At 37.0% G+C, this 576,716-nt stretch overlaps 3 protein-coding genes and 2 long non-coding RNA genes across 34 annotated transcripts; 2 read left to right on the top strand and 3 right to left on the bottom strand.

The window, feature by feature from the left end:
- Positions 1 to 169,920: 169,920 nt before the first annotated feature.
- CEP170 (centrosomal protein 170) lies at positions 169,921 to 262,805 on the bottom strand. Of its 8 annotated transcripts, none has more exons than XM_085575525.1 (19): positions 262,392 to 262,805; positions 237,769 to 237,914; positions 232,155 to 232,244; positions 228,456 to 228,534; positions 227,838 to 227,896; positions 227,555 to 227,717; positions 224,775 to 224,909; positions 216,295 to 216,771; positions 213,043 to 213,686; positions 200,465 to 200,614; positions 194,420 to 194,546; positions 189,847 to 191,655; positions 183,937 to 184,171; positions 179,777 to 179,954; positions 178,186 to 178,353; positions 177,814 to 177,902; positions 175,793 to 175,886; positions 172,658 to 172,709; positions 169,921 to 172,285 (listed from the first exon to the last, which is right to left on the bottom strand). In XM_085575525.1, the coding sequence occupies exons 2-19, from the start codon at positions 237,871 to 237,873 to the stop codon at positions 171,999 to 172,001; spliced, it is 4,941 nt and encodes a 1,646-aa protein (XP_085431651.1). In that variant the 5' UTR covers positions 237,874 to 237,914; positions 262,392 to 262,805; the 3' UTR covers positions 169,921 to 171,998. The 8 variants fall into 8 exon arrangements, with proteins under 8 accessions (XP_085431651.1, XP_085431652.1, XP_085431653.1 ...); XM_085575526.1 differs by having other exon boundaries at positions 179,807 to 179,954; XM_085575527.1 differs by having other exon boundaries at positions 179,858 to 179,954.
- On the top strand, positions 262,580 to 366,901 carry SDCCAG8 (SHH signaling and ciliogenesis regulator SDCCAG8). 14 transcript variants are annotated; one of them, XM_085575535.1, is made up of 19 exons: positions 262,580 to 262,681; positions 269,644 to 269,805; positions 269,922 to 270,004; positions 273,420 to 273,533; positions 273,938 to 274,063; positions 274,359 to 274,499; positions 275,859 to 275,923; positions 277,582 to 277,770; positions 279,791 to 279,929; positions 282,522 to 282,674; positions 285,012 to 285,146; positions 288,172 to 288,288; positions 300,191 to 300,333; positions 319,581 to 319,708; positions 321,800 to 321,908; positions 328,405 to 328,536; positions 360,353 to 360,479; positions 362,475 to 362,556; positions 366,560 to 366,901. In XM_085575535.1, the coding sequence occupies exons 1-18, from the start codon at positions 262,672 to 262,674 to the stop codon at positions 362,538 to 362,540; spliced, it is 2,139 nt and encodes a 712-aa protein (XP_085431661.1). In that variant the 5' UTR covers positions 262,580 to 262,671; the 3' UTR covers positions 362,541 to 362,556; positions 366,560 to 366,901. The 14 variants fall into 14 exon arrangements, with proteins under 14 accessions (XP_085431661.1, XP_085431662.1, XP_085431670.1 ...); XM_085575536.1 differs by having other exon boundaries at positions 262,582 to 262,681; positions 321,803 to 321,908; XM_085575533.1 differs by lacking the exon at positions 262,580 to 262,681 and adding an exon at positions 262,912 to 263,224 and having other exon boundaries at positions 321,803 to 321,908.
- Positions 366,902 to 369,634: 2,733 nt separating this feature from the next.
- AKT3 (AKT serine/threonine kinase 3) lies at positions 369,635 to 515,804 on the bottom strand. 10 transcript variants are annotated; one of them, XM_085575547.1, is made up of 15 exons: positions 515,666 to 515,804; positions 503,200 to 503,354; positions 488,194 to 488,268; positions 435,959 to 436,084; positions 424,079 to 424,190; positions 422,516 to 422,660; positions 415,831 to 415,962; positions 411,920 to 411,985; positions 410,312 to 410,380; positions 403,248 to 403,370; positions 401,288 to 401,416; positions 385,938 to 386,152; positions 383,245 to 383,332; positions 375,290 to 375,392; positions 369,635 to 373,288 (listed from the first exon to the last, which is right to left on the bottom strand). In XM_085575547.1, the coding sequence occupies exons 2-15, from the start codon at positions 503,243 to 503,245 to the stop codon at positions 373,203 to 373,205; spliced, it is 1,515 nt and encodes a 504-aa protein (XP_085431673.1). In that variant the 5' UTR covers positions 503,246 to 503,354; positions 515,666 to 515,804; the 3' UTR covers positions 369,635 to 373,202. The 10 variants fall into 10 exon arrangements, 9 of the variants coding, with proteins under 9 accessions (XP_085431673.1, XP_021406098.1, XP_085431674.1 ...); XM_021550423.4 differs by lacking the exon at positions 515,666 to 515,804 and adding an exon at positions 515,352 to 515,647; XM_085575548.1 differs by lacking the exon at positions 515,666 to 515,804 and adding an exon at positions 504,034 to 505,365.
- On the top strand, positions 463,059 to 501,694 carry LOC146767970 (uncharacterized). The gene is made up of 2 exons (XR_014953835.1): positions 463,059 to 466,829; positions 470,486 to 501,694. It is a non-coding gene; the product is annotated as an uncharacterized LOC146767970 (long non-coding RNA).
- A 40,891-nt stretch (positions 515,805 to 556,695) lies between the features above and the next one.
- LOC146767969 (uncharacterized) lies at positions 556,696 to 575,907 on the bottom strand. Its single transcript, XR_014953833.1, has 3 exons — positions 573,748 to 575,907; positions 572,010 to 572,522; positions 556,696 to 567,761 (listed from the first exon to the last, which is right to left on the bottom strand). It is a non-coding gene; the product is annotated as an uncharacterized LOC146767969 (long non-coding RNA).
- Positions 575,908 to 576,716: the final 809 nt, after the last annotated feature.

Raw genomic sequence — 576,716 nt, 5'->3', positions numbered from 1 at the left:
ATCTGGTGGCAGTTGGGGCCAGTCTTCCTCTGCGCCGGGGCCGCCTCCGAGCTCCGCTGCCGCCGCCTCACCGCGCTCCAGCCGCTTCTCTCGGGAGTCCTGCCGAAGGAGCTGCTTCTCTGGGAAAATCTCGCAAAGAGAGCGAGCTGCTCTGTCTCCCAAAAGGTACCCCTTTATACAATAAAAGAGTGCTTGGCTTCCCCCTCTGGGTGGAGCATCTCACAATGGGATGATGTTACGTTTACCAGCCCTGCAGTGAGTCAGTCAATGGCCCATTAACAAACCATTACATCTTCGGAGCAAACCATTGTTCTTGGAAGAGATAACAAACCTGCCCAACCTCCAACAGATGGCAAATAGAATACAAGCTTATCTTACAAACCAAGACAACAGCAAGGCACAAAATACAGAAGAGTCCATAAAAAAGGAAAGGAAGTTTAGAAATAGAATATTATTTCTGATAATGAGAACTGCAAAATGGGAGTTAATTAGGACTGACTTTCTAGGAATGAAGGCAGTCATGGAGCTTTCAGCAGAAGAGACAAGAGTTTGCTTTTAGAGAAGACAGACTTGTCTTTCTGCAATTCAGTACACAGAGGCTATGCCATAAATGCTACATCCATCAAAGTACTGATCAAACAAAAGTTCCTTCTGTTGGTTCCATGGCTACTTCTTCAAGAGCTTTCCCTGTAACTCTAACTTTAGGCAAATGCGGTACTGACTGGCTAGACCGTACCAAAATCAATAAACTAATCTCAGTATTATATAGAATCTTAGAATATCTTGAGTTGGAAGGGATCCATGAGGCTCATCAAGTCCAAATCCCTGCTCCTTGCAGGACTACCTAAAAATAAACAGTATGGCTAAGTGTCATCCAGCTGCACCTTGAACTCCAGCAGGCTTCTTGTTGTCACCACTTCCCTGGAAAGCCTGGTGATTCACCCTCTCCAGTGAGGGTGAGACATTTTCCTAATATCCAGTAAGAATTTGCCCTGATACAGCTTCATTTCAATTCTTTGTGTCCTAATGCTGGTCACCAGAGAGAGGAGATCAGCCTTTCCTCCTTTGCTGCCTGCCTGAGGGTGTGTCTTAACTGAAGTGAGCCTGAAGTAATTATCGAGTCTTTTAATGCCCAGTCTGAGCTTGGCAAACAAAGAGGATGGACTAGCCTGAAGAGAATTGAGCAACATTATCGAACCTGGTCGCTGGATTTCGAGAAGAATGGGATAAGGAGTGAACAGAGAGGCTGGGAAAAACAGTTTACCATTTAGTTGTGTGCCTGCAATGTAATGATCTCCATAAGCAGAGTTTCTTTATTCAAACTGTAATTAAACTTTTTGAGTCCATTATGAGAGATTTGCAATTCAAAATGAGAATGTCACTACTTACACTTGATTTTGAAATATCCTTCAACACTTTTCTAATACACTTTGGCATTATAATCTCAAAAGGAAGAACTAAATTCTGTATTTACTTTTCTCTACTAGTAATGTATGAAAGGAAACTTTAACATTTATGAATATGTTAAGGGAATCCATTTTGAGCAATTCTTTACAGAATATTTTTTCAAAAATTAGATTGTTAATAATAATAAATATGTCTTCCAAATCTAATAAAGCAGTAAACTTATATAATTTCTTCTTGTAATACAAACTGTAAAGCAGTTCAAAATGGAGACAAGGAAAGCATAATAAAAACAGTAAAAATTACTCTTTAAACACTAACCACCTGACATACTGCTTATGAGCAAAGAGCCAGACACTGTGAACTGATATTCCTTCAGTGTTCTTCCCAAACATATCTTTTAAAGAACTTATATAACTGACTGGGAAAGATATCTGATGTAGCTGATCTGAAAGAGAAGTGGAATGTGCCTCCAGATATTTTCACAAACAAAAGAAGAAGCACTAGTGTGGGTAGGGCTTGGCAAAGAAGACACATTCAGGGTAAAATAACCCCGGTACCAGTTAAAAAGTGAGGAAGATCTGGAGCATCCTCCATTACCTTCAAGCTAGATTATGCAGAAATGCCAAGACCTTATGCCAAACTACTCAACCTGAACTGCAGAATGCAGTCTCCTTCCTTTGTGAGAAGCTGTTCTACCCAGCTCTCTTATTTAGAACCATCATTCACTGTGTACTGTAGAAACTTAAGTATAAAAATTTCAAAATTAATTTTTAAAAAAGGGAAGGCTTGTCCTTAATCCCCAGAGCACACTACAGGGGCCACTCTATCTCATAGAAGCATATCATGGCTTTATTTCTCAGCCTAAGGAGGTTATCATCCAATAGCTGGTTAACCCATGGTAATTTGGAAGACCATCTAATGCCATTAAAAATATTCAGTTAAAAAAGAACAACCAAGCAAAGAATCAAATGCAAAATATTTTCTGCAAAGAAGTGAGAATTTTGCATGTTGCATATTTGGGGAAGGGGAGTAACCTAGATTTGTAGAAGAAAATATGACCCAGATGCACCTCATGGAATTAAAGAATCAGAAAGCAAGTACAAATAATCAATATTGCAAGTTATTTTGGCATTTGGGGATATAGCATGTTTCATTCTCTTTAAATTATTGAATTTGTCAATAATGTTATACAAGGGGATTTTTTCCTTTTTACAGACTTCAGTTGCTTGCTTTTGTACTAATTAGGCCATTGACAGCAGTTCCTGAGGTGATTTGTGGTTTCCCAGCCTGTCTGATTTAGGAGTGAGGAACAATGTTGTTACTTCTGTAATTCATGGCTTATCATTAGGGCTTCGCAATCAGCTACAATATTTGTGGCTGCAGTACATAACTATAGATTCTGTAGTTTTTTATCATGGGGTAAGAACAGCTAATAGCTTTTTACAGAGCCTGCCTTAAAAGCTGAAACATTTGCCAGTCTTCTGCTTGGTATTATTGGACATTTGGTATCAGAGAGGAAAAACAACCCACTGAATAACAAACAGAAAGAGCATGAAAATAGAAAAGAAACCAGACAGAAGAGTTTGGAAGTTAGGATATTGATACAAATTGATGTCTGGGACAGCAATAACTTCATTATTTTCCATGTTTCCAGTTCCTTCTGTACAACAGGACAGGGAAGGCAAGGCAAGGGAAAGGAAAGGGAAAGGTGGGAAAGAAGGGAAGGCAAGAAAGCATTGGACTCCTCTGTATTTCTAGACATGTAAAAGAACAGAATGGATTAAGCAATAGCCTAGAGGATAGGAGCAGTCACTGCACTGTATGCGTGTCTCAAAATAGGCCTATATACTGTAGTTCTGTCTACCTTTCTACCTATTCCCAGTGAGAAAGAGTAATGTGGATGGTCTCACAACTACGCACGGACTAAGAATTCTCCTTGAACTCCCAGCATGACTCCTGTACTTTGAAGCAACATTCTACCTTGTGTCTACTTGTCCTCCCACAGAGGAGAAAGACAAAGAAAAAAAAAAACAGGATATAAAGGAAAGCAGCAGCAGCACATTTTTTAGGCTACAGGGCTTCTCTTCCTTCAAAAGGAAAGCAAATGGCCTTTTATTCCCATTGCTGCTTGTGACACTTTTCCTCTCTGTGAAGCCCATTAATTTTAACACACTGGTCTTACTGTATACACCCAGATTCCTGTCTCATTTTTGGTGCCTTTTGGTGGCTGGAAGACTCATAAGAGGAAGTAGGACAAGGCTTCACAGGACAAAAGAAGGCAAAAGCTCAAAGTAAGTGAGAATTTTCTACAGAAACTATAGATTGTTGACAACCTTGCAAAGTAAGGCAACACTTTCCCCTTCCTCTCTTCATTCACTTTCATTCAGTTTAAAATCAGAAAGGGGAAAGGTTTTTCTGCAGAAGTTGAGCTTCTGTCCACTCCTTAAATAGTCAGAGCTCGTAATGCTCTAAGTGATCATTGCTATACTAAAGTAAATGAAATCTCTTTAAACACATTTAAAATGAAATTTGTAAGCAAAATGAAATAAAGATGGTGGAAATGTGTCCTTGCAATTTTCTTCAGTGACTTTGTGTTGGAAATATTATTTTCATGCTTAATAAATTCCACAAAAATTATTTTAAACAGGTGCTTTATAACTAGTATTGATGATCAATGAATAATGAAAACATTACACTATATTTCAAGAAATGCTGAGATGGTTTTAAAATGCAAACAGGCAATTGCATGTTAGTTGGAATTACTAAGTTCTAAGCAATCTATTTTTCTGGGTCTACTCTTGGTTCATGATATAAAAAGTAAAATTACATTTTCCACAACTAGGAGCAGTTGAGATTTCAACTCCAGATTTTCTTAACTTTCTTTTACTGAGATTGCACAGGACTATAAATTATGCTGAGTGGAAAAAAATGGGAGAAAATAATGCAATCGCATTTTGCATCAAACACCAGGCTTTTTTTTTTTTTTCAAATTTGATTAACAGCATTCTCTCCCAGTTCACAAGGGAAAGAATTCCTATAGAGAATGAAGCATGATCCTATTTTTATGGAGATCAGTACAAAAAGGTATTTACTGCCTTTCTGTATTATCTTCAAAGTCTCTGAAGATGTGATTTTTGAATGTCAAATATTTTTTGTATAATCAAAAAGTATCATGTGCAATAAAAATCAAAATAAATATTTGTTGTTTAAACTGAAGGTAGTTGAACATCTTACGAACTATTTTGCATTCTGCTAACTGCAGTTTGTAATTTTCCTGAAAGAATATGCCTATATTTTCTTTGAATCACTGGACATCATCCTGACTTAATCCATAAAGTTCCAAAGACAGATACCAAAAAATTAAAATTAAAAAAAAAACCAAACAAACAAACAACAACAAAAAAAAATTAAAAAAGAAATTAAAAATCTTTATCTCCCTAGATTAATCAACAGGGAATATACAAAGTTAAATCTCCCATTTTTTTGCTTCCTGGTATTTTCCAAAGAATAGTGGTTTTCAGGGAACTATCAAAACTGCAATTGTTCCATCACCTCTTATGATGGGCAAATTATAATTCTAACTCACAATTATATGTTTAAGTCCACAAAAATAAATTAAAATATTTCTCCCACTTAATACAAGTTGTGCTGAAGTGATGGAAGCAGGGATTGTTGACATGTCCACAGCCTCCACATTATCATTGTCCCATGTTTCTGGTCATGTATCACTGAAAAGTTGATGTCCCTTATGTTCCCCCCTCCATCACCATGACAGCATGCATTTGGTAAGGGTAGTTAATATTGCATGGGTAACAGTTTCAGTTCCCCAGTCAAAAAAATCCCAAACAACCCAACCCATAACTGAGATGATTGTCTAAAAGTAAATTGCAAAGGTGGTTCTAGTTTTTCCAGTTCTGTATGGGACTGGATAAAGCTCAATATCCATCTAACTGAAACATTATAATAAGCTACATTCAAGTGCAACATCGAGTAATACTAGCCTCATAAACATAGTTGAATTAAAAGGCCAATGAATGTGTTGTTGATATTTCTTTCCTGCATAGTACACCATATCTCAATAGGGTTTTAAGCATTTTTCCCTGTATGAAAAAAAGGTATCAAAATATTTACTAAATAGGTATATTAGTTAATTTAGGATGCTGACAGCATGGAGGTTCTTTAACACTTTATTTACTAACTTGCACGTTGCCAGCAATTTGTAATAAGCATGATTTCATTGCTGACTTGTGAGACTTATGAGAAATTAACAAAAAAAAAAAAAGAAGAATATAGAATTCTTATGACATAATATAATTACTTGCACATATTATTAATGCTCTACTTCAGTGAAATTTATAAATTTAGTGTTACTTTATAAATTCTTGTATATTAGAAATTATGCACAGAGTATTTTCTATGTACCTCTGGAGCTGGATACTAGATATTTTATCCCTTCTCATGAATGATTATCAAGAAACTTTATAAAAGCCTGCTCAAAGTTGGTTTCTCCAAGTCCAGAGAAGAGATACATTAGAAAGATCATGGATAATTCTATGGTATTTTTGCTAATTTCTCCCTGAATGGCTTTGCATACCTGAGAGAACAGTATCTACATAACAAGCTGAAAAGCAACAATTATGGATGCATCAAAAAACTGATTCTCAGTTTTATTGTCTATAGGTTTGTATGACACTCAGAAACACCACAAATATTGAAGCTCATTCTTAGATTCACAGGGAAAAAAGGAAACTCTAAAGGTATATCACAATTTTACTTGAAGAGATTTAACGTAAAATGCTGAATCAAGCCATTTAACTATGCATTTTGTGATAGCCTGCCTTCTTAAAGTCGTTTGCCTGCTCGACATAATCAACACATAAGTATCTTTCACAGTAAAATTAACCCCTTGTTTCTCTTGACCAAGAGGAAAGAGCATGTTGCAAAACATGCAAAACCAGATTTTCTGAAAAGGAAACCAGTAATGATGAGGTGAAGAGAGTTTTTGTCAGTGAAAAACTTTTTCTCTTCTTATTTGCTGATAGTTATGTATGCAAATGCTTCTGTATTTTTGCTACAGGAGAGTGAATTTCTTTACAACTGAATAAAAATTGCAGGGTATTGATTTTTTCTAACATTGCTGTTCTGATTATTTTGAGCAGCAAAAATGAATGCAAAGCAAACAAAAAAACCATGCTCAGAATATCAAGGCAGCATGCCAATTTCCTCACTACTTCTGTCCTGTACGGTCAATTACAGAAGTGCTCCTCTTTGGAGGCTCATCCTTGTTTATAAAACATCTGAGTACGTATTGTAATGTTACCTTCATTTTTCCAAAGCCTTATGGTATTTTCATCACTAATCAAGCCTTAGGCCATTATCAAAAGCTGGGAATGAGGCTGTAAGGACTGTAGTTGTACAAGACTACAGTTCTAAAGTACTAAATGAATGCCCTAAACTGAACTCTTTACTAAGAGCAGCCCAACTTTTCCAGCTGCTGGCTGCAAAACCAGACAGCACAGTGGAAGACACAGGCCACTACAATAAGAAAAACTGTGCCTTTTGTCAGGAAAAGCAGGCAAGCTGCAGAATACAAAAGCATCAGCAACAGACTGACTGACACCTACATTTTAGCAATAGTGTGAAATGCATTTTCAAAAGCACTTCAATATTTTATCCAGAGAAGGTAGAGTATATAATTGTTATCTGATAGTGCTGGGTTTTCTCCTTGGTGATGAGAGATAGCCACAACATTGGCACTTATTCATCACATCAGTTAGGACAGAAGGCTCTCTTTCAGTACCTGACAATTAAATTTAAACAATAGAAATTAATGAACACCAAGGTTCTGGACCTTCAATTTATCTCCCCTTGCTGCTATTTCATCTCTGTTTAGCAACTTAGTAAGCTTTCCAAAGTCCACAGAGATACAAATTCTTTATCATACTGGAATAAGTCATAATGGAGTAAATTCAGAAAAAAATTACAAGCTTCTGTTTATACTAATGCCAGCAGCCACATCAATCTCATAATGCCATACAGAGCAAAAAGATAGATAATAGAATCTGATTGGGAATTACGTGGGAAGTTTCTTGCTGTTTCTATGGACACTGCTAATTTTTTGAATTCTGTAATGGGCTGGATTTTGCATTCATGCAAGACAATCTCTACATCTTCCTTCTACACAAGGGAAATAAGGAGCTTAGTAATTCTCAAATCTATTAATTGCTTATTCTTGACTGCAGATACCATCAGTGCATAAGTGCAGAAACTATTCAAGATTATTCTCTGCCTTGCTGTAATCTATTTTGTCAAAGAAAGACAGGAAAACCAACAGGCTTCATAGCTGAGAGAGGCATTTGGGCACTGTCAAAAAGCCGTGCAAGCTGCCTGGGTAGCTCTTTGTTCTTGTGTAGCCAAACAATTTTTTACCACATTTGTTATAATACAGTCTTTGAGATTGCCACTATTACCAGTAAAATAAATAAAAACATTAGACTTTAAAAATTCACTCAGGAAACATGTATAACAACACAAATCCATTAAAATATTTTTTATTGCTGCTCTGAACTGCTCTATGATCCTAGGGTCAGGAGAAATAGCTTAAAATAATTTATATTAATCACAACAACCAATATGAGTTTCTACAGATTGATGCTATTTAAAGTTAATACTAAAATTTATCTCAGAAATAAAGGCCAAAACATATTACATCAGTTTTTATCCGTAGTATAATGCCAGTACTTTGACATGAATGCAAAAATATATGCACCATTATTAAAGCTGAAAATACTATGCTGCTATCATAAATAATTCTCTTACAGAGTATTCTTAATATATTTTTACTTGCCTAAAAGTGATTAAATAATCTCTACCATGATTAAAAATGCTCCATAAGTAATTGATTTTGTATCCAGTGTCTTCTAAGCATACATTAGAATAAGTATCTTGACTCAACATAATCTGGTCCACTGTGACTAAAGATAGATTTTCTCAATGTATTTCTCCCTCTTTTCTATGTCTAACAATCTGAATTTGCTTTGTATACCCTTCGGAGATGATCACTAGTGGTACTGTACAGAACTGGACTTAAAAAACCTTTTGCTCCTTAATGTTCTACTGGCATCAATTGCATTTACAATCAGTGTGCTTCATTTCTTATCAGTCGCAACTCCTTTCCTAGCAATAACTTCTGAGTATGTGTTAATCGGGGATGTGATAACACAAATGGAATGTCAACTGGAGCAAACCCAAATATTACAATTTATTTCAAACACCCAAGTTTGTCAGGGAAGGAGGTGGCAGTTTAATCAGAGAAGTCACCTCGGCAGTAGTATCTAATCCTCAAAAGAAATCTATTCAATATTGCTGTGGCAAATTTGAGCACAGCCAGAAGGCTAAAAAGAAGAAAAGAAGTCTATTTCTGCAGCTCTTTCCAAAAAAAGTAATTGAAAGAGCACCTTCTCTTCTTCTCATTGCTCTTAGAAGAGTACAAGGAAAATCAAGTGTCCTGAGACTATATTTGCCTCACCAGGAGCCACTTTTCACTCAAAGGAATGTGGTGTGGCCAAATCTCTTCAAGGAATCATAGAATCTCCATGGTTTATATGAAGTCAAATATTTTCAGGATATCTGCTGTGAAAATCATGCATCCACAAGAACTGAAGCTCTCTGGCAATCTCTGGACCTAAGCAAGTCTGCATTTTGAAGTGTGAGTGAGAACAGCGATGAAAACATGGGCATTTTTGTAACATGTGTATGAGCTCTATTGAAAAATGTATCCAGTCTCTGGGCTGCTTCTAATAGCAATGTAGGATGAAAATGTGATTGGAAACATTCATAAATGAATATTAATAAAGAATTAATAATATCTGGAGTAGTGGCAAAATTTGGAGACACAGAAGAAGAAAAGACCAAGTTTTACCCAGAGTTATAACTCTTGCCATTCAGAAAGAATTTTTTTAATGCTAGCTCAATAATCTTAATTTAGTCTTAGTATATAAACATTTACTTAGAAGTCTGAATTTTCTTCCTTCAGGTATGAAAATCAGAGTAACAGTATTACAATGTTTGAGGCAGAATTTGGTCTTGGTGTCTTTCATTCCTTTCAGAAATTTTATTGACTTATTTCTTGAAACCTAGATAAGGCCGTGATTTTAATCTCTCACTAAGGCCAGCAGTGCCTTCACTGGATTTTTGTTCTACAATAGCACCTTAACAAGTGCTTACATTTCACTGAAGGAAATGCAGCATAAAGATATGTTTACAGTTAAGCACAAAGTCACATATTGGTTTACCATTTTAATTGATAATTGTTTCTTTGAATTTATCTTTTAGTTAAAAAAATAAGAATGTGTGAAATTTGTATGTGTATGCAAATGATACATAAGGTCTTAATGAGAAAGAAGAGAAAAAACACAGACATACAACAATAGTGGAATTTAGGTGAGGTAGTTTCTTTCTATATTCATTAGTTTTTTCCTAAAGAATTTAGGAGTTGGACAAACAGTCATCAGCAAACTATCAGCCTTCTGTGTTATTACAGTAAACAGAAAGTTGCTATCATATGGCATGTAGCAAATGATGAAATGTGCATGTGGTGTAACTGGCACCTTTTTGAATAGTAGAACATAATTGCTATTCTTTTGGGTTTTGATTTTTTATTTATCTTCTGTGGTTGGCATCTTTTTAACAGACTGGCTTAAAATATTTAAAAATACTGAAATAAAATTTCATCTCCCACACACTGAGTACGTAAACATAAATGGAAAATTCTTTGATACTATTTTTGAATGGAGTTTAGATGTAAAAATTTATTAGTCATTTGTAGTGTGTACTTTAGGATCTGATTTTGAACAGTTGTACTCCCACATGAGAATTTGCCACTATTTTTGTTAGTCTTATTCTACTAAATAATATTTTCATGGCAGAGAATGAATTTCAATCTATATTGTGTCTAGTCCTATGAGAAGAACAATTAAATGGCTATGGGATAAATTATTTTCCATGGCATAAAAAAACTGAACAAATAAATACCTGAAGGAAACAGAAAGTTGGATTTGCCAAAACAGTGACTTAAAAACAGCGTTGTTGCTATTTCCAGATGAGGGGAAGGAAGTGGCTTCATTTTAGACTGATACTAGGAGTCAAAAGAGTGATGCTTAGGATCAAATCACCTGTTAGATACAAAAATATTTCAGTAGCCTTTTGCTTCCCCCAACTGTTCTCTCACCTAAAAAATGTCAAGATCATGATGTCAAGATCATGATGTCAAGAAAAGGATTAAGGGATTTTACAAATAATCAGAATTTTAATCCATAACTGAAAGAAGTTAGCACTCTTCAAACTGCAAAAATTATGTCAGATTTAGTAGTGAGACAATGAGGGTGTACATCATGGAATATGATGAATTCTTCATCACCTTCAGTTAGGATTGATGTCCTTCTAAAAGATTCATTCAAATGAGGGTTTTGCAAGTCAGATGTAGCAATGACTCTCAGCAATTCAATATTAATATTATCCAAGGGTTCAAACAGACATTTTAAATATTTCTCTGACTTTGAATTCTATCAATATTATTAATATATATAGCAGAAAATCTAACTCATGTAACAGGACATTTATGGACAAGTAAATGATGAAATCAACTTCTACTCCAAAGATTTTTGTTTTATACTTGCCCCTAAAAAGAAAACAAAATAAAATAGGTAATTATATTGGATAATTGTAATTAATGTTGTAAAATAGGTATATTTAAGCTAAAAATCTTTATACAAATAAAAATTGCAGTAAACATGGTCTAGTAGTTATAAAAAAAAGTGACTGATAAGCTGTTTTAGAATATATGTAGAGAACAGCAGAGGTAACTGGAAATTAATTTATTAAATTACATCAGTTCAAGCTGTCTTCTCACTTGAAAATGCTCAGGGACAGGTGAACTGTTCAGATGATGCAAGTCACAAAAGCCACCTGCTGAGGTGTAAGGATTCTTAAAAACACTTTGGATCAAGCTTGAGGAAAAAGCAGCAAATACATTACATTCTCCATCTGGAGAATGTGATCAAAATGGGTCTATTAAAAAAACCCAAAACTTCAACCTCTAAGTGCTTTTACTGTGGTCACAGCTAGAAGCTGGGCTGTGGTTTTGTAGGCCAAGCTTTTACACTTTTTGCTGATAACTATTAGAAGTATGTGGAGTGCTGACAGATTCTTTTCAGGCACCGACCTAGATTTAGCCTGATTCAGTTCAAAGGTTCAAATAGGGAGAAAACCCTGTCCTTTCCTATATTCTAATTTATGCAACTTGTTTAGTCTAGAAGACTCTACAGCCTGCAGTATACAAAGACAATTTGAAGTATCAAGGGAATACACTAAATATGAGCATAACCCTGTTTTATCATCCCTTTGTCTGACAGCAACAAAGATTATTCTCCAGCATTGTAAAATCACGATTCCTGTGAGCTGTTCCCAGAGGATAAGCATCCATCAAAGTTTCAATCTCATTATGGATTGGAGAGCTTTTATCTCCTTTGACAGGTTCAAGTTCAGGAGGATGACTTTGACCTTCTCAGAGCACCTCTAAATTCAAAGAAATTGGTGTCTTTGCCATGGGCACCTATTCATGTATATAAGCAGAGCAGCTTACAGGAATTTTCTACTGTATTCACTATAGGCTTAGATTTCACTTTTCCACTCCTTATAAAATTCCTTTTCAAATAAAGAGAAGCTGGGCATTTATCACTTCTTTAATCTTAAGAATTTTCTTTTAAAATTCACCTATCCTTAAATATCAAGATTATATTCTAATGAGTACCTTTCCATCCTTACAAAAAAACCCCAAATCTGTGTTTTTCTTACTAAGGCAGCTGTGCTTAACCTCAACTGACCTCATAGACAGGAAGATGGCACCATTTTCTACATTTTGCTCTTTTCAAAGTTATTAATAACTGTAAAAAAAAAAATCTATATTTTATTATGTTAATGTTTAAACTCTATAGAGTTCCTGTTTCTTGTATTCTTCTTGTCACATTACCAGTTCGTATATTTTCTTTAAATCTTCTTGAATCCTGTCCTTTCTAGCTGTAAGTAAGGTAAATAGCATCTACGTCTTCAAACTACTTAATTAATATGCAATACATTCTAACTTCTCAGATTGTCACCAATGGCAAAAATAAACAGTGAAAAATAAGGGCAGAAGAATTATTGATGTGTAATTTGTAAATATGTAACTGCAATGCTAAATCTAGTTGTCCCTGTTGTCCTTTTGTGGTCAGCAGTGAGCAAGAAGACAGTTCAAAATACCTAAAGGTGGCTTCTCCTCCAATTTTTTTTACTGAAAGTTGTCTATGCAGGGAGCATAAAAATGACACTTGTCTGAGAAAATGCAGATATGAAGAACTTTACTGGTCACTTGAGGCTTCTTTTCAAGGTCAGTGGGAAAAATAGGGAAAAATAGCTTCTTTAAATTGCATGCCTGTAATAGGTCTAATGAATCACTTTCTGCTTCTCCTGTTGAAAAGAAAAGACTCAAATTACTTAAATGCATATGCCTCCAGCTTATGTTGTAAATGCCAGAAGTTGGTGAGATGAATTCCACACTAACCTCCTAATTTAGATTATTAAATTTAGGTAGGAACTTCATGCATAGCTCCAGGCTATCCAGTAATTAAACTTTCTTTTCAGGTATTGAAAGGTGCACCATTTTGTTACCTTCCAATTCATGTTCCATTTTCAGGCAGCAAAAAGAGTTTAGAAGGTACATTTGATCCCTAAACTCTTCCCACCTTCCCTTCCCAGGCCTGTAGCTCCCACTCCATATCCACTTCAGACAGACATTCATATTCATGTCTTAACTCTTTAATGTGCAATGTCATGTGGGCAGAGTCACCTCCTCTTGTGGGGTCTCTATGATCCCAGCCTTCAGCAGGATCATTTGTTCTCTATGAACAGTTGGCTCTGGAAAGTGGACAAATTTTTGGATGCAACAGGAAAATTCTAGTTCATAAAAGGAGTGTAACTATTGCAATTAAACATTGCTTTGACTGGAAACAAGGGAGTTCCTTGGAGACATTTGTCTGAGATGGCTGCCAGAGAGTTTTTCACAGTAATTTATGAAATTGGATGATCCCCCAGACACTGGTAGTGTGAACAAAATAGTATCAGAAGCAAAGAGGTGTCTGACCTGGACATTGGGAGACAATGTGTTATCCTTTCCTTGTAGAGTTCTGTCTCAGCTTTGAATCTCCTGCCAGTGCATAACTGGGACATCAACAAACTGAACAAAATGAAATCAAAGTTTGAATAAATGCAAACTATCTATTTTTATTATACATTTTCTAAATGTTTCCTAAATTATAAAGAATTTTTACAAATACAAGGTCACTGTTACCTGTGGGAACTCAAAATGTCTCTCAGACATTTTTAGAGGTTCCAGGCCGTGGTCAGATGCAGTCTGGACCTCGGCAGGCAGCTGGATTTAGCTGTAATTTCGAGTTTAAACCATGGAATGAATTACCAACTTTGAAGGTGGAACAAGCAGTCACAAAATGCTAGATAGTATAGTAAATGCAGTCACAAAGTAGAGGGAAAAATTTTTTGGTAGTGTACAGGGGGGTTTTAGTGCATGTACAGGGGGGTTTTTACTTTGTACAATGGGGTCAGAAGTTCTAAGATGGATGAAAGTGGGCTGAACCCATCCTTCTTCTTTCTTCTTCCTTACCTCCGTGTTCTTGGTGATGTTGGCACTCATAGATTGGTTTAGAATAGAAAAACACTTGGCAACGTAGGTAATAGGTATTGGGGAATAATTGTAAACATGCTATATGTAATATATCTTATAAAAGATAGCAGCAGCCCTGGGCGGGGAGAGAAAAGAAGAAGACACCAGACAGTCAGGGTGTCAGGAGTGTGTGCTTCTCTGCCTGGCCCGTTGACCAAAGGGCCGCAGCCCGAGAACCTAATCTGTTAGATAACTAGCAATAAATCATGAGACAGAACAAGAAGAGGCTGCGAAGTTTTTCTTTGGGAACACGGGTTGGAGGAGAAGCTTTACCACCACATGAGACCCCAAACCAAACCCGGGGTTCTCACAGTTACCAATAAAACTTATGGTGGCTCCTGTTAGGCAATAATTATTATCTAATTCTTCACCATTTTTTTTTTTCTTTTTTCAACTATTTATAATGCTCTACAAATCGTGAGAATATTTTCTTGTTAAGAGAACTGCCTCTTCAAGACCAAGACTGTATATATGTATATATACATGTATATATACATGTATATATACATGTATCAAAAAATATATATATATATCATCAGTTCTTCCAAAATTATGTGATCTTTTCCCAGTTATGATTTTACATAAGCAAATGATACACAATTAAAATAATGGCAGTTACAAACAAACTTTTCATCTGTCTGAAGGAAATGTTTCCTGAAGCAGCTGGGAGCACACTTAGAAGCAAGACATATTCTTGAAAGTGGGAAATGAAAATGTGATTTCTACTACTGCTACTACACTGCCATCACACCAGAGCTCTCCAAGAAGGGGGAGTGCAATCCACGCAGGCATTATGGTACCTTTTGGGGTTGTCTCTTCTAGTGGTACTGGCAATGAAAACCCTATGGAGCAGTGGCAGCAAAGCACTTCTTCCTGAGGAGCAGGAAGGGCTGCAAAACTGAAGCCACTTTTCATACCAAGCTCCCACCCAGTAATAACCCACATCTCCTTGACTGGGTAAGTCAAACTGTTTGCTTCTTTCACTGAATAAGAAATATTCTGCCAGGATGATGTGAGAACTGGAGTAAGGGAGGGAAGTTCTAAAACTGTTTGTGAATGCAGTGATAAATTGTAAGGGAGGGAAATTCTAAAACTGTTTGTGAATGCAGTGATAAATTGCAGCTGTTGCTTTGGGGCACATTTTTAAAGACTAGTACTGTTGCTTCTGCAGGAATATAAGCAGCTCAGAAAATACCTTACTTCAAGACCTTGAAAGAGGGTAATAGGGATGTACATACCACAGGACTGTAGAGATATCATGTGCCTTAAGTAGCTGAAGGACTCGAGGTGTTATTTTGTGGAAGGAAAGCAGAGGTGTACAGTAGTAATGCAGGGAATTACCATTGACTATGGACTACGGAGTGGAAACTTGGAGGAAAATTAAAGAGAGAGAAGATAAAATGCTGGGATGGTGGATTAACAGGTGGAGTCTGCACTGGGGCTAGAGGATATGTGTGTATATTTGTGTACATACATGAATATATTTTTTCTTAAATTTTCTACAGAATATAATTTTCTTTTACTAGGTTTGTCAACAGTTGTTAGAACCACTTAACAACATGAATATACCCTACTGTGTGTGATAGAATGTCATACTTACATTCAGTCTTATTTATCACACAAGTTGAACATCACATCTCCTTTTTAATTACTACCTCTACTGAAAGATGCTGGCCTGATTTACAGAGCAGTACAGCAAATGTAAGATTACACAGACTTGATAATGAGCTGTAAGCACCTATGAAAATGAGACCAACTTTATACTTGGGGATTGCACAACCCAAAGCTAATGAAGCAGCCATGCTGCTGAACATCTTCTGTATAAAACATTCATAATGAAAAATACATACTGCAGTGTGGAGGCTGGTACTTTGAGAGTTTGTTGGTTTTTTTGTCACCTACATTTCCTTGAGCTTTGCAATATCAATGAGCACAGAAAGATGGCAAAAGCAATTACTTTGATTTTTGCTGATTGTAAGCATGGAACTTGTATTTTATGCAGCCTTTAATCTATCAGTGTATTTAATACCAAAATATTGGCACAATTTGCTAAAACAAAAATCTTGACAATAGGTAAAAAACTGTAAATATGGACAAAATAAACCTAAATTTTAAACAAAATATGTGTCACAAGAAAGCTGGCTCCTTCTAGGTTTTAAGGGTTTTATTTTGATTTTGAATGCTGTAAAATCGTTCATGTATATTTTACAAATTTCATAACTTCAGGTGTCATAATGAAGTCTGTTCTGCTTACTTCTGAAGCCAGGATGTGAACCTTGCTAACCTGCCATTTCATCCTGCTTAAATTCTTGTAGGGCATGTTCAACTTCAGCACAATTTTCTCTTTGCATTTTTGAAACTAGTATCTTTGGAAGAGGTACTGAAAATACCACTTTGACCAAGATTCAGGCCTACTGTAAAATGTCTGAATTCTGAAGTTTGTGAAGTTTAGACTATACTCTAAATTTGTCCCATTGTTCTTGTAGAAAAAAGGGGAATTTTGGTAGCAAACCTGTTAGAAGCGATTCAGCACTTACAGTTCTGGTTTAGTGTTTGAAAGTCCTACTCTTCATGAAAGGCTTGTTGATCTATATTGAAGAACTACAATTTTAGAGTAAAAATTCACAAAGATTCTGTAACTATAGTATTTGAGGGACAAGAATATTTTTTGCAAAATCTAATTCAATGCTGCTTCCAAGTTCCTTGAGAAGTATAGCAAGGGATTTAAAAATGTGCTTGCAGTCTATGCATGCCCAGGAGAACTTAGTGCTTAGAAATTATTAGAGGCTATTTTTGTAACGTAATGATCTCCCTGAAACTGGCCATGAATGTATTAACAGTTGTACCTCCTCCTCACTAAATTCAAACCCTTACAAAGCACTGATAGATTAAAGTATTGCAAAGTAATTAAACCATAATTGCACAATAAAAAATAACTGTTAGAATGGTGAAGAAAAGAATAAACATACCAGAATGTTAATGCTTTGTTTTTTGAAATACAACATAGCAATGTAAATCACAGGACTACAGCATCTTTTCTGGCACCATAGGGAATTTACAAATTTCAATTAACAGATTTGTTGTTCAATACTGTCAATTAAAACATGAGCTGTACATTTAAAAATAAGTCTAAAACAACAGAGCCTTGGAGTTTGGATAAAACCAATCTCTATCATTCATATAAACATCTTTACATGTTGCTGTATTTTATATAAATCCTCAAAATAGCAAAAAATTGACAAGACTTTGAGACTAATTAATTGCAGCAAAGGACCTGATAATGTAAAGGGTTAGGCATCTTTCACAGAAGCCTGAGGAGAGGCACTTTATCTGCACCCAGTTTCCAAAATATAGAAACATGGTATAATCTAAACTGTGATTCCTTTGCAACATCTGAGCAGCCTGCACTAGTAGGTGTCCCTGCCCATGGCAGGGGGTTTGGAATTAGACAATCTTTAAGATCCCTTCCAAAACAAGCCATTCTGTGTTTTTATGATTTTATGATCTGTAGAAAAATATGCTTAGAATCTTCCTATTTTAAAAATTATCAAGACTTGGGTTTCTTTTTTGAGGAAAGCTTGGTCATCTGATTAACCTCATACTGCTGGTAGAATCCAACACTTGCCCTTCATCAAAAATGACCCAATTGCATTAGGTATTTTTAAACTGGAGAGAAAAAACCAGAAAAGATCAAACTGAAATGTTTTAATTGCATCAATTACCTTAAATAATTAATTAAAATGTTATAACACTGAGAGTTGATGCTCTCCAGAGTTCATGTATATATTATCTTGGTTGCTTTAATGTTTATTTTTGATCACCCACCATCACTTTACTCAAACAAGATACTTCTCTGTGTATGTAAGGAGAACAATGAAAAATTTCTTGTTTCAGACCATGTAAAATATGAAAATATGAAAAACTTCCACATATATCTGAAATAATATTTTTTATACTTTATTTTCCTTTTTTAAGGAAATAAAAATCTCTTAAATAAATTTCTGTGAAGACATGGACTATGTGATATTATAATCTCTCAATCTCCTTTATATTTACCAGTGTTCATAGAGAATATGTTTTAACTGCTTATTCAGTGCTCCAATATTTATCTCAGACAGAACTAGGGTTTGTTCATCTTGTAGCTTAAGCTTTAGAGGACAAAAGGAAAAAGAAAGGCATCTTGATTTTCTGGTCTCACAAAAAAAGTAAGACATAAAGATATGCTAAATAAATTGCAACCCAGTAGTAGGTTTTGAAGTGCAGTGCAAACTTGGATAGAAAAGTCAGCAGGCACCAGAGACATTGAGGGTTTTTAAGCATTTGACATTTCCAATCAAAATATGACATGATTATACAATGCATAACTATATTTCTGAGAAATACTTTGGAAGACAATATCATTACCCTAGCAGATGGCAGAATAAGCATATTCAAAGACTTGAAGGTAAAGCTGGATAACATTAAACACAAAATTACTTCCTTTCAATAGTCAAAATAAGTAATCATTGGAACTCCTTCAGAATTCATGGTTTAGAGTTCACATTCAATATAGATTATGTAGAAATTAATATGTTGAATGTGAAGCCATTGAAATACAGAAGAGAGAGGACAAATAATTGTGAAAGCATGCAAAGTGATGCTGAAAGAGAAGACTGAGAGTTCAGAATATTTACCCCATGAGTTTTCCACAGAACTTAGAAAATGTAAGAAAAGAGACATTTAAGTAATTTCTTCACTGTCTTCAGAGCAGAATACAATTCTATATATGGGAGATAAATGGAAGGACCAAGAAAAAGCTAAAGAAGAATGTGGAAAAATTCCAAGCTCACATCTGTGGTATTTCATTGCAAATCAATTATTAATTCCTAATAATACAACTTGAAGACACAAAGATGTGATTGAGACTTCTGGTTTCCTAGACTTGCATTCTTTTCACTCAGTAAATGTAAAGGATAATTATTTATTTGGCATATTTTCAGAAAAAACAACATCAATTTTAGATACTCTGCACCAAGGATTTAACTTGTGCTGTCCAGTTTTTAGAGATGCCTGTCAAAGCATAATATCATAATCCAGAAACAAGCCCACAGCTAACCAAAACCTTATCTCCAGGACTCAAACTCTATCAGGTAAAAAAACTTAATCTGAGCAGTCTTTGCTTTTCCCTTGTTCCACAAGCCCTACTACAACAATACTAGCTTTAAGAAATTAAGACTTAATTATATCCTTTCTATAGTTACTAAGCTGTTTTTCCACAGATATGTATATAAACATATAAATACTAATATGTGAGTACATATAAACCAATCCTATTTAATTAATTTTAAGATTGAGTACATTACTTTTGTGCTTCAAGGTTTTTGCTTATAAAAGTAAATCCTAAAATTGTTTTCATTTGAAGATTCCTGACATAACTTGAAGCAGTGATAGTCTTTTTCACATCAGTATTTCTTATTTTTTTAAAAGCAGAAGTCTGCAAATTAAAGTAGGTGAAATTCCAACCTTTTTCACTTTTCTAACTCTCCTCCAAAGTCAGACCAAAGACTGACCCATCTTTATGTGTGAGTCATACTTTAAGCAGTTCTCTGGCTCCCCAGTGGCTCTTTCCATATTTTTAGAGAAGATGGGCAATGCAAGAGAGGGATTTATTTCACCACAGAATGATGAGGAATACAATGTCTGCACAAATTTATGATCTTCTGTGAAGAGCAATAGCACTGTTGGGAACAGTGTCACCAGACATCTGATAAAATGCATAGTCTGGATAGGTTAGGGTTTTTAAAAATTAAATACTGCACAAATATGAACATATATAATATAAATCCCTGTGTTTGTAATGTATGGTTATAAATATTTGTGAAATAAGTAAAAAAAACTCAACATACTTAAACTTGGTTTAACAACTCATCCACATTAATGAAATCCTAGATATTTCACATCATCAGCTAACTACAAAGAGAGCAGAATTTTTATCTTAGATGGTGCAAAAAACCAAACCAATGAAAAAGCTTTGAGCAGAACTAAAGCAAGTGTCAGATAATGGTATGCATGCAGCTTTTGTCTCTAAAAGCAGAAGACTCCTGCTTTGCAATAACAGAAGAATGGAACCAGAAGAAACCAGAGTATCTAGTCAAAAATAGGTGCATTTTTTGCTATATATGATCTTTAATTCATATAGGAAGTACATATTTGATGATAAAAAAACCCAGTCTATAGTGTAAATAATGTTAGAACAGAATTTCATTCCATTTCATAGGTAAATCAATACTCAGTATTACTAGTGTAATTCTAGGCAATTATAAGCAAGTCTAAGCACCTCAGAACGTATGGATCTATGTTATCTGTTGAAAGTGATACTTTCATAATGCAGACAAATATTTGGAAAGTTGTTTTATTTAAGAATAACAGTAGATCCCAAATTTCAGAAAACAGTAAGCATTGGTTTATTTGCTATCTTAAGTCATCCTAACCTGGCAAAATAGTTAACATAAAGAACAAAACACATCACTGAGCATTTGAGGTTTTTATCATTCACATGATCACTTGTTATTGTTGCTGCAAACTATTTTTTTGTTTTATTACATTTCTGCTACTACAGTTAATGAGTTCCATCAGCCTAATCATGCTCCAGTATCATGTTCTCAGTTAGTCACAGAGCACCATGGAGCTCACCTTTTGGACTTAAAGTGCACTCATTATGCTTTGCTCTATAAAACAAAATGCTGCTTTGGTTGGATTCCAAATCGTCTGCTGGAAAACTGGGAAAGCTACTGCCAGGGGATCTGGAATATTTAGTTACATATATAAACAGAAAAGAAAGTAAGAAATTGGACTTAACTAGAAAGAGTTACCACCTATGAATGGGGAACGTCTAATATGAATTTAATTCTCAGAGCTGAGTACTAAGGGAGATAAGGGGAAATAAATTAACTAACAGCTCAGAAGCCAACACCAACAAAATGCAAGTTTTTAACTAGGAGATAATCAGGCTACCTGAAACATGTGGAAGATTCAATGATCTTATCAGTTAATTTTCCTGCTGTTTCTAATATGTGGGGAAAGTACCTTGATTGAGATAATTTTGACCTCTCTGTGAAAATAGTCTTGGGTATTAAACAACTTATCCATTCAGTAGTACTGTTACTAGTACCCTGAATGTACTAATAACCATCAGCAGTTCAGGGCTTAGAAAAGTCAATCTGAGCATTGCAAAGACAGCATTGTAGTTTTGCTTAGAAAAGAAGATTGAGCAAAGCTTGAAAAAGGACTACTTACCTCTAACAAACATTGGATAACTTTTCGTTTCAATCATCTGGAATGGGCCTTTTGATATTAGAAAACTCTTAGAAGATAACGAAGATTAATAAAACTTACAGCACACTGTTACAGTCTCCTGGCAATTCAATACAGTCATGTCAGAATTATTCTGGCATAATACTCATCTCATACAAAGAATTTTTGGCCTGACAAAACAAGCCAGAAAAAAATCTTTTTCAGAATACATCTGAAAATCACCAATACTATTGAAATTACGTGTATTATTAAAAATTGACATCAATGAAATTGAATTAAAATTTATTTTAACATTATTTATACTAGTTAGTGTGGTTTTTTTATTATCACAAAGTAACCAATGTATTTGGTTAAAAACTCTATTGTCAGATTAATGAAGATGAGAATAAGAATGACCAAATAAAATATGTACTTGGATACAACAGTTTTTCCTCTCCTATGTGTTATTTTACACAAAAGCAGGCATTGAAGATTTCAGATGGAGTATAGTCACATGGATACTTACTCTTCAAAGCAAAAATAAATTAAAATTGCAAAATTATATTACAGTTACATAAAAGGGGTTTCACAACAGCTCTGGAAGGTTGTCTGTTAATGTTCCCACTAGGTATTATTCAGCAGCACACAAAATTGTGCCTTGGTATTTAAAAAGGCAATGAGTAAGTAATATCCTTTGTATTAAATAGCTTTAATTAGCTACCTATCATAGGGTAGTGGTGCAATTGTTTCTTCTGGTCATAAATCAGGGTAATTGTTTCTTCTGGCCATAAAATTTGTATAGAAGTCCATATATTTTACAATGATTGATTGGACTGCCCTCTATATGTAATGTAAGTATAGAAGAAAGATTATCATCTCTGAAAGAGAATATACTTTAAAAAACCCATTTTTAATTTAGCTGGTATTGTCATCTATGTGCAGAAGTCTCAGTGTTCAGTATTTTGGCATATGCAAAATTAAATGGTAAAGGGAGTTAAATAAATTCTTAAGTAATAGAAAAGTTAAATGAAACTGTGAATGATCGTGATTTCAGTCATAAATAGTAAATAATATTTTATCTAACTTCCAATAATTACTTCTGGCCTATATGGCACCTACTTCCATGAATTATTCTCAGATTATAAGTAGGTAGAAGAATTTATTTGTGTACAAAATCTGTACATTATTTCATTTGGAAAGTGGATTTTAAAATCCAAACATATTCAAAATATTTTAAAAGTTAAAGTTGACTTCCACGCAGTGTTTGTTTATACTACAAACAGAATAAGATGTTGCTTTAGAATGTCTCATAACTGAAAAAACACAGACAGAAGGTAGGTATTGATTTGGTTGACATTAACATGACACTTTTGGATATTCTGTTTCTTAAAACAATAAAAGCCAGGAGAAACTCCAGCAGAGTTAAGGCATTCAGAGATGTGCAAAAGTTTTTGAAAAGAGAATATGGGCCATTTCCTCTTTGGCATCTTACCAGATGCAATTTTTAACCCAGCACTGCATGTATCCATTTATTCTGGGCAGTGGCTCAAGGTATGTTATAGATTCAGTGATCTTCCTCTCTGTTTACAATATATATTTACAAGATGCAGAAAAAAAAAAAATAACAGCAGTGTAAGAACAGGAATAACTGTTGCAATTGACAAAGTTTTCTATTATGTATCAGACAGTTGCTCTTTAAGAATTTTTGTGCTTCCTTGTCTCAATTACAACTGCTTGCTCTCTTCTTCCGGTCTTCAATTACCTGCAAACCATTTTCATATTTGTTCTTGTGTCCTGTAAATTCATTGGCATTGTGAAATCATTCAGCACACATTGGGCCTGTTTACATTCACATCTCAGTTTGGCTCAAGAGTGTGGTTTGAAATCAATCGCCTCTTCATGCTCTGTGTTCAATGGTTGGTTCACATCACAGAGAAGCTGAATTATGCACGAGACACTTCCTGTTGGAAATTGAACTGAAAGATGTCCTCCAATGCACCCCAGCACTGGCCATTGCATTACCTGCATCAGCTGCTTCTCCCTACACACTAGCTCTTGTTGGATTGCACTTCTTGCTAATACCTGCAGTTGCATGCAACCAGCAACAAGCCAAATGTTATCTCTTGCTTGCCAAAATAATCCATTTCCTTAAATGTTGATGTGTCTTTGTACACATAGCTGAATTCTTTTTGTAATAAAAGGAGTGATGAAGAATGCAGCCTCTTGACACAAGAGTTGGAGACAAGGCTATTTGGAGTATATTGTGAGATAGCAGCAGATCTGTCATCCAATTTAGTGTGACAAATGAGGAGCAAAACAAGCAATATGTGCATTGTATCAGTCGTAGGGTGGGCAGGGTGAATCTTATTATTACCTAGGAATACTTCCATATATCTGTCCTTTCCTTATACGTAGCTTAGTTCACCTTCCTTTCACATTTTAATAATAGTCCTCAAAGTGAACTAGTAGTAATAGAATTGGGGTGGTGATTTCCTATATGACCAAATGCAGCACAGTATGCTTATTCCCGATATTAATTTTGAAGAAGGGTGGAAGATGGGGATCTTTCACGATTGTGATTGACATGTTGAAATAAAGAGAATGAAGAGACCATATGTTTTGTGATTCTGACTGAAGAGATTGTCATCAAGTTATATATCTGTCTAGCCAGTTAATGACTAATCCAAACCTCTTCTGTTGTACTGTTAATTTCCTGAGCTGAACACTTTCTCTAAGATTACAATGAACTTGGGATTTCAGCATTATTTCTGAAGGTGGTGTGTTTACACTGAGTCATCCATCCATCCTGATGTCCTCATCTTTTTGGAAGTTCTTTTTAGTAGAAACTTTGTTTACTTTTCATTTGCTTGAAGAGTCAGATGAGGCTTTGGACTAGTTTCAAGGATGTTAACAAATGCTGCAGGGTCAGCTGGAGTGATTAGAAGCTGGTTCTAGGGAGCAGCAGAGCTATGCAAATGGTGGAGATCTCCAGGTTGAATCAGAGGACTCTGACTTAAGGTAATCTGCAACTTGAAAGTTTGATGCTTAAAATTAAAGACTCATGCTCTTTTAGTGGCCTCAGCTTGGGTTTCAGGCACTCACTGAAGAGAGATCAGGGAGGGCCCCGTGCAGCTGTGCCTGAACTCATACATCACCTATAGCTTGAATTCCACAGACAAAGTAAAACTTGGAAGAGAGGGAGAAAGCCATCAGAGTATATCTCAGGTACATCTGGCTAGTACCAAGACCAAATGAGGCCAATAACTACTTACAACTATTTTCACTTTGCCCACTTCAAACCCAAGATACCTTTATTAATATCCATTTAAAAAATAACACTGGAACTACCTCTACCTTATTGCTCCTAAACTTGCTGCTTTCACTCTATCCCAGTTCTCCTGTGGATTAAATGCTCATCTTCCTGCAGCCATCTGCAACTTTTTTTGCAGATTGACTCACCTGCCTCCTTTAAAAACCTGATTGAATCCCATGAGCACACCTTGCCATGACCTTTTTACAGCTAGCTTCCACTTTGCTCCCAGCTTGATTAATTTTGTCTGTATTTCCTCCTTCTGTGCTCTTATATGCACATCTCTTTTATACAAGCTGTTTGACCTGGTCCTCTCTTTACCTTTGTCTCTCTCTTCAGCTCTCTTCCTCCTGCCTTCTATTTACACTCTTTCAAAAGGAATAGGGCTCTCCTCCCTGTGCTCCAAATTATCTTCTTCTTTCCTTCTAATACATCCCTTTTCCTGTCTTCTTTTACAAAGCCTTACTACAATAGATTTTTCTTACAGTGACCTTTTGTTTTCAAAAGTGTTAGTCTGAAAAATTGCTTAGCAGTGAAACCTCAAGGATGTATGCAATGGTAAAATGAAAAGAATCAAACCTGAGTGCTTGACCCCTGGCTGAGTGCAATGTTCAGTTGTTCTTTCTCCCCCAGGCTTTGCCTGAATGGTTCATACCAGTTTTCTCCAAAGCGCCCTCACTTCATCTGGGGATGATTCACATCAGGGATTACACTGAAAAAGAGTGATCATAAGACTGCAACATTGTCAGCTGTCCCCACCCTGTACAATTTTTCACCACCCCATCATTAACATCCAAAGAACCTTAGGGCCTGTCATAAACAAAGTCAGTGGCAGGTGATAAAAACATTTTGGTGGAATGTAGAACATTCCTCACAATATTTCAAGCACTGTGAACATAAAAGTAATTGTGTTTTAGGGCTACAGGATACCATGTAAGCCATGTGGTAAATAACTGCCCTGCTGTATAAGGAACCAGCCAGAAGCAATGAAGGATAGGCACATGCACACATATTAGCTTTAGGGACAAGGATATTATTCTGAATTTTTTTGATTTCACTGTATAGATATTTTTTTATTATTGTCTTTATTATTTGTTCCCCTGTGGAGTGAGCTCAGCTCATATGACTCACAGTATTTTACAGACATAATTAATCTACCATGATGATACCTTACACTTATGGCTTCTCAAAGCTACAACTGACCTCAAGACACACATTTCATTCTTTCATTCAACACTTCTGACAAATTAACCTATGCTACATTCATGCTTAAACATACATGCATAGCCTATGGGTGAAAAAAGTGCTGAATTTTCCAGGAGCCTAATTTCTACTGAGTCTTTCTTCTGCAACTGAAAGCAGTAATGACTGGATGCTCCTGCTTCATACCTGTGCCCACAATACACCTCCTTCTTTTTTTAGGTCATTGTCTTGCTCTAAGATCCACTGAGGATCTGTCCTGGGCAGGACTGCCCAGTTTATTACAAACTGGATGCCAGGTTATATTCTGATAGCTTACTCATTGGCCAGATGGCAAATAAATCTTTAGAGGTTATGTCAAGTATTAATGGAAAAAGACAGATCAAGTGGAATTATGTTGCTGGCATCCTACTGAACAGTCCTGGTTTATAGGGTCATAACTACATGAAGGCAAAAAATGTCATCTCATTGCTACCAACATCAGTAAAAACCTCTCCATTAGTAGCAAACGTGGTGATCACAGTTTGAAGGGAAAAGTGTATCTTTTTAGAGTAGTTGATACAGATGGGAAAAATAGGCAAGTGTTTTGCACAGACTTTTTCAGGTAAGATTACAGAAACAAAACACTTGAAACAGCTTATGAAAGTTGATCTCAGTTTAATTATCATCAGTCATCAGCCTGAAAAAAAGAAGAGGTAGGAGTTAGTAGCATAAGATAAGGTGATATGTTAGCAAAGGGAGGAGGAGAGAAGTTCAGTAGCTCCTTTGAGAATACAGAAAAAGAAATAATTATCTCCTATGCAACAATGAGGTAGGAGTGATGTTTGTCACAAGGGAAATTTTAAAGTCTTGATCTCATTATATTAATTTTTTGTGGATTAAAGCTATGAGCTTTGATTCTTAGGCATGTCTTTTAATGAAACTTTGAAAGTTTTCCTTGAAGTCCAAGATGTAATCATTGTTTTGTGAATGTTCTGCTAATGGTAACATAGCTCTTCCAGCAGCTATATTTGCACATCTTGCTTGAAGATTCCTGTTATGTGCAAGTTACACATGTAAGATGTATGTATGGTGGATACACACCTGCTGGATAAGTGATAGGTGACATTTATTGCACATTCAAAGTGTGGCAAATAATATTAAAGAAATATGAAGGAAGGTGAAGAAAGAGGGGAGAACAGTAGCAAAGGGAAGGAAATCTTAGCTCCTGGTCTGTGTCTTCACACAAGGGAGAAAATAATAAAAAGGAAGGTAGAAGAAAAAAGATGAGATAGCCAAACTCTACCTCTATAAATGAATCTTGACTAATAACAAAGATACTTCAGTGCTAAGTCTGGGATTTTGAAAGTGAAGAGCTACATTTAAGAAAAGAAATTCTCCCAGGTACTTATTAATTACTATCTTCTAACAAGCAGTAGAGGAATGTGAAGTAGCTTATGACTTAGAAAATGCATCACATTGTTACATCAGGCAATGAAAAATAAGGAGCAAGTACATTAATTTATTGAGACTGGAAGTTTTGTTGAAGTTTACTTAAAAGCTGTCCATTTAAATGTATATGCAGACTAATACAAATATGCTGCAAAAAAAAATCTTTTTCTTCCTTAGTATTCAATAAGACTACATTGAAAAATCTACTTTAGGCACTCTTGCTTTCTGGAGGTCATTACTTGTTTACTTGCTTTTTTAATCCTTTATTCTAAGGCAAGTCAGAGTGAGTGCCTTATCATACCAGTAGTACTGGAATGTAGAAACCTGATGGACAGTGAATTGAAGTGGACCAAAAAAAAAAGGATAGACATTTAGTGGGCTTGGTTTTCAGCATCATGTATGATTTAAGCTTTCTAGGAACGTAGATAAGCAGATCCTTCCTCTCTGCTCTCTCCTCACCAGAACTGAGAACTGATACATTTGTTGTGGGTTTCCCTTCAAGTATTGTTTATGACATAATTCTGTGCTTTTGAGGACAAAAATATAGAGAAACGTTGTCTGCTTAGAGAGAATGTTCCAGAGGGTTTGAAATCCCACTGAACTGGATGCAGTGTTGGATGTAAATAAGAGGACAAGTGGGCCTCTGTAGTTACTTCCAAGCAAAAGCAATCTGGATATCACAGAGTATGGGAAACACAATTGCTTTTATAAATGCAAACTTGTTCCCTGCTGTTCCCTGACTGTAAAATTATCAATAAGCAATTTCTACTCTTTCATCAAGTATATGAATTTAGAAAAAAAAATAAGAGAGTGCAGTGTTAGACTAATCAAAATAACACACTTATTATGATGAGCTTAATAAGCCAAAAACGTATCTTATTAATTAGCTATAAATCAGAGGCTAAAAAAAGTATCTCAATTCTAAGTGGGACCTCAGATTAACTAATTAGTTAATGTTTGCAAAGTGTGGTATGTGGAAAGGGAGGGAACTCTTTCTGTAGTGCAGGATCTGTGGGAGTGTGGTCTCAGCTAAGGCCCTGCCTGGAGTCTAGGTTTGCTTAAAGGAGAGAATATAACTTGGTGGTTGCATCACTGTTCTGAGCTGAGCTCTGCTATTGATGTACTGTGGCTGGCAGCAAGTCTGTTTTGTTCTTCTATTATAGCAGAAGAGTTAAAACAGATTACTTTTGTGGGGCAGTAAGGTTCAGTCAGCTGAAGTGTATGATGCTCTTGAAAGGCCATTTAGTGATATTGAGCATGAATTGAATCTCTTGATATCAACTGTGATCTAATGCACTCCTAAAGAACTGTGCTGGTAGGGCGAGGGAGCCATGAGTTCTCTGTGGCTTTCACAATGCTGTGTGCATGCATAAAAACAGGTCTTTTGTTTTGGCATACTAAATTGCTTTGATTTGCAGATGTATAACTAAAGTGAAATGACCACAGGACACAGGGAAGGATGGAAAAGATTAAGAGCAGAAGATATTGAGGGGCAGCTCTCAGTGACAGGCAAGAAGCACAAATAGACTGAAAAATGAGGAAATGTATAAGGTGGGTTGTGACTCAGTAAAGGGCAAAGTGGGGAACACGCACTTAGTACAAAAAATTAACCTTTGATTCCTTCCTTGGCAAATGACAATACACTACTAGAAATTGTTTTCTCTCTGAGAACCACTCAGAAATATACTGGGAGGAGAAAATTCATGTATATTTTTATACTGTTATGGAGTAATTTGAGCACTTGTGAAGGCCAGCAGAAAGAATTTATCTGCTTGATGATATTTTGTAGATCAAAGGCATCATAACAAAGCAGGTATGTTCATGCACCACTATATTGGCTCTTTCTTACATCCAAAAGTGACACTTGATGCATTTTGTACAAAATTTTGTGGTTGCTTGTTCTAGTGGTTTTCCCCTTTGATGCCTCTCCTTCTACTCTTCTCTCCTCTACAAAGGGCACCCTTGACTCACCATGGACTGATGCAGAACTGATGTGTGTGTGTCAGGATTCTCGGTGACTGCCTCAGTTTGTGTTCCTGCCCAGTTGAGGACATCTCTTCCTCATTAGATTTATCTATTAAGTCAGAAACTAGCTTGGTCTCAGGCTCCTCCAAAATGACCAAGAAAAACATAAAATACAGCACCAGAACAGTGTTCTGTGATGTCCAGCTGACAGCAACTTCAAAAGGGATCCAAGCCACAGCTCATTTCCGTATCCATTTGCTTACTTCTCACTTCTGGATGGTGCATAATATCATATATTTCTCATAATTAATCTCATTTCCTACTGTAAGTTTAATTTCCATTACTGTTCAAGTTCATTAAAATGAAGAAAAATTTCATTTCCCATCTACAAAATACTGTTTTACAATGTTGACTATTTTAAATTCCTAAAATATATTTAATTGGTTAGCAATTTATCGACTCTGAGGAGTTCCTTATATATTCAAGTACAAAAAGGAAACTTCTATTATATTTTGTCTGTTTATGAAAATGTCCAATGAAAGCATATACAATTTATTAAACACAGTTACTGGTTAATTAATTTCAGGATTTTTCCATTTCATTTGTAAGATTTATCTTTGTATCAGTAAGGGCTGGTGCTAGAGGCCTTCTTTGGTTTGGAAACAATCATTCCTACCTCTATACTTCAGTATATCATCATTTAGAATTTAACAGTTCCTACAAATAGCATCTAACATACCTTATTATGGACTTTTCAGCAATTAATTTAATATTATATTAAATTGATAATTTATCTACCTTTTCTTCTCAAATGATCTTTAGACTTGACTAATCTAATAACTCATTATTCAAGGTTGAGAATGACTTGACTCATCTGAGGAAACCAGGACCACTGAAATGGTAATGCACAATGAAGCTGGCTAACAGGGAAAATAAATTCAGGTTACTTCAGTATCCTTTCCTTGAAATTTTACCTTCTTGAATTTTTTTTTGTATTTTAGCTCTATTCTAGCATATATTCAAATGGAAGAATATGCCATACTCACAGAAAGTAATAATTTAGAATTCATAGTCATGCTGATTCACACCAGAAACACCAGCCAGAGTTATGATAAAGTACAGTGGCATCAGGAAACCTTAGTCTTCTATGATGTACAAAAAAAAAAAAAAAAAAAACAAAACCTGAAAACTGTAATGGTTTGACATGAGAGTCATGTTAGAGTTTGAATGTCTTCCTGAGCACACAGAGATGAGGCTAAGTATATCTTTTGCCCACCCATTCTCCTAATTATGGTGAATGTAATTTTAATAGGTACCCTGCAAATGGAAGGGCTCAAATTATCCTAAAGGTCATGCATCCCCAGATCCCAACTTCCATGTGGATCTTTGAGAGGTTCAATCACTCTTATAAGGACAAAACCCATCCCCACAGTTCCTACCACAGATGCAGGACAGGGACCAAAGTTACGCTTTCATCTTTATTGCAATTACTCTTTTTCTCTTCTTCTACTCTTTACCCTTTTCTCTCACAAGAAGTTCCTTGATCCCTACTCATTTACTCTCAGTATCTTAATTTATTTCTCTGCCTCAGCTTTTGTACCCCTGCCTATCTCTTTTTCTCAGTTCACCATGAAAATATTCCTCTACTTGTTTTTCTAAAGAGAGCCTACTTCCCTATCTTCCCTTTAAAGAGTGTTATGTGAGCTCCAATACCATTTGGAAGATGCAAAGAATCTGGAAAACCCAAAATAAAACATACAGCATATGAAACAATAATAGACCCTGTTTGTATTGAAGATAAATTTTACAAATTAATAAAATACATCCATTTTTAAATCAGCAATTTTAAATTTGCCCCTTTAAGTAAATCCAACTTTCCTTTGAATGATATTAAAACATCTGATAAAATGCTGCTAGTGTGATGTGTGCTGTCAGGGGACATGACAGAGATAAGTTTTGAAGAGAAAGTACAGACAAAGAGGTTTGATGAGGTAGAGCACATTTTCTTTGTTTCTTAATTTGATGCAGCAGGGGATACAAACACAACTCATAATACCTTGGTTCAAAGAAAAGGAACATAACAATCTCTCCTCACACAAAGTAAAACCCAGCTGACCCATAACTCCCAAACAGATCTAAAAGTTTTGATAGCTACTTACTTTCTATCTGAGGTGTGCTTGTAACCCCACATTTAGATCAATTTCATTGCATTTTAGCTTAATGTGATAAGGAAGAAATGTTTTTTTAGGAGAACCAGAAGTCACGTTCAAGACAGTTTCTGCTTTTATCAAACCTGGGCAGTTGGTAGCTAATCTCTTGCACATTTGGTCTGCAGTACAACCATGCATAATTTTCAAGTGCCTTGTCAGGACAGACCCAATGTCAGAACACCAGCAATATGTTCTGTGCTGTCAAAGGGAGAGCAAAGAAGACTTGTACAGACTGGAGGTTGAAGAGTGTTTTTTATCCTCTGACACAGAAATGTGATGTTATCTCCCATCTCCCAGGAGATGAATTTGATTTAAGGAGTGAAGAATTCATTCTCAATAGCTATGGTGTTGAAGGACAGATTCTCAAAAACCCTTGAGATGGTGTCTGAGCAACAGATGTTTTTGAAATTATGTAATTTGAAATTGACTATAAGAATCAAAGGAAAGTTTAAAAAAAGCAAAAATCAAAGAAATTTAATAATCTACTGACAATATCCACTACAGCTTGAGGAATTTACCAAATTAACCATCATTTTTAATCAGCATTATTTGACTGATTAATTGATTAAAAGAAATCAATGTAGCTAGTGAAACAATACACTTAACAGACTTTTCAGATGTCACAGACAAGAAAAAAGAAACAGTGGCTATCTAAGCCACATAGATCACATACCATCTTTAATCTGAAATTTTTTCACATATGCTCTTAGTTTGTGGAAATGTGAATTAATAGCAAAATTAAAAATACAAAAAAGGCTAAATTTATCTCTAATTATATGTGATTTGCAGGCTGGGGACTAACTTTATGCTTTTCAGTGTTTGTTTCCTTTTGTTCTTTTTCTTATTGTAAATATTTTAGAAACTTTCTGAGCTAATGGCATGCCTGATTTCTTCCAAAAGGTACTTCTAAGTTCACAGCAGGGAGCTTACAGTTATCAATATCCTCTCCATTGACCACCTATTATCAGGGAAACACTGTGTTCAAATACCACCAGGTTTGATCTGAAGCAGTGTTTATCCATGGGAGAGAGAAAACACACCAGTCACACAAATTTCTCCTGTAAACTTCATCCTCTAAATGTGCAGGAATGAAATGTCATGTTAAGTTCCATACCTAAGAAATACTTCATCTTTTGCTGAGTCTGCCAAAATTAATGCTAGAGGTGAGCATAACCTACCCTCTAGGAACTTGTAACTGGCAGTCAAACAATTCCATACAGTCCAATATTGCTCTAGCAAATAATGCGACCACGCTGATTTAATATTCCCATATAAGCCCCACCTTTGAGGACAATTGTGAGATGTATTTTTGTCAGTGAACTTGATTTGTCCTACCAGAAATTAATGTTGAATCATTTGGTTTGGGAGGAAAACTTGAATGCAAACAGCTGAAAGAATCCAGTGGATTGGTATCATGTTGGCTAAGTGGTTTAAGTACATGACAACATGGCATATGGGAAGAAGTGAAGAGAGTTGCATCCTTCAGTCTGAAGGAGGTTAAAGAATTATAAAATTTTAGTTTTCAATTAACAAATAGATGGCTATGGAGAAAATACATGGGAAAAGGTCAGTGTCTTTTTTAAAGTGCCCAGCAAAAGGAGTAGAAACAGCACTCACAAGCTGCAGAAAGGGAAATTCCAAAGAGAAGAAGTTCCCCTAAAGGAGTGTGCTTAAACACAGAACACATTTGCCCAAATAAGTTGTAGAATCCCTGTCAATGGACTCAGAACTTCTGTGTACAAGTCCCAGAGCTGCTCTGACTGAGCAGGTTTATCATGTCCTCCAAAGTCACTTCCAAGAAAGTCTCTAAATGGTATTTAGAATAACTTCATAGCTGCTGAATGTCAGAGTAAGTATAAGTGAAATAGCTGCATTAATGAAAGGTAAGGTCAAAAGGTACTACAAATGCATAGAGCTATGTAATCAGAAGCTCTCTGTCATTTCAGTATGAAAAATTAATTTAATTTACTATGAAAACTGGGTCAGAGACAAATTTCTTCATGGATAAGGCTCAGTTTATTTTTTGCCACATCAAAATCCAAAGCCCATTTTATATAAAAATAGTTTGGGAAAAAAAATTGTGATTTTGCCCTAACATTCAGTGTTCTAGAAAACAAAACATTCTTTGATATGCACTTATACATAAGAACATTTAGTGAGCTGATAAAATATTGATCCAGCCTATAACTGACAGTGTTCAGCTTCAAATGCTCTGCTTCAAAGATGTGAAGACTGCTGGGCAAGTCTAAACAACCTGAAGGATGAAGAATTGATCAGCCACCAAGAAGAGATAATGAACAGGCAAACAACCTGAAAGTAAAAAATTTTGTATTTTCTGTAGTTCAGTCACTGTTTATTAGAACAATGCCAAACATTTCCAGTAGTGCTGCTCATTTGCATTTATTCACACTTTTATATACTTATATTCACCATAGATTTAAAAAGAAAAAATACTCCATGTAATATTAAATGAATACACTGATGCCACCCTACTATGAAATTAAAAATGTGGTTTTATTCTGAAATTAATCACCACTCAGACCCCTTCTGTTCATAATTTAATATTTTTATTGAAAGGTTATTTAAATTGGGTCATACTAATTGAAATAAAATCACTGTTTACACTGAGGTACTGAAATTAAAATAACAACTTCAATGAAAAATCAAGTATCACTTAATGACCTCATTGTACATCATTTGACCAACCAAGATTTAAATAAAAAATAATATGCATGAGCAATAGCATCAATAGGCACAAAATGTAATTCAGTTTTTGCCTGTTAAATCGTAGCATTTAACCACACATTTTTCTCACTGAAGAAACACTATAGACAATCAAGATATACACTATGGTTAAAACTGGCTTTTGTAGCAGTAAAATCCAGTTCTATCAGTTTCTAAAAGTGAGCTGAGTCATATGGTCTATTTTCTCTGAATTACCTGTGCCCATCTCTCTAGGAACTACAGAAACACAGAATTGTACTGTGCCACTCTGTCACTTTTCCCTGTGTCCTTTTTAAGATCTTTTCACTGAGAACCTTGCATTTTTCTTCAAGCAATATGTATCTACTGTGACACTGCTCTTTTTCCTAACAAATCTTTTCTGCAAAATTCATTAGCATTTCTAATCATCTTTCTACATCTCGGAGCTCCTTTTCCCTTTGTAATCACCCTGCTTCATGCTAAGGAGAAAAACAGATTAATTATTTATTCCTCAATTTAATGCAATGATGAATAAAGAATAGCTAAATGGCTTCCACTTACACTTTGTAGTACAGGAAGCACTGAAAGAAGATTAATTTCAGTCACTGTTATTCTTCAGTGTGAATTCTCTCTATCAGCTGCATTAAACATTTCATGTAGGTATACTGCAGGTATTTTTTCCACAGACTACTTTCTCTGGGATCAAAAAGAAAACAGATGCAGTTTTAGCAGGATGAAAAATGGGTTTCTCTTATGCAAGACTTATCCTTTTTGAGGATTAAGACCCTCTTTTACAAACTTAAAAATATGTAACAGGAAAGTACCCTTCAAAGATAGTCACAGAAATACTCAGAGAAGCTGTCAGTGATTTCTGATGAAATTCCTTTCAAAATCATTCAGCTTTCAGTGATTGTAGATAAAATTATTTTCCATATCACCTGTATTTTAAGAAAAAAGGTTTACTTGAAACATTAACTGCAAGTAGGTGGGAAATCCTGGGTGAATAGTTTTTACTTCATAATACAGGAATTTGTAATGGTAAAGAATTTTTTATGAGAAGTAGATCATAAACCATATTTTAAATGTTTCTTCATCATAAGGTTAGCTTTCACCTTAAAGTATTTCATATTTTTAATATTTATAAGATGGTTTTAACTTGAAAATAATATTTTTTACACAAGGAATAAGAGATTCTTCTCTAACCAACACAAAAGCACTCAAACCCCATAGTCAGCATGAATGGAGAAGTCGGGAAAAGCAGAAAAAAGTGCACCAACCAAAAAGGTAGAACAAAAATTCTGTTTCATGCTATGAGATGAACACACTTTTCATTGTAATGAATTAAGTAATACAAAGGCATTAATTATGTCATATGTTCAAAGAACAGTTTTGGTCTTAAGAGAAAGTTTAAGAGAATTTTGGTTTTAAGAGATTATATTCCTTGACCTTCCTGTTTTCATGAGCAATTAATTTTATACCTTCAAAAGTTGTATTGTGTTATCTAACTTAATCAGCTTTAAAGATAAAACTCCTAGCTTAAACCTATTTAGCCTGGAAATTTTTAGTTCTGCACATTAGAATTTGTAGATTATCCATTTGGTAGGTAAAAGCTGAAACACTTAAATATTAATGAGTTTGTCACCTATCCACATAATTGAACACCTAAACAGCATTTCAATTACTTCTGGCTTTCTGAGGACAAGAAATTGAACCAAGTTCAATATTATGATGTAAACCCTAACACTTGTTTTGAACAGCTCATTTATTATAGTGAGTATATCATCATTGTTATTCACACTCCAGTGTGATCTCCAAATGGCAGGGTATATATCATTCAAGTTGATATTTCCAAAAGAAGCACCACGTACTGTGGAGAACTGAGGAAGAAGCCTTTCTGTGGCTTTTTTCCTGTGAGGAACTTATTATTCTTGTCTCACTGTAAAAAATGGCAAATCTGACAGTGCACTTCAGCCATTGTTTCTTGCAGCCATTTGCCAAACAAAAAAGGTAACATAGCAAATATTTGTAATCATGTTTCTGAAAATATTTAGACAGATGGTACGGTGACAAGATGTTGGTAATTGCAGGTTTGAAAGAAAGCATACTTTCAAAAATCATCTTAGTCCATCCATTTACAACAGCAGCTTAGTGTAAACAATATTGCTCACATATATAAAAATTTCAGGAAATATTTCACTTAAAAAATCTTCAGAAATTTCCCGGGCAGAATTGAAAGCAGACATTGTTTGGCAGTTAAATTTGCTGATACAGGAAATCATGATAGTAAAATAGTCAAACAGTTTATACTGATATTCCTCTAAATTCTAATGCCCATATTCTTCTAAAAATTGATTAATAATACAGCAGTGTATGATCATTTCACTGTAAAATCTAACATTTATGTAGCATTTAGTAATACTGAGTTTGACATCAACATCACTTTTATCCCTTCAATAAATATTAAAGAGATAACAGGCAATCTCTATCAAAATCTATAATAAAATTTCCCAAGTTCTTCAAGGAAGGCAGGACTTCAGTAATGAGTCTCTGGGTAAGGGTCACTGTGGAAAGTTGTTTGCCATAGGGCCAAACCCAGAAAAATATGAGAGATTAAAAAAAGGTAGAGTCTTAGGGAACAGAAAAGATGACCTGGAAAAAGCTAGAAGAGCTGAGGTTAATGCAAATTTCACTTCAGAACATTTGCAATGCCTCTCTGACTGGAAGTAAACATTTTTAACAGAATCCAAAATTTTCACTGATGTACCAACACAATCCTAAACATATTTCTGTTAAAAAGTCTTATCTTTTATATCAGCAATTTCATATTAACAATACTGAAATAATTTGAACTTAGTAATTCAAAAGCAATACATTTGTCATACATCTGAGTTCTACCACAGACACTCACTGAGTTCAAGTTTTTGTGAAATGGAGGCATGTGGATAAAACAATCTATGGTTCAAAAGCTCTCTTCATCCTAGTGAAATGCTTGGACTCATATGAAATGACTCTGCAATTTCCACATCAGTCAGGGTAGCCCTGAGTTCATTACAAAGACTGTAAGGGGAGACCATGATAACTGAAAAAACATGAAACAGATCAGTAAATAGTAGTTAATAACGTGCCCACATAAATATATAGAATTTATATTCAGAATGTCATCTGAAATTTCATAGCTTTATAGGACTTTAAGGTTTATTTTATTCATGGTACTATTCAAATTAGAAAGTGCATTCCTGACACGCTAGTAACAGAGAATAATGCTCCTAGAATGGATACCAACAGAGTGATTTTGCCTGTACATTTTCAAGCAGAAACTCTATCAGACAGATGGAATAATATCAAATAAATCTGCAGATCAATAAGTACAAATGAAATTGATACTCTTGGAGGCACAACAGTTCTGTTCAGAGTGGCATGGCTCCATTTGAAAGTAACAATTTCTTGCTCCATGCTGTGGATATATCTGTACTGTCATCCATCAGTTTAAGAGATAAGAAAATTACATTTCTGTATCTAGTAATTCTTCCACTTGTTTTTGATGCTGGTAGAAAGTGGTTTATACCCGCTCTGCAGGTGACAGTGCTTTGGAGACAGCAGCATTATGGAATGTAACAATAGTACAATAGGAATTTCTAGCTACTTTTCTTTAGACAGTCAAGGAAATCAGAAGGCATCTTTATGATTGCCCATGTATGTTTGCTCAACCACACAATATTATTCATTCACTGTTATGAACAACTGCATGTAGGACTCATGAGCACAAATAAACACATCCTCAAGGAGGAAACAATCTTAATTGACAACTTATTTACAAATATACTTTGAACTTTAGAAGAGCATAAGCTAAAAAAAAAATCATATTCAAAATTTATCTTAAAGATTTACTTTGTTTTTTGAAGATCTGACCATATTTTCCCTTCTGTACTTGTTTATGTATTCCTAGTGAATTTATTCCAGTTCTGAGTTCCCTAAAGTCTTTTCAGCAAGCCTACAACATCTTCTTCAGCTAACACATTTCAATTACATAGAGCTCATAATTTTGCTGGGAATAGATATGCAGCATACTAAATAAGGGAAGATAAAGACTTATCAACTCACTGTCTGCTCAGTTGAAAATCACTGTTTTGGTCTAAACTTTACACCAGGGAAGATCTGCCAGGTATAGCAGAGGAGCCAGTTCAGTCCACAAAATGGTTTGGTACAGAGTGCTGACTTAATAACATCTAAAAGTGGAAAGAACAGTGCCAGCAGGGATGGAAAAGTAAACAGGTGTCGCTGCAGGAGAGAGTGGTATGCAATATTATCAGTATTCTTACTGCCTCCATTTCAGGAGATTATAAGTGGACTTATGAAATTCCATGATAAGGAAGAAAATCAGCAAGTCAGAAAATAGAAAGACCTGCTACTCTGTTACGTCCGAATATTAAGATATAGCCATTGTATCACTATTAGCAAAGTCAGACAAGTGTCAAGGTCAGAGACATGAAAGTGCCATGATATTTGCTGGAATAAAGCTTGGAACTCAAGTTCTCTGTTCACAAGGCCAGACAGTCTGTACTCTAATATTCCTGACTCACAAAATCTTGATTTTGCATCTAGTTTGTGCATATAATATAATTGATATTATTTTCCCCAATAGTACCTGGTTTCTTTTTCTTCTTCAATTCTAAATGAAATGTGTTTTCTTGTTACCAAATTGGGAACCACAGAAATAACTGTCTCAGCTTACTACATTCTAGCATGATATATCTTGATTTAATTCAAAGATGTGCTTTTTTTTTTCATAGTTAATTAAACCAATAGATAGGCTGTAATGTTTTCCAGCTAAATTATTGCTTCCCAACATACATATATACTATATTGTTCCGAAACTTTTGTAGATTAGGAACTACCAGCACTTGCAGTGGTAGTAAATATAGTGCTAATTTAGATATGTATACATGGAATAGTTGATTATTATTTACAGTTTGCATGAGTTTTCCTTGAGTGAATCAGCAACGAATATTCTGATCCAAACACTTTCCTGAGAATGCTCTCCTTTAAGGACACCTCAGTTACCATCAGCCAGTAGTTTAAAAACCTCCCCAGGGAAAACAACTAAAACAAACTAACTTTTCCATTAGTATAAATTCACCCTTTTTTTCTGTCAATTCAAAGTCTTTTTTATTAAAGTTCTGTCTGAGGCCTTAAGGTAAATTTCCAACAATAAAATGATGTATTAAATTTGAAACTACACTGCTAGAAGTTTTTTAAAGTAAAAAAAGAGCATTAAGAAGAGGCACAGGAAGTAAAGGTCAGAAGCCAATAACCAAACAACATCCAAAGACATGGACACCCTAACCTTCAGTAAAGTATGTCTTCAATATGTTATCAATACAGAAATGAAAATCCATTGTGAACTGAGGTAATACAATCCACTAATTTCCTCCTTCACAATTTAGCTGAATGTTATTCCAAAAGTTCTGAAAAAGGAAAACCACATAAACAGCATTTCCTTGAAAAAGGATGTGAAACATAAGGTAGAGCAGAAACTGAACATATGTCAACAGCAATGTAATGCCATGAAAAAGAAATTATTGTATACAATTCTTACCAGGTAACAGTCATAAAAAAACTACTTCATGCTGTTCAATACTTGTAGAGCCTCACCTGGACTATGAGGCTGATTGCTAACCATTGTAATGCATACAAGATGTGGAACAACTGAAAAGACTGTGGGAAAGAAAATATCATCCCCAAATGATCTACAAATGTCATGGTTTGACACTGGCACAATGCCAGCGCCCCCATGAAAATGTAACCTATCAATTGAATGCTTTGAAATGCGATCAAGAACAGAGCAAAGCCTCCCAAACTCAATAACAAGGAGAAAACTTTATTACACTACGACTACTACTACTACTACTACTACTACTACTACTACCATAAAAGAGAAAAAATAAAAAAAACACACAAAATTTGAAACTAAAACCTTTCAAAACATTCCTCCTTCTACCACCCAACTCCAACAAACCACAGCGAGACCCTTAATCCAGTCTTCACCCTTCCACATAATCAATACTGAGTCCATCAGGGGAGAGAGGAGTCTCCCTTGCACCATAGACCCCCAGGAAACACAGCTGCCATGTCTTGTGTTTCCATGTCACACATGGCACTGCCCAAATACTCCGGGCTAGTGTGACACTCTCCTCTCCATGTCACAGTACTCTCACCACCGTGCATGGACAGAGACTGCTTATAGGGCTCCTTTAAGGATGCTTTGCCAAGGACCAACAGGAACAACAGTCCAGTGTCTCATTTTGGGACTACAGTCCCCCCCATTTTCCCCTGGGGCTGAGGGTCCAAGAACAGAGATCGTCTTCTCTTCTTCTCTGAAGACAGAGGGCATCCTCACACCCTCCTCCGCTTTCCTCTGTTCATTCCTGAACTGGTAGTTGCTGGAGGAGTTTCTTGGCTCACCATTGCATCCCCCTAAAATGCAGTCTCTCTTTGAGGAAGTATTGGTTCAGTCTATGGCTGACAAAAAGAGTCCAGCTAAAAGCCACTCCATCATCTCCCCCCAACCTTCTTTCCCAAACAACTGAGGTCCCAGGCTGTCTCTCTTTCCTTCAAATTGAGGAGGAGCAATATTTCACAAAGCCTTCATTTCACAGGAAAGGGTTAAAATTCCCGGACTCCCCGGATGGCTGAAATCTCGGCCCAGGACGCTGTGCTGTCTCCCTCCTCCTTCTCCTCTGCCAGCAAACTTCCAGGTGTCTGCAGGCTCTCTGTCTCTTTCCCTCTAGTTTGGGGGAAGAACAAAGACATCTCAGACGTTCTCCACCCTTCCATCCGCAGGAACTGGCCCAGCTCGGTTCCCGATCCTTCACCCCCTGGCCTACCTCTGCAGGCCACATGGCTTTTCCCCTCCCGCACCCAGCTCATGGCATGGCAGGGGAGGTTTGCACTCTCTGCTGACCAGAACCAAAGAGAGCGAGTTCTCCTGGGAATTCTGCTTTTAACCCCTCTGTGTTCTCAGAGGCGTGTCCACTTTCAATTGGTCACCCCAAGTGTCAGTATCCAAACCTGACCCCTGAATGGACTGACCTCTTCCTTCCAAGAAAATTCTTTTCCTGTGTCAAACCACGACAACAAACTATAGTGGAAAGAAAATGGAATCTGTTTGTTCCATAAGGAGATAAAAGAGCAAATATAAATAAATTTATCAGAGACCTAGTATTTTAGAAAATAAGAGCACAAAAGTTCTGTAAGTGTTCTCTGAATATGATTTACAATAAAGTTTGAATTACAGCAAATATTTATAATAGACATTAGAAGACACCTTGTAATAGGAGAACCAAGGTCTAAAAAATTGCCTGAAGGAAGCACTATCATTTTGGAAATGGTGGTATAGCAATTCAGGAATTATGGCAGGCTGGTGAGGATTGGTGAGATAATATATTGATAGTCTTCCAGTCTTATTTATATTATCCACTGAATAGACATGTGCACATATGTGCAGCTACATATTGCTTATTCACATTTCCAACAAAGACCTTTCTTATTTGAAGAACAAAAGAGCAAAAGCATGAATACAGTGATAAATCTGCAAAACCCCAGACTCAGTTCCTGGCTTTTGTTAGATTAGTGCACTTTGTAAGTTTTAAAATCATGGCATGATTTTACAATTTCACAGTTGTTTTTCAAAATATCCTCATGAAATTCAAATAATCTGTTTTGTTGTTAATATTCATGCCACAGTACATTTGACAACTGCAATACTAACATAACTAATCCTGCTCACATATCATGGGCAGGTCTAACATTTTGCTAGTTTCAGTGACTGATGTTATATCACCAACACTTAAGTACTTTTCCAGATGATTCCAAACAGAATTTCTGCTGAAAGTAAGATGACAAAATATGATCTACTGATACTAAATTGTGTGTGCAAACATTTTAAGAATGAAGATAAGCACATAAAATTATTAAAATAATATTTTTTGTCATGCTGCTTTATTTCAGAGTGGCTAAAACATGAGAATAATAGAAGATATTTTAATTGGTGATAAAATAGATGGTAAAGCTATGTAAAAGGGGTATAGATTATAAGGGGAACACTTCAGTCACATAAATATTACTTTTAAAAGAGACACTTGATCCTATTCACCCTCTAACATCCTTGGAAGACACTAGTTTCATGTTGATATCACAACTTAAACTGGGAAAATTAGGGCCTTCCCTTTTGTGAAGTTCATTGTCCACAATATCTGATCCTCTTAGGTTTCTATGCTAATTTTGTGAACTTTGCAAAACTATTACTTTGATCCTGCAGTCATAAGGAAGCATATGGCTGCTTAGGTTTTGAACTAAGACTGTCCACATTTAGCTTCATTTCTTCACAGTACCTACTACATTTCCCAGGTTTTATTAGGTTCATATTAGTAGTTGGATCCAGCTTAACTGCGAAGTGGAGTAAGGTTGCGTGGCAGAGAAAAAGGCATCTCCAGTTTCAAAATATTACTCTGGCCAGCGGTTGTCAGCTGATAGTTATTTGTATCATCTGTCAAGAAAACAACAGAACAAGCTGGATTTGATGCTTTACCTTGGGAAGCAAACATGGTATGTGGGGTGATGATCCATACCTTTCACCTGCTTGGGGTTTGCTGACACCCCCATAAGTCCTACATACCCAACTTTCCTTCCTCTGGATATCAAGAGCAGAGAAAAAGCTTGTGGGGCCACTTTTATTCAAATGTGGGTGTTCAAAAGCACACCTGGGAACAGTAACATCCAAGATTGTGAAACAGCGGATAGTTTTGTGTTTTTGTACTAGTGAAAAACTGACTGGAAGCCTATTTCAGACTTAACAATTGCCAAGCTGTCCATTCAACGTGTACACAATTTTTAGTAAGAACTGACATAAGTATAGAAAAGAATCTACACAGGGAATAAAACTTCAAAAAACTAGAATATTCAAAAGAGGAAGAAAGGCAGAACAACAGTCACTACTTACAAACAAATTATTGAGAGATTCAAGCTACTGTTAAAATGCAGTTTTTTAACAATAAGGAGCTACTAAGCCATTGTCTCTGAAATCTCAGAAAATCTAAAAGCTTAAGTGAGTGTAAAAATCAACATTTTTTTTTCAACAGTATTCAGCATTCAATTTTTCCTAATGTGGATGATAACTACTCCATGCAGCCACTCTCCTCCTTTATGGAACAGCATCAGAGTTCCCTAAATTTACTTTCTTTAAAAAATGTCCTTTATTTCAGGCAAAAGACACTGAAAAATATACAGAAATTGTATGTACCTTTAGACAGGAGGAGACACAAACTGAAAAATTCATCTTGGAAGCAGATCTAGTCAAAACTCTTCTAAAAACAAATTACCAAGTTTCATGAATTATTATTTTGAAGAACATACAGTAGACATTACTTTAAAGTTGAGTTACACTGCTAATATTTATTGGCAATCACTGCTCTTCTCATAGTCAGTGATTTTTCAGTTCCCTGTCTGCTTTCTCACTATTAACCAAGCATTACTCAGCACAGACAGGTAATGTTTTTAGAAGCTGATTTATCCCGGCAAGTCTAGAGGCTTTGGTATCAGGAACCTTCAAGGACAGTCAAAACTAATTGAGCAGAGGTGAAACTAGAAAATGAGTAACATACCAAAAGGGATGGCAGTCCTGAGAAGTGCAACCTGACTGGTAATTAAGTACAAGTGTGTGTCAGCTTTTTGCTTAGGGTTGAGAAGTAATAGTCACACCTCTTGTTTATCTAATTTATTCCTGATACCACTCTGTGTTGCAGCACTGAAAAAGCAGCCACGTGAGGTCAGCTAACTGAGAAACTAGGTTTCTTACAGTGTTAACATGCGTTTTTTTGAAGCCTGCAAACATTTTGTCTTTTAGAAGAATACATCTGTACAGAATCGTGTCTGTCAAGAATTCATGAGTATATACTAAAAGAAACATATTTTTCCTAATACAATTACATGATCTGATAGAAATTCATCTCAATTCCATAATTTATTATCAATAACTGTTTGCAGACAGCATAAGCAAAATACTGTCCATGTGAGAAAAGACTATTTATTGCTGTGACATTTAAATATCTAGAGGCTTTAAGCACTATAATGAGTGTTAGCAGAGACATATCAAAGATAAAATAGACACCTATTTTTTCAGTTTCTATTACACCAGTCAGTAAAGCTATTAATTTCCCAAAGTGCTTAAATGCATAAGGCAGAACTGAATTAAGTAAATTGCCATGATTAATTATGTAGATACTTCTCAAGCCTGTATTTTGGCTGACCTTCATGATTTAACTGGCAGTGCTCTAAAATATCCAGTGTCACATACAGAGCTGGTTGAATAGTTGACTGCAGGTGTTGGAAGAAATTTTCAAACGTACGACATTATGATAGGAATCAAACACTTGCCTTCATATTTACCTGCATATAAGACCACACCTCTGACATTTGGATCCTGTATTTCAGCTCCCAAACATGGATTTTGGTGCCTTCAGTTAGGCATCAAGATGTAACAAGTTATGCTAACATTTTCTGCCTAAATTTTTTGTATTGTTCTTCTAGAATGTATTTCTCTTTATGTGAGCAGATCTCTAGCTAATAAAGAAGTTGAAACTATTTCACTTACCAAATTGCTATCAAGGATGTGGGTATTCATGTGCTCTATAGCAAATGCTGGTACTTCTCATTATAATGCCACTAACCCTTTAGAAAAGCTTATCTGGCTCTTCAGAGGAAATATGACTTGTTGTAATTGAATTTAATCCAAAGGCGCATATCTGTTTCATGACTTAAGAAGGGAGTGTTAACGTCCCAAACTCCTCCAGATATAAAACAATCTAAATAAACAGATCAGTGGAAACTATGCATATCTCAGATTTTATTTGTCCCTTATGCCTTTCATTTTTAGTAACAGCCATCTCAAAATCCATAGAAAGATGCCAAGTAAGAAGTACTGGATTAAGTATTTGAAACTTCTGCAACAACAAATAGATAACCACTATTTTTGCAACAATAAATAGATAACCACAACCAATTCACTTATGAAGTGAATTGTAAGTATTAGAACACTAACTGATTCTATAACAATCTCTTTGATGCTATTCTCCTCTAAGGCAAAAAATTTAGAAAAGTGCTAAAGTTCCTCAATCACCCTGAGGTTATTGTGAAGCCACAAATCTCTGAAGTGAAAATTTCTTCATCCCTAAAGAACAGCTACTGAACCAAAAGCACTGTTCTTAAAATTACCTTCTGTTAAGGATACATTCAAAAATATTTCTATACTTTCCTAGAAGGTAACAGGCAGGAGGAATTAAAGTCTTTTATTTTTCAAAAGTCATTATTTATGGAGAAAAATCATCATTCAGTAGACCAACAATGGACAGATAGACACTTCATCATGACACACCCAATTGACATGTTGGTGCATCTGTCATTTTTTTACTCCTGAAATCACAGGGTAAGGCATTCTGTCACAAAATAAACCCTGAATAGATGGCAAGAAGGCAATGGCAACACATTGTTATGTCAACAAGATTTCCAAACAACTTCCTACTTACTGAGGTGCAGCAGCTCATACTACTGCATTTCATGGACTCTCAAGGGCTCAGATATGATGTTTGTATTCTTCTTTGTGAAATTGGTGAGGCTAGAGACTAGTAGGTGCCAGTGATCACTGCTTTGTATGCTGATATACATAAATCTTCAGGGAAACCATATTGCAGCCTTTCAATAAATAAGAAGGCTTATAGAAAGATGGGGACAGACTGTAGAGATAGGACCAGGGGAAAAACTAAAACTAAGAGAGGGTCAGTTTAGATAAGATATAAGGAAGAAGTTTTTTACAATGTGGGTACTGAAACACTAACAGATTGCCCAGAGTGGTGGTAGATGCCCCATCCCTGGAAACATCCAAGATCATGTTGTATGGTCAGCCTGTTCCCATTGAAGAAGTTATGCTCGTTGTAGGGGAGTCAGACTACACAACCTTTAAAGGTCCTCCAATCCAAACCATTTCATGATTCCATGATTTATTTTGAATTTCAAAATGAAAATATTTTAGAATACAGAATCATTCTTTCTGTATGCTTCTGAGATGATGAGGCCTACAGATTTTTTATAGTAATGAAACGTCCCTGCCTCATTACCAGTTCTTCTAAGCTGAATTCCACTGGAAATCTACCACTTAAAGAAAAATACAGCTACCATTTCCTTTCTTATTGCCTTAAGTATGGGGAAGAGAGCTCCTGTATCATGACTTACACAGTCTCTTTCTCACAGTTATGTTCACAAAAATAAATCATTGATCAAAGATATATTCTATTAGCTGTCTCAAAGGTGACATGGTTTAGAATGAGGTTCAGTTTGGATGTAGGTGAAATTTGTTTTAATGGACTTTATGAAGATAACTACACAAGGTACCAAGAATTAAATTTCTACAGAAATCACAAGTATGCTTATGCATAAACTAGAAATTAATGAGACTGTGATCATGAAACCTTGCTCTGGTGTTTGATTGGCATTGCACCTGGTTTACCTAAGACCATCTGAAATAGGCAGAAAAGTCTTGCACATGATATCTGGCAAGGTGAAAAAAAACCAAATTTCCCTCGTTCTCTCACAAAAAGTAGCATTCTACAAAATGGTTCTCGTGAAAAGAGGCTGAGAAAACTCTATTTGTTGAGTCAAAAAAGATGTATAGGCTTTAATTCTGCCTTCATCTACTTAAAGTCACACTGCAGAAAAGACAGAGCTAGCCTCTTCTCACTGATACACACTAAAATATGTATCTTCCCCTTTCTGACACTTAAAGAGTAATACAAGAAAAGTATGTGACTTTATCTCTGATGTCTTAGCAGACTGGAGTCAGGCACAAATTGTTTTATAAGGAACATCTTAAGGAAAAAACCAATATATTTGTGATGCCTAATTAATACCTGTTCCTTTTACCAGATTGCTAGAGCATGGGGAGTTACTTCATTACAAGCCATCACACAGAGGAATACACACTCAGTTTTGCCCTTTATATTTTATTTGGCATGCACTGGATACAAAATGTAAACAGTTCTGAACCATATCAACTAATGCATTAAAATGCATTTGTATATCATTGTCAAAAGACTTAAAACAGACCTATTACCATTTTGCTTATTATTACAACCTAACTTCTTAATCAATATTTATAAACCATTGACATCTCACAACCAAAAAACCCTGCTCCAAATTAACAGATTTTTATCTTTAGTAACCAACAAATAAGGTAAATAAAAGCTTTCTGAATAGTAAGAAAAATTATATAAGAGAAAAGAAATGGAAATCAACTTATATCAAAGTTCCAAACTTTAGTATTTAATCCACGAACTTCTGCAAAGCCTTTCAGCACGGTCAATAGTTCATGATTTGAGGGAGCATCTGGTACTATAAACTAGTACTACAAAAACATGAAAATTATACAGAACTCTTAAAGAGTGCATTCAATAATCCTTATCATACTAGGAACTGCATAGCTAGGTATTCCCCTAATATCTCTAATTCCCACCCACAGTTTTTCAGGACTGCATCCTTATGATGAGATTGGACTGTCATACAATTTTTACCTTAGTTTTCTACATCACTGCTTCATGCCTATACTCTGCATCATGAAGATCAGGATGACCTGAGATGGTCTCACATTTTCAATGCAATCTGATTCTGTCTCATAAGTCTGTAACTATATTCCAATGTCCTGTCACTCTAGTCCAAGTTAAGTTTCAATCATGTGTGGCTTTTTTATTCAAGTACTTAAAAATTGCCTTGACTAGACCATTTACTCTCTGCCTGCTTAACTCCACCTCTCAATCATTTCTGTTGCAACAGCCACTCCTCTGCTTTCTTGCAAATATTTAATGGCACTCCAAAATAGCTACTATATTTCCTACAGTAAATATCACCTCAATATAAGCATTTCCAAATCCTTTTACATTAATGTCCTGGGTTGTAAGATAAACTTGTATTCTATTTGCCATCTGTCAAAAGGTTGGGCAGGTTTGTTATCTCTCCCAAAGACAATGGTTTGCCCCATAGAGGCAATGGTTTGTTTATACACTATTTCACTGCCGGGCTGGTAAATGTAACACCATCCCATTGTGAGGGGTCCCACCCAGAGGGGGAAGCCAAGCACTCTATTATTGTTTAAAGGGCTAGCTTTTTGGGGAGACGAAGCAGCTCTTTTTGTGGGACTCCCAGAGAAGCAGCTCGCTCTCTCTCTTTGCGGGATTCCCAGAGAAGCAGCTCTCTCTCTCTCTTTGCGGGATCTCGCAGCGGAGCAGCTGGTGAGGCGGCAGCGGCGGAGCTCGGAGGCAACCCCGGCGCAGAGGAAGACCGGCCCCACTGCCACCAGATCTTCAGAGGAAAACTATACCCTTCTAAAGATCACCACTGCAGCTGCAGTTCATCAATCACTGCAAGGGGAGTAATCGTCCCAGCAGGACTGCTACTGGCACCCCGAATCCCCAGGTTGTGGACTTTTTCACTGGTTTTGTTTGTACCGATTGCATTTGCCTTTTTAAATTGTTGTCTAGTTTTCTCCTAGTAAAGAATTGTTACTCCCATTCCCATATCTTTGCCTGAGAGCCTTTTAATTTAAAACTCCTAGTAATTCAGAGGGAGGGGGTTTACCTTCTCCATTGCACAGGAGGCTTTAGCCCTCCTTCACAGACTCCTGTCTTGTCGAACCAAGACAATTAACTATTAGAAATAAATATAGATTTTAAGCAAGTGAATCAAATGCAAAATACATGCTAATTTGTCCAGTCCACCAGTGCACACTACAAACATTATTTCTTGCACCATATCTCATAACAACCTCATGGCTCAAAGGTTGTGAATTTTTTGTGCATCTCAGCACTTCAGCTGAGTTGATACATATGTAATGTATTTAACCAAGGGGAGAAATACTGCAATGGCTTAGGAATAAAATGGAGGACTTGATCTTCAAAGAAAAATAAAACTATGAAAAAAGGTTGTTATCTGTTTTATTGCATAATGTACCTTTAGTTATGAATATTGGTAAAAATAGACCAGCAATTAGGGAAAAAAAAAAAACCACCAGGAATTATCAACACAGACAGTTATTCTGCACTGAATGTAAACTATTTAGAATATTCAAGGTGCCTGAATGTTTCTAATGAAATCAATAGGAATAATAAAAACCCTGTCAAAATATGTTGTTTCTTAAAGAATCTACTTTAAAAAGAAATGTAAATCTAATGAACAGCCTTCCTTGTAAAATCAATGACGTATTCAAAGTGAAAGTAAAGTTTGCAGCACTTTTATGCAGTAACACATTCTTTTCTTCACATATAACCAAGAGATGGAAACTGGTCTCCAAACAGAGCACAGTTCAAGCTTAGCTACATTAGTAAAACCCTTGCTCCATGGCATACCTACACAAACACACACGTTCATTCAAAGGGATGTTTTTTGTCTCCATGAAAACCTGAACACTGAACATTGGCATGTGTCTAGACATGATTTTTTTTCATTGTTTTTTCTTTTCACATACCCCTTGTTTCTCATTTGCAGAATCCCATGCTCTTTGCCTAAGCAATGATAAGCAGGACAGCTAGTAGCTGCACAATTCATTGCAAATGAAGCAGCACCACAACTAACACCTGGAATTTAAGGCTCACTAAAGCACCTTTAAGTTAGCCCTGAAATGAACAGGTGAACACCACTGGGCAATTCAAAATAAACACTGTTCCCAACATATTATCTGGTTCAGAAATCTTTAAGAGTGTTAAAGCCATACAGATTAACTATTTTGTTGAATAGGATGACACTTTTCATCACTGCATGTTTATATGCTCTGCCTTTATTTTTTAATATTGTATTAGCTTAATATTGTGTTAGTTACCAGGTATGTACAGAGAAAAAAAAAAGATTAATCAAATTCATGCTACCATTTGGATTTTACTTAGAAGAATTCCATATTTATTCTGTGGGTTGATTAGCTTTGTCTTCTTGGTTAAGAGCTTTGCAAAAAATAGGAGGGAGAGGTAGCAAGAAATTATTCAGGAGAAAGAGCAACCAAACCCCCAAAGCATTACAACTATCTGTTTCAGCTCAGATAAACAGCTGAAAAAACCACCAGTGATCCATGATTCAGGAATCCAGGTCTGCCTTGTCCTGGTCCCTTCCTCTGTCATCTACTAATCCTTTCTGAGTTTATCCAAGACAAAGGACTTTCTGTTAAAATTTCCTTGATTGTAATTCTGCCCTCCCTTTGCCACTGCACTGATGCTGCTCCCTCTTTCATACTTCCTCAAGCATTTTAGCATCACTGTGAAATATAGACATTAAAACTAGAATAGAAAAAAACTCTATGGATTATGTTGAACTGCTACAATAATTTACCATGAATATTGTATTAGGTGTATTTTCTGCCACTCTGCTATTAGCTTGCATAAAAATGTGTGTTTGAGCATTAACAATTACCTAAAGAACTTTTAAGTAATGCAGGTCACCCATGCGTTAGACTCAGGAAAGTAACAGCTGGAGGACTGGACTCTGAATGTGACTCCCCACTGGATGCAGGTTTTAGAAGTATCCATTATAGCTCCCATTACACATCCAGGCTTTCTCCTTGTAAGAACCACACAAGAATAGAGGAGGAACTCTTGTAGAGCTTTCTGAATTTGGGTGAGGTGGGTGAATCCTGATAAATCCACTACTTTTGTCTGAAAGCAATTACTTCAGTGCAAATATGGATTAATTTGGTTTTTTCTCAGGTGAGGGTTCTGGCACACACAGATGCACAGAAATATACCCTGCAGTATGCATTTTAGAGCAATACTTTCATAGCTGATTCTTCTCATAATTATCAGTGCTCTACAAGACTCTTCCCACTGCATAATTTAAAGGAAATCTCAATGAATACTTTAAGTCATACAGGAGAGAGAGGCCTTCCAAACACTGAGATATGGCATATATTTTTTTATAGATAAACATCTTTATGAGACAACTGAGATATACAGATTCTAAGCTACCTGCAAATTTTTTTTTAATTAAATTATAATATTCAGTTCTGTTTCCACATCAGTAGAAATAAAAAACAAAATAGGAAAATAAGAACTCTCATTTTAGAAAGCATATTCTAAGGAAAAAGATGATGTACAAACATTTGATGCACACTTTCCAGTGTACCTATAAATTACTTTTCAGTGTGCCCAAAAAATTTCTGTCATCATTTCATATCTGGAGAAATTGACAGGGAAAAGTTAGCCTGTACATGATTTATCTTTCCACACTCCTATATTTCCTCATTCAGGGGTTCTCATCGTTTTGATAGCCAAGCCTCAGCTCAAAATATTGTCAGGTGAATCCAGGTCTGCCTAGTATCTGACCCCTTCCCTGAAATCTACCAATCATTCCTGAGTCTATTTAAGCCTCAGGATTTCTGTCCCAATTTCCTCAATGATGCTTCTGACCTCCTCCTGCCACCTCTTTCTCTATACTCTCAGCTGTAGCCACATTGGCAGTGAAACAAGAATAACAAGCCCATTGAGATGCATCTCAATGCATCCTGGATTGTGCCATGGGTATTTTGGTATCAGGGAGCAGGGGAACAGTGCAGATCTCTGACAACAGTCCTGCACAGATCCATGCAGCTCATTGCTTGGAGTGTCTTAAAGAAGGGGTCTAGTCAACAGAAACCACTTTCCTAAATCACATAATCTTTTGTGGACAGTAAATGTGCAAGATGTTGTGCAAAATAGGAAGTAGGTCTTCCAGTAAAATATCTTCTATATGTTAAAACAATTATTTCTCTCCAGTTGGGTCACTGGGGAAGCAAAACACAATATCACTATCTAAAGTCACTAGAATTTGATTAGTGTATTCCATATCAAAATAGCATTCTGAGAGTGTGAGCATCCAGTGGACTTCTAATAGAGTTCAATTTACAGTATAATAATTTGCCTACAAGAAGGATGTACCTTTACATATCAACACTTTAAGAATCTAACAGTAAAACCCTACAGAGAGAGAGATGCTTTCTTTTGCTGCTTGTATTGTATAAAATGCATTTTACAAAGAAGTACGTGACCTTGTCATGCAAATTGAAAATTTAATCAGTGCAACTGTAGAATCTATGTAAATTTTAAAAAAACTAACTTGTGCAATTCAGACAAAGTCACTAGCTCCCAGATAGATGTTCCCAAGCTATTATGTCATAGCTAATTAAAACTCCAAACTGTTACAACTACTCTCATGAGGTACCATGTCTATGACTGTACACTGATCTTATAAAACAGGCCTTCTGGGTTTTCTACTTGAAAGCATAAAATAGAAAACACCATATATTGTACATAACTCTGGATGATTGATATAATCTAATCCACTATGATAATACTCCAAAAGATGAAAAGGCAGTAGCAACTATGTCAACCTTTCCACCTACCAGCCTGTTTCAGATGAGTGCTATCTATCTTTTCAAGGTATTGGAAAACTAAATGAAAGTGAGCATGGAACAAATGTCTGATGGGTGATTTATCTGACATTAATGCTTTATACTTGCTGAGGAAAAGCAAGCTAGTGTATGCTTAGCTCCAGGCCTCCAGCGAAACATTAAGATGGACTGAATGGGATAATCTCTTCCTCACTGCAGGAGAGGATGGAGCTGCTGGTTAGGGGACTCATCAGAGAAGGGTGCAACAGTAAAAAGGGTGATTTTGTGTCAACAGTGGGAGACCAGACTGCTTTACTCAGAAGGCTCACTGAGTCGTTCACTTTACGAAGGGAGCACAGATGGCTTATTGACACATTTATCAGGCACTCCAGTGACAGGGCTTCATCTTTTATGCAATTTTTATGAGATTAGTGTTTCTAAAAATATTCAGTAATTATCTATTCAGTTTTTACCAAATTCACCCTCAAGTCTGACTCCCTTCAATTAGCATAGCTTGAAGCAGATGAGGACCTCTGAGCCATACTCTGCTAAATACTGAACTATGAATTTAAAAATCTTCTTGCTTCCCACCATCACAAGATAAAAATCTCACTGGCATTACTGGGACTTTTATGAACAGAGAATAGAAGAAGTGCATTTGATAGACAGAAGTTCTTTCATTATTTTATCTCTTTGCAATGCACAAAGAACAGAATGATAAATGTCACTATGTTTTGGATGAACTAGTAAAGAAAAATTATTTTTGTCACAGAGTTGGGTAAGATAGTACTGGATAAATTGACCAAAATCTTGCTAGAGCTTTGCATAATATAACAGAAAGCATATTATTTTTAAAATAGTCATAGTTGTAGTCCATAGTATTTTCTCATTGTCAATGCTGCAGATTCTTTATTTGAAGCTTGAGTATACATTGTGAAAATTAAGGAAAATCAGCTTTCTAGAAAAAAATACCCCAGGGATAAGTTGTACTTTGTAGGAAACTAGTGGTTATGCAATGAAGTTTCTTTCTCATTCTCAGCCAAACTGCTGAATAATTTTGCACTGCAACATTGAAGAGGGTGAGAAAACAGAAGACTGAAACAAGAGGAGAATAGCAAGGAGCTCTGCTATACTGCAGGACCTCACTGGTCACTTCATACTCAGTCTTTGTTCTGACAGAAAATTCCAATCCATCCTTTTGTTAGTCCTGGTAATATATAGAGATTTACCAAATAAACTGGCCCTTGGGGATATCAGCCATTTCTTTTACTTTGAGAGATGAAGGACTAATTTATAAGATACTGTTTTTTTTTTTTTTTATTTCCATATTCTTCAGAATCTATCATTTTTTTCATGTTTACTCTGTATTTGAATACAGTATTGATAACAGATATTTAAAACTTGTAACATATTGGATAAATAATGTCAGTAATTCCTTGTTTCTCAATTGAATGAACATTTCTATAGCTAAAACATCAGCCTTTCTAAATTGGAACAATCTGCAAATATTCCTCTATGTAGCAACAACATTCACAGCTAATAAAATGTATTCTGTTTCCCCAAATGTGGGAGAGGATAATTACCATAACTCAGCATTAAATTAAGTTTAATCATAGCAGACCTTGTTCATCCATTCCTACAGACACCATGACAAAACATGGCTGATTAATAAAATATGGTTAATTTCCACATTTTCTAACACAACTTCAGTAAATATCTAATACTCTATTCACTTTGCCTCTGCTTAGTCCACAATATGATGGAATGATATATGGTACCTTCTCTAAAAATTATGTGCACTTAAAAGAAAGGATCAAATGTTAAAAGAAAATAGAAATAGCCTTGGGGCTTGAGGGAACTGCCAAGTTCATAGGGTCTGCTTTCACAAACAATTACATCATGTAGTGTTTTTCATGAGGTGGTGACACACCACTTAGAAGTACTGAGTGCTTTCCACCACTACACTAATCATTATTGGGAAGCTGTCTCCAACTCTCAGGAATTGCACTCATGACTATTTAATGTTTAGTTTTTCTAATACTAAGAATGTGCTCTAATTTCAACATCTCATTTTCCTCTCTGGAATTACACTTTGAAGAAATCCTCCTATTTCCTCTAACATTACCATAAACATTTTAAAGCAGTCAGTTACATTTTTGCAAGCAAATGTTTAGTGTTATCATGGGAATGAATTTTCTGAGAACTTAAAGCTCTAGATATTAGTCTAACTCCCACATAAATTAGGGTTTTGTCCATTCATGTTAACTACACTACTATTCTCCCCTGCAGAGTACTTCTTTCCCCAGAAAAATTATATGTGCAGAGATGATATTGGTCTATATCTAGAATCACCATTTGTCTGCTCAGTTTTTTTCAGTAAGACACAAAAATTTGCAGGCTTTTAAAGATAAACTTATTACTTTTTTTTTCAAAACCATGTGTTTATACTAGCCTAAAGCCACTCTGATTTACTCTTTGCTGCTGTTCCAGTCCCAGACAGACCTGCTATGATCTAGAGAGCTGTTACAACTGTTCCTGCAACATCACTTTCTATTATGCAGGTTGCATTCGAATAAAGACTAAATAATCCTAAATTAAAATAAGCAAGTCTCAAATAGGCCAAAGGCCTTTACTGAGGTCCTTGATTTCTGACAACATGTAGTTAAACAAAAGCTTTTCTTCCCCCCTACCTTTGATCCAAGCAAAAGTCATACTATAGATTTAGCTTATCAGGTACCTAATTGAACCTTTCTTTTGACTCAAAGCCTACTTACATAAATGTTCTGCCTGAAGATAAAGTCACCCTTTAATTGTGAAAGTATGGCTGGGATATTTACATCACAGATCTGGACCTACATACTTCAGGTAAGATTGTAGAACAATCTAAAACTTGAGTAGTACCTAACTGGCCACAATTTTTCATCCAGAGTGAATTTAATCCTAAGGCAAAAAGTCATCTCGTCTCCAGTGCTTGCAGAGAGAAAGAGAACAATTTTGTGTCAATGTCTAACAGCTACAGAAAATGCTCCAATTTCAGTTTGGAACCTCTTGACAAATAACTTGAGCCTTAATGGTAAATCATGATAGTTAAAATATTATTAGTGACTTGTAAAGGCACTAATTAGTCATTTTACTTTCAAACCTAAAACAATTTTGTTTTCAAGTGGTTTTCAACACAGAATCAAATTGCTGCTCAGACCCAAGGAAGTACTGTGCAAATAGTATTTCTTATGCCAGCATAACATTCAAATACAATACATGCTGTTTGACTGAAGATATAACTTCTGTGAATTGACAAGGCAGTAGCACATTTGCCAGTGATACTGTATACTGTCCAGTTATAAATAGAATTTATAATTCTAGATTAAATAATATCCAAGAAGCAATGAAACATACCTGAAACAATACTTGTTTTAAAGGTACAGAGCTTTTGGTTTTATTGTTTTCATTAATACTTCCCAAGGAGTAGTGTAAGAAGTAGCTACTCTACTTTGTTCCTATGTGAAAAGGTCCCGAAGGCAAAATTCATCATTTTAAGAAGTACATCTGCTTTGGCAATGATTTGCAATACCAGAAAGGCACAGGGAAAGAATCATAGAGTAGAAGATATCCTAAAAGCATTTGTCTATGCTTTTAAATTGAGAGATATTACCTGAGATTTTGCAATGGAAAGATTTTACTAATAAGAGGAACACCAAAGGGTATTTGCCTATCTGGAATACAAGCTTCTTTATATCCGGTACTAAAAGTTGTTACATTTCATATAAATGCCTTCCATTCTAATGTCTTAATTGTGTTTAAACACCGAGAGAATCAAGCAACCAGCAGAAATTTCTGGGCAATTCTTCTGGCCAGGGTAGTGAAAAATAAATACCCTCTCATAATCAAATTGACAAAACCTTTCATGCTAACAGCTACCTATCTATCTAAGGATTTATTAATGCTTTCCTCTTTTAGGGTACTTGTAATGTTGGTCTTTAAAATATTTGTATAAACTTCCAAAGATACCTTGAAAATTTCCTTCTAAATCCATAAGCATCAGAATGTCTGTACAAATCCTTCTCTCTCAGATTGTTTAGGAGATTGGAAACCTGTCAAAACAGTATAGAAAAAACATTCCATGCTCAGATACAGTTCTAAGTGCTGGAATGAGAACAAAATACAGCTAAGATATTTAAATTTCTCCTTCAACAATACCAGAAGGCAGAGGATCTATGGTCACCTAATAATAGCTGTAATTTAATGGATCCTCCACTTGATACTGCAACAAAGGAACCATTGGTTGTTTTTTCCTGCCTTTTCATTCATGTACCATCATCTTCATTGTCTTATTTGTTTTAACTAAAAGGCTAAAACAAAGGCTTTCTTGAGACACCAGACTGCTAAGTAATGGTAAATTATTATCATTAAAATATTTTTTCTGTCTTCAGAACAAATTGCCATAATACACTAACTTTGTAACCTTCAGTTGGAGGTTCCAGAATTCTAATGAAATTACAGCTGTAGGCAAATAAATATCTCCTAAGTGACCTAGATAACTTTTTCCATTATGTTTTCTTTGTCAGTTTAATGTGACACAGAGCAAGGAGCAGAGTTTCTATTATATGAGAGTTTACTTCTTCCAGGTTGACTCCTTATTCCTTACATTGCTTATATTATGAGCTTTTCCCCTTGTATCTAATTTGCAACAAAAGAAAAAACCTGAATTTTAGGATCCAAACTTTAAAAAAAGTTAAAAAAATTTTAAAAAAATTTTAGATGTTTAGCATTGCAGGTGTGGAATATCCAGGTTTAGACACTTATGGACAGAAATCTTTTGGATTTTCACTAGAGTTACATATTTCAATATCTCTGGAGAATGAGGATGAGCATATCTTGAGCCAAATATGCAAAAATGTAGACATCTCATATCTATGACCCAAAAGAAAATTATAAGAGACGTTAATATTTTTAAAGGTTATCTATATTAATATTGAATGATGAAACAAATGATCCATTTTTATACTAGATGTAATTCAGGGACATTGTGTCAGTTCTGAATTTGACAAGTAACTTCACTTAGAAAACCAAAATTTAAGTATTGGAGCTGTTGCAACATATGGTGACTGTGAAGTGATCACTGGTAGTAAGACTTTTCTCTAAAACAAGCAAAAATGTTTAAAACTAAGGCATATCAAAACCAGGGCCTTTATAATGCAAATAGTGAGAAAATACCATAAAATAGAATGAGAACAGGAAAAAATTAAAATGCTAATGAAAAACTTGATAATCTAAAGAATGGATGAATTATTTGCTCAACCTGTATAGCAGAAAAGTGGAAGCTGCAAATAGATATAAAAACTTTGCAGGAAGAACTTCATTTTTGAATGTCACGAAGGAAGCAGTGTGGTCATGAATAAAGAGTTTTCATGTTTTGCCTTTTTTTCTTAGTTTGAAATAAATGTACATTTTCCCTAAAAGCTCCTGAACAATTAGAGGAAGATTAAGTGCGAGGATCACAGATTTTTTTTTATCTTTTCAAAGGTTTTTGCAAGGTTACTTCATTTACCTAATTTTTCCTTACTTAATAAATATGAACAATAAGGTATACTGGGATCCTGAAGCCAAGTATTCTTACTGATATTGATTTTAATGTAGATATTCAGATTAAAAGTGACACAGTGAAACGATCAGCCTTTTTTTGAGTATTTTTCCATCATTTACACTTCAATATAATTATACAAATGCATCAGAAATTTCTTAATTAAAATATTTCTTAAAAGAGAAATACATCATCCTTTTGGTGTGAAAAAAATATTTTATATCTTGCCAATTAACATCACAAGTCTATGAACAAAAATATAATTCCTTGTGGATATTCAAGTAAGCCTGCTACTGTTTCTAAGGAAGTATTATTTTAACAATTAAATTCTTCAGGCATACATCAGCATAAATCTTTAAAGATGTTGGCAATTTTTCTCTCATTATTTTTCATACTGTGATACATTTCTAAATTTATGCTGTTTTTCATTGCATATATTATTGCAACATTGCCCAATGAGACTTCAGTCCTCTGTGAACACAATGGCAAAATATCAGTCTTGAAGATAATGGAATTTTTTCTTAATCAAGGAAAGAAGAGGTTCCCACTTCTAGCAGCAAAGAAGACAGCATACTCTCCTGTCATCAGAAGCTTGTGAATGTTTGAAAAATGTTCTTAGCTGTCATAGCTCTTGGTCTTGGCTAAAATATGAGAGGCACATTCTCTGCTTGGTTCATCATCACAGATTACCCTAATTTCTCCTACATAGAAAGAAAAGTCTTAATGTTATTGTTTTTTCTCTTAAATATTAAAATCATAGAAATCTCCAGAAACTGAAAATAATCCAGGTAAATATGAAGTCCTGTCTAAGTTTAAAATTTCTGTCTGTGCTGCTACAAAAGCATTCTCAGTAAAGAAGCAGCCATGCAAGAGCTACTGTCTTTTACTGACCAACATCTACAGGCACATAAGTGCAGATTTATTTGTGTCTATTCATTCTTATTCAGCTGCAGAATACAGGAAAACAAAACCCCTGATTTCAAATTCCAGTTCCTGAAGCAGTGTTGCATAGGAACTACAGATGTTATAATTAAACACACTGGTTAGGCAGATTTTCCTTCAGAGATAACTTGCATGAGTTAATCATGCAGAATGTACCACCACTGAAGTCTAAAAAAAAAATCAGGTGGAACATCTTTATCCCTGGCTCCTAGTTTGATGCATCTTTCTGTAAGTTAAAGATCACTTTTTTTCCACATAAACCAGCAGCCAATTTTAGGTAAGCATGTTTTTCCTGTGTGGCAATAGAAAGCACTGCCTGTCACAATGCAACAGCTGACATCAGGTAGGAGAGTCCTTCTGCTACTGTTTGTGTGCAGGTTCTGTGGCTGGAGGCTAGGTGATTTCCATATGCAATCTTAATTTTTGGAATTGGGAGTCTGATCTATAAAGCTAACACAAGGTTCATATTTTCATCCAAATCTTTGTTTCTGATGTGCCATGACAACATTCTTCTTACAGATTTATAAAAGTTGTAGCCTTTTTGTTTGTGTAATGGAAGTCATAAATCCCAGAGTCATTATGTCATTATGGTAGTGGCTCTAGACTGTTCTGCCCAAGGAGCTTGGACTTCTAGAATTTGATTTTGCCATTTCCTGTTTAAACTGTCATAATATTGTGCAAGAAAGCACTGATCAGAAAGCCCAACCATTTTCCTCCAAGACTGGAACAATAATAGAGAATTGCTTATAGTCCACTGAAATCTTAGACCTACACACTGGTAGTAAATGTCAGAAAATGGTCACAACATTTTACTACACCTCAAAATATCATTGTACATTAGAAGTCTGCAACTAACAGGCTTCACTGCTGACAGAGCACAGCTGGTGTTTAAAGCTGTGCAGAGATTACAGTATCTGCAGTAATTACACCAAAGGTTTTAAGATACTAATTGGATCCACTGTAATTTGGAAATTCCTATGTGACTGGGAATATGCAATGAATCATGCTCAGCTTTCTCTGCTGTTAGCACCCAGCAGAAATATTTATGACAATAGCTAGAAGTAAAATCATGAAGGGCGTGCCATGGTTCTATCCATGGATGATATATGTGTATACATATTGGGAAATGTAATACAATCATGTATTTATTACTTCCTATGGCTTTGCATAGGCTCTTGTCACTTACAAAGATAATAAAAATTTATGTGTGTACTTAAACAGGGCCTCCCACAAATTTTAAGTCACATAAAAATGGGGCAGTTAAGCAATTAGATTTACATAATGCTCAGAACATGTGCTAAGGTGCTTTCAGCACAGATTTTTAAGAGTTCATCTTCCATTCATTGTTTTAATTATTTGAATATTCAGTATATTTTTGTGTTGTACTGAAAGCCTTACCTACAAATAGGTGCTGTCTTGATCAGAGTTTTTAATCTCAAGCCTGCTGCCAGTAATTCTAGCTTGCATAAATTACGTTTGCTGTCTTGTACTGATCCCAGAGATGTAAAGATCATTATTCAACTTATAGACAAGCCTACTGTTTTCTACAGGCCTATTTTTTTCCCTAAACTAGGAAGCTTTGGTCTTGTAACACAGTTGGGTTTGGAACCAAGCCGATAGAAACACAAGGATTTTTCTTGCCCTTGACAGTTCACTTCAGGCCAGGTTGTTGAACCAGCAGAACAGAAAGGATGCTTATCCCGTAAGGTTTTCTGCAATGAATTCTGTTCAGTCATTCAGATTAAAGAAGCGTGAGGAACAGAACAGTGTACTGAGAAAGCAATAGAGTAAATATGGCCTATAGCCAGAATTTGACCCTCCTAATCACACATATTGATCCATCTAGGAATACAATTGCTGCAGATTCTTTGTACAGTCTGAGATCTACAAGTATTTTTATATTTTCTTAATTATCATCTGAATTTCTCGCTCTTTCCTTAGAGAGGAGAACTCTGTCATCTGCATAACTAGACCTTCTAAAGATGGGTCTGGTTGTATTACATCTAGGAAATATATGCCATGTTGGGAGGATGATTACTAGACAGGAAGATTAGCACCAGCAGTTGCTGAGAAGTGGAAATTGTATTTTCCAAGGAGGTGGAATGGAATATTGGGGTTGGAATTGTAAATTTGGGCTTAAAAACTAGAAAAGAAAGAAGCTAAAACATTTAAAATCTGAACAAATAATGTGAAGTGCAGCCACAGTACATTAAACCAATATTTCCAATTCTGACCTGCAACAATCAGTTAGATACCCTCCTATACCACTTCCCACTCTACTTTGCATGAAAGACAACACCCAACTGCTGCTTTTAATACTTCATTATCTAAAGTAGCAGCTGTCAGCCTGAAAAGGTTTCAGCCCTCCTGATTGTAGTTGTTAACACAATTCTGTTTCAAATGGCTCAGCCCAGTTTTGCATGTTTGTTTGTTTAGACTGGAAATTACACGTCTGAAAGATGGCATTAAAACAAGATTAAGATTGAAAACCACAGCTATCTGGGAGATTAATGCCCGAATTGCACAGAAGTTTCCCAATGAGCAATTCACCAATTCACCAGGATGGCAGTCCAACTGGGCAAATGCAAGAGAAAAACCACAGGTTGCTGGTGCACATTCAGGTGCCCATTACCTAAACATTAGAAGGTTCCCCAACTACTAGACAGGGGTTTTGTCTAGTGTCAGAAGTCTGATTCAGGTGCCTGTGTCCATTCTAGGTGTCTGATTCTTCAAACAGGTGGTTTTAAAGGTGATGAAGGATATGTGCATTTCCCAGTTAGCTACCAAGGGCAGATGTGCTATTAAGCAAACTCATATATGCATACTAGAATTGTTTCTGTGCTTTCCCTCCCTATGGAGCTCACTTGGAAACACAGCTAAAATTAGGAGTTAGAGATTTACCTTCTGATCTGAAACAAGAGATGCATATGTCTGACATACATGACTAAGACAACAAGAAGTACCTTGTGCATATGGAATATTCCCTTTCATCTCTATTTTAAGTGCCGTTGTCTAACAGCTGCATTAATAGGACAAGGTGATATAAGGGTCTATGCCACAAGCTGTACAAGTCACCAATTGTTCCAACAGAATTGTGGAGAAACCTTCTGAGAAAACAGGATCATGACAGTAAATATCAAGTAACATTTTCTTTCTCCTCTACAGTATCTCAAAGCAGGAACTACAATCTCTCCTTAGTACAAATACAGGAATATGTTGGGTACCTTTAAACGTCGTATCTTGCTACTTTTTAGGTTTTGTGCATGATTAACTTATAATCCTCATGGCCTATAGTTCATTTTCTACTGAAGTAAAGTGGAAAATCACACTGATTTTTCATGAGAGATGATTCCTTTAAGTTCTGCTGGAGAACAATTTCATTGAATTAGATTGTTTCTGTAGTTGCTATTTTAAATAAGATCTATACAAGCAGACAACCTCTTTACATTATAAAGAAATGTGTAAGTCCCCTTAGAAATGGTTCAAGTTTTCTAAGAATTCAAAATCCTTTGCATAAATTATTTAAAAATATTTAATACTATCTCTCAAATTTCAACTATAGAAGAAGGCATCATTTATATATTTTTGTATGGAATAGAGAGAGAAAAACAGCTCAATAACTTTTCAGGTAAAATTTGGAGCATTTATTTCATATTATTTATCCAGATTCTTTAGTAAAAGTATGCTACTGTTGAAAAACAATAGCTGGAGAAAGAAGTCTGGCGAGCTCCTGGATGGAGTTGACAAAGGTGTTTTAGGCTGATAGATGAGCAGGGGGAACTCTCAAGACTACTATTCAAATTCAATTCATTAAGCTTAATGGAAGAAACCCCAGCCAAGGTATGAGCTTCCAGTTCATCATGCATAAAAAACCCCAGTTTATCTCCCACTTGCTAGGAGCTTTCTTCAGAAATAAATAAGCAGAAGACATAGCTAAACTCATAGATTTGATTAGATTGTTTTTCACATAGCAGCAAATTTTAATATAGTGCGTATTTAATTTAAATTTAAAAAACAATAAAAGAAAAAAATTGTCTGGTGCAATTTTGTTTTTGCATCAGAGAGAAATATAGAGAAAAAATGCAGATAATTATTTTTTAACAAAAGTATTCTCTGAAATTATTATTTTTGTAGCTACTTACTTGTAGTTAGTATCCAAGAATAAAGTAATAGCACAAAAAGTGCTGCAGTAATTCTGCATTATGCTTAATGAGGTAATGATTCTGTCAAACCCACACATGTTGAGGGATAATTTACTCTCTATACTGTCCTAGTAATAGGAACAAGATCTTTTACAGATAAAGGTGTGACTCAAAGTGAGTGAAATTCTTGAATGATTCCCCAAATAAACAGAAAAAGTCAGTATAAATAATAGAAGCCATGACAGGATTTTCATCTTACAAATAATGACTTTGGCTGTTCAGACACAAAAATCTATTATTCATATCAGAATTAATTTACTGATAGGAACACATATATTCTTGCAAAGTTATAAACAAAGCATTTTTACTTGCATGTATTATCACTACATGATTACTTTGAAACTTCTGCCTTCTAGATTTTGGGGTTTTTTCCTCTGTAGACAATCTCCCTTAAGCACCTTTTAATTAGTAATTTTTGATCTTGACTAGTCCCTGTTGAAATTAGGGCAAATACAGCCTTCTCTGGCTTGCTGTGTCTACAGTTTGGGGCAGGGAAGCAAAGATCTTTCTAAAAGACAGAGGACTACCCATTATCGTATTTGAAAAATGTTTTTTGTTTATCATCACCATTTTCTTAATCACTGTGGAGAGTTTTCAGATATTCTCAAGATTGACATTCATCCTCATGAAAATATTAGTGCAAATCTATCCTCTTCTGTGAGGACTTGCACTAACATTTTAATTTTGCCTATTGCACAGAATCAATTATTTATTTATGGAAAATTTAATAAGCATACAGAATTCCCCTGCACTAAATACTGGTTGCATCTCAAACTAAAAATATAGATTAATACTTTTAGAGTCTTCATTGCTAGAATAAACTTTATTACTAAGGAAAAGAAGATAGATTTTGGTTCAGACTTTACAGAAAAAAATGTTGCTTATCTGCCCAGAGGTTTTCCCAGGAAAGCACGTTCTAGATGAAGGATTTATCCATTTTTCTTCAGTTGGTTATTAGTTAAGTATGAAATTGAATTGTATGCTTTGAGATGATGCCAAAAATAAGGTAAATTTCAACATTTGTAACTTTTGTAATATCTCTTGAAATCATATGTGTATATATATGTGATTGTATTGGTTATATTGGTTGTATCACAACGATTTTTCATGAGGGATGATTCCTTCAAGTTCCATCAACTTTCCATGCTTTAGGAAAATTAATTAAGACTGTGCATTTGCCTTTCTGGAGTCATAGCACTCCTGCCATGATTATATATCTGGCTGTTATCAAGTCACACTTGCAGAAATGTCCTTTGCTGTGTGGAGAGATAAATAGGTCTGCATGATCTAATAGGTCATTTTCTACTCCTGACTTCTGTGGCTCAATGAACAATAAATACTATTACTGTGTTTATGTAATGTCTTCTTCCAGAAATAAAATATTGCCCACAAGACACAAACATCACAGTGATTGTGATATAATCCCTCAAATGACCAGAAATTATCAATATATCAAACACAGTATAATTTTTCTGTACTGTAGGCCATATTTAACATTGCAGCTTCTCAACAAATCTATTTGGTTTACCCTGCAAATTAAAAAAAAAAAAAAGAAACATAAGAGTGATAAATCCTACAGAGAGAATCTTATAAACTCAGAATCTGTTTTCTATTTTTCTTCACAAAACACATTACAGATAAGCATCTCTGTTAGAGAACAAATAAAATAATTTAGTCCTAGCACATTTACAGTGTTAAGGGCAGAATATATATACAGAGCTGCCCAGAAGCACACCTAACATTTTATCTCATGTTCCACAGTTGCAGTCTGAATTTGGATAGGTGCCTAGAGAAACTAAATGTTTTCCCTGGTGATGATAAGCTGAAGCAGAAGATAAAAATTTTGTATTTGAAAACAGCAGAGTACCCAATTAGATGGCTCCATTGGTCAGATATGTGTTTATGAAGATGTTGGGTTTTTGTTTTCACATGCCTTACTTAGATCTCTCCCCTCAGATAAATCAGAAATGTAATACATAGAGTGCTTTTCTATTTAGAGAACAATAAAAAAAGAACGAAAATACTTGCAGTTCATACTGTTTAGCACTTAAATAAAGTATCTGAATTGTGCTGGAAAAATAAATGTATTATCTCAATTTTTAAAGACATTGCAAACATGGTAATATGGTTCTCATTATTATCACAGTCGCCAAAGCCTTTTTAATAATTCCTGGACGAAGTCCAAGGAAAATCTATACTGTATCTTCTACCTCACTGTACTAGAATAAAATGTATGGCCAGTCCTCTTATCAGCCATGTAATCAAAAGAAAGTATTGTACCAGAAGCTTTTTATAGTTTCAGGTGCATTAAAAAAAAAAAAAAAAAGCATTCGTTTCCAGATCTCCAAAAGGTCAAGGTTCCCAGAAAAAGAGCTTCTTCATTATTTGTGAAATATACAATAGCAAAAGCTTAAGCCATAGAAAGCAATGTGCTAATATTGCCAGTAAAAGGTCAAGATTCCTTCACAATAAAGCAATTTAAACCAACAGATTTATTTGTTTTTGCAAATTAATTTCTACCTTGAGTTGCAATACAGGGTGGTCTGCATATTCCCAAAATATGTGATAGTTTAAAACAAAACTATATAATTATCTGTTTGAATTTTAAAGTGTTTTCATATTTTAAATGGAAATTTTCAGCATTGTCCTTCTCCAAGCAAAATTTAAATTAAAGAAACTTCATTTAAAGATTAACCAAATACCAGATAATGAAACAGGAAAACCAAGAAAAACCATTAAATTCCATTATAAGTAATGAAAAAGAGATAAAAATTTAATGCATTTTTAAAAATTTCTCCAATTATTAATTCACCTTGACTAATTTCCCAGCCCCAGAAGAATAAAATACTCTTTCTAATGGCATAACTTCTGATGGACTTTACCTTTATTCCTGGCTAAACACTGTTATTTGTACTGTCCTCAACATTTGTTCATATGAAAGGCTTGTAAGATAACGAGACTGAGGTTTCTCTGCCCCGTATCCTCCCGATAAAGCTGTTCAGAATGCTAGAAGTATTTTCTCCTGTTGAATAATGACATAAAATCATGGCCATATGTAAGTACACCAAACCAGAGCTGGAATGCTCATTCTAAGCTCTGCTATGGACTTTATTTTGAGAGCAGATCAGTTTAGACAAGCACATCTCACTTTTAGAATTGTTTAATAATAACGTGGCCTCACTTTCATTTTCATTTCATTTGCATGGTTCATGTAGACTCTACACTCTTACACATTTACACTCTAACAATATAAAATTAGGGAATTTTTTATACATGTCCCATGTTAGTTTAATGAAGACTCAAATCTCTATGTACATTCCATGTAACAATATAATTTAAAAAAATTTATTGAATTATTGAATTCATCTACCTTAAGACTCACTTAGGCCTGAACTTTGTCAGCTATAAACCATGGAAGTCCAGAACAATCCGGTTTTATGACTTGTGTATCCCACCTATGTCAAATTCAATAGAATCACAGCATGACCTAAAAGTTCCATCAGTGAATTAGTTGATCATAAATACTTTTGTTCCCTGGATACAGTCATTTATCTCCTATTTGAAACACATCAGAATCCTAATATAACTACTAATAAAATGGAAAAGTCTAAGAAGTATTTGAGTAGAAATAGTGAACTATCTTTACATAAGCAGGATAAATTTGTGTGTAAACACAGTTATATCTTCTGTTCATATTTAATATTTATTCCAGTCTTCATAAGCCAAAAACATCAGGCTGAACAAAGTTTGACAAAAAATTCAAGGGACATGCATGGTAATACAGGTATTATAGGAAAATAATTATGGTGAGAAAGTGGACAAAAGGACAAATTTCACAACAAAGAATTTGAGGAACCTTATAAAAATACTTACAACTAAAAGATTGGTCAAATATAAAAAATTGGAAACTAGGCGTATATCTGGAACAGCACTTGAGACCAAAAAAAGGGAAAAACCCAAAATGGACTCTTTTTAGAGGGATTCCGTATCAGAGTTGCTGACTAGAAAATCCTCAGCAGGATTCACACAGTGGTTGCACTGCCTACCACTTCAGCCCAGCAGACTATTCTGACATAGTAACTTTGTAAAAGCAAGCATTTGCTCCTACAGATGTGAAAAGGTTCATATCCAAATTCAAAACATACTATCATGAGGAAAATAGCTTCTATCTGGCTTCCTTTGAAGCCAAGACATTAGCAATTAATTCAGTCTTGCCTTGGCCTACAGTATTGATTTCTTTATTTCCTTTCCAATATTTACACTGAGTCTGTGATAAGAGCGGGGAGGGAAAGAGAGAGTGAATAAATTCTTGGAATCAGTAAGTTCAGAAAAAAAGCCTATCAAGAAATATCACAACTGGTCTGATTTCAATAAAGACTTATCTGCTAACAGAAAGAGAAATTCAGAAGAAAAGAAAACGAAAGAGAGATACTATTTCATACAACATCTATTAATGTACATATTTAGGGTGCATTCCAGTCCCTGGTACCATGCAACAAAGCAAACCTTTTTTAGGGAAAATTTAACACTGTGTAGCACTGTGGTAGCATTTTGTTAGAGAATTCTTTGCAAGAAAATTCTTTGCTGGAAATGTTAGGTTTTATCCCCAGAGGTATGACGGTTTCTTGGCTTTAGAGAAGACAATATCAAAGTAACATCTTTAAAAATGAGGCAGAAGTTAATGAGATGTTTTTTAATCTCATTTCCCAGAAGGGATTTAATTCTAGTCACAGACCAGCTCTTTCTTGAATTTTGTCTTTCAAAGAGGTAGGTTTTTACACCTGCAATTCTATCTTTGCCGCAAAAAGAGACATAGACTCATAGAATCTTAGAATGGTGTGAGTTGTAAGGGACCTTAAAGATCATCTAGTTCCTAATCCCCTGACAGGGCAGGGACACCTTCCACTAGATCAGGTTGCTCAAAGCCCCATCCAACCTGGTCTTGAACACTTTCAGGTGTAGGGTACCCATAACTTCTCTGGGCAGCCTGTTAACAGCGCCTCACTATGCTCACAGTAAAGAATTTCTCTGAGCCCCATATCTACCTAAACCTACCCTCCTTCATCTGAAGACCATTTCCCCTTGTCCTGTCACTGCAACCCCCTGTGAAAAATCTCTCTCCAGCTCTCTTGTGGGCCCTGTTTAGGTACAGGAAGGTGCTATAAGGTCTCCCCGGAGCCTTCTCTTGCCCAGACTGAGCAAGCCCAACTCTCTGAGCCTGTTATCATAGGAGAGGTGCTCCACCCCTGTGGTGATCTTCATGCCTCTCCTCACCACAACAGGTCAATGCCCTTCTTCTGTTGGGAGCTCTAGAAGAGAACACAATACTCCAGGTGGGGTCTCATGAGAGCAGAGTACAGGTGGAGAACCCCATTATGACCAGCTGGCCTGGCTACTTGTGCTGCAGCCCAGGATGCAGTTGGTTTTCTGGGCTGTGAGCATGTGTTTTTGAGATTCTCCTCCACCAACACCCCCAAATCCTTTTCTCCAGGTCTAGTCTCAATCCATTCTCTGGCCAGACTGTATTTGTCCTTGAGATTGCCCTGACTGAGGTGCAGGACCTCGCACTTGGCCTTTTTGAACTTTAGGAGGTTCACATAGATCTGCCTCTTAAGCTGTGACAGTCCCTATATGTGGCATCCCTTCCTTCCTGTATGCTGACTGCTCTACACAGCTGGATGGCACTGGCCATCTTGCTGAGGGGTGCATTTGATTCACTTTCAATTCATTGATGTCACTGACAAAGATGCTAAACAGGGCTGGTCCCAGCACTGGCCCCCAAGGAACACCACCTCTCACTGTTCTTCATTTTGGCATCAAACCGTTGACCACAACTCTGAGTGTGACAATCCAGCCAATTCCTCGTCCACCCAGGGATCCATCTGTCAAATCCATGTCTCTGCAGCTCAGAGGCAAGGATGTTGTTCAGGACACCCATATGCTTTGCACAAGTCCAGACAGCTAACATTAGTCACTCTTCCTTCATATCAATTTGTGGGAATCCAGGGCTTCCCTCTGGCTTCCCTGGAAGGTCTGGGACCCTGGCAGGGGGTCAGGAACCCTCCTGTACAGAGCCCCGAGAGACACTGTCTCTGATCTCTGTCCATGGAAAAGAGTTTTCAATCTTACAGGATGAATTACAAGCTCTGAGTGTTTGATATAAGTAATAATTAAGTGTGGCATGGGTGCAAAAGTAAAATTTTAGGATTCTAGATTAGGGGTCCAAAGGGCACAAGATGGAGGAAATTGGGTGTGTCTTGTCCTTTTTCTCCTTCTTCATGCCCTCCATGTTTCACTGTAGTGTTGGCATTTTTCTATTGGTTTAGGCTGGGGACACACTGTTCAACGTAGGTGACAGATATTGGCACATTATTGTAAATATAGCACAGGTAGTTTCTGGTATTTAATGTTTGCAACATCCCACTGAGGGGCAGAGCCCCACAAGCTGCCCTGCAGGACAGACCTGTGGCAGGGCAGCAGAACATGTTAGAGATAAGCAAGAATAAACAACCTTGAAAACCAGCACAGATGAATTATGACTTCTTCTTTGGCAGCGGGGCAGAAAGACAGAGACTTTCTACAATCTCAGAATCATCAATACCTCAGATTCTGACACTGATGCTGTAACCCCACCACAAAAGCCCACAGAGTTTGTCAGGTACTATTTGCCCACAGCAAAGTCATGTTGACTGTCACCAATCAAATCACTTCCATATTTTCCACATGCATTTGCATATTTTCTAGGATGATCAAGGCAATGATTTTTCAAGGCACTGAGGTGAGACTGATTGGCCAGTAGTTTCTCATGTCTTCCATATTTCCGTTTTTAAAAATGGCAGTTATGTTTCTCCTTTTCCAGTCAGTGGGAACTTCCAGGGTAGTCAAGCATACAAAGGCAGAAATAAATTATCACTGGAAGTTGTCATCACAAAATCAGGTACTAATTTGAAGAAGGATTGACAGAGTTCATTTTGGAAATCCATGGGAAACCAGAGATGACAGAAACAGCTGCTGCTGTAATGTGCCATCAGAAAAAAAAACAGAGTTCACTCACACTTAGGGGCCTCGCTTCAGGACCAGAATACAAGTCAGGAACCCATGAAAAGCAGAGCACAAAGAACCAAAGGCTCACACCACAACTCTTACCTGACAGTTAAGGAAAAAATTTCCAAAGGTAAATGCATCCATTGTTCATCAAAAGAGAGCAAGCTACAAAGAAGCATGGTCACTCCAAAACACCCCACAGACAGTCTCTGTGAGAGTTCATATCAGGAAGACTCTGATAAGCTCTCTTAAAATATGAATCACTCTGTAGATATGTGCCTTCAAACAAAGACTGTGCTGTGCTGTGAATTCAGAATTTCTAGTACTTCACCCTACCATTCTTTACCAAGAAACAATATTTTTAAGTGCATGTCTCAGCCACTGAAGTATTGACAAAGATGGCAGAAATTACTATCATTTGTTCAATTCTGGCACCTGAGCCTTATCATCTGCACTGTTTACCTGAAGAATAAAAGTACTTATTGAAAAGATCAAAGACACCAGGATTCTAATCTAAATTAGAGGTCTGGTTTCCCATTACTTCCTGGCTTTCTGGCTATTCCTCTTTGCAGAATGAGTCACTTTATTCAATCTTACACTCTTTCCATTTCTCTCAAATGTGAGAAAAGTATTTCATGGTCAGGACTGACAGGGTTCTCAGGATTTATGAGTGAGGATATCTGCCCACAGAACATTGAAAGGAAGAAATAATTCATCAATGCCACTAACTTCTGTGTCTTGGTTTGTATCCAAATTTTTTATCTAAGTTTATAGGAGTTCAGCCTAGGATTTAGGCAGAAACACAACTGATATGTTAAAACAGAAAAAGAAATATTGGCTGCTGTAATTGTGTACATAAAAAAATCTATTCTGACTATGGGTAAGTATTTTGCAATATAAAATTCAGAATACATCTCTGATTAAACAAAAACAATAAACAACTTGTATTCAGACTGGAGGAATCCTCATGCTAAACATCTCTAGAGGCTTAAAAGTTTTATTGTTAAAATCCTCTACATCTCATGGAATAAGTGTTTTTCCTAGTGTCCCAGAAATACTAACGTAATGTGCAATCACAAATAACTGATTTTTTCCTGTTTATTGTCAATATTTGCCTCCCATGATGATGTTAAGAGAACTGAAATACTATCCTGTTTGTTATTTCAATTTGTGAATTAGTATAGAAACATGTTACAGCAAAGTCAGAAAGAGTTATTTGTTTTTCTATTTCTTTTTACATAAATCTCTTCTGTCTGCGTTTTAAGTTTACCTCAATTTCTTACATTCTCCTGAAATAAATAAAACATAATTAATGGAATATGAGCACCTGTTATGAAAGAAGTGTAAGGAAGACCATATTTTAGAGGAGTAGAAGATAATAGCTATCATAAATTAAGCTAGGTAAGGAACACTTTGTTTTGTTTGCTTATAATGTACACAAAGATATTCAGGTAGAGATTTGTCATGAAAAATATTTAAAAAACCAAAATAGATTGCCTTTAATTTTTAAAAGGTCAGCTATGGCAAGTATTGTCCACTAGGGAAAAGAACTCAAACAAAGAGACGTTCTGGAGATCTACTTTGCAGATTTTTTTTTTTTTTTTACCTACTGAAATTAGCCTAACACTGTGATAAAAAAGCTGAATCCTGCTGCTGAGATAAAATCAAATTTTCTACCTGCCTCAAGGGAAGAGATCCGTTCTTTGAAATGAACTTAACAAAGGTAATAGCTACCCATTATTCCAAACATAATAAAATTATTATGTAACTACTTCACTGAGGATTTCAGTCACTCACAGTCCTTGAACTTCCCACAAAAATTGTTAGCAGACTTAGGGTAGCTAATTCTGTGGATTTCCACCATATAGACTAGCCCAGATCAAGTTCTGTGGAGAATGAGAATAGATTCTATACATCATAGCTGGTTTAGAAAATCATGAAACACTGGAATTGCAGATAGATTATTTCAGCTGCAAGTGTCCTACTAGATATTAGTTCTGTAAAATGTCTGTTGGTACCTCCAAGACTCATAACCTCTACAAAGCTGGCTCTCAGTCTCATTGAAAACAAGTTGAAATAATGCCAGAAGACAAACTATTAAAATCAAACTTTTCTTTAAAGGGGCCTGGTTTCACAAGATCCAGAAGAAAAGGAAAGCTTCCTAGCAAAAACTAAAAAAATCAAGAAAAAAAAAAGAAAACTGCTTATTACAATTCACCATTCATCTCCATAGCCTGATGTGGACAAAGTTTCTTTTCAGATTCCTCTTTCTCATGCATTGAAGACTCATGAAAATATATGTGTAACTTCAGAATTAAAATAAGGTATTTTCTATGGGAAAGAAGACACCCAGGAGACTATCTCACAAGATGAAAACTGATCACTCTAATCCAGCTATGAAAAAGATGCTCAATGCATATAGTATAGTTAGTTCTAACTCTCCAGTGTTAAATTCATCTAAGAGTAATTTCAAAGGCTAAGGCATTCTTATTTGCCAAGAGCTAGTCAGGTATTCAGTTCTGGAACAGTTATTGGTAAATAAAGAATTAAAGCTGTTGCAAAAATGGTATAGTTATATGAGAAGACTGTTTCATCATCATAATTTTTCAGACTAATTCACTTTGAGAACTGAGTTCTTATACTAAATGCCCATACTAATAAAAGTTTTTAAACCTTTATCATACCCTTACATTTTCTGTATTTAAAACTAACTCTCTGACTTCAGTCACTGCAGTTTTCACAGAATTTTAGATCTAACTGGAAATAGGTTTATTGATTTACCATGACAAGAAACTAAATATTAAAGAAACCTGAACAACCTACATTCCACGTAAAATTCCTTTCTTGATTTATTTAGTCCATATATGTAACCTGCCTTTATCAGTAAAGACAAAGGGGAATTTCACTAACTGCAGTTATCTGCAGAACACTGAATTACTTTTTATTTGCTGCACAAGGAATCATGTGGTTATGAGTGGAGAAGGCAAAAGAGTTCTTTTCACATCAGGGACTTAGGATATTTTTGAGGAGCAGGCCAAGCAGGGGGATGGCACTATGGCTCAAGGATGAAATGTGAAGTGCATAATTGCCTCTTTGAAAATGCAGCCTTCCTAAACATTCCATCTAGCCTGGGCAAGACCTGACTGAATCAATCAGCTGCATCAAGAAGCTGGGTTCCTGGAGAACAAAGGCAGAGGCCTGCCCTGACAAGGAGAGAAGTTGATAACACCACACCAGGGATGCTCAAGAAGCATCTGAAAGTTGAATTTCATGCAAAATGCATAAAATGCAGATGATCTACTCTTTCCTGGACAAATCATAACTTAAGATTAAAGTATAAGCATTTCAAAACCAGGGACTATGGAGAGGATGGAAGAATATTTGCAATTAAATTCTCCATTTGCATATAGGCATTAAAAATCATATTTCCATAGATAAGAGCATTGATCTTGCTTGACAAGTAAAATTCCATTTTATATTCAAGAGATATAATTACACAAAGAACCAAATGAAAGTACAGATATATGTATGGTGTCACTTTTCTGGAGGTGGTGAAATTACTTTCACCCAAAATTCTTAACATGTTAAACATGATCGTTTATCACCAAAACATGTTTACCAACAAAAGAGGCATTTTACATTTATCTCCAAAGTCAGTGGACAACAGCTGTGGAAACTACTGCATAAGTCTTTCAGATTGTAATTGAACTGTCTAGGGTAATGAATGAAGCATAGAATAATAATGTGCATCCAGTTTGCCTTTGTTTATTCACACTGTCAGCCTGACTTTGGTTCACTTTTACAGGCAGTTTTCTCTATTAATGTCTATAAAATTTCTTTCAAGTTTAACTTCCCAATGCCTAGCACTCCTTCAGGCATAAGACTCATTACAGCAATAGACTAATAATTGAAGAGCATTTCTTTCTGTCAGTTTTCTATGTAAATAAATGGAACAATTTTAGAATGCCATGAATTATATTAGTCATAATACGCACAACATTTCTCCTCACTGTAGTTTAATCTCCTCATTAAGTTCAAACATGAAACATCACCCAACAAAAATTTGTTTTGAACAACAATCTTAAAAAGTTCTTAAATATATGAGAAAAAGAGGGAGAACTGACTTTTCCATTCCAAAATATATCAAACAAAATGTTCTTCCATGTAATAATTGTTATTCTACTGTGTGATTTATTCCACATCAGTCCATAGAAAATTCAACCTTAACTAACAATAATTAACAGTATTTTGCAATTAACACAGGCATAGAAATGTATGTTTACCAAGGGTATTTCTGGAGTCCTAATTTGCCCTACATAAACAGCAGTTCCAATAAAAGTGAAATATATGTCCATTTTATCCTTTGAACATGAATCAAATCGCAACAAAGTCATGAAGAAGCATCTATGGGTTTTCAGCAATTTTGCTAAAGTTTAATTGAGCTTGTAGTGTTCCATTTGGGGCTTAGAGGGATAGAAAACTGTCACTCCCACTTTAAAATTCATATGTTCCTAGAGCAGTAAAAATTTTCTGCACATTCATAGTTCTAGTCTTCCAGACAAATATAGTATTGTCTGGCAGTTTTTATGTACAAACATAAAACAGCAGAGACAGTTTTAGTGCATAAACAACCTTACTGAGAAGACTAAGAATGGACCAGGACTGTTCCCCTCTCAGTAAATATCTCCACAGCTGAAAATATAGAAGTTCTATTCTTGAAAGCATTCATTTAAGGATTCTGCTGTGTAACAATTTTAAAAACATATACCTAAAGGGGGAAAAAACCTAACCAACCAAAAAAAAAACTCCAAACCACAAACAACAGCAACAGTAAAACCCTGCAATGTATTCTTTCCTTACAAAGATTAAGTTATTGCATAATTACTGATTTTGACAAACTTGAGTTGATAAAACTGAATGGGAAAATATTTGCATGTATCTATATATTTGTATATCTATATTCATATCTATAAATTGGTTCTAGTTCACATTTGATGAATGGCTGAGATCTAAATTCCCAGCCTCCATTACTTCTTATTAAATATGGCATCTGAATGGTTGGGTCATCTCTTTTCTCTACAGAATCAATCACATACTTCTTCCTAACAGCATGGATTGTAAAGTCAGGGAAGAAAGTGTCTCTTTTGAATTGCTGAAAGAATCTGCCATTTATATAGATGTAGGCAGTCCTGTATCACTCTGCATGTCCTGTATCACCAGCCTCATGGATTAGGACAGGAATGCTTGGTGTTTATCAAATTCCATGTGAAATTCAGATTATTCATATTCTTCTGCAATTATACATTGGAGGGCAATTCTAGCAATGTTCTAACCTCTCACCCTCCCTAAGCACAGCTACAGAATTTCAGACTGTTCTCTCCATTCATGGTGAAGTCCAAAAGAAAGCAGTTCAACCCTAACACAGATGTGTCATTAGATCAAAATTTCACAAGAAAGATCTTCCAGGGTGACCATGTAAATCTATAGTTTGTACTATTGCTACAGGTCAAGAAGTCAGTTTAACAACAAGAAGGTTGGGTGCCAAATTCACAGAAGATTGCCATCTACTTATCTGCCAGAAGAGGTCAGGGTGCATTCTAAAATCATCCAACAAAGCAATGTAAGATAAGCCCCTTTTCTCCTAGAAAAAAAGATATTTTATTTGACAAGTCACTAGGCCGCGTGTTATGTCATCCTCTTGTGACCTATCTTAGACCATGCACTGAGTTCCACAATTTCTAGGAAGAGTGGCTGTGGTTCATGATGATTGAAGGCCACACCTTGGATCTTGCCAACTCCAGGGAAAATACTGAATAAAATAAGAACTTTTTAAAAATAAAAGAAAAAGTAATAAAAATAACTTCCCACCTGAAGTAAACATCAGTAAGTATAAAACTTCCCTAAATAAGAAACAATTGGACAAATCATGTAGAAGAGTACCCATTGCCCACATAAGGCACAGAAGAAATATTTAGATTATCCAGAAGATTGAAAGGAGTTGGAGGATTTAGAGCTGCACCCTGACATTTTATAACATGCATACTTCAAAGGAAAGAAATAAAATATGAACATGTGCCTGTAGGCACTACAAGGGCTAGAAATGGGTATGAATGCATGTATATATATACTACTAATGAGATAAATGCAAACAAGACTTACCATTTTGACAGAGAAATGTCTCACCTGATGAGGATGTTGAAAAAGTAACTGAACTGGAAAATGTTCATCTACTTTTAAGACAACTGTTATTGACAGGTGATGCTGAAATCTGGATGAAAAATTGCACAAATGTTTCATGCTAATGATTTGTTATGTGGCACTATTACCACTGACTACTAAGTCAGCAGGATCAGCAACTCAGCATGGTCCTAACTATATTATGCTGCTAGAAATAACACCTCTGTGTAGTACAGTGACCTGATTCCTGGCTTTGCAGGAACAGAAGTACCACTCAATAAAAACAGCAAAAGAAGGTACAAAATGAAGGAGGGCAATAAGCCCAAAAGGAAATCTGAGTGTGCCAATGGGAATACGCTCAAAACTGTGCAATTGAAGTTGTTAAAAAATTAGCATCCAACAGGTACATAACCTTATTCACAACTGAATACATAGTGTCCTTTGTCCTGCAATTGGGCTCTGACAAAAATATTTGAGCAGCAGGTTCTTCTATAGATGCCAACATATTAGATCCCTACCACACATTCCAAAGCAAGTTGTGGGTGAATCTGTACAGTCCCATCCTAGACTTCTTTAGTAACATGGCCTGGATAACAATGTCTGGCAAGGTAGGAGTGTAAGTGTAAATAGTTACAAAAGCAGCATGAATGTTTGCAACACATAAACAAAGTCAAAACTGGGTTTTGTGTCAGAAAATATCTACATTGGGTTCTCCACAGGGGTGTGCCACTGGGTGCTGTGATCAGCCTGCACTCAGTTAATGGACAGGTAATACAGAATAGAAGTGGCAGAGACACACAGGTCAGGGGTACACAAGTGTATCTGTGCTGTGTTTTCACCAATGTGTGTGCCAAGGGATGGTGGGATGTGGCTACAGTTCACAGGAAGCTGGAATACCATCTCCAACAGGAGTCTTGTGTAAATAGGGGAAGCTGCATGACAGTGGGGTTGACACAGGGCAGGGTTAGAGCTTTCAGGATTCAATATAGAAATGTGTTTTGAAAATTGGACATCTAATATATTAAAATATCTATTACTGTGGTTTAGCTATCACATTACTAATACTTATCCTGAAGATGCAGTTCACTGATTTTTCATTAGCTAGATGTCTAATAAAACAAACTGCCTCAGTCCTTACCCAAAAGATGTGTGTTGAGCAATTTTTCACTGCAACGTGATGTGCTATTGCTATTGTTCTGACTCCATAGCACTTCCAAACAATTCTGAGTTATTGCAGAGACTAAGGCCAAGCTTTTTGGAGCAGCAGCAGAATCTTGTTCCAGACTTGCTGTTATCTTATTATGAGTCCTGAATTGCAAAGAACATAAGAGAGTTTAAATAACTGTTTTCATTTCAGAGAATTGGGGAAAGCAACTAAATCTTTATAAGCTGGCAAATTCAGTAAAAGTAAAAAAGTTGGGAAAAACTGCAGATCTTAACATACCTGAACCTGATATACCATCTTTGGCTATAAATGGCAAAGCACAGTGCTATTAGATTTCATAGCTTTCTTTTAAGCATGGAACACTAAATAAATTTGGGGTTGTTTAGTCTCATATAAAATATCCTAATGCAATATCTAGAGGAAAAATTGTCATTATTTCTTGCTGTTGACTCCAAAATAAAAGACCAGGAGACACAACAAATTCAGAAAATCAAGTGAACTGATTAATCAAGTCAGTCATGCTGCTCATTATTACAGAACTGGAATAAGTAATTTGCACTAGTCCTTCCCTTAATGTTCATATCTGCAACAGCACACAATTGGTATTTTCATAATTAGATAAGTATGTTTTCTAAGGGCTGGTGAAAATGTCAGAATGCAAGATGTATGTTGACTAGCTGCTGTCATCTCCAAGACTCAGCAGAGCTCTAATTACATATTGGAATATTAATAAGTGCACTAAAGACAGGTATGGAACTTCTGGCAAGCTTCTGTAGACACATGAAAATAATTTTAATTGATAGCTTGAACTGTGTTATGAATTGATAATGGAACTTAAAGAAAAGTTTTGTGATTAACTTTATGTGCAACCAAGCTGTTATGAGCTGTTTATTCAGACCAAGATGAATATTTAAAACAAAAGGCATACTGGAGCAAAAACAGAGACAAATAATGCATCATCCAAAAAAAAAAAAATCTTCTGGGAATTTTGCTAGTGACTAAATTAAGAGGTACACAGTATTTTACCTATGGCTAATGCACTTTTTGGTACAACTCTAAGAAATAGTTTAATGTAATAAAAGGATTTCTTGGAACAGCATACATAAATTCCTTACCCTGAAGGACAGTGGATCTAAAAAGAACAATTAGGGATAAAAATATGTTTAATTATGTAAGAGAGGTGAAATGTTTGTAAAACACTTGCATAATGACTAGCTTAAACATAAGGCTTCCTACAAAACTATTGGGAGGACTCGTCTCAACTTCCATGAGCTCTGACTCAAGAGCTTGTACACATTACATAATGTTTTCTACAACCTCGCTACTAAAAAACACACGAGAAGAGGCAACCATAAACCACAAACCTTTTTACTCATTACCATAACATGAAGCAGTGATTTTCTGCTGCACCAACCTTTGGCTTATTCCATCTGTTCCATTATACCTCCAAATCTGGAACCAGCACAGGGAGAAAGGCTTGCTTAGTCACAAAAAACAGCAAGAGAAGAAGAAATATATGACAGAGTTGTGCAAAAATAAAAAAATTAGTACACAGCTGTTGCTTCTCTTTCGACCACCACTTTGCTCTCGGGGGTTCCTTGCCGCTGTCCTCCACCCCTCCCCGGCCCCCCGGGACCCTCTGGCTAGCTGTCCCCTCCGGGGCCGGGGTTTGCCGCGGTCCCGCTGCCCTGGGCTTACCAGGCAGCGTCTGGGTTAGCACGGTCCGAGCTGCGGCGCTGCCTCAGTCACCGCTAGGATTCGAGATAAAGAGACCAAGAGAGACCAATGGTATGCTTGTCCAGAGAGATTGTATTGCCTGAAGCGTTGCAGGGACCAAAGGCCCTGGGCTATTGCCCAGATACAGTTTTATACAGCAAAATTAAGAGATAAGGTCTTAAACAATAGAGACAGTGTTCAGCTAAGGCACATCAGAACCACCCCAGGGGCCAGGTCCAATGGGAACTGCTCAGGGGTGGGGAGAAGGGGGTCTACAGAGGAATGCTGAAGCGGGACTTTCCCGAAACAGTGGAGCATACATAAATGTATCTTTTACCTCAGTTTACCATTCCCAAGGCCTTTCTAATACAATGGGGCATACATGAATGTATCCTTTTCCTCAGTTTACCATTCCCAAGGCCTTTCTAAAACCTTTGTCCACGCTACCATGCCAGCATGACAGCAACAATTCCCCGCTTTTCAATTAATAAGATGAACGGTGCCTTGGGAGAAGGTAAAACTGTGGCTCTTAAACTGCGGTGTCTTTCTGCTTGTCATCTTCCCACCAATCGCTTTCCGTGGCGTCAGCAGCGATGAAAACCGGTGCAGAAGCCTTCGACTTCGAGGTGATGACCTTGGAGATAATTCGCTTAAGAATCCCAAATGCTAACAGAACTAAAAACAATGCAACTAGAAAGTAAAAGATGTCTTTTAAAAGAGACACTGCCCACACAGAAAGGTCCCAGTCTTTGAACAGATTTTTAAACCAATCCTCATTTTCTTGCTTCACACTCCCAATGAGGCTTCTCATTTCCTGAATGGACGAGTGGACACTCTGTCCTTTAGATGACAGATCAAAACAACACAACCCATCAAATTCTTTACATCCATGACCATGTGCCAACAGCAGAAAATCAATAGCTGCCCTATTTTTGAGGGTAGCCCTTCTGGTTATTTCCTCGTCTTCTAGGAGGTCACTCAGGGCTGCTGATGTTAAATTTGCCTGCTTGGTCACCCAGCATTCTAGATTGCCTAATTCACTCAATGCTTTGCCTGCTGCAACCCATGGTAAAAACACAGAGACGGCAACTCTTTTGGATTTTGCCCAATGATAAATTTCTGCATCACAGTGTTCATCAAATTGACTTGCACTCCACTTAGTAATTTTTTTCCCACCTTTTGCTTGCCCAATTGGAATTTGGGTCATGTTGGGGGAAGCAAGGGTCAGATGCCCAAGAGTGCATGGGCCTCCAACAAGACGAGAGGGGATTCCTGGGTATGCTCTGTCCCCACAGATAAGAAACATTCCCTTGTCCAGCTTGCGTGGACGGAAATCAGTGGTGGATGTAAATTTCAGCTTGTAGACAACTGTGCACCATTGACCTGCTCTGAATTCTACCTTGTACTGTTTGACATGCTCATATAATTTTACTTCTTTGGTTGGGGAAAAAAGCAAATTGAATGCAAAATTCAGCTTTTGCAGAGCCTAGGAGTTCTAATTCCTGGGGCTTCCCCTCAGCAGAGGGCAAATGTGAAACCCACCCTTGCCACAAAATGAGGGGGTTTTGCACTTGTGCTTCAACTTGTCCTGCACCTTTAGGTATTTTATTTTCGTTCACCTGCTTTTGCAAACGGACCAGATCAATTGGAAATTCATCCTCCTTACTTGGAACCCCTATTAAACATGTGGACATTGGATTTTCTGCTGAGGCAGTGGACAAACACATATGATCCTGTTGCAAGTCTTGGGCTAGCGTGACCAGCACATTTTTCTTGGGCTGTGGAACAATCCAGGCATCCACCGTGGAAGGGTAGATGGCCATTCCCTGGAACCAAACGATGAGCAGGAATGTGGAAATTGACATTCTGCTAGTCTGAAAGAAAGATAAAATCGTACAACAAAGTGAACTAACTCTGAAAATGATACAATTTGCTCTGCCAGTATAAAGGAAAAAGATTCTCCCCCTCCCACTTTCCCCCCTTGTTGAGGAGGCCCTTCAGACCCAGGAGTCCTCGGGGTTGCTGCTGCTGAAGCAACCACCCTTTCCCGTGGTTTTATCACTGAGTCCTCTGTCATCAGCACAGCTTTCCTGGTGCACTCCTCAATGAGCTGATCGACTGTGGGGGGAGGCAATGATGGAAGAGCTAGGATGATTCGCTGACAGACTTCATTTGCATTTGTGGTGACCAGTTCTAATGTAAGTTGGTCCTGGAGCTCTGGATTTTGCACCCTTTTTTCCACAGAGGCTCGCACTCAATCCACAAAATCCATGAATGGTTCTGAAATAGACTGCTTCAAGGCGATATATGAGACAATAGGGTCTTTAGAAGGCATATTAAAAAATGCACGTTCTGCTGCATCCCTGGACAGGTCTAACACTGCCCTGGGAATGCCTGCTGCTTGCTTTTCAGCTTGGCTCCAATCACCTTCACCCACTAGATGTTGTAAAGTGATTTCCTCATCCTCTATATCTGTGGAATGGCTTGGACTCTGCAGAATCTCTGGGAGGAGATCTGCTGCAAGTCTTTTCCACGTTCTTTCCCACAATCTAAACTCAGACTGAGGGAGCAAGCAACTGAAAAGACGCCTCAAATCAGCGGGGACAAATGTCTTGGAGCATAGAGTAGCTTTTAAAATGCTCTTAAAAAATTCACTTCTTTCCCCAAACTCACGCTTCGTTTTGCAAAGTTCCCTAATACTATCATACGAAAGGGGCTCCCGTTTGGCGTTCTGTCCCCTGGTATTATAAATCACAGGAGCTAATAACGCATGGTCGGTGTCTCTGACTGGTTCCCGGTTCCCCACGCTGACAGTCTCAGTGCTGCCGTTGCCAGGGAGACCGGGAGAGAGGGAGGGAGAAGGGCCGGCTTGTGTGGGAGTGGCCGCAGCCGGCGGGGCCGTGCGGAGCGGGGCTGGGGCAGGGACAGGGAGTGGTGATGGAACTGCGAGAGGAGGAGATGAGGGCTGAACCGGGGGCTGAACCGGGGGCTGGAATGCTGCAAGGAAGGAGGGGTTGGGATCGGGGACGGGCAGAGGGAGGAATGCGAGGGCTGGGGGTGTGTTCTGGGCTGGCACAGGGAGCAGGGAATGCGGGGATGGAGAAGGGAAAACCGCGTGGCTGCCTCCATCTTGTGGGGGCTGCACGAGGGGGGTGGGGAGTGCAAAGCTTGGATTTTCAGCTGCGGGAGCGAAAGCAGGAGATGGAGAAGGGTTAGAAACTAAATCTACATCTGCACAGTTAGTTTTCTCACCGCAGGGGGTGCGGGGGGGCACCGGGGACGCGACAGGGCTCTTTTCTGCTCCCCGGACGCCCTGAGTGTCTGCACTCTCTTTCACAACATCGTAAATGACCAAAAACATTCTCATAAAACCTTCTTTCACTGAGGGATCTCCTGCCTTTGTCCTTTCACTCAGCACTGCACCCACACGCTTCCAAAATCATCTTTCTCTCACTTCTTGCTCTGTTACCTCTGGAAACCTTACTGATAATCATCTGACAAACTGTTTCACAAGGCTCTTAGGAAATTTGACACCTGCACTCTGCAGGGGCTCCTGAACGTGTTTATAAATCTCTTTCTGCTGTTTAGTCAGCCTAACACCCATGGCTGGCTTCACAGCAAAATCTCAACCAGTTACTGCAGAAAACCCCAAAGTTCTAAAGCTACGACGGAGACTCCCATCACGCCTGCGCGCTGGCGTGTCCCCCCACGGGCACACAGGAGCCAATGTCTCCTGGCCGGGCCCCTGCCCCCCAGAAACCGAGACTCACCCACCGCCGTCCTTTAGACACCACTGCAGTAACAGTTCCCGAACCCCGGGCGGTCTCCCGGGTGTGGAGAGGTGCCGTCCGACCCGTGGAGACCTCGCCGGACATAAATCGGCGTCTGTCTCCACAGCAACAGTCCCGCTGGGCTGTGTGGAGAGGCAAATGCCTCACACCACCAGCGTGATCCCAGAGCTTCTCCCCGCACAGCTGACAGCCTGCATGGCGGCTTATTCGCACCACTCTCCGCTCTGTTGCTCGCGGTGACACTGCAAAGTGTCTGGAAAAGCTCCTAGCCAGTGCACTGTCCACAACGGCTGCGGCAGGCTTGCTCAGACCAGTGCAAAGCCCAATGTTGGTGCGCCACTTGTTGCTTCTCTTTCGACCGCCACTTTGCTCTCGGGAGCTACTCGCCGCTGTCCCCCGTCTCTCCCCGGCCCCCCGGGACCCTCCGGCTAGCTGTCCCCTCCGGGGCCGGGGTTTGCCGCGGTCCCGCTGCCCTGGGCTTACCAGGCAGCGTCTGGGTTAGCACGGTTCGAGCTGCGGCGCTGCCTCAGTCACCGCTAGGATTCGAGATAAAGAGACCAAGAGAGACCAATGGTATGCTTGTCCAGAGAGATTGTATTGCCTGAAGCATTGCAGGGACCAAAGGCCCCGGGCTATTGCCCAGATACAGTTTTATATAGCAAAATTAAGAGATAAGGTCTTAAACAATAGAGACAGTGTTCAGCTAAGGCACATCAGAACCACCCCAGGGGCCAGGTCCAATGGGAACTGCTCAGGGGTGGGGAGAAGGGGGTCTACAGAGGAATGCTGAAGCGGGACTTTCCCGAAACAGTGGAGCATACATAAATGTATCTTTTACCTCAGTTTACCATTCCCAAGGCCTTTCTAATACAATGGGGCATACATGAATGTATCCTTTTCCTCAGTTTACCATTCCCAAGGCCTTTCTAAAACCTTCGTCCACGCTACCATGCCAGCATGACAGCAACACACAGCCTTAATTCAAAGTAGACCTGGACAGCAAGTGAATTTCCAGAAGACCTGACTGCACCTAATGACGGTGACAAGTACAGCATGGGGAAAAACTCACAAAACTCAGTTTGCTGATCCTTGTAAGACCTTTGTAATGGCAATCAATAACAATTATGTTCCATTGTGCCCTACTTTTACACAATTACATTAAAAAAATAAGAATAATATGTCATTTAGTTGCTTTGCATTTGTTGCTGTTGTACTTAGAGGTTAAATAAAAAATTATCACTTTAGAGTACTAAGAAACCCCTATTTTCTAACCAAATGATACAAAAAGTAGCCAAATAGAAAAAAGTCCTCTTATTATCACAGTGTTATGCACAAAAACACCCACCAAACATTGTTTTGAACAGGATTTGGAGATAAGCAATTTTAACAGGCAGAATTGGAGCTGAAAGACAGAAACCTTTATAACTCTTATATTGATTTCTAGCAACCTACTGTCTTGTTTCGACAAGACAGGAATCTGCGAAGGAGGGCTAAAGCCTCCTGTGCAATGGAGAAGGTAAAACCCCTCCCTCCGAATTACTAGGAGTTTTAAATCAAAAGGCTCTCAGGCAAAGATATGGGAATGGGAGTAACAATTCTTTACTAGGAGAAAACTAGACAACAATTTAAAAAGGCAAATGCAATCGGTACAAACAAAACCAGTGAAAAAGTCCAGAACCTGAGGATTCGGGGTGCCAGTAGCAGTCCTGCTGGGACGATTGCTCCCCTTGCAGTGGTTGATGAATTGCAGCTGAAGTGGTGATCTTTAGAAGGGTATAGTTTTCCTCTGAAGATCTGGTGGCAGTGGGGCCAGTCTTCCTCTGCGCCAGGGTTGCCTCCGAGCTCCGCCGCCATCGCCTCAGCGCGCTCCGGCTGCTTCGCTGCGAGTGCCGCCGAAGAGAGCTGCTTCTCTGGCAATCCCCCAAAGTAAAGAGCTGCTCTGTCCCCAAAAAAGGTACCCCCTTATATCCAATAAAAGAGTGCTTGGCTTCCCCCTCTGGGTGGAACATCTCACAATAGCATGGTGTTATGTTACCAGCCCTGCATTGAATCAGTCAATGGCCCACTAACAAACCATTACCTCTTAGGAGCAAAACCGGTTCTTGGAAAAGATAACAAAACCTGCCCAACAGGTTTGCCTTCAACAGATGGCAAATAGAATACAAGCTTATCTTACAACCCAGGACACCTACCTAGAACTATTTGCCAAGAGATGGTATCAATAGGACAGAACAACGTGATCAGATAAACGGTACTGACAAATTGTTGGCATTGCTGTCAAAATCATTGCTAAAATTTGTTTCCTCATACTCATCATTACAGGTGCCTGTATGAATCATCAGGAGTATTCTTTTAGTATGGAGTTCCACACAGAAGGATAAAGGCATGTATTCAATATTCTTGCATAACTTAGCTAAGGAGTGTTTGTTGTATGGAGTAAGATGAAAAGAGAATTAGTAGAAAGGATGGTGAATTCCATCTCAAACTTTACTACAGGCATGAACATACTGAGTTTGTATAACAAAACTGAATGCAACAAATGGACTTGTTTTGTACATCACACCATCAACCATTTTCCCCCTGCATGTTAGGAAATCACCACTTGATCTGTCAAAGGTCACAAGGCATTATTTAAAGTTAAAAACAGAAACTGAAACAAAGCACATCCTGGGAGGAGAAACACTATTACACTAACATGGCTGTTCTTACTGTGACATCCCCACAGAAGAAAGGTCAGAGTAGTCTCATAAGATGCTTTCAGAGCAGCATGTAGGTTCTCTTAAATTAATACAGAGGTTGTGTATTTTGGACACATTTCTCCCCATTTTTCTTTCCTTTTGGGAGATTACTGTTCTTTTGAGTCCATTCTTAGAATACTGATATCAGAGGCATTAGTGTTATTCTTAAGGTGAAGCATCCCAGTTCTCTCTCTTGTTCCTATCCTAGGGGATTAAATGAGGTCAGAGTCTCAGTGGAAACTGAGTGGAACTCTGAGTTTGAAGAATATGCCTTCTGTTTAGCAGACATTATAGAAAATTATCCAACTGAGAGGGTAAATGAGATACAAGTCCTTTTGACAATTCCTATTCTTACTCTCTCATGGTAAGCAAGCAATTAGTTTTTACAAATTAATTTATTACTTGCAATTTATTGTCCTACAAACATTTCAAAATTTAATTTTCACCTGATGTAATCGGCACAGTTAGTGAGACTATTCAAAGGGATTCAAAAGCTACCTTTAATACTTCATCTGCAAATCTTGGTTCTATATTTGAAAGCAGAGGAAACTGAAGAAAATGTGGTACTAAAGGTTTGCTGCATTTCCTGCCTATCTCTCAACAACAGCATGGCAAATTATGCTAAACACATTCAAATTCTATTCATAGAGAAGGGAATTCCAAATGAAATCTGTGAATACTTGGTTAAAATTATGGAGGATGTTGGAAGAGGATAACCCATAGGTAAGAATCTACAAAATACAGTTTTCAAAAACACCTTCAAATACTGAAAAACACAAATTGACCATCAGAGGGGTTTATGATTAAATTTGCGTAACAGATATCTGTGAATCCATTCTTTGTCTCATTCACACTGCAGGCTGACTAACTGAACAGCAGAGGTGGATAAATTCTGCTTATACATTTTCCTTACAAATCTTCATTTTCCTCAGTTTCCTAATTAGAAAAAAAAAAACATACTGAAGTATTCAGCATTTTTGCTGATTTTGCTTCTTGATTGCAAGATATGTTGTTGAAAAAACATTTTGATCATCCATGTCAAAGTCAGCCAAATAATCAGGTCAAGAAATGTGTAAGTAGAGCTTGGGTTGCTATAAATTTTCACAAGGAAAATGTATCTGCAACTATGCTTTGTTTAATGTTATGGTACATAACAGAATGTATCATTGAGCATTATTACTTCAAAGCACTGTGCTTCCAATGAACCTTTTTATGATTTTAGAGGAGGAAGCGTTTTTCTCAACAACAAAGGAAATGTTGCTGACAGATGTGTTGCTAATTACAACAGATTCATTTAAACCAGACAACCACCATCAAATGCAGAGACTTCACCTGACTGAGCAAGCAATATGCAAGTGTGCAGAATTAATCACAGCAAGCAGAAGAAGAATAATGGTGGACAGTAGATGCTGCAATATTAGTCCCATCAGCATGGCTCCCTAGGTGACATTAATGCTCTCAGCGAAACAAGAGAAAGTTTATAGGAGGCATCTGTGTATGACATCTGGGACAGATATGTCCTTCATATCTTACAATAAATTCAGGATCTACTCAGATTAAAAAAAAAAAAAAAAAGAAAGTACAGACACATAAAAACCACAGTACAGAAAGAAGTCAGTCCTGGAGAAGGGAGTTTGCTGTTAATTTAGCGATGTTAAAGGGACAGTAATAAAACTTCATAATGTATCACCTGGCAAAAGGAAGTGACAACAACATGCATATTCCAAAGACAGTATGATTAACAGATACAGTCAGCAAAGAAAAATAAAATGAAAGGTCAGAACAAAATAAGTGAGATCTAGCTGAAACTCTCCTTGTAGCAGAAAATTTTAAAAAATCTCTCTCTATGGCTAGAGCCTTTGTTATAAAATCCAGGTTAACAACTCATGCTGTATATTTTTCTATCATGAATATACTTACTGGTTTCCTCTATCCAGCAACGTATCCTAATAAAATTTTAATAAAAATTTAGTCTCTTTTAAAAATACACTATTGTTTTATTTGTGATAAATTTTCCATACATTTCAAAAGATCTAAGATGAAGACTGAGAGTCTGACAAATGGAAAGCATGATATTTATATACTGAGAGACTGACAAATGGAAAATATGATATTTATATCTTGTCACTTTATAAAATAGCTTCCAAAAAAGAAAAAAAAGTTTCAGGTCTTTTTTAACAAAAAGGCAATCCCATAAAAGCATAGCCAAGGAAAAAAGTATATTTAATTATTTGCTCTGTGTTCTGATGTTAGTTAAAGCAGTACAGCTGTTCTTTGTTCCTGCTAATCAGACTGTCTCTAACTGCAATCAGTTGTTCAATCTAATTTTGCTCTTTGTATATCCAGGTCACACAGTTCAGTCTATCAAGACTTACACAGAATCATATCTTCTGTACGGTTTTCATATGAAGCAATACTGGAGGATTAGCTAAATATTTCACCCTTAGAAAGAATGTGAATATCAATAGGTCTGTATTTCCAAATGTGGTTTAGCAGTAACAGAAACTTTCAAGTAAAAGAAATTACTGAGATGGGGTGAAAAATTCTGATTACCACCTACAAAAAGTCCCTCTTCATCTTCTAATGGCATGGCAGTATCACAATGTTGGTTTGGATTTTTCCTGCAATAATGAAACTCAATGAATGTACACTTCAAACATGTCTGTGAAACCCCCACAGGGATAAAGCAGAGCTGTATATTTGAGATTCACTGGGCCACCCCGTGCAGAAGGACATCTCTGTGTATATGCAATTTAGAGACTGTGAATACTACACCACACAGCTGGACCAAACTACTATTGATTGACACCTGGTGGCAGAATAATAATGTGCTCTGGGAACTCTTTGTGCAAGATTTTTGCTAGTGAGGAATACCTTCAAAAAGCAGGTTCACTTCTAGTTAAGTTGTAAAAGTACAATTTATCCACCCACAAAAAGGGAAAAATATTTTTTTAGGAATTTCTCACACATATTGTACACTACAGGATGATATGTACAGACTCATTTTTCTTAAATACTTCCTGTGGCCCTTCTGTAAAATTAGTTTACAAAAACCTACATGCCCATAAATAAACTTACTCATCTGATACACTGGGAAAGTTTCAGATAACGTATGTGACAGAAGAGTTAACTGCTGAGCTTAGGCAGCTGAATAGGTGTCCTGAGAAGTGACATAAGCAGGATACCCTAAGCAGAGAAAGAAAACCCCAATTTCTTATTTTTGGTAAGTGAAGGGAAATATCGGGACCGCAGAAATTCAAGCGTTAGCAACCAGAGTGCACTAGGTTGCCTAAGAATACTTCAAAGAAAGCAAATATGATTGGAGAGGACTAAAGTATGTCTGTATACTATTGGATAATCATGTTTAATAGTTTATTTCATCTGTGCATAAATGCCTCAAAAATTCCTAGAAATACCATCCTTCCCATATGGCGATGGCAGGGGCATCTCATGATCTTGAAATAATTCTGTTGTAATTCTACCCTTGTGTCCTTTAGTCAAAAAACTGTCCCAAATAGTTTTTGCAACACTGTATCAAACTTTTTTTTTTTAAGCCTGTGTTCTGCATCCTGTTCCCTTCAGGTTGCTGTGACTATCATAGCTTAAAATGTAAGCTGTAATCACTATTTGCAAGTAGATGGCACATTATCACAGCATATTTATAAACAAAATGCACTTGAAACATATGTCTCAGTCACACAGTAAGATGTCTGAGATCATTCCCCACTACAAATTAAATATAGCTCAGCTTTATGTAAGTTACAGGGCTAACAGTACTAGTAGAGTAAATGTGCTTAGCACACTTACTACATTAAGTGGTATTGAACATCTTTTACTGAAAAACTTACAAATGACACAGTTCAAGCAATGTGTCCTTTTTACACTTTAAAGTAAAATCAAGATTAAGTTCAGTAAAACAGAACATCCAGGAATGCATAATCAAAGAGCTTACTTCCCACCACATTGCTTATCATCTCATCCAAAAGCTAGAAGATTTTGAAATACTGCTTCTGCATCTCCATAACATGCATTCTGCTTCAGTTTCACTGACCTTTTCCTAACTGGACACCAATGTGTACAAGAGCAACTACAAAGTTGATTTATCAGTTATTTGAAGCAGAGGAAAGAAAAAGAAAGGCAATAATACATTAAAAACAACAAGAATCAATAATATTTATAGAATGGTGATTTATTTTAAAAATATGGATATTGATCTAGTACCGATATCCAACTGTGACAGACAAAAACTCTCTAACAGTTTAAAGTTAGAAAGTGTGTGTTTATTCGACGCCAGGCAGTGTGCGGGATCGCTCCCAAATACACACCACACCTTCCAGGTGATTACAGAGTCTTTTTATCCATACAAGTATTGAATACCCAAAATACAAATACATATTCATAATTTTGGTACATCCCATTCCCTGCTTCGTATGCTAATCACTCCAAAAACTATTAAGCAGGTGTAGTTTGTCCCTTGAAATGGGTCGGTGGTCCCTTTCATGGGGAGGGGTCCCAAAATGAGGAAGTAAATGAAGTCTTCCTCGTTCTGACCTTTCTACATTTTCAATGCAAATATGACAAATGAACTCTTGGTAGAACTCCCATTCCTTGTCTTCAATTGGTTTCAGAACAGAGGAGGCCCACAACTGTCTTATGTTCCTAAAAGCTATTTGTCAGTTTCTATATTCTTCATTATAAACCCAGCTAATTAAACATTGTGCTGACAAGCAATCAATTGTTGGTTAACTACTAACACCTTACTTCATCTAGGCCTACTTATTTATTATTATTATTTTAATTAACTCTAGTAAGGCTTATTTCTAACTAAAATCTTAACTCCTCTAAAATCTCTAAATTCCTTAAAATTTATGTTTCAATAGAATCACAGATTTAAGGCTGGAAAAGGCCTTTAAGATTCTTGAGTCCATCCATTAACCTAACACTGCCTAGTCCACCACACAATATAAAACAAAATCACTATTAATGTAAAAAATGCCTGTACATGTGCTGGAGTCAAGGAATGCTTTGGTACAAGAGTGAATGTTTTCATCTTTACAGCTTTTCTACAGCTTTCCTGAGTATACCCTTCAGTCTGATATATTTTAAACTTTGATTTAAACTGGTTCTTGTAAGTTTAGGTTTATCTGACAGTCCATTAGCTAATCACATAAGGACAAGAATCCCTCCATCATAGCTAAAGATGACAAATATTACACTCTTTTTTTTCCTCTATCCTTCCAAAAGAGGTTTTCATAAACCACCCAGAATAACCACCATTAGTCTGTAATTTGGCAACCATAATTGGTGCCAGCCATAATCAGTGGTCCAGTTTGGACTATTTCCTATTTCAACTTTTTGCTTTAATAAGGCCTTTCAAAGCACTATTAATGAAGGTGTATGGAATAATTTCCTTGTTGGGCACCAATTATGCCACTGAAAGACCTCTACTGTCACCATATTTTTTTATAATTTCAAAATGGTGTGCATTCAAAATTGAAGCATCTGTGCCACAGAATACAGAGAGCATCACTGGATAAGTAACATTTCAGATTTTTATTTAAGTATTCTTCTGGATCTAGGATATGCTATGCTAAAGGCATAAATTCCAGATCTAAAGTTATATAGATGATCCATCATAGAGATGACATCCATGATCCTGTGAAAACACTGTACAATAAATATACCCGAAACATCTAATTAAGATGAAAAGTACTAGGACAATTCTGTAACTTGATGTAGAATACTTCGGTCATTGTATGGCAAGCTTGTTTTTCAGTTTGTGGTTTCCTGCATTCCACATAATTTTTTATGATCTAGAAGTTCAATATTTAATTATATTATTGTTGTGGTTCAGCTCCAGACACCAACCAAACCCCAGTAAACCACTCACTCACATCCCCACTATGGAACTAGGGAGAGAATTGGAAGGGTGAAAGCTGGAGACCTAATGGGTTGAGATAAAGGGATAAAGGCACTTCAGTGGAGACAGCAAAAGCCATACACACAAGCAAAGGAAAACAAGGAATTAATTCACCACTTTCCTTGGGCAGGCAGGTGTTCAGCCACCTCCAGGAGATCAGAGCCCCACCACACATGAAGGTAACTTGGGAAGATAGACACCATTACTGCCAATGCCACCCTCTTCCTCCTTCTTCCCCCAACTTTACATATTGAGCATGATGCCATATGTCATACATAAATATATATAAGTCGCAAAATCTGTACAGATTTGCAGCTGTGCTTTCTCCCTCCTCAGCTTATTAATTTTTTTAGGGTCCTAAGATCAAGAAGGATCAATTATATTCCACCATTAAATCTACCTAGCTGAAATGTACATTTATTTTCTGCTTAATCTAACTCCTAGCTATTTGCTTTGACATGGCTTTGGACCACCTCCTTTGCATCTGCTATTTTATCTCTGCACAAGTTCTTCCCCAGCCTAACTTTAGCAAATTTCTTTCTTTTGATAAACTATGCAAACAAAGCTACAAATTCTCCACTGTCAAACAATTTCCATGATCCTAAGAACATAATATTTATTACTATATTCCATACTATTTGTTAAAAGAATCCATACTCAGATTTGGAAAAGAGAACCAGATGAAGTTTTCTATCACCAAAGCAATGCACAGAGGTAAGATAATTCCCCTCTTATTTTCTCTACTTCTGTGTATTAGGTCTTGACACTAGAACATATTGGGGGGGTCTCAGACTTGTTTGTTCCTTTGGAATGCATAGATCCTTTCAGAATCACAGTTTCACAGTGTTTCATACTTAGACACCAGAGCATTTAATACTGCAAAATTGTCTCTTTGAGGAAGATCTGGTTATAAAGCTTCAGAGTGGTGTTTGCAACAAGAAATGGAGTATAATAGAAGTTGTCACATAGATCATCACCTTGCCTCTCTGCCATAATCAAAGTTTTCTGTGCCTTCCATTATCCTGTCATTACTGGGTTTTGTGCTTTCTTTGCTCTCATTAAAGATAGCTCCAGTGAAAAGCAGTGGATACAGCCAGGATGCTGATAAAGAAGGGATGCTTACCTTTTCTCTTGCACCATGTGGTGAAGAACACATGCAGTTCCAGATGGTGTTAGCAGAAAATATGATTGGGCTACAGCTTTCTAAATCCCTCTGCCCACTCCAATGAACATGTAACTGCTGTAACAGTTGGTACACAATAGTCTCCTTCTTCTGCAAATAAGCAACTGGGGAAACTTGAGTAAGAGATTCAGTGAGTTGTTTTATGATCACACATGCTGCTTGATCAAAGATTGAGCATGACCCTGCTGCAGACCCATGAACAATTAGTTACACACTGTGACCCTAACACTTTCCACCCTAAACATTTCTGTGCTATTGTAAGTCAGAACAAATACCATAGAAACAAGATGTCATGATCCTCATTCAGCCATTTCTACAGAAATATTGGGAAAGTGAAGACCATTTTTCTATTCTGCCAGAACAGCTTTCTTTTAACCTAATCCACTTTTACTAAGTGTGTATGTGTTCTAGAAAGGGGTAGTTTAGCAGTTTCCCTTGGACTCTTGTTTTATTGCCTAATTCTCTTTAAAAGTTAAAGATACAAATGAACATCCTGTAACGAGTTATTTGCAGATGATAGAAGGCAGCATTGAAAGGCAGAAATTTATTATTTTCACTTGTAAATTTAACTCAAATTCTTTCAGTAAATCAGTTTTATTATAAATGAAAATGATACACACTACTGGTATATTGGCTACAGCACTGATTATTAAAGAGATTCTTCTGCCTGCTTCTACTTTATTCTGTAGAACAGAGAAGTGTAATCTCTTCATATATCAGTTTAGTCTGCCTTTAGAAGGTTGACACTGCTGCTTACCACTTTTACTCCTTCAGATCTCTTCAGACATTTGTAAGAACCTGAAGCATTGCTGCATTCTCATGGGATTCTGGTTGCCACGCAATGAAACTCCATTTCTGAAGTCCCCCTGGCTAGGACAAAAACATTCCTGTGTGCCACTAAATGTGGCATGCAAAAGTGGCACTAAAACTCAGCCAAAGGTGAAAACAAAATATACCATGTGTATAGGCAGCATTGGTGAGGTACTTGAGAATGCCTTTAGTTCTAGAGAATGTCTCCATAATGTGCATATGTGCTGAATGAATCAAGACCATTGCTAAAATATATATCCACAAGAATAGAAGGGAAAAGAGACAAGAAAATTTTACATGCATTGTCATTTCTTTTTTTGTACTGACATATGTTAAAGCATACTTAGTACTTGGTTGAAGTATGTGTTTGTTTGACCTCTGTCATCTCTTGCAATATTTAATACGTTCTGTTTCCATCCCTCAACAAAATCTCCTGACTTCATCTGAAATTATAGACAAGCCACAGCCCCTTCATTTATGTGGTAGTGAGTGTTTGGGGCACTGAGGTTGGACAAGGTCTTTTCTAGCACAGGTGGAAATAGAGCCCAGATTTCTGATATGGCAAGTGTTTTATTCTATCAGTTTTCCCACCTGCTCCCAGGATGAACATCTTAGGTGCTGTGTTTGGGAATGAATAAAAGAGAGCTATTACATTGAATTCAAAAAGGCAATAAAATAAGGAACAAATGAATGCACACAGTGGTCTGGATTCCTGATAGACTTCTAAATGTATTGTTTAACAGAGATTTAGACTAAAAGTTTTGACAGTCTGCTTTTTACCTTATATAATTGTCTTTACCAGAAAAAAAAAAAAAAAGAGTAGAATCCAAAAATAGTTATTAAAATTAGAAAGAATATATGTGTTGCAGATGATAGATAAATATGATTGTTCATAAATAATACAGCTAGGATGAGAACAGTTCTCCCAGCTAGCCGGATGACACCCCTGCCTTCGGATGAGTCCTGGAGTGAAATGGACTGTTCCATCCCACCCCCCAAAAGATGTATGGCTCATCCCACACCTCTGTACCTTCCCCTAAAACATTAGTGTCTGTAACCCCATTGGATATGCCTTATCCCAACCCACCTCGAAGCTCGCCTGATAAGGAGGCTTCGAGGGGCCACGCGCCCTCTTGGAACCTCTTTCCCCCTCTTGGAACTTCCTCCCCTCCTGGGGCTTCCCCTCTCCTGGAGCATCCTTTTGTCTCTCCCCTCCCCCACCCTCTCAGGCCCAGCCACGTGCTGTGTCTGGGAGCACGAGGCAGAACCTTCTGCACCCCCAATAAACCTCTTTCCCCAAAAGCAAACTTCAGAGATCTCTGCCTCCATTCATCAACGCCGTGCTGGAGCGTGGTATTTTCCACATATATGCAATCCAGGAGACCCAGTACTGTGCTTATCATTAATAATCTTTAAGCAGGCAGAAATGGAGCATTGTACTTCATGGAAGGACTGTACAAAACATGTTTGAATTCTGAAAATCCCAAATATAGCTTTTATAGTGGAGCTCATACACTTGCAATTTAGGAACCTAAAATCTAAACTCTAGGAAATTAACCAAGTTTAAAAATAATCACAGTTAAGCAATCAAAATATAACAAATCCCAAACTTTCTTAAACAAATCAAAATACTGCACTGGGAGCTGTGAGCACAATTACAGTTGGAAGTACATAATACATCCAGGATCTTATAATTAGGGATTAATAAATACACCTGTCTTGAAGAACTTGTTAGTCAACAATGACAATGAAGAAGAAAAACTTGGCTGTCATAGCCAACCACAGAATGAGCTGAGCCACAAAAATAATGCTTAATGTGAACACAGGCTGTCTCTGGCAAGGTGTTTTCAGTAAAAATCTAAAATATTAATGGTATACAGTGTAAGGTACGGTCTTAAGCATATCTGAGCAAAATTCTGTTCACCCTTATTCAAAGCAAATTAAATCTAAATAAAAGTGGCCCAGAAGAAACTCATTACTTAAAACCAAGCAATTGTAATGCTACACTCTAAGTAAATATGAATATGAATAGCTGTTGTACTATCTGTGTAAACTCACAGAGAACAAACATGAATAAGAAAACTTTTATGATTAAGTATACAAGAAAAAAATTCAGTTGGGTATTAGTGAAGACCTAGACCACAAAGCAGTATGGTTCTAACAATCACAGGAAGGAGAGGTCTAGATCAGAACACATCTGCTACCCAGGGTGTTCTGTGGAAATGAGACAGGAATTTGGAAAGGCAAGACATAAGTCACCAGTTTCAAGATGAAGGAAAATCATTTTATGAAAGAGATTATAAAATTATAGAATCTACTGTGGAAAGTTGGATTGATACCCCAGGATCCTTTGCAGTCTTGCATTTTAAGAAAGGATGGTCTTTTGACTACTGCACTAGCCAGCAAGCTGTTTTATCCCAAATTTTCTGTATAACTTTGCTGAACACAAAGGATCTTATTTTTAAAATATCTGAACTCTTAAAACTGAACACTTTCTTATTGAAAGAGGAGCAGGAGGTGCTCTAAAATTTCTTGGGTTACATAAGTACAGCTGAAAAAGTTAGCAATTTTCTGTCTCTGCTTGAAGCTCTTACCCATACTGCAGAGATAATGCCATTGTTTCAGAGATGTGAAGAATCACCTTGTGTTAGATATCACTGTGACCAGTTCAAATTGATAATGCTGTCCTTTAGCAGTGCTAAATCTTTATGTAACCAAAAAAAAATTTTAATCAATTATTGCTCAGGAGGAAAGACAACCCAAAGCAAAACAGAGCCAAATGAGAGTTTTGGTACCCTGACATAACCTTATAATCAGTGGAATTAAAAGACCTTCCCAGACATCAAAACAAGCCTTGACCTGTGGGAACTAATTTGTATTTTAATCCAAGCAATGTGCCCAAGCACATGCTTATGAAAGCCATTTGCTCTTTTTTCTTTGAGCCTCCGTGCCAAAACAGACAAGAAATTAGAATTGTTGTCTTAATATCTCCATTGAGAGTTAAATCAGCAAATATTTCATAGAGATTAAAAGAAAAATGTACCACAAAGAGAGCGTTTGTTTCCCTGTTTTCCATCTTATTTATGTCAACATGAATAGCAGGCAGTGTGCACTTTATGAGTCTGCGTAGGGTAGCCCTTTATCCAGAGAATGCAAATATGCTCCCAGCTTCCCCAGGCTTAAAGAAATCAAGTTTTATTCTGAGTGGTTATGCCTGCTTCTGGTTCAGGTGATACCAGTAGGCATTTGTTTTCTGATTTCCAAGGGGGTTGGCTAAGGAAGGAAAACAAAATCAATGGCAGCAACAAAAAAAAATCATGCTGGGATTTGTTCAGTCATATGAAGTGGGTGTAACTGATTTCATACTGGACCCTTCCACCTAAGTGAGGAGGTGTTAAAGCAACTTCTAATGGTATAAATTTGTAACACTAAAGTGCTTGTATTGTTAATCAGACTCCAATAGTTAGAGTGGCATTTTGTAGTAGCTCTGGAGGAAGAAAAAATAAGCCACCTATTTTCAGGGTTTGCTACTGCTGTTGTCTATACTTGCTTTAGAATCTTTATCTAGTACAATACTAGCTAATAAATAACATAATGATAATTTAAAAATTAATAATTTTCTGAAGAAAAGGTCTGAATCATAGAGATATAGACCAAGTCAAAGGTATACTCTATTGAGTACTATGCACAGGCTTAATACACACCTGGAGAAAACAGTTAAGAGATATGATTAGCTAAAGGATTATCTTTTTATTTTTTTCCTCACAAAAGCAATTAAATATCTAGAAAAGTGAGAAGAAAATATAGGATTATTAAAAATGTTTCTTACAGTAGTAAGAAACATGAATTTGCAACTTTTGCACTCTTGCTTTTTTAACCTTTTGGGTTTAGTCTGTTGGATTTTCCATAGAACTCTGATTCTGTGGACTCTTTGTTATCATTTTTTTGTCCTATGACTGTGTCCTGGTTCAGGGCAAATTTAGGAAAGACAACTGGGGATAAAGGCATCATACAGTCAGCCTAGGACACACTGTAATGTTGACAGAGATCTACAATTCAAGGAGAAAGGTGGACTATACTCTCATTTTACATAGGAAAATAGGATCACAGGTCTCACATCACACAGCAGGGCAGTGGGAGAGCTAGAAATAGAATCCACATTCTGTAAGGCATAGTTTCCTACTTCACATGCACTCAATACTGTAGGGACCCTGAAACTGAAAGGGGAGGGAAAAAAAACCATGCAGCAAGAATTAAATAGGTAATACAGCAGGAGACTTCAGACAAAGCTGACAGCAAATTAGACACAAGCCAGCAAGAATATATGAGACACTGATCTCATACTGAAACCAGTCTTAATAAGAAGTCCCTTGTTTTTTGTTATTATGGATCTCTTGTAACTGCAGATAGAAAAATGAGAGGAGGTAGGGAATGAAAAGAACATGACACTGTTTAATAGAAGGAATTCTGCAACATGCAGCTGAAATGATTGCTAATTTGAAGCCCAGACATGACAAAATACTAAAAAAATAAGTATGTTTACATTAAATGAATAATTAAAAGCAAGCATAATGACTATTTATAAAAATTATTATAAAGATTATATGGAAAAGGAAAATTATCAGTGTGGCATTAAAAAATGTGTCTAGGAGTAAAAGGATTAAATAAGATAAAGAATATTTAAGCATTCATGTCAGAAACAAATTTCTAATGTTCAGCCCTCTTAGGCAGTATAAGTCTCCCAAAGGAAGGAGTAGAGTTTCACTGTATGAGTCTTTTAGCTAGAATATCAAATTAATTTTTAAATAGTCTTTCAAGATAAACTAGCATATCTACTCTATTTTTGCTACCTCCTTAGGGTAATGACTGCTACAGTGGAATTTATATCGTTTTGCAGAATACATCATGCAGATACAGCAAAATAATTTTTTCTTTTCATTGAGTAAGGGTATTAAATTACTTACAGATCTGAAGTGTAGAATCTCTTACAGTGAAAGACAGCAAAATAATAGTAAATGGGAAGCAGAACAAACCTCTCATACTGGGATATTCTGCCTTAGGCATGGCTCCTTTGTATGGCTGTTCCTAGACACTGAGGTGCCATAGAGATTCAGCAACATTTCTCTCACTAACTTTCAGCAATGGAGAGCTGCAAATGTAACAGATCTTTTTCAGCATTTTCCCTATGGCTTCACTAAAAGCACTCATATTGTTGGGTGGGCTTTTAGCACAAAAGCACCAAGGGCACAGCAGCTAAATGCTCAGCTCCAGGTTTCTGGTTCTGATCTGTGAGTAGAGGGGAGAGTGCCTCAAAAAATAAACAACAAATGCAAGACAGGTGACGCTATCTTTAGTGTGCGTTGCAGGCACTCAGATTTTAAGCATAATTTATGCTCCATTTTCTTTCTAATCATTGAATAAATATGCTCATGTGGCTTTCTAACTCACCAGTCTTTCATTGGACCAGCTAGGTAGCTCACTTGTTATCACTGGTTGTAATAAAATAACTCTGCTTTAAGCATGGCTTATGGTAACTTTAAGCTCTGCAGACACACTTCTGCAGCTAAAACTCAGCTGAGACTTCGTGAAAAAAAAAAATACTCCACAGTTTTAAGAAGCAATGCAGTAGATATAGACATGATACCAAATTTTCCAGTGTGAGTTAATGGGTTAGCCACAAGCTTTGGTTATTTTTCTACTTAGTGACTCTGAAGGTTCAAAAAGCAACTTCACAAAGAAAAACTTTCATCCCCTTACAGCACCAGAAGTTGCTTTTATAGTCTTACCCAAGCTCACTTCAGAGAATAGTACCTCAGTTAAATGGAGTGATTTAAGGTTCTATTTACTTCATTTCTTCAAATCCTAACTAGACTTTCACTGCTATGATAGCTGCATTTTTGTATCCCCTGTGTGGCATGAGCATTCACGCATCATGTCATTTAACTTTGCCTACCTAGGCACAGACAGCCCCACATCAATATAAAACTCCTTTGGAAAACTCCCCAGTGAATTTCATTCTCATCATTAAACTAAAGGAAAAATTTATGCTCTCATACTCCTGTATATGAAAGATTAATAACAACTGCACCCCTGGATTACAGTTAATTTTAATATAATGATCCATTTTTTTTTTCCTGAATTGCCCCATGTTTATATATCTATTGAAAGAAACAATCATCATAATAATTATTTTGTGCATTCCATTACTCATGAATTTTACTATTCAGGAGTCATGAGACAGCAGATTCACTTACAGAAGGTCAATTAACTAAAATGCCTCCTTTTACAAAACTGTTTCTGACTTGTGGGAAGCTACCCAAATAGAAATATTTACTGTAAAATTTCATTTAAGTATTTAATACAGTTAAGGCAGATATGGACAGCAGCTTGCCATGGAACACTGTTATTGCATTATTTGTTTAGCTAACACAAAGAGAATTAGGAGTGTAACTCAAGATACACACATAACTTCCCATTACTAAGGGGTGGTGTTCCAAATCCTAGATTCCTATGTCATCCTAAGCACACTGTATTTCTGTTGCATCTTGCATTAAATCTTAAGCAGGACTAAAGGAGTTTGATTTTAGTTCCAGTTAATCATAGAAATATCTAATGATTAGCCAATCCTTTTTCCATAGTAGCTTTCCTTTCCATGTAGCAAAAACACATATGCTTCTGTTACTATTAATATTGCCTATTCTGACCTCCAGCTGTTTTCTGTTCTGTCTGCTGTCAGGAGATAAACCCCGACAGAATGGCTAAAAGGATTAGTCATGAGATATGGAAGCTTTTAAGAGGAGGCCACTGGGTTCTCCCTGTCCAATGACCTACAGAAAATAATTTTTTCTCAGTTCAGATGCCAGAAGACAAGCATTCCCTCTGAAAAAAAATTAAAAAGTACAATTCTTTTTTATTAGTCTTCTTACTTGTAGGTTTCAGAGAGCATAAGTTTTAGAAGGACAAATGCAATAAGCTAGCTTCCTCAGGTACTAATTTTGTCATTAAATGTTTAAGAATGCAAAATGTTATTTTCAAAAAGATATTGTAAGTATTCGCTTGAACATTGTACAAGAACTGACTATAAACTTGATTGATAATCCATTCAATCAAATGATTAGTCCTTCTACAGATCAAAAGATTGATTTATAGGTATGTAACAGTGACTCTAAATGGTGATGAGCAGGCAGCTTCCTCCCAGATTCTCAGTTAAAACAGATCTAAAAATCTCTCTTGGGTTTGGGGTTTTTTTCTCTTCTCTTTCTTCTTTTTTGCAAGTTAATTATTCAAATCAAAGTAATAATGAGGAATTTGTACAATCTTTTTGGCATATAAGCAATCCTCTGGATCATACACATATTTGAATCTCGAAACAAAGATGCAAATAAGTTATTTGATGGGCTTATGGTTTATACAGAAGCATCTCTTTCACAACTCAGAAAGGGAAAAACAGTTATTAAGGCAATTGTTTATATTCTGCTTTGAAAAAACTCTGAGCTAGTCACTGTTTATTATGCTGCTGAAAATCTGCAATCCATCCCTTCTTATACTAACACTTGTCAAAATTGCTAGGGGTTAATATGTTATTTTTGTAGACGAGATATTTCTCTTCCATTTGATTGAGTTTTTCTAGCAGATATTTAGTAGCAGGAAGACACAAGAAATAACTTTAGAGAACATTACTAAAATATGAGGCAGAGAATTCCTATCTTATTTAAGGTAAGGATTCTTGTACTTCTGAATATCTTTTCTTCCTACAGGCTAACCTCCTACATCCAACAGAATCAAGGAGGTGGGAAATCAGCAAGAATGAGCCACCAAATTACAGGCTCTGGTCCTGTATCACTGCTAAAACTCATGGGATGCTGTTTATTTCCCATTGAAATTTTAAATATTTTCCTTTTATACAAAGAAACAATAGAAAAAATATGTTTTTTTAAATCAAACTGGTGCCTCTTGCTAATTTTTGAATGTCAGCTGAAGCCAAGCATACTCTAACAGCTCTAACACAGAAAAGAGGTCACATTTGTGACCTGCAACCAGATGGATAAAGCAAGTGGTGAAGCAAGGCTACTCCATATGACTCCACAAGATGATAGCTGCAGTATCTCATCTCCCTTCCAAAACAGATTAAACAACGTGCTCTAAATCCTTTAAAATGTGTCTTCAAAGTGATACAATTTTAGGTGAATGCAGTTAAAGAAGCTGGCAGCACCAATTTTACCCTGCAAGTAAATAGAGGAGGAAATGGAACCAGGAAGCCATTGGACCCAAAGAAAATTATACCCTGACATGTTAAAGCTGCTGCTCACTAAGCTGATGGTAACATCATGCTTGCATGATAGTATTCTCATTTTTCTTACTGTTTTTAAATCTACTACTAATGTTTAGGGGTTTGGTTGGTGGTTGATTGGGGGTTTTTTCTTCATATATGATGGATACCAATTTTACAGTGACTGTCTTACTGAGTTCAATGTTCACATAGTAGGAACTTCTCTGCATGTGAAATAACTTGACAGAACAACAGCATTTCTTCCTCCCCCTCCCCTGCTGGTAAGTTCTCTTACTGCTACAATATTCCTTAATAAGTGCATTTGGTATTTCTTAATAAGAGCATTCTTTCTATTCTGGGTGACATATTGATACACAGGAGGTTTCACATTTTCCACTTTTTCTCAGTATGGTAACTTATTTTAATGAATAATTGTTTTTTCAGCTACTTCAAGCGTGTCCAAGACTCTTGAATATGTTTTGTAGAGACCCTCCAAATAAGTTTCCCATGTAGAAGTCTGCTGCTGAATAGGAGACACTTTCCAAGGACTAAGCGCAGGGCAGCACTGAAAGAGTAATTCTCAGAGGGAAAACAATGACGTATATAACTATTTTTCTAAAAAATAGATTAGGGTAGCAAGACGTGCAAAGAATACTCAGTGCAGTAGTCTTGCACTCCTCAACATCTCAGATGACAGCAGACAAATCTGTGCCTTCAGTCCTCATTGAACAAGTACACTGTATCTGTTTTGGATATAAAATCCTCAGAGAAGATTGCTGTTTCTGTTCACTGACTGGAGACATTGTGCTGGAAGCAAGCAAACAGCCTGCAATTCCTAGCCAGCTGCAAAACCAGCTGGTAAAATTCCACATAGTTACATTCTTTTGAAGGTGAAGGCTCTGTTATGTCAGGATTTTGATTTTTTTTTTCTGCTCTGCATTCTGTACCCTCTTGAAGCAAATGAATAGTGCTGATCTCTGATTTAAAAACAAACAAACTAACAAAACCCCCCAAAAAAACCCCACCAAAGTTACCTGAAGTATTTGTAACTATCTATCCAACACTGAAAATTGAAATAGGCAGAGATAGTTTAAATCTTTTCTGCTTTCAAACTATTCTGTATGCCATTCTTTCAGAATTCTCAAATACCAGTATACTTGAAAATTGACTGCCAACATGGTCTGTAAATCTCCTGCAGCAAGCAAGGAATATTTGTGCAATGGCAACTGACAGTAAGAACAAAGGTTTGGTGAGGTCCTGTGCAGAGAACCTCCTGAGAAACAGGACAAAAACAATTGTTCCAAGGTCCTGAAGGGAAACTGAGCTTGTAAGCAATCTACAGGGCTGTTGCATGACAAGGACCAAGACTGACATGTAAACTGCCTGGTTTTAATTTATATTTCTAAATCTGAAATCCCCAGTACTGCTAATCCTTTCTTTGATGCTAGAAGGGTACAAATTTAAACATGTTAACATGTCCAGGCTGCCATGACATAATCTATGGTGTGAAACCATTTTTTGATTAGGTGCATATAAGAAATCTCAGCTAAAGTATATCATTACATCATAACTACTAGGAGGTGTCTGCCACCAGAATCAAAAGCCTTTACAATTACTGAAATTTTAAACACTTAGAAGTTTTCCACAAGGAAATAACTTCCATGTTCATAGAACAAGTTACTTCATTTAAAGAGGATGGCATCCACAGGAACCCTGTGTTTAACCATTAAAAGCAATTTTTAAATCCATCTCCAAAATCTGAACTCCATGTGAGGTAACAGCATCAAAGCATACAGCTGTAGACACAGTGTTCACTGCCTCAGCAGTATGATGAAGCCAATCATTCAACAGCCATGCAAGGGGCAGCTGAGGGCACTTGGCCTGTTCAGCCTAGAGGAGACTGCTGGGAGATTTCATCACCATCTCCAGCTTCCTTGGGAGGGGAAGAAGAGCAGCAGGCACTGAGCTTTTCTCTCTGGTGACCAGTGACAGGACCTGAGGGAATGGCATGGAGCTGAGTCAGGGGAGCTTGGATATCAGGAGAAGATTCTTCACCCATAGGGTGGTTGGGCATTGGAACAGGCTCCCCAGGGAAGTGGTCACAGCACCAAACCCAGTAGACTTCAAGAAGCGTTTTGACAGCACTCTCAGGCACAGGGTATGACTTTTCCTTTATAGGGCCAGAAGCTGGACTTGGATGATCCTTATGGGTCCCTTCCAACTCAGAATATTCTGTGGTTGGTCTCTAATTTTCAGAGAACCCAACACTAACTCTAAAAGCTTTTTTTTTTTGTAATTTCAACTGAAAAGCAGAAATATTTTCATTTCTCAATCTGAAAATGCATGCATACAGCACCTGTAATACCTTGTAAAGATAAAAATTTCTGCAACAGATTTCAGCTGTTCAATTGTATTACCTATTGCAAAGTAATCACTACAAGCAGAATATTTAAAATTAAATAAAGCCGAGGAAAACAACTGTTGATCTAATACTTAGTTAGCTGAACAATTGAAGCTACCATTAAAATAGCACTTTTTGTTTATAGAAGTACAAAAGATCATCTGTCCTTAAAACCGATTACATTTTTATACATGTTGATTGCAAGCTCTGTCAGCTGTGCAGAAACTCTTCTCTACAAACTTAGAAGCATGTGTGGAAATGTGCAATGGCATGAGTAACCCATGTAGTGAAGAATTTATGTGAGAGTATCTTTCCATTTGACAAGTGTAGAAATATCTATAGCTTTGTCTTCAGCTTTAAATAGGTTTAAAATCTGCAGGCTTAAATAAACAAAGACCCCCTTCATGACCTCAATAAGCTGAATCAAACTGGAACATATTTTAGGAAGTAAAAAAACTGTTCAAGTGAAAAACAGGTCAATTAGGGATCCTACAAAAACCAGCCTGAAGCAGGATTCTCAGACTAGGTATGGTTGCCTTTAGGTTTCACTGACCCAGTTCTAGCCTGTACTGCCTTTCTTCACAGTGTATCTATTATATTTGTATCCCAACAATCCTCACTTTTGTTCCACATCCACTTCAGTCTCTCCATCCTCTCATTCAAAAAGCTGTAGTAACAAAAGGCTGCTCATTTTACCCATTCTGTTTATGTCCCCTGTGTCTTTTAGCCTAAGCAGTTGGTAGCTCCTTAAAGACAGGAATCCCCCCCTATTCTATGCTTTGCCAAACACTCAGATACTGGAGGGATTTGAGTCAAGGAGGAAGGAGCCCTGTCACAGCCTTTTTTCCTTAAAAGAAGATATAGTGTGTGTTCCTGTCTCATGTTCTGGCATCACAGCTGCTGCAGTCCCTTTATATTATGACTTTATCACAAATGGATGACTAATACTGGACAGCTACATAACTGATCATCCCTCAATACTATGATAAAAAAAAAGTTATGATTCTACATTAAATGACACTTCAACTCTGTGTTGTCAAATTACAGCACAGGTGAAAGAAAGGAAAATGACTGAGAAAGGAACGAAAGGAAAATTACACGTCTGTTAGTGTTCAGGAACACACATAATCACAGCATATGATGATATGCAGGTGCTTTTATTGAGAGCTCTGGGAATCAGGGGTACAGACCCAAATCTGACTCCAACATGACTTTTGAGCTAAACAAATTTTATATTCTATCATTATATAACTTCCATATTAATTATTAAACTTATATTTTTCTATTCTATACATTGACTTTATTCAAGCATGAGTTTCTCATGATTTTTCTTAGGCCCCTGACCACAGTTTTTCATTATTATTCTTACAATTAAACAGTAATTATATTTAATTACTAAACAATTATCACATCTAACAATTATATCATTTATCATGTACTAGCTACACAGATGCAGTTCTAGCAAGGTACAAGTCCTACACATTCCCAGGGTATTTTCTCAGGGCCTACTAAGCTTAATTTTTTTCTAACCCTAAATCCCCATGATTTTAAAATCCTTTTACTACCACATCTAGAAAATGTTTCCTTCCCTACTGTTGCCTTTCTTCAGGCTACCATAAATACCAGTTTGACCCGAGTTCATGTGAAATATTTACTTTTTAAAATTGAAGTAACATCATCACCCACATCATACAAATACACTGACACTAGCTTTCACTCAGAAATCCCAGAAAGCTCAGCACTTGCACAAGATGGACTGTGATAATAAAATATTTTGCCAAAGGGCCAGAGAGCAAAGCTCAAATGAAAATTTACTGTAACAAAACATGTTCTCTTAAAACTTGTTCTCTTATGGAAGAATACTTCCTCATTGTGTGGTATGCTCCACCTGTTGCCTTCCAGAAAACTGTCATTAAACTTTAGCTGACTAGTCTTCTATAATCTGGGAAAAAAATCCTACCCACAAAAAATTTCATGATTTCTACCTTCTGCCAATGCTCAGCTTTCCTTTCCCTGCCTACCAGAACAGAGGGCAAAGTCTCTCCAAATACATCCAAGCTTTTCTGGGAACAAGTTCCAGTCTGTCCCCTGTGTTTCCTTCATAGGCTTTTTGCATATTATGACTCTGCACACACACAGACACATTCTGTAGTACAGATAAAGTGCACTACTACTCAACAAATCCTCAAGGAGTACTTAGAGAGTAGAAAAATAGTATTACCAGCCTTGTTAATTGCTGGGGAAAAAGGGGACAAAGAGGTTTTGAGTTCACAATAATTCAGAGCCAAAGGCAAAACTACCTCTCTCTCAGTGTCCTCTTTCCCCCACTTTGCAGTAACTACAACTAATAAAGAAGGTTGTAATATTGGAGATTTAAAACCTACCCTACACTTGAGTAACACAAAAAATTCTACCACTTCTCAGATGAATTATGACATTCTGAACTTGGCTGTTTTCTGCACATCTGTTCTTTTCAAATTTTGCTTAAGTGAAAATATCTACTTACAACTATTTTCACGGGCATTTGACACAATTAAAAATCTTTATTCCTAAGGGGTTTTTTTGCAATTTCAGCAGCACTTTTCAGGTAAATATTATAGACTATTTTACCAATGTCTTGAATTACTTTGTCATCCAGAAGACACTGCAACATTGAAAATCCAATACTATTGTATGTAGTACCAGCAGGAAAACTCCAAGACTGGAATGGGGTAGAATGGCAGAATAGGATTCTGGTTCCAAATTGTCATGGTTTGACACTGGCACAATGCCAGTGCCCCCATGAAAATTCAATCTCTCAATTGAATGCTGTGAAATACAATCGAGAACAGAGCAAAGCAGGCCCAAGCTTAATAACAGGGAAAAAACTTTATTAAGCTACTACTATAAAAGGGAAAAAAAACAAACAAAAAAAAAAAACCACACAAAGATCAAAATGAAAACCTTGCGAAGTATTCCTCCTCCCACCACCCAACTCCAACAAACCACAGCGAGACACAATCTGGACCCCAATCAGGTTTCCACCCTCCAGACAATCCATACTCAGTCCATCGAGGGAACAGAGTCTCTCCTGTGCCACAGACCCCCCAAGAAATACAGCTGCCACATCCTGTGCTTCCATGTCACACATGGCACTGCCTGGAGAAAAAGTTTGCCATGGTGACCCTTCTCCTTTCCATGCACAGTGCTATCACCACCAATGCATGGATGGACAGACTGCTTTTAGGATTTTTCCTTTCAAGGATGTCCTGCCAAGAGGGGGAAAAACAGCAGTTCAGTTTTTCATTTTTCATTTTCCTCTGGGGCCGAGAGTCCAAGAACAGAGATCTTCTTCTCCTTCTTTGAGGACAGGGGGCACCACCACAAACCCCCTAACTTTTCTCTGTTCACTCCACTCCTGTCTTTTCCCAGCTGAAGCAGGTCTCTTGGCTTACTGGCATCCTCCTAAAATACAGTCTCTCTTGGAGGAATAAAATCGGTTCAGTTTGTGGCCAACAAGGAAAAGTCCAGCCAAAAAAACACTCCATCATCTCCTCCCACTTAGAATTTCTCCTTCTAACATCCCAGGGTCCAAGATGTCTCTCTTCCTCTCTTTCAAACCGAGGAGGAGTGAAATTTTACAAAGCTTTCATTTCTCAGGAAGAGTTAAAAGTCCTGAATGCCCAGACTCCGGCTCCCACAGGCAGCTGGGCATCTTGCGGCCCCCCTGCTCTTCTCCTTCCCCGTGGTGAACTGCTGCTAAAACTGATGCCACCTCTTGAGAGAGAGAGAGAGACTCTGGGTGGGGGGGGAACGGAGACATCCCAGATTTCTCCACCCTTCCATCTGCAGGGGCCAGCCCAGTTCCAGTCCCCCACCCTTGGCCCTACCTCATTCAGGCCATGGGCCTTCCCCTCCCCACCCAGCCATGGCCAAGCAGAGGAGGTTTGCACTGCGCGCTGACCGGAACAAAAGAGAGCGAGTTCCCCTGGGAATTCTGCTTTTAACCCCTCTGTGTTCACAGAGGCGTGTCCACCTCCAATTGGTCAATATCCAAATTGACCTCTTCCTTCCGAGAAAATTCTTTTTCTGTGTCAAACCACGACACAAATACAAGCTCAATAATACAGTAGCATCTGTTCACTGACTCAAAGCTTGCAGGTGCTTCTGTGCCTGTTTCTAAGCTAAGTTCCTCCAAAGTCCCATTATTTAGATAACACCCATGGCTTTGTAAGAATAAAAATCAGTGTGTGGAAGCTTAGAAGAAGCTGGCTGAGATTTCAGGCTCTCTACAGCACGTGCTGTTTTTATATATTAAATCCAGAATCAGCACCTGATTTCACTTCAACAATCACACCAAAAACTCCACATTTATTGAGGTCTAGCACATTTTATGAGAAATGTAATCAGTTTGTCACTTGGCCAAATCCATTCTTTCCTGAGCTGAAGGACTGCAAGTTTATCCACCACTTCCTAGGACAAATATACTGTAAAATCTAATCCTTCTGCAAAAACCCATAAGGTCTATGACACCCTCAAAAGTTGTACCCCATCACGATTATTTTATCACTTAAGAATAAATTGAGACAATTTTGTATTCAGGAGAGGCTGCCCAGTTAAAAGCAACATCAACAAAGCCTCAAAAACAATGCCAACTATGAAATCAGTTTGAAAGTGTCATCCTTGTACAAAAATCCTTTCAAATTTTAGTTCGTCCACAAATCATGGAAACAACATAGATACATAGATTTCAGAACTGAAAAAAATGCCTTAGATGGTTAAAGCCAGAAAAAAGAGACAGTAATGAAAAATAAGAATACACATTTAAATATGCTTACTTTGTTTTTCACCAGACAATAGAAAAACTGCTAGAACTACCAATAACAGATGGTTTTGGCTAATAAAATATGATTGGCTTGCAGCTGCTTTGGTGATACTGAATTTGTTCACTCAAATTTTATTTGTAGATGTAGTAGAAATTAAATTGTCTGTAGTACTGCCACCCTATTTCCCACATATGAAATTATTACATAAAAATATTTTTAAATTAAAAGCAAATATTTGTAATTGGAGTATTTAACTCATTTCAACCTGGACTGGTGTTAAGTGGCCTCTCTATAGTAAGGGGACACTTGTACAGTATGCTTCTATGCTCCTGTTTCTTCATGATTACTACCACTGTTTTTCCTCAAAACCTAAATTTGACTTCAGTAAATGAAGTCCTATTCCATTGTTAAAGAACTTCCTTATAAATTTGCTTTTTGAATCAATTTGGCTCATGCAGCAAGGAAGACGTGATGTCACCAACAAACTACTTCAGCAAAGCTTTTTTGTTCATTAAATGGTTTTGTCTTTGCCACAAAGATAATTTTGATTTCTGATATTTTTTACTCCAGCATATTCATGTGGTATTCATGGAAATACTAATAAACTGCTTAATAAAGATTGAAGGATTTGATTGAAATAGGTCATAAAATGTGAGTTTAATTTCATAAAAGTATTGAATTTAATAACTTTTTATTATTTATTAGGTCTCCTGTGTTCCAATTCTGTATTATGCCAATTGTCTCTTTTCATTCTCATTGCTTTATTGAGCACTGAGATATATGTATAAGATACTGACAGACATGAGAAAAAAAAAAGCAATATATTAAATAATATATGCCAATATTCTGTGATGTAGGAAACAACAAAATGCAGTTTCAGACTCAAAGCCAGCCTGAGTGGAAGAAGGTATAACATGTTTTAAGAAACACCTGGACTCACTGCAGGAAAAACCTATTTCAAGGACATGTAGAAGCAATACTGAAAAATTAAGGAAACTAATGCACTCAGCATAACAAAGCCCCACAATTAACTAGTATTATGACATAACTCCTCAGACACTTTTAAGAAAGTTCTGATAATAATTCAATCTAGAGGTGTATTCTGAAATACAGAAATATAATTTGACATCTAAAAGTGATAATATACAAACCACATAAAAAACGTTCAATTAACAGAGCAGGCCAGTAGAAGTGGGCAAAAAGACCCACAGGTGCTCATACACATTCTTACCTTTGTCTTCTTGAAATATTTACCTAAGATACATTCAAGACAACTGGTCTGCAGGAGCCTAATTTCTTGATAAAATGCAATGGAAAATGTTAAGTATCTTGAAAGATAGCTTATGTTAGTAATTTGGAATGTGAGAGCTAAACAGTGTAAACTATTTTCCTCTAGAAAATATTTCCCTCTAAGTTTAGTTAGGACACTAAAACTGGCATAAAGAACCTCCTTATATATGGAAGCTGTATGGAGAAAGCAAGTCTATCACTTGATGGAGGTGCTGTTCTATGGTCTCCTTGTGCTTTAACAGAATTCCAATCTGAAGTTGGAATTGTCTGCAGAAATGCCCCAGATAGCACAGCGGAGAGAAAGACAGCAGAGTGAGAAAAAAAAAAAGCAGAGATCCCATCTGGATTATAGCTCAGAATTCAGCTCTATCAATCAGGGCTGCAAGGGATCTGCCAGGCAGAAATGAAGAGTAAATCCACAAGGGAAAACATCAAGAGAAATCTGATTTGGATTAAAATCTCTTCACATAAAGCAATTCCAGAGTTTCAGAGCAGAACTCTGAAACAGCTCTGAATTTCCTAGCTCAAACTATATTGTGTTCTTTTTCCACATTATTTTCTTCTACACTCTATATAAAATGGCTGTATATTGGATTTTAAACAGTTTTAAAAATCAATCCTGTTTTCAGCACAAATCCAAAACATATCCCCATACTAGCCACTGTGAAGAAAATTAAGTCTACCCAGCCAGAACCAGGATAGAGTTTAAAAAATGAAGAAAAGGAAAAGTGAGAATGTTATGACCCAATGTACAAATAATAAACTCTGAAATGTCTAAGGAAGCAAACAGTATTTCATTGTGTTTAAAGTCTACTCATTATACAAAAGCAAATGCTAGAGGACAGCTAAATGGTTGAAGAACTTCAGGTTGTATGCACACAGAAGCAAAATTGGAGACTTAATGTTACAGCTAAATTAACTTATTTTAATGATATAAACAAAACCATAAATTGTTTCATGTTAGCTGCATGAACTAACTCATCAAAAGATCAGTTGTCAGGAGCCATTGTAAGTAACAAAGAAATTGCAAGAGCAGACAGGAGTAACAGAGGAGGTGCAGGACTATCTTAGCAGCAAAGACCAACCTTGTCAAGACATCAAGCAGTGCTCTTGGGGACACTGATACAGATGTGCAATATTCAAAAGAGCAATTTAATCACATTTGCAAGTTGTTTCCCTCACTCTACCACACAAAAAGTACTTGTATGATATTAGCATGAATTTACCGTAATGACAGGAAATTACAAGTCTCTCCTTGTGCTTTTCACCATCCAAGACAAGTAGTTCACTCTCACTACAACCATGGGTTTCTGTAATGGTTGATGAAACATTGGAATGGTCAGAAGTGGCAGTAAATGCATTTACACTGTACTCAGCAGGAAGTCAGACAGTTATTAGAAAAGTCAATGGATTTTGTAACTATTTTGACATATAATCACCAATATAGGCACTACAATACAGCATTTTTCTACTTCTGTTTTTTAGAGGATAAGTAGTCCCAATAATAGGAAACATTTAAGAACAATGATGCAAAACTATTTTTTAAAAATTATTTCATATTTAAAAAACAATTATAATAGGTCTGAATGGAATTTTGTAATAGAAATCATTAAAGGAATGTGTTTTTTCAATTAAATATAGATCCCACTGAAACTAGAACTTCCAAACACAAGTCTGAACTGGAAGATATGTCATTGGCAGCACTAGAGTTAGCCTGAACAAACCCCTGAAAGAGATCCTGAATATGAAGTCCTCAACATCAACTCTTTTAGTCTACAAGTCTACTTCTACTTCACAGCAATACCTGCTTATGAAGCAATTGCTGGAAACTCAACTTATATCTCCTACAAGATAAAGGACAAAATCTTTCCAAGTTTCCCAGTTATCTGACTCGCTCCTGAACATAAACCATGAGTTTTGCAACAGAACAGCATAAAACACCCTAAATTCACTAGAATATGGATGTACTGTCTTTTTCTACTGACAGGAAAAGAATCTTCCAAAGAAACAAGCATCTCTGCATTAAGGCCAGAAGTTTGCAAAGCTACTGAATTGTTTCAGCATACAGGTAATAAGGATTTTTCTCACATTTCTCTGTCAATTTGCTTTGAAAATGCAAGTTACTCACCAGAAATCATATAGCTGCTGTTATACATTCAATATGAAAGCAGTGATGCTTGGTAACACAGCATGGGGATAGGTCCAGCAAAAGCACTTACAAGCCAGATGTGTGGCTGCCTCTCTGTCATGCCTACATGCAACATTCTGGGATGTTAATGAGAGAGGGAATAGCAGATTTCATTACTTCTAATACTCATCTATCCTACTAGAAAATAATCTGCCCCCAAAGGAGATTTCTGCGGATACAAAGTCATGATATCATTTGAGGAAAACATAGATCTCCTGCTTTTGAAACACTCAAGAGTGCTTATATTATTGCAAAACACCTTAAGAGATCATTGACATATTATTTATTATTTTTAAAGTATTATTTCAATTACCTAATGCCATTTAAAAACCTGTTGATTATACCTTCAGCAGCTTCACAACAGCTAAGTGAAAAAGTATATGAGTGGTTTGAACTGAGAAGAGAAAAATCTATATTAGGACATGCATCTTTCTTTGGTGTTTAGAATGGATTTCATTTGTGACTGCAAATTCATTTGGATTCCCAAGCAGCTGGCCTTTCTTTATTTTGCAGTTTCACTAAATTGATTTCACATACACTACCTTTTTAAATGAGTTAGCTGACCATTTTGCTCAAAGTAGTGAAGCTCTAGCTACCACATAATTTCTTCTTTCAAAGTCCTTTCAATAATAAAATAGTATCAAAGAAGACAATATGCTCAATATTGTGTCTTTCCATTTCCAGATAACTCTGGGGCAATGAGAAAACACTTAACAATGCAAGCTCTGCATAATCTGGATAATCACATCACAACTGTGGTGGTGAATAAACACTGCACAATACCTCACTCACAAATTTGGATAAAGCATTGCAGTATATGTTAGAAGGAAATAAAGTCAGTAGAGATAGAGGTTCTCAAGTAATTGTTCTGAGTTTAACTGGCAATCCTGAGTACCATGTTTGTTTGTAGAATAAAGGCTATAGTCAGATATGCCAAGCATGAAAGCTTGAAAAAACCTAGTGGAACAGGATTAAAACCTCACAAAGGAAAACAGTTCCCAAAATTATCTTAGGTAGTCTATAACAAAACCCAAGGAAATTTCTCTCTGCTTCTTCTGCAAAATATAGTGCATTTTTCAGATTGCCACTGTAGAAACTCAGGCTTCCTGTTTAGAGGATGACAGACCTAATCCCACAGCTGATGCCTAACAGTGCACCAATACAGCAACAAGGGAGAGGACTACTGTGTGAAATCTGAATCTCAAAACATCCTGATCAGTTCACTAAGTCTGACTCAGACATGGTCAAAGTAGTCATTTAGGAAAAGTTAATAAGGTTGAATTATTAACGTGTGAGGTAACACACATTTTGCAAGCAAGTCCTATTGTAAGTCTTGCCCAAAATGGAGGGAGGAAATGAAGAAAGAGACAGAAGTAAATGACATCTACACCCCTTTGAATATTTAATGCTAAGAAGTACAATCATATCTGAGTACAAGAAAAATCAAACTAGTTATAAAACCAATTAAATATTCCCTGGCATCTCAAATTTATCTGTGGCATACTGCAGCTTTTTGGGTATTGTTTAGTGTCTGCACCAGCTCAGGCATAAAGAGCTGCAGCTGACAATAGTACAATACCAATCTCTCAGCAGTCATAGAATGAGGAGATAGCTCCTTTCAGTATTATATTTTTACCCTGAGAACATGTCCAAGGACTCCACATTACACACAACCACACTTTCACAGGGTATGCCACTTGTCTATCAGAGTAACCTGCAGCATCATCACTTCCATTTGGTCTCCTAAAATATTCCACCTATTAAGCTGCACTGCTCTTGTACAGCTGTTTGGCTGCTGTCTCATGCTGAGAAATGCTCTCCAAACACACTAATGCTGCACTGGCACATTAAATAAATCAGGTTCCTCCTATCTATAGATACAACAGTGTTGTGTCTAGCTCATTGCATGTAAACTACATCATTTGTCATCTGTAATCTCTCACCTACTTTGCATTAAATGTAGTCTAAGCAGGAAACTACCAGCAGGGACAGGTGCTCTGTTTCAGTCTCATAAGCCCTGCCCAGTACAGCATTTGCTCCTGTATTAAGATACTTGCTTGAAACACTACAGCTCCACTGCACCTCTTTTATGCCACCTCCTCTGACTATGGATGAAACCCCCATTTAGCCATATATTTCATGTTCAGATCAACTGTGGCTCAATTCCTTAAATTTAAAATAACCAGTATTACATTCTTCATATCCAAGGTGGCTGCAATACAGTTCCCAGTCCCTTTAATGTGCCAGGTACTATATGTGCATGCTCTGATGGTAAAGCATCTGAGTGCCACTCCCAAACCTCAGCGATGCGCAAAGCATTCCTGTGAGACAGAACCCTTTGTTTCACATATCCTGCTTTCTCCTGCTGCTTTGATTCAATATGCTACCCTATTTCATATGCAATTTCTTATATATATTTGTGCCTAAAAGCTATTTATATTTTTTCCTCATTTTGGAGGATAAAAATTTGCAGGATGTTTTACAAAAGGAAATAGCCTGAAAGATCATATTTTTTCCAAGTGAAAAATAACCATGCAAAGATTATAACTTTTTTTTCCTAATACCATAAAAAGAAAAAGCAATCCCAGAAACAATACCAAAGCTAAGCAATATGAATGCAAGCAGTCAGTTTGACAACTCTGGTTTTCAAAATATGTTTGCTTTCTTATGGTAATAATTATACTAGTATCTAGCAGTATTTACTATAATTGCAGGTAAATTACAGCTTAATATGAAGGTTTCACAGCTATAAATAGTTTAAATTGTTTAGAATTAGAATGCCAAAGAAATGTTAATACCAGTTTTTAGAACTAAGTTTTACTAATATGGAGAGAGGAGTTAATTTCTTCTTGAAAGAATATATGGATGAACTTCACTGAAGTTCAGCATTCAAGCTTACCTTATAAATATAAAATATTTTATGAAGCAGCCTGTGATGCTTCATAACTTGTCGGGAGTTTTCTATTTCTGTTACAGATAAGAAAACTCAGATTCCATTAGAAGTGGTATACAGCTTTCACTGCCAACAAATAAACAAAACTGCCATAGAATACATGAGCAAAACAAACAATTGCAAATAAAGATTTTGCTGAAGAAATGTTGAGAGTTTGCAGAGATATCCAACCTTAGCACGCCTACTGATGTACCTATCAGAAAGTATAGGGATAGATAGATTTTTTCAGTTATAATCAAAATATATGGTGAAAGAGCTTAATAAGGCAGGGTCTATATGTTTGGGTATTAGAGTATTTCTATAGTTATACTAGTTAATAGAGATACAGAAGCATGGATCTGAGCAAGGATGCAGGTCACCTGTCTAAAGTTGCTTATAAGCAATTTATATTATCCAAAGCAACTTATAAGAGGAACACAAATACATTTTTTGTGAATATAAGATCCATCTTTCCTCTTCTAATTTAGCCATCATGTCTCTCCCTCCTGACTTCTTCATTGCTGAGCTAGGAAAAGGATTCAGAAACTTAAGAAGATGCAGGACATCTGAGACTACATGTCTAACTCTGCCTTCTAGTAAACTAATCCAATATGGCTCATTTTTTCATTTGGTATCTGGTTAATATCCTACTCTTTCATACCAAACAAAACTTTTTGAGGCTTGTGATAGCTAATAGACTACCTTGAATTCAACACTTTTACATGAAGACTCGTCTCAATGAATAACTAAAATTGTCATGAGTGAGAAAGGCAGGGGGGAGAACTGAGACATTACCTCAATTTTCCTGTACCAAATGTTCAGCATCTCTACTTAAAATATGTTCTCAAGACGGGATAAATATTTAGGATAAAAATTAACAAAGTACTGAAAACACATGTTCAGTTTGGGGTGCATCTTAGTATCACAGATTCACATGCTTAAATCCCAACGTAGCACACACTGAAGAGTTTCACCTGTAGAGGTTCTCTACAGAGAAAAGAAAATCTACCACTCAGTGTGCCAGGGAAGGAGGGCCTAAGCTATGCTATAAAACTCTTGAGAAACAAGCAGACTCAAATGATTCTTTAAATGGTGATCTCATTCAATATCCCTACTTTCCAAAATTTTTTTAATGGTGAAAAAATCAATGTCCTAATTGATTTTTTCAACCATTTTTAATTTTCAACTGTAAGAAAATGGCATTAATAATGAACTGCTCTTGAAAAAAGGCTTTGATTTTTTAGTGGACTATATTGTTGTACAATTAGAGGCTTCCCTCTTTCCCATACTTCCTAATTTATTCTATTCTGGACAGTTTAAAATGTCTAATTTTCTAGAGATACTATTAACCCTTTTTTCTCTTTTAATTAGAGGAATACACATTTCATACTTGTATCATGCCAATCATGTAATTTTTATATTGCTATCTAATTGCATTTAAGAAAATGGATCCAGAGCTGAAACTAAAGGAAGTAAGAAAACTATCAATGACCTATTTTTCTGACCTCTCTAATTTTTTCTTCCATGTGTCCCCTGAATTAGATTTACCTTTGCAGTAGAAACATGGAACTAAAACAAGATTGTGGCTCGATGAAGCTGACAGACACAGTGTTTCATTCCTTTACCCCATGAGCAGAAGCAAAGTTATTGCAAAAGGGAAGTATCCATAACTACTGTCTCAAATAGGTTCATGCTGCTTTTGATCCCAGTGGAACTTAAGCAATGTCAAAGCAGCCTAAATTATGCTGCTGGTCCTGAAAGTGATGTCAGCAGCAAGATACCTTTTTTACTGTGCCATAAAAGCAGGGTGGGGAGAAAAATGTTCAAAAGCATGAGACGGCCTGGGGATTCTCTATGCTGAAGAGATGTCTTTCTGAGCTGCTATTTTTAAATATTCTATTAGAAAAATTGGCACAAATTTGGAGGCTTAATGACCCAGTTCAAATTGCTTATTGATAAGCAATGTGCACCTCTTAGCTCTGAGAATTATACTATATTTTCATAGAGGATTCTTTAAACTGCACTTTATTAATACCTAATTAGAATCTTATTAAGCTCTTAAAAAAAAAGGGAAAGAAACCAAAGAGCTCTTTTTTCACTTCATTTGAAACCATAATTGCATGACTATGAGTGTTACAGTGAGCTCATGGGCACTCTATTTCCCCTGTTCCCGGGACCCTGTGACTCTGATCAAGATAACCCTGGACCCCTCCTTCCTGCCCCAGCGGGGTTGGCAGAGAGCCAGGGAAGCCCACCCTGTCCAAAGTCTATATAGACCCCTGACATTTCCTGTTCGTTCTCTTTTGCCCCGCTCTCCACTTGGACACCACAGAATAAAGAGAGCTGCACCAACATATATTGGGGTAAGAGCCTCTTTTGGAAATCTTTGCCATCTCCTGATATTCCTCCCCTCACAGCCTCAGACCTCTGGGTTAGCCTGATATTCAGGGGGCTGTGCGAGGGGGGGAACGTCATATGAGTAAAAGGAGAGAAAAGCAAAACAGGAAAAGCACTAAGCCTTATGCCCAGCATCTCATCTCAGACAGCACAAGTAAGAAAAAGGCTGGTTATGTGATTGATTTCTTCAAAGGATGTTTGGTACCAGACATGTGCAGATACTGCTTATATTGTCACAAATTAATATGATGTGGTGTTATTTTCATGAAACCTGTAATGACAATGTTAACATACACCAATAGGCTATGTCTTCTTCTCAATAAAAGAAGAAATAAAATAAACTTTAAAAGAATGTATGAAAGATCAACATAAAAAAGAGGACAGCCTTACCATATTTTGTGCTGAGGGCATCAATGGATTTTCTCCTTGGATCTGTTTCTATTCTTAGGAAGCAAATAAATCTTTGACAATGCATTTGCATTTTATTTATTTACCGAGTCTTTTCAGCAGCAGAGCATAGTGTCACTTACTCTTTAGAAGCCTTCTTTTTATAAAAATGCAGGTCTCCTGGGAATCAGAGGTGCTTTGAAATTATTTTTGATCGATGTTTGCATACCCATTGCATGCCCAAAATTTTTTGGATTTTATAAGACACTGCTTCAAATAAGGACTAACACTGATGTCAGTATTTAAAAAGAAATCTACATTTTTCCCCCTGAAATATGGTGCTGAATCTAGTTTTAGTATACCCATTACTAAATGGGATTTTTTTGTTCCTTTTTCTTTTGCAGGTAACTTTTTAGTCCACAGGCTAAATTTTCAACAGAAGGACAAAGTTTTCAGAAGGCAGTTCTGAAAAATGAAAACAGCCTTTAATTGAAGAAAAAGTAACTGATTAGAAAGCACCTTTCTGAATTAAAGATATGGATAAATTAGCATTTTTTCCCCCAATTCCTTGGCAGCAGAGAGCTGCTCTTGGTTTCTGTATTATAAGACTTGGCTTTTAGGCACATAATCAAAATTTGACAGAGTCTTTTTTACATGTTCTTTTTTACCTAGTGAACAAATGCACATGCAAAAGTTATAGGGAGCATTGGTACAACCTGGCATTACTATAGGTGCTGGAGGAGAAGATCATAGAAGATATGACAGAGACAGAAATAATAAATACTTATTATAAGCCTAAGGTAGCAAGATTTCTTTACTCTAGCACAAAAAAATCTACTAATGCTCAGCCATTACAATGCCTATCTCTATCTGTATGGTTTGACTGGAAGCAATGGCAATAAACCAAGCCTGGTTTAAACCTGTGAGTCCAGTTTTTAATGGACCTGTTACATCATGGATTAAGTTGGGGAAAAATTACATGCATGGCAGTATTGTTCATTAGCATGGACTATTATTACTGCTTTTCTCAGTTTCAAAATAAAGACTCTAGTGTATTGTAAATGCAGGCAAACCCAATGGGAAGAAATCATGATGTCTGACTCAATTCAGAAGGCTGAATGATTTCTTTATTATAACTATGCTAAAATACATCAATATACTATATAAAAAGGAAGATACTAAAACTACATACTACTTTCTCTAACTCTGACTCTAATACAACTCGTGACCCTCTCCCAAGAGACCAGACAGGTGGGTTGGATTGGCCATCAGGCTCAAACAATCCTCGCCAGAATCCAATCAAGCACTCACTCCAGGTAAACAATTCTCCAAACACATTCCACATAGGAAAAACAAGGAGCAGAAATAGAAATTGTTTTCTCTTTCATTTCCCTCTGTGCACCTCTATGAAAAATCCTGAGAGGGAGAGAAATGTGTTTGCCACACAAGTGTTTTCAAATAATTTATTTTCCTCTGAGTTTCTTTGCCACCCAAATCCAAATACTTTAATAGGATTAAGAGACTGTCTAACTCTGAGCATCAAGCTTATTTACAGAGGATCAAGTTAGACACCTAAATGTTCAACATAAAAGCAAAGGAAATTACTTCTCTCATTTTCTCCTTAGTCAAAAGATCTTATTAATAATTTCCCAGTTATTTTTATTTTCTGTCCTCTCCCCTTTGGTCTGCTGCTTCTGTATTTTTCTCCCATTCTTCCTTCTGTTACTCCTTAGACCACTGATTTATGCTTGGAATAACCACTGTAAAAACATACAATGTCCCACTTATATTCCTCCTACTGTACATCTTATAGCATAAATATTTGAAATTATTTCAGTCCTAAAGTCCACTTACAATAGAGGACTTCTTGGAAGCCAGGAAATGGAATTTAGTTTATAACATTACAGGGAGAACAGTTGCTCCAATAGTTAATAAAACCCCCAGTTAACGTAAGAGAATTTGAGTAAAATGTGATCAATAGCAATGATTATCCAAGCTAAAGTAAGGAAGAGTGTTAATGCTGGACAGAAGTAATACTCATTCCTCACATTCTAAGCACAAGGTGATGTGTAACACCAGGCATATAGAGAAAAAAAAATGTCAGAAAATAGAAGGCAGAAATAGGTGAAATGGCAAAAGAAGAAAAATGAGAGAGGAAGGAGAGTAGAAAAGCAGATAAAGCTGACAGATTACTTTCAGCATCAAAATAATGGACCATGACAGGTAAATTTATTTGCATGTGGTGGAGCATGTGCTCTCCAAGTACCAGACAATTAGATGATATCCTTCCAGTAACCTGGCACTGTGCTCGATGTGCAACAGTAGAACACCTACTGTATCCTTAGAGTGCTGAAAGCCACACCTTCTGTCCATCACAAATACATATTCCTTCTCAGATCAAGTGCAAAGTATGCACTATTCAATTACCTCCTTTTCCTTTCTGTATTTTTATTGCTGCTACAAGTTTAAAAATGTGGAGTCAGGAAATCACCCCCTTTCATCCAGGCCCATGGAGTGTGCCTCTTGTAAATGATAGAGAGCCCCTTGTATATTAACATAGAAGTACAGTATAGATAATGAAGAGAAAAATACCCCTCTGCAGTGCCTTGCACTTAATAAAGTGACAAACCTGAAGGGTCAATAGATGAATAAAAATCTATTCCCATTCTTTTCTTGACTTGAGTGGGAATAGAGATCACTACCAAACACCAACATAGAGTATTTTTTGTCTAAACAACAAGAAAAAAATTCAAGAGAATAATGGCATAAAAACAGTCCCACTTCTGAAATAATAAATCATGAAAATTATTAAAGGAGTTGCTGGCAAAAAGGACTGTAATCATGTTTCTTTAACATTCAGGACCTCTTTCTATAACAAATATGAGCACACACATCAAAAAAAGTCTGACTAGTAAATTCTTGAAGAAAATATTTTCTTCAACTTTTTAGCAAGATGAATTTACCAATATATTTCAATATGTTTTGTTGGACAACAATATTTTTGTTGCCTATCTATTTTCATCTGTCTCCATTCACTTGGTTCTTTCTCTTTCTTTTTTCTTTTTAGGTAAATGAAAAGTGGCCCTTCAATGAATGTTCTGGGAGTTTTTTTACATCAGTCATGATTTTGTGTCAGCAAAAAGAAAAAAAGAAAGGCTTTTGTGCACTCAGTTAACCACAAATCTCTATATGATAATTCATGTTTAGTATAAATATATATTTTTTTCTTTTTTCTACTATGCCAAGAGCAAATGTCTGAAGCAATGACATTAAAGTCCACATTTTCATATCAATCATCTCTAAATTTATGAAACACTGCTTCTAAACTTTTATTTAGTTGTTTGGTTTTGTACTTTGTACAAAAATATACCAAAAGTATTTTAATACTCAGTGGTACTTGACAATGCACAATGGTACCCATTTAACACACAGTGGTACCACACATTTTGCCACTTTCATGTTTTCTTCAGGTCTTTGGGGCACTGTATGTATGAACACTACAGTACAGGAGGTAATAATTTTATTTAAATTAACACTATGTTTGCTTTTGCTTTTAAAGAAACTTGCAAGTCACGAATTTGTTATTGTCAGGCATGTCTTTCTACATTTTAGGATTAAATAACAGGTGAGGTCATAAATCAGAATCTACTTATATATTCCTTGACAGTCTTAAATATTCTTGACAGTCTTTCTATTTATCCAAAGGCTGTCAATTGATTTTGTGGATACAGTTTTTCTTCATATGGTATGGTCATCCTTATGCTATTTTAGACAAAGAAGATTTGGTTAAAATGAAGTTGGTAGCAATTTATTTAAAATATACTGATGTTCAGGTTTCCCAAGGCAATTTATACCAAATGTATTAGTCTTTTATATTTTGAAATCAAGACTTGTCAATGTTTTTAATACGCACTTTCCCTTTCCTACACAGTTCACAGGAAGTCAAAACAATTCTGAACTAAGTTTTTGTCCTGAAGCACAATTTGCATATCCAGTAACAAAACTTCCCATCTGGATGAGGCAGGCATTAATGCACCATCCATGTTATCAGACTTCTACCAATGCCTCTGATGTGTATTAGCAGTGAAAGAAGGCTCAGCCCTCCTCAGGATGCCTATTTACCTCGTGTCCTGTCCCATGGCAGAGGGAGCACTTCTGCAGAGGCATTTGTGGCCCTCGACCTCACTCACTGCTCCTTCCATTCCAAACAATAGGAGTGAGTGGCTGGAAAGCAAAGGTGAAGACCAGAAGAGCAGCTGAAGACCTGCTTCAGTGGCTGCCATTTCCCCACTCAATGGGACATTTAGGGGGTCCTGGGGCTCACAGCTCTGCTGGCACAGGGGGCACCTGTGGTCCTTCCTCCAAGCTGCATCCAGCTTTACATGGAATGTCATGGTTTGATGCCTCAACGCTCTGCCATCACATCTCATATCCACTGTATTACCCACAGACTACAGCTAATTCCAAGTCTGTGTAAGGGGGTTTAAAATTATCAGCTTCCTGTTGGAAAGGACCATAAGAGTAAGACCAAATAAAAGTCAGGAAGGGGATGGTGATTAAAAATATCTGCAATAATAATAAAATTTCTGTGACTGTAGCTCTCTGCCTTGTAACTTCTTGTGCTAGGTCATTAGCCTAAAGGAGAAGTTCAGATCACCTCAAAACTAGATCAATTTTTTGCAGGTATGTGCAGCTGAAGGAACACAACCTGACCTGCAAGGTCTACAAAACCCCCACATTATGACTTATGCCCTTTCTCTCTGGGAACAAGAAAATTAATCAATGATTCTAGTTGTGAATCCATACCTATAGCTCCAGGCAATAGGCAGAGATCTGCAGATTTCAAATGATGGTACTCATTCACCCCAGAAGGTTGTTGACAGCTTATGTTCATTAGTTTTCATATGAGTCACGCTGTTACTAAATTGATAGAACTACAGAAAAGCCTACCAGTGAACAAAAATAAATAAGAACATTTCTTCTCCCTAACGCACCATCTGCCACAGGCTTGTGATACCTTCAAATTACTTCAGGTAGCTAAGGAATGTTTTCTATAGGCTAGACTCACTATTTACTTGGTCTTTTCCTCATAAAGTGCAAGCAATTGAAATTCCATTTATATAGTTCTAAGGAACCATCCTGTATTTGGTCCAGCTCACCACTTCTGTGGTATTTTCTAAATGCACTTAACAAAATCATCATTAATTCTACAGCTCCATGGACTAGCTAAAAAAATATACTTAGATATGGGTAGTATTTTTTGAGTTGGTTCTGAGAATGACTACATACTACACAAAGTCAGACCAAGCCTGTTACAACACACGTCACAGTTGAGATGGCAACAATACACAGAGCATCCTCAGACAATTTCAGAAGGTTTCAACCCATACAGAGTAACAGCACACCACTTCAGAAAGCTGCAAGCATCAGCCCTTCTTAGGCTTCACCCCAGCCATTTATACCCCTGGTGTTGATGCATGGCACCTGTGTGCCCTCTGTTCCCTTTGGTGGCTGGTCAGTGCCCCTGGGCACTCCATGGCTCATTGCTGTCAATGCTGCTCACCTGCTTTTCACAGCTGAGCCCACTGGGGATGAGGCTTGGCCACAGCCCCAATCCCAATGACCACGACAGGTCTACCTCCACAAACCCAGGCCTAGCTCCAGCAGAAACCAGAGAACTCAGGAGCAGCAGAACAAGGTAAACCAGAATGTTACATCTCAACAGCATTCCTACACCCTCCAGACACTTTCAGCGCAGGGATTATATATATTTTTGTAATAACCATTAATAAATGCATTTGGCCAGTCCTCCTATAGAGGACTACTCCACACAGACCTTTAGACCCAAAATAACTTCTAGCTCAACAGCTCAAATACCCACTGCACAAAAGGTCACCTCTCATGCTTGGAAACATGTTTCTTGCCATGTCCTTAGTTTTTGTACACAAGTGATACATAACTATATAGTGTTGACATGCTGGGCATAATTTTACCATTGTTTTATTTAGTAATTTCCAATTTGTAGGTCTTCCATGTGTTTTCCTGATGCCCTTTTTCATATCTTGCTATTGTATTGTTTCTGAAATGGGGGAAAGAGGGAAATGCCTTACAGGATTTGAGATGGAAGGCATACCATGGATGTACACAATGTCAGAGACACATTACTAAAAATTCCTAGTGTTTGATTTCCTCTTTTGGTTGATAAGAGCATTGATCTGACATTGTCTTGGAACCCTCTATCATAATTCCTAGATTTCATTCAGAGCAAAGGCTAACTCAGAGCCCATCACTTTATAGGTGAAATTAGACATTTTTCAATCAATTAGTATTTCCACTGGATTTTATCTGAACTACAGACTAGTTCAAGCATGTGAAAACAAATAAAGGTGACCATGGTTCTGAAACCTAGATACCTAAGATAAAATAAACACAATTTGCAGCAATAGCAATGAAAATGGTGGTACCGTAATTTATTCTGATGTTGCAAATGCAGTTAATAGCCCCCCACCTACGTGCTTTGCACAGGCTGTTGTTCCTGACACAAAGGGATCTACACTGTCCTGACTGATACAGGTTTACCTAAACAAGCTATTTTATTTGCAATTACAGGGAAAAATAATGTGTCTTGTATCTATTTGTTATGCAAAACAAGAGACCATATGCAACAGCAAGTTCTGGACTTGCATTTGGAGTGTGTGATTTTTTTTTTTTATAGCTGCACAAACCCACTATAGGTAAAGCATAGAAATAAAAGCAAAACATTTGTGGATTTTCATTTAATTTAAATGCAAATAAAACGTGTGTCTGACCTAAATTCCCCAAATTTTTCAAGCTGGAGCATGTGTGAAAAACATTACAAGAGATAAGTCTCAGCAACAAGTCTGGTGTTTGGGAAATGAGCTGTTGATGAGTTGAGCAGTGAAAAACTAAATGAAACAAATTGCAAACTGAAAAAGAAATGTGAATTCCCAGCTGCCTATAAGCTGGATTTCATTTATTAGATTTGTCCTGACATAAATAAACAGGGTGAATAATTTTTCTGTAGCATTAATCAATATTTTATATTGGTTTTATTTAAATATTTAATCAGTAAACTGTAAGTAGATTTTCTTATAATTATGTGAGTTACGATGAATCAGGCACTTAGTACTTTCACATTTTAGCTTTTATTCCTTCTTCATTTGCAAGAACTTCATAATATATTTGGCCCATACCTATCTACTTTACTGAAACTTTATTATAGTCTTTTCATCTGTGATGTTCCTCATTCTCTTGAGTTTCGACATGGGCAGTCCATTTTACAGCAGCTTCCCCTTTTTAGAAGTGTCTTTTATACAAAATAAGAAAGATAAACTTCTAGAATTATAGCCATTTTAAGCCATTTTTTTTCTTCCAATTCTATTATATAAGCAGTGAATTTGGGCCCAAAAAGTACCAAGATTGCCACTGCATTATGGCTTCCCATACTAGATAAATGATGAAAGATTACAGTCAGTTTTTTCTGATTCCTCTGTCTGGGTTTTTCTCAGCAGAACCTAACATAGTCTGTCCTACCTTTACAGTAATAGCACCCACACTGGTAAATTGAATTGCTGGTAAATTGAATGTGAGATCCACAGCTTGGTATGCTAGCTGGTAGTAGCTTTGGCATGAACTTTATATGTAATATTGCACTGTTGCCAGTTTCTGAGCTGTATCTGAGGTGGCACAAAGGTTCCAAAGTGAGCAGGACTGGGAGTTTGGCATTTTGTTGGCCTTCAAGAGCAGGAAGAAAAATTGTGTGAACAAATAGCTTCTGATTACCTGCAGGCTGTTACAGTTCACTGCATGTTGGCCAAATCCGGAACTAGGTATAGGACTACAAATAATAAGGTTTACAGGACTCAAAACACAACACATCAATGATCTGGCATTAGTTCTGGCTCCTGAAATGCCTGAAATAGTATGACAGTGTCTGTTATCGAAAGAATTAATGCTAATTCCAAAAAAGCTCTCAGTAGGAAATTTTGGGATTTGGATCCTGCAACAGAAGGCTAACCTATGAAATGGTACTAGCATGGGCATATGCTGGCAGCAATAATACATAACTAGCATTCATTCCATAGGATGCCCTGAAGAAACAAATGGTTTAGCTTTAGGATGCTTCTCATACTAAGAACAGCTCAACTGAACATGACAATCTGGACAGCCACGTAACTTGTTGCTGTTTCTGAGCTGCCATTCAAGTCAAGTTTAGATTGTACTTGGGATTACTAAAAAGATGAAAAATATTCAGTTTATTATTAGGTGAACAAAGACAAAAAAGATGAGGGCTGATACCAGCTGCGCAACTTTTCATGGACATTTCTGGAGAAAATACAGCATACTAGGCTAAAATGGATGATGGGTTAACAGCTAGAATTTAAGTAACCAGCAGTGAAGGGCAAATCTGTTGTTGCATTTTGAAATACTTCTGAAACCAGATGCAGACTGCAGAAGTACAGTGATGTGCATCACATTTTGTTAGGAGTGGGTTCATTTAGGCCACAGTTTTAATAGATGCATATATTCATAGACTCACTGATAGGACCAGTATTTACTTATTCTGTAACCTGCTGCCTCATTGTAGCACATGAGTGTTTTTCAGATTCCACCAGAAGAGCTGGTCCCTACAGTTGTAAATGTCCATCCTACACCACCACAACTAAACCTATATGCGGATCCAGTCTGCAACAAAACAGAAAAACTGTTGGCCAATTGTTTGCCAATCCTTATCTTATTGATGGGGATTTTGCATGACCTGTCAATCAGCTTAAAGCTTCATTACCTCCTACTTCCATCCATAACTGAATTCTATATAAAAGACCCAGCTGTAAACATGGTTTTCGGGTTTGGTTTGTACCTTTGCTCTGGAGGATCTGGTAGTTTCTCCTGTAGTTTCTCCCTTACTCTCCCTTACTCCATTTTGCCCTGTTTTTGACAGTCTTACCTCAGAACAGAAAGTTTTATCCCATGAAATCACAGTACCATTTCTCATTGTTTTCCCATCTGTCCTGCAGGATTTAATGATTATCCTTAACCTCATCCTCAGAATAAATCAGGAAAGAATTGTTCTGCTTGTTTCAGCATCTGTATATCTTACAGTATTGAGCCATAATCATAAATTCTTCAGTGCCCACTGTTCTAACCCCGAAATCTCAGCCTTGGACATAACCTTCTATATTCCTGTACCTGCAGATACAGAATTACCACTGCTGGAGAACCAACATTCTTTCAAAGAACATTTACCCTTCAACTACGTTTTCAGCTCATGCTGTAAGAATCATGTGCTCCCTGGATTGTCTTACGGATGGAACACAAGTTAAAACAAAGTGCTATCATCAGACTGAAATGCTATCATCCTGAATACTACAGCATCTAACTAGGATATATTTATACTCTGCACAGGGGAGTTCAAGGTAGTATCACATAGGAATACTCGATCTGGGTGAATTTAGATTTTCACTCCTAGAGACTGCAAAAGAGTTATTTCTACATTACTGAGGTACCTAAATCTAAGATACATGACAGTGCCTCTGGGCACAAGTGTGAAGCCATTATCTTGCTTCCAGACTTAAGTACTGCCAGATTTTTTTGTGCAGAAATGGATCTCCTGAATACAGCAACAAAACAGGACTGAGATAACACTCAGATTTTATAGTAGCTTAGCAGCAGGAATGAAATTCTTCTCTGGCTTCCTGGCAAATCTTCTCCAAGGCACTTCATCTACCACGGTATATAGATTTCTGCAGGAAGACAATATCCGCTAGTGAAACTGCTCTGATTTTTAAAATTAATTGAAGTACAGCTTGGAAAACACAGTGGATATGGTTTTTCTAGTGAGGTCTTAGAAGAATTGACCAAAGGAGGAAGACCTCAGCTTCTGTCCCTTCTTTAAAGAATATTCGTGCATTTCATCCTGTAGCTTTTTCATATGTAAGCTGTTGGGACAAATGCCAGGACTCATATCTTCATCAAGAAAAGTGTGAAGTTAGAGGACACGCACAAAATACTCCCTCCTACTCTTAAAAGAAGCCAATGCACATCTTTCTTTACTAATAGCAGTGGTCATGCTATTTCTCACAAATGTTAGTAGACTTTCAATAAAATGCACCACAGAACTGACCAAAAAGGGTGATGTTTGTAAGTTATTCTGTAAAATTCTAGCAAGATGAATTGAGGAGGAAGACAGGTATGGTTTGGGATCCAAAGTGAATTACAAGCGTCACTGAGGCTGGTGGCTGCTGTTAGCACTTTCTGTCTCAGCTGGAGCAATCCAGTTCCATTCTCTAGTAAGAATAAAAAATTTTGTTTTGACACCTTCATTATCACTTTGATAGAACATGTTTTGACCAAGCATAATTTTTGAAGACAGTCTTCTAGCTTCATAACCAGAGTGGCTGATATTAACCCTTGGGAACTACAACCCAAGTACAATTGATTACATAACCAGTGCAGGGAAGAACCTCCTATGTCAGACATGGCTGTACTGATTGCCTTTGCAAGGGCTCTGGGCACTGATTGCAAGGGTGACTAATTGAGAGCACATACACAAGTTGTAGAGTGTAGGATGCAAGAGATGTGTCGATTCTAAAACAAAGCAGTTTCACACTGTGAGTAGAGAAACATGACTTTCTGCAAGTGAACAAGATTAGGCCAGAGACTACACCAGACACTGGAGTCTGCTTTTTCATTCTAGCAGAACAAATGAAGTCAATAGGTTTGAACTGTGTGCTAAAATCAGGATTTACGATGTCTCCTTTTTAAGTAAGTCAAATTAATCAAAACACTGGAAAAAACTGAGGGAAAAACAAAACAACAAAAAAAAATAATGACTGCCTGCTTGTCTATTTCTTGTCCATCAACAGGAGCTCTGAAACTTGTGGCCTAGATACTATAAACATTATACTCAGGCTTAGGATTGTGCACATTAGTCATATTGAAGATGATGTTTGAGTAGTTTCTGTACTATTTAAGAGACAAACATAGAAAAATAACTGCAATACCAAAGTCAGGGAAAGCCATTTATTTTCATACTTTTTTTGCTCCTCATGCAAAGAAAATGAAAATACATAAAACAGCTTAGAATTTAACTGAAGTAAACAGGCTTCACAGTTTTAGCAACAAAACATTTGAAATTGTTATGGCAAGTTCCATCTTGCTAATGCATACATTCAAAAGCAAAAGATACTACTGTACTTCTGATGTCAGATTAAAAAAAAATCTGGTATAAACTTTGAGTGAAGACAAATGCATTTTTCTCTATAAGGGTTTTCCAGAAGATTTATATAGAGACTTTGATTCTACAAATATCTGTACTTTTTCCATTTATGAGAATAAGCAGTTGAAGTTAATCTACTGAAATGAGATTAAATGTTTGCTTAGAACTTTGCCTTGTTTGATAGGAGACTTGATATAATAATCTGTCCTAAGGTGATGTTATGGTGTTTATATCTCCAATCGTGTGTTCTGTTTATGTTTAATATTATGTTCTGTGCTTTCAGAACTAACTCTGAAAGTAAAGGTTTTTTTTGCCTTATTATCAGCCAGTTCACCTCCCCCTATAGTCTGCTATCTAAAAAAGGCTATGCTTGCTTGCTTGCTTGCTTGGCTTGCTTATGTACTTGCTTACTTACTTTACTTCTGCTTTTACCTTTGCTTCCTAGTTAGTTTAGCTAAGCAGTCCAATTCTTTCCCTAAACTATTTCCTTTCCTTTCCTTTCCTTTTCCTGAATACCATCCAACCTACTCTGGACTGGGACCTGGAAACACCAAAAAACACCCAGAGTCTGCATTTTATAAACTACAGCAGCCATCCCCAGTAAAAAAAGCAATCCTCAGCATCCACACCCGGGCGACCACCCCCAGAAAAAACTTTCTAAATTTATTCATCTCTTCAAGGTGGTAAAAGAGTTTTGTTGTCATCTAGTATTATTATTTTATTTGGTGCTGGGGAGTACTTTTCCACTTCTCTCAGAAAAATTTGTTTTTCCCCAACCAGGTGAGTGGGGAGGGGCTGTGGGAGTCTGTTTTCTGGGGGCTTTTCCCCAAATTTACCCTAAACTAAGACAAATATTTTGGCGCCCAATGTGGGACTCGAGAGAGTAGAAAAAAACTGTTGTAATCATATTTTTGTTCCAATTATTTTGTGTTGGTATGGAGCAATTACTGGTTATGTTGTTTGAATTCATAGTGTCTCTTGGGGTGAAGGCCTGCATGTGTCTCTGGTCCCTAGGGTTTTTTGAGATCTTAATCCCTCTATAGTCCCTAAGTTTATTTTTTTATCCAGGATTAGCTCTGGTATTGTCCCTAATACGTAGGTTTTGCAGTGGAAGGGCACTGACCAGAATATCCATCGAGCTGGGCTTGGGTGTAATGGCTTCCAGGGGGTCTATAAAGGTGCTGAGGTCTGTTCCTGGAATGTATGGTTCATGGTTATGGTTGTGGAGCCAGTTTGTTAGAGGGAAAGCAGGGGATAAGGCTTTTCAGCCTTTGCTTTCCTTCTTCTCCTCTGAATCTCTTAGCTCCCTATTAGAGAAAGTTCCATTTCCCTTGACTGTTAAAGAGACCATCTTCCTGGTGTTTAATCTGGTAAGCTTTCTCTATACAGTCTGCAGTCTCTCTAGAATGAGGGATGAGATTTCTAGAGGGGCTGATGAGACCCCTGACCCAGGACTAGACCCAGGTGTGAGAAATTCTGAGTGGTGTGGGAAATGGGAGGATACGGGCCAAATCTTAAAGGAATTTTCTGACCCTATAGCCTGGGACTTTCCATGTGAACAAATTCAGAATCCAGCTGAGGTGGCGAAGCACCTGAAAGAGAAGTGCCATGATAACTCTAAGGAGAAAAAGATCATTGCAGTGAGCTGGGCCCTGGCATATGCTTATCGCACCCTGCTAGATACTGTAGGGCAGCAGACAGAGGAAGGGGGGCAGGGAGATAAATCAGAGCTATCCCAGTCACTCAGGCTGCAGCCAACACCCCCGGCTCGAAGCCAGCAGCTAAACCAGACAGTGAGCCTAAGCTACCAGCTAAACCAGACTCAGCAGCCAAGCCTCAACCAATGGCTGTTGCTACTAGCACAAGAAGTGGGAAGCGCACATAAAAGACCAATCAACCAATAAATAATGACAATAATAATAATAATGCAAGAAAAAAACCCTCAATGCCTACTAACATAAAATCAGAAGTCAAAGCAACTAATACAAAATCAAAAGCCAAGTTTTCCCCAAATTTACCCTAAACTAAAACATAATCATTAAGAGTTTTTAATCAAAGGAAAGTGAAGATACACTTCAACTGTAAAGAGATCATATATTTCCTATCAGCAATTGAGGTTATGTGAGTAATGAATATAAAAATGGTTTATCAGCAACAGGTAGTAAGAATTTGATCAATATATCTTAATTTATTGCAAAGGAACAAACAATTTATTAGATCTGCTTATATATAGTATTCTTCCTTTAGCAGAATAAATGACTTAAATTATGTTTCTTTTATTTCAGAATTGAAAGGATGATGAATAAGTCTGTCTAGCTTTTAGAATATTGTATCTGACAAAAAAATTCAGATGTGCATAGCACAAAAGGCTAAGAAAAGCCATACTGTTAATGAATCTAGAAGATTTTCTTCAAAAATTGTGCCTCAGTCAAAACATGTTCCATCTAAGTGATAACAAAGATATCAAAACAGAACACCTAAGGAATAAAACCACTCTACAGAGCAGTGGAAAACAAGAATGATCTTAGCAACAGGATTTTTCTAGTTAATTAAGACATGAGACTAAAAAAGATCCATATCCTACTAGAGATTGCTAGTCCATTTCCACTATTAAATTGAAATAAAAAGAATAATGGATACTCTGCTCAGGCAAATGGAATTTGTGTGTTTGACACAGAGCAACACCCACTGAGATCATGGTGAAAAACCCAAATTTTCTCTTCCCAGTTTTTGGTGAATGTTGAGAGGCATGTGTATCCATAGTATAGAGAACCTCTATCCTTTGGATATTGCAAAACTGAATTCTGTTCGAACCTCTCACACAAATCTCCTGTATGACTTTGGAGAACCCACACTTTGTGCCTTTCGTTCCCTTAAAAACATTGTGCCTGTTGTATGAGGTTAGATATCAGTCCTTGAGAGACAAGGACTTTTACTGTGTGTTTGTTCAGCACAAGCCTGACAATGTCAGGGCTTAAATTAAAGTCTCTAGGTACAGTGAATAAATATAAGCACATTCAGCAAAAATAAGATAAACAACAAAAAAGATTGCATATGACAGTACAATAAAACAAAGAAAATGGACTGCTTGGATTTGACATAATCTCAATGTTAAAAGCAACATTGAGTAAGAAATGTAGTATATTTCTGATTCTTGCTATTGACTCCAAAATCAAGCTAGAGGGCAAGTTTAGGATTTTTGTAAGACAAGTTCTGCCTTGCAAAACATAATTGGATCTGTTGCAGCAATTACTCTTAAGTATAATTAGGTTGCAAGGCTTGAAAGAGATTTGAATATCCATGCACCTAATTGTCCTTTCACACTAGTGAAAGCTCCTGGTAAGGCTGATAGAGGTATGAATGAAAGCTGAAAACTCAGTGCAGGTGAGATATGGCAGCTCCAGCAGTTAGCTATGAGCAGCTCATCTTAGACTTGCATGGTTTATTACAATGTTCTTTCAAAAATTATGAGGAAATCACTCCTCACAGAGCACAAAAAAAATACGTGTTAGCTTTTTGAAGACAGCTGCATTGCATCAGAGGAGTAAACTTAGTCTTGTTTATGTCATTGTTAGTTGATTGTTAGTCCTGTGCTCTAGTTAGCAAATACTTGAAGATAAGAATCTGACCTTGGGTTTTTCACTTGGAGAAAAGTCTGTGAAATGATCAACAGACGTGAAGAATTTGTGGCAAGCTGTATTGCTGAAGATAAATAGTGCATTACACTGCAAAAGAAAAATTGTCCAGAGTACTTAAGGTTTCTTGCTCATTTATAATCTCATTACACTTCAGAAGATGTACCAAAGACACGAATAACTGAAGTCAAGTTATTACTTCAAGCTGAGGTAAGTCTCCTAGCCCACAAGAATTCCCAGGAAGCGTTACTCACCACTGCTCAGAGGTCTAGGCATTTGCTGGCACTCTCATAAGTGAAAAATCTAAATTATAAAAGTGTGGGCGTAGATTTTTAACTACATTGCCTAGATTCCTTCTTCCAAATTGATCCCTAAAAGCTTCATCACCTCTCTTTTGCTCAGATTTGCAAATAGGTGTTTGCAATATTTATACTACAAAGAGACTTTTTCAAACAATGACCCATGGCGATAAGGGCAGTGTGTATATATATGTGCCTTAAAACAGGAAACAGCAATGAAACATTTGCTTACTGATGATGCTGAAGGTCATGTCACCTATTTCCTTTACTGGAAGCATGTAAATGTTGCCTAGGACCAATAGACTTGTGAACCTTGTGAGATTTCACAATGAAAATGTCAGTAAAGAAGCACTTTCTCCTTACTACATTCTTCAGATGTAAATATTGAGGAAAGATTCAAATATTTCATAGGCACCACATATTTTTAGCTATCCCAATTACTAAGTGTATAGAATAACAGAGCTGGTAAATGGTCTAGAGTACAAGTCTTGTGAGGAGTGGCTGAGGGAGCTGGGATTGTTTAAACTAGAGAAAAGAAGAATCAGAGATCTTACTGTTATCTAAAACTACCTGAGTGTCCTAGGGTGATGTTATGATGCTTGTATCTTCAGTTGTCTGTTCTGTTTATGCTGGATATTATGTTCTGTGCCTTCAAGACTGGCTCTGAAAAGTGAAGTTTTGTTTTGTTATCAGCCTGCTCATTCCCCCACGGTCTGCTAGACACAGACAGCAGTACATTGTGCAGCTTTTGCTTTTGCTCTTGCTTTTGCTTTTGCTTTTGCTTTTACTTTTTAGTTAGTTTAGCTAGGCAGTCCAAATTTTCCCTGGTCTGTTTTTCTTTCCATTTTCTTGGAACCATTCGAACCTACTCTGGACTGGGACCTGGGAAACACTGAGAGGTTGCACTTTGTGGCCTGCAGCAGCCATTCCCAGGGCCAGATGGACTGATAACAGAGCAACCACTCCCAGGAGAGACTTTCTGAATTTGTCATCTCTTCAGACCGGTGAAGTCCTGGGGAGTGCTTTGCCTGTTGAATAAACAGATTTTTTTTCCACTTCTCTCTGAGGAAAATCTCCCTAAACCAGGGGGGAGGGAAGGGGGGGTTTGCTTTCTGTGGGGGCAGGTGGGGGTGGGGGGGGTGGGGGAGAGTGGTGGGGGGGGTGCTCCTTATGGAGGTTTTCTCCCAAATTTGCCCTAAACTACAACACTGAGATTATGGCAAGGTGGATGTTGATGTCTTCTCCCAGTTAACAAGTGTCAGGATGAGAGGAAATGGCCTCAAGTTGTGTCAGGGGAGTTTGAGATTGGAAAAATTTTTACATTAGGATAAATTTCTTCATTGAAAGACTTATCAAGCATTGCAACAGACTGCCCAGGAAGTGGTTGAGTCACCATCTCTGAAGGTATTTAAAAGGCATATAGATGTGGAGCTTAAAGATATGCTTTAGTGATATTTAAACTTTAATATAAGAATCTTTTAAATGATAATGAAATTATTTTAATTCCATCAGTAAGTAACCCAGAAAAAAAGTCAACTGTAAGTACTAAAGTTAGGGGGTCATTTTCTCTTATCTGGTTGCCCTGCTAAGAATTCTGTGAGTTCCAGCAGTTAGTAGAGGGAAGATGTTTTACAGAAAAAGACCTGCAGGTGCTGGTGAACACCAAGTAGAACATGAGCCAGCAATATGCCCTTGTGGCAAAAAAGGCTTATCCTAGGATACTTTAGAAGTCAGCAGGTTGATGGAGGTGATCCTTCACTATGCACCAGTGAGGCCACAGCTGCAGCGCCCGGTCCGAGTCGGTGCTTCCCAGTATAACAGAGCAACTGGAAGAAAATCAAGCAGAGGGCAATGAAGATGGTTAAGAGACTGGAGAATCTCTCCTATGAGGAAAGGCTGGGAAGAGAAAGCTCAGGAAGGAACTCATGAGTGTGTACAAATATCTGAAGGGAGAATATAGAGAATATGGTTCCAGGCTTTTAGTAGCATCCAGTGACTAATCAAGAGCCAATGGGAACAAACTGGAGCACAGGAGATTTTGTCCAAACATCACAAAACACTTCTTTACTGTGCAGTTGCCCGCAGAGGTGGTAGAATCTCCATGGAGATTCCTTGGAGATATTCAGAAGCTGTCTGGACACTGTCCTGGACAGACTTCTCTTGGTGTCTTTTCAGGGGGATTGGACAATCCAGAGGTCCCTTCTAACAGCCCTTCTGGGATTTTGTGATCTGATTTTGAGTACTCTGAATCGTTCATGATCATGCTTGGTAATTCTTGGAACACTGGCAAAATTCTAGATAATAGAAGAAAATTTATGCTATGACAATATTAAAAGCACCTATTAGAAAATATCAGTCTTGGCCAAGATACTAGAATAGCTGGAAAAGAGTTGAAAAGTGAGGAATTAAATATGATAGTGAAATAACAGCTAAGCATTACAGGTGCAAGCAATGGATATTTTCATTAATTGTTCAATGGCATTATATTTTGGGATGCAAATACACACACTCCACCCTAAAAAAAATAATGTTATAAATTGCTTTGTGACATTTTAATAATAATTAGAAAACCCAAACTTTGGGTTGACAGAATTTAAATTACAGTTATGGAACCTTTCTGTTTAAGCCAGGATATATCAGTAGCATTTATAATTAATTTATTCCGGTTTTCATCACTCAATCTGAACAAAAGTAATAATATATAAAACAACTAATGACATATACAGAGATATGTGAGATTGGAGAGCTGGACACTAATTAATAGGACAGATTACTGACAAATGTCATACCGGGTTACTGGGTAAACTGTCCATAAGTGAGGAAAAAAAATTAAACAATCAAATCAACAACCCACACTCAGCAAGAAAGTATGGGACATTTTAGTTACAAGACAGGAGACTGTATGTTATCTCTTAAGAAGCCTCTGTCCTGTGCTCTATTGTCACATCAATATAAGCACACTGTGAAACTGTCCCAGACCAATAAGGAAACAATCGCTGTAACAGCCAAAAGGTCCAGGCTGTGTAGGTTAAAACATTACTACTTTTTGTATCAATGTTAATGCCACTGGGATCATGTGTCTAGCTCTAATAGCTAGAAGAGTAGAAGAGAAATTACAGAAGATTTAGAGAAAATAAATCACAAGGATAACTAAGATGTGGAAAATGTTGCTTACAATGTAGAACTTTCAGCTGCTACCAAAAAAGGGGATGAACTCTCTGCTTTATATGGGGTGAAAATGTCATCATGTCTCTGAGATAACTGTGTCTTTCAAACCAGTAAAGTCTAGTTGAATGCTGGAACTTGCTTAAGTATAGCATCAACTACATTTAATTAGGTTTTATGTTTCTCTAATTCTCCAGCCCATTCTCTCAAGGAATAAAACTGCTTCTTAAGACCTCCCAGTGGCTGATGACTCACACAGCAAAAGAACTTTATGCTGCAGAAACATAATATATGCAGATAGCTTTTTCAGTTATCTCAGAGAGCCCCTTTAGCTCATCTTACTAATTCAATGCACATATTCAGACTGTATGCTTTGAATTACAACTTTCTTTTCCCCTTCAGAATGAAAATATTCCTAATTATACAGTGAAAATCCTGACATTTAGTGTCTCTAAAATGTTCATAGCTTTAAACTTCAACAACCTCTCTTGAATTTGTCTCAAACTGCTACTTACCTGTATTTTTCATTTTTGTTTCAATTGTTGTAGCAATGCTCAGGTCATGACTTTGGACAGAAAGTAGGAGGATTTACTGAATGCTAATAAGATGATCCCTCTAGTAAATTTCTTTAGTATAACAAATGTGGAAAAATATGCAGATAATAAAGAATGGTCTTGCAGCAGAACCATGCAAGTTTATGTCTTTTGCAATGTTCTTTTAAGCATCAGGCATTCAAACTGTAGATGACACAAGCACAGTAAGAAGTTCTTTTGAGTAAAAAAGAGTGAACAGCACCATTAACAATGCTACAGCTATCCAGCATTATGCCTTCGAGGTTAACAAAAGAAAGAACCACAGAGATTAAACAATTAGCCAAAATCTATGCAAAATAAAATGAATGAAGCAAATATAACACTGATTTAAAGTCCTTCAGCTAAATCCACCTAATATCAAGGGTCACAGTAAGAATTAGATTCCTGATTTAGCCTTTGGCTATATATCTAGTAAAGCCAGAAAGAAAAGCAAAAGCTCAACAACCTATCTCCAAAACTCAGTGTAAATTTGGTCATCATTTAAGAAAGTCAAGTAAGATCTTTTGAAGCACATTATTTAGCCTAGGAATCCTGCAACTATAACCACACAAAAGGGATAATCCAAACATTTGAATCCATGGTCAGTAAACAAAAAGCTCTAATTCCCAACTTCAGCCTCTCTTGATTAATGTTCTTTAAGAAAACCATACACTGTTGTGACAGTTCCTCCAAATTCTTGCCATTTTGTCATTTCATTTGCTTCCTTGAGCATCCATCATGCATGGCTGGGTCTGACAGACAGGCTGATGATAAATCCACAAATTTAATATGTCATCAGGGAAGTGGTTGAGTCACCGTCTCTGGAGACATTTATATAGAAGTTGAACATAGTGACATGGTCTAGTGGTGGACTTGGCAGTGTTGGGTTTATAGTTCCACTTAATGATCTTAGAGGTTTTTTCCAACATAAATTATTCTATCATCTTTAAAAAGTTGTACTTACCTATCTCAGTGCAAAGTGAAGTAGATGACAATATTCTTATTGAATAGTACTTTTTAAATTTGCCTACCATAGATATGAGAATGTAGGCTTATATAATCAAGTTACTATAGAAAATGCATCAGTATGTATTCTTACTTAAAATATGTCTGTTTGCTATCATCTTGTAAACAGAAATATGTCATTTGCATTTGTCTCGAGCTGTGAATGCATCTAATTTCTTCCTACCACTACTGTTATCACAGACAACTTCTAAGATCAACAAATTAATGTCAGTCCTTCATGTCAATTGTATTTGTAGGTTAACTATGAGTTTAATTATTTTCTATACAGATACTAAAACACTGTTTAGAAACAGTCTCTTGGAAGGGACATGTACTTTCACTTTCCATAGGATTACAGCTATTGGTCTTAGAACATTGGGCTTTTCCTGACCTGGCCTCATCCTGGCACTGTCAACACCCTGAGTCTGTCTCTGACCCTGATTGTCTTCCCCAGACTCAAGCCTTGCCCTCATCCATGAGTTCATGGCCCAGTCACGCTGTATTGCTGCCCCTCAGTCCAGGAAGATCCTGCAGCTCCCAGATCCCTGGGATGCCAGGGAGCAGCCAGCTCCACATGTAGCCTGGAAATAGCAAAACTACCTTCCCTCAAAGCCCTTTCTGTGACTCAGACCTGTGGTGGAAGTAAAAGCTAAAATCAAAGTCTGTTTTTTGTTTTGTTTGGCTTATAGTTTTTTGTATGACATGCAGCTGCCTGTTGTCATCCTCACTTTTTCTTCATGTCCTTAGCTATTTGTATAGAGCCACTTAAAGGAAGATATTAATGGAATTTTCATTCACTTGGAAATCCTATCAGCATTAGAAAAAGTTGGTATCTTAGAAACTTGATATTTATAACTCTTATCTGGAAACCTGGAGGAAAAATGCTGTATCATTTTACTCTAAATTACAATACTGCTCTAGCATGATTTACTTTAACAATTCTATGAGATATACTCCACATTTTTGAAAAACCAAACAAGAAATAGAAGAAAGTTGAATATTTTGCATTTTGAAATATTTTTATGATTTGGTGATATTTAATGCTTCCCATGTGGAGGTAGAAACAGTGTTTTAAATATTGGTTGGCTGTATGGTGAATGCGAGTCACTCAGTCTGGGGAAGATAATTTAACTCTACAATCTGAAATATCTGATATCTCTAAAAATCAAACATAATGTCTTACAGAGTGATGTCAAATTCCAACAACATTTTTGAAGTATTAGTCTGAGTAACTTTGTTTACTTCAGTCTGGAGACCTGGAAAGTTCTAGCACTTACATGTTTTCATGTTTTCTACAGTCATCAATATGGCAGCCTTCCCAACATTTGTATGGATGACAAAATTATATCCTTTGTTACTTCCCCAAAAAATATATTGATCAGCTTAATAGATTTTGGAACTATGCCCAGAATTTTCATTAATAAATAATCTTCCTACTCACTAAAGATTTTTTGTCTTGTATTTACACAGTTCTTATAACAAGCTTCTTTGATTAAGAGCACTATTAAATATGGTTAAGTATGAATGGAACCAAATTTGAGCAATTCATCATTTTCAATTCTACAAGCCAATATTGGTAAGTATAGAATAGCTCTGATTGTCCCTTACTGAGATACGGGAAATTTTTCACAGCATAATACCTGTTCAACACTGAAAACTGCCACAGGATATTTTACAAAATTCCATTCCCTGGCATTTTTGTAGCTATCATGTTTTATGAATCTGCAGAGGTTGTTGACTGTTCTTCATGGAGTTTACTTCTTGCAGACTGTGAATGGTAAATTTACCCTGTCTCTCTCTAAATGACCTTGTTATACTGGCATTCTTTTCACTAATACAGACTGGGTTTTCTTTTTGCAGGTAGTTATTTCTGAACTCAAACACCAAATGGAACCACAATTTTTAGGAACTAGTATTTGCATACTCAGGTGTGTGGTCTGCAAATTCAGAGAGGGCAAATTGCTATTCTTTAATCCTTGCTGTCTTGTGTAGTGTAGCCAAGCCACAAACACCTGTTCTGTTCTGTGCCTGTGGGTGTTCTCTGGTGTCAGGATTCAAACCTGAAGGATTTCTAACAGATGGACAGACTGACAGACAGATAGATAATTATGTCTATGGGGGGTTGATCCCCACTGACCATAAGCTCCCACCCAGCCACTTGCTCACTTTACCCAGAGGACTGGGGGAGAAAATTAAAAAAGACAGAAGTTGAGATTAAAAACCCCAAAGGTCAAGATAAGGACAATGTAATAAGTGAAGGAAATGGGGAAAAAAACCAAGAAAACACAAAAAATACTAAAACAGACAACTACCTAAGTGATATAAAAACAACTACTTGCCACCAGCACACCAATGCCCAGATAGTCACAGAGAAACAGTTGTTTTGGAAAAATAACTCTATTTTGCTCCTTATCACGATACTATATTGTCTAGGTCAGCTGTCCTGGGGCTGTGCCTCTTCCCAACTTCTTGTTCACCTTTAGCCTTCTCCACTGGGATCACAAAGTGAGAAACAGAGAAGACTTTGGCACTGTATAAAAAATGTTCAGCAGCAGCTAAAACACTGTTTAAGTTAACCATTTAAAATACAGTACTAAATAGGCCGCTGTGAAAAAAAATATTATCTCCTTCCCAGAAAAAGCCAAAATAGTGCTTTTCAAGAAATGAGCGTGCACAGTTTTTCTCCTGAACAGCCCCAAGTGCAGAATTTGTTTTAGTCTACCATGTGTAGCTTTTTTGGCTTAATACACTGAGGATATTTCTTTGGCAAAATCAGGTGTGTTTTGGTGATATTCTGCTTAAGCACAGTCTTAATATTTCTGTTTGTGAGAGTAATCAATCAGAAAACTAAAAGCAGAATCTATAATGTTAGAAAATAGAAACAAAATGGACATAGTGGTCATTAAAAGTCTTTGCTGAAAAACATGATGTGCTACTCCCTGTCCTGTCGATCTTTCTTTTCACTGAGGAACTGCAGCATAGGAGAATCACACTCATCTGTAGACAGAACTTGGCTAAGAGCAGCTGCTTCTTCCAAGAAAGTAGATGGGCAGATTATCTTCTGTTCTTGTAAATAAAACAGACAGTGAATGGTTCATTGTCCCAGAATTCTAACAACTTGGGCTACATTCACACTGACTAGCATCTGACCAACACTCACCTCTGGCTTCTACGAGTTCAATTTTCAGTTCTCAGAGGCCATGCTGCCCTACCTCAGAGAGGTGTTTTTGGATGATGAGAAAAAATATGTCTCTTCCTGCCTCTCTGAGGTAGGAGCATTGTCACCCTGATTCTTAAGACTTTCTAAAGCCTTCTGAGCTTACAGTCCTTTGGAGAACTTTCCCACACAATTTCTGTAAACAACATATTGTTTACATTCTTTTATGGGGGTGGAGAACACTTAATGCACTAGTGGTTTGTCCAATGTATTTGGAGAGGTGGCCCATTCACTCTCCAATCCAATGTCACCTTTGGGAAAGTATAAAAGACAGAGTTGGATAATAAACTTTCTTCTTTACCTTGCAAATAGCAAGTAGCTTGCGTCGTGCTTTCACGTGTCCTACAGCGACAGAGCATCAGATAAAGCTTTCTGGGCAGTGCTGAAGGATAGTGAAGGGACAAAGGAAGTAAACCTAAAGCAGCATTGTTCACATAATGTGTTGAAAATTACCTCTGGCACAAGCATTTCCCTGGATTGTTCCTAGGCTTTGTCTCAGAGAGTGCTAGTTGTCACAAATCAAAATTATGTCAGGAGCTAAAAAGTGGAAGGATAAATGATACCTTAGCCAATCTCATGTCTTAACCCAGATTGGTTTTGCACCAGAGGCAAATCCATGCGGTGTGGAAAAGACCTTTTGCATCCCAGCACACAAATGTGCATTTCTCTTGCATCTCAGACACAGTTTTCCCAGACCATTACAGCTGCATGGCTAATGAGCCACTCGTGTCAATTGTTTAATTGCTAGGGATGAAGAGTTACATTGCTATTGTCAATTGGCAACTCTTATTTTAAGAATGTACCTGAAATTAATGATGGTTTTCAGATTAAATAGCTTTCCCACTGTCAAATGCATGTAGTTTGTGTTTAGACAAAAGCCAAGAGGCTTGTTAATCAAGAGGAATACTATATCATGAATTTGGGAAACCACACGAATATCACTGCAGAACACTGCCAAGTTTCAGCATGCATTTATATTCTTTGGTTTTGTCAGTGATGAAGCAATCATGAAGGTGCTTTTGACTACCTTTGTTTTGTGACTTTCTTTTCTTTCCCACCTCCTAGCAAAAGCCCATCTACAAACTATACAACTGCAAAGAAATTCAAATATGCTTTCAGCATTTGGTGTTCTTTGAGAGGCTGAAGGAAAAAATAGCAGTTGATTCAGAAACATAAAATTTAAATACTACAAGCCTTTTTCAGAACTGCAAGTACACACCAAGATACCATGTCTCCAAAACTAAAGAGAAATATTTAGCATGCTAAAGTTCTCTGCTGAAGGAATTTTTCACCAGTTCACATAAGGGGCTTCTCCCAAGCAACATGGAGCTAGGGTCAAGGAAAATGAAGATGCTGTGTAAGATAATATCTAGGCCATGTGGTGGTTATAATGAGCAATTGATTGCTAATGCTTGTACTGTTTATGGGTTGTGAAATGCCTTGGGACATGTTTTAATGATATGTTACAGGGTACTGAAACGCCTATTGTGCTTATTTTAGACTCCTGGTGTGAAAGGACTGCCAATCTGCAAGGGTTACAGTATGCTAAATTGATTTTATAGATTGTGTTGGTAAAGGTCAATTCATTTAGCAAATAAAATATAATTTAATTTTATCTTCAGCCTTGCTTATTAGAGACACAGTGTGCCATTTAATTGGTTCATGTAAACTGTGTGAGCTTTTGTGTGTGTCTGCACATTTTAATAAAAAGTTTTTGCAGATCAGGGGCTTCCTCTTTCCTGCATTTAAAGCACTGAGAATATGTGCCTGAACATGGTAACTTAGGAAAATCTTGATGACAAGTAAATGTACTTCATCCGCTAAACAAGCTTCAACTTATAATTCAAAAATGAATGTTAAGGCAACTTTGGTAGAAAGAGAGAAGGATTTCATGGTAGATCAGTACTGAATTCAGTAGAAGGGGAAATTTTGTATTTTGCACAGTGTGTTTGGCTTAATTATTCTGCATCTCTTTCCCAACACTGTATTTCCAGCATTGCCCACCCCATGAAAAAAGGGCCTTAATGCATGGTAGGCCAGTTGGGAATTGCTGCTGAAGATCAGATGCTGGGAGCACTGTCAATCACATCTTCAAATTGCACAAACAGGAGGCTTTGTTGGACTGTAGGCTAATGTCTCTTGTCTTTCATGATTGTTCATTTGGCACTGTTACCCAAACCTCTGAAAGCCCAGCTTAGTGAAATTGCGTTATGAAGACTGATGGTTTTGTTACTGAAGCCAAAATTATGGTGCTTGGCCTATTCTCTTCATCTGTTCACCAGAGACAAAGTATCCCTTTATGCATAGGAACACATCCTTAACTTTCTATAATGGGTGTTACCTGGACATCAGAAATCAGCAGGTCCTTGCTGGTACTCTGTAGGAAAAAATGGGGCTTTAATTCTGAATAAGGCTTTCTAAAATAGCATCCATCTTCCAGTAAGAAGAGGGACAGAATAGTCAGAAGACACAGAACCAAGAATCTGTAGGGATAATAAGGCCAGGGTTGTCTGTCCTTCAGGCAGTCACTTTCATCTTCTTGACAGTTTTACTGCAAGCTGAATGTGTACAGAAGTAAGAGACCAGCATGTACTTGAGCCTTGAGGAAAAAGCCTCAGTACAGAGACTGAAACATCATTGCTACATTATTGGCATAATTTAAGTGAAAACCAGGCTTCTCCTGTGACAAATGATTTTGAGGAGAAGAATCACCTCATACAATTTTACAGATAAATTCTGTAAAGGGGTAACTATAGCGGCTCCCAGGTCTTTGCCCTCCTTAGCTTGAATGGGTGAAGAGATGCATGCAGTGAAAAATTACTGCTTTTAAAGAGAAGAACACTAATTCTGTTGATATGTAAATATTCATTCCTCTCTTTGTGTTAAAGCATTTGAATTCCCTTCTGATTTGGCAAATGTTATTTTAACCACAGTTCCATGAAATAGAGTTGGAATCAATTCACTTTACTTAAAAGCATGGTATGCCTTCATCCTGCACCACATTCTATTGTCAGGAGCCAGCTGTGTACAGAAAGAGCATCAGACTCCTAATTTACATTTGTGAGATGAACTTGTTGGTTTGGAAACAAGGAAAGGTAAAATTTCAATGGGGTTGCACTACTACAAAGCTACTGTGAGGAAGAGCAGGAGTACAGATACAGCTCTGTGTCTCACACTGGTGAGAGTACCTCAACTTAGAGTTGATCCTCAGCTGCTCTGCCTCCATATTTAGCTTTGCAACTGTTTGATATCCCACACACAGAAAGGGGATGACTAATTCAAGAACCCTCTTTTATTAATGATCTCAGTATTTAATCAGTAGATTAAGTAGTTTACTTCATCTACCTTTCAGCTATTTAAAGATATTCCTCTTTGTTATCTTTGAAGTTCCTTGTTTACTCCTCATTGTATGTGACAAGTTTTGACATACTATGCTTTAGGTTTTTTTTTTTTTCAAATCTATGGCATGAGAACATATCTGAAAGCTACTTTTCATTGGATTTTTATATTCTCATAGCTGAGAGATTCTTCCAGAAGCTCTGGAGCTCATAGTACTGTCAGGAGAAAGATGAGCATGGTTACATCCCAGAGCATTCCAAGTCTGCAAATGGGCTATACCATGAGAGTCTATAAAGAGGTGCCACAGGAGGCAGCCTGACAATCCCTCCACTGTGCTCTCCTGATGTGAATTGCCTTGTTAGAGGTTTGAAACATGGCCCTGATATCACCAAACAGCACTGCATATATACCAAGACATCCTAATAAAGCTTATGTTAAAGTGTCCCTAGGAGCATGAGAGCCTTCAGCTGATGGTTTAACGGCATTTATTTGGTGAGGAGTAGTGAATTATTGCTGCTATGAAGCAATAAGTGTTTGGAAGATTTCAGGTAGCAAGGAGAGAGTTAATGCCAGGCTCTACAGTGTTGAAACACAAATCAGGTATTTCCTGACGTAAATGATAGAACAACACTAACTTTCCCCAGTGGAATGACTCTTACTGATAGTATGACTCTTACAGGGTATTCATTGTGCTCTAGGATGAAAATATATCTGTTTTGTTTTTTAAAATCTGGTTATCTGAAACCCAGGTATTTTGCTTGGTGTAACAAATTATCCATTATGCAAATCACAGACAGATTTTAATAGTGTTGACATCTAGAGTACATTAATTAGACATATATCAACAGTACCCTTATATCAGAATCACAACATTTGTTTAACTCTATCTTGCATGGCATTGTTTTACACTTCAACACAGAAATATTTTTAAATTTTATAAGAATGCATTCAAGCATTAACCTTTAGGGTATCAGTCATTATCTGTGATTAATGACCAACTTATAATAAACAGCTCAAAGAAAAGACAAAATTATTGTTGCAGCCAAACACCAGCAGATAAAATTTGTCTGAGCAGCTGTGTTTCTAAATTAACTGTCACCTAAAATGTCACATAATCTGTGTGATATTATGAAGTAGATGTTTTGCTCAAAAGAGGATCAAGTGAAAAGTATGCTCTGTTGTTAAACTGGAACTGGCCTTCTGAGGATTTCTTTCTTATGTTGACATGTATCTGGTCTGCTGGTGAACCTGTGCTGAACTTGTTTCTCTTTAGATGACGGCTCAGACACTGGGCATTCTTCAAAGAAAAAAAGAAACTCAAGATGCAAAGTCCTCATTGTTTATATGACAGTTTTACATGGATAAACATGTTGATACAGAATATTACCATGAGGCTTTTTCTTAAGCAAATAGGAAGCAGGAAAACAGATTCCACATGATTTCACAGTTATAGTTTCCCTAAGAATTAGACTAGGGAGAAAGTAGTGGATGCAACTGAGGAACATGCATGATTTCTAAAACCCTGCACTGGCCATTATTTCACTTTCCTCCTTCTCTAAACTTCAGCTAACATATTTTAATTCATTCTTGTTGGAAACAAATTTCTTTTTAGCTATAGAAGAAAATACTTTGGGCAACGTGATTGATGCTAACATTTTGGAATACCATCTTCAAAATCTAAGAAATGTAAGTTTCTTCCCAGAGCCCCTAATTTATATGAATCCTATCATAAAAAAACACAATTAAAACAGCAGACTCAGATGATGGGAAACTTACTAAGCTGGGCTACTGCCTAGAAATGAGTTACAGTAGTACCTTGTTACAAGCTACTGCCCAAACCACACAGAGCTTCTGTGGGCTGCTGATAGCAAAGGGAATGAGGATAAGTGTTGCATCAGGCAAGTCTGGCATCAGTATAAGCCATCTTTTTCTCTCCAGTTTGAAACTTCTTGGAGGCATTTAAGTCACAGTTTTGGGACAGAGATAGCAAATGTTTTCATCAAATAAAATAGTCCATACCAGTAACATCATTTCATGGATTGCAAATTAAATAAGGAATGTTGTCAACAAAGCCTACACAGTGTGTGAAAGATATTGCTGTGGCTGTGTTGCCTAAAACAGGAATGTCTGTATCAGTGAAGTGCTTCCTCACAGGTAGTTAAACTCTGCATGCTACTGTTGCACAAAGTTAATTTGTATGGCTTGAACTACCAATCAATAATTTTTCCATTAACTTTGCAGTAATGAAAGGTACTGGAGTGAAACTACTGATGTATGTGATAGCTAATTCCAAAATAATAGTTTTGGAAAGGATTTTGGTTGACATTATTTATCACCTATGAGGAAGGTTTAAGTTGCCTATATTTTAAGTTGCCTACAGAAGCAAAAGAAGCCCCTTAACCTTTAGTGCATAATATCTTTCTTCGTTGTGATTTTCATCTGTCTGGGTCTTCTCTTTATCTTCTATGATTTTTCTTATGGTGAAGGTGTAGAATTTTATTATTTCACCATAGTGAAAATATCTATTATCAACAAGTAATCAGAGCAAAATGGTAAATACGCCATTTCTCAGATTCCTGAAAAGGTATCAGCTGAATGTCTCTTAGAAGAGATCTAAGATCTGATCCTAAATTCCTTGACCAAATCTTCCACTGGCTTCAGAGAAATTTTGAGGAATATAAGAAAAATGGATGAAAAGTCCTAAAAAGACAGATTATTGTCAGGGTTATTATATACAGATGTTGTCAGGGTTCCATGTAGGCTACTCACAAATGACTTTTCTTTCTGGCTAATATTTTCCCACTGAACCGAACAAATAGTCTCATTTTTCTAAGACATACATGTTCTTCAAACCATGCAGAAGCAGCCTGTAAAACATAAACCAACAAACCCTGACTCCTTCCCACGGTCAGATACAATTAAAAGCAAGATTCATCTTTGGTTTCTCTTCCAGAGGACAAAGGATAAACTCCCCACTGATCCAAAAAAGGAATACTGACACATGTCTCTCTTTACCACAACCTGTACCATGTGATCACTTATATCTATTTTCCTTTTCTTATGAGTATATAAAATGAGAGAATCACCCTCATCAAGATTAAGCCCATCTTTAAAAAATCTCTGGTAAATAGACACTGCCAATGGTGGCTGTCCCTACAGCATTTCCCTGCTTCAAGAACTGGGAATGGTCCTTTTAATTCCTACCCAAAGATCACAGCAGAACTGTTAGGTAATTCCTGAAGGTTAAAAATTCAGGACTATCCCAGACTTGGTAAAATCAAGTCATATTTCAGAATTAAGGTAAAGAATTAATTCAACTGCAGAGATGAACCTCTAATATTAAAACTGCACCAGCTGTAAAGGTCTTTTACCAAAATCAATTTCTGTAATGTGAAAGAAAAATAACTGTTGGTGAATTAATAACCTTTTTTCCCTGAATTTTATCTGACTTTGAATTTCCACTTAATATATGCTGTTATAAATGCCCAGTCCCACATCTCAGGACAAAAATACATAATACATAAAGAATAAAAGTAATCGGGGGGGGGAATAGAAAGCCACTTAATTTGTCTGAGATCAAGATCAGTTTTACTGCACAGTAGAATTCAAAATGAACCTGATGTGTTGAGTCTCCCATGAATTTCCTGCTTCAGTACAGAACAGCTTTACCAAAAACAAAAATTATATCTATACTTCAGTAAGCTTCTCAACATGCCTGGCTTTTTCCAGTGAGCTGAGAAGTTAGGGTAAACTGAGTGCTTATGCTATTAAGAAAGGAAATGCAACACCTTCTCCATAGATAGACCTCAATCCTGTGTTTTTAATATGTATTAGCCCTCTGCCTTCAATTCAGGACTTGAAATTACTTCTGATAATCCCAGCAGTAATTATAAGTAGTAATCTGATCATTACTCCTGATAATTCCCAGCAGTTTGAAATCCCCAAACCAACCTCTGTCTCAGTATACAAATACCAGACTCGTGTGGTAAACAGCAAAAAATAGGTAAAGATAGTCATGAGCAGAAGAGAACATGTAAGGTGATCTCTGCATTTGTCTTTCTCAAGAAGGCATAAAAATCTTGGAAAAGAAAGTGAATGCACTGGAAATTGAAAAACAAGGTGCTTCCCAGAAATGAGAAAATAAATCTCTGAAATGTGTTGGTAGTCACAGTACACTTCAGAAATTCATGTACAAGGTACCCATTTCTCTAAACTGCAGTGGGTTTCTCAGCCAGGAAATGGTTTATTCATAAAGAATGGCAGGAGGAGGGACAGGGCAGGGGGAAATGGCAGTAGTTAGGAATATGAAGCACCTATTCATGGCTTAAAATAAAGACAATAGATACACAACACACAAAAGAGTGTTCTGGGCTCTGACTCATTGCCTTTTTGCAAATTTCAGGAAAAGACACCTAAAATAACATCTGAAAGTACCTTATTGAGATACTGGAGAAAGTCTACCCTTCTCTACCTGCAAACGAAAATCCTTATTATCTGTTCTCCACAGGCCTCTTTTTTAGTCATTTAAGAGCAGTGTTCCTAAGGAACATTGCATGTTCTTTATGAGGTCCTAGATAACAAAAACTGCTTCAAAGAGGCACTGAAGTATATAGTCTGGCCTGACCTTCACCTGCTTCAAACACAAACATGCAGATGATAGTCAGACACACATCTTTATGTTTTTCTCTCTCTATCCCTGCCTTGAATGCCAGTACATAAGCATCAAGTATCTGTATCTAATGTAACTATATTATGCGGAAAAAGAATCTAAGAAAAAGCATCCACTCTAATCCTACATGTCATATGTGGGACTTGTGCACACTGGCATGTGTACATACACACATGCACACACAAAGCAATTAACTGTGTAATTACTAGCTGGTTCCCATCTATAACTTGCTGTTTGTCCATGCATTTGCTCTAACTATGAGCTGAAACTTTAGACCAATGTGCCATCTAGTGACAATGCAGATGATCCTGAAAACCAAACTCGGATTCTACCATTTTATCTGAAATAGAAATCATTGCCTTCTGCCACAGGAGCCCAATTCTCCTTGGAAGAGATATGTGTTTTCTGTATTTTACTTGGTGCTGGTAGGAGAAATCAGTGGACTCTGTAGTCATGAATTTCCATATAAACTTTTTAGTTTTGAAACAATGCTTAGCCTGCAACAGAAAACTCTGTAGTTCCTATTTACAGCATTTCAAGTTCTGTTAAATACCCACGTTCTTCAAATATCCTGCTTTATAGTCATACATGAATCTCACAGGTATTCATGGGGGTATGACAGATGTGTTGGATGAACATTTTGTTCTTGCAGCCCAGAAAGACAACCATATCCTGGGCTGCATCCAAAGCAGCGTGGCCAGCAGGTCAAGGAAGAGGATTCTGCCACTCTGCTCTGGTGATACCCCACCTGGAGTGCTACACCTGTCTCTGGGGTTTTTAGTTTTCAGGTAGGACGGGGAACTAATGGAGTAAGTCCAGAGGAGCACCAGCAAAATAATTAGAGAGATGGAACACCTCTTATATGAGGAAAGTCTGAGAGAATTGGTGTTTTCCAGCCTGGAGAAAAGAAGGCTCCATATAGCAGCCTTCCAGTACCCAAAGGGGTCCGAAAAGAGAATAGGAGAGAGACTTTTACATTGGCATGTAGTGAAAGGACAAGGGGAGAATGGTCTTAATATAAAGGATGGTAAATTTAGATTAGGTATTAGGAAGAAATTCTTCACTATGAGAGAGGTGAGGCACTGGAACAGGTTGCCCAAAAAAGCTGTGGGTGTCCCATCCCTGGAAGTGTTCAAGGCCAGGCTGGATGGGGCTTTGAGCAACCAAGTTTAGTGGATGCTGCCCCTGGTGTCCCATGGCAGGAGCATTGGAACGAGATGTTCTTTAAGGTCCCTTTCAGCCTTAGCCGTTCTATGATTCTGTGGTTTTATGATTTTATATTAGAGTCCTTTCCTTTTCTTCTCCTTTTCCTGTCTGCAGTTAGAACAGCTTGATTAGTTTATAATGGTGTGCATTTATATTTGAAAATGTCCAATTGCTAGGAAGTCAGTGCAGGGAAAGCAGATGATGAAAGAGAGATTAACATTTTATTCTGAAAAATGTTCTTAATTTAAATATTAGCAAGAGGTGATCATTCAGCAGAGCAATACCATCATCTGCACTGCAATAGTTTCTAAAGGCCAGTGAAAAGATACCAGGAAGCTGACAGAAGCAACATGAGTTTAATTTAGCTTACTTTTATTTGCATGGGGCCTTATTTTAAATAGTGCTGATCAACATAGCTACACATGGGTTCTGTTTATGTTAAATACATGTCCACATATATATGTATATATATGCATGTAACACGTGTGTGTTTGTTTTTGTGTTTAAAAATAGACATCCGTCAAATTAGCGTCTAAATAAAGATGAATGGCTTGCATGAATTCTTGACTGGAGATTTCTAGTGGTGAATGCAAGAGAGAGAGGCAGAACATAGCAGTAGCAGGTAGGTATCAGTACAAGACAGAACTGTAGATCAGAACTGGGATGATGCCAAACTGAACAGTCTACCAACACAGGAACTGACTAAAAGGCACTTAAGCATGGATAAAGGTCAGGAAAGGAAATCAGCTGTTCTCAATCATAAGAAGATAATCACTATTCAAACTTTTCTTAATTGAAGTTGTTCACCTAACTGCTACTAAAGCAGAACACTACCAGAAGGGCTGGTCCAAGCTGGAAAGTACCTGAGAAGCTCAGAAAAGAAACAACAGCGAAACAATTACCACTCCGCTCTGGCAATAGAAGTGACCACTATCACAGCAGATGTCATTCTAGATGCTGTTTTGCTTAAAGAACAAATTCATTCATCTCAGTTGATGTCAAAATCAGGATGTAGAGCAAAGATGTATAAAGAAGTGAGCATTATAATTGTTTCTACTGACACAAAGGTTTTGAAGTGTCCAGTGACTTTGTTTACCTCTAATTTTGGCATCCAAAGACCTGACTTTCTGACTTTACAGGATGTTCTTAGATTTGTCATTTTTGAAAGTTTGGTTCATGTTGGTTTTGGGTTTGGGGTTTTTTTGGGGTTTTTTGGGTTTTTTTTTTGGGGGGGGGGTTGGGTTGGGTTTTTTTTTGTTTGTTTGTTTTTTTTGTTTGTTGGTTTGGTTTGGTTTTGGTTTCTTTTTTTTTTTTGTTACACAGGGCAATGTACTCATCAGCTCTATTTAATATGCCAGTTTCCACAACAACTCAGACTTTGAATACACTAAAAAAATCATGTCTTTTAAAACACATTTTCCTTTTAGTCATGTGTCCAGTACAACCAGCAAGAGAATTTGCAAATCCACAAGTAATTCTAAAACAAAAATAGCTGTAGCTTTTGAAAATTAACCTGATGAATTGATGCACATCTAAGACAAACATCATGGGCCAGACTAGCTGTGTTTGTGTGCCATCTTTTGCTATCATTTCTCAGTTGATACCATCAAACTTAAAAAAACCAAGGAGCAGAGCACTGTTTGAGGTGACAAGTGATACCAGTTCCAAGCCTTCAGTTAAAAAAGCAGTAGCTCAGAAGCAAAACTGCTCTCTCACAAGCTTTCTCGAGCGTAAAAGAATAATATTGTTTCATCTTCTGAGCTGAAGCTTCTAGATGGAGGATGTTTAGCAGTGAAGACACAGAAAGATATCTATAGTCTCCAGGGGCCCAGTGTTCCCTTCCAAGCAGGACTTGGAGCACTCAGTCTCTAGTCTGAATACTTCAGACTGCATACTTCAGTCAAAGAATGCCGAGCTTTACAGACAAGCCCACAGAAATGCACTTATTCCAGAGCCACAGAAGAAAAATAGGCAGGAAGGGTCATAGTAGCACACTCTTTAACAAATATGTGGCATACTATGATTTCTTATAGGGCTATGAAAGTCCAGGTCAGCATGAAATCCTCTCTCCCTGCTCTGGGACAGTCTAGAACATCCAGCCAGAGCTCATGGTCTCAGCCAGATCTTTTGCTGGGACTCAGACACAATGATGGACCAACCTGCTAGTCTCATATACTTCACCTCCTCTCAAGGTGTAATAGGATGGGACTGAGTGATAAAAGCAAGTTATTAAACCTGACATGACCAGCATGCAGGTGGAAGTACCTCATCATAGTTGGTATCTCTCCTGGAAAGGAATTAAACCTGTGAAAATGGACAGGAGAATTTCAGACATCACTGCAGCAAAGAGCAGATATAACAGTGAAAGAGCTGTACAACCAGCCATATATCTTTACACAGATAGACAATAGAAAAGGTCAGATTTGCATCTATTATTTCTGTTTCCCTTTGGGAAACACCTTTTTCAATAGCATAGGTTCAGGTAGGAACATTATGTTACTATAATTGTAACATCTTAATTCCCAGTAAAGCTGTGATTTGATTTGTAGTCATTAAGTTTACAATGCTCCACAAGCTGAAGTAAGGCACTCCAAGAAGTGCCCCAAGACACCACGGACATGCTGGATCAGACTACAGGAGGTTAGATCCCACTCGGGTTCTCTCCCATGATTTCGCTTACCCAAACTTTTGAAATTACCAGTGCTGTACAGAAGGATGAGCAGACACCCCAGTGAGTTCAGCTGGAGTCCAATGAAAAGATTTGGAGTTATTTGCATGTCTGATGGCCTTGGGTTAGCTCCCTAAGAGCAGTAAAAGATAATAATGGCTTGAGTGAGCCAGGGCAAGTGCATTGGTAACGATGAGGAATCATACATGGAGGATCCTAGATCCACTAAATCACCCAGGATTTGAGAATCCCTAAAGGAGACAACTCTGGAGTTTTATTGCATATTCCTACATGATCAGTAGCTTCAATGGCTTTTAAATCCAAGACCCATTTTTTAAGAATTTTGATGTCTATTTGAGTCAAGCAAGGCAATTTTGCAGTTTTAAAAAGAGCAGAACTATCCAGCTACCAATTACAAAACCAGGCTGAGTCACTTACTGCATCGGGTTTGGTATTTATAAATAATTCTGCATGGATGTATATAGGAAAAAGCACAGTCCAGCCACCTGCTACACAGCTGGATGGCTTGTGTCACATGCTGACTGATTGGAAAGCTGGCAGGTGTAGCTTTCGTGAAAGAAAGAAGGAACAAAAAGGAGAGATGGGGAGAAAAGAAGAAACATTGGTGTGAGGGCATAAAATCTCCACAGTCTTCCCCAGTTCATATTTGCTTTTCTACTTTTATCAACAGTGTGAGATTTCAGCACCTCCCAGGTGCTCACTCAGCAGCAGAGCTAGTGCATCTGATGTAAGACTGGTGTGCTAGCTTTTTTTGAGCACTCGGTGAGAAGCAGGAGCCTGTACTGAAGAGTTGCACGTAGTGGAGGGGACAGAGACCTGACAGCAACCACCACAGTCTGCTGGCTACCTCATTTTAGTTACAATGAGAGTTTAAGTTCTGGACATGTTTGTGTTGCACGGTAAGTGTAGAAAAATCCTTCTGTGAATGTACATGTACAAATGGATCTTCTCTCTCTATGTAGTCTTTCCAAGACAACAGCACCATAGTTTGCCACTTGGTGATGTGTGGAGGGTGAGCAGAAGAGTTACTTGTTTGGAATTGAGATAGAGAGTTTTCTAGAAGAAATAGCTGCTGAAAATTGGTAATAGATAGCATAGGAACAGAAAACCTGAGCGTCTGCACTTCTTTTCTATGGCTTCCCCTCTTGCAGGGCTGGGAATGATGGAGAAGCAAGAGAAGCAAAGTATCTGTGCCAGGAATCCAAACAACCATTGTCAGAGTCCATCTATGGCAAATAGCCAGGATAACCTAACAAATCTTTAGAAAACCTCAGTATGGATGTGGGCTGACACAGGTAACATTTTGACTTGATAGAGCATAGTGCAGGCACTCATTCTAGACTAATTGAGTTGATTTTCATCATTTCTTATTACCTGTATGTCTGGTAATGGAGTGAGTGTCAGTGAAGGATAAATAGCTAAATGCAGCAGTGTAAACCCTTGGTTTAAGTACTGGAAGGTAAATCAATATAATACAAATCTTCCTAATCACTTTGCACTTCAGCTTTGAGCCACAGTATAGTCTCCAGAGATGCACAAGAGTAAAAGGGAAAACAAAAAGATGAAGTAAGGAAATTGCAAAATTCCAAATCCTTTGCATCTGAAACATCTAAAATTATTATTTCATATCTGAAATAATGATTTTAGACATGATTTCACATGTTTCTCTTAACTACATACTCCATATTTCAAATGTCTATGGAATGAAAATCTAAAGCTATAAATCACTCAAGTGTGCTCAGCAGAAATATGATGAATGAATTTATTGTCCAGATGTCAGTCATGTGTGAAATGAGTTTGATATGTTCAATTTCTTTTCACAGCTAGCAGAAGTCTTAGTTTGTTCCTTAATACCAAAAATACATATGTATGTATGATTTGCAATCCTATCTCACATTCCAAATTATCATCAAAGCTCACTGGCAAAGGTGCAGGGAATTGCATACAAGAAGTTTCTTGCAAAATATTACGTAGTTGTTGCAAGAGTTTCACTATGAATTCTTCCTATTACTGAAAAAATTCATAAACAAAAAGAAAATACAGCATAAAAAAGAAACAGGATGAAAGATGAGAGGGGTTTGAGAGAGGTTCCACATTCTTTAAAACATTGATCCTTACTTGCACAAACTGAAGAAACTGGCAGAAATTCAGTGTATATGAGAAGTAGGATTAGATACAAAACAAAGTAATATTTTGCCAATTCACCTTGCATGCACAAAATTTGCAGCCAGACACCAGTTATTTTTTAAGTCAGCCATTTACACAGCTTTCCTTAGCATTAATTGCCTGTGTCTGGACTGCTGTATTTGGTTGTGCAGTTGAGACAGAAGAGCTGAAATTTAGCAGAAACCATTGCATATTGCATTGAAAATCAGGAGGTGGTTTTATGTCATTTGAGAAAAGCCATGCTGTAGTTTGAACTTTAATTTGATATCATTAACTGTACACCATGACTAATGCTGAAATACTAAGGGCTGTTCCTCATGGCCTCAAGCTTTTCTCCCTAATGACCAGCAAGCACTTTAGACTCTGTGCCATTCCTCAGATGTGCATGGGAAATGTAATTGTTACAAAGGCAGATTTAATCCTTCATTTGTGAGATGGAAGATGTCTAAAGAGTTATAAAGAAAAAACCCCACAGCTTTCTTACAAACCACTTTAATCACATTCTTTTCTCCAAGTTCAGGATAATGTTATGAGATAGATGAGACAATGAGAAAGGTACCCTGTAGGGGATGACACCGCAACACTCAAAACCAGATATGGAACTTCCTTGTATCACACTGTTCTGAAGTGTAAATGTGAGTAGCAGAAATCAAAGGCCACTGCTATCAAGATTATAACATTAAGTGTCAAATGGGAGAAAGATGCAACTGTCTTAGTTTCATTTCTCTGAGGGCAAGGGGTTCCCTTCAAGGTGAAGAAAAGCCAGACTAGGAGACTGACCCAGTACTCTTTTCGTCTCATACAAAATGGTATCTCTCAGACCATTAGACCATATAGTGCTGCTGACTAGCCACCACATATCTAGGACCATTCTAGATGAGTTGAAAGGCGAAAGAAAAACCAGGACCACTTCAAAAGAAAATGGTGGAGGCAGAGCCAAAAAACAGCAGTAAATGCTGGTGCTTCTTTCAGTGTTGGTGCTTTCTTTTCAGATGTTGCTACTTTATATGTTTTCCCTTCTCACTTCATGTACAGTAAGTATCCTGCCTGCAGCAGACTTCTGTCAAGACATTCCAGTTCAAGTTCTCCCCTCCTCCACCTCTCCAAAGTGCACAAAAGCACGGCAACCTGCGGCACCAGGAGTTCTGTTATGTGACCTGCCTGGTGCTGACCAGCCTTCCTCCTGCCTATGGCAAAACCTGACCTTTGCTGCAGCTATTCCTCCCTGAGTGAGCCAGACTTGCTTTAGCTCTCACTAGCTGGCTGTTTACAGGATCTGGCTGTCCACAGCTGCGCTGAAACCAAGAAAAGTTTGTTGATCAGCCCTTGTAAGCATCTGGCAGTAACAATAATGTCATTATTTAAGCAGTTGATGCACAATCGCTTCCTGTGTTTCACTCCTGAGATTACACAGCAAAAATAATTTATCTATAGCAGTTTATTAAAGCTATATCAAGCTAATTTAAATTAATTTTGCTTGGTCATTCCTTGTCTAATAGCTATTGTTCATCACTGCTCAGGTAACACAAACTGCTGGAAGCAGTCAAATATGACAACTTATAATTTTTGAAAGCTCAGTTACAGGTCATTGATTTGCCTTTTGATGTAAATAATCACACATGTTACTGAAAGTATGAAAAATCTGGAAACGACGGTAAGTACCAAAAGCCATTTTTCAGCAAAGGTTAACTTCCCAACATGAGCATTTAGCTGCACTGCTCAGCACAACTGATATGACTTATTGATGGTCCCCTGGAAAACACAGAGAATTAGGGAATAAGTACAGGCACAAAAATATCAAGCTGAAATACTGCTTTTGCTCCTTGTGTGTTGTCCGTGGGATGGTGTTTCTCTGACTGTACAAATGTAATGGATGCTGTGAGAGAGGAAATGGTTCAAACAGCAGTACTTATCCTGAGTATTTATTCATTGTGAAATTTCTTAAAAGTGACTGACTGGAGAAGCTTCCAACAACCAGAGACGTGGGAAGAAAAAGGGATATTAAATTGCAAGAAAACACAGAGCCTGAGCTGCTGGCAAATGTATCACATAGAGACAACCAACAAAAAGATGAAATGTGTCAAATAAGTGAGGCTCATGGTGGTCATATCCATAACAAGATTTGCTCACACATAGATGACAAAAGGAAAAACCCCGAATGCTCACAATTGATCTCAGACTCACAACAAAACAGTAAAAAATCAGACTTTTTTTGCCATGTCAAATCACAGAAAATGCAGAAGGAGGTGTCAAATGAACTCATGTTGAACACTCAAATGGCATTTCCTGACCTTTTTCAGGAGAGGGTGGCATGTCTCCCATTTTGTCACTTCTATTCTATTTCTGTGTGAATGGAATCAAGACCAGTTGGTTGTTCAACCTCTGGAGATGTCTCTGTCATTTGTTTATTTAGTGTAGGAGCAAAAAAAAAAAAAAATACTAAGTAAATTCATTCAATTTTCCTTTAAATGTAGAGGCCAGCCTGGCAAGTGCACTCTGTCATCATTAGACTGAAATTTGAGAGGCAGTGAACTTAGAGGATTCATTGTACAGGATACAGGAATTCTTTGCTTGTTAAACAATTCAAAAATGCTTATTCTTGACAAGAGGAGCTACTTTTCTGACTCCCCAGAAAAACTCAGGGTTCACCGTGGGCTGTCAGAAGCACCCAGAATTTGAGGACTGCAGAATTAAGTTAAATCCATCTGTATTCTGTGGATAAGAACTGATTTATCTTGGACTATGCTATTAGAAAGAGCTCTTAAAAAACCCAAATGGAAATGCACGATCCTGCTTTGCTCTTCAGAAAGCTGTTTGATAGTAAAACAAAAATAAATTACTTATCTGTGTTAGTCTAAGATATGCTTTAAAACAACATAAAGAAAAACAGCAATGAAAAGTTCTCATGGACCTTTTAAGACAGATTTTGCTTTTAGTTACAATTTCTTCCCATTACAAAACACAAGAATTACTCATGATGGTAGACCTAGGTAAAAATATAGTAGTCTGAGAAAGATAAAGATTCAGCTATCAGTGAAAATCTAGTTGAACTCTTTTAAGTTCATTGTAATAAAGATAGGAAAACTTGGCGTACTTTGCAATGCAGCACTTCACTGTGCACTCACCCTTCATCAGTTGTGCTTTGGCATAAGAGAGCAGCTGCTTGATATTCCTTCCCATCTGCCTCTTGAAAGTACCTTGTCTACAGAGAAACTGTGTCCACATCTGAACTAGCTCCTGGTGCTGTGCTCTACGCACCCAGCACATTGCTATCCTCCTCTGCTGCCTTTACAGGTAGTGTTGCATACTCGGTGTGCACTCACTTCTTTGCAAAATTATTAGGATAGTTTGGAACTAAAGCAGAAGAGTGCAGAGAGTTGGAAGATGCACCTCTGCCCATGGCAGGGATTTTGGAACTTGGTAATTCTCTGATAAGCACATGGATCTCCCTAGTGGAATGGGTGCTGTGATGAAACTGTGAGAGCACTGGAAGGACCTTAAAGTTATGACCATAAAATCATAAAGAACAGGTCTCAGTATGCTGAAAATCCTTTCAGTACAGTGATATTCAGAGCTGGAATGAGATGGTTAACCAGGCATGACTCACAATTTTTTGAATAATCTTGTGAGGGATAGAGACCAATCAATTAAATCCAGTTTTGTGTAGTCAGTGGAAAACTTTTTCTTTGCTCAGTTGTAATATTAACACTAGGGCTTTGATAGCAAGGTACTCAGCTTTATTTTGACTTGAATTCTCTGCAAAGCACAGGATCTTTTTATAATCCCATTTTCTGGTGGAAATAATAGAAGATTTTCATTATTTCCTCTGTGTTAAATCTTGCTGGCCAGGCCAAAGTCAGCCAAAAACACAAGGAGGTGATGCGAAGCTATCAATCATGCAAGCAATTCCAGAAACATGTCACTGCTGAGGTGGTCCCACTGGCTTTTAGTGTAACACTGCAGAGTGGTGGCTCTTCAAATCTCTTCACATCTGTTGTTATCTTCATGAACTCAGCAGGAGAATGAGGAGGACAGTCCAGAGAGCTACAATAGGAGCTTTAGTCCCCAGAAGTGCTGGGGCATGTTTGTCATGGACTAACTGAGCAGGTAGTTTTCAGTCTGCATTTGTCATAGCTTGTACAGAAGTCTTTCCATGTGATAAAAGTTAGAAACTGTTCATTCATACTTCACACGATTTTCTTCTGCATATCTGTCAGCAGACCAAAAAAGAGGTACTCACAAAAAATAAGCAATGGCCAAAGTTACAATCTTTGTTATACTTGTGTAAGTCACAGGCTGACGTGGAAGGGATAAAAATATTCCATTTATCTAGGTTCTCAGATTCAAATATAGAAATGACAATCTAGTAAATGTTTAAGCTTTGCCAGAATGATTCAAGTTATACTTCTGATACAAAAATGTCACTTAAAAAGTCAAATTCAAAAAAATTTGAGAAATTTGAAATGCAGAAAGATTTTAAACTTGGAGAATAAAGTTATTTTTGCTTGGACTACATATAAAGGGCAATTTTCATGAAAGGAATATTCAAGGTACCTTTCCTTTAATTTTTCTCCAATTACTTTCCATAATTAAATTCTGACTGGTTGTTAGCACACTACAAGCTCAGTTAATAAGCCTTCTTGCCCAAAGTTCAGGGTCTGTCTTTTATTAAATGTGTGTGTGTGAGGAGGGCCGAGGGGATAGGTATTGGGTTAAAAATCAAACCTCAACTTCCCAGTTCTCTTCCCTTTTTGACCCCAAGCAATTGCCAGAACCTGACTGGTTCTGGCATCTCAGCATAGCAATGGCCCTCTCCTCTTTCACATTTTTGAAGCAGTTTGAGGGATTTCATAAAGCTTCTGAGGCATTTTTTTTTGTTGCTTCAAGCAATCCCACTATGTTCCACTTACCCTAAGAGGCAGAGTAAACATCTACTCAAGCATTCAAAGGCGTTTAATATGTAATGAACAAGATCAGCAGACTCTTTACCTATGTATAAGACATAGAGGAAGTCTGGCTTTGCAGAGCCCTCATTGACATTTCCCTCTTCTTCTGTGTCTCCTGGGAGGGCTGGAAGGGCTGTTCCTGTCCCACCAGTGGCACAGCCCCAGCAGCTCTGGCTGCCCTCGCCACCAGGAGCCTGATGAGCTGCGGCGTTGGCTTCTGCTGGCCTCGCTGCTCCTGAGTGAGCAAATTAATGAGTTACCAAAGCCCAACCAAAACCAGGACAGTGCCCCTTGGGAGACTGAAATGTTGTGGTTAATGGCTTAAACATTGCTGGGAAGGACTTTTGGCCCATTATGGCAGAACTGTATAAAGAAACCGTGACCACCTTCCTGAATAGGCTTCCTGAGGGGAAACTCCAGGCTGTGAGTTAAGCCCTCTAAGGGTACTTGAGATCAGGTAAAGGTGACACAACTGTCCAATTATCTCAGGTCTAGGGAGAAGTAAACAAGGCTGAGGGAAAAGAATGTGTCCACAAGAAAGCCAAACTCAGCAGCTGCACTGAAATTGATCCCTGGCTCAGTTTGGGGTGGGGGAGGCCATAGCCCCCAGACCTACCTGCTGAGGTCAGCTCTGCACACACTGCCCCACAGCCATGGGGCAGGAGAACAGTTTTGGTGTGTGGGTAGCCTCTGCTCAGCGGGAGTAACACCCACGCTCTCTCACACAATCTGGCTCAACTGTAAACCCCTCCCTACCCCAGGAAGGCCACACTGACTGTGAGAGGCAGCTGAGAGGTGTCATCATCCATCAGAGACCCCCGAAGTGCTCCCAGACTCATTGCTGAGGCCTTGCTCCAGGGCGCTGAACATGATCCAAGTGATGAAACTGATCCAGAGGCTGTTACAAGAGACTTTCAAACTTGCACTGCATTCTCTCCCCCAGGGAAGGTATCTGGGCATTCATTCCAACCTGGCCTGAATGTAAAGTAACCCACTGAATTCTATATTTTTTGGCACCCTCACTGATAGTAAAAGGGTTTTAAAATCATGGGGATTTAGGATTAAAAGGAAAAATAAGCTTAGTAGGCCCTGGAAAAACAAACACCCTAAGCACATGAAGAACTTGTACTTGCTAGAACTGCACCTGTGTAGTTAGTACATGATAAATGATATAATTTTTAGATGTGATGATTGTTTGGTAATTAAATATTATTACTGTTTAATCATAAGAATGATCATGAGAAACTGTGGTCAGGGACCTAAGAAAGATCACGAGAAACTCATGTCAATGTATACAATAGAACAATATAAATTTAATAATTAATATGTAAGTTACATAATGATAGAATATAAAATATGTTCAGCTTGAAAGCCATGTTGGAGTTAGATTTGGGTCTGGACCCCTGATTCCCAGAGCTCTTAATAAAAGCACCTGCATATAATCATATCCGTGATTATGTGTCTTTCTGAACGTTAACATCACCACCAAGAAGACCAGAAGAAGAGGATCAATCATATCCGTGATTATGTGTGTTTCTGAACATTAACATCACCACCAAGAAGACCAGAAGAAGAGGATCAATGGGACACTACTGGGAGCCATGGAGTGGGGATATTTTCCACAAAATCTGTCTCTTTCATTCTCTTTCTTGCCCTCCTTTTTCTCTCTCTCTCTCTCTCCTCAGCCCTTCAGCCACCACATTTACTGTTAAATAAAATTCACTACTGACTTTGGCACATGGTCTTGTTTGCACCTTTTTTCAGGCAAAGACATCTCTCTAAAATTTTTAATACTCAGATCTTAACATGGCCTCTTACCCAAGTCCTCCTGGGTAAGGAGAGGGTCTCCTCTGGACAGCCTGATTTTCCATACAATCAACTTCTGAGAAATCTCTGACACCTTGAATTTCTTTGCAGCATGACTGATTAGTTCTTGAAACTCAGACTAGGAAAGATGCTGCTGGATGTGCAGGTTTGCATGAGAATTTGATACAGGTTGGTCCAATCAAAGCTTTACTTTCCTCCATTCTTTCTGTGAAACCTAAATTCTTTAAAAAAAAAAGTCTTATGGGACTTTTATTCCCTTTGATTTTATGTATTTGAGGAATTTCTGGTCCTGATGGAAATGCACATTGACAAGCTTTTGAGTCCAGGGCATTATTTGTTGCAGCTTGGTTCAGCAGGAGTATCAGCTTTCCTTAGAAGCTCTGCTGCTACAAGCATCAACACTTCTTTTGTCTTTATTATCCACCTGTCAGGCCAGTGCGCTGGTTTCTATCAGAGAGAAAATCAGTAAGATAAATCTAGTATATCCCACAGTGAAATTATCTCACAGGATGCCAGAGTCAGAATGGGCCGGGGAGAACTTGACTGTCTTGAAATCACCACTCTCTCTCCCACATCTGGTTTCTTCTTTGCTAAAGAACTTGTACAGAATGAAGGATTAGCCACTTAGCTCTGTCCTTCCAGATCCCTGAGAAAATGAAAGCTTGGAATCCTTTAAACACTAACTTTGTATAGTTTAGTGGCAACTGTGACAAAGAAATTAGAAAACTTTTCAAAGAAAGGCAGAATCTAATGGGCCATGTGGCCTTTCTCAAGAAATAACACTTAGTAAAATGGCAGCTTATCTAGAAAACTTTAGAGGCTTTACATTTTTTTTCTTCCAGATGTATCCATGTGCTCAACAAGATGCATCACCGTATTATTCCTTTTTTCTGATATGTAGATAGGCCATTTAACATATATGAAGAAAACATGTACACTCAGTAACTGAGCCTCTAGATCACAGTGTTTCTATAGAAGCTTAAAGAAATACCTGGGATCTGCAGCTGTTTCCTTCAGGGAAACTGTTTTGTGACTATCTCTCAAATGCTGCTGATACTTTTTGGACAATTGAACAAAAACCTCTTGAGTAGATGACTTTCACACTGGGCTTCTGCAAATATATAGAAATGGAATCCATACATTAGAAATCTAAAATAAATGGCTACATCAGTGCTTCTGCAGTGCTGCAAAAGTAACAGCAAATCCAAGACCCCAGGTACCAGTAGCTGAACATGCATATTGATACAATCTCTGTTAGTCCATTAAATCTTGAGAATAAAAAAAAATTGGACATTTTTAAACATATGCACATAAACCAAGATAATTTGCATGGAGAATTAGAACACTTCAAGCACAGGCAGACCATATTAATTCAAATAAAACTGATGCACATAATTGCATTCAGTGTTGTAAAGAAACAGAGATTAACCTGAAAAAAGGAATTTTCAGGAGACATAGAAATTCTGAGATATGCACAGTACTGAGGGTTATGTGTGCAACAGCTCCATAGTTAACAGAAAGAAAATACTATCCCAAAATGCCAAGTTAGCCTCCTGCTGCAACCAGCTACTGGGGAGGCTTCTGAGACCAGCTAATGCAGCTCGCTGGGATAGGTACCCACATCTCAGCAGCTCCAAAGATGCCAGCAAGGTGCACTGGGGAAAGAGAAGAAGTGCGCAAAACTGACCTTGCTGGAAAGGCACAGGTCTCTGGCTGTGTCACAGTGACTCAAAAGTTGGGGATAATTCTAATATTAAATATGAGCACTGTCAGATCAAGTGGCACATTATTAGTACCAGCAGGCTGTGTGTTGCCACTTACTGAGATTTCAGTGATGGTGAAGTCTTGTCTCAGCACTTTGTAGGGAGGAAACAAGATTTTTCTGAGTCCTTTTTCCCATCTGTAAGACCAGGATGAAATATTTCCTCATATAAATTTCATAACAGAATGAATGTTTGTGAAGGGCTTGAAAGATTTCAGAAGAAAAGCACCACTGGAAAGTAAAATCTTTTTGCTGTTTCTTTGGCTTCAATACTGCAGTGAAAGCCTGCAAGCAATATTGATGTTTGCAAAATTATCTGTGCTACTCCTCAGCACTGCTGTCTGGGAGGCTCCAGAAAGTCCTAAGACCAGTTCACAGATCTGCAATGATTCTCCAAAACTCATTTAGTGTCAAGCTTTTCACTGTGTCTCCCTGGAGAAAATCCTTAATTAGAAATTCCATTCAGATATACTTTTTAATCATACCTATTATTCTGTGGATTTTTTTTTTCCTACTATCCTATGCCTGCCATTTTTTTACTTATTGCATTTTAAGCAGTAAGACAAGTTCCAGTGTGTTTCCTTATCTGGAGAAATTTAAATATCAATTAAAAGAAATCATTGATGTCAGTCAGGATTAATTTTTACCTACAAATATTAAAATCATTACTTTTACAATGTCAAGCTAAAGCTTATAACCATCTCATTTAAAAATATTCGTGCTGGGGACAGCTTTTCTGAATTTTACATAACTGTATGCAAGGGAAAACCAAAATGTAGTGATCTGGGTTTGCACTCAAATAAGCAAGTACAAAAGTGTGGCTGCATGAACTTTTCCTTTGGCTTCATAGAGACCAGCCCTGCTTAACTTGTAATTCACTGCTGGAGCATTAAGGGACAAGTGCATAATTTAATTGACAGTTTTCTTCCAGTGACATAAAATGCACATATTTTCCAAAGCAAATCACTTCACTATTAAAAGGGAAATGATGGATGTCTTTATTCATGTCACTTTTAACTTTGAAAAAGCTTTTTACTCTCCTACTAGGAAAGACTAAGAGAACTGGGATTTTTCACCCTGGAGAAGAGTAGGCTTCAGGGTAACCTAAGTGCAGCCTTTCAGTACCTAAAGTGAGTCTGCAAGAAAGATGGAGAGAGACTTTTTACAAGGACATATAGTGATAGGACAAGGGGAAGTGGCTTCAACCTGAAGAAAATATTTTTAGATTAAACAGGAAAAACATCTTTACTGCAGGAATGGTGATGTACTGTAACAAGTTGTACAGAAAAACTGTAAATGCCCCACCCCTGGAAGTGTTCAAGGTCAGGTTGGATGGGGTTTTGTGCAACCCGATCCGGGAGCAGATCCCCTGCCTATTGAAATCAGATCTTTAAGGTCTCTCCCAACCAAGCCATTCTGTTATTCTATAATTCTGTGATAAAATACTTAAATTGGCCAAAGTTAGGAATATAGATACTCAAAGAGCTTGGAAGCCTAAAAACATATTCTCAAAACTACAAACAACAAATGTTGCTTGCACCAAACAGCAAACCTTGCTCGCTCATGCAGCTTGAAACATGGCTCCAAAGATCTGAATGCCTGGGGCTCATGTTAGGGCTGAGATAAGCCACTAAGCTGTGTTTTCAATTTTGTATTTGAACTTCTGCTTCCCCCAGAGTAATAACTCCAGTAAAGCCTCAGATGTGATTCTCAATATAGTCCAGCATTTTAAACCTGCAAGGGTGTTGAAGAGAATCTAAATTTGAGGAGCTTGTACACTTAGGAAATCAACTCAAGAAATTATTAAAGCAACACTTTAACCTCAGATTTGTGATGGGAAGAAAGCAACGTATTAGATGTTCAGAATACTGCATAAGATGTATTTTAGAAAGTGGATTTTTCTAAACAACCATCTGCTCAGCTGCCCATCATACTGACAGCAGCAATCACATGAGTCTGGTTTGTGTATATTCCTTGCATGTATGAAAACAAAAGAAAAAATGAACATGATTGTACAGCAAATTTTTTGTTAGCACTTGAGTTCCTGAGTGTGCATCCTTAGTCAGTTACTGAAATTTTGTCTGTGAAGTCCAAAAATTATTTCAGGAAAACAAACTGCACTGGGGGATATGAATTTGTTTGGAGGGTTTTGTATGGAAAGCGCTGTCTATTGGCTCAATCAGTTTATTTGAGAAACTCCAGCTATTCTTCAGAGTGAAAATCTATGTGATTATTGATGCAATCAGTAACCCCCACGCACTTCCAGCTGCCATCTCCTGCCAAGGAGCAGGGGGGCTGTAGTCTCTCTTGCACCTGAGACATATCTTGGAGCAGGAAAGATATTTTCCTGCACAGGTTCTTACCAGCTCTGGAAGTACCATTCTTGCAGGCAAATGCTTACAAACCTCCTGTATCTTACAGTTCTCCTTTGTGCTAAAGCTGCCTTGAACCAACTGCATGGTTCTGTCACACCTACTGCTATGGCTGGAGACAGTGTGTTCCTGACCCACCCCCCTTCACTTCTGCTCATCTCTGTCATTTGATTTCTTTCAAAAGCTCTTTGTAAAAGTTTGCTTAACTTTCTGCACTTCATTGAGTCTCCTAATCTGGTAACATCTGCTGAGAATATCCCATCCTGCCGTTCACTTATGAATCAGTTGCTATATTGGGAAATCCCATTAATGACATTTTCTTCAAAAACTTTATTAAGGTATTTAATTTCTAAATAGTTTTAAAACCTCCTGAATTATCTGCAGTAATTTCCCTCATCTCTCAACAAAATCAGTCATGGATAACCCAAACTACATCTCACATCCACATTTGGTTTCTTTCTTTGATGAATTTTTCTCAACTTATAAATCACATTACCCCAGAAATGATGCTGAAAATGAAATGTGAAGCCACCTGGTAACTTTTCTAAGTTTGTATATAATCCTTGTTCTTTGTGCTTGGTTTTGTACAGGTCCACGTCTCCATAGAGAACGTAGAAATCTCATGTTGCCCATTTTTGTTTAAAACAATAATTAATTAATTTTAATAATAAAACTTTCTCTTAAGATGACAGTTTGGTTCAAAGATAATTAATTCTGCTTCTAAGCAGTTATTTTTTATTAAAAATATTTATGAGAATATATACAAATATTTAGATACTTTTAGCTATTCCATAGTAGCAGAAAGCCTCATCAACACATCTATTAATCTTTTGAAATAGGTCTAAAAATGCTAGTCCTAAGGAATTGATTGACAAGAGCAGCAACCTTAGCAAGTACATGTTAATTTGTAAGTGGAAATGCAGGGATTACTCTTGAAATGAACAATCTCTATATCCTCTCACTCCACCCCCTAAGGCCTTAGTGTTTGAATGATTTTGGTAAACATTACTTGCAAATGTTGCCCTATATTGCCATAAGGGCATTCAATAACTACAAACACCTGTTTTAATACAGACTTCCATTTTCTAACAACCTCTAATTTTAAGAGCTTTTCCCAGACATGAGGTAAGAACTGTTTCAAAAAATCACTGCTCATGAAGCTGTCAGCAAGACAAGGCGAGCACTGAGTTTAGTTTTCACTGTTAAATGTTGTCTCATTGAAAAAGGTAAACATCTTTGACAGCAGGTTTCCAGTTCTCTTATCCTGCTTGAAGTATTTCTAGGGATGTATTATCCCAATTGTTTCCTAAATGCATTTTTTTCTACCCAAATATGTGACTAGTGAGAAAAGAATCTGAAGAGGAAATGCCTTGCTCCCCAACCAGTGCTTTGTTGGCTGTCACTGGCAGGAACAGCACTGGCTAAGGCTAAGGCTTACCAAGTTGAAAACAAAAAATTGCTTTTACAAGATTACTGAGCAAGTGCAGCTGGAAATGTTCTTCAGCTGTCCTTTGACAATATTGCCAAGACAGACACTGTCGGATATATTTAATATTTGGAAATCATGGCTGAACTACCAGGATTTTAACCGTCAGTATTTACAGATCTAGCTCTATTTGAAGTCAGAGGTGACATTCTTACACTTGAAAAATTCTGATTATTCACTAAGATGAAGCTAAGCAACTTGTATGTGAGTGGCTAAGTTTCTTCCTTGTAATTCTCTTTGGATACAAGACTTGGTGGTATAAAATCACCTTGGCAGGCAGTGAGTAGCCTCCTTTTACCATGTCATCAATGCTTCACACATCCCTGCATGAAGGAACACCCTTGCTTTTCATGGCTGCATGCCACAGCAGTAATTGTAGATCTTTCCTATGCTTAAAATCTTCCCAGTTCAAATTACAAAGACCTTCCAACAGGTATTGACTGGAAGTCACTTTTTGGTAAAGAGGCAGGGTTCTCTTCTGAGACTGCAGCACCAGTTGCTTTGGTATAATGTATATAATGTGGTGAAACACCATGTCACTGTTACCAGTTTAGGCACACAAATTATGCCCTTAGGTTTATTTCTGTATGCTACAGCTAGATGTGAGCATCTAGCTGAAGCTGTTGGGTGTAGAATTTAAGCAGTGCATGTAGCCAAGGGAGGAGCCAACAGTGCTGATCAGAAAAAGCTTGAATTCTGCTTTCCCTGTGTCCTGACACTTGGTGGTGTCTGAAGAGAGCAAATAACTGAGGCCATCTGGCTGGATTTCCTAAATACTACTGAGTAACAGCCCTGCATAACTTTGGCTCCAAGTAGAGTGGTCCTAAAAAAAAAATCTCTATGGGAAGAGCTACTTCTGCTTAAACATCAGGGAGTCTGCACATGAGAATACAGCCCAGAAGTGCATTCCTCTATCCTTTGCAAAGACAGAGGGATGCTGGCAACAAGTGAAGAAGTGATAGCAGATAATGAAGCTAGGGGATATGAAGAAGTCCTGTGCAAGTGGAGAACCTTTGTAACTTTCTCACGATTTTGACTACACCAAACTGGCATCTCTGAAGAGCAGCAGAAATCTCCTGCCCCTGCAGAGCTGAGTGCTAGTGAGTGTTACTCACTAGCAGAAGCAGGATCAGAGCGGGTGATGCTGAATCACAGCAAAGCTCAGCAACACCGCAATGTTTACCCTGAGAAGAAATTAATGGAGCTTTTACTAAATTTAAGGTTTTGTTCCTGCATAAAGCCCGCTAAGAAAAGGCAATTTAGTGTCTTGCAGGAAAAGCAGGCATAGTCAAACCTAGGACAGAAGAAACAAAGGCAGCAGTGTGGAGCCAGATCAGCATATTCAGTAAAGTTTTCCAATATGTGAAGCAGAGGGAAAACAGTCTGATAACCATCTACTGTTGCAGCTGGCAGGTGCATTAAAAGGGAAACAGAGGCACTGGTGGGTGACTGGCATACTGGATTACTTTTGCCTCTAGCTTTGCACACAAAATCAATTCAAGTGTGGAAAAGAACCTGAGTATGGGACAGCAAGTGGTGGCAATAACAGAACTTTTTCTGGAGAGAAGGTATTTATGAAAAAATATAATTTCCTATTTCTGTAAAGGTGAGTTAATCTGCAGAAAGATTGTGTGAACTTCTCAGCTCTCAATTACATATTCACACATTTGTAAAGTTCCAGAAACACTTTATTTAAAAATGGAGTTGTAAATGCATATAACAAAATAACATACATAATAAATGTAACAAAAATAAATAAGGAGAACATGTCCATACAAAATAATAACATAGTAATGCAAAATGCTTATTACACAACATAAAGGTAAAAATGCCTGAAATAACACAAACAGAACCTCGTATGAAAAGCCTGCACCTTTAATCCTTCCTAGCCATTTCCTACTTTCCACTTGAATCTGCAGAAAAATTATGTTCCCAAGCATTAAACAAAAGAAGGAATTATGGTGATGGTTCGGTACAGTCATTTTTCAACACTTAGCTCTAGTTTCCATCTATTTTTGCCCTTCTGCACCTTCAAAAATTTTCCTGTAGCCCCTGTAAACTAGTGTCATTCAGGCTCCCATAGTTAGCTGGAGTAGAGCATATTGAGTCATACATGATGACTGTTTGCTTTTAGTTTTTTTTTAAAGAAAATATGAAATCCATTATACAACAGATTAGTGGTTTTGTTTTTACATCTCTACAAAAAAACTTTTTGCATCTTTATTAACTGGTCCAACTTTTACTGATTTTTGAAAGCCTGTACAATTTAAAAGCGTACAGAAAGTCGGTTTTTTAAAAACAAATCTCATACAGGATTATTGCTGAAATATTAAAGACCATTTCATAAAAGCTGCAAAAGTGTATCTTTAACCTTAATATATAGAGACTGATGCAAACATAAGAAAATTCCAGTCTATTAGTTACATTTAACAGAAAAAACATTCCTCCAAATTACAGTGTTCTGGAAATACAAAGTAATTTACTTTAATTTTTTTCATTATTTCCAAATGTTAAGTTATTGGGATAACTGATAAGGAAAATAGGCTTATATAGGAAACTTTAAATAGACTTGCTTTTCAGTGGTATAAGCAAAATGTTCATGTTAGCAGTCGTCGCCCAGAATCCTTTTAAATATGTAAGACAGGAACAGTTTTACTAGCCAGACTACAGGAAAATATACAGAAGCAAATAAAATAATTTGCTTGGGAGTGCATCTATTGATCAAGGAAATCATGACAACTCGATTTCCAAGTTCCCTAAAGAAAATTTTACACCTCATGACCATTCCAAATAAACAGTAATTTCTTCTGTAAGCTTACATTGCATTTGGATTGGTGAGAGCCCATTTGCCTCAATATGCTTTAATATGTCCTGCATTGCTATACATTCAAATTTATTTCCTAGTCACTTTCAACAAAGATTTGGACAGAAATGAGATATGAAATACTTCTACTTTCATTAACATCAAAAAGACTTTTGAAGAAGATAAAAAAGTGCCAAATAGTCTTTTCAGAAAGTGGGTTAAAACACTGCAACGATAATACAAGGACAGTATTATCAGTTTTCTATGTACACCAAACTACTGATTGCTGTTCAATGATATCGATATGTTCACCTACCACTCCCAGCAAATTTTAGTGCAAACATAATATGTGAACTTATTTGTAAACCCCAAGACAATTTACGCAGCAACAAGGTTACATAAACCACAGAACTGTGTGAGATTTTCCAGTACATGGGAATGAATGCTTTCTGAAATCTGTCTTACTTTTGCAGTAATTGTCATTGTAGTCAAAGATAATGTTTCCTATATAAATCATCTAATTCAAAATCAAAATTCAACAGTTCAACTGTTCTGTACAAGCTTTAGAGGAGGAAGTCTGTTCATCAGAGCAGCTTGGCAAAGAGATTTGGGGTTTTCATTAAATGTTAGACTGCTTGCATGGCTTTTAAAAAGAAATAAATCTATTAAGGGAAAACTGATGATATAATAATTCTTTCGCAAAGCACACAACCACAAAGGGCAAACCTGCCACAATCTGCTTTCCTACACTGGTATCTATGCATATCTTTATGATTTGAAAAGGATTTGTGTGACAATCAAAGCATCACAATTAAAAAAAACTGGTTTAATAAAACAACTGTTTGACCAAGCCTTTTTTTTTTTAATTATAAAAACAAACATTATAAGTTTTCCTTGATTTCTAAACATTCCACATGAAAGGTTTTTGTATCAAACACTGAGATGTCACTCACGCAGGGTGGCATCCTCTTCTTCCCCATCTGGGTTAAACCTATTGAAATGTATGCTGAAATCTGCCTCTGATTCAGCATTTTCCAATTCAGGTGCCACGGGGCCGGCGGTGGGACGGGCAGCCCGGGGCTCAGGCTGGCAGTTTGGCTGCCCTGCCGGGCGGAGGCCTTGGGAAGCAGGGCTGGGCTTCGGCTTCGGCTGGGCTGCTAAGATGGGGCTGGCGAATCCCAAGTTGCTCAGAGCATCCAGGGTACCGTCAGGGTCAATCATGGCATTAATTGCTAAGCAATGAAGAAGAGATGAGAAGGATAGGGAAGAAACCATAAAAAAATACAATTTTCTGTTACTATAAAATATGGAAATCCTTATCTCACACTTCTATTTTTATGATGACAGATGTGAGTTTTTATGTGTGTTGCCCATGACAAAGAAATGGTGTATCCAACATAGATGTAAACTGATATATGTATTCAAAAGCAGTTACATAGAATAAAGCTTTAGATGAAATGAAACTGCACAAACTGAACACAAATTGATGTATGGACAGGAAACAGGGATGATAAACCATCTATGATTAGGTTATAGGGACAGAATGATGGTTTTAACTTAAGTGGCTTCAACCACAGAAGAGAAAAGTGAAAAAAGATTTGTACCTTGCAGCTGCTTCTCAACTCGTTTCAGTTCCTGTAAGATTGATGATATTTCCTAGAAAAGAAACAACCAATTGGAAGAGGTCGGAAGAGACCCTTAAGCTTTTAAGTCTAGCTGTTAATCCAGATATGCCACTGCAGTTCTTATGTCACTAAACCATCACCCAGTGCCAGATCCAGAAACCTCCTAAACACTTCCAGGGATGGTGACTTCACCCTGGGCAATCTGTTCCTGCCCTGACCACTTTAACAGTGAAAAATATTTTTCTAATGTCTAATCTGAATCTTCCCTATCTCAGTTTAAGGCCATGATGGAAAAATAAAGGAAATTTCCAGTATGGAAAAAGAGATTTAAACTTTAAATTAAAAGAGATTAAACTACCTCTCAGGAGTGAACAATACCCCTCCCAAAGCTGCCCAATTGCATTATCCTATTTGGATTGTCCCTCTTGGCATCAAGAACAACCGTGCTGGTGGTGGCCCAGCCATGGGTGGCAGTGCTGGAGGCTGGAGAGCCATGTTCTACTCAGAAACCCAGAGCCCTCTGCACTGACTGCCTGCTACCATCCCCATGGCCTCATTCTGACCCTTGCTCATCTGCCTGTGCCACCTCTGCTCAAGCACAGGCTTTGCTCTACCACAGCTCAGTAGATATCAGGCAAAGTAACAGCAGACCTTGAAAGGGAAGCAACAAGATAAACTCGGTATTAAATGGAACAGAGTAATTTATAAGGTTTTAGAGACATGAGTCAGACAGTGAGATGACTGCATCAAGGTTCTGTCTGCACCCATTTGCCCTTGTGCCCATGAGACCCTGCACAGCACCCCAGTGCTGGGGTCTCAGCACTCTGCCTTTTTCTCCACTGTGCTGCACTGCTTGCTAACATAGACATAGCCACAGCAATGCACTGAGAAACACAGCAATCATTAAATGGACCACATCTTAAGCTGTAGGATCACAGAAAAACCTGAGCTGGAAGGGAACCACAAGGACTATGAGTCCAGCTCCTGGCCCTGCACAGGACACCCCAAGAATCACGCCAAGTGCCTGAGAGCATTTTACAAAGGGTTCTTGAAATCTGGCAGGCTTGATGTTATGACCACTTCCTGTGGGTCTCAGATTCAGTCAAAGAGTGAAACGGAGAGTTTCTAGCCAGGCAGAAGCCTGGGAAAGAGCTGGAGAGGAATGTAAATAATTCTTTATCTCTCTTGTTGTTCACATCGTTTATAGTTAAGTTCTATTACTGTGCATCAAGCACTCTGCACCAATGGTTTGGGTTGTTTTCACTTCAGGGCCAATGAAGTTGGTCCTCACGAAGCTCTGTATAAAGAGCAGGGCATTTTGAATAAACCAGAGTTTTACTCTCAGCAGTCTTCTGAGTCAGTCTTCTCATTCCCATCCTGCGTCGACAGCGACACACTTCCTGAGTAATTTCCCTGGTTATATAATTAGCATATTTATATTAGTATAGATATGTAAATCCTACAATTGAAGGATCCTAAATGGAAGACTAGAGTTAACCGAGTTGCTGAGAAGAGCTGTCAGTGGTATTCTAAAGCTGAGAATTTTCAAAGGCACTGATTTCAGAAAACCATTAATCCATTTCAGAAAGCTGTTCTGTACTAAGTAGCATGATTTTCATGGGTGGCAAAGAGATTGATTATTGTTACGAAGTCATTATCTTTAAGCAGATTTCACATCTGAGCTGGACATAAATGTTTTAAGGACAAAACAAACATCACTTACAACTGTCCTTTCTTAACTTTTAGTGTTCTGTGGTAAAAAAAGACACTGCATTTGAACAACATATTGCTCTGAAAGCTAAGCAGAATCTTGAAAATCAGTTCATATACAAAAAACCCACAAACAACCCATAAACTTTCAAGCAGTGTGAGATGCTTTAATAGACTGAAAATAAATCAGTAAAATGGTGAATTTAGGATAAACATACAATTAATATTTTTATTTTTTAAAGAGTACCTTAACCCCCCATATTTAGGACATGTAGAATATAAAGCACTAAATTTGGATCTTATTCTGGAGAGGGATAAGAAAAACTCCTTATATTATAAGATTTCTAAAATTAGAAACTTCCAATCGGAACTTGCTTAATTAAATTTTTGAAACACCTAACAAAAACTATCAACAAGTCCATTAAATTACAGTACTGAGTTACTAATGATTGTTCTTCATAAATACACCATTCTGCCAAAATTACAGGTCAAGTCTTTTATACTTCCAGAAAAAATTAGGCTGAAGGAGTTTACTAACTGATGATGAGCTAACAGAGAAGTTCTAGCCAGTTCCATGCCAGAGGAGATGTAGTCACATTTGAGCAGTTTTCTCTCCCACAGAAAATCCTGCCTCTGTAAACAGATATTTTTAACAGCAGACTCTGTAGATGGATAATCTAGTAAGCTCTGCCTGCTGTCTCATGCAAGGATGTTTTTCAAACCCTATGCTCTGTGTTTAGAAGCAGAGGAGATGTGTACTGAGACACAACCTGTGGTGTGTCCCCTCACACTGTCACACAGTCTGGTCTTGAAATGGCCTTAAACCAGGCCATAAACCATAGCTGATTTAAGTAATTAGGCTATTAAATAAAACAGCTTATTATGTTTAACTGAAAAGTCCTTTTATTGCAATGTGTATATGGATTATCTTCATCACATGCATTAAAACAAAACAATTCCTCTAAATATTAATAATCAGTATTACTACTGGTAAGTATTATATATTAAGCATTAATGATTAGTAGGTAAAGCAGTTTTTAGACTGTAAACCAAGTTAATTCAAAAGCAATCTAACATTCCAACTAATGGTTACTACCTTTTATTTAACAAACATACTGATGGTCTATGTATAGTTTGCATCCCTTTTACTGCACTCTTTATCTGAAAATTTCCCCTGAACAATTTCTTGCTTCTTAATGAGACAATAAGAAAGTAATTACTTACTAAGACAGTAAGTCTTAGTCATTATTGAAGATTAGGTTTATTCTTGAAAGCTACTTAGTGTCTAAATAAGAGCTTTTAAAAATTTTTGCCCTTGTCATTGAAAATGCCACATTCCTCTACTGATTACTTAGCCATGAGATGAGCAGCACAATCAGACCCAGAAAAAGTAACTATTCATACCATGCTTGATGTTTTCACAATAGGAACTTCACTTTCAGCTCGTAACTTGTTTTCAATTTCTTCCCAATTTCTGTCCTTGTCCTTAAATAATATTCTAGAAGAAAGAAATCCAACAGTATGTTTAAAACAGAAAAAAACCCCTACAAAATAATTTGAAAGATTAAATAACATGATAGGAGAAAACAACATAAGGAGTACTAAATTAAAATAAAATATAAAAAACTGAAACCTGACAGAATCTAACCATACAGTTTAAATTTTCAGGGAAGCATACAGGTTTCATGATTTTCAGTAAAATCATTACTATTGACATTAAAATGGCAGTTCTGTAGCTAAATACTTGCTTATAGTATATATACAGACACGGCTGGTTCTTTCCTCCAGCACTGACACATTTTTTAAAAGCCAGCTATTTTACTGTAGTGAGAAAACTCCCCATTAATACTGCATTTTACAATAACAGCATAATATAAGGTAAAGGAATTCAACTTTTACATTTGTATTTTATATGAATAAAAATAAACACTTTAGGAAGTTTAAAAAATAACATTTTCTAAAAAAATGTAATTGAAAAGTTGCAATATGTACCATATATATATATATATATATATGTTCTAGTAGTATGAGTATCACTAATATTACATGTTTAACGAAGTAACTTCTAATTGTAAAACTCCAAAGCATACTGGGAGATTCCCATTTTTTATGTCTTGTTTCGCCGCTTGATAAAATTTTTGTTTCCATTGTCATATAATATTCAGAATTTAAACTTTCTCCATTGGTGCAATTGGAAAAGAAAAGGAAAAAGAATGACACAGAATCCACTTATTCTGTAATTGATATTTAAAAGTTAAAAGTTCAAAAATAGCTGCAGTAAAACTGCTAAGCAAATAAACCACAGTGTTTCAAATCATGGTCAAAGAGTAGTATATTTAAAAGAAGCTATCACTGTAACTAGGTCTCTGAGGAAATAATGTTTAATTTGTAAGTTCATGATACAGTGAATGTCACAGAGACTAAGAATTTGAAAGAAAGCTGTGAGCCTTAGTGCTGCATTTCTGTTCACCTTTCTTCAGTTCTGGATATCACATGGGGAATTTCATTCTCCATTATTATCCTGTCAGGAATACCTAATTTTTCAATAGGTACCCTGCCTTATTTTATCACACAGATGTCTGTAGACAACTCATGCAGAAGCTGCATTAACTCTTCTGTCTTTGAGGTTTTCACTCACTGCTGCTTTGGAACAGATCCATGTCAGAGGAAGTGCTACTTTGATGACAAAATGTCATGGGACATTTTGGCAAGTGACCAGACTTGGGTGTATTCACAAAGCACACAAGGAGTAAACATTAATACACACTTTTTCTTGGGGAAGGAATTAATAAATAAATTAAAAGTAATCAGAATTGCAGAGAAGAAAGCATAAAACATGTTAAGGCATTAACTAGGTTCATCATCTTTTGAAAAAGTTCATCAATAGAGGTCTGTCAAATTTTTTATATGTTTTGTCAAGGAGTGAAAAAGCTTGCAAAGCCATACAGCTTGGATACCAGAAATTTCAAATACAATGGAAAATTTAGTACTTGCTTGTCATTGAGGAGTTAAAAAATGCAAAATCCTTACTTGGCAAACCTACAGGGATCAATTTTAGAGGTCAGCAACATTTTATCTTATCTTTTAAGGAAGGGAGTTTTACAAGACTTGCACAGAGGTTGTGTAGATTTTGCACAGAATTGTATATGTTGGAAGAGCTGCTCTATTGGATGCTGTTCTGTCCACGTAAACTTTCCCGATATTTCTCTTCATATAAAGTGAAATAAACAGAAGGATTAATGGAAAAGTATTAATTCCAAATACTTATGAATGTTAAAAATGCCATAGGTAAGAGTACTTTTTTAAAAGACAAGTTTCTACTATGTACATTTCCTCTGTGACTACTATATATGTCTTTTTTTACTGCTGGGAATGTTGATGGGAACAGACGTTTTCAGCAATAACAACCATTTTTAACAACCCACCTGATTTTGCCAGCTGTTTTGTCTATGGATTGTCTTATCTTGCGAGAAAACTGGAAGACTGAGGACAGCAGCAAACTGTCCCCCATAACCTGCAGTAAGTTTTTAATAAAAAAGGATATTACTAGTTTAATAGTAACAACTCCACATATTTTGGTATCTTCAACTATAAAAAAAATCTTACTTATGTTTTAGATAGTATCATATACAATAGTTGAACATTTTGCTGATACAATAATACATTATTTTTTCAAATATTAATGCCACCTGCTAGAGGTAGGAGAGACAGGATAATGTCTAGAATTATAAGTGGGGAGATAATTGTAAAAGCTTAAAATTGACACATTCTTAGAGAGAATCCTGTGGAGTGCTCACTTCATCTCTGCTCCAAGTCCTTCTGCGGGTAATTGTTGGGGGATCGAGGGCCTCTGTCAGCTGAGGTCTGGCATCACTAGGCCTACCATTCCCTTCCGGGGGTTTCGCATGCACTATTGGAGGGATTTTTCTAAAATTGAGACTTTCATCAAATACTCGGTCCACCAACTGCAGGATAAAAGAAAAATGAAGTTCATGAAATCTACTGGATACATTCAATAATCAGATTACTGGGTTATTTTTCTCCTGAAACAGTTTCTAAGATGCCTATCAAATATAATAATTCTGTTGTTTTCTATAGTATAAAATGATGCATCTCTTATGTAAAAATATCTTGTACAAATGAAAAAGATTTGTTTTGTTTTTTTTTTTAAATATTAGACATACTTGGCAAATTTAGACTACCCCACTGAAATTTTGCTTATGGGCAGGTAGCATAATAGCTACCTATAAACTGGTACTGAATAATTAATTCCTCTGATTAATGGAACATACCTGTGGAATTTAGAAGAGTACTCCAAGATTTAGTTTTTTTTTCAAATAAGTCAGTGTTACAGAAAGACCTACACTACCCAAAGGAGATACTACCACCTGCAGTATATACACAGTGCATTGTATTTTTTGAAGAAGAAAATAAGTATTTAATGATAAAAAAAAATTGGAGTGATCTAATTGTATCTGAGAAAAAGAGCATTTTACTTTTTAAAGTTTAGCTGCAGTCTATGAGAATTAAACCCAAAATCTATGTGAGTGCATTTATAGTTTTTCTGAGTACCCAGCTCACAGATTTCTTATTTCTGTTTATATCTTTCTTCCACAGAAAAAGACAGTATTAAACTAACCACAGTAAACTAGTGCATTAACCAAAATTTATGCACACAAAAATGAATAAAACATATTTTGAAAGGAATACTATGAAGAAAAAAATGCATTAAACATTTACAACACATTATTATGGTGAATTGTAACATGGTAGGAAGTGATGATTTAAATTCAGATTAACATGTTTACCAGCATTAGACCTGTGATGATTACTAGAACACGTTAGTCAATATATTCATAGAACAGCACACCAGAAGTAGCCAAAGAAAATAAGAATTATTAGAAGAATAAAACAAACTTATTTCAAGGCAGTTTCTGACAATGTTATTAAGAAAAAAAATCTAAAGTTAACTGATGGTACCTAGTATTTCAGTGTTCAGAAGATGAAAGTTTTATGTCACCTGTGAAAAGAGGGACTTTTTTGTTTTTAATAGCTAAGCAAAGAATTAAATATATACATTTATATATAGTTGTGCATACACACTAGTATCTTTATATGCACTTAGATACCATCCAACAGTATCGAAGGCTACAGACAAGCAAAAAACAGCTATCTTATATATGTTTCGTGGGAAAAAAGAGACAGACAGATAGTATGTATACTTTTGACAAGCTGTGTTCAAAAAATAACTTCTGAGTTGTTTGTTGAAATATAAAGGAACTTCAAATAAAAAATACGATGTTAAGATCATGCACATGGGTTGAGTGGAAGTAACTAAAAAGGCTATGCAAAATGCTAAAAGCAAAAGAAATAAAGAAAAGGAAGAACCTTATGCATTTCTCCATGAAGATCTCCTACCTCTTCTCTAGTGTCTATGGCAGAGCCAGGGGTGGTGGCAGCAGTGCTTACTGTGGTACTGGGGGCAGTGCCTGATGAAGTCACTGAATCTATCTCTCCTGCTACATCGTTGATTTCCCGTGCGATGAGAGCCAGATCTTGACTGATCCTAGTAATAAAGAGAGTGTTACATTCTCTCCTACAAATACTTTTGGGTCAGTAGAGCCCAGTCTGCAGCCTTTGAGGTTGTAAATTCTAGTTCCTGATAACCATGCTATGAAAACCTGCATTCCTTTTTAAACAGAAAGATTATTTGTAGAACCATAAAAGCAAATTCTGACTGAAGCTTTTAGTAGCATGCTTTTCTAGAGGAAGAAGATGAAAGATGATCTCAAAAGACAGAGTATCCTTATTTCTTCTTAGGATCCAGACAGATGTGTGCTATGTGCAGTATATCCAACACAGAGGGTGCATAGGAAATATGCTGAAAATACTGCACAGATGAGCTGTGTAACATGGCAGTAAATCTGAAAGGTTCAGAAATCATTTAATTTGTACCTTAGTTTGACTACTTGAAAAAAATGTTTTCAGGATTCTGATTTTCTAGCAGGTGTGCACCTTGCTCAGATCAAGCTGCTCATGGGTCTGAAATTCCAGACCAATACCCCAAATCCCCAAATGTAATCAAGACAAATTTTTCAGTGGCAAAAATACAACATACCTTTAAAAACCTGGATATGATAGCATTACAAAAATACAGCTGAATTCCCAGCCAAAGAGTCCTTTACTTTCCTTCTGATTCAGCGCATCAAAAAAACCAGCTTTGCTCTCGCTTGTTCTGCTTGTGCTACTCCTCCCCAGGACACCCCAAAAGAAGGAGCGAACAAGCCAAAAAATCCCCAAAAAGCAAAAGCCTTACTAACTGTGGCACTCTGAATCGCCAGCTTGGCTCACAGATTTGAGAAAAGCAGACTGTCAAGTGATCCCCCTTTCACACTTCTGCCTGACAGCACTGAAGGCACAGAAGCCGACAGTGCCACTTCTGTGCCACCGAGGACTCAGTGACACCACTCAAATGGAAGGAGGTGCACAGTCACGTTACAGTGACACACCCTGGGCTCCACAGAGATTGATTGTTCAAGGTGAGCTTCCTTTTGCTCTTAATTTTCACTTTGCCTTCAAGTCAAAAACAATGGACACCACTGGCCTAGAGATAGCTTAAGACTAAGTGAATAGAATTTCAACTACAAAGGCAAACATAACTACAGAAATTTCCAGCCAAATTCCAACACTGGATTTTGTGGTGAATCATCAGCAATATGCAATGAAGTGCAACTTTGTGCAGCTTAGATTCATATAATTGGAAGAAGGCTGTAAACAAATATGTGGCAATTTACACATGCCATTAAAAGTCCAATATTCTTCATAGTAGATACACTAAAACAGCTATTTCCTTTGTGTCATACAATCATCTAACTTCTAGAAGTTGCTACTATTCACATTTGATTTTCTGGGACAATTATGGTATTCAATGAGTAGTTGTGAAGAAAATAAAACCAGGAGACTTCAATTATCAGCAAATTTTTCAGAAGAGAAATGTCATTAAAACCATAATCAAAAGTAGCATCAATTAATGAAGACTTAACTCTTCACAGAAATCAGCAATACTTCAACATGAAACAACCACTTCATTTGAGTTCTTAGCAAGAAATCAAAATTGCCTAAAGTGTCAGATCTCTATATAAAGATTAATTCAAATGAATTCCAGAACTATCAGAACAAACAACTCTAACATCGATGGCAAGCAACTTGGTAGGTAATTACCATCGTCAAATATCAGTCATGTAAACAAAATCTGGAATAATGTTCTATGTGACAGTAAGCTATAGTTCAAGCCTCAATTACATTCCTGTATAGAAACAATACAGAGCACTAAATGAGAAGCACTGTGAAAAAGAAGATTAGGAACCTTCTTTTCTTAGTCTATTATGTTACACTTCCTATAGTGACTTAGTGGATTTTGTAAAAATACTTTAACATCCTTAAATAAAATATTCATGAAGCTCCCATTACTCAGAGGATGTAAATTCCCTCCATGTCAAAGTGGCCTTAAATCAAATTTAGTTATTCCAGGAAGTTTCTCTAAACACCTCTTTCAAATTTTCAATTTTATTAACATCTGTAAATCATGAAGTCTGTGAAAAGTGCAATCTGGATAAGTCATGGAATTATGAGGGTAACACAGATGCCCTGAAATGTTTGCTATACAGTTTCTACACTACTTTCTGCTACACATGGATTTTATGAAAGGCTTATCCTTACAATCTAATCAGTTATTCAACAACAATAAAAATAAATAACTAATTTTAATGACAGCATATAACCATCTATTAATTTTTTAAAAAACTCTAAATAGAGTAAACGGAATCCTGAACATAGAGGCTGGACTGATGGCTAGGATGGAAAAAAAAAAAAACCAGGGTAGGCAATAATAGAGCTTGTGGTTAGCAAGGAAATAGGAGCAGAGACAAAAAGTATCTTACAGAAGGACAGAAGTTAAAATTAAAGCCAAGGGAGCAAAAATGCGAATCACAACAAAGATATGGAGAAACAGAAGGTATGAACTACTGACCTACAGCAAGTGTTCTTGGCAGAGACTAAAGAAGATATTGGAAGCAGTGACAACAGATGACAGTAACCTGGAATTTCTCAGATTTAAATGCTACTCTTCTTTACTTTAAATAAGCTCATTTAACACAGGTTGTGTAAAATCTCTACCTAAACCTAAAAATTTGGCAGTACTGATTTGAGTGTCTTAGCACTTCAACTAAAAATAAAGCTGAAGAGGTAGGATAAGTACACAGCCTTTAAAAAAATTTTAAAGCCAATACATCAATGTAGGAAAGGGTAAGAATCCCAAGGGAAGAGAAAAACCTGCAAACCTAACAATCAAATGAGTTTAGACTGAATCCTGAATTACGTCCAGGGTCAATCTCTCTTAGATGGGCAAAACATATAAAAAAGTTTCACTCAAGAAGAGGTTCAGCAGTACTATTTATCAGGAGGAACTGATATGCTAAGGCTATCAATAATTTTTCCCATATACACACAGTCCTTCCTATAACCACCTCTAACTTTAGACTTCTGAAAAGAAAGAGATGTTCTATGAAGATTATTTTGAAAATGTTTATTTCATTATTTGTCCAGATACTGTGAGACTCCCTCAGGTATCTTCTGTGTGCCTCTCAGGCCTCTACATTTTCCCTTTGCACAGATCACAATAGAAAAACAAATGTTGAAAAATATTACTCAAATCAGGAAACAAAAATAATTAATCACTAAGGAAAACACTTCCACAGTATTAAGAAAATACTCCACAGTACTAAAATTAATCTTAAAAGGAAAACATATTTCTTTTTTTAGGCTTCAAAATTAAATTCTGTGAAAATCTTTGCACCTGAACACTGACTTCTAAGAAATAAATAGCATTTACATGCTTGTGCAAGCTCTCTGAAGTTTTCACTGCCTGGGTGTTGCATGATATGGCAATAATTGGCTACCAGAATGTGCAACTAAGTTTTCCTTGGTTCACTTGAAGCAGAGTAGTACCAGCAATAGCAGAGGTATTGATATACTAATCTCATGAACTTGCAACAAAAAAAAAACCCCAACTTTTTGGTGAATATGCATGACTTAAATCAGAAAGTACCTAACATGAAATAGTCTTGATAAATCAAAAATTAAAATGAGAACATGGTCTATCACATTCCAAAGCTTACTTTTTTCTCTCTCACCTGTGATTGATCTGAAATTCTAGCTCTATCTGCAAAGGTACTAAAAAATCACATACACATCAGCCTCAGGAAATACACAAAGTACCTCTGCAAATCCCAATAATGCCACTGAAAGTTCATCTTCTGAGATTTGGTTATCATAAATCAGAAGATACTATCATTTTCCACTAAAAAGAGATGTGCTGGTGATATGAGTGTTGTGTCTGCCAGTCTCTCATAAGAAGAATTTTAAGTAGTGAAGGAAAGCAGTAAGCAGTGATACAGAAAATCCATCAGCTCTCTTTGCCCTCTATGTGCACCTGTACAAGTGTTTGGGTACCAACTCTGTTATTTTAGGAGCACTCCTTTCAAACCCACCTTGCTATCTCTTCCCTGTGGGCAGTCCAGTCACGAATGTAGTCTTCCTGCTCCTTTATCCTGTGCTTGAATGTGTTGCTGCTTTGAGCTGCTGTCCCAGCGCTCTGCAGTCGCGTAGTTTTCAGGGCTGGAGAGGTACGCAGACGGGTATGTTTAGGGGAATTACGGTTTGATCCGAATTCATCTTCTGAGGTGGAAGCATAATCTGTAGGAAAGCGCCTCCATCTTGCACTTACTAAATTAGTTTAATTATTAAAAAATAATTATTATGGCATCTTTCATAAGAAAAAAAAAGCATTACTTCATTAACATCACAAAAACACACAGCTACTTATCATCCATCCCCAGGTACCTCACAAAGGGTTTATCTACTACATCTTTAAAAGAAAGCTACAAAATTTGTGTTAAATAAAAAATATTTATTAAGAAAAACATACAACTAATGCTCTTTGTATAGTGATGGGTACAGTAAGATGTAAAAGCCAGTGATTCTATATGAGCTCAAACAAACTGTATTACAAAACAAGGGCCCAATTCATTAACATTTAAGTATATAGTCAGATTGCACTTTCTCTGCAGATTTTTTTTCCCGAATTTCATTCAAGGTTTATGTGATACACAAAAAAGAAAATGAAGAGATATGAAGGAGGGATGGAGCTGGCACCAAGCCTGGAATGCACGCTTACATAAGGAAAGCACAAAATTCCGAGATGATGTGTAGGTCTTTTCCAACCTTAATGATTCTGTGCTTATGTGTTTCTTTTTCTTATAAAAAAAAGAATATGTAAAATTAAAATTGTGTTATGAAAATCTGAAGAACATCCATAAGAAAAGCAGCCTCAGAGAAAGAAGTATATATTATGATATGCAGCACATAAAGCATTATACAGCCATGTTGCTGAGGACAGCCTGAAGTACAGGAGAACTGGAACTAAGTAGGAGGCTCTTGTCCCCTTATGAATTACTGAAGTCTAGAAAATGGATTGCAGATGTGCTGTTGTCAGACATTTCCACCAGGAAGAGATAACACCAAGTGTAAAGAAATCCCTATCACCACAACGTGCTAAATTGTTGCAGGGGATTTAATACCCCAAATTAATTGACATTCATAACGCTCTGTAAGTACTGCAGAAAACGAAATAACTGTGTGACAACCTATTGGTGATTGAAAAATAATAGAACCAAATTATGTAAATTGTTTTTTAATGTTAAAAAAAGGCAAGAATTAAATAATGATTTGTCCTGATACATTAAAAAATAAACATTACAAATTAAGTATACACCAGTATGAATTTAAGTAACAAATAATGGAAGTAATTTTTGTGTAATGCAAAGATTATGGTATAGAGAATATGACATTGGTGTATAAGCTTACATCCCTTCCCTCATACAACTAATGAAGTTTCAACTCCTGAAAACAAAAATATGCTTGCATATTTTTTTCAGGTTTAAATGTGGGTATCAAATTGTGTCTAGTTCTACTTTTAAAAAAATTTGCTAACTTTATTGTAGAAAGTAACAATGTTTCCCCAATTACTTTCTGATCTCATTCTGGAGGCTTTAAAGTTGTTTCATCTTAGGGAAGTAAAACATGAGCAGAAAAAGTACATTTTCCCACCAACAGCATGCAAGCAATGTGTGACCAAAGTCCAAAGAGATTTATAGTTGGGCCCACATTTTTTCATCCATTTTTGTTTAAATTCTTTGTCCAAGTTCAAGTTATAGTCTTCAAAATAATTATAAAATTTATCTTAAAATTTCTCAAGTGAGATAGTTCAGCAACTCAGCACTGTACAATGAGCATATGTAATAATATATTTAAAAACTAAAAATTGAATGAGAAGTGAAATATCAGAAACAGATTTGATTTCTAGTACTCTACCACTGTAAGTTTCAACATCAGGGTCTGGGTCTGGGTCAAGCTTGGGTTTCTCTGTGTACAAAATAGTGTTTTATCATGTTTAATTCAATCTAAAACATTCAGATTAGAAGCATTTGCTTAAATAAAATATATTTATAAAATTAGACTTAGGTCCTCTTTTCCACCCACACTTGTTTAGGAAAAGATTATACTTTCAATCAAAAATACTGAATTTTGTAAAGGCTTGAGCATTTCAGAGATACTAACTGAAATGAAATGAAATAACAATCATTTGTAGCATTACATAATATCATAAAACTCCTATTTTAAAGACCATTAAATTTTAAGGCCTTGAAATTTTGGGTGTTACATATGATCAGTGTGTTTCTCTTTAATATGAGGACAAAGTTACTGTAGGCCTAGCAGTAAAAATCTCGAAGTGAAGTTCATGACAATCATATCCAAGCATGTTTCCCAGTTAGGTAGCTATATATTTGCATATATATGCTTTTAATGACATCTTTAAATTATGCAGGCCCAAAATGTCCCTGTAGTTTATGTACATTTCTGAAAGCTGTCTTGCATTTGCTTATCTCAGACACCAATGACTGTGAATATCAGTACCACTAACTAGAAAATCCTCCAAAACCCTGGATAAAATAATCAGCACTCAAACATAATTTAGTGACTATTCTGTGAGGAGTATAATGTCCTGACAACCATTAAGCTGGCAAGTTTGGCGATTTGGACAACATACTCTCGCTTCAAAGATCTGAGAATAAATTGTATTGAATACATTCCTTTTACTACTTAGAATATATTCTGCTCTCATTGAGGCATTGACTTCTCAAGGTGCATCCACTTCCAAAACGTACTTAGAAAGGGCTGTTTTTTCTCCATTATCAATTTCCTTTCCCCCACAGTTACCTCAACAGCTTTGATCACCTATCTGCCAGCTATTTGCAATGACAGCTAGGTCAGCAAGCCAGCAGAGCTGCCAAACACGGATGCTCAAAGTTCCTCTGTTCTGACTCAAAGCTTAATGTTACAATCGCAGCTTAGCTGCTCTGCACAAGGTCTGATCCTGCTCTTTGTATTCCTGATACACAACTCCTTCTGTAACATCATCTTCAATTTCTCTCCATTGTTGTGAAAGTAGGTCTTTGGTCTCCTCTGTTTTTATTGATCACACTCTAGTGTTTGATGATGCAGTGCCTTGATCAGACCTTTCACTGCTTGTGCTATAAAGTTACTAATTCTGCTTCGCATGTCTTCACAGTGCTCTCAGTTATCAAGCCTCCTACCACAGAAAAACTCTGGTAATAACTTGAATGCTAACAGTTCTCATCCAAGATGTTCCATTTATCTGCCTGCCCTTTCATATAAAAGTAAGCAATACTTCACTGCATCAAGGATTAGAAATGATTCTTGAAATTGCAGATTTGCTGCTAGCTCTGACAATTTTAACCCTATCATGTTGCTATTCATCCACATGAAATACAAGACAATAAAAAAATCCAGAAATTACATCTTATTCTTACTCAATTTTTACAGGTATATATGTCTGAACATTGATTTGGGAAGTGCAGAAATAACTTTCTCTTTACAGGCTGGATTTAAGAGGCTGCCACTGTTTACTATCTATAATGTGGTAGTATTATATTAACTGACCTCTGATGAGATAACCCATGGAACATATTTAACATTTTGAGAGCAGCTAGTCCTCTGGTAAAGGAAACAAAACTCCAAACCCAACAGTAGTAAAAATCATTCATTTTCCAGTCTTTCTACAGCCATGGAGAGAAGAAAATCCATTCCTGTTATGCCTTGATTAAATGTGCCTGAAGTAAAACATATTCAAATAGCTGACGTGCTTTAGTCAAGCACTTCATTAGTACTTTCCAAAAGCACCAAAATTAATTGTTGACTTTTCTAGAAACAAAATTAAATTGAGGAATTTAAAGTGGCCTATATGTAGTTGGAGATGCATTTATAAATATACTCTTATATACACTAGAAGATTATACCACTTTCAAAACAATTCAGATTTTCCTAAAGTATAATCTAATTAAATCAATAAAAAAATTATACAATAATGTTACTGATACAGACAAAATTCAGAACTCTAAATCCTAAACAGCAGTAATAAGATTTTTTACTTATACAGTAACAAGACCTAATTGGTTAATTTAGCGATGATTTTGTTTTGAAAGTATCTGACTACTTCATTAATTGCTTTCAGATTCTGGCCTTTCCATTGATAGGCTTCTCCATTGATATATATTAACTGATACAGTTTTATAAGACAGAAGCTATTACTACTGTAGATTTTTCAAACAATGGTCTTTTAAAATTACCTAGCTTATTTTGTTGGGGTATCCATGAGAAGATGGTATCTTTTCTCTCTTGAAAACAGTGTTTTATACAAGCTACAGTAAACTTTGACTGTGGGACATGGGGAAAGGAACATTTAGCAAAGACAATGAAGTGACAGACTAATAGAGTGAGAAGAGAGAGATACACTCACTTCCCTTAACAGAAGCAGCAAATCATTCCAATGCAGCAACTTGGGAAAAGTTTAGGAAGCCTGCAATTCTTGACATGGACACAAAACTCAAAAGTTCATAGAGAGTTTTGTGAAAAACAAAAAGCAGTGAAGTGACAAAATGTCTGGGCTTTACCTTTTCAAATATCACCATTATCATAATGTGAACTTGTATTCATGATTAAAATAAACATATAGAAGTCTTAACTGACACTTTCTTATCCTAGCATTGCCATCTTTTAGGCTGCTTCATCAGTTCAAAATTTTGATTAGAATTGAAAACATGCTGCTTTTCCAATTATATCTTACAAAGAAAGATTGAATTTTTATTTGATGTGGCATCTGTTTTGGCTGCCTTTGTAGACACCTGTCATAGAATCAGAGTCAACTCTACAGTTCATCAATGCATCTCAGCAGAAATTTCTATTAAGCCAATAAATGACACAGCAAAACTAACTACCTGGGGAATACACAATGCTAAGAATCCTGACATGGTCCACTTATAATATACAAGCAACAGATGGACAGCAGAAGTGTGGGCAATTAGGTATCATAGTGATTTATATCAAGTCTGAATGGGATGTAGAAAATTTCAGTGCACTACAACACTGGGAGCTACTCTATTAATTTTATTCTGAGACTGTGGATTGGTAGCATGACAATTCTAAAAGCAAGCAGACATTTATTTTAGATACTCATTTCACAAGAAAGTTCACTTTTTTATAATTACATTTTATTTTGATATATTTAATATTGCTGTTGAAAGAAACCTACCAGCTTTCACACTGCTTGCACTAAGAATGCTATGTTAACTTGTAACAGAATAGTAGGCTAAAATTTTATAGATAATAAAGATTTTTCCTTCCAAATGTAAGACAAGGTAGAGTAACCACCATATCAAGGAAGATAAACATGATCTGCAAATCATGATGAAATCATAAATCGCCACGATTTCAAACACAGAATGGGAAATAATCCAAGATAAGGCAAACCCTTTAAAAGAAATTCTTTATGATATTTAGTTGGGTAGTACATATTTTTTCAATTCATTACTTCAACATTATTATTCTTGTCAAAAAAAAATCTGAATGCTTATTTTAAGCCTACCTTTTAAATAAATATTATTTCTTCTATATACTAAATAGTGTTGCTGACCTTCTGAACTTCTACTAGCATGATTTGAGTGAAGAGATCTTGGGTCTGTTTTTGCACTAAAACAAATGGTAGTTGATGTATTTGACTGTCCCAGTTCAGTCCTGTCTTAGTAGCTTCAAGATAAAAACATATCCAAAGAGTTAAAGGATTACTATTTCCTGCATTTATGATTTCAAATGAGAAACCTCCACAAAACCTGCCATGGAAGCCTCCTACTCCAAAGAAAAAGACTGCATCAATTAAAACTCAACAGGTTCATAAGAGCTTTTTCTTAAACAGTTTCTTTAAAAAAAATCCACATTAAAAACATCTAGTATTGTACAAAATCACTTAAAATAATCTCACATACCTGAGGGAGAATTATGAGCCGAAGCCAAGGATTTGGATTTTGAATCCGAAAGTCGAGAAATGCTATTGGCTCGAGTTCTAGCAGAAACCTTAGTGCTATCTCCTCCTGAGAGCAGCCTTGAACCACTTCTGATGATGGCTTCTGGGGTACGCGACGAGGCGGTGCTCCTGGTTATTGTTGCTTCAGAATCGCTACGTGCTGATAAAGAGCCAAGCCGATTTCTGCGAGGTTGAGCGAGTAAGTCTATTCTGGAAATATTTCTCCTCCCCGATGGAGGTTTTGACGTAGAACTTGTAGTGGACACTTCGGAAGCGACTGAAGCCTTATCAGCATCAGCAAGCTCACTATCAGAGACTTCACCAAGGCGTGCTCTGCGCAAGAGAGAAGTCCTTGTGGGACGAGGTCTTGGAAGAGTGGTAGATTTACTAGACTGCCCAAGTCCAACAGGAGAGGTTTTTGATTTAGCTGACTTTCCTTCCATCTTGGAATGTACAAGTTCATCTGCTGAGGCAAAAGGAACTCTCCCATGTGATTTGCCAGAGTAGGTTTCCTGGTCAGATGATAAGACATCAGAAATGGCAGAATGAGGTACACTGGATGTTTGGTCATCATCTGTTAAATCTACTGATGGTTGCCTCATTCTTCCACTGGATTGCAGAGTTTTGCGAGCCTCAGCTCTAGACCCACCATCTGAAGATCGACTCTTAGTTTTCTTTTCAATCTTTTCTCTAGCTCCTGTAGAAGATTTTAAAACATCCTTTGAAGGGGAACCAGTGGAACATCTATCTTTATATAAGTTTGTAAAGCTCTTCCGCTTCTGTGTGGATTTTCTTTCAGTGTCACCAGTAACAAGACTGATTGTGCTGGCTGTATCAACATCTGATTCTGGTGATATGGAATTATCTCTGTTATAACTAGGAGTGTCAGGACCTTCATCAGTTTTATTTTCTTCACGTAATTTAGCTTCAAGAAAAGCCATTACAGCTTCTGTGTCTTTTAAAATGAGTGTTGTATCTATACTGGAATCAGTGTCCATCGAATCACTTCTGTCACGTAACCTGTTTGCAGATACTAAAGGGGCAGCAGAACCACTCTGCCTATTAATGTGAGGAATAAGTTCTATAGGTATATTTGTGCTAGGCTTATCTATAGTAAAGCTACCTTGCCTCACTAAGGGTTTTGAAGATTCCTTTTTGTCTCCTCCAAGCACTTTAGGACTTTGTCCTCTAATGATTTCCTCATTTTTTCTTCTTTTTCCCTCAATCTGTGCCAACTTAATTTCTGCTTTATCTGTAACATGTCCAGGAGCATTTTCTTGATTATCCAAAGTTTTGGGTGACATAACAATCTCCTCCCTACCTTTCTCAATCTGGTTTGCAGCAGATTTTGTAGAGGATAATTTTGAGGGTGTCCAGTGCCCTTGCTCCTTTCTTTCTTGTTGTTGAATTTTTGCTAAAGCTTGTTTCACCACAGAAGTTTCTCTGCCAGTTTCAACTCTCTCTTTACTAGAAGAGCTGGGAAAAGAAAACACTTTGTCTCCAGTAGCTTTGGGTGAAAGATCATTCATTGTTCTGGTTGACTTAGCATCTGCGGCACGAGCTGGAGTTTCTTTCTCCTGAAGTTCAGTGTCTTGCTTTTCACCTATTTCTGACCTCTGATGAGATACAGTTTTTGGTTTTAAATTTTCATTTATTTTCTCCTCTATGGGAAGCTGTGGAAGTGTCCTCCTCTTTCGCTCACCTTGGCTGGTCATGGAAGCAGCTGAACCAGCACTTCTAACAGAAATACCAGACTCACTGATGTCTGTATCTAAAAATGAAAGAGAAAAAATATTTGAGAAGACATTCAACAGCAAGGCAAATAGAAAGATTAAATGTTTAAGACTGCATAAAGCTAATACAACATAAATCAGAACTGAAAAAGTCATCAGTCCATCCTTCTGCTCTATTGCAAGATCAATTAATTTTATTTAGACATGTAGAAAAACATTTGATGAACTCTTGTAGCCAGCTGAATCATACAAAGTTTTTATGATCTCACACTAGGCTAAAATAAGTAAGAAATCGCTGTTATTTCAATCAGTATACCATTACAACAGGAAGTGGAAAGCAAGTCTTACATTCCTAAACATCTCCTGGACTAAAAAAAGATCCTCCTTCTTCCTCCCTACCTGCCTATTCCACAGCTCTCAAGGTCTGTCTCATGGACAGACTACAACCTTCCCCTGCAAGGCCTCGTCTCACTCAGGCAAGAATCTGCAGTGCTGGGACACACTTCTCAGCAATATTGAACATTCCCACTGATTAACAAAAAAAATTACTATGACTGAGAAAGCAAAAATAATGTTTTTATCCCAAACAAGACACTTTAGTATAAAAATGTATGGAAAACATACACAAAGCATCAGAAGAATGCAGTATTACTGCCAAAGTACTTTCACTGAATTCTCAGTGTACAAAGAATGAATGCTCCATTGGCAGAAAAGCATGGGCATCCCCTGGATTGTTGCAAGGAATAACTGTTTTAGGAACCAAAATTTATTTTTCCACTCTATGAATTGCTCTGACTTTGAATATTTGGAGAGAAAAAATTCTTTTTACTGTTCACTTGCCTGCTGTTGCAATGTAATGTGACACATTTAGTAACACACATCTGTCAATTCCCTTTTTTACCAGGAGAGATCCATAAGAAACTGTTCTGTATAGCCTGTTGGGTCTTTCTATCACAGCTTGCCACCAACATTGGTTGCTCCAGGAGTAAGAACTGGAGTACAGGGTTTCTCTCTCTGAAAGAATCCTCTAAGCAATTAATTGAATATCAACAATCATGCTGTATGTATACCTGCTACTTTCTATCCATGCTCTTCAATCTATCTTCTCTCTTTGCAGTGTCAAACCTTTGATGAAGAATGCAAAAGGACTCACAGCTTTTTTTTCCTATAATCTATGTTAAGACACTGATTTGAGAAACAGTAAGTACGTCTGAAATCTAAGCAAGGTTTTCTAATGTGAGGTCTGTTTTTTTCTTGAAAATTATGAAACAAATTGAAGGTTTAATAAAAATCAATATGATTGCTGTCTGTGAAAATTGACCTTTCTCAGACATGCCTACTAGATCAAATATTTTATACATATATAAGCATGTGACTTGCTTCTTGGTGAATTTCAAACAGCCTTTAGTAAAAGAAAAGGCATGGAGTTGTTTAGCATCATATTTGGCTAAATATGTGTTATGTGAAATTTAAATACTAAGATTTCTAAAGAAGATACAGGCATCTAAGTCAACAAGACATGTTTTCTGAATTGGGTTTTAGATGTACGTACTAAATTTTATTTTTATTACACCTTTGTTGCTTTAGTGCTTTGGTGCTTTGAATGCTTTATTTCCCCTTTAGTATTGTAGAATTCTTGCAGTACAGATATGCACTACACAGTAGTTACTTCACTGTATCTCTTATCTTTGTTCTCACAATGGTAAAAAAGACTTTATCTCTCCAGAGAAGATCCTAGGTAGTGCCTCATCTGACAGTGACCATTTAAAACACTGCAGAAAACAAAAGACCACCAAAGCTCTTGCTTAACCATCCAAAGGATCAGTCTCAATAGCAATGATTTTAAGTGTCCTGAATGTACACAATCCTTTCAAATAGTGCAAAATCTGCTCTTGATTTCCATTATTCTGTGCGTACGAGATAATTTAATTTTCCCTCTTTCCATCTCCTTTGACTTTTAGTATTCTAGGCAAAGTTCAATGCTTATGAGGGGAGAAAAAGCTACAAGAGAAGCAGTGGTTACTGATAATAATCTTTTTGTGCATTGGTACAGATATATGCATTATGCAACATCAAAAGCAAAACTTCTTTGTACAACTTCTCCCAAAGATGATTACAACCTCTAATGTGAAATTTGCAAGAAGAAAAAAACAGAAGAGAAGTAAGACAAGTAAATTGTTTATAGTCAAGACTGTAGATATTAAAGAATACACTATTTCAAAATCAGAAATGTGAATAATTAAACCATGGAGAGACATGCCCTGAACATCTGGCACTCACAAGAAAGGGAGATAAGGTTGTTCAGTGCTAAAGAGAAAGTTTCTGGGTTTTTCAAGAAATATCAAAGGTCTTCTGTATTTCCAAGATAAGGAAGGATACTATGCTTCAGGTGAAGTCTCTCAGGTTCGATTGTTTAATAATCATTTGGATTGTTTAATAATCATTTGGATTGTTTAATAATCGCTGAAGTCCAATTTAGACTAAGAAAAATGTAAGGAAAGAAATACACTATGCAGATCAACCCAAACTGTATTTCAGTGAAAGTTTCTCTAATATTAAACAGTTTATAAACTCTCCTGTTTTAGTAACATTCAGTGTAATACTGGCACTCAACTGCCATGTAGATACCATTACTGCTGAGCCTATTTTTATACTGTTTCTGCTCAATGAAACAGAAGAATCTTACATGAAATTGGGGCATTAGGAGTAAAAAAGCAGATTAAATACAGTACATAATCATTCTTTTCTTCCTTTCACAGGTTTTTCAGCATAAATTATGACAATAAGAACAGTTTTTAATACCATTTTCTACTGGAGCAGGCACAGAGGACTCCAATCTCAAGTCATCTTGGTCATGACGTGTGTGATTAGCAGCCAAACTGGCCCACTGTGATACCCAACGTTTACTTCTAGGGTTAGTAGAACCTTCCTAAGAAAGAAAAAAACAGCAGAAAAAAATTGTAACTGTTTGATAAAAAGCATGCCATCTTTCCAGGCTTTTTCTGACTAGATAGGTCAGACACTATTTTCCTGAAGGAAGTTGAAAAAATAGTTTACATAGAGTCCCCAGTTCTAGAATGGCAAACAACAAACAAAATCTATATAGCTGCTGGATCAGCACCAAATAAACAAAAGTTCCTAGTGCAGTGGACTTTTAAACACCAGAACCTATATAAAATGTATCAGAACATGTACTAATTCTAAAATCAGCTTATTTCGGTCCTCAGCTCAGAAGTGCAGGAAAAGTACATGGGGTGTTGGGGTGTGTTAAGAAATTAAAAATGTGTTTCAGGAAGACAAGAAAGTGACATTTTACCGGTTTAGAAGACCCTCTTTTCCAGATGAAATATTGTATTTACTTCATTACAGAAAGATTACCTTAAGGATTGAAAGAGTAATAACTTATGATGGAAATGAAAGGAAGCTCAGATTATTTGTTTGGCCTAAACAAAAAAAGAAGCAAAGATTAGTTTTAAACCATCCTACTGTGTAACAGTGAAGGCAGTGTCATCAATATTTTACAATTTTTTTGCACCTAAACCAGAAAGGAAATGAATTTGATTTCTTGGTGGCATGCCTTTTGAAATCTTGAAAATTTTTTAAATGTAAGAAAAGCATAGAATTTTAAATCATCTTCTTGTGTTACTAAAGCATCCTTTTTGCAAAACCTGATTTCTAATTATAGTGCAATGTTACTGTCTTGTCAAATACCTTACAGTCTCTTTTTGTTTACATCTCCAAAAAAACATCACCAACCCTTCAAATCTTCACACTTCTATTCAAAACACTGATTTCCACCTGATGCCTTGACTACTCTTAGATTCTAGTCTTTGACCAAGAAACAACACTATACATTCTATAAAAATTATTTAGAAGAACTAGAATGATGAACAATGTTACCTATTATATGAAAACTTCTTTCAAATTAAGTTACTCAGATACTTGAAAAGCTTGATTTTATGATCCTGAACTTCTCCTGACTAATGCGAGTGCAACATCATTAATCTCTTCCAGAATATCAAGAATGTAGTAAATCAGAGATGCAGAACATAACTTTTAAACTATTATACAAATTAGCATATTTTTAATTAGTTTTTTAGAATCAAAATGTTATAAAATAGAAGTCTAACAACAGCAAAGGAAGGCAAATCAATGTTTTTGCTATTTATGGGCATTTCTGAAGACAATGCGAAACAATAGCAGTAAAAATATTACAAAAAACACACAGCATTTATGCACTGGCAACTACTGAAACCACATTTTTCTTTCCAATTACTAATCTCTCTTTTCCTGTCTGTACTAGTGAACTTCTATCTAATGAAACAACTAATTATAGCCAAATCCAAACACTATAGATTTACCAATCATCTTTGCAATAGAAAATTTCATCTAGTTCCTTCTGTACCACCCAACCAATTTCAGGATACAGATATGTGTCAGAAATCTGAATTCTACTTCACAATGGAGAAACTTAATAAGATTTTGCAGATCAACTGCAGTAAAACAACGTGCTAAATTATTTTTCTCTTGTAATTAGACTGCCAAAAAATGGTTTCTACATAGCAGTGAATGTAAATATGTGCTTTGCCAATTCTCTGTGTATTCATAGTAGTTTAAGCACATCCAGAAGGTGTAAGGTTTATAAAACTCACACCTAAAAAGTCACGTTCAGATAGCCTAATGTTCTTCCTATATTCCTTATCACTTTGCATCTTACAGGCTTTCAAGTATGCAATCCTCCAAATCTTCTCTTGAATACCAAAAGCAATTTCCTAATATTTCAGAAAAGTTGGCTTTATCTATGAGATACGAGACTTTTACCTTAATTTTAAATCCGCTTTCTTTTATGCTTATTTTACATACAAAGTCAATAGGAGTAAGAAATCATTCGAAAATGTAACAATGGATTTCTGTGGATTACTATTCAGCCTTAAGATTTAGGGCTTCAGCCTCCACATCCGAAAAAGATCCACAGTGCACACACATTACACCTGAAAGCATGTCCAGCTCTTAGCATTTCAGAGCAGCCTAACTTTTTTTTTTAAATAAATTTCAACAAGGTGAATAAAATTAATACAAAAATTAAATGTCTTTTCAGACACATAGCTCTAGACAGTTCAAGTTGTAAGAATCATATTACTTCATATTTTCATAAATGGCTGTCTTGAAAGCAGTTCTTCCCTCCTCAATGTACCTGCTTCAGAACCATATGCCTCTGGGGTGATGATCTCTTTACAGACTTCCATACATTATGTTTTTACAGCCAATGTCTTCAAGTTATTCCTGGAACAACACTGACACCTATCTTTAAAAGCTCTTTCTCTCTTCTATTACAGTTACTCCATTTACACATGAAAACCCACCAATTGCATCCATCTCAGCTGTTACTTTGCCAGACTAATTGAACAACGCTGATTTGTTCTTGTAAGGTAAATCTCCAGTCCTGTAACAATCTGGGTAGACTTTGTACTTTCTCTAGACTGGTATCCACCCTTCTTTAGTGCTATTATTACAGGGGAAGCTTCACCATAGTGATAACACTGCCCTTTTCTGCTGGCAATACACTTCCTGGGTTCTATTCAAGGGCCCTATTTGCCTTTTTACAACCCTGATATTGGTGATACATCAGCCTATGTTTCAGTATACCATCTAAGTTCAAACAAAAGTAACTATCAAACTTCAAATTAAATGGATTGTTCTACAGGACAGAAAATTAGAGTAATTTGAGAGGACAAACAAAAGGAAATATAGCCTCTAAATACTCCACTTTTAAGAAGCAATATAGCAAATATTTACATTAATGGAATTCAGAATGTCAGTAGTATTATTTATCTGATCTTCAGTGGGAAAGACATAAAGTAGGCATTCAAAACAGCAAAAGGAACATTGTAGTCAACGGACTGATGACCCTAGAGATGAAGAACCAGGTTTCTAACTGAACTTTAGTCTTACCAAAAAAAAAAAAAAAAAAAAAAATCCCCAAACCAACCAAAAAACTGAAGCACATCAAACACAACGTTGACAAACCATTATTCAAGAACTGTGTTTAGTACAGACAACTGACCACTGAAAATTAAATGGAAGTTGGATGGATAGATTATAGCCCAAACGACTGCAGTATTTTTATTAACCAAACTCATAGAGTAAGAACAAATATTAACAACAACAATAATATTCTCTTTTTTCTTTATTTACTTAATTTTTGTTATTTAATCACACCTACCTTGGCTGGTAAGTGGCAGCTTTTAATATAGAAAATAAAAACATTTTAATATTTTAAATAGATGGATTTAGTATTTTCATTGCCTATATGTAATCACTAAAAAGGCAAGAACCAGTGTATTCAGGCTCAGTCCAACTGTGCCAAGACACTCACTCTGCATTTTACTTTATTTATGACACATGCTACACAAAAGTATTTAAAGACTGTTGGATCAAAAGAAAAGCTGAGAACTTCTTCAACAGGAAAAGCATTTCCAAGAATTTTATTAATGATACTTCAAAAGCCCTGTAAAGCTAAGATATTTAATTTCACAAGAAGCTTTCAACCCCTGAAGTGACTCTAGATGACCCTGTCCTGCCTTGGCAGTGGGGTTGGACTGCATGGCCTCCAGACATGTCTTCCAACCCTAACTATTCTGTGATTCTCTAAAACTGTTTCTATAAAATCTTTATAATTTCCAAGGCCATCTTTTCCATCCTCTTGAATAGAAATATCTTAGAATTTTATTCTTTGCTTTTTCTATGCCAATCATGTTCAGAATTCACCTCATTCCGCTAATCATGTATAAGAATAACTGTACTGGGACAACTGGAGTAAGCTCCACCCACAATCTGAGTGGATGCAAAACTGGAACACTGAGCTACCCTGACGTTACCTGACTATTTAGCCAAGATCTTCAATGAGGTTTATAAACTTATGATCTGCAGCTCAGTAACACAGTAAGTCTTCAAAAACATACAAGCAGAAAAGTTTGTATATGAGAACATAACCTACATACTTAACAAATCAAACACATTTGCCTCTCCCCTTCCTACTGACTAAACAAGTTTTGCTAATAAGACTTTAAATGTAACAATCTTCTCTCAGTAGTTATCCTCATTATTGCTTTCCCATTATGTCCCTATAAAAGACACTTTTAATCTTCTGAACTAGCTTCTCTTGGACTTCTACATATCTATCAACCAACACCTACTTTTAACTTTCTCTAGTAAGCTTTCTTCCACCTTCATCTGTCAATTCTTCTTATACTAACCCTTCCTTTAACCACATTGTTTATGTCAGTTTTGCTCCTTGACTTAGCAAATAATTTTCATTTTTCCCCTATCATCATGCCTTGTAATATTTTAAATTATGCTAATAACCTATTCTCTCCCACTATATAAAGACCCTTTAATGCAGCAAAGCATAGTAATAAAGCAGCATAATTCTTGTAATTTTCACCTAAATCAAAGTGAGTTTTAGTATATCACTGCCAGAAGGTCTCTTAAATCTGCTGTATGATTGCAGAAGTAGTCTCAGTCTTTTAAAAACAAATTCTTTTATTTGCAAGGTTGACACCTGAAAACAGCAATTATGCTCATAAAACAGATAATATATTCTTCTTCTGTTTATGGAATTTAAAAAGTGAAAAAATATCAATACTCTTGAAAACTGACAAAGCACAAAAGAGCTGAGCGCTGCACAAGGCATTAAAAAAAACAGAGAGGAAGAATATGGTTATAGATTTGTGCAAAGAAGAGAAATGAAAAACCTTCCACAGGATATGCCTGTGCTGCATGGCAATACTGCACTTGAGGCTGTAGTCTTAGAGAAACTAGGCAAAGGTACTAATCTAGACACAGTGACATACGTGTGTCAAGGCTTTGCAGTAGCTAAAATACAACCATCAGAAAAAAACACCTCCAGGAGAAACAGATTTGTAGATACTAAAATCAATGTATTTGCATGGGAGGCACACTAAGTAATACTTTAAGCTCTTGATATCTTCAAAAAAATTTATTTATAAAGTTTGCTAAATTACAGGACCATACTTCAGAAACAGTTTGCCAAGGGAGTTAGACAAAAGTGTTATGTGCTTCATTGTTGTTATCAGTTGATTCTGCTCCATTGTGATCCTGCTCTGTTCCAGACACATTTCAAGCTAGTTTATTCATCACAATGCTATCAGAATGCCTCCCAAGATTTCAATATGAAATATGATGAATATATTGTGCATCTATTCTAAGTCATATATAAAGACAGGCATTTTCCTCTGCTTAATATTTTACCAGCTGATTAAGTTATACAGTGTCTGAATCAACTAATGTAAGTGACTTGTCATGAGTGGCACCTCACTGAAGAACTTAAACCAAGAATGTAAACACCTAAAGCCTGCTGGCTTCAGAGAAAAAATCTGAAAAGTATTATCCACCATTTCTTTCCTAGATACCTTTGTATCATGCATTAAGTGCACACATCTTCTTTCTGAATTTTAATATAATTACTTGCTTTGGGCTATAAAACATAACCAGCTTTTCCTCAGTTCTGCTGAAGAATTTACATGAAGTATATACCGTGCAAAGTTATGTTGTTGCAAGGAAACTTCTACTACATTTCCAATACACTGGTGTCAGTGCACATAGAAAAGTAGCCAAGTTTTAAAATGCCTCTGGCAATGAATTATATCTGCCTCTGACAGAGAAGCTTTGATGATGCAATAAAGGCCTAGAAGAAATAAAATACTTATAGATCTGAGTTAATCTTTTCCAGGCAAGATTTTGTGTCCTGTTTAACACTTACTGGTCAGTTCTTAGTGCTCTTTTTTAGTGGAAGAAAAAAGAAGACCGTCAAAAATTAAATTCTACCTCTGTGTCAAGAAATCCAGTTGTACTCAGTGGTCTTTTTTCTTCCAGCACTACTGTAGCAGAATTTATAGCCCAATCTTTTACTAAATCTTTCTGGGTCTCGTTGATAACAGGCCTATTATAATCCTGGCTGTCATCCACTCCAAATACCTGAAAATGAAACAAACCATTACATTCATTAACCCAATACCATGCTGATACAATGTTCAATGTTAATGGATGGATGTGGCATGCTGGATAGTGAGTATAAATAGGTTTTATTGTATTATGCTTATCTGTCACCTTAGTGCAATCTACAAATTAAACAGAAAAAAATCTACAACAGTAATTTAAAAAAATGTGGAAGTCTATGTCAAGATTGTGAAAATTAAAAGAATTGCTAGTTGGAATGGTCAGATATGAAAAAATGACACTTTGATGAAAGGATCAAAATATAAAAACAAAATAATTGCAGAACCCATTTTACCAATTAAGGAAAAAACCCAGTAACTAAAACCACCAGATTTCCAGATTTTTGCTATTATCTAATGAGAGTAAGACATACAAATTCTTGCATTTGCTATTAATATGCTTATTGAATTATTTCCCTAATACAAACAAAATTTCAGTGTTTAAACTGTTAGAGACTTGGCAGATGTTAAAAGTCCACCAGATATCATGAATCATGTAGACTCATCTTATCCAAGACACGACTTGGTATAGTTCTTTTACTACTCTACCTCCTAAGGGTGCTTGTATTAATTTCTTCTGCTTATGCCAGAATAACTTTCCCATGACATTTTAAAACATTGCTCAGAAAAATATACCAGAAAAACATTATTACTAAGGCAATTTAGCAATTAGAACTTTAGCAGGAAAACCACCATACTATTTGTCAAATTTCTCATGAGTCATAGAAAACTGGGAATTATGAATTGCTTTCAGAATTAAGGTATAATCAAAGACATTTTAGAAAATATCTGTATCTTGGAAACATGTAACTTATAAAATTTGCAAAATCCTGTTTAAGAAATAAATTCACTACTTTACTAGTACGGGCTTAGACATCAAAAAATTACAGAATAAAATGAACTTCCCATACACATTAAAACTGGCTGCCAAAACTTAAGAGTTAACATCAAAAATTATTTTGCCAAGTTCACAGATGTTATCCTCCTGCAACAAGCACTACTAGTGCAAAATAAGAAAAGGTGTACAAAATTCTTTTTTCTCCAAAAGTGTGCTGTAATTCAGTTTTGCACAGCAAAGCTAGAGAACTGGTTTATTACAATTCTGAATAAGGTTAGTGTCTTCAAAATGGATTCACCACTAGATGGCCACAAACCATAATGTTGTCAGCTTCTGAGAAGCAAAGAGAAAAATAATAGTAAAGCACCCTGTCTATCAACTCTTTATGCTAACTGTACAGGAAATCCTTGCTACAGCATTAATACATTTAGACCTGAGGAATTTTTCTCAAATACACTGGATTTGTTTTTTGCTGTCATGAGAAAAGCCTGCTTTCCTGACATCTTAAAATTCAGGCAGTGTTCCCTGAATTTTCAAATTATACATAAATCCTATCTAGAGTCTCTGGATTAGAATTTGTTTAACATATATACAAAACATTTGTTTTCTTTTTATAAAAATAGAGTGTTAAAACTTAAATTTTTGCTTTCATGATATACTTTTGATTTGTACAGTTGTAGCAATTTTTGAAGATAGAAACCAGTTAATGTCCACTGACAACTTTCTTTGAATATATCACTATTCTGCAAGACTTTTTTCTTTGTGTATCATAGTTTCATTGATTACAGAATTTTATATGTTATTTAAAATGAAACTAAATTCTGGTATTATCACGTAAGCACCAGAAGGAAAATATGAATTCCACACTTCCGTATCTAATTGGGACTACAGCAACAAACTGGTGCTTATAAATTGCTTCCTTTTATCTGACAGCACATTCATTTACCATGTCAAATTTCTTTACTTGTATCAGAAATAATGCTTCTTTCAGTCTTACCTTTTCTAGTACTGAACTCAGATTTAAATAAATTTTGTTATTCTTCTATTCTTCTATTACTGAAATTACTGCAAAACCAAATTTGAATATTGCCTATTTTTTTTCTGTGAAAGGTAATACGAATATCATTACGACCCAAGTAATAGCACTCCTAATGTTCCTTCTCTATACACAGTAGGGATATCAGAAGAGATAAGCAAAACATCTGTCAAGTAAAACATCTTCAATAAAAGTATATTTTTGTACTGAGATGTCATTCTACATTTGATGTGTGTATGCACCTGTCCTAAGTTCCACTGCTATACAAGTACAAAGCTCCTCTTCTCACAAGAAAGAAGAGATGCATGTAAGCGTGATGTAGCCTAAAGACTAAATTTCGGACTTGAGATATATAAAAAACACTTTAAAAGATTGTTAATAACACATAATTAATAATTTAAATAATAAAATTATTCACAAGATAAAACAATACAAGTATTTCACAAAATGTAGATCATTACTTATACACCTGTCACACACCAGCAGAAAAGTAATACTATCAGAATTTCATATACTACATTTATCAAATAATGAGAATATACCCTCAACAGAAATAGCCATGGAATAGCTTGAATGTTTCTGCTGGAAATCATCTCTCTACCCTCTAGAAAATGCAATTTGTACTTTCTGGGCTGCTACAATAGTGTATGTGTGCAAAGAGTGGGCTGTTGTGACAGAAGCCTGAATGGATAGCGACTCGTATCTTCCTACAAAGACTACATTACATTTTTCAAGGCTTCCAATTCTTTAGATGTTTCTGCTCTTTAAATATCTTCATGACTGCAAAGTCATTTAAGGAAGGCCAAGGAGGTAACTTAATCAAACCAAGAGAATTCTGAGGAAATGCTAATGACACATATTGATGCATTTCTCATCTATTTAGAAAGACTGAAGTTTTTTTCTGTAAAACTTGTATTTTTCAGAAGCAACTATGAAATATATTTTGATTAACTGTGTCTTGGGGAAGAAAAAGATGAAGCCAGTTCCGTAATCAATATACATACAATACAGATTTGGACACATTGAGCTGTTTGAAAAATGAAGAAGCAAGACTTTATTTTTGATAAAGGAGGTAAAATAATTCTATGTATGAGACTAACCATCACAAATCACACATATCCACCACACGGCTGTCAATGCAAAAAGAGTTTCCTAAAAAATTTACCCTTTTTAAATAGCGCTGTAAGCAACAGGAACTTTCACAGGACTCTGATTTTGCTTTTTTTTTTTTTTTTTTTTTTAATAGAATATGGGGAATGAGGAGTAATGTAAAAAGAAAAAATAAATACAAAGAATAATTCCTAGAAATATTAAAAAAACAACAACACTAATGCATTTTTTTTTAACAGATGTAATTTAAAACTGAAACTACCACAGAAAGGTATGTCTAAGGTATCTGCTTCCTATAAGCAACAATTCTGGAAAGCTAAAAGTTTTTTGCCCTGCTCTGTTCTATTGTTTATTTTTCTGAAATTATATTTTTGCAGGAAGATACATTGTTCCATCCTGGTTGTTTCAAGCTTCATGAAGTTACAGAACAAAAACCAGGATGAAAATTTTCACAGAAACCCTGAAAGTTGACTGACAGAGAAAAATCTAGACGCCCCACCAATCTGCAGGGTTTATACCACATGGCTGTAATGTAGAACAGACACAAACATGGTGTGTAAACTGTGGTGGTGGTGTTTAAAAATAATTACTTTGTTGTTATGAAGCATAAAACAACTTCCATTGCAAATCAGGACATTTTAAGTGGCACGGGAATGATGACATGCTGTACAAAGTTAAGACCTGTCTATGAAATGTTCTTGATGCAATTTTGTTTGACCTGAAATCCAGCTGGCCCCTTAAGCAAATGCATTAACAGATGATACAGGAGAGACATTGTCTAACTAGGTAACTTTTGAAAAGTTTCAGACATGCAAATGAAACCTTAGATAATTCTCAAAAAAGTAAGTGATGAATTTCCTATTAAATTAGCAAAATCCTAGCAGAGGCCACCAAGATGGCAAAGATTAGAGCATTTCACCTATGGGGAGAGACTGGGGAAGCTGCATTTGATCCCTTTGGAGATGGGAAGGCTTTGGGGTTACCTAACAGCAGCCCCCCAAGTACAATGGTGAGTATACCAAGATGACAGCCAGATTCTACACTGCAGGGGGACAAGGAACAACTCATGTCAGATGAGACAGGGTATGAAGAAAAGTTTTCTCACTCTGAGGACAGTCAAGCAAGTTTGCCTAGTCTCTGCCCATGTAGGGCATGAAGACCCAAATGGATAAATCCTGGGCAATCTGGTTGACCTCAAAGCTTCTTTAAGCAGGTGATTGGACTAGACATCTCCTTTTCAGGTCCTTTCCAGCTTATGTGATTTTGTGCTCCATAATAACATAGTGATCTTACGTAATAACTCAGCATCTCAGGTCTCCTAGTGCAAAGTTCTGAGAAAGTCCCAAGTATCTCAAAGCAGCAGAGAAAAGGTGAGCTCCTGACACATGCTTTTCCATTTCAAAGCAGTGAAGTAAGTACTCCAAAGATCCCCTATAATAATCCATTTACATTCTGCAGTCCACCCAATAACAAAGGGCCAAAACAGCAGGCTAAAACTGTAGCAAGTCTCAAAGCACTATCTTGTTTCTTGCTGGAATACAAACTTGCCCTGAAAAAATATAGAAAGAAAATATGCACTAACTAATGGCAAAACAATTGTAACTTAATGAGGATTTTGACAAATGTCATCACTTTATAGCTGCAACAGTTTTTCCAATAGTCTGAGAATATAACCTTATCTGTATTAACCAGTAATTGTCAAAATTATTTATCCAACCATTGTAGAACTTAATCCATTCTTTATTGTAGAACTGCAGTTCTACAATACTATAATTATTCAGTACTTAATGACCACAGAGCTAGTTGCTCATCAAAATCATTACTGAAGTTACTGATATAAATGGAAAAAGTATAATTTGAGACTTCTAATAGTTATGTTCATTCAGTTTTACAGCAAATTATGTATATTAGAATGGAAAAATCTGAAGGATCCTATCTGGTTTTAAAATTTTTAGCTTACAAAGTTTCTCCAGTAATCTTACTGCTGAAATCTTAATGAAAAGGATATATACTAATTACCAATACCATCAATAAAATTAACAGAAAACCAACAAATAACCATTAAGAATTTTAGCTGCAATTCCTATTAAAAAATGATGGCATTTGAAAAGTAATATTATTTCAATAACTCTTTTCCTATTCTTTTAGATCCTAACAACAGTCAGGGATGTAACCTAGAAACATATTTTTAAAAGATCATGATATGAATGCTATTAATTTCAGTGTAGGCAATCTGCTTAAAAGGAACAGAATGAAACTAAATGAGAAGAAAGAGACAAGGGAATTCTAAGATGAGCAGTTAAAAAAATAAAAACAAAGCAAAGCAATGGTAAGGAACAAGGGGCTACACTGCACAGGGCATTAAAGAAGGATCATGGCAAAATTAACAAGGAACAAATGATTTAATTTGAAATAAGGTATTTGTCATTGCAAAGTGATGGGAATGTAAATTGTGATATTAATTGTGTTTCATAACCTTTTAGGGGAAAGGAAGATGATAAGCATATTTGTCACAGAAATCAAAAGTAGGTTTCAGAAACTGAGCTGTAAACTAATAGAGTCAGACTAGCAAAAACCAAATCTATAAAAAAAAGGAAATAAGTATGATTTTGGAAATACAAACAGGATTTCAGGATTTGAGCACAGTTTGGGTGTACTGAGAAAGAAGAAGTTGTAAATAAACCACACTCGGAGTATGAGTGATTGATGAGGATTCCATAGAGCAAGGAAATAGAAGAGGCTTCAGATCGTCTCCGCAGATCATATCAGTAACGCTGCATTTGGTGCTCAGACTGAGCTCCTGACAATTCTTCCACAGAAGGTAGTTCAGGCATTCATAACACAGTAAATTGGTCCTTAAAAGTCAGTTATTGGTCACAGAGAAAAGACAAAAGGCAAACATTTTTTCTCACTTTCACAAAGTAAGATAAGAGTACAATGCCTTAGCTCACTTTGTGTTTAGCTACTACATGAACTGTGTTTAACCAAGCTGCTTCTGAGGAGTTTCATTTCAATAGTTTTTGCTTGTTCTTGGCAGTTATCCTGGCCGTTCCAGGCAAACAGACTGTGTTCTGTGCAGGGCATGTCTCAGAATAGCCATGGATTTTCACAGAAGCCCTTTACGTCATTTTAACTCTATATCAAAGTTATAGAATCAGATGCAAGACACTCTGGTATAAAAAAAGCCACAAAAGCAAATGAAATGGATCAACATGCCAAGTCTAAGAGCTTCCTCTTACCAGACACCAGTTACATATTTATATGCATACATATTTTGTCCCTGTTTGCTACTATGAAGAATTCATTTTCTTTAGGATTCCAAATTAAAAAGGAAACAACAAGTTTAGTGACTGCAAAACCCCTTTCCTTATAAGAAAAAAAGGTTATAAACATCCTCTGAGCTCTTGACAAAATTTATAAACTGGGATGATTGGATAGGATTAAAGTAGTCTACTGCTTTTTCAGCAATGTACTCATAAAATAGTCATTCTGCAAACAAGACACTCTGTAGGGCTCAAGGCATTTCTCTCAAAGAAACTGCTGAAGCAATGGTAAAAGCAACTAAACCCAGAGTGTGAAAAGACAGGAAACCTGAAAGTGATTTTCTGAAAATAGATACATTTACCTTGGTTCCTTAAACAGTCATTGAAACTTACTGAGATTTTTTTTTGTCTTAACTTACTCCCTACCCATTGATTCTTTCCAGGTAGTTTTTCCATTTATAATATTGAAAAAATTGCTGAGAGCAGTTCCATAACTTGTATGTTAACTCCATAATCAGTGGAATTATAACAATAACAATCTGCAAGGTTATTGATAAATTTTTAACATTGGTAACAAAGAAGACAAGATCTGGTATACAAACTCTATGAATACTTAAAACACAACAATAAATCATTCAAAAGTAAACACTCCTTCACACTAAAAACATGTTAGCCATTATTATAATATGTATTAACAGATATACCCTGGGAATAAAAAGAATAAGAAGATTCCATTTTATAACAATCATCTTTCAGAATAGATTCCCATTCATATCCATACTCAAAAAAAAAAAAAAAAAGCTTTAAACCAAACAAATAAGTATCACCATGAGCAGAAAGATCTAGAAAATAAAACTGCTGTCTACAGTGAACACCGGTAAGTTTTCCCTCCATAATTACTATTCCAAAATGTCAAAGAGGAAAGAAGAATCTCTCTCTCATGATTGTGTTAATGGAGTAAGATTTTATGCATACTCATTGCACAGTAGTAATCATATAAAATTTAAGGTGATAGACTGCACATTAAAAATAAGATCATTGCTATTAGGGCCTGTCTATCTACATAAATAAAGACTTTAAAACATCTAGAATATGGAGCTTGCACTGAAAACAAAGTCACGACATGGTCACTGAAGGTGGCAGGATGGATTGAGGTTTGATTGTGATACATGTTTTCAAGACTTCTATTTGGAAATCAGTATGCACCAGTGGAATTTGCAATCTACATTTACTTTGCTGATGAAAAAAACAATTATCTTTTAGGAAATGTAAATGAAAATAATATAAATCAAGTAAAAAGTCTGGGGACCAAAGAAAATTTTTAAGCCAAATGCTTCCATATGCATATGAAGTGCTATAATAATCCAGTTTCCTGGTTCTCACAGGACTTGAAACACTCATATAGCCTCAATTCTATTCCATCCCTTCCCACACATGTATAGAAGAGCTTACATGTGCTATAGTAAGTTCTACAAAATATTTCAATTTTTAAATACCCTAAAATGAAACTGGCTGAAGAAGAAACACAACAAAAAACCCTACACAAAACAAACAGAAAAAGAGCCCTGAAGAAAACCCCCAAAGAACTTGCAAAAAACCCATTGAGTTGCTTTTAATTTACTGCAATAGCCTCAAAGTATTTAATATTCCAAACACATGCAGAATTATTTGCACATTCATTTATTAATATTTATTACTGGCAGTACTTTGCTTTATTGAAAAAGGAAAGGCATTAGCATGATAATTTGGTCTCTTTATATCTACAAAAAAGGAAGATGAACTGCAGAAGCATCATTTTAAATTCTTTCTTTCATCCACTGGTAGACTTACCTTTGCTGTGGCCTATGAAGATTTTTAATGTGACATAACTGCTGACAACAACTTCCTTCTAATAGATAGATTTAGTTAAAAAACATAAAATGGATAGAAAATTTACAACTCAGAGATTAAAAGAAAGCACTTGCTAAGTGTTAACAGAAGAAAGCACTGAAACTATCTAAAGAGCATAAAGGCTGGATGTAAAGGAAAAACAAATCCTACAACTGTGCCCCATTTACTCATGCATTTTATATGGTAAACTTAACACTGAAAACATGTTCTAAATTAAATCAAGATCCTGTATTTCTCTCGTTTTGTACTTAGCTGTTAGCTGCAACAGTAAGACCATTATTCTGCTAGAACAAGTTGTGTCTTTCTGATGCTATTTGAGTAGAGGATATTTTATGACACATATGTTCAAGGTAGGCTTTGTGGTGTACAAGAACAGCTTGCTTTCTTACCACATTAATGAAATTGCTCTCAAGGGCAATTTTAAAAAGAGCTCTACATGTATAAAAAGAGATCACTCATCTATTTTTTTTCTCATGTTATTAATATATTTATTTTCTAAACCATAGACTACTAACTACTAGTAGTTATTAACTAGTTCATACTCCTCTATGAATTTAAGTGACATTTGAACACCTGAGATATCACTGACTAATGAAAGGACTTTTAGGAAGCAAAGTTTAGTGTTATTTTTCAAGTATTCTCTATTCATAAAGAACATTAAGACATAACCATAAATTTCTACTTGCATCTTCTTCTAACATTTACAATTGAAAACTATGTGCATATGTACAGTATTTTAATCTTAAAATAAAATATTTTTTTAAAAGGAATCTTTGAAAGTTGTATAAGACACAAGCGATAATGTATTTGAAAACTTGCATTTTAGGTAAGTAGAAAATGTTCACCCCAAGACAGTCATGACTGCAGATATGTGATTACCCCTCTCTGTTAGAAAAAAGAATAAAAACTAAAAAGCTTTTGTCTGTTACTTATGAAATGTTTTCCTCCTTCTTTCTGATAATGTATTTTTCTCACATTCTCAAAAGTCAGGCTTTACAATGGTTGAGAAATAAAGCCTCTGTCATTTGCTATTCTACTCCTTTTCTGCTATAGTGACAGTACTTTTTTCTTAGAGGCTGAAAGAGCACCAGAGGACCAACTGGATCCTTAGCAATCTACATGAAATAAAGATGCTGAATAAGCAGGACAGCGTAGTTTCTGGCTTTTTAAAATCATTTCACACAAGCATCTATTCATCTTGAGATTATTTCTTTGAATCTTTAACAAAAGGATACACTAAGCAAAAACAGTACTTTTGAAGGAAGTAATATAGCTCAACAAGATTTTTACTCCTCTATTCTTAGAATTACACAGAGGGATAGGTGTTTTCAATTCTTTTTCTGAGAATTTTAACTTTGACTTCCTGCATGCTTCTCTTGGATTCTTAATGTAAAGAAGCATTAATATTCTCACCTTGATTTTTTAGAAGTTAATACTACTCTTGCATTGTGGTTTGCTCTTATGTTCCTTTCCAGAGAAAAGAGAAGTAAGACTAAGGCTAAGAATGAGTCACACTTGGCAGTAATCTTTGGATATTTTGGCCAATATCATCCTTTCCTTCAATAAAAGGGAGAAAATATCCAAACCCAGAAGCACTTAATTGCATTGAAAATTTTTCGGGTAAACCACACACAGATTTTAGCACCATTCTAATATAAATTGCTACTGAGAAGAATGCATTATTTGTGCAAATGTTTTAGAAAATGATCCTTGCATTTGTAGTGCATTTTCATCCCAACCCTAGAAAATTACGCTCTCGAATTTCAATTAATCTTTGGACCCAAGAGACACATTTAAATGACTCAAGTGAGCAGGCATAGTAAGTACTCACAAAAAGGACTGACTTGCCAATAATGAGAGTGGTTATACTGAAATAATTTATAAGATGTATACCAATAACTCTCTTAAATCCTCAATAAAGAAGCACAGGAGTCAACAGACTAACAAAAGTCCTTGTCTTATACATCACGCTTCTTTGGCAAAATAAGATTATCCAGAGCATTAGCAATTTAAAATAGGAGGGAAGCAAAGCTGATCTCAGCTGGAGGACAAAAATTTGGCTTCCATTTGGTTTAGATTTTCTTTGTTGGCTGTTTTTCTGCACTTCATAAAAAGAGTATCATACTACTTCATATTACCAAATCAAATAAGAATTGCATACCAGGGCTCTTTGAATTTGGTGTAAAATACAGTGTTCATAAGATTTCAACACAGATACTAAGTGAAATGATACAGAAGACCTTGAAGAAAAAACATCTCCGCCTTACTAGTGGTGACACATTTAAAGTGAGCAGTAAGGGAAATTTATGATACCCAAAAGCTTTTATATAACACTAAGATTACTAAGCAATACTTCACTATCATTTTTAAGGCTTCCACTCACTTCCTGTTCCTGAATCTCTCCTGTAACAGGAGAGATTTGTTTCAAACGAAGAACTGACTTTAGATAATCTGAACAGGTACTGAAGGCCGCAAAAGTGTTGAAATTTTACTAACACTCTCAGGCACAGCATGTGATTCTTGGAATGTCCTATGCAGGGATGAGAGTTTAACTCAATGATCCTAATGGGCACCTTCCAACTCAGCACATCCTATGATTATAAATATTAGACAGTATTAACATTTTTATCAAGTACATAAACTATTTCCAAATGTTATTACTTTGTGTGGTTTCACAAAATGTCCTGTTGAACTACTATATTTAGCTAAGACTCAACTTACAAATTTTCTGATGTGATTTAGTTGAAGATTTATAATTTGAGAATAAATGGAGAAATTTGTAGTTCTTTAATAATTACTTGCTTCATTTGGAATGCTTTTGGTTCCCAGTTGTTTTTTGAATATTGATTAAAAAAAAATCAAAAGTTTCCTTTTCAGAATCCGTAAGAGGTGAAACTACTATCTTTACTATTTGTTGAAGGTGACATTATTTACTTTATTCCCTGTTTCCAAATGCTCCATAAACACCTTTTTTAAAAGAAAACCATCTAGAATAAAATGTCCCATTTCCCCACTACTTCAGAATTTTTTTACAAAATCAAACCAGCGAAGCTAGCTTGTCTTGAAAAAACAGGTTTCAACACGAGCCAAAATTAATTCTAAATGTATTGATGTGTTTGTTCAGCTTTGAAAAGTTTTAGACATGCAAATGAATCCTTAGATAATTTTCAAAAAAGTAAGTGATGAATTTCCTGTTAAATTAGCAAAATCCTAGGCAGGAATTCTACCGTAATAGATTATCTAGGAAAACACAAGAAAACCAGGAAAAAAATCCAATCAAGTCATGTTAAACAACATGATTAAACATAGCTTCTGCTATCTATATCTTCCTGTTGAATCCAAAGAACAGTTATTCTTTACAGTTTTTAAACTGCAAATACTATTTTTATTGTTATTGATATTTCTATTGTTACCAATAAGTAAACTAAGACATTTACATTGCTATCATATAAAAACCATTCCATACATTTGGAGAATAAAAGCATTTTTATACTTACTCTTTATAGCTGACAATGAAATTTAAATTACTGTTACTGAATATACTTTTAAAATAAGTATAGAAAACATTTGCAATCTATATCTATATGATAATTTGGATGCAACCAATTTATGTAATGAAAACTAGAGGCAAAAGGCCTTCAAGAACAAGTGAATATTTCCACAGGAACATAAACAAGATGTCACTGTGGCACACGTGAAAGCACAACGCGGACCACCTGCTGCTTGCAAGGTAAAAAAAGGAACGTTTATTATCTGACTCTGTCTTTTATACCTTCCCAAGGGTGACATTGGATTGGAGAGTGAATGGGCCACCTCTCCAAAGACATTGGACAAACCACCAGTACATCAAGTGTTCTCCACCCCCATAAAAGAATGTAAACAATATGTTGTTTACAGAAATTGTGTGGGAAAGTTCTCCAAAGGAATGTAAACTCAGAAGGCTTTAGGAAGTCTTAAGAATCAGGGTGACAACAACCCTCATAGAAATACCAGGTAAATGATTTTTGGTGCCTGATATTTTTTCAGTATTGAAATATTTTGGAAACACATTAAAACTACCAAACTTTAAGACAAACAGCAGTATGAAACAAGGAATAATGTTTAACCAAATACTTGCTGTTGCTCTTACAACATTTCGTATTTCAACATTATACACTGGTTTAAAAACTTGTGTTATTGCAGCAGCTTAAATAAGCAGAACTAAAGTGGTAGAGAGCTGCCCACACATCCCATAACACTCGTAACATCAGAATGCATTTCAGGTTTCTCACCTTGTCAATCATTTTGCGGGCTTCCATTTCTTCAGGATTGGGATTTTCCAACTCAATAGTGTAAGTACCTTTGTCACTCTGGTCATCCTCATTGTCCTTTTCAGTTGAAGCAGAAATATGTTGGCTCTTCAACTTTTTGTCCATCTCCTGGTTCTGATTAGGCCTATGGCCAAGGCTTCCTGAACTCCTTAACAATGCAGCTTGTAAGGCAGGTAATGCAGCAGAGGGTTCTTCTGATTTCTGGTTTAGGTGTTTGGCATGAACAGCATGTACTGCTCTGTGATGTGATGAGCTAGCTTGCACAGGTGAAGGGACTTTCTCTCCTGATGCAGGTTTCACTCTTTCAGCTCGTGCGTGAGATGTTGGAGATGGAGATTCTGGGCATAGAGCTCCTACATTCTGAGAAAAAGAGTAAGAACGTCTCTTGCGAGGATGGTCTTCATCAAAAAACTCAATCATAAAGGCAGTCTGACTCAAACCAGCTTGCTCTTGCTGCTTTTCTGTGGAATGGACTTTCTGGTGTGACTTTTTCAGTTCTGTATGATGATGCCTTAAGTGTTCCTCAAGTGCTGCCCGTTTACTGTAATGCCGATGTGCACCAATATTTTCTGAATCGCTTTGTGTGCCATCATCATGCTTATTCCCTACAAGCAAAGCAAAACAATATACAGCACAGTGAAACAAAAGAAAGACCCCAACGTTACACCAACAAAAAAAGCAAAGCAGCAAACTAGGAAGGAAATTATTTCAAAGTGGATTTCTGCTTAAACTCCGACAGTTTACAGTACCTGGCTCTGCAAATTTGGTACAGTTCCTAGAAATGCAATCAACTTGCTACATGTCAAACAATGAAACATTTTAGAAGCTGATCAGTAACAGCACTGCATTTGAAGTATCCTTTCCCCAGTATTCTCATCTTTGAATACTTATCAGTGACATAATAAAGCCAGTATTTTACCAAACATACTATAGTATGTTTTTGAATTATATCAATTTTGTTACAGAGCCAGTTGATTACTAATGACTAGTGACACATTCCAGGCAGGGTTAAGAGGAAAAAGAAAACCTGAATAAAGGCCTTCTGACACTGGAAAATGAGCCACAGTTCATATTGCTGGATTCCTCTCCCATTTACAACAGTTTATCATGAGAAATGTCTACATAAACTTGGATTGAATTCTTTATTACTCTTTCCAAGAAGAGCAATGAGTTTTTCCATAATTCACTCCACTCAGCATCTGATTTGTACATGTAAAATGGTTATTACTTATTCATTCCACGAACTACTCTGAGATGTATGAATAACGATTACATATTTCATAAATCATACATACACCTAAAGATGTACTTTGCAATGATACTTGAAAATGTATGGAAGGATGGATACTTACACATAGTAAGTGTATTTAACAGAGAGCAACCTCATGTACAATGAAAGCATCAATGCTCCTAAGTTTTAGCTCAGTACCTGGGAAGGAACACTTTCATCCTCTGAACTCTTTTAGATCAAATTCTGCTTCTATATACATATATATATATATATATATATATATTATATGTCCAGTTTCTGTATTTTTGATTCTCAAGAAGTTAGCTTTTTTTAAGGTTTTCTCATTTAAATAGTTAGAATATGCAGCTACTATTCAATTAAAAAATAATTACATAGTGGCTAATCTTACTTATCAGATTGACACCACTGAAAACACAGCTGAAATCCCAATTTACATTCCTATTTTCTACTTGTTAGAATAGTGCCTACAAAAATTCTGTGATGATTCATATATTTGCAAATAATAATAAAGCAGTATCAACATCACAGTGAAAGTCATAGGGTCTAATTTTAGCAGTGGGACTTCAGTACAAAATACTATAAGAGAAAGCTGAGGAGAAAAAAAAAGCTTTGTTTTTAAAAAAATCAAACTTTCAAAGCACCTAGGTATATTTACTATCTAAAAATGCAACTAATGAATGACAACACAAACAGACCATAGAAGATTACAAAATCCAGATATTTATTATGGCCATATGCGTCCCATAAATTACACACCTTTCAGATGAAAATTAATCAGACTTTGAGGAGTTTCTGTCAGGAAAAGACTTATAAACAAAGCCCCTTCTATTAATCAAAGTGTCATGGCTAGTATGTTAAAGAATGTTCATGAATATAATACATTGACATGAATGCCAAAGAATGTGATTTATACCGGAAGAAATAATATACTATTATCTTTATGCCAGCACATTAATCTAATTCTGCTTTCAGAATTTTATTTTTAGCTTAGTTTGAAAGGGTCAGCCTGAAAAAGCAGACTTTTGATCAATAAGGCAAAGAATGATGCACCCAGTCCCAGATGGTTTACAAACTAGACGTGATACTGTTGCAGAGCCAAGGAAAATGAGAATTGTAGGGTTAACCAGCTGAAATTAAAAGTGGAAAATAAGAGAGACTTGAAAAAGTTCATCAGAAGTTTTCAATATGAAAGTTTGAATGGTACAGGAATCTTCATCTGAACATCAAGACTATCTGCTTCTCTATCCCATTAAGTGACACTCAAGAGAAAGTACACTTGCCATGTGTAACATTTTATTTAATTTCATTTGAAATATCACTGTCTGCAATAAATGAACATGTATGATCACCTGGAACTCTATTCAACAGCAGCATTCATATGAATACAATAGTCCACAAGGTTGAGTATAAAAATTGAAGCTCTTCCTTTATGTCTAATTCCTGACTCAAACTTGACTCCACAAAACATGATCTATATAAGTAGAATGAGTATATAATGTATTCTTTGCCATAAATTATTTTCTTAGAGCACACAAATAATCACAGAAAATATGCTATTGAAAGTTGCTAAAGGCATAAATTGAACTTCAGAGTTTTGATTCTAAAAAGAAATTCATGTTTTTAAAGTACTTCATGAGAAAAAATGAGATATATAAAGTTTAACTAAATTTTGGGTTTTTTCCTTCTGTTTTTCAAAATCAGTGTTTAAATACTTGATATTTTCAGCCATACTAGAACATCTCCAAGTAACATATTGATTGTAAAATGATTCAGCACTTGCTTTCTTATGTTCTTTGTACGACTAAATTCAGCAATAAAATTTCCCAGCTCAGAACCTTGCACATGTGTGGAGTATCTGTGATTTGATCTGAACTCCACATGGGCTCAGGGATCCTCTGACTGCATGCTGGTGAGGAATTGCTGCTTTCAGAATTAAGCATAGCTGGAATTATTCACTTTACCTTTCAGCCTCTTCAAGTACACTGGAACGTCACTCTTAATACTTTTGGAGTCCTCCTCCGTTGGCTCCCATATCATTCTCGGAGGGTTGTTCTGTGCAAGCCAATCTGCTACTTTGCTTTCAGCAGCCATCATCACCGTCTGAAGCCCTGGCAGGTCCTGACCACTGGAGGAAGAAGGCTTTTTCGACCTGTGACGCTGCTCCGATGTGAATTTTGTCACATGATCTTTGATCTTTACTTTTCCTGGAGTGTTGTCATCAAATTCAATGGTAAAGGAAGCGTGGCCTGAAGCTGCTGCGTGGGAGCCTTGGGTATCTTTTGTGGGAATTTCATGAATAGTGCTCTCTGCTACCTGTGAAGCTTGCTGGCATTCTTTAGTAGGGATTTCAAAATAACTGGGCTCCCTGCAGAAAGGATAAAGTTCTTCACTTGCAGATGCAGATTGCTCCTCAGATTGCTTGACATCTGTGCTGCATCCTATTAGGAAAAACAAAAAAAAAACAGATTTCACAATATTTGGGAACTTCAGGCTTTTCAAGAAGGTTCTCAACTCTTGTAAAGGCCAATTGAGTAACTTCTGTAATAAACAGTAAGATTGTGGAGTAGATTGAGCACTGTAGCTCTGGAAAAAGTTCCAGAATTGCATATAAAATGTATGAATGAAAAGGCAGTTTGTACTTCAGCTGTTGAGAAGTGTAAAGTGGCAAAAAGCTCATTCAGAATTTGTCAAACTGCATGCAAAATATTTTTAGAATATGGAAAACAGGCAAATAAAAATTGCAAAGTTGTTGAGATGATCATTATCACTATTCCAATCTATTGGAAAAAACATCCAATCAGGGTGCTCCCAAAACAAGAGCTAATGATCTTCCATTTCCTGCAGTGGATAGAAGGCATAATTTTGTTTGGCCAAAATCTTCACAAAAGTAATTCACACATTAATGCAAGATAAACATTAATTCTGGCTTGAAAAGTTAAACATTGCTAAGCACTGGAAAGTGTTTTGGAATTCAAAGACTGTGTTTCTACAAAAAATAAAACCAAAGAATCAATCTAAATCCTATTGTCATGTCCTCTTATGTTACTTGTTGCCATAGTATGTAGATGAACAGAAAAAGGAACAATAGCTGGAAGCATGCAGAATGTTAGCAAGCCATGCTCTCACTGGCTAAAAAGAGAAAGTAGAAAAAGCACAGGGTAGTAATTCCAAGTTCCACTGTAGAGCCTAAATGAAGGCTAAACCTTCCTGTGGTTGCAGCAAAGGTACTAATATGCCTATAACAAAACAAACCTTCTGACTGCATTTTATGAGTTACTAAGTCAGCCAAAATACCTGGTGCAGAGATGTGTTAAAAGTAACAGAAACTTGAAACCTTAGCAGCAATGGCAACTTAGATTCCAGCAAAAGAATTCTGAATTAGTTCTGAAGCAATTTCTCATGGACCACATTAAGATGTTTAAGATACCTTTCAGCTGCCAAGTAAAGAATTAAGACTGCAACTATTTGATTTTAGGTACTGAAAAAAAGCAACCCTACATCAGATGAGGAAGTTAGTATTTGTGTATTAAACTATTATGCAATAAGAAAGCAATAGAACCATTTATACTGAAGTCAGGAATTTAAGGAGTAAAGGATGAAGCACGGAATAATGCACCTGTGCTGCTCCTCACAAGCACGTGTCTTGTGAGGATTTATGAACACATTAAAAATATAAAAAAAAAGGTTGTGTGATACAGAGAAATAAACTAAGGGAAAGAATAATACCTGGAAAAGTAAAACAAAAAGGTGTTATTGAATGAAAACAAGAACAGTACACATTCTTTATTATTGCCATGTTTGGGTAGCCATTGGATAAAATTACTCCAATGCAGGTAACAAACAAGTTTTAATTTTTTTTTTCCCACCAGTGGCTGCTAGAAATACAAAACATGGCAAAATTCAGACAGGTTTTTCTATTGTGCTGTTGGATTTCAAGAATCCCCTACCCAATTCTTTTCATTGCACTATCAGCTACCTTATATCTGTGAGGGAGTTATCAGGTACTACAATAGCACCTCACTACTCCTCTTCCTGGGAAAAGAATGCCTTTTTAATACCATTCCTGAAAACACTTATCCCAGCAGACACACAATACAGAATGAATCTATTTTACTGATGTGATGGTTATTAAAAATCTTCTCTGAGAAACAAAAATCACACTTTGCAGGTCTTAGACTTTAGGTAAACACTCCATTTGTTTTGTGTAGCAAACAAGCTGGAATGGATCAAGCTCTGGCAAGATCAAATCCAGAGCTTGGATCCTTAAAATATGAAACACGGTCACCGAAAAGGAGAGTCATTCACCACACAAACAATTCAGACAACTTTTTTTTCCCCCACGTGGTTCTACTCAGAAAGAACTTCATGTTGACAACATCATGCAATTTCTGTAGACAATAATTAAGCCAGATATAGTGTTCAACACTCATTCAAAGAAGATAACTGGCTAATACTTTGTTTTGAGAAATATTTCTAATTTTGGGCAAGGCAGGAGCATTCTGCTGGTCAGACAAGACATGGTATTTTTCAGTAATTATGAAATACCTGGTTTATTACCATCTTTTGAAAATAATAAGACAGTAGGCAAATTGCATCAGATGTATAGCAATGAGAGGATCTCTCACACTAGCTTGCCAGCATTGATGGACTTCATAAAAAAATTTGTGTGAAACTTGTCTAAACCAAATTTAACATTTCAAATTAACTGTTTATAAGATAATAATATGCACAGTATTTGGTTCCAATATTTTTCATTAAACACATGCTAGTGTATAGTTTGAATCTAAATTAAGAGAGAGTTTAATCAAAATAAGCGAGAAACTGAACTACAACTACATAGTAAATTTTAATAAACTAGAAATTTTTTTTAATACTTATATAAATAAAAATATCTGAAATACAAGTTAATTTTAGTTACAGAAAAATCCTATTTTCAGTCAGAAGTATTTTTTAGACCACAGGTGTGTTCCAAAAACAGTTAAAAACTACAGAAGTACTTTTTTAGAACACAGAACTGCATTTTAGGAAAGTTAAATGCATCAGAATTTACGAGAATAATAAATAGAAAATGATGAAGCAAAAAGTTAATATAGATCCTGATCTGAACCACCCTTCAATATTTTTCTCACAGACTCCAAATGCAAGTTGTTACAGCTTTCTAAATATTACAGAAAGATTTATAAAACAGCCTTACCTTTGAAATCCTACTACAAAAAGTCATCTGTCAAGATGAAGGAAATTATATATCAGACTAAATACCGACACCTTTAAGAGATAACCTTCAAGCAAATACTGAAGATAGTGGTTGTCACTGCTATATAATTTTTAAACCAGAGCAAGCATAGTATATGTATATCAAGAAAGGCAATTGCAAGTGAGTTTTGGGTAGGTTGTGAACTGAAGGGATTTCATAACTGACAAGTGTGGGAGGGGACTTGGGAGATAGTCCCCCTGCCATGGAAGGTGACCAACGTGTAATTTCCTGCCTCCCCTGTTGTCAATCTTTCGTTGTACCTTCCCCTCATTCCTGTCCATCATTAAGTAAGCCTTCCCCTAGTTCTGGAAAGTTCTTCGCTCCCTGTACCCCCCCCATTGGTTCCTTCCCTGTAACCACTCCTTCCCCTTGTCCCCATTGGCTGTAACCCCATCATTCCCTCTACTCCACCCCTGAACCGTTCCCTCATTGGGTGTTTCCTACCCTGACCCTCCTTCTCTGCCACAGTTATAATCCTCACCCTGCCCTCAGTTTGGGGCTCTCAGTGCGAGCTCCCTTCCAGAGAGGTTGTCTCCCCTTGCTCCCCGATCTATCTTTCCTACAATAAACCCTCTTGGAAACAACGCCGCCTGAGTGTGATCCCGCCGTCGAGAGGAAGCTTTCTTAGCGCTATCCGGCCCCTGAGGACCTGGCCCTGTGGCATGCCTGGTGGTCACAGGACCCAGGTGCCTCAGGCAAGACTAAAACAAAAGGGGCAGAAAAAGTAGCAGGATTATCTGTAAAAAGGGACTTCTCACTCTTCAAAGATCCTGAGTGGCAAAACACAACAGAGCAACTGTTTTTACAAGGCAAGCAAGGAAGCAATAATTGGTAGGTGCCACCCAGGTGCAGTGATACTATGATTGAAATGAGTCTAGGAGAGGCTAGGAGGGAAACTATGGAATATTTGGCAAACCACAGCCTTAACCAAAGGGAGATTCAGAGACAGATCCTTTACTAGGGTACATGTCTTTTGAGGAATGACTGGGGGAGCTGGGTTTGCTTAGTCTGGAGGAGAGGAAGCTCGGGTGGGATCTCATCACTCTACAACCACCTGGAAGGAGCCTGTAGTGAGGTGGGGCTGGATTGTTCTACAGTGCCTGGAGCAAGAGGACCAGAGGAAATGCCCTTAAACTGAAACAAGGGAGATTCAGATTATACACTAGAAAAAATATTTTCACTGTCATGGTGGTCAAGTATTGGAATAGATTCCCAGGGATATGGTGGAGTCACCATCCACGGAGGTGTGCAAGAGGCATCTGGATGTGGCACTGGGTGATGGTTTAGTGGTTATAGTGCTGGGTGGGTGCTTCAAATGGATGATCTTGAAGGTATCTTCCAACCTCAGTCTATTCTATTCTATTCTATTCTATTCTATTCTATTCTATTCTATTCTATTCTATTCTATTCTATTCTATTCTATCTATTTCTATTTCTAATTCTATTTCTAATTCTAATTCTATTCTATTCAGAGATGACCATTGGAAATGCAACATTCACTTTGTGACATTAGCAGAATCAATTACACTTTCTAGGACTTTCTGGGTTTAAGCCTTATTTCTCAAGTTACACAGACAAGGAGCCAGAATTTGAACATTTTACTTGCTGACCTGGACAAGAAAAATCATAGATGTCAGTGCTATTCAGATATGCAAAAAAACTGCCTCTGTATAGTAATATATCATCATCTACAATGACAGAAAGTCTCAGAAAATATTTTGCACAATCTTCAGATTTTTAGTAATGCTCTTTTCTTTCTGCCTTATAAATACAATTTTAAGAATGAAACTGATAAAAGAAAATTATCTGGAATTTACAAAGCACTTCCTGTAAAACACGTCTGTAAACCTGAAGCAATATATTTATTTGCAGTATGTATAAGAAACAGACAAAATATCATATTTACACAATACCCCAAAATATTGTCAATGTTAGCCTTTTATTTGGCACTGTGCAATGGTATGTGAAATAAAATAAGCTGAATTTAGTGCTTTCAAATAACTAATAGAATTTTTTTTTCCTTTCTCTTCAAATCCCTACTTTTTATTTCCCACTTACATTTTAGTTTTTGGGGTTTTGTACTTTGCAGCTGAAGTAAACTTTTCATTTTTTATTTAAAGACAAGATTTCAATAAATACATATGATTCACCTAGCACTGAATATGAAAATCTTTGTCTTTAAATAAATTTTTTTTTTCTTTTCTTAGATTTCTGGTAAAGGCATAAATGACATAAAATTCTACAACTACAAGTAAGATCAGCAAAGAATGCAGTTTTCATTATCCTAGGAAGTGAGAGTGTAACATATGGCAGTAATAATAATTACACAGCCAATAAACCTGCCAATAACATGGACATTTAACAGCTGCAGCATAAAGCCATGCCAGAGGTGTACACACAACTGTTCATTTTAATACAGACTAGTAGATCTTTGGATCATTGAATTAGAGCATTAGGCATGTCTGAAAAATGTAGAAAGGATTTTTCTTTTCAAAGTTTTCCAGGCTATTCTACTCTGTTTGTAAATAACTTTCATTAGTGAATTTCTGTTGTGGTAGAAATACAGTAACACTGAAATAATCCTATTAACTTGAGACTGTAAAGAGTAATTGTCTACAGTTGGCTTAACAGAAATAAATCTCTCATTTCAATCTCCTCATTAAACCTTACCCCATGTCTTAGAATTCAAGTCTTCTTTTGTATTCAATAAATAATCATGCAATAAATCATTAAAGCATGAAACAAATTTTTAATAGGATTATTTTGTTAAAATGTGATCTGACTTACTGGTTTAAGAATTCACCTGTAATATACTTTTAGGCAGTGTATATTAAAAAGCATGTCCCAGATCAGTGTTTTAAACATTTAATACAATTTACCCACAAAAGAATAATTAGCTGCACCAATCGTGAACATTTTTAATAAAGTTTGGTTATAATTTAAAAATATCCAAGCATGACAGTCTTCGAAGTTTCCAGTTTTCTTTCATACAAGTGTGTCTTTATATTGATTTCCTAAAATTATATTAATCTATATTATAAAACCTAAGTGCTTGAAGAAAATACATAATAACTTGTTGAAAAGAAGTTCATCTTTTCATGGAACATAACTGTAGGCCAAAGCAGCCCAAAAACCTTATGATTTTATAATTGCATGAAAATATTCAGAATGTTTTTTGCACACTTCTACGTGGACACAGTGTTCTGAGACTGAAGTGTCAGCAAATGTAAACTCTTATACAGTTTGTCTTCTCAGACTCTCTGAGAAACCAGACTAGCAGAACATACAATTAATGTCTGCTCAGAGATTGGGAGATCACGATAGACAAATAATTTGTGTATACACAGGATTTTAATTCTACATCCTCACAAATTGAATGGTTTTGCAAAAATGTTGGGTTTGGGATTTTTATCAGCAGTGTCTTCCTTTCACATAAGCTTTTGTTTAGTGTGTGCTTTTTCAAACTGAATTCCATTCCTGCAGATTTATGAGTCTTTCAGTCTGAGGAAATAAAAGCTATTCTTATACTCTTGTTAGATCGATACTATTCATAGGAGATACATTCATGGCTAAACAAAAGCAACAACATAAATAAAAGGAATCTGCAATTTTTTTTTTTTAAAGGACAAAATATTGTATCTGCCAAGAAGGCTTTGGGCCTAAGTTTAGTTTTTGTACAGTATACATATGGAAAACAAACAAACAAATTTAAATAATTTAGAAAATATTAATCTATTTTCTCTATTCATCATTTACCTTATGATGACTTTACTAAGCAAATCATGTCAAAAATATCCCCATTACTGAGTCTAGAACAAACTTATTTTGTCTACTACTGAAACAGATGGCATCTCCACGATTAGTTTGAGTGAAAGTTGGAATCTTATTTTTCTTGGAGCTCAGGAGCTAATATATAAGCACTGATCATCTCCTGAAAAATATCTTGATTAAAAAAATACAAGAACATGTAAACCATTTGATGCAATTTGATTCTTCTGAAAAAGAAATTTAAAATTATAAAAAATAAGAACAATCACACTACTAAATATAAGCTGGCATCTTGTGTCACCTTGTTAATGGCATGGCATTGCATAAAAAACACAGACTTCAGCACATAACTTTTTAATAATCCTATATTTAATGAGGATATTAAATATATGATTAAATATATATATTAAATATAGAAATGTTTTTATCTGTTTCTCTATAATAGTCCAAAGCTTAAAAGACTTACTGTACTGTCTGAATGATAACTTTAGAATAATATGAAAGAGGTCATTAATAAGGCTATGGTAAAAAGTTACTTCCAAAGATCTTGCCTTCACTACCCTGAAGCGTTCGTTTAGTTTGATTTACATGTTTTTAGACTGCACTCCAGGTCCTGCAAAATATGATTCATGTTAACCAAGGCAAGTACCATGACAGGAAAAAAGAAATTCTGACCTCAATTAAAATACTTTGAAAAACTGCAAACTTAAAACTGTTGGACTTTAAATGTGTGTCTGAAGTGCCAAATAAACATGGCTGAACTTTGTCCTAACTTGAATACGTTTTAAGTTACTGTCTTTATTAGAATAGCACTCACTTTATTTATATGCCTGACGATAGATATAAAAGCCTAATTATAGGTACTGAGATTGAAGTTCTGGCAATACATACTGTGTCTAGGCAAGCTAACTGATAAAATGGTCTGTATTACAGGAGAATAAACATTACCAGTTTAATTTTAGACTACACAAATCTTTACTTCAAGAACTATGACATGCAATTCCTACTAATACAGCATTATTGAATTACAGAAGAGAATGTTAGTACAGATAGCCTTATATAGCTAAAAGTCAAATGCAAATATAAAACCCACCATTTATTTTCAGAAATTATTTAAATAAAATATTCCTATGTATATAAAATTACAGATATGGATTAAACTTAAAAAAAAAAAAGACACTGGTTCAGGTAATGTTATTTGTTATATTTATTGATAGAAAACTGACACATTATATGTGCAACTGATCTCTGTAAATGCATAGGTTCTCACAAAAATAAATTCTTCAACTACCTTACCTTTTAATAGGCTTTAATCTATGCAAATTGTGAAATTTACAACATCTGTTTAGTTCCCTATTTCAGAATATATACAGTTCAGTCAAGAGAAAGAAGATCCCAAAAATAAGAAGACACACTTACCTGAAGCCCCTGTCTCAGGCACTTTTTTTTCATGCTTGCTATCTGGCTTACAACCACCTTTTTCATCAGCTTCATCTTCACCCCACCAGGCTGGCTGTCCATACAAAGGTGTCCCACGAGGCATGGCAGAAATATCTATAAAGTCAGCCCAAAGCAGAGGAAATAACTTTTCTATTTAGCTGTGATATTTAGATTAAAATCACATGAAGAGGAAGTAATTTGCTTGGATCATTTCTCTGGGAAGCTGAAGTGAAATGGTTGCATGCATTTGCCTAAATACAAAACAAACTTGGAGGCCAGACAACTGATCTGGGTTCTAAATATAAAAGCTTACTAATGACCTGATCAAAACTTCTGGCACAAATGTTTATGCTAAGGCAGCCACCATCTCTTATTGTTACCCTGATATATCTGTAAATATCATTTCTTCTTCAGTTTGATGTCATCAAGACAGCAGAACATTCCTAGAAGCTGTTTGCTGCTATTTCTGTAAGATTCTCATTCTTATCCACACTGACCTTTCAGTGAAATCTGAACTCACTGCATGAAAAACTGATCAAATTTTGCAATGGTGCCAAGGTTCCAAGTTGCTGACAGCTACTACAGTGTGCTGAAAGTTACCTTATGTGTAAAACATTACTGAGCACAATCAATTTTACAGGTTGGGGTTTTTTTTAAAGGTATCAGTTAAATTATAGTACAAGTAAAAGTGCTATACACATGGTTAAATATGTTTAAATGCAAAAATCAAGTAAGAAAAAACCCGCTGATTTAACTGAGATTTCTAACTGGATGATACATTAGTTTGGTTAGGTTTGGTCTTATCTTTTGGAAGAATACTTCAGAGATATAGCTATTCTAATATAATACGGAGATTTAGCTATTCTAGTGTCATACAGATGTTCTGATTGTATTTTAAAGAGTCTTTATATAATAAAATATCATATGTTAAAATCTATCTTAGGAGCCTGTCTGCTACTTTTCTGATTAGGAATATCAACATTTTTTTCAGGATTTTATACACTTGCATTCCAAAGATGATTTCATAGCCATGACAAAGGTTTCAACATGATTTTAAGACATTAAGTACTTCCTTTTTACACAGCCTTAGGCCTTAGTCCATATTAATTTTTTTAAAAAACTTGATGTTTACACAGAGAATTTGTGGATGCCCCATCCCTGAAGTGTTCCAGGACTCACTGGATGAGGTTTTGAGCAATCTGGTCTGGTGCAAGGTGTCCCTGGCCATGGCAAGGGGGTACAACCTAAGTGATGTTTAAGCTCTGTTCCAACCCAAACCATCCCATAATTCTATTCCTGTGCACTGAATTAGCAATAATGAGCAATGTGCATTTATATAGTAACAGTGACAGAATCAATCCCCAAACAGCTTCTGAGAGTTGCACTCAAATATTAATCCCTATCCTTGACCGTTATTTTTGGAAGAGTGAAAAAAACAGAAGGTGAGGATAAAACCCCCCTTCGTGCTACTTTATATACCTTTAACAAGATGCTGGATTAGACAACAAAACAAACAGGTTAATTAAGTATACCACAAAATCCTGTATGTGGGGAAGAGAATTTTTTGAAGTGAAAAATAGAAAATAGAAGAAACCTAGACAAAACTGCTGAGCACTGATCAGGTTAGAAACCAGACATAGTTGTTTCCATATTAAGGAAACAAAAATACCTGATCCCTTTCTCATTCTTTTGTTTATATCAACTATACTTCAGCAAGCCTCATGCTGAAGCTCATCAGAGAATGGTTTGGGTTGGAAGGGACCTGCCATGGGCAGGAACATCTTTTGCCAGATGTTTGCTCAAAGCCTTGAATCCTCTGGGATGGGACATCCCCAAACTTTCTGGACAACCTGTTCAAGTGGCTCACTACTCTCATAGTAAAAAATGTCTTCCTAACATTTAATCAAAATCTCTCTCAGTTTAAAACTATCAGACCTAGTCTTTTATCACCAGCTGCCTGTGTAAAATATGCTTTCCCTCTTTTTTGACCAGCTCCCTTTAGGTACTGAAAGGCTGCTATGAGGTCTCCCTGGAGCCTTTCCTGCTCTAGACTGAACAACTCCATCTTGCAGCCTGTCTGTTCCAGCCCTCTGCTCATCTTTTGGGCCCTCCTCTGGCCTCACTCCAACAGGTCCAAACCCTTCCCATACTGGGGCCCCAGGGTGCAGCACAACCCACACGAAGTTAAGACAACCACAGCAGAGCCACCATAACACGTTAAATAAATATGAATGATGGTGTAGGAACAAGCCTGAAACTACAGTATCTACAAATGTTTAATCCAGAATAGAACACTAAGGTTATATCCTGACACATCAAAGAATGCTAGGAACTTCAAAACAAACAGAACTCCTGCCCATTTAAAAGGGGAAAAAACCCCAAACCAATCAAACGAAAAATAGTGCACTTGGTAACAGTAAAAAGTACAAACTGTTTTTGAACAAATACTTTCACTTAAACTGCAAAAAAAAAGCAATTTCCTGCCATAAATGCTACAAGTTTATGATTTGGGCAAAGAGACATGCAAAAATCTTACACGTGCCAATCAAATCTCTCTTTAAAAATTTTCTTAACATGGGGCTATTACTGTAAAAAAGGCAGAAATTAACTGCCAAAAATATTATTTACATCTAAACTATGGTTAAATATTCATATATGTGAAATTTTTACTGTCTACAGAATTTCACAATCATCCTACTGAAGTAAATTAGCATCCTTTCCAAGTTTTTGTGCTTCTGTAATGAAAAAATGATCCTTACCCATTGATTTTTCTTCAGATTTCAGTGCTTCTGTAGTTTTGTGGTGCACTTCAGCTGTGGAATCGGTTACCTTGGACTCTGAACTTTTGGAGCCGCTTTGTTTCGATCCTTCTGCCTCTGAAGATTTTTGGGATAACTGGAGTTGGCTTGAGAATTTTTCATGCTACATGACATTAAATAGAGAATAAAACACAAACCCTCAAAGAGTGGGAAAAAAAACCACCTCTATGTTATAATAAGTGTACATGGACAAAAAAAACATCCAGGAACTGCACATTGTTACCTTAAGTGCTTCTTCAGGGACTCTCATCTCTCCCCTGACCACAGTAAAAAGATTAGTATGTAGGAAATGATAAGGAAAGTACTGAAGAACTCTGAATTCACAAGAGGATTTTACAGAAAAGTATTAATTATGCAGCCTATTATGCCACTAGAATGGTGACAGCTTTTAAAATACGTCACTGTTAGGATACTGTAACATTACCATATTCATCAAAGCAAATGAAGTTATTTACTAGATGTAAACAGAACATTGAGTGGATACCTTAGTGTTTTAATAATACAAGTCTTTTTTTTTCATTCAGTGGTTTGCTGAATAATTAATTATAATCTTATCTGCTGGTATACAACTACACATGATACAAATATTTGTGTATTTGCCTCAAAGAAAAGTAGTGCTTTTTAGCAACACAGAAGATACACGTTATGTTCTAAATCATAATTCAAAGTTAAGGTTTCTTGCAGTGAGAGACAACAAAATGTACTTTATTTAGGTAGAATATCCTAAACCCTGAGATTTTCTCTAATAAAGGCATTTTTGTAGCAATGAGAACACTTAACACAACCATACTTCCTAACAAGAAAAGTTCATCCCAACACTGCATTTTTATGGCAAGGATATCATATCCAAATCTCAATTTATCTTCTAACTTCAGAGTGATGTATGTCTGTTCTGGAATCCTCACATCATTCACAAATGTCTGCAGAAACAAATGAGAATAAAAAGAAACACCATTGAATTCCAAAACAACAGAATTAAATAATTTAAATAATTTTATAAGAAATTCTTCTTCACTACAGATTTTCTACTGGTGATTCACAAGGAAACTAAAAGCTCAAATTGCCAGCTGTTTAACAAACTATGTCAAAAGGAAGGTAAAACACCAGTTGACTACCAAGTTGCATACTGGCCTTGAAAAATTCCTTGCACATTTAATCTTGTTAGCAAGATTCATGGAAATGTTGATTATGGTTCCTTTGAATTAGCACCTCCACTTAATATTTTTATTGTAATTTGCTCTTTTCAATCCAAATTAACTCCCAGAATTGACTGTCATTGTATTTGTACAGCATTTAGCATTGGATATGAGAGAACGGAGGCAGCTTATTTCTAATAATTGTCAAAGGACTTAAGAAAACATGAACCAAGTTTGTGCATCTGAGTAACACCAAAAATCAGTGGTAAGAATTCAGTATATTGCAACCCTACAGGATCATCCTACTTCTAACTTGAAAATTCTCCAATATGTACATGTTTCTAAAGAAAGAAATAGTTCAAATATGCCATTTTATAAGCACTCTGAAGTTGGAAAAACTTGAATAATTAAATAAGTCAAAAATCTGAATATTTGAATTGTTGTGTTGCTCATAAGTCTAGTATTAAATGAACTGTGGTTAGAGAGAAACAATCCCCTTCCCCAAAATAGCAAGAGGATCTTCTATTTAATTTTCTTTTCCTAAAGGAAAATAAATGTACTTTTTCCTAAAGGAAAATAATGTTTTTTTTCATTACTTAAAAAACTGTTTACCTACTTTGTAGAAAATATCTTCCATGGGAAATAAGAACAAAAGGTTCTATTTACTGGTTTGTAAGCATGAGACTTTCAGTAATATTTCAGGCATATTTATTGCACTTTAACATTTTGAAAGTCCAGGGCAAAAATCTCTGTGAAGATGTCCCCAAGGCACTTGAATTTCAGTGAACCAACAGAATTTAAGCCAGCCACCTTGCAGACATCTCTATCTATATGTATGTATGCATTTTTCCTCCCAGGTCAGAGTTCTGAAATTCATGTGCATGCACAGCATACCCAAAGCAGAGAACTCCAGTAGACTGTACAGTCTATTGACAGCCTCATGTTTATGACTGAAGTGATGGCATAAAACAACCAAGTCTTAGTTACTCTGCCACTGCAGCTTTAAAATCTCATCACATGCTTTGGGATGCCAGACAAAGCTAACTTGCAAAAGCTAGTTACTCTGTAAATAAAGAATCCTTTGCCCCTTTAAATCATTAAATCATTTGCCCCCTTTAAATCATAAGTTTATTCTTCAAATAGTGAGAGTCTACTCTCTTTAAACCTTCATAAAGTTTGCTAAGCTTTGCAGAATCCAGTCCTGAAACATCAGTGTGAAAGGACTTTGCTATCCTGTAAGTATTCCTGGGAAGAATGTTACTCAAATGGGCCATGGATTGTTAATATTTTTTATGGTATATTTGAGTTAACAAGTCAAAGAGTTCTACTGATACTAGGGATATAATAACTACATACTAGCAACTGCACACATTTGCTTCACAAAAGAGAAATTCCTTCATCTTTTTTTTGTATGGGAAAAAAACTGATTAAAATTTACTTTTTTTTTTTTTTTTTTTTTTTAATCTAGATGTCCAGGATGAAGACTTCTAGACTTAAAAGTCCAGGAAAAAGACTCCTGTAACCTTTTAACTGAATCAACCATACATATAAGAATATTCAGGCATTAGGACATCAGGTGCAGTCACAGTTCAGCTTGTTAAATTATAACACTCAAAACACTTAAAACAAAAATATTGGTATTAGCCACCTCCCCTTAAAATCTGAATTATCTTTAGAAGTTAAAGGTGCATTCTACCAGGAATGGAGCAACCCTGTATATTAAGCAAAGTATGTATCTCTTCTCAAAAGAGATGAGAACTGAAGAGATGCAAAATTCCATGTAGTATGCAAAATAAGACAGGGTAGAAGCTGCAGAAGCTCTAGAAGAGGCACTTGGCTGCTAGGTAGGTGGTGTTCTCAGTGGAAACAGTAACTAGACTAGAAGAATTATTACCTAGTTCACTATATGGTACTGAGCCATTGTTCTGCCACACAATTACGTATGGTGTTACAAAAATAATGTGTTTTATCTGTTAACCAAGTAAGCAGAGGTATGAAAGAAAAGCACAGTGGGAAAGTGATAGTAAGGAAAACACTGTGAAGACAAAGAGAAAGGACTGAACTCCTGAGATGTAATATTCCTTGTCCCAAAACAGTAGGAAGAAGGCGCTCCTTTGATGTCTCTGAGTAATCAGCTCTAAGGCAACTGAAGCTTCACCTCAAACTTGAGAATTAATTAGATCAAGTGAAGCAAATCACTAAAAGCTCTTTATCAGAGGCAAAAAAGGAGTTGAATGATGACCTTTTAACATATATTTCTATTAAATTCCATTTGTGACAAGGCAACAAAAATCTGAAGGTATACCTACTGACTACAGAAGTTGCACAACGAGGGAATACAATCAAATGTCTCAGCAAAAAAATTCTATGTGCTAAACTTATTTTTCATCACTGCCTTGAAACAGCACACTGACTTCAAAAATACATTGGTATATTAAATATTTAAGGACCAAAGTCCTTGTATGTCTACAACTGTTCAAAGGATATAGGCCTTCAATGGTTTCACATGGAGTTGAGTCTCTTTGCAAGGCTGAGTTAGTTACCTTAAAATACAGAAAAGCTAATAGAGACAGTGACAGAGTTTTATTTTGAAATGCACTTCAAGATCAAAAGGCAGTAACTTGAGAGTTCATCTTAATCTTCTATTTATTTAAATACTTCACAAAGCTATTCACTATCAGTAGCTTTCTAAGTATTATTCAAATAGGTAGTCACAGATGAATTCATGATTTTATCTGTAGATATTCATGACAGGGCCAAGCATTTAAAGTTATAAAATAACAACCATAACAACTGCAAACACATAGGTCATAAAGAAGTATCTAAAAGGCTACAAAATTATAACAAAGTTACTATGTTTTTAAGAATTTGCTATAATATCAACAACTTTTATAAAAAGTGATGCTTAGCTAGACTTCTGAATATGCACTTCCTAGAAAAGCCTTAGAACAGAAAATATCATCTGAAACTTTTCCCATAACTGGATTTTTCCTGTATGAGTTTGCAATTACTTGACACAAATTATTCATTGAGATGTTTGATGATTCTGAAAAACTAAATGCAAATACAGTATTTGTTAAATAGATTTTCATACAACATGGTTATTGCATAATTATTTTTTTCCACATACAACCAGTGCAAGTACATAAGTAACACACCTCTTTTTATTGTTCTGAGCTTTTCTTACTGCCGAAGCCCTCTTATTACTGGAATTAACAGCAGCCCTTTGTAAAACGCTCAGTGGAAAACCCCTGCAAAGAATACACTTTTCTTTTGTATGTTCCCCCATTTCCAGACTCGCACTAAAAAGGTTATTAATGTACAATTAATAATGGCTCAAAGAAATTCCCAAAATAAAGATACAGAACACTATGGGAAGCTATCTGTTTCTGATGTTAACTTACCCCATTCAAGCTGCCCAAATCCTTCACCAGGTGTTCATCTGTAGAGGCATCATAGTTGAGTACAGCATGTTGCTTGTCCACACTCCGTGACTAAAATATATTAAAGAAAATAAAATAAGGTATTTGAAAACAACACAAAGTGGTTATGGTTATTTCTTAGAGCAGTGTGATTATTTTCTTTCTACACAACACATTTATTCAAATTACATAAAAAAGATCATCCCACATATGAAAACAACAATCTCTAACCCAACTCCAGGTACCCATAGCAGAATCCTAAAATTAATTTAAAATAATTAGAATCCTAAAATTAATTTAAAATAATTATTTTCTTATTGCTTCCCTAAATATGGTATGTCAGATCCAGATATATCCAAAGGGGTTTTTTTCAGTCCACTCTAGTATCACTGATGTTTAATCTAATATCATCAACTTCACTTTATTTCTTTCTTACTCTCTTTCTCTCCCCCCTTAATTACACACATCATTCAAGACATAACTATGATTCCAGGGGGCTGTTCTCTCTCAAACACACTATTTGCTGTCACACATCTGGGATAATTACCATAGTACACAAGCATTCAGAGTGTTTCTCCTTGATCTCAATTTCCTCAACCGATTAGCTATAGCCTCTTCACTACATGTCTGAGCAATTCCTAAATTACTATTTCCATTAGTTCTGACTTTCTCAGTCCTTCCTTAAGCACATCAGAATCCATTTATTTATTTCATGAATTCTTTTTTTCACATCCAAACATCGCCACAGAGATGAGGAACAATCCTGGCTACTACTTCATCCAAGAACAGCAGCTCCCTAACAGCCAAGTCCCTCTTTCATCACTCACTCCTTGCCAAGTGTTTGCAGCCTGAGGTACTGTATTTGTTCTGGTTTAGGGTAAATTTGGGGAAAGAACCCCAAAAGGGTTCCTTCAGGAAAGCAGATTCAATTGGCCCCTCCCCCCAACCAGTTTGGGAAAGATACCTCTTTGGAGAAAAAGTGGAAAAAACCTGTTTATTAAACAAGCAAACTTAAACAATATTAAACAATAAAATTTCTTGCCACTCCAAGAGAGAGACAAACTCAGAAAAATCCCCTGGGTTGCAGCTGGGCTCACTCAGTCTCTGATCAGTCCCTCCGGCGCTGGAAATGCCACGGCCCAGGCCCGGCACGCTGGGCTACAGGTGTGAGCGGCTGCTGCTCTCCTGGTGTTCAGTCCAGAGCAGGTCCAGAGAAAGGGAAAAAACCACAGTCCAGGGAACTTCTTTGCCTCACCTAGCTAAAACTAACTAGACTAGGGAAAAAAACCAAAGGAGAGTTCTGTCTCGTTGTCCGTCTGTACGCAGACAACTCAGTCCAGGAGCAGGAATGTGAAGGAGGGAGTGCAGTTCTTGAAAACAAACTCTGCACTTCTTCCCCCACCCCCCCTTCACTCCTGGAACAAGTCTTAAAGATGTAGAACTAATTATTCAACATAAACAGGGCAGACGATTGGGGATAAAGGCATCATACAGTCAACCTAGGACAGGTACTGATGGCAAGCAAGGAAGGTGGGGCTGGATGTGTCTCCTCCATGCATGCATATGGTCAGCACCTGGACATCCTCAAGAGCTCCCAAGAGAATGGAGACCATAGCTCATCCTCTCCATCAGCCCACACTTGATCTTATGTTTGCTCTTAATTCTGCTAGTGCACTGTCACAACATGACTGCATAGCAGCAAATTCCTTCCTCCAGCATAGTTCCTAATTTCAGGTTTGCATCTTCTGTCTTTGCTACTCAACTCATTTTTCAGCACTGTATTGCACAGAGAATGGTACATTTCTGTCTGAGACTTCTGTGTACCAGCATTTATGGTCTGTCAGCTCTAGGAGTCCTGCCTTACCAAGTGCACTGGCCAGTGCAAGGCATGAGAACACACAACTAGTATTCCTAAGGAAATGTTTTCTCTTATTGTAATCCCATAGTTATCACCTCACTCCTCTGCCATATCTTGAGACTTGCTAGTATTATTTTCCTTATTTTCAATTTTTATTTTCCTTATTTTTATTTTTTCATTCTTCCTTTCCATTTAATCTTATGACTACTTTGTTTTCTCCCCAAAGAAGTGAGATCACTGTTCTTTTGATTATACTTACTATTTTATTTTTAGAGTTTTTATTTTGTGCTGCATTTTGGAGAGGTATGATGGGAGGGGGCAGGATATCAAAGTGGAGAATAAGGAAGAGACAGACAAATGAACAAGTTCCCTGCCAATATAAGCTGCACTAACATACTACATTAGTTAAGTGCTTTTAATGGCAGATGAAGACACAGCAACATGGTTCATTTTCTACTAGCTTAGTAACCTTGAAAATGAAAACAATCTCAATACAATGAAATTCATTGATGTGCATGAGTTTTGCTGAGCCTACAATATTAAGCACACATTACATTTTTCCACGCTCAAGTAGAACCACTGCACCAATAATTACCCTATTTTACCCAGGCTATTGAAAAAAAAATTTAACTTCTCTCAATATTGTTATTCAAATACACACTGTATTACTAATAATTTATTTATATTTATGTGCTACATCCTACTAAAAATAAGTTAAAACATAAAGGACATGAAAAGATCCTCAAAGCTTCATGATACTATGTCACATCATCTGAAATGCTAAGAATGATTACTCAAGTTTGTGGCTTTTACAGAAACACTTGAAATTCTGCAGAACATCACAGATGTTCAGAACAATTCTCCTCAATTACCTGCATATACTTGGACTTTTTATTAATTTCAGCTGATTTCTACAGGTGCAAAGACTGTGCAAGTCTTTGAATGCCTTTTTTTCCTTTGGCTTTGTTAATGCAGCCTTCCATTCAAATTTAAGGGCTTTTAAAATTCCTTCTTGTAAGACTGTGGTGCCTTGGCTGGCAGCTAAAGGCCACACAGCTGCTCACTCACTCTCTGCTGCCCCAGCAGCATGTGGGATACAACAGGAAGAGCAAAAGGAAAGAACTCATGGGTCACATTTCAGCAACAAAGAGGAAGAAGAAGTAAAACAAATCAAGTGATGAGAAGGCAATCATTTCCCACCTCCCACAAGGATCCCAGTACCCAGACAGTCTTTGAGCAGTGGGTATCTTCCCCAAAGCCCCTCCCTCAGTTTTCAATGCCAAGCACAACACATTATTTGTCACAGAATAAGTATCTCATTGGTCAGTTTGGGTCAGCTGTCCTGCTTTGTGCTCCTTCTCCACATTTTATGCACTCCCCCAGTGTGTGTAGGAGAAGAGTGAGAGAGAATGCCTTGAAACTGCACACACACTGTTCAGCAACAGCCAAAAGAGTGGTGTGTTATCAACAGTGTTTTGGTCACAAATCCAAAACAATACTATAATGGCTTCTTTAAAATAAACCCTACCAGATCCAGTACAAAGATTTATATATGTCTGCAGAAATAAGAATCACAGAATAACTGCAGTAAAAGCCATATGAATATGAAGAGGAAAAATCCATCCTCAGTTAAAATAAATTTGTAACTGGTGTTACTTTAGATAGATACTCTTCAATTCAATCCAGACTACTAAGAAAATATTCAGAATACAGAAAATAAATGTATTCTTATTTGCAAACAATTCTGATATTGTGAATAATATAGATTTTTTTTTTTCTTGGAGATGATTTCTCCATCAACATTCAAAATATTTCTAACCATAAAGGTGAAAGAAGGGGGAAATGTAGTATTCATCCACAAGCAGGATAAATGATGACTATTGGATGCAATGTAGCAGCTAGCTAAACAGGAAGACTTCACATTATGTTTGAACATATTTACAAAAAAAGGCAGATCTGTATCCCCAGAAGTGAACAAAACCTTTTAGAACAACAGTGTTTACAGGTAGAGATCTGAGGTCTATCAAGCATGAAACAGAGTCAAAATTCTTTTCATTAAAGCCTTTATAATATGTTTTCTGTCAACAAATTATGAATAAAAATATTAAATTCCGCTTTCTTTATCATGCATTGTCCACATGCTTTGCAGTAAGAGAACAACCAAGTTGTCAAGAGTTGAAAGGAAGGTCTTGCACAAAGAGCTATACACATAGAACAAGAACACATTATTAGCTTCTCTTTTGGTGGGTTCCTCCCCCTGCAGCACTATGTGATGTTACAGTCATGCTGGCATGTAGACCTAACATAGCAGCAGGCTAAAAAGAATATTCTTGAAATCCCCAGGCCCCTTGGTTTTTTCCACTAACTCTGAAGTAAATACACAACAAATAATGTTTGTAAATAACTCAAATTTATTCACAGTATTAATCAAAAGGGGTAGCTACCTTTGAAGGTGAAGTTCTGTAACAAAAAAGAATAAATGCTTCACTGTAAGGACTGATCTACTATGGATGGCATAGCAGAGAAGAAAGGAGATTCTCCCTTATTTACAGGCAACACTCCTCTAAAACAAGTTACTAGTAAAATAAAAGCATTTTTGGATTATAACCTACTGGGCAGGAACCAGTGGGGTGGGGCTTTTTGGTTGCTTTTCTTTTGTTGTTTTGGATGTTGGTGGATTTTTCTGTTATTTGTTTGTTTGGGTTTTTTTAAATACTGCCCACAAAAATTACCAAGACATTATACTATCTGTTTTTAAAGAGAAATTAAGACTACTTTCAACTGCTTTCTAACATCACCAGTAAAATATCTGAATGCCTTCTGAGGGTGAGAGCCAAATGCAATTTACTAGAGATACTACTTTCTGAGTAATAAATGTAGGATTACATCTCTAAGCACTTCATTTGCAAGTAAGACTCCAATTTGGCCAATAATGGCTGCATACACAACTTTTGTGAACAAAAACTGCAAAACAAAGTATTTTATTGAATGATAGGAAGTGTTGAGAGATTAGTTTTGAAGTTCCAACTTCTTAAGAGCTCTACACTAAATGAGAAAAATTTAAGAAGAAGCTCCCAAAATACTACCATCAGTCATAAAAAAAAAATTAGAAACAGGCAGGTCAGAGGACTATAGCTTTGATAGGGCAAAGTGCAAGCAATATGGCTACATAACAACACAGCTAAACACATCTAAGAGCTCCAGAAAGTGATCCTCAAAGTTGAGGAAGTTACTGAAGGATCAAGCTATTTTGACTTGTGTATTTTCAATTCTATTTAAACTAAGTTATTCAACTTCCTCAGAGACAGACTTCTCTCTACAAATTTCATTTTCCTTTGTACAACCAATCAAGGCATGGGGATAGAGTTACATCAAATCATGTGACTAAATTAGATTACAAGCTGCCAAAAAAAGAAGGCTCCTTTCAAAAGCATCCAGCTTTCTTAACATTATCACATTTTATGAAACACAGTCTACTTACTTTACTGGTCATACTGCAAAATGTATTTTGTCTTCTATCTTTGCATTCTGCTTTTGATTTATATGAAGAAAAGCAGTAACTGCATGATTAATGGCAACACATTTAAACTATTTTTTTTTTTTTCCTAAGGACACAAAAGATTCTTCAAAACAAGCACTCCCAACATCTGGGGAATTTCTTTTTCAAAAGGAATGCATGAAACTGGTGCATTAAGTTCATGATTTGAGCAGCTGCACATGGAAGGCTGAAGCAATTACCTGTAACATCAGCTCACAGTCATCTCTTCCAACAAAAATCATTTCCCGTGGCAGCCTATGTCGGGTGCCTCCACTGCTCACCAAAAACCAGGATGTTAAGCTCATTTTCTGCTTAGCTGATAAATCCTTGGCAAAGCTATGTCATCCTGCAGTGAGAAAGAAAGAGAGACCGAGAAAATAATTTTAGTTATTTTTAGTTACAGTTTCTGCTCAGCAAACACTGTGAGCAGAATACAAAAAGGCTCAGAAAATACAGCATTCTCAATAGCATGTACTGAATCCAGCAATCACAGGAAGCGAGAGGCTTCAGATTTGCATACTCTCAGGCTCTGCTTCATGCAGCTAGGCAGATTTAATTGGTAACCTTCTGCAAAAGGAACAAACAGCTACCTAATGCCAAAGTTGTATGTCAAGTTGTCAGAAAGCTTTTACTATTTGACCACTGATTATCAAGATAATTGCTACAATAACGCTTCACTATCACAACCAACAAACAGTATAGCAAACATTCACAAAATACAGCAAGTAACTTGCATGTGTGTCATTACCATTTCCTGTGAAAAAGAACTACCTCATCTGATTTTAAGCTCAAAACCTCGGTACAGCACCAAATCAAAGGAGCTTTAAATTAATGGAACTTTTGCTTCTTATTTAATCTCAGTTTCTCACAATAAAACATCTATTTTGGAAATTTAACAGTGTGCATTTAGCATTGCAAAAAACCAGAGCAAAATGAACAAATTAGAAGTTTTCTATAAGTATGAAATCCAAAAGAAGCATTCCTACAAAACTTTACCATTAATAATCAATAAAGGATCCAACATATTCCATAAAACAGAAGAGAAAACCCATAGCTATTTAAAATGTCACAAAAATTTATAAAATTTTTTACAGAAAACTTCTTCACACAGTATGATTTACTTGAAACTGGACAAAAATATGATTAAATTTCTCTTCAGAGTAATTCAATTGCTAACAGCTGAAAAAGCTTTAAGAGTATTCCAAATCTCCCTTAAAGAAAATGCAAGCCAAAGCAATTATTTAATTCATTCATAACCACAATGTATTAATTGAAAGAGAAGCTAAAGAAAATCAAAAGCAACCAGCCAGCTTTTCTCTCAGTACCAAATAGCAGGCATTTCTCTTCTATTTATAGGTCAATTAGTGAATTTCTGCAAGGTTAGCAAATGTACTGTAAGTAGACATAAATCTGTAGTGGACTTGAGCATACTCTTGAATAATACTAAGAATTCAGTGAGGTCCTCAAAATGAGGGCTACAATGGAAACAATGAATAAAATGACAATGTAAGCACTATGCCATGAGACAAACTACAATCAAGGAGATACCACAAATTAGTAAAATGTGTAAAGATAACTAAGTTTAAGTCAAAACAGCATGTGACATGACAAAGAAGATTTTTACAAAACAGTTAGTCAAAAGGTGGTAAAATGTACCAGCAGAGCTGCCAATCCAGTTTAAAAAAAAAATGAAATCCACATGGAATAATTTAGAATGACTTAATATGCTAAAGAACTACCGAATATGAAGTAAATATGCATTGCAATAGTATTCTATAGTAATACTTACAATAGAATTATCTTTCCACAGCTGTATCACAACACATTCAAATGCAATGCATGTCCACTTAATGTTATCTGACCCAACAGAAGTAATACAGCATCTCTAACATATTTTATTCCTAGAAACTAAAAAGATTAAAACTAAATCTACAATAAGAACTTGCTGAGATAAAATTCAAAGTATTGTAGTTACTAAATACATGTTTTAACAATTAAACTGTATCATTCAGAACCTTTGAAGAAAATTAGTATTTTTATTTTCAATTTAATCTAATTTAAAATGACAAGATAAACTGGATCGATCAAATTACATTTTTCAGTTCCCCTTAAGAGAGGAAAAGGAAGTATCACGAACAGCCAGACTACATTCCAGCGTATAACAAGTAAATTAACTGGATGTTTGACAGCAAGCATGCTGTTCAATATCAAAGCTCCTCATTATGTCTATATTTTACTACCTTCTAAAATTTCCTATCTGTTTATCCTAATTACATTTGCACCATTTGGTCTTTCTGCTCTAATTGGAAATTCATATGAAAATCTCCAAGATTACATAGAAAAAATTGAAAATTGGAAAAATTTCTTAGTAAAAGCTATGTTGTAGTTTACACAGGTAGACTGACTGTAAAAGAGGAAAACTATTTTTATTTAGAAAACAGAGAAGTAGGTCAGCAAATAGAGCTAGGGAAAAATAAACCAACACTCCAAACTTCCTACAAATGATAAAGCCTGACAACAAACAGATTAAATTAAGCTTTGTGAAATATTTCTAAAAAATGTATTATACAAAGCAATCACTGCCACACAGCTTGGCAGCACATTTGTAGTTAAAAGTCCATCACCATTTCTATCAAACTTTATAATACTGTTCTTTTGAAACAGTTGCTGTCTCAACTGCAAGAAACGATCAACCTAGATACATATTTTATTTTAAAGTATTCTTTAGACTAAACCAATGCCTTTGATCAGAGTTATGCTGCAATCTGCATAGCAAAACTGGCTGAAAAAAGGATCCAGTTGCAACAGTTACTTAATATCAGAACAAAAAAAAAAGCACATTAAAAATTTTATATGGAACTGCACACTTATTAGTCATATAGACAGTATGTGGACAATTTCATTGCATCCCAAAAAGTTAATGGAAGCTTGCAATGTTTCGAACAAACTGCTCTTGCAAGTACTCCGGCTGTAGTGTTCTGAACAATACAAGGATGAAAGATGCTTCACTGCCTAGGAGATACCAAATTAAATTACTATATGACAGATGCAAAATCATCACAAGAAGTGGCTTTTTACAGAGTGTAAATTTAGGTCATGATAATTCTTGCAATGAAATGTTATGGATACCAAAAGGTTACACAGGGTTCAAAAAGCGATTATTTTATTTCATGAATGCTTATTATCAATCCTATTACATGCACTGACACCACTTACAGCTCAGGAAGTGCATGCACTGTGCATTTTGAGGGGCTGGGAGGTTTCACTGTCCTACCCAAAAACCTCTCATCCTTACCTATCCTTTTTTTATGCATGACAGGATATTGTTCCAGATGGACCTGTCCTACTCCACTACAGACTACACTTTTCAGATGCAGTATTTACAAAAAATACTTCTACCCTAGAAAAAAATAATTTAAATGTTTTATTAAAGTATTTGGTTCTATTAGTATTTCCTAAAATGGCAGTATTGTGTTGTAGTCTTCAACCAAACTAGCAAATATTTCATCAATACTTGATCATTCAAAGCTTCATTCCTGATGTCTGCAAGTCCGTGGCTGAGACATCCATGGCAGCTGCAAAATATTTCCTTGTCTGCAGAAGAAACAGCATTTTATGGTGAAGGACTACAATTTTCAAAAGACAGTAACCAGTGTGTTGGAATGAATATGTGGGTAATAAGTCATTTGAAACAGATGCTGCAGTAACAGAGAAATTGGATGCATCATCCCTGTAAATATACTTCACTCCTAAGAACTAAGATCCTGTATTACGCAGCCAAAAGATGGGTGTAACCAATTTCAAATGTCTAAATAGACACTGCCAAGATTATTTTTTACAGTCATGTTATTGCAAATAAAAATCCTTAATAATCTCAAATTTGAGCATTTTATAGTCTATGTTTTTGTACTTGCCTGTAACTGAAAACAGTTCCAACTACAGTTACTGAACATTAAGACAAAAATCCAATAGAGAAAGAAACATGTTTAAAATTTAAATTAAACCTAATTTATGTCTGAAATTCCAACATTTAAGCACTGGAGTCCTACACATTAAGACTGAAAATAGTGTAATTTTAATGGCATACAATTATCCTCTTACTGTACAACAAATTCTACTTATGAATATTTTAAAACAACATTAAAAAAAGGCCTGTACCAAGCTGAGACACAGTATGGACAAAGTCATAAACCCTTTGTTGCCCATTATTTTCCCTTACAAACTCCTGTTTCCAGCTGGTAAAGTATTTGCTAAAATTAAGTTTACCTTCTCATACAACTGCCTAGTAAATTTGGAGAAATTTCTGAAGAAATTACTGAAATATTTCTAAAACAATGTTAGAGCAGAATATTCTGTGTCATTTTTAAGAAAATATTAGCTTTACCTCATATATGCAAATTGGTATTGAAATGTGGCAGAAGGCCTGAGTATCAGTTTGTACCTTGTATTATTGCTCTTGTACAAATTCATTGAAATGGACAAAAACAAGAAAGAGGCTTTTGAAAACTTTCTTCGTGTATATTCATTCAACAAGGACAGAGATAAATTCTTTAAACACATCTGTCTACACAGAGGTAGTTAAATAAATTTGTGGCGCATGCTGTTTTAGTATTATAGCTGCAGTTAGAACAAAAATAAGGCATCTTTTTCCCAGAACTTTCAACTCATCCTGTGTTGAAACAAACTGGAGGGGTAGAAGATAAAGGAGAGAACACCACACAAGGACAGGACACTTGAACCAGACCTAGACAGATTTTGGAATCAGGACTCAAAAAAGGTAAATGTCAGAAGTAAACCATGACAAGGGGTAAATCAGAAATGAGAGCAGTGATAGGGCCTGTAATGACTGCAGAAGAACTGAAGTTGAAGCTGGAAACCAAATAAAAAAAAAAATGCTGTCAGCAAACAACACTCACTGGAAAAGTGCCTCCCATGACCTCTTTATTGACTATTCAATGTAATAAAAAATACCCAGCAGTTCTAATTTTGACTGAAATGGAGAAATCTATGCCAAAGAAAGAAAAGACAAAATTGAAGTTAACTTCAACCCTGAGAACATTATTGTATCCATATAATTTATATTAATCTATAAATATAATTGATTTAAACCTAGGAAGCTATAAGTACTAAACAGCACAGCAATATTGTCTACTCTATCAAACCTTCTGAAGTGGGGTAGTGTAACACACCAAGTGTTCCGTGGGCGATCATAATTAACCTACTTACATATATGCATAAGAAAATAACCTTTAACTACATCATCACATATTTTAATCAGGACTCTACCGTTCTCAGGTTAAAACAAAGATCTTAACAGTCAGTTAATCAGTGTTCTTTTTCCTCTCCTCATCATTTGATTAGCCTGTGCCTTATTTACTGCACATTACTAAAAACCTTTCCTGAATTATTAACTTCCTCCTGACTTCATCTGCCACGCTCAACACCACCACATGAGAAATTCATTAACACTTACAGTAAAACCTCAACAAGTAGTTGTAGGAAGGGTTTCATGTAAATGGAGAACTGTAGAGAGCTTTTTTAAATGCTGAAATATCTTAGTCTTGAATATTTAAGTTCCAAACAATCAATATTTCATTTTAAAGTACCTAATTTCACACCATATATTGGAATTCAAATGGTCTCGCTCATAGAACTATAAAAACAAGAAAATAAGTCATGCTCTCGGATGGCTTCTGAACATTTAGCAATGAAACTCATGAAACTATTCTTGGTGCTTTTCTAATTCTCTGCTGCTTTCACTGCTCACGTTGCTGGCATCCCAGGAAGGGAGACAGAGGGCTGCACAGACAACAGCCTCTTGACTGAAACGATTCTCACCAATTTCCAAGGGGGTCAGTACACCAAGGGGTTTTGTTAACAAAGAGTGTACCTTATGCAGGAAAGAAACTCAACAAAAAGAGCAAACCTTAACAAAAAAAAATTAGGAAAGTTGCAGGACTGAGGAACCTTCCATTGAGAGCTGGAATTCAATCTACAGAAGCCATATGTCATGCCACAGTACTGGGTAATGTTGTTCCTCAAAACCTTTAAATAAATAATACCCATCTAAATTTAAATGGCTTAGGCTAATGATCTATAAAACTATTTTTTCAAGTATTTATGACCTTTTGTGGGCTCAAGTATGCTTCACAAGTGTTGGCCATAAAGGTTAATCTAAATATTCTTTTAAAAGGTTGTTAAAATAAAAGGCAAAGGAAGAATAAATAAGGTAATTTATGTTTAACAGCATTGATATTCTTCATCAGAATGATAAGATGAACTCACATACTTAGGAAAAATGACGAAAAATGCCTAGATTTTCAGCAATTGAACAAATTTGTATTATTGTTTTCAAATATTTCACTGACTGGAAAATTCACCTGAACAGGTTGAATCCCTCTAGAAATATTCAACTGCTACATACAGCTCTGAACATGAAACTGTTGCCCTTCTCACTGATATAAAAAAATATTATTATTAGTTATAAAGTTCATTAAAATTGTATTAAATTACTGGACAAGAGTGAAACTGGATGGAAATCAAACAAATAGGTAAAGTGGAAGAAAACAGGTAAGTCAAGTGAAAGAAAAGGGACTTATCCATTCAATTTAACTTCCCTGCTCAAATGGGGAAGAGGAGTGTGCTTAGGATAACTGCCTTTATCACTAAACTAAAACATCTCACAAAAAGATGTTGTCTTCTCTCCTAAAATTACTAACATGTAACTGACAGGGCTTGGAATGATACCTTAAGTATTCTGCTTCTGGAGTATTTGACCTGCTCCACCTCAGCTCAAATGTCTGAATTTGGCCACAATTTCTTGAAAAATAGATGAAAAAAATCATACTGAAGCCTTACACTATGTCAAAAAGATGTCATTTCCAGTATGGTCTGAAAGATGTAGCCATGACAAAATTTTACAGTACAAAAGAAGTACTGAGAGCAAAGAAACCTTCTTAATCACTAGTCTGCAATACATTCTCCTTTACCTTCTTTACCCTCCATGCTTTCAGTCTTGTGGTTGATGTTCTTCTACACAGAGATGAAGAAAGAAGGCAAAATAAAAATATGTAAATCTCCTTGAATCTTGTGTCTAAAAAATCCACAGATTTATAGACAGAGAACATCTACAACATCCACTATTATAAAAAAAAAGATTTTTCTAAAAGATATATTAAACTTAAGAAGAAAATAAAATAAAAAAAAGCCAGAATCAGGACATCAAGTTCATTCATGCCCCTCACTTCTTTAATTAGTACAATCCTACAGAGCTAGATAAGCACATTACCTATACTGCTACCATAAAAGACTAAAACAAGAGTTACACAGTTGTACCAAATCTATAAAGCAGCAGCAGTGTATTTCTCAGGCAGTTTGTGACTAGGAGAAAGGAAAAGGGGGCAGGGGAGAAGGGCAATATGGGGAGGGAGAGACAGGCAGCCACAGCTTCAGCTTTACAGTGGTGCAAGAGGAGGGGACAGGCTGGACCTAGCACAGATAGGCCGCAGACTCCTCAGCAGCACTTGAGGGAAGAAAGTTCCTCATATTTTAATTAAAAAAAAAAAAAAGGTCTCCCAGCTGTGAATATCACTAAGCATAAAGAAAGATTTTCCTCTGCATTCAAGGAGTTTGAGACCTCTACAGAAGGGACCCAGATACTCTTCTTGCCCTACAGGTCACCCCTGCAAGAAAAAGGACAAGAAAGCAGCTCAGCAACAGATGTTGTTGCCTCTGTCAGGCAGCAAATCTCTGCTGTAACATTGCTGCAGCTCTGGGACTGCACAAATATTCTCTCCTCTGGTGCACGTCAGAATTAGATCTGTGTCTATTTTACTGCTACAGGGATGTCAGAACAGCAATAGAAATAGACTTCTTTTTCTGCCAACAGTGCAGCTGCAGTTGAAGTTGCTTTAGGGTTTTGCTTTTGAGGGACAATGACTTAAAGATCTTATCCTACTCTCTTTTTTATATAATAATGACTAAAAGATAAAGAATCCTGAGATCATGCCTTTTGCTATCGCACCAGTATCAACATACAAATGCTGCAAAGGAATGTATGAAACATAAGGTTTACCTGATGGCTATCAGTCATTTGAGTGTCACAGTATGCTAAAAGATCTGGTCCAGTGACAATTACCTGCTGCTATTATTTCATGTGGGTATCACTGATACAGCCAGGAGCAACCAGAAGAATACCAAGGATTACAGAGCAGTGATAAAGCACTCTGGAACACAGGCAGTTTTCACATCAGTCTTCCCAGTTAAAGGGAAGGGTTGAAAAGGGCCAATTGAATCTGGAGAATCAATATATGGTTACGGGACTGTGCCACACACAGAGGTTTGGCGACTTAGACCATGGGGCTCACTTTGAAAAACCTGGTCTGCTGGGGCACTGCTGGGGTTTATCTGTCAGAGAAGGGGAAGAGTATCTTTGGACACAGGTTTGCCAAGCTGGAGAAGAGGCCTTTGAACTACAATTGCCAGAGAGAAATGGTAGGATGGCTTCTGTGGCTGAAGTGTTAGAATAGAAAGATACATGGTCTTTAGGAATGATAGGCAAGGCAGAAAGAAAGGGGTATCACCCTCTGTATCAGTAACCAGCATGGAGCTCTACCTGGGGATGGATGAGGAGCTTAAGGATCAGGATTAAAAGGAGGGCAGGAACAGGTGTCATTACAGTGGGTTTCTGCTTCACTCAGACTTCTTCACTGTAAGATTGAGCAGATAAGGCACTGTTGATGGACAGACAGGAGTGTCCTCACATTCACAAATCCAGGTCCTCATGGAGGACTTCAATCATCCCAGTACCTGTTGGAGGGAAAACACAGCAGGCTATAAGCAGTACAGGAAGTTCCTGGAATGCACTGATCATAACTTCATTCTGCAAGTGCTAGAGGAGCCAAGAAAGAGGGGCTGGTGGACCTTGTTCTCACCAGCAAGGAGAGGCTGGTGGGGAATATGAAGCTCAAGCCTTGGCTCCATGGAGGAGTTTGAGATTCTTAGGGCAGCAAGGAGGGTGGGACAGAAAGGACAGTCCTCAATACTCTAAGGACTTCAGGAAAGCAGACTTAGGTCTCTTCAGGGATCTTCAGTCTCTTCCTTAGAGTAGGATATAGCCTTGAAGAAAAGAGGGGCTCAAGAAATCTCATCAATATTCAAGGACGACATCTTCCAAGTTCAAAAGAGATGGAGCCCAACAGAGAGGAAGTTGGAGAGATTTGCCAGGAGACTTGCATAGATGAAAAGCAGCTTCTGGACAAACTCAAACTCACTCAAAAAGAAGCCTACAGAGGACAGAAGCAAGGATAAGTAGCTTGGCAGAAATACTGTATGAACAGCCATGGATCAGGCAAGGAAAGCTAGTGCCCTAATAGAATAATCTGTCCAGTGATGCCAAGCACAACAAGAAGAGTTTCTTTGGATATGTCTAGAAAAAAGAAATACTAGAGAAAATGTAGTATTTTCCCTCTTCAGAAGGAGAAGATCAATCTAGCTACCTGGGATATGGAGAAAGCTGAGGCACTCAACCACTTTTTTTTTTTTCTTCACCAGCAAAAGCTCCAGCCACACTACCCAAATCACAGAAGACAAAGGCAGGGACTAGGAGAATGAAAAACCATCTACTGTAAGAAATCAGTGAAGAGAGAGAGATCCTAAAAAACTTGAAGAGACCATCTTTAGGTCCTATCCTGAAGAACCTGAAGGTGCACGAGTCCGTTGAATCTGATGAGAAACATGCAGGTCCAGAGGGAACCAGCAGGTGAAGTGGCTAAGTCACTATCCTCAAAAGAAAAATAAATTGTGAAGCTATTAAGGAGGAAAAGAAACAACATATCAAAATACCTAGTATAAGAGATCAAATGGTATTAAGAACAGCACACTGAAACAAACTTGACACCAACTTGACAAAAAAATAAAATACTGAGTTATTTTTACAGAGAATACTGGCAAACAAGCAAATCCTTAGCCTGATTTGAAAACTTTGCTTAGGACTGGTATTGTACACAAATACAGTCTTACACAACAATCGTAAGCCTTTTTATAAATATATTGTTCTTATAGTAGCGAGAAGTACCTGAAGATTGAATTTTTCCTATAAGTTATCCTATCTAAACGTTAAAACCTTACTCCGTATTGGCCACAAGGATAAAGCTGTTAAGACTTGAAAGAATTATCCTGTTTTATTCCTTGATACCAGACAATAATGACATTTTGCATTTATTAAAGAAATAGCTCATTTTGCATTCCTAATCTTTACAATCATTAACAAGAAATCATTTATTGTGAATTTATTTCTCTGCAGCCTCCCCATACTGAACAGCAATACTTTCCAAAAGCTTCTTTCAATAAACAGTTAAAATGAAGGCTAATAACTGCTTATAAGAGTAGCTTAATTTATGTTCAAATGATTGAAAGTTCACTTTTTGTCCAACACTCTCATTCAGATTAAGGAATTGCATAAAAGAAATTCTAAAAAAATCCCTATTTCTTATGATCAAAAGAGGTCATCTCTGGAGAAATTAGCATGCCAAGTATGCTAATAAAACAGTACATCTGATAAGTAGCCTCTAGAAACTATTGTGGCAAGCCAGCCAAAAAATCGTAACCAAATCATCTTTGAGAAAAAGCTCCCTGTGATGAAAGCTACAGAAATCCTTCCTTTCCCTCTATTCCATACCACACTACACTATTGCTAAGATTACCAAACAGAAAAATAATTAAATAAACAAATACAAATCAGGCATGGCACTCGGGCAGAATGCAATCTTAGAAGAAGCAGTCAAGTCCTCCTCTTCCACTTCCTATTCAGAGTGCCTTCACCATGGCATATTTCAAGTGATTTTGTAGGCTGTGTGTGATGAGGTGGTTTTATTTGTACTGGCTAAGTACTGACCACAGCCCTGAGCACTACTGAAAAATTTTGCAAATAAATATTTTGCAAATAAAACTGGACCTCTCAACCTCCCAAGGGCAGTGATTTCACTTTCCCCAAAATTGTGAAATATATGGAGTTTAGCAAGTGACTCAAGATTCTTAGCAAGATTAAATTACACATACAAGGCAATGCAGATTTTTTTCTTCCTTCATATTAGGAATTATTTATTTTGTGGGTATGAAGATAAGTTTACTTTCCAAAAAAAAGAAAGTATTGAGGTAGTTTTAATATCTACATTTCTCCTTTCAATTTCACTTACTTCTTGACACAATGTGTAAGTACACAGAACATGAAAGTGGAAGTGATGGAGGACAGTTCTTGATATCAAAGTTACCAATCTCCATATCCATTCATAACAACAGAGATACATAATTCAAAAAGGTATTCAATTATTATTCTTCGCTACACCTGCACTGTAACATGAAAAACATTTATTGTGTTCTACACAAAATATTTGAAACATTCTATCCTCTCCCTTATGGAATGCTTTGGAGCTTTTTACAATTACCCTTGACAGCCAAGTCCACAGATGTATTTTTCTTGGAAATACACTGAGTTGTTTGTTCCAAGATCAGTAACACAAGCCCTACATTAAAAAAAAAAAAGAAAAAAAAACAAGAAAAAAAAATAGTTGGATGAACTTATTTTACAAAGCAAGCAAAAGCTCAAACTTTAGCCTTAAAGTTGCAAGATATGTTTGCTGTAGGCAATTTTCACTGTCTGAAGAGAGTCAGTGTGTGCGTGCATGCACAAAGCATAAAAACAATTCTGTGCCATAAACATGTTGAGCTACATGGGTACTCTGTGAAGTAATTAACATCAGGACAAGCTTAAAATCAAAATTATTTAAAACTTAGCATGGTAGCTCTGATGGAAAGAGATCAAGGTTTTTTTTCAGCATTTTTCAACATTAGACTTCATTTTTAGATAATTCCTGATGGGAAGTCCTCTTCCTGGAGATTCATATAAAAACTGAGAAGAACAAGGCTTAAAATTAAAAGTCCTATATTTTAATTATTTTTTTGGTTCTTTAATCAGAAGCCACATAGTCTAAAAGAAATCTAATCTTGCAATTTGGAATATGGCATTTCTTTAATGTTTGTGTCCTCCTATATCTCTCCTTCCTATGAAATGAAACCGAAAGGTACCAAATGTAATAAATGCTTTCGTGATATATGATCATAAAAAAACAGCTGTCAAAAATGACAGTATTAGAAATTCAGCAAGACAGAAAGCAGGGTAAGACACATGCACAAATGCTAAGAATACCTGTGGTTTTAATGATCCATTCTACTTATTGCAAAGATTTTAAAATGTACATGGCTTCCCCAAGAGAAGCTATCCCACATCTGCTTGTGGTGCCTACTCACTCCTTTCCTGTGTGCAGCCAACAGGAATGTAGCTACCAGCATGGTAAGTCTTAATTCTATTTCTTCTACTATCTCTTATTTACTAAATATTATTAAACAGTTAAAAGTGAATTATCACAATAAACTTTCAGAACTAACACACAGAGTGCATACAGAGCTCAGTATTTTTATGCAAGAACTTGTTTGAGCAGGTAGATTACAACCCCTCAACTAAATCACAATCAGATTTCCTCACTGCTGAGTAAGCAGACTATTTTCATGTGGACTTTCAGTTTAACAATGACTGGGGATTCAAACTTGACTCAGTACACCAGTATATTTTTTGCAAAATGCTACAACAAAAATCTGATTAATTTCAGAATACTTGGAGACCACTGGAAAATGCTTTTATTAGTATCATACTAAAAGTATTTTTAAAGGCTATTAAATGAATGCATGTCTTTCAATGGACAGAAATCTGGAGGAATCTATGGGAGGAAATCTATATAGATTTTCCATTTTAAGTTCAATAACTTTCCACCTTAAAAAAAAAAAAAAAAAAAAAAAAAAAGGAATAAATGTGAAAGAGAAGGCTAAATGGGAAGAACTCCAAACGACATATTTCTCCAAGCAACAAACCAAACAAGAGGAAGTGGTTCTGTAACCCCATCCATGAAAAGGGATCAAGTCATGCTTTTTGTTTGCACTGTAGTGAATAAGTTTGAAGGCTTAGACTTTGATTAGTTTAAGAACTACACACACTTGCATGGAAGTTACTCATTTTAAGTCTCCAACAAAAGGATGATACTTCAAATTCTGTTAAGCAACACTGACCATGCTGCTGCAGTAGAGAATTAATCTTCTGATTAACCAAAAATATTTTACAATATTTTAAGATGGAACTAAATATGGCCAAGAGCATAAGAAGTTGATTAAGACAGATCATTATGAGTTCCATTGTTAAAGGCTCTCCAGGCAATCTGTTCCAGTCTGAGGTGCCTACACAGTGAAGAAGTTATTCGTCATAGGTGGAAGTTCCTGTGCATCAGGGGTTTTTAAAAATGTTTTCTCCTTCTATTACACAGTCTGCAATTAAAACTCTTACTGAAACAATGTTTAGTTAACTGAGGAAGTAAGGCTTAAGCAAACAGTTTGTTTCCACCAATCATTCCTCCAAACAGCAAGCTTTAGGGAGCTGGAAATTTCAGAGTTACAAAGTTTCAAGAAATTGGAGAGCCAAGCAGAACAACTTCAAAAGAACAAGTCAGTTTTCCCACTAGAAACACTGTGCTACAAGTTCAACAATTCCCAGCTCCTTACAGCCTGTTGGCTGACCTGTGCTCACGTGGCTTCTTTGTGCTCTCACTGCCTTTGAAGGGCATTTGCCACTCAAGTTACTTTCTCCACAGAACATTGTGGGGAACAGAACAAATTATTTCCCCCACACAACAAGAGTGAGCTCATGTGCATGTTGAGATTCAGTGCAGGTTGGGATACAGGACACATCCCTAAGAAACCAGACATTATTTGTTCTCTTGCATATGTTTTTCTATTTTATCCTAATAGGATTGCTTTACTTCAAATCAAAGGCAAAGCATTTTCCCAATGATGCCAGAATTTCAGAAGTAGGGTTTCTTTTCCCTTTAGCCTCGACTTCACAAGCCATGCAGTATTGCATGCTAGAGGAAGGGAGAGAAAAAACTACAAACATTCCCTGTACTTGTTCCCCAACATGAGCAGGTTAAGGGCCACCCCATCCAGGCCACAAACATTTTTAACAAAATGAGTGCATTATCATGGCATTGCAAGGTAAACACACAAGCATCATAATGGATTAAAGAGATGCTTCATTAATAATGGTCCAACTGTGTCCATCAATACATCCACAGAAGTGGAACTATAAAGTTAGAAAACAGCTGGTATAGAATATATCGGTAACTAACAACTTGCAATCTTTTGCAGACAGAAAGGCAGATGAAAAAATAAAAGAATACTGAATAATCATGACAAAACAGTTAGTCTTTATTATCTGTATTTTCATTCTAAGTAACTAAAAAACCCTCTATGAAAAACAGAGCTCCAAAGACTGATTTTTATTCAAAATTTATCCTCAACTTCAAAGTGCTTTTCAGATATTTTTGCAGATTTGGTTAGAGAGAAAGAAAACACATTTTCAGATTCTGCACAGCTTTTAATATTTGGTAAAATTCCAGTGTATGCAGAATTTATGAGAGGGAAGCAGCCTGTGCCTAAGTTTTACTAGCTGAAATGGGAAAGATAGCGTAATTAAATTCAAAGACACAAATATACAAACAGTATGGGATGTGAAATTTAGAGTGGCACCTCTTCCTTATTAGCAGCTCCTACATACACATTTGTATTGCAGTTAATATCAAGGGGCCTACTTTGTGTGAAGAACTTTGTCTTCCCTGTATCTGCCATGGAATAGGAGTTACTATGCAAAATTCATATATACTATCTAATTAATATATACTGACAACACTAATACACAGATTAAGATATCCGGTCATAAGTTGCTTGCCTGTCCAGAACTTCACAGCATTAACTTCTTTTCAGCCCTAGCTGAAAGAGTCAGTGGACAGGCAAAGGGGCAGTTTTAAGCCTCACCAAATAAATGCTGAAGTGAAGAAGCTGCAGTTCCACATTAGCTGAAGCCATTTCCCTGCTGCCAGGATCCCAACCCTCTCGCCCCGCCCCAACCACAAAGTCAGGACTTCTCCCTTTGCTGCAGCTGCAGGCCACATGTGCCTGTGCAGCTGAGCTGGGCTATTGCAATGTTCAGCTTGCCACAGAATCACTCCTGCGCTCTTCTCCGCTCCCATAAACAAACAAACGGTGCCCAGAAGCTACACACCAGGGTAGGACCAAGCCAAAAGGGGTGAGGCTGTGCAGGTGAGAATGGCAGAAAAGGGGAGAACAGGGCAGGACCAGGACAGCCAGTAGCAAGCTCCGTTTAGGCCACTGGGAGCACACAACGCAATTACATCAAATCCCCCTAAGCCTCACAGGACTTCTTATATTTAAACAGATCTATAGGAACTGTAAGGACTATTAATACAGAATCACAGAATGGCTTGGGTTGCAAGAGACATCAAAGATCATCAAGTTCCAATCTCCCTGCCATGGGCAGGGACACATTCCACTGACCAGGTTGTTCACAGCCCCACATCACCTTGAACACCTGCAAGGATGGGACATCAACCACTTCCCTGGGCAACCTGTTCCAGTGCTTCACCATAATTTCGATTCAAATATAAAGTAGGTTTTCATATTTCTCCATTACAGATTAAAACTATATACTTTGTAAAATGTTTCAGTGTGTAATTTTATTCTTTTTTCACTTGCTCAGCCATGTCTTATAACACACCTAATGATCAAATCTTGTCTCCCATCTCATGATGCACTAATGCAGTTGGTCTTCTAAATCTGTTTTAGATCAGTCACCCCTAATGTGAATAAGTACCATGAACAGAAAGGAAGAATTCCTATGGAAATAACTATATAAAGAAAACAATACATGGACATTATTGAATAAATTTTTTTGAAGATCAATAGCATTGTCCCTCAAAAACCACAATAGATAAAAATAGCAAGGCTTAATGCTTCTCTTGGTTTTGGAATGAAACTGCACAAAGGGAAAGTCTCACAAAATCCAAGAACTCAAGGATCTTGACCTCTTTAAACTAGGGTTGTCCCAATGTGCTGTTTGAATTAATTTCATTACCCATGCAAAAAATAGTAGTATGTTTGATAATATTCATACTTCTTAATGAAATTAAAGGGTTCCATTTGCCTCAACTGGACAACGAATAACTCATGACTTCCTAGTTCATTCTTACATCTTGATGGTTCAGCCTTTATTTTTACTGCCACATTTCAAAAGACTTTACTATAGGCTATAGTCTGTCCAGAAAACATCAAAAGGAATTAATCTTGTTAGACTTTTAAGTAAATACCCAGCCATATTAGCCAAATCAACTGAAAATGGTTATTGTGGGGGATACATGAATGAAGTAAGTAAAATTAAGACCAAAAGCAACATCAGAAACTCTGTCAAAAAATTTCTCACTTCTTAAAAAACTAGAACTCAAGCCCTGATGAATTAAAAAAACCCCAAACCTTTTAAAACACTTCAACTACATGCAGGTATTGAATGGTGATTGAAAGGTTGCCTTAGTTCCTTGTTCTGCTACAAACAGTGACCTCCTCAAAGCGTGTAACCAGGCAGCACTTTGAAACAAGCCCTGTCCAATGACAATCCTCCAAAGTTCAATACAAACCAGACTCTGGAGTGTAAGTCTGCTCTAAGGGGGAAGGTGACTGTTGCTATTTGCAGCTTCAACAAGGCAACACCTAACACATTTAACTTTGACAGCTGAAGTTGCCAATAAAGTGTACTAAAGAAAATGCAATCAGGCCACAAAAATGGAGAAAAGCAAAATGTGTTTGTTTAAGGAATGGCAGAAAAATTACACATCCAGTGTGCAGGACAATTATGTGTTATTTAGAAGCTTCAAATACTAGAGAAAGTAGTATTTATTTCCAGGAAATGGGGAAAAAAAAATTGGTTAAGAAAAGATTGGAAGAAAATATATAAGAAAATATTGGAAACAATAAACTTCCTACAGTAAGCTAAACAATATAATGCAATTGCATATATTATTGCATATTATTATAGATAAGATTTATATTGGGCTTTGTATTGCTGTGTAATAACAGATTCTGCCATACAGAGATGTAATCTGCAGTACCTGAAAATCCATTGACTGCACTAAGACCTGGGGCAAACAGAAACTTACCCGTGCTCAAGGAAGCCAAAAATAAAATTTGGAATAAGAAAAAGAGCCAACAAAACAAACAGGGTATAAAGATTCAGCACAAAGTGGCAAACTATGATTACAGATACAATGATACATTTTCTGCAATGGCTACCTTATTTCAAATATTATTACTATCAAACTTAAAATAGAATTTTAAAAAGTTTGTGACACATCTGGGCCTTCAAGTGATTGACTCAATTTATGTCCAATCTTAAGTTCAACGTGACTTTTTTTGTGTGAATGTATTTTTCCATTGCTTATTCTTGGTGTTCCTTTTTTCTAGTTTTGTTTTGGTTTTGGGTAGTGTTCTTCTTTCAAATACTTATTATTTTTCATAATACTCTTACTGACTATATCCAAGCATTCCTTTTCACTAATTCCAGTTCTGTGCCAGCAACATTTCTTACTGTTCTCCAGCTAGGACAAAAACTGAAGCGAACAAAGCCACACAGTACTATCTACAGAATAATAATAATAAAAAAAAATCAAAAAACCAGTACTATCTACAGAAGAAGAAGAGAAAAAAAGTATGTTTATCAAAAGCCTCATTGCAGCTCCCCATAAAACAACAGGAGACAATTCTCTCTATCAGGAATCTGTTTTAAGATTAAAAACCCTCATATGCTTCCAATCTTCATTTCAGACCTTGACGAGTTTATGCCTCTTTCCGATATGCTACATAATATGTATCTATAGGACTGATAGCAGGCATGCAATTGCACCTCTCAGAAGAGCACTCAGCCACATATAGTTAGGCATGGGATTCCTTGCAATATATTAGGACTGGAGCCTGTCTAAAAGAGATCACAAGGTGAATTTAAAAGCTGATTAAGATTTGATTCATTAAAAATATGCTATGGAATTTGTGATCAAAATGCTAAGAGTTGAAACTAAAAGAGTTGAAACTTATCTAAAGAAACAGGCAGGAATTATGGCATACTTAGAGCTAATTAATTTCACTAAGGCTGTTCAAGATTCAAGTCTACAATGACTTCAAAATAAAGGCTCTACCCAATTATCACCAATCTGGTCCAATAAAATAAACAGCATGATGCTTAAGTGACTATGAGAGCATGATGACTGAGTAACACTTAGAAGAAAAATAGTTTCTGAAAAAGACCTTTTATTATGTTTATCAACAAGAACTGTAAAACAAACACAAAATGATCACCAAGGCCAATATTATCTGTAACACGAATAGAATATATACAGGTTCCATAACTCTTATGTGAACAAGTTGCTATCATTCTTCAAACTCCTTGCTAATGCAAGAGCTAAACAACAAGTTCTGGGTTCTCAGTGGCTCTTCACAGACTTCCTGATTAATTTCACCTTAAAATTAAAAAAAAATATTTGTAACAGCCAGTGTCACAGTCAACTTGAAGATAAAATTCAAGCTTGTGTTTTTGACTAGTGAATCACCTCAAAAAGTCATTCCTACAAGAAGGGTTTCACCCTCATTTTACCTGACTATCCCCTCTGGAAATCAAGTACAATAAAAAGAAAACATGACCACTTAAAGAAAGAGGAGATGAATCACCAGAAGAGTAATCATCATTAATCTCACAAAACTGGGGCAACTTTTTTGCTATAAAAAAAAAAAAAGTAGAAAACCAAGATTTTAGTTATTTAATTAAGCTGATATATTGCTGAACATGAATAAAAAATTACATCATTTTTACTGAATTGCCTTTTCAAGACTCAGTTGAGGAATTGAAGACCAAGTGGAAGGAACAATCCTGAACAGAAACTACACCTGACTCAAAAGTTTGGAGCAGAAAATAGATGGGAGGCTAGCAGTGCCTCAGCCAAAAGCAAGAAATATTGCTTGCAGCCTTTTCAATTCTCCCTTGGCACCAGGTTATACCTATTCTTGGATAAAAGAAAATGGGTATAAGTCAGAACAAAGGCAGTCACTTTTAGCAAGATTCCAAAGGGGAAAAAAAAGAAATAAAACTACAATAAAACTAAAATATTGCCCTTTAAGTGTTTTTGGTTTAGTAAATTAAATTATGAAGTTAAGTAGAATAATTCCTGACATCAAGATTCCTGTGATAATCCAATTCCATAGGACTAAATAATTACCTAGGTCACTGGGTAGAGAGGAGAGAAGGTAGGATTAATGCAAGCCAGAAGTATGTTCATGAGAAAACTGAAAAGGTATCACGATACTCTAGCTTCCTGCATTTTTCTTCCTAATTCTGAAGTGCAATCCACTTAGAGAAGACAAGTAAGACAAAATTGCAAAGGCTTTGGTTTTGAACACAGAATAGAATGCATATTTAGATGGGCAAATATTCGCAAAAGAATAGAAAGATCATCAACAAAATTATTTGGGCTTGTAATTTTGAGGGAAAAGTTGCAAGTACATCTGATTAAATGCACTGAGTGTATTACTACTTTCAGACCATAATGACTTGCTAATGGATTGATTACAAGCTTTTCCTACACCACAGCTGAAGACTAACTAAATACCCCATGCACAAAGAAACATCTTGGAAATGCCAGGGAGTGGCACCACTTCTGTTATTATGTCTCTGAAAAGCTCAATAATTGCAGCTCTTCCTGGAAAGAAACAAAATGAGCAGAACCAGAATTTTATTTGGAATGAAGTACAAAATGAGATCTGGAAAATGCACCACACAGACTTCAGAAGACTCAGCTATTTGTCAAGGACAATACCTTTTCAAGTTTCACTGACTAGATCACAATATAAAACATTTTAGTTCAAAAGAATGTAAACAGAAGACCCTATTACAAGAACACCAAATCTTGCAATAAAAGCAGCAAAACCAACCAAAGGAGCATGACAGTAAGAGGGCTGCAGTTGTTGGATCTGAATCAGCCCAACAGACCCACCAGTGGATGATGCCAAAGCTCTAAAAAGCACCTAGCTGAGGAAAAGCCTATTTTTTCAGTCACAGTTTCTCAGAGGAGAAAAAGAAAAGAAACAAAGCTGGGCTTTGCTGGGCTCACATGTGAAAAATGTATCACATTCTATTCAAGGAATAAAAAGTAAAATAATGTTTTAATCTTTGTTTTGAATTTAAAAACCCACCCTTTCTCTAAAACCCTACATACTGGCACCTTCCTACGATTCACAAAACCCACTTTTGTGAAAAAAGGTGTTTCTTTACTTCAAAACTAGTAGATATGAAAGATAAAACTATGAAAATACTTGAAAATTTATATGCTTAAATCCCATAAAGGAGAAGATACCAACATTAGCCTGGAACAAAAATCCTGTTTATCCTAGCACAAAGGCCACAATGCTTAACATAGTTTCTGAATATTTAGTCTGTGGTTGTGGACATTTTACGTATCAAGGACCTCAAATAAAGACTAACAGAAGAAACCCAGTATCTTAATTTTTTGTTTACTTTAATTAAGACATAACCCGCCTCCTGTCTGACCACAGTAGCCTGCAGTGGGGCAGGAGACAGCCATATAGGACAGTAAAGTAGATAAAAATGTATCTTTGTATCCAGTGCTACTGGAAAAATGACTATTCCCCTCTTCCTGGCTTGACACTGCTGACCCCATTCTGTGTACTTGCTCTGGCACTCATCTGGCCACACAATAAGATAATTCAATTTGCTAATCCAAGGGAGGAAGGGCAAAAAAAAAAAAAAAAAAAAAAAGCGAAACAAAAAAAGAAATAGTGTTCTTCTGGGTTAATGGAATGAATTAACTTCTCACAAACTTTGTAAACTACCAGAATCACTGCAACAAAGCAGTGCAGCCATTCTGTACCAAACCCAAAGAGAAGGGAGTAACTGGGAATCTCCATGCAGAGCCATTAGGATAGAAGAACAACTTAGTCGGCCTCCTCAATATCCACTCCACTCCCTTACTTCTCCTGCACAATCTAAATGCTGGCAGGACTCTTCAATTTCAGTGACGTAGCACCGAGCACATTCCCAAACACAGGTCTCCCCACCTGAAACCTAATTATGTCAGCAACCTACTAAAATATAATTGTGGCTTTTATTTGAAATCTCTAGGAACAGCTGTTTTTGACATATGATAAAAAATTATACATACTAATTTAAGATATAAGGTTTTTTTGAAGGTCAAACACAATTTTAACTAAAAAGATCACTCTACCCACAAATGCATCTGTAGAATAAAAACAACCTCCCAGCTATTTGGTGGTAGAGTCAAAGAAACTAAACTACAAGACAGAAGTAGGCATTTGCAATTTATTTTAGTATTTTTAAATATTTTATGAATGTATAAATGTACAACAGACATGCATGAAGTTGTTTAAACAACTTTCTTCCCACCCTTATTTGCATGCATTCTGTTACAGTTTAAGTCACCTAATCACATTCCACTTTTCTCCACACCTGCCACATTCAATACCTTAGCCAGACTGCGATCCAGAAAAACATTAGCACTGAAGGAAGCTGCTCTCAGTAGACCAGTGCCTCGAAAATGCATAGATGCACGCAAAGATCAATACTAGAACGGAAGGAAAGCATTACAAACCTAACAGACAATGAAAGGCCCCCACAGGCTCAATAAGTCCAGTGACGACATGCACTTTAGAGGACATACACACATCTAACCCCAGCTCCCAGCTAGCAGACTTGAAGCTCCATCCCTCAGTCACAAACAACTTCCTTTTCTCAAATTGCAGTCTCTTGGTCACAACACAATCAATTTTTACTACATTATGCATTTCTTCAAAGAGGGGGAAGTGCCATTGGGTCCTTTTACAATCTCACAAGTGCTAGAAACAGAGAGAATTTATTTGCAGAAAACCTCCTATCTGATGCCTTTAGAATTTTCTAAAGGAAAACCAGAATTTCACAGTTTTTCTTTTCTTTCTAGTTAAAATAAAAACAATTTGTTGTATCTCAGTTCCATTCTTCCTTCAAAGCTAAGAAAAGCAGTGCTAACATGGAAACTGCCCTGTTAAGAGAATCAAGAAGATACTATGGTATACCTTCTCCCTGCAATGCCAAGAACTGGAAATTGTACAGCAAAATCAATTTTTGCAACTACTCATGCCTTGGGTTTCATTCCAGGCATTTGAGGAACAACTACAACCGAACATAGACTTTTCCAGTTCATTTTCATAAGCTGGAGCTTTTCTGGCTTGTATGTTATCAACAGAATTTTTAAGAAATTTTGCTTGTCAAGTCCATTACAGCAGATGAAAGTCAATATAGAAATAACCTTTTTTTTTTTTCAAGAGTTAGACTAGATATGGGAAATAGCCATATGTCAAAACCACTCCCCAAACAATGCACTGTCATGCCAAAGTTTGGTAATGTTATGTGTAGTAAATATAATTCGCACCATTCCTTGTATGAAATATGTAATATTGGATACTTGTTAGATTATGCCTGTTTGTGTTAGTCCCCCGTCCCCCCCTTGCAGGCGAGACTGGGTGTATATTGGAAACTGATTTACAAGTAAAAGGATGTGGCTCGCCAGGAGATGGGCCATGTCTGGACTCCAGGTGCTGACCATCGGGACTCCAGGTGTTGATCATCGGGTACTGATCATCGCATAAACGACCCAAGATGGATATCATGGAAATCCTCAGACAGATACATGTGAATACAGCCTTCCCGTAAATCTTATCAGGGATTCACCTACTCTGGACACTGAATTATTCCTCCTCATCACCAAAAAAGTAAAATCTTATTAACCTATGGACTCTGAATAGAAGAAAAGACTGATTGCTGAAATCTTGGCCTCAGGCAGAATTTTCCCTATAAAAACCGCTTGTGCCAGGATGGAGGTGTGTGGGCATAGGGAAAAACCTCTGCTGAGGCTGACTCCTTGTTGCACACCCAGGGCCAACCCTGGGCTCAGCACTGTCTTTTTCTGTGGCTGGCTAGATAGAATTCGACCACTTATAAAATTATTTTTATTTTTAATCTGGCTGAATAAATTCTCATTTATAACAGTAACAACTTATAAATCAGATGGTTTGTCTTCAAAAGAATTAAAGAAAGCATTTTAATCTGATCCATTTCAAGTAACTTCAAGATTCTTGAGATTTTGACAAATTCTTTGTATCCGAGCTGCACTACTATCTCTATTCAGCCAGCCTTCCTAACCTCCACCAGACAAAGGAAAAAAAAGCCAACAAAAACAGAACACTTACATGAAGGTGAAAAAGTGTTTAAAAAAAATGATAATCTAAGAGTGAAGGGAGATTCTTTGCAGTGTTTCTGTTTAACTTTTTCCCCGTTAAATCAAATTTAAAGTTGAGGAGCTTCCATATCAGTAGAGTTCAGCAAGACAGACTTCTCAGCATCTGGACATAAAGTAATTCCCAGAGGAAATTAATCATAGGAAATCACAGCATATGCAGTCGTCTCCGTTCAGTTTACAAAAACTGTCCCATCCCACATATCATTTTGCAGACACAAGCCCAGGGCCAAGAACGCTGTCACAAAGCCTTGAATGGCATTCCAAAGGAGAAAAGATGATCATTGCAGCGCCAGAACAGGCTTTATTCTTTCAAAGTACTTAAATATTTTATGAGTACCTTTGCTTTCACAGGGAAGAAAATAATTTCCTCCAAGTGCAGATCAGTGGATGCTATCTAATCCCTTGTCACAATAATGCAATCCTTATGTACACACAACTCATCAGCATACCATCTACGTCTCTTTTTTTCCCACCAAGCCGCGAGCATTGGTGGGCTAATTGTCGGCTTATGCTGAAAAAGCGCTCAGAACGCGGCCGCCAGCGCCGGGAGCAGCGCCCGCCGTGCCCGCCCGGCTCCCGGCGCGGACGGCCCCGCTGCCCGCGGAGCGTCCCCGCCCCTCCCGCCCGCTTCCTCCGCTGCGACGCCGCTTTCTGCTCGAAAATCGCCATCGGGTTTTTGTTAGCGCAGTAACCCGTTCGTCTCCACGGCGGGCACACAAAGTGGGCCCGGGCTGCTCCTCGCCACTGGGACAAAAACCTCGATTTCATGTTTTTCCCGGGAAGCGCCTCGAAAAAGGACAAGCTCACGCCTTCGGGAGGATATTTTCGGAAGCAGGGGACCCGACTCATAGGGTGGAAATACGCAATATGAGAAAAGGTGAAACCCACAGTTTTTCTCCATCATCCTTTCACAGAAGACATTATTTTAAGGAGACGAAGGGAAACGCCGCATCCCAGACGAAGGACGTCACTGATTTTTAAATCCGGAGAAACACGCTGCCTCCAGCCCCGGGGCAGGGAGCGAAAGAAGGTCACCCCCCCCAAAAAATTAAACCTCTGGAAACGTCTCCGCTGGAATCGCGGAAATCCACCCGCGGGAGGGGGGGCTGCGCAGCCCCGGGGCTGGGTGGGTGGGTGTGCCGAGGCGCCCCGCGGGCGGAAAGGGGCAGGGAGACGCGGGCAGCGGGATCCAGCAGCACCAAATGCCAGGCGTGGGATGCCGTCCGCGTCCCGCCCGAGGCGATGACCCCCCGCCACCGGCGATCCCCCCGCGCTGACGAGGGGAAAGGGAGGCGGGGGCGCGGAGTAACCTGCGGGCCGGGCGGGGACAGGGGAGGGGGAGCGAGCTGCGCACAGACCGTGTTACCTCCCCCTCCGCCGGCCGCAGCCCGCCCGGGTCCCGGCGGGCGGTACCTCCTGACACAATAGGCACCGGACGGACCGCGGCGCGACCGCAGCCCCTCTCCCCGCCGCGGCTCCCGCCCGACCCGCAGGGCGGCGGCGGCAGCATCATCCTCACTCACCCCTCCGAGGAGGCTCGCGCGCCGGGGAGGGGCCGTCGCTAGCGGGTGCTCAGCGAGCCGGCATCCCGCGGGATGCGAAGCGAGGGCGGAGCGCTCGGTGTCCCTCTGGCAACGGCCCCGGCGTTATTCCCTGCACATAGCGGCGGCTAACGGCACAGCGGCGCGGCACCGCGCCGCACTGCGCACGCGCCGGGGCCGAGCGGCCGGCGGGGCCGCGCTGCGCCTGCGCGGCCCGCAGACAATAGCGTTCCCCGAGCTGCGGGCGCTCCCCGCGCGGGCGATGGCGGGAGGTAAACGGCGCTTCCCGCCCCGATCCGCCCCTGCCGTGCCGGGACCGGTGCTGAGCTCGCTGCAGGCCTGAGGGCGTAGGCGGGCGGGCTGTGCTGTGCGCAGGCGCGACTGCGACCGCGATCCACAACAAAGGGGATACGGCTCGCGGCGACCACCCTTTCCCGGTTGCCGGCGGTGGGCGGTGGGCGGGAACTCTGCCGCCGGCGGCGCGGTGCATGCCGGGACTTGTAGTCCTGGCGGAGGCATTCCCGCCATCGGGAAGCGCGACGGATTCCTGGCGTTGCTAGTTTCAGCTGCGGCGGCCGACGGCAACGGTTGGCCACCAGGAGCCGGAGGGACCCCCGCAGATGTCTCCTCCGAGAGCTCAACGTGGGAAGGTAGAACGGGTGGAACTACTGTCCCGCAGCCTCCCCGCGGGGAGCCCCCGGTGCTGGGAGACGGCGCCGGCTGCTGCCCGGCAGCCAGCGGCGTCCCGATGCGGGCGCCCCGCGGGGAGCGCGCCCTGGAGGAGTCCCTGGAGCGATACCAGAGGCGCCTCCGAGGTGAGCGGCACGGGCGCGGGGCGAGGCCGGGCTGCCCCAGCCGCCGCCCGGGACCGAGGAGCGCCCGGGCCGGGCTGGGACGAGCGCGCAGCGGGGAAGTTGGGCTGGTTGTCCCCACCCCCGATCACAGGCGCTGTGACACGCGCTCGTGTCACCGTAACGCTCCTCGGGCAGGACTGCTGCTGCTTCGGGTGCGGTTTTGGTTCGTGTGAGCGTTTTGGCCATCCTTGAAGCATCGGATTCTAGTCGTGGTAAAGATGAGTGTACAAATGGACTCTAATGAGAGTGGTTGTTTCCCATATCATTGAGTGTTTTCATACCTGACACTTTGTCCAAGAAGCGTGGTGTATAGCCTGACAGAGAGCACCTGAATCTGTCAGCCGTGACACCTGGGCTTACCAGCCTTCACACTGTCACTGACTGGGCAAAGGCAAATATCCACTGGCTTTCTTCAGAATTTGGACAGTTTGTGGGTATGTGAACCTACTGGTGCGAAAAGTTGTGTTCTGAGCACAGTACCCCAATATGGCATGTTGGGATGTTTCCTGTGCCATAAAAAACAACATTGCAAAAAAGAAGAAAGAAACAAGGATAAAACAATGGAAACATTTTCAAATAGCTACTTGATTCTCAGCAAATCTTTTTTTACTTCCATCTCAAAGGAGCATCAGTTCCTTATATTAGCGATAGATCTGTTCTGTTCCACAAGATAGAACTTCAAGGAATAATTTCTATCTACTTCTCCTGTAGATGAAATGGACATGGTAATGCTACTTGACACTTGCAGTTAACAGTTATCGCAGAACCGTTAGAATGACTAATATCAGGGTTGTTTAACTGTGTGTGAGCCTATTAGAGCTGACTGTATCTAATGGATACATTGGATGCATGTATTCTCTTCATACAACTTATTTTCATTTTTTTTTTCTGACTGGATCTCCTTACACTGGATCCATTATATGTGTTAAATAAATTCATAACCTGAATTTCTGGTGAGCCTTTCCCCTTTACATTCTTGGACACAAGAATTTTCTTTCCATACAATGCCAAGGTAGTTTTGATCTCATGCATCTCGGGGTGCCTCTCATGTAGAAATCGATATGGTGATGCACAAACAGCCCCAATACAGGGCGATATAACTCAAGTTCTGTGGTGTTTCTCAAAGAACCTCTTTATTTCTCAGTGATGTGCAATTTTAACTCCTTTAAGCTGTACAGCATTTTCCACATCATTACTAGCAGTGTTAGGAATTCACTGTAGGATAAACATCATCGTTACTCTCAAAGCTGTCAAATCTAATGCTTTACCTATTTCTCTTATATAGTTATACAACTTGAGATTTTTGTCCCCATTGGGATGACCCTGTCATCCAGGTTCTGCAATTTTACGTGGCATGCTTTGGGCATTATTTGATGCTTTTGAAATAATGTAATGCTTGACATTATCTGGATGCAGGCCGAGCTCATGGCAACGGCTTTTCACCACCCATGCAGGATACCAGAAGAATCACTTTACTGCCTTACTCAGTTTGATGGAAGGGTGCTTAAGTTCTCAAAGAGCAGCTGATTATTTCAGGGCAATGTCCTTTGTTGCAAAGGGAAATCCCTCAGAAGATGGGGAGCCTGAGTGTTCAGTAAACTGAGTCTGATTGCCAGAGGGCAGAAAGCTGGACCAAAAAAACCTGATTAAGACCTACCTGGTCTTAGAGCTTAAAAGAGAGGCTTTGATAAATAACAAAGGTTCTATAATGTAGTTTTTCCTGACCTTGTATAATGAAAGTCTTTAATGCTATGTGTAGCTCTAACTTAAGAGGGTGGTATTTGTACAGTTGGGGTTATTAGGTTACTGCATAAACTTTCATATAATTGAGACCATTTCAAATGAACCTTAAAAACTTTAGGAGATTATATTTCTAATAAAAAGTCTTCTCAAGGGAGTAGAAGTATTTTCTAAATGATAATAAGTGGTGTGTTGCTGTATTCGTGTTAATAACTGAAAATTGACAGGTATAGTGTGAATGTCCAATGGCCCTTCTACTATACCACTGCCAAGAAAAGAGCATGATGCCTTCCTGTGACTTTCCCCTTTTCTCCTAACAGCAGTAAATTGTGAAGGCTGTTTAGAGTCCAGTTCTTTCTTGAACAGAGAACTATTAGCTTATACTTTTATGTTGAGAACTATTAGCTTATACTTTTATGTTGAGTTTTCTGCCTCTTGAGTGAAGAACGCTCACTCACTGTTGGACCTGAGCCATTATAAGTGCAGGAACAAAGGTGGGGCAAGCAATCCTTTTTAGGTACTGAGCCTGATACACTTGTCTATCTCAAGTCTGTCTTAGGGTATTGTGAAAATTACATTCTGTATTCCACTGCATTGCTGAGTGCAGTGTCCTACTACATAATTTCAGAGAATGGAGATACCAACCCTAAGAGAAACAGATGACAAGATAAGACTTTTTGGAATAAAGTTTCATTTTGTGGCTGTTCTTTGTTATTCCAAAAATAAAACAGGAGAGATGGGAAGTCAAAGCCATCTTATGTGGCCCAGTTTCTATCACTACAAATTAGCTGTCATACTGAAGCAGCTTAGAAATACATTCTTAATGATTTTTTGCTTAGGCTTTTATTTTTGTTTGGCAGGTGTTTCTAGGTATTCTTCCGAACATAAAATGTTCTTTTAAAGGTGGAGAATCTGCCACAAGGAACTTGGCAATGAGGTTTTCGTATATGAGGGTTTCTAGAACTTAGGCAAATGCTTTATGCTCTGCAGAAAGGGCTGGTGTAGGAACTTGTAACAATGACTGCTGTAACAGTGCTTTTAAATATAATAGCTTGGTAAAAGTTATGCTGAAAACTACCTATTTCTCATATAAAAAGAGACCAAGAATGTCGCTATAGGACACGAGAAAGCACAACACGAGCCACTACGATGACAAGGTAAAAAAGAAGAGGGTTTATTTTTCTGACTCCAACTTTTATACTTTTCCAAAGGTGACAGTGGATTGGAGAGTGAATGGGCCACCTCTCCAAAGACATTGAACAAACCACCAGTACATCAACTTCCTCCACTCCCACGAAGGAATGCAAAACAATATGTTGTTTATAGAAAATGTGTGGGAAAGTTTTCTAACAGAATGTAAACTCAGAAGGCTTTAGAAAATCTTAAGAATCAGGGTGACACAAGAAACCAAATCAGAAGGATTTATTACTTTGGAACAGCTGTGCATTTCACATATCTTGGGATCTTTTGAGGCCTGACTGATGAACAGGCTGGTCTTGCTCATTGCTGCATGTAAAATCCTAGCAGTACAGGTAGTGATAGACAGGATATTTTTAGTCTCAAAACTCCCATATAATGTGCTACTTTCCTGGTAGCATACCTGCGTTTGGCAGCCAATAAAGAATGGAATGAAAAGCTGGATGTCAGAATGGGAAGTAAAGTAAGTTCCAAGATGTTCTAAACACAAAAAACCCTATAACCAAATTCTCAGTTTCAGTATTTTTCAGCAGTTACTTGACTGAAAGATATATGGTATAATATTTTAGATTTTTAGCTGTCAATGGAAGAAAGTTGATCTCATTTTGGACATGAATTTTTTTTTAAATGGCTATGATCTTTCTGCTTTCACTAGTGTGTCTATCTGTTTTGTCAGTTACTGTTTCACAAAAATTTTACAGTGGTTTGCTTTGCGTTTTTTTAAGACATAAAGAATCAGTGTGATTCCTTCTCTAATTTTCTAAGGCTGTTTGCTGATTGGGAACCATGAGATATCAGCAAGTGATGCTGTTTGTTGAATTTATAGCCAGTAATTTCATGTTCTTGTAGACATTATTAGAACTGGACTGTTAGGTTTGGGTGACAGACTTATGATAACTTTTTCATGGAATTGCCATTTGTTTTCTTCAGTGTATGCTGCTTAATGATTCTAGCAGCTGGAGTTATTTTCCATGTCTTTCAGGCAATTCTGTTGTTTTGGATGATTGATTCTTTTGCTCCCAGAGTATTTTCTATGGCATTTCCAAGTCCATGAATGAGGTAGCTTTGGTGCTTTCATTTAAAGGAGTACTCTTTAGAAAGAGTGCTGTGCAGTGCCTGAGAAAACATCTCTTGTTTGGGCAATGCTAAACAAGTTCAGTGCCTTCTGGGTTTTTTTCCTGTTTTGACTTCAATGGCAAATTGTTTTTACACTGATTTTTTTTTTTAATTTATTGAGTTTGATCCATCAAATTTGGGTGCTAGCTTGTCATTTTTTCATAATTATCTCAGATCCTTTAAACACTGAAAACCAAAGGGCTTAATAGTAAAGATTTTTTTTGAAGTTTCAATCCACATCAGTCCAAATTAAATTATATTGTCAGCTGTTCCAGTAGGAAATAGTACTTCAATGATGTTTTAGCGTAGAACAGGAATACGTGTTCGCATTTTATTTTGTAGAGTCTTGTTAAGACATCAAAAAGACAGGTGTTGATTGATTTTGATATGCAAAGCATAGTGCTGCATGTGAGCAGGTTTTGCAGTATGTTTTCACTGAGGCCATATTTCTATAAAATGTACTGTTACAGAAGTAGCTTAACTGAAACAGATTGAATTGGGAAGACTTAAAAATTAATTGCTTCTAAAGTCATTAAAAATTAATCAGGTTGTCTTTAAGCAGATCTTCTTTGTTGTCCTGTAGTTTGTATCCACAATGTTTTTTAAAATTTCTTTCATATTTAAAAAGAAAATTTTTACATTGTAAGAAACAACAAACATAGCCTTTCCGCTCCTTGGTGTATTGTCTTTTATCCTAATGCCCAAAACTGTGTTCCTTACTTTGGAAATACAGAGTACTGTAATGTACTTATTCCCTTTTAGGCATCCAGTTCAACTCTTACTGAAGTGTTGGCTCTCATGTATCTGGTGAATGTAAAGCCACATTATTGGGACCTCCTAATTCTGTTTCCCAGTGGTGTTTTGCCTTGGACAGCAACATTAGTAATTTGGAAATAGGCAAGCTGTTAAGAAATTTAAGCAAATACTTCATGATGCTTTCCAGAATGTGGTGACATATTTCAGAGGCAGGAAAGTGTAGTTAAAAAATAAACCTGTCATCAGTGTGCCATTGATAATGGTTTTAATGTGTTTCACTGCTACTGGCATGTATATTTTTAGAAAAAGAGGACAGAGTGTAAGAAGATCTCGGTTATCTTTGTGGATGAAGTAATAGCTTGGAGTTCAGAAGCTGTAGTACTACAAAGAGAGAGAAGTTCTGGGAAAATCAATATATATGGGCTTGGTTGGTTCTGGTTTGGTTTGTTTTGTTGTTTGTCCCTTGGCTAGGGAGCAAATACTGTTATTCTGGGGTTCTCTGGCAGACATCTATAGGGAGTGAGGAAATGAAGGAACTTTAATGCTCTTAGATGACACACCACAAGACAACTTCAATGACATTGAACATTTCTTGGCAACAAATGGTTGCAACACAGTTTGCTGAATATCTAAGCCATTGCATCACTGAGATACTTCTGCCATTTCTCAATTAGCACTTCTGTCCTCATAGCATCCTGGAATGCTCAAGAAAGGATGAAAAGCCTATGTATGCCAGAAGTGAAATATTTGACCTTAACCCTTTTTTGAGTCATTGCCTTGTAAATGGTATTTGGGGTTGTTTTACTAAATTTTGACTGTTTAAAATATGCTTATGATTTCTGTGAAGTCAGCTGAATCAAGTAAAATAAGAAAGGAATATAAGGAAAAATATACTGAACATTAGATAAGACCTTCCTGTATCATCTGTCAGTAAGTCAGTTCTTGAAAATATTTATATTTATGTGTATAGAGGTTTTCTGTTGGGTTTGTTGGGTGTTTTTTCTAGAATAGTGTGTGTTATGTATTTTTCACACTGTTCAGAAGTCATTGGTCTTTATTAGATAACTGTTTTATGGTGGCTTGGTTTGCTTAGTTATTCCTTTACTCAGGTATTTGTTTCATTTTGTGACATTGCTTTGTAATAAGGTCTGGTGGCATCACTAAAATGCAAAAACATTTTTCTTGGTTTCCATTCCTGCATATTGTAGAAAATGTAGCATGAGTTTTAGGTTTATTGAAAAGTATGGAAGGTGCATATGCTAGGAAATATTTTAGGGTCGAGTATAGTATTACTTGTGCTGCTGCAGAGTCCTAGTGTATTGAGGGGCTAAGATGCTATCTCTAGGTCTTCTCTGAAATATTAGTATTTAGTAAATATTTTGCAAATATGGTAGATTTTTTTTGACTGTTTGCATTAGATAACTGCTTCCAGTGGCTGAATTTAAGTCAAGTAGTCAAGCTAGACACATGCTGAATGCTTGTATTTCTCATTTTTTCCTATGTAAAATATCAGTACATATTTTCTTTTATGTTGTTTATTGTGGCTAATGATGTGGTTGGGTTTTTTTTAGAACGTGCCAGTGAAAGCATCTCTCAACTGAAACATGCCTTGGCAAAAGGTGATGGCACTGGATTTGACCAGTCCTCTGTGGATGAGAGCAGTGACAATGCAGGGAAGGACAATGATGACTGTGGGACTGCAGCCAGTCAGGAACTGCAACACAGTCATGCAGGTAAGGTTACTCTGAAATCAAATGGTTTAAACATTGTTAGGAATTATACTGACTTCAATGAAAAAAGTAATTATTTATTGTATTGTATTGTTGTAATGGTTTTTATCTCTTCCTAGTTAACCAACTTAAAATTTTGTTGCAACACCAAGAAAGAATGGAAAGTGAAGAGTCTTCCTCAAGAAGAAAGAATTCATTCCATGTATGTGTCTTCTGGTTTCATTTGTGTTGTTTGAATAAATAGCATGCATGTTGATTTTTAGTATAAAGAGGAAAAAGGAAACATTGAATCATTTTTACAATCTTAAATTTGAGCACTTCCTGAGGCTATGACCAGAACTTAGTATCCTTATAACCATAATGGAAGGAAAAGGAATCTGTAATTCAGGGTTTATTTTTTTCTCCTCTTTTAGTTGACCATGTAGTGTAGTCATCCATCCTTTTTGTTTTGAAAACACTTGGGATAGACAACAAGGAAAAATTTCTGAAAAAGCAGCCTCTTTTTTCATTTGACTATACCTTAAGGATTCTCAGTGTCCTTCTTATGCTTGAACTATGCTTTTTCTTGAAAGAGTTAGAGGTGTTCATGCAAAAATAGGTTTTGTAGTTCTCTGCCAAAATGCAGTGGTCTGTCCAAGTTTGTTTACTCCCCTACAAGGGCTTCTCAGATGCTGCTTCATTAAAGCAGAAGTGCATCACAGTATGCGTGATGCACCATTCAGTTGCAGAGCAGCTGAGAATTGCTAGAATCTCCACAGAAAAATAATTCAAAGGCACTGTTGCAGTTTTATCTTTTGATGGCCTACACTGAATATTTTTGATTTATACTAAGCAAGACAAGCAGCTCTTTGCTGTCAAAGTTAACAGCAGAATAATCTAAAACCTTTATTCCTGCTGTGTTGCTTTCAGTTTGTGTAATGAGTATAGCTCTGCTATCCTGATGTTAAGAAATTTTATTTCAAGTTAACTTTTTTGAGTGTTCTAAGATCCACAAGTTTAGAACAGTTGTCCTTGCAAGGTATTTTGCCTTATTATGGCATAGAAAAGAGTGTTTTGTAACTCAAGGGATTGATGCATCATTGGTTGACTTTGGCATGACCTGAGTCAGTATCAGTATGTATTTAGCCTTGGAAGGGAGGAAAAGAATCTTTTATTCCATCTTTGATGGAGTTTTCTACTCATAATGGGAAGTTCTACTAGAGTGGAGAATTTAGAAAATGGAATACTTGTATCTAAAAATCTTGGGATAGTGCTTTCAAGGAGTGGATCAAAGGATGGAGGAATAAACAGAGAAAAAACAGGAATGTACTGTATTGGTACAGCATTTTTTCCTCTTGAAGTTTCAGTGAGAGACATTCTGTGAAGTGGTGGCTTTATTCTCCTTTGCAGCTGCCCTCCATCTGCTTGAGGATATGAAAGTGTTCTGAAGGCAGACCACATGTAAAGCTCAAAAGTGGAACTGCAAAAGTGCACACACACCAAAAATAAGCCCAAGCCCTCATAAAATACAAGCTTGTCCAGTGATTTACTGGACACTGTAGAAATGCTTCTTGTATAAGAAGAATCTAATTTCCCAAAGGTCAAGGAAAGCAAACTTAGATTATGAGTAACCTAACGTCTTGCTTTGAGTGATGCTGAAATACCTGATGACTGTTGAATAGTAAATGACTGCAAGATCTACAGCTAAGTATATTTCACAAAAACTATACATTTTAGTAACCCTTACCACACTTCATACATATAAAATTATTGCAACAAGGTTCCCTTTTCTTGCCCATAGATTAAAGTTGCAATAGACATCAAATGACTAAATCCTTTCTTTGATTACACCCAGATGGTTGGGCAGAAATTTTCCTTTTGATCTACGCTTCATCACCTGAGGTCAAGGCCCAGCAAGATTGCTTCATATAACAACTTCAGTTTTGCAAGCTGGGTTTTGGCTAACCTAGGTGCACCCAACTTCTGTTCCTGACACTGTTGTTATAGCTGGAAATGTGATGGATTCCTGTTGTCTCCTGCCAGTTTATAGGGAGGCAGAGTTTCTCTAGTTCTATGGTTTAGATGCTTGAGTTTTGAGACATTTTGGAAAAATACAAGGTGGGCCCAATTATTTGTGATGTTGGCAAAACTGTTTGTCACCATGTTGAATACTGGGTTCTAGAGCTGCTAAGCATTTATAATTTATAAATCCTTTTCAATATTAATTATTTGAATGTGAACAGCATTTCCAGGACTCAGGAATAGGTGTTCGGTAATTCATACTGATCAGATGTATCTTTCAGTTCGGATTTTAATATTTGGCCAGATTTAAACTCATGCATCTCATGGCCTCTGTTCTTTCATCCTGTTACGTTATATTGTGAGAACATTAATTAAAAAATACCAAATCAATTTATAATCAATTTATAGCAATTATGTTATTAAAAAGGTTAAAAAAAGTCACAGAGGTCCTCTGTTCTTTTTGTGTTGAGAAAATATGCTACATGTTATTTTCTTTTTAGTGAAAAATTCCTAAGCACTATTGTTTACATTATAGTGATGTTTCTCAGTTTAAACATTATAACTGTTTTTCAGTGAAAAATAATTTGAATAGAAATTGAGTTTTTCCACATTTTGTAACACAGCTGTGGTGTAATCTTGTCAGAGAGGCAGCTGGAAGTCTCAGCTGCAAGGTGTTCATTACGTTTTCAGAGAAGAGGGATGGATGAAGAGGAGCCAGAGAATCAGATGACTTACAAATATTATCAAGTCTATATTATAGATACTTTAAGAAGTGTGGTTCCTTTTTTGTTTTAATTTTTAAAGTAGTTAAGATTAAGAATTTAAACCAAGATGAATTCTGAGTCAATAGAATATGGGGCTTATGACTACTGAGGTAGTCAGAATATGTGGCAAATTTTGAATTCCTACTCTAAGGGGATGTTTTTTTCAGATGGTTCTGGATATCCTCCATTTGTCTCTGCAATCCTGGTTCCAGATATCTCTTTAATACAGTCAAGATTTATATTTGGTATAATTGGACTGTAAGGTTTTTGTTGCTAGAAACTTTTACCTCATCCTAATTTAGGGATTATACCTTTATAAGGATTGGACAATGAATTTTAATGCATTGTTGGCAGAAACTATAGGTAAGATAACTAGTAGATGTAATAGCCACTAGTAGCTTGGTTTGCCTTTTTTTTATTTTTGTGGGGGTTTTGTTCACTTTTGGTTTGAGTTTTTTTTGTTTTGGTTTGGCTTTTTTGTTTTTTTTTGAATGGTGAATATTTCAAAAGTAATATTTAGAAACAAAGATGTAGGTTTCTGAATCTTTGTTCTCTTTTAGATTTAAATTATATTTAAGAAATATATCATGGAATATTTTTGCACAAAAAGGTATGCTTGTGACCCAAAATCATAGATGTTAGTATTGTGTGAGTTTCAAAAATAGGGATATGCGTAAAGATACTTGTTTTCATTCTGAAGTGTGAACTGGTGTTAATGGAGAAGACTCCAGAAGACTGTGTGCATTTTGAAGCCTTACCAGAAAACTCTAGGTTGTATTCTGTGTACAAGCAAGATCTTACTGCAATAATGGAAAATCAGAAATAACACATGTTGTTCTTTACTTCCTTCAGAAGCCCCCAGAAGCTGTGCCTGCAGACTTACCAGTCCTTTCCAGTCTTGTTCCTATAATCACTGATCAGTCACAGTACATTAAACATTTGGAAGCAGAAGTGAAGTTTTACAAGGTATCAGGTTACTTATTTGACCTAATAAAACTCTGGTCCTTCAAATGTGAAGAACTGCATTAAAAGCAGCTTGCATTTAGACTTGAGATTGATTGCTGTAATGACCAAAACTGAGCCAGATGTAGTTCAGTAGATCCCTTACCCTGTGTCTTGATATCTGGTATTTAAGGGTCTTTAAAGACATTTTTACATCCTATCACAAATGCAAATAAGCATTTTTTTAAAAAGAAGATTTATAGCAATTTAAGCTGTAAAAAATACAAAATTTCTCTTTTGAGTATTTTTAGTCTCTAAGAGGGTTAAAATATTTGAAAATATTAGTCTAGACTCTTGGTCTCAAGATGCATTTCAATATTGATAGCCATCTCAAGGAGCCTTTTAAATGCAATTCTTTCATCCTATAGGAGGAGTTGTGTGGGGTGAAAGATCAAGAACAGGCAGTTTTACTTGAAAATGAGGAACTCCATCAGAAGCTGAAATTCTTAACTGCAGAATACATGCTGAGAGAACAAAATCTTCTTGATGCCTCAGTAAGTTTTTATTTTTTGTTGCTTTAATCAGTGCTCTAGGATCTGGCCAGATTATTTTTATGGGAGGGAATACAAATGGTTGTCTGCAAACTGTATTTTAGTCAAAATTTAATGAGAACTTGTAAACATGGATTTCCTTGGGTAACATCTTTATTGTAGGTTTCTAACCTAATTAACTTGTTTATTTGTTCTTATATTCTACAGAACATTATAAGATTCAATACTTTAGTAAGTACATTTGTTTAAAAAACCACCCTGCATAATCATAACTGAAGCATTAATACTTTTATTTTAGGCAAATACTCAGAAATCCTGCCCTGTAGGTGGTAAAGAATGTAGCACACACCAGCCTGTCACCTCATCACTGGCACATAACAAAGATCAGGCTTTTGTTGCAGCAGCTTCTGGAGACAAAGCCAGATGGCCTGTAGAACTGGTTGGTATTACCTTTCTTCACAGAGTCCTACCTTTGCAAAATTATTCAGTGTTGTTGTTCCAGTTCTGATGATCAGCTTTTAACAGACATAGGAGAAGTTTTAGCTGACTGAACCTTAATCTGAGCTCAAATTTTATTCTTTTAAACCTCATCTTCTCATTATACCCTAATTAATATTATTGTGCAGTTAGACACAGATGGCTGGTTGTATCTGGAGATGATGACTTCCCAGAGATAATTTTGTTTAAAGATGATGGCTTCACTGTACTTTGGAGATTCTTAGGAGTAACACAGCACCCAAGCAGGTGGGAACTAGCTGGTGTAATTTATGTAGCCCTCCACACAAGCTCTTTTCATAATGAGTTGTTCTGCTTCTGGAGCAGTACAGGCTCAGTAAGGTACAAAAGTAGTTTTGTGCAATCTGCTTTCCCTTAGATTAATTGCACACCTTGTACTTTTAAAGATAACAGAAGAGTTCTAGTAATTTAGTGATGATGTTGTCTCCTCCTGTATTTTTAGTTTCAGAGGATATTAATTTTCCTTTTGCTCTGAAGTAGTGGAGTAGTTTTGCTATCTTTTGGGAAAAAAACTTAGGTAATAGAAAAGTTTTTATATATTTTATCCATGTGCATTTGTGTATTGTGGAATTGATATGGTACTTTAATTCTTTAATTATATAGGATTTGAGGGTTTTTTCATGGAAATACATAGTTTTGTTTTTTTTGTGCTAGTATTTTAGAACTGAAGACCTCAGTGATCACTGATCCCTGCAGTTGTTTGGAAGCTATTTTTTACAGTAATTGCTCTTTTCTTCACCTGTCGAATTTAAATCAAAAGAATAATCATGATTGTAACTTTGTTCTAAGTGTCATAGTGAGCAAAATTTATAGTGCTTTATCTGGTTTGTTTTCACCATTGTATTTAACATGGTTGTGGTTGATTCATATACCTAGTTCTTCACCAGGTAGACTGCCTCACTGTATTATAAATAAATAGCCTGTGTACTTGAAGTTTTTATAATATTGTATTAATATGTGCTGACTTGTGAGAGAGCAAGAGCAAACTCAAGGCATGATTATCAGTTTCTGTGAATCATTTTAGAGAACTGAGGAATGCAGTTGGAATTGCAACAATTTACCATATGAGGATCTGGCAAAAAACCTTATTTAGAAACAAAAAATGGGAGGGTATTCACTTTTTAGACTTCCAGAAAAATGAAATATTTAGGTTTCTCTGCCATTAGTATTTCAACAGGTTTATGTCCTAAGGGGAAAAGAATGTGGGTAAAGTCTAGGTTTATTTGTAAAGACTGTTGTGAAGTAAGCAAGACATATCTTCTCCCATATTTTTTTTCTAAAGGAGAATCTAAGACTTCTTTATCAAGAAAAAGTCAATATCCTTGATGATCAAATACAGTCTCTAAGGTAAAGTGAATTTGTTTTTTCTGAAAATAATTCTGAATAAATTGTCACTGCATAACAGCATGAACCACTCTTAATCTGAATTTAACTAAGGTAATGTCTGAATGTCTGAATGTTATGTCTTCTGGTAGTATCCCTGAAAACTGGTTTTCTATTAAGTTCTCTCATATGTAGCAAAACTGAATGTACTGCTACTTTATGGAAACAGTAGCAATATAAAACAGCTTCTCTTTTTTACCCTCTTTCCCCAAAGAAAGGTCATGTAAAGTAGGCCACTCAAAGAAAAAAGAGAAATTAAAATTTTACCTTGTGCGACAACTTCCATAATGAATTACTTTCTACTACTGTTAAATTATGTTTTTCCCTAATAAATTGTGTTTTCATATATTTGAAAATGCTAGACTGTTCTGTTTGTAAAAGAGTTATTGGTAGCGAGAAAAGATAAAAGAATGCTCTCTGCATTGGTGAAACCTGCACCATACAAAGCCAGTTGTTTTAGTGAATGTAAAGGAGGATCTTTAATTTTGACTGTGTAATCCAATTTTTTTCCTTCTCTTTGCCTCAAGTGTTATATTTACTCAAAAATAATTGTTGGGGGCTGTCTCAGAAGTTTGTCAAGTACCTTATTCAGCCTCTGCTTTCTCCTTAGAGGTATGATCTTGCAAACAGGAAGTTCTGCAAAACAAAGTCTTACTGAAGTGAGAAATTATATGGCTTTAAGGGACTATCTTCCCTTTTAACTCCAAGGATGAATGCACACAGGACTTGCTGATTTCTGTCCAAAACTTTCCAACAATTGGTTTGTTGCACTACGATTGTCTAAGAATATATGCAGAGCAAATTGTGCTCAGGTTATAGTGGGTTATATGTAATAGACCAAGTACTAAAATTGGAAAAAGTGCACAGAAGATTTTCCAGATGGAAATAAGAATGCACATAGTGTATATATCATGTGCACAGTAAATCCAGTGCAACCAGAATGTGTCAGACTTCCTGTGTATGTGCTGCCCAGATGGCCTGCATAACAAACCCAAAGCTTTGGATTCATTGCACAATTTGTCAAATTGATCTATATGTGCACAGCGTGCATTTGTCTGGAACTTCCTGATGTTAACATTCCTATTGCTTGCAATCTCCCCAGCCTAACACATGCTTGGAAATTCTGGAGAAAATTCTTCAGAGCACCTGGTAAAAATTTTGGAGACAAGTAAAAAACTTAGCCTGTTTTTCTGCATGTGTTTAACCTCAGGTTGTGTATATTGCTGGATCTGAGTGAATGTGCTGATTCTTGTCTAGGGAGTAGAGAATAAATATTAAGCTATTAATATTATTAATAAAAACAACAGAAAATTGTTAGAGTATTGAAATGCTTATGCAGCTGATTTTTCTTTTTTTTTTTGCTAATAATGAATATTATACTCTGTTCAGACAAAATTTAAGCCTACAGGTTTTTCATCTAATACATTTCTGTTTAACTTCAATATTTTCTGATAATTCAACTGTTATTTCTCTGTTAACATCTTCCTCATCCTATTGAAATGTGTAAAATACTGTTCATTACAGGGATTCTTACAGTTCTCTTTGGGTAATATTTGTAGTTATATATTGTATATGAATATGACTTGTAGAAATACATAATTTCACAAATTTCTTCTTTATAGAAAAGACCTTTCAGAATCTCAGAAGACATGCAAAGATTTGGAAGGAAGGCTGAAACACCAGAAGTCACTGTTTGCGGCTAGAAATTCTAGCCAGGTTGGTGGTCTGTGCCTGAACTGTGCCCAGCACGAGGCCATTCTTGCACAGACCCACTGCAATGTCCACGTGCAGAGCATCGAGAGGCTGACGAGGTAGGTAGTGGGGGGATGTATTTGTGTTGGAAGTATGGCTGCTTGCATTAGACCATTGAAGTCTCAATGTGTTAGGTTACATTCCTTGAGAGATGTGCATTTATGGAACAATACACTCCCAAGCTGGAGTCATAATGCTGAAATCATTGAATGTAGGTCCCAACCACTTCAAAATCCACAATAGCTTTGCTACATTTTTCAAGTGGGAAAGAATTTTAGTTGTTATAATGTAATTATGATACCTTGGGCTGACCAGATAATGACACAATTTACAGTCTGTTTCCTGTACTTTTTGTGCAGACAAGTCCTTCACTCTGTCAGCACAAATATTGTGCAAGTCCATGTATTTTGATTGATTATTTATTGCAAAAGTTCATTATAATTATGTGGTTGGAAGTTTTTTCTTGCTCCACTTTATTCTCTTTACCTATGAGGAACTTTTCAAATACATCAAAAATACATTGTGTGCTTGGGGTAGGATGCATTTCCTACCCCAAACACCTGTAGTAGTTCCTCCCTGATTACAATAAGACAGGGAAAAGAAGTTCCATTGGATAAAAATAAATTAAATTATTTGTTGCAACCTTTTTAAAAAAAATTGTAGATTTTATTTAAAGATTTTTAAAATCACAGCTATATAGGCTGAATATATGTAATTCAGGGAACCCAGCATTATATCATTTTTCTTAAGGAATTCTGCCAGTCAATTAATCTTCAAAAAACCACTCCCTTTCAAATTGCTAGGAATAATGATAGGATACTGCAACTTTCTCAAAGTTTGTTAAACAGCTATCTATTTATTGTCAGATATGTGAAACTTATTAGAATTTCTGAGGTATTAGATTGAGCCTGAGATGGAATAATGGGTCAGTTAGAAGCAAGGAGACTGTAGGGACATAGAACATATAAGTATTTGGTCAAGCAGGCACTATCCCTCTGCACTAGATGATTATTGACAGGATTTTTGTATTTTTTTCTATTAGCATGTCCAAAAAATTTCTGGCGAAGCTCTATTGCTGAGAAGTCATGTTTCAAAATCTGCTTTTGTAGCAAAAGTAATTATTTGTCACAGATGTTGGAAAATGTGAACAAACTGTAAATCAGTACATTCTTGTCCTCTTATATTACAGTGAGCTTGAAATAAAAGATTTGAACTGACCTCTTTATCCGTCTTAAACCATTATTTCATTTGGAGGTTTAAAGAAATCTAAAAGCTACCTGTACTTGTGGTGCAGTTTATTAAAAACAAGGGTATTTCAGTAGGAATTTTCAAAGGAACTTTATCCAATTCAAAAATAAAATGAAATTTCAAAGTATGACTGCTAGGTCTCTGGCAAATACATAAAAAGTATTACCATTTTACACAACATTAAGAACACAGCAAATTTCAGCCAGAATCTTGAGCTGCACCTAAATCACAGACAAAGATAAAACTTAATTTAAAAGCTTTTAACATATCACAATAATGAAAAGGTGAAATTAAGTATTAACGTTTTACCAACTCTGCTTTACCACTTAGTACAGATTTTAGTGTCTTAGTGAAGAGTTGTAGAATCCAGGTGTTCTATTGTTCCAGTTTGCAGCAAATGGATTTATATTGTCATTTGATATACTTAGAGATTACTTGTTGAACCTAACCCTTTTTATTATTTTTCCCTCTTTTACATTTAATCAGAGTGTAATTCCATATTGCCTTTATATTATCATTTGCATGGATCCCCATTTTGTTACGTTAACAGAATGTGCTCGGTTCCCATACATTAATGACTTGAGATCTGCTCTCTTTACTGGCAGTTTCTCTAATGGTCCATCCTTCTAAAATGAGGGACTTGTCAAGAACATGATATTTTCAGTATCTGCCAAGTTGCAGTCTTTCACTCATGAGTTTTAGTCTTGCTTGCTTACCACCCTAAAGTCTTGTCTGTATGTATTTTATATTTGGCATACCTGTTGTTTGGGTTTTTTCCTCTTACAAAAAGAAATAGAAGTAGTACCTGTTTTTTTTTTTTTTAATATGCAGAGAAAGAGATGACTTGATGGATGCACTTGTTTCAGTGAGACAAAATATAAAAGAGATGCAGCAAAGAGAATCTAATGCTTGTAAGCAAGTTGAACATGCTATGCAAATGGCAGAAGAGGCCAATTTTGAAAAAACAAAGGTAAATCCATCACAAAATTAGAGCTTTTTAGTGTTAAGATCTAAGGCAAATGTTAATTAGTTTTCATGCTAATGAGAGAATACATGCATAAGACCTTTGTCATATATTAATATGATGTGGATTTAAAACAACTGCAGCCTGTGATTGTTTCTGAGCAGTAATATAAATTCTGAATTCAAGTTCTTAAATTCTCATCAATACTATGAGAATTAGTGCATTTTTTAATTTATGTACTTTCACAGCTAGATGATATAAATTGTGTTGTAGAATTTTCAGAGATATTCATGATATGTCAGAGGATAATCTTGACATCGCATTTCTGACCTACTCTGGAAAGAATAGTTAAAATGTTTACAAACAGGTTTTTTTTTGCCTCAGATGAGAGCAGTGCAAAAACTGACTGACTATCAGAGCTCTTTGAAGATGAGAAGTCTTGTCTAATGCTAAGCTTGTCTAAGCTTCTGTTGTTATGTAAATACGAATGATAAAACCAGCTTTGATCTAATGATTGTGTTAGCCCTAGTTCTGTACACAATCAACCTATATTCACCTAAATTATTTTCTTGATAGTTAGTGACATCTACTGTACTATTAGTGAATTACTGTGGAATTGAGAGAGGGTTGCTTTGGTTTGTTTTTTGTAATTAAATGCAAACAAGATTGATATAATTGTTCTATTGATAAAATTGGTGTTGTTTATCCAGTGCTGTAAGAGAAAAGTGTGTGCTTGTAGGGTTGTGTGTAGTGTTACCTGTTTGTCTTCAAGGCTGAAGAGCAGTCTGGGTATTTTTCATACTCCAAAACTATTTTAATAGAAGGGAACAGGAAAAAAAAATACTTATATTGCATTAATTTTGCCTGTTTACAAGTGCTGGTATACCTCTTGGTAAGTACAAACCACCCTTTTTTTTCTTCCCCAATCCTATTCTGCTTTTAAGTGCTGTTTTTCTTGATAACTAGCATGGAATCTCATAGAACAGTCCAGGTAACAAAAGTGAGAGTTTAACACATTAAGCTTTCAAATACTGTAATTGGGACAACAGGCTGATGGATTGCAAAGTCTAACCTCAGGTGCTTATCATTTAAAACTATAATTTCTTCTTGTCCTCTTGCTTATTGCATAGAGTAGGAAGGAGATATGTTGTGTTTAAGTTTACATAGTTGAAGCAAAATCAGGAATTTATTTTTGACACAAATTTCATAAAAGAATGATTGTTTGAACTTCTCATTGTGTAATCAGAACAGTGGAGCTAGCAAAACAACCATTTCTTCTTGAAATGTAACTAATGCAACTACTTTCTTCTAGAGTGCATTGGTTTAGATGTCTAGCAGCAGTTTTATGCAGGCAATTGTTTGCTGAAGTTGATGATTCTTTCCTACAGAAAAGGATTCAATGCCGTAACAGAGGGATTCTCTCACCAAAGTAGACTTATGATAGGAAAGGGACCCTGAAGAAGGTCCCACAAAATTGCCATAAAACTAATGGAGACTGATAGAGCATTCTCTAAAAAACATGGCTTAACTTGCTCTCCTCTTGAACAGTCCAAAGCCAAAAAAATTGAACATGGGGGACTACTTTGAGTGAAAGAAAAATAAGCAGTTAAAAAAAATTAATATGAAAATAAAGGGTAATAAGTTAGAATTCCTAAAGGGAGATTACTCTAGCTGCTTTGAAACATAATATCCTGGATATCAGTGGAATGTTGAAATTAATCTAGTTTATTCATAGGCTAGCAAAATTCTCTTCCAGGTGCTTTGAATACTTGGATTTACTTGTAATGGAGTAGAGTATTTCTGATTTAAACTGACATAACACTCAAATTCTACACTTTGGCAGAGATACAGCAGCATAAATAGATAAGTATCTTCTTTTTCCCCAGCATTTTTAGAAGATAGTGAGGACAGTGTTTTGAGAGTCCTTGAACTTATGTTTCTTCTTTTTTTATAGAAAACCCATCTACAACCCTGTTTTTTAGCACCTGAAATTAAGCAGCACTTTATGAAGTATTTAGTAGAATTAATTTTTGGCAAACTTGATGGTTGTCAGACTTTTTCTGTGTATCTTTACTAACTGCTTTCAGGTTTCTTAGCATTCTGCACTCAGTAATTCACTTTAGGAGGAGACTAAGTGGAAGTGCATACATTTTAGTAATTTTTGCTTCAGGTCTTTAGTTAGACAGTAACCACTGTATTGGCAAGGAGTCAAATACTAGAGGCTGATTCTTGTGATTTGTGTTCAGGAATTTAAAATTTTAAACGTAAGGCAAATAATCATAGTTTTCGAAGAACAACTACATATTTGGAAAATACACAGAAAAATGCTTCCATCTCTGCCATGATTCCTAAAAGCAATTAAATTACTAAGTTACAGTAGGGCATGTGTATACCTACAAACATAGACATCTGTTTTCATTTTGTTTGTCCTATTCTAGATGTTAACACTGTAGGATATGTATAAGCATCATAATAGCTGCATTAAAAAAAAAGAAATTTCTAATAGCAAACTGTTTTCTTTGAAGGTAGTAGATAAATACCATGTTTGTTTAAAATTTTTAGGTTTTTTTTTCACTTAAGCAAATTGGGATTTTTTAGGCTCTAGTCCACTGTGAACAACTAAAAAGTGAGATGGAGCGACAGAAGAATTATCTTGAAAAGGAGTTGGCTGCCCAGCTAAGTAAGAGGGCTGATGAAAAAGAAGCACTGCGGCGAGAAATGAAGAAGGAAAGGGAGGACTTGGCAGCAATGGTATGAGCTGGTTCTTTCTCTGGGTATTACAGTGAATGTATCATCCTCTTTAAACTTCGTTTACTTGTCTGTCTTTTATTTTTAGTTTTAGGTGTGAGAGCTCCATCACCTCTACCATTTCTTTAAAGCAGTGGTAAATAAGTGATGCTTTAAGTTTTAATAACTGGATTTTGTGTTATGTCACTAGATGCATAGTAGGTTGTTGATGTTATGCATTTATTTTAGTTTGCATAATATTTTTAATATGTCAGAGTAAGAAAAGGTTAAGTAATATGTGATGCAAGGTTTGTACCTAGCTTTTTTATTTAAAATTATTATTTAGTTTACCAAGGCAAGCATTTAGAAGTTAGCACATGTCAAATTTAGGATTCTTTGCTACTTTGATCTTATATATACACAAATGTTACAATATCATAATTTCAAAGTGATCTTGTCATATGTTTAGTTTTCCCACCTGCAGAAATGTGTTGGAATTTCTTTTCTCACTCTTACTAATGTTTATAAACTCTCTGAGACAGAATCTGTCTCATCATTTATGCCATGACCATCGTGATAGTCTTGATAACCTTGTTTTAGGCTTCTAGGTGCTGCTGTAATTTGAGTATAAAACATGAGGGTTTTCTGCCCAATGGAGTCTACAGAGGAAAGCTCAAGCTAACAGCAGTAAGCCTGGGATAGAGGAGGCATTTCTAAGGTGATTGAAATGGGAAGAAATATAGAGAGACAAATACTTCATGAGTTAGTGCTTTTCACACTTGTTTGGTCTGTGACATCTTCAACGATTTCTGGTGGATGTTTCAAAACAACAAAGTGAATTTCTCTCCTGATTGAAGACTTTTTCTTATGTTTTGGGTCTCTTTTATAAGGTGTGTGGCTTGTGTCTAAAAATCTGGAGAACACAAACTGAGCAAAATAAACCATTTAAGTGTGTATAAAAAAACCTCTTTGACTCCGACTCAAGATACCAAAACAGGTATTAAACACAGTGATGGAGGCTATGTGATATTTAAGTATGTAAACTGATCATCAGAGATCTGTTGCCAGGGAAACTGAAATTTAAAAAATAATCTTCCACTGGTGACATTATTAAGCACTTCCTTTTTTGATTCCTTGCTATCTATTAGAAGCCATCCCTTTTATGAAGTTCATTGTTTTGTTACAGAGTTGATTTAAAGCAGAGTATTCTCTCCAAAATACAGTCTATTAGACAAGCATTTCATACTTTTTTTTTGGCAGAATATTTCACATGTGTGTCATCACATTAGTTTCATCACCCACTAAAATGTGTTTTATTGGAACCAATTCCCACTTTAAGTAGTTGTACTCTTTTTTTTTTTTTTTAATCCTGCATATAGATTAAACAGCCTATAGTGACACTATGATGATGTCATGCCTGGTAATTAAAGAGATGGGATGACTTTGTAGAAAATTATGATCTATGTTAATGATTTATACCTACATATGATTAACTACTTTTATGTTTTAGGATTATGAGATAGTAGAAATGGTATACTATGGACCAAGTCAAGATTCATCTCAATATTTTGTTGCTTTCTTTATGAAATGGTTTGTTTGAAGGGGAGAATTGGCATGATAGATAAATCAGGTGGATGTATAAGGAGTGAAAAATAGTTATGAATATATAATCCACTAGGTTTGGCTTTGAATTTCTGGAAGTTAACCTAGAACTGTCAGACACCATTATTTCCACTTATATTAGTAAGCTTCAGGGCTAAATAGCTGAAGATTCACTGTCTCTGTTTTATTGTTACATTTTTTAATCATCCAGCAAAATTTCATCTGAATTAAATTAGAATTTTTAATATACTAATTCTATATGAGTTTTGCACAACAGTATGCTTTGATCTATAGTGTTGAAATGTTTTCTGAACTTGAAAGTTAATTTAAGATCTGTGGTTGCAGCTATTTTCTTTAGCTGGGGGAACATGATATAGGTTTGAATCAATCTACATAAGGATGGATAAGAAGGTGTTAAATAGTACTTACATTGCAAAACTAATGTAGCCAGCTGCTTCTGACACCTTGTCTATAATAACAAGTCCTGGAGACTGGTGCAGTCAGTGAAAAGTTTCAAATAAACTACTGTATGATAATTAAATTTAAAATAGTGAACCCACTAATAAAATAATGTAGCCATATTATGTTATATTATTAATAATATAGGATATATTTTATTGTACATGCTTGATTTTTTTATTACATTTTTAATGCTATGTATTTTGTCTACATGCAGTTGCTTTTGAAGAGAAAGTTCCACAAGAGTTTGATCTGCGGTTGGTCAAATTGCATCATTACAGTGTTTTTGGACTTTTTCAGGTGGCAGCTTTGTCTAATGATGTGGCTATTTTGGAGGCTCAAATAGAGAGAATTACAAGGGAAAAGAATTCTCTAGTTAACCAGTTAGAAGAATCACAGAGCCAGCTTTCATCTCATGAAATGGAGATGAATAAGGTCAGCACATTTATAAAGGAGCATTGAACTTGTTTTTTCTTATCATTGTGACCTGAAAGAAGAGAATTTTTACCTTGACCCTTTTCCTCTGTTTTGGTAAGGAATGTGTGGTAACTGTACACTTCATCCCAATACCCCAGAGGCACTACAGCTACCCCAATTTCAGGAGTAAAAAAATTACTTTTTCCATTTCCAAGTCACCTTGTAATGCAGAGGCTCACTTTTCTATTTTGCAGTTTATAAGGGTCACTGTTTAAAAAACTATCTCAGTGATTCAGTAAAGAACTGAGTTTCATCTGAGTTGAGACAACATAGAATTCAGTAGTGTCCTTAGTTGCTACCTGTGGGACTTGCAGTGCTGAAATAAAGGGAGCTATTTCAAATCACTGTTTTTCAAGTTCATTCCTTTAGACTTTTTATGTAGTATACTGCTTAATTCACTACTATTGGTAGTACAACTCTTACAAAGACATCTTAAGAATTACAGCTTAACATGCATCTTGTGTAGGTCTATCACTCTTGAGTGCTTTCTTTTGCACATTTCTCAGTTGATTAGAACCTTAATGGGGGTCATAATGTGAGAAAGAAAAAGCTATTTGCTACAGCCTCTTGAAATGTCTATATTCCTTACTAATGATCCCAGGGTCCATCCTACCTCCCCAGTTGTTAACTGCAAGGATTTGAGGAGCAATTTATTCTTTGGGCTTCTAGAGATTTCCGGAGAGGTTTTCAACAGTTCCTATCTTCCCCTGCTGCCCTGGCTGATAGAAAGAGTCAAAAGTATTGCACAAAATTCTCAGCAAAAAGTCATCCCAGCTCACTAGAAGCTTTATTTTATTTTTACTGAAAGACAAGTATTTTAAGAATGTCAGAATGGTTTGATCTACCAATTCTGAAACACACTTTTGGTCTTTCAGGCTGGGTTCACAAATCACTACCACCACTTACAGGGGTGAGGAGGTGGTTGAAAGAGGTAGTAAGTACTAATATTCATTGGTCTGAAAAGAGCAATTTTGTACCCTACCAATCTGAAGTTACCTCTCTTAGGATGATACTGTGGTTCCATTCCCTGCTTCAGTTCATGTTAACACAAAGGTGAATAGGTGGTCACCTTGCAATAGTCCATTAATTGCACTGTCCTGAGAGATCAGAAAACTTCGTTTGTGTCCCTCTACTAAAGGGAAGTCTGGAAAATCCTGGAGGAATTTCCCAACCACTGATCTGACAGGACTCTGTGCATCACCCTGACATTTTCATTGGCTATGTGACATCTTTGCTTGTGAATCTGACTCCTTGTTTCCAGACTCAGTTTGCAATTATTAAAAACAGAAAATAACAACACTTTTGTTTTGAGTTTTATCCAAAATATTGTTTTTCTTCATGCACCTGAAGTCAGGGAAGGAAAACATGGAGTGAGGATTTATTTCCTTAATTCTTGAGGAGACTGAAAAATCCATTATTAGGACAGCACCATCTGCTGATTGTTCTGTGTTATTCCCTTTGTACAGCATGTGGAGGAGCTGAAAGTGAGGATTGCTGTATTTTTAAATTCTACTTTGAGGAAGTGACATATTGCATTTTGTTACATCCTTCAGATAAAGGAAGGAGGAGATAGAAATCCAGGGTTTGCAAGCTATGCAGTTGCATCTCAAGATTTTTTTGTTGCATATAATATTTTAGTGTTTAATAATGCTTTAGAATTTTGCCATTCTTCAGAGCATTTGCTGCTTTGCATTATTTACAATGCCTAAATTCACAAGTTGTCCTTTTAATTTATAAGTAATACTACCTCTTAAAAGTTACGACAGTTGATTTAGTTTTTTCCTAGAGTGATTTCATTGCAGTATGCATATTTACTTTTCCCCTACCTTTTTTAAGGAGAAAAAAATAAACTGAAAATTAGAAGAGGAATAAGACTAAAAAATATAATTTAATTTCGGTTGCGGAATATATGAAAATGTTTTTGAGAAGCACAGAGGATTGTAGCAGCAAATTAAAAGGGTGTACTTTTAAGGAGCAAGTGCTGAAAGTATATAAGCAAAGCAGGAAAGTAGAGTGAATTGGAAAGAAAGTTGACTAAGAGGAGCTATGAGTAAACACATTCGCATTCTCACTAAGGAATGTGCATGTATTTGGTTGGTTGATTGAGGTGAAATGAACAGGCACAAAGTGGAGGTGATGGCACAGGATAAAGACAAGAAGGGGACAGCTTAGATTGAAAACTGGAAGAATAATAACCCTGCACAGCAGTGAAGTTATGTGAAAGGGATTAGTGATCTTCTGGGGTTTTTCTTGGGTTTTTTTCTTTCTTTCACTTTCTCCTACCCCTTCACATTTCCTCTGAAGTTGATGCCAGATGGAAAGGATTGAGGGGGTAATATAACAAACACTCCAACAGCAGAAAATAATTGTCCTGTGTAGAAGTGATTTTCTGAAATGTTCCTTTGATCCATTTCTTCTGGACTATATATCTATTTAAATTAGACTGTTTTTTTTAAAAAAATTGATCTTCAGTTTGCAGTAAGTTTGTAGGGCTCTGATCAAACTTTGAAAATTATTGTGTTAACATTTAAAGAATTTCTTTACTAACAGTGTAAAATTAGCAAGTTAAAACACACCTTTAATTAGGAGTGTGATAGATGCTTTCCTTCTAAGTTTTGAAAGTGTTGACATCCCAAGACTTTCTTGGGATTTTACAGAGAATGAGAGAAGAGTATAAAACCAGCAACTGTCATTTAACTGTAGTGATATATATTTATAACATAAGCATTTATACTTAGCAAAATCTTGATCCAAATATATTTGAATCTAGAAGGTAGTGCATTTGTCAAAGTTAATGACTATATAAAGAATTCAGATCCACCTTTCTATCTAAAAACATTTACCATTTGTAGACCTAAAATATCTGTAAATTAAAAATCTGTTGCATTTCAATGACCTGTAGAGGGCACCAAAAGATCTAATTGCAAACCCTGGTCTATGGCTTCTTCAAGCTAACGGATCATGTTGTCTGTGTATCTAACAGGTGTGTGGAGAAATGCGTTATCAGTTGAATCAAACCAAAATGAAGAAGGATGAGGCAGAAAAGGAGCTCAGAGAGTACAGAACAAAAACTATAAGGGAGCTTGAAATTAAGGACCAGGTAAGAGATAATACTGCTATAACTTTGCAGTTATTAGTTGCCTAAGTAGGGTTTTTTCAGAAGCTGGAATTATTCATTTTTCTGATAGTGGTCATTTATTACTGTTAAATGGTTTAAATTAATGGCAAAAAGCCAGCTTTTACTGCTAAATAAATACCTCTTGGTTATCTTCATTTTGTTTTCAGCCCTAGTATGTTCAGTTTTGTGCATCAGTCATTCCATGATTTCATATAGAATTACTCTATCATATTATTCATACCAGCTACTTAAATTCTGTGTAGTGTATACATGTGTTTATACACTTTTTCTCACAAATAAATCCACACATAATTACCTATACATGCAGCCTAACAGAACATTAAAGGATCTAAGCATAACCTAATGTTACCAAAAATGAAAATCATTTATCTTCCAATTTCTTTAAAGGTTTAATGTTACTGAATTCTGGGATTCATAGAAAAATTTAAAAAAACAAAACCAAAACAAAAGTAGCCTTCTAGGAAAAAAAAACTATAGAAAAAAATCCACTTGGCATTTACTGTTGCTTATCTAAAACTGGGTTTTATATTAATACAAAAAAACAATATATGCCTTACAGGTAGTCTGTGAGAAAACATCCCATGCAGTAAGAAAGATTGTTAGAGTAACCTGCAACATACTTGGCAAACAGATTGAACAGGTGTAATCTGCAGCTTTTTAAGTGCCCTTTTTTTTGAGGTTCTATCCATTTTTCTCTAGGACTTCAGACTTTCAGTATTCCTTCTTAATTTGTGATTTGCACATAAGAGTCTTCTGAATACACATATATGATGCATAAGAGGATGATTTTTTAAATATGCTTTTTGTTATTTGAGCACCCTATTCAACTCATTTTGAAACATTCCTTTTCTTTTAAGTAACTGAACAGATCACTCTCTGTATGACATAAGAATATATGTAGGGTAAAATGAAGTATTTCAAAAATTAAATTTTTAATTATAATTTCCTCAAAATCTGCATGTAGGACAGTAAGTTTATTAACTTAATAGTACAAGTGAAGTCTGGAAGCAATATTAATTCAAGTTGTAATGAAAATATATGTAAAATCCAAAGGAGGAGCTTATTAGGTGAAATAATCCTTCAGCATGTATAGAAAATGAGACAGCGCAGAAGAGAGGTCTTAAAGTGTTCTTTTTTTTCAAGGTTTGCTTTTTTTCACTCCTGCATGCTTTAGGCCTAAGGACACTGAAAAACAAAAAACAGGCTTGTCGTCTGTGTCTTGACAGATATCACAGATAAAAAGAGTTGGCATAATCTTGGCATACGAATAAAACAGGATGTGTTTAATAAGATACTTGAAGAAGTATCTTGGATCTTACATCCCGCTCTCCAACTTGCTTGAGGATTGCCTTTTGAGCAAATTAAAAAATTTAACAAAGTATTTTAACCTCATGTGATGACATACTGGTATTTTAATCAGTGTGGAGCTGAATACACCAAAATGTGATGATTTATAACTTGATATAAAGTGAAATTATGTGAGGGAGGGTGCTCCTATCAGCAAAAATTATTAGATAATTAGATAAATATTAGATATTCAGTAATTATGTTCCTGTATTGCTCAAGTATGATTGTTGATTCCTCAAAAAAAAGGAAGACAAACAGTTTTGAAATTCTCAGACTCAGTAGCTAGCAGCTGTTTTATAGCTGTGGCTCCAGTAACCCAAAAAGTTCTGTATAGGTCCTAGGATTCTTTAACACATTAAAGGCAACCCACGTAGAGTGTTAGAGTGCCTTGTTCTGTTGTTGCCTGTTTGCTGAGGATTTTTTAATCAAATTTTAACAAATGTTAATAAGTTATTGCAAATTTCGTTTAAAATAAATGAAACCAGTTCAATCACATATATCTTTGTATATAAAGAAATCCTGAAATGTTTCATCTTATGTGGCACTGAATAGCAAATAATAATTGTTCTTTGGTCTCTCAGCCATGACCTGACCTTCTGGCTAAGAGACAGAGCTGATACCTTCCTTGGCCACCATCTGTTCATAATAAATACTTTTTTTTTTTTAAGTAGACAGTAATATAGGAATATTTTCATGCGATTCTGTATTATGGGTTTTTTCTCTTTAAAAAAAATTTCATATTTTGGATTTCCTTTTACTATATTCAGAGGGAGTTTACTGTTTCTTGAGGTATAATTGTAATTTTAATTGTGCTGTGAATAAATTTCAGTTTTGAAGATTATTTTTAGTTTACATGGAATTACTTTTAAAAAAGGATTAAAATTATTCAGGTGTACAAGAATAAGCAGAAAACCCCACATGTACAATTTAGGATCACCAGATGCATATATCTGTATGTCAAGTAAATAAAGATTGGTATTTATCATATGTTGGTATTTATAAATCTCATTCAAAATTGAACTTACATAATTTAGAAAGCCTAAAGATAGTATATATCTTTGGTCTTACTCCCTTTCACCCTAATATCTTTTTCCCTGTATTTATTGTTTGGTTTGGACTAATACCCACTTGTCAATATCTGTTATAATTCTCTGTTACTAACATTTTACCTGAATACTTCTTAATAATTAAGAAGCAATGAGCAATGTTACCATTTAAATTGAATAACTGTTTTGTAATATCATCCATCATGATCCTGATTAACATCAGGATTATGGAGGGTGGTGGGGGAAAGACGTGTACCACACAGTTTCTCTACACAGATCCCACATCTGTTCATCTGACCCAATATGTTGTAAAGTACCATAACCTACTGCCCTCTCTTTTTCTCTCTCAGCCAGTCCTCACATTGTGGCTGTAGCTGTGCTGAAATAACAGTGCATCACTTAATACTTTTACTGCTTAGAAACATGCTTCATAGATTATATTAATATAATGCCTTCATGGCAGTAAACTGTGTCCACACTAGGGGTTGTACTAGCACAGCTATATCAGAGAAAAGTCCCACCCTAACCTAAATTGCTGTTATTAGAACAAAAATTGTGTGGCATATTTGACACAGCAGGGCTTCACTTTTATAATACTTTTTTTGTTAATTTGTAAGCCCTGCATGGCATAATTTATTCATTTCTAACAGAAATCATACTTCTGACACACTATGAAATTGTTCCTCAGATTAACATCACTTGCTCTTTTCTGCTCTGCCTTATAAAAATAAAAATGAAGTTCACTTTTAATAATTTGCTTTCTGTTTGCCTGAAATAATTTGTATTTGGCTTAAAATCTTACAAGCCTCAGCATGTAGAAGTGAAAATAATTTTTAATATTGAGTTTTGCAGTCCAAGACAATTTGGACATCCTCCTTATTAGATAGTTCTTACCAGTAGCATGGCTCCGCAGGGAGTGGTGGTGTTGTTGCAAGAAAGTAAGAGGACATGTTAAATTCAACTCCAGAACTAACTGCAGATCTTCAATTTTGTTTTACCATGTTAGTGGAATCAGATAAATACTTTGTGTAGCAATAAATCCAAGCTAGTTATTTTACCTGTAAAAAAGTCTTTAAATTTGGGCAGATACAGTTTGAAGGGGGATTACAGAATTCTGTTGCCTACCTTGTAGGTGACAGAATTAAAAGCTCCAGAAACATTGTACTAAAGCCCACAGATTTTTAAGAGTTGCCTGCATTGCAGTTCATAAGTCCAAATAAAAAGAAGTCAAGACTCACATACATGCATAACCTATACAAATAGGAAGAGCTACACACCAAAGTATTTTTGTGCAATACGACAGAACCTAAATGATGCCTCTGTACATTATAGACTGACAATTTTGCAGACAAATAAAAATCTGGCAAAATTGCAGTCCAAAAGCACTTTGCCAAAGGGTATTTTGGGAATGTTTATCTCATTTGTCATAAATCCGTGACTTATAGTAACCTAATTTAGATGTTATAAGAGGAGAGATTACTGACTCTGTCTTCATCAAAAATAGTTCAGGCCAAGAATTCAGGTACATATCCTGGAAGTGCTTCAGAGTATCCAAAGCAAGACCGTAACACCTTTGAAAGACCCTGGTTCATTGAAATGTCTTTTTATAAATAGATATCAATCTTTCATGAGTCAGGCTTTAAAATACTAGAGTTTTCAACAGCTGTGACATTCAGCATATCACCAGATGTTTGAAACTTGCAAGTTTTAATAACTGGTGAAGATGGGTTTAGGATGATGTCTTATGTCTTTTCTTGTAACAGTCTATATCTATATCTGATATTCTGTTTCCTCATTAGTTATAAAGATGCTCTGGAAATAATGTTTTGGAAAGAAATTCTATTAAATCAGTAAACGTATACTTGAGTAATATTTGGCAGGGAGGGAAAACCCCAAAATTGAGAAGATAGCTTGAAACTCTTAGCATGAAATTTTCTTACCTGATCGACCTTGAGTATAATGGTCTTAAAAGTAGCAAACCCGAACTGCTTTTGGAAAAGCATTAAAGAAATGTGGTAACCTTTACTGTAACTTAACTCTTCCTAATTAATCATTTTGTGTTTTGGGCATTCAATGCATTAATTGGAAAATTAGTAAATAGGGAGTAAAATGGCAGTACTTTAAGCCTTGCTTTGATAGATTTTCTGACCTGCTCAAAAGGAACATAATTATTTTCTTTATAGCTGAACTTACTAGCTCATCCCAATATTTTTGAGAAGACATTGACCTACAACCTTGCAATATATATAAGATTATAATATGGCTGCTGCTGCTCTGCTATGGCGTAACTTTCCTCTGTCAGCCATCCATTCCTTAAGAATCAGTGGTATGAGCAGCCTTCATTAAATCCTATCTACTTCCTTAACAAAAATTGTTGGGACTAGGATTCTCAGTAGTAGACTTTACTTTCTTGTCTTCATTTTCTGTACAGGTCTGCTTCCCCTAAGCATCTAGCCTGCTAAGAGGAATAACATAGGATCAGAATTTTATTGTTCATAGGTGTAGTTTGGCCTGTGTAACCTCAATCCATGGTGATGTCACTCCACAGTACATGGAAAAGAGAAAATTGTTTATGTGCATTAAAAATTATTCAAAGTAGGAAAATAATTGCACATTTCTTGATATAGTGGTTTTACATACTTAAATAAATACTTGGTTTCTGTTGGTTTTTTCTTCTTCTCTGACTAGAAAATACAGTTGTTTTATCAATAGTCATTGTGTCAACAATCAGAAGAAAAAGAGTGTAAAAGTCCCTATCACTTGTCAGTTGTTATTGCATAGGTTTTCTTTTTAGCTATTCGTTTAATGCTGTCCAGGAAGTAAGAACCAATCTCACATCAGTAGTCTTAAATAGTATCTGAAAGGATAAAAGGAACAGATTTTGTTCTCTTCTGTTTTTCAATAATGAAGTAGGTGTAATCTTTCCCTTCCTTCTTTCTACATGCATTCTTCCTTTTCTGAATTTTTTTATCAGCAAGTGAACCATATATTTTGCACTGCCTCATTGTCCTCCATCTCCCACCTGTACAATCCATTAACAAAAAAATCATCTTGTTCCACTGTGAACAAAATCACTTTCTTATCTCTGCTGGTGGCTGCTGAGCTAATCTGTAGGTCAGCAATGTTCTCTGCTAAAATGTGACTGTAGTAATCTCTATGGGATTGGAAGTTTTGTTCCTGAAATAGTATTTCAGGTCAGATATTTTGGCAAATTAAAAGCAAATATTTTCATGGAAATTATGCGGTAAAATCCTTTTGCAATATGTTTCAGCCATTCACTCTTGTAATTTCCCAGGGTATTTATCCACAGGGACCATGTGGATAAATGGTTGCTCTTCAAGAGTTTGCACAAGAACAGACCTTAAAGATTGTCTTAATTTTAAAATTGTGTGTGTGTACTTATAAATCTGTACTTAGCTACGTACATTTTTCTTTCCCCAGCTAACAACCACAAGTTTGCTTCAGTGAGATTTCAAGTGTGTTCCTCTAAATGCATCCACCCTCTATGTTATTTCCATAAAGTTGCCCCCCCCAGCACCCCTGCTCTTCCTAGGAAACTGCAGGGTTCTGTCTCTGTTAATTCTCCATCAATTTGGAAGCAGAGCATTTGTGGCTGATGGCCTTTGCTTAGGTGATGGCTCTTGTCTTGTGGCTCTGCCTTTTAGTGGAGCACACAAGGTGTGTGGTACTGCCAGGTGCCATCACACCTTGCAGTACAAGTGCCAGAGGGGTCACAAATCTACTTATCTTTGAAGAATTCAACAGTCCCACCAGATCAGGTTAGGACAATAGCCATCTAAGAAATCACAGCCTGCTTTGTTTATCTAGGTAGGCTATATCTTTCTTGTCCCTCTGGTCTTTACAGATAAATTGATTTGAGCCAGCCATACAGAAAAAAACTTCCATGTGTGTTTCTTGGGGCTACTTCTCATGTTTCTGCTCCGGTTAAGTGCCCTTCCTGGCAGGAAAAGTTTTCAGATTCCTATTTTAGGCTAAATGATTTGTAGAATTTGCAGTAGTCTTGTGTGGTTTTGTGAATTAGCCTCTTAGAAAGAGGTGTGTCTTTGAACTCCTTTAAACCCTGTGTACATATTTGTATTTTCTCATATTTTATAATAAATCTATTTCCAGAATGGAGATTTCCCCTTTGAAACCACATGTAGCTTCTTGAGTGTTTTGTATTCTCATTCAGATTTGAATGTTAGCAGCAGTAATTCCAATAGAGTGCAAATGGGAGAAAGCCATTGTTGGGATGTGGTGGGGGTTAAGCTTGTGATGGCCCTAACTCTCTTTACAAAGATGGATAGTTCTTCAGGTGCAATATGCTATGTCAGATGGCCATGCCTGGGAGGTCTGAGGTTTAGAGACCACTCTGAACCTAGAGTTGCTTGATTGATATAAGGATTAGGATAGAAATGACTGCAAATGACCCCTGCTGCTTATGGCCTGATAGTAATCCAAGTGAAACATTTGAAGTCTTTCTACAAAACTAGTCTTGTTTTGTTGAGCTTTTTTAAATTAAAAAAAAAAAATCCAGTTACTTTTATCTCTGATTAATTAGTATATTACTAGGTATGGAAGGCAACATGGATGGAGATCAGCATGAAAGAGTGCAAAAATTTCCTGTCAATGGTACACACAGTATTTAAATGTACATGCAAGGCCACACTGGGGGCACTTCTTTGAAAGACTTGGTCCTGAGTATTATAACTGGTCTCTCTGCTTTGAAGGCTACTGTAGTAAATGAGGCTAAGCTTATGCCCATCATGGCCTGTTAAAGTATATTAATTTGAAGTGTGTATATTTTTATAGATTGCCTTTTTATAAAAATCAATATTTTTATTGATATTTTTATTTTAAAAAAATAATTTAAAAAAATCAATATTTTTATTGATTTCCTTTTGGGGATGTACATTCAAATAGCAACCACCACAATGATTATATTTAACTTTTTATAATTCTATATTTTTTCTTCTATTTTTGGTTCTATTTTATGCTCCTTCAATCTTTTAGTAATGGTAGCAAATTAAGTATGAAACAAAAAAAAAAAGTAGTGTAAATTCACATTAATATTTTACAGTCAAGAATTATTTTACTGTAGAATTTGGGCAATGATATAGTCAGTGCAGAATTTCCTTTTCAGGTTATACTATGTATTTTTTCACCTGATGTGTAAACATACTGGGACAACAGTGAATGTCATAAATAACTTAAGAACTAATTTGGTTTTAGTTTATTTTTCATTTTGTTAAAAGTCTTCTAATGTTGTTTTTCACATTTTCTTCAGAGTACGAGTTTTTTTATCACCACTTAATCATTCTCAATTTTTAAAAAACAGTATTTGTCTTTTCTGTCAGTGTGCTCTTATGTAAAATTCTGTGAAAAGCATCTGCTAGTTTGGAATTTAAAGTTGTATTTTTGCATACAATAGAATCAGCATTTGTATGAAAAGAAATAATTATTTTAATTTTTAATTTGACTTGTGTTGAATGAAATTTTTTCATTTAATCAGATTTTACTGAGGTAGAGATGTCTAGTTAATTAAAAAGTGCATTTTTGCAACATGCATAAGAATTGTTATTTGAAGATAATGTCAGATAGATTATGAAAAGGATATTTGAGGATTAATTCAGTGTTTGAGAAATCGTCTTTTATGTTTTCCAGAAAGTTGCACTTGTGTTCACTGAATGAGCATCTCTAGTGTCTCCACTAAAGATGCATTGTAAAAATCTGAAGATAATTCTTAAATGCATCACAAACTAATGGAGGAGAACTGAAACACTTACGTGGTTCAAGAAAAGATACAAAAGTGCCCTATATGCACTGAAGTAGAAAAAATATAAAAGATGGTTGGTGGTAATACTGAAAAAAGAATAATTGTTTTAAAATAAAATTTTACTGCAGTGGTACTTCACTAATGCTTCATTTTTGTTTAAGTAAAACTTCTTTTGTGTAACTGTGCTGAATATGGATACAGGATGGTGTTAGTGTGTTTCAGCTTATGGTGAGTAATGGTGTTTCTCTTACTGAGGTTTAGTCTGCCATCTTTCCATGGCAAAGTGCCTGTTGATATTCCTGGGAGTTTGGGCAACTGCAGAACAAGACATATTAAATAGTACTTTTGAAATTATGTGCAGAAGTAATAAGTACATTAAAGTTGCAGAGTTAAGCAACAGAAGTTGCCTGTTCTAACCTTAATGTAGTCTTGTTGTACGTATACATTATGGTAATTCTGTTCCTTGTTATACTGAAAATCTGTTTCAGATTTTCTTAAATGCAAGATTGTCATCTGTCTTTTTGCAGTTCTGTGCTCCATCTCTTGTCTCTCACATACATTGAAAAGTTAAGTACCTTGAAGAAATAACTTTCTGATCATGTGGTAAAAAGCTGTATCACAGGTGATAGGCACTGAGGGATGAAATTAACACTGCATGAGAAACAGAGCTGTCAGCAAAATGTTTTAGTTGGTGGTTTGTTTCTGTCCCTACAAATACAGTGTGGCCTAGCAGATAGCAGCTACAGAACTATTTACAGCTTCCTGATAGAATAAATGGTAACTGAAGTAATACAAAAATTACTCTGAGTAAAGGTTGGGAAAAAAATGTTGCTCATAAGGATCCCTGCAAACACAGCAAAGATTCATTGATTCTGTAATTTCTCTGTAGATTAAATCCCAATTGTGTTGTGATGGCCTAATGACTAGATTGGCATGTTTCAGAATTCAGGACAGAGTGTATTTTTGAGATTATTATTGTTAAGAGGAGAAAGAAGAGGGTTGTTTTTTATTATATTAACATGTCTCAGATTCTGAGGGTTTATGTTTCAAACAATTACCTGAGTTTTTAAATGGAATTCCTATAGTGTTGTGAGTACGATCTGTTTTCAGCCTGTAAGTGTGGTGTGTGGCTCCTACCAAATGATTTTGAATGAACATTTTTTTGGAGTTTCAAAAAGAATAATTTAGTTGATAAGCCTAAATATACCTGGATTGGCTGTTTCCGAGTTGCTGTAAACATGTTCTATTGGGTAGCATTTTTCTGCCATCCCTTTCTCATGTGATTGTCTGCTGTTTCTGCCATGGCCATTACCAGAATTCCAGAATATAGGTCATGCTGCAAGCACCTCCAAACATTGGTATTTTAAGATGTTTATGTATGTCTGTATATACTTACACACAAGCACAAACACGTGTGCATGAGTGTAAAGGAGCTGGTACTGGATTATGGAATTGCTGATGAAACTAGCACAAGTAAAATTGTTCTTAAAGCCACATTTTCATTTTCTTCATACTTCTAATAGAAATGATAAGACACCTGTGAATGTTTAAAGATCCTGTCATGAAGTGACACTTCCCTATCTGAGAATTTCCCCCTGCATTTTTATGGCAACTAAAACCTATGGATGTGTTCTTGAGTTCAGCCCTGAAGGTTCAACATCTGGCTGATGGAAGCAAAACATTTTCACCAGAGGTTCTTGCACTTGGAATCTGCTTCCTTCTGTGGGTCTGTGTCAAGACCTGACTGAGCCTGTTTAACTTGAGGCAATGGTGTAAAGCCCATCTGTTCCTTGAAACTTTTCCCTGAAGGAGCGATCTAGAGTGTATTTATATTCCCAGCTGAGGTTGTGCTTTTTTAAAGTACTTAGCTGATGCTTTTGGACTAACTTGTGGTTTGGTTTGTTTAAAGGTGTGCTGAATGGATGCACTTTTAAAGCAGATTTAGGAATGTTGCAGAACTTCCCTATCTTTAACTTGTGAAGACAGTGAAGAGTTCATGTCCCTGTTTACTATGAATGGAAAAATAACACTTATGAACTGCTACTGTTAAGAAGAATAGAGAACCCACTGAGACTTCGATTTAAAATACACAAGTCTGAAAAGTGAAAATGCAAAGCATTTGTAACTGAGTATCTTTGAGCACCCGATTTTAAAATATTCTGTCAGTGTAATAGGTTGTTATATTCTTTAGAAGGGAAAAGTATTAACAATTTTGTAAATAGTTTTACTATCTTTGCATCTGAATTTGGAATTCCCAAAATAATTTGGTAGAAAGTACATGTGATAAAGCAAGGTGACATTTAAATTCTTCATGAACATTTGTTGAGTGTTCTTTGGTGGAAAAAAGTGTACAGTTAAGTACATGGCAAAATTTTAAAAACCCCAACACTATTGAAATGGTGTTGTTTTTCTGGATGAAAATAATGTGTTTGTTTGATATAATGACTGTAAGTAGTTTAGATTAACACTTTTATGAGAGGAAAAGTGATAATGTTGTTATGAAAATGCCTCAAATGTTTGTTTTGGGGTGGGGTTATATTCATTTGTTCTTGTAGGATGTTTGAATGAGTAATTTCATTAATTAAAGAAGATATTGCCTCTTTTCTACATGAGGAAACCATCACAAATAAGCTATGGTATGAATTTAAAATATAATCGATATCCAGCACTAACTCCTTATGCAAACAATTTTACTCTGTACTATAAATGACCTTTCACAGTTTAGTTGACTGAGAAACATGCAAGTTCCCTGCAGCCCCAATGACAAATAAATATTTATGTAGGGAGTTAGTGCAGAACAGTTACTACATGATAAAACTACACTGTCAGCTTCTTCTGTGCTCTACTGGCCTTCCTAAAAGCAACCTTAGAACAAAGTGTTGTATTATGTTACAGATATATTCCTACAGGTACTTGTATGTTGTATATAGACTTGAAGAAAAAGACATTGTTTCTCAGAATTTCTATGAAAAATGTTTAAATTGCTGACAATATGACTGGGATAACGTAGATCTAGTACATATCACTGGACTTGAAGATGTTAGTCATGCAAACCTGACCATGGTTATTTGTAAATAAGTTAATAGACTCATCAACTTTAGTTACTTTAATAAAATAATAGGATTAACAGCAGCTGGTATGTTTAGGGTTCAGATAGAAGTCATAAATACTTCTTTTCAATAATGGTAAAATCACAAAATTACCTTTATTCTCTTGTGTAATATTAGCTGACAAAGATAAATGCCCCCTTGTCACTGGTATGTAATAGGTATTAAAAAATAAAAATAAATTAATTCTCATGAGAGCTATCTTATGTCAAGCAGTTTCTGAAGATGGCCACTCTTCCACTGCCTTTCTGGCTCTCTAGCACAGTGAATTCAGGCCACAAATATGGAGCCTTCACATGAGAAAAATGGAAAATACTTGAATGTCTGTAACTCTTAAGCTGCATGAACACAATAACATTGATTGTATATTAGAGTATTTAAATATGAAACACATTTTGGCTTTTCATAAGAATGTAATTTCAAATAATTTAATTTACTTGTTTTGCATTTTTTATTGAGTAACTACTTTTGTTCAAAAACAAAATGTGCATTATTTTCAGGTGCTTTGACACTTTTTTTTTTTTGTCTTAAAATGTATCTCTATGTATTTCTTAAATATACTTTCTTTGGTTCTGTAATTTTCTAAGAAAATAGAAAAACTGGGATTAGAGCTTAATGGGAACAAACAGCGTTTGGAACAAGCCCAGCAGGATGTGACAGAAGCCAGAGAGGAATGCCTAAAACTGACAGAACTGCTGAGTAAATCTGAGCACCAACTGCACCTCACCAGGTACCCCTTATCCTATTACATGCTGTAGTACCAATTTCATTCTGCTAATTTTTTGCCACAGGCTTCCCCACAGTTGTTGTAGATACTTGCAGTCATTGCCTACAGCAGCCCACAGTTGTGTTAGAAGTGGAGATTTGAATAAATGAGTTTTGAACTACAAAAGTGAGTTATGAACCATAATTTATAAAGTGAATTATTAGTGTGTAGAAGAGGCAATGTTCAGCGCTGGTGGTGAGGTGGCATGGGTTTAGGCAGGAAGAGCAAGGGATGCTGCAACTACCCTTTTTTTCTGTTGCTGTGGTTAATAGGACAAATATATTTGAAATGTTGTTTGAGATTGTACTGTAGAGCAGCCCCTTTGAACATAGGAGTTTTCAGATTAATAACCTGAATTTTTTTCAACAGAATGACCAGGAATATGTATATAAATATATAAATGAACATAATTTTTCTGTATGAGGTAAGCTTAAGTATGTGAGGAGGGTGTTTCAGTCTCTTGCTCAGTAAAGATGCAGTACAATGCATTGTGTAATGAAAGACTTCTCCTAAGCATATTCCATCCTTCGGTATAGTTCCCAATGTCTTTTCCTGCACTATTCATTACATGTTTCTAGAAAACTCCAGAAGGCTGACATGCCAATTATTCATTGCAATTTGAGTTTGGGTAACTGCAGAACTTTTTTCCTTTTGTCTTGGAAAATGCTATTGTCCAACTGTTCGCAAGCTTTTGGTTGTGTGTATGGGATTTTTGTTCTATTGCCCTGCTCCCCCCCAAGAATGAACAACCATAAACAAATCTGGCAGCTTTCACTCAGTACTTAAGGGAAAAAGTTAAGTTAAATTTTTCATGGCGGGGGAAAAAAAGCTTAGGTTTTTATCACTTAACAGAAGTCTGTGTGTTTATCCAAGTCTTGTATTTTTTGGGCTTTGTGAGAATTCTGCCATTGAGTAAATGGAAATAAAATAGAGCCTTGTCTAAAATATTACATTCAATGAATCAATTTTTTATTCAGCTAAATTTCTGTGTAATTCAGAGCACGGTTGTTTAACAGATGGAAGAAAGTACCACTCTAACAGCCTGTATTTAGAGAAAAAAATATGCTAGAGGTTAATGAACTTGAAAAAAGTTTTGGGTGAGTTGTTAAGATATCTAAAGTTTGGATTTAGCAGAACTTTATTAATAATGATTTGTTGTGATAGCTAACCAAATGGCTTTACCACGCTCCTTTTAGCAAAGGCTGATTATATGCAATAAAGCTCTGGATATCTTGGAGGAAATCTGACTAGTGAATCTATAATTTCTAAGGTTTTTTTGGTGAAAATACTCCAAATGTAAAAATGAGAAGTATTGCCTACTTTTACATAGCAAAGTAATTAAAGCTGGATACCTAACATATAGAGATGATTCAGGTAGCTTTTTGATGTACAGTCTCTGACTCAGAAAGTTTTTGAGCTGCAAATCATTAGCGACTGAAAACAGTATTTTGGGATGTAGTGCTCTGTGCTGGCCATGTTTTCATACAATTTCACAGATGCCCACTTTTTCAGACAGATGCTGAACTGCCATGCCTCCTTTGACCTAGTGCAGACAGTCTTCTGCAAGGTCCTAATTTCTTCAGGGGTTCTGTGGTTATTTGGGGCTTTTTTTTGTGGGTTTTGGGGGATTTGGTTGGTTGGGTTTTATTTTTTGGGGCGTGGTTTTTTTTTTTTTTTTTTGGTTTTTTTTTTTTTTGTATTACTGTGTGTCCATGTTTGGCATCTCCTTACGAAAACTGAAATGTTTTCTATGCTGATGTGTATTTATTGGAAAAATGTATACGCTGAGACATGGTTCAAATTTTTGTTTTCTTGACATTCCCCAAATTCTATAACACTTTGTAGATTTTTGTGTTTTCTGTACACTTGGAGTGTCTGTCTGCTTTCAAAAAATATGTTAGGTGATGTTGCTTGAAGAAGGGGAAAAAGAGAGGAACAATTCATTGCTCCTGATCTGTTACCTGCTTTCCCCTTGAAATTAAATTCGTAGGGCAGGATTTGAAATGTTCTCATAGTATCGCCTGTTTTCCTTGCCTTGGAGAGGAAAACATCTTCTACTGAAATGACACTTGTCCTTAGCCTGTACTCTTTTGTCCTCTCAGCTCACCTCCTGGCAGAACAGGTTTTCTGTGCTAGTGAAGGTCTGAAAGTTACATGTCTCTAGCGGCATTAGTTTTGCTGTTTGAACTCAGTATGTTTTTCATGGATTGGTACATCCATAGTTGTTGCATGTAAATTATATTCACTTATGGTTTGCCTCTTTTCATTTATTCCCTTCACCTCAAATGGCAACTGTGTCAGTGGAAATACTTGAAGGGTAGGGGTAATAGCAATCCTATGGGGGTTGGAGACTCATTCACTGTGGCGCTTGCCAAGGAAAACAGATTTTAAGCTCTAGAGTCCTGCCTGTGGGAGGTTGCTGCAGAAATTGCACTGATTTAGTGCATCTCTAGGGTATTCTGGCCTTGGCCTTGTCTTGCTGATTCTCTTCTTTTCAGGAGAGGACCAGCTGGTTCACTCCAAGTCTTCTCACAACGCTGGAGTTGAGGGTGGCCTGTACTGCTGTTACACTGTTGTGGATAGTCTTTCTGTTGCCTTGCGTGACCTGTCTGTGCTGTTCTGGCAGAAATTAGAGGTAGCTGAGGAGATACAGAAAGAATTCTTTGTTTAGTATGAATTATTTTACTACTAAGGAGAAAAGCTTCGTTAATCCACTGATTCTAAGTTTTGATATTGTAAATAAATACGATTATAAATGAATACAAGAACTTTGGGTTTTAATGTATAAAAATGAGATAAATGTATATGAAAGGAATAAATGAGAAAAAGCATGCAATCTGTGTCATAATGTACAAAGTAAGTACTCTGCAGAACAGCACTCTTCTCCAGGAGTCCCACTTCTTTGCTGTATCCTAGTTTTCAGACACTGTTGATTGATTACCAACTAAACAGCTTCTAAGTTAACAAAATGTACTTGTTAAAAAGGAAGGAAAAAAAGGTTACAATTAGCTATTCTAAACCATTTCCACAGAGTTTAAAATTGCCTTTTCCTGTCACCTTTCTTCCTGGAGCAATATGTTGCTTAGAAATACTTGCTATTAACATGCACTTTCTGCTATTGAATCTAGTTAGTAATTCTAATGTGTATGTCTTCAAAAGACAGGAGAAACACAGAACTTCTAGTGTGTAGTTTTGCTTGTCAGTCATGTAACTTTGCAGATGTCACCATGCTATGAGACTGACCATGATTGTTTAAAATTTTCTTGGGGGTTTCTTTTGCCCTAGTTTCAGCTTTGAGGGTACTGTACTAGGAGAATCTTATAAAATTAGTCTTAAGTCAAATTGCTCTTACTTTGGCAAGGCTAGGTCTTGCTAATTAAGCTTACCTGAAGCTCTCTTCTTCAGAGGGTAGAAAACATACAGGTCTATTGTTCTTAGTTAATGAAAAAAAGTCATTAAAAATCATGTCAATATGCTCATGGAAAAGATCATATGAAAGATGCAAGCTGTTAACAACTTGTCCAGATCTTAGTGTGCCATCTAATGTAAAAAAAAAAAATTCACTATTCTTGTGTAACAGAATCATCATTAAAAAACATTCCTCTTCTTCTTTCAAACCAGATCTGGAGGTATTTTTTGCTTCAGTTGCAGTCAGGTGTAGTTCCTGTTCACATACACCTAACAAGTTAAAGAAATCCTAAGAAGTGAAGGAGTCATCAAATTTCAAAATGAAAATTTTATTATGCCATCATGCATTTTCTCAGGGATAGATAGATGGATGGCTCAAGATAATTTTGACTGAAATGTCATCTGAAATTTGAGAGGAAATATAATTGACTAGAATAGAAGCATATTTAGTTTAGTCTAAAATTTATTATTCTTGTTTGCTTATATGAAACACTAAGAACTTCTCAAGGTCAGCTTGTGGGTAGGGCAAAATTACTAAATGAACATGTACTTTCACATTCAGGTGAGCCACCAAGCTGCCCTAAATCCCTGTGTCACTCTCTTGAGGGACTAAAGTTTATATTACAGTGAATCAGTGGGTGTTGTTTTTCTTTATCTGAGGACATCCCAATTGGCTTTTAGCAGTGCTGTAGTCATCCTACTGTACATTGGTCCTTCTTGCTAGTTTCAGTGACTCCATTAAGACTAGTTTCTATTACATCTACAATAAATAAAACACATACCCTCCAAGGTTAATGTGGCATAGTTTAATGGCTGAAGCTCTGGTGATGAGCTGTATGTCACCACCAGTGTGCCTTGTTAGAACTTGCAGCCTGCCTCATTCATTCTTCTCCCTGTTTAAGCTATACTATGAAATGATAAAACATAAACTTCCCAGTGGTTATATACAGCTTTATAGGGAGTTGCACAATACTTAGTATTTATTGTGGGTTTTTTTTCTAGTAGTATCTATCAGTTAGCAACATGCTTACTACCATGCCTTTTCCATCAATTTTAGCACCTCAGAGTCCATCATCTATATTAGGAAGTAGTTTTGGAGAAATGTTGTTACTAATATTAAATAACTGAGATACGCTTAATCTACTCAGACTAACTGATGAAAGTACCAATAACACTAGAATTGGAGATGTGGGGGAAGGAAACAGAAATGAGGTGTAACCAGTGATTGATTTCTAATTTTTTTGAAAAAATATCGGTATGCAAAAGCATTATTTTAAAATGCAGGAATGAATGATAACATGAAACAACAATAACTAATAAACTTTTTAGATTATACTTCATATGTTTACTTTTCATTAAATTTAAGGACGGTTGCGACTATGTTGTTGTGATTCAGTCAACATTTATTTCTATCTGGTTTTCATATACAAAGGCATCAGGGTGCCAGAAAATAAACTGTTAACGGAGAATTAACTTCTTTGGCACGCTTTCATACTTATCTTCCAAATTAAAGAAAATGAAATGGGCAGAAGCAGAGTGTAGATTACCTCCTTTTTGTCAAAAATGGTCGGAATTTGAAAATTAATAATAAAAAAGGGAACAGATGCAGTAACATGCCAGAGGGAGATTAATGTGGAGAGTAAAATCTGTGAGCAACAAAACTGAAGCAAACTGAATCAGTGGGAGGTGGTTGTACAATCAAAATCAGGATAAAAGAGAAATTACAAACAACCCTGCACTTGTCAAAGTAGTAGTAATGAAATCCTGACTCTGCCAGCAGCGAGAACCTGTGTTAGCACTTTGGGGTAAGGCCGGGAGCCGGGTGCCAGGTAGGAGGGCAGCGCGAGGCTGCTGGGCGGCAGCCATCGCGTGCGGAACAGATGGCGGGGAAAGCTGGCCGGGGAGGGGCTCCTTCGCAGAGCTAATCAGACAGTAACGGATAGGGCAGCTGGGAGGACTGACCACCGCCAGGCGAGCGGCGGGGTGGCCGCAGCCGTGCGCGATGTGTGCAGTGGTGTGCCCGCCGGCCGCACGCCAGACCTTCCAAGGTCTTTGCGGCGCCGCCGCGGCCGCGCCGAGCCGGGCGGCGGGCGGGGACGGGCCCGGGCCGGCAGCGCGGCCCCCGCGGCGTCGGGCCCCGCCGTCCTTAAAAACGCGGGGCTTTGCTCTCGGCCCTGCCCCGTGCTGGTGTTAACGCGGTTTCGTGTGTCGCCGTAGCGGTATCACGAACTGAACGTGACGAGTGACAGGAATGGGAAAGCACGTGGGTCCGGGGACCGATCTGGGAAAGCGATGAGGAAACTTTGCTCCCCTGGAAAGGCGGGAGAGCCGTAGGTCGGCACCTTCCCACAGGGCTGGGCCCCTCCAGTGAATGGAACCAGTCTCCTGATGTTTTACTTTCGCTCGGAGGAGGCACTTCCCTACTCGTAAATGAGAGCTTGAGAGGGATGAATGGAGGTCCGAGCCTTCTGAACCTGAGTCACATGAATAATTTGACTCACGTAAGAAGTAAAGATCAATAGGTTTTCTTGTGCAAGTAAGAGGTAGTCATGTGTGAGAGGATTACGAGGTCATGCCCCGTGTTGATGACTGTCAGCTTGAAAGAGAAGTGAAAACAAAATTTTATCGAAGAAAGAAGGAAAAAAAATCCTGAAGTGTATTAAGGGAGATCTTACCTATTACTACCTGGGTTTGTTTGATCAGTATATGTGATAGTTTTTTAGATCATTTTAATAATAAAAAAAAAAACAAACTATGTGTCCTGCATCTGCTTTTTGAACTTGTGTGTATCTTGTCAGCAGAAGGTTTATAGCTTGGCTCAATTATCCATTTTGAGCAGCGAGGGGGGGAAACATTGCAGGGATTTGAAATAGGTAGTATAACATAGCCATATGCTATTTGTGCATTAGTTTCTGCAATAAATCTAATTTGGTGCTGTAAAAAAAAATTATACTTATTTGCTATAGCAGCACATTAGTAAATTATTGTGGTAGCTTTGAAAGTTGTCATTCACTCTGCTATACTTGCAACTGAATCTTGCAGAGCTTTTTTTCTGTTCCCCCTTCCTTTTCCCCTGAGCAGCTCTGTGAAAATCTGAGTTCTTTGTCCTGCAGCTGTAGAAACTGCAAATATTTTCATTACTGAAAAGAAGGGCTTGCTTTAAGGGAATTGAAGAAGGAGGTGGGAGAAAGAATAGCCTCTATTGTTAACAATCACATGAATGCCTATGTGGAAAAATCAATAAAGAGGTGGGGGATAAATTTCTCCCTTGCCTACAGGTTTTCATTGTGCAGCTGAAATTGTTTATCTGATTATACAGCATGTAGATAAATTAGCTGTTCTGCATTATTATAGCAGGTAAAATATTTTACCTGCCACAATAAGACCATATGCTGCTTTATGAAGACTGATACTGAGTGATTTGAAATAAATTGGTTCTGTCGTCTTCTGGCAGGGCGTTGTAAAATTTTCTAAGCTGATACACTTTGTGTCAAGATAATTCACAATTATTTAAATATAATTCTATTTAATATTTTAAACATATTTAAGTGATTGTACAAACATATAAAAGCCATTGATAAAGTTTATAAGCGAAGGAAAAAAATGTAAGTGGAGGAGTAAAGAACAAATACAAAATCATATGTTAATTTTGAATATTAAAGTGTTTATAAATTATTATTATCCATTTAAACGAGTTTTAACATGGTTAGTAATTGTATTTATTGTCCTACAATAAATAATTTTTTAAGGAAAAGACAATACATGTTCAGATTTTAGATTTAGATTAGATTAATCTGATTTTTTTTTATGGCATTTAAACTGCAACTGGTCACATCAATGATCACATCAGGCTGTTGAGGCAGCCAAATTGCTACTGCATGTAGAGTGTGGTTCAGGAACAGTGACAATACTTAAAGCGTTTTGAAGCGAGTGGTGAATTCAGATGAAACACTGAAGAGACTAACTGCTGTAGAAAACAAACATCTTTATAAGGTCTTTGTTTTGAACAGTTATTATTCAGCACTAATAGTAATAAGTTTATGCGTGTGTATAAAATATTTACTTTTGTCTCATTCAAATTAGGTTTTTTTAGTTGTGTGACTAATGACAACAGGATAATGATTTATTTTTTTTTGAACCAGAGAAGCCTTTCAGATACATGTATTCAAAGCTGCTGGATTTTTTGCTGAATTTGTTACTGGAAAAAATGGTTCTGATTTTTATCATTATTTCTGACTTGTTCTAAAGCTTTTCTCTCAAGTACATTGAAAGCTTGTTTTTGCAATAAGCTAAAATATACTTTTTATGTCAGCATTTGGTATTTGTGAACTTCAAGAATTTTAAAAGCTCTTGTGCTTTCAGAAGTATATTCAAAAGTATATTCAGTATTGTTTATTTTGTGCAGTCACAGCGGTTGTTGATTTGTGGGTATTTTTCCTTTGCTGTGCAAAATTCTGCTCCTGAAGTTCTTGCCTTAGAAAAAAAACTCAACGGACAACCCAAAAGGTCATCAGCCTCAGACTTCATCCAACTTCACATTGAAGAGCATCAGCTTGTAGGTTGTCATTGCTGGAGAAAGTAGCTGGTGGATGGTGGGAGAAAGGAAAAAAAATCACCTGAGCACGCCAGCCTTGGCCGCCTGGCTGCTCTCCTTGCTCAGCCCTTGTGCCGGTGATGGTCAGGAGAGGCTGAGTTGGGAGGTGCCCATTGTGAGCAAGCAGCTGAGCTGCTGCCGGCTCCTCGACAGGTCTGAGCTCCTCGTCTTGGCCGTGCTGGCAGCACGGCAGGGTTCATAGTGTGCTGCTCTTGGTTGCCCCTGTGCGTTTGGTGGTTTGCATGTCAAACTATAGTTTTGTAGAAATAGGAGCAATTTTTTGCGCTTAGCTTCTCCTTGTTGGTCAGTTGGCTTCTCCATGACTTAAATCACTGGGGAATTAAAGTGTCTGTAGTCAGGTGGGACACTCCTGCATAGTCTTTTTGTATTAGAATTCTCTTCTATTTCCAGCACGTTTATTCACCTGCACCTAGTTTCCTGTGGAAGAAGACCATGGCATGAGAAAATACTTCCTTGCAAGTGCAGGGACTAATCCCCATATAAGTGATAGATCAGTATTAGGGTTTTATTCAGCTAAACTTAGGCAGTATTTGTCAATACAATTTTCATTGAAGTCAAATCCAGACCTAATGTAAGTATAAATGTATTTCTGTTAATGAGATTGGATTACCTCCTGGATTTGACCCAGAAAACTTTACTTTAAATTCATTTTTGGTAAAGAGGTAATAAAATGAATGGCTTATTGTAATTACTTACAAAACTTCAAATATGGGTTTGTTTTGGTTTGTTTGGTTTTTTTTTTTTTTTTATCATATTTATCTTGGTAAAAGGTTATCCTTTTTTTTGAAGGATACCAGGTTGTGCTGTGGAATTGAAGGTATTTCTTGTTTTAGAAGAATGAGACTGTCAAGGAGGTTAGTTAATAATTCAGGAACTTTTGGTTATTAGAGTGTATTCCTGAAAAGAAATGTGGACACAGGAATTGCTAAAAATCATGTATCCTGTTGACGATAAGAGTTTAGTTTCAGCCTGTCTTTACAATTTGCCTCAATGTAGAAGACAGTATTCTAACAAAGAGTTGCATATGTGTGTTTTACAAGGCTTAAAACCAAGAAAATATATTAAGGATTTTTTTTTCTTTAAATAGTGTTGCATTTGAAACATCAATAGGTAAGACAAAAAAAATTGCTGCAGATTAAATAATTTTAAATGACTGCCACTCTTGACCACATTAAGATTTTACTGTAAACTTATTCATTGAACTGTTCCCATTTTCTCTTTGTATTATTAGTCAATAGCTCTGTTACATAGCATTAAAGTCAGAGTCAAAAGTCTTCATTTATTATTTTATTTGTAATACTTTTATCAGCCTTTTTCACTTCTTCACATAGCTCTGCAAAGTCTTTCTCAGATTGTGCTAGCCCTAGCAAGAAGGAACAGATACATGTATTTGAAGAAAAACACGTTAGCTGTTGGAGTTAACAAATGATGATTAAAAGCTATTCTTTTTGCTTATTCCTATTTCTCCTACACCCCAAACTGATCTTCACAAATACAGGACTGTAAAGAACTTCATCTGCTGCTGGTTAGCAGAAGTGGATTTAAATCTACACCGACAGTTCATTTGACAATGACCTTGAGGGGCTTTGCTTCTTGAAGAAGAAAGCAGAAGCTTGCGGTAAACAAAGTTCACTTCTGACAGATGGATTGAATGACAGAAAGGTTGCGAGTGCCAGAATAGCCCTGGCAGAGGAGGAAATGTTCAGTGGAATCCAACAGGAGAGGAGGTGTGAACAGGTGCAGGGTTGCTGACGGAAGGGGAACCAGATGGAAGGAGCCAGAGCCAGTTTATTTAAAGGAAAAGGCAGAAAACACTGAAAGGCTGTGCGATCAGTGGCTAAAAGTGTGCATGGAAGAAGGTAAAAATTCACAAAGCAAAACTGCACAGTGGGATATCTAGCACTTAGCATAATGGTAGTAATTTGTGAGTTTCGTTTTAAAGTTGCTATTGAAATATGTTTCTCCCTTACTTTTGACAGCATAAAGAAGAGATTTATAACCTGTCCAAAAAGGGGGGGGGGAGGAGGGGGGGGAGGGAACCCCTAACAAAACCACCACCAAAAACTTCAACTATTATGCTGCCTGTCCATTATTTTTAATACTGCAGGCAGTTACAAGCAGAATAATATAAAAACTATGGCACAGCTGAACAAATTAGTAAAAGGCATATAAGGCTGGATTTTTTTTTTTTTTAACTCATTTGTTTGTATCTAGCTCTTGTGACATGTGGGCAGATGACCATGGTTTTCATTAGGATGTTTTTGTAAGATCTAGAGCAAATAAACAACAGTCAAGTACAGTGTAATGTTAACACAGTATTTCTCATCTTTTTTGCTTTTGGTCATAGGTCTGTCAGTTTGCTGGAATGTGTGGTAGCTTACTGTAGGATGGAGTAGAAATCTAGCTTACCCTAGATCAAATTCCCTGAAAATCAAATATTGTCTTTCAAATTGTCATCCTGAAGAAGTGCTTTGTTCTGTCATACGATTGTGCTTCTTCCCAAGCTGTTCTTGTGAGGCTTGGTTCTTTGGAGGCAGGAAAAAAAAACATTCCTCAGTTTCTTCTCGATTTCAGCAATAGTTATCAAATTCCACATATTAGGCCTGTGGCACCTTAAGTGCAGTTTGTGTATCTGAATCTAATGTGTGTGAAAAATGCAGGTAAGTGTTGAGCAGTCACTCACAGTGCATCTGTGATCTACTGGATCATTCAGCTGTGCTGAGCTGATCCGGATCAGGTGTGAGCATACAGGCACTTTCCTTTTTAATTAGCTAGAGCATGCAACGCTGTGTTTATGCTGACTTTATGCCAGCTGCAGGAAGGACAGATGATACCTGATTCAGCATAAAGCTTGCTGGTACAAAGTTAACGTACCAAAAACATTGGGTTTTTGAACAAATTTAAATTGGCAGAGTGAGTTCATAGCAGATCAGGTCTCTGCATCATTTAGCTGCATCATTTTTTGATTCAACGGTAGGAGCCTGATGGTTGGATTTACTGTATTAACAAGTTGTGCCTTGGAGTACAGTCACAGTTATTTGAACCTGGTCTGAGCCTGTGCTGTTGCTGAAAAGCAAGTCCCTAGAGTGGCAATATATGGCTATGTCTGGCCACATGTTGCCATGCCCTTCCTTCTGCTGACCCTGGAATACAGGCACCTGCGTGATCAGGTTGTTCAGGGGGTTATTCAGATGGAAAACAAATAATTTCTTGAAGAATAGGTTATGTGAATGCTCATTTTAAGGGGATGAAAAGGAGACCAAACCTCTTAAACTGACATTGTATGCCTTAAATGTGTCCAGAAGCTGCATTGTAAGAGGCTGCCGGTGACAAATTCAAGAATCACAATAAATCAAGAAAATTACTCCTTTATTTTAAATACAGGGAAAAAACTTTTTGTAAATTTGTCTATACAAAACACATACTTGTAAAACTCTTCTGTGTTAAGCAATTATTTCAACACAGAGTAATTTGTAAAAGTGGCTGGGAACAAAGAATACTCTAGAGAAACATGTGCAATACTGAAAGTGCTCAGGCTACGTACTAAGACTTCACAAAGATCACCTCTCCTTGTGCTGTATTTAATTGTGTGTTTCTATAGGTACTAAGGGGCCAAATAGTTCACTATCTAAAGGTAATAGTCATGAGAGAATGGATGTTTGCTTCCAAGCTACATATCTTGGTGGCAAAGCTTATAAATGTGCCAGAAAAATCAGATTTTGATTCCAAGTCAGTATATTTGACGTAAAATGAGATGTTAATTACTGTTAGAGGCACTTTTTTTCTCTGACATCAAAAAATATATATATTATATATGTATATATAATACTATTTACATTATGCTGAATGTAAAGTAAGAAATCCAGTCCTTTAATTTTGTTAACTGACCTTGCAGATAGAAGTAGAGATGTAGAAGTTAACTGTGTTCAAGTCCTTTAATTCATAGAAACTTCCATAGGAGTAGCACTCTGTTACTGTATGTCTGTTCTATGGTCCTACAGATTTTTATCTGTCTCATGCCCACTAATATCTCCAGTTAGTTGAAATAACTTCTAAGTAGATTTCAAGTATGCCAGTCAGGAGTAGGAATATTTTTCACATGCAGCCATTAATGTATAGTTTCTCCTGATACCTCAGTCAGGCTTAAAGGGCAAAGTGGAAGTTTTGGAGTGAAGTGTTTCACTGTTTCTGTAGACTTCTTGTTATTATATACAGTGGAAATACATATAGAGTTACATATAAGCAGTTCCAGTGGTGTGGCTGCTTCCTAAATAGAGAGATATGGAAAAAAAAAATCAGTGGCTACAAGAAAGTTATATGCACTGACTTCTGTTCAGCAAAATTTAAATTCTTAGAGAAAATAATATAAGAAGTTGACAGTACTTGAATTCTGGGAATGGGAATACAGGTGACAAGTTACCTGCATTTTGGGGAAAATTATTTCAAGCCTATTTGTCAACCAATTATAGTTAGTCGGATGAGATTGGAAATCTGTATAGAGCTTAATCTTTTCTTTCCTCCCCCCCCCCCCCAAAGTGTTTCTTATTATTTGAAGGGTTTTTATGAAATAGTAGTAGCAGCCTGGAAGAGTTGTTTTTTTTCCAGCCTTTCATCTCAACTAGGGTAGTGAAATTTCATTTTGTTTTATTAACTTACTTTAAATGTATTTCTACTTTCAAGTTATTTCTGTAGCACCTTCAGACTTCCTAGATCTATGTTTAAAGAGCTGGATCAATTTGAATGCTGAATTTTTCACCCCTTGACCTTTACATAACTTTTCTAATTGCTTTTAATGCTTCTCATGGTTCTCATTGCTTCTCGTAGTTATGAGAAGAAAGCTCTGACATTTCATTATTTTAGGAAACTCTGTATTTCTCAACTAATACAAGAAACAAAATTTAAGGGTTTTTTTGTTTGGTTGGGTTCTTTTGAGCCTCAGTTCTCATGAATAGTCCCACATGTATCCTAAGAAATTATGCAGTCCTTCAAATCCAACAATTAATTTAATAGCTGGGTTTCTTCAAAATTGACCATGCAAATATAGATTTTACTGAAGCTCACCAAACACAGTGTGCTGGCTGGGGCAGTTTCCAGAAACTTGAGCTTTCTGCTGAGAAGACCTGGCAGCCAACTCCACAATCAGCATCCAGTCAGCTCCCAGAAACTGACAAAAAGAGCAACTCAGTGGGTAATTCCCTCAATGGGATACAGGAAAGGGCAATTTTTCAGCTCCTTGGAAAGGTTTGAAGAAATTACCTGATCATGATGCTTTTAAAAGATATTTCTACATAATTCTTGAGGAAGCATGCACTCATATGTCTTTTTTTAAATATTTTGCCATTTAAACATTCATTTCATGTGTTTCTTTTGCCTTTTAAAAGCACCAAGAGCCATAAAATCCAATCCTGTGTGGATTTACACAAGCACTGAAAAAACCAAAACCTTTATTACAGAAATTCATATGGAAAAAAAAAATCTACTGTGTTTATTAAGAGGAAACCACTAAACACTGTCCATCTAAGTCCTCATTCAGAGCAACCATACCTATTAACAAGGTCCTATTAGATGAAAATTCATAGGCCTTACAAAAGAAGATAACCAAAACAGTCACTCCTAAACAAAGATTGCTAGAAGCCCGATTTAAAGGAAAGGGAGAAATCTTGTGACCCTGAGCCTTCTTATTGAGTTGATCCAAACATATGAGCAAGGTACATGGTCTAGAGCTCTGTTACTTTAGAAGTTGTGGAAAGCAATAATTTTGAATCATAGCTACATTTAAAACCAGCATGTACCCATTTACCTGCAGAATTACAGGTCTTACTGTGTTGCATTTTCTTACTTAAATGTTTGAAAATTCTAAGATTGGATAGCATATGATAAAACTCAGTAAACACATTATCTTTTGTTAATAGCTGAATGGGGTACTGCAGTGCTGTTAAATTGAAAGGCTGGTCTGAAAGGAGTTATAGAAGTTTTACATTAATATAATTATTTAATACTATTCCTGGGGAGAATGACTTCTTGGTACACTGGGGGTTTTTATCATGTTTGCAGCCCAACCTTTAGACTTGTCTGATAACCTGAAAAAATTAAAAATGAGCCCTTACTCTTCTATGTATGACATACATACAAAGATACATGAAAAATACAGGAGAAAGAAGTTTGTGAAGTGTGATCTTTTTCTGTATACCTTCTCTTATGACCTTTATCATTGTGAGTTTTGAATAGTGTCTGGTAATAAAGTTAGAGATAGCAAAAAATTTTCTCATGTGTCCCATTAGAGAATAAGTCAGGGAGTGTGACATCTTGTTTCAGCTTTTATACTTTTTTTTTTTCCTTTTTAACATGGATGTGTGTTTTGGTTGGGTTTTTCTCCTTCTATAGCCTGAGAGAAGAGCAAGGATATGCTCTAGTTTTCCATTTTTCCTTTGACATTTGCAGCTGAAATAATAAGGTAAAACAACCTATGAGAAGGTGATTCAGAAAGGTACTCGTATTGGACAGTCCACTAAATCTGTATTGCAGAAAGCTTGCAATGCAGACTGCACAAAACACTGCTGACCCTTTGTACCCAAAGTTATTTGGTCTTTAGGGCTTCTAATACATGTAGTCTTCCAAGTCCTATTTTCAAGAGTTTTAATTTATTTGAGTGACTTCATGCCAGATTTTATTAAAGATACTGGGAATAAAATGCTTGGGTAACTCCTCAAAACTTTTCCAGTTTGGTACAGAATCTTCTGCTTTACATTTATTTTCAAAAATACTGTGAGAGAAAGCTCATTTCCTCTGAAAGAGCTGAGTCCTTTCTCTCTTCTGAGGTAATTTGTTGTGCAGTGTCTCACAGTGCTGGCCCACTTGGCTGGATGTTACCTAGGAAGGGGGTTTGTTCTGGACCACTGAGGCATGTGGTAAAAGCATCAGTGTTAGGCTTGACTGGTCCTTCTGCTGCCCAAGTCTGAGTGTGGGTGCAGACTTCCAGGACTGGTCATCATTTAGACAAGTCTTGTTAGTTTGGCTAGCTCAAGCATTTGGAACACTAAATACTGACTACTACTTAGTGATTTATGAAGTTTGGGTTAAAGCAAGTATATATGAATGCAAAAATGCTTTATATAGTTATATTTTAAACTATAATTGATATTAAATGAAGATGTCAAAAATAATGCTATGATAAAGGTTTGTGTATCACCAAACTAATTGCTAGAGTATTTTATTTTGTCCAGTTAAGTTCATATTCATTACTAATGGATGGCTTTTTTAAAAATGCCATATGTTGATTCTCATGGAAAAATCAAATATCCAATGTAGGAAGCATGGTTGTTGTAGTAACTATATGGAATTGTAGTAACTACATGGTTGTAGTAACTACATGGAATTGTAGTTGCTTTGCCATAAGAAATACTGGCAACCTCCAGTCAGAGGCCTAATTCTATGTTAATAATCATCCTGCTTTTTGTATTTTTGTATTTTTGTATTTTTATATTTTTGTATTTTAAAAAGACTCCTTCAGAAATAGACACTATTGAACTAGTGAAATTCAAACTATTTTACTGTACTGAAACTCAAACTTTTATCAATCTAAGTTCTGTTTTATTCTAGTCAAAAATATATGAGCTTTTAGTTGTGTCAAATATGACTTTAATGTCACTATTCTTTAAATACTGCCTTTTTCTTTACTGCAAAACCCTTTGGCAGAGAGTGGACTTCTCTTGTAAATAGATCTGTGATCCAATTTTTGTTTGTTAGTGTGAGAAAGGTGTTTTGATTTGGGGGGTTATTTTGGTTTGGGGTTTTATTTGGTTTTTTAAAATTAATTTTGATGGCTCAAATTCAGTCAGCATACCTTCATGTTAGCTTTGAGATCAAAGTGAATTTTCACTTTGAATTTTTCACTTTCAGTTACAGCAAAGATTTTTTTAAAGTTTGTCAGAAATGGCAATTATCTTCTTCCTGTGCTAAACTACAGTTCACAGTGCCTTTTGTTTTGTCAAGAACATTTGAAAAGCATAACTTTCATGCACTGCAAACCAGTATCGAGTTCATTGAGACTTGCAAGCCAGTTAATTGAGTTAACTATGACTATTGATAGCCATAATGCAGACTTAAAACAGGTGTTCAGGACTAAAATCGCTGTGGAAAACCTGTGTTTCAGAACAGGGCTCAAGAAGAGCTTGAACTTTCTCCATGATTGAGTCTTTGGTCGTTTCTGACTTTGTTACACAGAAGTGAAAGTTTCCATGAGTTTAATGTGTCTGCTTTGGTAAAACTGATCAGTGTTGTGACCTACCAGATGTTCATTTTACTGTGTTTAGTGTTTTGCACTCAGTAGAACTAGTGCTTGAATTCCAGTAGAGAACAGGCTGGTGCACTTTAACCACTCATCTCCTATATTTGACCTCTACAGATGAAGTTTTTAAAAGTTCTGGAGCAATTAATCTTTAGCTGTCATTTCTGATTCAGATATTACCTGTGTCATCAAAATTAGTCAGTTGTAGCTTTGCTTTTCATTGTCTCTGTGCTCTCCATGAGACATTCTGAAGTTTTTGTAGTAGGAGACCTTTGATGTCTTTGCACTAATGCTGGAGGGACTAAGGTCTGTCTCCTGTATACAGTCCATAGATTTTCTTTTACTCTGAATTGTGAAAGAACTGATTTAAGAAATTGCAATTGGAGAGACAGTGTCAAAGCTTCTAGACTCCTCCAGTATTTGTTGGTTGTAGCAGGAAAGTTACCAGTAGATCCTAAAATTTCTTGGGCTGCTTTCTGCATGTATTATACTTTTTTTTTCTCATAAATATGTGTTGGGGAAATTTTCAGTTGGAGGGCAGAGAGACTGAACTTACAGAGCAGGTTCAACTCAAGGTGTAGATAAATGACATGCCACTCAATTCAGACAGATTTGGCTCCAGGACATATTTTCATTCCTGAGCAGTTCTAAGCACCTCAGATATTTCTCTGTGTGGCACTGGATGTGTTTTAATTCTAAAATCTTTTAAGTCCTAAGAAGCTGCTCTTCTGTGTAAGAATTACCTGTTTTAATAGTTTTACAACTGAGCTTTTGTCTGCTGTATAAATTCATCTTCCACCACCCCATACACACTTCAGACACAGGGCACTCACCACACATGCATGGTTTCTGAGCTCCTGCTAGCTTCTCTATGCAGTGACACAGGTGAGTGGCTCTTTTGGATGGGTCCCCCTACACAGGAGAGTGTTTTGGGGGAGTAGAGTCTCCATTTATTTTGAATTTGCTGGTTAGCATTAGTTCATGGGGAGGGGCCCTAGCAATGAGGAATGGACCTTGACAGGTTTGTCTTGGTAGCTTGAGCTGTACAGCTTGCTGCATGCTGAAGGTTACCCCCAGCAGAAGGTCAGCCAGCCAGCTGTGTGCCAGATGACTGCACAGCACCCAACTGCACACAGCCATCTCACATGAGAGCTATTCAAAACACTGTGCTAGTGACACTTTCTTCAGCTGAAAGCGTCATAGGAATGTGAGAGAGGTGGCTTGTTTTTCCTTTAGTTTTTTGAGCAATCCAGTGTTTATAACAACTTTCTGAAAATAAAAAAATATTTGTAAAATAAAGGGGTTTGCACAGACTGGTTTCCAAAAAATATGGGAAAAATATTCTTAGTAATACTTTCCATATTTGGAGCTTACACTTGAAAAAATGATGGGAGCATCACTCCTTATGATAGCCCCAATATGATTACAAAGCTATTCTGAGAGTGATGTGATAAAGTGCCATTCAGTGTATGAAATTTCCTTTAAAATTGTGCTTTGTTTCCTTAACACTCTAATATTTTTGCTATCTAAACGTATTTGCTGTCTTACTTCAGAAGAAACTGCCTGTGATTTCCAAGGGAGTTTTGCCTAAGGTAGGGCTTGAAACATCAGGACCAGGAATTAGTGTAATGTGACCCACCATTTGTATTGCTTTGGGGTAAATTTGAGAGAGAAGATTTAACATTGTGTGTGTGCCATGCTGAGATATTGCAATATCTCGGATGGGTTATTAGGCACCAATCCAAAGGTTAAGTGCAGCAACCACATGAGATGTGGCTTTATCCTTACATGATCTGTGCCCGTGTTCTGTTTTGTAGCCCTCTGAAATAGGTAATATCCCTAGAATAAAACATGTTTATAAGACTTTTTTGAAGCCTATTCCAAGCTATTAAATGTCATTTCAGTAGAAAGGCATTTTCTCATGTAATTTGAAATCTAGAAATCAATTCTTGTATGTGTGAACTCACTGACGTTTTAAATGTGGATCCCAATGTGCACCAGATAAATATTCACCACCTTTGAGAAAGTTTAGATCTGAATTTGCAGTTCAGGATCTTTTCTAATTTACATGCATATATCTTTTTAGGGTTTTATTTTCCATGCTCTTTTTGCTTGGCTTGCATTAAATAAAATGCTTCAATGGAGTGTGGTAGTCTAGCATTTGTTTTGCCTCAGGAGTGGATTGCCCCATCTTGCATATCTGGTCAAGTAAATTGCTCTCTTGCCTGCATACTTCAATAATAGTACTGGGCTTAAGACCTTCCTGTACAACCCCCCAGTGAGCAGAACCACAAGGGGCTGGGCCTGTGTGGTGCTAGCAGTCTACTCTATTGTCATAGATGCATTCATCTCCTATTTACATAAATTAATAGTTAAAACTTTTTTGGTTGCTCGAGAAATCTCATTAAGCTTTCAGAGTAGCTGTATCATGAGCACTGTGGCAATCACTCCCATTGACTTATCTCCTGCTGATTCACTGGGAAGCAGTCCATCTCAGGGTCAGGTCCCTAAGCTTCCTTGCAGAATTAAACAAATAGCATTTAAAAGAAAACGCAAATAATATGTGCAGTGCAGAGTGAATGTTGGTAAACTTCCTTATAAAAACAAGGTCGTGATTAAAATTTTTAAAAATAAAATCCTATTTTTGTCTGCAGGGCCAATTTTCTCTCAGGAAATAGATCATACTTTTTATCCATTTTCTGCTAGTTGCTGGGGAATGTTTGACGTTGTAAGAGAAAGGTTGGTTTGTATAACCTGAAGTGGGAGGAGAATGTTTAATATGAAAAGCTTGGCCAGATTTTTATTATTATTATTTGAATGTTCTGCTTTACCCTTTTAATTTATCGTCTTCACTGTATGATTTTTATTTTTCTTTATTTCCTATTTGGTTTTTTTTAATAGATTGGAGAAAGAGAACATTCAGCACTGCATTAGCAGTGAAGCGAAGGCCCAAGCCCTTCAGGCCCAGCAAAGAGAGCAGGAGCTGACACAGAAGATGCAGCAAATGGAGGCCCAGCATGAGAAAACTGGTAGGTGGTAGGGAAAGATTAGAGCCTGGGCACTCACTCACAAGCCAGGCCCACGCCTTACTGTGAAATGACATCAGGAACACCTGTAACCTTTGGCTGGCCGAAGGGAGCAGATGCTAACTACACCGGAGATTCCGAATTACATATTAGTTAGCGTTTAAAAGAGAAAATGGGAAGTATTGCCCACTGTCTGTTGATTTCAGAGTGCTGCTCTCACATCTGCTGCACCATCTGGATTATGAGTTTATTTACCTGTGTTCAAGAAACGTAAAGCTGAGAGAGACCACAACAAAGTAGAAAAACAAAGGGCTTGTTTTTGGCTGGATTTTCAGGCACACATGTTATATAAAGAAAATAGCATCAGAAGCTCTGCGGGAAATGCTCTGAGCTTACAGTTAAAGTCTCCTGAATAGCATTGAACAGTTCCCACAGTACACACATTATAGCTACTCTAAAAGCTTAATGAGTTTGCTTCGGCATCCAAACTGGAGAAAAGCTTTAGCCATTAATCGGTTCTTAATTCACTGTCGCAGCTGGATGTAATTCACTGGCTCCAAATTGATATGTTCCTTTATTTAATCTTTGCAGCCTCAAACATTTTTAGCATTACCATGTGCCTCCCCCACATCCTCAGTCTAGAAGAAAGATGTTTAATCCCTTGCATACTTCAGGTTCTCATAATAGGAGACTTCATTGCATTGACTTAGCCCATCAATAACATCTAACTTTAATCTGGAAGTAAAATGGGTTTTCCAAACAAACAAAAAAGAGCTTTTTGTATTATGAAGTACTATGCCAACAACATTAATAGAAGTGCATATTATAAATAAAGAAAAGGGAATTTTTAAGAGATGAAATCTGTAACCTATGAGCATGGAAAGGAGGAGGAGTTTCAGCTGGTATGGAATAGCTGAAAATTATGTATTTATGTGTTTAACAAAATACCATATTTACCCACCAGTCATGCTGTACTTTCAGGAAAACTATACAATGTATATTAATTTTAAGGGATGTTGTATAATACGTAAGGTAGCAGGCATACTATTAAATTTTCTGCCTTTTTTTAGTATTATCACAGTATTAAAGGATATTTCCATGTGTTCAGGGAATGCAAACAGCTACATTATGGCTGCTGCCTACACTGTAGGAGAAGAAAAGAGGCTCTCAGAATAATTTTTTCCTCCTTTAGGCAGCACATCTGCATATGACCATGTGTAATTTTTCACAAGAGAAATGTAATTTACCTTCCTGGTGTATAAATTGTCCCAGTATATAAAAATGAAACAATAGGAGGCCAGATCTGTTTTTATATATCTCTAGTAGAATTAGAGGGAATTTATAGTAATTTATAATGTATATAGAGAAAACCTTGTTTATTATGACCCTACACACATAGAAGGAATTTGGGCAAGAGTGGTTATGCTTTCACTGATTTTAAAAGCAAAAATCAAGAAAGATCATTTTGCAGTATCTTCCTTTTGAAAGAATAAAGATACCTGGATTCTAGGTCATGAGTTTAGGTGCAGTCCAAACTGATAGTATCTGAAAATTACTTTATAAAATGGTTTAATTTCAACTGTCACTGGACAGTATGTCTAAATTGTATAATTTAAGAATAAAAAATTGCATTATTCATGGTAAGCTCAGGACACAGTAAATAAAAAAACTGCTGTTTTAAGGAGATACTGAAATGAGTCTACAGTGTGAGCATTTGGGCTGCTGGTGTACCCTCTGCACCAGTTGAGCAGGCAAAAGTCTGCTAAAGCATGGCTTGCCAATTGTATTCTTCCTAGAAATGTCAGTGAACTTGTAGCTAAAAAGCAAGTCCACCAGATTAGATATCTAGTCTTCTCAGTGATTCTTCTCTTACAAGACCAAATTCGGTAGCAACATTGCTTTAACACTTCAGCTAATTCTGACATAGTGCCTTAATTTGGTAAGTGATGATGTCCAAGTAGCTGAAGTTTAAAAGACATTTCAAAACTAGAATGACCTAGAAGAAAGAAATTAAGAATATATAAAATTGTTTCGATGCTATCTATAAATTTTTATAATTGTAATTTTATAATATCATAATTTTATGGTTTCTAGTAGAAGAACTGGATTCATTGCTGACCTCCCAGAATACATTCATAGCAAAATTAAAGGAAGAATGTTTTGTGTTGGCAAAAAAGTTGGAACAAATGTCAGAAAAATACAGGTTAGTATATTTTTATTAACATGACCCTTTTATTACTAGGATATGCTTATTTATTGTTTTATTTGTATTTTAATATTTATTACTTTTCATCATATCAATGTAATATACACCCCTTAAAAATTCAGTATAGTATGTGCCCCTTAAGATTATGTTTCTGACTAGTAATTCAAATTTCTGTGACAATTCCAAGGTAAAAATTGTGTCATATTTTCTTCCTTGTGTTCATATTCTTAATATGAAGGGTGGAAAATAGTTTAAAAAGGTACAATTCAAGTTTATCTGAAATTATATGAAAAAAATGATGTCAAATCTGTTGTAATTTTATTTATTTACTCTAGTGCTCTTTTCACAGTACTGCACTACACACTGGACATTGTCTATAAAATAATAGTCATCAAAATTGATTGTCATTGATGCTCTGATTATGCTGCCGTTTTTTATCAATCAATAGCAGATCTAAGTTCAAAGCCATTAAAAACTGAGGAAAAAAGCAACACCTGGAATAATTTAAAGAAATACAAAGCTATGGAGTTATCTATTCAAAAGTTCTGTAAGACAGAACTATTTGGGAAAGAAAACATGAATTTTGTAGTTCTTTCGCAGCAAATAAGTTGAAATTTTTTTGGGGGTTCACATTTAGAGTGGTAAACTGGACTTCACTGGAGAGTTGGCATTCTGTAGCTTCTGTAAATTACATGCAAAGTGAATTTGGTAATTAAGGCTAATATTCATCTGATGGCTCATGGGAAACACTCAGCAAAAATAAAACTGGTTTTCAAGACAGGATTCTTTGGCTGGATGGTTTTAATCATCCTCTTAAGGTAATGAAGAAGAGGCAACACTCACTCAGAGAGAGAGCTCATTTATCCCAGTACCCTCTTCCCAGGAATGGTCAAAGGGGAATGATTTAAGTAGATGACAGACACACACACATATATATGTCTGTAATAAATAAAATCTGTGGTGTTTCCCATGGGTAGTGCCTCCACTGCCCATCCTTCTTCCCACTGAATATAGTGTTGACTAGCTGTTAAGTGGCTGAAGGTGGGAGATGAATCCCATTCAGGGTGTTTAGGGAAGAAACCAGAAACTTGAGTGACTGTGAGCAATATTCCCATGCAAGTGTTGTGAGGGGTACTTGAGAGAGAAGCAAAGAGAATTTTTCCTCTGAAAAAGCAGAGCTCTTCTGCTAATGTAATGCAAAATCTAAATGGATTAAAACCATATTATTATTCCAGCAATAAAAAAGCACACAGACTTTGTTGCTAGAGCTCACAGTCACAGACTAGTAACTGTAAAGGATGAAGGAAAGACAGAAAACATACTCTGAAAACACATTATTCTCTGAAAATAAATACTAGATATTGCCAAGTGTTTTTCCCCCTAGCAGCATTAGCTGCCTATGTCAAGGACCTGAAAATGGGAAAAGGAGCCCTCTTGCATCAATCAGTTACAGGGAGAGAAATAGGTAGAGACAAAAGAAAAAAAAAAAAAAAAAAAAAAGGTAAAAATGAGAACAGCAAGGTGGAGCTGGAGGTGGTGGAAAATGACAGACTAATATAGATGGCTTCACAAAGTGATGTGATCAGGAGATCAGATGCAGAAAATTATTTTAGCCAAGTTCTAAATGCATCATCAGCACCGTGTATTCCTCAGTAGCACCTCTCCAAATGGCAATCTTCAGCTCATTGTCACTGAATGTTGTGTAAAAACATATTCTGGGACAGGATATTGTAGTTTTGTCTTCTGGAAAAAAGCAGTAATTTAGGGAAGATTTTATAACTTAGTACTTATGTACATTAATAAAAGCAGATCATAAAGCAGCAGTGTGCCCTATTTTCACAGAAAACATTTTTCTTTTTTTTTTTTTCCATGTTTTTGACTTTACCACAAACTGAATTTTGGACCTGGATATGTATTTTCTTGCTGTACCTCTAGAATCTTTGTTCCTTCATTTCCATGGGTTTAAGAAATAACTGTGTGCTACCAAGACAGTTATTTAATTGGTGGAACAGTCAAGCTCTTTTAATAAGATATGCAATAGTAAGTTCATTTAAATTTTATTTCATTTAATAGGAACTATGCATTTGTAATAAGAGATATTTCAAATTTATCTGTGACAGCTACATATTTATACAGTTTCAGTGGAATGCATCTGAATGGCACATATATTTTTATATTTAATGCAGGTTTTCTGAGAAATCTAAACTGTTTTTTTGTTTATATGTAAGCTGGAACCATTTTTTGAGCTAGTCCCTACACAGAGAGGCATCAGAAAGACAATGTCAGACGAATTATAAACCCCTCAAGCTGTGCAGAAAGAAGATAGTGTCTGTGAAGGTTTTTGTATGCATAGGCATGTTTAAAAATATAGTCGTTTGTTGATTTCTTCTCTGTTTCTCTCTTGTTTTGTTCTTTTTTTTCCTCTGTCACTGTCTGAGTTTCTAGGTTGTAGATTAATGCTTAACACTACCCACTGTGTATTTGTGATTTGCGTTTTGTAATTAAGGGGAACAATGGGAGTCCATTGGGTCTCGTTATATATAATGGTTGGTTTAATTTGTTTCACTTCTATCTTGTTAATTGTAAATTGATCATTAAGATTTGAATTCTAATCTGTCACCAGGGTTGTGAGTATTGAAGCTAGAGCAATGATCCTCGTTTTAATCACTGATGATGAGAAACAAATTTTATCATTTTGGTACATATTGCAGTTCATATATTTTAACACTGTTTTTTATGGTGTTATAAATATTGTTAAATGACTTTTAGTGTAGTTTTACTGTTTGGACTATAATGTATAAATTATATTACTGGTTTGGCAACAGTAGGCATCCAACTGTGTGAGTTTAATTGAAGTAAAGAACACATACCCGGCTGAACTATTTTTCTGCATGTTTGGTTGACTGCAGTCATTGCACTCAATACCAGAAGTGAAATGTATGTTGAAGGTAGCTGTATGAAGATGGGGAACAGTCTGTCTGAAGGTTCAGTCACTAAAATTAGAAGCAACAATACTGCATCAACAGAAAATATTTTAGAGTGTATTTAATTTCTGTGCATGTAAACAATTGATTTTAAGAGCAGGAAAAGGCAGTGTTTAAAAAGCACTAAAATGCAAAAGCAAGTTCAGAGGAGCAAAGGCAGCATTACCACCTTAATGGTCAAAAATCAGCTCATCCTAAAGATATCCTAAGATTGGCTTTGAATTGTGACTATTTAAGATTTCCTCTCTTTTTTTTTTTTTTCCCTTTAGTATTTAAGTGGTTTGGAGGCTAACCTGTTTGGGGTTTTTTCCAGGACTCTTCCAGCAAAGATGGTAGATAAAACCTTAAAGTGGTTTTTAAATAGAAGTTGAGGTAGTTAAATGGATCCAGAAGTATAGAGGGGTTTTTTCTGTTGTTGCTTCTGCCCCCATCAATTATTTTTGATATAGCGACAAGTGAATGAGGTTTGGCAAAATCTATTATGCATCCAATTACAAGCATGCATTTTACATTTTCATGTGATGTTGCTCTGTGTACTTTCAAAATAACAGTGATTTCATACAGGTCATTTGAGTGTATCAGATATCAGAAGCACACACAGATCCATGACTGCCTGACTTGTGGAGCCAGCCTGAGTCTGCAGAAGTGACCCTTCCTGCTGAGTTCAGCTCCAAATGCATGCATGCTTCAGTTTCTACCTCAGCTTATTGCTCAGACTGCTGGACCCAGAGTAGCTCTGGTGGAACAACATCAGCGCATCCATGCTGTGTCCTTTAGTTCTGCAGTGTCCATCAGACAGTGATTCATTTATCTCTGTCCCTGGCATTATGAGTGAACTATCCCCGAAGTTCAGCACTGTGGGCTTTGATGCTTACCCCCGCTCTCTTCATTCTGTGATACCTTGGGAGCAGAGTTGTTCAGAAGCATTTACACAGGACTGGTTGTGCCTCTGGCTGAGTGGAATTCCTACTCCTGTACAAATGTTCTATAGCATTCAGTACAGTTGTTAGGCTTAGTACAATTATGGTGGGTTTGGATTTGTTGGCTTTTTTTTTAACTCAATGTGTGAAGTAACTTAAATATCGCATAGAATTAGCTGCCTCATCTTAATCTTTGGAAACTGAGGTGGATAAAAGGTGTGTTTAAAGATGCAAAGGGAATCAGTCACAAGTGACAATGGAAGACTCTTGGTATGCAATATTGTATTGGACTGGTGTTCTTTCTTTTATGCCAACACTCATGAGCTTTTAACATGGACCTAACCATTCTGTCCTTCATATGTGCTGTCCTTCAAAACTCCAGGGTCATTAAATATTTGAGTCTTGGTGGTCAGACTCTTAGTTACATGGAAAGGATGTTGTATAAATAATGTCATAATTAGAAAATTTTTTCTGCGTTTAACTGTAATTACAAAAGATGTTTTAGGAGAAGACAACACTCGTACGTGCTTCAAAGCATCAGGCATTTAGAGCTCTATTTTAGAGACTGGAGATTATGATACTTGTGGTTTTAATTAACTCATTTCTTACTTTAATTAATTGTGATTTTCAGTAGTGTTTTGATTTTGATTGATTTGAATTACTTGATCTTTCCAGAAAGACTTTGGGCACCTACAAGTGTAATGGAGATTAATAAATCCTTATAAAACGTGGACAATTTTATCACCTTGAAAGTTGCTTTTGCTGTTTCCATGAATGAGACAGTCACATAGAAATAGAGAAAAACAAGCAGGATCCCCCAGTTGGGAAACCCAACAAATGTGATAATTTGCAGTATTCCTACATGGCAAATGCTGTTGTTGAATTTTACTGGAAAGAAAGGAATGCAGAATTTAATTTAGTCCTGTGTCAGGTCTCTTTGAGCTGCTCTGCAGTGCAACTTTGCTTTTATCCACTGGTTGTCTGTCTTACAGTATCAGCATGAAGTACAGACTGCATTCACATTGTGTGATAACAGTTGGTCCAGCTGGCAGTGCTTTGTTAATGCTGACATTTAAGTTACTAGTATTTCTATAAAATGGTCGGTGGAAAAATCCAGTTTCTGGTACCTTCCTATAACATCCTGCCCGCTGTTATGTACCCATCCAGGAAATTCCTGTGCACTGGAATCTAATACACAATTCTGGTGTATTTGTGTGTGATCTTCCTTAATTGAGCTGTAACTCTCAATCTAAATTCAATTACATACAGTCTCAGTCCAAAGTTTCCTTTGCTGAGTTCTTTCAGATTCACAGATGATACCATGCATTGTTCTCTATTTAAGCTTGAAAAGATCATGTTGTCATTTCTAGATTTGACTTGTCAATGTAACAACATGTTTTTGAAGGAGGAGTATTCCTTCCTCCCTGCACTTTGTTGTATTTTTCAGAATGTCAGTTGTTATTGCATTCTGTAACAGCCAGGAAGGTAAAGTATCTTTCTGCTGTAATTGCAGCATATTTAAGTTTATGATTTAAAGATATATCTGAAGCTTTTTAACCTTGAGATATGGAGTGGCAGATGCCATAAATCAAATTTACTTACTTTTGATTTGTACTTTCTGATGGTATAGCAGATTCTGACATGTTCTCATTAACCTTTTCCAAAGAGTTAAAATTGTACAAGTGCATAATGTATATTTTATCACTATTTAATCTGAGGTCTTTTCCTGATATTAAGAAACAGCTCATGCCTGTTTCTCCATTTGCTGATGGTTAGAGATGTAGCAAGTAGCAGTCCCAGGTTATTCATGGATCTGATGTCTCTCCTCACCCGTGAAGAATAAGAATTGCTTAGAAGTGACTAATATTCTTAAAGGCTATGCTGAATTTTATGTAGATTAGTGTGTGCCTGTATGATTTGTCCCTTGTTTCTGAAAGTTTATTTCATTTTCCTCTAAGTGAGGTTTTGGGTTTTTGGTTGGGTGTGAGTATTTTTTTGCGGAGAAGGGTTTATGAAGGTTTTGTTGTTGATGTTTTTTTTTTTTTTTTATCTGTGCAATGTTATTTTAGACATAGGAGGTTGCTAAAGTTTCTAAAACAGTACCACTATTGAAAGTTCAATCTGTGAACTATTGAGAGTTCAACCCATAAAGCGGAGTCAAAGTTGAAAAATGTTTTAGTAGCTGTTTTTTTAAACTAAATGTTAGCTTTTGCTAATAAAGAAGTTGAAATGTGTTCCCAAAATGTTAGCCAAATTCTTGCTTAACAAGTATGAATTTACATGTATTGATCTTATTTAACATTGATGCATAATGCCAAATGGCATGCCTGTTTAAATTAGGCGGAAATTAGCATAGCCAACCTATAATTGAGTGATTGCCAGTGGCATATTTAGAAGATACCCACCAGTATCATCTTTTGTCTTAAAATTATCTGAAACAGCATTTTGTTTCTCTAAGTTCTAGTAATAGCTTGTTTATGCATTACATATAAATGTATGAAATGTTACAAATGCTGGAGCCACATATTGATGGCATACTGCAGGATGAAATCTGACAACATCCATCATCGCTTTGTTTTACTTCTGTAGATCTGAAGTCAACCAGCTTAGTCAGGATAAAGAGTATCTTCATGGCAGATTGGAGAAGATGCAGAAACGGAATGATGAATTGGACCAACAATGTATCCAGCATGGGAGAATACATGAGAGAATGAAGTCAAGGTAGGAGGTCCTGTTAATCTGTCAGTATGTGATATGCTCAACTGTACCAGTCATGTTGTATAAACATAAAAAATGACACGAGGTTGTGTAAAAGTAATATTCTTTCCTTGTGAAATGACCACTCTTTCCCCCTCCTCAACCATTCTGTCAAGTTGTTTTTTTTAACATCTTTTGCTTGTGCCATTTTGGATAAATAAAAGGAAAGCTTGAACAACATAGTCTTCCAAAGAATTTAAACCTAGTACATATGTGTGTGGGCTGCTTTGGCTGTTCTCTGCTGTAACTTGTATGAATAGTCTTACAATTTCAAAAAGAAAAAAAAACAAGGGGAGGGGGAAGCTGGGGAGGAAGGAGGGAGGAGGTTATTCAGTGATGTGAATGTGGTGTACAGATGTGTGTTCTATTATGCCATGTAATAGTTGTATTTTTGGGGTTTACCAAGACAAATCTTACTGAAAATCGTAGTACCAGAGAAATACTGACCATTTCTAGGCCTTGCAGAGAAGCAGTGACTTCCTCAGGATGAGGTGGGAGCAGCTACAGCAAAACTAGTGTGAAATACTTTCACCAATATCAATTGACTGTTCTGGCCAGAGTATCTAGACTGATAATGGCTTGTGCTGTGACATGGATTAGGCTTCCTCAAAGATCACTGTGGAGGCTTTTTCCTTTTGGTTCCAGAAAGTTAATCTATGCTTTCTTCTTCTGTTTTCCACTCCACATTAAGTGTAATGGGCACTGGAGGGAGTTCTGACATACTTGTGGAGGTAGATGATGAAGTATAGAGGAGGCTGAGAGGCAACTCTGCAAATCCAGTCATCAAAGCTACCTCTTGTCAGTAGTCAAAGGCAAAATGCAGTTTAACTTTATTTGGACTAGACAGCCCTTACTGGGAAAAATTCTGTTTGCTTTTTTTCATCATTGACCACCTTAGAGGAGCTGAGCTTGCAAGTATTAAGGCAGCCAGTCCTGTATGCTCCTTTCTTTAAAGTATTGATTTTTAATTTTTTTTTTTTTACTGCCATCTCTTTATTCTCTGTCTATAATCTTCTTTCTCGCAAGTACTTAATGTGTTCATTTCGGTCATCGAGAGCCACTTCTTTCCTCTTCCCTTTGAGATTTCTGTCTGTACCTCATCCTGTTCTTCTGTAACCTTGTATTGTCATCGTCATTTACAGCTCAGAGAACAAAGAAATTCAAAACGCTGCAACTACATCCCTCATCTGTGTAACCACACAATATTTTGATTTATCTCACCTCCCTTTTGATTTCTTTAGTTGTAGTGGATTCGTATCATATGCAGGACTGAGGATTCGAGTTTACTTTCAGGAGAAAAAAAATTTCCCCCTCTTTTTTCTCCTAGCTGTTCTTTTATAGAATTATGAGTATCTAGTAGAATTTAAAAATGCTTTGCAAGTTTTTAGGGTAACCTTTCCTCTATCTATTTTTATAAATAAGATAGATTTACTGGAAAATGTTGCTCATTCTCTGCTGCAGCAGCAATGATTATACACTAGAAAAGACTGAAAGCATTAATCCAGAACAAAAAAGTGGTTTGAAAGCAGAGTGGTCATGCTGCAGGCAATGCCTTACCTTCTGCTGCTGTTTTGCAAACAACAGAGAAAGCAGGGCAGTAATAGCATTTGTCTTATTTAATATTTTAGAATATGTAAATGTAGCAGAGATTATCAGGTGTTCTAAACATGAACAATATACTTTACCAGCATTTTAAGAGATGGCTCTTGTAACATATTTTTAATTGTCATCTTGCACTCTAGTAATTTAAAATCCAACTAATAAGTGACAAGACTGATACTCTAAACTGCTTTAAAATATCAGTGTAATTTTAATTTCCATGTGAAAACTGTAGTAGATTTTCAGGATTAACTCCCAAATGCTGTAATTTGGTCATGAAGTTTACAAATCTAGGTGAATAAAAGCAGAAGGAGTAACTACCCCAACAAATAAATCTTGCAGTTCTGTATATTTATGTTGAAGAATTTCCAATAAATAAAAATAGTAATTTTTCTCTTCTGATTTTGAAAATAGAAATCTGACTATACTATTTAGTAAAAGCAAAACAACAAATAATAATAATGTATTTTGCCTCAGATTTTTATCCATCACTTAGATACTAATAATATCAGCAAATACTGTTGATGGTTGCTTCTTAACACATTTGTTTCTCCTTTGTATGCAGCTACAAATAGCAGTGGTCGTTTTGCAGCACAATCCCACAAAGTGCATTCTGACCTAATTTTCTAGCTGCTGTTATTCTGGATCTTCAGAAAATTTCTTGTATTAAAATGATTTTGGCTAAACTTGGAACATAACATTTGCATTTTAAAAATGAGGTATTTTGATATTTGAGAAGGTATCACTGTCCATACACTATCCAGGGACAGCATGACAGGCCCTGATACAACTGTTTTGTGAAAAAAACAATACTGAAATGACCAATCAGAATTTCTTTTGGAGCAAAAATATTTTGGCAATCATAATAGTTGCTCTCCTGAAAGTGAACAAGAAAAATGTTTTAGTGCCATTCCTACCTCTGTGTGAATTTGTGCTGCAAATGAATATAGTCCAAAATTAAATAAGCAAATTTCTAAGAAAGAGATTACTTTAAGTTCCAGTCATTAAACAGGGTATGGAATCAGTCTTTTTAGTGTAATGGAAGTATCCAGCCCTTCTGGTGTGTTTTTACTCAGTGAAATATGGCATTAAAAGAAGTAGATGTCCATTCTAAATGATACAGTTGTCGCATGCTGCTGAGGCAAACTTGAACTGAAAGATGTACAGTTTGCAGGACTGAGGTGACACATTGAGTCCAGCTGGAGTTGGTCATCATATGTATCTTCATGGATATGAATCTTGCAGAAATTCTTGTCTGTTACGTAGCAGAGTCCATTTTTATAAATTTTCGACCTCAAAGCAAGCTGTCTTATTAAATTCTTCAAATTCCCATTCTGTAGATTTGTGTTGATAGTAGAAATTAGCAGATAGCAGAAAGTACAAAATGTCTTATAAGGCAGCTGTAAAGGTAGAAACTAGCCAAGAATAAAAATAATATGAAGCAAAACTAAAAGGTTTCTATCTTTTGGTTTTGGTTTTGGGTTTTTTTTCAGTGCACCACTCTGTATAATTTGAATATATTCCAGATGAAGGAAAATTCAAAGCCAAATGAATTGGGTAACTGTATGTATAAAGTTGGTTCATTCTTTCCTTAATCTGTTTTCAAACTGAATTTCCAGGTGTGCATTTTCACCTCTATGCTTAGTCCAGTTCTGTAAATGCAGATCCACTTTCTCACAAGCTCTTTTCTATTCCAACTTGAAGAGTAAGAAGAAAAAGAGAAGAACCTTCCTAGATCTATTATTGTTTGAACATATATACGAATAAGTATTATTTTCCCAAGCTGCCATGGGTCAGGATTTCATCAGGCTGTTTAAGCTTTCACTGAACTTAATTGACAACTCTTATAGTTACAAGGTTCAATTATGGCTTTACTTTTCTGCATCTGCTCTTCTCATAAAACAAGCATTTGATTGTAATGCAGCTATTTAGAGGATTGCTTCTGTGGACAGCCAGTGTCTAAAATGGGAGGCATTTAATGAAATATAGTTTAGCTATTTTCCTTGTATGTTTCCTATTGAAGACCTTCAAGCAGGAGAACAAAATCCTAGGCAATTTCTTTCCTTCTTTTCAAGATAAACCAGACATGCCTTTACTTTTTATCAAGTGGTTAAAGAAAAAAAAAAGCATTTGGACTGTAGTTTACAGGAAATATAAGGCTCTTTAAAAATCTATTTAATAAAATGTAAATTTAGAAGCTTCTAATAAGTTTCTTTCCAAACATTTTTCTAAAGTTCAGCAGATAGAATTTGGGGCTATGAATTTTCTCTCAGATCTTGTGGTTACGGTTTATATTATTAATTTTAATTTTTGCTGTAATGTGTGTGATCAATGTCCAATCTGTATAACATTAACAATAATGATACATTTAACGCAAATCTCTCTGAGGCTTTTTGTTTTGGAGGTGACACTGTTAGACATATTTCAACTGTATTTTTGCTAGCTAAAGTTAAAAAGAAGAGCCTACAGGACTGGCAGTTTGGGGCAGATGTGTGTCTATTCCTTAGGCATCAGTGGTTGTAAGTTAACTATAAAAATGTTGCAACCATCTGTGTAACAAGACGGCAGAGATCTGCTCTCGCCTGTTACTATAAATAAGAAGGAGATTTGTTTGACTTCATAGACATTGGATTTATAAAGACTCTATGTGTCAAATTGGAACTACGTGCCATGTTGCTGAGATGTGTCTGCAGCCAACTACCTGGGGTGTCTTCCCCTTCAGACATTCTAGTGCGGTGCAGCAACTGTGCAGAAATGTCTGTATAGCACAACATGTGACAAATTATATTTGTTTTCTACCTATGGCAAATGTATGATTCTTATGGATAAGCTTATCTGGAAGGATAGCTAAAATGGATCTTTAAACAGACCACTCGAGTGAAAATGTGATAACCAGTTTGGCAAGGATTTTAAAGGCTATTTTTTTGTTTTTTGGGTTTTTTTTTCGTTGTTGTTTCTTTGTTTTGTTACTAAGTGGTAGTGTATGCAAGATCATGTATGCTTGAGAGAGCACATACCTGTGGGAATTGAGACATATCTAGAGAGAATACACCAGCATTTTCAAATACCTGCTATGTAAAATCACAATAGCTAGTTTGTCACTATTACACTACTGAATAGAAATCTTGGATTTGGCAAATCTTCAGTAGAACTACTAATTAAAATTTATTCTTGATAACTGGAGCAATCAAGTTACATTTGAAATTTTGCATTTTCTCTTTAAAACTGATTTACTTTTTTGTGTGTATGTGTGTTTACAAGACACAATGACGGATGGACAAATTTAGGTTATATCATTACCTGAAAGCCCTTTATTTTCTTTCAGTTCATTCTCAGTTAAATACATTATCTTTCTTATTCTACCAATAGATTAGTATATTTTTTAAAGTGACAATGAGGTAATTGTTCCTATATTTTATTAGGATCTGTTCAATCATCTGATCAATCATCTGTTTAGCAATGCAATCATAGATTAAAACTGCATTATATTGTGGCTTTTTAGTTTAAAGTGCATTAATTTTTAAATTGAAAATAGAGATTAACATAGGTAGTGTCCGTAGAACCTTTGATATTAAAGATATAGAGATACTCACATTGTCTCAATGTCTAAAGAGCAGTGTGCTGCACTTTTTCCTGAGCATCATGCCCACTTCTCTTTGGCGTGGTTTTGCTGTAACAGGATGGCTGTAGCAATTGGAGATCTATAAATTGTTTGTGCAGCCCTTCACTCAAGGAGTTTGTAAAACGCTCTGTGGTCAGCATGTGTCAGCACTGCAGTGCAGACAGATAAAACTCTCAGCTCTGTCCAGACCTTGGGGTTGTCACTATTGCTCAATTATTTTATTAATATTTAATAGACTCATATTTTAGACTGAGAAATGTATACTCCAGAGACCTGCTATTAGGAAATAATTAATGGCTAGTGTGTAAGCACTTATACACATATGTAAGTTGCAAATCCTACCAGAGTCTGAATGTGTATTTGGCTTCTGCTTAATATTGGGGTGTTTGCTCAGTTCAAATTCTCTGGAATAGAAATTGGATGTTCAGAATCTCTCCCTCTCTATTCCTCTGTTGTTCACCATTTGTCTGTTTACTATATATCTTTTTAATTGTTTTTTCCTTTTCTCAGTTTAAATAGGTGTCCATATATAGTGTGGTATAAATACATCTATTATTTATGCTTTTATATGTATAATATTCCCATTCAAAATAGGTAATAAAATGCTTACATTTATAAGACCCCAAACACTGTTTTTAAAGATTTATTCCCCAACTACCTAAACAGTAGACATACAAAGCAAAAATTTCCTTAGTTGTTAGAAAAATTGAAGAAGTATACAAAGAGTGAAATACAAGACTTTCATAAAATGCTGCAAAATTGTGTGCCAGTAAGTTCTCAGCTTTAAAAAGCAAATAAGAAGCAGAGGGGAATATCCTACCAAATTTCCGGAGAGATATTTAGGGAACTTAAAAATATTCTGTAAGATGTATTCGAGGTCACAGAGTGCTGTGTTAATCTGTTTCCAAATGTGTGTATTTAAAATATATGTACCTATGTATTTAGTTTATGCACACATATATTTCTTTGAGAATTGAGCCCCTCTGAGGGCCTCACCATTCCAATTTGGACAGCTTATTCCTCTGATCTTTTCATTGGGTTCCTTCTTACTTTTGGTCTGAATTAATCTCTGTTTCATTTGTACCTACTTGTCTTTGAGCCTACAAATAATTGTAGACAATGGCTGTGTCTATTCAGTCCTATCTCTGCTTATAAGTAAACCCTTCCTCCTTGTTCTTCTTTTGGCAATGAGCTCTTCATCACCTTAGTGTTCTGATAGTTGATCTTTTTTAAATATGGGCAGTCAGAATTGTCTTGGGTCTTGGATGGGGACATTTAAATATATTTGTATATATAAAATCAATATATTTACTAGAAATTCCTTGACTAATGAGTCCTACAGTCATGTTTGCCTTTTTGACAGCTGCACTAAGAAATGCATCCACAACATCTTTCTCCAAAGTAAATTCAAGTTTTCAGCAGAGACTTTTGCTATGAACTAGGAAAGCATTGAGTATATAGTGTAAGACTTTCATACTGTGTCTGCTGTTTCAATCTTCTGAGTCATCTATTTCTTTCTGTGTAGTATCCCAGACTTTCTCAAACCTGATAACAGCTCTTAAATTTATCAGCCCATTCCTTCTTTGTGCTGAGTCATAATTCAAAATATTCAAAAATCTGTTTAAATGTGAAGAAATTCTCTGAGAATTCTTCTTGCCTTTCAATTGTTCCTGTTGGCTGTGTTCTTTGTTTCAGTCAGTTACTTGTCAACAACTTAAAATTCCTGATGGGTGTGATATTTAATGTTTTGCTAAAGTTAATGTTGATAAGATTTATTGCATTTCCTTTACCAAAAAATGAACTGTCAAGAGTTTAGGGTTCATGTTTTGTTCATGACCAAACCCACTTCATCTAGTTTACATTTCAGTTTCTCATATTCCAATTACCTCTCCATGTCCTTATATATTCCTTTTGTTTCTGAATTTGTGGCAGCCTTTTTTTGCATTTGAGGTCATGTTAATGGCCTAATAATTATCTGAATTACGTTCTTTAAGGATTAGTTAATGCTGCACTTGATTTAATTACATAACAATACAGTCAATATGAGGAAAAAGGTGTTGGGGGGAAGTCCCAGTGTGTCTGTTCAATTTGCACATCAAGACTGCTCGCCACCACAGTTTTAATCTTTGAGGAACTGGAAGATTACATCGAAAGTTGTATTGGTCCATGTCTCAAAGAAAAGCTAGGTGGGAAAATAGCCAGGTTTGCTTGTTCCTGTGCTGAACAGCTACTAGCTCTCTGACTTACACCCCCTCTGCAAGAGTCTGGTAATTGTCCATTTCTGAGGGTATCTTTTACCCTACTACTTTAATGTCTTCTGCCTTCTCCAAAACATAAAGAGGGATAGTTCATATTCATTCCATCATGAACCGAGTCAAAGCCTACGGCTCTCTAATAGTAAGCTTGTGTTCTTGTGTTCTTGTCTACTAGGAATGTAAAATGCCCTGAAATATGTGTGATATAAAACAGCACAACATAAGGTTCCAGGCTGTTCTTGTTACTTTCTGTTGTCAGCACAGTTGTTGGTTTTCAAAATTAAATGTTAATTTAGCATTAACGAAGCATTCTTGATTCCTCTAAAATGGAGGTGGATAAAGGTGATGTCTTTGACAGCTCAGCCCAGACTCTCCTTGATTCGGCAAGATCTAGAAATTATATTACTATGCAGATCATAACTGACATTGAAAAAGATGTGCATAACTGGACAGAAATGCACCCATTGTTTTCCAGGGGAACCCCATTTTATTCTACATTTGCTACATGCCTGCAAGAGTTTTCATTTTGGATAGGGGTTGCTTCTGGTAGTGATACATGATTGTATTATTCCACCAATTTATCCCTTCACCATCAGTATATATCTTCTTTGAAACACTTTGCCTTCAGTGCGTGGTAGTAACAGCTCTGGTCCAAAGTGGTAGTTATGGACCAGTCTTCCTCACCACTGTCCCCAGAGATGTGAAATAAGAAGTGAACAAGCTGGGTCAATGTGTTCCTTTGCTGTCTTGAGCAGAACTGCTATGTTTCTAGAAACATAGCTGTTTAATGGCAAGAGAAAGCACCAATAAACATATGTGTCTTGTTCATTCAAGTTAGCTTGATTTTATTTAAGTTACATGCTCAAATGTACCCAGAATTACAAAATTAATGTTTCTACCTTTCCAAAAAGGTAATAGCCTTTACAATGTAGTATAAACTCTGGACGACAGCCCTAACTATCCATGTTCCTCCTAAAATATTTAACAATCTTTAATAGTTCATTTTTTTTTTACTATCTAAAAAATTAAATTGTTGAAGTCCCTGACTGTTATACTCACCTTTGTTTCTTTCTTCCATATTGTTTTCCACCTACATTTTTAAAGTCCATTTTCTATACTGTATTTTTGTGATATACTTATGGTGTGTCAGAAAAAATCATAAAAAAACAACCAAACAAAACAACCCACCCAAACCCTTTTCAAATAGCCACTGTGAGACTACCACTATACAGTAGTTCAGCAGCAAATACCTAGCTGGGATATTTGACTGTAATTAGTATTTTCCTATTAAGCTTCCAGTGAACTCACAATTACAGTAAAATTTAACTATTAACCCATGTGGCAAATTACTTTAAGTGGTAGCAGATTTCTTTCTAGCTTTGATCGCTCTGTATGATTCTGAGATTTTCATACAAAGGCTATTTAAAACCCTCCATTCCCATATAGTGAAGAACTGAAAATGAAGACAGATGAGTAACATTTAAAGAGCTTTGCAAGTGTGTCATGAAAATTTACCAGCTTTGTAACAAAATCTATTCATCTGCCTCCTTTCAAGGTTATTGTAAGAGAAGGAGACACAAACTAATGATAATTTATGTTTTAATATCATAAGTGATGGAGTTTTGCAAGGTTATTGGAAGACTGCTTTTTCCAATAACTTCAGTGTTTTGATTGCTTCTGCAGGATCCAATACTTTTCCTCTGGAAGTTGATCTAACTGTGGATACTCTCTTTTTCCATATATAAATCTAACATGTTCTTAAATCTCTTTAGCCTTTGTTTCTTAAATCTGTTTAGGCCTTGATGTGTCTTGTGCCACTAGTTCCATGCCAATTTTGCACTTGAAGATGGGATATTTTCTTATGCTGTTTTTTTCCATCTTTCACTAAGTGTTTAGTTTATGCAGTATGACACCAGGGACCAATTTTTTCCAGTGTTTTTGTCAGATGAAATACAGATAGAACTTTATTTTGCCTATTTCTTTTCTGACTTAAACTTCCAGAGCTCCAGTGACATTCATTATTAGTTTCTGAGTGCACTCTGAAAAAAATGCCATCCTAAAATAAATTAAATACTAAAAAATAACTGTGTTTATTAAGCCTTCTGATAATGCTAATTGGTAGTCAGATAGTAACAGGCACTGGGCTAGTTTCAAGAAATGCGATCTCAAATGTGTTATCCATCAATTGCTAATAGAAAAAGTTTTAGTGAAATAGAGATTATGGAAGTGTCTAAAAGGAAGGACAGTATGATATGACCTACTTAGCATCTGTTTTTCTAGGGTACTGCAGACGGCGTTTTGTGTGCTTCTCAGCAGGGCTTCTCAGGTTGGTTCTGGAATTAAGTAGTGATGATGGGAAATATGAAATAAGTGGAAAAGGATAATAAGATTATTCTGTGTTGTTTAACTTATTCTTTGTCAACTCTAAAGTCATGTATGGAGAGGAAGAAAGGAGAAATTACATTTTTAACATTTTCAATGTTCTTTTTAACCTCAGAGACCTGGATTCCGCCTTCAGTTATACAAATGGAAGTGGATCCTTGTCCCAAACATATCTCATTACTTGGGGCCTGATACTGAATGGTCTTTAGAATTCTGATTTGATTTGAGTCAACATTGCTAAATAGTTTCAGGTCTCCAGTTTCAAAATGTTGTCTCAGTGCAATGGCTGAAATGCCAGTTAACTTTCTTGGCTTATGTAAAACGCTGTAATTTTTTTGAGTGCTGCACTAGCTCTTCCCATACTACCAGAGATATAACCTTAGTTTTAGCTATGTGACTTGCATGTAGTCAAGAAAGGGTTTTGGGGGCTTTTGGGTTGTTTTGTTTGGCTTTTTTCCCTAATGTTTTGATCATTTGAGTGGCTGCCCTTTTTTATATATATATATATTTTTTTTAAATACATATGCATATATATAGATACACACAATTTCAGAACAAAAAAAATTGTCTGTAAATTGATACCAAACATAGACAATTGCACAGAATAAATGTTTGGGAACGCATGACTTAAGAACATTTTAACTTTTACTACTGTGAAGGCTGTTATAATCTTTTGTGCCTTGTCATGCATGTGTTAGTTGATGCAAATACTTGTGCTTCTCCAATAAGTTTTATGAATAAAATGCACAAACAAGCTGAGCAGAGACATATGTGTCATTGGGAAAGGACTTTCATAGGCTGGGCAGAAATGGACTTTCTGCATCAGCTTCCTGTAATGTTAACCCATGTCAATAAAATCCACAGGAAATGTGTCTAGCATTTTGTCCTTTTTAAATTTCCATTTTTAATAGCAAGAAGACACTCCAGGCAGTGCATTTCTGAGGGATTATTAAATTTCTGGGGTGGCTGAAGTCACTCACCCTTCAGCCTTGTTCCTTGCAACACACCCGAGGCGAGCAATAATCCCCAGCAAGGCACTGCCTGTCTTATCTTATTGCTTAATTATTATACCTATTTAATGGTGCTTAGAACATTGTCAGCTGTTGAGAAAAGGTAATTATCACTAGTCAAATGAAAAACACTTTTTTGGCTGCCTTACGGATACACATTTTACTGGTACCTTGATACATAATGAAGCCTGATAGCAAAACTTTTGCTTGTCTCTTCTTCAAGCCACAGCTGTTTCCCTGCTAAATTCATCCCATCTGTCTCCCCTTCCGTAAGGCTGTAGGCAGTATAGCATAAGTACAGAAGCAGTTCAGTGCTATTTTGGATAAACATAGCTGAAATTTGAATCTTTGCCATTTGCAATGCACACATTTTGTTTTACTGCTGTAAAGAGAGCTGTCAAAATAAAAACTACATGGATAATTTACTGAAATGCAGTCAAATAAAGGGATGATCAAAGGGAAAAGATGAAGATATAATATAGGGTCACTCTTACATTCATGGTCTATTCTGAATTAATTTAATTGTTGACCTCTTGACATTGCTGGGTGCAGAGGAATTGGTAATGAATAACAAAAGTAGAAGCCACTGAATTAGAATAGGACTTGAAGTCCAAGCTTCATGTCAGAATGGGTAATCGTAGCAGTCAATTATTTGTGATAGCACCTTGTTGAACTCTCTGACCAATGCATAGTTCTTTGCTCATTTTGTTAAGGAGTAGATAATTGTAATATAACTTGGAAATTAAATCCATCATTTCTATATGTGGCACTGTCTCTGAACATAAAAGGACACCACAACAATCACAATGAGGCAACAGTCATTACACCTCTTACTCTTTGCAGTTGTGATTGACATGGAAAAAAATATATTAAATCTGAGTACTTCATTGGGTTTGTTGTTCTAAAATGGATTTATGGTCATTAATCCAACGATTGTGTTTGAAATTCCAGGTTTTCTAGAAGAGAAGATCCAAGTGACAGTAAGGTCTGTTTGACTCAGATAAAATGAGTACAGTGCAACATAAAATATTTGAGATTTTTTTCAGGCAAAACCCTTTTGAAAAAATTCCTGTATTCTACTTCTTGGACATATTTTCCTTTCTCTGTGTTAGTGTGTTCTATGTGGTCAATCCCAGAGAAGGATTATGACTGGTAAATGCTTGTCTGTTGTAGGAGAATCTTGGAAGCAATTTCTAGGTTATCCCCGATGTGTATTTGGGATAGTTACATGTTCTGTGGAAGTTAGTTCTTGAAGGCTTGTGTTTCCAAATCTGTATTGCCTTAGGCAAAGGTGAACAAAGCCATGTTTGTCCTAACCTAGAAGATGCTCTTGTTGACAAAGAAAGAAGCAGATGATGAACTTAATAGTAGTGAAAAATGAAATTATCTAAATATTATCTCAATATTGATCTAAATGTTATGAGCATGAAGTTCCTTTGAGGAAAAGTACTTTTTGGAATTCACTACTTCTGAAATACTGTTCTGTACCGAGGCAGAGAAAGGGGAAAAAAGGATGCTAAGTCACTAGCTGCTTCTGTATTTACAGAACTGTTTTTAAAATGTATCAAAAGAAACAAAGTGGTTTTTATTCTTACTAAGAAAGGTACTGCAACATGTAAAGCTCACACAGTAGTTTTCATGTAAATATGTGTAAAATAAATAGTCTGTGGCAAAGATCAAAACAGCATTAATCCTCCATATTAAAGGAAATGTAGGAATTTCTCTACAGACACTAAATTGAATTATTCAAAGATTTTGAAATACTATTTTTGGTTTTGTTCTGTAATATGAACATAAATAATGCTGTTATAATAAGTGAAACTGAATGTTGATAGTTATTCCTGTAACTGATCCAGGAGCTGATAACACAACTACTGCACCAGAACCGGTACCTTCATGTATAGGTTTAAATGAAGAAGGGCTCCATTATTTTTTAATGGAAGCCCAGTTCTTCAAAGACTCCATCAAATGTAAAGGCTCCTCACCCTCTGATCAAAAATGTGGTTGCATTGACTTCTCTGAGGTCACATAAGTATTGCAGTAAACATATAGCTACTAGGTCTTAGAACAATTGCTTTTATAGTAAATATATTGTGGCAATTCCTTAAAGTTCTATTAATGTCTGATCTGATATTTTAAAAATAGTGTCTTATGGCTTGGTCATCCAATTTTTATAACATACATCTGATGGAACATGTATGTTTACAAAAGTAGTTTTTCAACAAACTTTAGCTATTTTTTCCCCCACTCTTCAAAAGGAGAGATTTACCTGTTACATATTGGAAATGGTCAGTTCCTGTTAAAATCATGTAGGTAGCTGCTGTAAGTTGAAGTGGGAGACCTGTACCCTCATGAATAACAGTTTTGACAGATCCACTGCATTTTTCCCAAACATGATTTTAAAACTGCAAGTAGGCGAAGAAAATCAGGTTATTATGAAGAGTTTTACCCTCTTGTTGCACAGCTGAGATTTCAGGTTGGAGAAGTGTGCAACATGAAGAGCAAAACAAGTTATAGTGACTGTCTTTGCAGTGTGCAAAGTATTAAGAAAGTTGTCAATATTATGCTTTTCTCATATTTGTTAAATTAATTTTTTGCATTCCAGAGTACCTTGCCATAAGTATGTGCATTTGTTAAAGATGTGATCAAAACTCCAAGATTATGTGAATTCCTGTTGATCCTTCATCTGCACTGTTGAGTGTTCCCCCACTGCTGGGACTGTTTATGGTGATCTGGATCTAATAAGGGTTCTTTTTTCAAACTTAGCACTTAAATTCTTATTCGGTTTTTGTCTGCCCATCTTTTTACTTACATTCAAGATTTTTTTCTTCTGTTTGATTTTTTAGATCAGACAGTATGCCTTATATTTCCACTCATTCCTTCTGCAGGTTAGTGTAAGGACAAAAGAAAAAGAAGGAATGGGTTAGAGAGTTCACATACTCTACCAGACAAAAAAACCATCAAGTAACATGGAACAAGATAAAAACTTCAAAGACAAAATATGAAAAATATTCTTAGAGTGCTATTTTGTATTCTTTTCCCTTTACCATTTCATGCTTTTCTTATGTTCAATGTAATTTTAGGTATTCCAACAGTATATGTGGAGGGAATATTTTCTGGAAAAGTCATGAAGATTTCTGGATCTTCTGAAAAAATATATATTGTGGATGTACACAGTGAACAAAAACCTTCACTTGTTCAAAATTTTTCATGCAATTTACTTGTTTGCTCAGTTGTCTTGTGAGTTATATGTTCAGAACTGAAAGCCAGTATTACTTTTTCTCTATCTTACTGTCTGCTCCCACTTCTAACTGCCTCTGTTTTGGCAAATTTTAAACTTAGTTGTTGTTATAATTAATACTAATATTGTGATTAGATATAATCTGCAATTTCGACAATTCATAAGTAATTTTTTTATACCATCATGGCATAAACTGACCAGTACCATCTTTATGGTACGTAAATGTTTTTCATTTTTTAGCCTAGGTTCTCTCAAACAGACAATTGTAACATCTCTTAGAAGTGCTGGCAGGTCGTTTATACAAAACTAAAATCATTTTTATACAGCAATAGTGAGCTCTGTTTTTTTTGGGTCAGGTGCTTTTGTTTGGGGTTTTTTCTATTAATAGTGCAAGGGAAAAGCTTACCCTGTATTACTGTGTTCAAATGCTTCCCTCTGAGCTGTTCTTCACTGAATTGTCTCCAGACCCAGCACATCCTGTTTTGTTTGAGCTCCCCTGATGTACAGAAGCAGCCCCAAAGTTTTAAACAACAGGGACTATTTATACAAAAACAGAGGTTAAATTAATTTTGGTAAAAAACAGAACTGATTAGCATCCTGATAGTTAAATTCATTAGTAGAGTAACCCCAGTTGCACTTTGGTTAAAGCAGTGTAGCAAGATAAATGAGGGATCCTTCCCACGCTACTTGCTTTCCTTTTAATAATCAGTGAAACATTGGTTGCTGGAAACATCTGAATTCCTTTGGTCCCATAAACACAATAGATAACTGTGGGCTAGAATTAAAAATTAGAATTACTTGAGATGTTAGTGCTGTTTGTGTTATCATCCTAAAATTTCTGTTCCACTAAAATTTATTCTGTTCTATTTAGCTAATTTCTATTCATATTTTTAAATAGCACAGTTGGGGATTCTTTCCTTTGTAAATTTTTTGGGAAGAAATTTTTTCTAATACTTCAGTGACTTTCTGCATCAGATTTCAGGGTAATGTTACAGTCAGTAATGTTTACATCAACAAATGTAAATTCAAATTAAATCTATTATTTAAATAGCATAATGGAAACACATGGTGCTTTGTAGTCATGTAATTAAAGAAGATCTGTGCCTCCAGGAGTTTATGATCTGAAGATCAAAACCATTTCCACATGCAACAGACCTCTTCTAAATTATCGGTCTACAATTTGGGGATTTTGTCTTGCATCTATTTCAGCATAAATTTTACTTCTGAGCAGAGATTTCAACCAGACCAGTGAAGAATTGGCTGGGATGAAATTCTGAAGTTTTGTACTTGACACTTTGTGTAGGGGCAGTTTCCTCTCTAGCACAGAAAAGCTTGGTGTTTTGATGTCAATATTTATACCTCCCTGATTTAACAGCAACACTGTGAACTAAACTTTGTGAATTATACCAGTTTAGCTATGGAGGCGGGGGAAGAGGAAACTCAATTTCTTATGGTTAACAAGGAACCTAACTAGCCATACTTCTTTTTTTTTTTTTTTTTGGTTGTTGTTGTTGTTGTTGGGTTTTTTTCCCCGTTGTGAAAGTAATTTTGTGCAAAATTGCATTTGAGTTAAATTATTCACTCATCCTGGGGCAATAGCCTGTATTCACTTTCCAGCTGAGCCAACTAAAAATATGGGAAACAGACTAGCCTAGTATTCCATTGTTAACTTATATAATATGGTGTTTTGGAAATTATGATGAAGGCAACCTGGATATTTCATGGATCAATTAGTAGATTCATAAACCGAAAGCTTTGCTTGCTATTTGTAATGGTGTTTTCTCCCTTCCTTTCAAAACTGCTCACAAATTGGAGCTGTTGCTTTTATTTAAAAAGAAAAGAGGAGGACAAAGAAAAAGGGGGGAAAAAATCAAGCCTCTTTTTTCCTTTGAAGAAATCTTTGCCTGAATTGCTGGCCAAGTTCTCTCAAAAGGCTTGGACTCCTTCAAAACTTGGAATCAAGTTCAGACCCCAGATAGGTGAGGTAGAGTACTTTATTCACTTTATTTAGTTTTCTCCTGACAATATGCTACAAAGGAATCTGGGTGTAAGCACATAGGTTCTTATGGTCAAGTGTGATGGTTTGGGATTTTTTCCAATTATCATCCTAATTAGGACTCTGAATTAAAAAGAATTTTTCATTTCTTTTGGTCATGGGGAACTAAATGAAGAACGGTCTGTGACCCATGTGATTTTCAGGTACATGCAAACCTTCAAGCCCCTTTGTTGCTGTAATGACTTAAATGCAAAATTATTTCACAGCCTTAAGAGGCAACTTCTGCCTTTAACCTCCATGTCTGAGGACTTCCCTTAAATTGAGGTAATCTTAGACAGTACCTCACAGATTCACATGTTCTATTCTGTGTTCCAGCGCTTTTTTTCTCAAAGTTGTTGCTTGGGATTGCACAGCTTGGAGGTGCTGCTGTGTTTGGTTTTACTCAGTTATTTCAATCCATTAAACATGAGCTCTGGTCATCTCCCAAACCAAAGAATGCTTTGAGCTGTGGCAGCTAGCAGAGACTTCTCAGCACTTTGTTGGGAACTATGGCTGTTTTCCTCCAAGCATTGTGTTTCAATTTTACCCATGCTGTGCTACAGATCCTGACAATTCTGGATTCAGGGCATCTGTGTGGATTTAGTACTCTACTAATCTTGTCTAACATGTTCTAAGATAGAGCTGTGAAATGATTGTTTGTTATAGGCATTAATGAATGTTGGCATTTTTCTTCCAAACCTGTTTGAGCAAAGTTTTGTACCTCAGGTACAGCTGTATGTTGATCAAAGTAAAAGATTTCTCCATAATGAGCAATGGTCCATATCCTACTTCTGCATATTTGCAACTGGATTTCCACTGTACCGTTCTCTTTTTTTTTAACCTAGCTGTAACTTACTGAACCTTTGGTGTGTGGCTTCACACAAATGTTTACTACATGACAGGCTAACTTAGCAACCAAGATTTTGTTTTCTTCTTCCTTAGTGCTTTTGTCTTGTGCTGACATACTGGGTAATGTGCTGTACAAAAGGAAGTCCTAGATGACAACTAGTGTAGCACTGTTCTTGGGACCTGTATTTTTGGATCCAGACTCAGATGAAGGACTTGTGCTTAAAAACATCCTCTATATGGCAATACCAAATACCAGGTTTCCTGAATCAGGGATAATCTCATAGTTCTAATATAACACTGAAAAACTCCAAAAAATTAAAAATCCTGTATCAGTAGAGGTACCTGAATTTCAGGGTCCTTTAGGTGGAAAAATAACCAAGAAGAATAAGATACTCTAAGAGGATGTAGCATTGGAAATCCACCCCCAAAATACAGCAAAACAACTACTCCAAACTACAGAGGTTCTGTGAAAACAATAATTCTGACATCAGGCAGTTAGATAACAGACTCTGATGTGGAAAACTGCCCCAGATTCCAACATTCCTTTCAGCTGAGATTAGAAAACAATGTAGACTTAGCATGAGAAATAGTGTCTTTATATGAAGAGATTGCTCTTGTTAGGCCCATATGTGAACCACTTATCCAGATTCTCTCTACATCCGCTCACTTGTCTCCCTGTCAGCATCTGAAGAGAGATTCCCAAATGATCAAATGTACCTCTCAGACCAGAGTTTAATTTTAGAAGATTGTCTTGACCTATTAATTTTGATTATGACAATGCTGTCGTGGCAGGGACATCAGATTGCAAGTAAAATTTCAGAATCAAATGCTACAAAGCTCTAGAAATAAATGCAAGTGCAACTTGCACTAATAGGTCACAATAGTTGTATATGGTAAAATATATGTCATTATTGAATAAGAAATAATTTGTCAGGGCATGTATTGTTCATGTGCACTTGGTGTGCACACTGCAGTGTGGAGGCTGAATACTTCCAGGATCTGTGTGTGTCAGATGAGGAAGGCAAAGTTTAAGAGCCAAAAAATTGGTTCCAGAGCTGGTATTTGTAGAAACTTGGAACTTAGGTACTGCAGAGCATCTTGGACATTTTTGTAATTTATTTGCTTTCTTGTATTCAAAGAGTTAAATTAATAAAAACTGATTACATTAGAGTAGTTTGCATACCATGAAACTTGTCCAAATGTTATTTGAAGTCTTTCAGATTCCTGGTTGATTATTTATTTTTCCTTTAAGGTATATTTTCTTATATTATTCTTAAAATTAAGTGCATTAAGTCACCATCAAGAAGTAGAGATGATGCTAAAACAGGACCCACGAAATTAAAAATGCCAGTATGAGGATATGTAATCAGTGTAGTTATTCTGTGTTTTCTGTTTTAATGCTGGATGTCTAAGGGTGTTCATGTGGTTATTTAATGAAGAAATTAATTCACTTGCTAATATCCTCATTTCCCCATGTAGTCCTTTTTCAAATTGAAGCAGTTTTGCATTCAATTCCCTGTTTCTCTTTGTCTCAAAAGAGGATAAGGGTTCTGTCATTTCTACAGAATTTCTACTGTAGAAATTCTGTTGCTTCTACAGCTTAAAAATCAAGTGCCCAATAAGTGGGTGGATTATTTACAATTATTAATCAAACATTTCAGAACATGAACATGAATACAGGAAGCTTTAAAGCTATTTTTATAATCATTCTATATAATAAGAACTGTCATTTCTTTATCAACTTTAAAAAACCTCACTCTACACCCCACATTCCAAAAAGCCCCTCCCAAACAAACCCAAAAAGATCTGATAAGATATAGTAGAAGAGTCTTCATCAGACCCAGTCTGTCTCTTAAGCATTCGAAACTGCAATCCAGTAAACCTATTGGCATTTTCTACTGGAAGTCACTAATGGTTGCCATGGGTAAGCAACAGTTCAGTTACACTCTGCAGTCAAGGGAGAAGCTTTTGACATACACTGCACATTCATAATTTTCCCTTGCTTGTCAAGAGAATAAACTATATATTTCTTTTTTTTTTCTTAATGTGCAAACAATAAGAATGTGTGCAGCATTTCCATTATTTCTAGAGCAGTCAGTTTGCAGCAGGTCTTGGTGAAGATTTCGTTCATGGTACCTGTTCTTGGACAAGAAGTCATAGCACGTATACAAAGTTAATTCTCTCATATCTAAATCCAAAACCATACTTTTTGCCTAAAAAGTAAACTGCAATTCTGAAGTGTCAAATCAAATACATGTTTCACATGTGCGAAGGACTTCTGCTGGCCATACTTTCTATTTCTGAAATTCTGTTTCTGATGTTTGTACAGACTCTTATTGAAAGGAGGGCAGCACTGGATGTTGCTGGTGAGGGATTGGGATGGGGCAAGGGAGTCTGTGACAACTCTCCAAGCACACCTTCCTCTGGAACTTTGGTCCCAGATGTGCACAGACATACCAGATGTGGTCACAGACAGTTGGTTTTGACCTGACATGTTCAGGAGACACCCTGCTGGGTTGATTATTGCTTTGCTATCCAAAGCAACACAGTGGATAAAATAGGCATTTTTCAACTCTAAGTGATTCTGAGTTATTAAGAATCTTCCAAGAAAATGCAAAGACACATATAGACACTCCTCATCTAGGAAAATAAAGGAAGTAAATATGTGCAATCAGATTATTGAAAATAATTTTCTCTCCCATCTCCCACAGTTCTCTAGGACTGGGGCAAGTGGGCCAAGCCTGGGCATTAATACCTGAATTGAAAATTGGTTAATGGTGAGAAATATGTGTGAAACATAGAAGGTCTGAAGATATTAACTCAAGAGGCTGGGGAGGGGTTTTGTTGATTTTATGATATATATATATATATTTATTATTTTGGTGTCATTTCATAGTATGTAAGTTTTGAGTATTGTGCATAGAACTAACTGAAATCCTAATTTGTAGTTATAAATATTTCTTGTTACTGTAAATACCCTTTATATAGTTCTTTATTATAACTGGAAAATCAAGCCCTATCAAATTTAAATTGAGCTAAATTGCTACATCATTGAATAAATTGCCACATTTTAAATTTTGAAATACAAGTGTGTTTTGAACTTCTTAAGAAAAGAGATAAAAAATGTAATTATTGGAGGAGAGAGTGTCTTTTTGATTTTGGTTTTGTATAAAACTGTTCAAAGCAATGTTGATGAAATTTTAAATAGCCTTGAGAGAGAGAGTACTAGGGGAAAGAAAAGCACTAGCCTTAAACAAACATCTTGGAAACCTAGTATTGTCCTCAAAAATGCTGGTTTCAACCAAATCTTCAACATTGGTTTACTCTCTCTCTGAGGATAGGAGGCCATCATTTGTGTAGGAACTCTAACTCCTAAATAGCTGAGGGGAAAAACTATTTGTTCACTGTGTAGTTGAACACAAGCAATCCCATATTGTAGGGAAAACTTTTTGTGAAGGCAAAGGAACGTTCTGTGCACATTGCAATGGAAACTTGGTGCAGGGAGACTGTTGGGAGCAAATACATGTTTAGTTTCTGCTCTTCTGGAAAAGAAGATGTTCTTGCTAGAACAGATACATGTGCTGCATGTTCCTGTGCTCCACAGTGCTTCACAGATAACTACATGAACAATACATGTGAGCAGCATTTGAGGTAGAAATGTTATCTTTTATCTCTTTGATGTCTTATTTCAGTGGTGCAGAAAGTTCGAGGAAATAGTCTTTCTGAACAAAAGGTGCTGCAAATTGTCAGCAGACAGAACTACAAAATCATGCCGTCTGTCCTTAAATATTTCTATCTCTGCCTGCCCTTTGTTAACTAAGATCACAGAGTGGTCAGTGGGAGTTTTACAGGAACATTTATTTATAATTTCTAGCTTCTATTTTTTTTTTTTAATTCCAGGCTCCAAAGTGTATATTTTCTTTTCTGTTTTAGTCCATTATGTCATAAATGGGCAAATAATAACTCATCACAAACAAAATTATTTTTGCAGCCTGTCTTCCATGGTGTCTGGATTCTAAAGAGATAACCTGGATGCCTGCATGCCAGTGCAACCAGGATTTTTATGGTGTGAATAATCTTTGCTCATCACACCAAAAAAATCAGTGTGTCAGTGTATTCCTGCAGAGTCATTAGCATACAGACTCACTGTGCTTGCTTAACAAAGCATGGTTTGGTGTATTATAGTTTCCTAGTCTGCTTGTCGGATTCACCTCTGACAAAAGCAGAGATCAAATTCAATCCCTTCTTCAGTGGCACACTAATGTGGGGAATAAATCTTCGGGCATAAGGTCTGAATGGCAGTCATTTAAATAATTCAAATGCAGGGATCATTTTGCCCATGTGCCTTTCATTTCTTTGTTTTGTTTCACTGTATTTCTCACATTACTGAGAGACAAATGATCTTCTGTGACAATCTATATTTTTAAAATATCTAGAGCTAAATAATCCCTCTCCTCTTTAAATGCAGTTTAATTGGTTACATGTAAAATAATTATTTGCTCTCGCTTTTGTGGTGTGGAGGGGGGAGTTGGAGGGGAGAAGTAACATACAAGCAGATGTGCTGCTAGATCTACAGGCTTCTGCCAACCATATGGCATCTTAAAGAAAGATGGTTGGAGCGTCTGGATTAGCAGAGTCGGGATGGAAAGCCATGTGTCGTGTTGGTACAGGCAGTTGTTTTAGCTCTCTGTAAAAGGCTTCAGGAGATTGTGTAATGGAACAAATGGTACTGCAAGCCTAGTAACAGCCTTACCACTGCTGGAGAGGCAATTGGCCCCCAGGCGAGTACTGCTTCATCCTTGCTTGTTGGTTTTTTGTGAAGGATTTTTAGATCATTATTATGTGCTCTTCTTTTAGCGTACAGGAAACTTGGGAGATGTAATTCTGAACTTTATACTTGAACAAGAGCTATTGTGTGCTTAGGATTTTTTCACACTCCCATTTTTTATAATGAAAACATATAGTTCCTTTCTCTTTGAAATGAAAAGCTCGTGCCCCTCTGCAAATTTCCCGTGTTCTTCGTGAACACTTTGAGACATCAGTTCGCTGAATTTGTATTTGTTGCCAAGATTTTGGGGGAAAACTGCTCTCTCTAGGATTTGCTTAGTTAGAAAGAGTGGGGCTATTGTGCTTGTGGCTATAATGTACCAGCTTGGCATTTGTATTCTGTTTGACAAGGTTCTCTTTATGCAAACAAGGGGCCTGCTTCTATTAAAGGCAGAACTCCTTTAGTTTTTAGCAACACAGGATTGGACCTTTTCATGGGGTTTTGTGTGCATTACAGGAGTCTGTAGTTCACATTAGAGCTCATAGGAGTTACTCTGGATTAGGATGAAAGCTATTGTATCCAGACCTGTAACAGAAATAAATTTTAGTCATTTCTCTACTTTCACAGAATAGAATTCTAAATTTCTCTGTATGCTTCAATAGACCTGTAGACCTGTAAATGCAGTTTTTTCTCTTAGTAGACCTGTAAATGCAGTTTTTTCTCCTTGATAACATTTGTTTCTAAGGAAATTAAATCCTGATGCTGCAGTACAGAAGTTCAATAATTAGAATTATTTTATTTGAAGAGATTTTAAGTATGTTATGATCCCAATATCATGATTTTATGTAAGGAAATAGCATGAGGGGCAACCAGGCATTCATTTGTTGGTAAATACTTGCTGAGCAGGTAATGTTATGGTTTCAGAGACATTAGAAACAAAACATTAACTTCCCTATGAGAATCTTTGCTGAAAAATACAGTCTTAAACTGGGACAAACTCTGCTCTAGTGCAGCCTAGATTCACAATCATTTAAAAGTAAAATTACAATTACCGTTCTTTTTTCGCTTTAATTTTTTTCATGCTCTCCAGAAGGCTCCTTATCTGGAGCTTAGGAAACAGCAGTACTCAGCTTAATCTGCAGTTTAGTTACAGCAGCACATGCTTTTTCCTGAACTGTCTGTGTGCCCCCCTGCTCAAGCCTGCATATGTTGCTCAACACTGATCAAAAGTAGCCTCCCTCGGGAGGGAGGCTTGGGTTCATTTTGCCGGCCTGTTCATTACCTCGCCTCAGCCAAGGCTGAGCCAGGTGTGAGGTGGACAGTTGTCCACCAGGAGTGGTTCCAAGACCACCATCATCTCCCTGGAAGGCTCTTGCGATGGCTGCTGAGGAGGAGCAGAGTCCACCAGTGGGTCCCAGCAGGGACCTCGGGCTCTCTTGAGGCACCTGCTGAGCTTTCGCTGCCTTTCAGAAGCCCCGACTGCTTTCCACCCCATGTTCATGTGTGAGTTCACCAACAGGGAAATGTGCATTTTCTCCGGGCTTCCCGTATAAGAAATTTTAAGTAATGATGTGTTTGTGCTGCAGGAACAGTATTGTAGGTTGCCGAGTCTACAGAGTCAGTACTTGAGTGGTAGCAGGTGGATCTCTTGTTCTCAAATTGCATGTGTTTGTCTTCTCTATGCCTGCTTAAAAGAACAAACCCCATGGTTTACTTTTGAACAAAGAGCCACAGCTTTGTTTTCTTCATTTACTACTAGTGATTTAAGGCTGTTAATTTTCATTTATGTAAGTGAGAATGTTCCGTTTCGAAAAGCATATCAAGACTTCTAAGCTTGCTTGTTTAAATGCTTGTTTCATAAAAGTTACCACTGTTTACCACTGAAAGATGAGAACATGGGAAAGTAGTATGAGAAAAGCATAATTTACCTAACAAAACTAACAAGACCTTTTGGTATAATCTAAGGGGAAAAGTATTCTTCTTGTATAGTTACATTGAACATGTGTCAAGAAAGCTATTAACATTTATTTCAACTTGTAGCAAAGAAAAAGCTGATAGTTTTGCTAGAATTTTTCACTATAATTAAAATGTGGTGGCATCAGAAGAGTCTGCATGCATGTGCACAGTTGTGGACAGGAGGAATCCTTCTGCTGGAGGGTGCTGGTGGTCTTACCAAGCTGGGATGTCTGTGCAGGGTCCAGTGACCACTGACTGATGTGCTGAACTGTGACATGGGAGAGCCTGGCTGGAGCCACTTTTGTGCTTGTTTGTGTGGTATTGCTGACAGCCCTGTGCTGCTATTGCAGGGACTCTAGAGCTGCTATTCTCATTCACAAGCTAAGTTGCTCTCACCAGAAAGGCATAATTGACCCTTTGCATCAGCTGTGATGTGGGTGTGTTGATCTCCAAATTGCCTGGTTGCAGTCATACTCTTTATTGTGCAGGGGTTAATGGTTGTCCTGAAGATAATTGTACTGATATTTGCCTCTAAAACATCAATAAATTCCCTTCTTTCATAGCAATGAATAAGTTCACCTTGCAGTAAATTAAAGCACAGTTGGACTAATGCACATATAAATTACAAAATAGCCATTCTCTTGTAGAAAGTGTAATACTGTCTATAATGTACTAATGCATTTTTAAGATGTATTTTCTGTGAAATGCTTCCCTTCAGTGTTGCTAAGCAATTGCAGGTTTCACTAACTTCACATGCAGTTTTAAAATATAGTCCAAACGAAAACATCCAGTGGACTCTCTGTTCATAAGAGCTGAGCTTCATGAAGGTGGGCTGACAATACTGCTCAGATTCTCCATCTCTTCTCATTTTTCTAAAAAAACCTTGTGGTTTCTCAGGATGAAACTGCTTTTCTGTCAGCCTTTTCCAATTACCTTACCATTTTCCCTATCTTTAGTCTTCCATGTTACACCCACCATGGTGTTTCTTTGATGCTGTGACTCCCTTCAGTCTGGGCAGAACTGGTTTATGGGTGTACTGGGGAACGTGGGGAGATGGAGTCTGGCCCCTGGTGATACAGCCTTGCTCTGCAGTGCTGTGTTGTGTGCCAGCTGCAGCTCCTTGTGAGGTGGGAGCATGTTTGCTTGGCCAGCCAGTGCAAACAGAGGCTGAACCCCACTCAGGTCCCTTGGCTGTATCCACACATATCTTGAGCACAGATCTTTCTTACCTCTCACGCACATCCTAGGCTCCTCTGCCCACCTTGACCTCCTTCCCAGCCATTCCTTAGATCCCTACTCTGTATGTGCCCCTCTTTTCCCTTTTGTTTCCTAGAGTAAGTTGGGAAATTAGAGCTGCAATAGAAGGGCAGTGGGCTGAGCTTGGGCTAAACTTTCAAATGGAAGCAATCTGCTCAGTGTGGATGGAGAGCAATGAGCCCTTGTATATAAGGACTATCTGAATGTGCTGCATAGACAAAATTGTGTGTCACCAATATAAGTCATATTCCTCCTTTTTTGTGTCACAAGCATAAATTTAAACTTTGTACAAATAAGCAAATATGTGTTGCCTGCCAGAGCTTAAGGCAAAATCATTTGTTTGAAATTAACTGGAAGGAGGGGCACCTCTAGAATGGAAAATAAGGGTAATGGGGATTACCCTTACAAAACTACCAAGTGACACCTCCATAGATATTTAACATTTTGATATTTTTAGAGTTTATTTGCATAGTAGTCACACTATGCACTACTGCAGTATTGGGGTTGTGCTGCAGAACAGTTTTGAAGGACTGTGATATGTAATCCTTAAACTTGGAAAGACTCCCTTGCAGATAACTAAATGAGAAGGACTGTACCCAGCACTATTGGCCTCTCATCTCCAAGGTCACTAGTGAGAAACATTTTACCTTGCAAACACAGGTGCTGATAGCTAGAGAGATAAGCTTTCTGCTCTGTACTTCAGTGCCTGCAGCCCTTGCTGGCTGCAGCCAGGATCTGGGCTCAGAGAGGACAGCAGGGTGAAACCCAAAGCTGTTCTGTTTGCCTGCAATTGCAACTGTCAGAACAACTGAAGCAGTTGTAGCTCAGCTGCACTGCCCTTTCTAGCGGTAGGGTTGGTTGGTTTGTTTTGGTTGTTTTTTTTTTTTTAATTAAGACAATATCTGACAAAGTGAATTAACAGAAGCTGATGCTTTTAGCAGGTTTTTTGCTTCAAATGCCTGATGTCAGCTTGGGCCACATGTACATTCTGCACATGCCATGGGATAGAAAAAGCGAAGACTTGTTTTTCAATTCTCTGCTGCCTGCCCAGACACCACATGTACTGTCTGTTACATGTCGCTTCTGATGAGGTTCATGCTGGGAATTTCTTTTTAAAGGCAAAGTATTTGTGAAGGAAAGAGTTCAGACTAGGCATTAAAAATTCTCTGTGTCTCCAGCTTGAATACAGTGATTGCTTTATGTGGACACCAGCTAGCAGTTTGTACAGGTTCAGGTTTGTCTGGTAATAAACAAAACAAGAGGAACTGGAGTAAGCAGTAGGGGAAATTGAGCACATGTTTATAAAAAAAAGTAAACTAGCCACAGTTTGTAACTAGTGACACAAGTACAGGAAAATTATTTCAGTAATACAAATACGTATCTTATTAATATGAGGAGACCACTTTTGAAACCTTAGTGGGATATGTGTCTCCTACCATTATGACTGAGAAATTGTGCAAAATCTGTAAATCTGTTCTGTCTGGCACGTAACAAAATCAGAGAGGTGAACATCTTTAAAAAAAAGAAAAAAATGTAGGGTCTGACTATACAATTCAGTATATTTCTGTAATATTGTCTGCTTTGAGCCCTGCCTTTTTTTTTTTCCCTATGGTATTTTACAGCATTCTAAATTACTAGCCTGGATGATCTAGAGAATTGTTTTACTCCATACTTGTCAACTAAAAGCATAAAATAGTAACCTGAACTATTTCTTCTCTAGAGCAAACCTGATCCAGAGTTCATATTCCTATCAATGGGTTTACTATTTTGTATTCCTTTAAAGGAGGAAAAGCCTCATCTTCAGCCAGGGGATTTGGACACAAATAGACATTAGTGAAGCTTTCACCCATACCTTTTCCACCCTGCTGTACACTCTCTTTCATTGCTTCTTTCCTGTCAAAACCCAGTAGGGCCAAAAGTGGTCATTACAGCAGTGAAGCCCAGCTGCTACACCCCCTACTGAAGAACAGACTGATAATGTTCTCTTCAGCATGTTAGACATGAGCTATTAGAAGCCCAGGAATAGATCCAGGCTCAGGTTTCCTACATGATCTATTTGTTTAACCTGGTGAGCCAGCTGTAGAAGTGAGGACATACTCTAATAGATAGTGGTGACATCTGAAACAAAGGGGAAGCTCCTATGTAAACTTTTAATTAAACCCTATTTGCAAGTGGCATGTTGTGGCATGAAAACATTGTTATCTTATTAGAAATTATATACTATAGATACTTTAAAACTATGTGGAAAAATTAAGTGTCTTTAGTAAAAGGGAATTTAAATGTTACCCAATAGATATAAAAATTTTAAAAAAAAAGAAGACTGAGTGATATAAAGCAACCTGGGTCAAGGGGTTCATGGTGAAATGTAGGCATTTGCTTCTTAGGTGTCCAATTCCAAACTGTGCAAGGGATATTAACTTCTAGTTACCATCTGTTAACATCAGTTGGATGAGTTTGTTCTGCCTGTAGCATGGGCAAGTGCTTATCTTACTAAGCTAGAAGTGGTGTAGATCTGCTCTGCCTGAGCAAAGGAGTCTTGTCCTTTTTATGGCAACAGAAGTCTAATAAGGGTTCCAGAAGGTGAGAAATTCCATGGAAACTTTTTTAATATGCCCTGAACTGTCTCCCTGTGTCCTGTTAGAAGTCAGGTCTTCCAGTGTGACAGAAAGGAGGAGACTTATTCACTACCTTTAGTTCCTACTCACTGTTACAGGGTGATTTTTTAATCTGTGTGTTTTTCCTCTTATGCTTTTTAAAATTTTTTATTAGCATTAAAAAGGTGCATCATAGTCTTTTGATTTCGAAGCCAGGTGGGAGAATACAGTTCAGTTAAAGGACAGGTTGTGTGTATAGATATTGCTGTTTAAATTTTGGGAGCATGTGAAGGCTTCTCTGAGATGCTTATCACTTAAGGTTGTTTCAAGGCACTGATCTATGGGTCAAGATCTTAAATAAACAATAATTTAGGACACTAGTGAAACATCAGGGTGTAATTTACTATTTATCTGCCTTTCTAAATTCATAGACTAATTTTTTTTACCTTAAAATTTACTGTGTGAATTTATTAGTGAAGATGCAAGTTTCTCACATGAGTAATAATTTTATTTTTGGTCTCAACATCCTAGTTGTTCACAGAGTTGATTAAAGATACAATGAGGTAGTGAACATAAATTTTTCTACCTTAATGAAAACATCACTTCTGCGATGAAAAGGGAAGACAGAAATGTAGCAGAGTTGAGGTGGAAAGAAAGCAGAGGAGACCTGTCCTACCATGCCTATGAGAGGGGTGGGAAGTGACAGCAGCTGGGCCAGTTGTGGCTGCAGAAACAAGCTCACTGTGAGCACCAGCCTTAAGTCTTTGATGGCAGCAAGTCTGGCACCAAGATCATCATAGAGGCAAAGCAAGCCTGATCACTGACTTGCATTCAGCAGGAGATGACCTCAGGTAGTGCCTGATCTATCTGTGACAGGGACTAAGTGTGATCACCATAGTGGTTGCCCTTCAGCTGTATCTCTGCAACATAGCAGAGGTCTCTAGCATGGCCTTTGGTTTTCCCACTCAGAACCAGGAACCACCCCTGATCATCAGGCAAATGAGCAATGCAGGAGCAACCTTAGAAATACGTAGCTTGACCCTCTTGCCCTGACAGGACAAATGCATTTTAAAGGCAGTTTGCTGCACAGTGGCATATGCTGGTTGTGCTGGGTTTTAGTCACTTTGAGGGGCAGCAGGAGGCAGGCCCAGCACCCCCTGATGCACAGAGACATTGCCCTGGTGCTGATGGGCCCCTGGGTGGCTGATGTCCCAGCCCTTGCCATGGGATGCCACTGCTGGTGATGGGCTGGCCTGTGTTACCATGGCAACTGGCAGATGGGGGCTTCAGCAGGGGCAGTGGAAAGGCAGCCCTTTCAGCACTGACAGCTCCACTCTGGCTGGCCTGAAGTAGTTATCAGATTACTTGTATTAAAACCTAATTAAGATGTGTGCCAGTAAATGCAGTATGATTATTGGATTTGGTGATTTAGCTGCTGCAGGTTGCTGCAATCCAGTCACGCCATTTCAGCAAATCCAGCTCCGTGGAGTAAAGTGAAAATGTTTTACATCAGTAACTGGACTATGCTGAAAGAGTATATAACCTTTTAAAGCCTCTACTCGGTCAAGGACTGACTGATACCCACTGTAGGGTACTGCCCACAGATCCTTGCATATTAATTTCCTTCAAATCAACATTAAAACCCAGAGGAGGGCTGACAGGTTATGTCAGCTTTTACCTTCATTGTGGATTGCCTGTGGATTAATGGGTCTGAGCCTCCCAGGGTAGGGAGCTTGCAGCCTGAGTCCCGTGAGTGCCCTCACTTTAGCTATGTGCTGTTATAGAAAAGAAAGCAGTTTTTGTTTTTATCTGTAGGCCACACATAAGGGGAATTGTTAAATAGTGGGTACTAGTATAGCCTTGTGGTGTTGGATACAATGTAAGTTTATTCTGCAGGTGAAATTAACCTTGGTGCCAAAGCTGTGCTTTGTGCTTGATGTTTCACCTAATTTCTGCAGGGTATTGCAGTGATTGTCTAGCCATAGCTGTCAAAAGGTAACAAAAACCTTATCTATCACTTTTCACTTAATTTCTGGACAGCCTGAGGTATAGCCTAGTCTCAGATCCAAATTTCACTGCCATGTGAGGTCTTCTGCATGTTGTAATTGCACAAAAAAGCATGGTAGGTTAGAGCCATTCTAACATGAAGCTGAGTATGAGTTCCAAGTACAGAGGATCAGAGCAAAACGTTTACCTTTAAGCTTTCACTGCATCTTGTGATGCCTCAGTTGTGTTCTCTTTCTGTGGAGCCACTCATCTTATGGAACTGTCTCTTTCTTACCTTCATATAGAAATAGGGATTTTGGTTTGAAGTGGTTAATGGGAAATTATTTGAAGGATATTGTTATCACTACTGACTGGGAGCTTTCTCCTTAGTGCCAGGTTGTCCTGTGGGTAGTCCAAACATGGTAATATGGTTCAAGAGTTGTGTTTTCACCTCGTGCCTTGAAGTAACGTGACAGAGCATGGAGTCAGTCCCTGTACTCCAACATGGCCAGGCCAAGGGGGAGCAGCTGTATGCCATCCCAGCTAGATGAATCTTGCCACTTTGGTGGAAAAATTATCTCATTTAGATAGGAGAGACACAGTGGTCACTCAGATACACAGGACACAGTATATTTGTCTGGTAGGTGGTGTTGCCAAAGTGAACGTGGCGACCGTGCAACCTCCCTCACTCATATTAGCAAAGTGTGCAGAAGGTTCTGTCACCCAGTTGTAAAAATGATGGCAGGCATCGATGTGCAGTTGTAACATATGGGAAGTACAGTGAATGTGGGTGGAGCTGTTCATTTCTCATCTTGAATCATTTACAAGATCAGCAGGCAGGCCAGATACAATGCATATGGGAATGTGTGGCTGTGCTGCACATGTCACACGTAATAGCAGATACTGTGAGAGGGCCCGGAGCCTGTCCTCAGGAGCTAAAGGCAGCAGAGCCGGCTGGGAGTCCCAGTGTGTCAACCAAGGGCCAGCTTGGCAGCAGTTTTGGGAGAGCAGACTGGCAGACAGAATTTGGAAATTCACAGATCCAGATCTGCACTGACTAGTACTGCACCCTTTTCATCCATTGTAGCCCAGAGTTGTAGATCAGTATGTCATTAAACCTGTAATCAAGCACTGGCGATACAGATGATAAAGTTGTGGCCTGCCAGTCAAACCCAGCTCAGTGCCTGTGTCATCTTTCTCCCTCTGCTCAAGGAGACAGTCTAAATGTAACATTGGGTGGAGAAGTTACAAGCAGAAAAGTGTAATTGATTATTTCCATAATTGAAGACTTTTCCTTCTACAACAATTTATTTGAAAGGACATGGAGCTTCACAATAGAGCACATTAGGGTTTGTGTCCAGCAATATTTTTGAAATTTGCATGGGCTACCTGTGATTATCTACTAAAAAATATTATTCTGATGTAAAATTCACATTAGTTGGAAATTACTTCTACCTGGATATCAGAAGTAACAAATGGTCACTGGAGAAATAACAAGTGATACCTGCTTTTGTGATTAAAGAAATAAGTATGCAGTTGACCTGTCTTACAGCACTGTTGTCCCAGTTCAGGCACTTGCTCTTCCAGTGTAAGCTGAAGGCCTCTGCATGTTTCTTCTGAGATCTGCCAGCTTTTTCCCTCTGTTTTGCAGCCCCTGATGAGGAGGGCCTTGGAATGATGGTCTCTTTACATCTTTCCCTAGGAATCCCTGTTAGACTGTTAAAGGATCTATGCTTAATTAACACTAAGCTTTACTTGAAATAAATGCCATGTTCTGTAATGAGTTTTGGACATTGACCAGCTTGCAAAGAGCAGTGGACATAAAACAGAAGTTTTTGTCACTTCAGGTCCAGTTTGTCAGGGAGTTGGGTATTTGGTTTTATAATCTGGGCTACTGTGTGTGTTTCAAGAAGAGAGTTACTGAAGCAGCTACAGAGTGTGCCACTTGCTTAGCTACAGGTGTTGGGATGCACTCCTGCAGTATTTACTGATGTCACAGCAAAGCAGATTTGTTGTCATGTCCTCGTAAAGTTTCTAAATTAAAAGTGCAAACCTTTAAAAGTGTTAATTTAAAGTGTGAAAATACATTTAATGCCCATCCTAGGAGTAATACTTTAGTCTCAGCCTGAACTCTGGGCACTGTCACCACCACTGCAAACACCAAAGCCTCTTCCATGAACTCCAATTTCAGATGCTCTGCAACCCTTTTATCTATTTCTTTTCCAGGTTACAGCAGCTTGACAAGCACTGCCAGGCCACTGCTCAGCAGTTAGTGGAGTTGCTCAACAAACAGAATCAGCTCTTCAAAGAGAAGCACCTGCTTACAGAAGAGGTGCAGTTTCTGCGAACACAGGTACTGTGCCAAAAGAAAAGAAAGTCTGAGGGGAATATTCTGCTGCTTTAGCAGAGAAATCTGCCAGCAGTCTGATTTCAGCTGCTGGATTTTGTTGCTGTTGTTCTTTTAAATACAGCATTACCTTATAAAAATTAAAATAAAAATTCACGCAGTTGGAAAGGTAGCTGAACTTGACTCTAACTTAAATATAAACTAAATGAAAAAAGTGTTTTAAAGTGACAATAAAACACAGAAGTTATTTTAAGGTACAGTTTTTAGCTTTCTTATCTGAATATTTTTTTCAGCGAAAAGGGAAATCTGTTCTTTAACATCATTTATGTTTAAATGGTAACTTGATATTGATAACTGCTTAGAGGTTTTGCTGCCATTTGTCAGACTGAAGTCCTTCTATCACTTCATTATGTTTTTCTCTTTATTTTTAAAAGTTACTTATTTTTTTTTGTTGTTCAATGACAACTCATGGTGAGACTCTTGGGATTGTCCTATGCAGAGACACTAGTTGAGCTTTGATGGTCCCAGTGGGTCTCTTTCAATTCAAGATATTCTGTGATTCATGCACCCAATGTGAGATGGTGAATGTACAATCAATCTTGCCTGGGCACTAATCACAGCACTGATTCTCCAGCAGTTCTGATTGTTGCTTCCAGTGGTCCCTAGGAAACTGTAGCTTCCTATAGGCTGTTCTGGCTTTTTTTGTCTTGGCCACTGTTCTTTGGCCAGTATGTGCTTTGGAAATAAGGGAGAAGACTGCGGGGCTGGGTTTTTTCTTTTTCCTTCTTTCAGAAAAAGGAAGAGAACTAACAAGCACAGAATGAGGTTTAAAGTAAAACTATCAGATAATCAAACTCAGTGTTGAATTAGTGTATTTACTCAGTCACAAATCAAATTACAATGGTTTCTAACTTTCAAACTCATTAGTTTGCCCAGGATAGCTGGAGTTTGCTTAACATGGTAACAAAGGACACTCAGTATAGGAAATCTGGTCTAGTAGCACACCTAGCAGTAAACAGAACATGAATTGGCTTAGAACTTTAAAGTACTTAAATCATACTATTTTTGTAGGCTTTTTATCTGTAGAAGTCAGTAAATGTTTAACTTAGGAGAATAAAATCCATACTTTATTGACACCCTAATCATGTCCATGTGTTTGGTTTTACAGGACTTCCTGTTCTAGTAGACAAACTTGGTGTGTAAGGTTATCAGCATTGTAGTAACTACTGGCAAATTTTAGGGCAACATGAGTGTTCTCTCTATAAGAGAGGTTAAGGAGGTAGTTTAAATAAATTAAAATTTCTGCTTTAAGAAAAGCACTCTTGGTAATGTGAACAGCCTTTACATGGCCCACAGGGATTTTGTTACTGATAATCTGTTTTATCTGGAAGTGATTGTGTTTTCATGGAGTTGGGCAGAAGTACAAAAATCATACAAAAGAGGAAAAACATCATTCAAATATTACATTTCTATCAAGACTTGACTGGCAGAAGCTCAATGTGCTCCATAGGATACTTTTTAAGTTGAGAACACTCAGAAAAGAGGAATGATAGAAAAACTTATTACAGAATGAGCCCTAAAAATCTATGTGCAGATATTTAAAGCAATGGTGGTTCTCTGGGAACTGGAATTCAGCCCAAAAGAGCTGCTTGGAATATCAGACAATTGTTTTAAGGAAACTGAAGAACAGTTCACCATAAATTGAAGCTCTTTGCAGAAGGATACCTGTAGTTAGTATGGAAATACTGAAACCAAACAACTGCATAGTTAATGTTCATCAAAGGTTAAAGTGACCTCATATTCCACATTTTACTATATTGTCCAGTAGTTGTCCTTTTATAATTAACCAAGTTTATTAAGGTTCTTTTGGGAGGGAGGGCAAGGAGGTGGAAGCAATCAACCATTACCTAATCTTTTAAAGATTATGTAAAATACGCTAACTTAAATGTGCTATTGTATCTTGGAACATAAGCCTCTAGTAACTGCAGTTGCATATTTCAGGGAAAAAATGGGATGCAGATCTCAAACAGGACACAGATGGAATCAAGTAAAAACCTGGATGGATAAAGAGAAATGAGCATAAGTAGGTATTTTTTTTCTATATCCTATATATAGAATGGGGAGGAGAGGAAAGGAGAGCACAACTAAAACTATTTGCAGATGTGAGTTGAATCTGGCAAACACTTAAAAGACAAAAGGAAGAAGGAAGTGTTTGAAACATTTTTGGGTTTGAAACTGTTGAAGCTTTTTGTGCTTTGATTTTTTCTCTTTAAGCACTCTAAAAATTTAAGGACAAGCCCTCAATAGTAAAGGCAAGTTTACCTAATAGAATAATAAAAAAAAAAATCTTAAATATCTAAGTTGAAGGGAAAGGTGGATATACACCTCTTAGCTAGGTAGAAACTTCTGGAAGATCTCAGATTTAACCCAGGTACTTTCTGTCTGGATAGTCCCTAGATGTTTGCCTTTTGATTTAAAATGCTTCATTTTGTTGCTTCCGGTATTTTCTATCTGGGGAAGCTTGAATCATCCCTATCTCTTCAGAAAGGCTGCAATTGGCAATTGGTTTTGTAATAAATCGTAACAGTTCGTGTCACATTGAAAGAATATTATGTAGATATTTGTATTGGGAGCAGTGCTGTCTGAGTTACAGTAGTGCAACACAGCTATAGCTGTTCCTACTGCCTTGTAAGAGTTATTGAACTTTTAAAGAATTTAAAATTGCATCATTTACTTGAATCTAGCTGACCTAGCCAACAATCCCTAACAAGTCCTAAGCCTTGATAGGATTTGTTTTCAAAAGTCATGTTACTTCCACTGTAGTTTTTATTTCTAGTGTTACGTGTTTGTTGTACGGGGGAAAAGACAGCAGAAAGGAAAATAAAAAACCTGTCTTTAAATTCAGCTACATTCTCATGTGTTCAGAGCCTGTTTTTCTTGGAAAAGTCATTTGACACTGTAAGGAAAATTCAGGTTTTTAAAGTGAAGGAAAAGAAATCATAAAAGAAGTACCTGGTCCTGCTGAATGCTGCATTCCTTTACAGGCTACATGAGCATACTCAGGACCTGGTAAAGGTAATCAAATTTTAATTATGGCATTTACACCTCTCAATTTGAAAGTTTTTGGAACACTCAGGTTTGGAATTTTTACCTTTGAAAGTTTCTTACACATTGGAACTCACCCTAAGGCAGGAGTATAAAAGATATTTAATTGCCCTCCTACATAGGTATGAAATACAGAATACTAAATAAATGCGCACAGAAAGCAAACAAACATCTAGACAGAGATTGCTGGAAACCTCAGCACCCCCCACCAGGCATGAGTGTATTTGTGAGAGCTGGGATGCCTCTCTTGCAGGATCTGTCTTGGTGTCCATCAGTGTGACAGAAATAAGTATTCGTTCTGGTGGATAATCCCCTCACAGACCCCAGCTGCCAGAAGGGGTTGCTGGCCAGCTGAGCCAGTGAGAGCACAGACGGGCAGGATTTGGACCTTGAGGATTACTTCCATCGAGGGCTGTCACCCTGTGCTACTGCTCTGACTTCCCCACAAAGATCTCCTCCTGCAAGCCAGACTCCCTCTGGCCAGGAACCCACGCTCTCCCTGTGCTTTCCGTATGGCTGAGCCTCTCAAGCTCTCTCTTCCCTCCTTACAGACGTCTTTGTCACAGCCAGTGTGTCTGTGAGCTGATCACCCTTCTGCTAAAACGAAGTTAAAGTACACTCACTGTGTCTTTGTCACAGCCAGTGTGTCTGTGAGCTGATCACCCTTCTGCTAAAATGAAGTTAAAGTACACTCACCCGTGCCTGCGCTCCCGTCCTCGCCTCAGTCACTCAGCACTGTCAGAATTACAGCTCTTCTAGGGCAGGGGTTTGCTTTCCTTTCTTGTGTCAGCAGGAATTTCCTGTGAGGTCCCAGTGGTTAATGCAGCAGTGTGTCCCAAGTGCCCTGTTTGCTTTTTAATTTTTATTATGCATTACAGAAGGAGGAGCCTTATTTCCAGCAAACAGGTAGGTCATCCATCTCTGCTGTCAAAAGTGATTAAAGAGATCCTTACATGGCCCTCAACCTCAGGAGACCTGAAGATTGCTTTTGTTACTAGGAGAGAGCTTTTATCTTAGTGCAGTCTTACTGCACAAAGATGGTGCCTCTGCCAGGTGTTTGTAACAGCCAGTGACAGTCCACAGATGGGGTTGGTGGATGTTGTGGGTTTTCTTTAAGCAGATGAAAATCTTCACTTCTGCTTGGATGGAGTTTAATCAGAAGTGATGTGAGTTAAACCATGACAGGAAGGGATAAAGATAAACCTCTGGTTTGATGTCTGACTGCCCTGACATGAGGCTTCAAGTATTGAGCTCCTCAGTGATTGTGCATCTGCAGCTGTGGGAGTCCTGTACATCCCATACAGTGTCTGGCTACTGGACAAAGCTGGGCACCAGCTAAGGAGTTGAGCCTGGCCCTCCTGAGAGTTCCACCTTGGGTTTTACAGCCATGCAATGGAGGATTAAGGCACTGAAGCCACCTGAGTGCTTTCTAATCAAACAGGGAGTCAGTTGCTCTTCCCTCCTCCCAGTATAGCTGGCAGCAATAAAATAAACCAGTCGGGCATCTGCAGTTTCACTCCCACAAACCCTTCCAGCCTGTTAAAGCAGATGCCACTGAGGCAAGAAGGGAGTGCCCAGAGGAACCTGGGCACTGTGTGCTGCAGCATTCTGTGCACTGAAAACCAAAATATTCTTGGGAGGAGGAGAAACTAAGACTGGAAAGGCCCCTATACCCTGACTGTCCAGTAAGCAACTCGTTTACCAATTACGTGAATGTGACAATGACAGCTGTACCCCTTTCGTTAGAAAACAGCACACCTTAAATGACAGCTTTAATACTTGGGCCCTGGGACAGTGTGGTACAGAGATTCTGACAGGATTGTTGCTGCTTTGTGAAGAGGTTCAGGCCAGGCTGGAGTCAGGAGATTTGGCCCACTTCATCAATCAAGCTGAGGTTCTGCATCTCACAAAGCATTAGGACTAGGTAATTGTGGTGTGGAAGGACACCCACAACAGAAATTTCCAGGAGTTCAACTTCTTCAGGAGTTGAGTTTTTGGGTTCTGCCCATACTCTGATGCTGAGGGTCACTGCACCACAGAGTGCAGTGTTTCTTCTGGTTGTCACTACCTAGGCACTGACAAGGAATTTAAGCCCCAAGGCTTTCCATTGCCATAGTTCCTTGCACTGGTCGCAAACACAACTGTAGCAGTTGATGTTGGTGCATGTATTTTGGGGGAAAAAACCACCATGTTACTCTTTTTCATTCTTTAATGAACTGCAGCTTCATGAATTTTCTTTAATTCAGCCTAACCAACTAAGGGGAGGAAAAAAAAACCCCTTCAGTCTTCTAATGCAAAACCAGCCAAAGTAGAAAGTTTATTTTTCTTTCTGAGGTCATGTACATCTCTTAAATTCAATTTTTAGTACTGCAGGGGCTTAATTCAAGGTAGCTCCCCCAGCTTCAATAGTTTGATATCTTGCTCAATTCAGTCCTTAAGTGCTACCGAGGAAGCACAAACAACAGCTATGCAAGAGCTTCAAAACTGCGAATTAGCCTTCTCACCAGAGGTTTCATACTAGCACCAAGGCAACAGTTTCCTGTTTTGCTACAGCTGCCCACCCCAGACACATGCTGAACACTGCACAGTAAACACCCTCTGGCAAAACCCTGCCACCTTCTTCCTGGAAGGGGCAAGGGGCAGGATTTTAGACGTGCCCCAAAACAAGAGCTCACTTATTTACTGCTAAACAGGAGCCATGTCAAAAGCTCATGGAGATCCTGTTTTTCAGCAATCAGATGTCTCTTGTTCTTGCTACCTGTAAGACTTCTGAGGTTAGAAAGAGTTGAGGACATCAAGCCCACAGACAGTGCAGGCTTTGAAACTGTACTTGTTTACTCTGCCTTACTGCAGTCTTAACCAGTTTTTATTTTTCTTCTGAGAACTTGTCTGCAGGCTGACGTGACACAGGCTGACGTGACACAAATGAGAAACACAGGCACTGCCATACAGACTACCCATCTCTTCCTTTTATCTTTCAGGTCTGCTCTGCACCTGGCTGAAACTTGTCTGAGGCTCACCCAAAGACACCTCTGCAGAAAACAGGCACACCTGCTACCTAATTTCAGCTGGTTTCTATTTGGTTTTCACTACAGAATCACAAATATTTTGAAGCCTTACCAGCCTACCAAACTTTCTAGGACAACAGCTGAGATTTTTCTGAAAAGACAGGCTTGCAAGCTAGTTTTAACAACTATCACGTGGTGTGGATGTCAACAATTTGTACAATGTTTATAAAATGTTTTTATCTATTTTCATAATTGAACATACATGTCTATATTATTTACAGACTGAAATATCAATAAACCTAATAGGTTCTCTAAGTTCCTTGTTCTGTCCTGAATTCAAGGGAAAGCATGTGCAGGGGGAGGAGGGAGAAGGGGGCTGTTTGCAATTGCTGCACATGTACACTGCCCTCCTTTTTACAAACTCAGTACCAGAATATACCTGGGAACTTTATTCAACAGGACATTTGTCACTTTCATATAAAAAGTGAGAGCCCCAACAACTACTTACTAATCAGAAAAGCATAAGAGAAGATTGAGAAATATTCCACCTAATGTGGAGGAATTTCCATGGTTCAGGTTCCCCTTTAAAACATTCACTGAACAAGGCCTTTAAGAGAAAGGAGCCCTTGATTATTACAGAGGAACCATTACAAGAGGTGATGGGCTCCACACTGAAGTGGTGAAACTGGACTTTTCCACCAGCACATATTCAGGGCACCAGGTGAACTTGGCTTCAAATTACTGAACTCAGAACATTAGGAGGGTACAGGTGGAGGGCTTTTTTCTGGTTAACTGTGCGCTCATGTTTTTTAAGGTTACTTTTCAAATACCCAACTGTTTTAGAAAGAGTTTATCTGAGTATTTTGCTATCTAGTGTAATTTAAAGTGCTACACACACAAAAGTTTCTACATCTATTTTTTTCAATGTAGTTGGTAAAGGGGGTGAAAAAAGCGCAAAGAACAGTTCCCCAGCAATAAAGCTACTTCAGCCAGCATGAACACAGAAAACATAACAAAAATAAGAGTAACAACACATGCAATAAATTAACATTGGGTGTGGAACACAATCCTTCCTTCCCTTGTATTTTAAGAATTATTAGTGGTACAGCCCTAACATCAAAGTGATTTTTCCTCCCTATTTCAATTTCCTGCCATACAAAACTGCCAAACACATCTGATCACCTCCCTGAACAGCTTCACAGACATTGAGCATGCTGAGAAAGGCCTCAGGTCTTTAGAGAGAAGAAAGGCTGTTGAAGGAAAGCCCTCTTTAGTTAAATTCAGAATTTTTCACAGTAGTCAGGCTGACAGCTTTTTAAGTGTCACTACTTTATAGATGGTTACTACACAGTTAAGATTTATAATTATACATTTATAAATTTAGGAAATGCAAACTTCAACTTTTTTTTTTATTATTACTATTATTCCACAGCATAAATGTGTGTTTAAATAGGAGACAGTGCCTATAGGCTATGTGTGCAAAGGAACTTGGGCACCTATTCCTGACACTTAGGCTTCACTGAGACCCTAGAGCACACTGGGACCCTCCACCTTTCTGCACTTGCCTCACCTATCAGGTGGCTTCTGGTGGCCACATGCAGGGCCTCACTGCCAGCCACCCACGTGCATGTTTGAGTCTGATTTCAACAAAGGGTCCTGGGCTGCCAGTATATATATAGCTCAAAGTGGGTTTTTCATACTCATCCCAGGCATAGGTGCAACTATTGTCTTGCTGGTAGTCCACAAGGAGTAACTTCCCCTGCAGCAGTTACTCTACTTTGTAGCAATTAGTAAGTCATTACAGCACCAGGCCTACTTGTCTCATATCCCTCCCCACATTCCTCTGCTTCTACTTAAGCACTGAATGCTTGGTTTTACAAATTTTACAAGTATCAGACCTGATAGTCAAATCCAGGTCAGCACACAGAGTGTGATTCCACAACATGGGATGCAGCCTAAGCAGGCAGTCCTGTCACTGCTGCAGTTTTGTCCTGGTCACTGACATCCTGACACCACTGAACTAATGGATGGCTGTCTCCCTGATGCTCTTTCCTATTACAAGGTGGTGGAGGAAAAAAAGGAAGAAAAAATAAAGGAAAAAACCTGAGACCTGGATGAAGTACCTCTATTCCTGAGAAGCATTCACGTCAGAGAGCAGAAAACCTGTCAGAAAACTCAGATGACCCACTGCTTTAGGGACACTCAGCCCTCCAGGCTGGCTAGCTCAAACAGCTCTGGACCAGCCCATGGGCTTCAAAGAGTCCCATTCTGCAGTGCCCTGCAAATCCCACCTTCCCTTTCTTGCCTCTCCTTGCCCAAACATCATCTAGCTGTGGGATATGAGGCCAAGAATTTCATCAGCTGAAAATCACTTAAATGGTGGATGTTCTCATAGGAGCATATCTTTAAAAGTGTAACCCAAATTTACTTTTATAAGTGACATGCATATCAGAGAGTTAACAGGAACCACCTGTATGGAAACAGCCTCAGTCCAAAGCACAGATACATTTTGCTTAGTCATAAAAACTTTTTTTTTTTTTGACAATACTGTAACTTAATCATTTACAAGCTGAAACTGTTCACCCAGTATCTGAAATATGTCACAGCGAGTTACAGTTATCACTAGGACTTCACAGCAAATAAAACTTGTAACTAAACATGCACAGATCATTATATATACAGTGATAAAAAAATAATGATGTACATTTTCTTGTAAGAAGAAATTAAGTAAATTCTTTGTGCATTTCAGGATTGAAACATCTAACCTATATAAAATTACTTTAAAATATGAAGTAAATATTTAACCCAAAACTTGAGAAATCTTTTGTAATCTGCAATATAGCCTTCTCATTTCCATTTTTCTTTCTCTGACACAGGACAACTTAAGAATTTTATCCTCTAACATATTTAGTAGTAATGTGCAGATATAAAAAAATACGACCTCTGTGGCAAGCTTGAACATATATATATATATATATATATATATATATATATATATATATATATTTACAATCCTCCAGAACAAACTAGCATTAAAAAACACAGAAGTAGCAGATTGACATAGTGCTTTATTTAAGCTGTCTGTACGAAGGAAAATAATGTGCATCCCTATCATATACGTGTAAAAATACTAAGGATGTACAGTGTAGAAAAACAGTCTTGTAGTTACTTCACATCCTTGTGGGTCATATACTTAAGGAAATAAACAGTTTAAGTATGACTGACAGTAATACGGTTTCTTGGGTTCGTAGTCGTGTCTGCTTAATATCCTTAACCATATGACTAGATCTTGCATGGATCTAATGAAAGAACTAGCAAGGTCAAGAAAAGTCACAAACTCTAAAGCTACAGGGAGGTAATTCAATTACCCATTTAGAAGTTTTTATTTAAATAAATACTTTACATTTCATGCTTGCCTGTAATGCACTACCAGGAGCAAGATAAGGAAATTCTACTGTAGACAGTACAAACAGTAGCAGCAAAGTGTGTACATTGAGGTGTAATATATAGACCCTGCAATTAGTAAGGAAAGACCTTACTTTTGTACTCTAGGAGAAGCACATGGCCCCTGCAAGAACAGTCAGCTTTAAGAAGCCACAAGATAAGATGGAAAAAAAGGTAAAACAATACTGGAATAAATGTTCTTTAAGCAACAGGAATGTACTGGAAGATGGATTAGTGTGGAAAGCGAAGCTGTGTGCAAAACTGCCAAAATCCAAACAGAATTGACTTATTTCCTCTGAGATGGCTGCAGTACAAGAGGGCATACTGTATGTCATGGAAGTCAGTACAAGCTGGAGTCAAGGTCTGAAATGTACTGTGCTCAAAAGGCTCACCAAGACAACCAGTCACCATCTCCTGTCCAAATTCAACCACAACCGCAGACAGCAGAAGAAGAGCTTTGAAAGTTTCTCTCAGCACTGCTTTTCCACTTCTCTGTCATCTAACACTGGTAAGAGAGAATCCCCTAGGCCTGGGCAGCACAAGGTGGCTGCTGACTCTGCATCATAAACTGGTTTACTGATGTTGCAGAAGGCAGACAATGCAATGCAAAGTGATGTCTTAAAAGGTTTACAAACAGTTCAGTACCAGGCCCCTCCTGCAAACCGCACACTACCTGGCTACACAACGGAGAGCAAAGCACAGGGTATCGCTGCCATGAGGAGCTGCTGGCCAGTGCCACAGCCAGTTGGCCACTGGCTGGAGGTGCCCTGTGCCAAGAAACTTATTGCTGTTACAAGCTAAAAACATAGGGGAGAAAACACAGGCATGTAACACAGATTTTGAATCACCATAGTTTCAGTCTGTGAGTACAAGAACTTTGCAGAGAACTAATTAATGCCCGTCTGTTAAGTACTTCGTTATTTCAGTCACTCGCGCACTGTGTCAGTGTAGACACCTCTTCACCACCAGTCCAGGACAGACCTGCAATGCATTTGCTGCTCTCCTCTCTCTCTGCACAGGGACAACATCTACATGTCTTTAGTGTTACACGGTGACATAATGAAATCCTATGCAGTTAGAATATACATCATGATATATTTCTATCTGATTATCCATCCATTATTAAAGATAAAACATGAAACATGAAAAATTGTCTAAGTTACTCTGCATCTTTAGCTGCCTTGCTAAAATGCCCATCTACCCCTTGACCATCCCAGCACATGCACTGCCAGCAGTGGGCTTCATGCTTGGGCACTCAACTTTCCACATCAAGAGGCTAAGGCATCTCTGTAGGAACATCTCTCAGACTCACTCACACAACACAACCAGGAATACTCTGCAATATCACAGTCTTTGTGGGAGCTAACAAGAGCTGAACGCAGAGATACTTCCAATGATAATCCCACAGAGTGGGGTTCCCCGATGTCACCTGCAACGGTGCACACGCTCTGTCGCTGTGCCATATCACGCCCCAACTCCTAGCACCAAAGGGTTTATTATTAAGATTATCATTGCTGAAGATCAAAGCTAAAGTTTATGCACATGTTCTGTTAGATACAGATCTTCGGAAATGGAAAGACGTATCCCTACCAGTGGAGTGTTTGTTGTGATGTTTGAAATTCAGTCAATAAGGTACCATGGTCACACATAACCTCCTGGGTTTCAGGACTCTTTTGGTTGAGGGCAAATCTTCCTTGAGAATGGCTGATCCCAGAAATTTACTATTTTAATTGTTAAAATAAAGTGCTTTTCTTGTAATCACTGTGATCTTGTTGTTCAAATGCAATTCCTTCATATAGAACAGACATTTTCTCTTGGGCTGTCAGGCTCTTACATTATGTTTATCCTAAATGGTGCATAAGATGTAGCTTTTTTGTCTGTTCACTTCTAACCCTTTGGCACGAGGTTGGAAATCCCCACCTCCACTGCCAAACTGTTAAAAGACAGTATTTCATTCACAAAAATCTGGTTCTAAGCAGTATGTACAATTTCAGAGCCTTGTTAAAATTTCCACATGGGAGAAAAGTGCATTATTCCCTTCAGCTTGTACAGTCCTTCCATATATTACAAAATTAACTGCTATAAGCCTGTTCTAAGATGTAGCAGCATTTGCAAACATGACATATACAAAACTTATCTCTAAAAATAAATACTACTGCAGTATAACAAAAAAAAAAAAATTGGGAATTAAACACCTGGAGAGGAAACTAATTCACAAACTCAAAATAAAAACCAGTAAGGCAAACACCTGTTTACCTTGGTGCACACATTTTGGTGAAAAGCAATACTATTATGCCTGTCTACATTCTTCAGCCATCAGAGGTGATACATATCATGAAAGAGAAAAGCATGAAAAAGATGTTATCTGGTGAAAATTATAAAACCCCTTGAACAACTTCAACTGCTGCTTTTATGCCTTCATTTCTTGCATGTATAATGTTCAATTCTCCAAGATTGCACATGAACCTGGAAGTTCTAAGTGGCAGGCTGGGTGAGCCCAGCCCTTCTGCTTCTTCTGTAGTATCCAACAGTAATTAAAAAATAATATATATATATATATATATATATTTATATATATCAACAATTTAAGTCCTTCTCTCAAACATTTCCCAAACAAATTCCAGCCAGATGTTAATGAGAGAGACCTGCTTCAAGTAATGATATGCCTAACAGAAACCTTGCACATGTACATCACCACCTCTACATTTCCTCATTCTAACCAGCACAAACAGATGCAAGAAAATGTTATCACCTAGTCTGTTTAGACTAATTACAATTTTTGATTCATCTTCTGGAAGAAGATAAGCTGGACCAACGCAGCTTTTGTTTAGCCTCCACTGTGAGGAAAAATAGATGACTACTTGTTCACAAAGTGTACAATGCTGAAGTCAAGTCATTTACCTTCAAAGAAACTGTTAGTAACTTCTTGATGTTGCTATTATACTGAGACTGTGGGCAGCAGCAACAGCAGGAGAACGGAGTAAGGAGAATCTCATATGTCATGCAAAACCAGAACAGATTTTAGGTAGGTCTGGGAAAGAAACTTGTTCAATTTGGAATGGTCTCTGAAAGTGCCCCTGCTATCTTAGTAGTATCTAGTACTGGTGGTGATGTTCAGGAATCATTTTCACTGATAAACCTAAGATGACAGTGAAGCAGCAGAACAAAAAAGTTATTCTCGTCCACTTGCAGAGTAGGAAAACTGGGGGAAATGCGGCCGCCTCTCATTATCCATGCAGTCCATACCATCCTCGTCATCTGTGTTAAGGAAGAAGTTCAAAACATCAGTATATTTGCAATTAAATTTTATTATTCACCTGATATGGAGTACATCTGTCACGGTTCAATGCGGAGATTAAAGGCTCAAGTTAAAGTAAAACTTCAGTTACGCATGTAAGCTTATGTTCACACGAAAGGATGATACTGAAAGGACAGCATGCCCAAAAGTCACAATTTATTTCAGGTTGATTGTTTGGTTCATTTTATTCTGACTACCACCTGAGAACCTCAATCACAACTACCCCTTCTAGGCTAATCCAAACATGCCAGCACACCCAGCTTCTGGTAGCACAGAAGCCAAGTGCCAATTGAGGCTGCCAGTTTCCATAATTTCTTGAGCTGAGCTCAGGAAATTATAGTCTTACTGTAGATATATTTAAATATTCCTCCATTTCAAAGGGAGTTAAAAGGAAAAACAGCTACAAAATTAACAATTCACACAGGTTCTATGTGTTTCAATTCTTAGCTATATTATTTTTAGTAAACTATTTATTTTTACAGTATTTACTGGGATCAGAAGAAATATGGAATAAGCCAAATTCATAAATATTTTTATTTATATAATTCCTCCAGTGCCAATGGAAAGCAGGCACCAGATGTTACCTGACTCTGAGAATTTGGAAGTGCATTCCTCACATGGCTTTTTAACAGTGCTTATTCTTAAAGACTCCTGCTGAGACTGTTATTCTAACAATGTAATGATATACAGCCTTTCAGAATTTTTGTGTCTTTTGCATTTTCATATATTCTACACATAAAAACTAGAGTTAATCCTGATCTAATATCAAATCAACAGAACCCAAGTTAATCCAAATATTAGTAAAATTTGTTCGTTACAAAGACGAACAAATTCTTATCAAGATAGACAGGAGAAGAAAGGGTTCTTTTTTTCACAGCAGAAAGACTTAAAATCACTTAAATTATGGACTGTGAGCAACATGGTCTAGTGGAAGATGCCCCTGCCCAAGGCAGAAGGATTGGAATCAGATGAACCTTAAAGTCCCTTCCAATTCAAACCACTCTATGTTTCTATGATTGTGTTCAGACACTAAGAATGCAAAATCCAGAAAATACTCAAGATCTATATATGAACAGAAAACTGCAGCTAATCTGTGAGTCCTAAAACATCAGAAAATGAGATTGCTTTATGAAAGGTTAAGCAACCATGACTAAGCCTTTACTTTTGTAATCCTCCTTTCTCAGCCTCCAATATAAAGAAACAAACAAAATAAAAGAAAGAAAATTCTTTAAGAACTCAGGACCAAGATTTGAACTGCTCTGGCTTGGTAAGTAACTGCAAAGCCCTGGCTAGGCTGATCAGATAATGATTCTTGTGTGTAACACAACATGACAAAAACACAAACCATGGTGAAATCACATTCACAACAATAAGGAAACTTTGCAAGGTCCAGTGCCATCCACATTAACACCATTTTTAAGACTGTTGAAGCACGGGACCTGATAGGATATTTAATTTTCAAGTAATTGATTTTTTTCAAAGCATTGCCTTCAAAGTATTTCAAAATATATTCATCTTATTAAAGCTATACAGCCCACTGAAGACACCAGCACTGTCCACACACTTAAAGAAGGGCCCATGTTCCAAATATTTTGCTGAACTGGGACCTTGACTGCCAACCAGTTACCACTTGAAGTCAGTGTCTTCTTTTATTTAAAAACAAACAAACAAAACCCCAAATCAACAAACAAATGAAAAAACTCCAAACAGAATCAACACAAAAAAGCCCACACCAAAAATGCCTCTAAAAATCCAACTCAGAGTGAGCTAACGTTTTAAGCTTTGTAATTACTGTATCTTCAAAATAAAGCTGTCATTGAGAGTTACTTACACATTTCCACACAAAGATTTTTATTAGAAACACTAAGAACAGCTTTTCTATTCAAACAGAAAAAACCTTACACACTGCTTTATTATAAACATTATTGTTACATCATGCTTATGCATAATTTCTGACTTACATTTTTCAGGTGGTGTTATTGTAATAGTCTGAGCTGTAAATTCTTCATCAAAATACCTGGTGTCTGTCTCAGATGTCACTTGAGGTTTAAAAGGAGGTACAAGCTGAAAGGCACCAAGAAACAAAACAGAATTACTACAAGTCAAAGCTACACCCCAAATCAAACAAATAGGTCTGTGGAGAGGCAGATGAGTTTCTAACTTCCAGTAAATAATAATAGCCATTTGAGTCAATCCCAAAAATACCAGCTCAGAATCAAATCAATAGCACAACAATGCTAAATTCCAAGTATCACTCTCACATGACTTGCAGATAAATTGAGCTGCATAAAGATAATTACCTAGAAACTCTTCAGGCCAATTTAATTACCCACATAGCTGTCAAGCAAAGGCATCTCAAGATACTTCACCAAAACTGGGTGGTATAAACAGCTAAAAAGAAAAAGACTACACAGAGAGTATAATAAGTATGGTTTGGGGTTTTATTTTCAGTGGGAAGGCCTTCATCTGAACTTATCATTGAAAGATATTACACGATATGAAATTAAATTTTATATTTGAAAAAAGGCCAGTTCAGGCTTAAGGGAGGTGCTTATCTAAACCTGCCTGCTGCTTTCACAGCACAGTGTGGGATTTCCCAACAGCAAATCACTGGTAGCCACTCTCAGCCTGCAGGCAGGACTCCCTTGCCCCTCTTTTGAACCAGCTTCACTATCCATCTTCTCTATCAAAAGAACTGATGATCAATTTTTACTGGAAGGCAGACTGAGGATGGAATATCACATTGCAGTCCAAAAACAATACAGCAGTTTTGTATGTATGACACTGCAAATGGTGTGTGTGTGGTGTGATAATGTTCTTGCTTGTACCTAGGAGCCCTTTGGTGCTATCTCCTCATATGCAATATAGAACATGCCCTGAGAATAAGTGTAATTGATTTTCCTTTCAATGAAACAGGTTATATCCTGGCTCATTGATATTATCACCTTGCATGGGTGTTCATGTTCTCCGTCTCCTCAACTTCAGAACATTAATACCAAACAATTAACTTGGTCATGTACAGATGATCTGTACACAGTAAGACTGATTTCATCTGATCCAGATCTTCAGCAATAATGCAAGCAGTTATTAAGCAAAACCAAATCCATCACTTTATATGCTTAACAGATATAGTAAAACTGATTGATACTTTTACAAAACTAAGTTCAGCCTCCCTTACATTGTCCTGAATGGAAAACACACAACAGCAGAGAGGTATTTCAACATAAATATTCAGGGCATTGTATAATAAATCCTTAAGGAGCTAACATATATAAACACATCATCAGAAGAATATTCCAGGTATAAATTAAATTACATCCAATGTTTATAAACAAACTATTCTATTTTATTGCACAGATTCCTTCACTTTTTGAAAAGTATTTTTTTTATGCAGTCAGGCTATCCCAAACAATTCTGTGTTATTAAAGCAGATTTTCAAAATTGCACATCTCATTTTCAAAGTTGTACATCTCTCCAGCAATGCAGCCACACATTTCCTAAAAACACATTTATTCCAGTGCAACATCTCACATCACCATTTTATTCTCACTTTTCTATCTGAGAAAAGAACATTCTAAAAAACCCAAAAAAAACCCAAAAACACCCACCAAAAACACAGAAGAAAAAAAAAAAAAACAAAAACCAAAAAACAGAAAAAACCACAAAAGCAATAAACAAACAAACAAAAAAACAAAGCCTACACAAAAGCCAAGTAATGTAGTCAAGGCCAAGTGTCCATCACATCCTTTTAAAAAGACACTTTCATAGATTTCAGCAAAAAATTCTGTATGAAAAAAAAAATTATGAGGTAACCAGTTTATAATAATTTTACTACTTCCCTGATTGGAATGATTTTTACTGGACAGAAACAGAAAATGTCATTTCATAAAAAAATAAAACTTTTGATTTCAAAATAATGAAAATACAAGCTTAGGGAAAATTTTCCTCAAGTGAAGAACAAGAAGCAATGTCTTTTCAGTGGTGCAGCACACATTTGCAGTTGAACAAACTACTCCTGCTGTGAAGTACACCTGGGACCTTTCATGCTACAAGGGCTTTGCAAAGAGAAAGTGAACCCTCACTTCACAGTCTATAACAACTGTGAGTCATGTTGAAGTAGTTAATGAAACACAAAAAGTATGGAAAGGTAAGATCATTATAGGTAGTTATATGGATGTGCTGATAGATAAATAAGGTGCAACTGCTGCAGAGATAAATGCTTAGAGTGACACTCCAGAAGCTCCCACATACATCCCAAGGGAGACTGAAGCTGAGGTTTAATGATAAAGATTAAAACACCCAACATCAACAACCGCTTTGATGACCACAACATGAAGATGCCACTTTACAGCCAGCAACATTTCACATCTGGTGCACAAGGAAATAGTATCCACATGCTATTGCCACAGTTTTTTTCTCATTTCTGGCATGAGAAATCAGAAGTCCAAGAGAGATGTGAGCACTGGAAGGCACATCCAGTAACCTGTGTCCAAAAGGAGTAAGATAAGTCTTTGTTAAGCATAGGCCTAGTCAGTCTGCAAGAGGATTACACTGCTTGGTCCTGGCTGCCAGACTTTAGTATGGGATAATTTTCTTTAGTGGCCTCAGTTAAGAAAAAATGCTCCAACCTGGGAACTGCACTTCCTGACAATCAACTCTGTGGAGCAGAAATACAGATTTTCTGGGTTTATGCATTACACACACACATATGCATAGATATGCATGTGTCTGTACAAATAAATAAATAAATAAAAGTCTAAACTCAGTGTGAGTTAAGTGACTTTAAGAGTTTGTGTTCAAGACAAAAATCCAATTTCATATCCATCTGTCAAGCTGAATCTGCCCTGGCCATTTCAAAGGCTTGATGTTAGAAATGACAGCAGAAGCAATATCAAATTCTTAGTGTCTTCATTATCTTCAGTGAATGGCATTTCCATTTGGCATCCATCAAGAGCAGTGTATGAGAAACACCATGGTTTTTCCACAATTCAAGTCCTGGAAAATTTGACACCCATCTCCTAGAGGAAGGAAAGGGACAGGCACAGTATCTGACTTTTGTAGGTACACTGAAATGTACAGGCTTGATTCTACACCTTGAACTTTCTCAGACTTAGTGAACAACTATATATACTTCAGTATGAGAGAAAATATGAGCACTACTTGCTCAAAGATAATTTACCAGGAATCACATGTCTTAATGCTGTATATGAAGTGGCTGAAGCTACCTCAAAGTAACCATGATACACTCAATCTACCAAATGAAACATATAATGCTTAACACAGTCAATCTGATCTTTCTTCTCATTTTAATTTAAATGGAATTTTCAGAGAATCACAGATTATGCTGAGTTTGAAGGGACCCATAAAGATCATCACATACAAGTCCCAGCCCTGCACCACACCATTCCCAAGAATCACAACCGGTGCCTGAGAGCATTGTCCAAACACTTCTTGAGCTCTGCCAAGCACCAGGCTGGTGCTATGGCCAAGTCCCTGGGAAATCTGTAGTGCTCAACCACCCTCTGGGTGAAGAACCTTTTCCTTATAGTCAACCTAAACCTCCCCTGACAAAACTTCAGCTCATTCCACTATTGTAACAATCCCATCAACCAACAGACTGCAGCTGAGTTGTGCTGAATTGATGGAAGGAATACCTGTCCATGCCCCTCAAACCTGAGTTTCTACCTGGGCAAAAGAAGGTAATTTGAGTTGAGCTTCAAGATGGTCAGTAGCATTCCTGCAGGGACTGGTTCCTCCCCATACACAGCCCCAAAGGCAGCTTGCTGCACAGCCAGCAGCCATAGCACAGCTGGGAATTGGGAACACCCCACAGACCCTGCATCTGATGGTCCTGGGCAAGGGGAGGAGAAGGAGCTGGAATTTCAGTGGTGGAAGGACATAAGTCCACAGGAAAACTGGCTTTAGCAGGGAGGTCTACCCATAGATAAACTGTTTTCCAAGTGATGCAATCCTGTTACCATGACAGAGGGAAACCACAAACCCCCAGCAACATAAGTTTCAGAATCAGACACATTTATGTGTACTTTACTCCCTGTAAATTCAAGCAGCTGGGAGAAGGGTGGCAATCAACATCTAGGTCTGCCCATAGAGTTTAAGGTATCAGTGGAAACACAATGGAAGTATCAGACTGGTTACATGTTGTCTGATCTTTTTACAACTTCACCTGGCAACAACACAAAAGCAACCAACGAGGAAAACTTCTGCAGGTTTTGTGGCAGCGCAGATAATTGTACGAAAATAGTATGATTCAAATTGCAACAACCTAAAACCAAATTGTGGTACTTTCCTATTTACCTCCCACCCTTTCCCTTTACAATCTGATACACAGAAGTACTTAAATGTGCATTTAAGATCATAGTTATACTGCAGATTTTGCCAGGTCTAAAACCCAGGCCTAGGATCATGGGATTTCATCATTTGCTGGGTTTGTGTCTTGAGTAAACCAAGACAGCCACAACTGAATGGTGAGGAACAGCTTCTTGCAGCTGCCAGATTTCCTGCTGAAAGTCACTGCCTTCACAGCAGGACAGGCACCTCCAAAAGCATCTCCTGCATCAAAGCCAGGCTGCCCACTTCAACCACTGCTGCCACTTGTCCCTGCTCCCTACCCAGCACCAAAAGATTCATTTGCTGGCATTTCCGAATTTTCTTCTTCAGAGATAATCGGAGGACAAATCAGAACAGGTTTCAGCCCAAATTTCCACATGGTTTCTCTCATCTTTCATCCATATTATATGCAGGTGGAAAACCAGGCTTTGCTAAAACCATTAGATAGATTAAAAAGGTGCAAATGCTGCAGAGATAAATGCTTGGAGTCCTTTGCTAAAAGGTCTGGACCTCCTTTGTCATGGGGTTACTGAGTGCTTCAAGCTGCAAGCCTGAACACATACCCAAATTTCAACCTTTCAAGTAATGCCCATGTGCTTTTTGTTCAGTGAAAGACCCTAAACAGAACATGTGACAACTTTAGTGTATGTCTGCTACCCAAATAAAAATAAAGCAATTCTTACATGAGAAACAGAGAAATTTCAAACAGCTTCCTGATTCTACCTAAAAATAAAACAAGTATTTTATTTAGTACATAGGCTTTTGAAGTTTGCCAAACTATTCAATATCTCATACTCAGGCAGAGAGATAAAAACTCATCAGAGCTGAGATGATCACAGGATGAACCTGGCACAGGCTGCTCTCTTTCATATGCCCTCATGGTTTTTCTGCCAAAAATAAATACATCACACCACAAATGCTAGCTACTATACATTTTTCATTTAAAGGCAACTACCTTCTCTGCTCCAGTGTGCCATACAATATTTTTTTATCATTACTCAGTACCAAATAAGGTTAACTAGTTAGCAGTACCTGAAACCCAATAATTCCATTTAACCATTCGGATCCATTTGACCTGACAGAGCTGTGGTCTGTCACATGAAAAGCATGAAATAGTTTAGAGATATGTAATTCTGTTTCTAATCACACCAGGAAAGTGAAAACCTAGTAAAAAGGTAAAATTAGAGGCACAGGAGCACAGTGTGCACATGTACAAAAATATGTACCCAGCAACTACTCAGAATACACATGATTTTTTGGCTTCCATTACTCTGAGAGTGAACTTCAGTTCTTTCATTTCTAACAAAAATACACTCCTGAAATGCAGCCAGAAAATTACAGTGCCACATTGCTTAAAACTCAGGCAAAATTACTGTGAAATATTTTTACTATGCAAATTATTGTATCCACTATCAATTTCATCAAGTGACCCTACTGCTGAAGACTACATCCAACAACAAACAGCAACAGAAGCAAGCACAGAGTAAACCTATTTAAAAATCAAATTTATTTGATACTCCAAGTTACTTTAGAATACCAAAATACCTCAAAAATATTCATGTAAGCAGTCTAATGAAGATATTTGATGAAAGTTCATTAACCTTTTATTGTGTTTGAGGATTATATTTCAGAGCACAACTCTGAAGTCTTCAGAGTGTAAGACTGTGTGTGCAGAAGGAACAACTGGATATTTTAACCAGGCGAACAGCTTTGTATGGAACAAATAGGAACAAAACTAGTTTTAATTAAACAGAAAAGCACACTGTCAGAAGTCATTTTCATTACTTGTTTTTCCATAAAGGACACATTATGTGCTAATACTGCATAAAAGCAATTCCTATGATCCTTGAAGTGAACTGTTCAGCTGAGGAAATTCAGTTAATATTTCACTGGTAAATTTAGTTTCTCAAAGCAACATCATCCATAGTAAACAAAGAATGACTAGAGTTTCTCTAGTTATAATATTCCAATAAGTCATATCCACTTCCACAAGCATAAAAGCAAAGTGCTGGCATTTATATTTTTATATAACTATATATATATATTTTTTTTTAATCTGCAAAATGCCTCCTTTTATTTTAATAGCTAAAAAAATATCTTGACTGAAACACATTTGCAATGCTCATTTGGAAAGACTCAAGGCACAAGCACTTAACAGTATCTATATATTCTTAACTAATATGCTGAACACAGAGTAGAATTGAAAGTTCTATTAGTAATGTAAAATAATTAAGAAATGTCTTTCAAGGGAGCAAGAATAATGTAACAGCTTTTCTTTTCTCACCCATTCCTAGCACATTGCAAGCCTATTGATTTTAGTGGGTTTTTTTTTCCTTTACTCTAGAAAGGTCCTAAACTTGTATATTTAGATTTTGTACTCACAGTGCTTCTCTTTGATGTCCTTATATAACCAACAAGTGATTGAGCTCATAAAGTAAACTGATTAATATACTGGCTCTGATTATTTTTTTGTAGAGTTTATTGAAACCTTGTGATACTGCCATGGAAAAATCACACTTGTATCAAGTAATTTCAGAGTACCATATTTTGTATCATCATATACAGGCTTTCATTTCAATTCCGGTATTTGTCAGAGAAGTTACCACACCAACAACCACACATTTTTAAAATTCCAGTTCAACAACAACTGAAAAAACAGTTTGTATCATTGACATTGTAGCATAAACATATTCTGCTCAGTCGTATGTCTTCCATTTTCCTTTTATTTGAACAAAGCAAAAAAAAAAAAAAGGAGAAAAAACTATCTTTTAAAATTACACAGCTCAACTGGCAGATTAACAATGTAGAACAGTTGGGAAAAAAAGAAAAGTCTTTAACAAAATATAAGGGGTTTATAGCAACAAGTAAATTCTTACAGAAATACTGAGATAAAATCAGTTTCTGTATATAAAACAACTGAAGTTGAATTGAGTTTCACTCCCAAGTAAGATAAATTCATTTTCTAAAATAATTCTCAAAGTGTTGATCAATACAGGAACAGGACTGGGTTTGGAGAAAACTTTTCTTGTGGAATTCTCAGCATTTGCTTTCTCCACAAGCTGTTTTGGCTTAGTGTTTTAACACTATTTTAATTTTCTTAGATATCTCTTTAAGTTTGAAAAAGGTTTCTACTTTTAAACAAACAATCAGAAAGTAGAATTTTCCTCTGAGTTTTTTACAATCACTTCATTTCCCTTTTTCATAAAACAACTTTTCACTAGAAGGCAGAAATAAAATGACAATTCAGGATAAAAGATATTACATTTTTCACATTATCTTGAGTCATACATGTACTTTTCTCTTGAAAGCCCAGGAAAAGAAAAGGAAAAAATGTGGACTTTACTTAATAAAAGGTTGGTTTGCAAAATTTACTTCTGGTGTACTGACAAATTTTTAGTGAAAATACAAGGATTAGGTAAGTACATCTTGTTCAGAATAATTATTCATTTGTATTAACACAAAAAGTTTCAAAGGAAAAAAAGTGCTAACTGCAGAGAATAGCAGTCTATAACTATCATTGAAACCACCTTGCAGAAGCCAGATTATTCAATGCCATATAAAGACATACCTTTTTATCATATACATCTTGCCAGTTTACTCCAGCAAAGAAACTATGACGCATGATTTCCTTTGCATCATCTGGGCCTCCACCAAGTCTAAGGAGAGTTGGGGGGAAAAACCACATATTAAACTTTTATAGGGAGATCAAGTTATTGTTATGGTTGGAAAAGTGACTATTTCTTTTTGACTATCTGGGAACAATTCTCGCCCAATTAATATGAAAATTTAATAAGAATTCTGGCAATCTCAAGAGAATTCGTGGGAGTACCCATGCCATGGTCTGTTCTTTTTGATTATTCCAACTACAGTGTTCGTCACTGTCCATGATGAGCTTTTTAGTAATTAATTAATTTTAAAAACATACTTAACTTTAGTTTGCTTGAAAGCCCAACTAATGTCCTGGCACTATTAAAACCCAAACCAACCCAATAATGCTGATACAAAATTTTGCCAAAGATGTGCCAGGCACTGAATCAGTAATGACATGTGCATCATTTTTATACAGTGTTCACTGCTGTTGCATCTGGGTGCTGTAACAATTAACCAATTACCATAAAATAGTTGCAATCTGAGTCAATTAGTATAAATTAATAAATTGTAGGCCTGCTGAGAAGGTTATTTAAAGGCCATTGTAAATAACCACACTGCTCACTGTGGCCCATAGCTTGCCAAAGAGAGACTCTGCCTGGTAAATCATCCTAGGAAGTGGATTTCACCTACTTTGGGTGAACTTGCCCAAGGTGGTTTGAGCTCACAGAAGTGGTCACTGCTGCCAAAAGAGGAGTGTCCTGCCCATACCTCTCTTCTCTCACTTCTATCTACAGCATCATTTCCACTTGATGACTGTGAGCAGAATCAGCTCCCCAGCCTGGACAAAAACTAATCCTGACATGAGAATAGAAGAAAGAACTGGCCATTTTTTATTGCATTAGCAAGTCCACTTCGACTTGACAAGACGAGTGGGATCCCTTGAGCTGCTGTTGTTGGTTGAGAAATAACTCCACATCCAGGGATGGGAACCTCTGTCCTTCTCAACAGCACATTGACTTTCAGGACTGCTCAGCTCTCATCTAACTTCTCCCTGAGATTACCCAACAGAAGCAGCAGGAAAAAAGCTACTCTTAACTAAATAAGCAGACCATACATGCTAAATTTTAACAAGAAGAGTGACAAAAACAGTGTGTGTTTCATTAAAAAGATCTGCTAAAGATATAAAGGCAAATTCTAAAGGAAAGCATTTAAGATAAATTTCTTTCTAAAGCATTTATTGTATGGAGGAATAATTTACACAACCAAGAAAAAAGTCTGTTTTGATATTACCCTGCTGCCAAATTTCAAAAATATTCTTGACTACTACGTCAGTCTTGCGATAACTGAGTGTCAAGTTATTCTAATTTTCAAGCTGTATTCCTCCTTGTTTCTCAACTACTCATTGTAAAATTCTCTACATCTTGGCAAAACATGGCAGTTAGCCTTCAGTCTCCAGACTTCTCTCAATATCTTCTAGCTGCTCACAAAAAGGCCGAGTTGTGTTAATCTCTGTGTTCCTCCCCTATTTAGCATTAGCTAGCACAAGAACTTGAATATAAATAAGCTTCTAAATATAAGTCTGCAATAAACTACTGTCTGGGAAGATTAATTACAAAGAAGCATCTTTCCAATTCTAAAGGTTAATATATTTGATGGGTCAGATTATTTGGAGGTTAAAAGCATTAGGACTTGCTACAGAAACATAGTTTTACTCTACTCTGTATTTGTCTGCCTGGTCACAGTTTGCTTTTCCTGCATACAGTAAGTTGAGCTGGAGCAGACAAGCTGACCATTTGCTCTGTCCTGCCTGCTGCACTTGGCTGCATTCAGGCAAATCCCTTGGAGAAACACAACCAGTCCTGCCCTGAGTGGCTGCAGGCAATGCCCACTACTCAAAACTTCTTGAGAACAAGCAGCGGCTGAAGGAGGACTAGAGAAGAGAGGCAGACAAAATCTGCTGCCCCAAAAACATGCCAAGAGACTCACAAGAATGACAAAGATATTGCAGGGGGGAAAGGTACCTACAGATGAATCCCACTGATTTACAAAGTCAGAGATTTTAGAGCCATGGAAGACTGGACACTTCTGGTCCAGGCACTGGAAAATGGCTCTCCTGGGCAACAATCCCAGAGGGAAAAGCCCACCACAAAAGAGCACAGACAGCAGCTTGCTTTCAAACTGCTCCCTTTAAATTTAATTCCAGTTGTATTCTTTAACAAATTATTAGTTTAATGGTCTAATATGTGATTTATTTATGCGCCCTAATAAATGTAGCTGTGGCTGCCTATGTACCTCTCCTGCCATTACCATCACCAGAAATAAGTGCTACATTCCCCATGATTCACTGCAGTGAACTCAGGATTAAGTTACACTGGGAAAACCAATTGAGATCTTTCCCTTTGTTCTTAATATTTGTTCTTAACCTGAAGAGATCCCTGTGTTTGCTGTGAATGATTTAAAAAGTTTGTCTTCCACAAGCTTTTCTTCCTTTTGCTGGTGAAATTCATGTTGCAAATTGCTGCTGGACTGAAAAAATGGAAATCTGAGACTGCAGGGCTGTGATTAACAGCTCCTTCAGCCAGGAAGGCCAGGCACCATAGTCCTATTTTTACATTACCCAGCACAATTAGAGTATTTATTATGCCTGTATAGCAAATTGATTTCACTTACCGCTTATTTGGATCCTTTATCAGTAGGCCTGATAGTAACGATTTTGCATCTGCAGATAGAGTTCGAGGAAATTTAATGTCCTCCATTAATATCAGTTCAAATAGTTTCTCATGATCTTGGTTGTAGAAGGGTAATCTTCCACACATCATCTCATACATGACCACTCCTAATCCCCACCAGTCCACTGCACGGCCATAGTCATTATCTTCTAACACCTGAGACAGAAATCAAAAGCATCTTTAAGACATAAACTATTTTGTACACCATCATGTCAGTCTGTTTGATGCATCTCTATATGAATGTGTTTCTGAGACTTTATTTTCACAGTATGCTAAAAGGACTCTCAGAACCTTACTCAAAACTGCAGCACTGACTCACACACCTGAGCTCACTGAAATTCCAGCCTTAGCAGGCACTGCATTGGTAAAACCAAATTAAAAATTGACAATGACCTGCTCCAAACAATCATGACTTCTTTTTACCTTTTCCTATGTCCTCTACCAGGCCATTAATATCATCCACAGCTTTAGAAAGAGACACTAACAGGTACTACATGAGCACTAATGACTCAGTCAGAAGTGTGAAGCATCTGTTTGCTCAGTCACTTCCCTCTCTTTTACCCTACCTGTCTAAAGTCTCCAATTTAGAACCAGTTTAATCTTAGTAAGAGACATTTCCTTTCTTTATAATCTTTGTTAACATCAGAAGTCCTCAATGCCTTTCTCCTGCCAGTTTCATTACATTCCATTAAATAGTCCTAATAGGTGAACTGTGCCAATGCAAAAAAATATGGCAGTGTTTATACAATACTATGTTTACTACAAAATTATGCTTATAGGATATTATATAAACACAGAAACTGGTCAAGTTTATACAATTTGTTAACATAATGTCACCAGTGTTTTGTACCTAAAAACAACATTCCACCGCCCTTCTCCCAGCAGTGCCAGAGAACTGGAATAAGAAATTTAAGCAGTGTGTCTTGACCTTAATACACCTTCATATTAAATTGCAGACATGAAGACAACATAACAGCAGCATTCATCCATAAAAATCATAATAAATAAGGAAATTGAAGGTTACTGAATATATAATTCTAATTTCTATTAATTTCTAGTAGATCATGCCCATTCATACAAAAAAGTTGAAATAGAAGTCAGGAAATCTTAAAACAACTGTGTATGTCAAATAGCCAATATTTGCTGCAGAGGAGTTATCAAAAAACTTTAAAACGGGAATCAAAAAACATTAAAAAACTGTTAAACAGAAAAATCAAGGAAATGTGACTAATACAAGTAGAAATACATTTATAATAGAGAATTGTTACTGTATCACAGAAGGCTAATTCTGAAAGGCAGCACCCTATGACTGATTTTTTTTAAAAAAAGAACAAACTAAAAACAAACTAATCCAGAAATCAAAATACTGTTTACAACACACAGACACATGCAATTACCATCACAAAGAGCTACTCCAGATTCAAACTGTAAGTTTGAACAGTCATTTAGATATCTGGTTGTGAAAGTAAATCTTTCAGTCTTTAATGAATAAAGCAACCTCTACAAGATCAGAAATAACTTTATCCATAAGTAGATTATCTTCCAATTGTCTAAAACTGGTACTAGAGGGGTGTTGAGCTCATTTCTCTGCCTCTCCTCTTGCTCCCCCAGTAAACCCAAGCCTGCTTTCAAGTATCTGGGATGTGCTGTTAGCAGAAGCAACATGCAGTCTGATCCAGTATGGCAAACTAGGAAATCCCACAGTAATTAATGCATTCATACTGCTACTTTTCACTGTCCTTAAGGATTAGTAGCAGAAACATGATGAAAATAAGTATATTAAAAATCCTTCTTGTGTATATAAGATTAAAAAGCATAAATATTAACACATTAACACATATGATTTACAACTGTGCCAAAACAAACAGACTTATTACATCATTGATATTTCCAAATAAAGAGTGAAATTTTGGAAAGTGTAAAATACAACAAATTATCTGAATAAGTACATATGACAAAACTAACTAAAATAACTCTTGCATTTTAAAATTAATTAAATGTTTTATGAGTTGGAGCATATTGCAAGCTATTTGCCGAAAAAGGGTATATGAAATCTGTGACTCTTGTCTTTAAATCATTGCTTCTTCTGCCACAGAATAAAAACATTATATATTTTTCTGCTCTAGCTATTAGCACTGTTACTGTTTTTCTCATCTGTACAGTTAATCATTTCTTTTGAAGCTAGCAAAATACATAAAATTGTGAGACAGTGGTAGATTCTTTTCATGAGTAAGCTGAGGTGTGGCTTCCATGTGTGGCTTATAAAAGAAGGCAACAGGAAAATAAAAAACACCATTCTCTGAACAAGGCAAATCACATGGCCAATAGCTAGAGCAAATTGTACTCACAGCTTTACGTAATTTATGCAGGACTTTACCTAATAATAATAAAAAGTATGAACAACCTTTTGCTGCATTCCCACAACAGCAACAAAGCAGTGGTACAAAGAAAGAGCCAAATGTGATTTTTAACCTCTTTTTACATAAAATCATAAAAAAGCATAAAAGCTGGATTAACTGCCTCCCAAACCCACATATCACCAGCCGGGTTCTCATCCCCAGCTGGCAAAACTGGCAACTCTTTATTTTTGTTTAAATACCTGGTTTACAGCCAGCCAGACAAGCAAGAGCATCAAAATGGTTTCATTTAGGCAAAAGGAAAACAGCCTGAAAATAGGCTAAATAAAACAAAATACATCAACTTATTTTAATATAAATGCAATGAAATTGTACATAATGCATTCACAGTGAAGATACACTATTATTTCCTTTAAGTAATTTCAAATCTTTGTGGTATTTAGACTCTCCAGGTTTTGCAGACTGTGTCAAATCAATGGAAGTGAAGTGCTGGAGTCCAGCAGCTCCTACAAGCAAATCTATGCAGTTAGGGCAGGCATGAGAATATGTCTGTACACACTGCCCTAGCATTACAGAATCCTTTCCAAACAGGCCTTGGATTTGAGGGAGTTGGCTTTAATTACATTAAACATAGGTCAAGAAAGCTTCAACTCAGTGCTAAAATGAACATGAAATGTAGCTGCAGTCTTTGTGCCTACAAATAAGTCAAGCTTTTGCCCACCATGAAGTAGACACCTGCTTTTAGACAAGTCTCCTCTGGTTTTGAAGAGTGATGCTGCTGTCTCTCCAGTAGCTGTGGCATATCCTTGTATATGTGGGGTACCAGTCTAAGCACCTGGCCAGGCACAGACACCGTGGCAAGTTTGATCCTGGACTCTGTATGCTGCCCTTAAGAGCTGCCTCTACCACTAGCCAATGCTTGTCCCTTGCTATAAGGACCCTCATATGCCTTGTATCAACAACCCAATCCCTTCATGGTCACACAGCAGGACAGGCAGCAGGCCCACCAAAACCATTGTAGAGGGCACAAGGTCAACCACTCTGTACCTGCAGTAAAGCAATTGATGTTTCCTGGCAGTACAACATAAGGATCACACAGAACTCATGTGCACAAAAGAGCACCTACATTGATTACATACTCAAATCAGGCAGGTTTCCACACAGTAAAGATGGACTTATATGTTTTCTTCCACAAAATATGTTTAAATAGTCAAATTATTCAGATTTACTATTTCCCTTCCTTTGTCCTCTTATGTACAAGCAGTGCCAAAATCCAAGCCAAGATCTAGGTGAGGTCTTAGGAGAAGAGCTCCAGCACAATGTGACATAAGTGTGTGGGTAACATTTATAGTCATCCACCCCTAACACAATCACTGTACCCAAGTGACTTCCCATCACTGAGTAAAGCAGGTGGACTGGCTGCAGTTCAGTCTGGATGATACCACAGATCATGGGAAATAAAACTCAAATAATTGCCATCATTTTTACAACTTGGGGAAATCTTACTCCACTTGTTTTCAGGGCTCTAGTTCAACAACTGCTTCTTTCAGAGACAGTGCCAGCCTAATCCAGGCTCTTGTTTCTGTTCTCTCACCACAGCTTCCCTTACCTTGTCAAAACTATGCAACACACTACATCAGACATCAGAAACAAAATGGGGAAAAAGTTTCACCCTAGATTATTTTTCACCTGAATCAAGTTTTCTGACCTAAGCCACTCAATTGCCATGTGGAGAGTTGCACTAGCACAAGTGAGAACGTGGGCAGCATCAGGTGTGGCATTGCTGCAGAAAGAAATGCTTGCCAATCTCTATCCCAAAGTTGCACTGACACAGAAGTTACACTGGCTCTGCCAGTTTTTTCTGCACACACAGACAGCTGTAACAGCTGTGTTCACTTTAGGGTGACAATTAAGGCCCTGCTTCTCTTCCCAACTTGCATTTCTCTAAAGCACTCCAGCAGTACAACAGGGTTCCAAAGAGGGCATAAACTCATTCCTGCACTGAAACCACTACAGTTTTTACAGGCATTGTAGCTCCTCTAACTCACACCTATGCCTGCAGTGCAAGGACACAGCCTGGGTTTATACAGGTGCTTTTATAAACAGCTGCAAAGGTGCCAGTGAAGTTTGTATTTTCTCTTCTTATAGAAATATGCAAAAGGTTAAGTAACACACACATACTTTCTAACAAGCAAGAAACATTAGACAGGCATCGCTGCCAGGCATTTGCACGTACTTCAGTGCTTTTATGGATCTTTGAGAGGCTTTGGACAACATTAGAGCTTCAGCTCAGGCAGAGCTATTTATTCACTTTTAAAATTTATTCAGCTATTAAAATTTTCATTTGTTTTGTGCTCAAAAATGCCACAATACATTTTTTTTTTTTTTAATTTACTGAGATAGTAGTAACCAAGTGAAAACAAAGTATTCTGTAGTGATTCCACTGTCTCTGCACACCTTGGAGTTTCTGGACAGTATTACTAGCAGTGACCAAGTATAAAATGGGATAGTGCTTTGTACACAGAGCAGTCTGTAAAGCCCTACATACAAAATAAACAATTCAGTTCACAGACCAACCTTTGCCATTATAATGATTAAGACAACACAAGCACTCTGCAGGACTGCTAAGATCGCAGTAATTAAATAATGTTTTTCCCAAACACATAATAATTCTTTTTTTTGGCAAGTAATTACAGATCAATGAAGAAAAATACTTGTATTTACATTTATTGACCAAAAAAAGCACTATCTTATTTATCTTATCTATTCCCCAATGCTGGGAAGCCCACTGTCTTGTACTTGAAAAAAAGATTGTTACTACCACTGGAAGTTTTCTCTTTCCCAGAAAACAAAATACACAGAAATTGCTTCTTCCTTTATTTCACCAATGGCTGTAGACTTTAATCTTTAGGTTTATTAGTCAATACATCTCCAGGTCCCTTGCTTTACACATTTCACTCCTTTAAGAGCCTAACATACAGTCCACAGAATTTGATGTACATTTAATTTTATGGTGAAAACCAGTGAAAATATATATTTTATTATCTTTATTGCTTCAGTAGCTAAAAGGTGAAAGGTTTTTTGGAGACAACAGCTAGAGACATATCTGCAAACTCCTATTTACAAGGGCTTGGGGCAGAGATATGGGAGCAGCAACTGAATGCCAAAGAGAGGTTGATGCGCATGCAATGCTTTTACAAATTTCTGTGAAAATATTTTTTTAGGAGGTGAGCCAGCAGTTAACAGGTCAAGTCTGTGACCATTGTAAGTCAGTCATGTACTTCCACTTGACCTAGGTGGAAACTAGAATTCTCCTATACTTTACTAAATAACAGAACACTGAACGAGGTGTGACTACCTCAGACAAACTGAGCTCAGTGTAAAGAATCCCTTAATCCTGTCTTTATTGCATTTTCTTGAAATACAACATCCCTGATGAGCAGCATCTGGAAGATTTTTGGTTGTACAGAAGAAATTAACACAATCTAGAGCTATACTTCCCACACACCTATAAATGGTGTTTAGTTGCTGCAACTTCTGGACTCTGCAAACACAGACAAATTTAGCAGTCACCTTGAGCATGAAAGCCTTTATAAAATTCATCACCCATCTTATACAGAACGTTGTCAGCATTGAGTTTTATCTCTAGAAGAACAATATCAAAATACTGGACTCATACTTTGTGCTAGATAATCATGGCAACTTACTGGAAAAGCCATTATATTTTTGACCAATTAAGGTTTCTCCTAATCCATTAGATATAGACCTTTAGATAGGACACTACAGTAGCTTGTTGCTCAATCAATAATTTTGACAGAACAGATGGAAAAATTTTAAACATCTAAACAAACTGTCTGCACACCTATGTTGTGAAAGGAAACTGCGAACTTGGATACACCAATGTACTGTTAATTTAATGAGGGAAAAACTGTTTTCAATTAACCTTACAGTTCAGGTGGAGTGTATGTTCCCTAAGCATTCCTGGTAACCCTTCACACATTTTTATTGCTACAGTTGTTGTTCTGTTAACAAATATTTCAACAGAAGTTAGAAAGTGTATTTGCTAGAACTTTCTATCAATTGTGGTAGTAACTACAACAATGAGAAAGTTTAGAGTCTAACAAAGGTAATGTACACTTCTCTATAGACACAGACTTTTACTCAGATACATTAAAATCCATCCTGCAGAACAGTATGTTCACCAAGAATTACACATTTCAGTTACTATAACAGTATCTTGGTATGAAAAGTGAAGTCTTGCTGCATTAATACTGAAAAAAACACTTAAATGAATGCTTACTTGTTTTATTATACACAGCTGAAAAGACAAAATGTCAAGGTTATAGACACCCTGGGAAATAGACAGTTGAGATTTTCCACTGCTCTAATTTTTGCAGGTAGTTTTTCTCCATTTTGTATCTAGTTTGCACTTTTTTTTACTTCTGGCCCTAATGTAAACTATCTCCCTATTACATTTTTGTATTTGAGATTTTGCCCATCTCACTTAGTTTTTTGTTATGTACCCTTAAAAAATATACAGCAAACTAATTTTTTTTTGTTTGCTGGCACATGTGCTGTATCAGAAACAGCATATTCTGGTATAAATGTGAACTAAGCAAAGCTTCCTCGGGTAAAGAGCATGCAATACTAATTAATGCATTTAACCTCCTAGAAGAGACAGATTTCAGTAGAATTCAAAATTTAAAATAAAAAGAAAATAGAAGAAAGATGTAGTTAAGTTACTCCACATGAAAAAGCATATACTAACAAGGGCTGTAAGAAATCAATAGTAACACTGGAAAAAAAGCCAAGAAAACAACCACACAACATTAAAAAGACCCCCTTTCATAGAAGGGTAGCAAATAAAAACAAAATATCATTTTAGTCTACAAAACATGGCACGTGTCTCTCATAACTGTACACACTGTACTAGCAGAAGGAAATCTGCAGACCTGCTCATCTCTGTTAATTATCACTGCACTAGCAGTAGTCTCTAAAACATACACTGCTATAAGATTAAAGACATGCAAGAAGTAATAAATAATGATAATACTGTGATACGTCTTTCTAGCTGCTCTTTCTTCCTGAAATTATTTTGAGTATTTACTGATGCTAAAAGGCATTTGTTCAGCTTTTGTTTATGCTTCATTACTCTCAGAAAAACTAAAGACTTTTACTGAGATGGAAATAACGTTTCTATTGATTAAATAAAAATAAAATAAATTTAAAAGTTTCAAGCAATGTTCTTGAGACAGTTTTTATAAGAATTATCATATTTACTTTTTTTTTTACCAAAAAACTGTTTTGTTAGAAAATTGCTCTCTGCTTTAAAGTTATGGTTTGAATACACAAGTTTGTTTATGGGCAGTGTTGAGCTAACTTCCTTTCTAGTATTCAGTTCGTTTCATTATTTTTGTGGACAACTGATTTTTGTCACTGGTGAGATTACTCAGGTAGCATGAAAATGCAAATTCTTTTTACATCATTATCTGCTTTTTTACATCGTTATCTGCTTCCAGGAGAAAGCCTAATTTATGTGATGTTGCAGCAATTCTTCTGTCTGTGTAACAAAGCAATGCTTTCCTACCCTCATCTAAATGCTCCCCAGGTGTTGATCTTGGTAACAGTTATTGCCAATAAATGATGTTCTGCTCTGGATACTCTGCCTTATCTACCTTTCATCATTTTCATCTCAGGGGCCCACTGGCAATACCAAGCTGACAAAAGTGCTGAAATTCAAGTCACCAGCATTTTTGATGACTTAGGATTGTAAGATGACAGAATGTGGGACACTAAAACATGATAAGTGATAACCAAACCGAAAAAAAAAAAGACCAAATTTGAATTTTCATGAGCTCTGAGCACTTCAAGGTAAAACAACTTCTTGCATTTTCATTTCCTCACAATGTAAAAAAAATAATCTGGGTCTTGTAACTCTAGTGTAAAGAGAAAATTCCATATTGTGAATCTCCCCTAAATCAGAAGGGAAAATATTTTCAGACATAGATGCTATTTCTCCTCACCCTCCCTCCACTGGTCCTCACCCAAAAACAAAATGTTGCCAAATATACAGCAGACAGCTATTTAAGAGCACAAGCCAACACTAAACCACTCTTCCACAGGTAAAATAATTTCTGTTGTGCCTCTGCTAAGAATCAGATTATGCATGAAGCATCTAGATAAACACAGAGAAAATAAATTTCAACTATCCTGAAGCCAAAAGAAAAATCAGTTAAGCAAAACACAACAGCATAACTACACTGTTCAGGTACTGAGCAAACTAACTATACTTTTAAGAAAATCAAAACAGTTTATCAGAACTTGAGGCTTTTTGGTTTTTAAGCAGAGCCTCACCAGGAAACAGTAACACCTCACACTGTAAGTTAAGACAAACACCTACTTTTTCTTTTTGAAATACAAAAAGAAAACTTAATTATTTCATCAGTGTTCATAGGAGACTTGGCAATTAATATTCATCAAGTTAGATAATTTATTATTTTATTGAATAAAATAAATCTCATCATTGAAAATTTTTAAAAGAAACTTCATTTTTTAAATATAACTCAATAGATACAAATGTTGAGATTTCATTAAATTAATGCAAATGAATAAGCAAACCTTGAACCCTTATAGTAAGGCACATCCTTAGATGAGGTCCACAAAAAAGATTTTTTTGTTGTTGTTGACTAGACGTTCTCTATTTATAAAGCTTTGCATTTGGTTGTATGAGAAAGAGGTATTGTTGCCTGTTACAAATTAGTTCTGGTCCTACAGATATCCTCATTACACATGTAATTTATTTACCATTACAATAAGAGGGTTAAAAGCTTTTTGTGACATCAGAAGAAAAATATTATCATAACCTGCAACACTGCCAATGTATTATTGTAAAGATGACCTTTTCGACAGCATTCTTTGAGCATGGAACACAATTGATTTGAATTCATCATTTTAAAAGAAAGAGTAAAACTACCACCTTTCCAAGTCTCTGGCTGGTAAAAATTAATGTTCTATCCTTGGACAAAACAACACTATACAACATAGTTTGCTAAATATATATTGAACACTCATGGGTTCCATTTCTTTTTATCAGTAAAGTTTTGGATTGAGTTTTTTTCCTGGGGGGGGGGGGGGTGCGAGGAGGGGGGAGATGGTGGGGAGGGCACTCTATTTTGTTCATTCTAACTTGGCGATCAAAGAATTTTTATTTTTACACTATTACAGAAGTGCATTTTTCTAGGTTTCCAAAACCACCTTATTCAACCTTCCCCATCTGTCACCATCTGCTTCTTTTTAGCATGTACTTTTTGTGTGATCACATAAGCATGTGAAAAATAACTAACATTCAGATGATTGTCTGCTGCTACATTTGAGGACTGGGCATAATAAAAGTGAACTGCCAAAACGTACTTAACACTTCTAATTTTGTTGGGTCTTGCATGTAAGCTACATTTGATTTTCAAACTGTTTTACAGTTGGAGAGTTGATCAGGTACTCTAACTCAACAGTAAAACTGAGACTACATAATTAGCTCAGCACTGCAAAGATTGTATTGAAAGGGAGGAACAAAACCCAGAAATATATCCACACGAGTTCACACATCCCTCTTGACTGAGTCTGTCTGCACAATGTTGCCTGAGGCACAGGATAAGATGCTGCAAGCAGCCTACTTCTGGACAGGCACAGCCTGAGTCTTCTCTCCAAGCTACCACAGGACAAGGATAAAGGACCCTCATATTTACAAGGGTGTAAGAAATCTCAGAGAAAATACCTGAAGAAGAAAAGACACGAAGCCAAGGGCAGAAATGAATGGAAATACAATGCAATTCCTTTACTATGCAGCAGATACTGGTTCTAGTTTTAGGTGAAGACTAATTGGAAAATGCCATCACAGCACAAAAGCTGAATGATGGAAGTGTCTGTTTCCAGGACACTAATGCTATGACACAGCATTTCTGCTTGCAAATGCACTTCCCAATACAATTTTCACAGGAAAATAACAAAACAAGACTAAAGTTGGAGAAAAAAAACTTACCTCCAATCCTCTAAAAATGCATTAACCTCACTTTATGAGAATTTCATACAGAATTTTTGTCCATCTTTTTAGAGTAGTACCACTACAGGCCTATCAGGTCTTCAACAAAACCATATGAACCAGAACACCAGTATGTTTTTATCAATGCAGACAATTTGGTAGAGTGTCTCATTATCCTTCCTCTAAAGAAAGAGTTAATATTAAAGAAAGTGAACAAAATAAAAAGAAGCACAATATAAACAAGAACTGCCCCTTCCCCTAGATAAACCCTAACCATCAAACTTCCATTAGTGCTTACCAGAAGTAACAAAATATGAGTGAGAACTTGCCCTCTAGAACACAATTGAAAACTGAGCTCAACATAAAGTTTCTTCTCCACCATCTCTTTTTCTCCAAGTCTTAGAAGTTCACACCTATCTTAAAACCTTGTGACTGCATATTCATGTTGCAACACCTTAACAGCAGCCTTCCCTTAATTTATGCCATTTCCACAAATTCCCTTTTCCACTAGTTCTAGAGATGGAAAATAATGGCACATACCTACTATTTATAAAAAGTTCCATAGAACTTCAAAAGGCACATTACTTTAGTCCAAACTCTTTCTTGCCCAAAATCACATTTTTCCCCGGTAAAAAAATATTCTAATCTCTAATCTGTATTTTCTGATCTATCACTCTACCTGTGACACCATTACATTCATTTCATTCGTTCCCTTTCCCTCATATTAGCTTCCCTTACTATCCCTCCTTCAGTGTACTCAAATTCTTTTCTCTACTGTGTAAGAAAAGGGAAAAAGGGGGAAGAGGGAGAAAAAGTGAAAAAAGGGAAAGGGAAAGAGGCTTCAGCTGCACTACCCAGGCAACTTAATTTTCTCTGTAGTAGAGTGAGCTGAAGTTTTAACATGCTCACCTTAGCTGATCTCTCTCAACTGGCCTGCCTCAGTTTACCCAGAGTGTTGACTGCTTTCATCAAGCTGTTTGCAAACAACTGCCTTCCTGTTTCTCCCAGAACTTTAAGGAGCTCTTCTTTAACACTGGCATTGCAACTCTACCTGCATTAAAATCCCTGTTAAGAACAATGCTTTGTCATGATGCCTGCAAAAACCAGAAGCATCCATCCCCGTTGTTAGCCTGTCTTAATGCATTTCAGTAGTTCCCTCTCTGCCTACATGCACAGCACTTAGCTTCAACTCGTATGAGACAAGTTATGTGGTAGATCATCATAGTCTCACTCCAAAATATTATCAGACTGCCTTTGCAAATATCACTGTCCAATCCAAGCAGCTGCTAAAAGAACAAAAATAAATGTATAGTTGCACAACACTCTTAGAAAATTCACTTCAATTCCTGAAAGCATGGGAAAGTTTGGGTTTTCTTGTTATAAGTATGCTTGCTTTCCCTTTCTGAAATTCAGTCACTGAACTTTGATGACTGGGTTCTAGAATATATCAAAGCCATATCCTTCCTAAGAGGAACAGCTGTAAGAAAGAAATTACGTGCAGTTTGAGGAGAGACAGCAGCTTCCTCTTGATAAGAGTTCTAGCCTTCACTCCTCTGAGGTAAAACTCAGGGAAATAATTGATTACACATGATCTCTCTCCCAGTCCCATTTTTAGAACAAAAATCACTTAAAAAAAAAAAAAAAAAAAAAAACCCACAGGCCAAATAAGCATTGTATAATTGATCTTAATATCTCCTTAATCCTCACTGGTCTTACTTTAAAATAAGTTACAGGACATGCTCATCTTCTGTCTAGAGATAAAGGCTACGAATGTGCTCCTTTCTTGTTCATTGTCACATACCCTTGAGTGACTGTAACTGCATAAACTATATAGCAATAGTTTGCTTTTTAAAATAAAATTGAACTGTTCTTATAGGAATGCATCCATCTAATCTGTACATATGAAGCATTTTTATACATATTCATCCACCTAATCTGTATTTTATGCCAATAAAACATAATGATATCCTTCCATTTCCCCTGTTATTAGAATATACCTACACATCATTGATCATCTACATCTTTTAAGAGTCATTTGAATGACATTCATGAAGTCCCTTACAGACTTGTTCAGAGTCAAAACAACTTCTCTTCTGTTATTAGAAAGATTTAAAACTTCAAAAGTAATTTATGGTATTTAAAGCTTGTCTCTCCCAGGACACCAAAACTTAGTACCACATTTGACTGTTCTCATATAACAAAGATTGTGCACTTAGTCCTAGGAACTTGAACTGAAATATAGAGATCCAGAAACTGTTAACTCATCCAAGGAAGCATCCTTATAAATTATCAGACCCCAAAGAAATTTTACTTCTCTGACCAAGTAGCTTAATTTCCTGAATGTTCTATTAAAAGGAGTCTGTACCAGTCTTTATTACAATGTCTCATCCTTGACAGTAAACTGAAAACTATCAAAATCCAAACTGCTTTTAAAAGACTCACAGATATATTTACAAGTCCTTTCCTCAGTCTTATTATTTCTTTATTTAGCAAGTGATACTGCCTGTAAAATACAGGTTGTCCTATCCTTCATTTGCCACTCCAAAACTGCAAAAGAAGCATCAGCTAAATGGGATCACAATTAATCTTTTTCTCATTCGATCTACAAATATTTTCTGACTCCACAATGATCCCTAATGTGACAGTTTGCTTTGAAGAATAACACTGGAAACAGACTTTTTAGAAATAGTCTCTTTGTCCTGAAAAACTACCAAGTGAGAAATTGTAACCTATTTTATACTTTTCAAATGGGGAATGTCACAGATTCTTACAGCCAAGGGAATTATTAACTATTACCACTACACTTAAACACACAAAAAAATTAGGCTTGTGTTAGTTCTACAGCAGACGATAAGGGTAATTTCACTATTATACAACCAAATTATTCTCAAAACACTATAAAATTTCACAAACAAAAAGTTACTTGCTCATTCTTCGATAAGTGTGACAAATGTACATCTGTACTGTTAACAAATATAAGCCCTGCTATTTAGCAGTGGCAACTATTTTCTTCCTAGAGGATGTGTTCATACCCCTACTGTATTTTATGCTCAGCACATAGTGATGCAAGATGAACACAGTCAATGCTATTTTAATTTTCTTTAGACCATAGAAAACTGGTGTTGGGTAACAGGGCTAGGAGAGGAGAATAAAAAGGGGGTGCACCTATGGACCAGCTAGCCAGAAGCCCTGTACACCCTGAACAGCTCAGTGTGTGGACAAGGTACACATTAACTTCCATATGGGTTCCGCAAATGATAAATCAGGGATGGGCCAGAATTCTACCTCCGCAGATGAAAATTGATTCTAACCTGTTAAGTTCATTACAGTTTTTTTTTCTTTGGCACATTGTCCATTTGATCTCTGCATGGACAGGGGCATTTTTCTTGACTTCCTAATTATCTACACAGTCAGTGTCAGGTCCTATACCAGAGGTTAGGCTCTATCAATGTGAGATGAAAGCGTCTTTTCAACAGAGGCTCAGAAGGAATATTTTTATCTCAGAAACAGAAGGTCTGTGAGGAAAATGCAGCAACAGGTAGGCTTATTTACTGATCAAGAGTAATTCTGAAATTGCCCTGAGTAACAATTCTGTATCAATCCACAAAGATACCTTCACCTCAGAGACTGTCATACAAAAAGGAAATATACCTCATCTGTCTTAGCTACTTCCCTCTTTTACTGTTGGAGCATCTGCAACCTAGTTTTTTTGCAAAAAGATGGAATAGTGAGCAGGACTCTATGCCTCAAACAATGCTGCAAAAGACCAAGTTTGGAACTAAAACTACAATTACTACCAAAAAAAAAAAAAGACAGTTTTCAGGCTGCGTATAGATTCCCACTAAATGGTAGGACTGAAGGGCCTTTTAAAGACGTTCATGTTGACTAGAAAGTTATCTCAGTATGAGGTGTGCACTATGTCAATTAGAAATCTTGAATGCTGACAAGAGTGGAAATAAGGGCTAATTCAGCATCCACAGAATCCTTAGCATTAAGTGAAAATTAGGCTGTCTTTCATACCAGTACTGAAATTGTATTTGGCAGCCCCTGAGGAGAGGCAGAGTGACATTTCTCAGCACCACAATCAGTACTGTTGACAGAAGCCCAGCAGGGCCAAAACACAACCTTGGTGCTGCTTCTCTTGCCCTTTTTCAGTAGCCACCAGTGGCAGAACTGTCAGCACTAATAATGATGGAGATCATCTGGATGACTTGAGCTTCCACAACAGATTCTCAAGTGGCCAAACCAGAGCTCCAACCAGAGTTCCTACAAGGGGAACCAAAGCAATGTCTTGATATCCATCTCTTTATCAGTCTCTAAGGAGTGTGATGTTTGGCACTCTTGAGTGCCAACTAATGGCAAAGATGGGGTAGCATCCTCTCAGATGCCATTTCTGCTCACATACTAAGGAACAGCCAGTTTTGGTGCCCACCTCAACCAGTTCTGAGGTTGATACACTCAACTGCTTTTAGCAGAAATATCTAAATTTTCAACTCCCTCTCCCTGCAACTGGGGAATTCAGATAAAACCCATCAAAATCAGTACCTTCCTATTCCCTCTCACCTCCACTGAGGCTATATAAATGCTAGTTATACAGCTCAGTTAAGCAGGATCATATGTTCCAAGTGACAGACAGATAGAAGATTATTTTTGAAGAAATTATTGGAAGATAAAAACTTTAACAGAGGAAAGCAAACATAAAAAGGAAAATGCACATTATAGGTCTTTTTAAACACTAAGAAGCAGAGCATCAATATATATACAACCCCCACAAAGAATAGCAGCACATTCCATTCTGGATAATTGCTATAGAGCATTAATCAGGCAGACTGTTAGTCTAAAATTAAATTGAAAAGAAACATTTTATACAGTATTATAAGAGAATATTCTACATCATACCTCTGGTGCCAGGTATTCTGGAGTACCACAGAATGTTTTCATAGTTGCTGCGTCTGTGATTCCTTCTTTGCAAAGTCCAAAATCTGTAATTTTTATGTGTCCATCTTTATCCAACATTAGATTTTCTAACTGTGTGTTGGGGAGAAAAATATTCTCTTAGTATTTCTTAACAGGATAGATTGATGCATTACATCAATTTTGTAAAAAAAAAAAAAAAGTTACTCCTTGCAACAGAATGCAATTCTTTTGTAATTAAAAAAAATACAGCATCTACTATATTACAGCATTTAACAGTGTTTACTGCCACACAAATGACATAATTAGTTAATACTTAAATACAGTTTACAATAGTAAATTTCAGGTCAACGACTTCAGAGGTTTCCTTTGGTCTAACATGACAGCCACTGATCAAGACACCTTTTACTTTCTATACTGTCAAGAAACAGCCTGTATCCATAAATCCTTAAAATACCCCCATCTTCCAAAACGTTTTAAATAATAGACAGAATTTGGGACATGGCAGCTACTGATAAAAAAGCCCAGAGCTAAATTCCCCCTTGTCTACTTGCAAAGGACACTTCTTAAATTGTGAATTTATACATCTGTATGCTTTGCATTGCTTTTTAAATATATGATCCTTGCTTTGAAATGTGAAAGCATTCAGACTAATGGCTAATATCACTTTCCAAAAAGGTTTCAATTAGCTGTACTTAAAATACAGGTAGAACTGAAATCAAGGAAAACATTCTGAACAACTTTTCTCAAGAGAAAATTTTTTACTAATTATAAGGCATGTCATGGAAATACTAACATAGAACAATCATAGCCCTGTCATTCTAAGTCTGCATAAAGCCTGAAATACAATCAAAAGTATAGATTTCCTGTTGAGTCTAAGTGTGTTACAGAGAAAATGCCAAGTAGACAACATGAAAAAGAGAAGATTAATATTGTCAAACTCCTCTTTCTTTATTATTTAGAATTTATATAAAAAACTATCACCTATCATTCCTTGACCAGACAATTCTATATTTTTCCCAGATTTCACAGCATTTCACATTATCATAACAGATTTTGCTACAAACAGGTAGTCCAGTATTTTTTTTTTTCTATTTGCCTCCCTGAACAGAACTTGCCTACCATTGCCTCCTTCTCTTGCGTTTCTGTACAAGGGATTGCATGAATGAACACCACTAGTGTGCATGTACAACAGGAAAGCACAATTTCCTGTACATGAAATTAAAGGCTTGACACAGAAAAAAACTTGTCTCATCGTGGAATTTAGAGGTTTCTCTTACACAAGTTAGAAAAGGTTCCTGTAGAAAACAGAGGTTATTTTTCCATAGAACATGGTCATAGTGTGTAACAGAGTACCTGGCAACTGTATACGCTGGCAAATCTAAAACAAACTACATTCCAATAACAGGAATCTTTCCCAAGATACAAAAGACAAACTAATTTTTAAATCAATGATGAAATAAATTATTTTTCTGTTGAAGTATTCTGAATTCTTTTAAATGTTTCCAATGCACACAGAAACATCTGGTTGCTGAGATAAAAAGAATGCAGTCACATTGTCCCAATTCACCACCTCCCTTGTTTGGGGACAACAAGGGATTGAGAATTGTATTTGAGCTTTGTGCTGAAATCCAAGTTAAGTTATCAGTAACAGGGCAGGGGGTGGGAGGATGAGCATCAGAAGTTTAAATCTCCTTCAAGTGTTGCTACTACGGTGTCCTGTTTCATTTTATAATCAAATTAAAGTCAGGGAATGTACCCATCTAGAGATTACTATATCAAACAACTTCCTCCAGAACACACAGAACTTAAAACTGGACACAGATTTTTTTTTTTTTTCCCCATTAACTCTGAGTAGTGCAACTTTATAATTACTTTGTGTTTGTCCCCATAGTCTCTGCAAAAACAAAAATTTGATTACTTTTTTCCTTTCTTTTTTTTTTACCTTGAGATCACGGTACACAATCTTCCCAGAATGCAGATAGTCCAGGGCAGAGACAATTTCTGCACCATAGAAGCGCGTGCGGTCCTCTGAGAACACCCGCTCTCTCGACAAATGGAAAAACAGCTGCAGGGTAAACAGCAGGGACAGGATTGTAATAATTACTGATTTAGTGGGGGAAATTAACACAAACATAAAACACCTCTCATCACCATATTGTGATGATAGATAGCGTACTCTCAGTGGACACTCAGCACTCTTAGACAGCAGCTGGCTTATCTTTTCCAGGCTTCCAAAGGGAGAAAGTGAGCTGTTAAATCAGCGTTTTAATCAATATACCAATCTTGTTTAAGGCATTCTGCTTGCTACTCATTTAACCTTCAGTTACCAGAGGAAAAAAAAAAAGTATGCAACAGCATCATTTTGTGCTTGTCCCCCTGCTACTTCCTCAGATTTTTGCTTTAAGCCACTGAGAAACATAACTAAAATGTACAGATTTTAGTTCTGCCTCATGTTTTACAGTGCTTTAGTAACTTTTCTTTGAACTGAAAAAGGTCTAGTTCTTCAATAGACTTGGACTGAGCGTGGAACTGGTATTTAACAAACAATACATGCATACTGCTAGCAGTAGTAGTCACTAGAAAAAGCAAACTAACAATGCTTAGGGCTTATAAAAACAAAACTGTGTATTTAGAGTATTTCTTTGCTACAATGTAAACATTGATTTGGGTATTTTGTCTCCTCTTTAATACTTTTGAAGTAACAGCACTTTGCAGGCACTTTAAAGTCTTTTAGTAAAAAATAATAGTCATCATGTATAGCCAGTAATTTCAGCTGCAATGAAAAAGTGTAAGATAAATCTCTATAAGTTTGTCAGTATCTTAATGGATAAAACATCACCCTCAGAACCTGCAACAACATCTAAAAAAGCATATTTTAGCTATTCAATTCAAATGTTTTCTAAAGTGGTGAGTATTAATTACTGTTTAAAGCAACTTTGGGTAAATTCCTCAAGCAAAGACTAGTAAGTATATTTCTGTATTCTCCTTAAGACCAGATCGACCATGTTACAATGTTTTTGGCTTCACCACAGGAGCTAACAATCAACAAAACAGAAACAAAAAATGTTATAATTTATAAATTTAACATAGACAGTGAAATATGCAACAGCTATGCATGCAGGCTTGGTTTGTTTTTTTTTTTTTCCCACTGTTTAAAGTATCAAGTAGATGGGAACTGTGAAATGACAAGGTAGGCTAAAAATTACCCAAAAACCAATCAACAAAAACAAAAAAGCCAATGATGTGCTTAATCTGTCTTTATTATATCCTACTTTATGCCTTTAGAAAATCTACACTATCCACAAGGCATAGAACAGTGTAGGAATTACTGAGCTATTTTCAGTGGGTGGGCTTCTGGATGTGGCATTTGGGGATAGGGTTTAGGGGTGATTACGGTGGTGCTTGGTTGATGGTTGGACTAAATAATCTTCAAGGTTGCTTCAAACCTTGGTAATTCTTTTCAAATCATAATTAATAAGTCACTGCTATGAACTAGAAGTCAACTTCTTTCCTGAGAATTGTAATTCATAATAGGTGTATCATTTTTGTCTTAGCCTAAACAAAATTCCCAGTAAACTGAGCATTTTGGCAGCATATATCTGTATAAGCAGAGACTTCACAGAATACAGAAACGGCACTATGGCTTAAAGAAAATATTTAAAATTTTGTTCATTGTATCTGGATTCCCCTTTCAACTTCTCTTCCAGTGCTCAAGACACCCTGTATAAAAAAGGCAAACATGCATGACAAGGAGGATCTTTATTTTGTAGGTGAGTCTGTTGCTCACCTGTTTAGGCACCAATTCTAGTGGGACAGGAGCCCCCTCTGTAGTGACTTGTTCTCTGTACTGATGGCTACCCAGTGCTCAGTGCAATCACAAAACCCATCCACACTAAGCAACCAAGTCTGACTTCATTAAATGCCTCATGCATTACCAAACTGGGTAAAGAACAAGTACAACTCCCATTTTGTACTTATACTTCCACATATTTCTGTAATATTTAAATAGGAAACAAATACTGTGAAGTACAATTTTCATTCACATAAAGCAAAATACAAAATTTACATAATTTATGCCTTTATATCTGTTTTGTGGTTTCTCATAAACAAGCTAGTGATACTCATTTTTAAGAGTGTTTTTGTTTTGATGGATTAAAAGTAATTAAAAATATGGGTCAGTACACTCTGAAAACTTGTAACTTCCAGTTAGCCCTACAGTTCATATCTATTCCAAAGTACTATTGCAATTTTCTGTTGAAAGAGACTAATCCAGTAGCTGAACAGGAGGCTTAGAAAATTCTAAAACTTCAGGATACTTGTCACCAACATTTTTGTCTTAGTTTCCATTTGAAGTGTCCCAAATCTGAATCTAAAAGTTGATAGCCTGACAAATTAACATACAAAAAAATTTACTTTCTTTAGTGCTTATTTCCAACAAGATTATTGATATTAATTAAAAGCACCAACTTCAAAGTAAAATGACCAGCTAGAAACAACTAACAGCAGTTGTGTTTGTCGAAGAAACTGTGAGCTTCTGAGTCAGTTTATTTTAATGTATACGTGACACCACAACCACTCTTCTTCACATTATTATAGCACCTAACAGAGCTGTCACCAAACCATACGTGCTAGTTTTGAATGAAGAATGTACATTTAGATATAAAAATGCACATTAAAAGCACATTCATACACTCAGATATATGCTAAAGATATTAAGCAGATTCTAAAATTGTAATACGGAAAGCAGGGAGATTACAGAAGGATTACAACATAATTTTCAGCTAATTAATTAGCTGGTTCATCATTTCAGAATAATTCTGCCACTGTGTTCTATTTACAATTGCCAGAACAGGAAGATTAAATTTCTTAAGTCAAAGAAGGAGAAGAAGAAATGTGATGGAAGGTTAAAAAAAGGTTTCCAACATTTTCACTATTTATTGACTTACAGTTATTAAATATGTGCTGTAAAATCACGGAATTGCAATAGAAATAGCTTTGGCACAAAGAAAGCTGTTTTGCACATAACATTTTTTATGGCATACACAAGAGTGCTATTGTTACAGTGAGGAATGGAGCTACGAATTTCCTGGTAAAAAAACCAAACAGTTCAGTTTTCTTTAAAAACTGAACAATGCTGCCATGGGGTTTTTCCTAATAAAAAATTTAATGGAAAAATTTAAACAAAGATCAAACATAGAAGTATATTCAGCTGCAAATCCAAGCATGCCAAATATATAAAAGACACAACCTTGTATCAATTGATATGTTAAAGTTGTACACACACTACTGACCTCTTAGCATGTTGTAAGTTTAATGTCTGGCTCCTGCTGTTGTGTACTGGGTTTGCTCAGCTCTGCATTTTATATTTGAGTGTTGATTTTGCAAAGCACTTGCACTAGCAACCTTGAAATTTCAAATTATTCACTTACTGTTTCAGACTTTGTACTGCTTCTTGGCACATTCTATACCCAAAGAAATATAGCACCCTTATCATGGACTATCATAGTAAACATCTTGTTTACTTATTTTTTGTTAAGTAGGTTGTAAATCCTCTGTCTTTTTCTTTTTTTTTTCTAGACAGTAATAGCACTTGTTCAATTACAACAAGCCATTTAGTTCTCTCCTGCCTAATGAATTGAAGAACGAGCTGTGCAACAAAAATGCCAAGAGGAACAGAGATTCAGAATTCTTATGTAGAGAACGATCTGAACATATTTTAGGGTCTAATTTTATTATACATATAATTACCAATTAAATTTGTTACAAAGTACAAAATCTGGAATTAAGGAATTATCCTTAAGTGCAGAGTGAGGAAGTTAATCAACTTATTAGTCAGCTGAATCACAGAATCTCTGCACAGTAATGTATGCAATAGATTTAATTCCCAAAACATTTTCAACATTTAAAGTAAAATACTGGAAATAAAAAATGGGAAACATACACTCGAAAAGTATTCCCCAAAAATAGTCATTTGGTTGACTCAACTAAGCCAGGTGAATATTTGTTTTTTTAAAATCTAATTTCAATTTCTCAATGCTATTTCAACATAATTCCTTCAGTACAACAAAGGTACTGAAAATTAATTACAGTGGCAGATGTATCCTTCTAGCTATACACCGCAACATACTTTTTGATCAATAGACATTGGTAAACATTTCACCCATGGTGTCTAAAAGCAAAACGAAATGAAGACAAAATTAAGCTTTTGGCCCACAACAATTACTTTAAGATTGTGTATTTGGCATCAGGAAAAACACTCTCAGTATAAGGAAAACATATTCAATATTTCTATCTGAATAATCTGTTTGAAAAAATATCCTCTAATGATTTTCTTTAGTACATTCAAGTACATAATATGCTGGGTTTTTTTTAAATGAAATCTAAAGGATAATTCTTTACTGTAATGTTTTGTACACTGTAAAAGACCACACACATAGACCAGTTAACCTAATGCAGTTAAATTTTCGCTGTAACATGTTCTCTTATCAACTAAGCCTAACCAACTTGAAGTTACATAGGCAAGGTGAGGGAAAGATAAATTGTTACTCTGTAAAGGGATATTAACTTCATTGTGGATCTAGATTCTTGCTTACAGTCATTTAACACAACTATTCTCCTCCAGTATGAAGTTCTGTTCCCCCTTCCTTGACTGTTTTCTTTTTTAGCTATAGAAAGAGGAAACCAAGACTCCTACTGCTGACCACAGTTTTTATTACTGTACTAGGGCACAAACCTAAATGGTGGCATTTTCTTGCTTTCACCTGAGCAGGAGACAAGAATATGTATACAAACTTCCAAAAACTCCTTCATGAGGAGAACTGTTTGGATAATAGTGCTCCTGAAAGACATAATCCATGAAAATTTCCAACAAATTGATTCAGGCACAACAGTTTACCTAGAAAGAAATATGTAATCTAAACCAATTTTAAACAGAAACACACTGAAAGTAGCACAGCACTGGAGAGAATAAAAAGCAACACAGTACATCTACACTCGATTTCCCAGTGGAAGGGCATAATTAAAAGATGAATTTTCAACACCTTGGACAGTCAGAATACATAGGGAAATGTAACTTCCTTGAAACACAAACAGAATAGTAGACAGAAGAAGGAAAAGAAAAAGTCTGTGTATCACATAAGATAAAATACTGGCTTAACTTTGAGCAACTTACTTTCAGTGACTCCGTATTAGCAATAAGGCTATTTTTACAAATACTAAATCCTCTGTATTTTCGGAAGACACTGACTAAAGTCTGTAATTCACAAGAAAACTTGGTAAGATTAAAGATTTTCCTTTTAAAAAAGACAGTTTGTCGAACTTACTATTCCAGATCTCTAGTCAAAGAGAAGCACGTGGGCAAATCAAGAGAGTTTCCTCAGAGATACTGCCTATTCCCAAAAGGCCATTTTTTCCCACTGTGGTGAAACTTCAGAGTTAGCTTCATTGAATTAGAGAACCATCAGCAAAGTACATGAGCAACACTGACAAAGAGCAGCACCAAACCTTAAAGAAAGTAACCCAATCCTGGCACGAGTACCTTGCAATTGCAATCCCCAAAGCAAAAGCAGGCTGCCACCCACAAACCCACGACACACAGCACTTGCAGCTGTAGCCATGAAGTTGCTCCACCCAATGCAGAGAAGTGCATTGACTGAACTATGATTGACCCAAATACAGCCAGAGCATCCTCAGTCATACGAAAAGAGTTGAAAACATTCTCTGTGGGTCCTACTCTGCATTCAAACAAGATGGAAAAAAAAGACAAATAGCTAAATTCAATTTTCAGACTGTCTCCCCAGAGATTACAGAAATGCAGTAAGATCTTATACAGAGGAAAACCATGAAGAATTCACTAGTTTATAAGACAACACTTAAAATTCATTGCAGAGAGCACTGACTTAATATTGATTATGTAAATTCAATGTCAAATAAGCCAGCTCAGTGTCCAAGAGAAGGATGTTGCCCCTTTACTACTGAGGGAGATTTTTGTATCTGGTTCAACGCCTGTGATGTGCAGAATTGGGTTTATACATTGAGTTAAACAAGCCATCCTCCCATATGAGAATCCTACAGCACCATATTTAGGCATGGATGGTAGAGGATGGCCAAGGGCAAGTTGGGATCCAATGGACTGCAGGCACTGGGATTATAGCTAAGCAGTTTTATTGCAGGAGAAGACAGCTAAAACATAATGCAAAACATTATGTATCATCCACAGCAATTCCTCAATGAAGAATTTTTTAATTAAAATAAAACCTCCTAGTGGAAACACTTAGTCCTGTAACATTATCACGAAGCATATAGTTGACAAAATAAGGAAAATCCCACAGTTCATCTTGTAACAAGAATACAGTTTGAATAGCAAACAGCACCTAAAAGGTAGATAAAAACCCTCTTATTCAGCTGCAGTTCTCTAATTCCATTTGCTGGGTATCAGTTTTGATATTTCATAGTTTAGTAAGCAGCTGGAGGACAGCAATGGCTTCAAAGGTAACAACACACTAAGAAGTTCAGCACTTTAGTTGAAATTTCCAGAGTGTCCAGCAAGTGAAGTGGACACAAGCAATGAAACACATAAATGCCCCACTCTTTTCCAATAGATACTCGTAATAGTTACAGCAAAGAGAGCAAATATTTTGTATTAGGACAAAAGTAACACTTGTCAACATTATTTTTACTTGTTTACATTGGATTATGACTGTTTCATGCCAGAACAGACTATGATATGCTTAAATAAAATGAACAATTAGCAAGTATATGTAGTTCTTTTTCTAGCATTAAATTATCTCTCTATACAGAAGTCTAATTTTTTCAGAAGAGGAATTAGTTTTGACAGAAAAGTTATAAAAATATGTCAATTTTTTTTTAAACAAAACAGTTCAATTTTTTTATAGAATCCCTATATGGTACTAGAGAGCAAAAAGGCAAGGAAACAATACAACCTTAGAGGTATAATCCAAAGACAGCTTTACTGTTACAAGTGCAGAACATTTTTCTTAAACTTACCTCTCCTCCGTTAACATACTCCATCACAAAACACAAACGATCCTTTGTCTGGAAGGAATATTTCAAGGACTTGCAAAGAAAACAGCAAAATCAAGCCAGTTATCATCTTATATTAACCCAATGCTTTGCACTTAAACTGTAACAGAATTTTATCTTTTTAAGTAGAAAATTCTGATTTTGGTAAGAACTTTAAGAGTAAATAAAAGCATAACTTTTTATCTGAAGCTTGAGATGAATTAACACAAAAACTTTCAAGTGTTTCTTCATCTCTGCTACATGTCCACTGACATGAAAACATCATGCTTATTACAAGAAAGTATTAAATGGGTACTAAAACATACAATTTCATACAGTACCAGCTATTTCCACTCACTGTACTCTATGATGTCCATGAAGAGAAAGATTATCATATTCCTTTTCATTTCTCCCAAATGAAATTATGAAAGTCATCTTAACATCCAGCATGCTTTCATTTCCAAAGCAAGGACTTTCTAGTTTCATATTATGGAATGTTAAGGATGCTAAGTGCCAAATTACTATATTAATTTCCATATAATTTTAAAGTTGCAACAGATGTTACGATCTTAATTAAAAATTTTGATTTATCAGTGTTGATACTTATCAATGATACCAAAGAAAATCTACAGATGAAGACTTGCCTAAAAGAAATTAAATGTAGTAAAACTACATGTGACTAAACCGCATATCTCAATACAAAACTTGCTGAAGAATAACAGAAAGATAAGAAGATACAACTGCAGTACCATTGTTGCATTTTTTGATGCAACAAAAGGACCCATACTCCTGCTTACCATTACACTTTAATTCAAGAAACATTGCAGGATCTCTTTCATCTTTACTGAATTTCCAAGGATATTTTGGCCCACCAATGTAAATGCAATCCTCTTCTTTTCAAAAATGTTAAGTTTTTCTAAATAGGAAAGCTTCCATGCTATACATTGAAATTTTAATGCCAAAAAAAAATTCCTTGTTTCAAAAAGCCTGTTTATTACATTTTGAAATAAAAAGAAGTATTTTTAATATATTCTCAAACAAGAGGAATCAGAATTACTTCTACAGAAGAAAGTCACCTGTAAAGTTAAATCAATTAATTGTAATTTGTCATGAGTCTCAACATTTTCATCTTTTCAGTCTTTTCCTTCTGTTAAATATCAACCATATGAAGACAAAGGTAGTAAAGGTTTGAGTTTCGTGGCTCTGTGAGCTACTTATTTTGAACAAAGCAGACAGTTACTTTTATTGTTTTACTGAATTCTTAATTAAATTTTCTTAAAAATGCTTACACTTCTGTGAAATTAATAACTTTTCTTTTAGAAGTGTTTATGTACAAAAACTGCAAAAAATTGCACAAGTTACACATTTCTGCAATTAAATTCAATTTCAGTATAGTAGAGCTTTACAAATTTATTAGAAATATTATTTCTGAATTCTCAATTACATATCCTTATCAACGATATCATAAGCACCAGAAAGCTACTGATTGTTTACAAATCATCATAAGAAAGAATTCAAAATTTGTAAAATACGTTCATAATGAATGTTAAATATTACCTGCTAATGTACTTAAAACTAGTTCCCAATACTTACTGTTAAAAAAGGGTGTCTGGTGTTTTTCAATACTCTGCTTTCTGTAAGAGTATGAGCCACTTCATCCTGAGAAATAAAGAGGAGAAGAAATAGGTCTGAATTAAGATATAAAATTGTTATTTAATTAATTATAAGGAAAAGGTCAACACTTTCAAAAAGAGAAAGCTACAATGCAGTTTTGAAAATCTTCATATTTTTTGAGGAAACATTGACAAAAAAACAATTCAACATATTTTATTTGGTTTCCTTATTTTCTTGCTTAAAAATGAAGCCTTTACATTCAATTCAGAGAAGAAAGAAATTATAATATTGGATTTGATAGCTTAAAAACATAGTCATCACAACTTCACAGCTCTGGTATGAATCACCTGAACAATGTATCTACAGAGAGACTAAACCAATGTGTGAGACATGTACACACAGAATAACTGACAGGGAAATATAAATCCCAGTCTCATCTAGCCAAGTGCTAAGTCAAGTCAGGTTTTCTGGTTTTAAACTTTCACTTGGTTTGGTGTTGGTTTTGCTTTCATTAACCCAAACTGTCCCTAGGAGTCCAGCAGCAAGCAGTGCTCCTCTGACCAGGCTGAGCATCCCTAAGGAAACTGACCTCATCCTTGGGAATGGGAGATGTCCACACAACCCCCAACTCATTTCCGGCCACAATTTGGAAAAGAGGCACTTTTTGGAAAAGAGAAGAGAGACAGTGGCACTCTCCTGTCTGTGAGCCCAAATGGGAAAGGTAAAAACAAGCTCCGTATCAAAGTGAGAGAAGGAAACTGAGCAGCTGCTGTGGAAATTCGCTTCCTGGTGAGCTCATCCATGTTTGTTCCCCGCTCCCTCCACAGGCCCTCGCACCAGCCCCGGGATGGGCACCGTGCAGGGGCAGAGCAGGAGCCTGGGGGTGGCAGGAGACCCCGGGGCGCGGCTGTCACACCGCAGAGCGCAGAGCTGGACAAGGCGTGAGGGTGGCAGGCAGAGGGCTGGCCCTGAGCTACAGCACGAGCAGCTCCTGAGGGCTAGGGAGAAAAGCACAGAGCCTAGGGGATTCACAGTACAAACACACAGCCATTTTATACAATTCTGCGTGCAACACATGCTATGAATCCCCCTCCCTGGCTGCCAGGGGCCTGAAACACCCCGGAGCCGCTGGGAGGGTGCAACCATTTTCTGTAGCGCCAAGCTACTGCTGAGCTTTACATTACACAGAGCTAAAGACTACCCTGGGGGGACTCAAACTTCTACTGTAAACCTAGAGAAGTAAATATATTTAGTCAGAGCACACATTATTATTGCCACAAATAATACCAATATAACATTATTGTACTACACACATGCTTATCAGACTATGCTCTGAAGATAAGGTATTATTAAACTGGAAAGTAAACACAGATGTCAGGAGTTTTAAATTAGACTTTAAAAATTGTCAAAATAGGAACTTGAAAAACAACAGTCCATTGGGTAATAAATTATTATGCCATTTAGCTGAATAGCAGTACAACACTGACTATATACACTACAGTGATATACAGGGGGAAACACTAAAACAAAAAAAAACACACTTCAAGGAGAAAAACAAGCACAGAAGGTTCATTTATCTATTTATTTATTTTTAAACCTCTGTGGTTCACCAGATATATGTCATAAAAAGCTAGCAACGGCCAGTTTTCCTGGAATTGCTTCAGGAGTAATACTGGTAGTAATTTCCTTGTAAGTGTAGCATTAATCTGTCATGTAAATAGGATAAACAGATTTAGTCTGAACTGGGCAGATGCTATACAGCTGTCAATGCACCACTTTTCTGTTTCATACTATGTTTAGAGCTTTTATAGGGCTACTTTTTGAACAGGCAGGTAGCAATGGGACAAGAGGGAATAGTCTTAAACTAAAAGGAGAGAGATTTAGATTAAATGCTAGGGAGAAATTCTTTACTGAGAGAGTGGTCAGACACTGGGAACAGGTTGCCCAGAGCAACTGTGCATGTCCTATCCCCAGAGGCGTTCAAGGCCAGGTTGGATGGGGCTTTCAGCAACCTGGTCTAGTGGAATGTGTCTGTGCCCACAGCAGGGGGATCAGAACAAGATGATCTTTTAGGTGCCCTCCAACCAAAGCTGATTCTAGAGTGTATCACTTACATGCTGAATTGGGACTGCAGATCTATTCTACCCAGTGACAATATCCTTAGCACTGATCTCCAGAACTAAATGCTATTGATAAATCCCCATAGCATGTTCACAGCTTGACTGGGTTAAATTCAAACTTAAACAGTTTAATCTCTGATTTCTTCAAAATCTCTACCTTTATACATACTTCTATGAACAATAGTTTTTTGCTAACCTTAGACAAAGTTTCCCAATAATCAGCTTTGATCAATTCTAAAAAGTCAGTGATATTGTAGCAGGCAACAATGTAATCAGAAAACCCCTAAAATTTAAAAATCTGTTTGATATGTTATTGGTACAAAGAAACAGGCTGAAATGCTCTGAAGGCTGGAAGGATACAAGCCAGCAGCTGCAGAAAAGGAGCTCACAAGATCTCCTGAGGATCCCCTGATGCCAGGGGTGAGCAGAACACTGGTCAAGGATGTCAGGCTGGAGACTAAGACTCAGCACACAGCAACCAGACAGACTCTGAGACCAACAGGGCAAACCACAGAGACTGCTGCCAGGTCTTACAAAGAGGGCCACTGAGGTGCTCCTTCCCATGCAGGATCAGGAGTGCAGCAGCAATAGCCTCTGTTTTTCCTCTATCTCCTGACTATGAAGAAGAGAAGGGCACTCTTTGCTGCTGTTAGCCCAAATCATGCACATGCTGAACAGGAGCCACGGCACACAAGACAGCTGCTGAGGGCACGTAGAACTCATAGGTCAGTCTCTTCACTGCTGAAGACATAAATTTAAGTCTCTCCCTCTGTAACAGGGCTAGTTATAATGATACTCAAGGAAATATAATTGTCTTTGAAGCCTCCACTGCTCTGCCAAATTTAATTGCAACTATTCTACACATTCTAAAGCTATCAGAAAGTGAGTGACAGACAATGAACATAGACTGCAAGACCCTTGTAAGCCCTGTTTTCATAGGTCAATAGGAAAACCATGCAAATGTGAAGGATATTTTAATATTTAATCTATGTAAAATAGTATTTACCCACTCACATTCAATTTTTATGGATACTGATACTGTCAACCTCAGGCATTCAAAAAGATCACTCAGACCCATGCCCCTTGAAACACCCACATTTAATAATGGGATTATTTTTAATTGTGTCTCATGTTGATAAATGTATGTAGGTTTCTTGCTTTCAACTTCTATGGAAATGGGATTCAAGAATTGCTAGAAACAAAACTCAGAGTAGACGATCTAAATTTAAGCTTGAGTGATATTATGACCATGCACAAGAGCCAGTGACACTAATCAAGTTTAAGTGACTAGACAATGCCAGTTTAAACCACAACTTCAGACATCAGCTTCAGACTTTTCCTATTTCTCAAAAATGGAAAAAATTGAATTGTTAATCCCATGCATAGCAATCTTATACAACACAGCAGGTACAGAGCACAGGCCCATTCAATTTAATGTGTTTACTGAGTAAACCTGCAACTGACTTAGAAAAAAATGTGAAATATCCAATATGTCCCAGAATGCACTTTTTGATGTATAAACTCAGATGGCACTATCTTACTCCCCAGTAAACTCTCTCGATGATTTAGGACATTCCAGATTATAAAATACTGGGAAAAGGCATGCAAAATGGTTATACAGATTTTTTTTTTTGCATTCTTGTATTCTGAAGATACACACATACTTTTATCAAACTAAGTTATCCTCAAAAATCAATATACCTTATGTATTAAATATTGAATATTCCATTCTATAAAATGACCCAATACTAAAAATATAAACTTTCTTACCTTTGCAATAATTACTTCTTTTTTCAAAATCTTCATAGCATAGTATTTGCCACTAGCCTTCTCTCGGACCAGGATAACTTTGCCAAATGTGCCTTTGCCCAGTAGTTTTAAGTAGTCAAAATCATTCATTGTCTATAACAAACAAAGAGCAAGGATTAGCAAGACCTAGGTTATCCAGTTCCAACATACAACCAAACCCTGTTACCAATAAAATAAGAATAGTTTACAAAAACAGGCCCAATTCTGTGACTAAGTTTGTAATCACAGAATTGTTTAGGTTGAGAAAGACCTTTAAAATCATCAAGTCCTGCTGTTAACCCAATACTACCAAGTCGGCCACAAAACCAGGTCCTTAAATGCCACATCTACATGTCTTCTAAATAGCTACAGGGATGGTGACTCTGCCACTTCCCTGGGCAGTCTGTTTCAATGCTTGACAACTCTTTCAGTGAAGACATTTTTCCTAATATCCACTCTCCTGGAGCAACTTGAGGCCATTTTCTTCCATTCCATCACTTCTTACTTGGGAAAAGAGAGCCATCCCCCCTCCTCTGGCTACACCCTCCCTTCAGGCAGTTGTAGAGAACAATAAGGTTCCCTCTGAGACTCTTTCTCAAGGCTAAACATTCCCAGCTCCCTCAGCTGCTTCTGGACACTTCACCTTTGCCCTGGATACTTCACCAGCTCCATTACCCCTCTCTGGACACACTACAGCATGGATCAGATCACTGAACCTTTCCCCTTGGTTATGGGAATTCCATTCTGCTTCCCTTCCCTGCCTTTCAGTTTGGGGAGGGGCTGAGTGCCCAGACAACACTGCTCTTGCTGCTTTTCACCAAGGCAAAGAAGGCATCTAGCTGCTGCCATTAAACCAGCAGGATAAATCGTTCAGTAGTATTAATATAATGCTCAAAAGCCAAGTATTGCACACACTTTTATTTTTATAAAGCACACACAGGACAAAGCCTTAGCCTAAAGCAGCATTTCAAGAATGCATCACATTTAAGAAATTTCATAAACTCCTGCATTACCAGGGACATGCAAACATGGTGTATTTGTATAACACCAACCACTGCACTGATGGCTTTTTTGAAACACACTGGATCCTCACTGAAATGTTGTGCTTATAAGACTTTACAGCAGCCTTTGCATTAGAACTTTTTAAAATTTCAGTAGAGATTACAATTATATGGTATTTAATTAATCTGGCTCTGAAAAGGAAGAAGCAGCAAGTTTTCATCTTTCCTGTGACTCTGCTACTGCCCTAGTTTTGCAGGTTAAACACAGTACACCCAGCTGGTTCCACCAACAGACAAGTCGAGTCTAGTAGGTTTATCAGCTCAACTGGCATGCCACACATTGTAAGAATATGATCAGATGATCTCAGATCCCAAAACAGTATAGCCACTTTCCTGAGCCCAAAGTTTGAGTCAATAACCCTCTTACTTTTACAAGTTAATTTCACAGCCAGTTCAGAAGCATTGGTCTATGCATTAGATGCAAAGATGAGGAATGTAGACAAAAACCAGAACAATACTGAGAGCACAGTGACTGCACAAGGGTTGCCTTAAATTGACAGCAGAATTTAGTTAGATGATCACTGTGTGCCTCTACAGCACATCTTTCATTGTGCTGTGTTAGTGGCTTGGTTGAAGCACCACAAAACCATCAAGTTTTGCAACTGGAGAAAAGCAGCTACAGATTCTGAAAGCTGCTTTGAAACTCACCTATTCTTGTTACAGCACTGTCCCACAGTAGCAATGACATGTCGTCCTTTGTGAAAAGAACACCTCAAAACATTTTTGAAGAGTAATTATACTCTGAGTCTCAGTACTGCTAAGTTAAATATACTTAATCCTTTTTTGTGAGCAAAAAATATCATCTTTCATCTTCTCAGCACCTCTTTCTATCACTAGTCGTGGCCTTAGGCAGTTGTGTTGAATACTGCTGTTCTGAATAAATTTCTACTATTACTTTCCACAAGTGAATTAGTACTTTCCTTATCTCTACCAGAAATACCTGTTAACACTGCCTACGTATTTTACACACTTTCCAGGTGTAGAGGCATTGGGCATATCCCTGGTGTGCGATCACAAATAGCAGCAGCAAAATATATTCGCTTGTGCGAGAGAAAAAAGGCAAAATTACCTTCTGAAATTATTTATTCCTTAAAGCACAAGTGCATTATACTATTACTGCGGATCTGAATTTGCTGTTGACAAACTCTGAAAGTAATCTATGCAGTTGTTCACTCAGAGTCAGTTTGCAATGTGCTCACATAAGAGGTTGAACTGAAATTCTGTCCATCACATTTATCTGCAATTCTCAGCTTTTAAGAGTTCAACCTGCAACTTCAAAGCTGCAAAAGGTCTTCAACACTTCATTTCAAAACTCCATTCAAAAGAAGATCTTCCCATATATCAATTTTCTAGCTATATCAACAGGAATTAAATCTTTTTCCCATCTAACTGTTGATTGGTAGCTTCTAAGCAAACTAACCTTGATGCTCACCAAACATTTTACAGTGACAGATCTTGCTTTGCTGCCCAAACCATCTCACACCAGGAGGAACAAAACTGCATTTATCTCAGCAACAAATATGGTTAATAGAGATTTCAAAGGCTCGGTATAGATTTACCTAAAGGAAACTCACTTTACACAACTGAGTATAAAGTTAAATTTTATTACTACAGACAAATCCTTGAAGAGTCAACTTTTTCAAAAACTACTGTAATGTGTGATAACTCACAGTGCACAATGTAGTATGTAAAGCTGTGATCACAACACTGTATGGCTCATCGTTTTCAATCAACTAAAGGTAGGACTTCTCAATGATCACTTTTAGTTCAGCATTTTGGAAAGTCAGGTTATCTACTCGATGGTTCTGTGACAACCATCACGCAGAAAACAATTGCATTTGAGAAAAAGCAGTTAATATTGACAAAAACCCATGAAAAATTAAAAATGCGTTCAAAACACAATTCAAGCAGAAGATGAGTAATTGAGGGCAGAATCCTTCAGTCTGTGCTCCCTCACAAACAATGGCTGACAGCTTTATTGATAAAAAATACTGAGCTGTGACTGAGTGACTGTGAACAACCTATCCCTTTAACAGTCACAAATGTATGACATCATAAAGCAGCCTCCAAGAAGTAACTTCTCCAACATTTCTGATTTTTCTAAGACACTGGAATTAGAGAGTAACCATCAGAGTCCGAATAAAACCAGGTCAGAAAAGCTGCCCTTTGCCCATACATAAAAGGAGGATCTTGGCTCAACTGATCGCAGACAAGAATTTGATGCTAAGGGCAGCAGGTCAGTCAAATTGAAAGACTGATTTGCCAAAAATTTGCTTACATAATGCTTAGTATAGCAGTCATGAATCGCAATGCAAGCTCAGTGAAAACAAGTTAAAAATATATGTATATTTATAAGAGAAAAGTAATAGCAAGATTTTGAGCCATGGCTTAACAGCACATTATGGCAGTAGTGTTAGTTCTAAGAATAAAGTCTCTGATGCTCTCATTCCTTAGAAGCTTAGCAGAAGGCTTAGAGATGATACGCAGTGCAGGGTAACTCAAAAAGTCTGCCAAAGAACACAAGACCTAGGGAGATAAAAACACAGATGCCATAGCTAGGGGTGTACTGAAAACTGGTGGAAAAATGGAAATACTTCCTAAACCTGAAGGAAGATGGTAACTTTGGAGGCTCCTGTAAGATTGGATTCTTTCTCCTTCATGATTTTCCCTGGTTTTTCATTCCTATTGTACTCCAAGTTTTGAATCTTTTTATTTTTGAATCTTTTTTACATTCATTTTAGGCTTCCTCTGAAAAATATGTTCTTTGTTCATCCTGCATCCTGCAAATCAAATTTGTAAAAAAAGAAAAAGCAATGAAGCCACAGGAGACTGCACTAATAAAAAAAAAAAAAAAAAAAAAAAAAAACACAAACAAACAAACAAACAAAAAAATACAAAAAACCAAAAAATACAAAAAAACATTATGATGTTCAGCTTTCTATAAAACCTTTCTACTCCCTTAAGGAAATACCTGTTGACCATCGAAACACAGCATTCCCTATGGATGATCTGTTCAAAAAAATGCACCATAATGTAGGTATATGCACCCTAATGAAAATTCCTACCGAAGAAACTAACTCTTTTTTTTTAATTCCTGATGTGCACAATTATTAGACCATGTGGAGTTTTCATCTGATTTCATCAGAGAAAAACTCTACTAAGAAGTAATGGTATAGCAAGAAATAAAAGTAGTTTACTAAGAATTTTGAGTATTACAAATTTTAGCTATGTGTAAAACTTGAATTGCATGTTGACACCATTTTAAAAAATTGGGGAAAAGAGGTGCTTCTGGTTTTTCCAGCTAATCTAAGCAGGGACATAGCTGTCATGTTTATTCAAATCAAGTTTCACATCCTAAAGGCTGTTTTCTTTTCACTACCTTTTCAGAGAAGAACAGGCCTAACTCCTCTCTGTCTTGTCTCTTAATCTGATTATGCTCTTCTTCTCATATGTATACCATCTGGTGCATGCACAAGCAAAATTCACTAGGCTTAGATATAAAATCAGGTGACAAAACAAGCTTTTGTCAAAAAGGACACATTGTGTAAAAATACCTGAAAGGAAAGACATCCAGTACAAAAAAAATAAAGAAAAAATCAATAAAAATGCATGAAGTCATTGTAACTGAAATGGTTCTGATTACATGAACAACTATGAAATCTTAAACAACAGCTTTTCAGAGACATTTCTAAAAAACAGAAACAGTTTTTAAAAGACCTATTTTTCACTATGTCAATGAAGCAGTGGCAATTCCCTGTCATAATGGTCACTTCATATCTTTTATTCCAAAAACTTCTGAACATCTTTCATTAATGTCTTCCAACAGATATAAATCTGCTGTGGGATTCTTGAGTTCTAGCTCTATTGATTCTTTTTTTTTTCTTTTTTTCACTTTATTACCTTTTTTTTATCTTTTTTCCCTAGTTCTGTTATTTTGCTCTATTAGATGTTGAATATCAACATTCTTCATTTCAGCTTTGTTTTGCAGTTTGCTTTTGGCTCATTGCCAAAGCCATTAAATATTCTGTAGCGCTGCCCATACACTGTCCCACCATATTATTTCAGCATTTCTTAAAGCACAAGTGGCAAGACAGAAACAAAACTGATCCTCCTACCCCTGTTCCCACAACCCCTTTTGTTGTATGGGAAACTGCACTGTGAACAAGGAGAGCACATTCCAGATAAACTACTTGGATCAGACAGCATTAATATTGACACCTGGAAAATGAGTGTTGTTATGCAGTGGTTTTGTACTCCACTAAGAGGATACACAGGCTTGGAACAGTGCTCAGATCTTTAACAGAGCAGACCCAAATCCCTTCCATATAATCACACTGCCTCTCACAAGGCTGACACATCTTAAACACTGCCTCTGTCTTACTGTCATTTATATTTTACCCTGAAGTACAGTCATTAAATATCTAAGCCATCAGGCAAAAGGTTTAAAGTCAGCCTGACAATATATATTCAGAGTATTGTTATATCTCTCTATAATTGATTTTACCTTTTTCTATAGCAGACAAAGGTTAGAAATTTGCATACAATGAAACTGCAGAAAATAACTCTGTTTAGACTGCAAACTCAAGTTCTTAAAAATTAGGACATGATAGAATTAAAGTTACCTATAACATCTTTTTATATTCTGAAGGGCATAGCTCTCAGCCCTGACTTTTCTATGGCTCTTGCTTCATCTAGTACAAAAACAAAACATGCTCTATTAGTAAACAGAGAAGTGTTCACCATTTCTTGTATTGTTCATCACTCAAAGGCATTCAGTTCTGTGAGCCATAAGACTGTTTTGCTCTGTCAGCAGACTTATACTTAGTTTACTACAAGTTTCACTTCTAGCTAAAAAAAACTAAAGTCAGTCCTATGTAAACTGGTTATTATTTTTTCACGCAATTTCAGTGATTTTTTTTGAGTCATGTCAACTCTGTATAGCAAATGAGAGACATGACTTTGAGTAGTCCATACAGGACAAAATGGAGGCACATAAGCAAACTTTGAGTGGCATCAGATCTTTAAAACATGCTCTTGGTTGTGTGTTTAACCTGTTGACACTGGAGATGCAATCACAAGTATGTTATAGCTAGCAATGTACATGTTCCTATTTACACCAAAAGCTGTAAAGGACCGCAGAAAAACAAAATGCTGTTTGCTGTTTTCTCTTACTTCATTGAAAACTAAAGCAAAGTTATTTCCCAAGTTATCAAAAACCAAGGTCATTAAAAGCCAGATCCTGCTAGCCTTTCTCATGCAAATTTCTTAATTTGTACTGGATATTATTTGCATGAGAAAAAGGGCAAAAGTAGTTGTCTAAAGAAAGTATTTTATTACCATACTTCTAAAATAGCAAACAAACAAAAGGATGAAACAATAGTCAAAGAATAAGAAGAATGTTAGCATGTGCCTGAATGGTTGAACTTTGTTTTTCAGAAGTGCCATATCAGTTTAACCAATAAACAAAACTAGAGAAATTCAGCTTTATTAAAATAAATAAGTACTTTGATCTTATAATACATAGAAATTTATGCTGAAATACTCTTCCCTGCATATTGCTTTATGCAACTAGACCATTCTCAAAAGTTATTTTTTAAGGTCATTACCTTTCTTTTATGATGGGTTGTTGAAGCATCCATCTCTTCTTCTCCTATATTGTCTATCTGAGAAGTTGGACTGCAGTTCATCCTCTCCTCTTCTTGCCTCTGAAGTCTGTCTGCTACAGCCTGGATTGCTTCTGTCCATTCTTCCCTATCATGAACAAGCCAAGACCTCTATTAGAAACTCATAAAACATATTGTTCATACAGTTTTTCACATGCTACATTGCTTCAAAGTTCAATCCTTATGTTACACAGCAGAAGACTCATACTAATCAATCACTCCAACTTCCTTCCAAATCCTGCATTTTCTTAAAGGGGGTGAAGTTGACCAGAAAGGATCACTAAATGGCTAACTTCAAGAATTAGCAGCTTCTGATTCTGTAAGTATATCACTAGTGGGAACTTGAAAACATTTGTTCCATGTATAATATACCTGAGAGCATGTCATCTCTTATGCAATAGTACTTCATAATAATAAATTACTCTTTTAAGAGACTTTTTGGTATTCCCCCTTGCTTCAAGACATTTTCACAGAAAATGGTTTATTAAATCACATCATATGTTCAAGTCTGTCTCCTCTTACAGGAGGACTTACAGACAAACTCAACTTACAGGCTTTTCTGCAAATTTCCCTCAAAAAAGACACTCAAAGATAACTATATTCCTACAAGCATCCTAAAAACCTATGGCTGCACTGAGGGGCAGGCCCAGGTGATGGTTCCTGTGGAGGGACAAGCAGGGCTAGCAGAGCAGCACAGACACACCAGACAGCCCTTGAACAGCTCATAGCCACACACCAAGCACGCTACCTGCTGCCTCTTGCTCAGCCAGTAAGGGATATGGGATATTTTGTGGTATTTATTACTGAATGCAGTGTGAGCTACTACACTGCATAGAAAAAAGACAGGGTGGAGACACAAGGTAGAATTAAAAAAAACCTCTAACTCAACAGAACAGAAAAAGCAAAATTGTTGCTTATTTATTGATACAAAAATGATAGCCAGATCATCATACTGGTCTCAAAAGAACAGATGTCCACAGTGGGAAAATTCAGTGCATCTAATCATAGACAGAGTATGGGAAATTTGAATGAGTTATCCCATATCTCCTACATGCATTAAAAAACGTTTTGGTGCATTAAAAAAGTTGATTCTTAAGCATTTGTGAATGTTTACTGAAACAAGAAAAACTAATAAGCCAACATAAAATAAATTATAATAAGCATGCTGCTTTCTGTGCCAAAAGAAAGGAACACATTAGGAGGAGTAAGACAGCAAGGCTGGAAATATTTCAATCCAGGCTTTGGATGTTCAAAATTTAACACTTCAGAGACATATCATGACATAGTTTTGGCTTATTTGAACACACTCATCCCACCTACTCATAGGCAATTCTTACTCTAATTATGAGCTCAGATAGTATTTTACAGAAGCTGACTTAAAAATCTTTAACTAACTGCTCAGAATGTCACAGTTCCAAGTGCTGGTTGCTGTGCAGGCGCAGCAGAGAGTCTGCTGAGGCTTCTGCACAAGGATTGTGAAAAGGAAAACAAGAATAAAACCCTCACCGTTCCTCTGGAGTGTCTACATGGAACGTCCTCTCTATGACAGTGGTCCACTGAAGACATCTGATAATGAATGTGTTCGGCTTTGGTCGCTCTGTTTTCATTAGCTGACATTCTAGACAAATACATGACATTGCCTTTTTTTATACATTGCCAGTTAATGGGTGAAAAGCAAACAAAATCACTTAGATGAAATTCATTCAGCTCATGTATCTGCATTCAGGATCTATCCAGCACACAAAGAAATACAGAACAGCAATACAACCACAGGTTTGAACAGAAGGTAATAGGTAACAATAAATCAGGTGAAGAAAGCAGTCAGAGGAATCAACAGAACTTGTATCATTGTCCATATAAAAAGTGCAATCTCCATTTGTTAACTTGGTCTGTGGTATGAGGCTAAGAAGAGTATTACATCCTGGATTGCTATAGCATGTCAAGGAAACAGCAGTAGCCACTGGCATATTTTTCCATCTGCACCCAGCAGGAGGAATATGACATATTCCCTTCAATGGTAACCATGTCACAAATACTGATAGTACTGTAATTTCAGGGTAAGGTTTATTATAGAAGAGTCTAAGAAAATTCAGACGTTTAAATTAGTCTGATTATTAAATATAGAACAATCCCACACATGCCATCAGTGGGGCTACCCCAGGAAATCATCTAATTCTCTTTGTGCCCTAGGGCAGAATCAGATCTACCTATGCTATTTCTTGTAAGTATTTCAAAATCCCCAAAAAGTACCAATTTCAAAACCCCTGTAAGCAAATTGTTCTATCCAAGAAATGAACTATTTTTATTGCTGTAAGATTTTTCCTAGTATTTAATGCAACTGTTCCTATAATTTCAGCATACTGTTTCTTGTCCTTTTGATTAATTTACTTCATCTTTCCAGCGCTGTGCCTTTTAGACATTTGAACACTGCTTTATCTCTCTTCAGTCTTCCTTATGTCAGTTCAATCAATGTGTCCTTCACCAGCTGCACTTTCAGATTTGACATCTTCCTTATTCCACAACTCCAGACATATTACAGACCACCTATTACTCGTCTGTGGCAAGACCACAATGCTGGCAATTCAGGCACCAAACATTACAGCTGCAAAACTCTGACAAACTAAAATTCCTTATTCATGCAAATACATTTAAACATTTTTGAGAAGCTAAGGTTACTCTGTCAAAAGTGTTACATGCTTTCCTGCAGCTACCACAATGTAGACACAAACCATCACATCTCATGTGTGGAATATTATCACTTGTTCAAAGCTGATACAGATCAAATATGTGCATGTGATCTAAAATGATTCATCAGTTTCACAAATCAATCAATAATTATATGGTAAATGAATTCCTGTTCACCTACAATCTGCTCTAACTTCTTTTTGATATAGCTACCACTTACCAGTTGACCCACACCTTTTACTTATGTAGCTTACTATTCTTTATTCCAATTAATGTCAATGCTTTGCAGAAATCATATGATATGTACCACTTAACAAGGCATGCTTTCCTTTCACAGAAATAAATTATTTTGGCTTGACATATTTTCTCTTGACAAATTCAGGATCCTGAAACCTCAACTATCATCTATTGCAATTTTTTCATTTGAAAAAAACAAAGAAATGTGAAAGTGGATATGTCTATCAATAGTATTTTTTTCTTCAGCTTAGCAGAACACCTCAGAAGCCTGACAGACACATGTATGAGAAACAAAAGAGGAGTGAATATTGTCCTATGCACATGCGTATTCCTTGATGAACAAACATATATTCACCATCCATCTATAAATTATTACTGAAGTCAGACTGCTCACTGTCAGGAACGGAGATGACATTCCATTTAACATTTAATTAAAAAAAGAGAAACAGTACTTCACCTTCAATGCTTACACACACACTGCTAGGTCTTGGATGGAAGGAGAACCATCCTCAACATGTAGAAGAAAGATCTACAGCAGGATGGACACAGTAAGAGGGAGTTTAACACAAAAGCTGGAAGAGAAATAAGGCAGACAGAAGCATGATGAAGTAGAGCTGCTTGGGGTACCTAACCAGGGTTGTAGCTCAGTGCAATTACTCATGAGATCAAAGAAATCCTCATCTTCAGGGGTATGGTTGAAGTCCAGCTGTGGTCATGGTGATAGTGAAGGGAGGGTTAACAGGCTTTTTTTTAACTTCCTCAGCTGAAGTTCCAAGGAACATGTGGGGCTACCTTTCTAGCAGAAGAGACTGGAAGCATTGTCTGCTCTAAGATTATCTCATCTTGCTCCTGACAAAACCATCCTCTCATCTTTAATCCTATCACATTTCAATCATGTAGGCTGAAATTTTCTTTATTGGGTGTCTGCCTAAAGCTGAACACTGCTGGAAAATGCTGCTTTTTGGAGAAGAGACTTTAAACTTGGCAAATCAAGACCTTTGATATCCTTTTAGTATTCCTGTGAAAATGTAAGGCATCTGGCCACACTACATGTGGGAGGGATAAGAGTGCAGTAGGAGGAAGGTAAAAAATAACAGCAACAATTACTAAAGCATAAAATCACTGAAAGTCTAGGCACTGAGTATAATCCAGAGGCTACAGCTATCTACTGCCTCTCCACATGCTAAATTGAAAGCATTTCACTTATACATTGTCGTGGTTTTGCCTTACCCTCTTCTTCACACAGTATGAAAAAGGAAGTACCTCAATGAGGCAAAATCCAATGTAGAAATATGGCATACAGCAAGTTATTTACAGGAGAGTTGTTATGAACAAAAGGCTAGGGAATAAATGGCAGAAAGTGGTAATAGGACAGGAAAATACTGAACCTATGTGAGAAAGAAAAGCATGGGAATAGCTAGAATATAGCCAAACTAGAGTACCTAATTTAGAGGAAGGAAGGTGACAAAAGTTGCCAGGGACAAATATGAGCTGACTGTGTTAGGACAGACTGAAGGAAAAAAGGTACAGAGACAAACCTGCAGAAAATTCTGTACCAATCATAAACCACATATTCTCCAATGCCTGTGAAGGAACTGAAGATTTTGAATTCCACCATTTATTTTCTCTTTGCCAATACATACAAATATGAATACATTTAAATTGCATTATTTAACTTTTCCAATTCACATATTAAAGAAATGGAATTAATAGAATTACATCTGCTTATGACCATATAATATGGTCTTCACCTATATACGTATAAAATATTATATAAAATAGTGTATATATATAGTGTATCGTATATAATATATATTATATAATAGATATATATAATATAAATAATATATAAAAGTAAAATAAATATATACATTGGTATGTACTTTAAGTAAATCTGTATCTAATATACTACATATATTACATTTTTCAGTCAACCATTAAAGCGATTATACACTTTATTAACAAGAACAAAGTATTTATTAACAATATAAATAATATTAAAACACTATTAACAAAATAAAAATATTCTGAGTTTTCATTACAGATACTAAAAAACCTTAAGAATTTAAAATTATACTGAAAACAAAAAACCTACAGACAAACAACCCCCAAAAATGCCATTTCACTATCACTGGAGGAAATTATTGGAAAATAAAATTTAGCAAAACTTAATTAGCTTTGGTAATATTCTGTTACAAGTGGATAAAGATTTGATTTCCTCGTAGAAGGTTAAAATTGAATCCATTCATATCCACTCCTTATGAAGCAAAAAGGGTTTCAGAAAGAAGTGGAGGACCAGTGTATGCCCAAAAGAGGTGTACTACCCATTCTTCTCAAGTAGATAAAAATAACTTCAGTCTGCTGATATTTAGTAGTCCCACATGTTTCATGTGCTGCTGTACACAAATGTATGGGATGAACATTATTCCTGCCCCAACTGCAACGTAAAAAAAACCTTGTCTGTGAATATCTTTCACGTACTACTTTTGGAAAAAAAATCTATTAAGATGAATAAGTGCTGTAATACACAGTTACTGCTAATTACCAAAATATTTTTCTACTAATTAGTGGAAAAACCATAGTAGTTTAAGACTGAATGAATAGTTTGGAAACTACAAAAGCATAGAAGAAAGAGTGAAGCTGGCTACTGAGAGCTGGCTCCAAATGCTCGAGTGATAGTTGGGTCATTACCAAGAATAGAGAACATTCTACCATAATGTCTTCAAGTGTGCTACTATACATAAACATATGTAATTAAAGGACTGAATCTCAACTCAAAACAGTTGGAAGTCTAAATTATCATTCAAAAAGATGAGTAAGCCAGTAAACAGACAGACTCAACTTTGTGTTCTTGTATGCTAGCCATCTACATCTTGGAATTATACATTTTTCTCCTAAAGCTTTCTGTCTTTCTGGGATGAAACATTGGTCATGAGAACTTTTCCTTTAATATTAGAGGAGAGGAAATACCTTGGGGAGAACACTTGTTCAAAGCAGCAAAATACAAAAAAAGTAACAGAGAATGACAACTCTGTTCTAACAAGTGCATAGCACTCCTTTGGCCATTTTTGGATGTATACCGAAAATGAAAAAAAAAATTAAAATGCTAAAAAGAAATGCAATGGATGTTTCTCAGTTATTGAAATTATCCTTTTAAAAAACAAAACAAAGTCAGGTACATACCAGAGGTTATCTTTTGTCTTCATATCAACAACCAACCTGACAATTCTAAAATGCTAGACTTTTTCAAATAATTGCTACTGTCTAAATTAAGTAGTTATGCTAGTTAAACTCTCCTGAGCAACTCTAACTACAAACTGTATTTCAAAACGTTCTGTTTACTTTACACCATTCTGAACCACAGATGACAAAGTTTGCTTGAAGCTGTAATTACTCTGCAAAGCTGGGAAGCCAATTAGAGGGCCTGAAACCTGCCAGTTCCAAAAAAAAAAAAAAGGCACAGATCATCTGTTCAGATTTTATTAAAAAGTTTAAAGTTTGAATTCTATAACTTTAACTGTATAATCACCAGCATTCTTTTCCTAAATGCAGTCATTCAGCATTTAAAAAAATAGAACACTAATACCATTTTATTATTTCATATATGAAAGGTTTCAACTTCAGCAGAATGTGTTGATATGGCGAGACAAGAATACTAAACATTCTAGCAGCCATAAAAAGTTGTACTAAAAAATGAACAGAAGGTTCCATATCTGAGAAATTATTTCTAATACAGACAATACAGCCTGAGTTTTAGCACAGAGGATAACTTCCCGTGATTATCAAATTATATTATAAAAATAGTATCATGCCGCTGCTTCCATTATTTATAATGTTTGCACTTTTTAACATATAGGGAGAGTGCTGTCTTTACACAGATCTATATCTCTCTAAGTATGTATCTATTTGCATAATAATTTAATTTTGATTTCTTATTTTTCTATTGGTCTTTCCTTTACAAGATAAACAAATTTGTCCCAACCTTTGCTTATTTAATTGCTAATCTAATTTTTCTTTCTCATATCAAAATTTAATGAACACACTCCTTACAAATACCTTTTTCTGTTGTTGCTACTCTGCACTCCAAATCCACGCTTCTCTGATGACCTTTTTTGTTAGACAAATAGTAGACAACTAGCAGAACTAATAGACCATTTTCATAACACGGAGACAGATACACAGATTTTTGCTCATACACACATGAAAATCTATGAATTTTACATATAGGAACAAACATAAGTGTGTACCCATACACACACCCTTATCTTGGTCCCCTTTTGACTCTCCCACTTGTTTACCCACTCCCTAAGGGAAATCTGCTTCTCTGAGGATCTCCAATAGGCTTTGTTACTTCTTACTACATCTTGTCTAGGGGGAGTATCACCCTAAACTTAAATTTGGTCACACAGAGATTTATGTGAACAATTTAATATCTCTTCTTCGATCTGAACAAATACAGGTTTACCCTAAAAACGCTATTCCCAAAACAGTTCATAATAGATTGTTTTTGTCCATTGTTCCCTTGACTGTATCACTCTTTTTTTTGGTATTTCCCATTTCTTACCCAGCTCTATCACAGCAGATACAGGTAGCTTTTCAACATTGTCTGTCCCCACAGCCTTTCATCCTTGTTATCATTTTTATTCAGTACCAAAATGCCACCCATTCCTTTACTGTTACAATTTCACCATCAGTTCTCTAAAGCATTTCCAATTTCTCTCTGTTTGCCAAGCTAGTTCTCTTTAAAATCCTCATTAAAACTTTCCTTCGCTATACCTTTAAAAACAGGAAGGAGGGAAGTAGGGAGGAAGAAAAGCAGGGAGATGAGAGTAAAAATCGAACCTTGACAATGGATTAATTGTTGATGTGCTGAGACCACTGCCTGTACTACAGGCTAATACTGTCTCATAGTTTTCTCATAGTCCCCCATCTGTTTGCATCCATCTGCTGTCACTTGTTTTATATTTGGAATTTTAGTATTTTGGAGCAGGGACTGGCTTTTTGTTCTATATGGGTAAAAATCCCACTTCTGTGGGGCTTGGCTCATGACATGTACTTATATGTGCTTTGATAATACAACAACAAATATGACAAAAAGAACCCTTAATTATATTCCTTGAAGATGTAAAAGATCAAACTTTGTGCAGTTTATCATGCTGCAAAGTCTTTTATTTCCAATACTTCAAAAAATACCAAAGTAGCATCTATGTCTTCATGCCATTACAACTAGCTTGTCATTTGCCCCTTCATGCAAAGAGGGAGAATGGAAATAGAAGATTTCTGCATGGGTTTTTCCTGGGCTTTACTTTGTTTTAATGGAAGAAGTAAAGTTATACATCCTTCTCTGTCTTTCATGTAAACACCCCAGTTTTATTTAAGCAGCTGGGTATATCACACTGGCATAAAAACTTTCAGGCCTGGCTACAAACTTCCAAGTTAAAAGGACAGGATACCAACTATACCACCTAGAAAGCATTCATAAAGCAATTTTAAAGCCTCCCAGACATTTCTCCATCCAACATAGATGGAAATATTTCCTATATTTGCAAATGCAGTACATAATACATACATTAACTTTTTCTCTCCACAGGTATTCAACATTCAGTGTTGAATGAACATTACTTATTCAATTCTACTACTATAACTTTGGAATCAAACTCACACTGTAATTATAAGTACAGTTATATCTTAAGTCTGGGTTCATGTAATCCAGTATTGTAACGAATTTTTAAAAATGGACTTCAATCTCATTGAAAAGTTATTTCTGGAGTTGCACACAAGGTCGTGCCTAATGCTGAAGTGTTTTGATATATAAATTAATCTCACTTATAACAGACATAGATATTTCCCTACCCATTTCTTTAAAAAATGTCTTCTGGGTTCTTTAAGTCCTAACATTATTCCCCCTAAACCTTTCTATTTTCCTGTTTTGAAGATTTTTAAATCCTAAAAATAATAAAATCTTGTCTCTGGCCCACTGAAAAGTTAAGACTAGGGAAAAGTAGCACAGATCCTCCATTGAGAATAGCCATGGTTCTTGATAATCACTTCTGCAGAGAAAATTTCTAAAAAAATTTAATTTTATAAAAGGCTACCTTCTCATAGTAATAATATAATAATAAATTGCTTTTTCTTTTTAAAAACAATGAAAAGGGTAGCTTACCAGAGTGCTTAGAAAGCATTATCTTTCAAGATAGGAAAAAAGTTCCAGGTGACATCATTTTTGGCCAAGGTTCAAAGGATACTGTGAAGGGATACAGCTCTTCCCAATTATTCCCCACGTAAAGATCAAAATGAAGGCAAAGGGCCAATTCTTAGAGACACTTCATCCCAAATGTGCTGTGTGATCACCTACACACTCACTGTGCATATGAGAAGTTCGGGTTTTTTTAAATCACTGAAGTCACAAATCTTCCTGAAGTAGAACTGAAGTAGAATTCTTCCCCACTCTGCTTTCCCAAATAATGATGACAATCAAAGACCAAAGTGGTTTACATAAAGCAGCGTTTATTCCACTTACACAGCAGTGGGCCAGTTGAAAACAGCATTACAAGGCCATGTTGGATTTTTTCAAGGGGGTGGGAGGGCACTGAGGAAATACATCCTGTTATCCAGAGTATTAGTTTTGTTCTCAAAGAAGCATAATGGCATTTTAAAAGACAAGACAATTTTTATCAGGCCTTTGCCTGTACAGAGAAGTCATACCAACTGAATCCAAAATTATTTTTAAACTGGTTCTGACTGCATAAATGCCTAAGCAAAAGCAATTTAAATTAACATATTTTATTTTGCAGTTGAAGTGGGCTAGGAATGCACACCCACTCAGTTACCATGACTTAGTCAATCAAGAGTATCTGTGCAAGCTACAGCAGTTTGATTACTTGCAACTGCTCCTGTCTACCTGAAAAGAGCTGAACTGATTTTGAACCAGACAATTCCAGTAAGCTCACACCTCTGAATTTACCCCTGAAAACCAGCATCACCCGGTTTTAAGTTTTCACAATTAATTTCCCACCCATGTAATTACACCGCCTTCATTTATCTTCAAGTGCATGGTAAGATACCACGGCAGAGCTTTTTGTGAGTCTCAGTGTCAAGGCATGAGCATTAAGGGACTAACAGCCTACTTCAAATACACAGCTCTCACAACTCCCATTTAAAAGAAGGTGGTTTTGTTAGGTATAAAATAAGCTGGCTGCATAGGAGAGGAACCAGTGATTCCTACACACCATTCAGTGTCACCAAATCTGGCTGACTTGTTCACCCTGCAGCCTTACAGCAGTTCCAAGATGCAGTGCAGGGTGCCCACAGCTGCCTTCCCTGTGCACCCACAGTTGGGAGAGTAGTGGTCACAGGCAGGTGAAGTCCACCTAAGACCAGCCTGTCCTTCCCCAGGGCTCAGCTCCACCCAGCCCCACTCTGTCATACCCTTTACTCAACTGTGTTTCATCTTCAGTGCTCCAAGGAAGGGAGATCCCTCATCTCCATTTCAGGTCCACATGGTTCCCCTGCATTTTGGGTGTCTGGCAATGAACTGAAGCACGTGTGCTGCCTCAGTCTCTCCCTCTCCAAGTAAAGAGTCTATCTGTTTATACACACACTTCCAAATGCCTTCCCCCCACACTTCTTCCCAAGGAAAAGGCCTCTGAACACTCCATTCTATGACAAACCATTCCTCAATGAGAAAGGCTCTATTAACAAAGACATATTTATCACTGAAAGCACTTTCAGCAGTCATTAAAATAACTTCATTCTCTCCAGCTTTCTCCTCATTCCTAATGGAGTTCACAGATGACAAAACTCCAAAGAAAGAGAAATGCTTAGGTGTGGAACTTTAAAGTCATCTTGGAAAAAATCAAGTGCCACACTACGGGAAATGATACTATGCCTGGGAAAGAGCTTTACTTTTGCAATGTAAAGCTGATGTCACAGGAGTGGAAGGCAGGGGACACTGGTGGGAAAGGATCTGCATGATGGAAGTAACTAGCTTGACAGAGCTGCTTATGAAAGTTTTAAACTACACAGCAAGTATCATACAAAGTAGAACTGTGCAAAAATTCCCATGTTTAACTCCAACAGTACTACAAAAATAATACCATAGGCTTGGCCTTTTCTGTTTAAATAACAAATTGCAAGCAAGAGCCAAAGATGTCTATCATTTGGAGAGCAAAAAGTAGACTGAGACCACACTCTCACTTTACAGATAGCTACAAGATTACATGAAGATAGGACTGTAAAGACATATCTTTAAGTCCCTGCCAACCTAATCAAGATGGTATTAACAGTGATCTCACACTCCATCTGCCTGGCTAGTAATTTATGAAAAACGTACTTCACTATTACAGGAAAAATATGTTGTGCTGCTTGTGGCCACAAACCTACTGCAGCAGCTCAGGAACGCTTGGATCAGAGGCCATGAGACCAGTTCTTGACATTTATCAGGTACTTCCCATGAGATGTGATCCATTCATACAGCAATTTTGTTTGTTTATTTGCCCTACTGATGATCTCATCTTCAGACAAATAAAATAGATGATAAAAAACTTACAGTCCCTTGTAATTTAGAGCATAATACCATACTGGTTTGCTTTTCATCCTGTGAATTCTACACAGGCACTCCACTTAATTTCATGAGATTCTTTTGATGAGCGTAACATCTCCCTATTCTTGCACTGATCAGAAAACATTTCTAATAAAATAATGCCTTTTCCTGTCAGAAAAATAGAAAAAATCATGCTTATCAAAACTGGATTTTTTCAATTAATATCGCATGCTTGTTCCTTTAGCTTACACAGCCTAAGAATCAGACCTATGAGACTTGCTAGCTGCAGAAAGGATTTTTTTTTTTTTTTGTGAGGGGGGGTGGTGTGGGTGGTGATGGTGTCATTTTGGAAAACAATGTGAAATCTTTCCATTTCCATCAAGGCAAAGTTCAGGGACAACATTCCTTTCTAATATCAGAATTACATAACAGAACCTCTGGGAACCAAAAAAAGCCCCAACTAAAACTAGTACCAACACACTGGTAATTATGTTACAATAATTGCTAATTATGTATTTCTTTGCTTAGCAGAACTACCATTTGGATCACCCTTCTAGTTGCTGCAGCAAAGGAAGACAGACTATGTAATGAAGAAAATTACAAGCAGGTAAAGAAAATTAAAAGCAGGTAAAGCAGGACAAAAAAGCCCTGTTGTTCTGTTGCAAACCAGGGAAAACTATCTAGAAAAATACCACTTGCTAAAAAAGAGTAGTTAGAATATGCAGAGCAATAACTAAGGAATTAATAATGGCCTATGATTTAGTCAATTTCTACTCATATGAACAACCTAAAGGTATCACTGCTTTTATGCTGAATACCAACAAGGCAAAAAGAGCCTCTAATACTATTAGATGGTTTGCATAATCAATATAATTTTCTATTGCAATCAGAATATGCAAAGTTTTTCTCTTCTAGCTGTGAGATGAGACATGGGCTTGAAGCACAAGATTATATTCTTACCAAATAAAATACACAAATTACTTTGTATACACAAAGGCTGAGTCAGTCTCAAGTACAATTTTATCAAGAAAATAGGAAAATTCAGTCTCAGTAGCATTTGCTCCATCTTCAGCAGTGAAGATGAAGGGAACCCTTTCTTTAAATACAATACTTCTGCGGTGGCTCCTATTATCCCTCCATAAAACTAAACACTGCCACTTTTTGTATTGCAGTACACTTAATACAATTTTGAAAGAAATTGGGTAAATTCTCTACTGCTCCTCTGAAAGTTTCTAGCTGTGATATTTGCAACTGAGAGATTTTTTACCCCCTTAATTTTCCTCTCAACCACTTCCATTTCTGTTCAGAAACACTCACCAATCTCACTCTGAGAGATCAAAAACCCTACAAATTTGTCTTTTAGAAACATTCTTGGAAAACACGCAATCTTCACTTTATCCAACAGATACACACTTTGTGGCTTTGCTAATATATGCAAATTGTCTGATTGCTTGAAATTACTCATTAACCAGGCTGGAGAGCTGATTACCTGATTATCCTAGAGAAAAATAACTTAGCATGTCATTTGAAAGTCTAGATAATTTTCTAATTAATTTGAGTTTTCAAGTGAATTCAGAGATACTCAGAGAAGAGGTCAGCAATCTACATAAAGGTAAACTTTCCAGGAATTTTCTTCTTACAGCAATCATTTGTCAAATATCATTGTTATTCAGAGACACTTCAGACACACACATAAAATGAGAACTTAGATATCTCAAAAACATTCAAAAAGCAATGCATGGTTTTTCCATGCTGCTGTAAATACATCCTATAGAGCTGAATGTAAGATTAGTGGTGCATTAGTATGGCACATGGCACTAAACTTGCAGTATTACCAATAAATTCTGAATTATACACAAAGCAATATGTAGCAGATAATCTGTCGATATGCTGAGAGAATAATAAATACTGGAAATACATACTTGCCACTGAAAAGTTGTTGAGTGGATATGGCAGATCCACATCTTGGGGCTTCTCCTTATAGCCTATGAAAGAGCCATCTGTCTTCAGCAGGAAGTATCTTGGCCGCCAGTTTTTTATATATTCTCCTATATGAGAAGAAAAAAAAAGTTTATTAACACTGTAGAAAAAAATCCAAACTTGAATATTAACAAACATATCATATTATCGGCATCAAATATTAATTATATCAAAATCTTTTCAGATGTTTTAATTTTACAGAGAAAGCCTTAACTCTGTCCAAAAGAAGGGAAAATTGAATTGCAATGGTAAGCCTGGACTGTACAACAATGCCTCTGGAATAAGAAGCTACAAGTTGCATACTAATGTTGTATAATTCTGAATTTTATCACACTATACTTTTCAAATATCCTGCATGTTTACATTATAAGTAATTAATTTTTTTTTTCAGGAAAGAAAACCAAACTCTACAGCTTGACTTTTGATAACCAAATGAGATCTAAACTCCTACAAGGTAGAACACTTACCCTGCTGAGCCAAACCAAAAATCATTCATTTTCTCAAAATATATACTAAGCAAATACAAGGAAATTCAGAGTAATGGAAAACCTACACAAAATATACTTTAAAAATATAACTGAAAATAAAAGGAAAGAGCAGAAGCCAACTACCTTCTAAGAGGTAAGTCCACCAACAAACCTACCAAGTCACATTTCTCCTACCCCAGCCTGAGCAAAAGATTCTGCATTCTGAATCTATGAGGAATTTAGGACTAGAAACATATTGAATACACAACCCCTTAATTAATGCCACTTATTTGCTCTTAAGGGTGAAAAATTTCCTCAATGCTATTATACTTTACAATGCCACACCAGGATTCAGCAACAACTTCATTTTTAGAATGCAGTTACTCAGTTCAGTACAGGTTAGTTTAGATTTGCCCAACTTCCCTCATCTTTGATTTCTATAAATTCTGCAGAGTAAATAATGACTATTACTAAAGCTTTATTTAAAGTCACTTTCATCATTATATATGTGAACATTTTCAGAAAAAAAGTGGAATTTCCAACAAGTAACCTAGGACTTCTCACCATTTGTCAGATGCTCAGAACGAACCATCCCAGGGCCTGCACTGCTCCTGGGCTGAGCCCCAGCCTGGCAGTCCCCTTTACCACCTCAGCACCTTGTTAGCCATAGCTACAAAGCTTTTAGGCCGTTCAAAAGTCAGGAAGAAGTTTATATCCATGTCATATGGAGGTCACTTCATTAAAGAGTAATCTAAAAATTCATTAATTGCACCTTCACTTTTCCATCACAGCAATCAACTAATTGTCACTGAAGTTCAACATGGGAATTGCTGATATGGCTTTGATGAACTTGAGCACAGCTTGTAAGGATTTTGACAATACCCATGGCTTAACAAATCCAACTGCAGCCACTAACATGTCCAATTTCCTGTATTTAAGCAGAGAAATTGAGTATGGAATACAGGATGGAGGAAAGAAAAGAACAAGTAACACTGGGCTATTCAGGCTGGCTTATGTAGCAAAACTCTTCTTATTTAGTCCTGCTTCTAGATAGCAGGGTACATGCTCGACTTTGCTATACATTTTTTCAGAGGTAGAAAGAATTGAAAAAGTCCAAGCATGACTTAATTTGACTACTAAATGAATAGTGCAGATATGGCATCAGTTACATTTGTACTGATGCAGAGCTTTATCTCAGGCCTCTGATTTCAGTTTGGCTGGGAACATCCCTACTGACACTTCCAGTCTGAGCTCATTTCACAGCAGGAAATCCCCGTTAACATGAAAGCATGCAATAAAAAAACCAAATCAAAACAAATAGGTACAAGATACTTTGAAAGCTGAAGAAGAAACACAAACACAGTGTGGGAAAACACATGTGTAACTTTAATACCAACAACAGTGAAAAACTAGATCAGTATTATATGAAAAGCAAGAAATTAAGTTTGCTGAATACCTGAACATGAAATAACCATAGGCCTAAGTAAAGGAATGAGTCATATTTTAAAAATATTTAAAATATGCCCTGCAACAAATTTTCTGAAATCTGTATGGACTTAAAAGTTGAAGCCAAAACAAACTCTTATGTATCAGATCATCCAATGTAAGTTCTAAAAATATTAACACTCTAGTTGCTTTCTTAAAGAGATGAAAAAGAGAATCTTCTGTATTTTTCTAATAAATTATATCTCATTTCATTGTAAGAGCAAGTGAGAGAAAGTTCCTGTTACTGGGTTTGCAATCTATCCAGATCTTAGTCTTACCTAGAAGGCAGGGACCTAAACCTGCTGAAGAATTCAAGGGCAGGATGGAGACAATATCAACATGCCTAAAGCAGGTCAGCCATCCAAGGGCTCAAGTTTCAGAGTCCTCCTTGCTGCAAGGAATAAACTGGAGAGGGAGAGGAGCAGATTCTGCTCTAGGGATGAGGGCTGATAAGGTAAGTACACTTAATGGTCACTCAGGAAAGAACAGCAGCCTTTGTTTGCTTACATACACTCTCCAGAATGAAACCTGTTGGAAAAGACCATTCTAGCAGGTGGCCTCACAGACCCAGCACACATTTCTCTGACTGCTCACTCCATCTTCACCGCCTAGGACAACACTTTAGGCTGAGTACCCAGTAGCAGCCAAACACAGATTCTCTTAATCAGAAAACTGGACAGATTTTTAATCACCTACTGAGTTATGCAGCTGATGCTTTGCCTGGAGAAGAACCATTAGAAAAGCAGAACAGGACTTTCAAGCTCCTCTGAAGAGAGTTAGCAACTCCAGATAAAAGCTAATAATAGGACAGGTATGCACCAGTTTACCTATGAGCACAGCTGTACCTCTGTCTTTGCTCTACAAACTAGAGCCAGACACAGAAAAAGCAATTTAAAAGCAATTGTAAAACACTATGTCTTCATAAGAATCCATATAATTCTTTCACAGACATATTTCTTTGAAGAATGCTTCTCTAAGTGGTTTCCCAACATGAGTCATGCTCAGACTACTTTTTCAAAATATCTATATGAACATGCACACACACAAACCTTGGTTTTGTCTTGAAAATACCAATATTCTAATTCCTCTCCAAGGCCTATATGTGAATATTTATCATCTGCCCTGTATTTATTTTGTAATTTAATTAACAAATGGGTGAATACTAAATGGTATCAGTGAACAGTTCACTTAGCTGCTCAAGTGGGTTAAGGGCTCTCAAGATGCACTCTAGATGCTCTCTTGTAACTGCATTCCTTTTACATAATCTGCCTAAAGACAGAAAAACATTTTAGTCTGTACTTCTTAGTCCATACACATGCTTACTGATACCCCTTGAAAGAAATTCACCATATAAAAAAAGCTAAACCAAAACAGAGGATTTGAAAAGAAAAAACACTTCCACGTGTCTTCTAACTTAGCAGTCCTGCATTAAAAAAAAAAAGTGTATTTCCCAGTATTAGCAATATTAAGCTACTTTAAAGATATTTGCAATGTATGTTTATTAAATACCTTAACACAAGTAAACTTGAGGAAATTCTCATGTGAATTTCCTAAATCAAGTGAAGAGTAATTCTATGAGAGAGAAGTTCAGGCAGGCTAACCAAAACACAAGATATCCTGACAATTTAATAAAATGGAGCTGCAGTATTTTAAAAAGCAGTGGATCTGCCATAGAGCAATAATCAGTTTGTACCCTGCTTCCTGCAGAGTTAATGTAAGTTAAATTATTGTTTTGCCTAAATTTACACCCTTCTAATTTGAAAACCACATTCTTTTAGGATCTGTTTATTAGACACTAAGAAGAGGTCTCTAATTGCAACTACAGCAGCAAAGAAAGCCAAGTAATTCCTATATTACTTTAATTCTAGGTAAATTTTTTAAGCTACTTGAGGAAAGTGGCATTAGAATATGCCTCTTGCTAATACATACAGACAAATACATACACACAAAATACAAATTTTATGTTGTTGGGGTCTGCTTTTTCAATACCTACTGAGAGAATATACCCAAAAGATTAAGTAAGACAGCAGTATGTTCATGAAGCACATGAAAATTCAATCTGATCTTCATGCAAAAAGCACCCTCGTAATGTGCAACTCTTTAATTAAAATGTTGTATTTAATAATACACTGACTAACAACAGTAACAAAGAGTACTTAATTGAAAGTCTGTTTAGAACATGACCCTCATGGCTGCCTCTCTATTTGCCTCTGTACTGCAGCCTTAATGATTTTTCTTTTTTTGCCTTTGAAAGCAGTAACAAGAAACCTGCCTTCAGGACATTTCACAAAATACATTTATTCCAGTGATGCAATGTTGGTAGTTTTCATACTGTTGAGAAGCTTCAGAAAGAAAAGCTTTCTAAGAAATCGTACAAGTAATAAAAAAAATCTGTGCTAGACAAATGTATCACCCAAAAGTCTGCAATTTTGTTACTTTACCTCACAACTCAAACTCTCTCTTCAAACACGTATTTCACCTCAGATTCAGCAGTTGCTGTTGTTAGTCTCACCATTTAGTAATCCTTAAGTGAAATCTAGCAATTATTGAAAAATTAATCAGTAATTTCAAAGCAATATTATTTTAAAATGTATCTTTAAAAAATACTTCGGCGAAACATCTACATTTTTCTGTATGTAAATGGTTTCAGAGGTGTGAAGGAAATATCTTTAATATACAGGGCCGATAAGCAACAGAAACCTGAGTTCAAAAACTTGCTTCCTTAAAAGAAGCAACAGCTGCCACACAGACATAAGTGAGATTAAAGAGGGGAAAAAAAGGAGAGGAAAAAAACCCTCCAAAAAGAGAACACACCAAATATTCTATCTCTTATCAATTTCATCAATTTACTCAAGTGGATTTAGTCGAAATAATACACAAACGTTCTCTCCCCCCCCCCCTTTTTTTTTAAGGCACTTTTTTTGTTAGATCAAACTCCTTACAATAGGATTTAATAAACAGAGGGGAAAAAAAACCTAAATTTATCCAAGAGCATTAAGCAACATTGTATAAAAATAAATCACACAATTATATGTATTTTTTTTTAAAAAGTAACAACTGCAATTAATGTCAGGTCAAATAAAAATATCAGAAATAATGCAGTTTTGAGATTGAATTTCCTTACCTTGGCCCTCTGAGGGCAGTGTTACCTAACACACGATTGGAAGCATCAGCAGACTATTTGATTAAGTCAGTAGACACTAAGTAAATGCAAAGCACTTCTCTTAGACTATTTACTTATTTTTAATTTCATTATAAAAATTTGAATGTTTACGATAAATAAAAAATATACCTATCTTCATAATTTATGTCCTTCAGTTTAATATAAGTATGTAATAATATATTAAGCAAAGTATTTTACAAAATCTTATTGCATAGTAAAAATTTAAATGAAACTGTGATTTTCCCTAATGTGCCTTAGTGTTTTAAAAGGTATCTTTATTAGATGTCCTCTCATAACTATTTGCTGGCAGTTCAAAGAAAAGCAGAATTTGGAACTACCACTTTCTGATTCTCTCTTACACTGTGAGATGGCAATTACTTATTTATACTGTTTTCCCACAGTTCCCAGTAATGCTGAATGACATTTTGAGCACATCTGTACTTGAATTAGACAAATTAATTTTTCCAGTCCTAGCTGAGAAATAGGAAACATTTCATTATACATGTGGCCATTAGCTTATACCACAGCTAGGTTTCCATTAAGTTTCTTGCAAATTGGGAAGTTTAGGTGAGAAAGTTCAAGTACCTTTAGCCATCCAAAACATTTCAACAATTCAACTCAGATAGAAGACTGCTCAATTTATGCCCAGCTATTTACAGGTATGTGGCCAGCAACAGTGACAGCCCCACAGATGGGAATATTCTGCAGAAGGCAGCGAGCAGCCTCGGCTGTGAGCTCCAGAAGTGCCTCAGCTGAGCAAGGGGGGAGGAAAGCAGGGACAGCCCTCTGTCCTCCATGCCAGCCCAGATGCACTGAAGAGCTGGCAAACAGTAGATTCTTTGTTCCTGAAGTAGCACTAAGTAGTGACCAAGGAGAAGGGCTCCTCCTAGCAAAGCAGATTCCTTCCAAGCAGAGATGCAGTCACAGGCAGGGAGAAGTCACAGAGCAGCTCTCCATGGTTTCAGGTGCACCTCTGCAGCTAAAATGATAGGGAGGATCAGTCTCCCCAGGGAAAGATTGTCCCTGCTCTTACTGTGGAGTTTTCTTTCCTCCAAGGTTGTGAATGCAATGTACCAACATATTCCAGGGTTCTAGGGTTCAAATCACCAGCCACCATGGGTTTTTTCATTATGACTGGTGGAGAGAGTCATTGTCCTATCTTGTACAAATGCAGCAGCACTTCATCTCCTACTATTTATTCAATGATTTCCTGTTGCATTAATGATCTTTTCTTTAAAGCATGAAAAAAAAAATCTAGAGGAAAGTATTCAATAACAGAGAGAAAGGCACACCATTATTCACTCATAAATGCAGCTTTGAAATTGGGCATCTACAATATCCACTCAAAATTACTAATATGTTTTGGCAACACGTGGAAAATAAATGTTCATTTTCATATGCATGCGATTTTGTCCTTTTAAAAATTCATACCAGAAATACTGAGTGAGCTGACATCCAGACAAATTGAGAATTGACCTTTACCATGCCCATTGTGAGCCAGCAGGAAGAAAAACTTGCCAGTTTCAACATCACTCTCACTTCCCCTTCATTCTTGAAGGATAAGAATTAGAACAATAAATAAATTAAATAGCAGTTGCTATTAGCACATGCTGTCTGGAACAACAGAGTCCTTCCTGAATTGCATGAGCATCTCTGAGCAACGAAGGTGATCAATATTTTCTAAATATGCTTGCTATTCAGGAATAAAAAACTAAGGTCTGTATTCTGGAAACATTTAGGAATGCTGCTGCTCACATTTTCTAAATATCTCTCTTGAACAAGGCAATATAAGATAAAAGCCCAAAAATTCTGTACTATTTAAATGTGTTTCAAAGCAGTTTTTTATTTTTAATAGTGTTAAGCTGTATTTGTGTAAATGCAAGCATTCTAAATATTGTTTCACATATTTTTATAGCTAATGTTCTCAGTACTTTTAATTTTTTTATATTTATATATATTTTTATATAGCACTATCAGCATCAAGTGGTACTTTGTATAACAGAAAAAATACTACTTTCTTTTCTTCTGCTTTTATGAAGTGCTAGTAGACCAAAGGATCTTTTTCAAGTTTTGAAAATACATTTAAGAGTCGGACAAGCATACAAATATTAATCTATAAATTACAGTGAACAAGACAGTCAGTTACAACAGCAACAATTTAAATTCATGTACTTGGTAAAAATGTATTAAGTCAGATGATTAAAATATAAATGCTTTTTACATGTGGCCAAGTTGAGTTAAACATCTTCATATTATCTACTTACAGCATTTTGCAAAACAGCTCACATCGGTTTACACAAGAGATTTCAAGCTGTCCATTGTTTGCAAAAGAACATGGTGAGTTTGACAATAGCATTATCAATCAACTGAGTTTCTTTAACAGATATGTGTGTTGTCAAAAATGATGTGACTTTCCGCCCCTTAAAACTGGTAAAGTTGCTAGCATGTTTTCACAAAGCAAACAGTCTCACTTTTAAAACTGGCACATTGCAATAATTTTAAAATAGCTCCTCTGAACTTTCTCCTTGTCACTAGGTGTGCTCCTAGCCTCAAACCTTGCTAGGTGCCAAAAAGCCAGCACCAACACCATTCACCTACGTTTCTTCCTCAAGGCACATCTCTGAAGTCAAACTTTTTACTTTGTTGCTTAGGCTCTATCATTTGCAAAAATCAGTACGAGGTAAGCCCAAGCATTCCTCAAAGTGCTCGACCTGGAACACCCCATTACTGCTGCACAAATAAGGACATCTCTTGGGTTGCATGAAGTGCTTCATGATATGCAGCCTTGCAGCCCTGCCCAGAGTAACTGAGCTTCCCACCAGCAGTGATGGAACACATAAAACACCACAATTGTGGGAAGAAGAACCAACCACCCAACTAACAGGCAAAAAAGCAAATCTCCATTTGCAGTGCTGGTGACCTCTGTCTAGGCTCAGATGCAGAAATCAGTATTTGGGCAGAAGGCAGCCACACCTGAATTTTCAGTTAAAACTGACATAACCCAAAAGTGACATCTCCCACTCTGCCACAGGGATGACAAAAGGGCACATCAAATGCCCCCTCCCATCAGTAGTTATTGTCATCAAGGACATACAGATGCTTATTAGATTTAAGATGCAAGACATAATAAAAAGGAGCTCCTTGAATTTTGGTAAGGGCCTGGTGGGAAGCACTGGTAAAGTTCATTCCAATAATATTTAAGTCATGCTATAAATGACCAGAAAACCCTGATACACACTGATAACATGAAGACATGTCTGCAATCCATATCCACAATGCACCTCAATCACTCTGTAGATTTTTCAGTCCAGTGCAGATATCTGAATGTTGAATGTCAAGCAAACACATTATTTTAAAGTTTCCACTTTCATCTTCTAAGTAAGAGATCACCTGTATAATAATGCTTTTAGCCTTTCTGGGCTAACTTAATTTCCCTCTATGTTTAAATAATTTCTCACATTTCTTTCACAGTATCCTGGAAACTCATCATAATCACTGAACAAGAAATAAGAAAGTATTTTAGTGAAAGAAAGAAAACTATGTTCCTATGGAGTGATCCAAATTTATTTTATGTGCAACTGTCAAACAGGAAAATATAAATTATGCCTGACCAGCTCCTTGCCTTCAGAGAAAGAATTGAAAATAAGATCAAGCGAAAGAGAAAATTAGTTGCTAATCTCATTCTAACCCCTAGCATACTCTATAATACAAGACAATCACCAATTGGCACTTTCTGCATAAGAAAAGCTCAGGATGCAGAAGCAGGGGTATGCAATGTACCAGTCTTGCAACAGACAGACAAAGCTATGTAAGAACTTGCAAAGCACCTGTCCCCCAAACGTCTGAGACTGAAATAATTACATTACTCTTTCTACGTCCACGAGTACCAAATTTGTTAAGTTGTTGCTTTGGGTTTTTTGGTTTTTTTAAGCTTATGGAGAAATCAAAAGTTTTCTTCCCTATTGGAAGCAAAGGCTCTTTTTAGGAATAAACAATGTAGAGAGGGAAGATATTAAAGTCCTGAACTAATTAACAGAAGTAAAGGAGGTGGTGGGGGACAATGATAATTAATATGTACCCTCCTCCTAACCAAATCTCCACATACATTCATTCTGTATATGCACACATAACAGCAGCATCATAAACCGTCTCAAGTTCTTGCCATTATTCAGTTCGACATCTGCACATGTTTATGCGTCTCTCCAAACAACCTCTTGAACACCCTGCTGGAGCTGTCATTTTTTTCTTCTCCCTATCTGGCAGATGGCAAGTCAACAATCGGCATCAACAGCAGCCGAATATCTCCCCCCTCCATCCAACCCCCCTAAACAGACACAATAATAACTTCTTTGTGCTTCCCCACAATGCAGCTGCTTAAACCATTTCGCTACAAGGCTGCTTTGCCTTAATAAAAAAAAAAAAAAAAAATCCCTTCTGTCAAGTCTAAAAAGCAGCATAATGTTAAGCAAGCTAAAGCCACAGCACAGCTGCAAACGGGCAGACACATTGACAGCTCCTCCCTTAACAAAGCCCTGTGAATTGAAGGGGGTTCATCTGAGGCTCACACAGTAATTAGTATAAAAAAGTCCGACAGCCTCTATTATGCTAGGAAAAAAAAACTGGACAGAACTGGGCTGCTGTTTTGCGTCAAGAGTTCTGCTGCAGAGTAGATAAATCATGTTGGGTTTTTTTCCTCTCTTTTTAAAGACAGTAATAAGGAGGATGAGAGAAGCTAATTTGAAAACTTGGACACAGTAATTGTACCATATGGTGAGCATTTATCCCTTCTGAAATACACGCTAACAGTCACTTACATGCACAGTGCTTTGTTTTACAGTTGTTATTCTCCCTACCATATTCATAAAATGGATCTGAATATCCGATACTCCAGAGAAGTTGTGTGTAATTAGCAGCAAAACTGCCTGCGCTTAGTATATTGGCCTACCATAGCAATTTAATTAATTGGAAAATCCCATACCCCCAAATTTAAAGAGTGTCCACTTCAAGGACTTTTTTTATTTCTCTCAAACTGGCTAAATAACACACATGATAAAGTTCAGAGAAGTAACTTATTGACACTAATACTCCTTGATACTATTGGCTCAAAAACACAGGAGCAGTTTTCTTCTCATTCATGATTCCATAGAGGAATTAAATCAAGAACCGTTGAAGAGTAACCACAAAGTATTTCAGTTCCATCATATTTGGATGGACAGGAACTAGTCAGTAAATTAAAGGTGAAACTGAACTTCAGCACAGGGCACGAGAGGGAGATAAAGACTTCAAATCCACTCCCTCACCTCCACCCCCATTTTCTTCCCGGAACATCCTTTGAAATATTATTGTTAATAAGCCAAACGCTTAATTCATAAGGACTTGCAAAATTTGGAAAATATACTATCCAGCCCTTAGGATCTGCTTGCTCCTTAGCACATACTTCCAGTTTTTAACCCCGTTCTTACAACCAAATCATAATGGAATCACACAAGGTAAGGAACCAGCTGAGTGGAGCTGGGAAAATGTAGGTTTCTTTACATAAAGAAACACTATAGTGAAATGGCAAAATTAATCAATCTTAAAGTGCTGCTTTCAGAAAATAAGATGTAGTAAACTTCCAAGCAGAGGAAATAAAACAACTCAAACAGATTAGGAGTTGAATAATTGGGGAAAAATTAACCAGCTACAATGTGAAGGCTGCAGCTGAACATAATACACTTGCAAAAAACCAACATGTTTTCTTTCTATTGGTTTTTACCTCAGAAGACAACAACAGAATCTACTTCAGGTAACAGAGAAATACTTTCAATCACTCTAGATCAATAAAGAGGTATTGGAGCTGACTGTTAAGTACTAAAGTGTCCCAGAACTAGGCAGAATACATCCTCAGTTACTAAGAAATCGTAAGTGACATGAAAGCTACAGACAGAAAACAGTTATCCTTCACTGATAACAGTTCAACTGAAGGATTCTAGAGGGAGAGTTATACCCCACAGCCCCAAGGGGGAAAAAAAAAGTAAAAAAAAAAAAAAATACTAATTAATTAAAAATATCTTAAAAATTTCAAGTCACTTGGCTGGATGGCAATCAAAGAAAATGGTTTAAAATTCTAGTTTTAATCCCCCAAATAACACAAACTTAAATAAGATAAACAAGGCAACACTGCTTTTGAGTAGAAAAATGATGCCCATCATACAGGCTATCTTTAAGAACGTCAAGAAAATAAAATGGATAGAGACTGACACAATTTATTTCATCTTTTAAGAAAAGCTTTTAGTAAATTTAAAGAAACTGTGTGAATGAAAAAAACCCACATGTGGTGCAACAGAACAGAAAGTAAATTGGGTAAAATGAGATCAAAATAGGATTATGTAGTCTAATGTTCAACTTTCGATCCATGAAGCTCGACAGTTTTCTGTTAGGAGCATTTTCAGTCAATATATACAATGATCTAGGGTTACAACTGCACATACTACCTGACAGTAAAACTATTTGAGTTTATTAAGAATGTTAAGAATTTCAGAGTGGCAACTCTATGCCAGTGAGCTGAGAAACACCAGACGAAATATAGTGAAGAATTATTTGAATTCATAAACAGTTACAGAAATAACCTGAAATGCTCACAGACTGTTTAGTTTTAAATTAACCACTAAAGAACAATTAATATAACCTTGCTTAGGTATGCAACACTGAGAGGAATGGAAAGGAAAATATTCTCATTTGTAAAGTTACAGAATTTTACAAACACTGTAAATATTATTCCAAGGTAAAGGAATAAATTACAGTTTTGAGAACTACAATTTTTAAAAATGCCAAGAGAAGAGCTTCAGAGACAAAACACAAACACAGAAATAAGCAGAGTTAGAGAAGCAAGAGAAGAAGAGTGAGGAAAGCCTGGATTAGGCTTCACTTTCAAAGAAAGGACTACGACAAAAGGGTTTGACAACAAAAATGACCAATAACAGTATCAGCCATTTAACAGGAACACATTTTCACAACAGTTCAGGAAAATATCTTCAAATATTCTGTATCCACAGTCCTAGCTGAATGCTATGAATTCACCACCAAACTAGTGGTTGGCACCATGGCAATGCAGCCACTCTTCCACCAATCCAGCACCCAATGCTACCAGCACCTTTAGGAAAAGCCAGCCTCTCTTTGAAGGCTGTGACACATTTCCAAACATATGTGAGCACCTTTTCTTAAAAAATAAAAATCTCACAATCAGGAAATCGGAGTAAACATTCAACACAGGTATGTTTTTCCTTTAATTGTGATGCATTTTTTTATTCTATCACAAATCAGGTACAGCCAGCAGTATTGATGGTGAAACAAAGTACCAGGCATTTGCCACTTTGGTTCACCCAAATCCAGTAAGGACAGTAACACCAGGGCAGTCCATTTGGGAAGGTGAGGAGCAGCTGCAAAGGAAGCATGCAGTGTGTCCCATGTCCCACTGCACCAGCACTGGCACCCACATGGCTGAGACAGGTGTAAAAAAAGCACACCCCAAGAAAAAAGGTTTTGATCAGATCAAAACAATTTCAGGTCACTCACTGTACAGCTAGGATCAGCACAAAGCAAAGATGGGAGTAATTGGCTGGGTGCAAGAAAGATGCAAAGGAGAAGAGGCATCGGCATTAACTTAGGCAAGATTAACTGCTAATTAATCAGACTGTTGCTCTGCCTTATGAGTGCAATTCTTGTTTTCCAGTCAAGCTAGAAAATCAGGTTCAAGTGATTCAAGTTTCTAAGATCAACTGCATCTCTAAGCAATGATGCCATGATGGTTCTGACAAACTACTAAACCAAGAACTTCCCTTATACAATTGCACATTCTATACAACCAAATTGTATCCTGACATATGTGTCAGAATATACTCTGTCAGTCTACACATATATACAGAAATTATAAATTAAAAATGTGTAAACTATACAAATCTCTGTATTCTGACAAATAACTGAAAAATCACTTCAAATGCACAATTTGAAAAGCTCAAAATATAATACTTCTATGTGTATTTGTGAAATAGTTATTGCAGTTAAATAATATTACAAAATCTAAGCAACTTAAAGATACCAATATAAATTTAAATTTTGAGTTAGCTGTGAAATATGTCTTATCCTAACAGTAGCACTAAGAAGATAAGAACAACATGGTCAGTATTTTCTTAAATTTACAGATTAAAATTAAAGAAGCAAAAAAAAGAAATCCCCGACTCATTTATAACCTCAGAATTTTATGTATTTTTAAAAGCTTTCACTGCTTTTAATTTAAATTTAATGAAACAGCTTAAAACTCTCCCATAAGAACCATAACACAGTTCAGTTCTAATATACATGTTTTACATTAATTTATTTTGCACTGTTTTATTATATTACAATTGCAATAAATATTCAGGCAAATGAGGTGTTAACAAGTCTTTTGTTTCAAGGTTTTCCAGTCTCTTAATTATAAAAAAGCTTGACTGAGAAGCAAAAATGCAAAATTTTCAGCCCTGCCATTTTACTAGCACAAAATTTTTGCATCCTTCTCAGTAGTTTTAGAAACTTTTAAAACACAGCTATAAAATATGACCCTTAAAATTCCAGCCACAAGATGGAACTGAAAGATGACTGACCTAGATAAGACATATAAATTTATCTCACCAAGCTCAGGATGAAATGTGTTACTCTTTTTATCACTAACAGACCAATCTTGCGGTTTCTCTGCTGTTAGAATACAATTTATTCCTAATCTGACTACTGAAAAATGCTTAATGACTTAGCCTCCAAAACAGTCTAGTAACTTATATACTCAGCAAACTCTACAATTAGTTTATTCAACGCAGAAGTGAAATTTCATACATGAGAAAACACTGATAATCTCCTCCTACATCTGGCTTTTCTGAAATTCTGATTATACATAGAATAATTAACTAGCACCAAATATTTAACATTTGTGACACCAAAATAATAGGGATCAATAAGGAACTGTAATTTTCAAAATAAATATTTGCATTTCTATGGAATTAAGTAAACAAATTTGATACACTTTTAGTGACTTCTTTTCCCTCTAGAAGATAAACAGCACAATTCTCTAATTAGCAAAAACAAAATGGAAACTTACAACACTGACTTGAAAATCCTTGTGCAATTCTGTACTGGTGATGTCACAAATGCTGTCACATCTGAGCAGGTATTGTCTGTAGAAGGTTCAGAAATGTCCATTTTAATTAAAGCCTTTTTTGAAGGTAGTTGTGTGTTTTGCTTTTATTTTAATGGATTAGAGAATTTCTTAAGAATTATGATTGAAACTATCTTTACAAATAACAAATTAGGTAAAATTTAAGTAGCTGAAATACAAGGACCTGGTCTATAATGGATACAGAAAACTATGTAAGAGTGAGGCAAAATCCATACGTAGTGCTTCTTTCAGCCTTTAATAATGTTTTCATTACACTGATGTAGCGCTCATATTTTCTAATTTGCTTTAAATGAACTACAAATTATCTCCTCAGAGTACTGAAATGCCAGTGATAAAGTACTACAAAACAGCAAACAAAACTTCTCCATGCTTGCAGTTATTTTTAAATTCAGTATTTTAACTTCATGATACTTTGAAGCCAGTAATATCTTCCATTTCTCCCCACTGCAAAACACTATTAAACAATTATTTTTCTTTTGTCAAATCCTCATATCACTGGTCCAATCCCCAGAGACAGATGGGGACTCTTAATCATCTGGATGAATGTTTTAATTGTCTGAAATGAACCTTGTCCTCCTCTCTTTTTTCCCTATGCAATTTGGGAGCATAGGGAAGGACCAAGCTGTACTATGGGAAGGGATTTGAGCTGTAGGTGCCCAAAGAACTCTTAAACATCCATCTTCCTATTTAGAGCCTAACTACATGCTTAAGCTTCTTAGGATGCAAGTCAGCTATAATGAATTCTATAATAATTTCTGAATGTTCTTTCCAATACTTAGAATGAGAAAAACATGGGTACATAACTTCTGAAAAGCTCTTTTAGAATTTCATGTCTGTGACATAAGAACTAGAACAAACGACAACCAAATAAAACTATGTTTTTATTTCAAATTTCAAAGAGGGGGGGGAAAAAAAAATCTCCTGCCAGAATGAGGTATGAGGACATATGGCCAGTCTATCACCTGACTACCAAACAGCACTACCAAAGCTGCCACATGTTTGTTAATCCCAAGAGGTAAAACACTGCTTTGTCTTCCGGGGGCCATGCTGCAGCTGAAAGCCCCTTATGATGCTGATGCATTTTTCCATGCTGACATTCACCAGGGAATACAGGTTCCACATCAGGAGAAGTGACACAAATTTTTCATCTCCTCTAAGAGACTTCCACACTTCTGCTTACTGAGTGTGCTCACAAGAACACCAAGCATCAGCAGCACAGCTGAAACAGTTTTAATAAAACCTTTTCTTCTGAATGGCTACAGTTTAATTCAGTTAAATTTTATATCTTGACTATTTAGTTTAGGTACATTAGGAATATTTAGTCTTAATATTTAAGAATATTGTATTTTCAGTGACAGCTTGGTCTTGTAACAGCAGATAATAGTTTGATAGAGAATGACTGAAAGTTAGTGATAGGATTATTCATTCTCAGAGAGTAACCTCTCTTCAGACAATCCATGATTAAGGGGAGAAACATTTCTCAGAGATCTTGCTCCAATGTACTTATTATTTTTGTAAGCAGCAGCAAAAGGACATGTGTCAAGGGATCAATGATCAGTAATCTACAGAAAAACTCTAGCCCTCTACAAGATTCTGAAACAAACTCAATTTTTAGACTCCCCTAGCTCCAACAAAACCCTTCAGTGTATGTCAGGTTAAATTTTTTCCTAAAGCTGTAGCAGGATGCTTTGCCCTGAAAAGCTGATCTGCTTGGCCTGGAATCTGGTCAGAAGACAAAGCAATGCAAGCTCTCTATGGGGAGCTACCATGGCACCATTGTGGTATTTTTTGGTGCTGAATATGCTAAAAGGCTGGCCTGGCTTACCAGCTTCAAACACACATCTGTCCCTTTGAAGTGAGACTTGACAGATAAGCTGACCTGGAGGCCTATGACTGGCAGGTCAACCTCTTCATGCTAGGAAAGTCCAGTCTACTTTTATACAAGCTAGAATCTTCCACATCCCTTTCTTGAAATGTCTGGAGTTTCTCCTGTAGAATTTGGGATGCCTCTCTACAGTTATTTCCCAGATATTGAGAGAAAGAAAGAGAAGTACTCATGCCTGGAGTGTGGTGAGATACATTAAAACCTCCACTTAATGTTTCTTTCACTAGCTGTAATATGACTGTTTTAATATAATTTCTTCAATATAGTGAACAACATTGTTTATGTTATACTATAGTTGAGTGGTATTTTTTAGCTTTTATACTGTGTAGTAATTCTGATTAAAATCTTCTATCTGTTCATGTATCACAATATATAGCTCATCTTTTATAAATATATCTGATTTGCCATCATTAAAACCTGCAGGATAAAATTATTTAATCACACCTCTATTACTCCTTAAATTTAAATTGACAATATCTGAGGCTAAGGAAGGATTTACCTTAATTTAAACCCCTTTCTGTGAGAGAGTTTAAAAACACAAGGGAGTTCTGCCTGCACCTCCAGCTCAAAGAAAGGGCTTCTCTAATGAAGTTTCTCTAAGCCTTCTACTCCTCCCTGTGACAAGACCTCAGCTGATCCAGCTGATGAGAAACTTTTCTTCCTCCTCCTCCTCATCCTCCTCCTGCTGCCCAGTGGTCTTCCTTGTCTGATTTGCCACTTGAGCAGCTCACTAGCCCAATAGGTTAAAAAAGAAAGAGGTGGTGGAGCAAGACAGAACTAGAACAGCTTCCTGCAAGATCAGATAAACTGACCTTATCAACTGGCAAATCATATACTTTCTGAATTCATCTCAAGGCATCAAGGGGGTCTATGTTCCAGAAAGGGTCTACTTGAACCTTTCCCTTCATTAGCAGTATACCATTTGATCTGATTAGATATAAAAATTAAATAATCTTTTAGATACTGTTTACGAAACATTCCTCTCTCCCTGACAGAGTGGACAGACATCTGCCTAAAGGACCTGGTTATGTCTCTAACAAGTGGGAGGGCTGTATGTATGTACCTACTGCTGACTGTACAAAAACCCAGGCAGACACCAACAGCTTCTTGTTTCCCCTCTCTCTGTAGAAGAATGCCCCTGTTACCTGGTTTCATCTTACATGCAAGTTTGCTCCTTAGGTGAAAGTTCATAAAATAGTGACAGTCCTGCTTTCACTTAAGGAAAAAATTTAACTGACTTACACAATACCTTTAGCTCCCTACATCTGTAATTGTGCCACCACAAAGACAACATTTGTATTCTGAACTCAAGAACACAAAGCACACTAAAGAAAGTGCCTCTACAGTGACTTTTACGAACTCCATTTACTTAATATGTCAAAACAATATGAAGAAATTACTTCATTACCATGAATCAGAACCTTCAGTTAGAAAAATGTGGACTACTGGGTTTAACAATTCAATGAGAAAACAAAAAAACCACAGCAACAGACACTCCACATTCAGTAAGAGTTCTAACTTTCCATGATACTCTGCAGGAAAGTGCCCAACTTTCTGGCAAAAGCAGTGCCCAGCTAAGAAAGACCATGAAACACACCAGAAACTACAACAATTTTATCTTTTAATACTAATGAAGTGTTTCTCAAAAAGCATGTCAGGAGGGACTTCAGCAAAGAACAACTGGATTTTTTACTGTTTCATTTAAATAACACTCTGAGTGAATCTTGGACAAATTCTCACCAAATTTACATTTCAGTGCTAATCTGAGCATCTCATGTGCAAATCTGTATAGGACATTTTATGATTTTTATTCACGGCATCCTATATTTTGAGATGAACAGGAACATCTCATCAGTTCAGTATGATTTCTTCAAAAGAGGCAGGTGACAGAATTTTCTCCCATTATGCAGGTACTGGCAAAAAAATCTTTGTTTTTTTTAAATGCTTATCTACCCAAATCCATTTTAATTTGATGGTATCAAAATATTTATCTTAATATTTTTCAATCTTTCTCTTAATCATCCTCATCCTGGTTCTGAATACAACTGAATTCAACCTTCAGTCACAGACCTCCTTAAGCTGCTCCATTAAAGGGCTCCTTTGCGTTTCTGCACTGAGCTTCTTTCTCATGGCAAGGCAATCCCATATTCCTCAATAACCACACAGGTTCTCATAATCTCAAGTTCTAGAGGCATTTTCTCCAATGCTGAAAACACTATAATTTTTCTTCTGTATTTTCTTCTCTCAGGCATGTAAATATTCATTTAAATATTAAATATTAAATGAAAAACTGGAATGGAACCATGAACTCATATTCTCTATGCTAATTTACTTCTCAGTGTTCTTACTATGCATCTTGAAAAGCTTCAAGGAAACCATTTTCTGCATTACTTGGCTTGGAACTATCAAGAATTACAAGCATTTAAGAACTCAAATATTTTATTTCATACAATAAATTTCAATTTTTTTCAGTTCATGGAACTCTACCATTTTCCAACAGAAACATAGTGTCCTAAATATCAAAAGAAATGCTATGCTTTACACCCTGGACAATTTCATTTGGGTTTTTCTCAGTAAGCTTTTGTACACTCTTCCAAAGTAGTCCACAGGTCCCCCTGAATCTGCAAACAGGATAAAAATTGCTTTATTATTACTTGTAGCCATTATTGTTTATAAAATAATATTTCTTTTCAAGTACAAGATTCCCCCTCTCCCACCTTCAAAAGTGGGGTTAGCACTGGGGTGGAAGAAACTGCCCAGTTAAATCTGATATGCAAGTATTCATCATTAACAGGAAAAAATAAGAAAAACAGTTATTAAAAAGGCAAATAACTATCTCAAAAGACCTTACAAAGAAGCAGAATAGTAATATTGAGGCCAGAAAAAATGGCTGCCATAACTAAGAAAGAAAATAAAGTAATTCTCCCTTCCTAGCTCTCTCCCATTCCCACCTGCCAAGGTCCACTTGAATGTCTTAAAGGAAAAGTTAAAAGGTGATTATGGGAAAAATACCAGTATGAAGCATAAAAAGCTACCTAAATAGGGAGGAAAATGAAAGATGATAAAATATGTCAGCATAAGAAAGAGTCAGGAGGTCCCCCAGCAATTAAGGTTGGCATGATTTTCATATGATATCTTCATCAATGACCTAATCTGGGATATCTTACAAGTTACAGATGATACTACACTGTAGCCAATAGTCAATAGCCACATCTATGACATAGGAGAACAGAAGGATCTAATCTCACAAAACTGAGTAGGCAAAGATGAAAACTAGATATTGGGTACATAAATGTGAGGTAAGATATCTAAGAAAAAATAAAACAAACTATGCCTAACAATGTTTACTTTAGAATCATAAATTATACTTTACTTGAGTCCTGGGTTCATCATTGACAATTCCACGACATAGTAAGTGCATGTAAACAACAGCCAAAAAAACCTGACAGAACATTGGGCATGCCAGAAAGGATACTGAGAGCAAGAGAAAGGATGTTGTTCTGCTGATCCAGAAAGCAGTGCCCACATCTTCGTTACTTTGCACAGTTTTGTCTCCAAGTCTCAAGAAAAATGTAGTGGAATTATGAGAAATCACAGAGAAAGGAAACTAAAGTGATCCAGGCATTGGAGCAGCCACCTTTTCTAAGACAGGATGAAAAGACAGGAGCTCTTTACTTTGGAGAGGAAAAGGCTGACGTTTACAAAAACCATGAAGGCAGTAGGTAAGTACAGAACTGCTGTTTGCCAAACACCACATTGCAATACTTTGGGTCCTTGGTGAAACATATCCATAGATATACCATCTAACATTACTAATGCAACAATTCTGAACACTAGGAAAATGCAAGGGGAATGAGAAGCAAGAAATGAGCCAAACTTGCAAGCTCTCTCTAAATAGCACATCCTCTGCCACCACAGCAGACAGAATGCTGAGATAGCTGGGCCATTGGTACAACTCACTTGGTTATTTCTCATGGTATGCTTACTTCAAAAAAGATTTCCTGGTTTGTAATTCAAGATACATTGCAACAATTTAAAACGACAATTTATTTTCTCACTGTACACATGAATAACACATCATATTATCTCTTTTCTTATTAACCTCAGTAATTGCAATTCATTCAGCCTATACTCATAGGTCCTTAAATCATTGATCTCTCTCACTGCTGATCTCTGCATAACACTTTATAATCTTGAACTGCATCACCCAGAAATGGATGCATTTGAACAACTAAGACCTTAAGTGCCCAATGGAGCAGAAAGATGCATCTTGCAGGTTCTATCCCTGATCACACACTCATGTGTTGGCCTTCTTCACAACAGCAAGATATAATTAATGCACAGTTTGTCATCCATGGTACCTAATGGACTTTTTTTCTGAAGAGCTTCCTACCTAGCCACTCATTTTCCATTAACTTCTTTCTAAAGATCGTTTCAGAGTGCATGTCAAACTTGATCCCCCTGAACAGCTTCCAGCTCCTCATGCAAACCACATCTCCACATTAGCAATACCATTCAGAATTCTAAATCCATCCTTCAGCACACCTGCAGTCCTTTTCATTTTGGAGACACCTTGAAATATTATGAACCATTTTCTTTGCCATTACTCAGCACATCAATGAAAGCACTGCTTAGGCAACAGTCGAGAAGGAGCCTAACAAATTCTGCTCCTTGTTTACTTCTGTTTTGATATGGAAACTTTAATAATTATTCAGCACAGTCTTCTAACAGTTTTGCTCTTACAGACAAACCTCACAGTTGTTTCATCTAATGCATGAATCCTTTTTTCCTTAAGAAAATTCACAGAATATCAGAAGCCTGAATAAATCCAAGATACAATATTCAAAGCCTCCAACCTATACACAAAGACTGCTGCCTTGTCAATATGAGGAAATTTGATGACTTTCATACAAATAAACCTTGCCAAATACACAATGACTCATCTGATTTTCTAGATGCTCACAAGTATACTTATTGTAGTTTTCTCCCTTTAGTTAAATTGACGTTAAGCATTTAGCCATATTAAAACACATTTTGTTTAAAAATAACAAACACGAAAAGCAATCCAAATAATTCTCCCAATGTTATTTATTAATTACTGTCTATGCCACCCATAAATTTTATCATCAATGATTTTGTGTTTGTTTCCCAAAGTACTGAACTTGTCAGCCAGTTGTAAAACTAATCACTGCTGAATACAAGAGTATCATCACATACATTCATCTCCCAAATTTTTAGTCATAATTTCCAGTTTGACTTTGGGTTATATAAAACTTAGAAAGAAAAAAAAAAATGGAACACATCTTAGTCTCATAGAATTATGAAGGAAGAAAAAAAGAATCCATCTTAGTCTCAAAAGAAGTAAAGGATTTACTAAAGGTCTTATTCCTTTGTGTACAACAGGCCACACGACTCATCTTTAACTCTGACATTAAAATAACATAGTGTGTTCCAGAATAATGATGTAATTAATTCAAAATGCCTACTGCAAATATAAAAGAAAAACACCTTCAAATATTCAACAAATACCACCTTGCCACGACTATTGTTATCTGCTGCTGCCAATCAGTATTGCTGTGGCTGTACAAAGACTCCAGTGCACCAGACTGTCGCTAATTATGTATATTCAAGTGATTAGCAAGCACTTGTTGCCTTGTTCACACCACCCTCCAAACAGCAGCCTTTGAGAGGAGAATAGACTGTAAATTTATTGAGAGAACACTGTTAATCCTTTGGGGAGAATGTACATGTAAACAGGACTACTCTACATCAAGGTGCTTTGACAACAAAAATCATCTGCATAAACACATGCTCAACAACAAACAGGTGTTCTATTTCACAACTAGCGCCCATTTGATGCTTTCAAGTAAGCATTATGCACAAACTGTTAGAAGTACTTTGAAACCAGCTGCAATTACTATAATTAGCTGTTTTCCTACACTTTGGTCTGGTTTTTTCCTATACCTGTTCAGTATTGTGTTGGCTGCAAACTGTAAACCAAAGTGAAGCTAAGGTTCTAGCCTCCTGCTTAAAGTTTGCCATCCTCTCAGTCTCCCAAGCCCTATGCTAAGTTCAGACTTATCATTAAAGTGCCACTAGTTAAAAGATGATGTTGGCATTAAATAATATAACAACCCTAAAATCGTCGGGTCATTCATCTCACACTCATCACGAATAGGAAAACAAAGACAACTACCAAAATAGCACCATCAAAATAGTAAAACTTCAATGTTCAGGATTTCCCTTTTTTACAGAAATGTCCCTAGGAACCGCAAGAGTTATTTTTAATAACAAGAATTTTACTTCTAGTCCTATCAGATAATGGGTGGTGAAAAATTCTTGCTTGCAGACAACTACTCATTCTAATATGTTCCAAGTAAGTGTTGTTAAAAATTATTAATTATCGTTAAAAATTAAAACATACTTCCTTCCATTTAATTAATATAAAATACTTACAAAGCACCTCAAATTTTTAAATTTTATTAATATTATGTGTTCAAGCATTTTTCTAGTCTGTCTCAGCCTTTCATGACATCTACACAGCTTAGCTTCCAGCAGTTCCAAATACTTTGCCACACTGATGCATTTCTAGAGGTGAGTTCAAGACAAACAAGTCTATTGGCCTTCTCCAAAGTCAAACCATAATGGGCTAATTTCATAAGACTGGTAGTGCCACCTACAGATAGCTAAAATCCAACTCTCCTACCTTGTAGTTTGCCAGATTTTAACCACCGAATTGAATAATTTCATATTCAGTACCTGCTAAAAGATTTTTTTTTTTTTTTTTGACCCGCAAATGAAAACTCAAGAAGCTAAGACTAGGATTTCTCAGGGAGTAAGAACATTGCAGGGAGGAAGAGCTACAGATGATAAGTACACAGTGCTAAAGAAGGACAGGCAGCAGGAAGAAAGAGGCTCCTTTACCTTTGGTGAAACAGACAGGAAAATCTATGATCAGCATAAGAAAATCTACCTCACAGCACCTTTCCAAGACCTGGAGACAGTCTACTGTTGAGCAGCTTATTTGACATCCTCCACCAACATCTAAATACACTTGATGTCCTTATAATACTTTTACCATCTGTAACAGAAGACTTCTGGTTTTTTTGGACATTCATGCTAGGTGATTAAGAGTGCTCTATACATTTTTAACCACCACTACTTTCTTCCCACCAACTTCTGCTCAGATGGAAATTATAAAAATTCTTCAATTCTATTGGGCCAGCCAGTAGAATTCTTCTACTCTATTGGTAGAGTTCCATGAATAATTTCTATAATTCATAGAATCATAATATAATTCATAGAAATTATTTCCTAAGAGGCCAAAAGAATGAACAATAATAAAGAGTTGTAATATTACAAAATTTAAAAATATTTAAAAGAATTATTTAAAAGGGCAGGAAACATTGTCTAGAAAACACCAGAAAGAGCTAATTTTTGAGATTCTTCCAGAGACACCATCCTTTGTGAAGCCCAGAGGATAACAAAGCAATAGGTACTCTCATTATACTCTATTAGCTTTTATGGCAAAGATGTACATAGTGAACCCAACAACTTCAATTGTACAAACAATCCCCGCAATGGTACAAACAATTTGTTTTCTATGCTGCTTCTTTCTTAACAAGCAGAAAAATCTGGTAAGTTATAAAAACAAAAAATGGATAACTGTATCTACAGACTGTACATTCAAATATGAAGAAACACAAGACTCAGTTAATTTAAGCCTTTCATGTACAGTAACAGCTCTAACGTGTTATATTGGTCACCTTTGTGAATTGTGTTCCTAGCTCTCACTGTGTAATAATCCAAAATCAAATTTCATAATACAGTAGCACTCAGCCACTGAAAAAATGCAAACACTGCATGTCATCAACACCACTATTCATCCAACCTGAAGTAAAATCAAAGCAGTTATGCATTTTTTTGGTAAAGGGTATTTCTTTTATGTCAGATTAATTCCCTGAACCAACACTGCTTGCATAGATGAACACACCAACATCAAAAGACTTATCTAAAATGCACATGTAAAGGTTGCAGTTAGCAGACCCCTCTTTGCCCTTCTAGGGAGAGACAGAGATTAGTTTAGCCAATCTTAGTGTATCACAATCTCTCCATCTCATCACATGAATCGGTTTGTAATAGTTCAAGCTAAATCTCCTGATTCTGTAGTAAAACATGGTAAGAGTTCGTATTTTGTTACAGAATTTATGATGGGAACAGTAACTTCTACTGTCACTACAAGAAGAGGTTGCAAGGGGAGAAAAAACAGCTGTGAAATGCTTCAACAGCTCCAAGCAGATACACAAATATGGTTTTGTTACTTTATTGTCAAGTAATTCAGCTATATGCTGAATAGGAAAGACTTAAGGGTGTTCACTACTCATTCATATCACTACACAAACTTACATGCAGACACATCCGCCTTCTGTTTGTTTGTTTAAGACTCTTTGTGAGACTCAAAGGCAACTAATTAGGAGAAATAGTGTTGGAATTCAACATAAGGAGGAGGTTAGCCTGGTTTCCTATTTCCCTATGCATGTGTATGCAATGTTCCTGAGTTTCAAGTAAAAGTTAAAGGACAGAGTTAAAGAAGAGTATATAATAGAAGTCACTATAAGCATTTGCAAAGAAATGTGCATTATTTGTTAAAATATTAAACGTTTACAAACTATTGGCATCCTGAAAAATCCATGCTTATATTTACATTTACTTCAATACAGGACATAAATTTAAGCATGTATATGAGAACAATATGGTAACATTCTAAACAAATGCTTTGAAATTGCTAAGTTTAAGTGCATCAAGGAAAGAAATAAAAATAGTCAGCCATGGGTTCCAAAGAAAGAAACATAATTTTAACAGGAGATAATTCACAGCCTTATAACACTACAGTTATCTATGGTTTATTGTTTCATTACATTCTTCTCTTAAAAAACATTTTCCATGAATTCTGCATCCAGATTTTTCATTTTTTGCATGTATGCTGATGAAAGCTGAAATCCTCCTAGAAAGAGTTGGTTAAATGAAAAAGGACAGGTATTTCTGCATCAAGCTAAAGTTCTCAGCTAACACTACTAACAAGTGTCATATCAGAATATTGTTTCAACATTACACTTTCTGAACAACAGTATATAGTGGTTACGCATGCATTAGATCTGAGGTCAGATCTGACTGCTGGATTTCCTCAGGAAGACTGAGGAACTTCAGGGAGGATCAGCAAAAAACGCTCAGGTAAGCAAGCAGGGTGAAATTTGAAGGGGACAATCAGTCCTTCCTTTCAGGACTCTATAAGTATTTTGTTAGCTACCATCCATCAGGAATGAAAAGGTGACTAGCACGAGCCAAAATATCACACCTACACAGCTCTTGTGTCTATTTCTCATATTATTAAGTCTTTCTGTTTAAGAGAAGTAACTTAAAATGCCAGATAAATTATGGTATTTATCAGAAAAAGCATGAGGAATCGAACAGTGTTCAACATTGTCCAAATTAAGAAGCCCACAGTTGTAGCCTGTAAGCTTTGTGCGAAAAACTTTATCCAAAAGTTTTCATTACATCAGAATTTAATTGTCGGTAAGAAAAGGAAAGTTTCTTTTCAGAAAGCCCCTCTTTTGTGTCAAGAGCTCCATATAGACTGAGTACATGACTGTCTATTGTAAAAATCAAACATTTAGGGCTGATATGATAGGAGATACAAAGCAACAGAGGAGCTGCAGCTCACAGACTGGGTGACAGAGCAAGCTAAAAGGCCTAGCTAATGGGAGCAGCCAGAGAGCCCCCAGGTTCAGAAATAACTAGCAGTGAACAAAGGAGCAACTAAAAAGTCTGCCAGAAACAACCTGGTGTGGACAACACAGCGTTCAGATCAAACACTGCAGCTGTAACTGTTTAGACAGGACTGGCAACTGGGACCAGTGAACTACCCTGCCCATGGGCACCAACAAACCACATGAAACACAGCTAGAGGAACAGGAATAGTGGCAGGCTACTTCGGCATGCCTTCATAGCCATAGGAGATTTGAGTTATGGCTACTGCCAACATGTTTTGGGCATGGTAATTGATATTGTTAACTATATTTCCATTGGTTCAGACTTCCCAAACTGATCTTTCATTGTCTCTCACTACTTTTAATTATTTACTGCAATGGGGAAAGTGTTGTTTACAAACTAGCTAGCAAATGCAATTTAGTGTCTTGGTAAGAAATTAAGTTAGTCACATTTAAGTGTTTCTGTAAAGACAGCACAAACACCTAACAGCATCCTTCCTCACAGACCAAGCTTCTAGAAAGAATATATTCTCCCTACAAGAACATGTGCAGTATGTTGTGTTCCCCGGCTGCCTCCATATTTGACGTTCATCCTAATTTCCTGGAAAAAAATAATCCCCAAAACATCAAAAGATCATAAGCTTACAGAAAACATACATACTCTGTGAAATCCTTCTTCAGTGGGTGGGGTGACAGTACTCCAACCAACTGCTTTGTTGTTTAACAAGGAGCGCACTGCTTGCCTAATATTTTAAATAAGTACACTTTCAAAAGTATTTTGTTAAATAGGGCCATGTAATAACTAAAACACTGTAATACATTTACAGCTAAGGCGGTATATACAAAATTTGCTTACAACAAAACACCTATGGCAGAGTAAGCATATTGTGATGGAGATCAGATACTCTGACCACAGTACCCTTTCTAGCCACTCTCTTTGTGGTGCTCACTGTCACAGCCCCAAGGCAGCGCAAAGCAGTTCCTCCTCTTCTCTCCCGTTCCCAGCACGGGAAGGAGCTGTGAGTGGCTTTGGGAGCAACTCTTGGGGCTGATGTCATTCTGGAGGCTGCAGGGAGAAACAGTACCAGGGAGTGTCAAACCCTGGCACTGTGTAGGGGATCAGCACAGGGGGCAGGTTGGAAATCTGGCCTGGGACCAGCGAGACTTTAGATCACGATTTCACTGGAGAAGGCAGCTGTAGCAATAAACACAACGTTCGCTTCTGTTCCACGGGATGTCTCAAATGTAAACACTCACTCTATAGCTGAATTCCCAGTTTACATTACACTAAGTACAAAGAAGAAGAAATGCAAATAGCTGACCTCTGGTAAGGCTAATAAATCTCTAAGTGTTGATTCCCAAATACTTCCAGATAATTCCCTTCCCCACTTCCACAAAATACCTTTGCAGTGACATCACTACGGTTTTAAACAGCAAACTACATTTATGACCCTGAGAAGTTAAACAGAAGGAAGAAACAATGAATGAGATCATCCGAGGAGAGGGGGGATGTTTCTTTTCACAAATTACCGCCACTTTCTTTATTCCCTTTTTTTTTTTAATTTTTACTTTAAAAAAAATTTGCATCCTAAAGCTTTTCTCAGTCTCTCCATTATGTAACAGTTCTTTAGGAAACAGCCAGCTACCCTGACAACTAGGATGTTTTGCCAGAGTGGCTTTGTCTAAATCCTAAAGCAGTACTTGGCTATGCACTGAGCCCAGTGCCTGCCTGTGATCTGAATGCCAATTAAGAGTGCTGCCCTTCTTGTCTGACAAGTCAGAGACTTAAAGGTCCATCTGAGGTCAGCAAACTGTCTGGGCTACTTTTGTGAGCTTGACAAACCAAGAAACACAGCCAACAACATGGTCCTTTCCTTTAAGTGTCACACTGGGCAAAGACCATTGCATGTACAATTGTCATTGCATTTTATTTAAAGCAGAAGGAAAAATATTCATGTTTTACTTCAGTTTGGTCTCAAGTCTTACTTTCATTCCCTGCATCACCCATGAAATTCAACCTCCTAGTGGACAGGTGAAGACTAAACTATTTGTACTTTGAAGTCAAGCAAATTAACATCCTGAGGTGCATCTGGTGGCCAGCAGGTTGAGGGAGATGATCCTGCCCCTCTACTCAGCCATTGTGAGGCCACCCCTGGAATGCTGTGCTCCTTTCTGGGCTCCAGAGTTCAAGAAAGACAAGGAGCTACCGGAGAGCATCCAACAGAGGCCACAAAGAAAATGTGGGGTCTGGAATATCATGAGGAGACACTGAGGGAGCTGGGCTCGTTCAGTCTGAAGAAGAAAAGCCTGGGAAGGATCTCATTAATGCATATAAATATCTCAAAGACATGTGTGAAGAGGATGGTGCTAGACTCTTTTCAGTGGTGCCACCAACAGGATGAAGAGCAATGGCCATAGAACAAAACACAAGAAATTCCATCTCAATACAAGGAAGAACTTGTTGACATTGAGGGTGGCAGAGCACTACAACAGTCTGCCAGGGAGGTGGTGAAATTTCCCTGTCTGGAGATACTCAAAACCCACCTAGGCATGTTCCTGTGCTCTGCTCTAGGTGAGCTTGCCTTGGCTGGGAGGGTTGGACTTGGATGATCTCTAGAGGTACCTTCCAACCCTAACAATTCTGTGATTCTGTCATATCCAAAATTCAATTAACAAGATTAACAAAAATTCATAGTGAAATACAAAATGGTTCCAGTTTGGCATATGCATAAGTACAGGTTCTATATTCTTTGACTCTTCAGCTTTCTTATGAGTCCCCATCCAAAGAAGTCCTATATTCTGTACTCAAAGCTTGCCTTTTTTGTTGCAAATCATGAGAAACAATGAAGAGGTCAAAAGGCACTCATAATAATGTTTGCCTGCATTTGTTACAAACACCTTGAAATACTCTTCTTTCGACATTTTCAAGAGATCTTATAAGATGGAAATGGCTTTTTAATTTATCACTATCAGGAAGGAGTAACTCCTTTTCCATTCTTTCACACAGTTTCTTCTTTCGGAGGCAGACACAATTATCTGGTAGCTACACAAAATGTTATTTTCCTCCTTACTATGGCTTTTCATGTAAACAGTGAAATCTTTGTCTTATGAGCCCTACTGTGAATGAAAGATTCTTTGTAAATATTTAGCTAAAACTATGAGCAGAGACAATTATCTAATCTAATAAACTATAATTTACATTCCCTGTTTTACCACCTTTCCATTGTAATTGGCATTTTAAGCTTCAGTTCTTCTCATGGGAAATTGCAGTTTAAACACTGAATTTTTCTTACACGTAAGCATCTTTAATTAACCCCAGAGGAAACGATACCTTGCTTTTCAGGATGATGAAGACAACTAAATTTTGTACAAGGTATTACTCTACCAATTCCATGAAGGCTGTGAGAACCCACATTACTGGATACTAACATATATTCCAGTAACAAGATGAAGAAGAATTTGAGTATGGCTATTGATTTTTACAAGGCATTTCAATTTTAGACATTTAGACAACTCAAAAACTAATGAAAAAATGCAAAATTTATCACTAACTTGCCAGATAATATCACAAATTAAAGAGATTATTTAAAGGAATAGTTTTGCTGAAACTAAGGCTAGATCTCCCACTGAGAAAGGCTGCTAATGCGTGTTTGAACTTGCAAACTCTTCCTTGTACAGCTACAGTAAGAACTTACTGTGATATATTTTTGGCAAATGATCCTGAGGGGGAGGTTACATTTTTCCTTTATTTTACCTACAGTAATTCATTCATTCTGAATGTTACTGTGAGCAAGAGGGAGAACTGGTATGGAGTAACACTTACGTAATTGATAAAACAAAATTCTGTGTGATATTTATAAGTACATAGATGTATTTTTAAAATTGCATTAAAAATACTGAAATGAGAACTAGGCTATAGAGCTGTCTTTATACAGAAATAATGTAATCAGTTTGGGTTTTTTTTCAGTCCATCTCCTTGTTGCAGAAGGTAGATAAACATGATTATCCATAAATAATACAGCCAGGATGAGAACAGTTCTCCCAGCTAGCTGTACAACGCCCCTGCCTACGGATGGATCCTGGGGTCAAATGGACTGTTCCATCCCCCAAAAGATGTATGGTTCCCCGCACCTCTGTCCCTCCCCTAAAACATCAAGTGCCAGTAACCCCATTGACCCGAGCCTTGTTCCAGCCCACCTTGAAGCCCCTTGAAAAGGGGGCTTTGAGGGGCCGGACGGTCTTTTGGAACTTCCTCCTCTCTTGGAGCTTCCCCTTTCCTGGAGCATCCTTTTGTCTCTCCCCTCCCCCACCCTCTCAAGCCCGGCCACGTGCTGTGTCACAGGCTGGCACCCAACAAGGAAAATGACTCCACACGTCTGTGAGAATGGCTCCAGCCTTTCTACCTGTGGGACACCTCTCCATGCACGGTAACTAAATTACCTGTGGTAGCCTCCTCATCGTTGTCATGAGCACGGCATTTCGTTGCTAGGCAACGTTGAAGCCAAAGCTCTTTAAAGATTTGCTGAGGCAATCTATTCTCGAGCACCGCAGCTCGTGACTAGTGAGCTTTCGGAGCTCTTGGAAGATTTCTGCCTTGAGCACAGGGAACGCTGCGGAGTTGCAGAGACCCGGAGCTCTGTGAGGAGCCCTGTGGCACACCGCCACGTGCAGAGAGCGCAGAGAGCACTGCCTAGCACTGCCCGCGCTGGAGCCCTGAGGGGGAGTGTGGAGGTCCGAGCACAGAAAAGCTGTCCCGGTCAGACACCTGAATCCGGAGCTCTGAGGGGACCCCCGCAGTGTCCTGAGTGCCGACAGAAGGTACGTTGGAACTCGACAGAGGATCCTGCTTTCGCGACATCGAGGTGAGCTACACAGGTGTAAAAAATGGGACAATCCCGCTCTGCCCTTGATAGAGATCTCTATAAGCAACCTAACCATCTCTTACATAGCTACAACAGTACTTTGTCTAAGAAAGAGTTAAAAAACCTCCTGGAGTGGGTCCTGCTTATCTTCCCTAATGCTGAGAGATCAGCTGCCTTTAACAGAGAATTTTGGGATTCAGTTGGAAATAGACTCTTTATTGATATTTCCCGACAGGATCCTAACGCTTGTGATTTGCTCCCAGCGTTTAGATCTCCTTAATTATAGTATCTTAATTTTCCCCATATTTCAAAATGTACATCTTAATTCCTGACCGGAAAAGGAATTGCACAGATATATCCCCACATAAAACTTAAACAAAATATTCTCAAATCTTTCTCCTAGCTTTTAACTCAGGATTCCAGTACCTCTGCCACAATGTCTACAAAATACTCTATGCATGTCTGACATCAGTGAGCTCCTCTCTGAAGCTTCTAGCTTTTGTATGACACATCTTTAACTCATGTTCACTCTTCCACATTCACAGCCTCTGAGGTCCACAGTCTTCCCTCTTAATTAAATGCTGAGCAAAATGCTTCTTAAGTCAGTGTGTAAAAAAAAACCCATCAGATCTCACAGAACAGTAACTGAAATTGCATCAACATTAACATAACAGTGCCTCAGAGCCAAAACATCAAATTTTCATAACATAAAATTGAGGCATTTGCTGCCCCAAATAAGTATTATGATCTTCCAAAATAATCAAAGAGGCCTTGTATGACCATGGAAAAATAACCCGATTATCTGATGAATTTCACAACCTCAAAAAAAGCAGAAGCACGTTTCTGAGAAAAAAAAAAAAATAAACCCTGAACCAATCTGTAACCCTGAGTATTTCGAGGAAAATAAATAAATAAATAAACCCTGCACCAATCCATAACCCTGAGTATTTAGAGTCTTCAGCCATGCTTACAGTACTGCTGAAAGGCACATGCCTGACACCCCTTCCACAGCAACACACACCTTCAGGTTCACAGTCAGTGGACAAGTCACAGACTGACAGCACTGGAAGACAAACTCCTTGAAGAAGAAATTTCAAAGCTTCCTCCACAATTTCAAATAATCAGTTCCCCAGTGTTCCTGTCCTGGGGTGAATTCCCCATGGTTTTAAGAAAAATGAATTTTCAAAGTTTTGCAGCTTTTGTGTTAGACCAGAACTGCACTACTAATTTATCTTATCAGCCTCCTGATTATTGGTGAGCATCAAGAAAAGCAATATATCAACTGAAAACTATTAAGAAAAATAACATTATGAAACTAACTGCTTACTTTCTCTTTTGTCTTCTCTCCCAGACCATGCAGCATCTATATCCTACATACTGACATCACTTACAATCCTCTGAATACATGCCCACAACATTCACATCAGCTAACAGACAAAATTATTGTGCTCAGCACTACGCAGCAGCAGTTCAAACACATAATTTCAAAAGGATGTTGACCAGCAGAGTATCAGCTGATGTCTGAAATACAAAGAGGCCATGCAGGTTTGACAAAGTCTCACTGTTAAAGCACATTTGACTTTGGGAAAGAAAACCCAACAGATTTTTATATATTTGGAATACCTATTGTGACAAATATTTATATCTTGAGGACAGCAGAGCAGCAGTTTGCTATATGGAATATAAATCACATAAGTAAGCTACCTTTTCTAGGCAATTTCATCTGGATTCACCTTTATAGGAACTGAGAAACAAAATATATTTTCGCCAATTCCTTTTTTTTCCTCCCTCAGTTCTTCTCCAGTCTTTGTCATTCTGTAATTTTATTTCTAGCCTTGATCTTATATTTCAATTTCCTTTTACTCACTTTGTGTAAATACAAAGCTACTGTTCTTTCAACATTTAAGGAATTGCCTCTAAAACAAACCCCAAAGGCTCATTGAAGTCTACAAACATAAAGAGACCTAGTAGAACAATTTTCTGCAACATTAAAAGCCACTGTGCTACATTTTTCCCAATGCAAAGAAGTCCACTTCACAAAATCAGTAAGAAGCAATTGCAAAGAAAGAGATTATCCTTGACACAAAAGACACCATATATATAAGTTGGGTTCACAACTTCACTACCTTTTGCTAAAAACTTTGCATATGACAAGGGGAAAAAAGGAAAAGTTCTGACAAAAAAATATTGACCAAAGATGTGTTTCAGCATGCTGACCAAGAGCATGATTTTGAGATCCGGTGAGAACTTCTTACATGGCTTCACAAGAAATTCTATAAATGTCTGATGCTGATTATCACCACTCTAGTCCAGTAACTTCTGACCTTTGCACAGCAGCCCTTATGTGTGCATGCCTCCTCTTCAGATAACTCTGACTTTAAAAGGATTTTAATTACTACAGATATACAAGTTTGATTGTGTTTTTGAGGATTTTCACCTAAGTGGTTGTGCCAGAAAATCCTGCCTATGAACTTCTTTGCCTTTACATGTTAATACACGAAATCACATCAAGTGATTTATCAAGTCTTTTCCTGCTAAAAGACAAATTATTTAAGCAGTGTAAAAGGTAACAGCTCTACTTCAAAGCAAATACTCTTTGCTTTCTTGACTATCCTTTCTAACCTTTGGTACTTCACAAAGGATGGCCTACCTCGGCATTTGTTTAAATGTGTTGGTAATTCGAAAAGTGTTACCTACACAAATTTTCTAAGCCATTCTGATTTCCTCCACACTCTTCCAATATCAATATGGCTTGAAGAAATTCTAATTTGTGTTCCAAGCGAGACCCAGTAAAACTGAAAACCAAAAAAACTTGACATCTGAATTGAGAAAATTAGTATAAACTACTGTCTAGAAAAAAAAGTAGTGAGCAGACAACCTTGGAAAAACTAGTCAAAATAGCCCCTGTAAAAAGAAATAACATCTCAGAAATCTGAAGTGTCTTTTTTAAGAGTTATAAGCACTTAGATCAGGAAAAGTTCCAATTTATATAGACTCCTGGGATTCCAAAGAACACTCAACAACATCCTTAACCTAAAAATCCTCAATCCCTACCAGACAAAAGGGATGACCTCCACAATAAAAATAAATAACACTAATTTTAAACAGTCAGAAAGCAGGTATAAAAAGTCAAAGTAGTCAGTTTTCAAAATTAAGGTCATCACTGGAAACTTCCAGTGATCTACCCTTGGGTCCAACATACCAGAGATGATCAGTATATGAAGGTAAGGAATGATGACACAAAATTGTCCTGGCTAGTAAAGAGGCAAGCCAGCTGGGAAGAACTGCAGAAGGTCTGAACATATTTCCTTTTTTTAATTTTTTTTTTTTTACTCTTCTCTAGCATCAAATATTAGCCACTATCAGAGACATGATAATGATATGCATCAGAGTAACCACTAGTGCTATTCTTAGTTTGTTCTTACAGGAGAACAGGTCACCTGTGTAGACAAAACCAAACCAAGTCAATAGTCAGCTCCTAGGTGAATGTTCCAGGACTTACACTGTCATGAAATCTACTTTGGAGATGGATATTGTTAAATGGGTTCTATTTGCTTCTAATGGCTTCTCATGAATAATACTTCTAGGCAGGTGTCTTCTATGCAGTATCAAAATGTTTTAGAGATTCTTTCTAAAATTCTTGTTTCTATCTACAGGTGGAACTATAAACCCTTGGAAACAGAGGCCAAGTCTCTCAAAACCAAGTCTCTCAGAGCACTTTAACTTTTGGACACAAGTGCTGTAACCGTGAGTACTGTTTATTTCAAATCTGGATGGAGAGAAGAAAAGTAATTTTCCCGTGTGAATCTTAGCTCTTTCATACTGTTTCAGCAAGAGCTGGCCACACTTAAACCACATTCACTTCAAAATGCAATTTCCAAATTACATCACAGTCTTTCAGACTTTTTACATTAAGAGAATCAGTTGTGAAAAGGAAGTAACAACTCTGCCACCACATACCTAGAAAGACTTGCCAGACATCAAAGATAAGAGTACAAACTCTTTTCTTACCACCTGTGCAAAGAAAAAACCCAAGTGTCATCTACTGTCACCATCATTCTCTGATCATCTGGACTGCAGACTTCCACAGTGCTGAACAAGATGCTGGACATACTCCTGCCCCGTGTGCCGATTATCTACGCTGTCACACCAGACACAGTCACATTTTGACAGACCAACAAGTCTGGACTTCTGGGGCAATCAAGAAATTACCAATATGTATTTTCTTTGCACAATTAATATTAGAAATAATTTTCAAAACTTACACTTGGTGTTAAACAATTTTAAAGTTTTGATTTATCAGAATTTAGGCAATTTTATTCCAAATAACTAATTACATGTATGTATGTACTTTACAGATACTGTAAGACACATTGACATTTTAAAAACTGTTTGAGCTCTGTATTGATCTACCTACTATGTTTTTGTCAAATAAACAGAATATTCATGTTCAGCTTATATGCACTTAAATTATAAGTCTGTATTTTGAAACCTTTCCTTACCGTGTAAATCACTTCCTTTAAATTACCTTGTGCTTTTATGAGAAGAATATGTCAAGATTGTTAAACCTCTTTACCTATCTTCCCAGTGTAACAGATATCAATCTCCCGAACAAAATCTGAGATTGTGAAAGGGCAGCATCCCCATATTCAAAGTATGAAGGAAACACACAGAAGCATGGCTGACATCACCTGCTTGAACAGTAACCTCAGCAGTCTGAGCCAATTCCCACATCACCTACAGGTACCCTTTCCACTATTTTATCTGAAGCTGAATGCAAGTTGAAACCAGTTACGTCAGTTATTTCTCAGGGAATCAGGGGAAGGTACACGGTCATGCTATTGTATAAAGACATCATAATAAATTTTCTGTCAAAAATATACAATCATTAGGCTCTGCAATTTGACTTGGAACTTGCCATCTGGCAGAGAATTCATTGGATGTCAGAGATGTCTGTAGGCAGAGCCATTCATATGTTATTAATATTAATATTTCTATACAGATATATATATACTCCACATCTGCTAGGATAAGCCTTGTTGAGCCAGGCAGCCCAGTTCTCCAAATGCGTGTTACACAGGCCACTTTCCCTTCCCTGATGTAGAGACTGATTGTTATTTCCTGCAACTGCTCCTTCTGACAATCAGTTTTCTGCAACAGAATGAGAGCAGAAGGGCTCTTCCTTGCACTCCAAGTATTGCCTTTAATGATGTCTAGGTAATAGAGAGATGAAGGAAGCAGGCCACATGCAATAATTCACACCAGGACAAATGCACTGCAGAATTCTGAATGAGGAAATGGGGCAGCTGGTGATAAAAAGAACAAACTGACCAGAGTGGGTACTCGGATGGCTGGAACATTTAGAAGTTGAGAGAAATTCTAAAGTGTCACAGAAATGAGCTGAAAGCATGGAGCCACAGCTGGGACTCACAAATTTCTGAGAAAACACAGATAAAGAAGAGGACTAGGTGTGGACTGGAAGCATGCAAATGAAGAGTAGAAGGAGAATAACAAAAAGACACTATGAATCTTGAAGGCGAGGGCAGATAAGGGGTTGTTAAAGACTCCAGTTACATGTTTCAACTGCAAATGTCTGTTCTAACACAAACAGTGATAATTCCACAAAATGCAGTTACTTTTCAGCTGGCTTTTAAATAGGAAGTCACATCCAAAGCAAACTCCTTTAAAAGGCTGACCAGGTAGTTACCTGGTAAGTATTCAAAAAGTTTTAAAAATGCCAGAACTAAAGCTGACTACACAAATATCACTTCGGATACATATATATTACCATGGGAACTCTGCTCCTGTTACTAAACAAAAAACTATTCAGTATTTCCTTTATTCCTTATTTGAGAGTTGGACTCAACTTTGCTTCATAATGTCTAATGTGTATTAAGATTCTCCAGCATATACATTGAATTTAAGGCCATTAACACACAGTTACCTATTAGAAAGTTTACTGCCTATGCATATTAAATAGTCATAATTCTGTGCATACATGTGACAATTAATTTTCCTTGTTATATTATTATTTACCTACATTTTAATTCATCCTTTCATTTCAAAGAGTAACTTTAGGCATACTGTACTTTTTCTTGCATTTCTGTCATTTCTGTGTCTAGGGATTTCCCCAGAGGAGAGAAAAAACACCACAAACAACACCCCATAAAATCCAAACAAAGAAACAAACAAAAAATCCAACAACAATGACACAAGGAAAACCCCCAGTCTTAATGGCAACTCTAGTAACAGTATTTAATCACAGTATCAAAAAACTGAGAACTGTGAAGTAAGAGAAATTGTCCCAGCTCATATAGAATAAAAAATATATGAATACATCTCTCAGTGTTGGACTGTTGAGGGAAACCCAAAGAGAAAATGAGCAACTTTCCTTACATATTTTCTGCAATTGCTTATTTTTTCAATGGGTAACAAAGAGTTTGAATAAAAAAATACCTTTTTTATTGAAAACTTTTTTAAAATTTCAAATTATTAATATTTCACACCCAGCCCTAAGAAAAACCCCAAACCACAGAAAAATTACAAACACAGATCTGCTTCTTAATAAGAAATGTCATATGCCAAATGTGGTATTTTAACATTTGAATGCTTAGTATTATTTCAATTCTCAAAGCTGAAAGACTGTTTTAAAGAGAAAACAAGCAAATAATAAAGCTTTCTTGCTTTCTGCTCTTCTGAATTCCTTTTAAAAAAATATCATTATGTGGCTCATATCAGGCAAATTAAGCTTATGCTCTGATCTAACACCTCTAACACAGTGATCAGCAACAGAACAGGAATTTAGTCTACATTATATCCGTCTCCCATATGAAACTATGGAAGAACTGTCTTTCATGTCTCTTCATAAGCTAGTGCTCATTCCACATGTTACAAAATTTAACTGGTATGATGTATATTCTCAATAAAATACACTTTCTCTTCCTATACAAATGCAGAAGGCAAATTTGTCTATCCATAACAAGCAATTTTGTATACCTCTTTTTTTAAGTGTTAGTTTCATAACTTAAGGCTAAACAATACTCAACTGAACATTCAAACTTTTAAGTAGGAAAGTGGTTTGTCAATATTATTTTTACAGTCATTCAACTCAGAAGAAAAACTCACCAATAGTGGGGGGTTGTTTTGGTGTTGATTTATTGTAAATCTAATTCATCAATATTTTTATTTATCTTATGATTTATACAGCTATCAGTAACCACTAAGAGAAACTCAGGCTTTTGCTGCAGTATATAATTGTGTTCTTTATACAGTACGCTTTTACTGACATCCATTAAAAAAACTGGTTTTATCATTCAATCAATATACCATAGTATTTTGCAGTAAAATGATACCTGGTGAAGAAAGAAATGTATCAGAATGATCTCTTTTATCTGTCTGATGCATAATTAATGATCCTTCCCCTACAGATGGCTATGAAAGCATCCAAAAATGTTTAGATGTGAGAGTTCATGTGCCTCAAGATGCTTTTTTTTTTAGTTAGATTTTTAACATACACCCTCTGCCCTGATCACTAGTCCATTCTGGGCTTCATGGATCTTTAACAATAAATAATGAAATATGTGAATAGCTGAAGCCCTGATCTCATCACATCTGGCCCCACAGTTCATGCCTTAGAAGTATAACATTGATGATTTCAGATGCGAGCACTCTAATTACAGAGTGCACACCTACTTGTAGGCAAACAGGCTAAAATAAAAACATACAATTGTCTCATGCACACAGCACATCAGGATTAGCAAAATTGAATATTAAGTGTGAACTGAATGAATGTTAAGTCTGCCTCCCCACCCTATCGCTCTACATGTACTGTCAACAGGTACTCATCACTTCCTGCCACCAAAAGAGGAACTTATTCACAAAATTCATTATAGTTAGTCAAAAACTGCACATACTAAAAAACATATTAAAGCTTCCTTTTTACAAAAATGACGGCAAAGAGAAATGTAATCACTGTAGCAAGGAATGCCCAAAGGATATTGTGCATGCTGCTGGGTGTCTTGGCTGCATAACAGGGCACACCCACGGCACCGCGGAAGTCTTGTCTTCCTCAGGCTCTTTTCCTCTCCACTAATGCCCCAGATATCAAGACACAACCCCCCCATTTGCTCCTTCCCAGCCGTGAGATTTTCTCTAAGTATCAGCACAGTATCATCCACTCTCCTGTAAGAAATAGATGGCCACATTCAAATAATAATTGCTACTATGCTCCCAGTAAGAGCTAAAATCCCTTTGACACCCTCTTTGCTCTCTAGTCACAGTAAAGGCTGTATGATAAAGCTTCAAAACTGAAGCTGCAGCTACTCTGAAGGCAGATGCTGTGATAATCCAGCATCCTCTCCAGGAAGGCAAAATTTATGAGCAATAGAGTTCCTTTAGGAACCAAATTAACTGTAATTTTCATTAAAAAAGAAAAAAGAAGCCAACCCGCAGCCTGCATTTCAGTTCATAATGAAATACAGAAAAACATGACTTTTAAAACAATTTTTATTCAACTCAGAATAAAATTGCCACTTAGCCTCCATCAACATGCATCCTTTTCTTCTCTCACCACAACCAGCAGCTTTCTCATGCATCCATTACTTTCCCCATCCCTACCCAAAACCACCCCACCTTTCTCCTTCCATCCTCATTTTCACCTGAAACATTTTTATTTCCTTCCTCATTCATATGTTACTACCACTAAATTATTCTGTCCTGAATTTCTCATTCTGCTTGTTGATACTGAAATAACAAAGCATGAAATTTGCCCTAGATCATTACTTAAAACTAAGTAAAGCTTCTGATTACTTTAATTACAAAATAGAACACTTGTTTACTCTCTGACAATCTTTATTTACAGCTTCCTAAGGAACAGCAGAACTGCCTCTCAAGAAACATAATACTGTTTCTTAGGGTTATGTAGACTGAATCAGAAAGTGTTCCAAAAATACCTGTCCTCCTTTTTATGAAATAATATAGTACAATAGCTGATTAAAGTAAATTCCAATATATTACATATAGGGAGAGCAACATGCATTTTCTACCAATCTCTCAAAAATATTTTATGCTTCTACTTTGGGGACATACAACTAAACATTTTGTCGCAAGTTTCACATATTATAAAGTAGATGTCAATGCACATAATTACAATTAATGCTACAAAAATCAAAAGGCTGTCACAGATGTACTGTCTTTCTCAGTAAATTTCACCAAGGTGCAGAACTGTCATGGCAATATTTTTTAGATTTCTTACAAACATGTAAAGAATCCTACTCCACGCACAACAGAAAATGAGTTTAAATTGTAGTAACAAAGAACCACTAATAGAAGTGAAAAAATGGAAAGTCTATATTTAACTTGGTGCTCAGTCATTAGAAAGGTGCCCCATAACGACCATATGTTACTCAAATATGTTATCACACCTACAATTTCATCATATGTCTCCCAAGAAATTAATTAGCTCTAACTTTTTCAACTTTGACAAAAATGTCTGCAGAAAGTCAGACTACTAGCTGTTGCAAATGCTTCAAAATTCAAAGCTTGCCTCAGCTTTTATTTAACCTTTTAATTACAATCATTGAATAACATTTGGAAGGCAGATGTTCCTTTTTTTGCATATGTGGTTATTAATAAAAAAGACCATTAATTTTAAATTAATATTACTTTTTCAAGTACAAAAATGCTACGGAGAGAATATTTATATAGCAAAGAATGGATACATCAGCAACACTAAAATACCAGTTACCTTAATTAGAAGGAATAACCTAAAGAGAATGAATTTCAACAAAAAAAAACATATGGTGTGATCCATTTACAATAAAGAATTGGAGCAGATCAGCAATCTCTGCTGATCTGAATATACTGAATCAACACAGAAGAGCTCAACTTTCAGCTGTCACCTCAGGTCAGAAAAAACAGAATTATGTTTAAGCTTGACATGGGCATGATGAGAATTGAGTCATTCCATATTTGCCTTATATTCCATAAAACATACAGGGAAAGTTGCAAGGATATGGCATCAATAAGCAATGTTATATAACCTAACAGTACCCACTAAAATGGCAGGTTCAGTGTATAAACGACAAGTCCAAGCCTACCAACAAACTAGAACAGTCTGGGTAGATGTCATTCACAAATCTGATTTATTTTGTTGTGATAGCTAGAAAAAATCTGCAAAATCTATTCCAACAACTTCTTGTTGGAAGAGTTGTTTTAATACAGGCACATCAACAGTCTCAATGTTTTTATCACAAAACACCAAAGTTTCAGTCTTGGTATCAACAAAAAATAATAAAACCCAAATTAATTTTACAATCTATACTTCTCAATTCTTAAAAATATTAGGCACATCAGTATAGAGTTCCTTGAAAAAAATTTGTACTTCACTGTAAAATCAAACATCTGAAGAGAAAGAGGTTACATCACTGCTGAAGGCTTGTATTTAGAGCTCCTTGAGGAACAATACTATAAAGCCATTAATTTTGCACAGAATTAACAACTAAAGGTTCAATGAACAACCAACGCATTCAATGAAAAGGGTGAAACAATTACATCTCAACCAACTTTTTCTTAAGGTAGCATGATAATATAATGTGTCACCACAAACAGCAAAACAATTCAATAATTTATTATTTTCTCCTCAAGACTCAGAGGAATGTACCTATCACTGTCAAAACTGCCCTTTATAGGTAGTATAAATCATGTTTATACATACATGAACACACATAAGGAAACACTAAAATGGAATACATTTTCCAACTGTTCTGAAGATGCCCAAGTTATTCCTGTGACTGTTTTGCTAACCAATTCTAAAGGTTAAGCCAAAACTTAAGATAAGCTCACTCTTTAAATTACAGACAAGAATTTTTTTTTAATTAATTGAATTAACAAACCCTAACACTGTGTGTAATGATATTATAATTAATTTCAAATAATTGGAAGGCAGAAGGAAAGGGGAAAGGGAAAATAAAGAAAAAAAATACTTGCTGTTTTTATAAAGAAAAAACTTGAGTGGGGAAAGGGGGGAAAGGATGCTGAACTTTACTTCTATCATCTGCTACTTTTCTCTATAAATGTTTATACTTTAAAGTACAATGTGTCACTATGCAGTATTTCTAGTTAAATCTGTTACTGTATAGTTTGGTATACAAAATATCATGGGCCAATCATAGTACAACATGATCATATCCAAACATAATTTCTATAGCATCATATATTCCGAGGCAATTATGAGAGTAGAAAATTTATTTTAAAGTAAATATTGAAAAGAGATTCAACACAAAAAGAAAAATTAATGTGTGAAAATTCATTAGAAAATTCATAGTACAGCTGTACTGTAAATATTTTTTAATCACACTTAAAAATTAAAAGAAAATACATACTGTCTAGACAAGCTTGCTAAAAGCAGGAAACCACTAATATCACTCACCCCTTAGCTCACTTAATCCCATATTATAATTCAAAGTAGTTTTTTCTTTTTTTGAGGGGAACTGTCCTCAACACTGAAAGCCACACTAACTGGACCATCTGCAGGCAGCACTACTAATTTCTAAGTGTTCATCCTACATGTTTCATGACATGCAGGATGCGAGCAAATGAAGCTTCCCATATAGAAGAAAAAAGTCTGGTATGAAAACCATGCACCTCTATGTGTTTCTACCTGAAATATAAAATGGAGTCCACAATATTTTTTCCAATAACCAGCCTCCAAACACTTGAGCACAGGTATCAAGACAGAAAAACTGCTTCCTTGCCCTCAATTGGGCAGATGTTGATTCACATCTCTTTAGGAATGTTCTGAAGAAGTTGACACTCAGATATAAATCATACCTACCTTCAAAAGAAATCCTCACAAAAGCATGTATTGTTTCCTGAAGACTGCTTTGAAGATAACACAGAAATAGTTGGGCTACCTTAAAAAGTAGTTATATCCTCTTAACAAGCTTGTTTTTTAACTGAAATGGTGTGTGCTAACATCTATATATTTTTAAAAAGCAAATTTTAATGTTGATCATCATCATCTAATTCCCTTTTTCTGAGCTCAGGCAAACAAGGAGATGCAATAAAAAGCCACAGAAAACCAACCGTGATTCCGACTGCTCTAAGTGTATGAATAAACAAACCAGTCAGTATGCAAGCCACATTTTAAATGGTACCACAAAATTTTATTTAGTATTTTTTAGCAATAATCTTTTCAGTTCCAAGTAAGAGATCTTATGACAGCCATCAATAAACATTGTCCAGATTTTTAGTTGCCAAAAACCTATTTCATAACTTTAATTAACCACTTTTTTAGTATATAAAGACCCTCCAAAGTTTTCACAATACCCTGATTTTCTTTGGAAAAGAGAATAGACAACCAAACAAAATCCAGAAAGTTCCTTCATTACCAATGCCCACATATCCACTTTTCCAGCCTTTCCACGTACCAGGGTTGATGTACCCAAAAGGAAACTGTCAGTCCATCCTAAGATTTTCAAGAAACAATTTTCACCTCACACTTTTGAGATCAAAGATCAGTAGAAATTTTCTGTGTTTCTTTCAACTCATATCTACAAAATCCAAGAAAACCCAAAGGAAAATCCAAATAATACCATACTATCATCAGTATAGCCAAAGGATGCTTACAGAGGGAGGAAATAAACCCAGGAATGTTCACCCTGCTCATCAGTACTTAGCACCTTACACAGGGATCCTGTTGTTACCCCATGTAGCTACTCCCATTTTCCACAGGAAAGCCATCATTCTTCCACTGAACACAGCACGAACGGAAATCCAAACAAACAGGGAGCACTGAGAGGAAGGGATTCTGCTCTGCTTGCAGGCCAGGTGAATTATGTGCATTACCAAGATTTTTGCCAAAGACAATCCAGATTTTTCCCAGCACGGGGGGCAAAAAAAGACACACTTCACCAAAAAGTTTCTGAAAGTGCCCCAGTTAAACTCTCCAGATGTAATTTCTTTTGTAGCAATCAGACTTTATTTGTTAGTTCATATCCTAATCAAAACAAAACAGGCAAAAATAATTTGCTTACTGATGACACTTTTTTTTCTTAAAAATTGTCTGCCTTTTTCACTGCTCTTCCTCTCCCACTTTCGTGTCATTGAAATAGTGACTGACATCAGAAAGCAGCTGTGCTGCACACACCCCACCACCACACCACAACTGCACAAGAGCCTCCCAGCCGCCCTCTGAAAAGCTGAAACCTAATTAGGATGCTTAAGATAGCTTTATGGATATTGCAAATGATAAATAACTAACCCAAACATATAGGCTATCACAAATGCAATGGATAATTTTTTAATCTTTTTCATCTAAAAATATTCTGGTGTTCCTACATATTGCACAGAAAACAATCAATGCCACTTGAAAAAATGCTTGCTTTTCCATTTTGCACCTGCACTCTTCTGCTGTGAAAGTCTGCTTCACATCAAGATTTTTATCACCATTTCTCAAGGTGTGTTGAATTAGAGAAACAGTATTTTTGGAATACACACCACCAATATACTATAAGATTCCTTCACAGATCTAAGTAAGCAATAAATTGTCCTCTTCGCATTTTTAAGAATATTTTATGATTTTGTCTGTATTCTACAAGTTTGCAATTATGTGAACAGTAGACTAAAATTTCCATTAAAGGAATTATGCACATTTTAAAAATTACAAAACCTTGTAATTTTGTGAGTAAACTACATAAGCATAATTCCCTATTATTTGAGGGCAGGCACCTGGACAGTTAGAGATATTACAAGGTGTAAACATCACAGACTTCAAAAAACGTTAATACATTCAGCAGGGGAGCAGTGGGAGCCCTACCCTTAGGGATGTAAAATTCTGGTATTGATGTTTCAACATCCTGGTGACTAGAGAGAGAAGGGAAAAAAAAGAGAGAGAAAAAACAAAATGCATTACTAATGAAGATTTTACTCATTCAGGTACAATAACAGCAGAAGACTGATGAAAACAGTAGCTATGCCTGATCCACCACATTTATTTTAAAGTTCTCTGAGCAGCCACCAGCATAGGCCACAAGGGCTGAATTCAATCAAAACTCTGCTCAGATGTGTCAGAATCTGAGGTACTGATGATTCTGAGATTGTAAAAAGTCTCTTGTCCATTGCCAAAGAAAAAGCCATAATTCATCTGTGCCGTTTTCAAGGTTGTTTATTCTTGCTTATCTCTAACATGTTCTGCTGCCCTGCCGCAGGTCTGTCCTGCAGGGCAGCGTGTGGGGCTCTGCCCTCAGTGGGATGTTACAAACATTAAATACCAGAAACTACCTGTGCTATATTTACAATAATGTGCCAATATCTGTCACCTACGTTGAACAGTGTGTCCCCAGCCTAAACCAATAGAAAAATGCCAACACTACAGTGAAACATGGAGGGCACGAAGAAGGAGAAAAAGGACAAGACACACCCAATTTCCTCCATCTTGTCCCCTTTGGACCCCTAATCTAGAATCCTAAAATTTTACTTTTGCACCCATGCCACACTTAATTATTACTTAAATCAAACACTCAGAGCTTGTAATTCATCCTGTAAGATTGAGAACTCTTTTCCATGGACAGAGATCACAGACAGTGTCTCTCGGGGCTCTGTACAGGGGGGTTCCTGACCCCCTGCCAGGGTCCCAGGCCTTCCAGGGCAGCCAGAGGGAAGCCCTGGACTGCCACAAGATGAAGGGAGCTACACGGTTCTTCTGTCCATGAGAGGCACCAGCCACAGGCAGGAGGCATCCATAACCAGAACCCAGAACCAGGTGGGAAACAGAGGGTGCTCTCATTTGCAAGGTCTCGGCCTTTGTTTCATTTTCTACTATTACTTTTCACCCTCAAATTCCAAGAGTATGTGTATTTAAAATGCAGTGCTGTATCATCTGGAAATCTATAATTTTAAGGCAAAATTACCACTGTAAGAAGTAAGGCTGTAATACACCAGAGAAATGCTCTGGCAGTGATTCAAATCCACCTCAACCAGGCTCAGCACAGACATCAGAGACCTGTGCAGGCAAACCCTTCCCATGGAACACATGCATTCAGTTACATTCTAGAGTAACATCACAGGGTGTGAGTCAGCTACTACAGGCTTTGGGACTTTTATCTATGCAGTCTTTCATTGTACATGTAAAATGTTAAGATACGCTCACAGTTTCACATATAACAATACTAAAAATTTCTAGGGGAACTTTCAGGTATTTAAACATATTTCCTGTCTGGTCTTAGAAATATCATTTTAATATCTGAAGCTCAATAATTAATTTTTCTTTATGTATTCACTAAGAAATATATTATAATTACAGATCTATTAAATGTTTAATAGTTATTATCAGTTTCACTTACACTCCCTTAATGAAATACAAGACACAACCATCACTTCTGATGTGACCTGAAATTATTTTTACTCGCAGGTCTTTACCCAGGTCCTTCCTCTCCACCCCAAATATTGACAACTAGAATACTAAGCATTTTACCTCCTATCTGTGTCTATCATCACATTCATCAGGTTTCAAGTCTTCCAAAACTAATGGCAATGAAGCAAAAAATATAGCAGCATCTGAAAATATTTCTCAATACAAGGATCATAGTCATAGTGCTGACATTTGTACCAAACGGCAAAGAACCTTTCAGAGATGATAAAAAAAGTGAATATTTGAAAATATAATTAATTTCTAATTTGTACTTTTGAAAGTGTACTAATTCACATACATATCCTCATATACCATTAAGTAAATATTACTTTATAGAAGGGAATAAAAAATTCAGGTCTTCTTGTATATGTTTTCTGAATAAATTATTTCTATCAAAACGAGTTCTAAAAGCAGAAAAGGCAAAATTTGCTACCACAAAGTTAATTAGGTCAGGATTCAGAATTTCTCCAGTATCACCATTTTAAACTACTTCAGTGGTGGTGTATATATCAGTGTGCTTATGTTCTGTAGAAAAAAATTTACAATGTTAAACTGCAAAAAGACTGTTAATGTAAGGTGTTTTCTTCCAGGAAAGTAATTTACACAGCATGCAGCCAAAGCACACATTAAAGAGAAGCAGCATCTAGATTGCTGAAAACAATGCCAACTGGGCCACTGGACACTTATATACAATAAAAACAATTTCATTTTGAAATAAGTTTATGAAAACTTTAAAATAAATTATCAGCAAAGTTTGCAGTCCTGCTTCTCCTATTCCTGTGTTTCATGATTCTTAGATGAGTGACTTCAAAATTGAGAAATAGGTCTCCAAGCTGATTCACACTCCCAAAACACTTGACTCATCTGGAAAAGCATTAGCTGATTATGGAGTCCTTATTGTGTCTGGCATTATAAACAGAGCATCCAGCTACATCCATAGGTAAGAATAAAACAGACAGAAACTTTTTTAGGCTACTTGCAGCAACTGAAAACAAATTTCTAAGCATTTAGGGGCTGTAAGAACAAAGAATGGAAAAGGAAATTACTACTTTACACAGAACAAATGAAATAAAATCTCTGCTGGCTAGCTTTCTCAAATTAAAAAAAAAAAAAGGAAATTTAAAAAATAAAAAAGGGAGAAATAATGATCAGCTGTTGAAAAAATAGCTTTAATGAGCACTTGTAGGACCCCATTAAAACACCCAATTTGCTTAATAAGTAGGGAATGTGAGTCTAAAACTACAAAAGGAGTGTGAAATCCCATGCTACAATAAAAACTGTATCACTAGAAGATAGAGTACAATGAATTTAAGTAGAAATCTACATGGACGTGTAAAGTAACTTCCTAGAAAAACCATACCACTAAGTCTCATATCTCCACTTTAACATTACATGGCACTTGCTGTCTCCAAAATAATCCAAGCCCTCAAAAGTACATGCTTACCAATGTATCCTGTCTGAAGTCCCAGATGATGGAGATCAGGCAAGGCTGGGGGCTGGGACTGGGAGAAGCAAGAAGGGAAATCAGAACAAACATCTATCAGAAACAGAGTTTACTGTTTGCTACACATTCCTAGGCACCCACATATTGGGCATCTGGGATCAGCAAGTCAAACTTGACTGATCTAGCTTGCTAGCTTGGGGGCTGGAATCCCAAACATTTCTGTAGATACCCAAAGTCTGAAGCTGTGAACTTAATGTCAAAAATTACTGCTCTATGGAGAAAACCTTTTTTTATTAAAAAAAAAAAAAAAAAAAAAACCCCAAAAAAAAAAAAAAACTCCGCAACTCTGCACTTAGGTCTCAACTACTGTGCAAAATTCCCGCTAATGTAAGTATCTTGTCAAAGCAAGATTTCCCATTGCAGGAAATCCCCACCTTTTAATAGGGCAGAACCTGGAGGAATCCTCCTCTATCAGGGGATTTGTTCTGGGTTGTAAGAAGATTATCTCCTCTTCAGTCGCCTCAGGTGCTGCAGTCTGTCTGGCTGCTAAATGGAGCAAGGTGAACTCCTGTGCTACAGAAGCCAGCCATGTGTGGCTGCTCTCCCAGGAATTACCTTGCCCAAGCTCTAAGATCTGAGGTATCTGGCAGATATGTCAGCCAGAAGACTGCCTGCAAGTTTCCCTATATAAAACAAGGTGCATGTCCTGAATGGCCACAACACATGCAAGAAACGTTGCACACAGCACCGCTTAGGAATACAGACAGTCTATTTGCTAGGGGCAAGGCAAAGGGAAGGGGGCAAGCACTTCAGAAGTTTATTTCCTATACAATCACACTTACAACCTGCTGGAAAACAAAAGGAATGGCCAAGGAGACCATAGCAGCAGAAAAGTTCTGCTGGATCAACTATACGCCCAAGCCTATTACAGAAGAGTGTCCCTTCTTCAAAACAAATGTGTAAATGTGGGGAGGGAACGGGGAAGCAGAATGAGAAAAAAAAAAAATACAAAAAAAACCCTAAAAAAATAAAAAAGCCCACACATATTCTCACACAAAGTAAAAACAAACATGGAATATATATTATATGTATTTTCTCTTTAAAATTAGCACTAACACAAACCTGAAAGCAAACTTCTCAAACAGAAGCAAATGCACTGAAATATCCATCCCACCTAAGCACAGACTCACTTTTAAAGAGAATTTGTAATCCTCACACAATGAACAGTAGGGGTCACAAGTAAAGACCACCTAATCTTTTATCAAAGCAAGATTTCTGCGGTGATCAGTGCTCAAAGATTTTGTAGATCATTGCCCAGGGTACCTTCACCACCTGTGACAGTTCAGAATATCACTATATTTCTTTTCCTCCAGTGGAAATAGTAAGCTTCATATAAGCAAACACAAAATTATTTTATTTTCTCAGGGAATAAAACATCACAAAAATACATTATTTTGATTTTAAAAGGTCCTCTGTCTCTTCAGAGAAGACTAGCAATTACTAAAACACCCAAAATAGAAATAAATATTAAAATATTAAAAAACTCACAGTCATATACTATTTTCAGCTTTCTTTATAATACATACTAAAGCAAACAAACTAAAAATCCTCAGCACAAAAAAGTCATGGACAATTTAAAATGTAATAGGATGTGTTAATAAAAGATAAGATTATAATAACACAATGGCAGTTCATGGAAATCAACAGATTAAAAGAAGTATATGAATATTATTCACCCAGCTTCCCAGAACAATCAAAATATCCTCAATCACTCTGATGTCACCACCGATTAAAAGCCTTAGATTTTTTTTTTTTCTAACATATTAAATTATGGAAAGAAGAATAATTCTCCACTTCTCACTCTCTGAATTCTATTTTTATTAAATTGTTTTTAGCTGATCAGTGAGCTGACAGTCACAGGCACTCTGAAGAGATCATTTATTTGGGTATAATAAAAAAAGCTATTTGCCAACAAAAAATAAACCCCCCCCCAGAATAGATCAGTACATCTTAATAAAACACCTTTGGCATAAGCAAATCAGATACAGAATAATAAAAAGCAAGATAAACATTCTAAGGGTAAAAAATTTTATAATCCAGTTACAAATCATTCACGTATGGAGATGCCAAGACAGAAGAGTTCTTTACAATAGTCCAGATTTAAGAATTTGATTGCCTTAGAAAAATCTATGAAAAACAAGTAATGCAATGATGCTACAAAAAAGACACATAACAGAAGAGATAAATATCATTATGCTATGTATTAACAAAGATTTTGTACGCAAATCAAGGAAAAAATAACTAAAATAAGAATTCATTGTTTTTATCCAGCAAAGATAAAAGTTCTGAAATAGCAGCATTTACAAATTTTAAGGACTAACAAATTAAAATATTAAAAATTACTAAATTGGTAAAGGTCCTGAGAGAACCAGATTGTATAGGGTTTTTTTGTTGTTTTATTTTTTTTTAAAGAAAATACTAACTTTGAAGTACACTATAAATAACAAGGCTTATCCTAGAACAGAGAACATGGTACAGAGTAAGAGGAAGGCGGAATATAATAATCTTAAAATATGCAAGTCTCATAAGGAGGACAGTGATTAATTGTGCTTCACATCTACAGATGGCAGTACAAAAAATGATCAGCAGGGAAATTTAGGCTACATGTTGGTAGAAAGTTGGTCCAAATAAAGTTTGTTAAGTTGCAGAAGTACTTTGTATCTAATAGTCACTGGAGCTTTCAAGAACACCCAAGATAATCACCATGCATGGACTTACTCTGGTTTTGAGTCCTCATCAAAATGGGGGACACACAATTTTAACACTCAAAATTTCTTCTTGGCAGCCTTGCTGGAAACACAGACCAGTATTTTTGCACTTATCTAGTTATTTTAGTAGGTAGTTTGCAACATAAGGACAACTGTACTAGTTCTCCCAAATTAGTGAGGTTTATGAGATAGTGATACATTTCTCCATTATCTTATAGAGAGTATCTACACTACAGATCTCCATTTGTTCAATAAAAAGTTTTTATACACAGGAAGCACTCTTTCATCATCATAGGTACAACATTTATAAGTCACTTTATCAGATATTATAAACATAAATTAATGATTACCTAGGTTTTAAGAAACATGTGTCTGGAGGGGAAAGTTTATTTTGCTTTAAACAGTTTCTGGGAGGAGCATGAGTGATCTACACCCAGCAGTACATCCAGAGGGAAAATGGAGGGAAATGCCAGTCCTCCGCAGGCAATTCCCAAAACAACATCTCAAACTAGATATGAAAGGAATAAAGTTCAATCAGGGACAAGGACAAAACAACACAGGCATGCTGACCCTACACAGCAGAAAGACAAAGACTGAAACATTCCAGTTTTATTACAGAACTAATTTAGCAAAAAATCTGGCATAAACTCAGCAGAGCTGTACTGTGGGAACCCACATACTCTCATCTGTGCAAACCAAAGTTCAATACCAGAGAACCACTCACTCAAAGCTATTAACCTGGCAAACCCTCTTAGTCATAACTATCACCCTGTATGTCTAGATTGATTTTGACTATGCATCAAAATGAGGGGATGAGGTCTTCATACAGTCTTTCATTAAAAAATCCATCGAGGACTCTTCTCATCCTACTGGAGATCTACATGGAGGTGTTGCCTATCTTTTTTAAGAGATCAAGATTATGTTAAATTAGATTTTGTAGTGTCTTTTATTAAAACACTACAATGAAAATGCACAGAAATATACACAATTTCAACAAACAACCACTTCCTCAATAACTGGAATTCAGATTAGAATTTAAACAATGTTTACTTTTTGTTCCTACTTTTTTTAGTGCAATCCACCTTAATACTTAAAAACTCTCTTTCTTAAAGATGTATTTTTAATCTTCTGCTCCTGAAAAATATGTCAATATTTTTAATGATCATGCTATAATTGTTCTCTTCAAACAAACCTTGAACAAACAATACAAGGCAATTCCTGCCAACTCTCTGACCACAGGTCAAAGAATATAGTAATCCTGTATTTTTAGCTCTTGAAGATTTTTTATTGTTATGTACTCCTGAGAAAAAAATCTTTAGCAGTGATTACAGAACAACTGCAGTTCAAACCTCTAGGCAACACATAACTTGAAATACACAATGTCTTTTCACTTCTTTTATTGCCAGAGACATTATTTTCAAGTTTGCCTTCAATACTACCAGAAGTACATTATTACAATCTGGATCACAGAAATTTCAGTTGCCATGCACACAAAAGAGCAAATGATCATAGAAACAAAAGGAGGAGAGACATTCTGGAATGTGCTGGATTCATTTTTTTTATCTAATATAAATGAAATCTCCTCTGAATTTGACAGTACGGACAACCTCTGACAAAATTTATTGGTTTTATCTACAATCCTAACTGGACCTAATTCCACAATAAATCAGATGCAGAATCAGTGAAAGTAGAAAATCGTGACTGTGCAGACTCTGCAGGACAGACTAAAGATAGATACCTTACCTCCAGTGCATGAGAGGAAGGCATCTGAACTGAGCTCCATCAACAGCAAATGTGTACACAGGATAAAAATACTATCTGTAAATATTTAAGAAGAAAAATAAAATCAAATTTTGTTTCCTCAACATTGAGCCTGTAAGTACAGCTGAACTGCATTTGAAAGCTTTTCTCTCCTTTATGAGGTATTAATAAATAATCACCATAACACTCTAAATGGAAGAAGCAGAAAAGCTCCAGCTATCAATAAACTTCGGAAATGTTTGAAGAGTTATTCATTTTGACTAAACTTGTTATCCTGCTAAGTGGAAGTAACAGTCTTAGTTCACTGCTTAGAATTATAAGATGAATCTAGAAGGTGAGTGAGCTGTTTGAACTTCTCACACAATACATTCATTCCCATGTACTAGGCTGGAATCAATGAGATGATTCAGTGAGGGGGAGGGGGGTAACGAACAACCCAAATTAAAAAAACCAAAAAAACAAGAAACAAACAAAAAAGAACACTCCCCAGAAAACCAAGGAAACAAACAAAAAACCAAAAACCGTAACAACCCCACACCCACACACACCCACACCTCTGTTTGGGAGATTTTCTCCCCCCCTGAATATCATAAGAGGAAAATAAAACACAAATCAATTCTATCTACCAAGTCTAAGATATTACTGAATGCTTACTTCAGACAAACTTCGTTGAGATCATTATATTTAATAAAATGTTTTGCATAACACATGAGCAAGAGACAGATTGAGATAGAAGATTTGAAAGCTTCCATTTCAACTAAAAGTCTTTCATAAAATTTAAATTCTGCTGTTTCCAATACAAACCTTGTAACATTAGGCTCATAGTAGGGCAAGTTAAAAAATACTATATTGCAAAGAGATTCTGGTTTAGAAATTCTAGAACTCCTATGAAGTGAAAAAAGTAGAAAAATATAAGTGCAAGTGCTCTCAGAGAAAAGGTAAGCCATGTACTGTCGTCAACTGTAGGTTACTTGGATAAAATAAGCCTGGATTTTATTTAAATAATCCTGAATGCTCTATTATGCATTAAGCTAATCAGTGGGAATGCATCTGAAGATTTACTTAACTACACAATCTTCTTTTTCTTTTCAGGGCTGAAACTATATAAAAATTCTAAAATAAACTAAAATACATTATAATTAAATACTCTACTTAGTAATCTGTACTTTTTACTTCTGACTTTCTACTTTTAACCACTCCTTGCTATCTGCAATATTAAAAAAAAAAACCCAAAACTCTTCAGTTTCTAATACTGAAAAAAAAAAAAAGCCACAAAGAGCCAAAAAGCCCTGTGCAGTTTTTATCTGCTCACACATCCAGTGTGATGTCCCACAACCTTTTTACCTTTGGTGTTGTTCAATGGAGAGACTCTTTCAGCTGGTGCTTTTTGTGTGTTCCTCCAGCTGCCCAGTGGCATGTTTTCCATGACAGATGCTCTGGCTTCATTCTTAACATATGTTCCAGATGATAATTCCATCTTCTTTTCTGGATAACTTTAGAGCCAAGGGGTTTTTGAGCTGTCTAATGAATCTTGGCATCTGTTATAAATTCATTCCATTTAATACATAGTATTTTTCTAAGGCATTTGCTTTCAAAGGCATTTAGATGTCTGTACCTTTGTTGGATTTCCAGCTTTCAAATCCATATGTTGTGATGGAAAGCAATATCTCAGTTGAAGTTTCACACCCTGGTCTTTAAAACATGGATTTTTATGACCGTATCTTATTTGGTTGGTAAATGAAACTGTTGCCTTGCCAGTTTGTAATACTAGCTCCTTACTGAAATCCCCAGATGACAGGCACCTTACTACCAAGATATATATAAATTTATTCCTTTCTTGTATTCTTTTACTTTCCGGTGCAGACTTTCATCTGGGAGTTTTAAGGGGAAAATGTTATTTGTCTATATTTTTTCCTTATAATTATATAATAGCATTATAAACAAAGCACTCAAAAAAATAAAAAATAAAAAATAAAGGGTTTAACTTCATCTACTAAACAATGAAAGTCAAGGATGCTTTGCAGCATTACAGGAGTTACTGCATTTACCATAGAATTCTTGTTTGTTTCGGACACTTCATGCCTTAAGTAATTAAAAATTAATAGTCCCTGCAATGCAAGCTTTCAGTATTTTTTTTCTGAAACCCTATCTCCACGTTAAAATTTTCTCCATTTTATAAATCCTTGATGTTGTGTCCAGTAACAGAGGTACCTCATTTCCATACCAAATTAACTCACTGTCCCAGCCTATCTAACCCATCTTTTAAATTTCTCTATTCTTTGTATCCTTCCCATTTTACCAATCTCAACAGGCTCATCAGCTGTGTAGAGCCACACAAATATTGTAGCATTTACCAGTAACTCTTTCAAACAAGACCAGAGAGCAGCTGTGGCCAAGGGCAATGTGTAACAAAATTACTGACATATTTTTATACCAGAAATATCCAGTAAGAGTTACAGTATAAACCAAAAGAAAAAAATATCTTGAAAACATTACCAATTTTTCAATTTCTACAATTTCAAACTAGGAACAGAATCTCTAACTACAGTAGAAGCTGAGACCATCAATGCATATTTTTCTTTCAGAAAAAAGAGTGCTGCTCAGTGCAGCATGAGCATGAAAGGCTATTTCCTTGGAAATTCTCCTTAAAACAGATTCTGAGAAAGTTCTCCTGATCTTTAGTGCTCTTGGTACCTGCTTGATACCCCAGGCTCCCCAGTAGCTCACACCATTCTACAGTTTAAAAGAAATATCAATACAGTTAAGATTTACAAAAAGACACCTCTTTTCTCACAGTGAGGACTTAAGTAAACTTCACATGCTTTACTGAGTTCTACCTTCCTGATTCTAAATCTCCAAAAGGTTTTATGCACTCTGAAACCTTTTGTGCTTCAGATGGCACATTTTCAAACACCATTCTCTTCCTATTGGGTGTGCTTTGAACAACAATACTGTGTTCCTCAGACATTGGTTAAATCATGATGCATGGAATTTCTCAGTAGAGAGTAATTGCTAATATTTATCTATTCTGAGGAAAGATTAAAATAGATTAATTTCTTCCTTTGTGTGTTAAAAAAATAAAATATCACACTCTAAGTGAAGAAATACAAGCAGATTTTTAAGGAACTCTAAAGATGACATCTTTAAATGTTAATCGGCAAAAGACAAGAGATCATGGTAAGCCACCCTTTCTATAAACCATGCATGCAATCAATATAAAACTTTCCTCTATGCTAAAGCTACAAATATATTGATATCAACAGCTCAGGAACCACAGATGGCTTTTAAGGAATATAGTGGATTGCAAGAAAGGAAAGACTATTAATATGCCAAAGCTATAATGCAGAATTGTATTTACTACAAAACAAACAAATCCTTGCTGTGAGGTAATTTACCAGTGACAATTATTTCACTGAATACAACAACCTGTAGTTTTCTATCCACCAAAATTCATAGAGATACTTTCCTTTCATAAGGAAAGGTCAGACACACTCTGGATGACTACACAATGATGCTGCTGCACTCATTTTGCCTCCCAATAAAGAGCCTTTTTGTCCCTATTTATTTTATTCTGCTCTGGAGTATCAACTTGTTACCTTTTTTACAGGAAAATTCATTACAACAAACCAACACAAATTTGGATTTTATATTCTTATGCAAGAATACATTAAATTATTGAAATATGTTCCTCAAAAAGACACAAATATCCTATGAATGTTAGAATTTTTTAGAATGTGACCTTATTTCAGCGGGTCAAGTTTTTTTTATTGAAGGAGGAGGATAACTACAGTAAAGTATTAATATTATTATTGGTATTATTATTACTACCTATCTACAGCAGATTCTTTAAAACCACACCACCAGTGCACTCAACATCTGTGTGATTATCTATTAATGACTACACGGACACAGAGGAAGCTGGCACAAAAAACACATCTCAGACAAATACATTAGTAAGTATTACACAGCTATTATACACCACAAATAACATGCTAGAACTGTTTTCCCAGCTGTCCATTTGTAGACTTAATAATATCTGCAGCTAACTTCTTGGATCTTCCTGGAGAGGATGTAGGGGAACACAAGGTATTTGAAAGAATCCCTAGAACCAGCTGGTTTGGTTTCATTTGGGGCTTTTGACTCTTAGTTTGCCAAGAAAGTTTTGTATTTTATCTAATATCAGCATGGTTGTTCACAGAGCTGCAAATAACAGCAAGTCCCCGACTCCTCTGGAGCAAGGATAGTTGGAAAGGGAAATGTTCATCATCCCTACATAAGCCTCTTTGTGCCAACAGCAGTTCCACATAATATCCTATGCACTTGGTATCAATTAAAAGGATAAGACTCTGAGATTGAAAACCATCCAAAGGGATCTTAAATACAATGTTTACAACAAAAATTCATCTTAAATATTCATGTGGAAGTTGAAATCATAGAATGTGATCCTTCTTCAGACTTTGTTATATAACCAAGCAAACCCAGAAATGGAGTATTGATTTGAAAGAATGACATTCAGACAAAATCTACTTTGTAAGAAGTCTACCTAACGTAGAAGAAAATCTACCAGAAAACTCAAGATTCTCACAAATTAACATTACCAGAAGTTTCACTGATTGCCCACGAACACACTATTAATATTTTGAACTCTGAAAACCATCAAATATCGTTTTAATCTGGAGTAATACCTAGAAGCCAACAACTCACTAGCCTCATAAGAATTCCTATCTATCATAAACCTTTAGAGTTTTTTGGTTAAAATACTGTTTTTAAACACCTTTCAAGCTATAAGCACAAGAAGATTACAAAACTACTCTATTATTTAGATAAAGGAACCATGTAACGTCCTTTAAGACATTAGCCTGAACATTAGTTCACTCTTCCGTGAAAAGTTTCTGTTTGTTTAAAAATGATAAACACACAGGAATAGGAATTAGCTAACCCTCCCGGTGGCATTTTTAAATTCAATCACATTTAGGACTAGAATAAATCAATGGTCCTTTTCTAAACATGAATTTCAAAGAAAACCATCTTGAAATACAAACTAGTCATGCCACAGTCCTGTGGTAGTGACCAATATAAGTTTTAGGTGCAGTTCTGTAGCCAATTCACTCCTGCAAAGGTGGGGACTGCCCCTAGCAGGGAGCTGTCCTGTCCCTCCACTCTCCCATTCCTGTGTTTGCCAGCTCTACTGTTTGTGCAGCTACACAGTGAATCAGGTCAGGGAAATGATCCATCTGAAAGTTAGCTAGGACAATAAAAAAAGATTCATTTTCAGCTAGATAAATTTCCTGGCATGATTCACCATGTCACCATTATGAGCACAAGTGCCAACACAACCAAGCTAGGGGAGGACATGACACTTCCCCCATTTCAGCAACAGCTTCCACTTAAGTTTCAAGTAAACATGGAAGAGCATCAGGGGCAAGTTCACAAGTTTCTAATTAAAATATAGTAGCTGCTGCTGTTTCTCAAGATAAGAATAAAGTTGTTCAGAAAAGTTTCCAATGTATTAGTCAGCATGCATAAACTGGCATGATATTAAAAAAGCCAACACAGTTGAAAACAGAGTGAATGCCAGCCTCAAAGTAAAGCAAAAGATACTATATAGAAGCACACTACTTTGAAGGAATTTTTACATGTGCAAAAGTTATACCATTAATCCATCTGCAGTTTCATGAAATCAAAAGCATGCAAGCATAGGCAGAGATGCTGTGATGTTCCTACAGATTACACTCTCCCAAGGACCATTGTTCAAGGGTTTCCTCCAGTCTCTCTGGAAGATGCCTAACAAAAAAACTAACCTTAAGATTTTTCCATTTTCTTTAACAAGTTATCTCTTTGTATGACCTAACAGATTTTACCTCTTCCTCTGCAATGTGTCAGGATAAACAAAAACAAAAAAAATCCACTTCTTCTCATTCAGACTAAACTTCAGCTATTAGATTGATTTTGCTTCCTGTACAGAAATTATATTTCAATTATATAAAATTATATTTTTAAAAGCCTGAATATTGTAATGTAAGGTATTTAGGAGTTTCACAAAGATAAACAAACTCACATTCAGGAAGTCTCTGAGGTGAAGTAACAATACTATTTCAGATTTATCTGAGGGAAACTGTGACTTGGACAAATTCAAGTTTCCACAACACTGAGTGCCAAATTTAAGGTACTATTGGCCCAGTTTTTTATATAATTTACCATCTTACATGTCTTCCTTCACTGTGAACTAGGATGTCTATAAATTTATCACAACCAAAACCACAGAACATTTGTATCAAGTATCCCTCAAATCTCTTGCTGGTGGTGTGGTTCTCAGTACCTCAGCCTAATTAGCAGCTGTGTGAAGATTGCTCTGGTTACAGCAGGTTTCTTATTGTGGCAACGTTGATAAAAGGCTATCAGGAAGCTGTGCCCAGTAAATTTTTTTGCATTTCAACTGTTCAAATGTAAATAACTGAGGATTACACAATTTGGAATTTCAATGCAAAAATGGTAACAACTAATGAATCAGAGAACTTTCGAATTTTACACAGTAAATATGCTACCATATTGTAATTCAATATTTTTGGGAAGACTACTCCTGAAGTCAGGACAGTCATCAATTTCTAAGTGTTCTTCTGAAGATCTAGTAAAAGACAATGTGTTTTCTTATCAGTGTTCTGGCATCTACACATTCATTTCCTATCTTCCTATCAGTTTTTAACAAAGCACTCGCTTAGAAAGCAAACTACAAACTAAAAATTTACAGTATATAAATGTCAGTTGCAGTGATATGATTACAAAGAAATTTACTTAAGTTTTTATAAATAAATTTACTTAGTTTTTTATAACAACACCCTGATTTGCAAGGGAAGGAATCAATAATAACGTAGACTAGCTGAGAGCTAGAGTAAGAGTAAGTACTAGTCAGAGATGGTATTAAAGAACGCTGGAAAAAATGAGACTAGAGGTACACCATGACACATAAGGAGTATACATCTGAAACAAGTCTCCCAATTATCAACTATTACAAGTTGTGGCTTACACTGTGACCACCATTCCCACTGCCGAGGAGCTCTCAAGTCCACAGGGACACACATGACTGCATCCAAAGCAAAGCTCTGGAAATGTTCCTATGTAGCTTGAACCAAAATCTAAGCATGTCTCAACAGATCTGCCTCTATTATCCTGATGAAGTCCTACCCTGGGAAGCAGGAATCCCTCCCAGAGCAAGTTAAGGTCTGTGATGTTGGAACTAAGCAGCGTTTTGCCTGCAATTAAGATTAAACTGCTCTCAAGAACTTGGGAGATCAAACAGATCCCACTCGCTACCAACATCTTTCCATGTTTTAATGAAAAAAAAGTCTCTTGTTTTGTCTACAATGCTCATGTAGAGATGCTCATGAAGGGTCAACAGTTCCTCTTAGAAAACAAAAGACAACCAAGATAGCACCGAGCGGTTATAAAACCTTCTTCCCTGGTCTTCTCCCTAAAGTTTCTTTATTGAAAAAAAGCTTATTTTCAGTGTCTCAATCTGCAGTCTCATTTGTATCATGCCCTAAAACTCTGAGGTCTTAGTCCAGTCCTAGAACTTTTTCAGAACCTAGTTCCAAGTCACAGCTGCTGACCTCAATAATGTTTTTGACGATTACAGCAGGGATGGTATTAAAGAAGTGGTTCCCACAGAGGCATAAGCTGATTGACCTAGCTGAGGTGAGAACAAGTACACAGACTGCTTCAGAAATAAAATAAATCACAAAAACTTGGGAGATTTGTTGGACTGGCATGTAGGTATATCAAGAGAAGATGATTTTTTACAAGGTATCAAAAGTTCTGGTGTTGCAAACATATTATCCTTACAAAAACAATGAAGTAACACAAACACAAAGGAATTTCCAGTGTAACCAATGTATTACAGCATGCCAAAGGTATTATACAGCATGACTATTCAAGCTTCAAATAAAAAGTAGAGGTTTTAAGAAACAGAAAACATGTATTTGCCAAATGTTTCCTCAAATTCTTCCCCAACAGCATCCTTTGGACATTTGCTGGCCATGCAGTACTGCCAGGCCAAAAGGGTTTTGAGCAGGAAAAGGACCCACAATGAATTGTTAACATCTTGATTCTCTAATCCCTGCAACAGAAAATGTCCAACCAAGCTTGCTTCTTTAGAAGTATTACTCTCACGGGTAACTAAGTAGTGTGAATAAGAGAAACCAGCATGAATGGAGAAAAGCTTCAGACCATGTGCAAGCAGGCAGCATTCATTATACAGGAAATGGAACAGACATACAAGAACATATAAGGCCACTGGGTCCAGAGTACTCCAAAACACCCATTGCCCAGGTATCTTCCTGTGTAACAAGCAACCTGCTGCTGTCAGGAATAGCAAAAGCACTTTTCACATAACTCAGGATATGCAAAAGCTTTGAGCCTAAAGTGATAAGCACCAGAAAAATGCCTTACAAGCAACTGCAGGGAAAACAAACAGAATTTTAGCCACTGTCATCTACAATACATGTATGAGAGCTTCGTTTTTACTGACGAGAATCAAAACTCTACAACCATTTAAAGGCTTGCAACAGTCTCTATTATAGCTACAAGGAAACACAAACAAGTTTTTAAATCTGAAGCTTAATCAACTATGCACATTTATCTAAACTGCCATTCAACAAGGATATTACAACAAGGATAATCTTGAGACTGTTTAAAATACTTTGTGTTTCACACTTCAATTTCTATTGTAAACTTCTTTAAGAACAGAATTGGTAATAGAACAAGGTAGAGAGCTGCAAAAATTACACTCACCTATGCACTACCTAAAAAGTATACAGAATAAAGTTATTTAGCAAAGAGAGCACCTCATCCTAGTTACATCAAGTTTAAGATTTTCATATGGTTCTGATCCTCTTCAAGGAAAAGTATGGAAAAAAAGGTTATTCCAAAAGGAAGATCTTGGTAGTCAACTACAAAGTGAGCAGGACAGAGAAAGGGCTCAGAGGCCCTCCTCTCCTAAGTAGGGTAGCTGCAGGAAAACAGCATCTAAATACAAAGATCTCTGCTCATAGTGTATGTGGGGAAAAAACAAAACAAAACAAAAAAACCACCCAAGCAAATAAAAAACAAAAACAACACAAACCCAACAATAACAACAAAAACATACAAACAAACAAAAAACACAAACAGTACTGACTACAAGCAACTTTACAGATTTACTTAGATCCACTTCTACACTGAGTGCAAGATACAGCAATTTCTTAACAGGGAATTTAAAAAAAAAAATCTGGGAATTAAAAAATTAAAAAGTCTAGCTACCATATAAGGCTATAATAAAGGTCACACTACCATTATTCCTTCCGTTGGTCTACATGGAACTATCCCTTATAAAATCATACATTTTGTTGGACCTTCACATTTTGCATTAATTAGAGTAGAACAACCATGATATGAAAGGATTAATTATTTTCAAGTCGTTTATCAATCAAGACTTTACTTTAAACTACTATTTGGTAAGACAATTAGAAAAAAAAAATTCAATTTCTTCTACTTTGTGCAGATGTTTAACATAGTCTATTTAAATTTGTCTTTGTTAGAGGTGTGTTAAATTGCTCAGATAATTCAGACAATCTGCAAACAAGATTTCTGACAGGTTGTGAATAATGCTCAATTAATACCATAACTTCTGAGATTAATTTTCCAATCAAGGCATTTGTGTCCCCATTAAAAAAAACATACAAAAAAAACCAAAAAAAAAAAAAAAACACAAAACCAAAACAACAAAAACCAATGGAGGAAAAAAACCCTCAAATATACCACATGAACTCAATCTCCAGAGTGTCTTTCCAAAATTAACATCTGTTTGGTCTTGGTTCAACTGTAAAACCCAATGTCCACTACCCTAAGACTATAAATAATTTGTACTTTAAACAACAACTCTATTACTATTTGGAACAATAGATTTATTCCACTATGCTATTTATTCTTCTTGAAACAAGATGTAACAGTTGTAAATATTTTCCACACAGTTACTTCTCAAAATCCCATGATACCTGCATCATATCCTGAATCTCAAAAATGAAAACCGAGCAGAGTTGAGTCAATCCCATCACAGTAAATCAAACACTTTCTATGAACTGTATGAATTTAGAAATACTAACACTACTTCAATTTTAGATGCTACAAAGTTATGAAAGGCATTTTTAAAAATGAGGAAATAAAAAAAAAGAAAAACATTGCGTGAAAAATCTTATTGTAGTATTTCAGTGATACATATACTATTTACAGGACAATCTCATTACAGGAAAGCTTCATGACATCTGCTTTTTTACCACCATCTCATTACATCAAACTTCTTAAGTTATTACAGTTAAGCCACAACAATTTTGGAATTTGGTTCCCTCTCTATGAAATTGGAATGTTGGTCCATGTACCACGTGAGCCATGTAGAGATTGCCATGGCAAACTGCATCAGCCAACGCACCATAGCAGAACACCAAAGCCCAAACAGAAGTAAGGCAATGAAGTGTGGCAGCACCAGCACTAACTCAAAGTGACAGTATATTGCTTTGTCTTTAATGATTTAGCCATCATGTTGTACCTTACACACTAGGTATATCCTCACCAAAACCTTACTCTTTCAATTAAAGACAAAGTTAGCTGACACGTTAAATTTAAAACTGGGTCCTGCATCTGTGTCAATTCTTCCTTTGTCCCTAATGATCTTTCAATAACATGGTAACAGAAACTCCTAACTCTTTTCATATGCTTAAATTAATTGAAAATCTGTGCACAGGTTATATATAAAGAAATTAGGTTGCAATTAAGCATAGTTATGAAAGATTTTAAATCTAATTGTTGTGACTATTATAGAGCACAGACAAGGTCAAGTTTGCAACTCAGAAAACTCTGGCTTTAAAGAAAAAATACCACATGAATTATATGCATAAAACTCACTTTTGTAATGATACAGCCCTAATCACACTAGGCATGTTCATAATGTAAAACAACATCTGTTTCCAAACTGATAAATTAAAAACATATCCCCCTCTGCAAATCATTAAATTTAATTTAGTAAATACAGTAAAAGCATGTTAAGTAAAATTAAGGTACTAACTTTTACATAAATTTAAAGATACTCTGCAAAGCATTGTCCTCTGCAAATCCAAAACGTAAAATTCATTTCCGCAATTGCTGCAGAGTGCTTACACTAACTGCAGTAATGTCAAATATTTAATTTCTGTGTATCAGCAACAAAGTTCAGGTCACTCTGTTTAAGGTTTTTAGTCAAAACTGCTCCCCTTTCATCTGTATGCATTACAAGGAAAAATGTCAGTGTCATCTAAAAAGTAAATTCAAAGAAAGTGTATCTCTCTCCTCACCTGGCTACAGGTATAACTGGAGAACACTGAAAGGAAGAAAAATTATCCTCACTGAGCCAGTGAATTGCAAAAATATCTTTGCAGCCACATGTGGACACAGGGCATGAGCTGCTTGGTTCTTGTCACTGGAATTAAGACAGTAAGTTACACTCATAAAGCCATTCTTACAGAATACATTCCCACTCCTCTTTTGCCTGAGCAGAGACTCTGCTCTAAGGAGACTGCTCTGCTGGGTCCCCACTTGTTCAAGTTCTGATGTCTCACAGGGATCTGAATCAGTACTTTAGTTCAGATAAGGAAAGTGCTTTTGCAGCAAATCCTCCCACCACCCTAGTTAATGTACTTTCATCAGCTGCTTGAAGCAGTCCCGCAGTGCACAAAGCTGGTTCCTTTCAGATGGAACTAAAAGCCACACGATGTATGCAGGAGCACTACCACTGCCAAAGGGGCACAGAAGCAGACAGAAGCCAGGCCAAATTAACACCCACTTCACTTTACAAATGCACTAAGTGTAGATAGATATCAAGTCCCCATCACCAATTACTTCATTCCCCAAATGTGCTGGGCTGCATTACTTGTCCAGGCACACACAGTCTCTGTGCTTCAGGGTCTCCTTTCACCCGGGACCCAAGGTTCCCCAAGTTTCCCAGCCACTGCTTCTCCCTGGGTCTTGCGTCTTCTACTGGCTCAAGTTCTCACCTCCAGCCTGTCATCTCTGCTCGTTTGTCCTTTCATATACAACATCTTACTCTTCCACAGTATTATCTACTCCAAACACACTGAAACTGCTTCTAAAGAGTACTCAAAGCCCAAGTATGATCAATCTGCCATTTCTTAACTTTTGAGTAAAACATTAATACTTTAATGGGTACCTCATTTAGGCAGAAACAGAAAAATAGGTCTTTGAAGCCACGTAGCCTCACAACTGATTGTTCAGTGCTCAAAGCAGGCTTAAAACCTCACAAACATACAGACCTCAGCCCTCTATTACTGACATGGATATAGCACTAAGAATAATAATAAAGCAAACATCTTTTCACTGTATTTCACAGCCATTCATGGTGCCCTAACATACCCTGTCTTCCCTAGCCTCTCTCTAGCAGAGTCTAAATTCAGAGAGAAATCCCCAACTCTATTTTCAGTCTTCCCCTCTCATTTCTACATTGAGTTCACCTAACTCGCCTTTGTAATGGCCCATCTCATTAGACAGCTCCTCAAAACCATTTTTCATCCCAATACCTTCAAGTCATCTTCATACTCCTGACTGGGCTGTGAATCACAAAAGCAAGCTGGATTTTTTTTTCCCTTTCCTTGTATCACAAACCATACTGACTGCTGAAAGGGACAATTTTAAGAGGTCCACGGCTATAGGCACATGACCAAGTAATTGAGAATAAAAGAAACAGATTAGTCAACTGAAGCAGCCCAAGCCTCTGTGTTCCCAGCAGGAAGGGTGTGCAAGTTTTATTTCTAGGTCAATTGAGTCTGGAGTCTCAGGAATTTATGCTGCACCGTACACTTGGCTCAGAGCTGCCTAAAGGACCAGTCACTGAGGCTGGAATTCATTCAGTGTCTGCCTGGAGAAGAGATCCCACACTCACCCTTCTCCACTAGAACATGGTTTGCACCTGTGAGCCAAGCCAATGTGTATCGTGTCGATGATGGAAGAATTCACTTTAAAACTGTAACAGAATGATCGCTTGTGGAAACAAGACAGCTTTACCCAATCCCATGATGCTTCTTTACACAGACAGAGAATATTTAGCTGCCAAATAAGTGTTTACTGAGTGCATTCTCAGAATATAGATTAAAGCTGGATACTTTTCCTTGGCAAAATTTAACAAATACACTTAGCAACTTTGATATTCTCGCTCCAGAGCAAGGTCAGAGTAAAAGTTGTAATTATATGAAATGTATGACCATTGAATAAAATGCTTATGAATTCTTAGCATTGTGAAACATAACCATGCTTTTCCTTTTGTTTTCAAAAGCAAACAAAAGAAACACTTTGACCCACCAACAACCAGAACAAGTCAGACAAAGAAAATTAAGGACACTATTAGATGCAATTAAAAAAATTTCCACTGAAACCTACACAGTTATGTATAGTAAGAAGAAGAAAACAATTACTAACAAAACTGACCTCAAAATGTCAACTTGGTGGGCTTTTCTTCAATTAATTGATAGTAAAACAGGGTAAGAAGAAAAACCTTTATTTAACATTTCAGAATTTCAAGTATTAAGATATTGAATTTCAGTGTCCAGTAATTAACATATGCATATCCAGTGCTCACAGAGTTGAGCAGTTGTAATAAGAATGAGCAATATTACCTGAAGGAACTGATGTCATGTAAAAGAAAATTATTTGGAGCATCCTAACCATTCAAATACATTTGAAATAAATTTTTATTAAATAATCAAAACAGGAAATCAGATCTCCAAATTGAGTAAACAACAACAAGGTGGAAAGGAAAAATAATTTTAAAATTTAAATAGTTCCTATCATGTAAAATATTATTTGTTATAAATACAGGTATGTACTCCAAAATAGGATGTAGGCCTTAAGCTTAACATGGTTTAGCTCATTTTCATTTACAATACCCATAATGCATCCTGAAATACAATTTATGCAGGAATAATAGAAGAATAACAAACTTTTTCTCTCATTATCTTGCCTTCCTTGACATTTAATGTCAATCTGCAATAACAAAGCTAGTAATGATCTTTGTCTTCACACACTGCTGTTGAAGCAATCCATTTCTTTGTAAATTAAAGAGCAGTTTTGTTCCCATTATTTCAGTCTAATCTTTCTGGGCTAGGGTCACAGAAACTCATGGCATAAATCATCCTCAAATCCAGATCACTCTCTCTCTCTGAGAGAGGTTATATTCTTTTGAAAATAATGTGTGCAACCACAAACTAAAGCAGAGCAGCATGAAGCATGGAAGATTTCATCCGAAGTTCATCACATGATATGAATGCCAGACATTTCTAGAGGTTTATATCCAAAGCTGAACATATAGCAACCTCCCCAAGTTTGCAAATCACATGGTGAAACATTTTAAAGAGACATCTCAAGAATTCAAATATAACAGAAAATCATACTTTATACTGGCTTATAGTTAGAAACATATTCTTTAATCATATGGTTTCCAAGTCTGCTAAGTAATAAGGTTTATGCTGATCTTTATGCAAGTATTATGTTGATTTTACTGGGACTACTTGCATACAAGCTGAGCCACGCTGAATGATTTTGGCATCTAGGACATTTCACACAAAGTAGCACATATACAGCAGCTTCCAGGCACCCTTTGACTGCACACCTCCATTACTGCCTCTTCCAGCTGCCCCATCAGCCAGCTGAATCTGATGCAGAGGCAACAGCAGCTGCAGCAACAAGGTTCAGGAGTGGGAATTACTGAGTCCAACTTCCTCTGCACTGCCAGAAACAGGGGCAGTGCTAAGGGTTACATATCAATACCAACAAGACATGAATCTGACCAAATGGTCAGATTAGCTTGCTCCACACCAGAAGATAAATCAAGAGCATTCATCTGTGTAACTATGCAATACCATTGCACGCGGTGTAGGAGACATCAGAAAGCACTTTCCATGAAAAGGCAGAACTTACCCCTCTTCTGTACCCAGCCTTCCTTCACAATGGTAACATCGCTCATGATGACTCCACTCTGAACCCCAAACTCAAAAGAGTATTTCTTTGAGTCACCAGCTTGTCTGTTTGGCTTCTCTTCTGCAGCTCTTCACAATTTCTACTGAAGAGTCAGACTGGAAGGAAATATTAGAAAAATAAAAATTTGAGTCTTTTCTGGTTTTCTCACTTGACAGCAAACAAAAAAGTCTTTGTTGATGTATTTCACTGACTGAGCTCATATTAAAAATCTGCCTTTATTTTTAATTAACTGTATAACACAATCATGTTTCTAGTCTTACAGCACATTTTCCATGAACACTACAATACTAAAAAGCAGCAGAATGTGTTAAAATTTAAGTCATGTGGCACTTTTATAAAAGGCACATAGCAGAATTCTCTAGTACTAGTTTAACAAGATACTCTTAAATGAAAGGCTGATGGCCCTGCTTCAAAGGTCCAACTCCGAACACCCTAGAGATCTTCCCTGTTCCCAGAGTTGTCAGAACCCATGCAATGGACAAGTGCTTCCTTTATTATGGCTACCTACAATCATATTAAGAGTGTGAGAAAATGGGATGAAAGGTTACATTCTTGCCACTTCCACTATAATTTTATTATAGCCAATACAAATCCTGAGCATGCAAGAGTTTTTCAAAAACAGCATCATCTCCAAGTACACAAACAGAAATACAACTTCTTATAAGTACATATTAACCAAAAACACCCCGAATGTTCAGTTTATAAATGAAGGAATGCATGTTCTCTCAAAGCTTTAAGCCAGGCAGTGACAAGATTGCTCTTTTCCCTACAAACCTCAGTCTGCAGGGCACAGAAGGGAAGTTAATCCTGGAACAGGACATAAAACTCTCAGAAGCCAAAATCCTCTCTCTTGACCACCTCACTAACAAAGTACCTAACAGCTGTGAAGAGGAGATAAATAGCACTACAGTTAAGTAAGAAGAGAAGCCAGAGGCCAGGAGATGTTTCCTTTTGCCAGCAAACTGCCTTTCTCCTCCAACCTTCAAAATAAAGAGAAGCATTCAAATAATCCAGAAAAGTGTGGAAAGCCAAGAAATGGGATTTCTCTGATAGTGGAGGAACACCCTTCCACAGCTCTACACAGGAGCACACACGCACACAGTGGTGGCACAGAACAGGAACCCCCACACAAATTTAATGCTATCAAATACAGCCCATACCTATCCATTTAGAAGGCTAAATATAAACGGGAAAGAAGCAAATATGACTGGGCTAGAAGCAATCTGTGCAACAAACAAATGAAGAAAGCACTGGGAAATCAGCTTTTTTAACACAATCAAGCACAAACCAAAAACAGAACCATTACAGACATATAGGTTATTTCTTATTTATCATTTGAAATGTGTATTTGCATGACACAGATGCTAGATGAGAGGCTACTTCTGAATGGATGCTGTAACATGCAAAATAAAACTTGGCATGAGCATTTTTTCAATTGGTATGCAACAAAAACACAGCACAACCTGATTTTATGGTAACACTCTCGTGTGCTCATTTAAGTGTTGCTTTCACAAAACTGTTTTTTTTCAAAAACACTCAGTAATTTGGTTGCATAAAAGTAAAAATCACAACGTTAAAATTGTTAATACTGTAAAGTTGAACTAATATTGATTACTGTGTCTCTGCGACATCCCCACAGCACCGGTAGATGTGGCCATGAGACCTGCACAGGTGACACACAACCTTTGGCATTGGCATCACACCCTGTTGTGTGCAGCATGACATCACACACCTGTATCTAGAAACACAAACTGTTTAAGCTTTCATAAGAGTTAAAAGAAAATGTTAGGTACATTTTGGAAGGACATAAGAATGCTTTACTGATGTTACTTGATCTAACTTTAGCTGCTTAGACATTATATTATACACAAGTCAGTACAGCAGAAATAACCAAAGCAAGCATTTCCACATCCTGCACCTTACTAATGTGAGAGCTAATTCCTGGGTCAGACATTTTCAGAACTTTTGTTTGCATGCTTTAAACAAGATAAGCAAGTCTATCAGCTGTGCATGAAAAGAGATCTGACAGATTAAGACACATGCCTGAAAGCAGGCTGCTGTTCCGCCGTTCTGGATCACTGCAGCACAGCAGTGATCAGCTCTTATTACAAACACGTAAATCTTTACAAAGCCCAGAGGTGGGTGTCAAACAACTGTGACCTAAGAGCAGCTGTTCTGGGAAGAAAGTGTAAGCACATCAATTTCTAAAAACTGAACGTCAGTTCGGTTTTCTACAATACTTTCATTGCATTCTTTGAAAGTAATCACAGTTGATTTTTTTTACAGCTATGAAGATACAAGAAGCAACGTGTAACACTCAGTATTTACCTTGGGTTGGCATATGCTGCAATACATTTTATCCTTTTGGCAAATTTAATGTACTTTCCATTTTTGGTGTGCGCTTGTGAACAGTGCAATGATTTATTCTTATTGGTAAAGACATAGCTATAAGAAATTAACTTCTGTACTAAGCAGCAATAATCTTGTCTGCCCATAGACTGATCAACCAGTCCATGATTTATGAATGAATTCATGCTTGAAGCTCCCTGTTTACCTACTGATTACAAATAAGTTAGTGTTACACAATCAAAATCTGATCTATGACGGACTTTCATGTCAGACAGTGCCTGAAACAAACTCAAGTGTATGTTTGTAGGCTTGCATCCTACATGTACTGCTTTACTAAATTCTGAACAAAATCTCCAAAATACAAAAATTACATAAATATGGTGCTAAAATTAACTGCACTATTCCCAGTTTAGCTTCACAGTATTGCCAGAAACAACTTTAAAATTACCAACAGTTCTATGATTGTATTGATTGCTCCATTATTGGGCAATTAAAAGTCAAGCTGAATTACATAGGAAGCTGAAGGAGATAAATCAAAGCATTAAAAAGCTAATGAAAATAAAGGTTATATGTGCACACTACACTTTCAAGAAGCCATTTGTAAGCAACTATAAGATTATCCCTTATTAAATGACTTTAAGCCTTTCTAAAAGCTGTACTCCTTTACTCTAGAAGTCATTAAGCAATGCTCCAAAAGAGCAGAATTTTGAGAATTACTTCTTGTCATGACCAAAACTGGCTTCATAGTGAAAAATAGTCACACAAAAGCCTTTCCTAAAGATGTTATAAAGAATTGTGTATAAATGTAAAGGAGTTGTCTGAAACACATAGAACAAATACCCTCACATGAAAACAGCATCTATAGTTCAACTACTTCAAGGAAAGCTACAGAAATGTTTATTCTGCACATCTGGCATAGAATTTAAATACTTGTTAGCAATCAACTCTGCTCTCCCAATGCACTTGAAGCTTCAGCAGCCAGTATGCAGTAATTTTTACAGTTTACCATACTGCTATATAGGATGAACCCACAGAAATAGGAGAAAAATATGTTAGAACTGAATTTGACAATGCTTTGCATTACAGCTGCTTCCTACAGGGAAGAACTTGATTTGTTCTTATGTATTTTCCAGCAGCTAGAGAACACATCAGATTTTTCCCCCACACACATTTTTTTGTAACCTATCAAACTTTGAAGATATTTTTCCAACAATATATTGTGTGTATTCTGCAGATAGTATCAGATAGTCACATGTATACACAATACATACAAGAACCCACTGTCAGCATACTTTATGATGCAGGTGTAAAAATTTACTCCATTACAATCAGTGATGTGGAAGAATTTAGGGACACAGGTTAGTGTAGGCTCACCAGCATTAGGTTAGCAGCTGGAAAGAGCTTTTCCAGCCTAAATGATTCTACGACTCTATGCAAATACCTGCTGGAGGGTTTTATCTCATAAAAAATGCACAACTTTTCCTTTTTTCTTCAGGAAGTCATTAAGCCACTTTTGTAGTGTGAGATAAAACAATTATCTAGTATTATACTTTTCAACTCCGAGTTGTAAAGGTTTCAAAGGCAACTTTCTGACCAAAGATTAACCAGAGACTACTACAACCAGCAGAGATCTAGATCCCTGCTCCAAGGCTCATTTCCCTGAGCCATGGTAAACACTAGCCAACACATTCTCAGCTTTCATCTTGAAATTTAAGAATATCAGCAACATAGAAAAGAACCATCTTACTTCATGATGCTACCATATGGGAACTATAAGATTAAATTAAAATGAGCAATGGACCATTCAGTAGAAAGCCGGCTTTTCCCCAGCTCCTGTTTTTAAATTAAAGGAGGTTCTCATGCCCATCACAGCAGGCAGCTATCTACAGAGACCTGGTGAGTACTGAGAAGGAAAGAAACCCCTTCCAAGCAGAAGAACTGAAAACTGTGTTTCAGGTCTACACTTAACAACCACTATATGCAAGTGAATTATCATTGAGATTCATAAGAACAGACAAGACTCCTTTGAAATCTGGGCATCCTCCCATTCTCCCCATGACAAGAGACAGCTGAGTAAAGAAGACAGCACCCATAAATTCAGCATAAATTGTGTGATTCAGTTCTCTGTTGTAAGAACTTTCATAAACACAGGCTTCTACTTTCAACAATTTTGGAGCTGAGAAAAAGCCAGAAATTCTCACATTTACCAACTCAAGTTTCCAGAGAGAATACTGGGAGAATCAAGTTTAGTGCTTCCAGAAGTGATCCCCATAACTTCTTCTACCATTATCAACTCAGTGGATCATCCAACCTTGTTCTCTTAATATGTGAGTACTACCATTTTCCCTTTTTCAAGTTCAGTAAAATGTTTGGGAAGAAAAGAACAGTAAGTGAACCTTTCTGATTCCCTTTATCTGACTCACTGAGATTCTTTGGTCCCCCATCTAAACAGAGCCAAACTCATCATCCCTATCACCTTACTTTTCAGAAAAGCAACTAAATTATTTTATGCATGCACACAATACACACATCACCAAAAAAGCAGCTCTTTTTCCGTCACACACATTTGTTTCCTTGCTTTGTGGGCTTTTTTCTTCTTTGTAGCAGATCAAGCAATCAGGAGTTCTTCCCAAATTTGAGTCTGACTCCTCCCAAACAACCCAGCAGGCTGTAACTACTTCCAAAGCAGGTTGCACTCCCCGAGCAAGGAATTGAAAATGTCAAGGCTCTAAACTAAAACCAGAGTTATCTTTAGGAATGGAAGCTGAAATCCAGGCTTTATTTATATGAAAAACACATGCATATCCTCCTCCCCTAGCAAAGCTGGCCAAATGATTAGAGGATATATTGCACATCATTAGAAATTGCACAAAAGACTATGACAGACTAGAGATCGCTACAAAACTTGCAATCAACCAAAAAACTTGTAAATCAAATTAGACTATACTGTTAATGGAAGAATCATATTCAGGTGGGTGCTATATTGAAAAAGTATGAAGTATTTATAGAGGCTTTTATAAACCACCTATTCTGGAATTCTGGTTATACTGACTCATTTAAATACTACCAGAACTTAGACTGAGGAAAAAGGAACCTCTAGGCACATAGTATTTGTCCAACTTATTATGTCATTTAAAACTTGAAAAAAGAAATACCAAAAACCCCCACAATATCAAACCAACACAAAATAGGAACTGATTTGGCAAGACAAAGACATTAACAAAAAATTATTATTTAAAGAAAATAGATCCTAAATTTATAAAATAGTAAGCTTCATGTACATATGATTAAAATTCTGAATGATAACTTAAATATTTTGTAAGCAAATATATTTACAGTTTTTAAAACTAATATAAAAATATCCAAAGATATCTCCATGACAGGCATTACAAATATTTTTTAAACTATATTTCATCGTAACAGCCTCAATGAACTTTAAGAAAATTGGTATTAGAAATTTACTTGTTTGTAAGTTTTGATTTAGAATATTGAGGGACATGAAAGGAAACTGGCACTGCCTACACCTTGTGGTAAGGAAAACCAAGATACTCTGGAAAACATAAATAGCTCATTCAAATGCATGCTTACGTGTATGCTTAATATTTTTAGTGTTCTGTTTTCACTTTCAGTATGTCAAAAAGCTTCACATAACTAATATATGCTCAGATAAGCCTAGTTAGGAGAATGCAGGCACACTGAAATATTAACATACAAGTCAGATGTTTTATTTCGATTCTGCAACTGATTAAGTTTATCGGGAAAGAAACCATCATTCTGTATTTTATTTCCCATTACAATGACAAAGCAAGTTATTTTAAGGGACAAAGGTATAATTAAAGCAAGGTGAACAAACCCACCCTTGCCTTTGTTTACCATGGTATAAAGGAAGTTTCTAAATGTAACTAAATTGTTTCTTTAGAATCCCATGTGAAACATTAACAACCCATTGTTTTGCCTTGTGTTTTTTGACAAAAATGCTTCTAATCCTTTTTCTCCCTGTCAAATCACATAAAACAGTAACTGGAAAGCAGACAGAAGCAGATAAAACTTATTAGACTGTATGTGTGAAACATAACCAAAGAATACATTTCAAGTAGAAAAGATGAAGGCAGGGCTAAAATTATGCATTATAAAAAGTTACTGAGGCAGTGATCTTGGGAGATTTTTGAGACTCAGAGAAAGTCAAATCAAGGATTAGCTAAACTGAGTATCACAACTATGACATGTTACTTCACTCAATCCTTCAAAACACATGTAATAAATTTAATTTGCCATGGATTAATGTAGGAAGATGAATCCTTGCCTTTTAAAGACAAAGTTCCTTTGCTCTTTAAAAATATAGTTTAGAAAATACTCAAACAATGAAGAAAATAAACATAACTTCCATATTTTTAAAACAAACTACAATTAATTTTCTATGTCTTACAGACTCAGAAAAAAAAACCTAATTTTCAAAAGTTCAAAGAATCTGGAAATTCCTAGTCATTCTAGCAGAGATCTTAAAAGATACCTTTCAAGAGATACAAATCAAAGTTTCATTAAACTCATGTATTTAATTATTTCTGTGATGGTAACTTTTCTGCAGCACAACTCTGTATTGTGCATGAAAGACCAAGAACACCACTGAACAAAAACCAAAAATACATTAACTATTCATGAGTAACAAGAAAATACTGAGAAAATAAAGAGTTCTCAAACTATTAATAAAAAAGATTATAAAAGTTCATAGACATGCCTACCACATAGCTTTTTTTAAACTTCTACATAGTAGGTTTTATTTATTATGTCTACATTGAACAAATCAAATTATGAATTGTCTTGTAATAGGAATGAACTACGTGATTCCTTTCTACAGAGCAACCAAACACTGCTGAACCTACTGTCAAATCTTGACCCTGCAACATGACTAGAACATAATCAATTTGTAACCTAAAACCTTCAGATCTTCTTGTTCACACTAAAAATGCATTATATTCATCAGCCTGAGACCTGGACTTTCTAAGGACAGAAGGAGTTCTCTCTACAACCCTAACTTACACACAGGTGCAGAGCTCACTAGGTGAAGGTCTTTGGCAAATGTTATATGAAATGTCAGATTACATGAAACTTGCATGTACAACCTTAATTCTCTGTCTCAAAGTGTATCAACACATTTAGAGAAGGATATAATAATTTCAATAAAAGCTCATGAGGCAAACTGCAACAATAGCATATCTCAAGAAACACCATGAATACTTAGGGGAAAAAAAATAAATGTGTGTTGGTAGAAATTTTTGCAGGATTGCTGAGACTCAACCAAGAACCATTGCATTAATTCTGTGGTGTCAAACCAGCTGTACAAGAAGCTGTTGACTGTTGGGCACTGACATTCCACACCTATAAAAAGGCAGTGGTGAGACCTTCATTGATCTAAAGCTGAAGCAGGGTCTTCATCTCTGCTCCTGCTATAGGAGACATTCAAACAACTTTGTCATGTGGACAATGCAGGGAAGTTTGGCAAACCACGCTGTCAAATCATTCAGACATGCACATGAAATATTGAGGACCCAGTTGCACTCTTAAGAGAATTTTAAAACAACTACTGTTATTTAGCCAGGATATTACAGGGCAACAATAATATGCTATTTATATATATAAATAATGCTATTTTTGATCAGTATGACTCACACTTAGACACTCACATAGAAATATGTGGAAGAAGAACATTGGTTAAGATGGCTCCAACATATATTATTTATCCTAAGCATAAGTGTTGACACAAACAGTATCAAAAATCAAAGACATACTTAAATTGAGCAAAAGCAAGCACCTTTACATAAAAAAGCCAAATATGCTTACTCTCCTTGACTGTAACATTTAATGTTATTAAGTCTTGGGGGATTTTTTTGGAAGAATTAATTTTGCTACATCTTCCTACTACACCTGAACATCTTTAAATAATAAAGGAAAAAACAATCTGCTTTAAATCCTTAGCATGCATCATAAATGCCCATATTTATTGATCTAGAGTCATGGAACAAGGATAAAACACCAAAAAAACATCTACTATATACCCTTGGATTTTATTTCCAGTTTTTCTATTAGTACATACTAGTGATTTGCCTAAATAAGTTTCACTTATCAACTCTTATACAGAATGTTGTTCATACAATTATTACCCAAGATAAATGTATAAACCAAAACTTTAAGGATTCCTTTTTATGCTAAGAAAAAAACCATAAAGTTAACTTTCACATCCAGTGTTTTAGTGTTTGCTGGTAGAATTTGGGTTGGGATTTTGGGGGGCTTTTGGTGTTTGCTATGGGGTTTTTTGTTGTTGTTTCTCAGTCTTTAACATTAATTTTTAAACAGTTTGAATCAGCTTTTCCAGCTATTGTGTAACTTATCTTTAGAAAGTAATCTTTTCTATACCACAACAACTCGCTGCCAAGAAGATTAACTTGTGCAATGCATTTATTTACCAAGAAGACCCTGTGATTCTGGGGAAGTACAGCAAAAAGAAAACACATTGGTTGGCAAGCAAGTTCCTCACTGAAACCACACCTTTCCTCATAAGCAATGCAAAACTTCCTAAACCACATGTTGTGCTAGAAAGCACCCCCTGCCTCTTCTATGCTATTCCTACTGGACCTATTCTAGCAGAATGGCAATCCTAGATAGAACTAATTGATCTAATATTCTAGAATAATATGAAAGGGCACTTAAGTTGGCAATCTTTTCTTATAAAAGACAGTACTTCAAAAAGAAGTGGGTTGTAAAATTCATACAAATACTGAAAATAAAAACAACCTTTTAACTTAAGCAAAGCTCGTAGATGCACACATTTAACTATTCCCTCTTTTTTAATTGCTACTGTAGTTCACAAGGGGAGTAGTACACATTTTGAACATTTTGCTGGAAATAAGCAAACAGAAGACTTTTGCTACACACATGACCAAACCCCTACAAAACATGCAGTTATAGCATGGTGTGGTACTTCCACACAATTTCCAGGAAATCAATTCATTTATGCATTATCCATATCAAAATGAAAGTAAGGCATATGAAATTTTCAAACAGTGTATGTCCACACTCTTTCACTCTTCAGTGAGGACTAAAATAAGTAGCATGCCAAACCCATGAAAGCTGCCAAAGAATATTGGGTCTCTGTTTCAAAACTGAAGGAAAGCTAGGCTACCATGTTGCCAAGTCCACATCACCTGTTACACTAACAGCACAAAATGAAACTGTAAGTACACAGTTACAAGAAACTGTCTCATCTTCATACTCAGAACATCACAGAAACTTCAAATATATTTTAACACAAACCACTTTAGTAATGGTTCGTAATTTCCAAAACAATTTAGTATTTCGAAGTTATTTAGCAAATAATACTTCTTGGGTATAGAAATTATTATCCAGTAGATCTCTTTAAACTGGGATAACGTGGACCCTGAACATGAAAGAACACACAATCACTTGGTTTTAGGCAAATTCCAAGTAGTCTGAAGGATCTTCTGGTTATAATAGAAACTTCAGACACATGCTGTTGCAAAATGCAGTAGGAAGTCAAGATACAGTTTCTAGTCAGTGTCTTGCAAACAGAAGCTTGGATTATAAACAACTGCAGAGCCCTAATAAGTGGTTTTGGGTTAAATTTGAAAAAACATCAGAGTGTCTTCCCTTTCACAAAGCATTTTTTCCAATGTCAAACAGACAACAATTTCTAGTACATATCAATGCTACCCAATCCTGAATTCTCACCTACTTCCCCTAGAATAGCAGCATCTTTCTCAAAAACACATAATCTGCCCCCAAAATGCAGAACAAATGAGGGAGCGGAACCCTGAAATACTACTTGTGAACCTATTTATGAAACTAAGGAGATTACTGAATCCATTCAAACCTAGGTTAGAGCAATGCAGCACAGCATAAACTGTCTAAGACAAGACATTATCTGTGTTTACACACACCATGCACTCACATCAGACTAAAAAAAAATGAGTTATTTAAACAATACACATAGCCTTCTAGGAAACAGAGACATCTCATCTCTGAAGTTTTTCTTTGAACTTATTTGAACTTGACTTACTGGTTGCATCCAACCAAAATATATACACGTGGACTATAATTAGTAATCCAATCCAATTAACAACACTGAGGTTCACTTATAGGCTCCTATCAAAATTAAAAAAATAAAAAAATCAAAACACTAAACAGTCCTACAAATTTAAGTAGTACACTCACTTTACAAGTCAAAATAAGCTTCCTTCTATACCTCATGTACTCTCTTTCCATGTTACTATAAACAAGTAGATCTTGCCTATAGATCATATGGCAGAAACAGAAGATCACGCTTAAAACGTTACTTGTCATAAGTTAAGGTCTATTATCTGCATGCTTCGTGCCTTGAGAAGTAAAGCCCTCTATGTGCAAAATGCAGGGAAACATGTTTAGCAAAGTTTTTCAAAGATCTAAACAAACATTAGCAGAGGAGACTGCTCTATATTTCTTCATAACTGAAAAAAGTTGGCAGTGCAGATACATCAGAAACATCATAATTTTTGTAATAAAACCTTAAACAGAAATTGGGACACGTTTTCATAAAAATTATGAAATTATGTAGATATATACAAGGAGCCAGTCAACTAATAACTACATTCAAGAAAGAAGCAAAACTAGAATAAAGGTCAAGAGAGATTAAATTGTTTATCCTTTCCACCCACAGGAAAAATAAGATTTTTTTTTTTTTTGACGTTTAATCAACATATCATGGGAGAATGTGAAACAGTCCTGGCTACTTCACGCCTCTTGGATTCCCATCCAGAAGTAAGCTAAGGAGCGGTGCCCATACAAAGCAACCCCGCAGCCTATAAGCCCGGTAGTGCTCGTTACATCACGATCATTTGCATTTAAACTACAATATATAGCGCTGCGATCTCGCTGCCGAGGGGTGCCGCGCTGACCCCCTGCCGCTCGAACCGCGCCGGGGCCGGCGGCTTCCGCGGGGGCACGCCCGGCCCGGCCGCCCCGCCCCGCGGCAGCACCTGCCGGGACCCCGCCCGGGCAGACCCCGCCGCAGGCCCGGCCCGGGGCAGCCTCCGGTCACCCGGGGCAGCCGGCTGCGCATCAACTTTTGCATGTGGGCCGCGGCCTCCATGATGGCCGGGGCGGGCGGGCGGGCGGGGGGGGCCGGTTTGTTTACTTGCAGCAGCCAGAGCCGGCGGCGGCAGCAGCATCATCATCACCATCATCATCACCACCCCTTGTGCGAGGCGCTGCCACCGGAGGCCCGCGATGCCGAAAGGAAAGCGCAGGGGCTGCGCGGGCACACACACGCACACACGCGGGCATGCACACGCACAGAAGTTCCCAGCGGATAAAATCCCGCGCTAGTCCCGGCACCGGCGCCCACCGCACGGACGCGGGGAGGGGCCGCCGCCGCGTGGGAACCTCCGGCCCCGCGCATCCAGCGCCCCAGGGGCGCACGCCTTGCCCTGCCCCTGCCGTCCCCCCCTCCCCCGTTACATAACTCTCCCCGCCGAAACGCCCCTGCCCCGCCCTTCCCCACCCCGGCCCCGCACCCCGGCGGGGCGACCCCCGCCCCTCCGCCTCGCTCCCACCCCGCCGCCGGCGCTAGGCCACGGGCGCCCCCGCCCCGCTCTCCCCGCCGCCACGGCCCCGCCGCGCCGCCGCCCCGCATCCCTCCCCGAGCGCCCCCGCCGCCGCCGGAGCGCCGCCGCCCGGCCCCTCCCGCCCCGTACCTGCAGAGGCGGCGGCGCCGCGGGCGCTGCTGCGGAGCCGGAGGGCGGCGGCGGCTTCGGGGGGAGAAGGGGAGGGAGGGCGCCGCTGCCTCCTCCCCTGTCCCCCCGCCGGGCTCGGCGGTCCCTGGCGGCCGGTGTCTCCGCGGGGGCGGGAGGAGGCGGCTCCGGCCCCAGGGCGCTGGCGGCGGTGGCTACATGGAGCTGCACGCCCCGCTACGCAGGGAGGCGCCCGGGCGGGCAGCGCGGCCGCAACATCGATGCGCGGGGTCAGGAGGGCTGCGGCGGCGGCGGCGGCTCCCCCCCGGCGCACTCACCCCGGAGCAGCCCGGGCCCCGCTCTCGGCTCCTCCCGCCGCCTCCGCCGGGCTCGTTATTGACTTTCAGGAAAACTCCCGACGTCACCGGCTCCCCCCGAGTGTCCCCCCCTCCGCGGCGGTGGCGGCGGCGGCGGCGGCATCCCCGGCTCTCGCGAGAAGCGCGGCGGGGACGGGGGGGCCGCCAGACAGCGCGGGGGAGCCAGACAGAGGGGGGCGGCTGAGGTGAGGGTGGGGGGGCGGGCGGCAGGGAGGGAGGAGGAGGAGGAGGGAGCGGCGGAGGGAGGAGGGAGGAGGCGAGCCGCGCCGCCCGCCCGGCTGGCAGGCAGGGGCGGGAGCTGAGCGGAGTGGCGTGTCCCGTCCCGCCGCCGGGCCGCGGGTGGGAGCGGGAGGATGGATGGATGCAGGCAGCGGCGTTTGCCGGCGCTGCGGCGCGCCGCGCCTGGGTCTTTCGGCATCGCAGTTCCTCGCCAGCCCCGTGTGCGTGTCCCGGGGTTAGTTCCCTTTGTTCTCGCACTCTGCAGTTACACAGCCCCCACCCCGAGCTTGCCCTGTGACCCGGAGTGGTCCGCTTGGCTTTGCAACCTCCAGGAATAGAACTACCAGTAACGCCGCAGGAAGCCGTAATTCATCCCTCGTTGAAGTGTTTAGTGGATGCGCCAGCCTCAGTGTTGCTAAACTGTCTGCAGGCTTCGCCTTAGCACGACGGGTAAATAAACAGCTAGAGAAAGCTCGGCGCTCCCGAGCCTCTGGCTCTTCCCGTTGCCACAAGCCCTGTGGGAGCGGAGCCGGTGTCAGCGGAGCCGCCGCGCCGCGGGCGCTGAGCGCGGCGCTCCCGGCCCGGCGGAGCTGCGCAGGCCGGGGATGCTCGGCCTGCTGCGTCCTGCCGCAGCCGCCGCCGAGCCGGCTCCTGTACCATGAGCACTGCCTGCCGCTCGTAGCTACGGTGCCCTCGGCGCTTTGTTCCACGGCTAAGCGACTGTATGTGGGTACTTACAGGAGTTTAGTGCGCATAAAGATGTCTTCTATCGTTTATGGTTGCAGTAATGCGCACAAATTAATTTTCTTCAGAAATGCATCTATTTATATGCGCAGTTCGCAGTGACCTGTGTCACAACCTGTTACTGCAGAGAAGAAATAGATATTTTGGATTTCTTGAAATGCAACTATTTGCTCTGTTTTATCAGTGCAGATTTTTTTTAATTGCATGTTCATCAAAATGATATTAGAAAAATGTTTCTCTAGCATGAACTCCACCTTTAATTTTTAAGAAGTTTTTCTTCTTCTCGTATCCAATCTTCTACAACTCTTTGAAACATCAGACTGCCTATTCTCTGTACCACTACAGGGCTTTAGAGAGATTTTTTGAGATTCTAAATAATCATATGAGTTGGCACAAGACTGGATATTTGCCTCCGGGAGCACTGAATCCTTTCCCTGCTGCGGCAACCAACCACACCAATAATCCCATTCATAAATATGCTGAGTTTCCTCTTAGAACTATGATGTTTGTTTGCTGCACTGTTCTTGCTAGCAGGCTACAACCCACGCTCTGTGTCCACCTAACTCTGAAGAAAAATAAAACTTATACTGTATTTGATTAATGCATATTTTTGAAAAATAAGTTTAAAAGGACCTTGCCAAGCATTACTTCCTTTCCCAGAATTTACCGTTCGGTCTTTCACTTTCTCAGAAACACTTTAGTAAAGTGAATGTCTTATTAACCATCAATATTGACAGAGAACCATAGTATCAATTATTAAAATGTGTTTATTCACTAATGTCTCCTTTGACTGCTGCTACTATGCTGCTCCTGAAAAACAGAAGGTGTAGTTCTTGGAGCATGCCTTCTGTTTGCTGCAATTCCTCCGAAGGGCTCAGAACCTAAGGCAGCATGAAATCTGCATGGGCAGTAGCTGATAGACTCCCAATCAACTGTTCAGGTGCCAAATGCTGAGTGTGAAATGCAGGCCCACAGAAAGTCCTGGTATTTGATATCGCTCAGGTTATTCCTGCCCTGTATTAATCCTTGCCACTCACAGCTGCAAAATTTCTTATTAATAAAGTATGTGTGTATGGTTGGTCACCCCTAATTGATGCCTCCAAATCTTCAAAATACTTCCCTTATGGCAATAAGTTTGTTTAAATTTTAATAGATACTTGGTGTAAATCACCTTGGAAAAATCAAACCTAAAAGCACATTTATATACTTTTTAAAAGAAAAAAACCCTTGCACCATGCTAAGGAAAAATAAAACATATTAGATAACATTTACCTACATTGGGATTTTTCTTTACTTTTGTTACTAATTGCTGAAAATGAAACAGTGGGTTGAAGTCTGTCATGTTGATCTGGACCTTAAACATGTATTTTTCAGCAACATCTGATTAGTAAAATTTTGTTCTATCTGTATGATATAGACAAATATTCACAGGTAAATTTTTTTTTTATTCAGAATGGCTTTGAAATCATATTCACTATCTTACTCCTTATAAATCAAATATCAGCACTCTGTTCTGAAGTTTATAGTTTCTAGCTACTCCTAAGTTTTTATTCTTCTCAGCCTTCTATATTTACCTCAGTGTGCTGAATCTAAACTGATACTTTTTATATGGATTATTAAATTTACTATATTAGTGTTGCTATGCAATGGTTTTTCTCTCTATAGAACAAATAATAATTTTAATCCTTAGTATTGTACTTCGAGTCTTCAAAACAATTTCTTGTAAAGAGTCATTCACTGTAAATTGGGCAGAAATGACCCTTTGATTAGTAACCAAACAGAGGTACACCTCTTTCAGAAATAAAATGGCTGTGATGTACATACTGTGAACATAATGAGGTTGTAAGTTCTGCAGAAATGACATAATTTTCAGATTAATTACAATGTGACATGAATTTAATGAACATATTAACAACATATGCTAATGAAGAAAGTATTGCAGTTCACGTGAGAAGGAGAATAGGGCTGCATGTAATTTCAGGAAAAAATGGGAGCCTCTGACGTTACATGTTCCAATTACAGTCATAAAACCAAACAAATAAAATCCATTCATTGCCAGCTATCTGACACTATCAAGAAGCTTGATAAACTTTTATATGATCACTTGTAATCATTATTTCAACAGAAACCGAAGGGACAATCTCAATATAAACCTGTTTATTCCAAGGCAAAAAAAAATGTATCCCTTTTTTCACTTAACATGTTCATGTTAACCAATATCACTATCAGAGTGATAGGATCTAAGATTACAGATATTTACACCCTGAAAACAAAGTTAAATAGGAGAAAAGATTCTGCCTGCAGAATCAGTTCTCTCTGCCTCTATGGGTAACATCGTTAATTTCGTTCCTTGTTTCTCATGTCAGCTAACAAGCTTGCTTCCATGTAAAAATGCATAAAGAAAAACAAAACAAAACAAAAAACCCAAATCAAGACAAATGAAACAACTCGAAGTGTAGGTTTCATTAAAAAAAAATAAAAATAATAAAAAAGGACAATGGATCAGATGACAATCTCTGGTGTTAAACTCCCTTTTACTGTCTGTTAAACTCCCTTTTACTGTCTGCCTTGTTATTGTTTGAAAAGTACATACAAATGTCAGTGGAAACTGACAGGAGAGCAATGAAATTTGCTCTATGTAAAATGATGCTTAAAATATGTGTCATGCATTTCTTTATAGTGAAGTTAAGGTGTTGCCTGCAAAAGCTGTGGCTTATTTTTCACTCATGTGTAGCTCTTAAAAACCTGAAACACCCCTATTATTATTGTGAGTTTAAGTTCAGCTACTACAAGGGGTGAATCTGTTCAGCTTATATTAAGCCCTGACTCTGGATACTCTGTACTGCTGCACGCACACAGACACTTCAGGACTTTAACCACTGCCATCTCCATTGTAGTAGTCATCTAATGACAACTGGATTTCTCAAAACAAGAAAGAACTAATAGTAAAGCTGTAGAATTCATATAAGACATGTAGGCAGTGGATGTTGGAATCCGCTGAATGCTAGAAGGAAACAGAACTTTTGATCCATTGAATGTTACAGTTCATATCTTTTTACTCTCTGCTGCATTCACTTCTGAGTAACTTTATTGATTAAATCTCGTTTTCTTGTCTGTAGTCTCTTTTTTTAAAATTATTTATTTATTTTTGTTATTTCTGTTTCTGCAGCTGCCTCGAAGGGCAGTATTCCACTCCATGTCCTCAGATACCTGTGATACATTTAGGTTAAAAAATTAGAGAGCAATTTATTTATTTTTAATATAAAAACAGCTGAGAAAAAAGCCCTCAACCTGGACTCTGGATTTTGCATCTGCATGCTGTTTTGCTACACAAGTCACCAGTTCTATGAAACTGCTTTTGCTCCAACATTAGCGGATGGCTGGGCTGGCTTTTGTTGCAGTCTGGCTCCTACACAAAATTTTCTGGATACAGAAAATTCTCCTTTGCTCACATGGTCACAGTTCATCAGTGCTTACAGAAGTTAAACCCTTATGAACTCATGTTGACATATAATCCTACTATGATTATTAATATTATACTCATACTGGTATTATTAATTTAGACCTGCAGGTTGTAGGCTAGCTGTAAATACACAGAAAAGCAAGATAGCAATAAAAAAAAAATCATTCTGTCCACCTATATATGTCTGAGCAATACTATAATTATGCTGAACACAGTAGAGACTGGATATAATGTTATGTAAATATCAGTTGATTGCATTTATTTTGCAGCATGTTATTATTGCTTTATAATTTATCCTCTGAAGATTTTAAAAAGTGTTTCCCTTCCCCTTCTTTCCCATACTCCCATGCACTGGAGTTCTACAAACAGTGTGAAAGGCACATGTCCTGCCCCGGTGACCTTAACCTGCTTTGAAACCAGATATGACAGTAAGGATAACAAACAACAGGAGAGAAGGATGGGAAGAGGGCAGTAAGATTACACAGTTGCACAGTTTAGCTATATGCTTTACTTGATGTATAGGCATTCAGCCGAACTTGGAAATCTTTTTTTTTCAGTGAGAAAATAGTTTCCATGGTGCACAGATTTATCTGAGGGAGGTCAATCTACTACAGAAGCAACTTGGAAAAATTAAAATGCCAGCCTTTCCGCCTGAGCTTTTTCTTCCCTCTTTCCTATCCTATTTTAATTTCATCAACACAGATAAAATATGTCTTTGAATAAAATTCTGCAATTACTACCATACAGTGATTTCTCACACAGAACTTTATCTGTGTCCTGGTCTCACTTAATTGAAGTCAATGAGAAAATGCCAGTTGAAGCTAGTTAGGAGGGTCAAGTCTGTAATGCATGTGCAAAATCAAGGAGCACAAAGCTTAATGGACAGAGGAATAGAATTTTAAACAAATGTCTCCTCTTCAGAGGTGTGGTGAGTAGGACCATTTTCCCCACATGGCCCTCAGAGGATCACAGCAGCATGTCTGCCCAAAGAGTCAGGAAGAAACAGTTGAAGAGAAAGCTGGCTGATGATTGAGAGGAAGCCATTTATTGCCAGGTTTAGTCCAGATCTTTGCCTTTATTTGGAACATTGCTCTGTCTTTGGCAAATTGATTAGTGTGGTGCAGAGAACCTTCCTCTTTTAGTGTACTCCTTGGAGCACCTTTCTCTGCCCCTTGCTACCATGCAGACTTCACAGTGTGATTTGCTGGACAGCTTCCCTACTGTATCACTTTGATTGCAGCTGACAGCCCTCCATCTTTTCAATCTGTAAAAGAGTATCTGAAGTACAAGGAAATAGTTTTAGTGTCAACAAAAAAGTATTCCATTAGACTAGACTGTTAGCTATACCTTCATTCCAAAACACCATCCTTGATCCATTATGTGTGAAAATGTACCTGCAGTTTCTGGAAACAAAGCTGTGACACAAAATCAAAAAATTAGCACAAAAGTTTAGAAAATGAAGACAGATTGGGGTTGCAATAACTAGGACCTCCACAGATCTGATAAGAATGTTCTTGTTAATAATGAAACAGAATGAGGTATTAAAATATTAATGGAGCATTCATTAATAGTGTTCAGAAATGAAGGACAGATTGCTTTGAAGACTTCACTTACTTTACATTATTTTGCCTGATTTAACTGGATATAGTCCTGCTTTGTATTAGGCAAAGAAAACAAAAGATAATGCTGAATCTGTCCCTTCCTACATACCTATTTAATATAGGAATCTGATATGAAATAAGAGGGATGGATGGCTACAGTAAGGTTTTTCAGCCAAATTTGTTAGCAATCTGTTATGCAAAACTTCATGGTAACAGAAATCTGATCAATTACTGACCTCTTTATAACTTTATTTACCATGAGCTGAAGGAAAAAAAAATATGCATAAGCAAAGAATGGCAAGTTGTGACTAAGTGCAAGAGACAAAAGTATTCATCCATCCTCTCCTAATGCCAAGATTTGAACAGGGTGCTCCTGAGCAGATGGTTTAACAGACTAAAGCATTAGTTTGCTGATCCTCCGTGCTTGCTAATTAATTCTTCAGTTTACTAGGATTTAAGATGATTGTTAAAAACAAAGCTTCTCTTAAAATAAACTTTAGGTAAATGTTACAAAATGGTGATTAAGAGTCTAATTTTTGCAACAAGAATGTTGTGTATTTTCTAGAAAAGATGTTAATTATCTAAATGTCCTAAGTGGTATCCTTAACACTTCTGTCTCTGAAATTTTCTTCTTATAAGAATTTGCTTTTGTTTTCCTAGTTATTTAATCCTCTGACTTCCTGTTGACATTCTTGGGTCAAGATTATGTCCTTGACTTTTGTAAGAATAGCATATGCACAATCATAGAAGAGTTTAATTTTTTGTAGGAAAATTGTCCTTTCCCCCTGTATTGTTTTAAACCCATTATCATGCAAAATGTAAAAACCATAATATCTCCTTTTTTATTTTTATAGTCATTGTTATTCTAAACAGCCAGGATTTCATGTAGTAATTTATTTCCATTTAACATTAAAAGGATGCATTCTCATTAAATTTATTAAAATGCAGTGTTGTAGATTAGCTTGCTTTCTATTAGATTTAGGCAGTGGGCAAATAATTAATTTATTTTAGATTTTATTTTTATAGCAGTTTTATAAACTGATGCCAATTTGATAACAGAAGGACTCCTCTCAACAGAAATTATAGAATTTATAGCACAGAAATGGAAAAAACAATCAAGGAAAAATATTAGGATGAAATAATGTTTTACAAAGTAGGAAATAAAATAGTAATCAGGAAAAAAAATCTCCACTTGCTAAAGCTAAGGCATAAATTTTGAAGACACATCTGTTGCTTGCAAAGGATAACCCATGCCAGTATTGATGGACTTCAAAATTTGTGAGTAGACTCTGAGAAGGTCTCTCCAGAAAAGAAACTCCTCTGCCATGGTCTTGTTTTGACAAGCAAGATGACAGGAGATGCTATGAAATTCTGCACCTGACTTTCATGTCCTATTCTGTTACCTGTGAGCTTGTATGTCTTTTGTGATATCTCCCTTTGGAAAGGGGTTTGGATTTACTGGTGAGAATTCAGATATTTATGTTATCTCTGTAACTCTTCCTTCTGTCAGAAACATTATTGGTTGTTTGTTATGTTAAAAACTCTTGGCAATTCTCCTTTCAGAACAGCAGATAAGAATTCTTATTACTATTGTAAGGAATTCATAGCTTGCCTCATTCTATAATCTATCCATCTTGTAAACCAAGAAAAAGCTATTATTATAGATGATTCAAGGCTGAACTTTTTCGTAAGCTGTCAGTATGCCATCTTCATAAAATCAATTTTCAGCTCTTTTCAAAAAGTAACATTTTTATCCAGAATAACTGCAAGGAATTTTGAAATACTTTTAATATATCTTTAACAGGGAATCTACATGAGGCTGCTGAGAATACAACATGTTTGTTTATATGACATATGAATTGAAATGAAAGTAACACAATACACAGCTCAGGGTGAATTAATGCTAGTGAAATTGCATTTTTAGTTTCAATAATTTTAAATAGGTGGTTTATTACCACATCAGTCAAACAAGTACCACAGTACCACGTCCAGTCAAAGTTTGGCATTTTAAAACTGCTAAGAAAATTTAAAATTATTTTAAAATGAATGACATATTCTTGAAACCTTATTTTGTATTAAAATATTACATTGAAAGAGTCTGATCTCTGTTAGAAAGAAAGAATTAATATTTTACCCTGTAATGTGGTAATTCAACATAGAAAGGTAAATTCCTTTTGGAAGTTCTGATGAATGAAAACAGAGATGACAAGCTAAAAATGTAAGCATAGCTTTAGCAGTAAGAAATATTAAATTCTGTAACATTATTAAATTGGAATAATTTAGGAATGAGTGCTACATTCTCTGATACTTTAGATCACAATTAAATATTCTTGTTCAGCTCACCTGCTAAAGAAATTAGGAAAATCCTGAGGTCTGCATTAACTTGGTAGTCCAGATTGATGATCACAGTAAGATTTTTCTACTCATAAAACCCAAGCTTGTGAACAGTTTGGGTATCTGACTTTGAACCTCAGTATTGTGATCTGGAGACAAATGTTGGCTGTTAATCATAGACAAGTACAAATAAAAAAAAATAAGGTGTCCCATGAGTAATGGAACTGAAGAAGAGGGATTCTTTATAGATTAATTCTGCCCTATTTCCCACATCATTACACCTCTTGACACCAGCTGCCTTGCAGATCCCTAAAATCTCATCTCTTCAAGAGAGAGGTGCTCCTGATATGCCCAAGACCACAGTGATTCCTACAGTTAATATTTTAAATTTTGTCATATGGAAAACCCTAACAATAGAGAGCTCTTTCACTCAGTGACAAGTTTTAATGAGAATTTTATTAATTTACTCTCTCTGAGATCTTCATCTCTCCTTGAAACTTTTATGGAAGAGGCTATATGGACAAAAAAGTTAGTGGAAGAGAAAGGACAGGCAGAAAGGCAGATTGGCATAAAGACAGTGCAGGAATTCACTTAGTTACCATGCTGGAAATGAGCAGAATTGTCCTTATGTATCTACTTGACTTATCACAAATTTTAATGAAAACTTCAAGAGGTTGGGACTGCTTCAATATATATCAAGTCCAGAAAAGATCCTTTGCTTCTACTCTTTGCTTTACACTAGTACAGAACAGTACCCAAGGAATAAGTGCCATTTTACCCACAAAACAAATCCAGTGTTCTCCAAGTTGTACTAGAAAGATTGCTTTACTGCACATAGAAATGCTACACAACAGTTTGGGAAGGAAGTGGGGGGGAGAAGAACAGAAGAAGTTTATATTTAGAACTCTGAGAATATTTAAGGAGTCAAAATCTGATTGCCAACCTTGTAACTTCATCTACAAATCTGAAATGCACATATGGTTGATATTTTTCTATTACATAGCGTTTATTACTGGACGTCTTTTCACTTTTGTCCCTTTTTGATCTGTAAAAAAACCAAAACATTTTTGGCATTAAGCTGAAATTTCAGATGAACATGAAACATTTAATTCCTTTTACTAACCAATATGGATGGCTATCAGTAGGCACTCCAAATATAATATCTCCTTATGAATCATTGGTATGGGACTGTAAATATACTAAAATCTTTTTACTTTTTAACACACAAAAAAAAAGAGATAACGTGAGGTGAGAAAGCACTCTGTACCATGTATTTCACTGGGGTTATCTATTTGTCAGTGACTTTTTAATCATAGCTAATTATAAATGATTCATTGGAATGTTTAAAATCCTACAGAAATATTTAAATAACTCATAGTTTTTACTGTATAGTACTGCTTTAGAGTATTATGCTCATCTTAAATCAAAAGAATAATGACACTGAGCACTGTTGCATCTTCATATAATTGTTATCTTTTGTGTTGTTTTCAGTTTATTTGTTCTTCACTACCCTTTATTTGTGCAAATCAATTCTAGGCAAGTGAGCCTGCCACTCCACCAGCTTATTATTTCCTACTTTCCAGTTGTGACAAAGCTAGAAAGCTTTCCAAATTCTACAAAAGTCCTGAGCTAAGTTTTGCATAGGGTACAGGTGAAAATTCTTATGTTTTTTTTTCACTGTCCCTGTCCTTGCAAGTTTATTTTTTTTAAAGAGTTGCAATTAATAATAAGTATATATATATATATATATATATATGTATGTATAATAACTCTTGAGCCTGGTTTTAAGGTCACAGATAATCATGGGAATAAGATGAAAATGGATTTCAGATCTCCACATTTGATTAAACTTCCAGCTGCACATTTAGAAATCAAAGTTGTGATACTAGTTAGAAGGTGAATTCCCTGAGGTTTTCTCTGTTGTTAATAGTGTCTTGCCCTGAATCACCTTCTAGGAGAGCCTGCCTGTCTTCATTCACTTTGTGGTGGTCCCAGCAGATTTGCTTTTTAATTCAAAAATTAAGTTTGTGTGTCAAAATTTACTCAAGGTGAATACTGTCTTACTTGTACTTGTCAATTCCACTGCAACTTCTTTAATTTTTATGGAATAATTTGATCTTTTTGCTGATACAGAAGGAAAGAATATTTTAGTGCTGTGCTAATTACCATCTTGATTTGTTTCTTAGATTACACCAAACCAAAATAAATGTCCTTTGTTTCTTTTAGGGTGAAGGAAAAAGTTTATTTTTAGAGAAGTGCCCTATCCTGACAATAAACCACTGTCACTCTTGGTTAGAAAAAAATGATAAATCCTCTATTCTTAATCCCTTTCAATTTTTCCCACTGTGTGTGAGATGCTTCACAAATGTTTGATAAATGTGCTCTAAAGAAATTCAAATCTTGCAGCAAATGAATGGAAATAAGTCAGAAAACTGGAGAGAATGGTAAACATTGTTTGCACAGATACACAAGAAAATGCAGATTTTCATAAGAGTTAAACTGGAACTAAACAGATCTTTAGATGAGGTTGTGCAAACTGTAAAGTTGATGTTTTCAGCTCAGAAACAGAATGGGACAGATAATTAGTGAATTCAATACTGAAGTGTTGGGTTTTTTTCCCCGGGGGAGGATGCAGAAGCTTTTATTTGTGTTTCTCTGCACTGAATGACAATAGATTTCCACAATATTTGTAGAAACAATACTTTTGAGATTTCTAGATCCTTGTAATATTTGACAGGAATTGGATAATGAATTCGAAAGCAATTAGGAAGGACCGGAAGGTGAAGATTCACTGACAGAATAAGACAGCTATATACCCTTATGAAACCTTAATAAAACCCGAGGAATTTTGTTGCCCTCAACTTCAGAGAGCAGTGGAGTAGCAGAGCTCTTCAGAGTGCCATTTCATACTTGTAAATAACAATGTCATCTCTGCATTTTACTTCTAATAGCAAATGAAATGTAAATTAAAGTTTCCCCAGCTTCAGTGTAGGGGACCACCCAGAACATCTGGTAACATTATTTTTAATTTCTTAGGAGAGGAGCAGCACAAGCTTTATGAGTAACATTCAGTGTATTTTTATTTTCTAATAGAAATCTATTTTATTTTATAAACAAGAAATATGCCATAACCCAAGAGATTTCTTCAGAAAACAACAAAACAAGTAGATCCAGGTACAGCTGTTGCTGCTGGCACAAAAAAGTTACAAACACCTGATCTTATTAATCTCAAATAATACTGACTTAAATCTTTACCCTGCTACCCAGGAGACTGAATTGAATAATCTCAGCATAATCTGTGTGCAGTATTTCTCAACCTTCAAACAAAAAGTCCAAGTCTTGATTTAAGTCCATCAGGTGGGATAGGACATTCATTGACATATCAAATTAATAAATCTATAGGATTTCAGCACCTCTGTGGGGATTTTGCAAATTTTTTTATTGCTATCTCCCTTTAACAGTGGGGACATCTGGGGACACCCTGGGGACAGCTGGGGAGACCTGGGGGACACGTTGGGGATGTGAGGAGAACTTGAGGACACCTGGGGGATACTTTGGGGATGGGAGGAGAACTTGGGGACACCTGGAAGTGACTTTGGGGACAGGAACAGAACTTGGGGACACCTGGGGGACACTTTGGTTAATGAACTTGCTGATTGCCAGACTCCTTTTCTAAATTTTCCTAAAATACTGGAAAAGTAGTCCCTGGCTGAGAGGGACCAATTCTTTGGTGGATTCATTTCCTCTCCATGAGGTATGATCCTGAAGATACAGACATCCCCAGAGAGGGACACTAGGATTTTATTTTATTCACATTTTTGAAACTTCCAGTGCTTTTTGAACCTCTATACATTTGCAAAACTGCGTTTTATTTGTGGTACCAATTCATAAAGGTCTTTGTAAGCATCACAAACTTACACATAGAGAAGGTGATCCAAGAACTACTTACAAGGGCAATAAAATTCTTTAGACCTGCTAAAATCAACAAGAATAATATTCTTAAGGTTCAGTTTCAAGATCCTGTGCTTGCTTTAGGCATGCCTGCAAGTAGTCTTTATTAGTATTTTAATTTAAAGTCTATATTTAGGAAGTCTTTCTTTAAATAGATGGTACAAGTTTGTTTCACTGCTTTTTGAAAATCTTGTAATTCTTGCTTTCTGTGTTTCCAATTATAATGAATGTTCTTTTAATTGCACTTTGGCCTGATTATGCTTGCTTTCATAATGAACTCTTGTGTCTTCCAGTGCAGAAATGTCTTTCTACTTTATTAACTGTTCCTCTTGATGAAGCACATACAGAATTTCTTGTTAATTAAATTAATTCCTCCTTTATACAGTCTTTTGTATAAGGTGTCCAAAACAGTAATTAAATGAGAAAGACTTGAAGAAATAATTTTTATAATTATTTTTTCTCTTGTAAAATAATTCCTTTTTGTGACAACTCACCATTTTGGGAGTTTTCTGTTTGCTTGTTTGTTTGTTATATTTTTTTTAAACAATTCCAGTAAAAGTATCTTCATATTATTTTGTTACTAAAAATATTTCCTGACATTTTAATGCTGACATACTGCATTTTTTTCAGTAGTCTTAATTTTCAGTGGTTCAAAACTGTTCTTTGTACACACATGATCTTAATATAATTTAGAAAACTCAGTAAAAATTGAAGAAGACATTCTAAATAAGCTACCTCTCAGAGTTTATCCTCAGTAGGAAGACTTTACTACTAAATTCTCCCTGAAATTTGAGGTAGCGGAGTAGTATAGTACAAGTTTAATTTATACCAGGTTGTTCATTTTGATTAAGTTAGTGGACAAGAAAATTCAAATTAAAGGTAGATTAAAAATAATGTCATTTATTTATCCATGACATCAATAGACCAGCAGAGTAAGCTTTTCTGAGCAACAGGGACATTTTTCTTCTGAGCTGAGATACAGAGTGGCATGGAATCATGGACAGATAGCTCAGTCAAGGTTAACATTCAGTTCTTAAACTCTTCATTAAGACTGCAAGATTGCAAGCTGGTCACATGGTTACATGTTTAGGTGCATATTTCTGCAAAAAGACCATCATAATTTATAGAAAATACACGTTATATGTTGAGTAACTTGGACGGTTTTTTCAAAGCTTGGAATGTTTTTTCACATTATCAGTTGGGCAGCTCAGAACTGTTTTACAGAAATATACAAGTAATCTCTGGTATCCCAAACCTAGGTCATGCAACAACTTCAGACAATGAATCCAAAAGAAAATAGCTCACCACACCATTCTTTTCTACAAATAGCTGGTGTTACAAGGGAATGGAACGTAAGTGCAGTGCCTCTCTTTTCAGAACAAATGCTCTTGACATTTCTTCTGTTACATTTTTTCTGACTAAAAAAGGTCACTACCAAGATAAAAAAACATTGAAGCATATTTGTAAAGCAAGAATACCAATATTTATTAATAATGAGCATATTGATATCTCAGAGACCAGCAAGGAGTTTATATTATTCAGCTTGCCTGGCAAATCTCAGCAACTTTGTTTTCTAGGAATTCAACAACCATGGAAAATACTTCCCAAGTATTTTAAATCATGAGGATGATGTTTTACATATCTGAGGTTGCCTAACTCTAATTTGGTTGCTTTTCTTATTGGTACTCTGTAGCATCTAAATATTATCTAAATACAAGTATCTACTTAAACCTAAGTTCTCTTTTCCAAGACTGATTCTATTAGTTTTGAATTTAAATAAATTCAAATACATGTCTTTTTCACCTTAATTGAAGATGTTGATTAAAATATTAATACTTCTAATTAGTAACAAAATGTTCCCAAGTCCAGTCCCGTGCTTCAGAACCTTGGATAGCGCCTGTGGTTCCATCATGAGCTCGCAGGGACAGGCACCAAAGAAAACCCAAACCTAAGACAAGAAGACAGCAGCAAAAGGATTGTGCTTTAATGAGATTGGTAATAATTCCTGGAGTCCTGAAACACTATCAGATCCATCTTTTGAAAGAAAAACTGTTAAATTACGTTGAGAATATCGTACATGAAATTATGTTCTACATGTTTTGGATAGTCTGCTGCCTCTGTCTGGTCAGTTGAAAGAAATTCAAAATAATTTTATTCTAGTAAGAATTTATTGATATTTTTCAGTTTGGTTTGGTTGTGGCTATGATTTGGTCCAAAAGTAATATGGATCAAATCTTATTTTGATAAAATCACCAAGTAGAATTTACAGGAATCTTGTTTTAATAAGGAAAAATAGATTCAGCAGAAATGAAGCAATAGCTTTGCCTATTAAATCAGATCTGGACTAATTTGGCCTTCACTTCAAAAATTACCAAGAAGAAATCTGTATTTATATATGCACATTATATTACATCCATAGCAGTCTGTCTTTTCATTCTCATGCAACAACCACTTTTCTAAATGAACAACAGGGAAATTTTCAGAAAACGTTAGCTGTAGTCTAGGCTTTTCTGTTTGTTGCTACTATTGAAAAGCTTATTTCAGACTGATTATAGGCTGATAGAGGGAGAAGTAGCAGCATTCATTCTGTGGCAGAAAGGTAAAGCAGCTTGATTTGATAGTAAGCTGATTGAAGGATGTCTCTGCTTATAGTGTCTAGGTGTCTGGCACTCTAGCACCATGTAAGATCCATAGTGTTTCTAAAGCAGATATGGAACCTATAAAAGATCGCTACTTTTCTAGAGTGGCAAGCATACCAGGGACACATAAAATGGCATCAGTACCTGTGGTATCTGGACACCATCCTCTAAGGTTCATTGCAACTAGATGCTCTTCTGCAGAAATAAAAGGGGGAGGGGGGTAAGTAGTTGTAAGCAATCACAAATTGGTGTTACTCTGAAGATGTGATATTTAGAACTCTTTTATGGCTTGTGAACATTGTACTTTGTAATAAGCCACAGAGTTTATTTAAATAATCACAGCTATAGCAGATAAATCATCACGACCCACATCTCAGAATGAGTGCCTATTTTTTTCACTTGATTTTTGCCACCTTAGAAGATTCCAATCCCAAAACATCTTCTTGGTTGGTTGGTTGGTTGGTTGGTTGGTTTATTGGCTTTGTTCTCTATTGAGGTAAAAGTAATTTAACTATAATGCTTTTATGATGACATGCTTACACATGGATCCCTAGGTTTTTGTTTTTTTCCTGAGATAGTGGGAAATGTTGTCCAGGCTTGGTCCAATACCTGGATGACAAACTCATGGTGATGGTCAGACCAGAATCAGTGATCAATCCAGGTTCAAACAGCTCTGTCAGGAAGCTTGAGATTCAAGGCCATGAACCAGAGATCAGTAAGTCACAACAGGGAAAGCATCAGTCATGTGATACTATAGTCAGAGAGAAACCACTATCAATGTCCAAAGCAGGTTGTAAGAAATAAAGCTGATGATCTGAAATACAGCTCTGGATACTCTCTGACTTTGGAACTTGCATAGAATAGAGCCTGTAAATGACATCTGCACATCACATGAAATTGGTGACAGAATTTTCAGGTGTTTTTCTTGGGTGTTAAGACATGTCCTCCAAGGACACAAGAACAGCCGAAGGACTGAGAAAGTGGGCTGTGAGACTTTCAGACTGGAACTGATCTTTTTTAACAATCTTTCTTCTGTTCAATTAATGGTTGCAGTAACAAGCCAAGCAAAATCCTAACACAGACAACTGCTATCTATGAGACAGTGTTTGTGTCTGTAAAGGCAGTAGCCAATAGCTGCCTGCTGGAAGGATGAATCAGTCCCAGGTGCTGAGGAGATGATTCATCCTTAGTTGGCCAATGACTCACTATGACTTTCTGCACTGGTTTGAGTCCAGCCTTTAAACATGTATATATAGATGTTTGGCATCATACACTGCCAAACACTCCATCATACATGTAAGAAAATTTTCTGAAGGATGACAAATTTAATCAAATTTAAAGATTCTCAGGCTATTTCTCTTAACTTTAATCCAGAGAAGTGTCGGAATCTGTGGTATTGATGATTCCGAGATTGTAGAAAGTCTCTGTCTTTCTGCTCTGCTGCCAAAGAAGAAGCCATAATTCATCTGTGCTGGTTTTCAAGGTTGTTTATTCTTGCTTATCTCTAACATGTTCTGCTGCCCTGCCGCAGGTCTGTCCTGTGGGGCAGCATGTGGGGCTCTGCCCTCAGTGGGATGTTGCAAACATTAAATACCAGAAACTACCTGTGCTATATTTACAATAATGTGCCAATATCTGTCACCTACGTTGAACAGTGTGTCCCCAGCCTAAACCAATAGAAAAATGCCAACACTACAGTGAAACATGGAGGGCATGAAGAAGGAGAAAAAGGACAAGACACACCCAATTTCCTCCATCTTGTCCCCTTTGGACCCCTAATCTAGAATCCTAAAATTTTACTCTTGCACCCGTGCCACACTTAATAATTGCTTATATCAAAGACTCAGAGCTTGTAATCCATCCTGTAAGATTGAAAACTCTTTTCCATGGACAGAGATCAGAGACAGTGTCTCTGGGGGGTGTGTACAGGGGCATTCCTGACCCCCTGCCAGGGCCCCAGACCTAGCAGGACAGCCAGAGGGAAGCCCTGGATTCCCACAGAGAAGGATGCTTCAGAAAGACATGGAACTGCATAACTACAGTGAAAGAAGTATTACAAATGAGAAAAAAAAAAGAAAAAAAGAAAGAGGAGAGGAGAGGAGAGGAGAGGAGAGGAGAGGAGAGGAGAGGAGAGGAGAGGAGAGGAGAGGAGAGGAGAGGAGAGGAGAGGAGAGGAGAGGAGAGGAGAGGAGAGGAGAGGAGAGGAGAGGAGAGGAGAGGAGAGGAGAGGAGAGGAGAGGAGAGGAGAGGAGAGGAGAGGAGAGGAGAGGAGAGGAGAGGAGAGGAGAGGAGAGGAGAGGAGAGGAGAGGAGAGGAGAGGAGAGGAGAGGAGAGGAGAGGAGAGGAGAGGAGAGGAGAGGAGAGGAGAGGAGAGGAGAGGAGAGGAGAGGAGAGGAGAGGAGAGGAGAGGAGAGGAGAGGAGAGGAGAGGAGAGGAGAGGAGAGGAGAGGAGAGGAGAGGAGAGGAGAGGAGAAAAAATTCTGCTTGCTTTCACCAAACTTTGGGGATTTTCATGACAACTTCCATCTTAAATTAAAATCACATAAGGCTAAACTTAAAATAGTAAGCTGGTGAAAGAAGGTATTAGTAAAAGCACTGTTTCTATTCTTCACAAAGCACAAAACTTGAGTCAGTTTCATCCCATGGAAAAGAAATAAAAATATATTTGTTGAAGTCCAAAATTCATCAAATGTAGAAGCTCTGAGGGCCTTTTGGTTCTCTGAAACTATACTTGGAATTCGTTCTTGTGTGATGATATTTAATTAAAGGTGTACTGGAAAAAACAAGCAAAGACATCTAAGAAAACTGCTGTGTCTTATGATCATTATTAATATTCTGCCTCATTATCTATCTGTTAATCTACCTATCTGTATCCATCTCATTGTCTAACTGTTAATTATTATTATTCTGCCCAAAGTAATGAGATGAGTCTCTTAGTCAGTACCCACTGGTCTTAAATATCACCCTTCCCATTTCCCTATAACTTAAGGGAACATAGTCAAAAGTAAGTTCACAGATTTTGTTTCATGTTTAGATGTCAGACTTTCTTTCACAGACAGTGTAATATATCTTCATTTCTCTTGTGGTCTTCCTGTTATGCATTTCATTTCTTCATCTTTTATATTAATTCAATGTGCACTAGTTATTTGTACATATCTTCTTTCACTGTGTGTACTTCTCTATCTGTTTGGAAAAAAAAAAAAAAAACAAAAAAAACCCCAAAACCCCTCCCATTTATTAATATGACCAGCTTCACAACTAATATATACTTTATACATTTGTATGTTTTTAAAAATACCTTTAAAATCTTACACAAAAGCAAACCAGGGTATAAAGCAGTGTGCAAAATTATGTGCATGTATGTACATCAAATATGCTGATACATTTAAATTATCAGGGAATAGAACAGGGCAGCTGAAATCTTCATAAAGTACCACACCTACAGTTGTTGACAAAAAATAAGGTATATTTTATGACAGTCTTATCATGGAGTTATAGCAGAAAAATTAGAAGGAACTGACACATTCAGCTTCAGTTAACATGAAATCACTCAGGCTGAGGGAGAAACCCAGCATTTCTTTAAAGCTAGTCTGGGAAATGAAGCCTTTAGTTTTGCCTTTAATGCAACACCTTGCCTTTTGACTGGCAGCCCTTAATGCAACTGAATTTCAATATAAACTCCTCTGTGAACATCTGTGATTTTCAAATGGATCTCATAACTCATATGTATCTGTTTAAAGTTTCTTTAAACTTACCTGTGTGAATATAAGGTAGGCAAAAAACACTCACATTCACAGCTTCTTCAGTGCCTGAAGACTCACAGCTCTTAGTGTTACTCAAATAAAGCTCAGCCCTTCCAATTCACTTGTGTAAGGATGAGTATTTCAACCCTTTCCTATCCAGACACGTGTAAATAATTATTCTTCAGAAGATGATTTGAATGGCTCTGATTAGATAAATCTAATTAGATGAATAATATATAATATCTATAATAATAATAATATCTAATTAGATTTATCTAATCAGAGCCATTCAAATCATTTTCTGAAGGGGGAATATATAAAAAGGCCTGAAGCAGTCCACCTGGGCATATATACTTCATACTGCTTAGAAATTCCTCCACATTACCTCTAGAAGTTCTACAGCCTCGAGCAAAGTATGACACCATCCCTGCTGGTATAAGAAATACTCTATCAAAATAACCATGCCAAGTTGTAAATAATTGTCATAAAAGGTAAGCAAAAAGCATCTTTGAATTAACAAAGTTTATGAAAATTGATACACTGAAGTCCTCATAATCTGTTACTTGTTCACTGTAGTATTAACCCTTCCTCAGACAAAAAATTTGAGAAATCTTATTGAATATTGTAAAAGTCATCCAATGACAAACAAAAATGCCCTCCAGCAGGTAAAAACTGGGATGCAAGTTGAACCTACCTGTGTTAGTGTTCAGAAACACACATAATCACAGGATATGATGATATGCAGGGGCTTTTATTAAGAGTTCTGGGAATCAGGGGTCCGGACCCAAATCTGACTCTGACATGGCTTTCAAGCTGAATGTATTTTATATTCTATCATTACATAACTCACATATTAATTATTAAACTTATATTGTTTTATTGTATACATTGACATGAGTTTCTCGTGATCTTTCTTAGGTTCCTGACCACAGTTTCTCATGATTATTCTTATGATTAAACAGTAATCATATTTAATTACTAAAAAATCATCACATCTAATAATTATATCATTTATCATGTACACAGTGAAGTTCTAGCAAGTACAAGTTCTCCATGTGCTTAGGGTGTTTATTTTTCCAGGGCCTACTAAGCTTATTTTTCCTTTTAACCCTTAATCCACATGATTTTAAAACCCTTTTACTATCATCTGCTGTGTGAACAAAGTTGTTACCTGCACTCTCTTTCATTTATCAGCTCTCCCTGAATTTACAAAATAAATGTTTACATCTCATAGGTTTGCTGTCTAGGAGGAGCTCTTCTCAAGACATCTGATCCAAATCCTATTCTGGGAATGATGCAGCACAGCCTGAGCAGCAACAGTAAACATGCATTGCTGTTGGCCAATCACAACTTTCAGAAATGTGAAGGAATGCTCTTTTGGCCAGTTCCCATGGCTTTCAGGGGCTAGGTTGCAGCAGTGTAAAATGCTCAGGTGCTCAAACACACATCTAAGCATTTTCATCAATGTTGTCCTCACTGTCCCATTTTTTTAATGAGTAGTCACAATTGGAAATAAAGTAACTGCACACCTCTTAAATAAAAAAGGCTTTTGTTATGCTTTGATGATTTGTATTTTAAACACTGATTTTTTTTCCTCACTTCTCATTGGCTTTTTAATCTATATGGGAATTTGACTGTTTCCACATTTTTCACTCTTGTACTGTTCCTTTTCACAATAGCTGAAGGAAACAATCACAAACAGAAAATAACTTTAAAAATATTACTGTTAGATAGAGTAAAAATACTAATAAAGAAATAAAAGTTGTAAAAGAAAGCTTGTTATAGAAAATCAATTATAAATATCCAAAGAATGAACTTATAAAAATTATTTAGTAGGCCACTGCATTTTTTTCCCATTTTATTGTGTTCCTGCTTCCTTCATAAGTAAAAAAAAAATAGGCTGTCTATAATCTAACTATTAAAAAAATCAATATGACATCTTGGGATTGGGCATGAACTCCTTCGCACTTCACACAGAGTTTGAAATGTAAAATTCAAGCTGTAAGGAATATCTGTGCACCTACAATCTTCAGAAGTCTTTGCCAAATTACACAAAGTGGATGGAAAGAAGGTATTTCAACAGGCTTCAGATCAAGCCACAAAAGGAAGAATTCTGAAGATATGGTACATACATAATCCGTTTAAATTGAGGAAACTGATCTATTGATGAGACATGGCATTGCTGTAATTCAAACATAAGCAAACAATACTGAAGTGATTGTATGTTAAGCAAACAGATGTGTGAAACTAAAAACTGCTACTGTGCATTTTACATTGTACTAATTAGAAACTATTTTTTCCAGGGTCTCCACATTGGCTTAAAGTTTCTTGAGGATTGCTGATTTTTATACTGACTTTAAAATGTGAACTTTTTCTTAATAAGAAACCTCTGAGCTCACAGATTTTTTAACAATCAAAAAAAATGGAGGAAGAAAAGTGTCCTAATACAGGTTAACTTGCAATATTTTCATCTGGAAGTCAAACTATTTAGTAATTCAGCTGTTTGCATCCTTGTCAGCAGAAAGGCCCACCTCACCACTCAGGATGACACTTTTCAAGGTCATGCTAATGGGGGTGACTTCAAGCCCAGTCTCGGAGGGGCCTCCTGCCATAGCCCTGTGCACAGAGCTCAGGTGATTCTTAATCTGTGTCCATGGCAGGAGCCTGATGCCAAGACACCCCTATTCAAAATTCACCAGTGCTATGAAAGTCTTAGTGTATCTGCAGTCAGTGTGTTTATATTTACAGACTCATACAAAGCCCCTCCTTTTAATATCTCCGAGATTTTCTTTTTCTTTTCATTCACTCCTCATTCTTATTTATTTCCCATCCACATTCTTTTTTCCCCTCATTTCCTTACTCTAAAATGTTTATTTGTTTCTCCCTTTATAAGTTCAGTACCTACTACCTTTATAAAATACAGCCCTTAGGATCTTTTTTCCCCATGCTGGTAGTTATGGAAGCACTGTGGGACAAATGTTAACAAGGTCACTGCAATTCCTCTATGCCCTACTTACTCTAGCTACAACAAGAGGAAGAAGTTTAATCCATTCTTATTAAATACTTTGGGATCTATGGATAAAAAAGTGCCATGTATGTCCCAAATCTTGCAATTTTTTTACTTGCAATTTCTGCCATTTAATACTTGAAGTCATCCTGCTTTCCATCCCTGTCAGTACTGATTTACAGCTCACATCCATTTGTGTTGGTTTATTCTCTCAAGGGTAACAGTGTCTGTCCTTACCTTCAGAAATACAATGACTCTTTTGGCCTTGTTTGGATTATATAACACCTACTTCTAATAATTTATGTTTTTATGAAGGAAATGGAACCATGTGGAAGGTTCCATTATACTAGGTAGGGCTTTTAGATTTCTTTGGATTGCATGGATGCAAATATCCACATGTGTTTCCACCTGCATATGTTTGCCTTAATCTGGCTGCAATTATTTTCTGATACTGATCTTGATATCCCAATTTTATGACCATTTTCAGTAATTCTGCACAGATTATATATACACAATCCATTCTGTGCCAGTACATTGGGGAGATGGGGTTTTGCTTGCCACTACAATAATTAAAGACTGATTTTCTAGCTTTACTGATAGATACCTTAATATTCTCAGGGTTGTGGGTTTGTTTCACACTATAACAGTCAGAAGATGCTGGACACTAGACACTGACATAGCATTGTGAGAGATGTACCAGCAGCGATTTAGCTCTGATACAACTCACAATATCCATTTCAAATTCGAAAAAACATTTTTTACTAGGTTTTGGGGTTTTTTTTTAATTTTCTGTTTTGTGTTGGAGAAAAACTAATTTAACTGCTAATAGAGTAACTGAGATTTCAGGGAGTTAAAGTGAGAGAAGTTGAATCAGATTTTCCAAGGCGTTTGCAGAAAATTGTTCCACAGATTTTTTTTCTATATGTTCCTAACATAAAATATATATTATTCCATGCATTTTATAGTACAGATTTGCATGGAAGAGTTTCTACGAGAGTAAACCACCTAAATAGACTTTTGAGGGGCTAGGCCTTTGTTCTGTACCCCCTTCATTAAACCTTTTATTGCTCTGCTGAAAAGTTCAAGAGTTTACTGGGACTAAGGCAATCATTTTTGGCTGGGAATCTCTTGTGAAGACAGATGGCTATTGCTCATCACATTAGCAAGAAGGCTAATATTTCTGGTCTTCAGCTGTTAATAGTAATATTTGAAGAAATTCTAACTTCAGGTATCCACTGTGTTTCTCCTGTTCTTTTAATGCAACAATTTATATTGTATTACATTTATTTTGCATTGTATATTGCAATAATGTACTGAATTTAGGAATATAAAACACTACAGACCTTATCAGAACTTATGGAGGTGAAAAATCAAGAATACTGCCTATTCAAAAACAATGATACTTCCAAAATAATTTTTATGAGATTAGGGAGTTAGTAGATTTTTAATTAATTTTTCAAGATTTTCTCAAGACTTTAAAAATAATTAATTTCTTGTTTCAATTCGCTTGTTAACACATTTATAAAATCATTGTTGTTTTTTACTTCCACATTTTTATCAAAAGACAAAAGAAATTGCTGCTCCTTTGCTTACTGGTATGAGCTTTCAACTTTGTATATTATTGTTCCTAATTTTGACAAGCTCCAAAACAACTTCTGCACAATCAGCTTGAAACCATAAGCCTCACTCTCTTCAATTTGCTCTTCACTAACAAGGGGGGCTCAGTTTACATTTGGACCAAGAAAATGCAACATGGTTACCTCTGGTGACAGCTCATGGATACTATGTTAATATGCTAAAACAAAGTTTTAGGAAGAAAGAAATCTGCAGGATCTGTTAACAAGTAAGAAGCTCATGCAAAGCCATGAGACTGCCATGAGCTCTCTGAGCAAAGTTCAGATTTGATAATGTTTTTTAGTACAATCCTGCTCATTGCAATTGCTTTACACATAAGGAAATGGCTTACCAAGTTATTTGGGGTATAGTTTCTGTTTTTCCATTGCAGGTTGTGCAGAACTGAAAGAAAATTCTGAATTACTTTGTGCATGCTGGCTGCAGATTACTCGTGCTCACAAAGAGAGGATTATTACTTTAAGTGGAGAATAGGGGTTATTCTGTTGATAATGCACTACAGTAACCTCTGTACATTCCTTTCATTCCTTTGAAGAAGCTCAAAATATGATCAGGCACCATCACAACCCCTGCCAGGCAACATTGGCTATAGCAGCCACAGGCATCCCAAACCTGCTGCCTATTAAGCCTCTCACTGAGCAGCAGTGTGGAGTGGCCCTTGCAAGAAAAGGTCCAGAAATCCCTCTCCTTGCTCAACCACCTTCTGCAAGTTCACCAAATCTCTCTTCATTTTAGGCCTTTAAGACCCTTCTGTCATGTGAGGCAGTGACTTCAGCCTACCAATGTCCTGAGGATCTACTCTGGGATTTTTCTGCCTTCAACACTCAGGCTGAAGTGGCAGAAATTCATGTACTTTTCTTGATTAAGGGAGAGGAGATAAATCTCTGAGGTTTAAAGAGACACTGTTGAATATACAGGGAAAATACAGCAACAGATATTTATCTTATGGTGGATGGTTCTTATTTTAATCACTGGCATACCAAGTCAGAGTGTTCCATATCTCTTTGATAAATTATTCTTTGACCTTACAGAGAATAGATGTCTCGGTATGATAGCTTGCCATCAACCTGAGTTCTATTTACAGCTCTGTTTATTCACACAAAACTCTCTGTGATCCATCCTGGATGTTTGTTTTCCCTTTAGGATTTCTACTTAAATTCCTAGGAAAAAGAAAGCAAATGAGTTTTTGAGACCTTGATGGTCAAGGTCCTGTTACAAGAAATCATGTTTTCCAACAGATTATAATGGGTTAAACCTTCAGCAAACAGAAGTCAGTGCCACTCTGCTGAAATCAATGGTGGCATTTTAAGGCATGTTATAGCTGAAAAGTCAGATAATCACAGTTGGGAAGGAGGAACTGTACCACTGCCCATGAAACTACTCAAAAGGAGGTTGTAAGGAGCTGCAGGTCAATCTCTTCTGCCATGTCTCCAGTGAAAGAAGGAGAGGAAATGGCCTTCATTTGCACTGGGGGATGTTCAGATCAGATATTAGAATTTTTATTTTTTTTTCACTGAAAGAATGGTTAGGCATTGCAGTGAGATGCTCAGGAGGATGGTGGAGTCACTATTCCTGGAAGTGTTCAAGAAGAATCTGGATACGGCACTTCAGGATATGGTTTAGGGATGATTATGTTTGCGTTGGGTTGATAGGTGGCCAATATGGTCTTGAAGATCTCTTCCAACCTTGACGATTCTGTGAAACTCTGATTCTCCTCATTGGAGTGTGAATCAAACTCTGAATATCAAGTCATTAATGTCACCATTTTTTCTGCAGGACTCCAGCTGTGGATTCTGCTTATCCTTTATAACACTCATGACCACAAACAGCTGGATTGGAGTGTTATAGGTAGGGACCCAAGACAAGGCAATTCAGGCCAATACCTTTTATTGATCATTTGTTTAAGGCTCTCAGTGTAAAACATTCAGCTCTTGTTTTCAAAGATAGAGAACCTTCTTGGAATTCCCGAAAATTTTGCCATCTGTCCTGTGTGTTCAAAACAGGACTTGCACAGAGAGCAGTCTGGAACACAGAATGCCTGAACCACCTGAGCACCTTGCACCCTGAGGAAAGTCATGCTAGCCAATGCAATGACATCCAACACTCAGTGGCTGCACAAGCCACTGAAACATCGGTGCAGGTTTGCAGGATGTAGAACCTATGACTAATATAAGATACAAAATACATCTACACTGTGCCTGAAGCGCTGGACTAAGGATCCTCTCAAAAATAAAGGCACTCTCATGATCAACACCTGACATTTGTGTGAACTGAAGGCCCCTGAACCCAATTATGCCTCCAGAAGACCTCATCCTCCTTCTAGGTTAGCTGACGGAGCCTGGTTGCACACCGGGAACCCTGGCAGAGTAAGGCGTGAGGTTTTCCTCAGTGTAAGGTGGGCGCATCCTGGGAGGTGCTGAGGCATTTTAGATTTGGGCATGGTCTGTCTTGCCTCCAGGCAGCACCACAGAAACCAGACAGAAGCAAACCATAGTCTAATCAGCTTTCCTCGAAGACACACAGCACAGACAGTAAGGGAAATGATCAATACCAAGGTCAAGAAATTGCTGCACTTTACAAAAACCTATTGTTTTCATGGATGTAATATGGATAACATCTCCTGCTACAGACAATCCATCCCTTGCACCAGAGGGGTAGTCTTCACCACAGCAAATGGTGTGGGAGCAGGATTTCAGCAAAGGGAAGTCAAATGATAAACCAGCTGATAATAACATGGTACCTGTGATCATGCCATTCAATGTAAGACCCTTTCAATTTCCCTTTGCAGAAATGGGGATATCTCTCCAGTTCATTGATACAGTCAGTCCTGTGAAACTCAATTTCTTATCTCCCCTTCTTGACTCCTTCGTATTTTCTGTACCCTGTTATCAGATGACAAGTTGTGAACTTTCCGGATCATATTTTGAGCTCCTAAAGGTCCAAGCCTTCTGCCAGCATTTCTCCATACTCTACTTTTACTTTATTTTCTTTCTTGCCATCCCAGACCACCCAGGCTCTCCTTTTCTCAAAGCAATTTGACTAGATATCTATCACTTCTGATTTGAAGTTTTTGACCAGTTCTTCTTCCCTATGAGGGAAGAAGGAGCATTCAACAGGAATTAAAAATATATCTTATGTTAGTGAACATTTATGTTCCGCTTCAAAGAGGATCATGATTATTGGTAAATGACAATGTCATTGTCACCTCACAATGTAAGCAGAATGGTGTATTTCAAGCAAGATTTCAAGGAAACTCTTACTTGTAAAAATTAGGTGATACAACCTGGCTTCCAAGGAGTTGCTGCAATTTTTTTCCTGTAATTGCTGCTCATGTTACAAGCTTTATTGAAGTTGGTGCTTGCATATTAAAAAGATTTTTTTAAAAAGTGGAAAACTGAAGGAAGTAATACAGTACTTTTAAAACTTATGATGAGACTAGAACAAAATCTATGTATTTTTTGAAAACAGTAGTATTAAGTATAGTCATAAATATGTACTTCTGACACAATATTTCTTTCATTTATAATAAAAAATAATCTCTGTATAAGATGAACAGCATGAGTCCTACGTACCATGACAGCCCAAGTGATAAAATGGTTAAAGACTTTAAACTCCATTTGACTTGTCTTGGTCTTCTTGCATGGGGATAGCTTTCTGTGACAGTGCATAATTATACACAGCTTCACTGTTTCAGCCTTCAGAAATTTCTTTGGTGATGAATAGTTTTGATGTCAGAATCTTTCTTGATCTTTCACAAGTTTTGCCATTACAAAGACGACATTTAAATCAGGAGATAAAGTCTCTTTTCTAGATCTATAGAAAAGCATGTCTTTGAATGGATTAAGGAATTCAATAAATGCCTCTGGTTAGGCCCTTATTAAGCAATCATACCTTTAATTCTCTGCCAAAATGGATAAGACCCAGCACTAGCACTGAATGTGTGTCACCATGTACCTTACCTTACTTATATCTGAGTGAAGGATTTAAACTCATTTCAGATTTCTGCCCTTAGAGATGCCCATCCCTACAGTTGATACATGTTAGAAGGAGCAATGTAGATGTGGCTTCAAATTAGTGCTTTAAATGATGGCAGGCTTCTCCTCTCACCACCACCCTTGTTCCTCTATTATCACCTTCTCTCAGGCTTTGACTTACGTGGATGTCTAAATAATGTCACCCATCAGTGACAGCACAAGTCTAGGGATATTAAGCATCTCAAGTAGGACAGCAAATCCAATGTGCAAGTATTTTTTTTCTTCTCTGTGACTGTATTCAGCAATGTGCACTAAGTGCTGCTCGATCCTCCTATTTAAATCCCATCAAGTCAGAAAATCATTGCTCACCCTGAGTACCGGCCTGGGCGTTTACCCCAGCATGACTGGAAACAGAGCAGATAAAAGCGCTCTCACTGCAAAGGGATTTCCTGCCAAAAGACACTTTGGCTTTCCACCCAGGCAGCTCACCATGAGCAATGGCAAGAGAGAAGGGTCTTGATCAACACCACATCACGTAGCAGAGCCCCACAGTGTATCACCTGGCAATGGGTTAAAGAGCAAAACACAAGGATCAGCATTACTCAAGTTTGACAGGAGTTTTTAATTACCCCCTTAGTGCTGACAGGAACAATACAGAAACAAATATGAGTGAAAAAACACTGGGTCAAAACAAATACAGACATTTTAATTTTTGTACTTCTGGCCTGTAACATAACTTCTAAAATAATGGTCTTTGAGAAGAGCATTCCCTAAACCACTATTTCTTTCTATTTCCTTATACAGAAAGTGAATCCACTACTACAGAACTGAATCTGTACTTCTGATTTTACATGACTTGCTAAGACGATAAAACTGAAGAGTCATTATGACTCTTTATTGTAAAGTCAAACAGAAAGAAAAGTGAGTCGGGGGCATGCAAGTCCTTATCTTCACACAAAACAGCTGTAGTGCTTTGCAAGGAAGAGGAATAACCAGTCGAGGCAGATTAATAATCTGGCAAAGACAGTAAAATTTTTCTCACCAATTTATAAAAGTACAGACTCAAAGCCATGCCAGAAAAGAACTGTGAATTCAATACCTATGATCATGCTTCACAGAGCTTTAAATAATGAAAACCTACAGCTATTATGTTTCAAAGAGAACTGTTGGTTTTACACTTACTTATTGTTTTTTTATTTCAATTTATAGCAGCTCCAATAAATGAAAAGTATAGAAAAATAAATAAATGTTTATGAATTTAAAAAGACATGTCATGTCCATGACTTGAATTACACTCATAATTGAGTTATACTGGTATTTAAAAGAATCTTGGGATTTAAAATAAATCCTGGATGTCCAAAGGGAGCTGGTGAGTCCTGAGGGGGACTTGCACTTCTAAGATCTTGTACATCTTAGAAAATCCAAGCCCTCATAAGTATATATTAACCAAAAGAAAATTAAAAGGCTATTGGATTAGCATCTATTGAGTACTTAAAAAGGTCTTAAAAACCCAGATTTGTACACATTCTATACATAATCCAAATTATAACTATCCACCATGAAAAGCTTTGAAACAGTTTTTAAATCTTCTACAAATTGCAAATACCAAAGTCTAAGATCAGAAAATAAAGCATCTGAAAAAGCCTACTTGGAGGTGGTCACAATTTACAAGTAAATGTATATAGATATGGACAAATAAATAACACATGCACAGATAAATACAACATGAAAGATATAAAATATAACATGTATAGTTTTAATTTTATTTTTCAGGGTAGTTTAAACTGGAAATTACAATGACTATAGAAAAAATGAACAAAAAGTCCTATCATTATATATTTGCTACCTCTTGAAATCCAAGAAGCCATGTCTGAGAATGCTTTAAGTTTACTGACACACATGAAGATCACAAATAGATTTTGCTTGGCTTGTGTCTACTGGGGGAGTGCAAAGGAAAATAAAAATTACCAGTATAGTATCACGAAGTATTGGCAAAAGTAGTTGAACTAAATAAATAGAGTTAGAGGGAGTTTTTTGTTCCCTATGACATCAAATAAGACAACTAAAGGAGAAGGATGAATCTTTCATTTGAAATCCTGAGCAGATGCACAATGAGCCTTCTTGCACAATGTTTTTGTTTTTCTTTACTGAAGGGCTACAAATAAAGTAACAATGAAATGAATTTACTTGATGTTAATCAGGTGTTATCTTTCCTCATTAACCTCTGCCATGGTATATACAACAAGGGTGATTTTGAAGGATTTTTAGCAGTGTGAAATTTTTTTAGGGATAAGGGTGCATTTTGAAACATGTAAGAAACTAGCAGAAGCTACAACTTGGCTGTAGGAGGAATGAAAGATCCAATCAGTATTTGTGATTTTACCACCTCATTAAACAGGGGATTCAGTTAAGATAAAGAATCCTTAAGTGGCTCTATGCAAAACACAGCAACCCTGCCTGGCCCTTGGCCTGAAAGAGGGAAGACTCATCACTCACAGCTCCACTTCTTTCCAGTGACCTCCCAGAAACAGCTCTGTCCTGAAATAATTTCTATATCTTGCAATTTTGCGCTTTTGCTGTATTTGACATAAAATGCCAAGTACTGTGACTGAGATTTACTCATGCTTGCAAACATTGCTTTTATTTGCACTGACTGAATCCCCTTGGGCTTCTCCTATTTTGTCTGTAACAAGACAAAGTATAGTCATAAATATTCATGCTTCCCAAGAGGGAAGGTGTGGTGCATGACACCTCAAACAGCCCCATCCACATTTTTCAATCACTTTTGGTTGCACCATGTCTTAGGTAGAAAAGATAATTCAATCTTTTGCTCCTTGGTTCCTACCTAATGAGACTGCCAGCAGGAGCGTGCCAGTGATGGTGATTTGCTTTAGTACGTGGACACTTGTCCAATGGAAATGATGTGAAATCACCAGCACATTTTACATAAGCCACTGAACAGTCATCAGCGAGTAGGAAAAGGATGCTGTGACATGATCAGTAAATAAGTAGGTGAAATTCTGTCTTGTGTGTAGAGATGTTGGAAGTGAAATCTGCTGCACAGCTTGTGGGTTTATATGAACAGTTTGCTAATTAGAGTTGTATAAAATGACAATTTTTCAAGAAAATTTCCACCCTTCAAAGCATCCCAGTGTGAAATTTGGTATTTTTTTTAAACCTAACAAATGGGCTATTCTCATATTTTTAAAGACGTCTCTACAGGCGGTCCGATACCACTGCTCAACGCCACAAATTTTTCAGTACCACCTCAACATTTTTTGCTGCCTAGATATTCACTGGGTTTTGGCACCCTTCAGCTGCTTCACTCTTCTCTCCCCTGCCTATTTCTGTTGCCCACCAGGATAATGCAAAAAAGTATCAGGAAAGCTCACACAAGCTCGCTGTCATTTTATAAGCTGCAAGTAATGACATTCACTAAATGAACGCAATAAAACCTAAAAATACTGAAGTGGGTTCATTCTTTTTGAATGCCTGGGTGTTTGCTGCTGCAAGAAAAAGATCCTTTTCAGTCACACCCTTTGGGCTGTTCATATGCAGAGTTTGCTGTGGGAATTAATTTTTTTTTTTTTTTTTAGAAATTCTTCTGGAAGATTTTACAGAGGATGTCTCTGTCTTTGTTGCTATCACCCAGAGGAAACCAGAAAGGTGAAAAAAGGCTGAGAAAGAAAGGAGCCCTATAAAATTCTTCTACACAATTCATTTTCCACTATGGTGAGATCTGCTGACTGAAGCTTTCCCCTGTAGAGGTAGCCAGAGTAGGTGAGTCTCTTGATGAAGCATCTCTCTCCATAGGGAGAGCTGCCAAGGGTGGATGTGGGAAGAGAACTATTTCTGACCTATGGCCAGTCCCAAGATCAGGCCAGCCAGAGAAGCTAATTTTGATAGAACACACTGCTTTTGCCCTGTGTGCAAACCCTTCCTCCAAGTCAAGCTGTCCCTCAGTTGTAAGAATGGAAAATAAAATATTTTCAATTCTTCAAACTTTTAACTCTTTATTTTTAAATTTATAAAGTGCTATTTAAAATATGTATCCTGAAAGTACTTTATGCTCTATGAATTCAAGAGTTGGACTTTAATGGAAACTGGCCTGTGCTACCTACAAACATGGTAGTAAAGACACTGAGGGGTATGTGAACGTGTGAACATTGATGTCTGTGTTATTTGTAGTGGTGGCAAGGGTCAAAGAGAGTATTTCTAATTAGCTAGTGCTCCCTAATGCCAGGTTTTAACACAGGTTGTTTTTCTGTTTTAAGCATACAGACTGAATTAGGAATAGCTCTGTATTCCCAGTATTTTATTATTTTATTTTATTTTATTTTATTTATTTTATTTTATTTTATTTTATTTTATTTTATTTTATATAAATAAAAGTGACCTACATTTGCTAACTAGGTGGCAAACAGTGATTAAAGGGTCAGCTGTGCTCCTTGGGACAAGGAGGGGGAGATCCATGTTATCTGCAGTAACCACCAAAAATCCAGCAGCAGGTTAACACAGAAGGAGATAGAAATTGGAACTTCTGAGTTATAAGCAAATCTCCTGGATAGTTGCAGGAAGCAGAAAGTGTGACAGAAAGAGGCAAAAAAATGCCCCAAATTTTCTAGCCAACCTGTCTTGGAGAAATAAAGTTTATTTTGATGCCCAGGACTAAATTTTTTCAGCTCAGCTGTGAGGAAGGCAGCCTCAGAAATGCTTTCCAAGGACTCCTCCATAAGCCCAGCTAAGGAGGGAGGGGTGAGCTATAGCCCATCCATTGCTTCACAGCAGTGTGGTGATGGGATGGTCCATGCAGGGGACTGTTGGACGGAGAAAGGATCATTTGTTATTACTCTCAAGCCCTGTTTTCAGCAGAGTGAGGACCAGGGCCGACTGTTGCAAACACCACATAAATAAATAGTTCCCAACTTAAGATATTTGCCATATGATTAAAGACAATGCCTGGCAGGTGGCTGCTGACCACAGTGGCAGAGCTCACAGGCTGGGGCACAGGGTGTCCCTCCAGCTGCACAATTTGGAAATCCAAGGAATTTTTAAAGTAATGAATCACAGATTTCAGCCAGAGTTTTGCCTGAGAAACTACAGGAGCTATTTCTTAATTAGAAATCTGTCCCTCTCATTGACTGCCAATTCAGTTACACAAGCCAGATACAAAAAAATATTTATTTCTTTTTTTCCTCTCAGTTTTCTCCCTATTTCTCAATCCTGTGGGAGAAAGGGACAAACATATCAAATGGGATTGCACTTTGGAACCTTTATATACAGCAAACTCCTCAAGGTCAAGGATTTTTTAAGTTTAAATATGTTGCGACAGCTGCAGGACAGGATCAAAGTGATCTGCAGCCTCACTGTAACCCTCTCCCTCACGGGTTCCCCCTACCAGAGGGAGAGGTCCCCATCATGAGCATCTCCATGGCACTGCTGGACTTCCAGCCTCCTTCTGCACCTACGGCCTTCCTCTCAATTAAATTCCTCTTTTCCCTCTTTCTCAGCCCCTTTTCCTAAATTAACTCACTTGCTATTTTTTAATCTGTACCTTCCTTTGATGAGGAGCTGTCAGCTCTGTGCATCTCAGCCCTCGGAGTGGCAGACTGAGTTTATGCAAACCTGTTTTCTGGCTCCCCGCACGGCAGAGCTGCGTCTCTCCGGTGCCACGCTGCTGTCTGTGGCGGGGATGAGTAATTCTGCCACGGTGGGGGCGTGGGGGACATGGATGGACCACAGGCCACACCTCCAGCACCGCGGGGCCAGGACGCTGGGATGCCGCGGATGGCTCCCAAGCTCTCGAGCACGCTGGTACCCACGCTGGACTGGAGTGATGACAGCACCTGGTTCCTCGTGAGCAACCTGCAGGCTGGAACACAGTGCCAAGAGCTCCTGTTGGAGCCACGGGTGAAATTTAAATTTTAAGGAATTTAGAGATTTTAGAGGAGCTAAGATTTTAGTTAGAGATAAGCCTTACTAGAGTTAATTAAAACAAATGAGTAAGCCTTGATGAAGTTAGGAGTTAGTAGTTAACTAACAATTGATTGCTTGTCAGCACAATGTTTAGTTAGCTGGATTTATAATGAAGAATACAGAAACTGACAAATAGCTTTTAGGAACATAAGAAAATTGTGGGCCTCCTCTCTTCTGAAACCAATTGACGACAAGGAATGGGAGTTCTACCAAGAGTTCATTTGTCATATTTGCATTGATAAAGTAGAAAGGTCAGAATGAGGAAGACTTCATTTACTTCCTCATTTTGGGACCCCTCCCTATGAAAGGAACCACCAACCCATTTCAAGGGACAAACTACGCATGCTTAATAGCTTTTGGAGTGATTAGCATATGAAGCGGGGAACGGGATGTACCAAAATGATGAATATGTATTTATATTTTGGGTATTCAATACTTGTATGGATAAAAAGACTCTGTAATCACCTGGAAGGTGTGGTGTGTATTTGGGAGTGATCCCACACACTGCCCGGCGTCGAATAAACAAACACTTTCTAACTTTAAACTGTTAGAGAGTTTTTGTCTGTCACAGTTGGATATTGGTACTAGATCAATATCCATATTTTTTTAATAAATCACAGGGTCAGAGTTGAAAGCCGCAGGGATCAAGTCTGGGGTTGTCACTTGTGCTGAGGAAGTGCCCAGGCAGACACAGTCAGCTGCAGACCTTGGGCCAGCACAGCACAACGGCTATGTCCTACAAACATTTTATTTGGAAAGCTATTTTGAGCAGTGTTAGACAGGGATGCAAAACCGGGGCGTGTTCTCTTATGCAGGAATTAACTCTATTCTGAGGTACCTGACAGCAGCAAATTTTGACTTTCTTTAGTAACCCAGCAAGCTAAATTCCAGAGAATATGACACACCCTAAAGCCCCACCACCTTCAATGGATACAGTGTGATCTTTCTGGATGTGGCCAAGGATGCAAGCTGGGACAGTCCTGTGAGTAAATGATGAATCAGAAAAGGTAGTGACTCACGAATTTGGCTTTCCAATATTATGTCATTAGTGAAGCACAGACAAGGCAGAACACTTGTCACCCAAACCAATACAGGTTAAAATTTCCAATAGAAAAGCTACTGAGACTTAGTGCAGCCCCAGGGTAGTTGTAGGGGGTAGCATTGGCGGCACAGTGGCTCCCTCTCTCCTGAGCAGGACAGTCATGAAGTGAACAGACCTTTAGCACAACCCTTGTTAGACGTGCCCACGGTCAGTACAAACCCAGGGCTCCATTTTCCTGTCTCTCACAGCTTAAGGTACTCATGGCAAACAAACAGGCATCGGATGGTCTTCTCCTCATCTGCAGTGGTGGAATAAGGGATCAGGGATTTCTCAGTCAGTATATCAGTGTGTGGACAATTTTTACTGTAACCGTGGGAATTATTTACAGCCTGGACACCATGACCCTTATCTTTTTCTATTCATCTCTCTGCAGCTACATCCCCTATAAGAAAAAAAAATAAAAGCCTTGCCATTAAGACAGAATGCAAATCATCACATGCAACTTAATAAGGTTAAAATAATTTTGACCAAACACTGGATGACAAACAAAGTTCTGTTTACGGTGAGATAGATGTAAAGCAGTTGTAGTGGTGATTTAGAATTGATTTGATGTAAGTGCATCTCAAAAAATTGTGAAATAGAATCTACCAGCTAAAACTAATGAGCACAAAACTACATTGATTTGGCCCAGGGTGGACAAATAGAACATCTGGCATATTTGGCACCAATGACACAGCTGGCATTGTTGGACTCGTTTCTGCAGAAGGTACAGATGCAGAAATGGGAGAATTGGTACAAACAGTGCAGATGGAACAGTTGGAACAGATGACAGTGGGCAGAGCTGGCGATGCTGGCACAGGTGTCATAACCTCAACAGCTGGCACAAGTTGTGACAATCCTGGGATTTCTTAGTGCAAGGCACATGTTCATTTTGGCTTTGGCTGCAGAGAGATAAGAGCATTTTATAATTAGTAAATGTGCCATTTAAAAAAGAACTTTTTTTTCCATCCTTAAGGACATCCACCTCCAACTGTTACAGCCTGGAATGTGGAGCATTTCTGCAAATTATAATTTCCCAGAGAAAACCACAATTGATAAATACAGATTTAATATAAGGTAATTAGACATTTTTATTCTCATATAGATAATAATCATGAATAGGATTTCTTCATAAGAGGTTTGTTAAAAAACATGGTCAGATCTGTAGCCTGATCATGGAGATTAAAACAAGCTTTGTCTTAAAGCCAAGGCTTGTTTACCACCAAATTGGTGGGCTATATTTTCCAAAAGTGCAATGTTTCACAATGAGTTTGACAGAAGCCACTGGGAAGAGCAGGGCGCTGGGTGAGCACCATGGAAATAGCTAATTCTTTGGCTAAAAAAATGAACCATACTTAGGTCAAGAATGAAAAAACAGAGAAGCCACAATATTGCCTATTCTTTAGGAATGCAGCTTTGTTAAACGTTATTGAAATACCACCAGTTAGAGTCTGATTTTCATCTGAGAAAGCAAATACCTTACTTTCCCTCAAGCCTCTGCTCTGCTAGTAGCTGTAGTAAGGTAGTGTCCTTTGATTCCCGTGAAAAAATAAGCAACAGGATGAAGTTGCTTGCCAAGAATTTAAAATAGAAATTAATTCCTTCTTTTATTTCAGCTGTTAAATGCTATAGAGAGCAGGCAGGAAATAAATTTTGCTGAAGTCTGGGGCCTGATCCTGCAAAATCTTATTCATGGCTGTCTTCAATAGCAACACAAGCCTGCAGTGGAAGGGCTTCGAAGATTCAGCTTGCCTTTTCAGAAGACTTACATACTGCAGAGCTTACTTGTTGGATATATTTCTGAATGCACCTTTTATCAAGCTGCTTGTACAAAACCAGTTTTCACCAACCTGATTTCACTGCACAAAGAGACCATTGGTCAGTATTTTTAGTAAAGAGAATTTTCAGGAAAGTGGATTTAAAAAAAAAAGTACCATTAAAAATACTGAATTGAAAAATATTTAACAGCTTGAAAAACCTCAAATGAGTACGTACTGTCACGGCTGGAAAGGGTTTTAGTACTCAGCCATTTTGAGCAATTCTTTGTCCTCTGCTTAGTCATGTGCTTCCCTACCTTGTGCTGTACAGTACAAAACCACTAGTTAGACACACTTTCTGTCAAGTGATGGCTACAATCTAAACCCCTCATGAAACAAAAAAGGAATAGTTTGGAGCAGAGGAAGTTAAAGCTGTGTTGCTCAGCTGTACTCCCATCTATACCACAAGGAACAGTGAAATTGAAATCAAGACCCAAATTACTTGTACCCTTATTACAAGCACAGACAGCTGTTGGTCTAAGCAGACTACTACAAAACCAATCCTATAAATGTTCATAAAATCAGGAGTAGATTCTTTATATGATATAAATATATTGCATAGCTGCAGTAAATTTTCTTTTCTAAGTTGCCAAGCTGATGAGCTGACCCTAGCAGTTTAAACCAGGTCTGTTTCCTTCAAGCTAAGTTCAAGTAACAGCCATAGCTCTCCTGGTTTCCTGGATATGGCCATGAAACCAGCACTACCACCAGCTCCCAATGGGGACCAGGAGCAGCCCCCACAGCTGGGCACACAGTCATCCCTTCACAGCTGTCAGCCACCACTGCCTTGTCATTACCTGTCACTGATAGTAAAAGAGTGTTAAATCATGGGGATTAAGGGTTAAAAGGAAAAATAAGCTTAGTAGGCCCTGGAAAAATAAACACCCTAAGCACATGGAGAACTTGTACTTGCTAGAACTGCACCTGTACATGATAAATTATATAATTATTAGATGTGATGATTGTTTAGTAATTAAATATAATTACTGTTTAATCATAAGAATAATCATGAGAAACTGTGGTCAGGAACCTAAGAAAGATCACGAGAAACTCATGTCAATGTATACAATAAAACAATATAAGTTTAATAATTAATATGTGAGTTATGTAATGATAGAATATAAAATACATTCAGCTTGAAAGCCATGTCAGAGTCAGATTTGGGTCTGGACCCCTGATTCCCAGAACTCTAAATAAAAGCACCTGCATATCATCATATCCCGTGATTATGTGCGTCTCTGAACGCTAACATCACCTAGGAATGGTGGACCTACAGCAGGAACCAACCTAGATGTTTGACATGAGGGAAGGGAGATGAGGACTTCACCTGGGCTTCTGCTTCACTGTTTGCTGGGCTTATCAAGAAGAAATAAACTTGGTTTCCTGTGTTTTGTGAGTGCTTTGCTCTTTGCCTTTTATTTAATAGCTGCCTGCACACCCAGTGCTTCATAAACTTTGGATGTCTCATGAAAACATTCTTCTCTGACTTCTGACTGCAAACTTTTACAACGTGCTTTAATCCCCTCTTCAAACAGTTGTTGCACATGCTGGCTCACTGCTATCCCTGGAGAACTATGCCTAGGCTGTGCTATCCCAGCTGGCAACTGGGGGGGCAGCAGCTATTCCCCACTGTACACCAGCAGATGCATGCTGAAGAAAATTTCTATTCACCTTGGGATGAGCTTCCTACTCCAAGCAAGATCTACAGTAAAATGCAGTGATTTGTTAATGGAAAAAAGATAATGATAACTGTCTTTTTTCCCTCTGTTCTGTATATGCAGTAGGTGTCCCTTTTTGATATGGAAAGACCTTTTACTCTTGCAATAGGTGTTTAATTTTATTTAGTCTTTACACATTTATGATTTTAGCTCACTGTGTTCTAAAGATACCAAATCTTACTCATAAAATTAACTTCTATGCACCATTTTTATTCCATTTAAACCTTCAAAAAATAAAGGTCACATGGTATTTGATTACTGTCTATGACAGATGCCACCTCTCTGCACAAAGACCCAACTCCCCAGAAAATAAGCCTGTTAATCATGGTCAAGATGCTGCTCAGTCATCACAGCTCAATGTTTTCTCTTGTCTCAACATTCTTGACTGAAGATCAGCTCCCCAGCAAATATGAATCATTAGTTCTCCAAAGTCAACACAACTCTGCTGATTACTTTATTGAGGATCTAGCCCTAGATATTATAGAGGCAACATCTCCATGAAATTGATTTTGGAAGCAGAAGTGCAATTTTTCTAATATGATTAAAGCACATGCTGTTGCGACAGCATTTACAGGTTGGAAATTGAGTCAGTAAATGGCCCTTTGTCTGCTCAGCATTACCCCTGACAGTTGCTTCCTTCACCCAATCCAGATGCTGTCTTCTGTGCCTGGCATGCTCTCCCAGGAACATGTAAAGCTGGTTGTCTGGGTACCGGTTTAGGATAAAGAAATCTGCTTTACTACAGATATCTTGTGTACTCTGGAGCAAGAGTTTTGTCTCCCTGTGGAGACAATCTGGGGAAACTTCCAAATTTCTGGGTCTGGCTGGGTATCCCAACTTACTTAGACAAGACACCAATACCACTCATCCTCTTGTCTTTGCTGCACCACTGCAAAGCAGAAATCGGTGTAGAGGCCACAAGGAGCCGTGGTGTGCCCTGGCCAAGTGGTTGACCCTGCTTGCCTCAACAGTCAGGGAGACAGATTTGCCAATTTATCGAGAAACCCACTGATAGCTTTTATTAAACCATTGAAATAGCCCTGTGCCTTCATTGCCATCTTCCTGCTTCCATCTCTTCCCCAGACCTTTTCTACACTAAGCCCAACCCCCAGAACAAAATGGAGTCCTGAGTTCATTTACCACCCATAAAGTGCCCAGAGCCTGGGAGCCACTGCAGTCACTTTAACACTCACTGACTGATAGCTTATGAACAGAGTAGCACTAGCTTTTGCTGCAATTCCATACCTTACCTTCAATCAATTCCTACATTGATGGAGCTAATCCAGCTTTCTAAATGATCTTTTAACCTGATTTCTCCTCACTGAAATGATGTACACTCTTTCATATAGCAGTATAACTTCTTTGTTATATCAGGAAATTGTCCAAGGTTTGGGGGGTTTTCTGCAGTATTATATGTAGGTCTTAAATTCAGATCTGGACCATTCTCTTGCAGCCTCTGATCCAAACCTCAGTTAGGGCAATGGAAGTCTCTCCTTGGGCTCTGAATCAGGACATTTTCAACATTACCTGCTCCTCAGGTAATGAAAACTCATCTAGGTGTTTCAGCTGCACACTGGGGATCTTCTTGGGAACCTGGAAAGAGGAAGGTGACTCAATTCTCTTGGTCCAAAATTAATGCAGATTATTTGGACTTTCATCCAGAGGTACTTCTGGACTCCTCTATGAAGAGTTGATGGAATTAAATAGTTGGGAATGAATAGCCTATGCTCCAAAGCTCACTCTTTTGACCCACAGGGCAAGCGTGCTTTTGCAAAAAATTCCCAAATTCTGGAGGTCCCTTGCAGAGTGTTTTCTTCAAGGGGGAATCAGAGGAAGGTCTGCCTCGTTTTTCCTTGCCCTGGTCAGGTCTATTAGAAGAGCACCTGCACAAGTGAATGACCTACAGCAGGGAGTTGCAGCACTGGAGTTAGCACTATGCAAATGCCCAGGAAACAAATGCTGGTGCCTTTATACTGTGCAAATTTAATGCCATAATCTGCCTCAAAGTCTTCACTGGTGCTGTTTGCTGAGCAAAGTACTGTTCTTCTGCATGCCGTAAGTGCTTTCCTGGACTAGGTCCCAATACCTGTACATTTGCCTTGGAAGATAAAGTAAGCAATTATATATAGGGCTGGGTGAGAGTCATCTCACTACATTGTCTGTGTTTTCCTGGCTACTGCAGGTTTTCTGATGCACTTCTGGCTGAGAGAGGACAAATGTCTCTGCAAGTTCTGTCTTTGGGATTTACTGGGCTTTACATACTCAAGAAGCATTCAGTATCTTTTCCAGACTAGATTGGACCTTCTTTTCCCAGTCAAATATGAAATTCTAGCAGTGGATCTATCCATGTACCCAGAGGAACTGCATGTCCAGGCTCTTCAGAGGTTTAACTATGTCTCTACAGTAGTTGTAATCACTTTGGTAAAAAATTTTGTCTCTGCTTTGGATCATCTTTGTTGTCTTAAGCCTATGTGACCAGCCTCCACTTTCATTCTAGGTAGCCCTTCACACTTGTAGCCAAAGAATACAAACTTGTGAAGTTGCAAACTCATCTACAGCACTCTCTCACTCTTTTCAGATACCAGGCACAGCTCTGTATTTCAATGAGCCTGAGCAGGGTTTACACACCCTCTTTTCCCTGGCCCCTGAGGAACAAACTTCTCCAATGAGAAAATGCTCTTGCTGTTATAAATGGCAATGCAGATCATGATAAAAACTGATGATGCTTGTTTTGTCTCACTGGGATATTGTTTTCTTCACTTTCTGGTACCCAGCACACCAGGATTTTGGATGAAGCACAATTTATTGAATTTCTGGCACTGGTATCGCTGAATTATGTTTGATTCAGCTCTTCAGACACAAAACCTCAGCACTGAAGCACTACACATCAGACTTCACTGCCTTCCAGTAGGTTTCTCTATTCTTTGTTGTTTCATCTGCAATGCTTCTTTAAAAGCAGCTCTTGTTCAGTCAGTCTGTAAATTATTAGAATTATCTCCTTGAAGCATTTTTGAAGCCATTCTGCTTCAGAGTTGCCTCTAACTTATGCTTTCAAATGTTCATGCACTTTTAAGCAATTCAGGCTTAAAAGTGGGGTCCTGATTCAGGATCAATTATTTCTGCAATGTGTGTTTCACAGTTACTATTAACAATACTAACTGCCAGGCTGAAAGAATTCTGCTAAAGGGGAAATGAGTTCCACACTCTGTCAGTATTAGAAAATGGTACCACTCGTTTCCTGTGGATGTGATAATTTTGTAACCAGCATTAAATGGTAAATTTCCTGGAAGGCAGAGGTCAAAAAAAAAGGGAGCACTGAAGTGATCTCAAATCTAACAGGAGAGTCTAGAGGGAAGATTTCCCTGCTCCGAGAGAGAACAGCTGGAAATCACCCCTGTTTTGAGGGAGAGGGAAGACAAGACGAGAAAGGCGGGTAAAAGGAAGGAGGAAACAGAAAGGAAGAGGAAACTGAAAGGGCAAAACCAGAAGAAGAAACTTGCTAACAAAAAATGTGTTTTACACCAACTTTTGCAGGGTTACCATTTGAAGTCAATGAGATTGACTGATCAAGGAGACAGCTATCTACTTCACAGGACCAGGACCCAGAAGCTGGCAGCTTAAGAAACCAGAGGTTAAGGGGAAGAGAGCATTTGGATAAGAAGGAGAAGGAACAGCTGTCTCCTATGTGGGAGGTGATCAGCACATAAAAAATGTTTGGTTAAGGAGCACGACACCCGCACCTGGCAGGGGCAGATCCTGCTAATCGCTGCCAGCAGCTGGCCGCCCGCATCACCCCGGCCCCAGGGATGCCTTGCTGCACTCAGGGCTTCCTGTTACTGCTAACCGGGAAATTTAAAAGGCATTTGTGACTCTTCCAGTGAGCCCAAGGAAAAATTTGCCCCTGCAGTCTGAGGCCATGCAAACTTTCCCTGTGCAGCTGAGCTATTCCTATCAACTTTCACTGTGAGCAGAGACAGTAGGGTTCAGTTTTGTCGTACCTTCTGGTAATTATGTAAATAGACCATCTAAGTTACTTCTGTCATAGCCACCCACTATGTGTGCTGGTCTTGGAGATACAATTTGTGAGACTGGAAGGACAAGGCTGCATTCATGCAACCGTCTCATTCTTCTGGCCATGTCTGTGGTGCATCAATCACTTGTGTTGCAGGACATACAATTACATCCATTCTCTAGGCAGCAGTCTTGATTTGCACCACCATAAGGCAGGACCCACTGAATTTGCATGCAAAAATACATAATTATGTGATTTTATATCTTCAGATACTTTATCAGCCAAAGTTTCTACTATGTTCTTACATACTTAGACACCAGGAGGCAAAGATGGCACCAAAGAGTCACTTGGTGTTAAATAACACCAGCACTCTCCTGTCATCCCTGCCTGAGATGTCTCCCAGTGATGTTTCAAAAAACAGGAGATTTCTTCCCAGATTCTGCAGGTGATCATATCCACTGCTGTACCCTGGCTCTCTATTCACCAAACCTGACTAAAACCTGTGTGCTGATCCCAGATTTTCACTGCAGTCTGTGTGTATTCCACAGATGCACACACAGGATCTCCAGAGCCCTCACTGAGTTTATGTAATGCTTTACTTCATCACATGCTGAAACCACAAAAGAAGTCTCCCCATAGACATCTGCCCTTATGGAGGAAAATGTCAATGAGATTTCATAGAGAAAAGAAAGGGTCTTCTCTGAACCAGCTGAAGTATCCAGAGCAGTCGCACCCCAGGCATCAGAAAAAAAAATAGCAACAAAAAACCCCAAAAAACCTAGTGTCTGCACAGTTTCTGTTACTTGTAATATATAAGAAGAAATATAATCAAACTTTAATCTTCTTTAGACCTGGTTGAACTTAGAGTGTAGTAAGTAGCTGGAGAATAGCTCAGCAAGTCTGATATGGTTGTTACTAAAGAAAAGCCAGTACAGAACCCCATGAATTGTCAAGGCAATTCAGTATCCACAACCAATGTTATCATGCTGGCAGGCAAGTTTTTATTAGGCTGTGACATCTACATCAGTTCAGGAGTGGTGTCAGATGTTGCCACAACAAATTCTCTTGTTATAAAAAATTGGGGTGTGTATTTTTATAACATTAATATATAATACATTAAATGGTTGGAATTTATACCAGTTGGCACTTGGTATAGAAGTCTTGTTTTGGCTGATATATACAGCATATCAGGAGAGGAGGAAATTTGCTTTCTCTGCAAACATGATGACTTTCCACAGATCAGAATTCTTCTCCTCCTGTTGAATATTGCGGGGGCTTTTCACAATTGAGCGGAACGAATTTAGGGCTGTAAGTAATTGAGAGTTGGGTGCTTGCATACAGGAAAAGAGGAAGACAAACAAAATGTCACAGTGATTATTTTTATCTCTGCAAAGTGTGTGAAATTAATTTATGAAAGCAACATTTTTGCCCTTTTGAAAGTATACGTACACAAGTTAGAAGTCTGGGTGGTTCTCTCCAGGCTACCAGGAAAGCAAAACATCTACTGTATATCTGCCCTTTAATCTAGCAGATCTTTATTTGCAGATCTGGCTGAGCATCATGTTTCTGTATCTGTGCTTCTTCCAAGTGCAGAGCCAGATTTGGTTCTTAGATATACTGGTTCAAAGCTGGAGGAATCTCACTGGCGTCAGCACACACTGATGAAGAAGAAGAGGAGCAGAGAAGTGGGCATCCTCTCCATTCCACCCCAACATTTTCTGTCAGTAGGGATGCCTCTGTCTACATGGGGTTTCGCTAGTAAGGAATTATTTATTTTAGGTATTATTAGGTATTCTGTCTGTGGTTGGACAGATGGGAAGAAATGAGGTAATGCTCACAGGAGCTGAACCCTATCACCTTGAACTGTGGCTGATCCCTGGTAAAAGGCAATTCACTTTACTTGGTCACTCCACTTTGACAAAGCTGTGAAAGCAGAGTTTTTGCACAATACCTTGTCAGCCCTGCATGTTACCAGTCATCATTAAACCATCCTAGCAAGGTCAATAGGAAGACCTGAAATCCAAGTAAAACAAACCTAAGTCACGTCAGTCTATATGAGACTGGTTTATGCAAAGGTAAACTGATATTTATCATACAGGTAGGGAAGTGTTATGAAAGCCAGTATTCACAGCATGAAATCCAGAAAAGGCCACAATGGATAACAGTGAAGAGGCAAGGAATCTGCTTATTGGGAATGCTGAGGTTCCTTATATCTTCCTTGGAGAATGCCCCAAGCTGCTGATGTTTTACATGCTCCTCCAGGGATTACCCTTAGAATAGTGTAGACTTTTTAGGTCAAACAGAAGCAGAACTGTTTGGAAAAAGATTTTAGTTTGGCTGTTTAAATGGCAGATTCTCTGACACAAGGAAGGGGTGGGAGAAGGGGTTGCATTTCAAGGTGACACTCAAGAAGTTCAGTTCACAGAGAATACAAGATGTGCTCTTCTTGGGAAGAAAAATTAAATTACAGTGCAGTATTATAGCCCTCTTCTTCCTCTTTCCCCCATTCCATCTGCTCCTCAGCTTTGCTTGATTATTTCCTTTTGTCCTTAAAATTTCCTATAGTTACTCATCTTTCTCTAGACTTAAATGTTTCTTCAACCTTCCCTTAACACTCAAAGAGATCAGTGTTTTAATTACACCTACCCTGCTCCTAATGCTGTCAGCTACTTCTTCACATCACTTATGAAGGAGTGCTCCAAACTCTGTAGAAACCACATTGTACATTTTGATTCATTCATTTGGTGGCAGCTCTAACATTTTTTAGCTGATGGGGAATCTTAGCAGAAACTCTTGTAAGAGACAGATGTTTGTTTGTGTGTGTGTGTGTGTGTGTGTGTGTGTACATACATTACCAAAGGTTTAAGGGAGCAGTGTAATTAAAAACAAGAATGACATCAAGTATTCATTATCAGTATAACACTATCAAGGTGAGAATCTTAATTGTTGTAAGATGGAAAATAGAACAACTGGACAGTATTTTGTACAGGGTCTTGTAGCTTTCTCCTGACTGCTGCTTTTCAGGCTTGACCCATCACAGTGAGCTCAAGGATAGCCAGGGAAACCCTGAAAAAACTGAGGGCCCCTATGCAGATGCCTGGTGTCTCCTCTTTCACAGTGTATTGCCTTTCCTGGTGTGTCACCATGCTGGGTTTGACTTCAGCAGGGCCAACATCTGCAATTCATGCACAAGGGAAATAAGGCTTGGAAAGGTTTCATTAAAGGCTGTGAAGTTCTGGTAAGGATGGGCCAGCTGTCTCTGTGATAAGAGCACAGATACTTCTCTGCTTAAAAAGGGGGTTAAGGAACACAAATTGCGCATAAATAAAAAGGAGCATCAGCTGCAGGCAGGGGAACAAAATGGTTGTCACCAAGGCGCTGAGAGTAGCCTTAATACCTTGCTAGGTCCATGAGCTTCAATTTCAAGCATTAGAAACTCAGAGATATGGGGATAGGGATGCAGTGGGGACAGATAAGAACTGCTAAACCTGGATTATCTATGTGGCAAAACCACATTGCTTGCACAGAGACCTTCAGATCCCCTCCTCCTTCCTTCCTATTAGTTCTCTCTCTGTGAACAACTCCACTGAGACCAATTCACTTATTTTCTGGTACCAGGAATCACTTATTCAGAGTGATTCAGGGTACCAGAAAAGAGAACACCAGGGTGTCAGCATTACCATTTATTCATTCCTATGTCAGAATGCTTTCTTGCCTTTAACATTTTAAGAGGGCATGAGGGCAGCTTGACAAGAGTACTGTTCATCTTTCAGGGCTGCTGTTTGGAGAATTGTTCCTGTACCAGCTTTGTAACTGATTTGCACCTCGAGTTTTGTTACATTTTCTAAACCTTTTCCATACCCATTCCACCACCAGTAAAATCAAAACACCACTACTGGGCCATTTCCTCTATCTATAGGCACAAGATGCAGTAAACACATTAAGACTATAAGGTAAATCCAAGTCCTCATGTGAAAGCTGTGTAAATATTAATTATTACTGTCTTAAAAGATTAACCAAAGAAATGTAACCCAAATGCTAACAGGGACAAATCTGTCAAGATGTGGAGATTATGCAAAGTTTCCTGAGATTTTCTAAATATGGGCAAAATATGGAGCTTCAGTTTGCTGTCTTAATTAACAAGACTATTGAGCAGTAATATGCAGGAAGGCCTTGCCAGGAACAACCACCAGTTATGATAGGGCATGTTACTTCAGGGAACCAGATGAGGAAGTTGGGTACTCTTGAAGCACTCCTGCAGGTCGTGGCATTTGATCATAGAAGGTTGCAAATGTTCTGCTTCATCAAATGATAGCTTCAACAGAAAGGAATCAACACAGCAGGAGAGACAATCAGTATATATTTCTCTATTTGTTACTTCTTTTATGTATATTTTTTATTTCTTTCATGTTTATTCTTAAGACCAAGGGAATCAAGAAAGACTTTAAAATAAAATGGACTTAGCAGTATGGTTTCTGAACCATAATATATATTTTGGCTGCTTGTTTTCCAAGTGTATCATCGAATTCTCCCTTCTTTCAGCCAGAGGTATCTCCAAAATTTACCAGGGGAGGAGGCATTCCTTAAATAAGGTGACCTATTTTTAGCAACATGTCCAAATATAACACCCCAATTGTCTTAATTATTGTCAAATTATGCCAATTTGGAATGTGTTGAAAAAGCTTTTGGAGCTTTTCCATGCCAGACTCTCTGCTTTGAACATGGAGCAAGTTTAATTTGATAATTATAACCGAGGACTTACCTAGACATCATGCACCTTCCAGCCAGAATGGGTGCAATGTCACAGTTTCGATGGGTATGACTTCATCTTAGCTGATGCCACACAGTTCTTCCAAGGTGAGCCTTTTCATTCCTGAATGTGAGCAGTGCATAAACTAGTCTATGCCAATGACACGGAAGTTCTAACAGAAAAAATGTATTGATCTAATCATTATGGGTCATTTCAGTCTTAAAAATAATAACTGAAGCCAAAATACTGTACTCACATCAACAAGGTGAACCTATGTATGATTTTGAGTTGCTTGGTTTGGTTGGGGCTTTTGTACTTAAAAAGTGTAGTTTAACTCACCCCTCACGGATGATGGAAGCAACCAGCAAAGACTGGTAATACTTCCAACCCTTGGCAAGGTGAATGTGTGGCTGTCATATTCCCACTTTAGTAAGCTCAACTTCAGATAAGGCACACAGCTTTCCGCAAAGGGAAGGTTAGTTCCATTCTGAAAACTGTAGGGAAGGTTAGTACTTAGTTCAATAAATGCAGATGATCACCATTATTAAGACTTCTCTCAAAAGAAGCTGAAGAGTTTTGATCAACGGTAATAATCCTTCTAGAGGAACTCAGAAATATTCATCATCACTAAAAGTTCATTTAACTGAAACACTAAATGGTTTTTGTTGTAGAAGATTTTATCAAAGTTACTACAGAATATTTGCAATGTATGAAGGGGGTGGGGTTTTTTCTCTGCTTTTTTTTTTTCGGTTGGTTGGGATTTTTAAAGTACTGTTTGTCTACCTAGAGTGGCAACTGTGTTCTTTGCAATACATAATGTAATGTACTGCTGTTGGAGCCCTGGTACTTCAGTTATTTTAGGGCAGTTATGTCAGAATGAAAGGAAAAAAAACCTGCCTCAGTGCTTTACATTTAAAAACTACTGGCATGTCGTGCTAATTCATTAAAAAATTTCATTCATCAAAACAATTCATTTTTTGTTTGAACAGGCTGAATAAACAATTTCTTACTGATTTAATCCTGGCAGCCTTTCTAGTGACAAGTGGCTCCAGTTCATGTACAAGGACCACAGTGTCCTTAAGTATCAAGAAAAAATTTGGTACATAAAGGACATTTAGTGATCACCTCTGCATGACTGCCCAGCATTCCCACTCTTTTCCCATTCTGCCCCTCTTTTAATTACTTTTCTATTGTAGCAAATGCCATTAAAATCTTGAGTTTATCAGAACATTCTGAGAAACATCTGGGTTGGATCCTTTCTTTTCTTTCTCCTGCCAATGATGGGCTGACATGGCATGAAATGTTGTCTTAAATCAGCACTAGATTATGTACTTTCAAAAAAGGTCACAGAATAATGCTGGAACAGTAAACAGCTGCATGGAAATGTGCTTACTGTAGAGCTCATTATTGTGAAAATAGAGAAAAAGTTACAATATTTTCAATTATTTGAAATGTATGCTTTCATTTTTATTATTATCTCCTTTTTCAATCAGACAGTAAGCATAAAGGCAAAATCTTTGTGCCATGATGAAGAAAAATGTGCTAATATCTAACAGCTAGATAAGTGTGTGACAAAAACCCCCCTATATATTAAAAATACATTAACAATTCATTCACTTGCCCTGAATTGACCAGGGAGTTGGACTGGATGATTGTTGTAGATACTTTCTGACTGAAATATTCTATTCTATTCTATTCTATTCTATTCTATTCTATTCTATTCTATTCTATGCTATGCTATGCTATGCTATGCTATGCTATGCTATGCTATGCTATGCCGTTACAAGTTACTTTGTTCTTCTGTGACTCAGGTCCAGTCAATCTAAGATGAATCTCTTCTCAGACTGTCTCTCCTCTGAACTTCAGAATGAGTCCCTCAGTTCCGCACTCTGGCTGCTCTCCATACCATCTTTTAGGACAGCTTTGCCTTGAAACTGCTAGGAAAAAATGGCACCCTCTTGTACTTGAGTTTTGTTTCTTTTGCTGATATAATTGTGCTATGATTTTAGCAATGAACATTTATTTTCCTGTTTTTTGTAGGATCAAGTTCTGAAGAGTGACAGTTTTCAGGAACCCAGGTAGTTTTCCCTTTTGTGCAGCAGCTATACCACCACTAACCCTCAAACTCTGCATGTGATGCCCAGTTCTGACTGTGAAATACACACAACCTGCTCTACAGTGCCTGGAAGCCAACACAGAGAGAAGCAAGGAGATGTGGTCTGCCTGATGGTAGTATCCACAAAGACATGGGAGCCAGGAGAGGCCAAAATAGAAAGGCATTTATTTCATCTAGTGAGAGGCAGGGAAAAATATGATTATATTTTTTCATATTCTAGGCAATTTTTCAGACCGGTAACAATAAGAACACCTTTTTTAATGTTATCAGGTATTCTTTACCAGTAGTCATGACTGACTACAAGAGTTTTTTATATTCTTGTTATTACTCAGGTTGCATCAGAAGGTTCCATGTAGTAGCTTATAAGAAAAATGATAGGAAGAGAAGTAAACCTCTCACTGGCACTCAGCACTTAATGTTCCCCTCACAGACTAGAAGTTGGGACTTTCCCAACTAGAAATATATCCACCTAAAGACAGGTTGCCAACAACTGCAAAAATTAGCTTACAATTAAAAGAATTAAAATAATTTCCCTTCAAAATCATATGCAAAAGTAGTATTTTTTTCTAAACTTTCCCCATGTATCCTTATTATATATCACCTAAAAACTACCTGACCTTGAGCTCAGCAGTTAGTACTCGTATTAGTCAGTACTTCCAACCATAATTCTTATCTTTATGAAGAAATCCCACCCTCTTTAAATGGAACCAATTGAAAAACTAAGTAACAAAAAACCCGAAACCTTTGAAAAAGCTCAGCTCTGCCACTCCTGGGCATGCTGAAAACTTAGATCTCCTTCTCCTCTCATCATCCAAGTGCACACAAGAAAAGAAGGAACTTAACAGTAACCGAGTGATTTACAGAAAATCAAATCACACACAAGAATTTCCAGAGACTTTTAGTTTTACTTATTCAAAAGAAAGCCCGTGCAGGATATTTTGGTGTTTGGCTGATTGGTTTTTCATGAAAGCAATTTAAAGCTGGTGGTTTGAGCCACTTTTATTTTTTAATTAAATCTTAATGATGGTGGAAGGCAGGGAGGACTCTGTCAGCCTGATAGAAGTGGCGTGGATGAGTCTGTCTGGGACACAGTCATAGCAGCATACAAACTGTGTGGGTTGGGCACACACAGGGAGGTTGTCACCACTATGGGAACATTAATCTCTCATGGGGAAAAACCCCAGGACTCCTTTTGACTTTGCAGTCTTCAGTGGCCCCCAAGAAGGGATGTAGCCAGGGGAGAACAGAATAGCAAAGTGGCTAATGCAGAAGGGGAAATGGAACCAAGCAGTCCAAGTTCGTACACCCAGGAAGGAAACACATAAGCTTCAGATCTCAATACCTTGCAGATTCATGGCAAAAAAAACCCCCATACTTTCAGGGAATATTAATGGAAGCCTGGCTTCACGACTCTAAACCCTTGAGAAAACTAAATGTTAGGAGAGAGATTTGACCAGTCTGATTCCAGACACTTCTGTCTTTAGTGTCCCCAGCAAGAGGAGGAACACATGACACCTTTCAGAGGATCTGTAAGCAGAAGATAAGCGAGGTTTTGGAGTATTGTTTTCACTGAGTATTAAAAGGATATTTCTAATGCATCCAGAGTGCTTCCACCATTTCAGAATTGAAAAGTGTCTCCCTCAACTAGGTGGGATAATGTTCACATTCCTGTGTTTCCTCATCTCTTTCCTCTCTGACTTTCCTCCTCCTCAGAAGCTCAGTTCCCTCTTACCCTACTGAAAGCCAGCTTTGCACACATTTTTTTCTTCCTGTTTGCATCTTTTTGTCCTCCTCTTCTTTTACTTTCAAGCTTTCCCTTCAGCTCCATCTTGCTTCCTGTCCCACATCACTTTCCCCCATCTGCCACATCCTCCACACAGTCCCCAGCTCCTTCTGCTGCTGCGGGACCAAGCAGAGCTGGAAAATGTCCTCCTCTGCCTTGGGAGGAAGTGGCAGGTTTAGGAGAGCTAGTGAGCCCTGGAAAAATTTACAGCAGCAACTCCTGCATGCCAGCCTGTGGGTGCAGAGAGACCCAGACCATAAATCTGTACTCCCTCTGGATTTGGAAGATTTTGTTGGGGTAATCTTGGGAGAAATTATTTGCTTAGAAAACATCTGTTGCCATACGATATCAGAATAGAGCAGGGAAAAGGGAAGCTCCTCACCTCAAATTGTGTCACTTTAAAAGCCACCACTCCCAGTTTTTGCAGCAAAACAAAGAAAGTCTTGTTGGGGCAGTGGGCACCGCTTCCCCTGCAGCTGGTGCTGGAGGTGGAATAGCTTTCCTTGCCAGTTGTGGGCTACTTCACAGATGTCCTTTTGTTCCCCTTTCACACTAGCCACAATTTCCTCTTAAACTTTAATCCTCTCTCCGTTTCTAATGTATGCAAATATATGCCAAAAATCAAGTCAGAGTTTCAAGACAGAGCAAGTTATTGGGATGGGGGTGGGAGGGAGGGAGACAAGGAGGCAGTGGAATTTCTTTGCTAGTACAAATGTTTCAAGGATCAAAATAGAAATAGAAAATAGAAATAGAAAAATATTTGAAAGCAAAGAGTGAAGTGTCTTTACTATCCATGCTAACCTGTGGGAAAAGGGAACAGCTGAATTTTCTATTCTGCAGAGTTTATATGAAAAGGGCTCTCAGAGCAAGGAAGAAAATGTTTGCTTGTCCTGCCCATATACCAGGTTTCAGCCAATGTGCTGGTGGAGGAGACACTTTCCCTCTCCTAGGATTACTCAGGATTCCCATTTTGGCTTCTCCTAGGTTCAAACCAGCAGCAAGCTGCAATCCCCATGGCTGATCAACTTCCATGAGCAACTGCTTGGAGGACTAGTTCTCAAAAAAGGCAGATACACATCATCACTATCATCACTAGTAACAGATGAAGATCATAGAGAAATGCCTGAAACACCAAAAAAAAAAAAAAAAAAAAAACAAAACCCACAAACAAACAAACAAACAAACAAAAACCAAAAAAACCACCCCAAAATCAAATCAAAAGAAAAACCCAAACAAACAAAACAAAACAAAAAAACCCCCATAACTGAAAACCAACTAACCAAAAAACAAAATATAGAAGCATTAATTGCTACTTAAGTGGGTAAGTCTCTTTCTGGTGGCATGTCCAAGGGTCAGGCCAGTGATGGGAAAACAGGTCAGGAGAAGAGGAACTGGTTTCATAGCTCACTCCCATTACTCCAGCTAGTAATGTGCCTTCTCATTTCTCAGCATGCAAAAAAAGGCCTTGGAGATGTAAACTGTGAATTACTTGAGGATCTATAAAAAACCAGAAGATATTAATTTTATCACCCATGAGAGAAAGTTTATATCAGATGCCCACAACATTTGTCTTTCCATTTTCTGAATGGAAACTGTTTCCTAATGACCCAAACTCAGTGCCATCATAACTGTGTACAAAGCAGTTGTATTCCATGAATTTCTGTCCCCTCATTTTGTGTAGTGTCAGTTTTCCTCACAAAACAGTAAACTAAAATAACTGCTGAGATTTGAGCTCTTGGAAAGGAAGCTTACTGTGCAGTTCACACACATCTACTCTTTTCTTTGTCTCATTTCCTTTTAATGACACCTACTTCTCTCTGTCCTCCACACCTCCCTCTCACCTCCTTCTGTTCAACATCCTCATCTCCACTTCTGCCATCAATCATGTTCTACTGTCTACCACTCTTTCTCTTTCTCTCAGTCCCCTAAGGGACTGTGAATCCCCATGTTTGTGAATATCATGTCAAAAAGAAGCCCAAAACAAACCAGTGCCACCTAACTTGTAATTTTGAAAACCTCTAGACAGACAGAGAAATTTTGGTCACAGAAATATTGAGTTCTACTAGAGAATAGGGAAAAAGAGGAGGAGATTAAAGGCATGGTTTAAATGGTTGTTTGTTGGCTCAAACTGAAAAACATACACTAGGAGATCTTCTTTTTGAATTCTTTGTCCAGAGCTCAGACAGGAGTTTTATTTACAAATTGGTGCATAAGTTCATGAAGAAATGCAGCCAAGCCACTGTGCCGTTGGGGGCCTCACTGTCTGCTAGGTGTCCCCCTGTAGTTCCATCACATGTAGGTCTGCTATGGTTCTCTGTGGGTCTCAGATTCAGTCAAAGAGAGAAACTGAGAGTTTCTAGCCAGGCAGAAGTCTGGGAAAGAGTTGGAGAAGAATGTAAATAATTCTTTATCTCTCTTGTTATTCACATCGTTTATAGTTAAGTTCTATCACTGTGCGTCAAGCACTCTGCACCAATGGTTTGGGTTGTTTTCACTTCAGGACCAATGGAGTTGGCCTCACAAAGCTCTGTAAGAAAGAGCAGGGCATTTTGAATAAACCAGAGTTTTACTCTCAGCAGCCTTCTGAGTCAGTCTTCTCATTCTCATCCTGCCTCGACAGTGACAGTCCTCTCCTGTTCCTCTCCTGTTCTCCCTCAGGCTGTCAAAGCTGGAGCAGGAACAGCCATGGCCAGCAGTGTGGGAGCACTGGTTGGGGATCCATGGGCTGACACGGCAGCTGCCACGGGCTGATCATCTTACATTTAAAGGGCTGTGGGCCTCAGGCACTGAGCATGTGTCCTTGCTGGCCAAAGGAAATTTGAAGCCTGCTGGCCAGGATGTATTTTACTAATCTCCTTTTAACAAATGTATGCATAGCAATCTTCTGGAGGTTTGCACTAAAGTCATCTATTAACTTGAGAAGCTATCCATTTTAATGCAAGAATCTCGATTACATTAAGATTTTTATGTAGGTGCATCAGATGATATCTGAATGACTCAGCATTTTTTAACAGTTATTCATCATCAGTGCCTCAATGACATAACTGGTGCTATAGTTTCTCCTGTTCAGAAATGGAGACTTAAGTGTGGAAGGTTAAATTTGTTGCCTGATTTAATCACCCATAGGAAGTTTCTGACAGGATCTGAAGTAAGAGACAGCTCTCTGAATTGCTCTGTCACCTCTTTCATGAATCCATTCTGATTTCTTAGAAAAAAGGCACAGCCAATCTTCATGGAAGCAAAAAAAAATTTATACTTTTCTAAAAAAAATTACAGAGATGAAAAGTGTTTCAGAGAATGAGAACAAAGGGGAAAGGGTCTGACCCTAACTGTAAGTGCCATATTTGGGGTAAAAAGCAACATTACAAAAAAATATTTACCAAAAAATAAAAAGGAACAAGACAGATAATCTTTTTCAAGTATGTGTCTGTTGTGTTGGTATCAGTGTGCTGATATGTAAGACCTCTCCAATATCACACACTGTAACTTCTGATTTTGGTCACTCACTCGTTCTGAGTGACCTGAGCTGGTGAGATGGTTTTTTTGTGGGCCAGGGTAGGAGGACAGGCAAGGTTGTTGTTTTGGGTTGTCCTAACTCTTGTTTTGATGTTCCCCTAACTTCCTTATAGGCTGATGCCTTTCAGAACAATTGTGGTTTTGTAAAAATCATCCTCACTCAATTTGGGAAGGAAAACCATGTATCTAAGGCTTCCATAAAAAAAGCCCATACATTAGTTTACTGAAGGCTTGGTACCTGCAAGGTCCACCTTGAGTTATATTTCCATATAAAGGCCACACATAAAGCCAAGGCCCAGCCAAAAATATTCTCTTCTTGAAACTCAGTCCTGACAAACCTCAGACTTTTGACCGAGATTTCTAATGCAGGTACAAAAAGCTCATGAGCCCAGTTCTTTGTTGGAAGACCAACTCCAAAGCCCTGACTAAACCTCAGTAAGACTCTCTGATGAAACAAAGGTGGTGGAATAGATCTTGATACTATCCTTGAAGAGCAGATGAGTGGTTTCTAAGGTAGCTGTGTCATGACATTTAAGATAAGTTGCCTGCATCCTTTAGTGGCACTCCTTGTTAGCCATGGATACCTTCTGCAGTTCAGAAAGAAGTTACTGCAGATGGACTTATGCACGGACATGGAGCAAGGTACAGAGTTCAAACTGTAGGCACAGTACACATGCATGCCTACTGTTCCAAAAGTTCTGTCACTTGACCCACACAGAATATTTTTAAACTTTAGTTTTTGGCTGATAAGTATTTCAATTTTGGTTTTTTGCTGAGAGAACCTCTTTTTTTAATTTTATTTTTCAGCAGGAAGGCAAATCATCTTTGAATACTGCCAAATATAACAAACATCTACAGATGGGTTGGTCTGCAGCTGGAGGCTTTAACTTCATAGTATTTATTTGAAATATCAAAGCCAGAAGAGCAAGGCTAAAACATAGTGGGCACAATTCACAGTGCTTTGGCTCTTGAGCAAATAGCAGTTGAACTTAGAGGTTGGGTTTTTTTTTCTTGCTGAAATGGAATTTATGCAGATGTGCTTTGCACTAAATTCATTAACAATTACATCCTGGTGCGGTTTTCACATTTTTGTAAGGCATCTGCATAAGCACTAATTAGATCTAAAACAATGTTACTGTGCAAATTACAGTGCTGATTGTTCAAGTCGCCTTACATTCTGCATCTGCTTTCCGACGATGATAACATAGGTGCATGCAGTACAAATGCCAGCTTTTTATATTTAGTAGGACTATTTATTTAAAAGACAGCATTGAACATATAATGCTGCAGTTTAAATATCTTGGAGATGCTTTTAGGTAATATTGTAAAGTAAAATAAATAGTAATGCTAGTAAGTTGCATAAACTAATTGCCATTTCATTAGTCATGAGTGATCTTCTCTGAGGCAAATCCACATTCCATTTGGCAACATGTACCAACTGGGTATAGCTAAATGAAATAAGTGCTTTGCAAAGACTGCATTTGTAAGTGATGGGGAGAGGACAAGAGCGAACATCTCAGTTCTACTGCTTCAAACTGTGGAAGTGAAATCTCTGACTCGCTTATTCAACTTCAGTTCCAGATAACATGGGGCAGTGAAAGTTTACCAGGAATGCAATCTATTTTTAAGGAAAAACTAGCACTTCAGTATGTTGGTCCCTACTCCACCTGTAATGCCCCTAAGTGTGATAAGACAGCATTAAGCTTTAAAGTCACTTTAAAGACAAAACTTTAAATTCAGTCATCATGCTGCTCTCTTTATTAGTTTTACTGCAAGCTGAAAAAGCGGTACGATAGGATGGCGCTCAAGGTGTCATGATGAAATTAATGTATGCAATGATTGTGATACTGTCTAGCCAAAATCAGTTTCAGGAGAAGTCATCTAGGGTTGTCATGCATTGGAAGGGGCTGCTCAGGGAAGTAGTTGGATCATCATCCCTAGAGGTATTTAAAAGATGTGTAGCTATGACATTTAGGTTTAGTAGTGGAGCGGGCAGTGTTGGGCTGATATTTGGTCTTGTTGATCTTAAGGGTCCTTTTCCAATCTCAGTGATTCTGTGATTCATAAAGATCTAGCCTCCAGGCAGCTATATCTTCCCTGAGAGTACTAACCAAGCAAACATATGTGCCACCAGTGTCCTGGTATGCCTATTTCTCCCAGCCTTCCTCGCAGGTGGAACAGGGCCACAAGACCAGCACATGTGTGTGAACTCAAAGGCACTATACTCACATTTACTGCCCTAATCATAATTTTCTGTAGGAGCAAGAGTTCTTCTCTGATCAGTTTAAGCCTTTGGGAGGGACAGGGTAATCTTCAAGAAATTTCCCAGTTTATGTCCTGTACAAAAGAAACCAGGAAGAAGCCATGGTTTAGGAGAAGCAAGCTACTAGAGCATGAAGGATGTCTCTTCTTACCAGGTTTTCTACACCTCTGAAGGGAAAATAGGGTGAGGGGAAAATATGAGGGTTTACCTTTTACAGTAAATACTGGAGGGATGTGAACAGACCAAGAGAATTACCAGAAGGACTTAGGCAGGAGTTATGCCTTACCCTGGGAGATCCACAGGTCAACACCTGTCAACACCTAACAATTTTCCTGGTTCCTGTGTTCCTACTTGTGCTTGAGCATTTCTGTCCATCTACCCATTCTAGCATTTCTTGAACAAAAATTTTCATTTTCATCTAACTTGTCGATTTATGTACTTCATGTCAGGAATTACTAAGTAGAATAGGACCCTTCTGCCTGGAAAAGAAAGGGAGATTACAAGAGTAAGGAAAATAAAAGAAAAAAAAAATGGTGTAAACAGGGTGAATATAGATGGGTTGATTATAGTCTCTTTTGAAACAAGACTACACTGTTACATGGCAGGTCAAAAAGACATAAGATTCTCCCCCTTGACATAGCATGTGGTTTAGCTAGAGATGGTCTGCCACAGGAGGCTGAGAGTTTATGCAGGCTTAAGAAGAAACTGGACAAAAACATAGAGGAAAAAATCCACTGGAGACTCCAAGATACCACCTTTGGCTCAGAGGATCATTAAGTTGCAAATTGCTGGAGGCTGGGTGACTGTTATGGGGGGATTTCTCACTACCTGCCTCTCTTGCTCTTACAGGTTTCCCACAATAAATTTTGGTCAGTGCTCAGTGCAGAATATTTATTGAGATGGACACTTGATCTGACACAGCATGGTTCTTCTCATGTCCACCGCACCCTCTGTCAACCACTGAACTTACACTACTGAACTTCAAATATTTACTGTGTGTGGTGACTCCTGTCCCACCTCCCCAGACACATCCTTTAGGCATAAAACCCAGGCATTATGTCAAACATACTGTGGAGAGGATTCATGCTAGCCTATTCCAAATACTTCTGCAAGATCTACATTGCTCAGCAGTTATTCTTTGCTTCATTTCCCTTATGGAAATGGCAAGACAGGATGTCCTATCCTGGACCCCAAGATGGGCAGAGCTGTGGACCACAGGTCTAATGAAGAGGCTTAAGGGGAGTACCTCCCTCTTTATTGATTAGAAAGAAAGTTTGGGGAAATATTTTTATCAAATTAAAATTAGCATTAATGGATAGCCCTCTGTCTAATATTTAGAACTGTCTTAAATGCCTGGATCCTGCAGACTTTCATGAGCAGAGCTGTCAACATGCCTAATCTCTTTGGGTTTAGGCTTTGCAATCACATCCAAATCTTATATGTATTTTTGACATAAAAGAATTTGGAGTAATATTAAAAATAAAAATTATATATAGGACTCTGCTTAAATGGCAGGAACTTTTCTGCTTATTTTATAAAAATGCAGTAGTCTCCTAAATTTAATTAAGCCAGGCTGAGGACATGATGAAAGGGTTCTTTAACATAAAAGACTTTGAAGTTTCTAGAAAAGAGTGAGGTATATAACTCTGAATAAGGGAATCCCATAAGATTTCTCTGTGCAGAAATTAAAGTGCAAGCTCTTACCTCAAGGATGCTATTTCCATCATCTCCAGGGTATTATTAGCTTTCGCAACACATGCCGCGGTGAGTTACACAGCATTTCCCACACAGGCCGAAAGGACAGAGAAAGAAAGAAAGAGGATGCAAATAATCCATAGGAATATGTTGATGTAAAGGCTGGGGTTATGTGCATCATGGGCTCTCTACCCATGCACTGCAAGACATTTTTACTGTGTGGTCTCACCTCCTACCTTAAACACAGGCCAGATATTCTTTCCTTCATTTCACAATTCACACTAGGTCAGCTGTAGCAGGGAGATAAATTCTGGTTTCTCACATGTCACATTTAGCCACTTTTTCAAGTCCTGAGATTCCAGCAGCTGCTTTCCTTTAATCAAGAAGATACTCAGGAGTCTGATTTCTCCAGGACGTTATTGATGCATTGCCAAATACTTGAAGAATCTATCACTTAATTCTCTGTCAGATCCTATTCAGTAGCTGCCCTACACAAAATACATTAGTTGCTGCCCTAAGTAGTATTTATCTGATAAGGTAACTGAAAGTTTGTGGTTTAAATCTGCATCATGACATGTGCTCATCTTATTTTTGGTTTTCCTATTTTAAGCCCTCCTGCTTACATAATGAAATTGCATCCTTCACACAAGTTTTGGTACTAACCCCATGCAAATCTATGGGTTTGGCTCACTGGGGAGGCGAACTGAAGCTGGTGGCTTCAGTTTGGTCCTTTGTCGTACCTTCTGATTGCTGGTATCACACCTTGACAAACCTGGAAGGTGAGAAGCAGATTCTTCTCTACTACATGGGGCACATTTATGCTCCAAGACTCCCACGGTTGCTCCTCACTTGCCTTATGTAAAACTTACTGATTTCTAGGGGATTATCCTAGCTCAAGAAATCTTGAGACCTAATTATTGTAATGGCATTGGGGTGCTTTCAGCGACTCCCTGGAAAAATCCAGTTATTACCATCAAGCAGCAACAGCGCACACATATTGCAAGGTGGCAGAACTCTTGTGTCATGAATGTAATACAGAAACATTTGCCTCCAGCTCAGACACATTCTGTCAGAGCATCCTCGACGCATCTCTCCCGAGGAGTCAGATTTGACACTTGGGATGGCTGGCTGTCTACTCATCCACCCACTTCTTCTCAGGGTTTCTCTTTGCCTAGCAGGAGTGAGTACAGGGTTCACTGAGAATCCTGAAAGTAGGCTATTAAGTGACCTAGATTATTGCAGGGGGGTGCTATTTCTGTGCTTCCTGGACTATGTGCTTATGTTAGTCCCTTTGTCTCTGGGGCAGTCTCTACCTAGCAGGAAATCTGGTAGGGCAGTGGAAGAGTTATTAGGGAGAAGAGTCTGTCTGAGAGAGGAGAGAAGGTAATGGTGGATAAAAATAATGGACCAGAGGAATAACTGAAATACAAAAAATGCAGTTGAAATCCAATTCTTTCTTATGTTTGTGGCTTAACATGTGTCAGTTGGCACATTAACAGTAGCATATGGGTTGCTCTGATGTGAGTTACTGCATACAGTATGTTATGTTCAGGTCTAAAATGTGTAATTCTTTTGGATTAGTGTTGGCAGATTTCACTGTGCAGCGTACAGTAAATGTTCATAAATTAAATATATTTATAAGCTTTTCTGTGGAGCTCATTGCTGTCTGATCTGAGAACCTCTTAAGCAGCTCTGCAGAGCACAGCTCTGGTAACTGGAGCCTCCTTTACCAAGGTTGGGGATACCACAGGGTCTCTGCTGAGGGCAAAGCCTAGACCACATCCCGAGTCCTAGCCCATGACTGGATCTTTTTCTTGAGGTTCCAATAGGGAAACACCCATATCATTGAAGAAAACACAGATTTGCTGGTGAGCTGGTGGCAGGTAGTGCAAGCTTAATGCTTTCCAGCACGCCCTTCCTCTTTGCAGGACAATTGAAGCAGGGTACCTTCCAGGTCATCTTGTAGCTCATCTCACCATTCCCACAAAACCCAGTCTGAACACAGAGGATGCTGTCTGAGACTGTCAACTTTTATGGAGCATATCAACAAATTATCATATTCCACGTGAGTTCTGTCCATTGTTTCTCCAGAAGTGAGGTGGCCAGGCCAGGTCTTGCTTCCTGGCTCTCCCCCCAGTGAGGGTTGGCAGGTGGCAGGGTGAGGGTGCAGTCACCCACCCTGGCTGAGAAAGGTCTTGAAGGAAGAAACAGCAATGTTCCAGCATTCAATGTTTTTAAAATAAAGGAACAGAGGTAAATTCTGTATTTCTTTAGAAATTATTTCAGTGGAGTCTCTTTGTTCAATCTTTTCCCTGAAATTATTAGTAGCCCCATGTTCTCAGCAAAGTGGGAAAGTTCTGGCTGTGGCCAGTTCCCAGAGGTCCTTTTTCCATCATCAGGAGAACAAAATCCCTGGCAGAGAACATTTTAAATGCATGACACTATTGCTCAGTCTTGAGAAATGCTTCTTCATTGGGTTGGGGCAAGTAATAGTTTTTAGAGCTGTGCACAATGTTTTTTCAGCCTCTTGCTAAAATCAGTCAATTTGACTTGGAAAAAAGGATGTGACTTCTTGTAAACCTGGCTGCTAGTAAGGACTTACACACAAGAAACCTCTGCATCATGGTATTGCTAGCATTTTATGATGACTGGAGACAAAATAAGACCAGCAGTGGAAAAAAGGCTGAAAAAAATTTTTCTTAGCAAGAAAATACAATCTAATAATGAAAAGCAACCACACAAATCTGGACAAAGTACTGTAATTAAGCATTTTGTCCTCTCTCCGGGCCACAGTCCAGCCTCTCCACTAAGAGCTGCCATGATGGACATGAGCCCCCAGTCATCCAGAAGACCTGGAAGATGTCCCCACCAGTCTTGGAGCTGGGTGCCTAAGCCCAGGACAGTGCCAGTGACTGAGGAGAGTAAGCAAAGACAGAAAATGGTAAATCTCAGACTTGAGCTGCTGGGCACTGCTGTAC

The sequence above is a fragment of the Lonchura striata genome, chromosome 3 (genome assembly GCF_050655825.1).
Source record: "Lonchura striata isolate lonStrDom1 chromosome 3, ASM5065582v1, whole genome shotgun sequence".
NCBI classification, from domain to species: domain Eukaryota; kingdom Metazoa; phylum Chordata; class Aves; order Passeriformes; family Estrildidae; genus Lonchura; species Lonchura striata.
This window is presented reverse-complemented; position numbering and strand designations above follow the sequence as displayed.

What these genes read in the sequence shown, in the direction of transcription:
- CEP170 (XM_085575525.1), bottom strand. Translation starts at nt 237,873, where the DNA reads ATGAGCTTAACATCCTGGTTTTTGGTGAGCAGTGGAGGCACCCGACAT. An exon ending in TAAATTGAGATTTGGATATG is followed by an intron (nt 227,897 to 228,455) that starts ATATCCTTGCCA and finishes ATCATTTCCTAC; the next exon opens with ATACTAATCTTTTTACTGTG. An exon ending in GCCTGCTCCAGTAGAAAATG is followed by an intron (nt 191,656 to 194,419) that starts GTATTAAAAACT and finishes TTTCATTTTTAG; the next exon opens with ATACAGACATCAGTGAGTCT.
- SDCCAG8 (XM_021550414.4), top strand. Translation starts at nt 263,158, where the DNA reads ATGCGGGCGCCCCGCGGGGAGCGCGCCCTGGAGGAGTCCCTGGAGCGA. An exon ending in CCAGATGGCCTGTAGAACTG is followed by an intron (nt 274,500 to 275,858) that starts GTTGGTATTACC and finishes TTTTTTCTAAAG; the next exon opens with GAGAATCTAAGACTTCTTTA. An exon ending in GGGAGGACTTGGCAGCAATG is followed by an intron (nt 282,675 to 285,011) that starts GTATGAGCTGGT and finishes GGACTTTTTCAG; the next exon opens with GTGGCAGCTTTGTCTAATGA.
- AKT3 (XM_021550421.3), bottom strand. Translation starts at nt 489,688, where the DNA reads ATGGAATTATCATCTGGAACATATGTTAAGAATGAAGCCAGAGCATCT. An exon ending in TCCATTGAACAACACCAAAG is followed by an intron (nt 488,269 to 489,555) that starts GTAAAAAGGTTG and finishes AAATATTTACAG; the next exon opens with ATAGTATTTTTATCCTGTGT. An exon ending in CAACAACTTTTCAGTGGCAA is followed by an intron (nt 424,191 to 435,958) that starts GTATGTATTTCC and finishes GTATTTGTCTAG; the next exon opens with AATGTCAGCTAATGAAAACA.